A 576,716-nucleotide genomic window follows, 5' to 3' on the forward strand; every position below is an offset into this window, starting at 1 on the left:
AGGACAATGAGACCCCAGTGAAGTGACAGAAAAGAAAGACATTGCAAAGAATTGGCCCCTTTACTCCATTCTCAGACAAAACCTTCCTTTTTCCAGCCTGTACTGGTCTGCACCCCAGAAAAGTCCATGTTATTTTAATCCATTCCTGATGTAGGTGGGACCTTTGGTTAGGTTATTTCAGTTGAAATGTGACCCACCCTGTTAAAAGTGGATCTTAATCCTTTTACTGGAGTCCTTTATAAGAGGATAAAATACATGCAAAAGCAGAGATAACTTAAGAGAAGTTCATAGAGATAAGCCCTAGAGAAGCTAAAGAGGGCTCCCCAAAACACTCAGAGAGGAAGCCACTGAAGCCAGAAGCTGGAAGCAATGAAACCACGGAGAGAAAGGCCAGTAGATGCCAGCCATATGCTTTCCCATGTGACAGAGGAGCCTCAGATGCCAGCAGCCTATCTTCAGAGTCCAGTTATCGTCCTGTTGATGCCCTGAATTGGACATTTTCACAGTCTAAGAACTGTATATTGTATGTTAATAAATCCCCATTGTAAAAGCCCACCCATTTCCGGTATACTGCATTCTGAAAGCTTTAGCAGACCAAAACACAGATCAGAGCACACCAGGCAGACTTCAGTAATGCCAGATGAGTTTCCAAGGTTTTGTTTAATGAGTAAATCTAACAGATGTATGAATGAATGATATCTAAACAGAGTGCTACAGGAGCATAGAAATGGGACCTGTAACCACTGACTGACTACATAGAAGAGGTAGCATGTGATATGGATATTGAAGGGCAAAGATTGTTTTACTTGGCAGAAGAAAGAATGAGAGAAGTACAAACTGAAGACTTGCAGGAGCAAAGGCATGGGGTAGGAAAACATGGCTTTCCCCAACAGCGACTACTATTATAGATCCAGTAGAAGACAAGCCAAAGGAGGAAGATGGTGGGGCTAACTCACGTGCTAAGGAGCCCAGGCCTTATTCTGGATGTAATGGAGAGCCATGAAGGAATTTTGAGTTGGGGAGGAAGGGATCAGTTATGTCACTTGAGTAGAGACTGGCTAAAAAAAATGCTATATTCCAGGCCAACGTCAGGAGTAGCCTGGCAGAGGGCAGTGGTGGTGGGACAAGGAAAACAGTACATTTAAGAACCATTTTGGAAATAGGATCAAGAGGACGTCATGACCAGTTGAATGTGGGAAGGGAAGAACCAGGAAAGTCAAAGATTGACCTAAGCTTTCTAGCCTGGCTGACTGATAAATGCCAGGCAATACCACATAGAATGCCACTTGTCTTCACAAGCAGATTGCAAGCCCAGAGACAGCAAGAATCTAGAATATTCTCTGTATTTCCTGCAATTCCCAACACAACCATGGATTCAAAAGTACTTAGGAAACATTCATTGAAATAATTTGCATTTCTTATACTCATTGAATATTTAAAAAAGGAAAAGATTATAATTATTATGCCCATTTTCAGAGACTGTGAGTATTTCTTAAATTTGTAGTATGTTTTTCAACCACAAACAGATTCACAATCTTGTCGATTGTATCACTCAACCTGTATGCCCACGGAAACGATCCTGTCACCGCACAGACTGAAATCTCTCTTAAGATAATGCATGAAGGAGAACAGCCAAGTGGCTGGTACTTTTACTGTTTTGGGAGGAGGGTTTTGATAGCTTCAGTCCTCTGAAAATGAATCCAAAACAATAAAGCAGGCTGAATTGTCTTCTCTGGTGGAGGAAAGGGAAGCAAACCTACTAAAGGTAAATTGAAATCTTCAAACAGACCCATTACATGGCTCTTAGACATTCTGGAGATAATAGCTTTGGTGAGACTGGGGCTACAAATCTTTACATTTCTTCGTTCACCTGGCAGGACTAATGAGATTTTATGGCAGGCAAGCTGTTTATCCCTTGGGTGACATTGGCAAGAAGAGCTACAGCTTTATCAATCCAGGGTTTTCTGCACTGCAGCTTTCTCTCCCCACAAAAGACCGCCCAATCTACGTAACAACATTTGCAACATGAATGCAACTCATTTCTTCACACAAGCACTGCACCCATCCCACTTCTGCTGTAAGGATTTCATCGCTCTCTTCCAAGGTTGCATTACTCCATGAGAAAGGGCTGGAGGAAGAAATGGATAAAAGGAAAAGAGAGTTTCAGAAGGGATCTTTAAAGAGATGCAGGGCTTACAGCTTCATGTCTAGGATAGTATATGGGCTCAGTAGGCCATCAGTTATAGAGCTGCAGGCAAGCTGCTACTGCAGTAACCGTCACAGCCAAGCAGTCACAGGACGCTCTGCTTCTAGAAGGGCAGGGGCTAGAAATTGGAGGACGGTGTCCACCACTCCTGGGACAAGGTTTGGCTGGATAGGCCCCTCCTTGGAGCTTTCATATCATCAGTAATGACTGCAAGGCATGTGTTCAACACTTAATATGCATCCATACACATGCAAATATCCAAGTCCCATATATGACAATTGCCATCATAAACTCCTAGCACGACATGCCCATTCCACCTTTGTCATCAGGGAAGTGTCCCCATTTATCAGACTAAAGGAATATTGGGGATGTTTAAATTCGAGTTAAGTTAGATTTTCAATTTGGGCCCGGGCGGAGGTCAGGTGTAACACAATGGGAAACTGAGGCCATTGAGAATGAGAAAAGATAATTTGTTACTCATAGGTCCCGGGGAGTCGGGGGGCCAGGCATGAGGGGTTGATGGGAAGCAGCACCGGTTGGGGTGGCTTCACAGAGGGACCCATGGGCTAAGGCCTTTATTGTGGTCCAGGGGTGGAAATTTCCTGCGGGAGTCAAGGATTGGTCAGTTTTAAGCAAATGTGTGCAAAAGGGAAAGGGTCTGGAGGTCTGAGGGTGGTGCAGATGGAGAACTTGTCGTTTGGGACCAGCTCTGCTTTCTGGTGAGGTGGGTGGGTGGTGTGGGTGGTGGCAGATGCAGGTTTGAGCTCCGGGGAAGTTTGTGCCCCAGGACTGGAAAGCAATTATAGGTCAGTGTTGAGGCATTTGGCTTAGCCAAGGTAAAATGGAGCCAAGGAGCACACAAAAATTTTGATAGTTATGGCAAAGTCAGAGAAGAGGTTATAGTTCTGGGTAAGAAACTATATGGAGAAAGCACATGCCACCATGTTTCTCCCACTCACTGCAGCTTTAATAACTGGACGGAAAGCATGAAGCAGCTATTTGAAGACTCAAAAGTAAACAGTAGCAGATGGATTGGGGAAGAAGACCAGAATTTGAAGGACCACTGAACTGGCTGTGAACGGACCTTTTTCTGTACCCTCCCCTCTTCCCTTGGACAGGGCTCAAGGCAGGCTGAAACCAAGAAGTGGGCATCAGCATGGACAGAGAGAGCCCAATAATCCAGTTTTGAGGCATAATAGTGGTCTTCTGGCAGTGACAGTGACAAACCCTCAAGTAGCAGAAATGCTGTGGAAGGGGAACCTTCCTCTCTAACTAAAGGAGGGGTGATTCCAAGCGGGTGGGGAAGTCCTCCACTGCATCTTTCCTCTCCGTGTCCTCCAAAGACGCCGTCATGGGAAGCACACAAACGAGCTAGGCAAATAAAGCCCAAGAGTTCTGGATGGAGGAACAAAAAGGGGAGCCAGAGAGAACATGGAGGGGAGACCCTTGGGAAAACAATCCCATAAAGTTATTTACTAACTTTTTGGCTTATCCCCATGCTACACATGCTTGAATTTCACCATAAATATCTTACCAAAGACTCTGAAAACTGAACTAACAGATACATCACCAACTAGGTCCAAAGCCAACAATGAAACGGTGCATATACAGGATGGTTTGTTTACTAAAGCTGCCAGAATGCAATAGAGCAGAAATAGTATGGCTTTTGAAAAGGGAATTTATATAAGTTTAGAGGCAGTACTGTCTTCTAACATTTTGTCTTTTGGATTTTAAATGTCTTATCTTATTTTTTCTCTTTTTACCTTTATTGATAGTCTTCATTTCTACACTCTTCTCCAGACCTCTCTTTCCTTTCTTTTCTTATCTGCCTGAAGTTCACCCTTTAGTATTTCTCGTAGAGCCAGTCTCTTAGTCACAAACTCTCCCAGTGACAGTCTGAAAACATTTTAATCTGTCCCTCATTTTTGAAGGACAGTTTTGCTGGATATAGAATTCTTGGTTGGCAGTTTTTCTCTTTCAGAATCTTAAAATATCATACCACTGCCTCCTCACCTCCATGGTTTCTGCTGAGAAATCTGCACATGATCTAATGGAGCTTCCTTTGTATGTGACGGATTGCTTTTCTCTTGCTGCTTTCAGAATTCTCTCTTTGTCTTTGACATTTGACAATCTGAATAGTAAGTGTCTTGGAGTAGGCCTGTTTGGTTCTATTCTGTTTGGGGCACACTGTGCTTCTTGTATCTGTAATTTTACGTCTTTCAAAAGAGATGAGAAATTTTTATTGATTATTTCCTCAATTTTTCTTTCTGCTCCTTTTTCCCTTCGCTTTTCCTTTTGGGACACTTATAACATGTGTATTTGTGTGTTTCAGGTTGTCATTCAGTTCCCCAAGACCATGCTCATATTTTCCACTCTTTTCCCTATCTGCTCTTTTCTGCATGGGGTTTCAGACATCCAATACTCTAGTTTACCAATCTTTTTTATTCTCTGCCTAAATTTTTTTCTCTGCTGTTGTAGGATTCCATTGTTGTTTTTCTAATCTCTTCTATTGTGCCTTTCATTCCCATAATTTCTGCCATTTGTTTTTTCAAAATTTGAAGTTCTTCTTCATGTTCACCCAATGTCTTCTTCATATCTTTCATCTTTTTTGCCATATCTTCCCTCAACTTGTTGATTTGACTTTTGATATGATTTTGCGTGGCTGTTTGAATACCCAGAATTAGTTGTTTCAACTCTTGTATCTCATTTGAAATGTTGGTTTGTTCCTTTCACTGTGCCATATCTTTTATTTTCCTAGTATGACTCATTATTTTTGCTGGCATCTAGACATTTGATTTCCTTAATTAGTTTATTCTGGAGGTTGTTTTCTTTTACCTACGGTTTTCTTGTTGGATGGTTTTGTCTGCTATCTGTTATTTGGCATTCAGTTCAACTTATTCTAGACCTCTAGCATAGGTTCTGTTTAATTGATCATAATTTTTCAGTTCTTGTTCTCTGTTTCTTGCCTGTCTATATGGAACCTTTTTGTTTTTTTGAGGAGGGTCTCCTCAGATATTATAGAGAGAGTGCCAAGATGGCAGCTTAGTCCTCCAGAGCAGCTACTAAATAACCAGGAACAGTATGGGACAACTTCTGGGGCCACATCAGTGGCCGGACACACAGCGTACCCCAGTCTGGACTGGCTGGACCGGCTGTGAGCCCACCCAGAACCTGTGAGTCCACCCAGGCTGTGAGTTCCCCAAGCCATGGTGGCCGGCGCCCCTCCCACGCAGGCTGCTTCCCAGAAGGGAAAAGAAAGACTTTACCAGCATCAGGGGCTGAGTGCAACTAAGCTCCAAGTGTGGAATTAATTCACAAATTCTGACTACTAAAGATAGGCCCCCAGCTCAGCTGAACCTCAAGTCAAAGCAGAGGTTGCTGATTTTTGCCCTGGCACTGAGGGAACAAGGCTGACGGAAAAAGAAAAAAGAAAAAAAGAAACAAAGGTCTTTTGGATTGGATAGCACATAATACTTGAAAGGGTCTGGACCCTGAAGGAAAGGAGGGGGCACATAGGATCTGAAGGCACACAAAGGAACATACCAGCTTGTGCTCTTGATTGACAAACCTGAGAAACAGGGGTCCTGCTCTGAGAAGGAATTCTCTCTTTCTTTTTTGTGGCTGTGTTTCTACGGCTTAACTGCCTTTGGATACAGCGGCAGGGCTTCTCAGGCTCCAACTGCCCCAGGCATAGGCTTGAAAGCGTACCTGTAGCCTGTGCCTTCCCCAGGAGAGGGGTGGGGCCCCGCTCAGGTGGAATCCCTCCCTCAAGAAATTCAGATCCCAGGGTCTGGAAAAGTGAAGCGATTAAAACCAGCCCACAACTTCCGGAGAAGATGGCGGCTTAGTAAGACGCGCGGGTCTTAGTTCCTCCTCCAGAAAAGCAACTAAAGAAACAGAAACAATACAAAACAACTCCCGGAGTCACGACAGAGACCAAAAAAGACAGCGTACCCCATTCTGGAACGGCTGAACGGGTAGGGAGAATCCACTGCGGTGAGATACCCGAGGGGTGCACGTTTTCCCGGCTGGGGTGGCTGGCGTCTGGGGTCCCCTCCACGCACGTGGCTCCCCGGTCTGACTGGGAACATTGGATAGCGGGGCCCTCCCGTCACGCTTGGCGTCTCGGGCCAGCTGGGCAATTTGGACCGGCACTCCCCCAAGCCACGGCCAGCGACCCCCGCCTCCACGCGCGGTTTCCCGGGCCGACTGCCCCGCAGACAAACGACCGCCACGAGCGCCACCTACTGGGCAGGAAAAGAAAAACAGAGCCCAGAGATTCCACAGAAAAACCTTTCAACCAGCTGGGTCCCACACCCAGGGAGATCTGATCAAATGCCCAGACACCAGCAGAAAATAATGGATGACGCTCGGAAAATTGAAGATATGGCCCAATCAAAGGAACAAACCAATAGTTCAAATGAGATACAGGAGCTGAGACAACTAATGCTGAATATACGAACAGAAATGGAAAAACTCTTCAAAAACCAAATCAATAAATTGAGGGAGGACATGAAGAAGATATGGGCTGAACAAAAAGAAGAAATAGAAAATCTGAAAAAAAAAATCACAGAACTTGTGGGAGTGAAGGACAAAGAAGAAAAAATGGAAAAAACAATGGATACCTACAATGGTAGATCTAAAGAGACAGAAGCTACAATTAGTGAACTGGAGGATGGAACAACTGAATTCCAAAAAGAAACAGAAACTATAGGGAAAAGAATGGAAAAACTTGAGCAGGGAATCAGGGAACTGAATGACAATATGAAGCGCACAAATATACGTGTTGTGGGTGTCCCAGAAGGAGAAGAGAAGGGAAAAGGAGGAGAAAAACTAATGGAAGAAATTATCACTGAAAATTTCCCAACTCTTATGAAAGACCTAAATATACAGATCCAAGAAGTGCAGCGCACCCCAAAGAGAATAGACCCAAATAGGCGTTCTCCAAGACATTTACTAGTTAGAATGTCAGAGGTCAAAGAGAAAGAGAGGATCTTGAAAGCAGCAAGAGAAAAACAATCTGTCACATACAAGGGAAACCCAATAAGACTATGTGTAGATTTCTCAGCAGAAACCATGGAAGCTAGAAGACAGTGGGATGATATATTTAAATCACTAAAAGAGAAAAACTGCCAACCAAGACTCCTATATCCAGCAAAATTGTCCTTCAAAAATGAAGGAGAAATTAAAACATTTATAGACAAAAAGTCACTGAGAGAATTTGTGACCAAGAGACCAGCTCTGCAAGAAATACTAAAGGGAGCACTAGAGTCAGATACGAAAAGACAGAAGAGAGAGGTATGGAGTAAAGTGTAGAAAGAAGGAAAATCAGATATGATATATATAATACAAAAGCCAAAATGGTAGAGGAAAATATTATCCAAACAGTAATAACACTAAAAGTTAATGGACTGAATTTCCCAATCAAAAGACATAGAATGGCAGAATGGATTACGACCCAGCAATACCACTGCTAGGTATCTACTCAAAGGACTTAAGGGCAAAGACACAGACGGACATTTGCACACCAGTGTTTATAGCAGCATTATCTACAACTTCAAAGAGATGGAAACAGCCAAAATGCCCATCAACAGACGAGTGGCTAAACAAACTGTGGCGTATACCTACGATGGAATATTATGCAGCTTTAAGACAGACTAAACTTATGAAGCATGTAATAACATAGATGGACCTAGAGAACATTATGCTGAGTGAGTCTAGCCAAAAACTAAAGGACAAATACTGTATGGTCCCACTGATGTGAACCGACATTCGAGAATCAGCTTGGACTATATCATTGGTAACAGAGACCAGCAGGAGTTAGAAACAGGGTAAGATAATGGGTAATTGGAGCTGAAGGGATACAGACTGTGCAACAGGACTAGATACAAAAACTCAAAAATGGACAGCACAATAATACCTAAGTGTAATGTAACTAGGTTGGAACACTGAATGAAGCTGCACCTGAAATATGGTTTTTTGTTTGTTTGTTTGTGTGTTTGTATCTTTTGTTTTTGTTTTTTTCTTTTTCCTTTTTATATATATATATATTATTAGTATTATTATTTTAATTCTCTTCTCTATATTAACATTCTATATCTTTTTCTGCTGTTTTGCTAGTTCTTTTCCTAAATCGATGCAAATGTACTAAGAAATGATGATCATACATCTATGTGATGATACTAAGAATTACTGAGTGCATGTGTAGAATGGAATGATTTCTAAATGTGTTAATTTCTTTTCTTTTTTTTGATTAATAAAAAAATTAAAAAAAAAAAAAAGAAAAAAAAAAAAGAAAGTATGTATAAAATGGTGTCTACTGGGCGGTGCGACAGTGGCTCAATGGCAGAGATCTCACCTGCCATGCCAGGGATCTGGGCTTGATTCCTGCTGCCTGCCCATGCCAAAAAAAGAATGGTGCCTACTCCATAGGGCTGTTAGGGTGACATAAGTTGATACCTATGGAAGTGCTTGCAAGAGTACAATTGCTATCTCAGTGTTTTCTGTTATTATTTGGTTAATACCATAGAAGTGTACACTTGAAAGTGGTTAAAGTGGAAACTTTTCAGGTGGATACATGTTACTATAATGAAAAGTTTGAATTAATCGCCGAAATTTACAAATTAACAGAGTCCACATGAAAAAAAAAAAAACCAGCCCACAACCTCTCCTCTATCTCAACACACCTCAGCAGGGAGAGTCTGCTGAAGTTAACCTAGTGATCCAGAATAAGCTGAACTTAATGTCAAAGAACAGATAGACTACAAATTCATCCAGCAAGGAAACCCTAGGTAAAAGAAGTGAAAGTAATCTCCAGAATAAACTAATTAAGGTAATTAAATGCCTAGACACCAACAAAAAATAACAAATCACACTAGGAAAATTGAAGATATGGCTCAGTCAAAGAAACAACCCAACAATTCAAATGAGATACAGGAGTTGAAACAATTAATTCAGAATGTTCGAACAGACATGGAAAACCTCATCAAAAATCAAATCAATGAGTTGAGGGAGGATATGAAGAAGGCAAGGAATATTTATATAATGATTCAGTAATCAAAATCATCCCTTAAATCCTGATTTCTTGGTTACAACCTGACTAGTTACTTTGTTTCTCACACATGCCTTAATTCTGTCCTTGCCTGGGACAGTGCTGAAGCCTAAAAGTGCTTGCAGTTCTATCTAATGAACTGTTAGGAAAAAAAAAAAGAGAGAGAGAGAGAGAAAGAGAAAAGCCTTTTCAGGGCTGGACCCCAGCTCCCCAGGTTTGCCAATCAAGAGGGTTGGTATATAGCTCTATGTGTCCCCTTTGCTTGGGGCCCAGCCATTTTCTAATATTATGTGCTAACTCAAAAGCCTCTTTTTATTGTTTGTTTCTGTCAGCCCCACCCCCTCTCTGCCAGAGCAAAAATTCCCAGTTCCATTAATGCTTACTCCAGGTTTATCAGTGCTTGGAGCCTGTTTTCAACAGTCCAAATTTGTTAATTAATCCCACAATTGGAGCTTGGTTGGGCTATCTTCCTTGCCCCTAACAGGGTTTGTTTCTTTTTCCCTTGGAAACAAGCCTGCTGCACCCATAGGGAAGGGACACCAGCCTCTGCAGCTTGGGAGACTTACAGTTCTGTGTGGGATCTTAGCTATTCCACTAGTTCCAGACTGGTATACAATGTGTATCCAGTCACTGACATCCCCAAACAGTTGTTCATATAGTTCTTGGCTACTTACTAGCTGCCTGGAGAATGAAGCTGCCATTTTGCCCCACCTCTTCCAGTATCATGGTTCCCTCTTAAAAAACTCCAGTAAGCAACCCCACCTTGAGATTGTGGAGACATATCACCATGGAAACCACCTAATCAAAAGGTCCCATGCACAATTGGGTTGTTCACATCTCTGTGGAAACAACTTAATAAAAACGATCCCACCCAGCAATATTAAATAAAGTTCAAAGAATATGGCTTTTCTGGGGTACACAACAGTTTCAAGCCAGCACATTCCACCCTCTGGACCCCCAGAAGACATGCTCTTTACAGATACAAAATACATTCATTCCATTACAATATCACAAAGTCTTAAACCATTTCAGTAACAATACAAATACAATGCAAAGTCAGAAACAACATTTCCTCAGTCAGCTACAGGCATGGTCTGTCCTAAGGCAAAATTTTTCATGGCTCTGAACCTGCAAAATTCAGAACAAGTCATCTGCTGTCAATACACAAATGAGAGACAGTCATAAGATACATATACCCATTCTTATAGGGTGATATTGGAAGGAAAATGGGCCAATGGTCCCAAACAGTTCCTAAAACCAGCAAGGCAAACTCCATTGGATTTCAAAGTCTGGGCTTAGAAAACAGCAGTCCCACCCTTTCCTAGGGCCTATGCAGTGGCCCTTTACTCTCCAAATGCTGGGGTAACCATTGCAACCTTTGGGGACGCTGGGGCAACCACTTTTTTCTCTGCTCCACCCTCTCCATGCATGGGGGCAGCACCAGGGCTCGTTACCATTTCTGAGGCACATGCTCAACCCCCTCAGAACAATGAGTACCAGCCAGGTACTCCCCAATCCCCAAGGAATGTGCTCCAGCCTCTGCAAGGCCTGAGGCACCAAAGCTCTTACTGAACGCTGAGGCAAAAGACCCAACCTCTGCCCTCAGGGCAAACTTACCCTCTCTAAATGTATGAGTGGGTCTGCTCTCCTAGCCCCTAGATTTCCTGGCTCAAGAACTTAGCTTCCATGGTCTACCTCTGAAGTAATTTTTCCTTAAATTCATCCCTTTTCTGTCCCTTTTAGTCCAGGCTGGCAGTGGTTCCGTTTATACAGATCCCACAACAGTCTCGTTGGTTTTCTATACAGTATACTGGGATCATGACCATCAGACAATAGGACTTTTCACAAATCCTTTCTGGATAACTCCATGTCAAATCCTCACTGTCTTGTAAGTGAGGCTGTGTGCATCCATGTTTGGTTAAATCCTCACATGTGGCGCTATTCACTGGGCTTCATTTTCTGGAAGCCCAGGATATTCCATACCATCAATTTCTGGTTTATTTGTACCCAAGATTTCAGTTCTCAACTTATCTCTTTCCTGCTGCATTTAACTATAAGCTCCAAGGAGCAGCTAGGCCACATTTTCCACATCTAGTTTGGAAATTTCCTCAGCTAATTATGTTGGATCACCACCTTTAAATTCTAACTTCCATCCAACTACAGTCCTCAAAAGGGCAGATAATCTGGTCGTTTTTAAAGGAGGGCCACCTTCCTTCCAGTTTGCAATGACACGTTCCTCATTTCTGTCTAAAGCCTTGTCAGAGGTACCTTTACAGTCCACAGTTCTACTAACTTTTCCAGAATCTTCCCTTATCTATTTAAAAGCTCTTTGGGTTTGCTAAAACTGCTAGAATACAATATACCAGAAATGGAATGGCTTTTAAAAAGAGAATTCATTACATTACAAGTTTACAGTTCTAAGACCAGAAAAATGCCCAAACTAAGGCATCCAAGGAAAGATACCTTGACCCCAGAAAGGGCCAATGACGTTCAGGGTTTTTCTCTCAGCTGGGAAGACAATATGGTGACAGCTGCTAGTTTTCTCTCCTGGCTTCTTCAAACAACTTCCCCAGGGCCATTTTCTTTCTGCATCTCCAATGGTCTCTGGCTGTGGACTACGAAGCTTCTTCCAAAATGGTTCCCTCTTAGAGGACTCCAGTAAGTGACCCCTCCTTGAATGAATGGAGACACATCTCCATGGAAACCACCTAATCAAAAGATTCCACCCAGCAATATTGAATCAGGATTAAAGAACATGGCTTTTCTGGGGTACACAACAGTTTCAAACCAGCACACATAATAAATCCAAAAGACATTTCAAAGTCTTTGTGGAAAAAACTGACATTGAAACCACAACCAACAGAAGGCTGGTCAGAACTTGTAGCCTAAACTGAATCATGTCAATTGCCTGCATGAGAAAAAAAATCAACATTCTCTAGAAGATTTAAATAAGACCCAGAGTCCCATTGCATAATATACAAAATGTTTATGATACAATTCAAAATTACTCAACATATGAAAAGCCAGGATAATCTCAACTCAAGTGGGAAAAGGCAACTAATGGATGCTAATAACAAGATGACTCCAATGTTGGAAATTAATTAACCAAGACTTTAAAACTATTATAAAAATACTTCCAGAAATAAGTGTGAACACTCTTGAAATGAGTGGAAGGTAGAAGGTCTCGCAAATAAATAGGAGATATTAAAAAAGAACCAAATAGGTATTTTAGAACTGAAAATACAATAATCAAAATTAAAAACCCATTGAATGGGCTCAATAACGGAATGGAGATGACAGAAGGAAGAGTAAATGAGCTTGAATATAGACCAATATAAATTATCCAATCTTAACAAGAGAATAAACATTGAAAATAAAATGAACAGCACCTCAGGTCCCTGTGAAATAATTCTAAAATGTCTAATCTTTGTGTCATCAGAGTCCAGAATGACAGAACGCATATGGTGTAGAAAATATTTGAAAAATAAAGGCCAAAACTTCTTAAGTTTGGCACAAGGCATAAACATACAGATTCAACCACAGCAAACCCCAAACAGGATAAACCCAAAGAAACTCATCCCAAACACACCAAATCAAATACAGCAGCAGACATGAAGAAAGAGCAGAATAAAAGGCAAACATATGGATAAATATAATAGAATATTCTCCTTTTCAATCCTTTAAAATATATTTTTGGAAAAAGCAAAAATTATAATATTGATTAATGGAGTTTTCAATGTATGTTGATTTAATGTACAACTACAACATAAAGTAGAGTGAGTATAGAGAACTATTTGGTGATAAGGTTTCTGTATTCCATTTGAAAAGGCATAATATCAAATCTAAGCAGACAGTAAAAAATTAACTATGTATATTGTAATCTCTAGAGCAACCACTAAAAATCTTATACAAAAATATAGTCAAAAATCAAAATGGACAAGTTAAAATAGAATATAAAATTATTCATATAACCCAAAACAAGGCAGGAAAGAGAAAAGAGGAAAAAAGAAAAACTGAGGAAACAACTGAAAATAAATAATAAAATGGTAGTTCTAAATCTAATATCAATGGTTACATTAAATTTGTATGATGTAGACACACCAATTAAATTGCAAAGAATAGAGAAACTCACTTCAAATATGATAATATTTGTAGGTTGAAAGAGAAAGGATGGAAAAAGATATACCATACAACATTGCTCAAAAGAAAGCCAGGGCAGCTATACTAATATCAGACAAAGTATACTTCAGAGCAAAAAAAAACTATGAGGGACAAAGAGGGACAATGATAAAAGGGTCAATTCACCAAGAAAATATTACAATGCTAAATGTGAATGCACCTAACAACAGAACTTCAAAATAAATAATGCAAAAACTGCCAAAACAGAAAGGGAAAATAGGTGAATCCACAGTTATAACTGGAGATATCAATATTCCTTTCTTGGTAATCAATGGAATTAATTAACAAAAAATCAGGAAAAGACATAGAAGAACTGAACAACACCATCGGCCTGCACTAGCAGCAGGATACATAAAACATTTACCCAGAGACCATATCCTGGGTCATAAACAAACCTTAACAATTTTTAAAGAGTTGAAACCATACAAAGTGTGTTCTCTGACAAAAATAAACTAGAAATCAATAACAGAAAGATAACAAGACAATCATCAAACACTTAGAAAGTATCAATACCCTTTTAATTAATCCATTATCAAACAGGCAGCCTCAAGGGAAATTACAAAATATTTCCTACTAAGTAAAATGAAAATATGGCGTATCAGAAATTATGTAATATAGCTAATAGAGGGAAAGTTCTAGTGCCAAATACGTATAACTGGAAAAGAGAAAGTTCTCAAATCAGTAATCTAAGCAGCCACCTTAAAAAACTAAAAAAAATAAGAGTCAAATAAACCCAAAGAAAGAAGAAGGGGAAAAATTTTAAAAAAGAACAGAAAACAACAAAACCAAAAGCAGAAAAAAAATAGAAAAAAAAATCAACCATCTAGAAGCTGGTTCTTCAAAGACTTTGGATAAAATTTATAAACCTCTCACAGAAGAGAGAAGACAGAAATTGCCAACCAAGAAATGAAAAGGGAGACGTCAGGCCCTGAGAGAGTAAAAGGAAAATAAGGGATTATTACAAATAAATCTACACACTTAAGTTCTACACCTTAGATAAAATGTACTTATTTCTCGAAAACCAGTTTTACTTTCCTAGGCTTTTCAAGCCAATACCATGAAATGGGTTGGGTTAAGCGATGGGAACTTACTGTTCCATGGTTTCAGGCTGAGAAGTCTAAATCCAGGTGTGACCAAGGTGATGCTTTCTTCCCAAAGGCTGGGGCGCTCTGGGCTGGCTGCAGGTGATCCCTGGCCTTAGCGCGCCACGGCACAGCACATGGTGTCGCCTCCTGGTCTCTCCCTCCTCTGCTGGGTTCTGTTGAGGTTTGGCTTCTGGCTTTCTCTCTGTCTGTCTGAATTTCACTCTGCTTTTAAATGACTCCAGTAATAGGATGGCGACCCCTCCTGGCTGAGGTGGGCCACCCCTTGACTGGAGTAACCTCATCAAAAGGTCCTTCTTACAATTGGCTGTGACCCACAGGAGTGGATTAGAACATGTCCCACTGACGAACATGCAGCTTCAAATCTCCTCAGACATTTACAGACGAAATGACATCCGTACTATCTTCACCAAAAAATTTAAGATGAGGGAATAATAGTTCTTAATGCATTTTGAGGCCAGATATCAAAACCAAAAGAAGACAGTAAAACAACAGAAAACTACAGCAAAAACCCTCCATGGAAGACATCATGAAACAGCTAAAAGACACCTCCAGACTGAGAGAAAATATTTGCACATCACATATCCCGCAAAGGTCTTGTATCCAGGATACATAAAGAATTCTCAAATCTCAAGAATACATTCTACAAACTGCCTAACCAGTAGTCCTCAAAGCTTTCAAGGTCATGACAAACAAGAAAGATGAAGAAACAGTCACAGAACAGAGGAGACAGAGGACATAAGTGCAATGTGGAACTCTGGACTGCTCTGAAACAGAATGAAAAACTGGGTACAATCTGAGTAAATTCTGTAGGTAATGGTAATGTACCAGTGTTAGTTTCTTAATTTTGACAAATATACTACAATAAAGCAAGATGATAGCACGAGGAGAAACTGAAACTGAGTGAGGGGTATACCGGAACTCTCTGTATTATCTTTGTAACTTTTACATAAAGCTAAAACTATTCTTTTTATTATTTCAAAAAAAAAGACCACAGTGGCTCAGCAGGCAAGAACGCTCGCCTGCCATGCCAGAGGACCCGGGTTCGATTCCTGGTGCCTGCCCATGTGAAAAAAAAGAGCATGTTTTAAAAAATTGTTTAAACTTCATGATATTGTAGAAGTTGGGAAGTCTCAAGTCTGTAGGAGGCTGGCAGGTAGGAAACGCAGCAGGAGTTGATGTCTTGAGGCAAAATTTCTTCTCCCGTAATATCAGGGGTGGATGAGGAAGCAAGTAAGACATGCTTGCTTCAGAGATAGAGCAAAACTGTCTCTGTGGGAAAAGGCACCTGATGTCCTGAAAAGACTAAAGTGTTGTGAAGCTGCTTGAGTTTGGGGCACAGGAGGCCTTGGGAAACGTGTAATTTTTGACTCATCGGGACACAGGGAAGCAGATGTCTCAGCTCGTGCTTCCTCCTTCCCGTTCTTTAGTTACATTTTTTACTTTCTTTGCCTCCAACCGTATAAAATAAATAGGGCTGAACCTCTCCGGGTCTTTGAGTCTCCATCTGAGCCCAGAGTCCCACCTGGTCCCAGCTTTAATTCTATCTTCGTCTCTTGTGTTTCTTTCTCAATTCCCTGTCACCTCCCTTCGGTCCCGATGCTGAGCTGCAGGGACCTACCTACAGAGGACTCGTCACCGAGACGAGGGGACGCTCTGGTGGTGTGCACATGATTTGGAACTAAGGTAAGAGGGAGCGCATAAAAGTCTAGCCAGGTGTAATAATCATGGGACATGCTGGTTCAAAGGAGTGGGAATTATATGTATGTTAAAGCCTATGCTTAAGGCTAGGGGAGGAGACGTTAGGAGAAGCCAGCTCACTACTTTTTCTTTTGTTCAAGAAGGAACAGTCAATCCGGAGACCTGGGTCAAGGTGGGAAAATGGCTAAGAGACCTCTACACAGCAGAGGGTCCAGATAAAATCCCACTTATACCTTTTCTATGTGGTCCTTAATTCAGGAATGGATTGGTCCTGAGTTAAGTGGCTGGCTCCCGAAAACTGAGACAGTAGAGTCAAGTATTGAGAATCGTCCCCGAAATAACCATGACTGCCGAGGCGGGACCCCTGAAACCAACCATCTCCATTCCAGCAGGACGAACTTTGCCAAGACCTGACGCCCGATGGCTAAAGCGACAAGGGGCGTGGCATACCCTACTTGGGCTCAGTTGAAGAAATTAACATCTGACGCTCAGGAAGTCACTCGCAGACAAGGCGTGGGAAAAAACCGGGATGTCTCCTTTCTCGCCGTGATGGCCCTGGTGACTACAGGTGAGTAGGGTAAGTGGCCACCTAGAGCAAAACCCAACTTATTGGGCTTATTTTCCTAACCTTCCCATAGCACACCTGTTACCTGGGGACGAGAATCAGTACCAATATTTATAATGATACTCACCTTGTTGGGGGACATACTCATGATCATATTACTACTGAGTATAAGCTATTTAATTATTCAGGTTTTAGTCTCCAAATACCTCTCTGTATTTCCATAAATACAAATAAAGCTTATTGTCTTGAATCACAACTTCAATTTAAAGCTACAATTTTATCCAATAGGTCTTCCTGGATAGATGAAATGTTAAAATTCCAAGGATTTAATGACACCAGCCTTGAGCCTCTTAATTCCAGCCAACCTAGGCCACCTTTTCTGGTATGCCATCCCCAGAAGCTCAGATGGGTCCAAGGGCTCTATCCCCCTTGGAGACAGTGTGCAATACATATCGACGACCTCTGAGATATGCGATAACAAGTGACAAAAGTGGTTTTGATTGCTTCCATAATATCAGCGACACCAGTAACAAAGAGGAAGATACTGCTGGAGGATTTATTACAACCATCCTCACAAGCAGTGAAAGACATTATCAAAAGGAAATTTGGAACCTTGCTGTGGCCACATCTTTCCTTAATGAGCATGTGTTCAATACCCTTATGTGCTACTCATTGGGACTATTAACGCCAGCAAAACTGAAAATCATTACCCTATTGAGTGCACCAGTTGCAAGCTTACCAATTGTATAAATTGAACAATGCAAGCGTCTGGGTCCCAAATTGTTGTACTTGACCAGCCCTCCTCTGTTATGTTCCCTCCCAATATCTCCGGGCCTTGGTTTAGTGATAGAGGCCTCCAGGTAGTAAAGGAAATACATAACCAGCTTGCTCATCTTCGGTGAGCAGTGGGATTAATCATTTTTGGAATAGCTACTCTTGTCACATTATTAGTCAGCTTACCCATTTCTGCAGTTGCTCTTTCTCAAGGTGTACAAAATGTCCATTTTGTTAATAACCTAGCTCAGAACACGTCTGCTGCCTTGCAAGAGCAAGAAAAAATAGATCTTAAATTAGACGTCAAGCCTAATGCTTTGGAGGCTACAGTCATAGGCATTGGAAATGAGGTAGAAAGTTTAAAAATTCAGACAAAAGTTGCTATGCCACACTAATTATCAGTACATATGTGTGACATCAGCTCCGTATAATCAGTAATTATGGAACTGGCCTAAAGTTCAAATGCATTTGCAGGGAGTTTTGACCCACCATAAATATCAGTTTAAATTTTAAATAAATATGTGAAGAAATTCTAAGCATGCAAAGAAGTCATGATGAAGTTGTTGAGCCCACTACAGCGGCACAGGACATCTTGAGTGAATTACAAGGCTTTAATCTTCTAAATATTTTGAAATACTCAGCTTGGTATTTAATAGCTATAATCCTTTTGCTACTAATCTCATTTCTTATAATTTCAGTTGGAATCAGGATCCTCCGAAACCAAATCCGAACCCTTCAATTACATACCTTCGTGCTGTGTTTAAAAAATAAAAATGGGGGAAATGGGCACAGATGAGACAGCGGTCATGTGCTCGCTGCAGAGATATAGCAAAGCTGTCTCTGTGGGAAAAGGCACCTGATGTCCTGAAAAGAGTAAAGTATTGCAAAGCTGCTTGAGTCTGGGGCACAGGAGGCCTTGGGAAACGTGTAACTTGACTCATCTGGTCACAAGGAAGCAGATGTTTCAGCTCATGCTTCCTCCTTCCAGTTCTTAAGTTACATTTTTTACTTTCTTCACCTCACAGCCCTATAAAATAAACAGGGCTGAACCTCTCCCGGTCTTTGAGTCTCCATCTGAACTCAAGAGTCCCACCTGGTCCCAGCTTAGCTCTATCTTTGTCTCTTGTGTTTCTTTCTCAATTCCCCGCTGCCTCCCTTCAGCCCCAATGCTGAGCCACGCTGGTCATGGCACCATAAACCTGAGTCTTTACTCTTAAGGCCTTCAACTGATTCGACAATGTCCACACAATTTATCAAAGGTGATGTCCTTTAAGTCAAGTGCTGGTCGATGCTAGTCACGTCTATGAAATACCTTCACAGCAACATCTGGGCTAGGGCTTGGCCGAACAACTGGACGCCAAAGTCCAGGCAAGCTGACTCATAGAATCAACCATCCTATTGCCCCATGAATTGGCACAAGTGGTCTCTTTACGTTCAGCAGAAAGAAGGAAATAATCAACAGAGAAACGTTAAGCATAGAGGAAAGCACTCAGGTTAAATACGTGAAGCAAAACGTCATTTTCTCTTTCCCTGGGGTGCCCCTTCAAAGTGTTCCTTCCTTAAATGTGTTTAACACTATATGGACTGTGTCTTCCTCTTAGCAATTCACAATGCATATTTCCTAATGAAAACCTCTGAAAAGTCCTATGGTGAAGAAATACATTAAACTTTTTTAAAAATTAGCTCAAGTATAATGAACATATGCACAGATCTTAAGTGCTCAGTTCAGTGAGATGTGAAGGTTGAATACTCAATTCACCACCACTCAAAACAAGACATAGAGTATTTCCATCACCCCAGAAAATTTCCCCGTACCCCATTCCAGTTAATTCCATATGCTTGTCTCAGAGGCAGCCACTGTCTGACTTCTTATCACCATAGACTGGTTTTGCTAGGTTTTGCACTTCACAAAAATCAAATCATCTTGCATGAATTATTTGTGTGTCTGGCTTCCTTTGTTCAGCCTGAGATTTGAGTTTCATTGATGTCGTTATGTATATTAGTAGTTTTAAATCCATTATTATTTAATTACTGAGCTTATTCTATTATATACCATAATTTGATTACTCATTCTCCTCGTGATGGATATTTGGGCTATTTCCAGGTTTTGCTTATTATGAACGAGGCTGGTATGGGCATTCTGAAGTCCTTTTGTGGATACACGTTATCATTTCTCCTTGGTAAATACCAGGGACTGGAATTGCTGGGCCATCGGACAGATGCATGTTTAAATTATAAGTAACTGCCAACCAGTTTGGAGAACTGGTTGTACCTATTTAAATTTTTAAACTCAGTATCCCCTGTATTCCTCTGCCAAAGAACACTGCACATCTAAATGGACAAATTGGACTAGATCGCGTCTAAGATTCCTACAGGCATCATGCAATGAGGGAACGGCTGAGGCATTCGGAAGTGGAGCTGTTTGCCACAAAGGGTTTTTTCTTCTTTGTATAAATCTTAGACGCAGAAACAAGAGAAAAGATGTTGTGAGTGGAAAAATGGAAGACATCACTCTTCTCAGTGAGTGGAGAAGAGGTGCTGGCAGGCAGTTGTTTGAACAGAGGCATGGAAAATGCATATTTAGGCCACAGGGCATCTGCAATACCAAAGTTACGAAAAAGGCACAACAGCACAGTGCAGACTCAGTAGCATCGAGGTAGTTTTTCTGGCCTAGGGACAGCCATAATGCAAAATATACAGAAAACTTTTCAAGATTCTTGTTTATTTTTTTTTTTAAGTGGAGCTGCATAGAAGATTTGGGTAAATTTTTTTTTAAAGGCACAGAAATATTTTATTCATTACAACTTCATTTACTCAGAATTTAAGCTTCTAAAGAGATATTACTGTCAGGACACAATTCTTTGTGGATCTCCCACAATTCTGCACATTTTCAACAGAGAAACTGGGTAACCTTTGTTCCTGACTATCTTTTCAAGGATCAATGTAGAGAAGAGACAGAGCCTCCCTTGGAGCTGCATGCAGGTTTGCTCATATTCTCAGAAGATGGAGATCACACCGAAAGGACATGCACATTTGTTACCCTTTATAAAAGATTCAGGTTCCCTAAGCTCAGGGTTCTTCTCCTGAAGTACAACCTCCTACGTGCGCAGGTATAATCTGACCTTCTCTGCGTCACTCTGAGAAATGAGACTTGAGGAACGAGCGCCCTGCTCCCCTCCCATGCTGCTGCTCTGGCACTGCTGCACTTGTGAGGAACAGACTGTCCTCTGCTCCAGCAGTCTACTGTGCCCTTATCAGTGTCTAAAACTGGCAAACGAACTCGTTAGCTTGAAAGTGGGGTGAAATCTCAGGCCCTTCAGACTCCTTGACAATTACATGTAAACTTCTTGAATCGTAAATAGCAGAAGTTCTTCCTCTACACTCTTCCAAAGTCCAATTTATAAACAGGGGAGTCAATTCTAAAACTTTTTTTAAACACAGGTTCAAGAAATTAAGGAGCTCTGGGGCAAGCATTTTTCTGTACATTTTAGAAGTTATTTTATTGATATTAGTTGGTATTAGTTCTTTGAATCTAGGAACCAACAAAGTAAAACTTCTCTCAGATTCTAGAACATAAAGATGATAATCAAAGGACCTCAACTACTGAAATCATTAATGATCGCACCAGTATTGCCCAAGGAGGGTCCATCTCACCCATGGTTCCTGAAAGGGAGAGGACAAGTGTCTGTCTGCCAGGCAAACAGTTGGAGAACCCTTAATCAAATCTCCAGCCCCAAAGCAGCTAGTCAATGGCAGAGCGGCCAGCCATCCAATTGCCAAGAACTTTCAAGGCTCAGAGCTGTTGGACAATAAATTAGAAGGTCATCCCAAAGGATTCTGGCAGACTCTACTCTTGAAATTCCAATGCCCATAGCCCGTGTTTCACTTCTTCCCTTCTTTCAGTTGCTTCATTGAGTCCATCTTCTGCAAAAAGACCTAAGTCATATAACAAGTGCCCCCACCACAGCCATCTTCATGTGAATTTTATGCACCTCAAAAATCGCGACCTTTCCTCACCCCTTTCTCTGCAGCACCAGCATGTTCTCTGCCTTTGGGAAGCAGTTCTCTGCTCTGCTTTGAAATCGGTAGTCTTCAGCCTTAGCTCTTATCCTCATCTTCAACCACTGAACCAGATAATTTCAGAATGTCTTGAGCTTCTTTCCAGATCTAATAACCATCTTTCAATGTTTCACATTTACTTATGGACTTGCCTTAAAATGCACATGTTCTAGTTTTCTAGCTACTGGAAAGCAATATACCAGAAACGGAATGGCTTTTTAAAAGGGGAATGTAATAAGTTGCTAGTTTACAATTCTAAGGCCAAGAAAATGTCCCAATTAAAACAAGTCTATAGAAATGTCCAATCAAAGGCATCCAGGGAAAGATACCTTGGTTCAAGAAGGCCGATGAAGTTCAGGGTTTCTCTCTCAAGTGAGAAGGCACATGGTGAACACAGAGTTTCTCTCTCATCTGGAAAGGCACATGGTGAACACGGTCAGGGTTTCTCTCTCATCTGGAAGGGCACATGGTGAACACGGTGTCATTTGCTAGCTTCTGCTCCTGGCTTCCTGTTTCATGAAGCTCCCTGGGAGGCATTTTCCTTCTTCATCTCCAGAGGTCACTGGCTGGTGAACTTTGCTTCTTGTATCTATGTCATTCTGCTCTCTCTGAACCTCTTTCTCCAAAATGTTTCCTCTTTTATAGGACTCCAGTAAACCAATCAAGACCCACCCAAATGGGTGGAGACATGTCGTCACCTAATCCAGTTTAACAACCACTCTTGACTAAATCACATCATCCAGGGAGATGATCCAATCACAGTTTCAAACATACAGTATTGAACAGGGACTATTCTACTTTTATGAAATGGGATTTTGATTAAAACACGGCTTTTCTAGGGGGCATATCTCCTTTCAAACCAGCACAGCACACATACCCGAGACAACCAGAGATAAACCTACACATCTTCCCTCCTCTTCAATGACAAGCCCCTAAGGTATACAGTATATGAGTCAATTCTCTCCTGAATAATTTCCAATACACATTTCACCCTCTATATGCCACAGAGGCATTGTGTTTAATGAGGTCCCTGAAGACCTACCCATTTCAAATCTGGCGGGTGTTTCCTCTCTCCTCCTCATTGCCCCTTATCCTGAGATTACGTGTGCATGAGTGTGCACTCATGTCTGTGGCTTTGCGGTTTTATTGCTCTTTAACCTCAGTTATGTTTAGCAAACTGAAAATGTAGGGATGCTTAGCATACTGCATAGAATATTCATTCAATTCCACCTAGAACATTCTACAGAGCATGCTAAGCAGGTATTGAGACATTAGGTAATTACAGAGAAGCAGGGCTAGAATTAAAGGTTGCACAAAAGGCAGAATGCTACCTACCACCTACTGAAGCAAGAAACAGAAAGCAAATGCATACCTTGTCACATTTATATTTCAAGTGTGCTCTCCTTTTAGCGAACATGTTTACATCTTGTTACTCACCCTTGGTGACCATTGATAAATACAACTATTTTGACTTTACAAGCACAATTACATTTTCACAAAAAGGTCAAGCTCCGTCAATATTTTCATTCAGTACCACCTGTGATGGGGGCAGAACGTGTGACTTCAACTAACATTTAATAGAAAAAAGGGGATAATTAGTTAGTGGTTCTTATTCCATATTCCTGACATTAATTGGAGATCTTTGCTTTAAACCCTGTCATTTAGAGACAATTAGGGAAATTTGAACATGGATTGGGTCTTAGAGCGCCTTAAAGGACTATTGCTAATGTCATTAGGTATTGAGATGCGGTTGGAATTAGGGCAGTGGCTGGCTGAGCAAAGGGCAAACTCCAGAAGCGGGCAGGCTGCAAGGAGAGAGCGGTCTGAGAACAGGAGCAAGCAGTACCTGGGGGCCAACAACCCCCACCTGCGTGTCATCTACCAGAAAACATCCACAAAGGAGGGAAAAGGGGAGAGCAGCAAACTAGCTAACAAAAATCACAAAAGGAACACAAATCTATAAAAGCAGACTGCCCCCCCACCATGTCGGGGCTTCTTGCCACTCACCTGTCCTTGAAAGCGTGGGTGCATGTCCTCTCACCTGTGCTTCTAAGAAACTCGCTATATGCTTACTCATTGTGCTGGGCCCTTGAATTCCTCTCGTGACATGGCCAAGAACCTGGGAAGCCAAATCCAGCAACAGCATGATAAGGGTACTGTGGTTATAAAAGAATATGGAGAAGCATATAAGCTGTGTAGGGGTGAAGAAGTGGGAGGGCGAAAGAAGGGACAGATGAAGCAAACAGAGCACAATGATAATGCTAATTGGGGAAGGGCACATGCTATTCATTATACTTTGTGTCTGCTTTTGTATATGTTTGAAAATCTTCGTTAAAAATATTTGTAGGGCGGTGTGACAGTGGCTCAGTGGCAGAATTCTTGCCTGCCATGCTGGAGACCTGGGTTCAACTTCCAAGTGCCTGCCCATGCAAAAAAAGAGTATTTATAAGGTATGTAAGGTGATGCAAGGGCAGTTCAGTGGTAGAATTGTCACTCGCCATGAGGGAGGCCCAGGTTTGAGTCCTGACCTGTGCATCTCCCACCTCCCCACCCCCGAAAGAAAACAGAATTCAACAGATGGTATTGCGATAACGGGACAGTCCGTAAGTACATGGAACCTTGACTAGGGCATGAAACTTTGTTGACTCGTCCAGGTTCGTGTGATGCCCTGATAAATCCCAGAGTGATTTGAACAGTGAATAAAGAAGTATTTGCAAAGTCCCTTGGGGGAACGGGGAGAAAGGGAGAAAAATTCAACTTCCCCATTTGAAGAATTCCTGATATGCTCGCAAGCTGTGGGGACAACCAAATCAATAGGGTTTGCCCCTATGAAACTTATCCATGCAAAGGATAGCCTAAGCCTATTTAAAATTAGGCCCAAGAGTCACCCCCAGGGCACCTCTTTTTTTTGCTCAGATGCGGCCTCTCTCTTTCTCTAAGCCAACTCGGCAAACAAACTCACTGCCTTCCCCCTCTCTACATGGGACATGACTCCCAGGGGTATAAACCTCCCTGGCAATGTGGGACAGAAATCCTGGGATGAGCTGGGACTCAGCATCAAGGATTGAGAAAAACTTCTCTACAAAGGAGGGAAGAGAAAAATGAGATAAATTAAAGTGTCAATGGCTGAGAGATTTCAAACAGAGTTGAGAGGTTATCCTGGAGGTTATTCTTATGCGTTATAATGATATTGCCTTTTTAGTTTATGGTGTATTAGAGTGGCTGGAGGGAAGTACCTGAAACTGTAGAGCTGTGTTCCAGTAGCCATGTTTCTTGAAGATGATTGTATAATGATAAAGCTTTCACAATGTGACTGTGTGATTGTGAAAACCTAGTGTCTGATGCTCCTTTTATGTATGGTATGGACAGATGAATAAAAAATATGGACAAAAATAAACAAAAATAGGAGGAACAAAGGTTAAAATAAACTGAGTAGATTGAAATACTAGTGGTCAATGAGAGGCAGGAGTAAAGGGTATGGCATGTATGATTTTTTTCCTTTTTATTTTTCATTTATTTTGCTTGAAAGATGCAATTGTTCAAAAAATGATCATGGTAATGAATACACAATTATAGGATGATATTGTGAGCCATTGATTGTACACCATATATAGAATGTTTGTATTTCAAGAATGTTTGTATGTTTGTTTGTTGTGTACAGCAAAAATATTAAAAAAAAATAAATAACAGGACAGTCACATGGAAAAAGAATGAAATGTGACCCCCAACATACAGCAAACAAACAAGCAAAAAGAATCTCACTGATAGGAACAAATTAAAATATGCAAAGTCATAGACATGAAAAATAGAACACGGGTCAGAAAAATGGGGGGCGGCTCCTTAACATGCAGAAGGCTTAGATGGGCCCCCCGGCGCGGCGTTGTGCGAGTTCCGCGGAGGGACCCCAGCCCAGGCCTGTCACAAGACGCCCCCCACCCTCGGACTGTGTTCACGGAACTCAGCTTTCCCCGCCCAGTTTCTGGCCCCTTCTTGGTGACATGTGACCTTGTGGAAGAGCTACATATGTCCCAGGTGGGAAGGAGGGAGGAGAAGGGCAGACCCTGCCATGCACATGCGGGGCAAGGCGCACCTCGGAGCACGTCTCCCCGGGCGGCACCCACCGCCCCTCCCACGGCGCCCGCGGCCGCCTTCGTGGCAGGAGCTGCCAGGTGCCTACCCAACGTCCACATTTGCCCTCTTTCTTTCTAGCACGGCCCCAGGTTTGTTCGGGATGGCGAAGTGCCCGGCTGACACTTGCCTTCTCAGGCTCCCTCATGGCAGGCAGCGCGGGGGACGAGGCTCTGCCCCAGCCCTGGGAGCTGGGAGCTGCTAGGGTTTCCGGGGGACGCGTCCCTCCTTCCTTCCCTTCCTCCTTCCCCTCCCGGCTGGAAGGCAGCGTTAGGGTGGAGGGAGACCAGTGTGAGGCCTCCCGCTGAGGGCCACTTCGCGGGGAGAGGGACCACAGGATGCAGTGTCACCAGCCCATGCCGCCTACCCTCCCTGGACGCCACCTGGGGACTTCCTGACAAGTGTGGGAAAAAGAAAGTCTCTACCGTGGTAGGTTGGCCCAAATGTCTCCTCCCTGGTGGTTATTTTTTTTTATTTTTATTTTTATTAATTAAAAAAAATTAACTAACACAACATTTAGAAATCATGCCATTCTACATATACAATCAGTAATTCTTAATATGGTGGTTATTTTCACCCTCATTCTCCTTGCATAGTCAGACACTCAGGCAAGTCCACGCAGCCAGAACAGGGCGGAGCTGGGACTCAAGGCCCTCCCCACCCCTGCCGCCCTGTGACAGAAGACGCATGCCGGCTTCTGTTCCATGGTCAAGGAGAAAAGGATGGTGACGGCAAGGTTGGAAAGAGCAGATGAAAGCAGTAGACATTTTAGAGAAAGAATTCCTGGGGAGGAGTTTGAAAATAACCTGGGTTTTTGAGAAGACTGGAGGAATGATGCAATGTTGATAGATTAGATGACATTCTGGGGGAGGTCTGGATTTGGGCCTGGGAAGAGGCAACCATGTGTGTTTACATGTTGAGCTACAAGGTTGAGCTGCAGCTGGAGGAAGGGTATCCGAGCTGAAATGTCCAGGCTGTGTGCAAATGGGACTGGGTCCTAGAGGACAGTTATGAATTTCGAAGCCATCTGTACCAGCAAGGTGTGGAGCCTTAGGAGTTTGAGGGTGACTATGACAGGTTACCACGGCATCTATAACTGCAGAGGGGCAGCGTGAGCTCCGCGGGACGTGAAGTTCAAATTCTCCCTCTGCCACCAACCAGCCAGTGTGGCCTTGCAGGGGTCTCTACCTCGGCGGGAAGACAGGGGAGATCACAGCAACCTCTCAGGGCTTCTGTGAACATTAAATGAGAAAATCTCCGTGAAGCGCCGGCCGAAAAGTACAGCCCCAAGCCTGGGCCTCCCTCACCCCCTATTCCCCTCCGAAGCAGGCCACAGCCCAAGTCCGCTTCTCCACTACCTGAAGAGTGAGCTTAGCAACAACAAGCAATAAATTTGCACTCGCTTCAGTGGTTTGTGGAGACCAAATCTAGGCCAACCAATTTAATTTTCTTCAATGATAGATGGGCCACGTAGCTAAGGGATGAGCAAGAGATGCGATCCCTGTGTTGAAGTAAGACCTGAGATTCCATCTCTAATGATTTTGCATCAACTGGAAAGGAAGAAATAAGAAAGACTTCTCTCTCTTAGGTGCAGGCACTAAAAGCTGAATAATCTCACCCAAAAAGGTGGTTTATCGAAGACTCCACCACCACCTGGAGGCATCTGCGTGTTCTCGCTCATGGCAGGGCTGGAGCCTGAGCTGAATGTTTCCACCTTTGCCCAGTGATGTGATTGAGAAACTCCTGATTAGGATCACAGATCACACCCACTTGTGAGGAATCAGTCTAAGATGGTAGGGATTGACATAAAAATAGCTTTAACTGACCAAAGAAATAGTTCATTAAGGAGAGGGTGAGGTTCCATAGGAACAGGCATAATATTTTTTAAAAACCACCAGTACAGATAAACAGAAGGATATTACCAGCTAGCTCACTGACCAACAGCCAGTTGCACCCAGACAAGCAACGCTCGACTACGGCCTGGGTGCCCCGGCTGGTTTTAACACATGACAGAAGAAGAAAAGTCAACAGGAGAAAGGGAAGGAGAGGCAGGATGAGAAGGAAAGAAATGGAGAGAGGAAAACGATATGCATGCGTGTATTGCTATGGCGATGGAATATGCTTAGAGTTGAAGATTCTAATTAACTGGAATTCGAGTTCACTTACACATCAACACACTTTTAGGAAGCGTGTGCTGTGTGCCGGCACCATGTCGTGTACTGAGGATTCATAGCAGTAAACAGGAGCCCCAACCTGGGCTCTCTTCCCGCTTCCTGACTTGTACATGTTGAGGAGCCTCTCCGTTTTCTCTCTCTCCTCATTCCTTTGGTGAGCTCATCGCCCGCCACAGCTTTCAATATCATCTGTATCCCGGTGACCCGCAAATCAGGCCTCCGTCCCAGGCTTGTGCGGCCAGTCGTCTGTTTGTCTCCTCACCTTGGATGTCTTAAATGGATCACCAATTTGGTTCACCCAAAACGGAACTTATTTTCTTAATTTATTTAACTTTATTGTGGTACCATAAAATTTGCCATTTGAGTCATTTTTAAATATAAACTTTAATGTCACTAATTACATACCTAATGTGGTGCTACCATCACCACATCCTTGACCAAAACCTTTTCCTCACTCCCAACAGAGACTCTACACCCGCTAAGCATTAACTTCTCAGCCCTCCAGCTCCTGAATACCTCCAGTCTGCTTTCTGTCTCAATGAGTTTGCCTATTCTAAGTATTTCATAAAATTAGAATCATATGATATTTGACCTTTTATTTGGTTCATTTCACTTAGCATAATGCCAAAGCGGAACTCTTGATTCTGCCCCACTCCTATCCCACCCCATTCCTTCCCTCTCCATGCACGGCACCGACCAAGGCCAGGCCGGAGGGGCTGCCCCGGATTCCCTCCTCCACGTGCCGTTGGTTCGAATTCTCCAGAATGAGAATCAAGTGCCACAGCTGAAAAACAAAGTTCTGATTGTGTCACAGTCTAAAGATGGTTGCAAACGACTGGGACCAAGGCACCACCCTTCCCCACTTGCCTCCTTCCTGTGCCCACCTGCCCCCACCGGCCATGGCTGGCCAGAAGCAGCCCTGCCCTGTCCATCCGTCCACCAGAGGGCCAGGCAGGGGGGGGTCAGCCTTTGGGCTTTAGCGTCTGGCAGTGTTGGTGAGGAGAGGTGCCTGCCCCCCGCCGTGAGAGAAGCAGGTGGAGTCCAAAGGGAGGAGGAGGCTCTAAGGCAGGGGTCAGCAGATTCCTTCTGTGACCGGCCAGATAGTCCATACTTTAGGCTTTGCGGGCTCTGCATTTTTTTTCAACCTCTTGAAAATATGAAAATGACCCTCGGTTCACAGGCAGTGGGCCAGATTTGGCTGCTAGGCCACAGTTTGCCAACCCTTGCTCTAAACCCTGTGGGGGGCTGTCAGAAGGGGAGACTGTACCCCACGCCCCCCATTGACCCCTGCTGACCCATCCTGGAGAGGAGCAAAGCTGATAGGAGCATCCTGGGGTGCGTGTCCTCTGGAGTTTGGGGACAAGTGTGGGTCTAGAGGGAGGGGCCTTTTTTTTTTATTTATTAATTAAAAAAAATTAACTAACACAACATTAGAAATCAATCCATTCTACATATGCAATCAGTAATTCTTAATATCATCACATAGGTGTATGGTCATCATTTCTCAGTACATATGTATCGATTTAGAGAAAGAAATAGCACGACAACAGAAAAAGAAATAAAGTGATAACACAGAGAAAACACAAATAAAAATAAAAAGTACAAAAATATATAAGAGAAAGAAAAAAAAACTATAGATCAGATGCAGCTTCATTCAGCGTTCCAACATAATTACATTACAATTAGGCAGTATTGTGCTGACCATTTTTTTTTAGACATCATACCATTCTACATATGCAATCAGTAATTCTTAACATCATCACATACATGCATGATCATCGTTTCTTAGTACATTTGCATCGGTTTAGAAGAACTAGCAATATAACCGAAAAAGATATAGAATGTTGATATAGAGGAAAAAAATAAAAGTAATAATAATAAGAACAAAACAAACAAAACAAAACAAAACAAGAACCTATAGCTCGGATGCAGCTTCGTTCAGTATTTTAACATGATTACTTTACAATTAGGTATTATTGTGCTGTCCATTTTTGAGTTTTTGTATCTAGTCCTATTGCACAGTCTGTATTCCATCATCTCCAATTACCCATTATCTTACCCTGTTTCTAACTCCTGCTGAACTCTGTTACCAATGACATATTCCAAGTTTATTCTCGAGTGTCGATTCACATCATTGGGACCATACAGTATTTGTCTTTTAGTTTTTGGCTAGACTCACTCAGCATAATGTTCTCTAGGTCCATCCATGTTATTACATGCTTCATAAGTTTATCCTGCCTTAAAGCTGCATAATATTCCATCGTATGTATATACCACAGTTTGTTTAGCCATTCGTCTGTTGATGGACATTTTGGCTGTTTCCATCTCTTTGCAATTGTAAATAATGCTGCTATAAACATTGGTGTGCAAATGTCTGTTTGAGTTTTTGCCTTTAATTCCTTTGAGTAGATTCCCAGCAATGGTATTGCTGGGTCGTATGGCAATTCTATATTCAGCTTTTTGAGGAACCGCCAAACTGCCTTCCACAGTGGTTGCACCATTTGACATTCCCACCAACGGTGGATAAGTGTGCCTCTTTCACCGCATCCTCTCCAGCACTTGTCATTTTCTGTTTTGTTGATAATGGCCATTCTGGTGGGTGTGAGATGATATCTCATTGTGGTTTTGATTTGCATTTCTCTAATGGCCAGGGACATTGAGCATCTCTTCATGTGTCTTTTGGCCATTTGTATTTCTTCCTCTGAGAGGTGTCTATTCAAGTCTTTTTCCCATTTTGTAATTGGGTTGGCTATCTTTTTGTTGTTGAGTTGAACAATCTCATTATAAATTCTGGATACTAGACCTTTATCTGATATGTCGTTTCCAAATATTGATTCCCATTGTGTAGGCTGTCTTTCTACTTTCTTGATGAAGTTCTTTGACGCACAAAAGTGTTTAATTTTGAGGAGTTCCCATTTATTTATTTCCTTCTTCAGTGCTCTTGCTTTAGGTGTAAGGTCCATAAAACCGCCTCCAATTGTAAGATTCATAAGATATCTCCCTACATTTTCCTCTAACTGTTCTATGGTCTTAGACCTAATGTTTAGATCTTTGATCCATTTTGAGTTAACTTTTGTGTAGGGTGTGAGATATGGGTCTTCTTTCATTCTTTTGCATATGGATATCCAGTTCTCTAGGCACCATTTATTGAAGAGACTGTTCTGTCCCAGGTGAGTTGGCTTGACTGCCTTATCAAAGATCAAATGTCCATAGATGAGAGGGTCTATATCTGAGCACTCTATTCGATTCCATTGGTTGATATATCTATCTTTATGCCAATACCATGCTGTTTTGACCACTGTGGCTTCATAATATGCCTTAAAGTCAGGCAGCGCAAGACCTCCAGCTTCGTTTTTTTTCCTCAAGATGTTTTTAGCAATTCGGGGCACCCTGCCCTTCCAGATAAATTTGCTTATTGGTTTTTCTATTTCTGAAAAATAAGTTGTTGGGATTTTGATTGGTATTGCATTGAATCTGTAAATCAATTTAGGTAGGATTGACATCTTAACTATATTTAGTCTTCCAATCCATGAACACGGTATGCCCTTCCATCTGTTTAGGTCTTCTGTGATTTCTTTTAGCAGTTTTCTGTAGTTTTCTTTGTATAGGTTTTTTGTCTCTTTAGTTAAATTTATTCCTAGGTATTTTATTCTTTTAGTTGCAATTGTAAATGGGATTCGTTTCTTGATTTCCCCCTCCGCTTGTTCATTGCTAGTGTATAGAAATGCTACAGATTTTTGAATGTTGATCTTGTAACCTGCTACTTTGCTGTACTCATTTATTAGCTCTAGTAGTTTTGTTGTGGATTTTTCCGGGTTTTCGATGTATAGTATCATATCGTCTGCAAACAGTGATAGTTTTACTTCTTCCTTTCCAATTTTGATGCCTTGTATTTCTTTTTCTTGTCTAATTGCTCTGGCTAGAACCTCCAACACAATGTTGAATAATAGTGGTGATAGTGGACATCCTTGTCTTGTTCCTGATCTTAGGGGGAATGTTTTCAATATTTCCCCATTAAGGATGATATTAGCTGTGGGTTTTTCATATATTCCCTCTATCATTTTAAGGAAGTTCCCTTGTATTCCTATCCTTTGAAGTGTTTTCAACAGGAAAGGATGTTGAATCTTGTCAAATGCCTTCTCTGCATCAATTGAGATGATCATGTGATTTTTCTGCTTTGATTTGTTGATATGGTGTATTACATTAATTGATTTTCTTATGTTGAACCATCTTTGCATACCTGGGATGAATCCTACTTGGTCATGATGAATAATTCTTTTCATGTGTTGTTGGATACGATTTGCTAGAATTTTATTGAGGATTTTTGCATCTATATTCATTAGAGAGATCGGCCTGTAGTTTTCTTTTCTTGTAATATCTTTGCCTGGTTTTGGTATGAGGGTAATGTTGGCGTCATAGAATGAATTAGGTAGTTTTCCCTCCACTTCGATTTTTTTGAAGAGTTTGAGGAGAGTTGGTACTAATTCTTTCTGGAATGTTTGATAGAATTCACATGTGAAGCCGTCTGGTCCTGGACTTTTCTTTTTAGGAAGCTTTTGAATGACTGCTTCAATTTCTTTACTTGTGATTGGTTTGTTGAGGTCATCTATGTCTTCTTGAGTCAAAGTTGGGTGTTCATGTCTTTCCAGGAACCCGTCCATTTCATCTAAATTGTTGTATTTATTAGTGTAAAGTTGTTCATAGTATCCTGTTATTACCTCCTTTATTTCTGTGAGGTCAGTAGTTATGTCTCCTCTTCCATTTCTGATCTTATTTATTTGCATCCTCTCTCTTCTTCTTTTTGTCAGTCTTGCTAAGGGCCCATCAATCTTATTGATTTTCTCATAGAACCAACTTCTGGCCTTATTGATTTTCTCTATTGTTTTCATGTTTTCAATTTCATTTATTTGTGCTCTAATCTTTGTTATTTCTTTCCTTTTGCTTGCTTTGGGGTTAGCTTGCTGTTCTTTCTCCAGTTCTTCCAAATGGATAGTTAATTCCTGAATTTTTGCCTTTTCTTCTTTTCTGATATAGGCATTCAGGGCAATAAATTTCCCTCTTAGCACTGCCTTTGCTGCGTCCCATAAGTTTTGATATGTTGTGTTTTCATTTTCATTCACCTCGAGGTATTTGCTAATTTCTCTTGCAATTTCTTCTTTGACCCAGTCGTTGTTTAGGAGTGTGTTGTTGAGCCTCCACGTATTTGTGAATTTTCTGGCACTCTGCCTATTATTGATTTCCAACATCATTCCTTTATGGTCCGAGAAAGTGTTGTGTAAGATTTCAATCTTTTTAAATTTGTTAAGACTTGCTTTGTGACCCAGCATATGGTCTATCTTTGAGAATGATCCATGAGCACTTGAGAAAAAGGTGTATCCTGCTGTTGTGGGATGTAATGTCCTATAAATGTCTATTAAGTCTAGTTCATTTATAGTAATATTCAGATTCTCTATTTCTTTGTTGATCCTCTGTCTAGATGTTCTGTCCATTGATGAGAGTGGTGAGTTGAAGTCTCCAACTATTATGGTATATGAGTCTATTTCCCTTTTCAGTGTTTGCAGTGTATTCCTCACGTATTTTGGGGCATTCTGGTTCGGTGCGTAAATATTTATGATTGTTATGTCTTCTTGTTTAATTGTTCCTTTTATTAGTATATAGTGTCCTTCTTTGTCTCTTTTAACTGCTTTACATTTGAAGTCTAACTTGTTGGATATTAGTATAGCCACTCCTGCTCTTTTCTGGTTGTTATTTGCATGAAATATCTTTTCCCAACCTTTCACTTTCAACCTATGTTTATCTTTGGGTCTAAGATGTGTTTCCTGTAGACAGCATATAGAAGGATCCTGTTTTTTAATCCATTCTGCCAATCTATGTCTTTTGATTGGGGAATTCAGTCCATTGACATTTAGTGTTATTACTGTTTGGATAATATTTTCCTCTAACATTTTGCCTTTTGTATTATATATATCATATCTGATTTTCCTTCTTTCTACACTCTTTTCCATATCTCTCTCTTCTGTCTTTTTGTATCTGACTCTAGTGCTCCCTTTAGTATTTCTTGCAGAGCTGGTCTCTTGGTCACAAATTCTTTCAGTGACTTTTTGTCTGAGAATGTTTTAATTTCTCCCTCATTTTTGAAGGATAATTTTGCTGGATATAGGAGTCTTGGTTGGCAGTTTTTCTCTTTTAGTATTTTAAATATATCATCCCACTGTCTTCTAGCTTCCATGGTTTCTGCTGAGAAATCTACACATAGTCTTATTGGGTTTCCCTTGTATGTAATGGATTGTTTTTCTCTTGCTGCTTTCAAGATCCTCTCTTTCTCTTTGACCTCTGACATTCTAACTAGTAAGTGTCTTGGAGAACGCCTATTTGGGTCTAATCTCTTTGGGGTGCACTGCACTTCTTGGATCTGTAATTTTAGGTCTTTCATAAGAGTTGGGAAATTTTCAGTGATAATTTCTTCCATTAGTTTTTCTCCTCCTTTTCCCTTCTCTTCTCCTTCTGGGACACCCACAACACGTATATTTGTGCGGTTCATATTGTCCTTGAGTTCCCTGATCCCCTGCTCAAATTTTTCCATTCTTTTCCCTATAGTTTCTGTTTGTTTTTGGAATTCAGACGTTCCATCCTCCAAATCACTAATTCTATCTTCTGTCTCTTTAAATCTATCATTGTAGCTATCCATTATTTTTTCTATGTTTGCTACTTTATCCTTCACTTCCATAAGTTCTGCGATTTGTTTTTTCAGTTTTTCTATTTCTTCTTTATGTTCAGCCCATGTCCTCTTCATGTCCTCCCTCAATTTATCGATTTCATTTTTGAAGAGGTTTTCCATTTCTGTTCGTATATTCAGCATTAGTTGTCTCAGCTCTTGTGTCTCATTTGAGCTATTGGTTTGTTCCTTTGACTGAGCCATGTTCTCAATCTTTTGAGCGTGGACAGTTATCTTCTGCTGCTGGCGTCTGGGCATTTATTCAGATTTCTCTGGGTGTTGGACCCCTCAAGGTTGTAAGATTTTTCTGTGAAATCTCTGGGATCTGTTTTTCTTATCTTGCCCAGTACGTGGCGCACGTGGCACACGTTTGTCTCAAGTGTTTGGAATGGGTCTCCCCCAGTCACCGATCTCCTTGGCCTGGGGATTTCGGATCCAATTCTCTCCGTTGGTTCAGGGGCCGCGCGTGGTGGCGGCGTCAGCTGCCGCGGCTTGAGGGGACCCTGTGGCTGGTTGCGGGCCGCAGTGGGCCTGGGGGATTCCCCACCAGACCAGGAAGCCTCCCGTGGGGGGGGGGCTACCGCGGCTTGGATAGCCCTCCTATCCGAGATTCGTATCCGCGGACTCGAAGCAGAGACTCGAAGCCGCCCGCAAAAGAAGGGCGCCGCCTGCCTCGGCTTGGGAAACTTGCTTCTCTGATACTCTCAGCTGGCCCAGGAAGGAGGGAGGGATTAGCTCGGACCGCCGCAGCTGCGGCCGCTCGGGGGTCTCGCCGCAGCCAAGTCTCGCAGTCAGACTTGCCAGCCCAGACTTTGGATATCCCTCTGATCCGAGACTAGTAGTCGCGGACTCGAAGCCACCCGCAAAAGTGTGGCGCCGGCCGCCTTGGCTGGGAAGCTTGTCTCTCCGCGTCTCTCAGCCAGCCCGGGAAGGAGGGAGGGATTAGCTCGGACCGCCGCAGCTGCGGCCACTTGGGAAATCGCCTGCCGCTCAGGGATCTCACTCACCGCAGCCGAGTTTCGCAGTCAGACTAGCCAGCCCAGATTGGGTTACGCTGTGTGTCCATTCCCTGCTGTAGCCCCGGGAACTGTTCTGTACTGTTTCTGTTCACCTATTAGTTGATTTGGAGTCGGAGGAACTAAGACGCATGTACCTTACTAAGACGCCATCTTGGATCACTCCGGGAGGGGCCTTTTTACCGTTTACCTCCTTCTTACCTGGAAGTTCCTGAAAGCAGGAGCCTTGGTGAGGGGCCTGCGGTGGTGTGAAGTTGTGTGTACCCAAAAAAACATGTTTTTAAACCTAATCCATTCCTGCGGGTGTGAACCCAGTGTGAGTAAGACCTTTTGATGCATTCGCTTCAGAGGAGGTTTGCATGGCCCAGTCCAATCAGTAATTCAATTACTGGAGTCCCCTAAAAGAGAATGCAATGCAGACAGAGAGAAAGCCATGGAAGAAAGAAGTTGGAACCAAAGAAACCCAGAAGGGAAGGGAGAGGCCAGCAAATGGGGCCATGTGCCCGCCATGTGGCAGAGGAGCCAAGGATGGCAGGTGACCGGCTTTAGGAAGAAGGTATCGTCTTGATGATGCCTTGATTTGGACATTTTCTCGGCCTCAAAACTGTGAGTGAGTAAATTTTCCTTGTCTGACCCAACCCATTTCATGGCATTTGCTTTAGGCAGCCTAGGAAACTAAATCAGAGCCCATTCCGTGAGAGAAATAGGAGTCATTTGCACTCATAACTATCCCTCAAAATTTCTATTTTTATAAAACTGTTATCCCCTAAACTCCAGTTCTCTCCACTTAAACGGGAACAACATGCTTTAGGTGATTTATTGGGGTTGGTGAGCTGTTTGCATAGATTGGGGTGCATAGATTTGTATTGCACTTCCACTATTGTCGGTGTAATACAAAAAAAGGAGTTATCCAGCTGAAGGAGGGTCAAGCACTGATACGGGTGAGCAAGGGAGGCTGCAGAGTGGCTGACCCTGGGGAGCTACAAAACCCTCATCAACAACCCTCTGCTCTGGAGGGTTAAGAAGAGCCCGGGCTGCCCAAAGAGGCTTGGTGGGAGCTGCTGCTTGAACCGTCTTCCAACTCCGCTGTTCCAGGGCAGGAGAGAAGACGATGCGCGGAGTGAAGAGGGTTAGAAGGAATCTCTCCTTTCCCTTGCCCCAGCAACAGGAAAAGCAAAGACGAACCCCCAAGCCCCCATATAACACTGAGCACCGGGCCCAAGACCTTTCCTTCACAATGACATCTGCCTACATGAGGGAGCTGCAAAGCCTGGATTTTAATGCGGGAGTAACTCCAGCTGTAGTTACTGCTAAAAGATTTTTGGAAGAAGAAAAAGAAAAAGGAATCTCCATATAACAAGGAATTTGCAGAAAAGGACTTGGTAAAAGCAACTTGCTGGGTTTTCCCCTATAAAAAAGTGGTTCTGCCTGGGAAATCACCACCCCTCCTCGGCAGGCATTCCCCGAGGGAACACAGATGGGCTTTTTCAGTTCGCAGGTTTCTCTATGAAGGGGGCTCAGAGTCTCTGCTCAGCGTCTTTAAGGCAGGCCATTTTCTTTCTCTGCCTTATAATCCCCACTAATGTGGGAGATTGCAGAAATCCAAATATAATTGGTAAAATTTGTTGACGTTGTAAAGAGCAAAATTCAGCACAGCTTGCTCTTTCTGGACTGATTTTAAACCACGGGTTGACAGGATCCAAAATTTTATGGATGCTAAAAAAAGACAACAACAACTGTGTGACTGATTTTTAATTTAAAAACACAGGGACAGATTATTCCATAAAATATTTTGTTTTGTGAACATTTTTTTCTGACCATCGCCTTGTCGTAACCAATTTTATTCCTAAATGAAGTATACTGCAGAAGGTTGTGGTCTTGTGATGCTTCCGATGTACTCTCCAGAATCCAGATTTCCAGTAAATCACTTAGAGAAGCAGGAGAGACACCGTTAAGCCTATTTGCATAACTGTCCAGCCGAGAAGAGATTCTTCATTCACTCGCTTCCTTGTCCCATTTGCTCTCATTTCCATTAACCAGGAACATTTTTGCAAATACATTTTTAAGCTGAATTCCTTCTCTCTAATGTAGCACTGATAATTATGAAAAGATGAGGGCAGAAAAAGAGCAGCACAGCTTTCTATAACCATCACCACTCATTGAGCTCCCACTACAGACCCGCCTCCAAGTATTCCTGGTCACACTCCCTGCCCCTCACCCCCCACACACATCCGGCGCCCCAACAACTGCCTGTGTAAGTGTCATGCATCCACTTTTACAGCTGTGTAAACTAAGGTGTTGGAAGTTAAAGACCTTGCACTTCCCCCCGCAAAAAAAAAAAAGTCAACAAATGGTGCTGCAATAATGGACTAGTCACATGGAAAAAGAATGAACTGTGACCTCCACCAAACAGCAAACAACATAAAAAAAAACCTTCCTGAGCTCATTCTACTGGTGTGTGGCAGAGCCCAGCTCCCAGCCCGGTTCTATCAAAGCCTTGTGCTGGGCTGGCCAAGCACTCTCCAGGACTATCACTTCACACATTCATTTGTCTCTTTAGATGGCCTCTTCCCACCTCGTTTGGGATGGTTGTTTTTCATTGTACGTGCACAACAATGACCATAAAAGAAATTTCCAAATGGGAGATGTCATGCTCTCTCATAACTGTTTTCAGTTTTTACATTTCCTTCCAGTCTTCATCTCTGTGGATTAAACCAGTAAATAGTTTTAAACGTAATGCACTTAAAATCGTATACCCTTCTCTTACACATACCATTGTCATTAACATTTTCCTGTGTTCCTACATTGCCTTATGTTCTAGTTTCCTAGTTGCCAGAATGCTATATAACAAAATGGAATGGCTTTTAAAAAGGAGAGTTAAACAAGTTACTAGTCTGCAGTTCTAAGGCCAAGGAAATGTTCAAAAGCAAGTCTATAGAAATGTCCAATCAAAGGCATCCAGGGAAAGGTAACTTGGTTCAAGAAGGCCAATGAAGTTCAGGGTTTCTCTCTCCACTGGAAGGGCACGTGGCGAACATGGCAATGTCTGCTAGCTTCCTCTCCAGGCCTCTTGTTTCATGAAGCTCCCCAGGAGGTATTTTCCTTCTTCATCTCTAAAAGTCACGGTTTGGTAGACTCTCTGCTTCGTGATTCTGCAGCGTTCTGAAGCGTTCTTGAAAATGCTTCTTCTTTTATAGGATTCCAGTAAACTAATCAAGACCCACGTAGAATGGGTGGAGACATGTCTCCATCTAATCAAGTTTAATATCCACAATCGATTGAGTCACATCTCCTTGGAGATACCCTAATTAAGTTTTCAACCAATAGTACTGAATAGGGATTAGATGATATCGTTGCTCCCACAAAATTGATTAGGATTAAAACATGGTTTTTCTAGGGCACATAAATCCTTTCAAACTGCTGCACCTTATAATTACTGATGTAACAACCGATGATATTCCATCAAGTGAATATATCCATTTCTCAAACAGTATCTCAAACTGTATCTCTTCTGTTCAATTCTTTAAATATTTCCCTAATATAAATAATGCCACAAGAAACTTTTCTGAGTTTATATATATGTCTTTTTTCCTTTCACTGAATTTTTTTCTTTAGGCTAAATTCTCAAAAGTATAATTACAGGACTAAGGGGTTTGAAAATTTTATGACTGACCAACTTCCTTACATCATGAATACACGTGTATGATTTTCAACACTCCTTCCCACATCTTCTATGCATAATCTGTGAGAAACAGCTTCAATTCATTGCTTCATTTCCCTCACTCTTGATTGGGGCCAGGTTATAGTGGAGTTCGTTCACACTCAAAGCTGCTGCCAGTTTCTGAATGCAATCTGTACTTCTTTTGAATTCCTTGCATTTCCCATCTAGATAGCAGGCCAGAAAGATAAAATTAATTACTCAGCGCTGGAAAGGGTATGAGAAAATGGATACACTATTACATTTCAGTGAGTATTAACTGGCATAACCTCTTTGGAAGACAATTTGGCCATATGTATAAAAAGGCCTAAAAAATGCAAAATGCCTTAATCCAATAGTTCTACTTTGGTAATTTATTTCAGGGGAGGAAAGTCAAGGATATATACAAATATTTAGTTACATGCATACACAAATGTATAACAATGAATGTAAAAGAAATGTGCTTCTACATCCAATGTAAAATGCCAGTGTCCCCAGTCTAGTAAAGGAAATAAGGATGTCCCAGCCACTCTAATTGGGGACACAGACAGCTCTCCCTAAGGAAGTAAGGAGGGCTCCTCTTGAGAAGATAGGGGTAGCGAGAATAAGTATTCTTATTCTATGTATGCATTACCTACTGCTGCCAGACAAATTATCCCCAAACTCAGTAACTTAAAACAATTAACATTTATTGTCTTTCATAGTTTCCAAGGATGACGAATCCGTGAGTAGCTTCGCTGGGAGGTGCTGACCCACGGTCCTTCGTGAGGCTGGAATTAGGCAAGGGCTGCAGTCACTTCCAGGTTTTTTGGGAACAGGGGGATCCACCAGCTAGGACAGATGTGGAATTGTTTGCAGCCTCAGTTCCTCAGCAGCTATTGGCCAGAAACTCCAGTTCCTGGTCTCACAGCCCCCTCCACAGACCACCTGAGTGTCCTTGGGATATGACAGCTGGCTTCCAGAACAGCTGATCTGAGAGAGAGATGGAGAGAGAAAGCGCAGTGTCGTTTAAAAAATAACCTTGGAAATGGCATCTAAGAGCTTCTGTTGTGTCCTCTCGGTAACAGACCAATCTGATAAAAAGTGGGAGGGGATTACACTGCAGGGGGGCATCTTGGAGGCACCCACCACACTCCTCTATCAGAAATTCCCTTAGCAAGAGAAACCTAAAACCTCCTAAAGGAAATAAAGTTGGGGGACCAAGTTTGCAAATGAATTTACAAAAGTTCTAATAGATCATTTTTACTTTTGTTAAAATAAAACAGCATTGCATGTCAACAAATCAGATAACCTGGATGAAATGGACAAATTCCTAGAAACACACAAAATGGCTAAACTGACTCAAAAAAAAAAAAAAAAAAAAAGAGGCCTCCAAAGACTCACAAGAAGTAAAGAGATTGACTCTTCTAACAAAACAAAGTCCAGGAACAAACGGGTCACTAGTGAATTTTACCAAATTTTCAAAGAAGAATTAAGAACAATTCTTCTCAAGCCCTTTAAAAAAAAACTGAAGGAAAAGGAAGACTTCTTAACTCATTCTATGAGGCCAGCATTACCCTAATACCAAAACCAGATAAAGATATTACAAGAGAATAAATTTGCAGACCAAAGTCCCTTATGAACTGTTTTACTTTCTTAGGCTGCTTCAGCGAACACCACGGAAAGGGTTGACTTAAACAGTGTGATTTATTTATTCACAGCTTGAGGCTGAAAAAAAGGCCAAATCAAGGCACCATCAATGCAAAGCTTTCTACAGAAAACTGGCTGCGGGTGACCCTGACTCCTCCGCCACGTGGTGGCATCAGCTGCTTTCTTCCTTTTCTTCTGGGCTCCTTTCCAGCTTTTGCTTTCTGTGGCTTTCTTTTTTCTCTTTCTGTATTCATTCCCTGTATAAAGAACTGCAGTAATAGGGTCAAGTTCCATCCTCAACAAGGTGGGTCACACCTCGATTAAAGGAGCCTCATCAAAAGATCACACCCACGGGAATGGGGAATAAAAACATGTTTTTCTGAGGTATACACAGCTTCAAACCACCACATGAATATAGATGTAAAACTCCCAAAAAACTACCAGCAAACTGAACCCAATAACACATTAATAGAATTATACAGAAACTTAGTTAGTTCTCTAGGGCAGAGGATAAATAGCCAGGAACTGTCTGGAACAGCTGTCTGGGAGACATCCGTAACCAAACACACATCGTACACTAGTCTTGAAGGGGTGGAAGGGCCGAGATCACAGCACAGCACTGTAAGTGGGTCTTCCAAACTGTGGGAGCTGGCTCCCCTTTCCCATTGCATGGCAGGCTGTTTTGGAGACACTCCCCCATGGGAAAAGGAAGCAGTCTCTATTAGAACAAGGGAAGGTATGGCTGAATATAAGCTCCGAGCACAGATAAACCTGGAGCAAGCAAGGGAGGAACCCAGAGGTCTCTCCTGGTAGAGAAGAGGTGGGGCTGATAGAAAAAATTATTCAAATGAGGCTTTTGGAATCAGGTGAGCTGGGAACACTGGAAAAGGACTCTGCCCCAAGATAAGGGGTACACAGAGCCAGGCCCCAACTCTTGATTCACAAACCCAGGAGGTTGAAGACAGGCTCTGAAAAGGAATTTTTTAAAAACTATTCTTAGCAGTCCAATTTAAAAAGACTTGGGCATTTTCAATTGTCAGCACAGGCCCTGACAAGGGCATAGTTAAGGTTTGTTCAAGAGACAAAGTAACTAGTCAGATGAAGAAGATAATCCCCTAAAGGGCATATCTTCTCCAAAGAAAAAGGGCAGGGGGCAGAGCCCAGCACAAGTGGCAGCTCTCATTCAGAGAATTCAGATCCCCAGAGCTAGAAAACAGAAACAGCTTAAGCTTGTCTTCTACCCCAGCCTCTGACTCAACCATTCTCAGGTATGGGATCTGCTGAAAATTAAAGTCACCACCACTTTATGCTAATGAGGAGCTGTGAGCTGACAAGCACCACCTGCTGGGCAGGTTAGGAAATGCACAGAGTCCAGAGGCATCCCAGGAAAGTCTGGCAGCCTGCTGGGTCTCATCCTCAGGGAAACCTGACACTGGTTATACCTTCTTCCTGAGACCTGGGCATGTCTTGTCTGGGAAGACCTGAGTGGGGTGGATCATATCTGGGGAGACGCACTTCAAAAAAACTTTCCATATAGGCAGGGCAAAAACCAGAACATTGTAAGGTGTTGGAAATGGGATGGTGTTTTGGTTTGCTTATGCTGCCAGAAATGCAATATACCAGAAATGAAATGGCTTTTATAATGGGAATTTATTAAGTTACAAGTTTACAGTTCTAAGGCCAGAAAAATGTTCAAACTAAGGCATCCAGAGAAAGATACCTTGACTCAAGAAAGGGCCAGTAACATTTGGGCTTTCTCTGTCAGCTGGGAAGGTGCATGGTGAAGTCTGCTAGCTTTCTCTCCCAGTTTCTGATTTCAAACAGCTTCCCTGGGGTCATTTTCTTTCTGCATCTCCAAATCTCTCTCTCTGTGTTGGTTCTGGAGCTTTTTCCAAAATGGTTCTCTCTCAAAGGACTCTAGTAAGTGATGCATCCTAAATGGATGGAGACACACCCCATGGAAACCACATAATCAAAGGTCTTACCCACAATTGGGTGGGTCACATCTCCATGGAAACAACTTAATAAAAAATGATCCCACCCAACAATATCGAATCAGGATTAAAGAACGTGGCTTTTCTGAATTACACAACAAGTTTCTAACTGTCACAGATGGTATATGGAAAAAATACAATCAATGCAAACTAGGGTCTATAATTTACAGTAACACTGTAATATGCTTCCATTACATGTAACAAAGGCAATATACCAAAGCTAAATGTCAATAAGAAGAGGACATAAAGGAGGCTATTCATTTCTTGGTAGTGGTGGTGTTATTTCTCCTTTTATTTATTTTTTATTCTTTATTCTTTGCAGAAGAAATGGATATGTTCTCATATGGATTATGGTGGTGAATGCATGACTATGCAATTATACAGGGAACTATTCATTGTTTACTTAGGATGGTGTGATGGTTAGGTTCATGTGTCATCTTGGCCAGGTGATGGTGCCCAGTTGTCTCATCAAGCAAGCACTGGCCTCACCCTGACTGCAAGGACATTTCGTACCTGTGTGATAAACCAGAAATTTGGTTTATTAAATCATCATCAGTTGATTGCATCTGTGCCTGATTACATCTACAAGCAACTAAGGAGAGTGTCTTCTGCAATGAGAAAATCCGATCAGCTGGATTTAATCCAACCAGTTGCAGACTGATTCTACAGAGTTTCCATGCACTAGGGTACCTCTCCCAAACCTACAACCTCCAGATGGGTCCTTGGACCAGATAAGTCCTGAAATGCAGAGGGGCCAGCTTCTCCAGAATATCAACTAATTCCGTCCCCAAATCCCATATTACTGACAGCCCCTTCCAACATGAAAAAGTTAGAATATCCATGAAGAATGGGAGAAAGATCAGAGGTGATGGTGGAGTTATACAGAGAAGGTAGGCTTTAACAAATGAGTAAGGGTGCCGAATCATTATACTGATATTTCTTTTAGCCTCCAGTACCTTAGAGCAGCTAGAAATAAAAACCTAAAATTGTGGGATTGTAACCCATACCAAACTCTGAAATCTGTTCTACAACTAATTGTTGCAATGTACTTTGAAATTTATTGCTTTTATGTATATATTTTATTTAAAGAGAAGGAGGAGTATAATAGAGAAGATAGGATTTAACAAATGAGTATGACTACTGAGTCACTACTTTGATATTTGGATATCTCCATTGGTCTCAGTGTCTTGGAGCAGCTAGAAGATAAAACAAAAAATTGTGGAACTGTAACCCATTCCAAACTTTAAAATCTGTTCTATAACGAGTTGTTAAAATACTTGGAAATTTATTACTTTTTTGCATAAATGTTATAGTTCACAATTTTAAAAAGTTAAAAAAATAATAATAAACCTAAAGATACAAGTGCTGGGAAAAATGTGGAGGGAGTGATATACCTTCTTATTGTTGATAGGGAAGTAGAATGGTGAGCCCTCTGGAGGGCAGTGTGTGGTTCCACAGGAGGCTGAGAAAAGGGTTGCCATATGATCCTGCAGCCCCTTTATTTGGTATACACTTGGAAGAGCTGAAACCGGGGACACGAATGGACATTTGCAGGCTGGTGTTTATGACAACTTGCAATGGACAGAGGTGGCCTAAGAGTACTGATGAACATAAGGACAAACTGTGGTGTATACATACAACAAAATGTTGAGTAACTGTTAGAGGGAAAGAAGTTGTGAGGCATGCAATGGGTAAATGAATCTTGAGAACTGTTGTGGTTTGTTAAATACTGCTGGAATGCAGTATACCAGAAATGGGTTGGCTTTCATAAAAGGTAATTTATTAAGTTGCAATTTTATGGTTCTAAGGCTATACAAATGTCCAAAGGCATCCAGAAAAAGATACCTTGACCCAAGAAAGGGCTGATGATGTTCAGGGTTTCTCAGTCAGCTTGCAAAGGCACATGGTGATCTTTGCTAGCTTTCTCTCCCAGCTTCTTTTTTCAGAAAGCTTCCCCAGAGGTATTTTCTTCCTGTCTCTCCAAGTTCTGTTGTCTGTGTCAGCTCTGAAGCTTTTCCAAAATGGTTCTCTCTTAAAGGACTCAGTAAGCAACCTCACCTTGAATGGGTGGAGACACATCTCCATGGAAACCACCTAATCAAAAGGTCCCGTCCATAAGTGGGTGGGTCATAGCTCCATGGAAACAGCTTAATCAAAAAGATCTTACCCAACAATATTAAATCAGGATTAATGAACATGGTTTTTCTAGGGTACACAACAATTTCAAACCAGCATAAGGACATTATGTTGAGTGAAATAGGCCAGCAACTAAAAGAGAAATATTTTAATGCCTCATTGAGATGGACCAAATTTAAGGTACAAACTCTAAGAATTGAACTTGAAAGCACTAGGTGATCAGGGGATAGAACATGGGTAGGGACTGAGGAATTGATGATTAAGAAGTACAGAATGTTCAAATAAGTCTTATTGTAAAGGTTCCTAGATTGTAAGCTCTTATAACAGTCACATCTATTCCTGAGCTGTAATTGTTATTTCTAAATTCTGAGATGCTGAGCTCTTTGTATATAACCTTGTCATTCCCTGGAACTTTGGATATCTGTATTGACACTTGAGACTCAGAGCTAGAGTTCTGCAGCCCTGATAGTCAGCATTACTCCATACAGCAACTGTTAAAGAAGCAGAAAAAAAGATAAAACTTCAATTAGAGATATGAATGACGCTGATCTGGTTAGGACTAAAGTAAATCAGAATGCAGGGCAAAGGATGATATTGGCTATATTGTAAAACTTCAACTTCCGTGTGAGACCAGAGGAAGAGATGTTTATTTGCTACAAAATTTTTATTTTCTGTAAACACTATCTAATTTAACCTATATGGTCTGTCTATTCAAACAATGTAATTACAGGGAAACTTGAACAGAGAGTGAGATCTTGTTATTTTGTGCAAGTTAATGTAATACCCTAATACATCCCAGAGTAATTTGGGCAGAAAATAAGAAAGTATTTGCAATTTCCCCTGGAGGAGCTGGGGAGAAATATGGAAATATTAAAATCCTCCACCTGGGGAATTCCTGATATTCTTACAAGCCTTAGGGTCTGCCAATTAAATAAGTCAAGATCTTGATCTTAGGGCTTGCCCCTATGAAACTTATTCCCACAAGAGAAGCTAAGCCTACTTATAATTATGCCTTAGAGTCACCCCTACAGAATCTCTTTTGTTGTACAGATGTGGCCTCGCTAAGCCAATTGTGGTAGTTAGGTTCAGGTGTCAACTTAGCCTGGTGACGGTGCCTAGTTCTGTTGCTGTGGACATGAGCCTATGGTACATGAACCTCATCTGTTGCTTGTTACATCTGCAGTTGGCTAGGAGGCGTGCCTGCTGTAATGAATGATGTTTGATTTAATTGGTTGGTGCTTAAATGAAAGAGCTCAATGTAGCACAGCCCAAGCAGCTCAGCCCAGGCCTTTGAAGATGCAGAAAGGAATCACCCTGGGAAAAGTTGTTGGAACCCAGAGGCCTGGAGAGAAGGCCAGCAGAGACCATCCTGTGCCTTCCTGCATAAGAAGGACCCTCAGCTGAGAGTTAGCTGCCTTCCCTCTGAAGAACTAATAAAATAAATCTCCTCTCATTAAAAGCCAATCCGTCTCTGGTGTATTGCACCAACTCTGCAAATAAACTTACTGCCCTCCCCACTACGTGGGACATGACTCCCAGGGGCGTATATCTCCCTGGCAACATGGGACAGGACTCCCAGGGGTGAACCTAGTCCTGCTATCATGGGATTGAGAAAAGAAATGGAACAAAATAAAGTTTCAGTGGCAAAGAGACTTCAAATAGAGCTGAGAGGTCATTCTGGAGGTTATTCTTATGCATTATATAGATATTCCTCTTTAGTTTCTAGTGAATTCAAATAGCTAGAAGAAAATACCTGAAACTGTCGAACTGTGGTCCAGTAGCCTTGATTCTTGAAGATGATTATATAACTATAGAGCCTTTACAGTGTGACTGCGTGATTCTGAAAACCTTGTGCCTGACATGGCTTTTATGCAGGGTATGGGCAGATGAGTAAGAAAACAAAGATAAATAAATAAATAATGGAGGGGGGATAAGGAGTATGGGATGATTTGGGTGTTCTTTTTTATTTTTGGAGTAATGAAAATGTTCTAAAATTTGTTGAGGTGATGAATGCACAACTGTGCGATGATATTGTGAGCCATTGATTGTATACTTTGGATGATTGCATGGTATGTGAATATATCGCAATAAAGTTGCTATATTTAAAAATAAGTATTGTACACAATGATCAAATGAGATTTATCCCAGGAATGCAAGTGTTGTTCAACATAATAAAATAAATCCATATAATACACACATCAATAGATGATGTTCCCCCATTAAAAAAACAAAAACAAAAAACTGGCCTGTTGGGGACCCACAGCTGTGATCAGAAGAGTTAGGATTGCTAGTATATGAGTTTTCTCCTGTCTCTTATAGGCAGACGACTAAGTGATGCAGGTCAACTCTAATAACTACATGTTATGATGTTGGCGTTAGGAGATATGATATTGGTCAAATAACAAGAGATGAAGAATCCTAGGGATGAGATACAGAATGTTTTCAGAGAGGGGAGGTACTGTGGGAAAAGTTTACCTGATTACAGGTTTGACACAGGTTGGGGTAAATCCAAGGTGTCCAAGGGAGGACTCTCTTCTAGCCCTGTAAATATGGAACTGTTGAGCAGCAGCACAGCCTGGTGGGGACACTGCATGGCCAGGACTCTCCCAATTGCCAAGTCACAAAAGCTGAAGGCAGACTAGCTTGGGTAATAGATGCAGGGATTTGGAGGCAAGTGTCTTAGTTTGCTAGAGCTGCTATGACACACACCACACCGTGTGTTGGCTTAAACAACAGGGTTTTTTTGTTTGTTTGTTTGTTTGTTTGTTTTTAACATGGGCAGGCACCGGGAATCGAACCCAGGTCCTCAGGCATGGCAAGCAAACATTCTTACCTGCTGAGCCACCGTGGCCCGCCCACAACAGGGACTTTTTTAATGCAATTTTTATTTATTTATTTTTTTGTCATGGGCAGGTTCCAGGAATTGAACCGGGTCTCCAGTATGGCAGGTGAGAATTCTGCCACTGAGCCACCGTCCCACTGCCCTTAAGGCAATTTTACTGAGACACATTCACACACCAATCAATCCATCCAAAGTATACAATCAAGTGTCACAGCATCATCACATAGACAACAGGGAGCTGTTGTTTCATGGTGTAGGAGGCTAGAAGTCCAGCATTCGGGTGTTGACAGGGCTGGCTTGCTCCTGCAGTCTGTACCCTCTGTTAAGATTCCACATGCGGCTTCTCCTTCTCCTGCTTTATGGGCTGAGTCTCTGCCTAGATACCTTCCCCTTATAAGGACTTCGGCCGATTAAGGCCTGCCCTCCTTCAGTTCAGCCCCATCTTCACCCCTCACTCTCAAAACAGGGATAACAGTAACACCCACCATGGATTGTGGTTGTGAAGATAAGAACAATTTAGGTGAGACAATGCACGTAAAGTACTAAATTCCGTATCTGGTGCATAATAGGTGTTCCAAAGGTGCTGTTGTCTATTGTGGCACTTGTTGACACTTTCTTCTTTCTGCCCAACACAGAAACTAAATGGCAATGCTCTGTCTTCCATTTGAACTGGAATGGTGCAGTCTTCTACTCTTGTCAACCTCCCCTCTTCCTGTAGCCGGACTGGAGTCTTGTTGAATTATGTACCAGAAATGAGTACAAGATCTCAGGAGGGTCAACCAAGGTCAGAATCAGAATCGTACAACTTTGTACTTAAAGGAACTCCTTGATATTTTGGATAATAAAAGTGCCCGCCCTGGACAATGTCCAAGATTAACTGTACAAATATGTATGTACGAGGACTTCCGTGAGGTAGAGCAGATGAAAGACACAGTATAAGGAGTTAATAATGGAGGGGTGTATGGGGAGAAATGCACCTACTGCAAAGCATAGGCTGTAGTTGACAGCAACATTTAATACTGTTCATCAGTAGCAACTAATGCACCGCACAGACACCGTGGGTCAGTAATAGTGGGGACAAGGAGTACGGGAGGAGCAGGATTTTCTTTTTTATTTTTATGTCTTCTCTGGAGTCATGAAATGGTCTAAACTTGATCACGAGGCTGTTTGCCCATGGATCTGGTGATACTGTGAACCAGTGATGACACATATCAGATGGTTTCCATGCTGTGTGACTGGATCGCAACACAAGCGCATTTTTAGAAGTGCCGGCTCTCACCCAGCGCCATGCGAGCAGAAAAGAGAACCTGGGGCCAGATCCTGCCGTCATGAGAAGTCAGCACCCGGTCTGCGGGCGGACACGCTCCTGGTGGCTGTGCCGCCGGCTCCAAGGCCTGGGTTGGCTCCGTCCGTGAGACGGGATAATGACAGCTCCCTTCTCCCACACGTGCGAGGACACGGCGCGGTGCGGGGGCCCAGTGCCGTGCAGGGAGTGCCCAGAGCGCAGCTCATCACACCTTGATGCACAGGCATCCTGGAATGGCTTCAGGGGATCACTGCAGAACCCAGACTCGTGAGCTGATCTTAAAGGGAGGCGCAGGTGGACAGGTAGCCTTGCCCTGGCTTGGGCCCTGCGGCTTTCCGCAGCACCAGCCTCCGCCGCCGAGCCCGCACGCCCTCCCCCGCCCAGCCCCGGGCCCGCACCCCCTCCCCCCGCCCCCGCCCAGCCCCGGGCCCGCACCCCCTCCCCCCGCCCCCGCCCAGCCCCGGGCCCGCACCCCCTCCCCCCGCCCAGCCCCGGGCCCGCACCCCCTCCCCCCCGCCCCCGCCCAGCCCCGGGCCCGCACCCCCCTCCCCCCGCCCCCGCCCAGCCCCGGCCCCGCAGCGCCGCTCCCTGCCCCCCCAGGCTCTATCCCTTCCTCGGAGAGACCCGGCCCCTGAGTCCGCGTCCACTGCCCCGCGCTAACGACATCTGAGAAGAGGATTTACACGCCGGGGAGCAGCCAACTGAAAAGCAGATTATTTAGAATATTCTAGATGACAATACGAGCAGCAAGAAGGCATGGACCCCGTGGTGTGTTAGGGCCAGATACTGGCCTGTGAGAATTGATTTTTGAATTTTCTGGAATTTTGCGAGCTGGTTTGTTCGACACAGACATTTAAAAGATTAAATTGTGTGGACGCTTCCAACTAAATAAATTATATTAAAACAAAGCAAATGAATTGTGATAGCATCACTTCATAATAACGTTGCAATCCTCTTGAGGTTATTTACATCCTTTTTTCCATTTATCCTATCTGTGTGGCGGAAACATTTCCTAACGATAAACTGCGTGGCCTCGCGCCAGCTGCGTGCCCGGTGGTGTCGCTCTGGTGGCCTGAAACTGGCCACAGTAGGACCATTCACACCACGGAAACCAGGGTGCAGCAGACCGGGGCTCCTCCGGAGCCGGCCCGAAGCCTCTACCAGCACACCGCTGCACGGATGGACCAGGAAAAGGGACCACAACAGAAAAAAAATGTCAACGCTGTTCAAAAACGAAAAAAGCAGATGAATGACCGGTAATTAATTCAGGAAAGACGACAAAGCTCAAGAGTAAGTCCCCAAGGGAACCGAGTAAGGACCAAACCACCTACACCACAGAACCAGAGGGAAAAGCAGGGTTTGCCCCTCTGTGCAGAACATGGATGCAAGTAGCTGAAAAGAAATGGGTTGAAACTTTGTGCATGGAGCACTGAGGCTCCCACAACTTCCACACCTCGTGGGGCCAGGCACCCACCCTTGCCAGCCCCGCGAGCAAAGGGGCACGCAGAGGGCATCTAAACTCAAGGGCACTGGGCACAGCTGGGCACAGGCGTGGGACACGTTACTGGAAGGCAGGATTAAATGGCAGTCTGCATTTTGAACTGTGAGAGTCTGCAGTCTCCTTGCCCCTCTTTGTTCCCAGAATATAGGCCGGTTGGAGGATTCGTTTTGAAGGAAACTGAACAGTCTGAGAGAGGGACGTCCAGATACTGCCCTGGAGAGCTCCCTCTGTGACACGGCCAGGCCTCAGCAGAACCACCCTGCCGAGAGCCCACTAGGCAACAAGCTTCCCCTATTGCACACATCGCCTTAGTACCAGCAATAAATCTCCAGACATTTGAGACATTGAAAAATTATTTTAAAATAAAATTCTTTTCTACACCTACGATGTCAAGTGTGAGAATAGTGGTGGGTCCTAGCTTCGCTGCTCCAGGGCAGACCTCTGGGTTTCATCTCTTAGCTCAGCATCTCACGGAAAGGCACGTGGCGACGTCTGCTGGGCTGTGGTTCCTGTGTAGCTTCTGTCAGCGCGTGCAGCTCCTGGTGGCTTTGGGGCTTCTGCATTCCCCAATGTCTGCATCTGTGGCTGTGTCTGTGGCTCCAGCAAACTAAGCAAGGCTCCAGGACTCCAGTAAACTAATTAAGACCCATTTGATGGGCACATCTCCATCAAATCAAAATGTCACACCCACAACTGTGTGTGTCACATCTCCATGGAAACAACCCAAAGTTTATTTCCTAAACAACAGGTCTGCCCCAACAAGATTGGATTAGGAAAAGAACATAGCTTGTCTGGGGTGCATAACGGCTTCAAACTAGCACAGCCATGGAAGCAAGAAGCTAAAAGCAAACAACCGGAAAAAAAAAAAAAAAAGGGAGAGACCTACAGACACTGTAGGTAGAGGAGTAAAGGAGTCAAGGATTGCTGGTGGCTGGTCTTCAGGAAGAAAGTGCTGCCTTGATGATGCCTGGAGTTGGATATTTTCATGACCTCAGAATATAAGCTTGTAAGTTAATAAATCACCACTGATAAAAGTCAACCCATTTCATGGTATCTACATTCAGCAGATTTAGCAAACTAAACAGATTTTGGTGCCAAGTGTTGAGATTGCAAATACCAAAAATGCTAGAACAGCTTTGAAAATGGGTAAAGGGAAGATTCTGAAAGAACTGTGAGCTGTTTGAGAGATAAGGCATAGATTGCTTTGACAAGACTGTCGGTAGAAATTTGGACACTAGGGTACCTCTGATGAGATCTTAGACAGAAGTGATGAACGAGTCATTGCCAACTGGAAGAAAAACTGGACCCTTGTTTTAAAGTGGCGGAGAATTTGGCAAAATTGAGTCCTGTAGTCAGATGGAAGGCAAAATTTGAAAGTGACAAGCTTGGATGTTCAGCTAAGGGTATTTCCAAACTAAATGTGAAAATACAGTCTGACTTATCCTTGAGGCTAATAATAAATGCGAGAGAAAAGGGGTGAGCTGAGAACTGAACTCCTGGTTACGAATCAACCAGAAATGGACAGTTTGGAGAATTCTGAACTTCTGGAAAACGATTCCCCAAGGAACAATGCTTCACACGAGGATTTAGCCAAGCGTGGAGCCCGTATGCCATTTCAGCACAAGTCAGGATGGGAACTGCAGTTGTCCAGGAAGCATCAGTGGCAGGGCCTCCGGTCTGACAGCCGGGACCTCAGCGAACTGCCCACAATACCAATAAGTCTCTTTAGAGATCTGTATGAACAGAACCACCGTCAGCCTGGACTAAAAGGGACAGAAAAGGAACAGATTGAAGGAAAAATTACTTCCAGAGCAGGACCATGGACGCTCAGGTGTGGACTGAAGACATCTCCTCGGGCCAAGAGGGGAGCCATCCACGGATGTGGAAAGGGCGGGCGGACCCCAGAACTTGGAGGGGGTGAGCCTTCCACCCCTTGTTCAGGAAGAGCTTCACCACCCCAGTTTTCTCGCATGCCTGGGGGGTGTGGAGAGTTCGGCCACCACACTGGTGTTTGATGAGGGGGACCCTTCACCCCAGTAAGTGGGGAGAGCATGGCTGCTGTGCAAGCGCTTGGAGAGGGTGGGGTCGCTGCTCCATTGGACCCAGAAGACAAAACAGACTCTCAGACCCTGAAATCTAATGGAACATGCCCTGCAGAGTTTCCAAATTGTCTGGGACCTGTAACCCTATTTTCCTTCCAATTTCTCCATTCTGGAATGGAAATTTTATCCTGTGCCTGTCCCTCCTTCGTATGTTGGAAGCAGATAGCTTGTTCTCTAGATTACATAGGTCCACAGACAGAGGGGAATTGTGCCTTAGGACAGACCACACCTATAACTGATTTTGATGAGACTTTATACTTAGTATTATTACTGAAATGATTTAAGGCTTTTGGGATATCCTGATGGAGTGGATGTATTTGTATATAGAAGGAACATGTCTTTTGGGGGTCCAAAAGGTGGAGTGTGGTGATCTGAAGCTGTATGTACCCCAGAAAGGCATTTTCTTAAACCCAATCTATTTATTTGGGGTGAACCCATTGTAAGTAGGACATCTTGATGAGACCACTTCATTTGAGGTATAACCCGTCTCATTCAGAATGAATCTTAATCCTTTAACTGGAGTTTTTAATAAATGGAATAAAGACAGAGAGGGAGAGGGAAAGAGAGAGATGGAGAGAAATAAAGCCACGGAAACAAGAAGCTGGAAACAGTGAAACCTGGAAGGGCAGGAAGAGACCAGCAGATGCCGCCAGGTGGCCAAGGAGCCAAGGATTGCAGTGGCCAGTCGGAGGGAAGAAAGCATCGCCTCGATGATGCCTTGATTTGGACATTTTCCCAGACTCTGACTGTAAGCAGAGTCCTCATTGTTCAGGCGGAACCATCTCATGGTGTGGTGCCTTAAGCAGCCCAGGAAAGGGAACCGGTGCTGAGGGAATCTCTGCGATGGCAACTGCAGCTGGACCCGGGAAGGAGCAGGGAGGTACCCCAGAGGAGGCCCCACAGGGAGGGAAATACCGCTGAGACATTCCCAGTGTGTTTATCACATTGAGGGGAGTTTGGGGAGGAATTCCTAGCAAATACCCAAAACATTAAGTAATTAAAAATACAAGGCAGTTATTAACTTCAGAGGGAAAAAGATGACAAGAGCAGAAATGTAATCACGGTACACTGTGAACAATATTTACAGAGTCAAAATAGTGCAAATACTGATTGGTGATTTAATCAGAAATCGTGATGTCCCATAATTAATAAAACTCAAAAATATACACGTTTTTCACAACTTAACAGCTTGAAGATCAGAATGCATCTTAGAGTCAATGTGGTAAGAATGTATTGTGTCATAGTTTAATTGGGAGCATTTTTTCTTTTGCAGTGATTCATAAATAATGCATCTTGTAACCAGCTGCATCTAAGATAAGAAGAAAGCATGAAGGCTCTTGGAAAGTGAAAGAGAAAGGTGGATACCTGTGCCTGTGGGGGGGGGGGGGGGGGAGGAAAAGCTAAACCCTCATCTTCCACAGTAGATAATTTCTAAAATTAATAAAAAGACACAGGGTGAAATACTGATCCATGCTGCAACATGGATGATCCTTCAAAACATCACGCTGAGTGGAAAAAGCCAGATGCAAAAGGACAAATATTGTATGAGTCCATTTAGATGAACTATGCAGAGCAGGCAAATTCGAAGGCACAGAGAGGAGATCAGAGGGTACCAAGCTCTGGGGGTGGGGTGGGGCTGGGTGCTTTTGCTCCAAGGGGTCAGAGTTTTTTTGGGGGGCCATGAAACAATTTGGTAATATTTGGTACTGTCAGTAGCACATCACTGCAAATGTAGTTAATGACACTGAATTGTAAGCTTAAGAATAGTTAAAATTGCAATTTGTATGATATGTAAATGCTCCCACCATAAAAACAAAATGTAAAACAAAAACAAGACTTAGCTTTATCAATATATTATTTGGAAAGATGGATGCAAATGCCAGGATACCACGAAAATCATAGATGGTGGTCATCTCTGGGGAGCAGTAAACAGAGGTAAGATTTGGGGTGCCAGGAGGTAGGATGTGGCCATGCTGTGATTGTTTTATAAGCCTTGTAGACCTATCTGAATTTTTAAACTGTACCATATATATACATATATATGTGCATGTATTAGATGTTAACATAAGTATGGAAATAAAAACAATAAGATGAAGCATTGCCATGTTTGAGCCCCAGCGGAGTGGAACTTTGCAGTCTGTGGAAATTCAAAAGATCCTTGCAGTCCTCTCTTTCAAGACAAAACTGCTAACTCATCCACACTCACCGCCCTAGACGGTGTAAGAAGAGGTCTCTTGGGCAGCAAGTATCTTACCTCTCCCACCACTCCTCGCCTTCCATTTAAGAAACCAAGCTGCCTGATTGTGTTAGAGACCCAAGAGCTTGTCTCAGGGCAAGTGAAAACCACAGTGTCCAGCACCTTCGCAGGAGCCCTTGTGCCTTGGCAAGTGGTGGGCAGGCAAGTACTGCCTCCCAGAACACCTGTGTCCTCCAGTATACCATGGCCTCCAACACACCTGCAGCCCCTAGCACACCTGCAGCCCCCATCACACCTGCGGCCCCCACCACACCTGCGGCCCCCACCACACCTGCGGCCCCCACCACACCTGCAGCCCTCAGCACACCTGCCTTCCCCAGCACATCTGCTGTCCCCAGCACACACTTGCGGCTTCCAGCATATCTGTGGCCCCCAGCATACCTGCGGTCCCCAGCATACCTGCAGTCTCCAGCACACCTGCAGCTCCAGCTTGCAGACCCCTGCCAGTGGTCTCAGGAACCCCAGCCTCTGTGTGGACAGAGGATGAGCCCTGGTTGCTGGATGCCAGGTGTCCCCCATGTAGGGAGAATGTCCACCTTCATCCTGGAATGGGGAGGAGGTGGGCATTAGGCAGGAAGATTCCCCCCCCTCCCGGGGGGTCAGACCTGCAGCTGGGTTCCCCAGCTCTGTCCTTCACCGGGAAAAACAGGGCTCTAACATCGAGAGCCTGCCCAGCTCTCCATAAAGGGGAGACACATTTGCAATTCCACCTGTGATAGTGGGAGAAGCTGTGCATTCTCAGAGTGGCTTGGAATCTGGGGGTGTGAGGCAGTCTGAGAGGTGACCAGGCCCCGCGGAAATGGCAAGCCCTGAGGCTTTGTCAAAGCCGAACCACAACCCCAGGCCCAGCCCCGCCCCTGGAATCCACAGCTCCCCTGCACCCAGCACCCGGAAACCAGAACCCTGAACCCTGGTCCCGCAACCCAGTACCTGGCACCCTGCACCCAGCACCTGAAACCCTGCAACCTACACCCAGCATCCAAAACCCTGCACCCTGGCCCTAGCACCCTGCCCTCTGCACCTTAGCCCTGGTGCCCAGCACTCTGCATCCTGCACATGGAACCTGTACCCAGCACCCTGCACCTGGCACCCAGCACCCTGTACCCAGCACCTGGAACCCTGTACCTGGCACCTTGTAACTTACGCCCAGCACCCTGCACCCAGCAGCCAGCACCCAGAGGGGAACCCAGCCCAGCAGGCCCTCCAGGAGCTGGCTGTTAAAAATAGTTTAAATATCACTCCCAGCAACCAGAGCCGACTTCCTGCAGAAACCTCTCCACCTTCCTCTCTCACCGCCTTTTCTCCTTTTAGAAACCAAGAGAGTAGTTCACTTAGTAAAATACCTTTTCCTATGCCCAAGCAGAGACACCCTGTTCTTATTCCCTCGGGGACTCTCATGCTCTGGTCTGCAAAGAAATGTTGCTATTTGCCTCTTCCTTCTGCTTCCCTAACTTGCGTATCCTGATGGAATGAGGTTACAACGGCCATGGAGAGCACCCTGGAAGGGGGATAGCACATTTACTAGAGGCTGCTGGGCAGGTGGGTGGCTGTGCCAGCAGACAGAGCAGCCAGGACCTGGGGGGTGCCTGGACATCTGCGTGCTGTGGCCCTGTGCCAAGGCCCCTCTCCGCCTCCCCCCTCCCACAACTCTCGGCTGCCCCTCTGGGCTTAGCCCCTGCAGGGGAGGGATCCCCTAATTAAAGGCCAGGACCCCAGCACCTGGCCCTTGGGATTTCCTAGGTTCCTCCTTCGCAGACGCAGGGAGGGGACATCTCTTTCCCAAAGTGGAAAGTCCGTCTGGTCTCTTGGCCCCTTGGTGGTGGCAGCAGGTCTGGGGGGTGGGGTGGGGGGGTGTTAAAGAAGAGGCTCCCCCTCTCCTACCCCAGCCGCAACCCAGAAGCAGCCTTGGGGTCCCGTCTGTCCTTTATCCAGAGGCCCCAGTCCAGTCTCTTTCATCGATTTCCACGGAAAAAGGGTTTTCAATCTTTAGAATCTCTAAGACGTGGAACAATTTAGCAAAGGGTCTTTCTTGGCTTTGGTTTTGGTTTGCTGGCTTATCTTGGGGGGCTGCAAAGGCGACCCCGGAATGAGTCAGAGATGCTGTGTGAGCCCTTCACCTGTGTGGCGGGCGCAGGCTCGTCCCCAGAGGGGCCGAATCGTATCCCACGGCCCAGCCCGAACGGTTGCAGAGTCACAAATGAAGCCAGTTTGTAAAAATCCTCGAAAAGGGTAAAGTAGCGTGCAGGTCTAAGGAACTGTGACTTTTCCTTTCACTCAGTGAGCCAGCAGCCAGGTCTCCCGGGGCTGAGGTGCCCAGGCAGCTTGAGCTGGGGGCGCTGGGGTCCCCGTCCCGGGCCGAGTCTGTCCCGGGCCTCGCTCTGGCTTCTGGATGTGACTTGCCCGGGGCCTTCTCTCCCTCTGTCGCAGCATGGCGTCCGATGACACCAGTCATATTGGGTCGGGGCCACCCCAAGTCTGTTTGGCTTCACCTTAACTCATCGCATCCTCAAAGACTCCACCTCTAACTCAGGGCACATTCACAGGCCGGGACAGGACTGGACCCTGTCCTCACGGGACAGACTCCGCCCGTAACAGCCAGTCACCGCAGGGGACGCTGCGGGAGAAGAGTCAGGACCCCGCACAGCACTCGCACGGCTCAGCCCTGTGCTTTCCAGCTCCGTTCCCTTCCTGGCTTCTTCCACCCCTACCCCCACCCAGCGCCTGGCACCCCATGCACCCCACCAGCTGCCCTGGACCAGGCTGCCCCGGGCAGGGCTTCGCCTCCAAGCACCCCCTCCATTGCGTCCTGGTGTGTGTGCAGCGAGGTCGCCTGCAGCCCTAAAAGGGGCGGGACAACAGGTGTCTGCCCGCAGGGGTCAGCCCGCCTGGACGGCCAGGGGGTGTGGGGGTGTGGGGGGGCGGGAAATGGGTAAAAAAATCTTTGTTCCTCCTGGAGAAAGACTGTAGTGACTCCTTCAGAGGCATGCGGTTGCAGAAAGAGATTAGAGGTGTCTACACGGCTTTTGAGGTAGGATTTAAGAGGGAAGATTTCTAAAGAATTGTTTTAAGTGATGCATGCGCAGGGTACAACATTCAAAAGGCAAAAAAGGGAGATATGCACATACATACATATACACACATGTTCGTGCATATGCACATTTACATACTATTCTCCCTTCTGCCTCAGACTCCGGGCACCTCACTTCCCCTCCCCAGAGGCAGCCACGTTACCAGTGTCTTTCCAGACAAAATCTACATGGAGATTCAAGTACAGCCCCCTTTTCTATCACAAAACTGAATCTCGTCCAATGCAAACCCACATAAAATTACAATGGCCCACTTTGAAGAAATGGAAAAGTCAATTGTCACATTTATTTGGAAAGGTAAGTGTACTGGTTTAAAGCTATCACAAATCCCAGAAAAGCCATGTCCTTTAATCCTCATTCAATATTTCAGGGTGGGATCTTTTTTATTGTTTCCATGGAGATGTGACCATCCAATTATGGGTGGTAGCATCTAATTAGGTGGTTTCCATGGAAACAAGTCTCCACCCATTCAAGGTGGGAATGCTTACTGGGGCCCTTTAAGAGGGAACCATTTTGGAAAAACCTTTAGAGCCACCAGAACCAACAGAGCCCACACAGCCAGAGACCTTTCAAGCAGAAGGAAAATTCCCCCAGGGAAGCTTTATGAAATGAGGAGAGAAAGCTAGCATGTGCCCTCCCAGCTGAGAGAGAAACCCTGAACTTTATCAGCCATTTTTTTGGAGTTAAGGTATCTTTCCTGTGATGCCTTAATTTGGGCATTTTCACAGCCTTAGAAATGTAAACTTGCAACTTAATAAATTCCCTTTTTAAAAGCCATTCCGTTTCTGGTATATTGCATTCCGGCAGCTTTTGCAAACTAAAACAGGAAGGGACCCCAAGTATCCAAAAACATCTTGAAAAAGGAAAACAAAGTTGGAGGACTCACACTTCCCGACTTACACAGCTACAGCGGCCCAAACAGAATGGGACTGACATAAAGATAGACATATTAATCAATGCAACCGAATCGAGAGTTCAGAAATAGGCCCGCCCATTTATGGTCAATAGATTTTTTACAAGGCTGCCAAATCCACTCAACTGGTACAGAACAGAATAGTTTCTTCAACAAATGGTGCTAGGAGCAGAATATTTACGTCCAAGAGAATGAAAGAGAACCCCTATCTCACACCTTATACACAAATTAATTCAAAATGGATCAAAGACCTAAAATATATGAGCCAGGATCATAAAATTCCTAGGAAAAAACGTAGGGAAGCATCTTGAAGACCTTGTGGTAGGTGGTGGTTTCTTAGACTTTACACATGCAGCATGAGTAACAAAGGAAAAAATAGACAAATGAGACATCTTCAAAATGTAACACTTTTGTGCATCAAAGCATTTTGTCAAAAAGGTGAAAAGGCAACCTGATTAATAGGGGAAAATATTTGTAAAATACATATCCAGTAAGGGTTTAATATCCAGAATATATAAAGAAATCCTACAACACAACATAAAAAGATGAACAACCCAATTTAAAAATGGGTTAAGAGACATTTTTCAAAGAGAAAATACAAATGGGTAAAAAGCACACAAAAAGATGCTCGATGTCACTAATTATTAAGGAAATGGAAAAATTGAAACTGCAGTGAGATATCATTTCACCCCTACTGGAATGGCTCCTATTAAACAGAAATCTGCAAGTTTTAGAGAGGATGTGGAGAAATAGGAACACTTATCCACTGCTGGTGGGAATGTAAAATGGTGCAGCCACTGTAGAAGACAGCTTGGCAATTCTTCAGGAAGCTGAGTGTAGAACTGCCACGTGATGTGGCAATCCCACTATTAGGTCTGTACTTAGAAGAACTCAAAGCAGGTATAAAAACAGACATTTGCACACCGCTGTTCATAGCAGCATTATTCACAATTTACAAAAGATGGGAACAACCCAAGTGAACAGATAAACAAATGCATGTATCGTATGAATGGATGCATAGGATGGAATACTATTCGGCTGTAAGAAGAAATGAAGTCCTGATGCATGCGACACCATGGAAGAAGCCTGAGGACATCATGTTGAGTGAAATAAGCCAGACACAAAAGGACAAATATGACATGTTCTCACTAATATGAACTAAATGTTGTGAGCAAACTCATGGGATTAATATCTAAAACACAGGCCACCAGAAGATAGAATGAGGCAGCAAATGGGAAGCTGATGCTTAATTTGTGCAGAATTTTTAATCAAGTTGATTGCAAATGTTTGGAAATGGATAGAGGTGACAGTAGGACATTACTGTGAATGTAATTAACAGTGTTGAATCGGGTGTGTGATTGTTGTTGAAAGGGGATGTTTAGGGTCATTTGTGTCACAAAAAAAGAAAGCTAAAGGATGAAACTTGACTGTATAATATGGTGAACCCTGCAATGGGCGATGACTGGTGTTAATGGCACAAATATGAAAATGTTCTTCCATGAACTGGAGCAAATGTACGTCACCAATACAAGGTGTTATCATAGGGTGGTTCACAGGAAGAAAATACACCCAAGGCAAACTATGAACTAAAGTTAACAGAAACATTCTAGTATTTGTCCACCAGCTGTAACAGAGGTACCACGCCAATGCTAAGTGTCAATAATAGGGGGGCATAAGGAGTATGGGGTTTTTCTTTTTGTTGCAATGAAAGCATTCTAAAATTGATTGTGGTGATGAAAGCACAACTCTGTGATTATACTAAGAGCCGTGGGCTGTACACACTGGAAGCATTGTATGGTGTGGAAATAAAGCTGCTTAAAAATGAATCATTCTGTAGATATTATTGGGCTAAACTCTTTTTTTAAAACTCAAAATGAGTTTGAGATTGCTCCCTGCCAGTGCATAAGAATGATTTACTTTAACCATTGCCTCATATTCCATAGTACAGACATTCCATAATTTGTTTAATCAATCCCCCGGTTAAATGTTTAAATTATTTCTATTGCTGGAATGAATCATTATGCGCACGTCTTGGAGACCACATGGAACTATATCTGTCGGATAGATTTTTGAGTCAGACTTGCTGGTAAAAGGGTATGTGTATTTTAAATTTTGATAACTGTGACTAAATGGTAGATGTAGATTTTTCCCAAAAGAGAGAATTTTAGGAACCAAGGGTGCCCAAAGGTAATGTGGACTACTTTCAGAGGTGGTGAGTGACCCATCTCTGAAGGCGATCAAGTCCAGGGATATTTATCAACCTGTCAGGAATGTCATGGGATATGTTCAGGCACTGTTGTCTCATTGACCACAAAAGCCCCTTCCAACTCTGCTGTTCTAGCTCTAATAGTAGGTGAGGCCCCTGAGCCTCGCTGCACGTCTGCTGACCACTGCTGAGTGAGGAAGCACGAGGAAGCACATTGGTGCAAGATGTCCCAAAGGGGCCCTGGGTGAAGCGCCACTGGGACTGGAAGGCTCCCCAGGGGGCAGCTGGTGCCGCATGGGTGGAAGGGAACTCGTCCTGCCCGTCCCGCTTGTCTTCTCTGCCATCACCCTCCCCCACCCCCGTGCCCACACGGGGCCCGTTTCTGGCATAAGGGCTCTCAGATCAGGGTCTTCCCACAGGCCATGAGCCCTGGTGCAGGCCAGGCTGGGAAGGGCACTTGCTGCTTCCCCAGGGATGGGGAGGGAAGCTCCCTACTTTATGAAGCAGCTCATCCCAATTCCAGGAGTCGATTTTGGGAAGCTCTTTCTTATATATACTGAACTGAAATCATTTCTCCTTTAAAGATCGCTTAGGGTTTTAGTTGTCCCGTTTGGAGCCAGAGAATCCGAAACAATTCTTCTCCATACCAGACGGTCAGGTATCTGGGAACAGCCATTGGATGCCCCACAGCCATCTCTTCTTCGAGTAAAGTCTCAATTATTTCCACCCTTTCTTAGGTGCCATTGTGCCGGGTTGAATACTTCCCCCGTGTTCACCCAGCATCCCAGACAGGGCCCTTATTTGGAAAGGGAGCCCCGGCAGGTGGAGCTAGGCGAGGGTGGAGGTGAGCCCCTCCGAGATGAGTGTTGGCCCCAAACTCAGAAGTGAGTCTCTATGAAAGACACACAAGGACACGCAGAGACACGGGGAGGGACTGTGTGAGGACAGAGGCAGAGATGCAGCCACACGCCTGCAGCCAAGGGACACCAATGATGGCCGGTGACCACCAAAGGCCAGGAGGAGGCAACGAGGGCTCCTCCCGAGAGCCTTCAGGGGAGTGACCCCCCACACCTTGATTCCCGACTTCTGTACGCTTCTGTCTTTTTAAATCACCCAGATTGAGGGACTTTGTTTCGGCAGCCCCGGGAAACTAGTGAGGACACGTTTCCCAGACGTTTACCGTCTTCCGTGCTCTTTTTGAACACCCTCCACGCAATCTCCGTCCTCTGAAAGTGCTCTCCAGCCCTGGCCATGACCGTGCCACGGAAGGGTAAGGCGTCCCTTCCCTGCTTCACTGCGCTCCTTTCCTCCGTCAGCACAGCCTTAAGTCGGCATAGTGGGGGGGCCTCTTGTCAGCACATCTTCCCCCCCCTTTTGGTAAAAGTACCCTATTTCCCACTAAGGAATGGCTCCTCCCTCCTTCTGAGACGTCTTAAGGTTCTGACACTCAAAGTTCTGCCTGGCCTTCTACTGGGAGGATGGGGGCACATAAAATCCAGCTCAGGCCATTCAGGCTCCTGCAGTTTTCGGTTTTGTTTCATTTTCTTTCAGAGGCAACCTACCAGCTGTTTTTTGCCTTGTGGCCCAAATCTTCATGGCCCTCCAGCCCCACCCTCTACCGTCACAGGGCAGCGCGCTTGCCCGTGGTGACCTTGGGTGCCACTGTGGACAGACGTCTGGGAACTGAAGTGAAGCCTGGGAGCGGCACGGAGAGAGCCGGGCCTCTCAACACCTGCCCTGTAGGCGCTGGTCCCCAATCCAACCCCATCCCATAACCCCGGGGGGCCCAACTGCAGAAAAGTTTGAAGGTAATAGAGCAAACCTTCCACACACCATTAACCAGACTCACCAATACCGCCACATTCGCTCTGTCCTTCCTCTCGTTCTCATTTCCAAACCAGCACAGAGCAGGCTGACACCGTGCTCTTCAATCCCTGCGCACATCCGTGTGCATTTCCTAAGGACGGGCGTGTCTTCCTACACACCCACAGCGCAAGCTGCAAAATCAGGACAGGCAGCAAAGAGAAGTGTTTTTAGGTAACTCATTTTCCAATTTCATCAAGTTGCCTCGATAATTTCCTGCAGCCCAGGATCCAGTCGTGGCATTGGCTGTCCTGTTTCTGGAACAGCCCTCAGCCTTGCTTCGGCTTCCACACCGCTGACATCTTAGGTGATGACAGGCAGGGCATTTAATGTTATTTCTAAATTCTGAGATGTTGGGCTCCTCGTATATATAACCTGGTCGTTCCCTGGAACTTCAGGTACTGTGTGACACCCGAGCCTCAGGGCTACAGTTCAGCGGCTCTGAAAGTCAGCATCACCCCGTCCAGCAACTGTTAAAGACCCCGGGAAGGTGATCAGACGTCAATCAGAGCTATGAATGAAGATGGTTAGGACTGAGGTAAAGCAGAGTAAAGGATAAAGGAGGATATTGACTATATGTTTTTTTCCAATATATATATACATTTTAATGTTAGCATTTGTTCCCCCTATTATTTACTTATTTTCAATCCATATGTTTTGCTCATCTGCCCATACCCTAGATAAAAGGGCGCCTGGGTGCTGAGAAGCCCCTGAAGAAGACAGCTGTTCCCGAAGCGGGCTGGGGCTGCAGCGGGGAGAGCACAGGGGGGGCGCCATGGAAGGGGGCCCTGTCGAGACTCAAGAGCCCCCATGGAAGGGGGGAAGGGTCACATCCGTGGCTTCAGGGCGGGGAAGCCAGACCCAGGTCAGGAGCCCTGAAGACACCTCACCCCGGGCACCCTCCCTTGTGGGTGGGGGCGTCGAGGCCCGGGAAGGGGGCGTGGATGGTGCACAGCAGTTGGCGGCAAAGCCCCCCCTTGGCACAGGGCATCTGCCCGTCAGCTTTCTCCACTGCCTGCTGCTCCCTGTGCCTTCGCCCCGAGTCAGCCACATCCATCCAAACACTGGCCTTATTTGTCTCAGAGTAGAAAAAATGTTTCTCTGGAAGGTAGACCAAGAGCATTTCAAGAAAAAATGTTGAGTGCCCCTTCACGTTGGCAGGTAAGCCTGGTAGCCCACCACACATTTATGTTTGCTGCCTGCGCTCTCGGGGGCATTTCAGTTTGGGACCCCCAACATTTGGGCCTCTTTCCTGTCAGTGTGGCGTCCACCTGACCCCCTTGAAGCGCCCAGTTTTAGGGCTGTGACCCTGCGGAGAAGATCCTGAAGGGGCCGAGGCTGCCCTGCTTCCCACAGGCCCTGCCGGGCGCTGAGGCCGGGCCCCCCATCCCCATCCCGGGGAGGTCAGGGTGCGCTGCAGGCCGCAGCGGGTTGGGACCTCCACAAAAGGGGGTGCTTTGTGAAGGGCCTCTGGCTTCGCCCCCAGAATCCAGGGACTGGCACAGGATGCTTGGGTGCCGAAAGGGCAAGGGAAGAGGCCAGCACAAGCAGAGCCTCCTGGGGCAGGACCCCGTGCACCCGCGAGGCGAGCAGCCCCGGCCCTGCTCCCCGAGGCGGCCTGACCCCCTGGACACTGCAGACTCGGGGCCAAGCCCAGGCCTGCCAGGGAGAAGGAAGGGAGAAGCCCCTGGGAGTCACAGCCGGCAAGGGAGAGGCCCTAGAAGGGGAGTGGGGATCCGGCGGGCCAGAGCAGACTGCAAGGGGCCCAACCTGGTGCTCGTGTTTGCTGATCAGCGTGGCCCAGCTGGAAACCAGAGGCCGTGAGGGTCGCGGGGGAGGGGAGGGGGGTGAGGAGACGGGGGAGGGTAGGGGGGCTCGGTATATCCACAAGACCCAGTGGAGGGCTGTGGGGGAAGAGCCCTCCAGTTCCCAACATAACAAGATCTTGATTCAAGCCCACCTCCAAGGCAGCACCCAGGACAGCTCCCTCTTTCAAATTCTGGGGTCACAGAAGGGCTCCCTGCTCTCTCCGGGACCTCCTCACCCCCAGCCCCTCCTCCCAACCCTGCTTTCCTCTGATATGGCTGATTCTTAGGGTAGGGAATTAATACATGAAGTCTGACATATCCAGAGAAAACACAAATATTATAAATATTATGGAAAGATACAAATGATACTCAGGTACATTTAGATGTGGCTTTTGCTAAAGTTTTTTCTTTTGCCCTCACCCAGATTCAGTAGTTTAAGATTCTAATTTCAGGGCCTGGGTCTTTGGAAGAGCGCTGGCGGATTCCGACCCTTTTAAACAGCCTTTTTATAGCCATGGCGTGTGGAGTGGCATTTCCTTTTCTTTTTCAACATAACGCATATCTTGGCAGAAACAGCTAGCAGAAAGCACCAAAATTCTTTAAACAAGGATAAAATCAAAGTTTCACACATCAGGCTTCTCTTTTAGATGATTCCTTCCTGTTAAATCCTTCCCCCTATTTCCACTTTATTTTTGGTGGTTAACTTAAAATTCAATTTCAATATCATTCGATCATCCTATAGGAATTTGTTGCCAAGGGATGCTTGCCGTGATCTGAAGTTCCTTGATTGGATGGGGCTTTGCCAGCAGCATCACTGAAAGGCCTGGCAGGGATTGGGCACCTGCCATGGCCCCCGAGTCCAGGATGGACTCAGAAGCAGCCTTCCCAAGGCTTTCAGGGCAGCTTGGTTTCTCTCCAAGATTTTCCTTTCTAAATTTGTGTCGTGCTCTCGATTCCATTGCAAAGGTTGTTTGAGATCACTTTTCGGAGAAAGGGCTACATTCAAACCCAAAGCACCCTAAAACTAACCCAGGCACCCCACAAGGAGACTCTCCCTTCACCCCAAGCCTGGCCCGAGACCCAGGCAGGCTCTGCCATGTCCAGCTGAGTCACTCGGGACCCCACGCCTTCTTCTTTTCCCCTTCTCCGCTCAGTGACAACTCCATCACAAACGTGATTCAGTTTGTTTGGCAAGATGTGATTTTTATATTTATTTTTTTAACTTCTGCTGCTTTTCCTGGTCACGATTCTCTCACAGACAGTCAGTGACTCCCTCTCTGCACTTGCCTAGCAGGGTTGACAGCTTTCTCCCCAGCTGTTCCCAGCCCACCCCCCTCTCTCAGCAAATCCATATTCCATTTGTCTTTTGGCTGTATTTTGATATCTTGAGTCTCCTTAAAATAGATAGATGCTTGTCTCCAAGTTGCAATTCAGACCCCATAAATTTGTGACATCTCACAACCTGCTCCAGAAGGCAGGAATGGAAATAGCAATGGCAGTCCTTTGATCTTTCAAGGCTCTTTATCAAGGCACTTTTGGCTTACGTGATCTCATTTGTCTGTTCACTAACCCACAGGGCAGGTGTAAGTGGTTCCTCCATGTAATGGAGAAGGAAAGATATCCAGAGCTTGGCCAAGTGGCCAACAAGTGGCAGATCCAGTGCTGGGACTTCCCCTTTCTTTGAATTGAGGTAGAGTTTACACACAGGCTTTCTGTGCTTAGTTTGATGAATTTTGACAGAACTGTGTAGCTACCACCCAAAAAGCATATAGAAAATTTCCAGCGTGACCATAAAGCCCCCTGTCAGTCTTTCCCAGCAAATCCCCCAGCCACTTTCTGACTTCTACACCACAGATGAGTTTTTCCTTGAACCTAAGTCTTCTGGCTCTAAACCTCGTATTCCACATTCCGCTCTCTCTGGTGGCATCGTGTTCTGTCTTCAGAATTAACGAAACAGGCACTAGAAGATCCGCTTTGCTGGAATCTGTAGACACGGGACTTCCCGAGACAAGCCACAGTCTTTCCGCTGAAAAAGATAGGCTGAATGGCGACATGAGGCTCTCGGCTTGCGTTTTGGAAATGTGTGGAGTGATTCCAAAAATACGCGAAGACCCTGTTTCTATAAAGTTTACTGTGAGGCTAAACCCATGGCTGTGCGCAGATGGGCTATCACTGCAGGAGAGGTTCGAAGGTTTTAATAAGAGCGGTGAGAGTCTGGCCTGTGATAAAGAACTCTGCCTCCAGCCCGCACCGCTGCCACCTTCCCACCTTGCATGAGCTGCACCGCAGGGAGCCTGGGCCACCAGCCTGCCGGCCATGCCCTGAATGTCACGCCAGGCACTTTCGTGGACTTTTCACGCCCATCAGGCAGGTGGCATGTGTAAAATGGGAGCTCTGCAACGGAGCCTTCTATTTTAGGACACAGGAAAGAAAAGAAATAATGGAAGCTGCTTTTATGGGTTGCAAGGATATTCGCTCAAGGAACGAAGTGCTGAGTCACTGTAGGTCACTCTCCTATCGGGTTTGCATTAATGAAGAGTTACATAATAAAAGTCAGCCTTGCCTGTTTATCTGCCCACAATTTTATGCTAGGCCTTTTTTCGCTCTGGTAGGTGGACTGGTCCCTCTTGTTTATACACAGTGGTGTGCCGGTAAATGTTTAACAGCTGATTTTCGGCAGAGGGAAAAAAAGCCCTGACTTATAGCATTTGCCAATGTCTGCGGAGTCACCAAGGGTGGATTTGGAGAGCACCTGTGCACCAGTTCCAGCGTGCTTCCAGATTACAGCAACACCCTCTCATTCACTTAACAGGCCGGAGGAGATGGCCTGCCAGGCACCCCCGTGGGCAATTTGGGGCTGTTCTTGTCCCCTCTCCCAAAGTGGTCTGTCTTTCTCCAAAAGATTTATGGTTGCAGAGTCAAGAGTTTGCAAGGGACTCCTCTCCCAGGCTGGAATCTCCAAATAAATCTTCCAAGCCATTTTGATGTTGCAGAATGAGCATAAATTAGCCCGGGATGCATCTCACACATTCTCAACCCGAGAGTCTGAATTGCCAGCTTCCCCCTTTCTTATCTTGTCTGAAGAAATAACTGGTATTTCAAAGCTTTTTTGAATATCCCTTGAACACCCATCTTTGTTTTGTTTTGGTTTTTCTCTTGGGGAGACTCCAGACAGACAAGCACGAGAATGTCCTTCACTTCCTGCCGCCAAAGGACACCCCCAGCTCTGCAGAGAAGGAAGGAGACCCAGAACCGCAGGTGAAGCCACGAGCAATCCGTGCAGCTGATGAATATTAAGAGGCCACCACTGTCTGTCTTCAGATTCCTCATCCGGAAGGCCATCACACAGAAGAGAAGATCAGTGGAAATTTGCAGGTGCATAAAACAATTTGTGGCGGAGATTGCTCGTCCCTTTTATAAGCTGGGCCGGGTCAGCACAGCAGCCAGGCTCCTTGCTGCACCAGCGCTGTTCTGTCACCCCTTTAATTCACACTCACTCGTCACGTGTTTTCACTCCTCCCTACCTACCTCCCAACCGCCCAGGAATTGAAACTGATTCTGCCTGACCTTTCTCCCATCCTCTTCTCTGTTTCCTGTCCCGTCTTGTCCTTGTTCTTTGCAGTCTGCTCTACTCATCTCTTCTGCACGGCTTGGGCACGCAGCCTCCAAGCCTATTCACTTCAGGTACTCCAATAATTATCCAGGCTTCCTGGAGCTCTTGCTCAGCGCTTAGTCACTTTCATGTCCTGCCTTCATTTAATTCCTCTTACAGGCACTTTGCTCGTGATTTTGGGAAGACGCAGAGTTATCCAAGTCCCTGTCCATCTCAGAGGTTTAGTGGTTTAGGAGAGGGGATGAAAATACTATCTAAGGTGACAGTTTTCTAGGTGTCAAAAAACTTCCTTCCATTTCCTTAGGTCTCATAACAATCCCCGAAATAGACACTAATGTCATTCCCATTTTGCAAATGCAACAACTGAGGCTCAGAGAGCTTAAGTAACTCTCCAAGGTCACACAGTTTGGTAAATAATATAAATGGTGGTGAAGGTAAATATAGAGCTGAGGTTCTAACTCAAGCAATTCCCACACCTTTGCCCTTACCACTGTAGGACATTCTAAGTACCCACATAACAGTAATGCAAGGAAAAAAGTGTTGGGAGAAGCACAGAGCAGATTGCTGAGCAATTTCAGAGGATGGAGAAATCTTTGCTCTCCAGTATGGGAACCAAAGCTGTTTCATGAGAACTTTTCTTGGGAAGACAGTGAGCTCCCTGGCCCTGCCGGCAATCAAGCAGAAGCTGGAGGTTTCTGTGAAGCTCTGGGCTGGTGCCTGCACCTGGAAGAGGCCTCTTTATTTAAGTCCTCCCAGCCCTTGGTAGGATACGTTTAGCAAGCGATAGGAGCTGACCTCAGGAAGCCTTCTTGATGGTATGGATTGAGAGGGGGAAGATGTGGGGTAGAAAGAGTCCAGAGACCAAATCCCCAGAGCTAGAAAATACGGGGGAGGCTTTCATTTTGCCTGGGACCCCCATTTGCCACAGTATCAACTTGTATATACCAAGTCAGGACTCTCTGTATGAACATGGTTGCCTCTTGACAGTCAAAAAAGCAAGTGATTATTTAAGCCAGTGGTTCTCAAAAATACTCCTGAATGCACTCCATAAGCTGGGCTTGGGGTTCTGCAGGTAAAAATATATTCTCAGTTATTACCAATTTTGGGGACAAAGGAGGAGAATTGTGCCCTCTACCCCAAGGGCACTTCAACCTCAAAAACTGGACAGGCAGCGTGCCGCACCGCACGCTCTCCCCGCCCCCTCCCCCCTCGGCTTGCGGACCCCCTGGAAGCTGCACGGTGGCTCAGGAAGGATCTCTGTCCCGGGAAGACCTCCCTCAGGTCTGCCTTGACATCGAGAACCAGCAAGCCAGAGGAGCGGCAAGGTTTTAGTCCCCGGGTGTGTGAGGATCCAGATGCCCTCCTCTGTGCCATCAACTTTAAAGAGTCACAAGAAACAGAGAATGTATTAACATTAAACCTGCATGGAAAAGTAATTACAATTAAAATAAATGAAGAAAACAAGGGATTTTGAGCTATTATACAGCAGATTGTGAAATCCTTGGCTTTGGAGACTACCATTATAGCATCAGAATACTGCAGCGGACTTCCAGAGAAGATGGTGGCTTAGTAAGACGTGCGGGTCTTAGTTCCTCCTCCAGAACAGCTACTAAAGAAATAGAAATGGTACAGAACAGCTCCCGGAGCCACAACAGAGACCAAAAAGACAGCGTACCCCAATCTGGAAAGGCTGAACCAGCAGGGAGTATCCGCTGCGGTGAGATACCCGAGGGGCGCGCGCTTCCCCGGGCCGGGGCGGCTGGCGGCCGGAGTCCCTCCCTCCCTCCTTCCCGGGCCGGCTGGGAGAATTGGACAGGCGGTCCCCCAAGCCGTGGAGGCCGGTGACCGGGGTCCCTTCCACACACGTGGCTTCCCGATCCGGCTGGGAATGTTGGATCGGCACTCCCCCAAGCCGCGGCGGCCGGCACCCCACGCCACGCTTGGCTTCCCAGGCTGGTTGGGAGATTTGGACCGGCACTCCCCCAAGCCGCGGAGGCCGGCGCCCCCCTCCATGCACGGACTTCCGGGCCGGCTGGGAGATTTGAATCGGAACTCCCCCAAGCTGCTTCGGCTGGCGACCCTCCCCCACAGCGAGAGTTTTCCAAAGTTAAAGGAGCCACAGCATCTTTTACTGGTGGGACCTGCAGACAGACGAGCGCCATGAGTGCCACATACTGGGCAGGATAAGAAAAACAGAGCCCAGAGATTTCACAGGAAAATCTTTCAACCTGCTGGGGCCCACACCCAGGGAAATCTGATAAAATGCCCAGACGCCAGCAGAAAATAACGGATCACGCTAAGAAAATTGAAGATATGGCCCAGTCAAAGGAACAAACCAATAGTTCAAATGAGATACAGGAGCTGAGAAAACTAATTCTGAATATACGAACAGAAATGGAAAACCTCTTCAAAAACAAAATCAATAAATTGAGGGAGGACATGAAGAAGACATAGGCTGAACAAAAAGAAGAAATAGAAAGTCTGAAAAAACAAATCACAGAACTTATGGGATTGAAGGACAAAGTAGAAAAGATGGAAAAAACAATGGATACCTACAATGGTAGATTTAAAGAGACAGAAGATAGAATTAGTGAACTGGAGGATGGAACATCTGAATTTCAAAAAGAAACAGAAACTATAGGGAAAAGAATGGAAAAATTTGAGCAGGGGATCAGGGAACTGAATGATAATATGAAGTGCACAAATATACGTGTTGTGGGTGTCCCAGAAGGAGAAGAGAAGGGAAAAGGAGGAGAAAAACTAATAGAAGAAATTATCACTGAAAATTTCCCAACTCTTATGAAAGACCTAAAATTACAGATCCAAGAAGTGCAGCACACCCCAAAGCGAATAGACCCAAATAGGCATTCTCCAAGACACTTACTAGTTAGAATGTCAGAGGTCAAAGAGAAAGAGAGGATCTTAAAAGCAGCAAGAGAAAAACAATCCATCACATACAAGGAAAACCCAATAAGACTATGTGTAGATTTCTCAGCAGAAACCATGGAAGCTAGAAGACAGTGGGATGACATATTTAAATTACTAAAAGAGAAAAACTGCCAACCAAGACTCCTATATCCAGCAAAATTGTCCTTCAAAAATGAGGGAGAAATTAAAACATTCTCAGACAAAAAGTCACTGAGAGAATTTGTGACCAAGAGACCAGCTCTGCAAGAAATGCTAAAGGGAGCACTAGAGTCAGATACAAAAAACAGAAGAGAGAGGTATGGAGAAGAGTGTAGAAAGAAGGAAAATCAGATATGATATATATAATACAAAAGGTAAAATGGTAGAGGAAAATATTATCCAAACAGTAATAACACTAAACGTTAATGGACTGAATTCCCCAATCAAAAGACATAGATTGGCAGAATGGATTAAAAAACAGGATCCTTCTATATTCTGTCTACAGGAAACACATCTTAGACCCAAAGATAAACATAGGTTGAAAGTGAAAGGTTGGGAAAAGATATTTCATGCAAATAACAACCAGAAAAGAGCAGGAGTGGCTATACTAATATCCAACAAATTAGACTTCAAATGTAAAACAGTTAAAAGAGACAAAGAAGGACACTATATACTAATAAAAGGAACAATTAAACAAGAAGACATAACAATCATAAATATTTATGCACCGAACCAAAATGCCCCAAAATACGTGAGGAATACACTGTAAACACTGAAAAGGGAAATAGACACATATACCATAACAGTGGAGACTTCAATTCACCACTCTCATCAATGGACAGAACATCTAGACAGAGGATCAATAAAGAAATAGAGAATCTGAATATTACTATAAATGCGCAAGACTTAACAGACATTTATAGGACATTACATCCCACAACAGCAGGATACACCTTTTTCTCAAGTGCTCATGGATCATTCTCAAACATAGACCATATACTGGGTCACAAAGCAAGTCTTAACAAATTTAAAATGATTGAAATCATACACAACACTTTCTCGGATCATAAAGGAATGAAGTTGGAAATCAATAATAGACGGAGTGCCAGAAAATTCACAAATACGTGGAGGCTCAACAACACACTCTTAAACAACGAGTGGGTCAAGGAAGAAATTGCAAGAGAAATTAGTAAATACCTCGAGGTGAATGAAAACGAAAACACAACATATCAAAACCTATGGGACGCAGCAAAGGCAGTGCTAAGAGGGAAATTTATTGCCCTAAATGCCTATATCAGAAGAGAAGAAAAGGCAAAAATGCAGGAATTAACTGTCCACTTGGAAGAATTGGAGAAAGAACAGCAAACTAACCCCAAAGCAAGCAAAAGGAAAGAAATAACAAAGATTAGAGCAGAAATAAATGAAATTGAAAACATGAAAACAATAGAGAAAATCAATAAGACCAGAAGTTGGTTCTATGAGAAAATCAATAAGATTGATGGGCCCTTAGCAAGATTGACAAAAAGAAGAAGAGATAGGATGCAAATAAATAAGATCAGAAATGGAAGAGGAGACATAACCACTGACCTCACAGAAATAAAGGAGGTAATAACAGGATACTATGAACAACTTTACGCTAATAAATACAAAAATTTACATGAAATGGACGGGTTCCTGTAAAGGCATGAACAACCAACTTTGACTCAAGGAGAAATAGATGACCTCAACAAACCAATCACAAGTAAAGAAACTGAATCAGTCATTCAAAAGCTTCCTAAAAAGAAAAGTCCAGGACCAGACGGCTTCACATGTGAATTCTACCAAACATTCCAGAAAGAATTAGTACCAACTCTCCTCAAACTCTTCAAAAAAATCGAAGTAGAGGGAAAGCTACCTAATTCATTCTATGAAGCCAACATCACCCTCATACCAAAACCAGGCAAAGATATTACAAGAAAAGAAAACTACAGGCCAATCTCTCATGAATATAGATGCAAAAATCCTCAACAAAATTCTAGCAAATCGAATCCAACAACACATTAAAAGAATTATACATCATGACCAAGTAGGATTCATCCCAGGTATGCAAGGATGGTTCAACATAAGAAAATCAATTAATGTAATATACCATATCAACAAATCAAAGCAGAAAAATCACATGATCATCTCAATTGATGCAGAGAAGGCATTTGACAAGATTCAACATCCTTTCCTGTTGAAAACACTTCAAAAGATAGGAATGCAAGGGAACTTCCTTAAAATGATAGAGGGAATATATGAAAAACCCACAGCTAATATCATCCTCAATGGGGAAAAATTGAAAACTTTCCCCCTAAGATCAGGAACAAGACAAAGATGTCCATTATCACCACTATTATTCAACATTGTGTTGGAGGTTCTAGCCAGAGCAATTAGACAAGAAAAAGAAATACAAGGCATCAAAATTGGAAAGGAAGAAGTAAAACAATCACTGTTTGCAGACGATATGATATTATATGTCGAAAACCTGGAAAAATCCACAACAAAACTACTGGAGCTAATAAATGAGTACAGCAAAGTAGCAGGTTACAAGATCAACATTCTAAATCTGTAGCATTTCTATACACCAGCAATGAACAAGCTGAGGGGGAAATCAAGAAACAAATTTCATTTACAATTGCAACTAAAAGAATAAAATACCTAGGAATAAATTTAACTAAAGAGACAAAAAACCTATACAAAGAAAACTACAAAAAACTGTTAAAAGAAATCACAGAAGACCTAAATAGATGGAAGGGTATACCGTGTTCATGGATTGGAAGACTAAATATAGTTAAGATGTCAATCCTACCTAAATTGATTTACAGATTCAATGTAATACCAATCAAAATCCCAACAACTTATTTTTCAGAAATAGAAAAACCAATAAGCAAATTTATTTGGAAAGGCAGGGTGCCCCGAATTGCTAAAAGTATCTTGAGGAAAAAAACAAAGCTGGAGGTCTCACGCTGCCGGACTTTAAGGCATATTATGAAGCCGCAGTGGTCAAAACAGCATGGTATTGGCATAAAGATAGATATATCGACCAATGGAATTGAATAGAGTGCTCAGATATAGACCCTCTCATCTATGGACATTTGATCTTTGATAAGGCAGTCAAGCCAACTCACCTGGGACAGAACAGTCTCTTCAATAAATGGTGCCTAGAGAACTGGATATCTACATGCAAAAGAATGAAAGAGGACCCATATCTCACACCCTATACAAAAGTTAACTCAAAATAGATCAAAGATCTAAACATTAGGTCTAAGACCATAAAACAGTTAGAGGAAAATGTAGGGAGATATCTTATGAATCTTATAATTGGAGGCGGTTTTATGGACCTTAAACCTAAAGCAAGAGCACTGAAGAAAGAAAGAAAGAAATGGGAGCTCCTCAAAATTAAACACTTTTTTGCATCAAAGAACTTCATCAAGAAAGTAGAAAGACAGCCTACACAATGGGAGACAATATTTGGAAACGACATATCAGATAAAGGTCTAGTATCCAGAATTTATAAAGAGATTGTTCAACTCAACAACAAAAAGACAGCCAACCCAACTACAAAATGGGAAAAAGACTTGAACAGACACCTCTCAGAAGAGGAAATACAAATGGCCAAAAGGCACATGAAGAGATGCTCAATGTCCCTGGCCATTAGAGAAATGCAAATCAAAACTACAATGAGATATCATCTCACATCCACCAGAATGGCCATTATCAACAAAACAGAAAATGACAAGTGCTGGAGAGGATGCGGAGAAAGAGGCACACTTATCCACTGTTGGTGGGAATGTCAAATGGTGCAACCACTGTGGAAGGCAGTTTGGCAGTTCCTCAAAAAGCTGAATATAGAATTGCCATACGACCCAGCAATACCATTGCTAGGTATCTACTTAAAGGGCTTAAGGGCAAAGACACAAACGGACATTTGCACACCAATGTTTATAGCAGCATTATTTACAATTGCAAAGAGATGGAAACAGCCAAAATGTCCATCAACAGACGAGTGGCTAAACAAACTGTGGTATATACATACGATGGAATATTATGCAGCTTTAAGGCAGGATAAACTTATGAAGCATGTAATAACATGGATGGACCTAGAGAACATTATGCTGAGTGAGTCTAGCCAAAAACTAAAGGACAAATACTGTATGGTCCCACTGATGTGAACCGACATTCGAGAATAAACTTGGAATATGTTATTGGTAACAGAGACCAGCAGGAGTTAGAAACAGGGTAAGATAATGGGTAAATTGGAGCTGAAGGGATACAGACTGTGCAACAGGACTAGATACAAAAACTCAAAAATGGACAGCACAATACTACCTAATTGTAATGTAATTTTGTTTAAACACTGAATGAAGCTGCATCTGAGCTATAGTTTTTTTTGTTTGTGTTTTTTTATATATATATATTTTTATTATTATTATTTTTATTTTTTCTCTATATTATCATTCTATATCTTTTTCTGTTGTTTTGCTAGTTCTTTTCCTAAATTGATGGAAATGTACTAAGAAATGATGATCATACATCTATGTGATGATATTATGAATTACTGATTGCATATGTAGAATGGAATGATTTCTAAATGTTGTGTTAATTTTTTTAATTAATTAAAAATAAATAAATAAATAATAGGGGGAACAAATGTTAAAAATAAATTTAGTTTAAAGTGCTAGTGGTAAATGAAAGCGAGGGGTAAGGGGTATGGCATGTATAGTCTTTTTTTTTCTGTTATCGTTTTATTTCTTTTTCTGTTGTCTTTTTTATTTTTTTCTAAATCGATGCAAATGTTCTAGAAATGATGAATATGCAACTATGTGATGATATTAAGAATTACTGATTGTATACGTAGAATGGACTGATATCGTAATGTTTTGTCTGTTAATTTTTTTTTATTAATAAAAAAATTTTTTAAAAAACTGGACAGTTTTTTTCTTTTAAATTTACCTTAAAAGTTTCGTACCTGCTACGGTGTGTCTGCCAGTGAACACCGACACAATAAATCAAACAAATGGATGTAGGCAACAAATATTAGCAGAAAGTCACAGAAATAACCGACGAGGCTCAGCACGCCAGCGTGATCTCTTTTCCTGGACCCTGGGGAGAGCATGTGCACGGGTTGCAGGCACACGCTTTCTGCCCGTGAAATGGTGCTGAGATCATTTAGTAGAAATACGTGCATCAGCATTTATTTCATGGTGTTTCACAAAGGACTCTCTGGCTTCAGGTGCTCTCCAAAGCCTCCTGAATATGCTGTGACTGAGCCGTGACGATATGATTATTTTAGCTGCAATGTGGATAAAAATGCAGAAATTCAAGACAGAGTGCCAAAGCGATGGTGGGACATGGTTCAACTCAGGGGTATGAAATACAGAGGAGATTCTGTTCCCCAACTCTTAAAATAATATTTACTATGAACCCCCAAAAATAAAAACAGAGGAGGGTCCGGAGCTTTCTCCCTTAGCTTCTATACAGCTGGCAGCAGGGACTCTCAGCCAGGTAAGGGTTGATCAGTCTTACCCTGGGAACTTTTTCACAAGGTACCCACACTCCCAGCTCCCCCCAGCCTGCCCCTTAGCTTAGGAGGATTTTGGAGGCCTGTGGGAGGAGGGGGCCTGTGCAGAGCTAGCAGGTGGCTTTCATACCTTTACCTGTGGAAGAACCTTTGCCTGGAGCCCAGTGAACAGAGAAGGGCCTTTAAGAAGGTTTTCCAACAGTGTAAATGTTCAGATTCTGGGAAGCAGAGAGCTGTGCCCCAGTCTACAGCCCACTCCCAGCCCTCTCCCCAGCTCTGCAGCAGAACCAGTGCCCGGACACAATGTCCCAAGGGCCCAGCTGCGCTGTCCTCCTGGGAAGCTGGCCCTGCGGCAGCCTCACTGCCCAGGGGAGCACGGCTCTGCCAGAGGCCATGCCTGCCTGACAACCCAAGGCTTTGCCAAAGCCTCACTTTCAGGCCACGCTGGCACCGCCTCCTGGGCCTCCCAGCCGAACGGCCAGCAGGTGCCTCACTCGGACCAGTGCGTTAGAGGCTGACCTCACGGATTCCCACTCTCAGTCAGACCCGCCTCTGGTCCTTTCAAACTCAGTGGGGGGCACCACCATCCACCCACTCACCTGAGCTAGAATCCTGGGGCCACCCTCGAATTCTCGTTCTCTCTCGCAGGAGTCAACGGCCAGCCCCACACCGAGCCCGGCCCATCTTAGTTACCTGGCTTTTCCGTGTCCGCAGTCCTGGCTGGAGCCTTGGACTTGTCACCTGGATCACTGCCTCAGCCCCAGCAGGTGTCTCCGGTCCAGCCTCTTCCCACTAGTTCCACCCTCTGCAGTGCTCTCAGAGGGATCTACTTAGCAAGCACCATCGCTGCTTCCAACCAACCCCAAGCTCCTTCGTAGAGCACGCACGCACGGCTGTCTTTCTCAGGCCCCAGCCCACCCCCCTGCCTTATCCCTACCTCACCTTGTCTGAGATTTTAAGCCCCAGCAAGACCAAACTTTCTGCTTCTCCTCTTCTCGCCCGGCTGGCTGCCGGTGAGCAGGCTCCGCTGGCCTCCCCCAGCCCTGCTTCTTCCCTCTCCGGGCTTAGCTGCCCTTCCTGAACCCCGTGATCCCCACGTGGATTTACACTGCATGTAAAGGTTCTCCCTTCCAATGAATGTGAGCCTCTCCAGGGCAGGGACTATGTTTTCTATCTGAATTCCCAGCCCCTAAAATAGTGCTTGGTCCATCATGGATGGGAATTAGAGAAGGGGTGAAATCTCAAGCAAGGGTGTAGGTTTCTGAGAGGAAATGACAAGTCGTTATGACCCCCAAACACACACACAGTGGCTGAGCCTATTAAGACATCTCCCCTAGGCTCGAGAACAGAGAGGAGGAAGAGACAGTGCCCTTTGCACTTCATCCTGATTATCCTTCTCAGTCTGCAAATGAGAAGGTACCTGAGATGCTGATTGTGATGGTTAAGTTCTCATGTCAATTTGGCCAAGTGATAATGCCCAGTTGTCTGGTTAGGCAAGCAGTAGCCTAACCATTTGTGCATGGATATTTTGTGGCTGGCTGATAAACCAGAAGGCTGGTGTATTAAATCATCAGCCAGCTGATTGCATCTGCGGCTGAGTACAACTACAATAAATTAAGGGGTATCTCCCATCAACATGGTAATCCAATCAGATGAAGACTTTTAAGGAAGAAGAGAGACTCTTTCTTCAGCCAACTAGCCTCTCCTGTGGAGTTCATCCATACCCTTCATTGGAGCCACCAGCTTCACAGTCCGCCCTATGGATTTTGGACTCTTCCATTCCCGCAGTTGCATATGACAGCTTTATACATCTCATATTTACAGCTCTCTCCTGCTGGTTCTGTTCCTCTAGAGAACCCTGATAACACACCCACTGAGACCCAACCTTCTACCCAGGACCCAAGGCCACCGGAGGCTCCCACCCACCTCCACGGACACCCACATCCAAACGTTTCACCCCTGCACAGCCCTGCTCCCATGCTCTCCCCTTGGTCCCCCTTGGCCTGATGGCCTGGCCCCATCCAGGAGCAGCCTCGTAATGTCCTACCTGCCCCCTTGCTGACCTGACTTGACACCCTATCAGAATTCTGGCTGCTCCACCCTGCTATCGCCCTAAGAATTGACCCTGGATGTGCAGATAGTCCTGCTGGGCCTCCGTGGCCCACGAAGGCTTCTCAGGTCAGAGAGAGGAAACCTGGCATCTGCCTTGGGAAATGTGTTCTGCACTCCTTCCAGCCCTTCCGGTACTTCCTGAGCACCTACTGTTTGCCTGGCACCCACCAGCTGCCCTGCAAAAGGCAGTTGAGGGTTGGGTGAGCCTGCGCTCCATCTCAGGCTTGGGTTCGAATCCAGACCTGCCAGCCATTCGGTAGTTGTGCGACCTTGGCCCTTTCCTGTCTGAGTTCCCCAGCTGCTGTGGCACATACCACATGGTGGATTGGTTTAAACAGGAATTTATTGTTTCACAATTTCAGAAGCTGGCAGGCTGACTTCTTCCTGGGGTTGGCAGGCTGCTGGCCAGCCAGAGATGCCTGCATTCCTCAGCTTCCCTGTCCATGACGACGTCCTCTTTTTCCTCCGGGGTTCAGCTGATTTCCGGCATCTGCTTCCCGTGGCTTTCTCTCTGTGAGGCCTCAGTAATGGGATTAAGACCTGTCCTGATCCAGTGGGGCCACACCTTAACTAAAAATACCACCTTCAAAAAGTCCTGTTTACAAGACCAATGCTCTAACCCTGAGCATAGGGCCAAAACTGGTTTTCCTTGTTTGTTTGTTCATTTTTGCATGGGTGGGCACCGGGACTCGAACCCAGGTCACTAGCCTGGCTGGTGAGAACTCTGCCACTGCACCACCATCAAGGGGTATGGTATGTATAATTTTTTTTTCTGTTTTAGTTTTATTTCTTTTTCTGAATTGATGCAAATGTTCCAAGAAATGATCATGATGATGAATATGCAACTATGTGATGATACTGTGAATTACTGGTTATATATGTAGAACGGAATGATCAAAATAGGAATGTTTGGGTTTGTTTGGTGTTTTTTGGTATTTAAAAAAATAAAAATAAAATAATTATAAAGAAAAAAAGGTAAAACAGGAAAAAAAAAAAAAAAGTCCTATTTACAAGGGGTTCATGTCCAGAGGGATGGGATTAAAGCTTGGAGCATGCTTTTTCTGGAGTGCATAGCTCAGTACATGCCAACCTTTCTGTGCCTTGGTTTCCCATCTGTAAAATGGGGAGATAATAGCACTTCCCTCATAGGAAGTCAATTAGAGTCAATTAGAACAGTGTTGGCATATAGGCAGGGCTACCCGGGGGCAGCTGTCCTGACGGAAGTGCATTACTCCGAGCAGTGACCTCATTCTACAGCGGAGAAATCCGAGGCTTGACATACAGGCCAGGCAAGCTCTGAGGACAGCAGCCATGACTGTGGCCTTAAAGCCCACGCAGGGTCCAAACGCCCTTGGCGTGAGTGCGGCCTCTATGCCCAAGGAGGAACTGGGCAGGCAGAGCTGCCTCCCTGTGCAGACACTGCTTATCATTTTAGAAAGGAATGTGCTCTGAGCTAACACAAATTTAGGAAATAGCTCTAAAACTACTAGAAAATGAACAGGCTTTATAAAATACAAACACACCTTGCCAATTAGTACCTGACCAAGACACTCCGTTAGCAGGAAAAGGATATGGTGGCCGAGCGAGGACTCGGGGTTCTAGGTTTTTTCCTCGATATTGTCACCATGCGTGGGACAGATGGAGGGACAGTGCTCACATAGACAGTGGCTGCAGGCCCTGAGGGTCTTCAGCTGCAGAAGGTCAATGGACAATGCGATGTCCCCTCACAGCCACTGGGATGATTATAAATGAAAAGAATATGAAATAAAATAAGTGTTGGTAAAGAGGTGGAGAATTTGGCTCCCTGGTGCTTTGCTGGTGGAAATGTAAAATGGGGCAGCTGGGTGGGCCACAGTGGCTCAGCAGGCAGAGTTCCCTCCTGCCATGCCGGAGACCCAGGTTCAATCCCCAGTATCTGCCCATGTAAAAAAGAAAAAAAAAAAAAGAAAATGGGGCAGCTACTTTGGAAAACTCTTGGGTGGTTCCTGATAGGGTTAAGTATAGACTGACCATTTGAATCAGCAAGACCACTCTTACATACATGCCCCAAAGTACTGAAAGCTGGGACTCGAATACATCTCTGCACCCTGATATTCAGAGCAGCATTATTCACAATAGCCAAAAGGTAGAAGCAACCCAAATGTCCATCCGCTGAAGAGTGGGTAAAGGAAATGGGGTCTATGCATGCAAGGGAGTATTATTCAGCCCTAAAAAGGAATGAAATTCTGATGCATATGACAACCCAGATGAAGCTTGAAGACATGACACTAAATGAAATAAGCCAGACACAACAGGACAAATGTTCTATAACGCCACTTCTAGGAAATGTCTAGAATAAGGAAATTCATAGAGATAGAAGGCAAGTTAGAGTTTCCCAGCGGTTGGGGGAGGAAGGGAATCAGTTACTGCTTAACAGGTGCAGAGTCTCTGTTCAGGTTGATGGAAATGCTTTGGTAACGGATGGCGGTAACGGTAATACAACACAACATGGTGAATGTAACTGATGCCATTGAACTGCACACTTAAAAGTGGTTAAAATGGCAAATTGCATGATATATATATACATATCACCACAATAATAATTTAAAAAACCGGGGACAGGAAGCCTGTCGATGCCAGGCAGTTTCTTGGTCTTCTTGGGCTACCAGTTCATACTGCTGCAATTTCAGCCCCGCAGGGACCGGCCACAAGAAACTGACATTTATTGCTATAATTTAGCAAGGCTTAGGGGAGACTTGGGAGGGAAAAGCAGACTTTAGTTCGTGTTTTGTGGTCACAAACAGCATGATAAACAGGATTTTGCAGCTGAGTGATTAATGAGCCTTTTGCATTTGGCTGGAAAGATTATAAATCCACTGGGCTAGTGAAACCATAGGCAGTCGGACACAAATCACAGGTCATTTTTTGGTTGCTGCTGGACAGCCCTTGTTTTGAGCAAACAACCTTGAACCCTCCAGCGGTGGAAGGAGGGAACTAGGTGGTTCCACGTGGCAACAGGTTACCAAGACATTGCCTTTGGGCTCCACCCCAACTTCACCTTTCCTTACTACCAACTCTGGTGTGTATTTGAGGTTCACTTGGGTTCTGACTGCTCAGCGCTGGGGGCCAGTTACCTCGCCAATGCTTCTCGATTTCCATTTTTGCAGGCATCACGGGTCCCACAGATGAAAATAGCTGTGCGGGGCCATTACTTTTAAAACACTGCATTTGGGTGCATTTGGGATTGGAGAGGCTTCATGGAGCACCCAAGAATCCAATGTCAGAAGTTGGTTGTGTCCAGAAAGAGAACATCATATGGAAAGACAGGTTTGGAGAAAATAACCACACGATGTCAGGCCGCAAGCCGAGGTGCGTTTGCGGTGCGGCCACTGCTGGCTAAGGCGGGGGATCCCCTGCATTTCCGTCCAGGGTAAGAGGCACACACGTGCTCTAGGTAAGCATATGTGTTATGTGGCTTGAAATCCAGTGCACAGGTATATGAAAGGTGCTCAAATGATTGTCTCCGACCTGGCCACGCCTGCTTCTTCCAACACGAGTCTCTCACCTTTCACAATTACAATCACAAAAACGGTAGTAGATTTTCCGTTTATCTGGGTTTTTTATCATTAAACTTTGGCGTGTATTCTCCCTTCACCTTACTTGGAAGAAACACTTTCAAATTTTAGTTTTATTTACTTTCAAACTAAGAAAACAGCTTCCCTCTGAGCTTGCCCAAATCTGAGAAAACACAACCTGAATGTTTTTGTTTTCCTTTTTTTCCCCCTAAATGCATTGGCCGGAATTTTCCTGTTTTTAAGCTCACCGGTTGTGCAGTATCTGGTCAGACCACCTTTACGATACGTGTCTTTCTCCTCTCGTACACATACGGCACCAAATAGTTCATAATCCACGGGGTTTGTGCCTGGCAGGAAGGCTAAGCCAGGGGCTGTTTTCAGTGTTTTCCCGTCAACAGCTTGTGCAGCCCTCGCCTGGGCGCTCACACTCCCTTCCCTCCATCCTCCATGCGAGGGGCCAGTTCACAGCATATAAATCACCCTGATGGCTTCCTATTTGGACAAAACTAAAACAAAAATGAGGCAAAGACTTCTGCTCTTCTACACTCACTGCCAGTGATAGGAGAGAATTTTATTAGAAAAGAGCAATTAAATAAACTCTGGTGCCCGAAGGAAGCCACATAAAATCATAATCACTAAGAGCATCCCATGGTTTGCTCACCACCCACCCCGTCGCTTGTGCCTGAAACCAGCAGCCCTGCGTCTCGCCGCTTGGCTTGATGCTGGCCTCAGGTCCATTCCACGGCCAGCCCCAGGCTTGGTCCGCGGCCCGCACTCCATCTTGGCTCGCCTGGACTGTGGGTCTCTGCATCTCTCGTTGTCCCGTCCCCTTCCCTTCCCATCACAGCTGCAATAGGGCAGGCTCTAAAAGTAAATCCAACCTCGTCTCCCTGGCAGGCTCCTCTCCCTGGCGTGTGAGCCCCTCAGGACTGTGCCTCTGCTGCCCCCTGCACAGGCACCCCGTGTGCCCATCGCCGCACGCCCTGCTCCTGGACTGTGGTCAGCGGGGAGATGCTGCAGGCAGGCCCTGTCTCTTTCGTCCCTGATTTGCCAGTGCCTAACGTGGAAAGTGCTCTCTTGCTAAATGAACGTATAGCATAAAAGTTAATTTCATACTCTGCCTTATTCTGGAAAGGATTTAAGATGGTATGAATGAAATTTATAAGTTCATCACCATCCAGCTGATACTATACCGAAACCGAGATGGATGTATGATGTTTGAGAGCATGTGCAGATACTAAATCTCAATCACTGCTATCGTTGGGTGATAGCATCAAATACTTTCTATTTTGTCCCCACATGTCCCTAAGGCAGGTGTGTTGGTTTGCTAAATGCTGCTAGAATGCAATGTACCAGAAATGGAATGGCTTTTCTAAACAGAATTTATTAAGTTACAAGTTTAAGGTCATAAAAATGTCCAAACTAAGTCATCCAGAGAAAGATACCTTGCTCAAGGAGGGCCAATGTCTGACACATGGGAAGGCATGTGGCTGGCATTTGCTGGTCCTTGTTCCCAGTTTGGACTTCTCATTCGGCTAGTGGATCCGTCCGCTGAGGTGGGGAATTCGGGAGGAAGAGCAGGCTTGGAGGGAAGATGATGGTTCTTGGCATGGTGTTGAGATACCCATGAGATATCCTACTTGAAATATCTAAAACACACTTTACTATGTGGCTCTGGAGCTCAAGGAAAAGTTTGAAAATCCCAATTTATGATCACCTTAAAAGAAAGTAGGAAGTAGAGAGGAGGGGAAAGGTAAAAGAGACCAGAGAGAAAGGAGCTAATAAATGGAGCAAATGCCTTGGTGGGCCGGGAGGGGCTGGGCTTGAGAGCACCTGCGGAATTGTCAGCTTTGGCCTGGGGGCTGTGCAATGAGGGAGATCTAAGGACCTCACTGCCTTAGTTTCCCCATCTGTAAAATGAGAACAATGGTGCCCTTCTGAGAGAGATTTTATATAGATGCATTGAGAAATGGTGTAAAGTATCTGTGTTTGACCCATATAAAGAATTCAATATTTGGTAACTATCTGATCATCATTAGAACCAGTTTAATGGAAGGAGGTGGGTAAGGATCAGGCAGGGTGGAAACCTTACAGAAGGGGAGAGTAACGGTTTAAGGGGGTCCTTACTTGATGGCCTTGACTTTCAGGCCAAGCCGAGGGCAGGCCGTACAAAGTGAAAAGAGCAGAGACAGTCTGTAGGAGGAGGGCAGGAGTTCCGTAAGAGCCACAGCGAGGATAAGAAGGAATGAATTAAGGCCACCCAAAAGGATTTCCAGGTGGCAATGTGAAGGCATTCACGATTATGATATTTAAAAAGACACTCACAAGAAACGAGTTGGAGGGCTGACGCCTCCTAGCTTCAGGGCTTACTATAAAACTACAAGAATCAGGGCAGGGTGGCCCTGACAGAGACAGACAGAAGGACCAGCAGAACAGAGCTGAAAGTCCAGGGGAAACCCACAACCGTGTTAAGTAAAATAAAATGATCGTTTGCACTGGGCATTGCCAGAAGGGACCTGTGTTAGTTAGATTCAGTTGTCAACTTGGCTAGGTGAGCATAGCTAGTTTTGTTGCTGCAGACATAAGTCAATGGTACATGAACCTCATCTGTTGCTAATTACATCTGCAGTCGGCTAGGAGGCGTGTCTGCTGCAATGAGTGACGTTTGACTTAATTGGCTGGTGCTTAAATGAGAGAGCGCAACGTAGCACAGCCTAGCAGCTCGGCATTCCTCATCTCAGCACTCGCAGCTCAGCCCAGGCCTTTGGAGATGCAGAAAGAAGTCACACCGGGGAAAATTGTTAGAACCCAGGGGCCTGGAGAGAAGACCAGCAGGGACCATCTTGTGCCTTCCACGTAAGAAAGTACCTCAGTGGAAAGTTAGCTGCCTTTCCTCTGAAGAACCAACAAAATAAATCCCCTCTTATTAAAAGCCAATCCGTCTCTGGTGTGTTGCATTCGGCAGCTAGCAAACTAGAACAGGACCCCTTTCTGAGAAAGGATATTCCAGAAGGCAAAAACAGTTGACCTGCAGTGGCTTCCCGAGAAAATGGAACAATGGAAACCACTCTACAGAACTGCAGATAAACAACACCAGGTGATAAAGCAGTTTTGGTCCAGGAGACATAGATTATCGTACTGGACATACCACGGTAGCCACGTATAATCACTCTTCACTCTGTAAGACTCTCCTATGTCAAGTAGAAACTTAACATCCGCTAAACAGAACTTTTCGTCATTTGCTTCCATGTTCGCCCTATATAGCCATCCTTTCCAACTCACAGACCCCCCTTCCCCTTTCTCAAGGGGATGCTGCCGATTTGTGAATCACTCAATACAGTCACGAGGTCTTAATTGCATAAAATTTTTCTTTCAACAATAGGAGCAACTGATTTATGACAGAGATGCAAAGGCATTTCAGAGAAAAAGATTAGTCTTGCCAAGAAATGGTGCTGGAACAATTGAACATTCATATGCAAAACTAACAAGCTATGATTCATTCCTTGCATCCCATACAAAATTAACTCAAAATGAAATAAATGTATAACCTAAAACTATAAAACCTCTAGAAGAAGATAAAAGAGAAAATCTTTGTAACTTTGGTCCAGGCAAAGATTTCTTAGATCTGACAACCAGAAGCACAATTCATGAAAGAAAACTTGATAAATGGGACTTCATCAAAATGTAAAATGTTCACTCCTAGAAAAATAATGTTAAAAGAATGAAAATAGAAATCACAGATTGGAGAGAATATTTTCAAAGTATGTATCTGATAAACAACTTGTATCCAGAATATACAAAGAATTCTCAAAACTCAATAATAAGAAAAGAACTCACTAAAAAGTAGGCAAATGATTTGAAAAGTCACTTCATTAAAAAAGATATATGAATGACGAAAATGTTTGACTTCATTAGCAATTAGGAAATGAAAGTTAACATCATGAGGATACAGCACAACCCAGCTAGTAAGGTGACAAAAGTGAAAAAGACCAACCATAAAAAGTGATACAAAAGAAATGGAAATTGCATACCCTGCTGGTGGGAATGCAAAATGTTGCAACCACTTTGGAAACAGTTTGGCAGTTTCTTAAAAAGTAAACATGCACCTGCCATACGATGCAACCATTCCGCTTCTAGGCACATTTCCTAAAGAAAAGAAACCGTAAATCCACACAAGGACTTATGAATGTTTGCAGCAGCTCTACTCAGAATACACACATACATATATATAAATGGAAACAAGCTTTTTTGAAAATGCAATTTTATTGAGATATATATTCACATACCAAATAATCATACAAATTGTACAATCATTGGTTCACAAGGTTTTCACAATCACACTGTCATACCTTAAAGGCTCTATAGTTAATCATCTTCAAGAATCAAGGCTACTGGATTACTGTTCAGCAGTTTCAGATATCTTCCTCTAGCTACTTCAATACACCAAAAACTGAAAAGGAGTATCTATATACTGCATACAAATAACCTCCAGAAGGAGATCTATTTGAAATCTCATAGCCACTGAAACTTTATTTTGTTTCATTTCTCTTCCCCCTTTTGGTCAAGAAGCCTTTCTCAATCCCATGATGCCGGGTCCAGGCTCAACCCCCGGAGTCATGTCACACGTCGCCGGGGAGATTCACAACCCTGGGAGTCATGTCACACATTGCCAGGGAGATTCACAACCCTGGGAGTCATGTCACACGTCGCCAGGGAGATTCACAACCCTGGGAGTCATGTCACACGTTGCCAGGGAGATTCACAACCCTGGGAGTCATGTCACACGTTGCCAGGGAGATTCACAACCCTGGGAGTCATGTTCTATGTACCAGGGAAAGCAATGAGTTCACCTACCAAGTTGGCTTAGAGAGAGAGGCTGCATATGAGCAACAAAAGAGGTTCTCTGGGGATGACTTTTAGGTCTAACTATAAGTAGTTTTAGCTTCTCCTTTGCAGGAATAAATTTCATAAGGACAAACCCCAAGATCACAGGCCTGGCCCATCAGCTTGGCAGCCCCCAATGTTTGCAAGAATATAAGGTCTTACCCAGGTGGGGAAGTTTAATAATTCCATCTTTTTCTCCAGTCCCTTAAGGGGACTTCGCAAGTACTTTTTATCTTCTGTCCAGATTACTATGGGATGTAGTGGGACATTCCATCAATTTGTACAAACCAAAAAGATCTCATTCTCAGTTCAAGGCCCCATGTAATTATGGTGTTCAAAAAGCTGACCATACAAGATAGATGAGTGTGTTACTGAAAATATAAAGTCTGCACCAAAACATCTCTTCCTTTGGTCCCACTCAGAAGTTCAAGTTTTAAAATATTGTCAATAACAATGAATAAAAAAGTATGGGCAAAGACCCCTTGGAGGAATGGCGAGAAAGGGGGAAAATTCAACTTCCCCATTTGGAAAACTCCTGATATTTTCGCAAGCAATAGGGACAACCAAATCAATAGGCTGAGCCCTCAGTCTTGGGGTTTGTTAATATGAAACTTATCCCTGCAAAGGATAGACTAAACCAACATAAAATTAGGCCCAAAAGTCGCCCCCAGAGAGCCTCTTTTGTTGCTCAGATGTGACCTATCTCTTTCAGCCAATATGGCAAGCAAACTCACTGCCCTCCCCCTCTCGACATGGGACCTGACTCCCAGGGGTATTAACCTCCCTGACAACATGGGACAGAAATCCTAGAATGAGCTGGGACTCAGCATCAAGGGGTTGAGAAAGTCTTCTTGACTGAAATGGGGAAGAGAAATGAGACAAAATAAAGTGTCAGTGGCTGAGAGATTCCAAATAGAGTCAAGAGGTTATCCTAGAGGTTATTCTTACACATTATATAGCTATTCCCTTTTTAGGTTAAGGTGTATTAGGCTAGAAGGAAGTACCTGAAACTTTAGAGCTGTGTTCTAGTAGCCATGTTTCTTGAAGATGATTGTATAATGATATAGCTTTCACAATGTGACTGTGCGATTGTGAAAACCTTGTGTCTGAGGCTCCTTTTATCTATGGTATGAACAGATGAGTAAAACATATGGATTAAAAATAAATAAATAATAGGGGTAACAAATGTTAAAATTAAAATATATATATATTGGAAAAACATATATAGTCAATCTCCTCCTTTACCCCTTAGTCTGCTTTACCTTAGTCCTAACCAGATCAGCTACATTCATAGGTCTAATTGAAGTCTGATCCCTTTCCCAGGGTTTTTAACGGTTGCTGAATGGGGTGATGCTGACTTTCAGAGCTGCAGAACTCTAGCCCTGAGTCTCAGGTGTCAAACAGATACTTGAAGTTCCAGGGAACGACCAGGTTATATACAAGGAGCTCAACATCTCAGAATTTAGAAATAACAGTTGCAACTTCGGAATAGATATGACTGCTCTAAGAGCTTATGATGTAAGCAGGTTTACAAGGGGCCTTCCCTTGATGACCCATGCTCTCAAATTCAATTCTCAGGGTTTGTACATTATAGGTAGTTCATATGAGTGAGGCGTAATGATATTTGTCTTTTTGTTTCATTCAACATACTGTCCTCAAGTTTCATTCACCTAGTTGTATGCGTCACATCTTCATTCCCTGCAGCCACTCAGAAGTCCATTGCATGTATACACCACAGTTCACCCTTCCAGGCTTCACCCAATGCACCCCCAGGTCACCTCCATTCATTGCAAATGCAGACGAGCTTTTAACAAGTCCATTGATGAGGGAATGGGCAAACTGTAGCAAGTCCACACAATGGAGGACTACTTGGCAATAAGAAAGAATGAACTACTGACACACACAACAACATGAACAAATCTCTCCAAATAATTATTCAAGGTGAAAGAACCAGACCAAAAAAAGAACACATTCTGTATGAATCCATTTATACAACATTCTAGAAATAGCAAATTAATCTATAGTGACAGAAAGTTGATTCAGTGAGAACCCAGGAAATGGGATTTGGGAAAGGAGGAAGGGGGGAAATTATATAGGAGCACAAGGGAACTTGGGGGAAGACAGATATGTTCATTACCTTGATTATGGTAATGGGTTAATGGGTCCATAGGTGTATATATATGTCAAAATTTATCAAGTCGTGCATGTAAAATATGTACAGTTCATTGCATGCTAATTAGCCCTCAATTAAGTTGTTAAAAAAGGAAAGAAATAGGATAAAACAAAAAATGAATTCAATTTACACAGTAATTTTTAAAAACAAGATTTTAGTGGCAGTTTCCACTGGTGATATTTTGTGAATCTCTATTGCCGATTCATGCCATGGATTATCAGTACCCTCCTGATCACTGGAAACAGAGTTATTAGTGCCTTTGAATCCAATCAAATTTAAATAACCAATTCCAAAGCCCCAGAACCAACTCAGAAGTCCCATCCTTAAGAGTCTATTTCTCAAAAACCACCTCAGTTCTGGTACCAAAATGTGTATTAGAGAAACAGAGTCAAAAGAATATATGTATGTAACTATTAAGAGATTTATTATGGAAATTGGCTCAAGTGACCGTGAGGATTGGCAAGTCTGGATTCCATAGGGCAGTCTACCAGTTGGAATCTCAACGAAGATGATGCTGAATTCCCCAGGAGAAGCTGCAAGCTGGAACTCCTGTGAAAGTGGTGAATTTTGCAGGGAAAACTGGCTGTCTGGAGGAGACAAATCCTTCCTGACTGCTGAAATGCCCAGTTCCCCTTTTTGGCCTCCAAGTGATTGAATAAGACTGCCTCTTTGCTGAAGGCAAACTGCTTTGTTGATTGTAGATGCAATCAGGCTTAGATGCAATCTACTGACTAATGATTTAAATCCAGGAAATACGCTCACAGTAACAATCAGGCAGTGTTTGCTTGACCAAATGTTGGACACCATCGCCTAGCCATGTTGACATATAAATTAATCATCACAGTTCCCAATAATCTTGGTGAATTGATTGTTTTTTAAAATCAAAGTGCAACTATGATTAATCCACGTTTTCCATGTATATTGCAGCACTTACTACACAATTAATTTAGCTGTAGCCTAATTTCTTTTAGGATATTCTGCTTGTGTGAACTGCAAGACTAATAAAGGAGAGATTTTTCTTGAATCAGCACTTCTACTAAACACCAAAAGCTATAGCTGTACACCTAAAACATGAGATGAGAGAGAGAGAGCAGTGGCCCCTCACTCTGATCAGGACTTGCTGTTTGGAAGTGTGATTGCCTCTGAGGCAGTGGAGGGTGGAATGTCTCTGAAGACAAGGAAGACAGCCTAGAAGTGATTCTTTCCTCTAACGTGCAACAGAGCAAGAAAAGATACACGATCACAAGCAGCTTTTCCTTCACCCTCAAGTCCTATCTTATCATTGGCTTGAATGGGCCACAATGAGGCCTTGGTTTAATCTGGCCTGTCAGTTAGTCCCCCATTTACTGAGGAGACACCCCAATACCCAAAGGAAAGCCATGACTTTAAACAAATGGCCAGGCTTTTAGGCAGAGCTCCTTCTCCGGAGGACCAAACAGGCCCCTACTGCCTCTGCCAGCCCCCTTTTCTGTTTGGCCCAAGGGCAGGAAATCCAAGCCAGAGCAGGCGATGGGGGTCAGGTGTGGTGTGAAGGGAAGGCCCAGCTGACCGCAGCTGCAGTGGGAAGCCCCAGAGGGAATAGCTCCTCTGAAGGCCCTTAGTGGCCAGTCCAAACATTGGCTTGGAAAGTTCTTTTTATTCAGACAATCTAATAAAGCTCAATTTAGAATACATATAGGTTTTTAAATTCCAAAGCATTCTGACTGCTCCTGTGATGAAAACCGCCTCCCGGATTGATATATGGAATTGAGGAAGTTGGGAAAGGAGCAAATTCTTTAACCTAGGCTTGAATTAGACTGTCTGAAAACAGGTAATGCGGGCGAGTGAGAGATCAAGGTTACCCAAGGTTACCCTTTAACTGTTAGATATGCACCCCACCTTGTACTAGACCCAAAAGAATCAGTAATTTTTCCAATGGTTCCTTACAAAAAAAAACAAAAAACAATTACCACATTGTTAAATGTTTGGCAATCTTCCAACTAGACAAAAGCACAGGTCGGAAAGGAGGACTGAGGTCCTACCTTGCCGCCATTTGGGAAAGTCGATTTTGCCCTCTCTTACTTCCCATGGAATGGCTGCTGGTTCTCCGATTTCTATCTAAACCCTCATGGAACAAATCAAGAAGCAGAAGGACCTACACCTGTTTGGGTGGGATGTGAATGGATGTCAACAACGAGGGAATTATGACTAATAAGATTAGAATTATATTGCCCACCCACTGGGCACCTACTATGTGCCAAGCACAGTCTTGGGCACTTCATGGTTATATCTGCCATCTCATTGGATTCTCATGGCCCTAAGAGGAAGATGATGATATTTCCCATTTTACAATCAAGAAAATAAGAATCAGAGAAATTCATTGTCCAGGGACACAAACTCTTAAGCAGCAAAGCTAAATTCAGACCTGGATTTGTCTAATTCCAAAGCACATACTCTTCCCACCACCTCCCACTTTTCAGAAAGAAAGCCCTAAAATATATTTTGGCCCATATGTAGGTGCTGTGATTTGGTAAGTCATCTGTGTATGACTGTTTAGATCGTAAGGTCCTTAATGGTGAAAAGATGGGGTCCTGTTCTGGCTTTTGCTTAGCAGAGTACACAAACTCATACATTGATCAGAAATGGATAGTGGTGATGGTTGCACAACACTGTCAATGTACCTGATGCCCCGAATTGTACACTTAAAAATGATTGAAATAGGAAATTTTATGTTATATATTTTACCGCAATGACATCTTTTTAAATGTCACCTGAAAGTGTGTACCTGACTTAAGAGTCTTACACCAACATCCATGTGCTATTGTTTTATGAGACATCATCATTTGGGAAGGTGGGGCAAAGGGTGACATGGGGACTCCCCACACTACTTCTGCAACTTGTTGGGTCTTAATGTAATTCAAAATAAGTTACTTTTTTAATTGTTATTTGAAAATGGTGATGAGGTGCACTGTCACAGTATGGTACCAACAGAAACTAAGAAAGTCAGGTTCCAGCTCAAAGCTGCTTTGTCAATAACCAGCCACTTGGCACTGCACAAGTCACAAGCCCAGCTGAGGCCTAGAGAACTTTTGATGGCACCAAGTCCTCTTTCAGCTTTAAGAGTTACAATTTCTGTAATTTCAAAAATATCTATTTGTAGACTTCTTCTTTAGGGTGCAAGAGTAAACACAACACCAATTTGCTTCCCAAAACCAGGTAAAGAGGCAGACAAGACAGGAGAGGACAAGGCAAGACAGCATCAAAATGATAGAAGCTAGAAAGCAGCTGGCCTTGAGCTGGCAGTGGATGCAGCTCAGGAGGAACTCGTTTTATACCACAGAATTTTCCCAAAGCTCAGGAGCCAAGAGCTACAAATACCTGTGGAAAAAGAGGGCAAAAGGGTGGCTAAGATATGGATTGGGTAAGAGCTCTCAGGCACCCAGGTCTCTATATTCCTCCTGATGCTGAGCCACCACGACAGTGTTTGTTCCCCAGTCCAGCAAAAGTCTAGAGAGTTCACTTTTAAAAGTGTAAAATGGAAGTCTCTTGATGGGGAATGGAAAGCACCACGTCAAAAACCAGAGGGCCGGAGACTTCCAGAGAAGATGGAGGAGCAGAAAGCTCCAAGACACAATCCTTCCACCAAAACAACTATTAAACAGGCAGGAGTTGTCTAAAACAACTATTTTTGAAACTCCAGAGGCCAAAAGAACACTATACAGTATCCAGGGAAGAGTGGGAGGAAGAAGCAGATAAATGACAGTAAAGAGCTGTCAACTGCCCTTTGCATGTGGAAGTCACCAGTGCCCATCACCCACTCTCATGGCAGCCACCATGGGGTCCCATCCCTGGCCAGCTACTGGTGACAGAAATGGACATAAAAATCCTCTTTCCCTAGAACAGGGTTGGACACAGCTGATCACTGAGTACAGCTTTTGATTAGTGAATTTGGATTGCTGACTCCTGGCCCTGAGGGCAGCTGTTGTTTCGATCCTGCCCAAAGGTAGCAGCAGCTATTGTTTCCACCATCCCTGGAAAAAGTAGAGGCAGTGGAGATTTAAACTCACAGTGCTTCCTCAGGACTGCAGGGGACAGTTGGCTAAAAGGTTGAAATTGCTGGGCAGACCAGGAAAGCTCAGCTTTGGGGATCCCCTGGAGAAGCTCTTGGTGCCCTTCCTGATCCCCTCTCCAAGGCTACTTTGGAGCTGGTCTGCACCCACTTCATGGGTCCGAGGCCCCTTTAAGCTGGAAAGGATTGACTTGGAAAAATCCTCTCCAGGGTGACCCTCGTCCCAGAATTTGGCTCCCTGAAAAGCAACTTGAGACAAAGAAAGGAGTTTACACAACTATAGAGGCAGACAGTCTGTGACAAAGGTCTACTGGCTTCACATACCCAGGAGAGGGAGGTTTGTCTCCTTGGAAACAGAGGGGACAACCAAACTCATGTAAACAGAGGAACTTCAAAACAACTAACAAGGAAAAGCCCAGGACAAGAAATAGGCCCAAAAAGATAAGGAAAAGCCTGCACACTGAATTCGCCCTGGACAGGTCTTGATAGGGTGGCTAAAGCTCAAGAAAATCTATTTTATCCCCAGCCAGTTACAACACCAAGAAACAGACATCCCAGAGAGTAATTACCAGAGTTAACATTTTAAAATATTAAAATGTGTAGTGTGTAATAAAAGAGTACAAGACAACAAAGAAAAGAAATGATGATCCATCCAAAGAGGATGAAAATATAGAAAATACCAGTGAAGATGAGAATGTGGATATGCTGAACAAAGCTTTAAAAAGTGATCTTAAAAATGCTCAAGGAAATGAAGGAAAGTATAAAGAAAGAACTAAAGGATATCAGGAAAACAATGAATGAGCAAAGCAAGAGTCTAAGTAAATAGATAGAAATTTATAAAGGAACAAAACAGAACTATTGGAGTTGAAGACTACAATACCTGAAAAGAAAAATTCCCAGGAAAGTTTCAAGAGAAGATTGAAGCTTGCCGAAGAAAGAATCAGTGAACTTGAAGACAAGACATATGAAATGAGTCAGACTAAGGAGCAGAAAGAAAAAATTAATATTAAAAGTGAAAATAGCCTAAGAGCTATGAGACACCATCAAGTATACCAATATATGCATGACGGGAGTCTCAGAAAGAGATGATAAAGAGAAAGGACACACAAGGAATAGTCAAAGAAATTATGACAAAGAACTTCTCAAATTTAACAAAACTGTGAATATGCACATCCAAGAAGCTCAAAGAACAACTAACAGGAAAAACATCAAGATAAATATACCCCATCTTATATTGATTACACTACTGAAAGCAAAGAATAGGGAGAGAGTTCTGAAAGCTACAAGAGAAAAGTAAAGTGCTTATGTACAAGGGAGCCGCAACAAGATTGAGTGCTGATTTCCCATCAGAACCCATGCAGGCAAGAAGACAGTGTGTGGAAATATTTAAAGCACTGAAGGGAAAACAAGTGCCAGCCAAGAATTTTATATCCGGCAAGACTCTCTTTCAAAAATGAGAGAGAGATTAAAACATTATCAGATAAACAAAAGCTGGGGGAGTTCATCACCATTGGACCCACCCTCTAAGCAATACTAAAGGAAGTTCTTCAGAACCACTAGACAATGGTTCAAAGCAACCTAAGAAATAAAGACCTGCAGTAAAGGTAACCATTTGGGTAATTATAAATGCCAGTATTATTGTATTGTATTATTTGTAATATAACTCCGTGACTTACCTTTTACAGGTGCTAAAATGCAAATGTAATGATAAATCTATGTTTTGGGATATACAATGTACAAAGGTATAAGTGGTAACAAGTACAAAAAAGTGTTTGGAGGAAAGAGGAATATAGGAAAAGAAGACATGCATGCTACTAAAGTTAAGTTGGTATCAAACCAAATATGGTTGTTATATATTTAGGACATTAAATTTTAACCCCCTGGTAACCCCAAGGAAAATAGCTGAAAAATATATCCATATAGAAATGAGAAAGCTCTCAATATGGTACAACACACACACAAAAATAAATATAAAAGTTGGCATTAATGGAAGTGAGGGATTAAACAGTATATGACTTACAAAGCCTAAATAGCACAATGGCAGAAGGAAGTCCTGTAATATCAGAGAACTTTAAATGTGAATGGATTAAACTGCCTAGTCAAAAGGCAGAGATTGGCAGAATGGATAAAAAGCATGACCCAACTGCATGCTGTCCACAAGAGACTCACCTTAAATTCAAAGACACAAGTAGGTTGAAGGTGAAAGGATGGTAAAAATATATATACCATACAAATAGTATCCAAAAGAGTACTTGGGTGCCTATACTAATATCAGATAATAAACTTTAAGTAAAAAACAATTACAAGGAAAAAAGGTGGTCATTTTATACTGATAAAGGAGACAATTCAACAGAAAGATCTACCAATTATAAATATATATGCATCTAACAGCCGAGCCCCAAAATATATTGAAGCAAACACTGGCAGATTTGAAGGGAGAAATTGATTGTTCTACATTAATAGTAGGAGACTTTAGAACATCACTCTCAATAATGGATAGAACATATAGTCAGAAGACCAATAAAGAAATACAGGACTTGAATGATACACTAAACCAACTAGACCTAACAGATATATATATATATATATACATATAGAACACTACACCCAAGAAAAATAGAATACACATTCTTCTCAAATGCACATGGATCATTCTTCAGGATGGACCATATGTTCAGTCACAAAACAAGTCTCAATAAACTCAAAAATATTGAAATCATACAATGTATATTCTCCGGCCACAATGGAAAAGTGAAGCTAGAAATCAAAAAGAGAGGAAGAAATAGAAAATTCACAAATAAGTGGAAATTTAAAAAATACCCTTAAACAACCAATGGGGTAAGAGTAAATCAGAAGCAAAATTAGGAAATATCTTGAAGTGAATGAAAATGAAAATACAACATACCAAAACTTATGGAGTACAGCAAAGGCAGGGCTGAAAGGGAGATTTATAGCTCTAAATGCTTATATTAAAAATAAGAAAGACTTCAAATCAGAGACCTAACCTCACAACTGGAAGATCTAGAAAAAGAAGAGCAACCTAAACCCAGAATGAGCAGAAGGGAGGAAATAACAATGATTAGAGCACAGATAAATGAAATAGAAAGAAAAAAAAAGCAATAGAAAGAATCAATAAAGCCAAAAGTTGGTTCTTTGAAAAGATCAATAAAATTGGCAAACCTTTAGCTGGACTGACAAAGAAAAAAATGTGAGAGAATAGAAATAATGAAAATCATAAATGAAAAGGGGGAAATTACTACAAGACCCTGTTGAAATAAAAAAGGAGTATAAGAGGATACTATGAACAACTGTATGCCAAAAAATTAGATAACCTAGATGAAATGGACTAATTATTTGAAACTCACAAACTACATAATTGACCCAAGGGAAAAATAGAAGATTGAACAAATCCAATATTAGTAAAGAGATGAAATCAGTGATGAAAAACCCCCCAACAAAGAAAAGCCCAAGACCATACGGCTTCACAGGGGAATTCTAGCAAGCATTCCAAGAAGACATAACTCCAATTCTGCTCAAACTCTTCCAAAAAAATTAAAAAGAAGGGAACACTCTCTCATTCTATGAGGCCAACATCACTCTCATACCAAAGCTGGATAAAGATACCACAAGAAAAGAAAACCACAGATGAGTATCTCTTATGAATATAGATGCAGAAATCCTCAACAAAATATTAGCAAACCAAATCCAACAGCATATTAAATGAATTATATACTATTATCAAGCGGAATTTATCCCTTTTAAGAAAGGTTGATTCAACATAAGAAAATCAATTAATGTGATACACCACAGTAAGAGAATGAAGAAAAAAACAAAAACATGATCATCTCAATTTATGAAGAACAGGCATTTGACAAAATCCAGCACCCTTTCTTGATAAAAACAATTAGAACACTAGGAATTGTAGGAAACTTCCTCAACATGATAAGGGCATATATGCAAAGCCCATAGCCAATATTCTACTTAATGCTAAAAGACCATAAGCTTTTCCTCTAAGATCAGGAACAAGACAAGGATGCCTACTGTCAATGAACAACCAGAAGATAAACCAAAAAAAAGTTCCACTCACAATAACAACTAAAAGAATTAAATGTCTAGGAATCAATCTAACCAAGAATATAAAGGACTTGTATGCAGGATATACACAGAAAGCTACAAAACATTGCTAAAAGAAATTAAAGACCTAAATAAATGGAAAGACATTTCATGTTCATGGATTGGAAGACTATTATTACGATGTCAATACTACCAAGACAATTTATAGATTGAATGTAATCCAAATCAAAATTCCAAGAACCTTCTTTGCAGAAATGGAAAAGCCAAACATTAAATTTATATGAAGGGGTAAGGAGACCTGAATATTTAAAGTCATCTTGAAAAAGAAGAGTGAAGTTGGAGGACTCACACATCCAATTATAAAACTTATTACAAAGCCACAGTAATCAAAACAGTGTATTATTGGCACAAGGACAGACATATAGACCAATGGAATAGAATTGAGAACTCAGAAATTAATCTTCACATTTATGGCCAACTGACTTTTGACAAGGTGGCAAAGACCACTCAATTGGGAAATAATAGTCTCCTCAACAAGTGGTGATGGGAAAACCAGATCTCCATTTGCAAAGGCAGGAAGACCCCTACCTCACACCATATACAAAAATCAACTCAAAATGGATCATAGACCTTAATACAAGAGCCAGAACTATTAAACTCTTAGAAGAAAATATAGGAATGCATCTTCAGGACCATGTGTTAGGCAATGGTTTCTTAGACTTTACACCCAAAGTACAAGGAACAAAATAAATAAATAAATAAATGGGATGTCATCAAAATTAAAAACTTTTGTGCCTCGAAGATCCATATCATGAAAGTAAGACAACAACCTACACAATGAGAAAAAAATATTTGGAAACCACATACCTGATAAAGGATTAATATCCAGAATATATAAAGAAAGTCTTCAACTTAACAACAAAGACAAACAACCCCATTTAAAATGGGCAAAAGACTTGAACAGACATCTCTCCAAAGAAGATATACAAATGGCTAGAAAGCACATGAATAGATGCTCAACATCATTAGCCATCAGGGAAATGCAAATCAAAACCACAATCAGATATCATTTCATACCCACTAGAATGGCTACTAATTAAAAAATGAAAAATAATAAGTGTTGGAGAGGATACTGAGAAATAAGAACACTCATTCATTGCTGGTGGTAGTATAACATGCTGCAGCCATTGTGGAGTACAGTTTAATGGTTCCTCAGAAAGCTAAGTATGGAACTACCATATGACCCGGCAATGCCACAACTAGGTGTATACCCAAAAGAATCGAAAGAAGGAATTCAAACAGATAATTTCACACCAACGTTCATAGCAGCATTATTCACAATTACCAAAAGGTGGAAGCAACCCAAGTGTACATCAACTGATGAATGGATAAATAAAATGTGGTTAATACATACAATGGAATATTATTCAATTATAAACTGGAATGAAGTCCTGATACATGTGACAGCATGGATGAACCTGGAAGACATCATGTTGAGTGAAATAAGTCAGGCACTAAAAGGACAAATGCTGTGTGATCCCACTGATCTGAAACAATTAGAATAAGCAAACTCATGGACTCAGAATCTGGGATATAGGTTACCAGGAGATGGGGGTGGGGTTAGGGGATGGGAAGTTAAGGCACAATGAATGCTGAGTGCTAAGACCGCCCCCTCCCCCGGCCTTATTACCCCTACTTAGCTCCCAGAACCCTGCCAGCGAGATTTTAAGCTTCCAGACAGGAAACTAAAATTTCGTTCTGGAGAATCTGACCAGTCCAAGAGAAAAGACCCAAAGGTATTGGAAGTAAGGATTGCTCAACAAATGGCCCACCCAGTCCACTCAGTCAGCCAGTTTGGGAAAACCACAGGGACAGAAAGCAGACCCGCAAATGGCAGGGGTTGCGGTGGGCAGAGGGGTTCACTACAAAAGGAAAGCACAGGGAATTTTTTTGAGATGAAATTATTCTGTCTCATGACTGGGGTGGTAGATACACAGGCCCATGGATTGTCAAACCCACAGAATGAAATTTGCTGTGTGCAAATTAAAAACAAACAAGAAAACCAAGATGGGAGGGAGCCCACAAAGGAAGATAAGCTATAACAATTAACCTAAAAACATTACAAATGAATCACATGACCGCACTGAATGGGATGGTGAAGAAAAGAATTTTGGACCTTCCAGTACAGTATTTTATCTGTACACTGTAAGGCTTAAGACAAAAGAAATGTACACAAATAGTACATTCCAATTAGGTTGATTTGTTTCCCACAGGGTGTTTTAGTTTGCTAAAGCTGCCAGAATGCAGTATACCAGAAACAGAATAACTTTTAAAAAGGGAATTTACGTTACGAGTTTACAATTCTAAGACCACAACAATGTCCAAACTAAGGCATCCAGAGAAGGATTCCGTGATTCAAGTAAGGCCAGTGAGCCCAGAACACCTTTGTCAGCTGGGAAGACACCTGGCTGTGTCTGCGGCTTTCTCTCCTGGCTTCTCCTTTCAAATCGCTTTCCTGGAGGCGTTTTCTTTCAGCATCTCCAGATGTCTGGGTCTGTGCGAGCTGCAGCTTTTTCCGAAATGTTTCCTCCTTAATGGACTCTAGGAAAACACCCCACCTTGAATGGGTGGAGACACATCTCCATGGAAACCACCTAATCAAAATGATCCCAACAGCAATATTGAATCAGGAGTAAAGAACAAGGCGTTTCTGAACACATAACAGTTTCAAACCAGCACACAAGGTTATGGGCCAGCCATTCTGAAATTACTTTATGTAACTACTAAGATTGGGCAAAAAAGGAACTGTTGTGTGTATAATGAGAGCCAGGCTTCTCACTGAGGGAGAAAGAAGTTCCAAACAGGGGAAGCGTGAAGGCTGGGCTGAACCCCATTGGTGTTGGCTCAGAGTCAGAGGAAGCAGTATGGACTCGTGTACTTTAAACATGTGTTCAGACAGACCAATACAGACATACACACAGCTAATTGTCTACCCGATGGTTAGTGCACATACATGTGTTCTCGGGGCCTCCATAGTTAGTTTCATGCGTGTTTTCCCTGGCCCTCCATGGTTAGTATGCATACCTGTGTTCCTTGGCCCTCCGTGGATTAGTGTACACACGTGTGTCTCCTGGTCCTCCATGGTTAGTGTCACGTGTGTGTTCCCTGGCCCTCTATGGTTAGTGTCATGTGTGTGTTCCCTGGCCCTCCATGGTTAGTGTCACGTGTGTTCCCTGGCCCTCCATGGTTAGTGACACGTGTATTCCCTGGCCCTCCATGGTTAGTGCACATGTGTGTGTTCCCTGGCCCTCCATGGTTAGTGCACATGTGTGTGTTTCCGTACCTCTGTCTGATGAGAGCACCCAGAAGCAATGAAGCCCTAAAAGCATTGAACACACCTGGTTCCCAGATTTGGTTTCCTAATTCTATTCTCCATAAAAAAGAAGTAGGGCTCCTGGAGAAATAGTTGCTCAGGCTGGGCTGGGAAATCACAAATGAGCCTGGAGTATCTGGAGTGACAGAAAATAGGAATGTGCACACAAGGAATGGCGGCCAGGGAGTTAAAGGACACAGGAAAGAGCCTGCAGGAGCTCCCGATGGCCAAAGCCAGTGCAGCTGGAGCCACGAGGGAAATGACAACAGAATTCGATGAAAGTCGATAGGACAAAACCCCCTGAGTGCACGCTGATTTAAAAAAACAACTGAGTAAATAAATTAAAGGGTGGGTTTAATTTAATTCCAATTAATAAGTGTAGAAGAAATAAGAAAAATATAAAATCACCATTGAAATACCACAGCGGTCACGTGGCAGCAGATTCACTAACCGATGCCAAAATTGGGGGGATGCTTGTGCAGAAATGGACATGTTCATAGTTTAAAAGTATCTCCCCTGAAATACTGATTAACTAAGAAGAAAGAAAATAACTGGACAGTGGAGAAACCCAGCACCTTACCCAAGTAACGAAAGCAAACCTCTCAGTGATGAGAATTGCCGGCGTTGTCACAGTGGATACGGTTCTCTGAGGAAGGTGGTCACTTCTGCACTGCTCTTGCTAAAAATCCATGCGATGGGCGGGCCACAGTGGCTCAGCAGGCAGAGTTCTCACCTGCCATGCCGGAAATCCGGGTTCAATTCCCGGTGCCTGCCCATGCAAAAAAAAAAATCCATGAGAAATCATCAACCCAAAGGGAGGGGCATTCTACAAAATAACTACCTGGCGTTCTTCAAGAATGACAAACCTGCAGAAGACATGGGAAGGCAGAGGCGCTTTCACAGACCCGATGAGACCAAGGAGAAAGAATAACCAAATGCAAAGTGGGATCCTGGAGCAGAATAAGGCGTTAGTGAAAACGCTGGTGAAATCCAAATACGGCCTGTTGCTTCGTTAACAGTATTGTACCAGTGTCCATTTCTTGGTTTTGATTAGCGCATTGTGATTATATAAGAGATAAATGTTAGGGAAAGCCGGGTGAGGGATCTAGTAAAGTCTCTGTGCTATTTTTGTGATTTTTCCATAAATGTGAATATTATTTCAAAATCAAAAACTTTTAAAAAGTATATTCTATTTTAGAAATAAGTCATCTTACCTCCTAAGCTGACCTGTCACAACTAGCTTCTAAGGTTTATTCAGTAACAACGTGGACTTATAAAAATTGCCTACAAACGCAATCTCAATGAACAACTTTGATTTGGTGTCCTGCAACTTCCTGGCTGAAAAAGCCTCGTTTTTCTGCATCAGCCAATGGGTGCGGCAGGAATTCCAAGGCGACTCTGCTGGACTAGGAAAAAGAAGAGGAAAGGGAGGCAAACAGCCCCAGGGCTCGAACCCCCTTTCCTGTCCTCTCCCAGCTGCTTCCATCTCTGCAGAGCCAGGTCTCCGAGGAAGCCACTCTTTAATGGTCCCTGGAAGATTACAGGATGATATAGTCTAGGTTAGAATACACCATCTGGTTATGCCCCTAGAATTTTAAAGACTCCCCTCATGTTTACAAATCTGAGCTTCCATGTCACATCTGCGGGCAATAGCTGAGCATCTGCCAGGCGCGAGCAAGACGCTTCATGTTCAGACGCTCCTGTGCTCAGAGCAGGTTGCTTCCTGAAAGGTTGGTCCTGAGCCGGCTGTTTGTCATCCCTGTTGCCTAGGAGGGGTGGAAGCTTTGCAGCCCTCAGATTTATGACTGTCAAGTAGGAATGTTTTAAAACCAAGCATATGCGGCTCCCCTTTACTGGTGTGTGTTCTCCCCACCCAACCCCTAACAAACCAGCTTTTTCTCCATTGGAGATTCGTTGAGACAGATACTATCTGCCAGTATTTTAGGGCCACCTTAGCTGCTTCATCTCTACCATCCCACTGCACTTTGAAGTCAGGCGAATTCAAAGGGGCCTTGTACTGAAGAAATATCCATGGCTTAGGGCAAACATTTCATCACTCTGAGCCTCTAAGTCTTCAAACAACTCCTGCCATCCTCCCGAAAGAGGCTGGCAGACTCTGTCCACAGAGCCAAGGAGGCTTTTCAAGTCCTTTGGGTTTTGTCAATGACTTTTTCTATCCGCGGCTGATGCTTGTTGACTACCGAGGCAAGACAAATCTATTACATTGCACAATTACCCTTTGCCCTTGAGAACCTTTCCTAATGGTGAGTGACTCAGTCCTTACACAAGGACAACATTCATTATTTTTCACTGTTTTCCTTTTTTTTCAAAGAATAATCTCTTGTCTATAATTGAGCACATTAGTAAGCCATTTCATGAGGGAGTTAAAACGATGTTTGCAAAATATTTCAACGCTTAGTACAAGCAGCACAGACAGACCTTAGACCAGCATGCCTGAGGCCAGGACCCCCAAGGCCAGTCCTGGTGGGGGCAGAGCTAGCCCCCCCACCCCCCACCCCCAGCTCAGCTTTGTTCAGCAGCAGGGACATCAAGGAGGGGACGTCAGCGCTCCCCCAACAGAGCAAGAAGGAGATTCTAAAGGTAATGTTTGTTACATTGCTTCCAGAATCAACAGAGCAGGAGGCTGATGCAATTTTCTAGAGTGTTTGGGCAGAAATCTACATACCTATGCAAAAAAAAAAAAAAAAAAAAATCAGGTTTGTCCAGGAAAAAAATAAAAGGCTACATTGGTTAAGCACTTACTACACACCAAGAACAGGCATTATCTCATTGTTCTTAGAACAATTCTACGATATTGATATTGATTTTGCAAATAAGGAAACTGAGGCACAGATAGATAAATCTGCTTATTCATAGTCACACAGCTGTTGAAGGCAAAACTGGGATTGTGGCCCAGGTCTCTGGCTGCAGAACTCCTAAGCACCAAGGTAAGTTTTCAAGCAACCCCCTCAGTGTCAAGTTCGACTGCAGAGAAGCGGGTATGCTTCAATACTCAGAGATGGGACCTCACCACATCTCAACCCCCAGGGCGGCCACTGCTGGGGACAGTGTCTGGGCCACCTCCCCACGAGCCAACAGAACTGGGAGCGATGGTGGCAGCATCTGCTGGTAGAAATAAAGCAGTGGTTCCCCACCAGGGGTGACATCGTTCCCCAAGGGACATCTGGCAGATGTCTGGAGACAGTTTTGACTGTCACAACTGGGGTAGAGGTGCTACGAGGCAGAGGCCGGGAGTCTGTGAAACAGCCTTTGACCCCCAGGATAACTGCTCCCCCAACAAAGACTCATCTGGTCAAAATGTCAGCAGCACGGAGGCCGAGAAGCTGGAGCCAAGGAGACGCGTGCCGGCTCACCTCGTGGCCGTACCTGCGTCAGACGGGTGGGGAGCCGGTGCCGCCTGCACAGGGCTCCTGCCACCCAGCTAATGAGCGGCACGTTGGCAATGCTGTCCAGGCTTAAAGGACTGCCCAGACAGGCTGAGCAAGGGATGCAAGGGATGTCCCTGCATGCAGCCTGAAGACGGAGTGCGAGCAGGGACCTCATGAAGTGGGCAAGGGCCTTTGCAAAGGCAGCAGTGTGGGCAGGGAAAGCCAGGAGAGAAATCCCTGTCCACTGGAGGGAGAGCGGGCTTCAAGGCTGGGCAAGGAATCCTGTCCCGTCCACACCCTGATTTTTTAGCAGACAATGAGGTCCAGCTCTGCGAGAACCGAGGAAAGCAGATGCAGCCGGCCCCACCCTAGAAACTAAAACGAGACAGGTGTTTGCATCCATTGCACAAAATGTGTAAACCAGAGTCCTGCCGTGAAGGAAAGGGCCCAAGTCAGGCAGACCTGGTTTTCAGGTCCGGCTTGAAAGTTTCTCGCTATATGAGCTTAGCAAGAAAGGATCTCTAGGCTTGGCTTCTTGCTGGCACAGCAGGAGTAATGGTGACGGCCACTTCCTAAGGTTGCTGGGAGAGACGCAGGTGTGGTGAGCGTTCTGATGCACAGTGTAGAGTGTTGCACAAAACACACAGGCTGCATGGTGGCTCCTGGCACTCCTCCTGAGCACCTAAAGAGACTGGTTTCACTGAGCCTGGCTGGGAGAAGGAAGCACTCGTGGGGCCGAGTCCTACAATCCCGACAGAGGCTTTTTATTAAACAGAATTTACCTTGACAAATGATCCTGTTTGAGACTGCCAGAGAAGCAGGCCTGGCTCACACAAGTCCTTTGCCTTTTCTAGGACCTAAAAAAATGACGATTTTAGATACACTCAGTATGACCTGCAGGTCACTAGAAGCAGATTTACTATGAAGTTAATGAAAAGGAAGTTTCAGGCCCCTCGTTTTATGGGATCTAAGACCCAGGCAGAGTTTACAATGTTTTTGTAAACTTTGCAAAGGCAAGGTACTGTAACTCAGCTGCTTAGAAGGGTGTCCCTTTCCGCTCTGACTCCCCGTTGGTCCCGTTTCCCATCTCTCTGGTTGGCTTCGGAGAAGCCATGGGCATTTTTTCAGATCTAGCTAAATAGAATTTGAGTGTAATATACCTTTAGTTTGAGTTGAGCAGATGTTTATGGCAGGGACTCAAACACATATCTTTTCAGCTACACTCATAGTAGCATCATCTGCAATAACCAAAACATGGAAGCAACTCCCTGTCCATCAACCAATTAACGGATAAACAAAATGAGGTATATACACACTGTGGAATATTATTCAGCTGTAAAAAAGGATGATGCTCTGGGACAGCAGGAATGAAGCCTGAAGACATTATGTTAACTGAAATAAGGCATAAAAGGACAAATATGGCATGATTCTACTTATAGGAAGTATCTAGAATAAATACAAACAGGAAGTGGATTAGAGGTTGGGGGAGTGGAAGGGAGCATGGGGGCGTTGCTCAGAGGGCGCAGAGCTGCTTTTGGGGTCGCAGACGGCAGTGGTGGCAGCACAGCACTGTCAACATCGTGCCACTGCACTGAACACGTAAAAGTGGTTAAAATGGCCAGTTTTAGGGTATATGTGTGTGTGTGTGTGTGTGACCAAAACTTAAAAAATAGGAAGAAATATGAAGGAAGTCACTTTCATATGGTGATGTTGTTGTGTGGAGCTGGAAGGTGTGTGGAGGGGGGAGCTCCCGCCAGCACCCCCAGCCCAGGTGCCCAGGCTGTCCCTGCGCAGGCCAGGCCACTCCCACAGGCAAGCGACCCCCGGCGCCTGGCGCCCAGGCTGTCGTGGGGAAGGGGAGGACGAACCAGATGCTTTCCAATCACCAAACGTGCCCAGCTGTAGGCACACGTCAAACCGAGAACTGATGGAGATGAACGTGTCCGTTCAGGAACCTAAGATCACCAACACGTGCCCCCAAATGCAGGAGAGAGGGCCTTAGAGGTGTGTCAGGCAGATAGGAACAAGTATTCGCTCTGAATTTTTTCATCCTTTAATATTTAATTTTACAGTTACAGGTTTACAGCCTATTTTTCAGAAGGATCTTCCCCAAACTGAATATAAGCTTTGGGCCTACAGAACTGGGCCCACCCCTTTAGGCCACATACTTTTTTTTTTTTATTGAGAAATCTTCACCCACAAACAGTCCATCCAACGCATATGATGGGGGCGGCCACAGTGGCTCAGCAGGCAGAGTTTCCGCCTGCCATGCGGGAGGCCCAGGTTCAATCCCTGGTGCCTGCCCATGGGGGTGGGGGAGCACATGATAAAGGGGTGCAAGGGTAGTTCAGTGGAATTCTTGCCTGCCATGTGGGAGACCAGGGTTAGAGTTTGTCCATGCACTTCCCCCAAAAATCAAACAAGCAAAACAAACTAAAAATCCAACAAATGGTGCTGCAATAACAGGATAATCACATGGGAAAATAACGAAATATGCCCCCACAATACAGCATACCAAAAAAAAAAAAAAAAAAGGTATATCATTAATGGCTCACAATAGCATTACATAATTGTGTATTTATCACCATGATCATTTTTTTTGAACATTTGCATCTCTCCAGCAAAAGAAATAAAAAGAAAAACCTCACACATCCTATACCCCTTACCCCTCCCTCTCATTGGCCACTAGCATTTCCATCTACCCAATTAATTATACCCCTCATCCTTCCCTATTATTTATTTATTTACTGTCCTCATTTTTTCATTCGTCTGTCCATACAGGCCTCATACTTTTATTTTCTCTTTTATGAGAGAGGGAGGAAGGGTGAGAAGGGAAGGGAGTGACTGCTCAAACTAAATCTTCTCAATAATAATTTCAGTCCAGCGTGCAGCAAATTGGAATCCTTTGTGTAGCCGTTCTTTCTGAAACTAGCGAAATCAAACAAAACGATAAACTCCGGGACCAGCCCAGAGGGTTCCCCGTCACACGGTCTGTAGGGCACAGTATCGGGGTCACGCGCAGGGAACCCCCTCCGTGGCTGCGCGGGCCTCTGTCTCGGCGTCACCCCTCCCGGCCTCCTCGTCCACCTCCGCCGTCGCTGAAAGCAAACAACCGGCTCGCGAATCGCGGGTTCTGAAAGTGCCGAGTCACACTGTACGAGTCAGAGAAAGTCAAAGAACTTTCTGCCCCCACACGGCTGCCCCAGGAGACGCCCGGGCCGCAGGGGCGCTGCAGTTCCCCTCCTCGCCGCGCAGGGACTGACAGCGCCGCGAGCTTGCTGGTGCTTTCTCCTGAAAACTCGAGACGCGCCCCAAGCCGGCCGGGCCGCTTCCCTCCCCTCACCCCTCCCCGCTCCCCACGGTCGGGGAGGCGGTCGGCTCGTGAAAGAGGAAGGTCTGCCGGCTGCGAGGTCCAGAGGCCCGCCCTGCGCTCCCCCCTCCCGGGACTCGGGTGCCCGCTGCCCGGAGCTGCAGAGCGCAGAGCGCGGGGGCTGCAGGGGGCCAGGGCGCGGGGGCTGCAGGGGCAGGGTGCGGGGGCTGCAGGGGACAGGGCGCGGGGGCTGCAGGGGCAGGGCGCGGGGACTGCAGGGGCCAGGGCGCGGGGTCTGCAGGGGCAGGGCGCGGGGGCTGCAGGGAGGAGGACGCAGGGCCTGCAGGGGGCTGCACGGGGTCCGGGCGCCGGGGCTGCAGGAGGACAGGGCACGGGGGCTGCAGGGGACTGGGCGCGGGGGCTGCAGTGGGGCCGAGAGCGGGGGCAGTAGAGCAAAGGACGCGGGGCTGCAGGGCGCTGGAGCTACACGGGGCTGGACGCGGGGGCTGCAGGGCTGCAGGGGGGTTTCGGCAGCATTTGGCAAGAGTAAAAGACCCGCCCCTGCACACCTTCCCTTGCCGTCCTGGGGGGTTGCTGTGACGGGGGAGCAGTCGGCGAGCCCGTCCCCACGCCCGCGGTCTCCCCGCGGGAGGAAGCCCTGGCCGAGGCTCCCGGTCCGCCTCTGTGGCCGCGCGCCACGTGACCCGACATGTGACGCGGAGCCGGCGGCGGCTGTTACTTGTCCAGGAATAAAAAGATCAAGCTCATTATCGCACCAAAGAGCCCGCGGAACTCGTCAGAACAACGTGATGCCCCGGCGGGTTACACAACGCGGCGACCTTGGCGGGGCCGGCTCTCGGCGCTCAGCCTCGGCGCAGCCGCTCCGCGGTTGTTTTCTAAGGAGCCGAAAACAACATGGTTTTATGTTTTCAAAAGTGAGCCTCCATTTTCCCTGTGGAAAATGACGGTGACCCTGGAAAAGGAAGTCGCCGGGTTTCTCCGGGTCTCCAAACCTCCTTAGCCGTCCCCTTACGCTAAGGCAGAACTGCTGCTCTCTGCCCAGCGCAAGGTAAATAAGGGAGTGGTAGATGCAGCCTTCTTTTCCACTTGAGAGTCAGGATTAATTTTCTCTTTGACTGTTTCCCTGTCTCACCCTCCTCCCCCCCCGGAAATTCTCCAAAATATGCTTTTTCCTACTTATAAAAGAATGCAGACTAAAACCGACCACGTGCATATTCGTTTTGTGTTTGTTTCTGCCATTCCTGGAGCATTAATAGCTAAATTTTGAGTGAGAGGTGGGTGGCAATGCTGTCCCTTTGTAGGGACATACATGTGCACCTATATGTAAATTCGTCCCAGGTGGGGCCCGCAACCCTGCACACAAGACAGTGCCAGCTTCCCTGCGTTTTAATCCTGCCTTGTCCCATCCATCCTGTACTGCTGAGTAAGCTGGAGAATATTTTCTTTCTCCTGCCTCCCAGGGTGGCCTCGTGATGACTCAGTTGCCAGAGAAGGAAGAGGGGCCTTCTCTGTCTGGAAAGGCAAAGGGCCGTCGCCCAGCAGTGGCTTCTCTGTTGTGGCTCTCAGCGCTGGCCTTTAGAGGAGGAGGTGAGCCCTTTCCTGAATTTCTGTGGCTTCATTCCTTCCAGCAGTCCTGACTGCAGCCCTCCCTTCCCCGGGCCAGGTGCCAGGGCGCCGCGTGAGTGGAAGACAGGGGTCCCTGCCCTCGAGCCCGGGCCGCCATCAAGGAGAGCCGTTTCCAGGGCGCCCACTCCAGGAGGCCAGGTCGGTGGGTGCAGCGTGGGAAACACCGCTGGAATAGCCCCGGGCCCTTCCCTCCTGACCATGAAGTGGTAATTAATTGGCCACCTGTGGAAAGAAGAGTTCAGTTTGGCCTCTGGAGACAGGTGTGCTCTTGTTTCTTAGAGACTTGGTGCGTCAGCCCTGTGGAATCCTGGCTCCCGGTTTCTGATCCTGCTGGGACCAGAGCCGGGCACAGGAAGCCTCAGTGCTGCTGGCGGAGGGCTGAACTTGGCAGAGCTGCCCAGATCGCCGTGAGCCCCAGTCCAAACGGGGTGCGGGGGCCTGCCTCTCCCATGCATCTCCACCACCGGCCTCAGAGGTCCCTCGGGACCCTGGAGCGATCTGCCTGAAAAATCAGAGTGCCGGGGCTGCAAGGTCTGGCCACAGGCAGACTTCCAAAGGACACGCCAGTGCAGTTTGTCTCTCTGGTTGAGGGATGGGTGTGGAGCCTTCTCTGCTTTGACAGGGCTGAAGTAGATCTTGCGTGAATCAGAGAGCGAAAGTGGCTCCCTGTATTTTAGAATTGGCAACCCTTCTGACATCCTGAGCAAGAACTGGCCAAGAGTCAGGGAGGGGAGTCGGAGGGAAAGGAGGCAGCTGTTGCATTAGGAATGAACTCTTGATTGTATTTTCATGGACCTTCCCCGGACACTGCTCCCTGAAGAACTGCATGCTGCACCAAAGGAAAAGGACGGTGGCAAACTGGAACAAAAGTGAGAAATGCAGGCACGAAGCTAAGTGATACTTGGTTCAAGAAGCAGCCCTCAGAGAAGATCCTGGGATCTCTGTGTCCAAGAAGCCATGCAGATGCCAAGCCTCAGCAAGCCGGCCTCACCAGGCCTGTGCGTGGGCAGGCCAGCTTCTGAGGGAGGGAGGGAGGCTGCACGTGCTGACCCGAGGACCTCAGAATAAGGGTGTATTTGAACCTTTTTTCTTCTCCCAGCCCTTCTAAACAGCACTTCCCCCATAGCCCCTTCCTTTCCTAAGATCAATGTCGCTGCCACCTTCCCCCTGCAGATGGGGGCCCCAGTGGCAGAGACACTGTCACCTCGGCATCAGCAAGTTCATGGAAAACCAGAGAATACATTTCATGTCTATTCCTGACTCCCCTTGGGGGTCAGAGTGCCATGCAGATATTTTTAGAGTTTCAGGTACCCTCAAACAATTGTTAGTGAAAATTGAGCCCTGTCCTTACAGGGTCTCTGGAAATTGCCCACCAATCATGTCCTTTCTGACGTCCGAGGAGGTGACCACACGGACTGTGAACCCTCTCTCCCGCCCTTTAGCCTTGCTCCTGAGATGCCTGCGGCCCCACCCAGCCTCTTCCACTCGCTGATTAGATTTGTCATGAGCTGAAGAGAGATATGGTAGCATATAAGAGGGAAAATAGAATTATAAGTTCCAACTGGCCAACAAGTTTCCACTGCCTCACGTGGAAAATGTTATAGATTTGAGATAAACTTTAAAAAAAAATTTTACCAAAGTGAAATTGACATAACATAAAATTAGGCATCTTACGGTGAACAATTCAGCGGCAATCCGTAGGTTTGGGATGTCTACAATCACCTCCTCTATCTAGTTCCAGAACATTTTCATCACCCCAAAAGGGAACCCCCATATGCATAAAGCATTCATCCCACATTCCCCTTTCCCCCACCCCCCGGGCAATGAATCTGCCATCTGTCTCTATGGATTTACCTATTCTGGGTATGTTAGAATCATAAAATATGTGACATTTGTGACTGGCTTGAGAGAAAAATGTCTGCCTGCACTTGTGAGTTTTCTCGTGTCTATTGGTAGCCTTATTTTGAAGAAGGTACTGAAAAGTATTTGTGGAGGGCTTGCAGAGGAACTGGTCTTGAAGGGATGGATATGAGGGAAGAAGACCTCAGGAGGAGAGATTTTTAGGTGGCAAGTTCCATACATTCTGTGAGTTAATGATTTAACTTGCCATGGAATAGTGCCTGCTACAAGACTCTGCATGCAGCAGAGACTTTGCATGCAGCATGTACTTAATAACTCTAAACAGGGTTCTTTGAGTTACCAGAAAAGAAGGAAAACCCGCATTGGAAAAGCCAAAGGCCTCCTTGGAAGAAGTGAAGTTGACGTTATGAAGTTTTGATGGCGTCAGATTGTTGTGTATATTAATGGCTGAGGGTTTGCGTAAGTAGTTCCCTGATGAGTCCGCAGGCCCCCAGGCAGGCAAGGTGTGGGAGTCCACCACAGCTCTCCAGCCTCCTGGCCCAGCACCCATCCCCACCCAGTCAGAACCTTGCTGGACCCATGTTGAAGAGCCTCAAATAGCCTGAAAAGTAGTTTGGAAAAACATGTGGAGGACAAGGCTGTAGACCAAGACTCCACCTAACCTCTCTAACCCATCCGCCTCATTTTGTCACCGTGATGCAGAGACAAATGCTGGTTTAGCTTCGCGCTCGGCTCTTAAATGTTCAGTGTATCGGCTGCCGTGATAAATAACGATTGTCATCGTTGTTCTTTTGGATGTCCCCTGCTCTGTCTGGTGTGAGATGTGTACAGGTGGACTCAGGCAGAGAACAAGGCAGGCCATGTCAATCCAAAACGGTCTGGGAAATTCCGGGCTGTGTGTAGCTCTTCTCCTGAGCCGCACTTATGCAGGTTCCCACATCTGTTGGGATATACAGGAATAGCGATTCATTCAGCTAATAGAAATTCTAATTGTTGCATTGAACTCAATTCAACATACACATACTGAGCACCTAAATGTAAAACATTGGGCTGAGTGCTGTGAAGAATAATAGAAAAATGAAAAAGAGACGGTCTCAATTCAGACAGATATTTGCACACATGTGTTCCTTGCTGTGTTTATTCACAATAGCCAAAAGGTGGAAGCAGCACAGATGTCCATCAGCAGATAAATGGACAAATAAAATGTGTACAGCGGACGGCTAGCCTTAAAAAGGAGTGAAGCTCGGATGCGTGTCACTATATGGATGAAACTTGAGGACGTGATGTTGAGTCAAATCAGACACAAAGGTCTGCTGCTCCTTTTATCTACCTTATCAACAGATGAGAAAAATATATGTAATAAAAATAAATAATAGGGGGAACAAATTTAAAATAAATTTAGATTGAAATGCTGGTGATCAATGGAGGGGAGGGGTGGGGGTATGGTATGTATGAATTTTTTTCTGTTGTCTTTTATTTCTTTTTCTGAATTGATGCAGATGTTCTAAGAAATGATCATGATGACGAATATGCAACTATGTGATGATACTGTGAAGTACTGATTATATATGTAGAACGGAATGATCATAAGTTAAGAATGTTTGCGTTTGTTTATTGTTATATATTTTTTTTAATTTTTTAAAAAGGCACCCCCCCAAAAAAAAAATCAGACAGAAAAGAACAGCCATTATATGGTTCAGCTTATACGAAATAGTTAGAATACCTAAACACCTAGAGACAGAAAGTAGACTGCAGGCAGCACCCCAGGGCCCAGCAGCAGGGAACAGGTAGCTAACTGGTTTTGGTGGGGGTGGGGGGGGTCATGGGGAAGTCCTGGTTTTGGATGGTGGAGTGGGTCCCCCAGTACTCGTGATTTATCCCACTGAATGGTGGGCTCCGGAGTGGTTGAATGTGTTGCATATATGTTCACACAATTTAAAAAAAAAACCACTAAAGAGACAATGACAGTTATATGTACTACGTAATCCTGAATTGGATCTCAAAATAGAGGAGGAGAGGCCCAAAAAGACATTATTGGGACAAATGAAAAAAATGGAGCATTGTAAGATTTTTTTATGTCAATGTTAAAGTTCTTGAACTTGAGAACTGTACTTAAGGTGGGTACATAAATGAAAGGACAATGTCAGGAAATGTTCATGGAAGTTTTATGTGCTCAAGTAGCATGATGTATACAACCTATTCTCAGATGTTTAGAATAAATAGGTATTATTTATAATTTAGTTATAATAGATAACTAAATATGGTTATAATAGATAACTAAATAGATATACAGATAGATGGATAGAGAATTAGATGGATGGATAGATGGATAGGTAGGTAGGTAGAACAGATAGATGGATGGATGGATGGATGGGTGGATGGATGGATGGATGGATGGATGGATGGATGGATGGATGGATAAAATGATACAGCAAATGTGACAAAATGTTAAAACTAGTGGATCTGGGTACCTGGGTAGGTTATGCTGGCATTCTTGCACGGGTTTTGTTTTTGTTTTGCAACTGCCCTGTACATTTGAATTATTTAAAATGAAAAGGTTTACGATCAGAAAGAATGGGAGAGGTGGCCCCATCCCCCAGAAGCTCCAGTCATCAAGTACGGAGAGGCTGAGAGGCAGGTACACAAATAACTCCAATTCAAAGCACAACAGCAGCAAGTGACACATAGAGATATAAAAATAAAGTGGGGGCCACGGTGGCTCAGCAGGCAAGAATGCTTGCCTGTCATGCCAGAGAACCTGGGTTCGATTCCCAGTGCCTGCCTATGTTAAAAAAAAATAAGTTCCTGGAGGAGCTTTTTAAAAATAAAGTGGATGTGAGCATGAGGGCGAGAGGTCACTTCCTGCAGGGCAGGCCTGGAGTGGAGGGGCTGGGCGGGGTTCCCAGCAGGCTGAGCACAGGGTCTCCTGCCAGGCCAGGCCATTGTCACTGAGGGCACCTGACTGTGGGGTCCCAAGATGCCGCTGCAGCTTTTTATACAGCTTAAGGTTATTTACACTCAATCAGGGCCCAGAAGGAAATGAGTAATCTCCATGTGCAACTGGAGGGTAAAGCTGCACAGCTAGAGCCAGGCAGGGACCTCTAACAGCCTGAGAGAATGCTGCTGAAAACACTCAGCCCCTCCCGCCCTCCGCTCTCCACTCCGTGCTAGGCTCCCCTGCTCTCCCCTGCTCTCGGGGAGGTGGGTGCCGGGATGGAATGTGTCCGGGACCGCCGTGCTGGCAGCAGGCAGTTTGCTCTGTGCTTTTCCCTGTGGCAGCCCAGGTCAGGTCCTCAGAGCCGCCCAGGCCGCCCAGGCATTTCCACTGGTCCCTGAGCTTCACATATCTTTCAGGAGCTCTCAACCATCAGAATGAAACTATCTTTGAACAGTCTAATTAGCACCAACGTGTTAGGAGCTGCTAATAGATCTGTAAGTCTATAAACCCCTCAGGGAAGGTATTTCTATTTGAAGCAGATGACACCGATGGCGGCATTTCAGTGCAGAAGCAGTGAGGGAAACTTCTGGAGCCCAGAAGCATTTCCGTTCCCCATTCCCCTCGCTGGCTGTGTGCTGGAGCCTCTCCTGGGCTGGCATGGACGGGAAGACTCTCCCTGCCACAGCTCTGGCCTATGCGGCCACTGGCAAAAAAAAAAAGTCTCTCTACATGCTGCAAAAGGCAGGCGGGTAGCTCACGGGGGCCCTGAGGCCCCGAGGCCCCGGGAGGACCCAGCACCTCCTGACTGGCTCGTCCCTCCTCTCCATCCCGGGGGTGAGGTCACCCTAAGAGATCAGAGCCTCCTTGAGTTGCTTTCGTCACTGAAATCGTGGTCAAGTTTAACCAGGGAGTCTGGCAGCCCCTCGGGGCCCTTGGATAGTATCAGAGCTGGCAGCACTGAAAATTGCAGCATTTGGAGAATCGGGACAAATTGGCAGAGCAGTGATGGCCGTGGGACCGGGAGCTGGCTTCACACAGGGATGTGGGGCATTTTACCCAGGGGCTCTTCTCTAGTCACCAAGCATTTGAGTTGTTTTCCTAGGAGGCTTCTCTCCTAGAAAGAAGGACTCATTCATTTATTCAATAACATGTGCTCTCCTACATGTGCTGGAATGAATGAACATAGTTTAGTGGGCAATGCATCCCTGAGAGAGCATCTCCGGGGGGCAGGGAGGCTCCCCCGGTGCTTGGGGAGCACAGTGGGGGGCTCTCAATCAGAGGGTCAGTCAGGGGAAGCTTCTCCCTGGAAGGTTCCAGGATGCTGAAGGAAGGGAATACCCCAGGAGACAAAGGAGAGGAGAGGCCTCTGGGCCAAAGGGTCTACTTGGGTGCCAGGTGGAGGTGTAAGGGGGCACAACCTGTCTCCCTGTCGTTGCAGGTTTGGGTCACCCAATTGGGCCCCGATCACCAGGTCTGAACCACCAAGTCTCAAAGTTGCAGCCTGGGGTAAGTAGGAAGCCAAACCTCAGAGTTCAGAGGCAGTGACTTGCCTTTTATCCCTGCATACTTCCTGAAAATGTCAGCCCAAAGTGTTAACTGAATGCAATTTCCTTAATTTTGCCCTTTCTTTAAGGTTCCCCGCCCTGTACACAAACGTAGGCCTCGATGGATGGCTCACCTGCAATTACCTGTAAGCCTGGGTGCATCTGCAACTAGAGTTCTGGAAGGAATGACATTGTGCTGATTCCAGACAGACACCGGCTCCAAATCCCAGCTGTCCAAATCACGTAACCCAGCCTAGCCTCAGTTTCATTATCCGTAAAAGGGGGGTGTGATATCCCCACTGCAGAATTTATAGAGTGTCTGTTGCCTAGAAACCAAGACAATGGTCACTCCTGCTTGGAGGATAGAGACCGGAAGGACACGTGGGTGTGCTCAGTGTGTCAAAACTCAAACCTACGTGTGCCCTTGTCGGTATACCAGACTTGAATTTCCACAGTAGAAATGTATATGCTAAGCATTAGCACACCGCCAGCCCTGAGCAAGCGCACAATGAATGGAGGCCAGGGTGCTGCGACCACCCTCAGCCCCAGCCCTCCCCACCCCCTCCTGGAAGCTGCAGCCGGGGTCGGCCGGGGAATGGTTTCCAGAGTCATGTTCAGTAAAGCATGCCCCCCACCCCCACATCCCATACACCATAAACCACAGAAGCACGCTCCACATTGGCTTTTTTTTTTCTGTATACTGTATGGCAAGGTCACATTTCATTATTTTTCCATGTGAGTATCCCATTATTGTAGCAACATTTGTTGAATTTTTGTTTGTTGTTTGGGTTTTTTGTTTGTTTGTTTTGCTCGTTTTTGGGGTCTCCGGCATGGCAGGCGAGAGCTCTACCACTGAACTACACTTGCACCCCCACATTTACTCTTTTCTTTATTATTTGTACTGGTAACATATAAACAACATAGGCCTCTCATTTTAACCACTTTCAAGTATATGATTCGGTGGCATTAATCATATGAACAATGTGCCACCATCACTACCATCCCTTACCAGAATTTTCCATCTGGGAACGGGTAGCTCCCCATTCCCCACCCGCCCCTACTGCCTGTCCAAATGCACTAGTGCACCTATGCGTACAATTTATCTTTTGGAGCGGGGGGGTCTCCTTCCTTCCAACCAGATGCCGTCACACTGCTAGGGCCACAGCAGGTCTCAACAAATCTTCCTTGAATAACCGAGTTAGGGCCAGCAGTTTTGACAGCGACGGTGGGCCTATAACTTATTGTCCACTGGACACTCTTGGGGGCGTGGGGACTGTTAATAATTACGCTGGGACAACAGGCCAGACAGCACTGTCCTGGGCAAATCGGAGTGGTGGTCACCCGACTCAAAGCTGTTTTATGAACTCATCCAGACATTTTCGTTCATTGATTACGATGCCTTCCCCGCCCCACCCCCACCAAGGCTGTTCCAAGCTTCCCGTTAGATGTCGGGAGGTGGAAAATAATAAAATACCACCACTGTTCTGCAGGAATATAGACATCTGGGAGGACGGGGCATGGAACTGTACATTAACATGGGCAGTGCTGAAGGAAAGGACCGGAATTTGCGAAGGGGGCCTCTAGGGGGCAGGGGGGTGGAGAGGGGAGGAGGAGAAGCCCTGGAAGTTCTGGCTGTGCTGAAGCGCGGAGGTGGCCTCGAGGAGGGAGCCTTCCCCAGGTGAGTCGTTGGGTGCAGGCCATGTGGCCTGGCTGCTGGGTGGGAGATGCCTGGACCAGGAAGGCAACTTGGGGACCAGTTTCCTAGGCCACCCCAACAAGCTGCCACAAGTCTCAGAACTGTCCCCTACGTTAGCAACTCGTTCCTATTTCAACTCGATGCTTAACGAAGGGCCACGCTTGAAACCGAAGAGACACTGGTGAAAGTGGGGTTGTGCCGACTGTCCTGTCTTGCCCGCTGCAGGTCAGTGGGCAGGGAGGCAACAGTGGGGACATCTGGGACTAAACCCCCCAGGAATGACAGCGCTGCACTTCACCTCCTCGCCTTCAGCTAAGGTGGTGGAAAGGGGGCTCTTGCTCTCCTTTACTCATAAAATTCACCCTTGGCTCCCTTATGTGCTTAGATTGGGATAGCAGGCGGGCAGGTAATTTATCTCAGGGCATGTTCACGGGAAGGAACTTGCCTCTCAAGTCTCAACTCCAAGATAAACATGACAATACCTGGCATGCACTTGGCTTCAAAAACATAACCACAAGTAAAATCCTTCATGCAGTGCGATGCTGGAGGTGTAATCAGACTTCCAGAGGGTACCAACTGCATCATTGTTGGAGAAAAAGGTCCAAAAAAGAAAGCATCACTAAAACACCCACCACCTAAACTCGTCCTGGAGAGAAGGAGAATCTCCGGGGCACCAGGTTTGTTCCAGCAGGCTTCTGTGAGCAGTTCTTAGGAAAAAGGAGTGTGTGTGCTTGAGCCCGGCAGCTTCCAAATCTAGTCTTTACAAGAATTTGCACTCCACAACTCCAGGTACCATCAGGTCTCCTGAACAAATGAGGCAATAGAAGTGAAAATACTTTGAAGCGTTTAAAAAACAAACTACATAATTATCACATGTGGTTATTGAAGGGGGTGTTTTGTTTTGTTCCTATTCCTTAGGATAAGGCTAGGTGTTCTAGACACCCTTGTTTCAAATTCCAGCAGGGTTGGCTGGACTGAACTGGGGCAGAGCCTCTAGCCTCGCTGAGCCTCAGTCTCCTCCCCTGTAGAAGAGAGGCGATAACTAGCAACTCAAGAAGTTGTGGCAAGACTTAAATGAGTTATTCCCCATAAAAACTTGGAAGTCGGGTTGGCACATACCAAAGAGCCAATAAATACTAACTCTTATTACTGTGATTATTTCCGAGGGGAGCAGGGTCGTGAGCTCTGCCCAGGACACACCAGTTGGCTTTGCAAAGGCAGGCTCTTGCCCTCGGCTAAAAATTCTCCTTCTCACCTCAGCTTGCACCTTCAAAACGCCTGTTTTGAAAGGCCTTGGTGAGCGAGTGTAGATGAGTCAGCTAGTAAAAAGTCAGAGTGAAGTCAAAGGCACCGAGTCCGCATAGGAAGGGCAGCGCTTGAACTATGAAGTAATGTGGAGTTTTGAGGGAGGCCTGTGCCAGGAGCCTCCCTCCCAAACCTCTTTAAATAAAGACCAGCCAAGCAGAGAAGCAGCAGGTATCACCACTCAAACTTCCAAAAGACACATGCTGCTAAAACTCCAGGTTACTGAAGATGTAATGGATATTATCTCTCTAAAGACCGAAATCCTCAGGAAAAATGAACTCTAAACAAAACAAAGCACCGCCCTGCTCCTTTTATGCCTGTCTGTAGCTGTTCAGGCTTGTTGAGTTTTTAAATAGTGGTTAAGCCAAATCAGGTTTCACAAACTCATGTGAGAAGCTTTAAAAAAAAAAGAAACAATGCAGTTTGTCAAAGAGTGCGCAACCTGGCTTCCAATTTTAACACGTGCCGCTCGAAATATTTATAATCTTTACAGCATTAAGGAAAAGGAGAGACAGAGCCTTGCCTTAACTTTCTCTGGGCTCTCTTCTTTGCTGCTGAAATTCTGATTACCTTCAGAACTTGCTCTTGCCTGGAAGCAACAGACAAGCATGTGCTGCCCTGTGCTAAATATGGGAACAGCGAGTACAAATAGAAGATTGAAGATTGGCTTTGAAGCTCAGCGCTGCCAATGCAGAGCCTCTCCCAAACAGTCGGAGGGCAGTCGAGATGGGCAGAGGGAAAACGCCCTGCTTTTAACCCTGACATAGTCATTCCAGGCAGTGTCTGGAAAGATGGACGGTCAGCAATCTGATTTTGACCTTTGTGCTAATGGAAACCCTGTGGGCATCCCAACAGCAGCTGAATAAGTGCTTGAATATTACGAATAATTAATAATGATGATGATGCCCTGGGTTTCTGTGCTTTTTTTTTATCCCGTAGAGGTTTCACATCACTTCGCAGACCCATTCTCTGGCCCCTGTTGACCTGTAACCGCCACCAGCAGAGAATGTTGCCCAGTCGTCACACCCTCAGCCTGGTTAAGCATGCACTGAAGAAAGATTCCCACTGAAAAGTAAAGTATAAGTTCTAGGTAGGCAGGTTATAATTATCCACTTGAAATCAAGCCAAGAAATGATGGCTAATACCAGTTCTTTGGTGAAAAGCCCCAGGCCGCCTCCCTGACCTGGAGAAACCTCAGGTTTTCCTCTCCTGGAACTCGGGGTGGCTCCGCCTCTGCACTGCTGACATTTGGGGTTCACAGGCTCCATCCCGGGGACAGCTGTCCTGCACATCATGGGAAGTGCAGCAGCCTTGGCCCTACCCCCTCTCACTCCTGATGCTGTACAAGGGAGAATGTCTCCAGACTTGGCCGAATGTCTTCGGGAGTGGGGGTGGGGCGAAATCGCCCCCGGATGAGAACTGCTCTAAGTCACCCCTTTGCATGGCGGGGTTATGAGTGTTAGAAGCTACAGAGTCGCCAGGACGTCTCTTTCCTACAGGTTGTCTTGAAGGACACCTCATGAAAGAGGGGCACTTACCTGCCTGGAGCTGTCAGGATGCAGAGAAACTTCTAACAGAGTTCAGAGCTGGAAATGAGCATTGCCCCCACCCGAAGCAAAATCAAATAAATGATATAAGCCTCGCCTTTCAAACGTCACCCCTCCCCTAAAGGATCTCTCCCTGGCATACGACCTCCCCCAAAGTGGCTGATGTACAGGAAAAGGCTGAGAGCATGTCCCCATTTCTGGAAGCACAGTTCCTCTCCCTTCTGGAATCCCCCGCCACTGGCAAACTGTAGACCCTGGGGCAGCACCCCGCTGCGGCAGCCTCCCCTCCCCCACCCACCCCCAAGACTTCCTGGACTTCAGGTCCCCAGCTTCCCCCTCACTGCCCGGTCCAGGCTGGTTACTCCAAGCTCCACACCGCGCGCCTGGTGGCTTTCAAGGGTCTTCTTCATCCCGACCCAATGTAAGGAATGTGGTTTACTTCATGAACTGCCAGTTCACACATACTAATACATGTATTTTTTTAACTTTTTGTTTTGAACTACCTTTAGACTTGGAGAAAAACTGCAAAAACACTGCCGAGAATTTCCTTATACTCCATGTTAAATCTCATCTAACATGCTACAGTTGTCATGGCTGGGAAATTAGCATTGGCACAAGACTATTAACCAAACTAAAAATGCCAGTTTTCCACTAATGTTCCTTTTCTGACCCAGGATCCTACAGGAGCCTCTTTCTATTTCATTGTTTATCTTTCGTCTCCTGCAGTCTATAACAGTAAGTTCTTCATTCTTCCCTTGACTTCTAAAACCTGGTCACTTTTATTTTAAACTACAAATTTTATTGAGATATATTCACACCATATAATCCATCCAATGTATACAATCAGTGTCTCACAGTAACATCACCTAATTGTGCAATCATCACAATGAAATTTACAACATTTTCACTGCTCCAGAAAGAAAAATAACAAATAGACATAAAAAAAAGAAAACCCAAAATACCCCACACCCCATCCGTCCCCCGATTATTGATTCCTAGTATTGATGTGGTACATCGTGACTGCTGATGAAAGAGGATTAAGATATCACTGTTAACTATAGTCCATACTTTGCAATGGGGACTTTCACCCCAGATTCTACCCTATTATTAACTCTTTGCACAATCGCGGTCCATTTGCACTTGCTCATGGAAGAACTTATTCACATTTGCAGCGTTAACCATAAGCACGCCCACCACAGGGCTCACTGTTACACACCACGGCCAGGACACTTTTAAAGAGTACCGATCAGCTCTTTTGTCAGATGTGCCCCCATCAGTAGGTCCGATGTTTTTTGTGTATGTCAGCACTGAGGTTGTGCATTTTGGCAAGAATGTCACAGAAATGAGGCTGTGTCCCCTCAAAATATAAATCTTAAACAGAAGTTTCATGAAACCATATTTTTACCATGTGAAATAGACTCTGCCCTTTTATGTTCTTATTTTAAATGCTAGTTTCACAAACATACTGGCTTCTTGCCTCCCCCACAACTGGCTCCGTTTTGACTCCCTTTCCTCTCTCTGCCTCAGTGACACCACCAGTTGTCTGGGTTTTCTTTCTTCCAGCCCTCCTTGTATGTTTTGGTTTTTTGTCCTCTCTCCATGTCCCTCTGTCTTCTCGCACTATACTTCTTTCCTCAGGGAACCCCTCACTCTGTTAGTTTCAACTTGCCCCTCCAGGAGAGTGAGGGGGTTTTTCCTCCCAGCTGCCTCAAGGAATTTCTCTGTGGGCGCCCTGCCCCCTCCCCAAGCCCCATGTCGGTCCTTCAGTCCCCTGCACGGACCCCAGCTTTCCCGGAAAGCTATACCGGGCCCTCTACTCCCCCGTCCCTGCCCCTGTCACCGCACCTGGGGGTTTGGGGGGAGCCTGTCACTCCGCAGGCCTGGGCGGGGAGGAGGGACTTGCCTTTCTGCCCAGCGCCACTGCCCCCGGCGCCCCGCGCGCGGATTCCACACGCATCCCGCAACGTGGGGCCAGCGCGGGGTCCAGCCCCTCCCGGCCCACCGCGTCCGGCCTTAAAGCGCGGCTCCCTTCTTGGTGCGGCGTGTGGGGCTCGCTCTGCCCTGCGGGGCATGGGGGTCTGTCCGCGGGGCGGGGCATGGGGGGCTGACGGCGGGGCGGGGGGCGCTGACCGCGAGCAGCCCCGTGAGACCGTCCGCACCCCGCGCGCACCCCGCGTCTTTCATGCTGACCTCTGGTTTGGTTGGTCGGCCTCGGTCCTGGCACACCCTCGCATGCACACACACACACACGTGCACACACCCTCGCTTGTACAGGACCTCAGCACAGAGGCAGGGATGCCGACCGCCTGTCGCATGGACCACGGCTGGCCGGCCGAAGTGGCCGTCGGAGAACTGGAGGGCGGCTCCGCGCTCCTTCACCCTGGGTGGCGCCTGCGCTCCAGCCCCGGGGACAGCGTTGGGGGGGTCCTGGAGAGGGGCCAAGGCACCGGGACATTTGTGGGTTCGAAAACGTTTTGAGAATGTCCAAAGAGGAGAGCGGCTTGGGCGCTGGACGGAGACCCGGCCTGCAGGGCCGCCCGGGCCTCGGGGCCTCCCCTCGGGCAGGCAGGGCCGCCGCGCCGCCGGCAGATGGCCCTTTCCCGGCGCGGGGAGCGCCGCAGCCCACCCAGTGCAGGCGCCCGGAGGCCGGCCGCGGGGCCTGGGGTGCCGGCAGCCGGGGGCGCAGGCGCGGCGCCGCCCCCCCCCACTCCCCCCGGCTCTTGTTTCTGGGGTGTCGACGGCTGAGGAGCGAGACCGGGAGGCCCCCTCCCCCTGGCAGGCCCGCAGCCGCCGCCAGCGCTCCGCCCCCGCCGCTGGTCTCGCGTCCCCGCCCCCCGCCCGCCCCCCAAGAAGGGCCTGCCGCCCCAACAGCTCCTCCCCCTAGGGAAACTGGGTTTCCTAACGTGTTTCGTTTTGCAAGGGGCGCAGGTATTGGGCAATGGGCAGTAGCGATGGCTCCACTCTTTAAGTATTCGCTTGTCCCTGGGCTGGATGCCAGGCGATGGACAGGGGCCCCGCCCTGCCCCCCCTGCCCAGACCCCCAAAGAAGAACGTTTTCAGGAGATACGGTGCATGTCGGGAGGGCCCGTACTTGAAAATCCAAGACGGTCTGGAAGGAAGAAAACCTCGGCCCTCCTACCCAGACCTGCCTTCCTTCGGCCCTTCTCACTTTCTCTAACAGGAACAGGCAGAATCCTGTGCTGAGGGTAGACTTGGAGGCGGCGCGGGGTGAAGTGCTGGGGTCTGACCCTTGGGGGGTTTCCGGCCCAGTGGGGAGGGGGGCGAGCAGAGGCGGAATCAAGCGCAGCCCCGACCTGGCCTGAGGCGTCTCCTGGGGTCTCAGGTCCCCGCAGAGGGGCCCGAGTGGGGCTGGGGGCGGGGAAGGCGGGGGGAGGGGGCCACGCTCGCTCAGCACCAGCGGCAGCTGCCCCGAGCCCTGCGATGAAGGCGAGAAGCATCCCGGCGCCCGCCTTCGGGTCTGCTCTGGCTCTCCTCACCACGTTTCCCCAGGAATCATTTCCTGGGAGGTTCCTGGGAACTTGTATCACATACCCTTATACTTCCTTTCCCTTCTCTGGAAACAATGTTCTACAATCCCGCAGAAGGTTCACTCCTGCCTCTACTTTCCTTAGCTGGGCTGGGGGTTGTTGTATTGTTTTAATGTGCTGCAATTATATTTGTTTTGTTTTGTTTTGTTGAAAGAAGTTTTAAAAATCCAGTCTTCCGGGAAAGACCTTCTTTTCTCTTCTTTGTACTAGGCTCCCAGAACTCTGGCCATGTGGTCTCAGCCTTTGCAGGCAGTAAAAATCTCATCACATAGCCAGGGAAAATAGTCACAAATTCCCATGACACAGTTTTGGGCTTTATCGTCTACTCTTGGCGTGCTTCCGTCTGGGCGAGTCAGCAGTGCTGGAGACATTAGCTGGATGCTGGAGCCCCTCTCCACAGATACTTTGTCCCTTTTCTCCTGACTGGGAAACACTGAGTCCTTTGCAAGCATTGTTCTGTGGTTTGTTTTGTTTTTATTCATAAAAATAAAGACGTTTATGTTCAGTGACCTCTGTTCTCTGTGATGATACTAAACATTTGGTGCTATTTTCAAAAGAGCAAACTTTTGCCTCATTGCAAAAATCATACCAGAGTCTAGTTGACTCTTTTGTCCGTTTGTCTGTCTGTTCCTACCAGAATAATTCTTGATCGCCAAAGTCATTTTACAATGGGATGACGTCTTTCCTCTCTCAGCTGTTGGTGCTTGTCATTCTCCTTGGGACCCATGCCATGCCTTGTCTGGAAGGAGACCGGAAAGCCACATTCAAGTTTATTCACAAGGGCAGTGGGCACACTGGATCTGTAAGTGAAAAAAATTAGATACGCTTTGATCATACTTAGGATGCTCTCAGAGGATAACACATATTTCCCATGAAATCAGAACTGTTCTTGTCTAAATCACACATAGTCCCAACAATGTTTCAGAAAATGGGCACACTTCCCATAAATTGTACCCTATTGTCTGTCACTTTAAAATATTGAAGATGTGCTCACATAGAAACACCAAATTAAAATAAAACCTTTTTAACAAGGAAGAAGTGGCCTGACCAGTGACAATCTCGTAAGATTCTGGAATACAAAGAAGTCTGAAATATTGCCTAATTTAAATTCCAAGCAATACCCCCGACGAGTGGTTTTCTCATCCAAAGAAATCTGTCTAGTGGCAGGGATGCACCAAGCGGCCCATTCTTTATTTTTTGAGTCTAAATACCAGTTCTGTTTTCTTTTTTTAAGTTGTTATCATTATATATAACATGTATACAAAGAAAAGAAAACAAAGCAATTATTTTCAAATACATTTCAATAAGTAGATACAGAACAGATTTCAGAGTTTGTTATGGGTTACCATTCCACTATTTCAGATTTTTCCTTCTAGCTGCCCCAAAATACTGGAAGCTAGAAGAAATACATTTTTTTCTTTTTTGTGAATAACATATATACTAAAAAGAAATAAAGTTCAAAGCATATCACAATAATTAGTTGTACATCAAATTTCAGAGTGTGGTTTCAGTTATAATGCCACAATTTTAGGTTTTTACTTCTAGCTGTTCTAAGATACTGGAGACTAAAAGAAATATCAATATAATGATTCAGCAATCATACTCATTTGTTAAACCTGACCTTCTCTGTATAACTCCACCACCATCTTTGATCTTTCTGTCACTCTTTATGGATATTTGGACTATGCCCATTCTACCTTTTTCATGTTGCAAGGGGCTATTGATAATATGGGGTAGGGGGATGGAACTAGCTGATGTTCTGGAGAGGCTGGGCCCTCTGCATTTCAGGAGTTATCCTGTCCAGGGACCTATCTGGAGGCTGTAGGTTTCTGGAAAGTTACCCTAGTGCATGGAACCTTTGTAGAATCTATATAATGCCCTAGGTGTTCTTTAGGATTGGCAGGAGTGGTTTTGGTTGGTGTTTGGTAAGTTATGATAGACAGCACTGTCTAAATGAAGCTTGTATAAGAGTGACCTCCAGAGTAGCTTCTCGACTCTATTTGAACTTTCTCAGCCACTGAGACCTTAATTTGTTACATTTCTCTTCCCCCTTTTGGTCAGGATGGCACTATCGATCCCATAGTGCCAGGGCCAGGCTCATCCCTGGGAGTCATCTCCCACCCGCCAGGAAAACTTTCACTCCTGGATGTCATGATCCACGTGGAGGGAGGGTAGTGATTTCACTTGCAGAGTTGGGCTTAGAGAGACAGGGGCCACATCTGAGCAACAGATGAGGTCCTCCGGAGGTGACTCGCCGGCACACCTATCGGCAGGCTGAGCTTCTCCACTGCATGCAGAAGCTTCATGAGGGCAAGCTTCAAGATCAAAGGCTTGGCCTGTTGATTTGGGTGTCCCTAATGTTTGACACAACATCAGGGGTTTCCCCAGTGGTAAAGTTTAATAGTTTCATCTTTTTTTTCCCTTCACTCAAGAGCCTTTGTGAATACTTTTTGATTATCTGCTTAATATGCTCTGGGATGTATCCAGGCATTACATTAAACTATTCAGGATTAAAGGCCCTCATTCTTACTCTGGGCTCCCTGTGTTTGGGTTGTTTAAATGACCTATCCAGACAAGCTGAGTTAGATTATGCACTACAGAAAATTTAGGTTCTGGACAAAATAAAACTTTCTTCCTTCGTTCTCAAACAGTAGATGAGGTTCTAAAATAAAGATGATGCCATTCTTACCCCTGTATTCTGAATTACCTTAATCCCGATCTGATCAGCTTCATTCTTAACTCTAAATACCAGGTTTTACATATATAAAACAGCCTCTCAAAATCCAAAAATAACAATTACCACTCTGGGCTAAATGTGTCTGCTGTAAAAACTTACAGTCTAGGCCCCTGTTTTGTTTTTTTTTTAATTTTTTTAATTAAAAAAAATTTTTTTAAATATGACAAGAAAGAAACACAAACATTCTTAACATATGATTATTCCATTCTACATATTAGGCCCCTGTTTTTTTATACATATTTTCTAAATGAGACCATGCAATATTTGCTTTTTTGTTTCTGGCTTGCTTTGAAGTGGCCCATTCTTGTTAGAAATGTTTCCTTACCTGGAGCCTGAGAGTCCCAAAGCTCCTTTCCTTGAGCTTCCTCTCAGTCCTTCTAGTAAGGCCATGTGGGAAACGCCTGAGCCTCCCCCACAAAGTAACTCCTCAAATGTTTGAATGCAGCCCCCAGGAGCTGTCCTTCTGTAGGTAAGCAGTATGTCCTCATTCTAGCCTTGGAATCAGAACTTCCTGGGGTCTTCTATTGAAGAAGACGGAAAATAAACAGCTAAATAAATTATAATATAATGTCAGGTAGCAATGAATACGTTGAAGAAAAATAAAGCAGGATATGTTATGACTCTGGTAAAGACATTGTCCACGATGCCCAGTAGATGGAGGGAGCCGAAGGGTATAATGACTGAGAAGTAGAATGGAATATGGTACAGCGACAAAAAGGAAGGACGTAGAGAGGCACGCAACGAACTGAATAAACCTTGGGGACAATGTGTTGTGCGAAATAAACCAGAAACAAAAGAACAAATATGCTAAGGTCACTTTCAGAAAATATTTATAAGAAAATTGGAGCCTAGATTGTGAGCTCTTACGGCAGCCACTCTTCGTCTGAAGTTGTACATGTATTTCTGGATGCTGAGTGGCTGAGCTATATGTATATCGGCTAGTATTTCCCTGGGACTCTGAGTCTCTGTGCCATCTGGGACCCAGACATGGAGAGCTGCAGCCCTGAAGGTTGGCATAGCTATGCAATATCAGTTAAAGGAACCAAAGGGGTGATCAGGCCTCAGTTTGAGCTTAAAACAAAGCCAGTCTGGCTGGGTCTAAGGTAAATCAGAACACGGCAAAAATGACCGTGTACATGCTCTAGAGCTTCACCTACTGTACGGGACCAAAGGCAGAGAGGTTTTTTATGACTAGAACCTAGGTTTTCTGTAACACACCATCTAAATCAACCTGTCTGGATAGCTCACTTGAACAACCCAGACTCCTGGGGTCCAGAACGGGAGGAAGGCCTTGTAGGTCCGTAGTTTAGTATAACGCAGGGACACATCTCAGACCGCGGTGGGCTGATAATTGGGAGGTGTGGCCCCTTGAGGGTCCAAAGGAAAAAACAAAACATAACATATTGTGGTAGTTAGATTCAGTTGTCAACTTGGCCAGGTGAAGATGCCAAGTTGTACTGCTGTGGACATGAGCCGATGGTACGTGAACCTCATCTGTTGCTGATTTATATCTGCAGTCAGCTAGGAGGCGTGCCTGCTGCAATGAGTGACATTTGACTTAATTGGCTGGTGCTTAAATGAGAGAGCGCAATGTAGCACAGCCCAAGCAGCTCGGCATACCTCATTTCAGCACTTGTAGATCAGCCCAGGCCTTTGGAGATGCAGAAAGAAATCACCCTGGGGAAAGTTGTTGGAACCCAGAGGCGTGGAGAGAAGGCCAGCAGAGATTACCATGAGTCTTCCAGATAAGAAAGAACCTCAGCTGAAAGTTAGCTGCCTTTCCTCTGAAGAATTAACGAAATAAATCCCCTTTTATTAAGAGCTAATCTGTCTCTGGTGTGTTGCATTCCAGCAGCTAGCAAACTAGAACGCATATGTGTATGGAAATATTGAACTTTTCCAACTGGGAAACCCTCCCAACCATTGGGGACTCCCAGGAAAGTGGGCCAAGCCCTTAAATATGAAGCTTGTCCTTATGAAACTTATTTCTGTGAGGAAGAAGCTAAGACTGCACATGGCGAGGCCTAAGAGTTGCTCCCAGGAAGCCTCTTTGTTGCTCAGATGTGACCTCTCTCTCTAGCTCTAGGCCCAACTCTGCAAGGAAAGTCACTGCCCTCCTCACTGCGTGGGACATGGCATCAGGGGCGGGAGTCTCCCTGGCAGCATGGGGCATGGCTCCCAGGGATGAGTCTGGCCCTGGCACTGTGGGATTGACAATGCCATCCTGACCAAAGTGGGGAGAAGATGTGTAATAAAATAAGGCACCAATGGCTAAGAGAGATCAGATAGAGTCGAGAGGCTATTCTGGCGGCTGCTCCTACGCAAGCTTCAGTTAGACAGTGCTAATTGCCATGGTTCGCTAACCCCCAACCAACACTACTTCTGTTGACTCTTGAGAACACCTAGGGCTTAAACTGAGACTCTATAAAGGTTTCATCCACTAAGTTTGCTTTCCTGGGACCTATAATTCCTGGGGGGTTCCCAGGTCATATATATCCTGAAACCAAAGGGACCAGCCCCTCCAGGATTATCAATTAATTACATCCCCCTATCCTTTAGTGTGGACATGCCTTCTCAACATGAGAAGCTCTGGGATCTGTTCTGTAACTACTTGTTGAACTGTACTTTGAAAATTGTTTTTTTCTTTCTCTCTTTGCTTTGTATATATGTTATATTTTATAATAAAAAATGTTAAAAGGAAAAATAAAGCAGGGTAAAGAGGATGGGAAAGGGAGAGCTCCTTTAGGTTGGGAGGTTTCAGAAGCGCTACCAAGGAGATGACACGTGAGCAGAGACCTGAATGAGAGGTGAGCCTGTGAACCCCCGGGTGAGGGGGATGCCCACAATGAAACGAAATGTGCTTAATGGTGGAGGAACATTAGGGAGCAGTGTGGCTGAAGCGGAGGGACAGGAAATGAGGTGGAGGGGTGGCTGGAGCCGCCAAGGCCTGTGGGCCCAGGGACACTCTTTAGGGGGCTGAGAGCAGGGACCTGACGTGAGCACAAAGCCTCGCCTGCCTGATCCAGCTGCTGTCCTCTCTGTGCATTCTCACTGGTCACATCTCTGTAAAAGTCCGTAACCCCGAATTGCCTACAGCATCCCAGGTGAAGTCTGACCTGCACATAGTAGAGCAGGGCCATCCCCTCCTTTACCTGGATATGCTGTCGCCATCAGTGCAGCTGAGACCACACATGGAGCATTTTGCAAAGCCAGTTTGGAGTGTGCTGTTTTCTTTTGCGCCCTGCACTGTTAAACCACATTCCCCACTGCTCTGGTTTGTTACACTGGTGAGATGCAGTATGCCAGAAACAGGTGGACTTCTACAATAGGAATTTATTACCTTACCAGTTTACAGTTCTGAGGCTGTGAGAAATGTCCAAGTCAAGGCATCAACAAGATGAGAGCTTCTTCCTGAAGAAAGCCCGCTGGGGGTCCGGGCTCCCCTGTCATGTGGGCAGGCGCGGCCCAGCATCTGCTGGCCCGTCCCTCCCGGGGTTCACGGCTTCCCACTTCTGGCCTCGGTGGCTTCCTCTCTGAGCTTCTGCGTGTTCCTCTCTCTCAGCTTCTGTCTTTCTTAACTTCTCTGGGACTTTTTAATGTGTTTTATTCTCTCATGAAGGACTTCAGTAAGAGGATTACGGTCCGCCATGAATGAGGTGGGCCACATCTTAGGATCCTGCTCACCAAAAAGTCCTACTTCCAGTGGGTCCCCACCCACAAGAATGGGCTAAATTTAAGTACATGGTTTTTCCTGGGTGCATGACAGCTTCAAGCCATCACACCCACCCTCTCCCTCCAGTCCCCTGGCCTAACACCTACTGACATCAGAAAGCTTCAAGAAGCATTGTTCTAGGAACTAAGTAGTGGCTACCCACAGCAAAGTCTTTACCAGATGTATATTTTTTCCAAATTTTTTTTTAAATCATCACAATCAACTTTTTTTTCTTATTTTGTGAAAAATAACATATAGACTAAAAGGCAATAAATTTCAAAGCATATCACAAAAATTAGTTGTACAACAGATTTCAGAGTTTGGTATGGGTCACAGTTGCACAATTTTAGGTTTTTACTTCTAGCTGCTCTAAGATACTGGAGACTAAAAGAAATATCAGTATAATGATTCAGCAATCATACTCATTTGTTAAACCCTACCTTCTCTGTATAACTTCACCATCACCTTTGATCTTTCCCCCACTCTTTACAGGTATTTGGACTATGCCCATTCTACCTTTTTCATGTTGGAAGGGGCTATCGATAATATGGGCTAGAGGGATGGAACTAGCTGATGTTCTAGAGAGGCTGGGCCCTCTGTATTTCAGGACTTACCTGGTGCAGGGACCCATCTGGAGGCTGTAGGTTTCTGGAAAGTTACCCTAGTGCATGGAACCTTTGTAGAATCTTATATAATGCCCTAGGTGTTCTTTAGGTTTGGCAGGAATGGTTTTGGTTAGAGTGTGGCAAGTCATGGTAGGTAGCAGTGTCTAACTGAAGCTTGTATAAGAGTGACCTCCAGAGTAGCCTCTAGACTCTATTTGAACTCTCTCAGCCACTGACACCTTATTTGTTATGCTTCTTTCCCTCCTCTTGGTCAGGATGGCACTGTTGACCCCATGGCGCCAGGGCCAGGCTCATCCCTGGGAGTCACCGTATGGAATACATTTTTATACTTGCCCCATCCTGGTCCCATTTAAACATGACAGATTCCAAACAGCCTGGACTTGTTTGGCTGGCTGTCAGGGACCCTGCTGTGGGATACCTTTTTATTAAAGTCCATTTTATGAGAGTTGACACATTACTCCAGTCTTTAGAAATATTTCTGTCTTCTTAATGCATTACGCTATTCCTACCATGTTTGTGTCAACAATAGATTTCTTCAGCATATCACTTATAACAAGATTTTATGGAGAGGCTAAGATAGAATCCTGCAGCAAGCCAGCAGAAGCTTCCATCAAGGGCAGATCCATCACCAAGACCTTTTGGAAGTGAGTATTCAACCAGCTACAAATCAATCTAATTATGCCATAATCTACCCTATATCTCTCCACTGCAACATATTTTCATCATGTCTTACTAAAATTCACATACACTGCCTTAAACTTCCAGCCCAAAGATGCTGTCAAGAAAAAAGGAAGAAAGAAAGAAATTTCTACTTACACCTCCCAGATCATTTTCTCTTTCACTTCTGGGTTTCTGGACTTCTTCCAGGCCTGAGGCTGACATCAGACAATGCCACACCTAGAATTTGTTTCCTTCTTTTTTTATGTAACTATACAATACAGTTTTGTTCTCCTAATGTAATATACACATATCTGAAAAGGTGTGAATTGATTGTGATCATTTGAATCATATTATAAAAATACAAAGAACTGCTCAATCATTTAATCAATCAAGTTATCATGCAGCCTCTCCATAAGTCCAATATTTCCCAGATTTAAAACAAATCCTCTTATAATAGAAATACAGTACTTTTAATGTAGATTTGTGTTTACCTATTCTAGTAGGCTGACTAGTAGCCCCTCAAAACCCACTCCCACCTGCAACCTCAGAATGTGGTTTCATTTGGAAATAGGTTCTCGGCAGGTGGAATTAGCTAGGGACTGAGATGAGATCACAGTGGCTTAGGGGGGCTAAATTCCACGGCTGCATCCTTATAGAAGAGGGAAGTACGCAGAGGGACATGGACGGAGAGGGCCATGGGAGGTGGCTGGAGCCATGCAGTTAGAAGCCAGCGAAGGTGAGTTAGAGGGTGACTTCGGGAGTCACCAGCAGCCAGGAGGAGGCCAGGAAGGGCTCTTTCCTGAAGCCTTCAGAGCCGTGGGCGAGGGCCGTGCGGAAACCTAGCTTTCAGGCTTCCAGCCTCCAGGGCGGTGAGGGGATGCGCGTCTGCTGCTTTAAGCCGCCTAGTTGGGGCATTTTGCTCCCGCAGACCTGGGAAGCGAGTACGTCCAGACTGAGCTCTCCAAACATGTCCTATCTTTAAACACACTCTTGGGGGACCACAGCTGCTGGAACTTAAACCATCGTCCTCCTGCCAGGAACAGCCTTGACCTAAGTCCCAGCCCCAGTAAAACAAATAGTCTGGTTCGTGATTGCTACTTCATGTGAAGGGAAGCAAAAATGCAGTTTCCCTCTGGAGTTTTACACTGACACAGTATTATTTTCAATTCATCATTCTTCCTGCTTTGCCAACTAGACCAGTCTATAAGGACCAGAATCCCATTGTCTGGCCCTTCACCGTACCCCAGAGCCCAGCACAATACCTTGAACCCCTACAATAGGTACTCAGTCAATATTTCTTGAACAGGTGAATGAATGGATGGATGAATGAGGACAAAAATGTGATTTCATCTATTCAAGAAATAATTTTAGTTTTGCAGGGAATCAGATATAGACATAACCAGTGCCTCCTGGGAAGGAACTTCTGGGGCAGAATCAGCATCCTCATGCTCAAATAATGGTAGCATTCTAGACCAGCAGTTCTCAAACTTCTAGGTCTCTGGACACCTACAGGCTCTTTAAATTGTTATAACCTTTTACGAAGAGCTTTTGCTTACATGGGTTATAGCTATTAATACTTACCACATTAGAAACTAAAAAAAAAAACTGAATATTCATTCATTTAAAATAAGTATAACTGTATAATATATTAACATAATTATGAAAATAACTTTTCTAAAAAATTAGTGAGAAGAGTGGCATTGTTCCACATTTTTACAAATCTCTCGACTGTCAGGCTTAGCAGAAGACTGCTTGATTCTCATATCTGCTTCTGAATTCAATCTTCTTTCGATGTTACACGCCATGTGCCCACTGAAAAACTCCACTGTACACTCATGAGAGAATGAGAGTGAAAAAAGCAAAGTACGTCTTGGTATCAACATGAAAATTATTTTGATCTGTGGATCACCTAACAGGGTTTTGAGAACCTCAAGAGTCCCTGGACTATACTTTGGGAACCATTCACTGCTCCAGAGATATCCACTTCCTATAACAGCGATGTAATTTATAATATTTTCTTCTCGGCCATGAATGTTAGGAAGTCCAGTGCTAAGTTTAGCCATCAGCTCAGCCCAGAATTGTAGCCTTCCATCCCTTGCCTCTCTGTTCAGATGCAATCTGCTTGTTAGGTGGCTTTTCTTTTTTAGTGTTGATGGCTTTTGACAATAGTTTTCCATGTTTTTACTAGACTTGCCTGAAATACGTGTGCATGTATGCTTATACATAAATCTCAACCTTTGCAAGTTTAAAATTACGTTTTCATGTCATTTTCAGTATCTCCCTAGCTGAGGCCCCTCACCAGGATGATAACTTGACAGTACCACTCCTCAGCTTGTCCTCAGCTTGTTGAATTGCAAGGAAACTGTTGTCTAAAAAGATTAAGCCCTATCACAGATTATTTATCACCCAGGAAGCTAGGCAAATAGCAGCTTCTCCAGGGCATCTCAATTGTTCCTCCAAAGTGGAGCCTCCCACTTTGACCACACCACGTTTTCAATGTCAGTAACTAATGTGACTGCTGCCCATCAGAGTCCCTTTACAAATTTGTCTGCCCACCTTACTATACTCACGTTCTTTTCTCTCTAAGAACCCACCTTCAGGCACCCACCAAACTGAATGCCCACCTGCCGGTCTCAGGGTGGCCTGCCCAAGCCACACGTGATTGGATGAGGTTGTACATCTGGCCCAGGTGTGCCAATCAGACTCTCTGTCCGAGAATCCGGCATTGGGTAGAGGGCTGCTGGTTGCTCTTGGCTAATCTCTTCATTCGAGGAGATGTAAATGGGGTAGTTGTCAAGGGATCATCTTCCACCTGGCTGCCCCATGGGGAAGAAGGCAGGAAAACTGATTGCAGAGAGAAATGAAGCAGAGAAGGATGCAGGAGAAGGAGTTCTGCTGAGTTCCAGCAGATGCCCAGGCCGCCCTGGGGCCACCTGCATTCCCAGCCTGGGGCCCATGAGGCGGTCTTAAATTTATATCTCTTAGACTATTTTATAGTTATATTTCCACTTCACGCTCCAGTCAAGCCCAAGTTGGTTACTTACAACCAAAAGGTCTTAACTGAGACAAAGAATAGGAGCACCATCTGTGAGGTTTTCTTTGCAACGATCCTGGAGATCATGGAAGATGCTAAATACTCATTATGCCTGTCTGAAGGCTTCCCCTAGACAAAAAACATCTTCCATTCAAGGACAACTAGGACAGGAAACAGCATCATCTCGAGCTTCCATCCCCAGAGGGTGAATGCAAAGGCGCCTGGAGGCAGCAGTTGGCAGCGTGGGCCTCAGCAGAGGACAGGGGCCAGGCACTGGAAGTCAGGATCGCTGGATGCCAGGGAGGCAGCTGGCAATCATGTCTTCTAATCACCGACCTGTGCCCCACGCCTCTAAGTCAGCACTCTGCACGGCAGTGACCCTCCCTCCATGCCCGGCAGGCCCACCCACTTTCACAAGTGCCGATTTTTAGCAGCTGGAAACAATAAAAGTAGAAGGAGGTGAAGATGCTGGAGGATTGTTTTTTTCCTTTACAGTTTGCAAAGCTCAGAAGACGCGGTATGGCCAGTGAGGCAGGAAGGGTGCAGTGGCTGGGGTATCTCCGGCCACATAGCAGCTGTGTGAGGGGAGGGAGCTCAGTCTACCTCGCTGGGTCATGGTTTCTATCAGCTGCACAGCAAGGAGACAGAACTAGAGGATCTTCAGTATCTCTTTCATCTCCAACTTTCTGCAATCTTTGTGAGCTGGACAGATTTACACAGGACCCCATCTTGATTTTATTACTTATAGTTCATCTTCTCGTGACAGCGCCAGCGGCAGCCTGTGCATGTGGAAGTAAGTGGCTCTCTCTGGAGGGTGATTTAAGAGGTGCTGAAACACCAAAGGACTGTCCTCACTGTTCTGCCACAGAGAAGCCTCAAGTTCCTCTGTTCAAGAGCCAGACTCAGGAAGGACGAATTGTTTGTGGATGGTTTCGGTCCAAAGGCAAATACCCCAACTGCCCACTGGGTCTCACAGCCACATTTGCCTTCTCCGTCCCTGGGAACGGTACCAGCAGAGGCATAGGGGCCAGGGACGTTGTCCAGAGGCACAAGTCCAGGGCCTTGCCGGGCAAGCAGGGGTGCGAGAGGTAGAAGCAGCAAAGAGCTCCAAGGCTCAGCTGGGAAACCAGCAAGGAGCCAACTGCGAGGTCCAGGGGAGTGGGCTGCCCGGAACAGAGTCCACGGAGCTTGCTTCCGCTTAGGCGTGGCCTGAGCCTCTGCTCCATCCACTCCCCTCAGGTGCCCGGCTCCAGTCTCTCGGCCTCAGGGCTCCTCGCAGGAAAGAGGAGACTCTGGGCAACCTCCAAGCTCCCTCCTCAATATAAGGGGAGCCCCATCTCAGGCCCCACACGAGAAATTCCTCAGCCCAGCCTCTACCCTAGAGGCTGTCCTGACAAAAAGCCTATGGATGTGCGCCACCCGAAACAGGCGATTCCGCTGTGCAGCAGCTGCCCGGGACTACAGGGACCACGGAAACCCCCTTCCTGTGCCCCACCCCCAAGGCCTCTGCCACTGAGGGGCTCACAGCCTGGCCCCCAGCTGGCGGGTGGAACCGTTTGGCTTTTTCATCTCATGGCTGCTGAAGGAGCCGCAGCTCTACTCCCTCTTCCCAAGCCTCACCGCACCCCAAACACAAGCCTGGGTGTCAGGCTGGAGCAACCCCCTTCGGGTGGCTTAAATTCTTAACCTATAAAAATGAGGACGGGAGAGCTGTAAGGATAATTTCCTAGCACTCCTGCATGGGATTTATTTATAAATAAGCAGGGTATCTGGGGGCACAAGGTCTAGAAATGACTGAAACATCAGCTAGCACCTGAAGGAGTTGTTCCAGGCCCCAGCAGCCCAAGGACCGCTTCCCCTACGCGTCCCTGGAACCTGTGCAGGCTACTATACCGGTGAACCAGGTGTCCCGCTGACTCTCTCAGAAGTCCAGGCTGGTCAAGCCTTTCTCTCATTTGTGTGTCAGGATGAGGGTGTGTTCTAGTGACTGCTGAGCGTGTAGCTGGTAGTTAATAAAAATAGTAACTGAGGCCAACAAGAGAAAAAAAAGCCCTTTGTGGTATCCTGAAACCTGGGGTTTCCATGGCGCTGGACAGAACCAGGTGTATTTTATCCTTGCTGGGGAGAAAAAGGAAAGGACACCCGTACTCCTGGGCCCAGGGGCGTCCTAGCACCATTAACACCCATCTCCTTAGTCTCCACGGTAGGTCGAGGTGGGAATCTTCCTCGTAAAACCCCGTGGGGGGGGGGGGGGGACAAAAATGACCCCACCGGGCTGAGTCTTCCCAGGGCGTCTTCCTAGGCCAGCAGAGACCTCTGAGGGGCACTGCCAGCGTCCCGTCCTGCCTTCAAGTGCAATTTGCCTTGCGGGCTCCCCCTCCTCTCTGCCGTGTATTTCTTTCCTGGGGGTGTGGGGATTTGTTGCTTTGTTTGGTTTTTATCCTACTGGATAGTGCAGTGATTTCTGCAGAGGGATCAGCCTCAGGCCCAGGCAATTCCCCTAACAGGCCACAGGGAGACATGAGTTAACGGGAGACAACAGTGGAAGAGTCTGCTCGCTGGCCGGCTGGGAGAGAGTCTAGGAATTCTAGAATTTCTAGACTCCTCCGTAACATCCCGAGGTGGGGGAGGATGCACTGATTAGGTCCATTGTGACATAAAGTCTGGGAGAAGTCTGAGGCCCCGGCACCTGCCTTCATGTCTCAGGGCTGCCACACAGAAGCCCTACCCTAAAATGGATTTTGAAGTCGGACAGATGGTTGTTTGGACACGCAGCTGTGTTCACGGCCTGGTCACTTAACCCCCATCCTCTCAGTCCCCTCATCTGTAAAATGGGAATAAACTGGCCTCACGTGACTGTCCTAAGGAAAAACGCGACAGTTGGCAGCCGGGAGAGCCAGCCATTATTCTTTAACCATCATTGCGTGCCTGCTGTTTACAGTCCGCCTGGGGGCTGGGGCGCTGGCCTCCTGCTCTCCGCGCGGGGCTCCGAGGCGGCTCGCGGCCCTCTGGGCGCTCCCGGCCGCGGCGAGCCTGGGGGCCGCGGTTCCTGGCCGCGGGAAGCCCACCCCCTGCCCGGCGGTGCGGCCTCGGCCCACGGGCTCGGGATTCCTCCCAAAGGCCCCTCCGGCCTCCCCTGGGCCCGCGCGCCCCTCGCGCAGCCTCCCCCTCGCCGAAAGACGGCGTCCCGCCGCCCTGCCGCCGCGCCCAACTTCCAGACCCCGGACCTGGCCCCGGGAGGCGCGGGCCCCTCCGGAAGCGCCGGGCCCGGGGCGCGCGGGGGTGGGGGGGCGCAGGGCACAGCGGGGCCGGGCCGGCGGGGGGCGGGGGGTGTCGGCGCGGCTCGGCAGGGCCGCCTCCCCCGCGGGAGTTCCTGCCGGAGAGCCCCGGCCAGGGCTGCGCGCGGCGGGGCGAGGGAGGCGCCCGCGGCCCGGGGGGCGGGGGGAGGGGGGGAGGGGCGAGGAGGAGGAGGTGGGGGATGGGAGGGGTGGGGGAGGTGGGGGCGCGGAGCGGCGGCCGGGGAGGGGCCCCGCGCGGGGGTGGCGGGGGTGGGGGGGCCGCAGGCGCCCTGGAAAATCTGGGCGGTGCCGCGCTAGCCGCGGAGTTTCCCGGCTGCCCGGGAGCGGGCGGCGAGGCCGGGGGAGGCGTTTGCCCCGCAGAGCTTTGCTGAAACGGCTCAAAACCAAGCCGCGGGGTCCCCGGGTGGGGGACGCGAGGGTCCCCGGGTGGGGGCGCGCGCTCCGGCCTCGGCGTCCTCTGGTTAAACTTCGGGGCGAGGGGAAGCTTCTCTTCTCCAAACTCCGCCACACTCCTTTGATGCGCTTTTGTTTTACGGTGGAAAACTACAATTCAAAGGCAAAACAAAACATAGCCGTGAAAAATAAATGCGATTAGAGAGAGCCTGCTGACTTGGCTTCCCGGAGGCCTTCCATTGCGTCTCAGAACTAGGAAGCTTTACGGGTCATTCTTGTAAGTGCCTGTTCAGTCCCTCCAAACGGCTGTCTGTCGGTCTGTCTGTCGGTCTGTATTGCGTGCAGCATCGTTAAGTGGGTGCCACGGCTGTCTCCGAGTTCCTGGGGAGTTTTGCTTTGGTCGGTTGGCGTCGCCTCACTTGATGAAACCAAATAAATGCATTCTGTCTTGCAAAATAAAGGCACAGAGGAACAGGTATCTTTATAACCCTGTCAAAAAATAGGTATGGAAATAGGGTATCATTTAGACTTTGGAAATACTAAAAATGAATTGCCTAATTCATTGTCCTTCTACGTCAGTGAACGTTATAAGATCATTTATGAAATGGCAGCGATGAAACCCACTGCGTGGCTGGTGCAGAATGTCTGTCACCAGCTTACCGGTAGCCGGGTCGCTGCGCAGGTGTGGGCGTGGTGGAAGAGCGGCAGAAAGAGACACCCATAATTTCTGCAAACGCTAGTGTAAAGCAGATGTAATATGGGGGTGGGGGGGGTTACTTACTTCCCAAACGGAAGCTTCTTCCCCAGAAAGCTTACTCCATTTTCCTTTAAAATAAAATGAAAAAACCTGGAAAACACAAATTTAGAAGTGAGCCAGGCCCGTTGAAGGTCACTGGAACCTCAAGGAAACCTGCTGCAGTGGGTGCTGAGTGCAGGGAAAATCACAGTGCAGGACACAACCTCAGCCTCCAGACCACACCTGGTATACTTGTGTAAAATCAGAAGATACGGTTTTATTAACGCCAGCCAGCAGTATGGACAGTCTGGGATGGCGCCTGATAGAAGTCAGCAGGACACACAGACAGGCATGTCTGACCTGAAGCATTTCCACTAAACAGTGACCCGGTGATCCTACAGAGCTTCGCGCCCTGGCGTTTGGTCCCTCCTCGCCCGACCGCCACCGGCTTGTGCTTAGCCACCAGCGCTGTTTGTCTGGCCTACCTGGTGTATTTTAAACTTTGGAATTAGTTGTCGACATTTAAATGCGAGGTGTTTCACGTGAAGGGCTGGACTTTGGGCCTCTCTGAAATACAGGCCCACCTGGGCGTGGGGTGTGCCCTGGACCTTTGGCAGGGCACAGGGACGGTGCTGGTGGGACAGGCTCCTGCCACCTGCCTTCCCTGTCCAGGTGCTTGTCTGCCCTGTGCCTTTGAGGTTTCCAGTCCTGCCCCACTCAAACCCCACTCTCAGCCTCGTTATTAGAACTGAGTAGTCGGTGACTGAGGCACTGCAGGGTCTAGGCCTAATTTCCAGATAACCAAAACCCCAAATCTGCATTTCCACAGATTCATCTCAGCCGGTCCAGCAGACCAGAACTAGGCTTAATGCCCTTTTCTTGGGTCAGTGGTGTCCCCGTTCCCTTTAGTCTGTGTCCCTAAGATGCCGTAAGACCTAAGAGGGAGTCAGGGGTTATCCTGGAGGTTATTATGCATTATATAGATAACACTTTTTAGTTGATGGTGTATTGGAGAGGCTGGAGGGAAGTGCCTGAAACTGTAGAGCTCTGTTCCAGTAGCCTTGATTCTTGAAGAAGACTGTATAATGATAAAGCTTTTATAATGTGACTGTGTGATTATGAAAACCTTGTGTCTGATGCTCCTTTTCTCTATGGTATATGCAGATGAGTAAAAAATATGGATAAAAAATTAATAGCAGGGACAGGGTAAAGTAAATTGGGTAGATGGAAATACCAGTGGTCAATGAGAGGGAGAAGTAAAGGGTATGGTATGTATGAGTTTTTTTCTTTTTTATTCCTTTTAATGTATAGATGCAGATGTTCAAAAAAATGATCATGGTGATGAATACACAGCTATGTGAATATATTGTGAGCCATTGATTGTACACCATGTATGGAATGTTTGTATATTAAGAATGTTTGCATGTTAAGTTTTATCTATAAAAAATATATATATATGTAAAAGAGAGAGTGAGGTCTCTGGAGTTAAACCTACTACTGGTTTGGAATTCCACTGTTATTTACTGTGTTATTTCAGGCAAACTATTAACTGTCCCTGAGCTCGTTTCTTCTAAAACAGACATCATAAAACCACTTCCCTGGATTATTGATCTTTTTAAAATGTTTTATTGTGGTAACATATATTCAACATAAAACTTCCCATTTTAACCATTTTCAAAACTACAGTTCAGAGGTATTAATTATACTCAGTTTCAAAACTACAGTTCGGTGGTGCTGTGCCACCATCGCCACCGTCCGTAACCAAAACTTTCCCATCACCCAAATGGGACCTCTGCGCCCACTAAGCACGAACTTCCCAGTCTCCCCTCCCCCACCCTGGAAACCTGCACTCTCCTTTCTGTCTCTATGAATTTGCTTATTCCAGGTGTTCCTCAGAAGTGAAGTCACACCACATTTGTCCTTTTGTGTCTGTCTTATTCCACTCCACGTGGTGTTCGTCAAGGTGGTTTGGGTTGACTAATATTCCACTGTATGTATATCATCAGTTGACGGACACTTGGGTGGCTTCCATCTTTTTGGCAATTGTGAATAATGCCGCTATGTACATTGGTGTGCAAATACCTGTGAGGCCCTGCTTTCAAGTCTTTTGGGTCTATACCCAGAACTGGGATTCCTGGGCCCTATAGTAATTCTATATTTAACTTTCTGAGGAGCTGCCAAACTGTACCACAGCATCTGCACCCACCAGCCAAATATGAGGGTTTCTTTTCCTCTGAATTCATGCCAACACTTGTTGCTTTTCTTTCTTTCTTTCTTTTTAATAATAGCCATTCTAGTGGGTGTGAGGTGGAATCTTGTTGTCATTTTTATTCTTGTTGCCCTAATGGCTAATGTTGTGATGCATTTTTCCTGTGCTTATTGGCCATTTGTAAATTTTCTTTGGAGAAATGGCTATTCAAGTCCTTTGCCATTTTTTTGGTTGGGTTGTTTGTCTTTCTGCTGTGGAGTTGTAGTAGTTATGTATATTCTGGATATTAAACCTTTATCAGATATATCGCTTCCAAATATTTTCTCCTCTTCGGTAGGTTGTTTTCTTTTTTTTCACTTTCTTGATAATGTTCTTTGATGCACTCAAGTTTTTAATTTTGATGAAGTCCAGTTTATCTTTATTCCTCTGTTGCTCATGCTTTTGGTATAAAGGTTAAGAATCCATTGCCTAATGTAAGGTCCTAAAATAATTCTGTATATTTTTTCTAGGAGTTTTACCATTTTAGTCCTTCTACTTGGGCCATTGAATCCTAGTTTATTGGATGTGAAAGCATCGTGACAGCACCCAGCCCCCTGTAACCACCTGTCCCCAGGATTCTATGACTAATGTTGTGTCTCATCAGATCCTTCTTACTTGTTTATAAAATCCTTCATCACGAGAGCCCAGACTTCGGTGTGCAGGAGGCTTCCCTGGATTCTTGCCTAAAATGCCAGTTTCTGGGTCGCTTGCCAAGGATTTTGATTCAGGAAGTCCCGGAGGGGCCAGGGCTGGACATTCTGATTGAGTTCTGGGGCAGGAGGTCCCCGGACACAGTCTGGTGACCCCTGGGCTGGACCATCCTGGCTCGTTCTGAAGACAGGGTCTGAGGGCGGGGGAGTGGGGAGAGCCCCTGCGTCCTGCGGCTCGAGCTGGTGCTCTCACCTGTCGACTCCACGAACATTTATTGAGCGCCTAGTAAAAATGCACTGAGCAGGACGCTGGGCTTTCAAGGGGGCCTGTCCTCAGCCAGCGAGCAGACGGCAGAGCCTCGGCCGGGCGTCCAGGCCTGCACAGCGGGGCCGCCCCCCGCCCCCGCCCTGCTTCCTTTCATACACTTCGGGGGGCTGTCTTCTTTCCAAAGATGCTCCTTGATTCCGTATGCGCTCCCCTCCCCCTCCCCGCCTTGTTCCCTTACAAAGCTCTGCTGTAACAGTAATTTATGCATCACACTTGGATTCTTCGCATCGCTCTGTTTAGGGGCTCATTAAATATTTGTTGAATGTCATTTCCTTCAGCAAACTGTCTTCTGAAACTTAGCTTGTATTCATGCACTCGTCAGGTGTTTATTGAGTACTTTCCATGAGCCAGGCCCTGTTCCAGGTGCTGATAGAGCAGTGGACAAAATAAAAATCCCTGCCATCCTGGCTCTTCTGTTCTCGCTGGGGAGATGGACCGAACAGCAACTATTTTGAATTCTTACATAATCAGCTGTTACCTGCGCCCTGACTATTTCCTGCTCTTGTTTGCTAAACCCCTGCCCCTGACACACACACACACACACACACACACACACACACACACACACACACACACACTCACTTCCTTGCCTCACGAACTTCTTTCCCTGCCGTGACCAACAGCCCCTACCTGGAGAGTGACTGCACCTGTGACAGGAAAGCTCTTTGTTTATTCTGTTGCATTTTGAATCAGAGCAACTGTATGTCTTTCAAGCTTTAACCAAGATCAACCATTAATTCCCCAAGCCAGAAGCTTCCACAATAGGCTAACTTTTTTAAAAAGCAACTTGTATAGTCTCCTCTTCTAGAAAATTAGAGAGAAGACCTGATAGAAGCCGGGGGACTCTGTTGTTCCATTTGTTTTGTTATAGTATAATATCATTTTTCTTTTTAAGCTTCTTGGCTATTATGCCAGATATAAAAATAACTCTGACTACTTTGCATTCATGTCCTATTATTTATTTTGAGTAGTACTATTAATAATTTATCAGGAAAAGATAATCTTACCTTTAAATACATGATTTTAAAAAATGTTTTGCTGTTTTTGTTATTGCCTCCCACCCCATTTGTATGGGGGACGATGCTGTTCAAGAGAAATGCAAGTCTAGTTTTATAATGAAAATGAGAGGGAATTTCAACGTACTAAATATTCCAGAAAGTGAATTATATCTGAACATGTGGAGAAAACACTACAATTTCATTCCTTCTTCCAAGTGGCAACACGAAGACCTTTTTTGTGAAAATGCCCCACAATGTACCTTTCTATCCCTTTGCATAGTAACTCCCAAGTATTTCTGACCTCCATCTATTGTTATTTACTTCTCAGTCTTTTACATTTCATCATTTCCCAAGCTATATGACTTCCTGTTGGGAATAAAAACTGGATTACTGGAAATTCTTTGGGTGAAGAACTGCAAACAAGAAGGATCCCCCTTTGTGCTGTGACGTACGAGGGGAGCAATTTGATGTGGACTTAGGCTCGGTCTGCAGTCAGGTAGCCAAGGACTCTGGTCATGGGTGGTGACCCCAGCCAGGGGCCAGGGCGCTGTGATGAGCGGGGTTAGCCAGAACCTGCCTGAGCGCCTGTGCAGGGGCAGCGCCTGAGAGCAGCAGTCCGGAGAAGGGGCTGTCATCGGCGGCGGGGCAGGGAGGGTTTTGAAACTCCCTAATAATAAGGGTGGGACACTGTGCATGCAGGCGGGCCACGGTCCCGCCAGGACTTAGAGTTACCTGGACAGCCTAAACTGTAACCTGCTCTGCTCCTTGCTATTCCTTTTTTTTTTGTAGATGATAAGTGGGGACTAGGGATGGTGAGGGTGAAAAATCTCAGCCGGAGCCTGACACAAAGCCATGATCCTTGGTTGAATTGAACCTGTGGGAAATAGACTTTTCTTTGAACTGAACTGACATTTAGAGACTGAATGCCTTGGGATTGGTACCTCAGCCTGGATTTTTAATTTAGGCTCAAGGTCGGATGACTGAGAGGGTAAAAGTGCAATGGGTAAAAGTGGACCACACATCCCAGCCCATGTACCCCTCCAAAAAAATAAAAGCAAAAGATTGTGAACAAAATTCCCTGTGATATACACATCACATATCTGCCTCTGTGTGTGTGCATAAATAAAGAACTACATACATGTAGAGAGATACATACATGTTTAAAAAAAAAAAAGTGGACCAGGCAGATGTACAGGCTAAAAAGAAAAAAATAAGCAGTCACCAGCTTTAGTTTTTGCTAGGCTGCTCTGCGGTCCCCTGTCTCCCATAATGACATTTTCCTCTCCTTCCCGCCTTCCTTTCCAGGGCGGCCTACAGAAAGCACATTGTGATTCCTGCACTTTCTTGTGTTAGAAATCAGTGATTTCTCCCATGGATTTGTCCACGCTCCTGCTTTTATGATATTATTTTATTAATTCCGCTCTTATAAAGGTTGTGTTTGAAGACATTTTTTTCAATCAAGAAAGGATCAAAAAAACTAAGCACGTGCTTTTTAATAACTGAAATCAGTTATCTATAATTTTTCATGTCTAAAATCTATAGAAACCATTATCCACTCAGCATCTTTTACCTTCGACTTGTAAAGAAAGTTTTCTTTCTTCTTATGTCCTCCTTTCTATGACCAGCTCCTGTGATTATCACCAGTTTGTGGAAATTGTTTATCTCAGTCAGCACCATTAGATGACAATGTTCGCTTTAGCCACATTTGCCAAGAGATTAGAGATTTTCTTCTCAAATATTGTCACAGCCAAGATCCAACTGGTTTCTTCTTGGAAGACAAGTTTTTATTTCATTATTATATGTGGTGGGCAAGGGTATTCTGATTAACTTATGGTTACAAAATTTTTGTCTGTTTTACAATTTAAGTTGTTCCAAAGATGGCTAGAGAAACTTACACATGATGACATGAGTTAATAAATGTGAAATAACTCGTATTTGCAGGGAAGGCGAGTCACCTGTGAGCCTGGGGAGGTGTGCTTGTGTTGTTTGGGAGGGTGGGGGCTAGAGGTGAATTTCTGACCTACCCAAGAGAACATCCTCGGAAAACTCAGAGCTAGCTCAGACAGCGTCATAAAGCTGGCTGGAGAGAGAGAGAGAAGAAAAAAAAAAAAAGATCAGGAATCACTGAAGGAATTTGATTATTTAATATCCAAAGGATAAAATAGGGGCAAAGATCATTTTTCTGCCCGAATAGTAGAAAAGCCTGAAGAAATTCCAACCAGCTTCCCAGCCTCTGTCTTTGGTTCAGAGAAAATACGAGTTCCAACCACAGCTGAATAAAAAGGGGAAACTTTCCATTTAGAGCCAATAACCTGCACGGACCTACAGGCGGTACCTTAACCTGCCATGGTGAGAGGGGAGGCCATTGAATTGCCTGTTGTACTCAGTTACTTAACATTTTGTCTACAACACAAGCATTCAGGTAAAGCCTGAGAAAGCAGTTCGCAGGTGTTGGGAAGGTTCCAGTGATGGAAGCACAACACTGAGCGTGCAATTAGCCCCAGTGGAGTGTGTTCTTGAAAGTGGTTAAGATGGGAAAGGTCATGTTGTATATACGTTACCACAATAAAAATTAAAAAAAAAAAATTCGTAGCACTATGAAAATCTTACAATGTCGGGTGGACTCAGCTTTCGGCTTTGCCACCAAGGCTGTTTTATACATGGTGGCAATGCTGGGGGGAGCGGGGGACAGTTGAGAGGCTCAGGCCTGTTCCATGAAGCCAGCTTCAGAAGCCTGAGATGTTTTCCAAAGAGACTCATCTAGCTTAAAAATAACCAACTGCAGATTTATCAGGCAGGAATATTTCTACCAACTTTTCAATATGTTGTTATTTTGACTTTGGTCTTTGGGGAGTGAGTAAAAGGCAAATGATTTTCCCCCTTTTATTTAGACCTTGACCATTCAGAAGCACCGCCTAAGGGACTTGGCCTAGGGAATAAATATCTCCTACTGCTTAAATAATCAACCTTCAAACTGATGAAGAAACCGCCCTGGCAGGGACTCCCAGTCACTGTGTGATCCAGGACATGGCTTGACTTCCCTCCAGGCTTAGGTGAAGTTAATGTTTTTCTCCCACCAATTCATGATGGCGCTTTGGGGATAGGAAAAAATGAAAGTTGCAAAGTCCAGTGCAAATTCTAACAATGCCATAGGAAAGTCAGGTAAAAAGCATTCCCTTGGTGAAATGTAGCTGCTGTGTTAGAGGTATATGGCACACAGTCTTCTTGGCTCAGGAACAAAAATATCTGTCCTTCTGTCATTCAAAACCACAGGTGGAACACTTCCGCAGAAGGCGTTAAGGAAGGGAGCAGAGCGTCCTTTTAGACCTAAGAGGCCAGTCCTGCTCTTTTCTGACGTCTCTGGATAACAAAATGTGGTCCCCGTAAAGAGGTTTTATTGTCAGGGCCTACCTAAAGAGGCTTAGTGGTCAGATCTCAGAAGTCTTCAGATGCAATTTCGCCACTTAAAACGATGAGAACTGAACTCCTCTGAAGGAAGCGCTGGGGAATGAAGTGACTACAGGCTTCCCTTAGGTGCCATTCTAAGGGAATGTGCCATTCCCCACACCTGCTCCTTCCTTTACTATGCACGGCCATGCCCCTGCATGGCCTCTTGGCAGTATTGACACATATGTGGGCTGTGGTGCCTTCTTCCTGCTCAGTGGGACACGAGGCCGTCCGAAGAGCCATCCTTCAAATGGCACAGACCCCGTGAGCAGCTCCCAACACTTGATAAACAAATGTAGTTAGACATCAGATGGGAGGTGAGGGCCTTTATTGAGGAAGAAATGATCTAAAATCTCAGCAAGCGGGCTTCACTGATGATTTTGTGTTGTTGTGAGCGCCACACTGCACGCAGCTCCATGAAGGCAGGAGGCCTGGGATTGGGCCTTGCCGCAGATGTGTGCCAAGGGAGCGGAGATGTGTGCCAAGGGAGCGGAGATGTGTGCCAAGGGAGCGGAGATGGGTGCCAAGGGAGCGGAGGGCTAGCAGGCGGTCGTTATCTGACCTGGGAGCAAAAGGAGCAGGCTGACACTTGTGGACAACAGAGAATTCTGAGGGAATTGGTAGAATTCGGGGATGCATTCCCGGTCACCCACTAAAGGTCAAGGGGGGCCTAACACAAGCAGATGGTCAGGGTTGTTTTTAATCTCACCGAAGTGGTCAGCAGACCACAAAGTGTGGGATATGCAACTTTAGAAAACCCAGATGCCTGCCTCTAGCTAAGGTACTCTATTCCCATAGTAAGTGCAGAGAGCAAGAGATTTTATTTGCTTATTCTTCTCTTAATGTACCCCGTAATCATGAACACCTTCAGTACACCGGCCCTGTGCTGGGGACACAGACACGAAGGAGACCTAAATCCTGCCTTCAGGGACCCTCCAGCCCCTCCTTCATTTTAGATTCGCCAAGTGTGGGTTTAGGTGAATTTGCACAACTGGACTTTCCATTCTGAATATCAGATTCAGCGACGAGTGATTTCTTGAACTCACAGATAACCAAATCTCACTAAAAATGCTATGTATAGATATGAGAGAGAATTCCCGTGACCTATTTTAAAGACCTCAGTTAAAAATATACTTGGAAAACAAAAGTAAAACAATGGATTTTTATTTCTAAAGTGAGGTGGTGTGACTGAGCACCCATATACTTCGGGGAATCCACAATAGTAGAGCAGAATAAGCGAGGTTAAGGTGTGTCTTCAGTTGGCTTATCTTGGAATCCTACTTGTTGTTTTCCGTACTTGAGAGGCCAGCCTTGTCCAGCCCGATAGGCCCAGGAGGCAGAGCTGGCTGTGAAGGCTCCACGCAGGCTGCGTGGCCGGATACAGTGATGTTTAGAGGGGACGGAGACCTGTAGGGAGTGGATTAGACAGAGCGTGGACAGGGAGGCCAAAGTCCAGTTTCGAATGACCTGCCCTGATATTTGCTGCACCTCCTGATCTTACTCTTTTCCCAGTTTCCTACTTTTAAAGTGAGGGCATTGTACGAAATGATGTGTGAGCCCTGCTAATGCTAATGTTGTGTTATGCGCTAGTAAAGGTGGCACTGTGTGGTATGTTTTGTGAGTTTAATTCATTGATGAGGCATTTCACCAATGGTCAACGTGGCTTCAATGCTGAGATTAGCGGTTAATAATTCACTAAAACAAATAAGCCATTTCACACCTCTGTTAGTGCTATCCTTTCCAACCCTCCTAACAGGAACAGATAAACAGCAAATAGCAATGAATTAATTCACAAGCAAAGGTTATTTTTGGCAATTAGAGAAATCAAACACTTCTCTGTTTATACATATGCATTACATACGTACATATGTGTGCATATTTATCAGTGTGTATACAAATGCTACCATTGATCATAAAGCATGAATATTCCCAGATAACAAAATTACAGCCACTAGTGTTTAAAATGTCTGTTGAACGCATACTATGTGCCAAGCACTGTTGAAGACTTTGTATTCATTACCAGTAATTTCTTCTTTTCATTAATTTCTTCTATTTCCAGTCTTAACACTCACAATTGATTTCTCCAAATATAGAGGTTGACAGAGTTTACTGCAAACATCTTGTCTGGCAGGGATGACTGTTAACAGGATGTAGGGAAATGACAGTTCATAAAAAGGACTCTCAATTGGCCTAAACTTTTGGTAGAAAGTTCACGTGTTTCTGGAAATGGATGTATTTGATCATGTTCATTTCTGGGGTCAGGGGTTCTACTTCACAAAAACTCTTCCTTTTTTGGAGTGTATGGACAATGGGAGACATTTCCCTCTCTACTGACAGCAGAAAAGAAACTCGGTAAGGCTGAGATCTCCTCAATAAGGAAACTTCCTGACAGTGAGGGTTATATTTGATACGTTCCTGTGATACTTGAGTCACATGCTCTGGAAATGGGTTATAAAACAAATTTTCATGTAGCTGAGCCAATTTGGGTGTGATTCTTTCTGTCTGGAGTATACCAAAATTCCTGCTGGTACTGGAATTTCATAGCATCCCCAATTCCCAATTTTTTGCTCATATAGAACTCTCAAAGCGGTGCTGAAACATTTAGTAACATAAGGGACATGTTTCATGTTATTATGATTTGATGCTACGTGTTTTCCCACATTGGTGTTACAAATATAAAATGTGCTATGTTTTATTCATATGCCTGCATATAGAAAACAGAAATCAAAATTGTTTACTTTGGCTACAACAAATGTTATTCTCTTGGTTAGTGGCTTTTGATATCCTTCAGCCAAACCAAACATGCAGCTTCTCAGCATACCAGAACCTGTACTTAAGACAACGAGTCTCCCACCCCCTGCCGTCCTCGCTCTCTTTTTTTAATGCCTCCCTTGTTACATAAGAAATGGATATCAACTTCCCCAGTAGTACTAGTAGTCTTTTTTTTTTTTGCCATTTCATAAGTAATTTAGGAAAGTAACCAAAGCATAAAGGAACTAAATTATTTAATATTGTATCATCCTCTATTGGATATCACTATAATCTTACTATAAATGTTTTCCTTAGAAGCACAGAGTTGGAAAATTGAAGTGCAGTGGATTAAATTGATCTATTAAACAATTAGGAAATATTTTCAGGTGAGTAGCTGATGCCGAATTTATCATCAAACTAAAATAGCACCTGTCTTGACGCAAGCATCATCTAGATATTCATCTAAATATGTGTTGATGTACTCTTATTTGTGGTAAAGCCTTCTTTAGTGACTCTTTTTTAGGGTCTGGAGTGGTTAGAGTCCATTCTCACAAGCCAAGTGCAAAGCTTGCTAATCAATAATTCAGTGACTGACAGGTCTGGTATGGGCAACACCCCCCAAGCCAGGACTGAGCAGCGCTGCAAGAAATGGAAACCTGCAATCCGAGCCCAGCCACGGCCGACTCAGGTGGATGCAGGTGAACCCCAAAGCACAATTCGGGGAACCTGGAGTCAGAAGAGAAGGGTCTGACGTGGACCTTGTCTGAAAGTTTGGGCATTGTGCAGCCGGTTTGGATCAGAGTAAGTAGGAGCCCCTCGTTCTAGAAAGTTGCTCTTCCGCTAAATAGGAAAGAGCTTCGGCAGAGATCATCAAGCAAATGAATGTCCAAAAGGGGTCAGAAACCCTTTGCCTAATCCCACTTATCATCTCTTGGTGTGTGTGTGGGGGGGTCTACATAAAATGCACACGATGGCCCCCTTCTCCCACCTCACCCAGAGAACTTCATTCAAATAGCATGAAAATACCTGAAATTTTCCAAGCCAAAACTTGGAGTCATCTTTCCAAGTGGGCACCCACCACTCTCTACACATGCCGGACTTCCTGATGCTCTCGTCATCTTCCTGATTCTTTGGAATTTTCTTGGGCCCTGCCCCTTGCTGTGCATTTCCTCTACCAAGCTCTGACCCAGCGACCTCCCAGCCCCAGCTGCCCTGACCTCCTGTAGCACCATCTTTATCCCTTGATCTCCTGTTGAAGAACCTCCGGGGGCTTTCCACTGAACTTTCCTTGACCACCGCCTGCCGTCCACAGTTGTGCCCTCATTCCAACCTCCAGCTCCCGAGGCTGGGCTCCTCATCTACTCCTAAGCTTCTCTATTTATTATCCCTTCCTGCGCTTGGCTTATTCCCGAGCCAGCCTTACCACCTGCTCTCCCCCCCGCCCCCTGTTTGTATTCCCTCCCTCTCTTCTCAAAGCTGTGCCCAGCATTCACTTTGTATTTGAGGCCATGTTGCCTCTGACACTTCTCCCCTTTGGGGCTGGTCTGCCACTGGGGCAGAGGGTCCTGAGCAGCCCCTGGCCCCGTGCATGTGCAGAGTGAGCGCTCAGCCCAGCGAGGACCCGGCGAAGGGACAAACACACATGGGAGCGAGTGGTCGCGTGGACTCTGGGATTCCCGTACACCGGCTGCTCCAGGGTGAACGCGGTATTTGCTTTTGTAGCATAGAAAACTCTCATAATATTTTTCCAGCACACAATAAAGAAAATGAAGCAAACTAATATATCTTAATTAAGTGCATGTAGAATGTAATAGGAGCAAACTAATATATCTTAATTAAGTGCATGTAGAATGTAATAGGAGTCACTTTTTAAGTGGTGTTTGGAAAGAAAATAAATGATTGGAAAAAAGAATGGGTAAATGAATGTGTGACTAATGCCTACCAGCAGACAAGGAAGGGGATGTAAATTTTAATGGGAGATTTCATAGTGTCCGCTTCACACACCCACACACTATGTGACTTGGGGTGGGATTAGAAAAGTCAAATTCCATAGCCCCCAAGAGCAGAAAATAGCAGGCACAACTAATGGATAAATAGGTTAGTCCAAAGGACAACTCCCAACTGCCCACTGGACCTACCCCAGTTAAAGTAACTTCCAGAAATAATTCTGCTTAAAAGTGCATAATCTATGCAAAGGACTCTATTAATAACCTACATCCACGTTTGGCAAGCTACTCATGGGCCAAAGCCAGCCCGCCTCCTCTTTTTGTAGGATTTCCCAGATACACAGCCGTGCCCGCCCATTCTCATATCGGGGCTGCTTTCCCGTCATAGTGACAGAGCCGGCTGCTAGGGACAGAGATACTATGACCCACAGAATGGAACATGGTCTTCTACAGGAAAAAAAGCCTGCCAACCCTCAGCGTCTAGGGATATGGTAACTGGGCTAGAGTCCCATTAATTTGCTTACTCCCCTGGGATGATAGTGCAGCTGGATATGTCGTTTTCTGAAAAAAAGCGAGGGACCCAGACCTCCTGCCAGGGGCAGACCTCCAGCCTAGAATCTGCGCCAGTTTAAGGGCGCAGTAACCCCCTGTAACCAGGTAGGGTGACCAACTTGTCTTGGTTTTAAAACTGGAATCCCATGTCCTGGGACATCCCTCAATCCCAGCACATCAGGGCAGTTAGTCGCCCTGAGAGGGAGCGACTGGAGCATGGAGTTTGGGGCAGACTGAATTCGGTTTGAATCCCACCCTTATAACTTCATCCTGTGCAGCCTTGAGCAAGTGACTTAGCCTCTCTGAGCCTCAGGCACCTTATCGATGAATTGGGCCTGATTCTATCTTGAGGGCTTGCTGTAAGGATCAAAGGAGATTATGTCCAGAAAAGGCCTGGCACAGAATAAGCACTGACTAATCTCTGGCTCCCCTTTCACCTTCTTGATTGCCATGAGCTATTTTTTGCCCCTAATCTATAGCCAAAAATAGAATTACCAGAAGAAAACTTTTAAAATACCTTTCTTATGCTCTCATCTATTCTAATGATGTCATTTCTTTGCCCCTTATAAGCAAATACCCTAATAAACAAATAATTCGTTCTGCAGTAGGGGGAGAAGACTTTACACATATAATTGCCCAATATTCAGCCTAACTGTTTTAGAGGGCTGGAGGCAGGTGCCTGATGAATTCTGTTTTGTTTTCTGCCCTGCTAAAGTGGCTAAAGTACCCTTGGTCCAAGGCCGGATGCTGGACTTCTGGGGAACCTCTTCTAATCTAGCGTTTAGTGCCTGTAACAGAAACATTGAGAGGCCACTGACGGTGGCTGAGCGTGCTGCCTCACTTGGGGTCCATCTGATGGATCAGTATGACCCGAAGCGCTAAGTGCACCAACATGCTCATTAATTTTTTAAAGAGTTCTAATACAGACAGCAGCGTACAAATCTGATAGCAACCTGCAAGCCTTCAAAGTTTCCCCGGACAAGACCGAAGGCAGGAGGCGGCATCCATCTCCTTCTGAGCATCAGCATTTTGATTGAACATCCACTTTGTTAGCAAACTCGCAGGACGGAATTAAATGATGTGTGCTCCAGTGGCAATTCATGTTCTAAATCACACATGTGGTCCTAGCTGTTCCCCCGTGCATTCAGTTTACTGTAGGCTGCAGCTATATGAGTTTGAGGAATCAAATTTTTGCTGAGTGAATTAGTCAAATCCATCCAAACCTATCAGCATTTTAATTTACATCCGGTTGTTATCAAATGTGTAGAATGGGATTAAATAATGTATATTCCTGTGGTCATTTATCACCTAAAAGGTTCAACACACACAGCCATCACTTGTTCACAACACAGTCAACATTATTTCAGGCTGTGGCACATGATATTAAGGAATCAAACATTACCACATTGATGTTTGATTCATATCAGTTGAAACTTAATTCAGTGAGAAAATTGCCAAGCTGGTTGTTTGACTGATTTGAATAATGAATGCAGTAAAACAAGTCAGATTATTAGCTCAGAACACACACTGCCTTATTTGATCTGACCTATGAATAGCCATTAGCCTTTTTAATCAGGGCAACCAAAAAGCAAGTTTCCAAATGTGGCTGCACATTGGAATTACCTCGGGGATCTCTTAAAACTTCCAAAGCTCAGGCCACAACCCAGATGAATTAAATCTGAATTTAGGGACTGGGACACAGGCATCAGTAATTCTTCAGCTCCCCAGATGATTCCAATGTTCAGACAAGCTTGAAACCACTGTCCTGAAGTTTAAAAAATTGGGACAAGCCCCTCTACCGTGTGTGGCATTAAAGTGGAAGCACAAGTTGGAAGGAAAAAAAGAATGATACTTTGTAATAACATAATAGTAATTGTTATAAACTGTTAATGTGATGGTATCATCTATTTCTGTTATAAAAAATAAAAGCTAACTATTTACTGAGCTCTCACCCAGCACCAAGCACCACACCAGGCATTTTGTAGGATTCTTTTCTGAAATCCTCACAACTACCATTGAAGCCAGCAGGATTACTTGGCCTGTTTTACAAATGGGCAAGTGAGGCACAGAGAGTTTAAATCCTTATCCAAGGACACACAGCTGGCAAGTGGTCCAGGGCCTGTCAGCAGCAGTGGTGGGACTCTAAAGCTGGCCCTTGAGTTATCTTTTTAAAACCAGTGACTTCCAACTTGATGCTTCTTTAGCTCTTTGGACTCCAGTGCCCTCTCTTTGGGGCATTGGTGTACTTCATTTTGTTTCTGGATGCCAAGATAACTCCAAAGAGTGCCCCAAAGTAATTTCTGACACCCAGAGAGAGAGAGCTGGGCCTGTTTTTATAGATGTAATAGGCAGAAGAGTTAATATTCTGCATTAAGAGCTCATTCTCTCTCGGGGGAGTTTCCGGCAGGCTTAAAGCACTCTTCAGCAACAGAAAGGAAACCAGAAACAAAACATCCACCTGGAGGAGATAAATGTATTTGCTGAAGCTTGTTTAAAATTTAATTGAAGAAAAAAATAGAGAGCAAAAATATAATTGCTTCCCATTCACTACAAATCTTATTTCATAAACCCCTCAGTGTGGACATGCAACTTGGATGGGAAGTTATTTGAAAAGTCTTTTTTGAGGTGGGCACCTCAGGTCACGCGGGTCAAATACCTGCTGGAGTCTTCACATTTGCATCATAAATATTTAATTTTGTGTGTGTGGCATAACGAGAGACAGAATAAAACAAAAGGAAGATGAAACTACAATATAATGGCCTGGCTGTTGGCACAGTTTCCTGGGTGCAGGCATGGCACTGCACACTCACACCTGGTCATGCCTGTCCCTCCCTTGCATGCCAGGGCACCCACAGCTGGGGAGGAAGAGAGGGGCCTCCTGTGCCCCAACAGAGCCAGGCTAAAGGCCGCTGCTCCTGCCCTGGAAGCCCCGTCCTTGGGCGGGGCCAGTGGGATGGCGATGCCTCTCACACCTGCAGCCAGCCACTGTCCACTCAGCCCTTGCTGATCGGGTCCCCTGACCCCATTCCCATCCCCACCCCCACCCCATCCCCACACCCCACCCCACCCCCATCCCCACCCCACCCCATCCCCACCTCCTATCCCCCATCCCCACCCCCATTCCCACCCCATCCACACACCCCACCCCATTCCCATCCCCACCCCACCCCTATCTCACTTGTGTGTGTGGCAGAGTAAAGAGGCTGAATTGTAATTTCCCTTTAGCCTTCCTTCTTTAAAGCTGGTTTCCCGGGGTGCTTTACGAAGAAGACATATTTTTGAGTTTCAGAATGTGGGCAGAGAAGAACGTGCATCTTGGAACCAGCAGGAGACTCAGGAGAAGAATGTGTCGTGGAGATGATATAAAAGGCCCGGACAGACCGTGGACGTGCCGCACCAACAGTGCAGGTGACTGGTTCATCTGCGCTCCTCGGACACTCAGGCCACCCCTTACCTCAGTTTCCCCATTGGGACCAAAGGGGCAGTTGTCGCCGCTGACCTCCCTGTGAGGCAGTCGGGACCTTCTCCATCACCTGCCCTCATCCTGGACACCCAGAGCCGGGTGGGCACCAGCGTGGCGGCCAAAGCATGGCACGTCCCCGAGGCAGCCCTATGGTGACCGGGGCACTTCCCTGCAGCTGCGGCTGTCCTGTTGGGGTGGGGGCTGCAGCCGCCCCCTCCCCAGGGCTCCAGGCCCAGGCCTGCTCCCTGAAGGGAGTGAGGGAAAAGCAGGAGCAGAATGGCGAAAGGTGCTAACTGTGAAAAAGGGGTGCACGGCAGGACCTCCCCAACCAGAGGAGGCCTGGGGAGCTGTGACAGGAGCAGGGAGCTGTCTGCTCAGACTGCCCTGGGGAGCCCCTGCACACTGGGGTGCAAGCCGGTTGCGAGAGCCTGACCGTGAGCAAACATCTTGCTTTGCCCCTTCACAGAGGCCTGACCAGCCCCCCGAAGCAGCCCACTCCGCCAGGCACCCCTGTCCCATTAGCCTGTTTTATTATCTTCTTCCCCTGAGCAGCACCTGAAATTCTTTCCGATGTGTCTGTTTGTTGTTCGTTTTCTCCACTGAAATGCCAGCTCATGGAAAGCTGGCCAGGGGGAGACTCTGTTTTGTTTACCTCGGAGTCCTTTGGTGAATGAATGAATGAATGGATGGATGAATGAGGCTGGGACTAGCGGCTGCCTAGGAATCACCTCCTTGGGTGGCACCCATCGCATAGGTGGGTTTCTCAACTTCCTACTTGAAAAGAGAGTTGTCGTTAACCTTAGAGAGAGACTAGATTCTCTGGCGGCAGTAGGAAACGAATTCTTCCTGGGTTCAGCACTTTTCCAGCCCGTGCTTTGGTGCCTTTACAGTTTATTTTTATGATGCATGCCACTTGTCATTATTTAATGCACTTTTATAACTGTCATTTAAAGAAGGTTAAATTAGAGGGTAATTGGAAAGGTACAATAACATAACCTTAAACATAATAATTTAGAGGAAGGCTTTCACCGAAGACTTGGTTCAAATAAGAAATTTGAGAAAGAATTCAATTCCACCAATTCTGCCTTGGTGCCAGACCCAACTTAGACTGTATGAATTCAGCCTTAAAGGATGGCTGGATGTGATTAAAGAAATTACCATTAGGTACCAATGAAACTGAGGGCTTAACTCCAAAAACAAATGGTCTCTAAACCTAGATATTTGATTCTATTTTTTTAATTTTATTTTTATTTTTTTTGCATGGGCAGGCACTGGGGAGTGAAATTATTTGATTCTTAAGAAGAAATCAGCTGGAAAAAAAAAAGAAAAAAGCTTGTCAAAAGTGACAGCCATTTCCAATAATGACATGCACTTCTGGGGATAGTATGAGAATGATCATACCCTCTGGTCTTATTGGAGTCTTCTTCCCAGGATCTCAGGGCTTGTAACTTATTCTTCTATAAATTATAATGATGTCCCTATTTTTTCACTAGCATTGTGCCAAATCCCTCCAGGCAACTGGGGGGTAGGAAACGTCAACATGAGCTTCTAGAAATGACCTGTAATCGTTCAGTGTTAGAATCAACATGTTAGAATCCACGGCATGCCACGCGTGGAAGATGAACTTGTGCCTGAGGCCCTTGGAGCTCCTGTAAGTGACCATAGTCGGGGCGGGCGCAGCCCTGGCCCCCTGAACCGACATCCTCACTAGGAAAGTGTCACCACTTCATCTGAGCCTAGTCACGAACAGTTTTGCTGTTATTGTTGTTGTTTAATTTGAATTGCATTTTGACTTCCTCCTTGCTTTTTAAATACAAAGTGGAAAATAGGACTTTTGAGCCCAAGAACTAAGTGGAAGGCCTGAGCCCAGGGATGGGAAACTGGGGGCCTAGTGCTATGTGCTCCCTGCAGAGTTTTGGAGACTCAGAGGGAGAGAATTCAGGAAAGCAAGGACACCCCGGGCTTAGTTGCAGGGACAGGCCGTGGGGTGTGAGCCACCCTGAGGGGCAGCGCCTGGGCTTCAATGGGCTCCCTGAGGTGCGTCCCTCAGTGCCACGCGCTCCTGCTAGAGGTTTGGGCCACGCTTGGCCCAGGCACGGCAGGGAGAAGGAATCGGGGTGGGGGGGTCCGCAGAGGTCACCTGAGGGCAAGGACAGCGGGGCCCCGCCTTGCCCAGAACTCAGGGGGCCTCCTGACGGGTTCTTGCAGATCTGTTCTCTCTCCAGAAAGAGCCATCTGCACTTTTGCTCTGTCTTTACCACTTTTTCTAAGTTTGATACCGTGGTAGGTAAAGTTTAAGGGAGAGGCTCCATGAAGTAAAAGCAGACAGTAAGCGACACAAAATCATGCACCTGTCGCAGGCAAATTTTGATGAATAAGAGTTCATTTAAAATCTTCTTTTTTATAAACAGTTGAAAGACTTTGAACTGGGTGATGAATGTTCCCTATGTCAACTCGGATTGCAACCATAATTTTCATCAACTTTGTCATGAGTATGTTTTTCTAGTTTACACCTTGAAACAATCTTCCTCCGACTCTCTCCTCTTAGCCCTCCGAAGTGACGCCAGGTGGGTTTTATTTTATATTTTTAGCTAAAATTAGGCCCTGGAATGTAGACTGTAGGCTTTTTTTTGTTGTTGTTGTTAAAGCTCTTGAACTTGATAATTGCCCTTAGGTGGTTACACGAGTTAATATCCTTGTGCTTAGGAAATGGCCATGGAAGTGTTTTGTGCTCAAGAAGCTTGATGCAAACCACCCACTCTCAAATGTTTAGAGGACAGACAGATGACAGACAGAATGACATGGCAGATGGCGCTAACGTTGAAACTGGTGGGGTCAGGAGTATGTCGGAGTTTTCTGTGTGGGCTTTGCATTAGTTTTTGTATTGCTTTTGCAACTGTCCTATAACTTTGAAATTATTTCAAAATTAGAGTTTAAGGGAAAAAATAAAATTGGGTCCTGGAAAAGAATCCGGAGTAGATATTAAGACTATTGTTACCTGACAATTTTCTTTACTCACCTCCCTTCTTCCCTAGCATTAAAAAGACAGGAAACTCTACGGAGACAAACATTCCAATGACCGTGAGGCAAAGAATGAGTTTCAGGAACTCACTTGTATCTCTGAACATTAGCAGAAACTATTTCTTGTAAGTCCCCTACAGGAATATCACAACAGGGTTCACCTCTGGAGAAAGCGGTTCCCGATTTCCTGTGGCTGGAAGGCGGCTCCAGCAGGGCTGGGTGCATTTCAAAGGAGATTTGATTGGGTGCTCAGAAGGGTCAGCCGGTCAAGGAGATGCTGACAGCTGTGAAAACGAGCCCAAACGCAGTTGTAATGCCCTGGTGACTCTTCTGTCCACTCACTTGCCAAAGTGGGACTGGCGAGCGTCACTAAACTCCCATGGAATAACAAATGCTCCACGCAGAGTTACTCCTGCTCTACAGGTTTAAATAAAGAAGAGTAAAGTAACATATTTACCTCCGACATGGAGAGGTTGGAATTCTCGTGTTCATTCTTCCTCTCATCCGTTCCACAAATACTTGGATTGTGGAGTCAGGAGAGCTAGTAAAGATAGATTTTGACATCACTTTCTGCTTGCATCACCAGCTTCCTAGTAATTTTTCCTTAAAAAAAAGTACATTCATAGTAAAATTTAAAATGGAAATGTTTTTCTGAGTTTATAGTCAGGTTTTAAGCATTATTATTATTGTTAATAGCCTACTAAGACTGCTGGGTCCTAAAGATGAGAAAGATTAGATTTGGCTTAAAAATGAAGACATAAGTAAAAACTAATAGTAAACAAAGAAAAAAGCTGCATGTTTTTCTTGGGTCAGTTAATTCCTACTTTCTTAATTAAAAACCCTCAAGATTTTAACATTTAAGTTTTTTAAAACTTCAGATTTCATATTTACAGTATAGCTATTTTACAATGACATACACCTTTCTACCTTCTAAAATTAAAATCAATATTATTTCTAATGGTCCATTCTAAATATCAGTAGAAGTTTAATATGTAAACATTTATAACATGAAATTTTGTAATGTTGATATCTAAAATTAAGGTACTTAACTCAGTGTATGAAACAGATTCTCATAGGAGGGACTAGAAGATAAATTTTATATAACTGACCCAATTTCCTGTTGACTTGCTGGCCACCACTAAAGAAGGTATGTACTCTCCGAAAGAACTGATGACCAATGTCTTGGGCTAAAAATTGTATGCGAAAATAACCTTATTGAAATCATTTATTTAAAGGGGAAAATTATGATAAAATTACTCATTAGCAAGCATTAGTAAGTTGTGGAAATTTTGTAATTACTATGAAGGATGGTGATGCAAGAAAAGAGAACCAAGAAAGTTAGAATGCTTTTGCAAATTTATTGAGTTTTTCCACTCATTCCTTTTGATCTAACCACTCTTTTTGCAGTTCTGCAATTACTTGAATGTAAAAGCCTTTTCTGTTAATCTTCAACCTGAAAAGTAATAAAATAGCAGAAGTACAAAGGGGTATGGACATTTCAACCCCATGGCTCTCCAGGTTTTTCAGGCCTTTTATCGGCTCACTTCTGAAGGTTTACCCCTTTCACCGTTTCTCCCCTTGCTGTACGCTGGAAGCTTTATAAAATCTTAGAAACCACGAGCCTCCCCTGTATGCCTTCCATATGTACAATTGAAGATACAGCCTCTTAAAAAGTTATTACTTTTAGGTGAAGACTTTCTGAAGGCAGCTTTGTAAAACTCACCAAATTTGGCTCATCTTTTGATGCAGCATTGTCATTTGGAGAAATTAATATCCAAATAAAATAATCACCACAAAGACATGGAGATAAGGATAAATAGTTGTTCCAGCCTTATTCATAAGGGCGAAATACCAGGAAGCACTCAAATATGAGATCAACGAAGTAATTTCTGGCATTTTACATTCATCCATTCAGTGGGAAACCACGTAGTGCAGTCAGTATAAGAACATATGACCTGAAGCTTTGTTCAGGATAGACTGTTAAACAGGAAAAGCAGTTTACAAATAGAAAGTTTATAGATACACTTCAGTGCCACTTTGGTAAAAAAAAAACATATACGTAGCATATACATAACATACACATATATAGAGAGAGAAGGACACGTGACATGTTAGTAGTCTTTCTGGCCAATAGAATTGTGGATATCGGTTTTCTTCTTTGATGAATGTAAATGTCACTTATAGGAAGGGTAAGTGGTTTTTTAGTTTCTGTAGTGTGTTGAATACACCTTGCAATCCTTTCTACTGCTGCAAGATTGACGCTGCAATTTTAAGGCCACTGAAGCAGCACCCAACTCCTGCAGATTCCAGAAGATGGACTCAGATAGCCTGTGGCTTTCCAGATGACTGGGAGTGTTTTGTTTTGCTTTGTTTGGTAGTGCGGTGACGAAGTCTAAGTCAATCAAAGAGAAAGGCCAGAGAGGGATCAGGCAATGGCAGAGCGGAGCACCTGGCGGTGCCCACGTGTCAGCAACTGTAGCCATGGCAGGAGAATCCAGGCATGAAAGCAGGGGGTAGGCAGGACGCCTTCCGGCTGGGGCCCCTCTGCTCCTGTCCTCAAAGGAAGGGGAAGGAACTCACACTTCTGCAAGTACTGTGAACCTGGCACTGCCCGGGGCATTTATCTGCGTTCGATTGTTTTGATAGTGCTTTTTGTCCTTTGAGTCTCCAAGGTCCTCTGTCCGCTACTTCTTAAAAATGCACAGACAGGACTGCAAGAGCCCCTAATGTCCCTTTGCCACCAGCACGGTCTGCCGCCACACTGCGGCAGGACTTTATTCTCCTCTTGCTCCCGTGCTGGCTTGAAGTTGTGATGTACCCCAGAAAAGGCCATGTCCTTTTAATCCATTCATGCCCTTTTAACCTATTGTGGGTGGGTTCCCTTGATTAGGTTGTTTCAGCTAAGATGTGACCCAGCCAGTTAAAGGTGGGTCTTAATCCTTTTTACTGGACTCTTTCATGAGAGGACAGAGGAGAGAGAGAGCCCAGAGAGAGCTCAGAGAGAAACACCCCAGAGGTATTAAGAGAAAGAAGCACCCAGAGTCAGCTTAGAGAGAACTGGGGCTGAAAGTGGAAAAACTGGGGAGCAAGGACCAGCAGACACGGGCCATGTGCCTTCCCAAGTGACAGAGGAACCCCACATGCCAACAGCCTTTCTTGAATGAAGGTAACCTCTTGTTGATGCCTTAGTGTGGACATTTTCATGGCCTTAGAACTGTAAATCTGTAAACGAATAAATCCCCATTGTAACAGCCAACCCATTTCTGGTACATTGCATTCTGGCAGCTTTAGCAAACTCAAACACCCCACTAAGCAGTGATACCTCTTGTCACTTTTGTGACGAGAGGCCCTTCCGTTTGTCTCGCTGCCTAACCGCCAGGCCCGAGCCCCGGGCCAGCTGCTTCCAGATGGCAAAGCAGGACCTGGCTTTGCTGGCATTCAGATGGTGGAGGCAGGCGGGGGTGCTGTGCCCTTCCTTCCTCGGCACGGTTCTGGCACTGGAGGGTGTGGTGACTGAGGTCCCCTGCAGGCTTAGGGGTACTCTCCTTATGACGCTACTTTGTTTTAGGACTTTCTATTCTCTCATGTGGTTAATGTTCAGAACACTTTATAAGATGATCTCCAGTTAAAACCCAGTAAGTAAAAATGTGGCAAATCCTGTAACTAGAAATTCTATGTAACTCTAAGGAACTAAGCCAAATTCCATTTTAAAGCTTAAAAATGCCCTTTACCCTAAAGTACCATCTCCAGAAAAGAAGAAAAGCAGAAGCAGTCATGAACTTTATTCTGGTTAAGCTAAATCCTCAGTATCCATTACACTCCTCCAAATAACGCCCAGAATCTGGCTCACACATCCTTGAATACAAGTTGCAGCCGAATTTGCTTTAACAGAACTGTTGGCAGCAGCTTCTCTGAGAATGCCATACAACAAACACTGCCCAGATGAAACTACAAGACACTTCCGTTTAGGATGGAGGATGCCAAAATGGGAAGGAAGCTCATTTTCACACAATGGATTACTTAAATATTTAGTTATTGCTGTAGTTTTTTAGAGAACTAGTTCAGCAGTTTAAACACCAATAGACAACTCAAGAGTCTTTTGGTTCGGGTTCTGCTTGTGTTTGGGTGGTCCTGAACAGAGGATATTATTTCAGTATTTTAATTTCTCATCTTTTAAACATGGCTAATTATTTCAGAGTCAAAGAATAACTGATAAAAATCATAATTCACTGTAAAAAAAAATCACCATTAAAATGTTTCACAGTACAAATATAGCCCTTTGGGGGGCAATCTGTCAACTCCTGCCCAAATTTTAAACGTACACCTCCTTTGACTTAATTTTACTTTGAGGTATCTATCCTAAAAGACACACACTTGTCCAAGAAAAAGAATGGTTCACAGATGTTCACAGTGAAATTGTTAGAATCAGCAAAAAAAATAGGAAAAACCTGAATGCCCAACTCTGAGGGAATGCCACTGATCACTCCATACACCTATGTCTGAATTACTTGTGTGGTTACAGGAAAATAAAAATGAGTAGCCATGAAGATTCACGTGCTTCTCTTTAACTTCCATTACTGATTTTCTGACATTATTGGGTTGCAGAGTCTCCAGACACCCAACCCTTGCCCACTGTTTCTCCCGCTTTCACTTAGAGGCCCACTATGGTGCCTCATATTCTGACGGGTGCCCAGGAAATTCGACCAGTGCTTGGAAAGTCCAATCCCATGGACGTAATAACCCCTTCTTCCTGGTGGATGCCACCTATTTCAAAACAGATTGCGCCCCCCCCACCCCACCGGAAGACGGGCTGTTCAGCCTGGAGTGGGGCATTTTGAGTAATGCTCACACCACTCCACGTTGTGTGGTACTTCTGTGCCATGATATGCCATTGAACAGCAGCATTCCTAAAACAGAGCAACGTTTTGCCTCATTACTCCAGGGTGCAACTTGGCTCCGACCCAGGGAATTTCCCAAGCTGTGGCAAGCCTTAGCACTGCTGTTCATGTCCTTGCTATGAGAAGGGGAGAAGAAAATGAACCAAGTAGCATTTTTTGTTGGGGAATTATTCAAATCATTTTCTGCCTTTTATCTAGTTTTAGAAGGTAGTTCAAGTCACTTGAAAATAATGTAAGGCACAAATAAGAAAAAGAAACTTTAGTTATCACAATCCCTAATTAACAAACCAGCCTACTGGGTCACATTTAGGCCACTGTTAATAAGATTTCAGCTCTCCTTGATTTGTACATGTGATCAACTGCAGCAGCAGTAAGTGCCCAGATGGTACTGAAAAAGAGCTACTTCAGGCCTCTTAGAAGGCTTGTTGTTTCAAGCAGACTTAAGTTTGAATGTGATGTCAGCCAAGGTAGTTGGCTGCATTTTGCACTCAAACATTGCTATTTTGTCTCTCCTGTCAGTTTCAGCATGTCTGAGCACTACACTTTTCCTAGGCCCTGAAGGAGTATTTGTCAAATGGCTACCTTGTGTTATACACTTTCCCTGTCTTCTTTCTTTCCTGTGGTAGGTGCACAAGGAAAAGATTTCATTTTTCAGAGTCCACTCCAAGAATATAAAAATGGCAAATATCAACGCCTTGATAGATCATCACAATCACACATTAGTCAGCAATGGCTCCTAACCCTTACACAGGCAAGCTGAGAAACTGGATTATTCTCATTAAATTTTAATCAACGAACCATATACCTATTTTTGAAATGTAGAAAATTTAATACTAAAATTACACTGTTTAATCTTTTCTTGATATTTCAATAAATTCTATATTCCCCATAGTGCTGGAACAATGTTCATGCATTAATAGTTTCTTAGTTCCTATGCAATTTTTATTTAGGTTTATTAGTTTATTAAGGGTTGGTTAATTTAAAAACAATCACCTGCAGTTATACAAAAATTTTATACTCAGTTGTCTAAATAATCGTCTCCCATCTTCATTTGCTTGGGTTTTGGACATCCAAGTTCCAGGAGATACTGTTGGGACACTAAAAAACTATCAATTTTCATATTAAAGAGTTTTGGTTTTCTTCCTATCACCATCTGAAGCCAGTTAAATTACCCCTTTTTTAAAAAAAAACCTTGTTCCCATTCTTAACATCTTAAAAACAGTAGTTGCCATACACACCAACCAAGTCACAAAGATATTTCCTTGAGGCAGAATTCACTTTTAAATGGATTTACTAGCAACAAATGTGACCCTGGTGGTTCTTTAGCTACAATAACAACTTCCATGTAAATCAAAGATGGTCATTTGCTCCCCTTGACTAAAAATTTAAACCTAAAGACATGATGAATTCAGCCCTTTCTGAGGTCCTCTCATTTGCCCTTGAAAACTGATGTTAAAGGTCTTTAAGATTCATCCTTACCAACCCTGCTTACTTCCATATGCCTTGCTTTTTAGAGCATCACTTTGTTTAATCCCCAACATTTTCCATAAATGTATATATAGAGCACCACTCTAAAAGGACTTGGGGCGTTTGCTTTAAAAACAACAAAAACCTCTTCAACAGCCCCTTAACCTATTTATAAGCATATTTTTAAAGGAAAAGTTTGCCAGCTGTTGTACATATCTAAAAGGCATTGCTGAAAGCCATTACTAGAAACAAATGTAAGAACTGGTGTAACAAAACCTTAAATTCTTAATCGAAAACCATTTAACTAATATTTAAAACCTCTGCAATTTTTAGTTTATTAGAATTATCCAGGACTCAGATGTTCATCAGTATTCCTCCTGAAACCATACATAAATGCAAATGGAAAGAATCCAAGTCAAAGTAACATAACAAAACAGTACTCCATCACAAAAGCGTGTAAAATTACAAGAATGCTATTTTAACACACTGGCACTTTAAGAGAACGATGATCTCAGAAACCAAGAAGTTGCCAAATTGTTCCCTAAGCTGCTAAGCAGGTAAAAATGAATTTGGGTTTTATCAAGAGAAACCAAATTCTAATAAACTGCATAACTGCTATTGGGATACAAAGTCCAAGTGAGTTCTTACCTTGTGCCTATTTCACTCATAAAGGGGCAAACATTAATATAGGAACATATCTTACTTTAATGTGGCACCATTCTTTCAAACGCTGGCCCAACCAATTAAGAGTATTTAATTCTAATGAAGAATCTCAAGTCCTAAGAAGTCCAAATTTAGATGAACTGTAAAAGACACTTATAGCCAGCACTTCCACTGAGCCCTTGGTGGAACACTCATCAAGATTTAAAAATGCAGTCTTGTATTTTAAGCTCACACTTTTGGGGATACATTCTCAGGTCTTCTTTAACGTGGGAACTGCAGATATAACTGCCATTACATGGTAATGGTAGTTAAAGACTAGTAGAGTCCTCATGTAAAGATTAGAATATACCTTTCTATTTAGTCCTTCAAGGACAGATTTACAGAATGTTTGACTCTAATAATCCCATCCTGTGAATAGATTTGTTACTCTTTACTTTGTAAATGTGATAACTGGGCTATGCAAAGTTTGATTCCAACTGACCTAGATTTCTGAGTTTCAGCTGTGGATGAAAACTGTTGCAATTTAATTTTATTACCCCCATCACGAGTGCAGACGAAAGCTTATCAGCAAACTGTATGAAAAGATGAACAGTTGTAGTATCATATGATTCAAAATGGGCAAAAGCAAAGACTAGCTTCCCCTCAAGAAGAATAATTTCAGACCTATGAAAAGGACAACAATACTAATAAAAAAAATTGTATTTACTTAGAAGCATTCAGAATGTCAACAAAACAGCTGCAACTTTTTTTTTTTTTGCAATTACAGAGTGGTATTCAGTTAACAGAACGACAATTATTTCGGATAAGCTGCATCAGAGACAACTGAAGATGAAAAAACTACCATCCCCATATATAACTAATTTGTGCTGTGCACCAACAAGAACCTGCTTTAAATTTCCATGCCAATTTACAACCCCCATACTGTACCAGGCAAGGTTAGTGGCTATTGAAAAGACCACCAGGACAGGGCTATCTAAAGACACATTCGGTAGTGTGTTAACTATACAAAAAAAGACACTGTACAGTTTAAAAACAAATCTTACACAGCCTTACATTTCAATTTTTTTCTTTAGAAGGAGTGAGTTGTGTACAGGGGGGTTAAATGCTTTATAGACAAGAAAAAAAAACTGCGCTAGAACCAACTTATTCATCATCATCATCATCTTCTTCATCTTCATCTTCTTCATCTTCCTCCTCCTCCTCGTCTTCCTCATCTTCTTCATCTTCCTCCTCCTCCTTCTTTTTCTTGCTTTTCTCAGCCTTGACAACTCCTTTTTTTGCGGCATCAGGCTTTCCTTTAGCCCGGTATGCAGCAATATCCTTCAAAAATAAAGGAAGGAGAAAATGGTAAGAAAAAAAACCACTACGTAAAGGGAGAAACAGACCAAAACTTTATGAAAGGAAAGAAAAGAAAAAAAAAAACCAAGATCCAAGTTATACTGAAATAAGTATCCCTGCATTACCTGCGGACCCCACTGCAACTCTACAAACAACCTGGACTTTGAGAAACAAATAAAAACAATACCAGCCAATTATCACTTGCAGGTTAGAACTCACGGAACGAGCAGTGCTTCAGTGCAGTGCAGTAAGGTACCACATCCCAATCCATTTAGGAAAATCAGAATGCAGAGACTTTGATTAAAGGGTAGACACTGCCACCTTCTGAATGCAAAAAAAGTCTTCTATAGGTTTAGATTATCAGACCTTAATCCATAGTAGAAATTTACTCTTAAAAAAAAGGGAACTTGCTAGTAAGCATGAAATTAAAGAAATGACCACAAAACTTTAAATCAGAAGAGAAATTTTAAGTATTTAATATTTCAATTGAAAGTATAGGGGTTATAATTATTTCCATCAACATTAATTTATAGTACAGTCAGAACGCTTTAAACGTTTTGGGTTTTGGGGGGGCTAAGAGAACATAAATGACTTGGGGTATGTTTATAAGGAACAGTCTGTGTTACTCTGTGCAGTTGGAGTTGTTATACTGCATGCCTGACTACTTAAAATAATTTAGACGTATCTCAGTCAGTGACTAGCAAAATTTTCTCAAGTTTGTAGGTAATGGAGACGATACCAAAACCAGCTTAAATGTTTGGCCTTTGCCAGATTATATTAAATAAAAAACCATTAGCAATTTATCTGTTCTGTGTTCTTTGGAAAATGGAAAGGCACTTAAGGCTGCAGACAATGACATACCGTACATAGTCCTTATACCAAAAACACAGAAAAAAAATTAAGATGAGGTGCCAAGTATAATCATCCAACAGCTGGCATACCTGTCTCATTCTACCAAGCAAACCAGCACTTCTCACCTTTTCATATTTCTCCTTCAGCTTAGCAGCCTTCTTTTCATAAGGCTGCTTGTCATCTGCAGCGGTATTATTCCACATCTCTCCCAGTTTCTTTGCAACATCACCAATGGACAGGCCAGGGTGTTCGCCTTTGATTTTTGGGCGATACTCAGAACAAAACAAGAAAAAGGCCGAACTGAAAGGAGAAATTTAATTTTAGAATTTTAATTAACAGGTCATAAAAAAATACCATCAAATGCTTATTGTATTAACATATAAAAGCTACTTCCGATTTTTACCAGGTCTTTGGACAGGGTGCAAATATTTTCATATACTAAGTAGCTTTGATAACCCAAGTTTAATTTATAACAGTTTAAGGTATGATACTGCTAGTTTAACATATCCAAACTATTAAGTACTGCTAGAGTTCCAAGAGACCATTCTTATTAAAAAACTATATTGATGGAGGTGGCAAATATCTAATTCAAATATGCTGGCTAAACTCTCATCCAAGGGTGCTTTACCTACAACACTTATAGGCCAATGGGGGCCATTTTAAACTAACTTTGATTATACCCACAGGTGCTCTGCTAAATTTTGATTATGAAAAACATTTATTTAAGATTAAAAAAAATAGACAGGATACTTACGGAGGCCTCTTGGGTGCGTTGGGGTCCTTGAACTTCTTTTTTGTTTCCCCTTTAGGAGGGATATAAGTTTTCATTTCTCTTTCATAACGGGCCTTGTCCGCCTTGGCCATGTCTTCAAATTTTCCTTTCTCTTTAGCAGACATGGTCTACAAAGGAATTATTTGTAAACTTAAGTTGATATTGAAATTTTAATTAATTATGCTCAAAAGCATTTAAAATGAGTAAAATCAGTGACATCATCCTATCAGGTGAATGACCAACAAGGCTTCTTTTTTTTTCTCTTACATCCACACACGGTATTACTTTTTATTTTCCCTGTTGGTATGTCTCACGCCCTCTTACCTTCCACCTCTCTGAGCACTTCTTAGAAAACTCTGAAAAGTTGACTGAAGCGTCCGGGTGCTTCTTCTTGTGTTCCTCCCGGCAAGTTTGCACGAAGAAGGCATATGATGACATTTTGCCTCTCGGCTTCTTAGGGTCTCCTTTGCCCATGTCTAGTTATTTTTCTAAAAAAACAAAACGAAGCGGGGTGGGATGTTGGCAATGCCGTCGTGATGGCGGGGAGCAGTGTAACTCCTCAGGAAGGGAAGGACCGCCAGGAGGTGGTCATCCAATACAGGGTGACATTAACCTCCGGGGATCCGGCCGAGGGCCCGGGGCGCCCCTTCCCTGCGCCTCCCAGGCCCAGCCCGGCTGTCTGCCGAGCCCCTTCTCCACAACGACCAGCAGGCCCTGGGCCCCGCTCTTGGCTCCAAAACCATTTTTAATGGGAAGAACCAAAGGGCGGTGGGGCTGGAGCTGCCTGCCTGGGGCCTCGCACGCCCTCTGGAAGGAACGGCTAAGGCCCCGCAGGAGGGGCCCTTCCCGGCTCCTGGGCCTCGGGCACGGCCGACGCAAAGTTTCCCCGCCGGGCAACTCGGCTGGAGGGGGCTGTGCGCGCGTGGGGGGCTGCGCGCGGCCGCCTCTGTGCTCTGACTAAACACGTCCGGTCTGAAGTTTCTTTGCGTAAACAAGGATGGGGACCACAGCCATCCTGCCGGGGGCTCCGGCTGCGGGGCTCCGTTCCTCCCCCCGCCACTAGGGGAGTGTTTTTTTCTCCGGGGGGGGAAGCTGGGGGGCGGCCTCCAGGCCCTTCCCGCCCTGGGCCGTGCGGTGGGGGCTGGGGGCTGCGCGGCGGCCACGTGCGCCCTCCCGGCGCGGCCCCCATTTTGTCGCGGCCGCGGCGAGGCGCGAGTCCCCGTGCGAAATGGGGCCTGGCTCCGCCCGCGGCCCCGGCGGCCCGGCCGCACGCAATGGCCGCCGCGCGCTCCCCCGCCTGCGCCGCCGCCGCCGCGGCGAACATGGCTCCTTCCCTTTGTGTGTGTGGAGCCGGCGGGGGCGCGCCGCGCTCGGGCCCCGCGGCCGGGGAGGGGGGGCGGGGGCTGGGGGAGGGGCGGGCCGGGGGCGGGGGGCTGGCGGCGCGGGGGAGGGGCGGGGAGGGGCGCGGCGCCCCCCGCCGCCCCCGCACGGAGAACGCGCGGCCGCCGGCGCAGGCGGCGGAAAAAAAAAAAAAAAAAGTTGCCTGGGAACTGGCGCGCCGCTCCCGCCGGGCCGCGCCGGGTTTTCACGGCAGCCGGCCGCCCGGCCGCGTCGGCCATGTTCCGGCGGGCGCCCCGCCGCCGCCCGGCCCCGCGCCCCGCCCGGGCCCTCCCCGCGCGCCCGGCCCGCTGCGGCCCCGCGGGCTGAGGCGGCCGGAGCCCCCGCGCCCCGGCCCGCCCGGACACCCGGACGCCCGCGCGCGGCCCGCAGCGGGGAGCCCGCGGCGGGCGGTTTTTGTTCGCCCCGCATCGAGACCCTCCCGCGGGCCGGCCGCCGGGGGCGGGCAGCGGCGGGCCCGGGGCTCCCCGGGGCTCCCCCGGCGGCGCGGGCCCGACTCCGGCGCGGGGCAGCCCGGCGGCGCGGCCGGTGCGCAGTCCCCCCGCGTCCCCGCGCCGCCTTTGTGTGGCTCCCGGGCCGCCGGCCCCCGGCCGCGGAGATCCGGCCGCCGCGCGGGCTCCGCGGCCGCCCGCGACGCTCTCCCCGGCGCGCCGCGGCGCCGACTCACCGTCCGCGAGGCTCAGAGTCGCCCAGCGCCCGCCCGGCCCGCACTTGCCCCGGCGCTGTCTCTATGGAGCTCAATGTACTGCAATGGCTGTGAGAGCGGGAGCCAGACGCAGCCTCCTCACTCTCTCCGCTCTGTAACATTACTCTCCAGCCAGCGCCGCGCCTATTGGCTACCGCCAACTCACCGGGCCCGCTCATTGGCCCGATGCCTCCCATTGTCCTGACCAGAGCCCGCCCGCCATTGGCTGTCCGCGGGGACACGTCATCCGGGATTGAAACAGCGCGCAAATCTGAATGTGTGTGTGCGCCGGGCAGAGAGGCTGAGGCGGGAGCGGCAGCGGCAGCGGCAGCAGCTGCCACGGCGAAGCCGAGCTCTGAGGTGCATGTGTGCAGGCGTCTAGCCCGAGCCGGGCCCGCGCCCGAGCGCCCGCCGGAGCGAAGGGGCCCGGCTCTGCCGCCCGCGCCCCCAGCTCCCCGGGCAAGAGGGACACCCGCAGGCCTCGCCCCCCCTCCCCGCCCCGCGCTGGCCCCCCAGGCCGCGGACAGCGGGGGCCCCGGCCGCTACTGGGCACCCCGAAGGCGGGCGGCGCGGGGAGGTCACGGCCCCTGGGGTCGGGGGGCCCCGCGCGGGCAGGGGGGCGAGGGCGGCCGGGCCTGGAGCCCCCCGCGGCACCCCGCCGCCGGGCCCCGGATTGCTGCGCCCGGGCAGGGCTCCTCCGAGGAGGGACCCCGGGTCCCGGGGCGACCCGGGCCAGCTGGCCGAGGGGCTGGAATCCCCCGTCGCCGGGCCGGCGTCGGGTTTCGCCCCTTTTCTCGGTTTGCGCGGGTGTCTCGGCTGGCCTGGAACCGTTAGTTTGAGCGCAAAGCCCCGTCTGGGCTTCCTGGGCGTCGAATGGTGCTGCCCGGCCAGGGGAGCCCCGCCGCCGCGTTGGCAGCCAGGGGCGCCCTCCTGGAAGCCCGGCCGGGGGCCCGCAGACCCTTCCCGGCCCGCGTTCCGCCCGCGCGGCCGCCGCCTGTGCCCGGGCGGGGGATCCTCTCACCAGACGGGGCCCCGTGATGCGACCCCCGCCCGGCAGCGCTCGGCCGGTCCTCCTGGCGCTGCGGGGCTGCGCGGCCCGCAGGGATGGCGGGTGGCCCTGACGGCCAGTCCTGAGGACCGCTGGGTGCCAGCCGCCCTGTCCGCCACTGTCATCGCTGCTTCGCCTGCACAGCCCACAGCCCTGCGCAGCTAGGACAGGCCTCCCCTCTCCCCACTCTCCGGTGGCGCGTTGATGCGCTTCGGAATCCACCAGCCGACGCCTCTCCATGTAAGAAACCGAAGTCAAAATCGATCCCTTGTGTTAACCCGACTTCCTGCATCCATAACCCAAAGTGCGTGCTCACATTTGTTCAGATATCCGAGGAGAGGCTTAATCTTTCCTGACCTGGGGTTTTAACGCGTATTCTTTCTTTGTTTTAAATAACACTATCCTTCTGGGCATCGCGATCTTGCTGAGGGGACACTCCACCATATGCGCACGTGGGAAGGACTTAAAACATGTATAAACTGGCGTCCTGCGCACTCGGTGTTTAAAATGTTAATAGCTAAAGTTGACTTCCATATTCTGTTATTTTCACATATAAGGACTCTTCTCTACTTCCGTCTACCAATTAAATTTTATGCTTTGCTTAAGTCTAGATACATATTTTCAATCGTATTTTATCTTCTCCATGTCTTATTTTAAGAAATAGAATATTTAAGATACTCCCAATGGCACTCATGATGTCAAAATCTGGCCGTTATCTGAAGACGACATTCCAGTATTTTCCAAGAACACTGCTGCTTTGGCACTGAGCTGTCATCTAGAATGGCCGATCAGGCCCAGTAAGTTGTGACCACAGAAGGTGGGGAAGTGTGGCCCCAGACAAGGTTTCTACTTTGGCAGGACAGTATGGGGAGTGCCTACAGGCCTACCTTATGTATACAGACCTCCATCCAAATCCCAGCTCGGCTGCTTAGGCAGGGATGCTCTTGGGTGAGTTTTTTTTAAGCCATTCTGTGCTTCCCTTCGCTCAGGTATGAAATGGAGGTGAGCACAAGGTTGTTGTAAAGATTAAACTTCTTTAAGGTTTACATTTATGTTACATAGACCTCATCGATCCTCAGGTACAGCTAACTTTGAGGTTGTTCTTCATATTTTACTTTTATTTTAAAATTATAATTTTAATTCTATGGGTGCAAATCAAGGTAAACTTATTTTGTTTTAATCCCAGCTTCAAACAGCACTCCTTCCAGTCTGATGGCGGTGGTACCTTTATTCCCCAGGACAACAGAGGCTGTGTGTGTCCGGCAGCAGAGTACAAGAACCTTCACTTATAGGGACAACAGTTCTCATACTCATTTTTCTGTGATCTAAGGAGGGACATAAAGAGGAAAGGAACTTTTAAATAGCTTTACAACTTCTAGCCCTAATCCTGTAACCCTAAGGTCTCTTTTTCATGATATCAGACCCTTTCTTTGTGAATCATTAGCCACAATTTGGCATATATTTTACTTTAGAGTTATTGGGTCTTTTATCCCAATTACAAATTGTCTAATTAAAAAAGCCTGAACACTCTCCTCCATGTCCAGTTTGGCCACCTGAACTGCAGATCTTCCTTCTGACAGCATCTCCGCTTCCTGAAGCAGGCTTTCTCCCTTCCAGGACAGGTGAAGTGCCTCTCGGCTGTGCTCCCGCAGCATTCTGTTCGTTGCTCCCTACACAGGCTGTGAGCCTGCCCCATGGTGCCCCATAAAGGCAGGCCCCCTACTCTTCCCATCTGAGCACCCGGCAAGGTGCCTGCGTATTGGAGGCACTAAATAAAGTCTGCTGAATAAAGTAATTCATAGTTGAAAGAGTACTTACTGCAAGTTATTGTTTTAATCTTCTTCCATCTTCGGAGATAAGCACTTGGGTCTGTCTAAATCAGAAGGCAAGAAAATAGAATAATTAAGATGATGTGAGTTTTAGGGAAGATGCCACTCACACCTCATTCAAAGAACGTAAAAGTGGGGAGAGATAGGGTTGGGGGATCTCAGAGGTAGAGAAATACATATAGTTTTAGTATTTATCGGTTCCTAAATAGGCCAAGGTTATTCCTTTTTGGATATAATGAACCATGGCAAACCAGAGGAGAATTCATCACAGAAAACTGCAAGTACTGTCCACCCAAAGGCTGCTTCCAACCAACTTTTGAAATTTAACTCTAATACTAAAAAAAAAAAGAGTGAACACAGGGGGCTGTAAGTCTGGGTTGGCTATAGGACAGGGGATTCTTCCTAGTGCAGTGGTCCCTAAAGTCAGGCTACATGAATCCCTTGTCTCCCAAGCTGAAAGGGCCAGCTTCTGAAAAGGAGTAGAAACAAACAGTAAACCAAAATGTCTGACCAGGTCACCTTCTCTAAAGATTACACATACTGAAAAGCTTTTTTTTTTTTTAAAGATTACACATAGTGAAAACTTTTTTTTTAGGGTGGCGAAAATAAAGGTGGGAGGAATTTAGGAAAAGGTTACAGGTCAGAAGACTGAGTTCCAACCCCAATTCCACCACATATGGGCTTCTGGGGGCCACTAAGACCTGCGGCTCAGTTTTTCTGACGCTGAATTAGGGTACCGACACTTTCTCTAACTTGAAAGGATGTTTCACGGCTGAAAAGATGGGTAAAAAGGGAGGCCAGAGGCGGAGGGGAGGGGTGGGGGTATATTTGTCGGTGTGTGGAGAAGGGGAAGGTTGGTTCCAGCTGCCGACATCCTTCCTGCCTCAGCCTGGGTTTCTGGCAGGAGTGGAGCTTGCAGGTGGGGAAATCAGTGGCTTCAGCTGTGAGCAGCACTGATGGCTGAAGTGGAGGAAATGGAACCAGAGCTAATTTATACCAATACTTGCTCTAGAATCGGAAGAACTGGTTAGTAAGAAAAAGGGTCAAATCCTTCTTTAATAAGATAGCTGTTCTCTAGTTAGTCAAAGAATGGTACAAATAGGAAAAAACTCATTAGAGTTTTTTACAAAATGATCTAAATTCAGAAAAGATCACTATTTTAGGACTTGATCTCAGTAATCTCATCAACAGCTCAAATTCAGTTGCCAGGTTAAAAGTGCAGTAAACCTTAAGAATAAATGTCTTTGCATACCCGTGAGGATGGCTATTAAAAAAAAAAAAAGACAGCAGCAAGTGTGAGCAGGGATATGGAGGAATTGGAACGCTCATATATTGCAGCCACTATGGAAATCAGTCTGACGGTTCTATGAAAGGTTAGACAGAGTGTTACCATTTGACCTAGCAATTCCACTCCTAAGAAATGAAAACCTATGTCCACAAAAGAACGTGCAAACACATCACAACAGCAGTGTTGGTATTAGTCCTAAAGTAGAAACAACCTGAATGTCCATCAGCTAATGAGTGGATAAGCCAAATGTGGCCTACTCAGCGACGGAATATTATACAGCCGAGAAAGGAAGGAAGTTCTGATATGTGGTGCGATATGGGTGGATCTTGAGATCATTATGCTGCGTAAAGGTAGCCAGTCATACCGAGCCACCTATTATATGATTCCATTTATATGAAATGTCCAGGATAGGAAAATTAGAGATGGAATGTAGACTTGTGGTTGCCAGGGCTGGGGGGGGGAAGGGAAAAACAGAGTGGCTGCTGAAGGGTATGGGGTTTCTTTTATGAAGGATGAAAATATTCTAGAAGTAGAGTATGGTATTGGCTTCACAACCCTGTGAATATAAAAAAGAACATTGATTTGTACACTTTAAATGGGTGAGTCTTATGTGAATTATATATCAATAAAGCTGTTGGGGAAGAAAGAATAAATGCCTTATGAGCAGTTTGGATAACCAAACCAAAAAGAGAAAGAGGAGATGAAGGAATACCTACTGGCTAGCTTTGTCCAATTTCTATTCTGTTGTCAGCAGCATTTTAACACTTTGGGAAAACAATGAGCCTCCTCTCTATTAGCTGGAAATGGCTATTATTGAAGTCCTACAATAGCTATTATTTTGCTACAAAACACTCATTTTATTTTTTTATTGTTTTGACATGGGCAGGCCCCAGGAATCGAATCTGGGTCTCCAGCATGGCAGGCAAGAATTCTGCCACTAAGTCACTGTTGCCTACCCCAAAATACTCATTTTAAAGAAGTACTTTTGGGGTACCCAAAGAGATTTTTCTTGAGACCCTGGGGTGATGGTAATGTGTGAGCTGAACCATGGTGGTTAAGGCTAGACAGAGCCAATTGGCAGCCCTATGGCCTTATCTGCCTGCATGTATTTCATTGGCCAATGTAGTTTTTTTTTAATTGGAAATTTTCACATTTAAAAATCCAGGTATTTGGCTTCTCCTGAAAAGGGGCTCTGTGTACTCTAGTTTGCCATAGTCCTCACCAGTCTGTAATGTGTACCCTGACTTCTCACCCAACCATGGCACCTGCCTGACCCCTCTGCAGGTTTAAGTTTGTGACTCCTGAGCTGGTTCCTTAGTATTTCATGGGACTGTGAACTGCAACTGTAAACTTTTCTTGGTGGGATATTCCTTTCAAAGAGAACACTTATTATCTTCTCACAGAACACAGACTGGGAAATTCTGTACTAAACTCAACGAGAAATAGAACCATCTCTGGTGACATCACAGGGAGCCTGTGGTCTAAAATGAGGACTAGAGCGCTTGGCTGAGCTTCCGAGAGGATGTCAAATGGTCAATTAGAAAACGAGCTTTATTTAAGGTGTGTCTCCGAAGAGTCGAGCATAGGTTCTTTCCCTGAAGGCTCACAGAAACACCAAGAAGCCAGGATGCTTATCTCCTGTACAGACAATGCTAAACTGAGGCCCAGAGAGATCCTTTAAGTTGTCCAAGGTCACACAGCAAGGAGAGCAAACAATCCTGACCCCGTTCTGCCTGGAAAGCTGATGTTTTCTCCACTGAGTGGCAAGGCGTCCCTGTCATTAGCCCAGCAGCATGTTCACATCTTCACACCAAGTGTACCTCTTATTCCCGGGGAATCCTGAGGCTGTTTGAAATGCACGGCTCACAGCCTTGGCTTCCCAGGCATTTGAGCAAGACCCATGCTAAGAAATGCATTTTACATATATACAATTACACAAAAGTGTGTACTGAAAATGGACTCTGATTTTTTTTTTTCTTTTTTAATTTTAAAAGTTCCTTCCCAATCCAATGGGCCCTGAAGTTGGCAAAACACTGGCATAGAGCAGGGAAAGAGGACGTGTTTCACACGGGTCCTCACCCCAGCCCTGACTGATGGAGCCGATGCTGCGGGACCACTGGAAGGGACAGAGGGGCAAGCCCTGCAGACTGCCCAGGCAGGCCGCAGAGAGGCCTAAGACAAAGAGGAGCCACTGCTAATCAACAATTAACTTTTTAACTCACAAAATATCAGATAGGCTAACTTATTGTTAGCCCAGTTCCAGGCCAGAGACCTCCAGGAAAGATGATGGAGATGCCCCCAGGCCCAGGGGAGAGCTCTCAGCGGCCCCAAGTGTCTCATTCTCCTTGGGCTGGATTTGCTTCTCACCCAAGTCAGAGCCTGGAGCCCTGGAGTGCCATCGGGGTAGCTGGAGTCCCGGAGGGGGCAGTGCAGCCACCAGGCCCTTCTGTGTCCAGTGCACAGGGCCCAGCCACGTGACTGCCCCCCATCCCTGTTTTCAACAACCAAACCCCTCTCAGGCTGTCCCTGAAAGGTCGCTGCTGGTCCTCGTTTCGAGGTTTCCTTTTGACTTTCCAGAAGAGAAATAAGGAAGCGGGAAAGGGAGAGCACGATGTGGTATATTCTAACATAGGTAGTACCAGCAAATTCATATTCACACTCAGAAGCGGAACTGCCTTGAAAACCTTCGTGGCATTGGACCAGTGACTTTGCATCTAGGAAATATTCTGAAAATAACCAGAAACAAATAAAAAGTGCAAAGGTACTAATAAGAATATGGCTTGTGGTGCTATTTATAACGTGGATGCAACCTAGATGTCCAAAGCGGGCGGCCAGTTAAATCGATTCTGGTGCACCCTTATGATGAATTCTCTCCTGCCACTATCAAATTGTTATGACTACTAGATTTAATTACATGCAAAAATATTCATAATATCCTGTTATGAGAAAAACGATTTCCAGAAGACTCCCGGTTTGGGGGCTGCCGGCGTATGAATCCGAAACAGGCGGGAAGAGCGGGCTGCAAATGGCAGTAGTGTTTATTTCTGGAGGAAGGATAACAGGTGATTTTCGTTTTCTTCTTACACTCTTCAATATTTCCGAAGTTTTCTGCAATCTACTTATGTTACATTTACAATTAGAAGCAAAATTCCCCCACGTTTTAAAAGAGGAAATTTGGCCCTTTAAGACTCAGAGATTCAGTTAATGTTTTAAAATTCAGACTTTGTTACTCTAGACAGTCCTTCCTAGAGGGAAATATTTAATATATGCTATATGTTATATGTAAATAATATAACTGTAGAGATATAGAAAGTTCATATTTATCCTCTCCCTAAGGAAGAAAAGGACTCTTCGGTGTAATTAAAAGGAGAACCAGGTGACTGTTAGCGTTCGGCCTCTGCTTTTAAAACCTTTTACCTCTCGTTGATTCTGGGGCTCTTCCTTCTTCTTTCCTCTGTCCTTGTCACCTTCTCTTCGCTTCTCTCCTGTCCCCTCCTTAGAGACTCGGTGAGGGTGGCAGCCTCCACGCTGAGGGGGTTTTTAACCACCCTCTCTCTGTAAACCACCCTAAATTTCCGCTTGGGCTCCAGGCTCTCTCGGGACCTCAGCTTTGGGTGTTGCAGCCCTTACCCTTTTCCTGGGCTCTTCACTGTGTCCTCAGACCTCGCCTCTCTGATTTCCCTGCCCGACCCATCCATTGGCTCAATTGCCAGCAGCATTTTTAATTCCCCCTTCCCTCACATCAAATTCTGTAATTTCTATGTCACAGCACTTTCTGCGTCAATTCCTTTCTTTTCATGTCTGTTGCCCCCAACTCTAGTTCTGGCTTTTGTTATTTTTGGGGTTAAGGAGGGAGGCGTTGGCATTAGACGCCCCTGGGTTAAGACCCCGACGACAGCTCATATTTGCTGTGTCATCTTGGACAAAATGTATGGACCTCTGGGAGCCGCAGCTGCTCCTGTAAAGCGTGGCTGCGGGTTTCCCTTCGCTCCTGTGCATAAAGGGCAGAACCCAATGAGCAAATGGCCTGGAGCACTGTAAATCAGCAGCAGATATTGGCTGTTTATTTCATTTTAGATTATTTTTAAAACTCCTCTCCTTAAGAACTTTTTCATTTAATTATAGCATTTTCTTCCAAGTTAGCAAAATCCTCACCCTGCCTTTCAGTGCCCTCCCCAACACGACATTTCTCTCTTGCTTTACTTCCCACTGCTCTCCTGATTTCCAGGTAAACTGGACCTTGCACTCTCCTCCCAGCCTTTGATCCGGCTGTTTCCTTTGCACGGAGTTCTCCTCTAGGCTCGTCTGCTAACATCTAACCTGTCCATACCAACCGGGCCCACCTTTTATAATTCTCAACTGGATGAGCTTTCTTTTATTTTTGAACACTGTCATTTTCCAGTGACTTTTATAGTGTTATGCATGAAGTAATACTATATTATTATATATTTTGTAACTTATATAGATCACATATTGTGTAAACCCCTTGGGGGCAGGTTCTGCGTTCTTAGCAATCCTTGTGTCTGCAGCACCCTTCGCACAATGTTAGTTGAATATAAAAAGCATGTTCAGTTTTCTATGCCATGCCTGTCACGTTGTTGATACTCGATTTTAATCATCTATGTCTAGAATCCTGTTTCCTTAGGTTAAATGAAGTTCTTGTCTGACAGCCTTAGGGACATGGAGCAAAATGTATTGTCATCTTTACAGGGCAAAATCAGTTGATATTGGCAACTTCATGTGGGTCAACTCTAGTTTGGTCCCTAACCTGCTGATTTGGGTGATGTTTTTATGAACTGCTTTTTTAATAGACTTTTTGCTTTTATAGCCTGTAAGCTTGTAAGTATATTTCTATTTAATTCATGTATCCTTTCGAAATCTCTAAAGTCAAAACGATAAAAGCAAGTTTCTAAATGTTGGCATTTGTGGATCCACAAAGATGCTTTTGAGGCTAAAACATGATTTCCTACATACTACCATATAGCACAAAAGTTTGTACACTGCTCCAAAATGTATTGTCCTTGGTAGAAAAAGTCACCTTAAACACCAAAACATGTGCTCACTGAATTCAAGGAACTCAATGGAGGTTTTGGATTTGCATAAAACCAGTTTTGATCTGCTAAGGTACTACAGATTCACCAGGAGCGCTGTGGGAGAGGTGAGCCTGGACAAACAGCACAGGCTGCAAGGCCCAGGAAGGAAGGGCTGGCTCCAGCCCAGTGCTGCCCTCCCCCTCCCCTCCCCCTCCCCCCACCTCCCCTCCCTCTCCCCTTCACCCCCTTCTCCTCTCCCATAGCAGCCCTGGCTTCACACACACACACACACACACACACTGCCTAGAACACCTAGTTCCTGGGATTTATACTTGCCAAGTGGCTTTGGGGAACAAGTTTTTCTCAAGCCCAAGCATCAAAAGGCACTTATTTCAACACTTCAGGGAAAAAAGAGTAACTAAGGAAATCAATAATCTCATTCCAAGCAGAAGAATGGATTTTTGTGAGGTTATTGCCATGGTTTCTTGCCTATCTTTTTTAAAAGAGGTATAATAGTAGTCTAGTGGCTCTTTTTCCTCTTGCGTTTTTTTTTTAACCTTACCTTAAGCAATGCACATGCCTTGCAGGCAGAAGCTGTGGCCTAGGCCTGAGTATGGTAATGCTGTGTGTTTGCTGATGACAATGAGAAGTCTCAAAGAAAATTTGCATGTGGCTATAAATTCTCTAAGATGGGATTTTCTGTCTCTTTTGATGGAGCAAAAGAATACAGGTGAGATCAGAAGAGGACCTGCTAGAGCAACAGCACAGCGCTAAGGCAGGGCCGGAGAGGGGCGGCTCCCCTGGACACGACAGGGTTCCCCGAGTCTATCCAAGGGCTAAGGAAGTGGCTGGAGGGGGTGGCGGGCCCTAAAGGCAAGGCCTCCAGGCTGTCTATCTCCAGAAGGGGTAAGAAGAAAGAATTTACATACAGATCTCCAAAGCCAAAAGATTTGGCGGGGGAATCAGGGCAGAGGCTAGGACTCTCCTGAAGTGAGCTGACAATCCCGCCACAGCCTAGGGCAGTAAGAGTCAAGGACAGAGGCTGGCCAAGCAGACTCAGTCTTTGGGACACAAAATATTTGCCATCTTCATAAAGCCACGGCCCTCAAGAAACAGGTCTTGAGTCTCTACCGAGACTCCACTTTGCCAGTGCATCTTAGAGTCAGAACTCAATTGCTGTAAGTTCAGTGCCTAGGCCAAAAAGAGAAGAAAAAAGACTTTCTCTTGGAAGGCAAGGAAGCTTCTGACTTACTCATTAGCCTGGTATTTCAGCTCAAATAAAGTATTCTCAGTTTTAAATGTGCCACCGCAGACACTCATTATTGTCACAGCCAGAGGTCAGTACCGGCAGTTGAGGAAGGACTCACGTTCGACACCGGTAAGTGCTCTTTCAGGCTAAAACGTTCACTGCCTTAGAAAGTTCCTAGATTTAATTCTGATGCTTTCCCCTTCTCCCTTCACCCGCTTTCTCTCTTCTCTTCCCTTCTCTCTATTGTCTGCAAATAATTTAAAAAGCCAATAATAAGAAAAAGAGAAATAGCCCATAATTCTATCGCTCAATGACGATGATTGCAAATATTTTTAATTTTTATTCTTATGCACTCTAGAATGCTATTCACAGTCTCCAGAGAGAAATTTATGAAATATAAATATGAAGAAGAAAAATTTAAAATCACCTGTAAATTCCATCACCCATTACAAAACTGGTATCGTACCATCCATATAGATTTGTATCCTGGTTTTCCTCTAAAATTATAATGTAAGTCTCTTCCCATGCTCTCCATCAAAGATAACTGCATAACAAAATGCTTTAAAAAAAACAACCAGAAAGAAGCCAGCTGGTAAAAGTAAAGGCAGGTCAGAGGGAGAAGGCTGCATTGCTCGGCCCAAATGTCCATGGATGGAGAGGCAGGAGCCGGTATTCACTGGGCGCTGACTACCTGCGAGGCTCTGTAAATGCTTTGCCTCAGAAAAAGCCTTGCAACAAGGCTTCGAAGTAGATGCCGCTTTCTCTGTCTTACAGATGAGGAAATTAAGGTTGCCTAAAATCACCCAGCTGGGATCCAAACCCCAGCTGATCTGGCTGCAAAGCCCAAGCTCTTTTCCTAACACCTTGCGTGGGACCCTGCCTGCGCTTCTCGGCCTTGGCATTAAAACCCACCTCCACCGCAAGGCGCTGCCCCCACGGCAGTGAAAGGACAGGTGCAACAGACTGAGGAGCACTGCCCCTTGCTGGGATCAGTGTGGGAAATGAGGGGAAAACCCCAGCCATGCGGTTCCCTGCGGAAAGCTGTCTGAAGGAAATGGATGTCAAGGAGACCAGGTGGCCTCATCCCACCCAAAGGTGAGGGAGCCGAGCAAGCCCGGGACGCCCACCACATTCCCAGGCCTGCTCCGGGTGGTCCCGGGGGCGCCCGGACTTGGAAATCTGCAACCACTTGAAGGTGTGGATGAGAATTGGGGTTTCATTGGCCTCTGCACTCACCATCATCCCTTCCAAACTCTCGGTTGCTTCTAGCTCAGTTGCTCCAGCCAGAAACCTGCACGTTCATCTTTGGCCCCTTCCCCTCACTCCCCACAGTGGATAAATCGGCAGGTCTTAGGGATTCCCCTGTTTGGTCTGTGGCCCCACCTCGCCTCTCCCCTCCATTTCCCAGGTGCCACCTTCGCTGGCCTCTCCTGCTCGGTCAGCGCCCACAGTTTCTAAGTAGTGAAGGCCCCTGGGCCTCAGACTTAGAAAACTCCAGGTAACCTCCCTCAGGTAAATATGCTAGCATGAGCACGATATTTCCTACTTCAAACCCCCCTGTATGTGGGTCTCCAGTGTCTTAGAGCAGCTGGAAGGAAAAACCTAAAACTGTGGAACAGTAACCCAAACCAAACTCTAAAATCTGTTCTATAACTACTTGTTACCATGTGCTTTGAAATTTAATGCTTTTTAATATATGCAATATTTCATAATTAAAGTTTTTTTTTAAAAAACAAGCCAAATATAAAAGGACAGATATTGTATGATCTCACTGATTTGAAGTAATTAGAATAAGCAAACTCAGAGACAGAATCCAGAATATAGGTTACTAGGGGGACAGGGTGGGGATAGGAGATAGGAAGTTAAGGCTTAAAATATTCAGGGTTCTGTTTGGGATGATGGAAATGTTTGGTAATGGACGGTGGTATGGTAGCACAGTGCTGTGAATGCAATTAACAGAACTGACATATATAGAGATCCGAATGCAATTAAAAGGGGAAATGTTAGATTGTATGTGTGCTAATGGAAAAAAAAATCCATGAAACTACACTACCCAGTGAACCCTAAGTTAAAACTATAGGTAATAGGGCAGGCCACAGTGGCTCAGCAGGCAGACTTCTCGCCTGCCATGCCAGAGACCCGGGCTCCATTCCCGGTGCCAGCCCATGCCAAAAACAAAAAACAAAAAAACAAACCTAGAGGTAATAGTACAATTATAAAGATGTGCTTTCATCCACTGCAACAACTCTCTATGACCCCCTGCTCTCCTCGAGCCCCGGCCACCTGAACCCACCAGGCCCTGGAACACTTCTTCACCCACTGCCCTCCGCCCTTTTCTTTCAGCCAGCATCACCCTCCACCCGCCTGGCTCTTGCGTGCCTTTGAGCAGGAGCATGGCTGCTCCGAGGCGCCTTCTTTGCCCACCCTACCGGGGGGTCCTGTCCCACTACTCATCCTCTCTGGACAGTCTCACCCAGTCCTGCCGCTGTCTGTGGGTCTACAGCCTGTGGGTCTGTAAGTCCCTGAAGGTCAAAGCGTGTTTTACTCAATGCTTTTCTCAGCTTCGTGCCTGGTGCCTGGCAGAAAGGAGCCACTCAATTCATGAGTGAACGTTTAAATATGAAGGATGGGAGTCCAATTCTCCACCAACTCCTGTGTAACCTGCTACGAAAACTAGCGCTAGGACAGATGCTAGGTTTCACTCAGTTCCTCACCCCGCCACCAGCTGCCATCCCCACCCAGCTATCAGAGGGGTGTGGGGAAGTCTTCCTTCCTTCCTTCATACCTTCCTTCCTTCCTTCCTTTCTCTCTCCCCCCCCCCATTTCAAAAACCACAAGGAAGTGGAACTGCTAGTGGAATCTTCAACTCTGTAGGTGAGGGCTCTCTCAGGAGATAAAGAACCAGGCAGGTTAACAGCAAAAGTTCTCTCAAAGTTTGTAAATGAGCAAAAACAAGGAGCCAGCATTCATACGGCAAGGAGGATGACGTCTCCTTGGGGGAAGACGTCTCAAATGCACGTGAGCTGAGGCGTTCCACTCAGAACACAAGAGGGCCCCTCTCTAGGCCGGCCGCCCCCAGCGCATCAGCTCCGCCTGCCACCCCTGCGGGGGACAGCCCACGGCGGGGTGCCACCAGGGTACGAGGGAGAGCAGCGCTGTGGCGCTCCCGGGCGCATGCTACTTCACTCAGGGGCACCGGAGGACTTTCCAAATACAGGGAGATTCATAAAGGGGAAACAAAATAGTAAATCTCCAATCAGTAAGGCTGAAGGATAAGATGGAACAGCTCACTCAGGAAGGGTGCAGGTCTCGATGCCCTAGAAATAGCTTGACCAAAGCTACTCAGGGACAACTGTAGGGAAAATACTATTTTACCAGGCAGGTGGTAAGGAAGGGTTTTGGAATTTCAGCACACAGCTAAGTTCAATCCAGAGGCTTTACATGAAGGAACTAGGCCCAGAAAAGGGAACTGCCATGTTAGGGTCACACATCACCCACGGAGGACCTCAAACTTGAACCCTAGACTCCTGGCTCCTAGCCTGATTAATGCTCTTTCCATTGGATTATTAAAATGAAGACACTGCCACAGACGGTAGAGGGCCGGCAGAGAGATGCTGCAGGCCAGGCCACATGGACAGCGTGTTGGTGAGCAGCTGGCAGTGTGGGGTGGGATTGCCTGCCCGGTGGCGCTGACATGCCAAGTGCCAGCCCTTCGCGGTGCCCCGACGAGGTAGACTGCGGGCTGGGACCAGGCTGATGTGAACCCCTTTGGGTTCGTCCTCAGAGCACCGACGCCCTGGTTCGCTTTGCCGCATTCCCTTCACTGCATTCCCTTCGAGGCTGGAGGGCCACACCAAGCCCAGTCTGTCCGGGACGGCGGAGGGCCCTGGAATTCCAGCACACTTGCAGGGTGGGGAGGGAGACAGCTACCCCCGGGGCGCGAGGGTGGTGCTCCCTGAGAGTCCTCCTGCTGGCAGCCCCCGCTGGGAGTCAGCAGGCCTCATGCCCAGGCAGGCTGGGAGTGGGAACCATCTTAAGTATTGCTGCCTCTCCTCTTGGCACTGAGGAGGAGAAAGCCAAGGCGGGAGAACCTGTCCGACAGGACCGTCAGGGCCGCTCCGGGGGGCTCGCAGAGGCTCAGCCTGCTCCTGCTCCTGCTCCTGCTCCTGCTCCCAGGGGGCCGCGGCCGCGAAGGGCCGGCACGGCCGGTCTGGGGTGTAGGTGGGGACTTGGGGGGCGCGGGGGGGCCTCGGGGTGGGGTGGGGGCGCGGGGCGGCGTCCGGGGCTGGGGTGCCGGCACAGATGCCCGCGCCACGTCCTCGTGGGAAAACTGCCCCGCTGCTCCGCGGGACGCACGCTGCTCCGGGAGTGCCACCGGGCGCCCGAGGCTCGACCCGGGGGAGGGGGGCCACGTCACCTTTCCTGCAGGCCCCTTTTCGTTCCCCGGGGTCACTTTATTTCGAGGTTAAAGCGGCTCTAACGGGAGGGGGGCGGGGAGTTGCAAAGACCGTGACGGTGAGAGGCCCGAGCGGGTCACACAGCGAGCTCGGGACCCGGCCCCCAGCGTCCCGCGGAAGGAGGAAGTGACTGTTTTCCACCACCTGCCCCATCTGCACCCGGAGACCTGGACCCCCGGGGCCCGTGCGCCCCCTGCACCTCCCAGGGTCCGCGTGCCCCCTGTACCCCCAGGGGTCGTGCTCTCCCTGTGCCCCCCAGGGGCCGTGCGCCTGGCGGCCTGGGCCTGCGCTGCCTTGGTGCCTTGGTCTGCCCCGGGCGCCGCGGGGCCCTTGGCCAGGGGCAGGCTGCGGCAGGGCTCGGCGGGATGCGCTTCTCTGGTGGTGGCCCAGCTTCCTCGGTGCTCAGGCAAGAGCCTGCAGGAGAAAAAGTAGTGTCTGCACTGAATTTTGACCAATCTAGACACAAACTTGGTGTAACCTGATATCTAAGACATACAGCATTTATCTTCTCACTGTAAGAAAGAAGCAAGCAAAAGGACCTTTTTTTCCCCTGACCTTCCCCGCCCTCCTTCTTCTTTCAAAACGCTGCTATATGTATTTTACTTTAGAGTCTCAAAAAAAAGGTCGCATCACACTTGGTATTCCACGCAAGGGAAATGGAAAAATTATTCAAAGATGAAGGAAACGGTACTGCTTGCTTAGAAAATAAAAAGCGGGTTCTGAAGAATGGGAGAGCACCAGCTACTAGGCAGGGAGAAGACATTCTGCCAAATTTAGAACCCACTTGAAAATCACGGGTTCTAAGTTTAGAACTGAACTAAAAAACTTGAGCTCACATTGCATTTGGCATTGGCAAAAAAAAAAAAAACTAAGCTACTAATTAAAGGGGGAAAATCTTACATCCTTAGTAGTTCTAGAAGCTGGGGATTATTTTCAAACAAATTCTTTATTGGCTAAATGGAGAAGCCTGCCCTTGAAAAGAAGCATTTTTTATCTAATTTAATTTTCGTTACAAAACAATAGTTTAAATGTGAGGGAAAAAAACATTTTGCCAAAGTTTTTAAAGGGTTACACAATGGTTGCATAACCTTCTATGGACTCAACCAAATATACCAGGTAATTATTCAAACTTTATGGTTTTATATACTGAATGGTGTCAAACACCAAAGTAATAATATCCTATAAACTTCAAATAATAAAAATGCAATAAAATTGTAAATATCATTCTAAACAGAACAAATATAAACAAAGTCAAGAGCATTATTGTTATTTTCTAATTTGGATGCTAAGATAGTTATTGCAACATCATTAAGCAATAAAAATTGCTGTTATGGGGAGAACTCCAAAACGTTTCAGACCAACAAGACCCAGAAAAGTTTTAGGCCCAAAAGATCCAAAGTAGTAAATCAAGAACCAGTAGTGAAGAGACAGCGCCAAAAATGCAACTGCTGGCTTAATCTTAGATTCTAGGCAGCCAAGAACTTTCAAAATGATCGAAAAACAAAAGATAACTTATGTCGTCCTTCACACACCTAAAATTCATCCATCCGTCCATATATACATACTACAATAGCCCAAGAGGACCTGAATTCAAATAATTAAGAGAAAAGGTTAAATGTGAACATTCAATGCAAATATTTGCCATGGCAAGCATACAGAGACATAGATGTTAGAGAAAAAAAATTTTTTTTCCTTCTTATTTACTGTCTTGGAACCCACATACAGCTTTTTCTTCTTTTTTCTCTTTATTTATTTTTCTGGAGTGATAGAAATGTTCCAAAATGGTCATGGTGATAAACAAGCAAGTATGTGCTGATATTGTGAGCAGCTGAGTGTATAGTTTGGATGGACTGTATGGTGCATGAAGATATCACAATAAAAATATTTTAAAAAAGAAGTTAATAAGGAAAAAATATTTTCTAGAGAGGCCCAAACTCTCTAGGCCATATCGGGGACAGGTATAGTAACTGGTGAATTTCATGCTCTTCTTTGAAAAAGAATATTAACAGTTTAAAATCCTATAATTTCCAGGCACTTTCAAAAACTCTCGTTGAAAGGATATAAACTTAATTCCTGAATTAACTGACCGACTTTATTTGTCTTGCCAAGAAGATGCAGTTGAAGTGGTGGAAAGATGGCAGAAATTTAAAGTTGTAAAAGCAAAAATACCTGCATGTGTATGTGGAAAAATATTTGTTTAGAATATGTATTTTTAATGTACTCATTAGTGAATCATAGTTAAGCAGTTACTGTATATTTCTCCTAGCAGCATCTGTAGGCTTTCATTGAAATAAGGAACAGAGGTTAATCTTGCCCAGATGTGTGCCAAAAGCAGAATAAAACAGTTTTCCTGGTTCCACTGGGTCACGTGCTTCTGAATAAATGTTTTTCAGCATCTTCTGAAGATGCTTCTACATGATTCATCAATATCAATTTTCTCTTCTACCAGTACACTTTCAAAATTGCTCTCATATTTATTTTAAATTCTTATTTATAAAAAACAATCTTCTGGACAATTGTCCTTCCTCAGGCAAGTACACCAAGATGAGTAGAAGGAAACAAGAGAAAAACCCTTTATGGGAACAAAAAGTATTTCCTGAATTACTGTAAGGTGGGGAGGCCACTGCTCTCAGATGGTGGGGGAAGCATTTGCTTTACTTGGATTCTAGAAACAAAGAACTGTCCATCCATCTATACCAACACCAGGGAAAGCAGGGCCTGGGGTCTTGGCACCTCAGAAGGTGACCTTTAGTGGCATGAATAAGAAGAAGGAAAAGCTAGGTATTTGCAGACATACAGGTTCTTGCATTTGTCTTTGCAAAGAAATCCCAGAGGCTTAAGCTGTCTCCCAGGCATGCGCCATTCTTCGACTTGTAAGTTTTCCCACAGAAATAATAAATGAAAACGTTTAATGCTGCAAAGAGTTAGGTCCCCAAAATATGTTTTGCCCTTATGCATTCAACCAAGTCTGAACCCAAGTTTTCTTAGTTTTCTTTCCCTTATAATTGTAGGTCTTTGCTTTAGCTCCATATGAGACACATATTACAATTAAGAATTTAAGAATTGCATGGGATGGAGAAAGCCTTTTTGACCAAAAGGAGGAAGAGAGAAATGAGACAAAATAAAGTTTCAGCTGCTGAGAGATTTCAAAGAGTTGAGAGGTTATCCTGCAGATTGCTCTTATGCCTTATATAGATACCGCTTTCTAGTTAATGGTGCATTGGAGAGGCTGGAGGGAAGTGCCTGAAACTGTTGAGCTGTGTTCCAGTAGCCTTGATTCTTGAAGATGATCATATAACTACAGAACTTTTACAGTGTGACTGTGTGATTGTGAAAACCTTGTGTCTGATGCTCCTTTATCCAGGCTATGGACAGAGGAGTAAAAAAATAAGGACAAAAATAAATGAATAATTGGGGGGGATATAGGGGTTAAAAGAAAATGGGTAGCTTGAAATACTAGTGGTCAATGAGAGAGAGGGGTAAGGGGTACAGGATGTATGTTTTTTCTTCTTTTTTCTCTTTATTTTTCCGGAGTGATAGAAATGTTCCAAAATGGTCATGATGATAAATAAACAAGTATGTGCTGATACTGTGAGCCGCTGAGTGTATAGTTTGGATGGACTGTATGGTGCATGAAGATATGGCAATAAAAAATATTTTAAAAAAGAAGTTAATAAGGAAAAAATATTTTCTAGAGAGGCCCAGCCTCTCTAGGCTATCAGATAGTTCTATCTCCCCACCCCATATTAGGAGACAGAATGAAAAAGTTAGAATGGGCATAGCCCAAACACCCCTAAAGAGAGGGATGGAAAGATCAAAGGTGATGGTGGCTTTATACAGAGAAGATAGCATTTAACAAATGAATATGAATGCTGAATCATTAAATTGATATCTCTTTTATTCTCTAGTTTCTTAGAGTTGCTAGAAGTAAAAACCTCTAATTGTGGAATTGTAACTCATACCAAACCCTGAATATGTTCTACAACTAATTGTGTTGCTGTGCTTTGAAATGTATTGCTTTTTTGTATATATGCTATTTTTCACAACAAAGAAAGGAAAAAAGTCAATTATGGTGATAAAAAAATATTTAAGCCTTCTAGCCTCCTATATTCTGGAGCAGCTAGAAGAAAAAATCTAAGAGAAATGTATCTTAGCCCATGTCAAACTCTGGGATCTGTCCTGTAACTACTTGTTGAAGAGTGTTTTGAAAACTACTGCTTTTTTTTTTTTATTTCTTTGCTTTGTATATATGTTATACTACACAATTAAAAAAGTTAAAAAAATAATTTAAGAATTGACATCAAACTTGATAGATGTAAGTGGGCTTTTCTGAAAATACATGCTTTTCTCTTTGAACCAGGCAAAGGTACATGGCTGAGAGTCAGCAAAAAAAAGCAGCTCTAATTCCCTGTTTCAAATATTCCATTAAATATCTCCACTTGGAACAGAACAGAGACTCCAGAAACACACCCACACCTGTATGGGCAATTGATTTCAACAAAGGTGTTAAGACAATTCAATGGGGAAAGGAAAATCTTTTCAGCAAACTGTGCAGGAACTGGATAGCCATTTAGAAAAAACAAAAAGCAAAACCCTGACCCTTCACACTGTTCACAAAAAATTAACTCAAAATGAATGATAGACCCAACTGTATACTAGAAAACTCCTACAGCTAAACATAGGAGGAAACCCATACAATATTGGAGTAGGTAAAGATGTTTTAGGATGCAAAAAAACACAAACCATAAAAGAAAACTGATAAACTTAACTTTATCAAAATTAAAAACAGTTTGCTCTTAGATATTAAGAACATGAAAAGATAAGGCACAGAATGGGAAAATATTTTAATACCTGCATTTGATAAAGGATTAATACAACTCAATAAGAAAGCAAACAACACAATTTTTTAAATGGGAAAAAAATTTGAACACATGCTTTACAAAAGAAGATACATAAATGGCTGACAGGCACGTAAAAAGGCACTTACATCATTAGCCATGAGGGAAACGCATATTAAAACCATAATGAGGTATCACTACACATGAATCAGAATGGGAAAATAAAAAAGGTGACAGTACTGAGTATTGGCAAAGATGTGGAGCAACTTCTGGTAGTTTCCTTGGAAGTTGAACACAGACTTACCATTCGTCCTAGTCATTTCATTCCGAGGTATTTACCCAGGAGAAATGGGTTCAATGTCCACTCAAAGACTCGTATAAGAATGCTCACAGCAGCTTTATTTGTAATAGTCAAAACTCAGAAACGAACCGAATGCTCAACGACAGATGAATGGATAAGCAATATGTGGTATATGCATATAGTGGAACATAGATAGCTCAATAATAAAAAGGAATGAACAATTGATAGATACAGTAACATGGACAGTTCTCCAAATCATTATGCTGAGTGAAGTAAGTCAGGCAAAAAAAAAAGACCCTCCAAATTATTTGTATTAGTCAGGATTCTCCTGAGAAACAGATCTGAAAGGAGCATATGTGTAAATATTAAGAGATTTATTACAGGAAATTAACTCTCATGACCATGGGGATTGGCAACTTTGAATTCTGTAGGGGAGGCAGCAAGTTGGAAACTCAATGTAGGTGATGTTGAATTCCTTAGGTGATGTTGAAGCTGGCTGTCTGAAATAGAGACAAATTCTTTCTGACAGCTGAAATCCTCAGTCCTTGCTTTAACGTTTCCAACTGATAGCTAACGGGACTCCTCTCACTGCTGGAGGCAATCTCCTATGTTGATTGTAGATGTAATCAGCAGTAATGCAATCAACTGACTAATGATGTAAAGCCACCTATCAAATACCTTCACAGTAACAATCAGGCCAGTGCTTGCTTGACCAAACAACAGGATATCATAACCTAGCCAAGCTGACACATAAAATTTACGATCACAATGTATGACCGCATTTCTATAAAACTGCAGAAAATGCAATCTAATTTATAAGCGAAAAAAAGCAGATCAGTGGGTGTTTGGGGCCAGGGGTGCAGGAGGGAAGGAAGGCAAGAAAACTTTTGAGATGATAGAAATTTTCTGTATCTTGATTCTGGTGGATTCATGTATGTTGTAGTGGCCCAAACGCTCCAAGCTGTACACTTTAAATGGATGCAGCAACAAAAATTGTTGTTAAAAACAAACAAACAAACCAAAAACTTCCAGTGAAAGTTCTTCAGGACACTTAGACTTCCCATTTCTAAAACCGGGCTCATAATCTTCTCCTCCCAAGCTTGTTTCCCTTGTTGGTTAATGTTTACTTTCTAGGCTAGTGGCTTAATTATCCCTCTAGTCAGAGAGGCTAGATAGCTTGGCCACACCCTCCTCTGTCTGTACCTTTAAACTCTTTCTTAACTACATCCCCAGCTCTGCAAGCCCATGCTACTATGCCAGTGTTGGTTCTCATCATCTCCTGCCGTGATTACTTCAATAACCTGTGAACTGGCCGTCCTTCCTGCCTCCTTCTCTCATGTGCTTTTTCTACTGGTCTGCGTTGGTTCTCTAAAGCAGCACGCCTGTCTCTCCACTACTCAAAGGTCTTCATGTGCAATTTCCAACTAAAATGGGCCCATACCCTAATACTATTCTGAGCTTTGCTTTTGTCCCCGTGACGCTTTGGAACAATTCTAATGTTAAACCAATATATATTTTCCAGTCACTTCCTCCTATCCTTCCCAGAGCGACAATCAATAAGAATACTTTTCTCTCCCATATGGCAGATGCCCCTTCAAATACCTGAAGGTAACTGTCAGGTCCTGTTTCTCTAGGCCTTGGCTCATTCTTCCGGGAACGTGGCTCCCAGCTGTTTTTCTCTGATTCTGTTCCAGTGGGTCAACAGACCTCTGAAAATGGGACACCTGAACCAAAACACAGTGCTCGGCACGTAAGGGCAGTGGGGCCACGTCTGCTTTGTTCTGCTGCTCTCTGGCTCTGACCCGGCCTGGTGGGCCACTGACCCTTTAATCATCGATGCTGATGTACATCAACTTGCAGCCAATTCAAACATGTAAGATTTTTTTACTTTTAAAATTGTTAGGACACCACTGGCTACCTGAAGAAGTTGTGGCCAAAGGAAGGAAAAGAGTAGGAGTTGAAGTTGGGAAAACATTTTGCTCTTAGCAATTTTGCCTTTTTCTCAAATGTTTCTTGCTCCTGCTGGCAGGTGCAGTTCATCTCCATACCCGCCCCGCCCTGCAGGCCTCCTATCAGTCACTTATGAGTCCCTAATAAATAACCGCCTTTTCCACCAGCTACTTAGACGCACAGGCTGGCACAGGGCTCCTCTCTGCAACATCAGTTCCAGCCCTGACAGCTACTGGCTCTTGTGGCAAGTGATTAGAAGCATGCGCAACCTTATCCAGACGGTACACTGACCCCAGAGGACCCAGCCGTCCTGACGCTGAGCGAAAGTCTAACCAAAAAATGTGCAGGGAACAGACCAAGAAACCCATTTCCTGGCCTTGCTTTTCTGTGTGTAACTAAAACGCTAAGCTACCAAGGGTGGAGCTACCAGGGAAGCTTCTTAAAGAAGTGTGGCATTTTGGTTGCTGGAGTTTCAAAAGCAAAGTTCAATGTTTCCAATGGGAGAGGAGAAGGACTGCTTTTCTAGGCAATTTCCTTGACACTTTGAGTCATGCAAGAGGATAGACCCAATAGGCAAGTTTGGGTACTTTTTTTTTTGTGGGCAATTTCAGGCTGATGTTAGTTTACTCCTCCACTTAGACAGTCCTGCCACGGATCACCACCCCCCACCCCCTTCTCTGCCAATATCCCATTTTCTCATCATTCCCAGACCCTCACAGGTATGTGTCGTCTACCTCTCTCTTTGCAGGAATTCAGGGCCTGTGTTCCTCTACCCCAAAGAGCATTCACGCCTGGTGTTCAGCCTTCCTTCCCTTCTGACATAGACAGACACCCTAAGGTCACAACTATTGCTTCCTTTCCCCATCGGCTCTTCTTTTATGCCTTTAATATAATAAAAACCTCCAATGTGGAAGATAATTTTGCTCAACACCACTACACCAAATCACCCTTTTCTCTTTTCTCAGTCACAGTTGAATGCTTCATGTGATTATTCACCATTTATTCCGTCTTTGAATTCACCACTTACACCATATTCATTAAGCTACAAAAATATATCCACCTAAGGTCATAAGGATTTCTTATTGGCTGCACTGGTTTGAATCTGTTGTGTATCCCAGAAAAGCCATGTCCTTTAATCCTCATTCAATATGGCTGGGTGGGATCTTTTTTATTGTTTCCATACACATATGACCCATCCAACTGTGGGTAGTAACTTTTGATTAGATGGTTTTTATGGAGATGTGTCTCCATTCATTCAAGGTGGGGTTGCTTACTGGAGCCCTTTAAGAGGGAACTGTTTTGGAAAAAGCTTTAGAGCCATGAGAGCCACTAGAACCGACAGAGTCAACCGAACAGACAGAGCCCCAGGGAAGCCGATATGAGAAAGCTAGCAGATCTCACCATGTGCTTTTCCAGCTGAGAATGAAACCCTGAACTTCACTGGCCTTTCTTGAGGGAACCATTTGGGAAAAAGAGCCACCAAAACCAACAGAGCCCATTCAGCCAGAGACCTTTGGAGATGAAGAATGAAAACACCCCCAGGGAGCGCATGAGAAAGGAGACCGGGAGAGAAAGCTAGCAGATGTGGTTGCCATGTGCCCCCCCAGCTGAGAGAGGGAAATCCAGAACTTCATCGGCCTTTCTTGAGTGAAGGTAGCCTCCTGTTGGTGCCTTAATTTGGACGTTTTCATATTTTATAGGTGCCTTAGACCTATAAACTTGCAATTAACAAATTCCCCCTTTTAAAAGCTGTTCTGCTTCTGGTATATCACATTCTTAGCAGCTTGCAAACTAGAACACTGGCCTAATTTGATGGTCATCTTTTGGAATTTGTCTCTCTCCTATACTTTCCCTCATGCTGTTGAGAGCTGGCAGGAGTAGGAGGAACTTGAGAGGACTGACAGCTGCTGGGTGGCTTGGGAGAGGGTGAGGGGGTTTGCTATCCTCAGGGTCACCAGCTCTCACTCTACCCCTTTGTAGTTTTTTCCCCAAGTCCAGCTACACAGTAGGATACAATTCCAGAGATTCTTGCTCCAAGTATCAAAAATGTAGAAAAGCTTCTAGTTTAGGAAACCAGTACATTCTCTGCCCTGAAGATGGGGTCAGAGATCACCCCCACCCCTTCCTTTCCCAATAATGCTGATGGGACGAGGGAGGTGTTTGGTCTGCTGGCTGGCCGAGGGTCTCCAGGTTGGGTGGCTAAACGAGAAAGTCTCCCCATCATCAGGCTTCGCGAATTGTAGCTCTTGCCCATCCTTACCTCACCCCATTTCTCTTTTCTCTTGCCTCAAACTGGGCTTCTCTCTGTATTCTTGCCTTTCACACAGCCCATCTGTGGGTCCCAACACTGCTCTTTCCATTATCACTAGCATCGCCCAACACCACATTTAAAAGCCACAGGACGCTTCTCTTGTCCCCACAGAAGCAAAGACAGGAGAAACCACGCTGCACTAATTGCACACATGTTCTTCTTCTTTAATTAAAAGCCATGGTTGCTAGTCCTAAAATTCTTAGATCATAGGCCGAAAAGGCAGCTGAGAAGGCGACTCTTCAGTGACACCACCTCTGAGCAACTACACACTGCCCTTCGTTGAAGGATTCAGAAAACTACTGAATTTACTTAGACAAAAGTAAGCTCTGCCCACGAGTCCCTGGATTTGCTTGATGTAACTCTGAAGCCTATTTGCCAACCATCCTAGAACCACCTGGAGACGCAGGTTTACTAGGATTGTCCCACGAAGGAATTGGAAATCCTGAGGAGTCTAGGTTAATAATGAGAATTGCCAACATACCTCGGTCAATTCTTATGCTTTTAAGTTAAATCTATAAATATATTTGAACTCTTTAGAACAAGAATTATTAACCCGAGTTTTTTTCTAGTGCAGAGGCCCGTAGCTTTCACAGATTTAGAAGGTTTGTGCCCGCCAAAGCTTAAGAACCTCTGTTTTAGAGGAGAGGAAAGGTAAAAACCAAGGTACTATTGTTTTATGTGTTTATAAATTCATCAAATACAAATAACTTCCATCTCAGCCAACAGTAAGGTAAAATACGTAGGAATTATAAAGAATCCTCACATAATTAGTCGCCGTGTTCAAGCACTAATGTAGACAACAGGTTTACAGTGTTTCTGACACCTGTCAACAGGTGTTTACCTTGCGATACGTTCAAGTACCTGAGGGAGGGGGAGTTCAAGCCCAGATTTTAATCTAGGTTGCAAATTACCAATAGCCTCACTTCCATTATTGTCTAAGACAGACTTCAATCCGGTGAATTTAAAGGCTGTTCAGAATACAAACACAATTACAATTTAATATGTAATACAGTGCTTCAGTTACAACATCTCATTTTCTTATATTAGATCAGAAAAAAATTATTGTACATGTCTTTTAACAGGCTGATTAAAAGATATACTGTGGAGAAGGGATGTAGGTTGTGCAAGAGAACTGATTGTAAGCATTCAGAAATGGATAGCACAATACTACCTAACTGTAATTCAATAATGTAAGTACACTGAATGAAGCTGAATGTGAGAATGACAGAGGGAGGAGGGCTGGGGGCACAAATGAAATGAGAAGGAAAGATAGACGATAAAGACTGAGATGGTATAATCTAAGAGTGCCTAGAGTGTACAATGATAGTGACTAAATGTACAAATTTAAAAATGTTTTTGCCTGAGGAAGAACAAAGGAATGTCAATACGTAAGGGTGTTGAAAATAGATGGTAATTCATATTTTAAACCTTTAAGTTATGTGTGAGACTAAAGCAAAAAATGTTTATTTGGTACAAAATTTATATTTTGAGTACTGCATTTCCTAATACATCTTATGTGGACAACTTAATTGAATAATACTTGGAACCTTGAGTAGGGCATGAGATTTTGTAGGTTTGTCCAGAGTGATGTCCCGATAAATACCAGAGTGATTTGAACAATGAATAAAAAAGTATTTGCAAAGTCCCCTTGGGGAATAGTGAGAAAGGGGGAAAATTCAACTTCCCGAAGTGGAGAATTCTTGATATTCTTACAAGCAGTGCAGCTATAGGCTGAGCTCCCAATCTTGGGGTTTGTTCATATGAAACTTAACCGTGCAAAGGATAGACTAAGCCCACTTAAAAGTAGGCCTAAGGGTCACCCCCAGAGAATCTCTTTTGTTGCTCACATGTGGCCTCTCCCTCTCAGCCAACACGACAAGTAAACTCACTTCCCTCCCCCTCTCTACGTGGGACATGACTCCCAGGGGTTGGACCTTCCTGGCAATGTGGGTCAGAAACCCTAGAATGAGTTGGGACTCAGCATCAAGGGATTGAGAAAACCTTCTCAACCAAAAGGGGGAAGAGTGAAATGAGGCAAAATAAAGTGTCAATGGCTGAGAGATTCCATACAGAGTTGAGAGGTTATCCTGGAGGTTATTCTTAGGCATTAAATAGATATCACCTGTTTAGTTAAGGTGTAATGAGAGGCTGGAGGGAAGTGCCTGAAAATGTACAGCTGTGTTCCAGTAGCCATGTTTCTTGAAGATGATTGGATAATGATAGAGCTTTCACAATGTGATTGTGTGATTGTGAAAGCCTTCTGTCTGATGCTCCTTTTATCTACCGTATCGACAGACAAGTAAAACATATGGATTAAAAATAAATAAATAATAGGGGGAACAAATGTTAGAATAAATTTAGTAGATTGAAATGCTAGTGATCAGTGAAAGGGAGGGGTAAGGGGTATGGTATGTATAATTTTTTTTTTCTGTTTTCTTTTTATTTCTTTTTCTGAATTGATGCAAATGTTCTATGATCATGATGAATATACAACTATGTGATGTTATTGTGAGTTATTGATTATATAACAAGAATGGAATGATCATATGGTAAGAATGTTTGTGTATGTGGTTATGTTTCATAAATTAAAAAAAAAAAAGATATACCATGGAAACTCCTTTTATAGTCACATTTTGTATCCAAAAATCAAATTCAGAGCTGGAATTCTTTAAGCTAAGACCTAATCATAGTGTTCCAAGAATAGTTGGCAAATTGCTGAAAACTTCCGTAAATCTATCTTGGGAACAGATTTTAAAAGCTAGGAAGTTTGAGTTGGCCACATACAAACATTTTACATTTAAAATATAATTTATTTATTTATTCATTCATTCAACAAATATTTACTGCGCCTCTGCTATATGTAGGCACTGATCTAGTTGCTAGGACTAGAGCAGTAAATGCAACAGACCAAAAACATACAGGTGATTTTTAAATGTAGGATCATTATTAAAAAATTCAGATACAGAAGATCAAGAGAATAAAATAAATGTCAAAGTTGTCTTCCATAATTCCTGATATTCTCACAAGCAGTGGGGACAGCCAAAGCAATAGGCAGAGCCCTCAATCTTGGGGTTTGTTCATATGAAACTTAACCGTGCAAAGGATAGACTAAGCCTACTTAAAAGTAGGCCTAGGCGTCACCCCCAGAGAACCTCTTTTGTTACTCAAATGTGGCCTCTCTCTCTCTCAGCCAACTTGCCAAGCAAACTCACTGCCCTTCCCCTCTCTACATGGGACATGACTCCCAGGGGTGTAAACCTTCCTGGCAACGTGGGATAGAAATCCTAGAATGAGCTGAGACTCAGCATCAAGAGATTGAGAAAACCTTCTCAACCAAAAGGGGAAGAGAGAAATGAGACAAAATAAAGTGTCAATGGCTGAGAGATTTCAAACAGAGTCGAGAGGTAAGTAGAGATCACCTTGTTAGTCAAGATGTAATGGAGAGGCTGGAGGGAACTGCCTGAAAATGTAGAGCTGTGTTCCAGTAGCCATGTTTCTTGAAGATGATTGTATAATGATATAGCTTTCACAATGTGACTGTGTGATTGTGAAAACCTTGTGTCTGATGCTCCTTTTATCTACGGTATGGACAGACAAGTAAAACATATGGATTAAAATAAATAAATAATAGGGGGAACAAATGTTAAAATAAATTTAGTAGATTGAAATGCTAGTGATCAATGAAAGGGAGGGGTAAGGGGTATGGTATGTATGAATTATTTTTGTGAGTTATTGTGAGTGATCATATGTTAATGATTATATGTTAAGAATGTTCATGCTTGTATGTTGTTATGTTTAAAAAAAAAAACGTTGTCCTCATGGAGGTCTGCTCCCTCTCAGTTCCCTCCTTATAATAACTGATGTTAAGGACTTAGGGTATTTTCTTCCTGATCTGTTCTGTTCATTTACACAGAACACCTCATATAGATTTGCAATGCGGTTTCATTGTGATGTAAAGTAGTGTGCATGTACATACATACCATAAAATTCACCTGTGAAAAGTGGACAATTCAGTTCTTAGCATATTGGCAGGGTTGTACAATCATACCATAATCTGGTTAAATGAAGTAAAATTTTTATATATATTATAATTTAAAAATCGACTTACCTACATGATGGTGAATATATATGTCTGTGTCATATATACAAGTCATATATATGTATTTTTCACTTTTCAGTTAGTACTAAATCCTGGAGATATTTTTACCTCAGTATAGACAGATTTGGAATTACTCTCTTTAAAAAAAAAGGAATGAATCATAGCTGTACTTCCCTTGTCAGATTTCTTAGGAAAAGAGTGCTAAATGACAGCAATTAGATTGAATTGTTTATGATGACCCTGTGATTTCAACAGGCAAAGATAAGCTAGTTGGCGTACAGACATTCTTAAGTCCAAAACTCAACTGAGAAAAGGTATAGAAAATTTAAAAATACAAACACTAACTAGGAGTTTTGAGTATCCTGAAATAAGAACAGTAAGAGCTGACAGTTACATAGCTTTCACTCTTTGCTAGGTCTGGTTCTAAAAGCTTAACATAGGGCAGGCCACGGTGGCTCAACAGGCAAGAATGCTTGCCTGCCATGCCAAAGGACTCGGGTTCGATTTCTGGTGCTTGCCCATGTAAAAAAAAATCCCACTCCACGGATGTGGAAACTAAGATCAACCAGTTAGTAACTTGTCCGATAAATGAATAAGCTAAGAGGCAGGGAGGGGATAAAGATAAAGGAGGGGATAAGGGCAAAGCACTCAGCATACTGGCTGGCTGATAGTATGCACACAGTGAAAGCGAGTTTATCGTTATTTGAATCAGACCTTTCTCTTTCAGGGAGAATATCCCTCCCCTACTATTAGGAAAGTAACATTTCTGTTTGCTGAATGAGCTGTCCTCTCCATCCCCCACTCTAACCCATCCTGGGTTAGAGCGCTGGGACTGCACAGGCGAGCAGGACAGGATGCACCTGTCAGCAGGGAAAACAGTAACACAGGTATTGTCTATGCAGGTGCTTTGGAAGCAAAAACGGAGAGCTCAGCCTTATTTAGGAAGGCTTCCAGGAGGAAAGGAAACTGCAAGACCCACAGTAGAGAAGCTGGATTTTGCCACTGACCTTGCGTGCCCTCTAAGACCCCTGGGTTTGCTGGGAGCCCGCGGGGTTGACGGGAGAGCTCCACGCACAGGTGGAGGCTGGGGCCAGCTGAGGCCAGGCCTGGCCGCCCGAGGTGAGCTACTTCGCCCCAGCCAGCTGTTCTTATCCTGGTGGCCTCTATTCTGCTGACTCATCACAAAGCTACTCGCCTTCAAGTTTCTTAATTGCAATGTGACCTCAACCCTAAATATAAATATATATATATTTGTATCTAAAATTGATTTTACATGTTTGATATCATTGCATGTCTTTGCAGTGTTAGAGAGGCTCTGAACACTTCTTTTGAAAACATCAGGGGCTGATGAAAAAGCTAGACCAAAAACAATGACTTACCTTAGAGGTGCCCAAGGGGTTAGCAACTCCCCCACCAGGTAGAAGAGCTGGAGTGGAGAGAGGAGCTAAGACCTGGGGAAGGTTTAGGTGAGGCTTAGGTGAGGCTTAATGACAATTTGTTGGCAAGGGTCACCCTTCGGAATGCATCTTCTCGGGAGAGAAAGGGAAGTGTCCCTTTTGCAAGCAAGCTCAGATAGGACAGCCGTAATTGCGACCCAAACCAGAGGGAGAAAATACCAGATGCTGCTGGCCAAAGTCTGGAGGTGGGAAGAGGGAAGGCAGAGCTCACCTGGAGATGTGCCCACAAGACAGTTCTTTCTGTTGTTACGTTCTTTTTAACATCGATAAATAATACATGCGTATTCACACCATCTGGCAAAAAATGGGGTATTATTGTAAATCCCGAGCATTCTCAAATACCAACAATTTCATTTTTAAACTTTTTATTATGGACATTTTCAAACATAAGCAAAAGTAGAGAAGAGTACAGCAAAACCCGGCCAACCACTGTCCAACAATGACCAGCACATGACCCACCTGGTTTTCATCGGTGCTCCCACCTCGGGGTTGCTTTGAAGCACAGCCATTTTATAGTCAAGCCCGCTGCTTTGATCTCCCCTCGCTGCCAGCCTCTCAGGGAGGGGTCCGGGGACCTTGGGAAATTACTCTCCACGGAAACACCAAAGGGGCGGACGAAAGGGAGGGGCTGAAGCTCTGTGTGTGTGTGGGGGGGGGGGGCGGGAAGCGGAGCAAGGCCTTGCCCTGGGGCTGGGAGCTGCACGCAGCTGGGGGCTGCATGCAGAGACCCGCCTCGCCACCCAGGCGGGGGGGTGGGGGGGGGACGCTGGTGGGAGAGGGCCTTTGAATGGAAGCTGAAGGAGGACCAGAGTGTCTCCTGGCTTCATGTAAGATCTACTGGGCTTCTGGCTCCTGGACCGCAGGGCACATCCTCCTCGGCCATGGAGAGATTTAGAGGGAGAGGAAGGAAGCAAGAACTGGGCTGGGGAGAGGAAAGCTGCATCCCCAAACCACCCAAGTATTGGGCTAAGGATGCCCCATTAATTGATTGACTTGGTAGACATTTAGTGAGCCCTTGTCCATCACAAACCCCCCTTTCAATGACTCTGCAGCCACCCCATCCTCACTGTTTTTCCTCCAGGCTCACCAGAACAGGTGTCTGTCTTGTTCCTGCCAACCCGTCCACCCTCACCCTTCACCCCTTCCCTCCCTCTTTCTCGGGGGCTTTGCGCCCTGGGCCTCTGAGCTGGCACTTTCCGTGCAACACACCCTGAGGGCCATGCTGCCATCCCCAAACACGCCTCCTCTCCTCTCCCTCTCCCGGCTGTAAGTCCCTCTCTCCTGTCTCTGGAATGCTGTCGCTGCTCTTCAGAGCCTCACCTTCTTGGGCAAACTGTATGACCTGCCTCCTCCCGGCTGGGTGGGGGCGCCCCGGGGGACCCCTCGGAAGGGACTCGCTTCCGTGCGCGAATGTAAGGATGGAGGCGAGTCTGCATTCTGGGATGCACAGGCGCCTGCACCCGGGGGTGGCTCGGCAAACACTTGCTGGAAAACAAGGCGGATACAAAGATGAGCAAAACGGCCTCTGCTCTCAAAGTAACTCTGCCTATCCAGAAGTATCGCCCTGGTGGCCGAGAGAGCAGGGCGCCTGCCCACCTGTGAGTCCTCAGGGGCTTCCTATCAGCTCACGGTGAGTCCCAAATCCTCGAGGATGCCAGACAAGGCTTCAGATCCCGGTCACCTCTCCAGCCCATCCTGCCACCCTTCAGCTCCCGCGTCACGCTCAGGTGCAGTGTCGCCTGTCCCCCACCTGGGTGGCGAGGCGGGTCCCTGCGTGCAGCCCCGAGGTGTCCCCTCCCCTGGACCGGGAGGTCCCTGCAGCAAGGACCGGGTCCCCCACCCACGAGCCCCAGGCCACCAGCACAACCTCAGGTACAGACAGGGAGTGGTGGACGGTGCCTGAGAGGGAAGAAAGAATCCGCGGGCTCGTCACAATCCTGTGGTCTCGGAAAGGTCAGGCAAGGCAGTTTGAACTTTTGAGTTTTTAGGAATTATAATTTCAAGAAACTGGGTGGGCCATGGTGGCTCAGCAGGCAGAGTTCTCACCTGCCATGCCGGAGACCCGGGTTTGATTCCCGGTGCCTGCCCATGCAAAAAACAAACAAACAAACAAGCAAATAAATAAAATTCAAAAACCTTCCCTAAATATCTAGTCCCAGGAGCCCCCTCTCGCTCTGTCTGTTTAACTTCTGAACCAGAAGGCTCCCGGCTCAGTGCATGGACCTGTGGGCTGGGTTGTTCGCGGACAAAAGCCAGAAAATCCCACAGGTTTGGCTCAGCCCTCAGCATCCACTGCCCCCAAAGTCCACTGCACAAAAGCCTAGAAACCCAGTGTGGATGGGTTCCTGCAGATTTCCTGTAGATTTCCAACCCTGGAATGAAGCTACCACAACTTCTGAAAAATGAAGATGGATCTAAGAAAGTTATTTTTAAACCGTCCTGTGGCTCTGAAAAGGACGAAAGAGTAGGCCTTTCAAAAAACCCCTCTGCCCCCTGCTGCACCCCTGCCTAAGGCAAGAAGGAGTGTCCTAACTTTAGACTCCTCGAATTTTGCTTTGAGTATTTTTCTAAAGGTATCCTGACTTTCCCCTCTTGTCTTTCAGGTTGATGATCAGGGGGTTTCCTGATAACAACTTGGCTTTTTCTCTCAAATTCCCCCGCACTCTTCAGTTTTTGATAGTCAGAGTATTTTTAATTTTTTTAACCTCTCAATCGTTCTTTGGTTTTGCTTTTAGAAATCAAGCTCAGCAATAGCACAACCGTTCCACCTGCCTTATCTTCCCGCTCTGCTCCTGAGCAGATGCTCCTTTCCTATCTAGAATATGTCTATGGATTAATCTAATATTCTTAGTTTCTACTCAAAGCCAGGATATCAGGACCTACTCATTTTAAACTCTCAAGCTCTGTGTGGGGATGCAATGATGAGTTATTGGGGGAACACTGGTACAAATGTTTGGTTTTCCTTAGGGAATTGCTAAGCCCACCGGGGAGCCAAGATGCTGATGCCATGGTGATGAAATGCCAGTGCTACTATTTTCAATTCATTTAATGAATTTTGCTATTTTCAAAGCCCCACACATTCATTCCACCGCACAGACCCTCCTGTGATGTACATAGTATCTTTTTCGTTTCCCATGGAAAGAAATGAAGCTCAGAATTGTTAAATGTCTTAATCAAGACTTACCTCCCTCACCCCCGCCAAGTCATCCAACCCACTCTCACGAGAGGCTAAAGATTTCCAAATGGACTTCATGTCTCAGACCTCTTCCCCAAAGAAGCCAAACCTTTCAGTAAAATGTGCCACCTGTCAAGTCACCTGGCTGTCCCAAAGTCACCCCTCACTTGCAGGGGGGGACCCTGAGTGGCCAACCCCCCAACCCCCGCTGGTGCCACGCCTACTTCCTCCACCGATTCCCGCCTGGGATTTCTCATCTCCAGGGCAGCCCTGGCTGAGAGCCTGAAAGGCAGCTCCCATGGGGAGCTGGGACACAGGACACACTCAGCATGCATCTGTGGGTAAGAGGGGTGCACGAATGACAGGGTGCGGTGCTGGGGCGGGAATCCCAACTCTTCCCTCACTTTCAGCCAGAAGACTATTCGGTCATAAAACCCTGCTCTTTCTATATCAGAAATCCCCTCAAGTCCTTCCCCTCTTTATGTCCCCGGCTTGCCTCCCTTGCTGGGTTATATTGAGGCCAAAATGAGAGGTAGACACAGGAAAGTGTTTTGCAAAGAAGAAATCTCAAGAACAAGAGAAGGAACAAATCTGCCCGGAATCTGCTACTTTACCGACAGCCCCGTCTTTCCTAGTCCTTGCGAGCTCTGATGTTTCTGCCCTCCTGATCTGGTTGTTTCTCTGCTACTGCTTCCAGAGGCCCGTGGCTCAGCCTGGGCCTAACACCCCCCCCCCCCCCCCGAGGGATGCCTGCAGTGGGGCGATGTGTCCTTCTAGGTTTCTTTGGATTATTTCTTAAGAGTAAGAGCCCATCCCCACGAAGGCTTTAAGCTCCTCATGGAAAGGCGCTGTCACCCATCTTTTGTAGATTCCACTGAACCTCATACAAATCCAGGCAAATAGTAAGTGCTTAATAAATGCTTGCTGATTGAGAAATCAATTCTTCTCCACCTCTATCCACCCGCCTCCCACCTCCTGAGTGTCTCTCAGAATTCTATTCCTTATTCTCCAAAAGTCTCAACCTCAGGAACATTTCTTCCTAAGAGATTTGAGAAAAGAAGAAAACAATCCAGGTTAGCCCATGGGTTGGAATTTTAAAAAGTGTCCCAGTTCTCTGAAATGCCGAGTGAGTGGGGGGATGTGCCACCCAGCGAATCGGTCACCAAGTCTGGCTGCCCCCACCCCTGAAGGATCTCTTGAGAGAGGTACTTCCTTTCCGAGCACTGTCACCACTTTAGCCCCGCCCTTTGGTTTCTTTTGACTCTGACTCAGTTTACCCTCAGCCCCAGACTGGCTTCCCCACACAGTGACTTTACCAGCTGCCCCACTACCCACACCCACGCCACCACAGGACGGGGCACACACGCCACAGCAGATGTCCAAGGGCCTGTAACTTGAACCTCTGACCATGTCCCCTCTCTGACTCATCTTCGCAGGGGGGCCTGTGGGCTGTCCTTAACAGCACGAGAGCTGTGGGGGGACTTACCTGGTGCGATCCTTGCACGAGGCACAGACCCAGTCACCCGGAGGTGAGCGGCTGCAGAGTTCAGGGAACCCAAAGCTCCCGTCACACCTGGGAGTGATTTCAGGGAGGTGGGCTTAAAAAGTGATGGTAAGTCAGCAGGCTGGTGCACACATCAAGCCTGGATGAGAGAAAGAAGCGTGATGGAGGAGAGGGTGGGAAGACGGCATCCAAGGAGCCAGAGGGGGCCGACTGGAAGGCCAGCCCGCCCGACGGCTCCCCGGCTCGGGGCACAGACAGCGGAGCCCGAGGACGGTGCACGTGGAGCCACCCATAGCGCCCTCAGCCTACAGGCCAGCTCGGCTCCCCTGGTGGGCACCCACCATCGTCCCTGGGAAGCAGGACCCTTGCCGTGTGTGAGCACCAGCCTTGGGGAGCTGGGCTAAGGGAAGGCCACTGAGGAGAAGGGAGCCACCTCCATTGCCCAAGGGAAGCTGCTCACAAATCAATCAAATGACCCAGGTGTCTGTGTCTGGAGACCCAGGACCACAGACCTGCCAAGCTCACTGCGCTCCGTGAGGCCCCTCGTGGACCGCCTGCTCGCGCCTGGGCACACTGCCCTGCGTCCTTCCTCTGGGCACACCAGGATCATAATACACCGCTGTGTGCAATGCTGCAACTGGGGGAGCTCCTAACCGTGAGACCAGCAACCCTACTCCAAGGATAGGACATGCCCCCTGGAAACCCCCACCAATGCTCACAGTGGCATATTCACAACGGCCAGAGGTGGAGGCAACCACGTGTCACCAAGACGAATGGATAAGCAATATGTGCTGTGGACACGCAATGGAATACTGTGCTGCTGTGAAAAGCAATGCAACAACGTGGATGACATTTTCACACTGAGTGAAATAAGGCAGACACAAAAGGAGAAATGCGGTAAGAGTCTACTCATATGAACTATCTAGAACAGGCAAATTCATAGAGACAGAAAGAAATTTAAGGGTTGCAAAAGGCTGGGTGGAGAGGATAAATAGAGTGTTTTTACTTAATGGGCATGGAGTTTGCTTTGGGATGATGACAAGGTTTTGGTAATGGAGGATTGTGATGGTCACACACCATGTGTGGACTGCATCATACACTCAAAAAATGGTTAAAAGGGTACAGTTTAAGTTTACATGTATTGCTATGATAAATTTTTTTTTTAATCCCACACATTATTAATACGACACAAGTTTCATCTGGATTCCATTTTCTCTCCAGCCACCTTGAGTTTTGGCTATTGACCTTTCACACACTTGCTGGAGATCTCTTTCATGCCTTCTAGGCTTTACTTCTAGCTGCCTGGGATCCTGTCCGGGAAGTTGCCTCACACCAATGGCTTGTTGCATGCCATGCACGTGCCCGTCTGCCACGGCCACTTCTGGGGCTGGAGTGAGTGAGTGTATAGTTTCCTTGAGGGCAGGATCTCCAACCTCATGTTTGCTGTCCTAGGCCTTCACACAAGGCCCCAGGAGCTCAAATAAGCAGGCACTGGATTCATTCGATGGTCCTGAAGATGCCAGAAATTGGCCTTTCTAGGCCAGACTTCTCCACTGAGCTCAGACTTCTCTACTGAGCTCCAGACTTGTGCATCCAAGTTTCTATGGATATCTCTGCTTGGACCTGAGACCAATAACCCAGCCTCAATTTGGCCGGCCCTGAATTTCTTTTCTCTCTCCCTCCTCAACCTCCTCATCCCAGTTCATGGTCCCATCATTCAAACAATGAGCTCAGCCGAACTTGGGAACCTTCCTAGAACCCTCTTTCCTCTCACGGGCCACCACCTCTCATGGATGCAATTTTCTTACCATCTACCCAGGGTCCCTTCATATTTGATCCCCGTGGTCTCTCACCCCGGGCCCTTAATAGCCCTCATCTGGACTACTGCTGAAGTTTTCCAACTGGTCTTCATGCTCCACTACCTTTCATCTCAAAAAGGTCCTCCACTGCACAGCTAAAGTGATCTTCTTAGGGTAAACACTGACCACGTGTTCTAGTTTGTAAAAGCTGCCAGAATTGCAATAGGCCAGAAATGGGACAGTTTTTATAAAGGGAATTTAATAAGTTACAAGTTTACAGTTCTAAGACTCTGAAAATGTCCAAACTAAGGCATCCAGGAAAAGATACCTTAATTCAAGGAAGGTCAAAGGGTCAGGAACCCCTCTGTCAGCTGGGTAGTCACGTGGCTGGCATCTGCTGGTCCCTTGCTCCAGGGCTCCGTTGCTTTCAGCCTCTGTTCCTGTGGGAATTCCTCACTTTGCTTCTCCAGGGCTGGTTTTAACTCTTGGCTTCCCTTGGCTCTCTAGGTTCTGGCTTGCTGGTATCTCATGGTGACATCTGCGGGGCTCCAAGTATCTCCAAACATCATGTCTCTGTTCTCCACAGGTCTGCATCTGTGTCAGGTCTGTCTGTTGGCTTCTCACTGAAGGCTCTGTCATTTCTCCAAAATGTTTCCCCTTTTAAAGATTCTAGGAAACTAACCAGAACCCACCTGGAATGGGTGGAGTCACATCTCCATCTAATCAAAAGTCACCCACAATTGGGTGTGTCATATCTCTGTGGAAATAATCTAATCAAAAGTTTCCAACCTACAGTATTGAATCAGGATTATATAACATAGCTTTTCTGAGGTATATAATACATTCAAACTGGAACATCATGCTGTTCCCCTCCTTAAAAAATCCCAGTGGATTCCTGACCTATGGGATAAGTCCAAGCTGGCCATTACGCCATGCCAGACCCCTCCTACTCTGGCAGCCTCACCTCTTATCTCTCGCAGCTACCCGAGGATCCGGTTACACAGATCGCCACCAGCATACACCAGCATTTCCCTAATTAAACCACCAGCATAAACCATGTGGTTTAACTCTTCCTTGCCTTTGTTCAGATCTGGAATTTCTCCCTGTCCATCCCAACCCTCCACATTCTTCTAGAGAAATATTCATTCTTCGAGCTCTACCTTAAGCATCTCCTTCCGGGTGGTGAAGCCCTCACTGACCCAGCAATGCAGAGTTGACCATTCCTTTCTTCAGCTAAGCCACTGTACTTAACGCAGAGCCAGCCCTTGCACTTCACGTCCTTGAGCCTGTTGCTTGCTGCGAAGCCCTGAGGGCAGAAGTGGCACCTTATTTTGTACCCCTGGCACCTGGCAAGTGCTCAGCGCGGGGTGCAGACCTAACATGCTTGTTGAACCGGACAGTGGGAAACAGCGTGTTGGCCTGGCACTGCTTCTGACGCTCGCCAGCACGGGGACCTCTCTAAGCTTCCATTTCCTCATCTGCAAAATCAGGGAAATTGCAGTAGGATTTTTATAAGGATCAAATGAGATGATACTCGCAAGCAGCACGGGGCCTCGGGTTTATAACTCAATAAGTGCTAGCCATTGCCACTATCCTTCAGGGTTCAGTGCAATTTTTTTTATTTTGACTCGATGTGACTTTCCCCACCAATTGTTCCCACCCATGTCCCATCCTAGAAACCCAGTGGTGGTTACAGTGGAAGCCGGGAAAAAATTTATCTTCTCAGTAAAGCCATAATATCAACATGCCTCTATCATTTAAAAAAAAAAAGTTTAACAAAGATTTAGTTTGAGCAATACCTGTCATGGTTATTTTATATTTACTAAATTGCTCAAAACACATTATTCCAGAAACAATGTATTTATAAAACATGAAAGGAATTTTTTAAAGCAGGGATGCAATCTAGACACGCATTAGTTTGAGGACACCAAGCATCAACAAGTACAATATTTTACAAACTAAGGTAATCATCAAAAGAATTTACAGGTAAAATTTCTTTGCATAAATTGCCATTACAAAGAAGGATTCTATATAACATAACTATTTCCATGTCAGTGCAGAAGGTTCTTAGAAAATATGCTTTGCTGGGTTGTTTCCAAAAATTTTTATTACAAAAATCTGCAAATACTGGGAACTGCACCCCTCAGGGGGCCACAGTACATATTACCATATTAAAAGCTCCAAGAAGTCAAGAAGCAAATCCACCTTTTTAATTTTTTTTCACACAGCATTTCCCAGATGTATTTTACCGCAGGACCTTTACTTTGAGAAACAAGTTTTGACATCTCATGGGAATACCGTTTGGGAAATGACAATCTAAACAAATTCCTTTTTTGCCCAGACCAAGAGTCAAATCAAAATAGTAGTAGTGAAACATATGTTTTAGAAATGGAATTGATTAAAGATAGTCAAAGTCCAGAAAAGTGTCTTTCCTCTTTCCCCATTGGTTACAGCAACTTTTCATTAAGCTTTTCCCAGAGTTAACAAATGGGAAAAGCAACTTTTAATATCTGTATCAATTTGAACAAAAGAGCCCTACAGAATGTCCCAAGGAATTTTCTAAAATGGTTTCAGCAATACCATATATCTATTTGTGCGTTACTGAAGGGGATATTTTCCAAAAATAAGTGGAACAGAGGTGACTTCTGTCATCTAGCACTTTACGACTTAACACAGAAAATATTTAAGATCGACAAACTTTTCCAGGAAAGGTATTTTTAGTCACTGTTAATTGGTAAGTTGATTCAGGCCTAAGGAGCACAGAAAAGGAGAAGAACTAGTTTTAGGCTAGATTTTTTGTGCTTTTATGAATAGTGCAGATGGTGATGGAAATTCCATGTATGAAAAATATGAAAATAAATATTTTTGACTAAATCTGAAATAAAGCTGAGATGAACTTCCCAAAAGGAGAAATAATCTGGGGGCCCTATCTAAATTCTTGCTCTAGTTCAGTGATTCTCAACCCTCAGCAGGCATCGAACCTCCTGGAAGGTTGGTAAGGCGCAGGTTGCTGGGCTCCACCCCCAAAGTTTCTGCTCCCGAGGGACTAGGGTGGGGCCTGAGCAGCTGCCTTTTTAACACATCCATAGGTCATCTAGTGCTGTGCCAGTCCCCCTCGAGGTTCTCTTTCAAATGGTCTGAGAAAGGCTTCACAGGTGTGCTCAAAGGATGTATGTCCCCTAGAAAAACTATGTTTTGATCAAAATCCCATTTCATAAAAGTGGAATAATCCCTGTTCAATACCGTATGTTTGAAACTGTGATTGGATCATCTCCCTGGATGATGTGATTTAGTCAAGAGTGGTTGTTAAGCTGGCTTAGGTGATGACATGTCTCCATCCAGTTGGGTGGGTCTTGATTGGTTTACTGGAATCCTATAAAAGAGGAAACATTTTGGAGAAAGAGATTCAGAGAGAGCAGAGCAGAACGACATAGCCACAAGAACAGAGTCCACCAGCCAGCGACCTTTGGAGATGAAGAAGGAAAATGCCTCCCGGGGAGCTTCATGAAACAGGAAGCCAGGAGAAGAAGCTAGCAGATGATGCCGTGTTCACCATGTGCCCTTCCAGATGAGAGAGAAACTCTGACTCTCGGCCTTCTTGAACCAAGGTATCTTTCCCTGGATGCCTTTGATTGGACATTTCTATAGACTTGTTTTTTATTTATTTATTTTTTATTTATTTTTATTTTTTTATTAATGGAAAGAAAAAAAAAGAAATTAACACAACATTTAGAAATCATACCGTTCTACATATGCACTCAGTAATTCTTAACATCATCACATAGATGCATGATCATCGTTTCTTAGTACATTTGCATCGGTTTAGAGGAACTAGCAACACAACAGAAAAAGATATAAAATGTTAATATAAAGAAAAGAAATAAAAGTAGTAATAATAGTAAAAAACAACAACAAACAAACAAACAAGCAAACAAAAACAAAAAAAACCCTATAGCTCAGATGCAGCTTCATTCAGTGTTTTAACATGATTACTTTACAATTAGGTATTATTGTGCTGTCCATTTTTGAGTTTTTGTATCTAGTCCTGTTGCACAGTCTGTATCCCTTCAGCTTCAATTACCCATTGTCTTACCCTGTTTCTAACTCCTGCTGAACTCTGTTACCAATGACATATTTCAAGTTTATTCTCGAATGACCGTTCACATCAGTGGGACCATACAGTATTTGTCCTTTAGTTTTTGGCTGGATTCACTCAGCATAATATTCTCTAGGTCCATCCATGTTATTACATGGTTCATAAGTTTATCTTGTCTTAAAGCTGCATAATATTCCATCGTATGTATATACTACACTTTGTTTAGCCACTCTTCTGTTGATGGACATTTTGGCTGTTTCCATCTCTTTGCAATTGTAAATAACGCTGCTATAAACATTGGTGTGCAAATGTCCGTTTGTGTATAGACTTGTTTTAATTGGGACATTTTCTCGGCCTTAGAATTGTAAACTAGCAACTTACTAAATTCTCCTTTTTAAAAGCCATTCCGTTTCTTGTATATTGCATTCTGACAGCTAGCAAACTAGAACAATAGGTGATTCCAATGGGCACTAGTCTGAGATCTATTTTACCTCTAAAGTTCTATGACTTGGGATGTTGTTACAGGATGTCATTGTTACTGGTTTTGCTTCTCAAATTCTGTGGGCATTTCAGCGCCCAAGAGCAAAAGGAGAATGCTGGAAGAAGAAAGGCGGAAGACAGACACTTCATTAGTTGTACAGCTCATTAGAGAACCCCCAGAAGGAGAAAGGTGGAAGTTGTAACCATAGATATTCGCTCCTCTTTGCTCCAACTTCCATCTGGTACCACGGACAATGTGGAGTGGGCATGTTGATGGTTTGTATAACTAGAGTTCACCCAGGTGTCTGCAACCACCTTATTATCTCTACACCCATCTTCCTTTTCCTGTTGCCCTTTGTCTTTGTTTAAGTGATTGTGATTTTAAGGCTCAATTTAGAATCAACCAGAAAGGTGTTCTGGCAGACAAGGGCTCACCAGCAGGATCTTAGGGGGCCATGTGGACTCAAGCCCTAGCTCTATCGTTTAGATGCCAAAGGATGCCGGGAGAATTACTTAGCATTTCCTAGCCAGTTTCCTCTTGTACAACGTGGGAAATCGTTCCTTCTACACAGAGTTGTTGTTTGGAGCCAATGAGAAAATGCACAATGCCTGGCCCAGAATAAAGGCTTAATACATCGTGTCTGACTCTTCCTACTAATATAAAAAAATTCTATGAAAGTCCTAGAAAAAAATGCCAATTTTAATGCTTGAGTAGTGAGAATTATACTGTAGTGTATTTTCAATGGAACAGGTAGAGATGTCCCATTCAACTTAGTGAACAACTCCTGCCACCTTCACAGACTATCTTTAAAAAACAAAAAAGTACCAAATGTTATCAAATACGAGACCATCGAATCGAGGTGTGCACCATTATACTATTTAGCACTAAGAAAGAAAAAATGCCACCAACCAAACAAGAGATGATTTTTTTATCACTTAGAATTTTTGTTTTATATCTTCTGAAATACCTTTTACATAGATTTTTAAAACATTTTATTGTTCTTTTACATACATAAAGAGGAAAACCTAGACAAAACAAATTTTAAGGTTTTGTAAATTATCTTCACATTTTAAGCAGCCCAGCCCTCTGAATGACTGTTTTGACTCAGTCCATGTTTGTGTCTTTCCACTCAGTGTCATCATTTGCGCCATCAGGAAATTGGTGATGCAGCATTTCTTAAAAGAATCCAAAGGTTCTGTTTCAGTTTCCTATGTTACTTAAACCAGATACCATGAAATGGGTTGGCTTAAACAATAAGAACTTATTAGCTGACAGTTTGAGACCAGAAAAATTTCCAAATCAAGGCATCCTCAAGGCGATGCTTTCTCCCAAAGAATGGCTGCCAGTGATCCTTGGCTCCTCTGCTACATGGCGAGGCACATGGTGGTGTCCGCTGGCCTCTCCCTTCTCTCCACTGATTCCATCTTCTTGTTTTTGTGGTGTGGTGTTCTCTCTCTCTCTCTCTCTCTCTCTCTCTCTCACTCTCTGTTTTGATTCCATTTATAAAGAATTCCAGGAAGAGGATTAAAACCCATCCCAAATGAGGTGGGCTGCACCTTAACTGAAGCAATCCCACCCAAAGTTCTCACTTACAATGGGCTCACCCCACGGGAATAGGTTAGATTTAAGAATAAATTTTTCTGGGGAACACACAGCTTCAAATCACCATAAGTAGTAAACGCTATTGGAGTTGGGCTCTTTGTTCGCCCGTTTTGGATTCCTGTTTCAACAATATTGCTGAGCATGTCTGATTTATCATTGTCAGCAACTCTTTACCATTAACATTTGCTTTCTAGGGAATTAAAAGGAGGCTTCACTCTTCCTTCCGGACTTTTATTCCCAGTTTCTGATGCCCATTTTGCAGTCTGTGATGCTGCTGCTTCTGATGCCTGTGGCCATGCAGGCAATGAGCACTGTGGCCTGGTGGCCGAGACTCTGGGACAGCATCAATCGTAAGATGCATCCTCATTCCACAGAGGTTGGTGGGAAGCCAATCAGGTCCCGAGTCGATCCTTACTGGAGTTTGGCTCCTGTTGGTCATTAGCCAAAAGCACAGTATTGTTATTAATGGTCTTTGCATTGCACCCACTTTTTTTTTCTGTAAGGGTTTTATTGAGACAAAATTCATTTATGAAACAATCCAACCATTTAAAGTATGCAACTCAGTGGTTTTTAGTACATTCCCAGAGTATACTACTCAATCCATTTTAGAACTCAGTCAATTTTAGAGCATTTTCTCATCCCGAAGAGAAACCCTGAACCCATTAGTAGTCACTCCCCGTACGTCTCCATACAACTCCCGGCCCCTGGCAGCCATTAACCTACTTTCTGTCTCTACAGAGGATTCTCCGAATCTGGACATTTCATATAAATGCAGTCACAATATGTGATCCTTTGTGTCTAGCTCATTTTACTGAACATAATGTTTTCAAGGTTCATCCATGCTGTAGATTGCTTTGGTTTGTTAATGCTGCCAGAAATGCAATATATCTGTGGTGATTAGGTTCTGGTGTCAACTTGGCCAAATGATTGTGCCCAGCTGTTTGGTCAGACAGGCACTGGGCTGACCATTGCTGCAAGGATATTTTGTGGCTGGTTGATAAACTGGAAGGCTGGTTTATTAAGTCATCAGTCTTTGCTGATTGTGTCTGTGACTGATTACATCTGTGATCAACTAAGGTGTCCCTCCCACAATGAGATAATCCAATCAGCTGAAGTCTTTAAAAGAAGAAGAGACTCTTTCACTGTTTCTTCAGCCAGTGCACCTCTCCTGTGGAGTTCGTCCAGACCCTTCATTGGAGCCACCAACCTCACAGCCTGCCCTGTGGATTTTGGACTTTTCCATTCCCACCATTGCATGAGACATCTTTATAAATCTCATCACTATAGACCTCTCCCACTGGTTCTGTTTCTCTAGAGAACGCTGACAACACAATGCCAGAAATGGATTGGCTTTTATGAAGAGATTTTATTAAGTTACAAGTTTACAGTTCTAAGGCCAAAAAACTGTCCACACTAACGCATCCAGAAAAAGACACTTTGACTCAAGAAAGGTAGATCTGGGAAGGCACAAGTCTGGCATCTGCTGGTCCTTTGGCTTTTGGTTTCAAACAGCTTCTCTGGGGATGTTTCTTTCTGCATCTCCAAACATCCCTGTCTGTGTCAGCTCTGAGCTTTTTCCAAAGTGGTTCTCTCTTAAAGGACTCCAGTAAGTAGATCAAGACCCACCTTAAATGGGCAGAGACATGCCTCCATGAAAACCACCTAATCAGAAGGTCCCACCCACAATACCAAATCAGGATTAAAGAACATGTCTTTTCTGGGGTACACAACAGCCTCAAACTAGCTCATAGATGGTCAGGATTTTATTCCTTTTTATCGCTGAATGGTATTCCTCATCTGGGTACACCACATTTTGTTTATCCATTCATCAGATGATAGACATTCAGGCTGTGTTCACTTCTGGGCTATGATGAATATTGCTATGAACATCTGCATACCAATTTTTGCATGGATGTTTGCTTTCATTTTCTCTTGGGAACATGCCTAGGAGTAGAGCTACTGGGTCATAAGGGGATTCTGTGTTTAACCTTTTGAGGGACTGTCACACTTTCCCGAAGTGGCTGCGCCATTTTGCACTCCCATCATCAGGGTCTGAGGACTCCAATATTTCACATTCTTGCCGACACTTGTTATGATTCGTCCATCTTTTAAAGAACTGCCCTAATGGGTGTGAGGTGGTGACTCAATGCAGCCTTGGGATTATTTTTAAAGCACTTTCATTGGCATTTTCTCACTTGGCGTTTACAATATCTACCAACCTTTGTCTTCTAAGATGAAAGAAGCAAATCCTAAGACTGATTCACTGACTAGCTCAAGATAGACTGGTCAGTGACAGGATGTGAACTCAACATAATCATGCTTTGCAATTATGGAACCATATTCTTATATCACGAGGCTGTTCCAACCCAGGTAGCTGCCCAACTGCTACACAGTTAGGTCGATAATGATGACTGGTTCCAGGTAAGCTGGAGAGGGTGACAGGTGGGTGCAGAGAGGCGGTCAGGGCATATTGTACTTCAAGACCACCTCATGCAACGTGACACTGCTGCCAGTATCACCTGGCAACAGCTCAGCAAGAAGGGTCTGGTCTGGGGAGAAGACCCAGTTAACGCTTATGAGTTGCAGTCTCAAAAAAAAAAAGTCTAGAATGTGCAACAAAGTCATCACCAATAAAAGCCTGTACAATCCAGCTCAGTCACCTTTGGCATAACTGTTTTTGCAGGAGAATCATTTTCAAGCTCTCCCTCCTTCCCAGTAGGGAGAGAAAATATTCCTCCAGTGTACACTGGATTCATTGCTTTTTGTTTATGAACTGAGGGAACTAAAGAATTTTTGCTTATGCTTACATTTTCTATTCATGAACTATTTCCTTTATGTGCAAAAAAAAAAATCAATATTTTATGAAATAATCTCCTTGGAGGTTAAGTAGTACAGCACCACCCTTTTCTAGTCAAAGAAAATCTGCATATTACTAAACCCCAGCTGAGCAAGGGAAAAGGTCTGTAAATGCAGCTTTCCAAACCTCACTGGTAAAGATCATTGGACCATAAAGCTTTATCATGTGGTTTAGCTACTGAAACCTTTTTTTTCCTTCAAGATTTGTCAAAAAATGTGGTCCCATTTTTAGCATAGCAACAAAAAAAATGGTGTCACTGATAGGACCCACTCTCCCGTAGGCTGGGGGCAGGGGTGGCTGGGAGGACTGGTGTCATTTTTTCACATTTCAGGCATGGAGTGGATTATCCCCAGGTTTCACACACAGCAGCTGCCACTTGCAGCACTGGGCACTGCTTTTGTTTTTGTCGGGCATTGTTTTGAAAACTGGAAGGCAACATATGACAACAATGAATAACCCACATCTAGCAATTTTTAATTTTTATAGTTTGCTTCCAAATCCTTGCCTGCACTTTAATTTCTCTAGTGGCAATCAATGTGCACACACTATTTTGCATTTTGCTTTTTTGACCTGGCAGAGTCTTATAGCCACCTTCTGTTTTATACAGTCTTTATAATATTTCAGCGGCTGTGTAATATTCTGCCATCATCTGCTAAGCCTGTCCCTACCTTTGGACACCATGGTGTTTTCTGGGTGACATCCTCAAGCATATTATCTTTTTCTCCTTTTTCAGTTATTTTTACAGACCTGGTCACGGGAGAGAAGAAAACTTACCTTTACTTTGAACACCTATTCTATGCCCCACACCTGTTGTGAATGAATCATCACGTGTCCGCCTCGGGGAGGCTGCATCTTCTATTGCATTTTGCAGGTGAGACACGGAGGCTGGGAGAGGTAGGTGGAGAGGGCGATACGGCTCCAGCACTTAGGAGCCCCGGGCTGGGCACATGCCACTTAACTTCTGGGCCCCAAACTCCCCCTCTATTCCGCAGGGCTGACAATGGCCCGTCTTGAGGGGCTGCTTGGCACACAGAGGACCCCCAGGAGGGCCAACAACCAGCAAGCATGACTCTCACGACGCCTTCTCCTCCCAGACGGGACTTGTCCACGGCAGAGGCCTGCGAGGGGCTCGGCCGCCTGAGGCTCTACCATGCGGCCTCCCTGCGGGGCGCGGGCGGAGGGACCGCTTCATTCCTCTCGCTCTTGTGCACTGGTGGCCCAGCTCCTCACATCCCATCAGCTGGGGCCTTTGTTCCCACAAGCTGCTGGTCTCTAGCCTCGCTGTTTCCAGCACATTCTGCAGACGGTCTTTTTTTCTTTGCATCCTGTAGCCTTGCACTCATGGACCCAGCCTATGGAGACCGGCAGGGGCCACAGGTGTCCCGGGTAGTGTGGACGCTGGAGCTCCGGATTCCCTGGCAGAGGAGGGGGACTACGGTTGTGGCATGGGGCCTGGGCCGGCTACCCCTCTGGGCAGGCAGGCAGGACAGAAAGCTGGGAAGGAGTTAGTTCAGAAGGGGAATCGGACCTGGCCGGAGGTAGCGTTTGCCGGGGCCCGGGACCCAGATCCACCGAAGAGGGGGCTGACCAGAGGAAAAGGGGGGACAAAGCCTTCTCCTGCTTCCACCTCGTCTTTCAGCTCATCAAGGACCGTAAGGAAGGAACCTTCCCCCTTCCACCTGGTAGACGACGGGACCACAGCTGGCGCGGCAGTGTCCTTGGCTGATGTCCAGCGCACCTGGGCAATGTGGCAGAGCACCTGAGCGGTATGGCAGTTGGTCCTTTGGTGACACGAAACATGGGTGACCTGGCAGCGTTGTCCTGGGTGAGGGGTATGCGGAGGCTCGGAGAGAGCATCTGCCACCCTCCTCGTGGTCGCAGTGCCATGGGGTCACTGGCTTCTCTGTGCAGAGTGAGGGGTGTACTGTCCTTCACCCAGTGGCCCCCACAGGGTCGTGTCCCCGCGCAGGTGGGACAGTGGCTCCAACACAGTGAGGCCGGGCACGTGAGGGGAGGACGGGAAGACGGGAAAGCCACCGTTACCCACCCCGGATGTGCCAGTCCCCCTGCTCTGCCTTCTCTCACCCCTGAGCAGCGCGCACAGCCGTCCCCACGGGAGTGTGCCCCACCGGATGCAGGAATCAGGCCTCACGGGAACCGCCCCAAGTCCCCGAGCCAGCTTGGAGGTGAAGCGGAGTTCAAACGCAAACCCGGCTCCTTCCAGAGCCTTCCGTCTGCTCAATCTAGGCGAGCATCGCATCCCTCCCCCCTGGAATCGACCCCTGCTGGATCTCACACATCAAACTTTTAAAAGAGCATACCAGGTGTTAATTATTTAAAAATTTTCTTTAAAGTTGCGAACAACTGTTTAAAAGAAACCCGACAGTGGATCTGCGTGGCCGCAACGGGAAAGGGGGGCACTTGCGTGGCAGCCCCTTCTCGTGTGTGCGGGACAGGATGCCCGCTGGGAAGTGGCCTCCGCGGCTCCAGCGCCCAGCAGCTTCCTGCTCCATTTTCTGCATACTACTTTGGACTCTGGAATCTCGTCACTTGAAATGGCCTTTTTCTTGGGTGGGGGCCGAGGTGGGTGAACCACTTTCCATTTTGTGGGGAAAGGAGAACAGGCCTCAGCAATGATCATGAGTCCATGGGGAGAGAAGAAAGGGCGTCTTTTCATGCAGACAGTGTAGGCACAGAGGCTGTTCCACTGCCTGGGGAATATCTGGCCTGAGGATGCAAAACCGAGGCTGAAGGGCATGCGTATATGCCACTGGCCACCGCGAGGAGCTCGGCGTGCCCTGGACTTGTGGGCTGCGTGGCGTGTGTGCATGCCCGCGTGTGAGCATATACTCGGCTACGTTTTTCTGAATTTGGAAGTCATGAAAAACTTACAAAACAAATCTGAAGTCCCTCGTAATTCTGCCTTCTGGAGATAACTCTTTATGCTACTATAACATTTCCTTAGGTGGGTGCAAAAATCCACCTATTTTTAAAAATGGGATTCTGGTGTCATAACTTGTTTTTCTACCCCCTTAATAGTGCTACAGACTTTTCCATATGAGTAGATGAGGTCTACCTCATTCTTTTTAATAGCTGCACAGCATCCCATTCTGTTGATAACCCCTAACTAAAAACTAAATCCCCTCTTATTTACATTATTTCCATTTTTTATTTTATTAATAAGATTGCAACCAACCATCTTTATCCACAAATCTTTGCACACCTGAGTATTTGCAAAGATAAACTCTTAGATGCGGAACTGCTTGATCAAAGGGAACACATATTCCTTTAAATGCCCGCTGTGACCCTATGAGAGGTATTCCTTCATCCCTTTTCACCTGGGCAACCCAGGCTCGAAATGGCTTCGTGACTTTGCAAGGATGTGGCTGAGCTGAGCTCCAGCTGAGTCTAGAGCATGTGCTCCTTCCGCGTGCATCACAGTTTCACCTGCTGGCGGGAGGACAGAGGAACCCAACCAAGGGGGTGGGGGTGGGGCCAGCAAGGGACACAGGGGCCACCCGGGGTTCCCGCAGCCCCAGAGACCACACCCTGCTGTGCGTGACCTGAGGCCAGGGCAGGTCCCAGGGTTTTAAATCTTGAATCGAGCTGTGGAGCTTGCCGGTGACTCTCCATCCTTCTGATCCTAACTCTCAGTGAGAAAAACAGTTACCCTGTGAGCCCCAAGCACCTATAACCGAAGCAGAAATGACATGCAACTACAATCATATCTGCCATAGGCAGTGCATTGTGGGATTCTACATTTTATCTAAAAAAATAATGGCATCCACAAGCCCCCTTTGGAAAGCGTCTTTATCCCCCAGGTGGGTGGGCATGTAAGAAAGTCTAAGGTCCCAGCCCGTCCCGTTTCCCCTCCTGGGCTTAGCCGGTTGGCAAGTCCGGACCAGTCACAGCCGTGGCCCCCCAGGCCCGGCCTCTGCCCTCTCCGGGGCAGCCCTGCGGCACTCCACCCACACCCCAAGGCCAGCAGCCCTCGGAAGGCCAGCCGCAGTGCCTCCTGTCCGGGACACTCTGCCCGCAGGCGCCTCTTCTAGAGCTGACCGCGCCAGCCTGCGCCCCGGGCAGTCTCCGTCCTCCTCATCCCACGCGGGGCCGGGCTCCCGGGTAAGGCCGCGGACTTCCCTCTCCGCGCCCGCCCTGCTGGCCACTCCATGGGCAGGGCGTGGAGGAGCACAAGCACAGCACACAGACAAAACAGCCCTGCCAATCCGGCCGCGGCCTGGCGGGGCACACACCCGGGGGCGCAGGGCTTCGGTCTGGGGGATGGAGAAGTTCGGTAATGGTGGTGGAGAAGGGGACGCAGCACTGCCATTGTGAATGGCACCGCTGTCTACTTGGAAGTGGTTGGCCTGGGCTATTTATGTTGTATACGTGTGACCACAATATTGGAAAGAAAAAAAAAAAAGAATGTGGACTGGGAAGCTGAAAACGCTCAGGTGCAGGAAAGGATAAAAGAACCGGGACTTGTGGCCATGACAGTTCCGCCCACTGCACGGCCGAGCCTGGCACTGGGCTGGGGAGCTTCTGGGGAGCTTCCCGACCATGGGGTGGAGAGAGGGGAGCCCCAGCCACGTACACAGTTTAATCATCAGAGAAGAAAAATCACACCCCCTCCTCGGGATGTAAGGTTTTTCCTAACGCTAAATCTTAAAGGGCTCGTAGCCCACGATGCGTGCTCCCTCCCCGCCTGGCCCATGAGCCCAGCTGCAGCTGCCCCTCCGTGGCCCTAGAGCTGGTCCTAGTTTCTGCCCCAGCTCTCGGGAGCCCCTCCCTCTCCTGGGATCCCTCACCTTGCCGTTGGAGTATCATCACCCTTTCCTTGGCCCTAGGACCTGTGACACTTACCTCTGAGTGTCCAGTCTGGGGCAGGGGGAAGGGATTTCACAGAAACGATGCAGAAAACACTATTCTAAAGCACCCTCCTACTGAAAGTGCCGTTGTGGATTTGCGGATGTCTGTGATTTATTGCTTATGGTGTCCTCTAATGAAAGCCAAGGGCAGGACATCAAAATGCAAATCAGCACACAGAACTCTTCAACGGGCAAAATAATTTCCAGAGATTAGTGTTTCAAAGTCCCTCTTATCCCCAAAAGAAGAAAAAATAAAAAACTTCCTTCCTGCCCTTGGACAATCTCTTCTTTTGCCACCACTGTGTATTTTACAAGGGTTTTGCATTGTAGTTTCTCTTATATCTTTTTGCTTTCCCTGTTAGACTACGCGCTCCACGAAGACAGGAAATATATCTTATTCATCTCTGTATCTCTAACATTAAGTGAATTAAAGGGCATGTTTAGTGTTGGCTGTGCATTTATATAAAAAAGGCTTATTTTATTATAGACTATACTACCGAGTTATACTGCACATTCATTAGGCATGCAAATTAATGAACGTGAAAAATAACAGAAACATGTATAAAGTAATAAATTCTAAACGTACTGCAAGTGTCCCTAATATCCAAGGAAACTGCACCAGAAAAGGCCACTTAAAACAAATCCACTTAAATCAGGGCTAAATTTTTTACTTAATCTTTTTTTTGGGGAAAAACAAGGTTTAGTTGATGAAACTAAATATTACAAAAACGTTTGTTTCATTTTATGTCAATCAAAATTTAGAGTATAATGGCAACAAGATGCCAGTTTTCACAATAAACAGAGGATGAACAAATCATTTGCTTTGGGGAGCATTTTCTTTCTCTCACAAAAACGTATGCTGCCACAACATAACACTATAACCCTCTGCTTCATGTTTGACTTGCTCATTAAAATGGTCATTGTTTCCACAGGTATTCAAAGGAAGGGCTCATGGATTTTCCAAGGGTCTCCCTTAGATTTTTAAATACTGACATCATTTTCTCTGAAGCAGCTATCATGTTAGCATCCATATCAATTCTTTTCTCCTGCAACAGCTAATTAGCCTAACTGCTGGATCTTCCATTGCCTGTGATCCAGGCTGCTTTCTAACTTCCCTTTCGTGGGCTCCTTGGGATCTTCCATTTCTTGGCAATTTGCATTTTCACTCTGCCATCAATTTGCTTTCACTGTTTAATGTTCACAACCCAGGAGAGGTTGTTCAGTGACTTACACGTACTAAGAGGAGAGAAAGGTTTGCATGAGAACTAATTTCACGAGGCAGTGACATTAGTCTATATTTTCTGCAGGAACTCTTATAATAAATACTCAGATAAAGGGGCTCCTCTGTCTAACTCCCCCACGCTAGACTTTCCTCTCCTGCGCTACTGCGGAAGATCACACAAGAACCACTCGAGCAAACCTAATGGCTCTGGCTTGTGCAACCCCATCTGACAGTGTTGGACGGAGTTCATCTGAAGCTGTGCTTTGTCAGCACTTGGCAAAGATAAGGGGGAGCGTCAGTATTTGCTTATTTCATTCGGAATTTTTGTAATTGTCGAAATTTGGAAGATATAAATGCCTATCATAAATATGCTAGAGAACTTATTTGAATATTTTCTTTTGCTCCCTGTAATGTCTTTGGTCTCCAGCCCCTTTTTTTCTGTTTGTATTGATCTCCCTTTCAGTTGGGCAGCTTTCTGCAAACGGATGGCGACCTTTGGCTGCCTCGTCATGTTTAAGCGCGAGGCATTTACAAAGCTGACTGCGAGCTCTCCAGGCAAGCGGCGCTCCTGCAAGGAAGGAGGCGGGTGCCTGCGGCCACAGGGGGGTAAACAAAACGTAGACTGTGCTCATTGGCAGGACAGATTCTTCAGAAAGGGACCCTTCAATCCAGGATGCACGTAGGAGAAAAGGGTGTTGAGAGATCTTGCCATTCAGCCTGAAGTTTACTTCTTCCCCGTTTTCTCAGTAAAATAACCCATCCTGACCTAAGCTCTGCCCGAAGTGTCCGAGGCCAGGGCTGCATTGTCCCATATGGAAGCCACTAGCCACACATGACCATTCAAACTGAAATTCATTACAAATTTAGTTCCTCTCTTCCACTGGCTGTTTTAAGTGGCTGTGAGACTTGCTGAAAGACACTGCAGATATAAATATTCCGTCATCATAGAAAGTTATGCTGGGCGATGATGGACAGCAAATCTCCACTTCTGTGTTTGGGGAGAAAGTGCTTTCCAGACTGCATGGTTGGAGGAGGGCATCTGGAAGCCTGATTGCTCTCTATGCAGCCTTTTAATTAATTCTTTGATTTTTAACCCCACCCTAAATCCAACTTGAGAGGGATCTGAAACTTGATTCTTGTTAATCCTCTGCTCTGCTCGCCCTCTGCACTGGTAGGAGTTAGTTTCAGTTTTCTTCTGTGGCAATTACCCCTGGTCCATCATTTTCCATCTTCAGAACATACTGATACCGATTTCACTGTTTTAAGATCACCTTAATGGGTTTTCAGCAGGAGACAGAGATAAACTTGTGTGTTCAAGCTGCCCTGTGAAACCAGAAGATCCTGAGAATGTTCCAAACATGTCTGATGACTGTGCCGGCTTGAAGCTATTATGTGCCCCAGGAAAGCCGGGTTTGAATCCTGAGCCAGTCTTGTGGGGACAGACGTTTCTTTTAATCCTGATTTGATACTGTAGGGTGGGAACTTTTGATTAGATTATCTCCACAGAGCTGTGGCATGCCTAATTGTGGGTGTGATCTTTTGATTAGATGGAGATGTGAGTCTCCATTCAAGGTGGGTCTTGATTAGTTGTCTGGAGTCCTTTAAAAAAGGAAGCATTTTGAAGAAAGCTCAGAGAAGATGCAGATGCTTGAAGAAGAACAGTTACTTTAGAGACACCGTTGTTTGGAGATGCTTGGAGTACCCGGAAAGAGATGTCTGGACACAGGCAGAGCCCCGCAGACGATGCCACGTGCCTTCCCATGAGATGCTAAGCAACCTCAAACCTGGCATTGTGTCCCTGAGTTGGGAAGGACGGCCCACAGGCACTGCCGGAGGAAACCACTGGCATTAGAAACTGGAAGCAATGAACTGGGGACAATGACCAGCAGATGCCAGCCATGAGCCTTCCCAGCTGCCAGAGGTGTTCCAAATGGCATCAGCATTTCTTGAGCGAAGGTCACCTTAGTTTGGACACTTTCACTTCCTCAGAACTGTACTCTGTAACATAATAAATTTCCTTTTTAAAAGTTGTTCCATTTCTTGTATAGTGCATTCTAGCAGCTTAACCAAGTAACACAATGACAAAGTGAAATGGGCAAAGAGCAGCCTGTGGTTCAGCTTTGTCAAGCAGCATTTCCCCAAGGTTTGGTTCTGATTGTTATAATTTTCAGAAAATGATTTTATCATCTCTGATTTCTTCACAGTCCACTGTTTTATTCTTTTTCTAAGGTAGTGCTCATAGTTATAAGGTTTTTTTTTGTTTTTTTTTTACCTTAATCTCTCATTTCCTAGAAAATACTATGCTCAAGCTTTTCAATGGATTTTAATAATTAGGTATGGGTGGCAAAATCCAATGAACCTAATGTCGGGAAATAGTGGTGCCATTTAAGTAAATACTAGTTCCTTTACTACTGCCTGAAGCAGAGCCACCCAGCTGGATCCACCTTATATAAACTAAACTTTGGTCAACCTTAAGGCCTATGAATGTGAGAATGCTTGTTCATGTAAACCAGAGTTTTGGAGTGGTTTGTTACACAGCATTATCACTGTGATAGCTGTTGGATACCATGGGATGAGTGTCCAAACAAGACTCTAGTTAATTTTTTTTGAACAAAGGGTTAGTCACCTATATTTAGGAGAATGTCAAAAGTCTTACTCTACAACAGAAAGCTCTGTGTCATCACTGCCCTAGCAGGGACCTTCTCTCACGGTGTTCTCCTAAAAAGAACTTGCAACAGGAGCACCACCATGTCTCAGGTGTTAAAATGGAACTGTCGCAACTGGTGGGGGACACTCTGACGTCACGAATTAATCTTTCACTTGAGAAGAATATTTAATGAATAAACAGCGACTACTATGCAAGTTACATCAAGATCTGTGTTCTTCAAATGTTAAAATAAATTTAGTAGCTTGAAATGTTAGTGATCAATGAAAGGGTGGGGTAAGGGGTATGGCATGTATGATTTTTTTTTTCTGTTGGCTTTTTATTTCTTTTTCTGAATTGATGCAAATGTTCTAAGAAATGATCATGATGATGAATACGCAACTATGTGATGATATTGTGAATTACTGACTATGTATGTAGAACGGAATGATCATATGTTAAGAATGTTTATGTCTGTTGTTATATATTTTTTAAAAAATTAAAAAAATTAATTAAAAAAAAAGATCTGTGCTGCTCTTTCCCAAAATATGAATCACGTGCATTGTAGCAAAACATGAGAATATGTATTGTTTGAACAGTTCTGATGAGAGAAGCCTTTCTTTGTCTGAGTTATGCCCGCCTGCTGCTCTGTGTTTCCACTTAGTTTTGCTCAGATGTCACGCAGCACCTACAGTTGCTGCCCCGGGGAAGTGTAGCAGAGTGAAGCCCTCGCCCTGTGGAGCAGCTGCCCACAAGCCTTGCTGTGGAGTGGGGACCGACTGGTCAGTGTCTGCTCCTAACCCCAGGTGGACCAGGCTGTCCTGGGAGCCCTGGCCTGGGGGAGCAAAAGACCACCTTGCAGAGAGCGGGCAGCAGGCATGAGTAACATGGCCTCTACAGTGAATAAAGGGACCCAGTGAGCTTGTCTTGGCTGCTTTCTCCTTGGGTGTCCTGAAAGTTTAGTTTCATGACAATTAGAAAAATCCGAGAAAGGTCCAGGCAGATTTGGAAGATTAGGCAGATCCTGAAACAAAACTTTGTAATAAATACTAATTTTTAAAGCATGGGGGCTTAGATTAGTTTACAATTTAATATTCATATTCACCAGAGAGATTCTAAATTGAATATATATATGTATACTCTATCTATAATATAAATATAAATATATATACATACATGTTTTCTTTAAAACACAAATTGAAACTCACTGTCAAGATAAAGGTTAATGCTCGTAGTTTTAGTTGCCACGGCTGCCATGACACACGCCACAGGTGTAGCCTAAACTACAGGAATTTAGGGGCTTGCAATTTGGAGGCAGCGAGCCCACCGCCAGGTCTTACCAGCATGCTTTGTCCTAGAGCCTGCAGTGCTGCGATGGGGACTTGCCAGCTGTCCTTGGGGGCCCTTGGCTCATGGACACGTCTGCCTCCATGCCCTGACTGCCTCTCTCCTTGCTGCTTTCTCCCAGCCTCTCCCTCCTGCTCAGTCCTCTCCTTCCAGGGACTTCAGCCATACTGGATTCAGGTTTGCACTCATTCAGTGTGGTCACACCTTTAATACCACCCTCAGAGGTCCTGTTTACAGACAGGTGCACATCCACCAGGCTGGGGTGGGACCTGAGGATGTCTCTGCGGGGGACATGGCCCAGCCTCCCGCACACAGCCGTTACACCTACCGGCAACTGTGATGTCCTCTTAGGAGGCCACATGTGTGTTTATTCATATATTTAAAAGCTACTTAAGGAACACTGACCTTGTGCTAACACATTTTAAATGCTGGGGACATATTGGTGAGCAGGGCAGACACAGGGCAGCCTAGAGTCCAGGGGAGAGAGCTGGCAATTGTAAGCATGATGGTGAGTGTGCTAAGTGCCATGCCTGAGTAGGCAAGAGCAAACGGTCTCCCTAACATAGTGGGGTTGGGATGCCAAGGAAGGCTTTTAGAAACAAAATCTAAATTGAGCCCTGATGCCTTTGGTGTTTCTTTGGCTTGGGGATTTTCTCTTGTGATTACTTATCGTTTGCTGGTTTTCTTTGCTCAGCTCACAACTCACCAAAGAAATTGTTCTCAGCCCTGGGATCCTCTGATTACATACCCAGGCCATCCCTTCTTTTGTCTGTGGATTTGAAACATGCAGGTAAGCTGGGCATCAGTACCATGTGGGTTCCATCACTCCTGCGCTTGAGCATAGAAACTGCTCCCAAGAGGAGATTTCTGAATTTGAAAATTCACATTGCATGAAATATAAACGCTTCCTGCTTTGTAAATTCCGTAAGTGAACATTTTGTGTATTAAATTTACTAAGCACTAACAATACTTGCCCTTCCTAAACTGAGATAATAAACTAGCTGGTGGAAGACAAAAGTGATTCGGCATATAATCTCTTTTTTAAAAAAAGTGAAGGAACTTGAAATGGCCCTACACTGGCATGTGTTCGTTTTAGACTGCCATGTAAATGAGCCCAACAGGTGTTAGGGAGCAGATGTTCACCAACTACTCAGCCCTCAGGGAGAAAACATTAACAAAATACAGAGCCTATTTCCCTCTAGTATCAGTGACGGAACATTTTACCACCCGCTATCATGACTTCTAAAAACAATTTTGAAATGCTTTGTTGAGTATCTACTATATGCCAAACAGTATTAGATATGGAGATAAAAGAGAAACAAGCCCTTGATGTGTAAACCAACTCCTTTAATTTACCAGATAATGGCTCAAGAGGTCCAATAACTAATCGTATCCTGCCATAGTTTCTTTCTCCCTTTGGGATTAAAAGACTCATCACACTGAACCGAACTATGCCAGATCCCTTCTGAATTTATCGAGCCTGATCGATTGCTAAATTCTATTGATTCTTCTGCCATATGAAGTTCCAAGGTTATCTTCTCCACTTCACAGTTGGCACCAGTTTCCTTTAGGCCTGAAGAATCTGTCACCTTCACTACTGCAATGACACAGGAACTAGTGTTTCTGCCATGCGCTTGCCCCTTTCCAATCCATTCTTGTGAAACTGCTGCTAATGCGATCACCTTAAGACAAAAAAATGTGTGAAACCCCTCAACACTCCGGCACAGCTTACTGCCTTCTCCTGCCTTGCTCTTTTTCATCTACCATAAGCACTCTACGTTTCAGTTTTACCTAACCTCTTACAGTTTTTGAAAAGCCCCAACCTTCCTCGAGCCTGGAAGCCTTTGTATACGCTTCTCACAACTGGTTCCTGCTGAACTTCCCCCAACACCTGCTCCTGGGCAGCGGTTAATTAACTCCGCCCCCACCCCCAATTTTATTTTTAGTGTTAGTTCTTTACCAACACACCATATTTGCCAATCCTATACTTCTTTCCCCCGCCTCACCTTCCATCCCCCGGTAACCTCTAATCTACTTTCTATTTTTGTGGATTTGCTATTTCTAGACACCTCTTAGAAGTGACATCAACTGATAATTGTCCTTATTTTTCCTGTTTATTTCACTGAGCATAACATTTCCAGGATTTTTCCATGTTGCAGCATTTCTCAGAATCTAATTCTTTCTTATGGCTGAATAGTATTCCATTGTGTGTTTGTTTATCTATTCACTTGCTGACAGACACTTGGGTTGTTTCCACCTTTGGTTATTGTGAATAAAGCTGCTATAAACATTAGTGTATAAGTATCTATTTTAGACCCAATGTGCCGGTTTGAAAGGATGTATGTACCCTAGAAAAACCATGTCTTAATCCTAATCCCATTTAATAAATCCAGCCATTTCTTCTAATCCCTATTCAGTATTGTATTTTTGAATCTGTAATTAGATCATCTCCCTGGAGATGTGACTCAATCAAGATTGGTGGTTAAGCTAGATTAGGTGGAGATGTGTCTCCTCCCATTCGGGTGGGTCCTGATTAGTTTACTGGAGAAAGTGGGAGATTCAGAGAGAGCAGATAATGCTGCAGCACCACGAAGCAGAGAGTCCACCAGCCAGCGACCTTCGGAGATGAAGAAGGAAAATGCCTCCTTCCAGGAGAGAAAGCTAGCAGATGACGCCGTGTTTGCCATGTGACCTTCCAGATGAGAGAAACCCTGACCGTGTTCATCATGTCCCTTCTCATTTAAGAGAGAAACCCTGAACTTCATCGGCCTTCTTGAACCAAGGTATCTTTCCCTGGATGCCTTAGATTGCACATCTCTATAGACTTGGTTTAATTGTTTTCTCAGCCTTAGAGCTGTAAACAAGCAACTGATTAAATTCCCCCTTTTTAAAAGTTATTCCATTTCTGGTATATTGCATTCGGGCAGCTAGCAAACTATAACACCCGATTTCCATTTTCTCTGGGTAGATATTTAGAACTGAGGTTGTTGGGTCATAAGGTAGTTCTATAGTCAAATTTTTGAGAAACTACCACATACTTTTTCATGGTGGTGGCACCATTTTACAATCCCTCCAACAGTGTGCTAGAATTCCAATTTCTCCAATACTTATTTTTGTTTTGTTTAAAATAATAGCCATCCTTGTGGGTGTGAAGTGGTACTTCACTGTGGTTTTGATTTTCCTATGAGCTGATGTCGGCCATCTTTTCATATGATTCCTGGCCACCTGCATTTCTTTTTTGGAAAAATGTCTATTCAAGTCCTTTGCCCATTTTTAAAAATGAGTTGGTTGTCTTTTTATTGTTATATATTTAGGAGCTCTTTATATATTCTGGATATTAGGCCCTTATCAAATACATGTTTTGAAACTATTTTCGCCCATTCTGCAGGTTGTCTTTTCACTGTCTTTATGTTCTTTGATGTTCAAAAGTTTTTAATTTTGATGAAGTAAAATTTATCTATTGTTTCTTTTCTTGCACACGGTTTTTGTGTCATCTTTAAGAATCCACTGCTGAATCCCAGGTCATAAAGATTTGCTCCTGCTATCTTCTAAGAATTTCATTGCTGTAATTCTTATATGTAGGCCATTGATCCATTTTGAGTTAAATTTTTCATTCGGTGTGAGGTGGGGTCTAATTTCATTCTTATGCATGCTGGTATCCAGTTTTTCCAGCACAATAGTTTTTGTCGAAAAAATTTTTCTTTCCTATCGCGTGTACTTACCAACTCTTGTTGAAATTCAATTGGCCATAGACGTGTAGGTCTATTTCTGTTCTTTCAATTCTGTTCCACTTGTCTGTGTCTATCTTTATGCTAGGACCACACTGTTTTGATTACCAGAGTTTGTAGAACAATTTGAAAACAGAACATCTACTCTGTTCTTTTTCAGAATTATTTTGTTTATTTGGGGCCCCCCGATTTCCATATGAATTTGAGGACGGCTTTTCCATTTCTGAAAAATGGCTGTTGGAATTTTGATAGGGATTGCACTGAATGTAGAACACTTTGGGTAAGACCGACATCTTGCCAAGACTGAGTTTTCCAATCCAGGAGCATACCATGTCTTGCCATTTACACAGGTCTTCTTTAATTTCTTTCAATAGTTATTAATAGCTTTCAATATGTCTTTTATATCCTTGATTAAATTTATTCTTAGATATTCTAGTTTTTTGGTTGCAACTGTAAATGGGATTATTTTCTAAATTTCCTCCCTAACGCCTTGTGCAAATTTTTGTTTTGAAAAATTTCAGAAGTTGTAATTTTAGTAGAACAGATTAAAAGATCTTGACCTTTTCCGGGGTACTTCACAGCTTCAAACCACCACACTTGCACATACTTCTATTAGAAACACTTTAACATATTGTCTATTTCCTTGCCTGTAGTATCTGAAACCCAACTAGAAAAACTTTGCTTATATCCACTAGTTGTTAACATTTTGCCACATCTGTGCCTCCTCTCCTCCCTCTGCCCTCAATGGATATTAATTTTGCTGAATTGTTTGAGAATAACAGCAGACATTATAAACCTTTACTCTTAAATTCTTCAGCGTGCAGCTCCTAAAAATAGAACATTCTCCTACCTAACCACAAACACAATGATCACACTCAGGAAATTTAATATTGAACTATTACATTTTAACTTGGATATATAGCCAATACCCAACTTTCTCCTTAATTAGTTAGCTATTATTTATCTTTTCTGACTAAGCTCTAGGAAATGCTAATAACATGACCTTACACACACACACACACACACACACACACACAATTTAGGCTTCTTTCTTCTATACTTTTAGTAACTTCTTTCAGTTTGCTAAAGCTGCCAAAAAGCAATTGACCAGAAAAGGGCTGCTTTTAACAATGGGGATTTAATACAGCTTTTTTACAAGTTATAATTCTAAAGCCGTGAAAATTCCAATTCAAGGCATCAACAGGATGATACCCGAACTGTGAAGACAGGCCGCTGGCATCTGGGGCTCCTCGGCACATGGGAAGGCACACTGGTGGCGTCTGTTGGTCCTTTTCTCCTGGGTTTCACTGCTTTCAGCTTCTGGCTTCTGTGGCTTTTCCAGCATGTGTGAATCCTTGCTTGCCTCTCCGAGGTTTTTCCCTGCTCTCTCGGCTTTTTCTCTCCTTTATCCTCTCATAAAGGACTCCAGTAAGAGGATTAAGACCCATTCTGAATGGGGGCAGGGGGGCGCATCTAAATTGGAATAACCTAACCAAAAGGTCTACCAACAGGAATGGATTAGTAAAACATGACCCTTTCTGGGGTACATCACAGCTTCAAACCACCACACTTGTGCCTCCTTTCTTTGAAGCACTTACCATATTCTAACACATTGTCTCTTTCCTTGTCTTAAGTATCTGAAACTCATCTAGACCAATTTCAGTTCCTCTAACACTTCGTATACCACTTTTGCTATTGTTGACTGAATGAGTAACTTAATGAATCAGTTGTGACGTTCAAGATTCTCCTTCCCTGCTCTAAGTACTGCAGGGTTCGTCCCAGAACCCTTTGTGCTCCACCTCATGTCTTTTCAAGTTCACCTCCTATTTCAAATATCGCTGCGTCTTCCAGGCTTGTGTAGGCACAACCTGTGGACATCCGTCTTGGGTAACTCTGGTTCCAGGCCCCTGGACTGCTCTGGTGCTGTGGCTAGGATCCCCAGGGACCACACAATCTGGAAATGCAGTAGTGGAGGCCTGTAGAGCTGCTCTTGACTGCGGAGGGACAGGAGCTGATGGAAAAATGTTTCCTCTACTTTATTTTTCCTTTCATTCAACAAGTATTAAGCCTTAAAATGTGTCGGGTACCAAATTTTAAAAATGTTTTCGCATAAGAAAGAACAAAGGAATGTCATTACTGCAGGGTGCTGAAAACAGATGGTAATTAATATTTTAAAATTTCAACTTTTGTGTGAGACTAAAGCAAAAAATGTTTATTTGGTACAAAATTTATATTTTGACTAGTGCATTTCCTAACATAACTTATGTAGACAGCTTAACTGAACACCATAAGCACGTGGAACCTTGAGTAGGACATGAGATTTTGTTGGCTTGTCCAGAGTGATGCCCCGATAAATCCCAGAGTGATTTGAACAGTGAATAAAAAAGTACTTGCAAAGTCCCCTTCGGGGAATGGTGAGAAAGGGGGAAAATTCAACTTCCCCAAGTTGAATTCTTGAATGCTTGGTCCACAAGCATTGCGGACAACCAAAGCTCTAGGCTGAGCCCCCAGTCTTGGGGTTTGTTCATATGAAACTTAACCCCACAAAGGAAAGGTCAAACCTACTTAAAATTAGGCCTAAGAGTCACCCCCAAGAGAACCTCTTTTGTTGTTCAGATGTGGCCTCTCTCTCCAGCCAGCACAACAAGCAAACTCACTGCCCTCCCCCTCTCTATGTGGGACATGACTCCCAGGGGCGTGGACCTTCCTGGCAACATAGGACAGAAATCCTAGAATGAGCTGAGACTCAGCATCAAGGGATTCAGAAAACCTTCTCAACCAAAAGGGGGAAGAGTGAAACGAGTCAAAATAAAGTGTCAATGGCTGAGAGATTCCAAACAGAGTCGAGAGGTTATCCTGGAAGTTATTCTTGCACATTAAATATCACCTTGTTAGTCAAGAAGTAATGGAGAGGTTGGAGGGAAGTGCCTGAAAATGCAGAGTTGTGTTCCAGTAGCCATGTTTCTTGAAGATGATTATATAATGATATAGCTTTCACAATGTGACTGTGTGATTGTGAAAACCTTGTGTCCGATCTACCTTATCAATAGACGAGTATAACATGTGGAATTAAAATAAGTAATAAGTAATAGTGGGAACAAATGTTAAATTTAGATTGAAATGCTAGTGATCAATGAAAGGGAGGGGTAAGGGGTATGGCATGTATGAATTTTTTTCTGTTTTCTTTTTATTAATAGATGCAAGTGTTCTAAGAAATGATCATAGTAATGAATATGCAACTATGTGATGACATTGTGAATTGCTGATTATATATGTAGAACGGAATGGGTCAAAAGTTAAGAATGTTTGCGTTTGTTATATTTAAAAAAAAATACAAAAATAAATTTAAAAAATGTGTCAGGTACCGCTGTAGGTGCTGGTAATAGAGTGGTGAATAAAGCAGACAAATAGGCCTGCCCTCATGAAGGGTGTACATGACGTCACATGATGGGGAGAAACAAAGTGCTGCTCTCCTCAGGGCCTGGGTGGAGGCAGCAAGCGGCCAGTTTGCTCTTGCAGCTCCAACACAGGTGCTGGGGGCGCAAAGGGCCTTTGTTTCCAGCTTCGTCCTCACCATCTTAGGGACAGGAATGCTTTTATTTTCCTTTTCTAATCCAAAGTGACTTGTTTTTTAAAAAAGGATATGACATGATAAAGGAAGGACGTGATACTGTGAATGGCCATCCCTGACCTCCTCCGCAGGGGACAATCTGTGACAATTAGAACAAGGCAAAGGCCTGGGAGGTCAGGGAACTCACTAAGAGGCCATTTTCAGGGCCAAGGGTAGTTTGCAGCAAACCTCCCTGACTCCTGTCCTTGGGAAAAATGTGACAATCCAGATGAGTAGGGTATCCCCTTGGTAAGCTGGTGTGTTGTTAGAACATGGCTTTTTGGAAGGGTTTGGGAAAATGAATTTAAATCATATCCTTTTGAGGGACAGTACAAAACTGGAATGTGACCAGTTGTAAGTTTAATTTCAGAGTTTTTTTAAAAAGTGGATTTTACAATCTATCAGTTTCATTATGAGCATAAATTTGATCTATTTTTTTCCTGTTTATTTGCATAACATAGGCTGAATTTGTACGATGTAACTCACACTTTGAAGTGGAGCTATTGGCCAATTTCAGGATCCCCAACTTAAAAAATTCAAATTTGCCCAACTTATGAACAAAAGTGTTTTTTAGGATGGGCGCCCCCTCCCCCTGCCTTCCTTTCCGGCCTTGCTGCCAGGTTGGGCCATCTTGATGGCCCCTAGCCAGTCTCTGGAGAAAGAGGGACTGCCCCGCCACCCCTCACATGACCCCCTTTGAACTGACGTTCACCCACATCAGAGGCTTCCCCTATATTTGATCTCAGGGTAGCTGATTCTGCGATGCTTTTTATAAGATTTGTCAGAAGGACCAATGGGATTAAGTAGCAGACACTCATAATGGCTACCAAGGTGTAAAGGGTCCTTATACTGGCTTTCCCGTCTTCCCCAGGCCCCTTCTCTCTCACAGTGTGCTCCCTGTAGCCATATCCCAAATAAATGACCTGCATCCAAGTTTCTGCTATAGGAGTGACAGATTAAGACAGTGCTGTAGAGGGAAAGTCAGGTGGACTGAATTTGAGTCCAAGCTTGGTTATTCAGGAGCCATGATCTCGCAGCCTCAATTCCCTCCCCATGGAACGAGGAAAGTAGTACTTATTTTGCAGGATTGTGATAATTAGAAATTCTCTCTCTCCCCCATCTAGAGGAATGATTGACTGTAATAACCATGTTGGAGTCTGTCCAGCCAACGGGACCTCCTCTTCCTCCTCCTATCTCTCTGAAAACTTCCTACCCTTCCCTCATTCTTTGGGGTGGACTCATGCCTTTCTCCCATTTTAACTAGGAGACTTTGTGATCCTGCCCCTCTAGCCACAGCCTGGGGAACTGAACTTGAGATCACAGACAGTTGATATCTCACGTAGCTTTAACTATAAATGCAATCCAGGACCTGGGGGAGTGGCCATATTTTGCCATGTGGATGAAGCAGCAGAGAAATCTGGTCTGTTGAAAGAAAGAAAAACGAAGTACAAAACTAGGGAGAAGAGACAAGAGCTTGAGAGGGGCACAGAGAAAGAACTCCTTGGAGTCTGCATGACTTCCTTTCTAGATTCCGCTGCCTTCTTGAAACCCAACTGCATTCTTGTTTTTTCGCACAGGCTAATTTTAGTCAGTTGCTCTTATTAGCAACCAAGGTTCTAATACATTAAATACTACACTGAATGAACAATACCTAGAATTATTAAAATAATCCCCCTAAATTTAGGAAAAGGCACATCACATTTCTATAATATATTAAATCCTATATTCAGGTAGAACTTCTCACCCCTGGATGAGAAACTTAAGAGAACTTGTTTATATATCAACAGCTCATAGGAACAGGTTGTTTTAGACCTAAACCTTCAAAGCTTTGGAACATCCAAAGCAGTCAATTCAAAACCTTTTGTTTATCATCATAATTTCCATAGTCAAGGATTACATAAGGATTATTGTGCTTGAGAGAATAATCGACCCGGATTTCACAAATTATTGCAGATTGCTTCCATACTTAGAGGAAAGGAGGATTACTCAAAAGAAAGATTCTATTTTCTCCATGGGAGAATTGTCAGAAAGTTGCAAAGTCCTCAGAAAAATCATCTTTTGGAAACAGCTGCTATAGTTGTCAATAAGCAGAAGACACCAGCATGTCTTCACAGAGGATTCGTTAAAACAATTTGCTGAATTCTTAAGGTACTGAAATGAACTTATTTACATGACAAATTAAAAAATTACTTCTTGTGCTAATGATTTTTAACATCCTTTCAATGACATGATGTAAATATTTAAAATGTGGGTAATGGGGGAGAGTAGTAACCATGCAGTATGATTTTATAGGCTGATAAAATTCACACTGAATTCCACATTTTGTTAGGGTTCCTTTTTCCATGTTTTATCTTTATTTTTACAAAAGCAGTGTTCTAACAGAAAGAAGTTGTTCCTCCAATTCCATTAAAAAATTCCTTGGGTGCTGTACAGTCTAAATAATGTAATATTTAAAAATTTAATGCTAAACATAATCAGAGTGTTCCCAATACCAGTTCCAATGCTAAACAAAATACTGCATACTCTATTTATTTTGGATTCTTTTTCTTTTTAAAGTGCATATATACAACTTCTCAACTAAATGACAAGACTTTTGAGGGTAAAGACCCAGGCCTGACACCTCTTTGTATGCCCAATACAGAGAGTGTTTCTGGAAACGTTGATCAAAATAACCTTAGAGTTATAGGGTCATCTTGCAGCTACAAGGGCTTTAGAGGTCAACCCCATCCCCACCCTACCATCCCAGTGTATAAACACCCAGTCTTTGCCAAAACATTTCCAGGGAGAAGATTCTCTCCATGCCAAGACAAAAGATTTCTTGAACCATTACAAAGCTAACAACTGTAACCCATTTTTTTCTTAAGATGATGGAACTTTGCCTTTTTTGTAATCTTTCACCCCCTGGTTCTAGTTCTAACCTGGGACGGTACAGAGAAGACAGTTACAGAAAGAACAGGGGAAGTTGGGGAGATGGTGGACAGGGGCAAATGGTGTTCCTCTGTGCTCAGAGATGGAAACGAAACCCACATCCACCAATGCAGTGAGTGCCGAGGTGGTCTGTGACTCCACGGGATAGTTTCACCCCAGTGTCCCTGATGTCCTCGTGCTTGACCCCTCCTCTTGTCATGTGGCAACCAGGTCTTGTGTACGCCTGAGAAGGATCCATGCTGAAGTTACATAATGACATGGTACCTAAATTAGCATCATATAACTTTAAAGTCCAAGCCCATGCAAGAGCTGTTTATAAAAGGAAAACAGAGGGAACAGGATTTGAGTTGCTGCTTCTTGTGCCCTTCCCTTGAAGGCTTCCCAGACAAACACAGACCAGAAAGTCTTTGTCAATTCAGATTCAAGGTAGCCTGGAAATTTAACTCCTGATAACTGAGACTCACTATTTGATTGTCTGATGATATCTTTCAGTGGAAAGGTACAAGCGATCAAATAAAATAATATTTTAGATACTCTGGTGTCTATAATCTGATGCATTTCAGTTTATGCTCACTTGGCAAAAGTGAACAGTGCTGAATTTCAGGAACTAGTATCTGTATCTGTATCTTGCATCTTGTTATCCAAAATCGTGCAGTCTAAAACCATTTACTCACCAAGACCCCAGCAGAAAAATGGGAAAAGATAATCAAGAATGGATAATTCACATAAAATAAAGATACACTTTATCTGATGAAAAAATGTTTAACCTTACTGGCTTCAGAAAAATGTAAATGAAAACAGCTGGGCTTTCAGGAATACTACCCGTTTCCAGTGAAATACCAAATCTATCTTAGCATCTGTAGCTTTGGGCTACAAATATTCCTCCTTCCAAAGACATCCTGACAAATACAATCAAACCTTTCAAGCGTCCCATAGATATTGCAAATGTTGATCCTCCAAACCACAGTTTCCTGTATCCTCCAGAGCAACGCTTTCTCAAGGTGTGCGTCTCCAAGGAGCGCCACTGGCATTACCTGGGAACTTGGTAGAAATGCAAATTCTTGGGTTTCCTTGTGGGCCTACTGAATCAGAAGCTCTGGGGTGGGCCATCCACGTGGTTTAACAGGCCCTCCAGGTGATTCAGAGGCTAAAATTTAGGAACTACTGCCCGAGACTGGATTATCATCTCCTTGAGAACAGGGACCAAAGCCCGTTGAAAGGTGAAACCCTGGTTTGTGGCTCACAGTAGGTGCCCAAAATGTGCTGAGTGAACAAGCACGGCCTACATATTTTTCCAGAAAACTCTGAATCTGTAATTATTTAGTAAAATAAAAAATACCTTTTGAGGGCATCACAAGAAATAGGAACTATTACATTCCATTACTCACAGCTTCGGCTCTACTGGTGTTTTGGAGCAGATACTTCTTTGTCATGGGAGCTTGTCTGGGCATTGTAAGATGGCTAGCAGCATCCCTTGCCTCTACCCACTTGATGCTAGTAGCACGTCTACCATGGGTCCCCCCTGCTGGATGGGAGAACCAAAATGCCTCCAGCCATTGCCAAACAGACCCTGGGGAACACACTCTTTCCCGCCACAAACCACTGACCACAAGGCTCCCCCATAGGCTCATTAACAATGGTCTCCTCTCATTAACCCCATCTTCCCCAGACCCCCAAGGTTCAATGCCCACCACCTAGCCATTCCTCCTTGAGCTGTGGATTTAAATAACTTGTCAAAACTATGACACTATGGAGCTCAGGTGCAGACCATGTTCTCTGTCCCCACCTGTTCTAGTTTGCTAGCTGCTGGAATGCAACACACCGGAGAAGGACTGGCTTTTAATAAAACGGGATTTACTTCATTAGTTCTTCAGAGGAAAGGCAGCTAACTTCCATCCAAGGTTCATTTCTTACGTGGGAAGGCTCAGGGTAATCTCTGCTGGCCTTCTCTCCGGGCCTCTGGGTTCCAACAACTTTCCCCAGGGTGATTCCTTTCTGCATCTCCAAAGGTCTGGGTTGAGCTGCAAGTGCTGAGATGAGGTCTGCTGAGCTGCTTGGGCTGTGCTACATTGAGCTCTCTCATTTAAGCACCAGCCAATTAAGTCAAACATCATTCATTGCAGCAGGCACGCCTCTTAGCTGACTGCAGATACAATTAGCAACAGATGAGGTTCACATACCGTTGGCTCATGTCCACAGCAACAGAACTAGGTGCCTTCACCTGGCCAAGTTGACAACTGAATCTAACTACCTCACCACCTCTGAAGGAACCCAGCATCAGGGGAAGGGGCGCTGGCTGGGTATGCTCGTGGCAGCCTGCTCTCCCAAGAGCGCTCGGTTTGACGGCTACACATGCGGAAATCCCACTTTTCAGAAAGCAGACAGGATTCTGCTTCAAACAGAGGACACCTGGAGTGCCAAGGAGTTCCACCTGCTGCTGCTCCAGGAAGGCACAGCTGGACTGAAGAAGGTTTACAAAATGTATTTAAGCCCAAGTCTCTGTGACTGTTAACAGGAGATTGTATATAGGAAAACCTAAAAATATCTCCACTTGGAAACAGCAGATTGTGAAAGTTTGACTGACAATTCTTAAATAATTATGGGCAGGACTAAGATGAATATCCATTCACTCCCCCAAGTCTCATGTTCACAAAACAAAGAGAGGGGGCAGGGTCTGGAGATGACACCCCTAGCCTCTACCTGACTGCATCTCTTGCCTTGAATCCTGTGAACTCCTTGAGGGCAGGGATTATATCCTACTCACCCTTGCAGCTCCAGGGTCTGTTGAATGAATAAATGAAAAATAAATATTTGTTCAATGAATAAATGAAGGAAGAGCCTAAAGAGCCTGAAAAGGAAAAAAGCTAGAAAATAAGAGTAGAGCCAGGGAAAAAGTAGTGTCATGTTACTCAAAGGAGAAAAAGTTCCAAGAAGAGGATGTTCCACTGGTTTTGGCAAATATGGAGCTTACTGGGATCTTTAGGAAGAACTGGTTCATCTGAATTTCGAGGACAGAAGCTAATTTCAGGGGGCTGAGGAATTAAAGAGGCACAGGAAGTGAGGGCAGCCAATTACAGACGGCTCTTCCAAGAAGCTTGTATCTGAAGAAAAGCAGAGCGCCATCAGTAGCTACACAGAAATGTGGGCTCAAGGTGGGTGGTATCGGGGTATAAAGCAGTAGATGAAACCACCTGAGATAAAAGCCAATCTCAATTGAGAAGTGAAAACAAATTCCTGACAACTTGGGGAGGGATTCCATTAGGCTTAAAGAGGTGGCAGCACAATTCCTCCCGTGAGACGCAGAGCGAGGAAGAAAGGAGAGGCTCCTATGAGGGCACATCTCTCAGTGCTAAGGAAGAGGCTGAGGCAAGTGTGGCATGATGGCTTCATTTATTTTCCTGGGAAGTAGGGGGCAAAGTCAAATGCCAGGAGATAGGAAGTGGTGGGGAAGGTTTGCAGAGTGAGGCCCATTTGGAGAAACTACTCAGACCAATCAAGGTTAGAGTTTGTAAATCAGAATTGGCATCAGGTCGTGTTTTTCTCCAGGAGAAAGAGACAAGCGAGCAAGGTGTTTGAAGGTATGAAGGAGCAGGAAGACGAGGCTGCTGGCGCCAGCGCGGGGTGGGATGTGTCCAGTGAAGCAGGCACAAGCGAGGCCATCACGGGATCCATGACCCACACTGAATTCAAACCGCTGAAGCACTTTAATTAGGGGAGTGATAGATTGACATTTCAGAAGGATTTATGTCTCTTCAGGGGCAAAGAGGGGAATGAATGGGAGGGGATGATGTCACATGTGGGAACACCAGTCTGGAAGGCGACCTGGGAAGCAGGAGAGAGGTGCTGCCCAATCTAAGGAGGTGACGATGGGGGCTGAAAGGCATGGGTGGCATGAGAGAGCCCGGAAGGAGGGTCAAGAGGGAGATGTGGCAGGAAGAGGTAAAGATGACTCCAGGTTTATGCCTGTGGAAAGTTAGGCCAAAGGGGCCTAGAAACACTTGCCCGGAAGAGAGCCTTTACAAAGGAGGTGACGCTGGGGGGTGGCTTCCTCAGGAGCCCAGAAGAGGGAGGCAAATGTATTTAAACATCCTGGGGGAGAGGCGAGACCCTGAGCCGGTATGCGCTGGGGGAGAGTAGGCAGAGACCCTGGAGGAGACCCAAGGAACAGAGATGTTAAGGGGCAAGGGTGGGGCTAGCAGAAGGGGGTCTTGCAAAGCAGATGGGGCAGCCATGCCGGAGTGGCAGGAGGGAAGACGCGTGGAATCCAAGGTGGATGACGCTTCAAAGAGGAAAGCTGCACGAAGCAGAGGGGACTGCTGCCTGTCACCAGCCAGTAACAAGAGACCTCTGAAGACCCTGTGGCGAGCACAGTCAGTGGAGCAGGAGGGAAGGATTGTATTGGGTGGAGGATGGAGAGTGGGGAGTGTGAGAGTGGAAACAGAGTGGGGCCCACCCTTCAAAGACATTTAAGAAGCACGGCTATGAGGGAAAGGGGGTTGTGAGGAAGAATTCTTTTTTAAAAAGATAGAAGATACTTAAGCATGTTTAAACTCTGGTGGGATGGAATGAATAGGCCCTGAAGGCAGAGGAGAAAGAAGGGATCATTGAGAGAGTGACAGTTACTGAAAATGCAGGAGGAAAATCCCAACCGCAAGGCTGCAGCATAGCCGACATGGGGGAGGGGCCGCGTGTAGGGTGGCACCAGCAGGCAGTCCCCCCCCTTCTCGGGGGATGTGGGGACGCGGTTAGGGGTGGGCAAATGTCTGCATAATCCCCTGGCTGATGATGGAGTCCATGAAAATACTCATATAGAAAGAAGTTTGAAGACTGAAGTACATCTCCCCTGTAGTGACACTTTTTTTTTTAACTTTTTAAATTGTAAAACATATTTACAAAGCAAAGAAAGAAAAAAAAAAACCAGTACTTTTTAAAGCACACTTTAGTAAGTAGTTACAGAACAGATCTGTTTGTCATGGGCTGCATACCATCAGTAGATACTTTTCAACAATGATTTCATGTGACAGAAGCGCCAGGTATCCATTTCTTACAGTGAAGAAGAAAAACAACCCCAGGCGGGACATTAACCCGGCAGTCCAAGACCCTGATTTGGGGCTTGGCCAGTATGTAGAAGGACAGAAGCACCCCGGGGGCGGCAGGAGGTGCCGCCAGTGCAAGGCACTGACCAGGAGCAAATCAGGGGGAAAGTTTTGGTGTCTTCTGGTAACATCTAACCTGGAGCGTGCAAGAAGACACGGGCTCGGCACATCCTAAGGAGGCGCTCCAAGAAGAGGACAGAGAGAAAATCAAGTGTGAATGTCAACGCCATGTCTGGGTTGGAGCTGGGCAGTTTCTCTACACAGCTGGGTGGGTACACCAGGCCTCAGCCCCCAGAGCCCAAAGCTCACGGCTCCTCGTACTAGAACCAGCAGGATGTCAAGTCCTGAAACTGTTATTACTAGAATGAGGGAAGCTGCTTCAGGGTCAAATTCTGTTCCTACATTTACAGAGGGATCTAGAAATTCTCTGGATAAAGGGAATTTAACTTCTGATAGGTTGTCCCACTACATTTCCTGGTCAATGGTAATAACATTGTTAGTAAATCTGTTGGGCTATAAGGAATAAGACATCTTCTTGCATGTGATGCTTGTGGTCGCCTGATCCAAAGGCCAGCAGAACTCATTTTTTGCAGTTCTGCATGGAGGCTCCAGCCGAAAGCAACCTAGGCCCTTCGTGCTGGAGGGTCTTGGCACACATGCTACACAGGTGAGACGTGTTCATTGATCCACTGCTGAGGACAGTTTCTCACTGCTGAGACACGGCTTAAGGATTTTATGTAGCCCGTTCATTTAGCAACAACTTGTTTAAGCTTTATTAGTTCTACTCTATAACTCTATAGCTCGTCTTTAATTTACAAGGTGATAAAAATCTAAATAGTAACAGGAAAACCTATCTTGCCTTTCAATAAAGAGTTTATTTCAATAACTTCAAGGGCATTGTGCCCAAAACATTTCAGTTGTGGAAATAAACTATATTCACTTTTTTGGTGGGGATCAATTTGATTCACGTGACAGACTCTCAAAGGAAAAGCGGACGAGTGGTTCGGGACAGCACGCTGTCCAGTGTAGGACTGTTGGGACTAAAGGTTGGTAGGTTTATTATAACTAAGGAGGATGGTGTCTGTGCTATAGAGAGGTTCTGCGGAGATTTTTCTATTGTGGTCACTAGTGGCAATATTCTTGAAGTCTTATTTAAGGAATACACGTAGGGTACTTGGTAGTTCTCAGGTACTTTTATTCCCCTAATATTCGTGATTGAAATTGACTCAGCTGACCTAACGATGGTTATACAGTTGACCCATGAAGCCTCGTGGCGACAGAAACCAGAGGCAGAAACCGAAGTCCAGTGCCAAAGACTCAGTCACCCCCAAATGCAATGTGGGCCATTCAGTAGTTATAAACAAGCCTGTTGTAAAAAGAGCCACCAAGGCACAGCATAAAGTAGCACAGACTCATAACTCAGCAAATTAAAACAAATAATGAATAATGGCAGCCACCATTAATGAGAACGGAGCTCCGGCTGGGCACCTGCCACCTCCTTTATATATATCAACTCTCCACCTGATGTCCTTGTAAAAAGGGGGATATACGCCTATTTTAGAGATGGGAAAGTTTTGGCTCAGGACGGTTATGTAAGGTATATAAAAATCACAAAAGAAGCGGCAGAGCTGGGACCTGAATCCAAGTACGACTGGGTTCAGACTAAGCTTCCACTTCTGGGTTCTTATTAGGTCAGTACCTCATTTTTGGCCTTTTAAAATGATACTTGGCTCTGTGGCCAACACAAGCAGGTCATCCTTTGCTAACAGCCCCAATTTCTGAGTGTTCACCTCCACTGCCCACCTTACTGCCAGAGCTCTCATTGCACTGCCACAGATAGTATATAATGTGTGGGGGTGGGTGGACATAGGTTGGTAAATTTTTTTTAAATTAAAAAAATGTTGTGGTAACATATATGCAACATAAAATTTCTCATTTTGACCACCCTCAAGTCTTTGCCCACTTTCTCATTTGGGGAAATCTCTCTGTGCATCAACCATGGGAGAGGAGCTGGACATCAGCAAACGGGGATTTCCCTCCCCTCCTGGGCCCTGACAACGCGGCCTGAGCACATGGCTGAGTCTGGGCAACACAGGAGCTTCTGCCCAGGGGTGTGATCCTTCTTTTTTTAAATATTTTTATTGAGAAAACTTGACACACACACACAGTCCAACCACAGTACAATCAGGGGCTCACAATAGCATCGCATACTTGTGTATTCATCACCATCTGCATCACCCCAGAAAAAGAAATAAGAAGAAAAAAGAAGAAATTCATACATCCCGTACCCGTTGCCCCTCCCTCTCATTGACCACTAGAATTTCTATCTACTGAATCTATTACCTTTATCCCCCCCATGATCTATTTTTTATCTTTTTTTTTTTTATGGGCAGGCACCGGTAATTGAACCCAGGTCTCCAGCATGGCAGGTGAGAACTCTGCCTGCTGAGCCACTGTGGCCCACCCTATCCTTATTTTTTTTTATTTATCTGTCCATACCTTGGATAAAAGGAGTACCAGAAACAAGGTTTTCACAATCACACGGTCACATTGTAAAAGCTCTATAGTTATTCAGAGAATCAAGAATCAAGGCTACTGGAACACAGCTCGACAGCTCCAGGTACTGCCCTCTAGCCACTCCAATACATCATAAACTAAAAAGGGATATCTATACTTGCATAAGAATAACCTCTAGGATATCCTCTCGACTCGGTGTGAAATCTCTCAGCCACTAAAACTTGATCTCATTTCTCTCTTCCCCTTTTTGTTCAAGAAGGCTGTCTCAATCCCATGATGCCAGGTCCTGGCTCATCCCAGGAGTCCTGTCCCATGATGCCAGGGAAGTTTACACCCCTGGGAGTCATGCCCCACATAGAGGGGAGGGCAGTGGGTTCATCTGCTGAGTTGGCTTACAGAGAGGCCACACCTGAGAACAAAAGAGATTCTCTGGGTGTGACTTTGGCATAATTGTCTTAGCTTCTCCTTCGCAGGAACAAGCTTCATAGGGGCGATCCCCAAGACCAAGGGCTCAGCCTATTGAATTGGTTGTCCTCACTGCTTATGAGAATATCAGGAATTCCCCACCTGGGGAAGTTGAATATTTCCTCCTTTCTCCTCAGTCCTGCAAGGGGACTCTGCAAATACTCTTTTATTCTCTGCAGGGCCATGACTCTTGAGGTTATGTTGCAAAGATACAAAGGACAACTTAGAACTAATTGCCAGCATTGGAGGCTTTGAGAGCCTGATGCCAGTGGTGCCAGGGGAACACAGTCCTGTTGAGACTGTTCTGGAGACAGATCCATCAGCCACATGTGGCTCTGGGCCATTTTCTGAGCATTTTGGGGTGTCTGCCCAGCCTGCAAGTGCCTCTTACACTACTGCCCTTAACCCCCAGGAAAGGCTGGCAGCTCCATGATGCAGACCACCCCTCCTTCCTCAGGTCATCTCTTCTCACCGAGACAACAGGAAGTGATTCTGAAAAATGGAGAGTTTCTATGCACTCAGTCCAGCACTTAAGTCTGCCATTTACTTCCTCAGTGTTTTGATCTTTACGGAAATCAGTTACAGCACCTTAAAAGGCAAATAGTGATGGGACATGCCAAATAGTTGGTGGATTAATATCTCCTAAGTAGGTAGTATCACAGGGGCAGGGATGCAAAAAGGAGTAATGTTGTAATTAACTTTGAGGATAACTTCCTCTAGAGATCTGATGACCAAATGAGTTTTGATTTCAAAAATTTGCACAACGCTCAGTATTTTCACAGGCAGCTTGCTAGACAAGGCTGTAGGAAATTCTGTTAAACAAATTCACAGTGCTCTACCAGCCTGGGTGGTCCTGAAATAATGACCATTCCAAACCATTTCAGGTTGGTCTACTAGAGTCAAATTCCAAGTCTAAAGCCAGGGCCTACCCTAGTATTAGGCAATATGACCCTTTTTCCAATCACAAGTCACACTACTGTAGCGAATAACATTTGGTGATTTTCTTACCTTGTCTCAGTCAGCCAATATCCTTGTAGCCAATATCCTATGCTCCATGCAGCGTTAAATCAAAACTGTCAAGACCGCGAACCCTCTTTACTTATTTTACTTGATAACCAAATGTCCAATATACACCTGAAGCAGGGTAAACGGCTGACAATGTGTGTGTGAGAAAAAGAGATGAAATGACTGAAGTGGCTAACAAGTGCTGACAGCTGTTGATATTTTCTACAGCTGGTTCTTCCTAGAACATTGCATCATGGCTCCTATGCCCAAACCACATGAACATAATTCTAGCACCACTGCTTCTTCTGTATCAAAGTACAGTTAACAGGCTCCAGGAACTAGATAGCACTGACATACTTTACAAAGAAAGCTGGACAAATTCTGACAACTATGCACCTGAAACTGCAACTGAAGACATGAAGACCCACTGACTGGGTAGGAGCTTAACTGTATCTACAAAATTGCCCTCAGCAGTACCATGACACTGTGGGCAGGGAGGCTTCAGTGTTCCCACTGAGCAGAAATCTTCAGGAGGGAAGTTTCCTTTACCCAGATTTAGGGAGAGAATGGGACTGCTCTCATACACAGTATAAAAAAGTAAAATTGTTTATCCCAGGATATAGCAAAAAGAGGTTGATAAAGGTCTGTAGTTCTGTATGTAGTAGAACAGACACGTGCTCTGAGCTAAGATTACAGGGGTGCTGGGATGAGCTCTTTCACCCACTGTGTACCCACCCCTGTGTACCTAATTCCATAATTAAAGGCTATGTCCTTATATTCTGTTAACAAAGTGATTTTTTTTCTGGGAGAGGCAACATATTACCTTCTAAGTAAAATGCATCTGACTTAAGTAAGTAAGCCTAGTGGACCCTTACCTTACCATTTTCAGCCTTTTAATATGCACTCTGTATGCTAGGCTTTTTAAATGCATTACATTTCTCAGCCTTTACAGAACTCTAGGAGGTGGGCACTGTTCCTGTTCTACAGATGAGAAAACTGAGACAGCAACACCACTAGGCACCTCTGAGACGACACAGCTATTAGGTGGGAGAGCCGGATAATGAGGTATTTTGAGAAGATTCTCAAATCCCTGCTCTAAATCGCTAGACTGCATTTCTAGGCAAGGTCACAGGTGGGGAAGGATCTGGAGTGAGGAAGAAGATGGGAAAAATGAGAAAAGTCTTCAGGATACCAAAAGCCAATTTATGTACTTTATAACAGAAATGAATTCTTGTGCCGATGAGGGCAGAGGCCACGCACTCCCTCTCTGCAGGTTTGGTAACCCTGGCTTGAGTCTGTAGCTGGGGCTCCCTAACCTGCCAGGAGCCTGTAAATACATGGGCTCCATGGGAGGGAGAACGGGGTGCAGCAGAATCGGTGACCACAAATCCAGGGCCTTCCCCGACGCGGGGTCAGCAGCATTTTCTCTGCATGTACAACATAGCACAGGGGCCGTACTGACTCAGAAGAAGAGAGAGGAGGAGGGAGAAAGTCTGAAGCATTGCACCGAGCAACCATTATTTTAACAAGTACGTTAATAAAACAAGTGAGAAATGATTCAAATTCTCCTTTGTTCAAAATTCACTTGGGAATTTCCAGATGTTAGTGAGAAATTTTAAAGTGTGGCCAAACTCCATTAGTGCATAGCTGGGTTCTCATTTTATTCTTAGTCAAAGGTAACTTTTTCACTTTTCACTTCTGCATCTTATTTTATGATCAACTTAGCTTTCTGAAAGCAGTTTCAGTAAGAGTATCTTCATCAACTTGCGTCCACATACCGTCATGCGGGGCTCTGCCTGCAAGGCCTCTTCTCCTGTAAGTGGGTCTCTGTAAAATGGTCTCTATCTTTCTACAAGGCACGTTTCCAATTCTGTGTTCAGCTTTCCTGTTCATGCACTATATTTGAATGCTCTCTTCCTACATTTTTAGGAACAATGAGAATAAAAGCACAGGTTCCATCACTTCTTCTTATCTACAGAAGTTTATCACCTGATTCTTGGACCTTTTATTACATGTTTATCTTTTTGTGTCACCTTGCTCGGGACTCCACCAAGATGCATCAACTACATATGGTCCATGCTCCATGTAGATTCTCCAGGGCAGTTCCAATTTCATGCAATTACCTCTTTTACTTTGTGTGTGTGTGTGTGTATGTGTGGGCACGGGCCAGGAACAATTCCCTCTTTTTAAACAAAGGTCAATTTACTAAATATATTACTTACTGTGCTTTCACTTTAAAATCTTCGTAAGATTTTTTCATATGAATAACTTTTCAAAAAGTAATATCATTGCCCTTTAAAAAACAGTCTTGTTCAATAGGCAGACTAATGACTAAACCTGGCCACTCAGTATAAATATATTTTCATAAGCTCAAATTGGGAGGTAGAAAAAGTCTTATTCTGATAGAAATGCAGTCATAAGGAAATTTTTGATGTACTCAGTTATTTTATTCTCTTTTGTTTTATTTTTTTTATCATGATAGGTCAAAAATATAGGAAGTCCGACAGCTTATAGAAGTGGTAGGTGAGAAAGTCACCTTCCAGGGCACTGGGGGAGTCCTGGGTCATCTGCCAGGCCTGCGCCCCCAACCCTTTCCCCTTTCTATTGTGTGACCAGGTTTCAGTGTGTTTCCACTCCACAGCCCGCGGGGGACGTTAGGTCTCAGGAAAAAGCATGACTAGAGCTTAAGCCCGGAAACTGTGATCCCGCAGCCCCAGATGCTTATCAGGGCAGGAAGCCTTCAGTGGCGGGTCCCCTCCCACCACGGGGTGGACAAATCCCCTGCCCTCGGGCAGCACAAACTGCTGACGCCAAGCGGGGAGTGCAGAGCTGCCATCCACGAAGCCGACCCCAGCAGTCTGGCCTCCCGGGGACGCTCTTAATGATGGAATTTCTTCCCCTGATCTTTCGGACCTTTGTGCTGTGTAAGTAATAAAGCAGTCATTTGCTCACTGCTTCTGTCCTGCCTGAGCCTGTGCTCCTGTGACACACCAGACAGCAACCTGCTCCACACTGGGCTGACAAAAAAATGTGATGTTCTTTTATGGACAATTAAGCTGTAGAATAAAACCCCACTTTTAACTGCTGGCATAACTGTTTGGTAGTCTTGAAGCCACAAACAGATTGATGAAAAACAGGCAAATCGATTTGAATCTGGAGAAAACCAGAATTGCCTATGCAGAGAATGAAAACAGTTCAAAATTATTAAGAAAGGTTAATAAATAAATTTAAGTACTTCTACTTTAGCAAGTCATACTTTACATTATCAATAGTTAATGTTTATATTCCAACAATTCTAATGATATATGATATATAGTGAGATATTAATATTTACATACGGTAAGCCTAGCTGTTTGGACTGGGAGACTCCACCCAAGACTGTTTCTCTATTGATGTGTACTTGAATAGCAGGTACAGTACCTGAGAGGACAGAAAACAGCTACAGGCCTAGTTTTGCAAGTGTATGATGTGAGAGTAAGCCTGGCTTCAAGGAACTGATTTTGAGTTCAAACTTAGAAAAGGATGTGATGTCACTGGTATGAAACAGAATTCCAGGCACAGGTGCAGCTGGCTGGTCACGAGTATTAGGAGGAAGTCACACTGATAAACACTTAGATTAGGAAGTACCTTTGTTTCCTCATACATGTCAGAAAATTGCAATACAATGTAAGGACAGGATCGAGATAAAGTATTCACCTCGTCCTTTAGAGACCATTTGGTTACATTTTTGTAATGGCACAGGAATTTATATTTCATTTTGAAAACAATTCTAAGTAAAAATTCTCCACCTTCTTGATAGAAACTGGGCTACTTATCACAAAAAAATTTAAAACTTAAGTAAATTATCTAATTAGCATTATATCAGAGAAGGCAAAATTAGAATTCAAGACTTCATGATCATGGTACGATTATTTTAATTCAATTCAGTTGATGAGCTGACGTGTCTGTTAATTCTCACATCTGCCTTTTGCGTCTCATGACTTCTTCCTAGTATTTCACCAGAGCAAGATATCAGAAAGGTAAATCTCTTATCAATGAACTTTTCTAATTCTTGGCAACTCTGATACACAGTTTAGGGAGAAAGTGAATGAAACAGGTTTTTATACACTTTACTTTCTATAACACCTAACATCACTCTACAGAAAAGTATTTGTAGATATTATTTAGGAAAAAAGAGAGAGACCATGACTATACTTCATGGATTTTAACAAAACAAACTGTTTCATGGGAAAAGTCCATACTCTTGGTTTTATCTACGATTACTTAGATAGCTGCCAATAAAACTCCCAGGAGTTCCTTAACTATAGATTCCAATGGCTGATAGTTTTACTTTCAGTTTTCAAAATACCTATTGTTTCAACGGTTTAAAAACAGCATCAGAATATCTACAAAAAAATTAGTTATAATTGTATCTTCCATTAGATTTAGTACTCGAGAAGTCCACAAGGCACGATGAAGTCATTATCAGAATTTGACTAAGAATTCTTCTGGGGGTCTAAATTCAAATGAAGACTTCTTTGAGTGTCAGACTCAACCTCTGATTACTCTGGGATACAAGCTCCTCCAAACGGCAGTAGAAATGTACTACTGTCTAGAAATTCTAAGTAGTGCTAAACTGTTCGGTTCTATAGAGATCAGACACATTAAAAGGAAAACATTCTTAGAAGAAGAATATTATTTAAAATAAAAATACTGTTGTAACTTCCTACCAGGATAACTTCTCTATCATAATATGAAGTTTCTATTATTTTTTGTATATTATTTAGAAGACAAAATTGTACTTTTTCAGTGGGGAAAGAATGATATGTGGATTGTCCCAAAATGTGAATTTCTTTTTCTGGGTATGATTTATAATTTAAAATGTGATAAAATATGATAATTTAAACTTAAAATATGATAAACTTTTGATTACGTACACCATGTGTCAATGGTAAAAAGCTGCTAACTATTCAAAACTTCATGTAATGATAGTGACCAAATGGGTATCGTGGGGGAGAAATGGAGAGTGAAATGACCCAAGGATCTCAGGAAGGACAGAGGGCTCAGTGGGGACATCATCATCATCAGGAGTGAGGCGATAAGACCTGCAGATATGGGAAAAGTGGGTGGAAGGGAAGATAAGAATGTACCTATGGGCAAAGGGGATTTGAGATTTAAGATGCCAGTGAGATATTCTTCAAAGTTCAACTCAAAAGTCAGTACCCCTGTGTTGTCTTCCCAAATACTTCTACCTCCAACTGGAATTAATTTATTTTCTGAAATTGTAATACCAGTAATTATAATTGCATGGCTGTATTTCACTAGTATATATTTCTATGATTGCACTGGGAGTTTACAGTTGCTTTTGTATTTCTCTTGTGGCGCCAATCCCCTTTCATAGTTCTTTAGTAAGCGTCTTGTCTCCCCTTCTCCAGTTCCATTGCTTAAAGGCCAATCTTATTCACTTGTTTATGCCTACGCCAAGCACAGCTAGTATCCACCCATCGAGGGAGTGTCCACCCATAGAAGATGTGCAGTAAACGAATGCTAAATGAATTCTCTTAGGATAACAGTACTATGTTAACATAACTCCTTAATGTCTTACTTTTAAAACAATGCATTTACTTAATGAATGTTTACTGAGAGATTTATTTTCCATGAACTGTGCAAGGACATAGGAGTGTAAAGATGAGTACGACAAGGCTCCCCTTCTACTTCAAGATGTGACTGGTGCATTATCACAGGTCAGCACCTCCATGAGGTGCCTCCAGCGATGTGGCTGAGCATTTGGAATAACACATCATGTTTCAAGTTGGACCAAGATGCTGATACCTTCAGCACTTGTGGAAGTGGCAGATCCTGGAGCTGGTGGAGACCTACAACCTGCTGCTTCTGCTAAGGACAGCCTTATACCTCTGTGGCATTAAACACGATCATTTTCAATATGTATAAATATATGGAAAAAACTGGGAAGCACTGGCACTGATGGACTGTCCAGATTACAGAATGCAAGGCAGCCACAACATATCAGGATGTACACAGATAAACAGGGATCAGGATGGTGGACTGAGATGCTTTGGGGCTCCATCCCCCACAGGAGCTTTGAACCACCAGGAAGAACTGAAAGAAACATCTTTCTAAAAGCTCCAGAAAACATCTAAAGTGCAGAAATAGGGTGAGCGCCGACTCAAGAAAAAGGCAACTTAGGCTCTTATGGTACCTGGCCAGTGCCTCCCTAGCCCCCATCTGCTGGGCCTAGAGCTGACCACACTGCCAGCGCGGACCTGAGTAATCCTTGTGTACATGCTGGGAGCAGGGATGTCTGGCCTGAACTGCCTGGAGGTGGCCTGAGGGACTCACTGTACCTGAACATGCCCCAGGTGCAGAGGGCAGCTCAGTGAACTCTCCTGTAGAATGCTGTCAGGGAGCACTTGTGTCGAGGCTGCTGGGACCAGGGATTGCTGCATATAGGACACAGTGCCCAGGACATGAGAAAAGTGTTTCCAAGGGAAGAGGAGACATTCATATCTGTGTACAAGGGGGAATTCCTAAGGCCACCCGTGCATGCCCAAGACAAGAGATATGCCCAGAAAGGATCAGGGAAACCCCTCTGCTGTGGCCTGGAACTATTCTCCAAACTCAGTGTAAGGTTAAGCTCTGAAGGAGAGCACCAGCACAGGTCAATTTGCAAAGACGGGAAAAGGTGTTTTCTTTATTCACACACCCCCTCCTCCACCCTTTATTTCCTCCTTCTCCTCCTCCTCGTTCTTCTTTTCTGTTAACTCCCGGCATTCAAAGAAAGCCCTGTCATAACTTAGCTGGATACAAGCCTAAGGTACAGACACCTCAGAGTCTGAACTCCAGTGATAACACATTGAACTATCAAAATGTCCAGGTTTCAAAAAAAGTCACAAAACACACAGAGAGACAGGAAGTGATGGCCAAGGCAAAGGAGAAGATCAAAGCATTAAACACATCAGTGAGGGGAACCAGATCTGGGACATACCAGACAAAGACTTGAAAAAAAAATAAGCTCAAAGTGCTAAAGGAAAACATGGACAAAGAACTCAAGGAAATCAGAGAATGTTAGATGAATAGAAAGAGAGTATCAACAAAGAGATGGAAAATAAGAAAAGGAACCAAACAGTGCTAAAGACCATAGTAGCAGAAATAAAAAATTCCCAAGAGGGGTTTAATAACAGATTGGAGCTGCCACAAGAAAGAATCAGTGAAACTGAAGATAAGACTATTGAAATCATTCAGTCTGAGGAGCAGAAAGAAAAAAAAAATGAGGAAAAGTGAACAGAACCCAAGGAACCTGTGGGACACCACCAAGTGCACCAATATACACACTGTGGGAGGCCCAGAAAGAGAAGAAAGAGAAAGGGGCAGAGAGAATATTCAATGAGATAATGGCTAACAACTTTCTAAGTTTGACAAAGACATGAGTATACACATCCAAGGTGCTCAATGAACTCCAAGCTGGATAAGTCAAAATAGACCCAAACTGTGTCATGTTATAATCAAACTGTCGAGTGTCAAAGATAAAGAGAGAATTCTAGAAGTCAAAAGACAGAAGCGACATGTCACATACAAGGGAGCCTTGATAAGATCAAGTGCTGAATTCTCACTGGAGCCCATGGAGACAAGAAGGCACTGGGAAGACATTATTTAAAGTGCTGAAGGCCAAAAAACAAACAAAAAAACTTGCCAACTAAGAATTCTGCATCTAACTAAACTGTCTTTCAAAAATGAGGGAGGGGTAGTGTGATGGTGGTTCAGTGGCAGAATTCTTGTCTGCCATGCCAGAGGCCCGGGTTTGATTCCTGATGCCTGCCCATGTAAAAAAGAAAAAATAAAAAAAAAAGAGAGAAAGAGAGAATTAAGACATTTGCAGATAAATAAAAGTTGTGGGACCTTGTCACTAGACTGGCCCTACAAGAAACGCTAAAGAGAGTTTTGCAGGTTGAAAGGAAAAGACAATTGACTGAAGCTACATGAAGAAATAAAGATCTTCAGAGAAGACAATAAATGGATAAATATAAATACCAGTACTATTATATTTTTCATCTGTAACTTCATTTTTCCTTCCTACAGGATCTAAAAGGCAAATGCATAAAATATAATGACAAATCAATGGTTTTGGTCTCATAACATATAAATATATAACTTGGACAAGATGGGATAGAAGGATATAGGGACATAATTTATGAACGTCATTGAAGTTAAGTTGGTATAAAAGCAAACAAGAAAAAAGTAAACAAGATTGTTATAGATTTAAGATGCTCAATTTAGGCCCCATTCTAACCACAAAGAAAATATCAGAGAATATGAAAACTCATAGAGACAGACAATAGAGTTTAAGACACTAGGGGTGTAGGGTGGGGCAATGGGGAATTAATGGGAAATGAGTGTAGGGTTTCTCTTTGGGAAAGTTATAGCAATGGATGGTGATGAGTGTACCCCAAAACGGTGAATGTGATTAATCCTACTGAAGGTATGGCTGGGAGGGGTTGGGATGGGAAAATTTATGTCGTCTATATGTTTCCACAATTAAAAAAAAAAAAAGACATAAGGACAATTAAATGCAATATATGATCTGGATGGGATCCAAGAATTGAGGAGAAAAGGCTCAAAAGGATATTACCGGGGAATAAGAAAAAATTGGAACATAGAATGTAAGTTTTTTTATCAACATAATATGTCTTGAAATTTATAACTCCCTTAAGGTGATTACATAAGTGAACATCCTTGTTTGGTAAGAAATGTACATGGAAGTATGACAGGTGCAACCTGCTCTCAACTGTTCAGGAAACCGATGGATAGATAGATAGACAGATAGATGGAGACATACACAATGATATAACAAAGGTGGCATACGTTGAAATTGGTGGATATAGATATGTGACATAGTGGAGGCATTTTGGAGTACTTATATGGGGTTGTATTATTTTTGTAACTGTCCTGTGAGTTTGAAATTTTTTTAAAATAAAGTTAAAAAAAACTGTTGTACAGAAATAACTAAACTAAAGGTACGTTGTAAGGTAAAAAGATGATAATTCATTATGATTAGAGTTTTGAAGAAAATAAATAAAGAACAGACTGGAAAGGGCATACACATAAATGTCCAATAATCACTTTGAGGTGATAGAATTCTAGTGCTTTTTTCATCTTTGTCTCTAGTATTTTCAAAGTTTTTTTTCTTTCAATGAATTGTATTAGAAAAAATGTAATTTCAAAAACATGAATACTCTTTGAAAGCAACATTACACTGCTGACTTCTTATTCAGTTGTTATCTTCCAGTCTGTCTGAGTTTGAAGCACCCGTGTCACTTTCCCCAAAGCAGATGCAGCTTCATCATATTTGTTTTCAGCAAATGTTCACCTTCAATGACGACGGGCTTGCTCTACAAGTACCCTGGAGCCCAGCACTGGAAACCACCCCCGAATTCTGGTAGAGTTCTCTGGTGCTTGTATTTGGCATGGCCACAGACATGGGTGGAAACGAGTCAGAATCTTTTTTCCTTGAGCCTTGATACCATACACAATGGATGAACATTGTGCTGACCCGTTTACACATTCCTATGTGTAGCTATTAGTCTGTCCTTTGATGACTGTAACCACGGTGTAGAATGTTTTTTGCATTACCTCAAGGCTGGTCAGGCCGTGTGTACACGGGCTCACTTACAGGACCTTTGCCATGCTGGACTGCCTGATGCTCTCCTCTGCTGGGAACACACCGACCAGTGTCCACAGCCCAGCCGGGAGGCTACTCTTGCGTATCTCTGCCCTCATTGGCTGAGATGTTGCTCACTGCAAATCAGCTGCCTGTATTTCCAAACTTACATCAGTTGTCCTTGTCATCATTAAATAAACTTTACAAAAACCTATTTGAAAAACTGGTCAAAACAGGTTAAAGCAAACTAGCAGCCATAGAAAGGATGGGGAAGAATTGTAGAATTCTAAAAGGGCTCTACACTCAAACTGCTTGGCAAAATACCTTATTATACCAAAAGAAACCGAAAATGGAATTCATGGACAACGCATGACTGGTGTTTCTGGCAAGACAGATAGCAAGGAACTCCAATCAGTGGGAACCACAAAGAAAGATGCTAACCCTATAGTGAAAGATTGGTACATACATTTATATTTACAAGGTTTAAGTGAAAATAAAATGTAAGTTAATATTGATCTTTTTTTTATGATTTCCCACTTTAACCGACAGAAAAAAACCTTCCAATCCTTCACCCCGGGGCAGAGAGCATCTACAGTTCACACTGGTGAGCTATATTCAAGGGCATGTCCTTCCTTTTTTCCTCTTTGCAGACACCTAAATGCGGTGCCTTCCAAAACTCTGTTCCTCTTGGCAGGAAAGTCTAGAGTAGGCTCTAGACTCTGGTTAGGAAAAGAGTGTTGGGGGTAAAACAGAAAGGCTGGGGTGAGCAATTCTCAGCTACACTTGGCCTCCATAGTAATTTCGGTGAAGGCAGTCCCTGCGGCAGAAGCTTCAATTTATACTACCATAGCTGCACTGGAAAATTCTTTCCATGAAGCCAACTGAATGCTATCTAGTATTTTTATTTAATGCTACCGTATACCCTGCTTGCTTTGTTTTCCATGTGATTTAATACACAGGCACCTCCTACAAATTCTGTTAATAGTTCGGTATCACCAATATAAGAATCCTTGAAGTTTTATTACTTTTATTCCTCTTTTTTTTTTTCCATTTAGTTTAAATTTCAGCTTTGAACCAGAATGATAAAATTATGGGGAAGGGAAGCAAGAAATTATACAAGTTATCAAAAAGTCTATTGAAACACAAAACAATTGCTCTAATATATCAGTAACTTTCTAAATGGACATACTATATTTAGTATTTTATACTGTTTGCTTGAATTAAAAACAGCTGTTCTTACTAAGGATGACAATGCATTTTAAAAAAGAGTTTGACTAAATCTTCCTAAATTTAATTTATTTTCAAAATATATAAGAATATTTTCCTTATTATGCTTGTCTTTTAGGATCTGGTGTGAACTGGTTATTATTCTGTAAAATTTTGTCAACTGATAAATTAAAATCCACTGAAATTATAAATACAGAAGAAGGGTACCTGACTGCTGTGCACATATCTATTGTTTTAAACATTAGCTTATACATTTTTCAAACTACAGGGTTAGAAAATGGGAAAAATAGTCTTTTTACTATGCCACTGACTTGAGTTCATGCCACTAAGCCTCTTTTCCACCCCAGTGCAAGACACTATGCAGCTTGGACCCAGTTCTGCTGCTTCTTGCAGGCAGAAGGAAGAGCCTAACTGGGTCCATCCATAGTAGGCAAGCAACAACACCTGTCATCAAGTCAACAGACAATCATATCCAAACGATGAACTCTCAATAGGTCGGCTACGGTAATGATTATGTCTATGTAATGTTTAATAGCTGACTTGTAAAATAATCTGACTTCTTCCTGTGATTCCATTCGCATAACATTCACAAAGCAGAAAAAAAATGAAATTCTAGAGTTTCTAAAAACGCTTGCTTAGCTGGTAAAAACAAGGAAGCAATGATGACGGAAGCCAAAATGCCAGCTTTTATTTTTTGTTTTTAATTTGAAAGTGATAAATATAACTGAAAGGCAGCTCCCATTTATTCAATGGTCAGTACTAAAGAGGACACACTGGCACTCTCTACCGTACTAACATGATTAAAATATTTGCTGTGAGCCTGAAAGTTCATGTGAAATTGTTCCGACCCCACAATAAGCTATAAATATCACACATCCATCCAATTCATTAATACAATCTGGAATGCTCAGCATAGTAGCTTATTTATGGCACATACTCAGGATATATCTCATTAGCTGAATTACAAGATAAACTGTGTCTCTTGACAGAAATTTTCACTTAGGGGAGTCTATACGGCGATGGCAACCTTGAAATCCTTGAAAGAGAAAGCCACTCCTCTCCAAGAGCACTGAAGTTTGTTAGTTTCAAGCCTATAATAGATACTGATTTAAAAATCTTTTTTTTTTTTTGCATAGGCAGGAACAGGGAATTGAATCCAGGTCTCCAGCATGGCAGGCAAGAATTCTGCCATTGAGTCACTGCCGCACCGCCCTAAAATTAATTTTATAATAACCTAGTACTGCTATGTCTCCAATATGAGGTAAGTCAATGATGGAAAAGCCATAGAAGGGAATCACATTGTTGTGTGCCCAGGGCTCCAGAAGCCACCCAGTGGGTACCATTCCTGATCTACCAGAGAAGAGAAACTCTCCCCTGAAACCCTCTCCCACGAGTCAATTTTCCCATCCCCACTCAAGGCCAACACTGTTATTCTCCCTCTTAAAGTTTCAGATGTTTTATATCCTTCTTTTTCCTTTCCCCTAATGGATATAATAAAATTCTGATGCGTCTTTCTTCACACTTTATTTAGTGCAATATTTTAAAACTTAGATGCAATGTTCAAGACCCCAAATGATGCATTCAATTTGCTATACTGTAGGAAGAATAAAAATCCTGCCTTTACCATGAGACAAATCACCCAGTGCCATTGGTTTTCCAAGTCCTTGTGTGGAGGAGGGGGCTGTGAAACCATCTCTGTGGTCCCATTTGGTGAGAAAGAGCAGTGACTCCGTGAGTACTTCCTCTCCTACATAGTACACAACGCTGCCTCCCACAAGGCTGTGAAGGGGACCCTGCTGGCAATCCTGGAAACCTTCTCCCTTCGGGCTCTAGGGACCCCCTGCTGCAGGCCCCCTTTGTTGTTCACTGCGAGTGGGCACCTTCTCACCCTCTCCCAGGTACTCCTGCCCCACCTGTGGCTTCCGGGGTCATGGGCCTATGGGTGCTCCTTCACAGCAGCAGGACCCTCTGTGTCCCTAGAGCCCCCAGGAGCTGCCATGCACCCCACAGACGTGCCCCTCCACCGAGGTCCCTGGTGAGGCACCTGAGAAGAGTCTTAAACCTTCCCTCTGCTCATGCGCCACACCAGTCTACCACCAACAGGGCCTGTCTGCTGTCCTAGACACATCCCTGCAGTGGAGTCCCCACATCCTGGGCCGTCACCGGTGTCCCTCTAACTGGCCGCCCGCCCACCCACCTGGGAGATTGTCACTGGGGGCAGAGGCGTAGCGCTGGGGGCCAAAATGCTGACGAGAACATGGCACCTGAACTGTATTCAGCAAGGGAGCTGGCATTACCCTCCAGGTACTGCAACAAGCCTCCAATGCCACAAAGTTGGCTCTGTCATGGTCATGTTCGAACACCCTGGGGGGGTGCCCTCCACCCATGGGACAGAGCCCATGCCCCGCTCGGGGTAACCTTCCACCACTGCTCCGGGCTGCTGGGCCTTGTCCCCACTGAGCTCAGTGACACCAACTCCAGGGCGTCCCCACTGCTTCCTTACTTGACAGGTCTGCCTTTTTTGTCCCCTGCCTGATCCCCTGCCCTTTTCCTGTTCCTTCCTCTAGAGTCTGTGTGCCAGTGTGACACTATTATGTACCCCAGAAAAGTCATGCCCTTTAACCCTCATTCAGTTTTGCTGGGTGGGTTCTTTTTTATTGTTTCCATGGAGATGTGCCCCACCCAATTGTGGGTGGTAACTTTTGACTAGATGGTTTCCATGGAGATGTGTGGGTGGGGGTGGCTTAAATCACACTGCCAGAGGCTGCTGGAGATGAAAAAAGAAAATGTTGTGGGGAAGCCATTGAAGAAGCCTAGAGAGAAAGCTAGCAGGTGTTGCCATGTACCTTTCCAGCTGACAGAGAAACCCGAACATCGAACATCATCAGTCTTCGAGCCAAGGTATCAAAGATTTTTAGTCTTGCCTTAATTTATTTTCACGGCCTTAGAACTGTAAACTTGCAACTTAATAAATTCCGTTTTTAAAAAGCCGTTTCGTTTCTGGTATATCACATTCCAGCAGCTTTTGCAAACTAGAACAGTCAGCTTGGATGTTTCCCATCCAGGAAGCCTCCAGAAACCTCTTCATCTGGATTTTGAACTCCTCTGCTCTTTCGTACTTCATGCAGCCTTGACCATGGCACTTAGTCATTATTGTGTTGAAGTGATCTGTTTGTGTGTCTTTTTTCTACTAGACAGAAAACTCAAGGTCAGAGACTGTTTCTTATTCCTTTTTTTGTATCATTGTATTTAACAAACTGGCATACAGGTGGCACTCAATAAATATCTGACAAAGTGATGGACTTGAACTCAAACCCAGACCATATTTTACATGCACATGCTACCATCTTAGGTCCGGATTTCTCATTTGAACCAATGCAAAGGATTTCCTCCTTTACTCTCTTATCTCTAGGCCATCCTTTAAATAGCTGACAGTACTCACTTCCTAAAGCATAAACATCCTGTCTTACATATCCCAGACTCAAAACCTCTTAGGGCTAGTTGGCACAATTAGAAAAATGTGCTTTCATCAGTTGTAACAAATGTACCACAATAATGTAAGGTGTCAGCAACAGGGGGGTATGTGGGAATGCTACATATATTTTTCTACATAATTTTTCTATAAACCTACAATTTCTCTAGTTTAAAAAGAATCAAAAGGGGCAATTTTAGGTTGTATATATGGTAGAATAAAAGTTAAAAAAAAACAAATCCATGGAACTGCACCACACAGTAAACCCTAAGTTAAACTATGGATTGCAGTTAATAGTACAATTATAAAAATGTGCTTTCATCAATTGTAACAAATGTTTCACACCAATGTAAGGTGTTAATAATAGGGTAGTATATAGAAATCTTGTATTTTATGCATGATTGTTCTGTAAACCCACAACTTCTCTAACAAAGAAAAACAAAGTTTTCAGAAGAGGAGGGAAAATCCTGATGCTGTATTTGAATGAACGAGCTGTGATTTCTCATTGGTAAGATTTATTTGGCACTTCATTGTCCATGACTGCCCAGTTACCTCAAGACACTTCCATATCATGTGATGAAAATGTAGTTAAAAGAAGAAAATTCTCCATAAATACAACTTCCATGGGTAAATGTCAAATTCTTGTGCTATGAGGAATTGGAGAATATTTTCCTCTCTGCCTCTGCCCCAAAGCAAAGACTGTAAGCTTTTACAATTAGAGTGTAAACTGAATAACCATGAGTGTAGACAATTTGTAGTATTGTGAGAAATATTGGTAAAAGGAAAACTTAACCTAATGACCTAAGTTGATTAAAGATTCATTCGGTAAAAACAAAAACAACAGAAAACCTCTCTGGCTTCACACTGCATGAGAAGAAAGTAGACTCTCTTTAGCAAAGGCTAAGTGTCCTTCAGTCTACTCTCTACCTCACTCCTCCATAAGCTCCTAAACTCTTGCTAACCTCTTCGTTGCACCCTTTCACAGCTGCCTTTCCTCCTTCTACAATAGGGAAACTCATTCATTCCAAAGTCACCTCCTTTATCAAGCTTTTCTTAGACTTGCACTGGGAGAATCAGTTGGTTGCTCATCTACATTCCCACAGCCTGTTGTTCGTACTGATATGATAGCACTTATCAAAGACTAGAAATGTCGATTCTAACCGACTTAAGTTCATGGAAGGACTGAATCAGTCACCTCTGTGTATGCGGAGACAGAACAGCACCTGACAAAGAGTAAGCACTCAAATGTTTGTAGTTTTTAAATAAATTAATGAATGGAATGACCAGTTCATGGAACGTCACACTGTCATACTAAGAATCCACAGTGAGTAGAATCACTATTTTTCCAAAGGTCATAATCCATTAAAAATAAAGAATCAGAGGGCATCAGAGATGTTGTACAGGTGGGGACTATTTTGCACACTTTTTATTTCACATACACAGATGTACATGCGTATACTGGGTTGAAATGCAAAATAAATTTCCCACTATGGAGTTTGGAAAAAAAAAAGGCTGGAAAACACTGCATGTGGTAATTTCTTAGTGTAGCACAATTTATTCTCTTTTCTAGTAGCCTTTATGACAATATAACATAATACCCACCCCAGAGAGTCTGGGGAAGGTGAAATGGGATGTGGAAAGTCACTGCGTGTGCCAGCCTGGATTCGGCTCACAGCTGGCCGTGCCGTGTCCCAAGCCCTGGGATCCTGACCCACAGGTTCCGGTTTCCACGTACCGTGGCTGTGACGTGTACACGAGACAAAGAGTGGGGTGCCCTTAATGTGGGCCTGGCACACAGCAGAGTTTAAAACTGTCCAATATGCTTAAACTGACCACTGATATTAAACTAGGCAGAAGGTCATTGCTGGTGTCTTGGAAGGAAAGAGTGCAACTTAAAATGAATACTTTTACAAGGAATGAACACTAATTTACAAAGTCATGTTCATCTGGTATAATAACAGAGTGACTCACTGGGAGGGAAAAGGAAAATAAATAACCTTACGAATGACAAAGGAAATAAGACATGAGATTGACTATCGGGTCTTCTAGGCCAGCACTTTCTAATATAAAGGGACAGTGAGAAAACAGGGTTTCCTTCAAATGAATTACTTCATCTTTATAATTTCAGTTTTTCATCAGCAAAAAAATTAATACCATTCCACAGAGCTTTCCATAAAAAAAAAAAAAGTCCTAGTACAACACCAGAAGCCAGAAGCTTAATTGGTGTGCAAAAAGAAATATTAGTTCTGCTTTGTTAGCCAGCAAATATACCCCTGGCTACACAGCCAAAATCACCTCCCAATTCTTTTATGAAACTTATGGCTACTGTGTATATTTAACTCAATCATTTGCTTCCACATATTTCAGTGCCATATGGGCCAGTATGGAAAAGGAAGAGATATTTCAGTAACTCTGTTAAAATGGTTAGGTATCATAGTCTATTTGGAATCACCTAGGTTCACAGTTAGACATCAGCTTTGGCTTGTTTTATTTATCAATTTACCCACTGATTCACATTCATCAAATTCACAAAAGAGTAAGTTACAATGATGTCAATTTATTGCTTTATAATGGGGGAGATTAATTCAGCCACAAACATGCACTGAGTATCTCCTACATGCCAGGGAATGGGCTGTATAGAGCAGAAAAACCGATACCAAACATCTATATGCGGCTTTTCTCCCCAGTAGAAGAGACAGTCTCAGGAAGCATTGCCTGGCACCATGCCTTGCACAGAATGGGCATTCAACACTATCAGGTGAATGAAATCAGAGACCTGAATGTCACACAAAGAGGCAAAGAAAGATTCTCTATCAGGTTTTGCCTGGTAGATTGTCTTTATCCATTCCCCTCATTTTTTCATAAAGGTAATCACCACTGGTCATCAGAAGTGAGACATCCTTCCCCTGCAAACCACTGGCTATCCAATGACATTCTTCTCTCTGCCATGTCTACTCTAGATGTCACAGCTTTTCAGCTGTATGTCCACCTAACCTGACACAGAAGAGAATATTTAAACGAACATAAGAGGGAATCAGATTCAGGACTCGAGTCTTATAATTTAGATTACTTAGAGGAATGGATATATGATGGTTCCTTGCAGTCATAATCCATAAATAGCACTTTTCTCAGCCTAGCACTTGACAGCTGAACAGTCGTGGAAAAATTTGCCAAACAAAAGCCTAGAGAAGGATACAGCAAACAAAAGCCCCTAGAACAAATCTTCCCCGCTGCTTTGTTTTTATAAGTAAAGTTTTATTGAAACACAGCCATTCCTGTTTACTTTGTATTTGCAATGTTTGCTTGTGTACCACAAGAGTGGAGGTGGGTAGTTATAGAGACCGTATGGCTCATGAAGGCTAAAATTTTTATCGTCTGACCCTTTACAGAAAGAGCTTGCTGATTCTTGGAGAGAACAAGTATTTTGCGTTGCTGAATAAGCGCAGAACCAGATATGCAGGGGCCAGACAAGCAGATGCTATGGCTGATGGGCTGCAATGGAAACTGAGGCTCCTAAGCAGGCCCCTTGCTCTGATGGGCCGACTTAAGTCAACCAAGAGGGAGACAGCTGCAGGCAGGCAGAGTTTTCCACAGGAAGATGTTTTGAGTTCATTCCAATATGTGAACAAGTGCTCAGTTATGTAGTTAATCTTTGTTAACCATGTTTCCACAGATGGCTCTTCTTGGCAAAGATTCCTTTATTCAATAAGCCCCGAGACCTTCTGGAAGGGTGGGAGGAGATGGAGGAAAATGTCCCAGGACTTGCCAAATGGAGGGAAATTTTATGATTTTTCTAACAGAACCATATCATACTAGAGATTGTAAGCTGAATTTGGATCTGAAAGTAGAGATAGGAGTGAAAAAAATGGTTATCAAAACTGGACACAACGTCAGGGAGGTGGAGCAAAAGAAGAATTCATCAGTATAAGAAAAGGGGTGGCTCAGAACCATGGAGACTTTTATGCCGTATGTTTCAGTGTGCTAGGAGCTGCACACTTAAGCATATAGAACATTGATAGAACAACCCCCCACACACACTTTATTCATTTTCCAATTACTTGAATAAAACATTTATTATTTTGGTCAACCAGAAATATTATACTGGACAGTGTTTTAGCAGCTGGATAGCATCTAAAAATGCTTAACACAAATTTCTCTGGCAATATGTATGTATCACAAGATGGAATATACTGTCATTCTTTTTTCATCTATAGAAACCATTGCCATGCTGAAACCGTAAATCCTTTATAAGGACAAGTGTACAGTTGATTCTGCAGGAACTTTTAAAGTATAAATATCTCTTTAACATCACAAAGTTCCAATATCTATAGGCTTCAAACTGACTGTTAGCTTATTCCCATCAGAATATAAATATGCTCCTTTCCAATCCCAGCCTGTGGGGAAAACTGTCCCATGGCTTCCCATCTACCCCTAACCAATGTCACTCTGCTCCCTGCCCATTTCTCTCCCCTTGAGATAGTTTCCTTCTATTCCCCTGACCTTTAGCCCACTCTAATCTGGCTTCTGCTCTCATTACTCCACCAACACTGCATTTGTGAAGGCCACCAATGACATCCATATTGCCAAATCCAGGAGACATTTCCTGTCCTCAACTTACCCTTCTCACAGAAGCACGTGACATGGCTGACAATTCCTTCCTCTCAACTCTTAAGATGGCTCACTCTGTAGATTTCCCTCCTACCCACTTGGTCTATCATTCTGTTGGCTTCTCTTTCTTTAAACGTGAGGAGCGCCTGTTTCCCTAACTGTACAGTTCCTAGGGTCTCACCCAGTCTCATGATATTCAATACCACCCACGTGCAGAAGACACTGCCACATCCTGTCTTTCTCCTAGGCTCCAGACTCTTCAACAATCTACTTGGCAGAGCCACTGGACTTTTATTAGCCGCTTAAACTTCACGTGTTCCACAAACTCCTCCTTTTCTCTCCCAAACATTTCCCTACCTTCTTCAATAAATAACATGACCATTCTTGTATTCCTATTTTGAATAAATGCTTCTTCCACAAGCATTTGTTGCTACCAATTTTACTAAGAATTCTTTTTCTTACTAGTTATGGTAATTAAAATGTTAAATTTATTTTCTTTAAAAACTTCACCCTGTAGGATCATTTTTAACAAGGATCAATAGTAGGTAATACAACTTCTTCACACGTTAAAACTAGGGCTTCCCCTTGTGTTCCATTTAGGATTATCTCTTTGTAAAACAACAACCCAAACCAATACTGGTGTCAAAGAAATCATCATAATCTTATAAACACCATTTGTATCGTGGGATTTTTCCATCTTACATTGCAATAAACTTTTTGGCTGGGTCACAGCTGCCAGGAATAAAAACTGCATTTCTCAGCCTCCCTGGCTGCTTTGGTGGCTGAGTCACTGAGTTCTGGCTGGTGACAAATAAGTGGAAATGTCACGTGCTATCTTCAAGATACCTACTCTAAAAGACAGTGAACATTCCTGGCTTTTCCTTTTTTATGTCTCCATACATTTCTCTTTCCTGATGTCTGGAATGCACATGCCTCCATCTTCAACCTTAAGTTAGAAGCCAAAGATGGCACAGCACTGAGACAGAAGTTTTGTTCTTCGATGCCTTGGAATGTTATGCCAGTCTTGGCATCACTACATAGTCTTATGTGTTCAAAGAAATAAACTTCCAACTTGTTAAACCACTATCATCTAGGGTTTTCTGCTACCCAGTAGTGAAGCTATTTCTAACTAATTAGTCACAATACAGCTACTGTCCATATTCCACTGTGGTAGATGTTTATCCATGTCTATCATATATGTCTCACAACAACCTATAAAGCAATTATAATTTTCTCCATTTTATAGATACATAAGCCGTTGCTTGGACAGACTGAATAACTTACCCAGGAACCCCAGCTCTAATAATAGGAGAATTAATAGGATTTAGTCTTGAACCCAAGCCCCATGCTTTTTTTTTTTGCCAATTTTAAAATTTATTACAAAGTCACAGTAATCGAAACAGAATAGCACAGGCACCAGGACAGAAATGTAGACAAAGGGTACTAAACTGGGAATTCAGAAATGAACCCTCACATCCATGGCCAACTGATTTCTTTTGCCCCATGCTTTTTATCTGCAAAGAACTAGCCACAACCCTTGTTACTCTCTACTTCAAACAAATACATCAAATTGACTGTATTTCTTTCAAACCTACCACAAGTGGTAGTTAATTTGTTTCACTTGACCAGGGTCGGTGCCCAGTTGTTTAGTCAAACACAAGTCCTGGTGTTGTTGTGATGGTGTACTGCTAGATGGGATGGGCATCCACATCAGTAGACTTTAAGGAAAAAAACAAATATACTTGATAATGGGGACCCCCATTCGATGGGTTGCTCATCTAAGAAAAACCCAAGGTTGCTGGAGAAGAAATTCTCCCTCAAGACTATAACATAGAATTTCTGCCTGAGCGCCAGCCTGCTGGCCTGCCCATCTCACCATCACATGAGCCAATTCCTTAAAATAAATCTTTTAATATCTGTATACATATATTGTACTGGCTCTGCTTCTCTAGAGAACCCTGTTCTCTACCACACTACTTCAAACCTCTTGTCTTTGCTAATTCTGTCCCCACTGCCTGGCACTCACAGATGTCCCTGCCACTCTGAATTTACCCTCTGAATCAGGATGGTCCAAGTGTTCCAAAGTGCCATACAGACCTCCAAAAAGAGGAAGGCAGGGAGTGTAGCCCGAGTAAGTAAAAGCTTTAGTTCTGAAGTCAAAAGTCTTGGTTGTGGAGGCAAAACTCTTCTGTTACTTATAGGCTGTCAGATTTTAGGGAAAGTCAATTTTTTCAAATCTTGGTTTCTGCCTCGGTAAAATAAGGATAATCATCTCAGTGTTTTAAGGATTGAGGCTGATTAAATTTAGCATCTGCCTGGTAATACTGTAGCCTTTATGCTATGGCATGGTTGGGTTAGCTACAGAGTTTACCATCCAAGGAAATAATTTAAATTACCATCCATGTTAGAATTTTAAATTGGAAATATTCAGTTTTCATATATATAATACATATGCATTCACACACATACACACACAACTAGTGGGATCTTTAAATGAAATTCACACTATCTTTCATAAGTGATTTATTAAATAACTTAGATTTTTATCTACAAGAATGGTGTCTGGGGTTCAGGTCTATTTTTCGTATTTTCTAATATCGTTCATTCCAATATTAAATATGAAGGTATGACTCATGCTGCCATATACTACAGAATAACCAAGAAAGTTAACTACTTGTTCTTAGAGGGCTGTTATATCAATTCTTACATCACACCGTCATTGTTGACAAAACATAATAAAATTTCCTTTATTTTGGAAGATCTGGAAAATGCTAATAGGGAGATATTTCTGAGGAATCAACTGAAAATGAGGAAGCTATTAAGTGTCCTGTACACACTTCTTTAAAGCTCAGTGAATGATGACTAATCTCCTGAAAAGTAGCAAATGTGAGAATGGGAGGCTATTTGCCAAACTATGCAAAATAAATAAATACATCAGTGGAGAACAATATTTATGAGCCAAACAAAAATCCCATGAAAACTACATCCATTGGCGTCATTCATGCTTTCTATTCCCAATTAATTTAAATATAATTTAATAAACAAGTATTTATTAAAGATTTATAGCATGCTCACCACTGTGGCAAATAAAGAGGAAATAAAGAGTATAATATCTATCCTTACAAAAACAACATTACACAACTTAACACAAATTAGATGCTAGAAAATAATGAAATGATGTAATGTTAAAAATATATGGCAGCATGGAAAAACAATGTATGATGACTTATACACAATGAAGCGAAGACAATTTATAATTCATAAATTATAAGATACAGAAAAGTCAGGTCCTGAAAACTGAAATACTCAGAGAAATCTCAGTGAAGGAGCTACTGACTGGGTTGGATCCTGAAGGGTGGGGAGCAGGTGTTCAAACAAGGGAGAGAAATTCCCGATCAGGGATGCAGTCAAGGGAGAGGAATTCCCGATCAGGGATGCAGTATAATTTAAAACAAGGAGGGAGGGCTGAGAGTTGGGTTTTAATGGGACAGTAAAGAGATTTGTCTCTCAGAGTCCCTCTTTTCATAACTCAGAAGAACCAAGCGGCTGCCTGGGCGTCAATGGAAATGTACAAAGCTGACTACTAGTTTATTTGTTTCACTTTATTTATTTAAAAATGAATCAGAAAGAAAACAGTAGGGCATATTACTTTTAAACTCACAACATGCTTTCCTTCTATGATGCATTTTTATCTTTTAAAAGACAGCATTTGCTGTTCTTTTCCAATCTTGAAGATGAATGCCTCTTGTTTACCATTCCTTTTATATGAGTCAGTGCTCTTCAGAAAAACAGAACCGAAAGGAGACCATGAGTGTGCATGTGTGTGAGTGTGTGTGTAAATAGTCATTAAGGAAATGGCTCATGTGACTGTGGGGACTGGCAAGTTCAAATTCCATAGGGCAGGCTGTAAGGTGGGAACTCTGAGGAAGATTTGGATGAATTCCTCAGAAAAGGTTAGCTGAAGACGAGAGAGAGAGAGAGAGAGAGAGAGAGAGAGAGAGAGAGAGAGAGAGAGAGAGAGAGAGAGAGAGAGAGAGAGAGAGAGAGAGAGAGAGAGAGAGAGAGGGAGGGAGGGAGGGAGGGAGGGAGGGAGGGAGGGACAGAGAGAGAGAGAAGGAGGGGGAGGGGGAGGGAGAGGGAGAGGGGGAGAGAGAGAGAAGGAGGGGGGAGGGGGAGGGGGAGGGAGAAAGAGAGGGAGAGGAGACATTCTTCCTTTTGACTGCTGAAATCATCAGTTCTCCCTTTAAGGCTTTCAGCTGATTGCCTCTCATTGCTGGAGGCAATCTCCTTTGTTGATTGTAGATGCAATCACCTGATAAATGTTTAAATCCATGTATGAAATACCTTCACAGTCACAATAAGGCTAGTGCTTGCTTGACCAAACCACTGGACACCATCACCTAGCCAAGCTGATACATGAACTTAACCATCAAACCTATTTTACACATAAAGAAACTAAAGCTCAACAAGATTAAAGCTGTCTAAGGTCACAAAGAATAAGTGGAGGGACCAAGATTCAAAACTGAGGTCTGAACAGCATGTGACTACTGAGTCTACAAAAGTTCCACTACATTTACAGTGAAGGGGTTGGATTCATGAAATACTTAGAAAGTGAAGTTTGAAAAGTGTCTAGAAGGGGAGACATATATGTATACCTAAATTATAATGGCATAATGCTCAAATAGAGAAGGAATCTAACCCAGAAATAGGGAAGGAGCAGGAATGGCTGAAAATATTTCTTGCATTAAGTGATATCTGATCTAAATCTTGAAAGATAATTTGGCTTTAAACAGATAAGAAAGGAGAGGAAGATGTGGTGGGCAGGAGTTACGAGGCTCTTTGGTGGCACTGTCCAGAGCTCCCTACTATGACGGACATGTCGGATATCTGCGTTGTTTAATAAGGTAGTCAGAGGTCACATGTTGCTACTCAGTACCTGAACTGTGACGAGGCAACTGAGGGAGCGAATTTTTTACTTAATTTAGTTTAAATGAATTTAAATTTAAAAAGTCACAAGTAGCTAATGGCTACCATACTGGACAATGCAACTCTATGGGGTGAAAGTTATATGCAAGCAAGGAAATCACGAGCTGTTCAATGGTGTTAGAGGATGAAGTTCAAGTTGGAGAGGAAGGTGGAAGCCAAATTACAAAGAAACCCATTTAAGGCTGACTCCTATAAAACTGTCTACATTCAACCAGTCATGATTTAAAAAAGAAACACCTGGCAATTTTATATAACATATTGTGCTAAGGAATTTAAAATACTTTGCATTCTGTTTACTAGGCTTTTTGCAAAGCACAGGGGCTTTTAAACATAAGCCAACCTAGTCAACTCTTAATCGATATTAACAATATAAATAAGAAATAACCTCTAAGTAATCTGCATTACATTCCTAATTAGATTCAGAGCTTACCTTATGCTTCAAAATACTGTCTCACTGTGGGCAGCTCATCCACTAAGGTCATTTAAGTCACATGTGAGAAAAATGTCTATATTCCTTTCCTCTCTAACAGAAGGAAATTTTTCAAAATTAGCTTATTTTTAATGCCATATCAGAGAATTATTCTGATTATTTTTTATTATTTTGATTAAAATATAGATTTATCAGTTAAGTATTTATCTTTGGTCATTATCTGCCAACACAGAAGCAAAGGCTCATACACAGATACTTTAAAAACAAAAACAAAAACAAAACCTTTTTCTCCCAATCTCATATTAGATTCCTGGGTCTTCCTGCATTATTTTTTGTTCTTTAGGTACCTTTTAAAGTCCTGTTTCTGACAGTATAAAATTACAGCTCCTTTGCTTCAGTCTGATATTTAGTTATTGTATTAACAAAATACATATTTGAGAATTTAGAATAGATAGAAAGCTATTATATTTTCTTTTTTATTATATAGAGAATGAAAATGTTCAATTTTCTCAGGCACCCCAATTTTTGTTAAAAAGAAGGAACATCTTTTACATAGTACCACTACATCCATTCCCTTATGTTTGCAAAAAGTAGAAATTATTTTAGGAGTATTTTTAGAAATAATCCCAGTTATGGCATATTAGTATTTTATTTCTGGGTATAAGTTATAGTAAACATTATAGGCAACCCATGTTGACATTTTCCTACAGAAATTGGGCTCACAAAGTTGGGTGGCTGAGAGTACATTTATCTTTGGACGAAATAAATTTCCCAGGACATTGCCACATGGAAAGAGTCAAGAACAAAGCCTCAGCTATGAACACAGCATCCGAAGATGCAAAGCTGCCTCTCTGCCTCTTTCTCAGAGTTAAAAAACATTTTAAACAATATTTAAACATTCACCTGTGATACCATGCATAGATACTTAATTTAAATATATAGATACATAATGTAAATTTTAGTGTTATTTTAAAGATTTAATCCCAAGAACATTTCATTTCACACAAAACTAAAAAAATTCAAGAATCCAAACTTTAAATGTTTATATCCCCAGTCTCTTAAAGGGATTGCTTGCACTAAAGTATTCGCTATGAGTTTGTCATTTTATGACAAAGGATATGTATAAATGCCCAGCACTAGTAAGAGAAGCTTTTCTTACAGATGGATATGACTCTTAAAGGAGCAGTAAAGAAAACCCAGGCACTCCAATTGCCAGGACAGTTACAGGAACGACCCCAAGTAGAAGCTGTGGGAGGCATTTAGCCCCTCTGATCACTTTTTTTTTTTCTCTGATCACTTTTAATATGCAGAGTAGTATACTAAGTCTATGTTTTATTCTCCTTTGTATTCCCCATATCCACCCCAGCGTCTGGCATATAATACAAAAACAGAGTTCAGGATGAAGTCAAATAAAACCACCTAGAGTCACCCCAATGCCAAGACTTTTCCTGATTTTTAAAAATCCAGTCACTGAGCCAGTCAGTACCACGTACACAACAGATGGAAGACTATCCTATCCTAAAATTTTCCTAAGAAGCTGACTCTACAACAGGTTTTGATTTCCCATTTCGATTTCAAACAATTTCTTCAAATTCAGTTTCATCTTAATTTTGCTTTTAATTGATCTTCTGGATGGAATACCATTTTCATATTGTAGAACATTTTTAAAGGATACTTTGTAAAATGTACAACCTGAATTTAATCACAAGAAACACAAGACAAATAGAAATGAGGAATATTCCATTAAAAAATGTGGGAGCGTTCTGTATTGTTCTGTCAATGTCATAAAATACAAAGAAAGACTATGAAAATGTTATGGATTAAAAGAAACTAGAGGCACACAGCTAAATGCATGACCCTAGACAGTCCTGCACTGGAGGGAGTAAATGGCATTACTGAATCAAGTGACAAAATTGGGATACAAACAGTAGGGTAAAAGTATTGCATCAATGTTCAACTTAATGAAATTGATAACTGTAAGAGAATATTCCTATCTAAGGAGTTACACACTTAAGTATTTAGGGGAAACAGGGCTGTGAAGTATGTCAGTTACCCTTAAATGATCAGAGAAACTATGATATGTGTTTGTATACACACATGTACATATCTATCTCTAAATATTACATATTAAGAGAGAGAGAAGAGAGAAAGCTTGTACAAGCACAAATGATAAAGCAAATGAGACAAAATGATGATAATAGGTGACTCAAGTATAAGATGTACAGGTGTTCTTTAAAAAGAAAAAAACAAACCCACAAACAAAAACTCATACTTTAACTTAGTACATTCTTAAAAGATTACCAACTCCTTCAACTGTTTTTCCTGGTTCTACTGTCAGTTTTTTCCCCCTATTTGTTTAGATCCTTGTTTAAATGTTAAGTCTGATATAAATACTTGTATTTTAATCCCTTTAAATATTTTCAATACTCTAAATTCATTTTAAGGAAAACTAAAATTAAAATATTGAATTTGATTCCAAAAAGAATGGCAAATGTAATGTACAACTTTCCAAACAGAAGCAAAGGGGGTAACTCACATGTTGTAGCTTTGATACAAGTTATTCACCTTCTATGGGTTGAACCATGTTCCCCACACAGACACGTTCAATTCTTAAGCCCAGGTCCTATGGGTGTGAACCCATTTCTAAACAGGGTTCTTTCAAGACATTATTGGTTAAGGTGGGACCCAAATGAATTGGGTAGGTCCTAACCCAATATGAGTGCATCCTTATAAGCAAAAGATATTTGGACACAAGGAAGATGACAGAAGGAGAAGATGCCATGTGACAGAGGAAGAGAATGGGTTATGGATTGCCAGCAAGCTACCACCAGAATGCTACAGACTTCAGAGAAAGCATGTTCCTGTCGACATCTTGCTTTGGATTTCTTGCTCCAAAACTATGATGATGAGACAATGAATTCCTATCGTTTAGGCTAACCAGTGTGTGGTAAGTTTTATAGCAGCACTGGCAAACTTAGACAAATTCAACTTAAAAAATATTTATGAAACACTGTTATAACCTCTGTAAGATCTACAAAAACGAGTTGAGACATGAGCTCTACCTTCCAGCAGAAAAAAAATCTTGTGGATGGTAAAGATATAAACAATGATCTGAAAAATGAAGCAGAATTGAAAAGGATGTATTAGTTATCTATTGCTGTATAACAGATTTCCTGAAAACAGTAGCTTAAAAAACAGGAAGTATTTATTAGCACATGTAGGTTCTGTGACCAGGAATCCAGGAGCAGCTTGGCTGGGTGGTCCTGGCTCTGAAACAGAGCAGCTGGCCAGGGCTGCTGCCATCTAAGGGTATGAGGAGGTCGCAAGGCCCATGGCCTGGGAGTCCATTAACTTGCCAGGCAATTGGCGCTGGCTGCTGGAGAAGGCTGTAGGTCCTTGGCACTGGGACATCTCCATGGAGCTGCCTGGGCGAGTGTCCTTGTAACATGTCCACAGACTTCCCTAGAAAGAAGGACTTGAGAGAGCAAAATGGAAGTCACACTGTCTTTTATGGCCCAAATTCGGTAGTCACACATTGTTATTTCCACAATATTCTACTGGTTGCACAGGTCAATCCTCCTCTATCTAGCGGGGATTTCACAAGAGCATGGATAACAAGAGGCAAGAATCATTGGGTGCCCTCCTGCAGGCTGGCTATCACAGAAGGCTATACATGAGACAGGAAATTCAAAGGCAGTACCAAAGAGGTATAATGAAACACAACTCCTTGGGACGCCCGTGGTAAGAAATATGAGGTCATCTTTGGAGCTTTAGTGCTTTATTTTAATTTTATTTTGAAATAATTTCAGACTTAACCAGGCAACGTTAAAAATAATACAAAACCAATACAGAGAAGGAGGGAGATATCAGGGACCATGGCAGGCGGCAGCTCGGAATGGGCTGTTGGGTATATCATCACAGTGGAGGCTGATTACAGCAACACTGAGGATCAGTGCGTGCCCGAGTGCAAGCAGCTGGCCAAGACAAGGAGGGGGGCCGAGAGAACCTGGGTCACAAGCCCCAAGGTCACTCAGGTGGTCATATTGTGGAGCCAGATGCAAACCAAAGCACAGTAGACGGATTCTAGAGCCCTTGCTCTCATTCACCATGCTGTCCTGCCTAATAAGCCAAGTGTAACAAAAAACCTGGGCTCTGAGCACCTGTCCAGGGAGAGGAGGCAGCAGCTCTTCATCCATCTCTAGTCATTCTGTGCCAATTGGAGATGAAGGCTCAGTTTTGTTAACTCTCCAATTTGAGAAAGAAGACATGAAAATGGATTTGTATATGAAATGCCTGTATAAAAAAGGATTTTTAAATAGATGGACACGAACTACTAAAGACTGTCTATTAGAAACTGGACACCAATCTGATTTGAAGTACTGTTTGGACCAATACTATGTAGAGCAAACAAAACATACCTACAGGTTAAAGTCAGCCCCTGAGCCACCACTTTGGAATTAAGAGAATGGTGGCATCCATAAGGAAGAAACAAGTCACTTACTTTAGAGAAGTACAACTATTCCTAGAACTGAGTCATTGAAGAAAAAAATTTTCCCTTTACCAACTTCTGATAGTTGATTGTGTGCAAGAACTATTCAGTGCTAGTCACTGGGGGGAGTATAAAGATGACTAGCAAAGCTTTTGCCCTCAAATAGCTTATAGACCAGTAGGGAAAAAAAATCATTACTACTGTTCTAGTGATCATACTGTATGGTTTTTATTTACGATGTTGTTACATTCAAGACAGTTGAAAAGACTTGCAAACTCGAATGCTAAATACCTTTTTAGGTGTCAGATAGGTAAAGGAAATGTTTAAAACATGAGGGAATTTTGCTTGTTACACTAGGTAACAGTAAAGGCATTTGGATTCTGAAAAACCAAACTAAAACAAAAAAAACAAATACAGAGAACTCCAACATATCCCCTACCCAGATATCCACGTTTACTAACATAATATTAAATTTTGTCCCATTTGTTATATCATTCTACCTACCTACCTACAGATCTATTGATCAATCTATTTTTCAAACATCTGAGTGTAGGATGTACACATTATGCTCTTTGAATACATAATACTTCCATTTACATTTCCTAGGAATAAGGATATTCACTTATGCAACCACATTAAATACAGTAATCAAATTCAAGAATAACACTCATATCTTAAAGCCTACTTATATTCCATATTTTTCAATTGCCCCAATAATGTCCTTTTAGGCATTTTCTTCTCCACTAGCAGATTCAGACCTAGATCATATATTGCATTTAATTGCCATTGTGTCCTGAGGCTCTTTTAAAAAAAATTCAATTCTTGCAAATCGAATCTAGCAGCATGTTAAAATAATAATAGACCATGACCAAGTAGGATTCATCCCAGGTATGCAAGGTTAGTTCAACATAAGAAAATCAATTAATGTAATATACCATACCAACAAATCAAAGCAGAAAAACCACATGATCATCTTGATTGATGCAGAAAAGGCATGTGACAAAATTCAACATCCTTTCTTGTTGAAAACACTCCAAAGGATAGGAATAGAAGGGAACTTCCTCAACATGAAAAGCCTACAGCTAACATCATCCTCAATGGGGAAAAACTGAAAACTTTCCCCCTAAGATCAAGAACAAGACAAGGATGTCCACTATCACCACTGTTATTCAACATTGTATTGGAAATCTAGCCAGAGCGGTTAGACAAGAAAAAGAAATATAAGGCATTAAAACTGGAAAGGAAGAAGTAAAACTGTCACTGTTTGCAGATGATATACTATATGTCGAAAATTCTGAAAAATCCACAGCAAAACTACTAGAACTAATAAATGAATACAGTAAAGTGGCAGGTTACAAAATCAACACTCAAAAATCTGTAGTGTTTCCAAACACTAGTAATGAACAATCTGAGGGGGAAATCAAGAAAAAAATTCCATTTGCAATTGCAAAGAAAAGAATAAAATAGTTAGGAGTAAACTTAACTAAGGATACAAAAGATCTATATGAAGAAAACTACAAGAAATTGCTAAAAGAAATCACAGAAGGTCTAAATAAATGGAAGGGGATATCGTGTTCATGGGTTAGAAGATTAAATATAATTAAGATGTCAATTCTACCTAAATTGATTTATAGGTTCAATGCAGTACCAATTAAAATCCCAAAAACTTTTCAGAAATAGAAAAACCAATAACTAAATTTATCTGGAAGGGCAGGGTGCCCCGAATAGCTAAAAACATCCTGAGAAAGAAAAATGAAATCAGAGGTCTCATACTACCTGACTTTAAGGCATATTACGAAGCTAGAGTGGTCAAAACAGCATGGTACTGGCATAAAGACAGATATACTGACCAATGAAACTGCATAGAGTGTTCAGATGTAGACCCTCTCATCTGTGGACAACTGAACTTTGATAAGGCAGTCAAGCCAACTCATCTGGGACAGAACACTCTCTTCAATAAATGGTGCTTAGAAAACTGGATATCTAATTGCAAAAGAATGAAAGGGAATCCATGTCTCACATCCTATAAAAAAATTAACTCAAAATGGATCAAAGACTTAAACATTAGATCTAAGGCCATAAAACTTTTAGAAGAAAATGTATCTTATAAATCTTATAATAGGAGGCAGTTTCCTAGATCTTACACCCAAAGCACGAGCACTGAAGAAAGAAATAGATAAATGGGAACTTCTCAAAACTAAACCCTTTTATGCATCAAAGAACTTTTGTCAAGAACGTAAAAAGACAGCCTACACAATGGGAATCAATATTTGGAAACAATATATCAGATAAGGGTCTAGTATCCAGAATATATAAAGAGATTGTTCAACTCAAACACAAAAAGACAAACAACCCAATTATAAAATTGGCAAAAGACATTAACAGACATTTCTCAGAAGAGGAAATACAAGTGGCTAAAACGCACATGGAAAGATGCTCAACTTCTCTGGCTATTAGGGAAATGCAAATCAAAACCACAATGAGATATCATCTCACACCCACCAGAATGGCCATTATCAATAAAACAGAAAATGAAAAGTGATGAAGAGGATGTGAAGAAAGAGGCACACTTATCCACTGCTGGTGGGAATGTCAAATGTTACAAACCTCTGTAGAAGACAGTTTAGCGGTTCCTCAGGAAGCTAAGTATAGAATTGCCACATGATCCAGCAATACCATTGCCAGGTATACATTCAGAGGACACGAGGGCAAGGACACAAACGGACATTTGCGCACCAATGTTTATAGCATTATTTACAATTGCCAAGAGATGGAATCAGCCCAAATATCTATCAACAGATGAGTGGCTAAACAAGCTGTGGTATATACATATGATGGAATATTATGCAGCTGTAAGACAGAATAAAGTCATGAAGCATGTAACAACATGGATGGACCATGAGGATATCAAGCTCAATGAGATTAGCCAGAAACAAAAAGACAAATACTGTATGTTCGCACTGATATGAGTTAACATTAATGAAAGAACTTGGAGAATTTCAGTTAAGAAGTGAGTCTATCAAGAGATAGACATATGGTAGATATTGGGTAACTGGAGCTAAAGGGATACAGATTGTGCAAGAGGACTGACTGTAAAAACTCAGAAACGGATAGCACAATATTTCCTAATTTTAGCACAATAATGTTAGTACACCGAATGAAGCTGAATGTGAGAATGATAGAGGGAGGAGGGCTCGGGGCACAAATGAAACCAGAAGGAAAGATAGATGATAAAGAATGAGATGGTATAATTTAGGAATGCCTAGAGTGTATAAAAGCGATTCCATTCCTGGTATATTGCATTCCAGGAGCTAGTAAACTAGAACTCATGCTATGAGCTATGTTCAAAAGGAAACCATCAGCCCTACCAGAGCAACAGCAGAGGCAAATAATGGGGGAGGGACAAGAGATAAGAGGAGGTTTGGATTTCCTATTTGGCCAGGCTGTGTTTATTGGTTTTCTTTCTCTTGGGAACAATGAAATTATCTAAAATTAAGAATGCTGATGTACTGTGGACTTTGGGCCCTCTACATGATGCCCGATGAATGCAGGTGGCTGAAGGATGCGCTGACAGAGAAGTAGATCGGCGAATGATGGTGAATACTTATAAATGAAGGTTGTGCTGCTACAAAAAGGAACAATGTCATGAGGCATGCAACAATATGAATGAACATGTAGGACATTTGGTGAGACAAAATAAACCAGAAACCAAAGAACAACAATGGTATGGTCACCTTTAGAAAACGCTTATAAGAAAACAGGGGCCTAGATTGCAAGCTTTTAGAGCAGACACATTAAGTCTGGAGTGGTGATTATTATTTCTGGGTTTTGAGAGGCTGTTTTATATATATATCCTGACACTTAGAGATAAGAATGAAGCTGAACAGGTTGGGGTTAAAGTAATTCAGAACATAGGGGTAAGGAAGACAGTGTCTGTATTTTAGAACCACACATACTCTTTGAGACCAATGGAAGAAAGATTTATTTGGTCTGCAACTGAAATTTTCTGTAGTGCATAATCTAATTCAACCTATCTGTACAGGTCATTTGAACCAATGAACACAGGGAGCACAGAATAAGAAAGAGGTTCTTTTAGATTATTGTAATGCCTGGATACATCCTAGAGTATATTAAGCAGATAATCAAAAAGTATTGGCACAAAGTCCCCTGAGGAAGGGCAGAAAGAATATGGAACTATTAAACCTTCCCATCAGGGAGTCCCGTGATACTGTGCCAAACTTTATGGATACCCAAATAAACAGGCCATGCCCTCGATCGTGAGGCTTACTCTTGTGACGCTTATGTAGGTAGCGGAGAAGCTTTAACTACCTACAGGCATGTCTAAGAGTTACTTCTAGAGGACCTCCTTTGTTGCTCAGATGGGGCCTCAGTCTCTCTAAGCCCAACTCGGCAACTGAAATCATTGACCTCCCTGCTACATGGGACATGACATCCAGGGGTGAAAGTCTCCCTGGCAATGTGGGAGATGACTCCCAGGGATGAATCCAGACCTGGCACTGTAGGATCAACAATTCCATCCTGAACAAAAGGGGGAAAAGAAGTGTAATTAATAAAGTATCAGTGGCAGAGAGAGTTCAAATAGAGTTGAGAAGCTACTCTGGAGGTTGCTTTTACGCAAGCTTCAGGTAGACCTTGCTACCTATCATAACCTGCCAACCCCCAACCAGGACAATTGCAGCCAATTCTAAAGAACACCTAGGGCAATATATAAGATTCCACAAGGGTTCCACACACTAGAGTAACTTTCTAGAAACCTACAATCTCCAGATGGGTCCCTGGTCCCACTAAGTCCTGAAACATAGCCTAACCTCTCCAGAACATCAGGTAGTTCCATCTCCCTACCCCATATTAGTGACAGACCCTTCCAATATGAAAATTTTAGAATCGTCATAGCCAAAACACCCTCAAGAGAGGGATGGAATGATCAAAGGTGATGGTGGAATTATACAAAGAAAATAGGACTTAATACATGAATGTGACTGCTGAATCATTAAATTGATATCTCTTTTAGTCTCCAGTATTTTAGAGAAGCTAGAAGTAAAAGCCTAAAATTTTGAAATTGTAACCCATGTCAAAGTCTGAAATATGTTCTACAACTAATTGTGGTGCTGTGGTTTAAAATTTATAGCTTTTTTGTATATTATACATGTTATTTTTCACAAAAAAAGAAGGAAAAAAGTCAATTGTGATGATAAAAAATATTTAAGCCCTCTAGCCTCTTATAATCTGGAGCACCTAGAAGGAAAAATCTGAGCAGATCATATGGTAGCCCATGACAAACTCTGTGATCTATCCTGTAACTACCTGTTGAAGAGTACTTTGAAAACTATAGTGTTCTTAATTTTTTGCTTTGTATATATGTTATACTATACAATAAAAAAAAGTTAAAAAAAAAAAAAGATGCTGTAGACCAAATAAAAAATTTACTGAAAGCACACAACAGCAGAATTGAAGAGGCAGAAGAAACAATAAGCGAACTAGAGGACAGGACAACTGATTCTGAACACTCAAAACAGCAAATGGCAAAAAAGATGGAAAATTTTGAATAGGATCTCAGGGAAATGACGGACAAAACAAAGTACATAAATACAAGAATCATTGGTGTCCCAGCAGGAGAAGAGAAGGGTAAAGGGCTAGGAAGATTAGTTGAAGACATAATGGGGGAAAACTTTCCAACCCTTATGAAGGGCATAAATATGCAAATCAAAGAAGTCCAACGAACTCCAAATAGGATAAATCCGAACAGGCCTTCCCCAAGACACACACTAATCAGTATGTTAAATGCTGAAGAGAAGCACAAAATCCCAAAAGCGACCGGCAAGAGAAAAACAACCTACTTACATACAAGGGAAAGCACACAAGACTGAGTTCAGACTACTTGACTGGCACTGTGGAGGTGAGTATATCTTTAGCATCCTAAAAGAGAAAGACTTTTCCAGCCAAGAATTCTGTACCTAGCCTAACTGTCCTTCAAAACTGAGGGAGAGATTAAATTTTTCACAGACAAACAAATCCTAAAAGAATGTGTCAACAAGAGTCTGGCCCTACAAGAAATACTAAAGGGAGTTCTGCCAGTTGGAAAAAAAAAAGGAGAGAGAGAGAGAGGTCTGAAGGAGGGCACAGAACTGAAGAGTACCAGTAAGGGTAACTTAAAGGTTAAAAAGAGATAGACGGAAAAGAATATATAGATCTGACAAACAAAATCCAAAGGATAAGATGATGGATTCAAGAAATGCCTTTTCAGTAATAACTTTGAATGTTAATGGACTAAACTTATCAATTAAAAGACACAGATTGGCAGAATAGATTAAGAAATATAACCCAGGTATATGCTGCTTACAAGAAACTCATCTTAGACATAAGGATACAGATAGATTGAAAGTAAAAGGATGGAAAAAGATGTTCCATGCAAGTTGTAATAAAAAGAAAGCAGGAGTACCTACACTAATACTGGACAAAATAGACTTTAAATGTAAAGACATCACAAGAGACAAAGAAGGACACTATATATTAATAAAAGTGTCCTTTTAACAATTCACCAAGAAGAAATAACAATCATAAACGTTTATGCTCCCAATCAAGGAGCTCCAAAGTACATGAGACAGACATTGGCAAACAGATATTTCCACAATAATAGTAGGAGACTTCAATACACCACGCTCCTCTACAGCGGATCAACAAGGAAATAGACAAGTTAAACAACTTGATAAATGAATTGGATGTAACAGACATATATAGGTCATTACACCCCCAAAACACCAGGATATACATTCTTCTCTAGTGCTCATGGAATGTTAAAAACAAGCACAGAAAAAAAAACATGATCAGTGATTGGCCATGCCCACCTCTCTTCTTGGGGAAGAGAATTTCTACGTCCCCTTCTGCCACCTGCAAGCTAGCCAAGGGCAGGACCCCAAGATGTTCCACCACTGCAGTGGGGGGATGGGCACCGGCAGCTGTCTAATGGAGAAAGCACCTCGCCGATCTTTCCTGCAGTTTATCAGCCTCTTCCTCCTGCTCTTGCCTGGATGCTGCTCACTGTTCTTCTGGGCTCCGGGGCCCCAGAACAGTTGTTTGAGACAGTCCCTGCCTGTTTAATAGCTGTTTTGGTAGAAAGACTGATTCCTGGAGCTCCCTACTCTGCCTTCTTCCCCATAAATCCTCCAACATTGTTTTGATTACTGTAACTCAGTAATAGGTTTTGAAATCGGTAAGCGTGAGTCTTTCAACTTTTTTTTTTAAAAGACAAAATATAATTTTATTTGATTATTAAGAAGACACTCCAGATCTTGCTGTACCTCTGGGCCATTACCATGAATTCAATCACAATTCAATTACAAAGAAGGCACGGAAAATAAATACTAGATGAGGAGCCAGGAGTCTGGGCTCTAGTCTCGGCCTCCACCAATTCAGTTCACCTTAGGGGGCCTCAGTTTCCTCATCTTAGAAGGAGGCAAATTGACTTCAACTGTGATTCCCAAACACATGGTCTCTGATGATGTTTTCATCACCTTTGTAGAAAAGGAAGAGGGTGTGTGGAGAGGGAGAGAGAGAGAGAGAGAAAGAGACTATAATGAATTATTCATAAGTAAATTTATTTATTTTTACTTCTGAGATTTGTTCTTTCTACCATTCTGTGTTAAAAAGTCCTTTCTTTTATAAAACAGTGATAACAGCTGTTAGCAACTGGATTTTTAGTATGCTTAATAGCAATATAAAAATGCTGGCAACCCCATGATTCTGCTAGGAAATTTTTCTCTAAATTTTTACTGGTCTGTGGACCCACTGGACTAGAATGCTTATTTCCTCTTCGATTCTACATGGCATTATCAGGTACAGATGTGGCAGACCGAATTTAAAATCTCTGACTTTTATTTGGACCTCAGGTGATTCAGCAGCACTGCACATCTCCTCAGCTCTTAGTCTAAAAGCTTTCTCCCATTCTGCCAGCAACAGTAGCTGGACTTACTGAGAAGGAATTTCAAAGCAAAGTCCACATCCCACAACATGGAAACCCTAAAGGCCAAAAGAAAATTGTGCATCCTTCTAGTGTAGAGAGAAAGATTTGCTTTATTAAACTCCTTGAATCATTTTAAAGGAAATTTCACCAGTTCAGACATATCGGAAATGAGATTTTCTCAAACTATGTTGGAGAGACAAACCGAACCCGGGTGTTGGCCACAGAGTAGCTTCCCTAGAACGAGAACAGAAGTCATTTGTCTATATTTTTACTGACTCAATTGTGGGCCTGACCTGTTCCTCAACTAAAAAGCATAAAATGCCCTTTGCCTCCTTCCCACTGTGTACCCTCTTATTTCAGTGGTTAACTATTAAAACTGCAGCAAGTCAGAGCAACTTGTCACTGGTAGCAGCCTCAATAAATCTGTGCTACTGAACTGCAGGAAGAATCAAGACGCAGAAATTAGAAATCAGAGGCACTGGGTGTAGTGTAAGTGAGATTCATCTGATTAAGTGCAGTTTCATAAACCGATAGATCTCAATTGCATAAAAAACAGGGGAATATACTAGAGGTTACCCTTAATGTAAGTTTCTGCTAGATATTGCTAATTGTCGCACTTTGCAAACCCCAACCAACATCATTCCTGTCAACCTTAAAGAACACCCAGGGCTCTAACCAAACTCTATAAAAGTTTCACGCACTAAGTTTACTTTCCTGAACCCATTACCTCCAGAGTGTTCCTGGGCTAGATAAGCCTTGAAACCCAGGGGAGGGTGGGGGGACAGCCTCTCTGGAGTATCAACTAGTTTCACCTCCTATCCTGTTATCGACACCCCTTTCCAGCATGAAGAAATTAGAAAGGGCATAGCCCAGAGATCTTTAAAGAGTGGGAGAAGGATTAAAGGAGAGGCAGGATTTAACAAATGAGTATGACTGCTGGATCACTTTACTGATATTTCTTTTAGCCTCTAGTGCTTTGGAGCTAGAAGGAAAAATGTGACATAGTGGAATGGTAACCCTTACCAAACTATGAAATCTGTTTTGTAGCTGTTTGTTGGAGTGTACTTTGAAAATTACTTTTTCTTTTTCTTGTATATATGTTATGTTTCACAATAAAAAACGTTTTGTTTTGTTTTGTTTTTTAACCAGGGGGAAATGCGGAGGAGGGGGTGGGCTGCCAATTCCACCTTCCCAAGGAAATCTATCCTTCAACTTTGTTCTTTTTTCAAGATAGTTTGGGCTACTGAGGATCTCTTGCTCTTTCATATGAATTTGATGATTAGCTTTTCCACTTCTGAAAAGAAGGCTGTTGGAATTTTGATTGGGATTGCATTGAATCTGTAAATCTCTCTGGTTACTACTGACATCTTAATGATATTGTCTTCTAATCCATGAACTCAGGATATCTTTGCATTTATTTAGGTCTTTAATTTCTTCCAAATCGATTTGTAGTTTTCTATGTACAAGTCTTTTATATCAATGGTTGGCTTTACTCCTGGATTTCTGAGTCTTTTCATTGCTACTGTAAATGGAATTTTTTTTGTTAATTTCGTTTTTGGATTGTTCATTGTTGGTGTACAGAACACTTCGGATTTTCATTTGCTGATCTTGTTGTGCCCTGCCACTCTCCTGAATCTGTTTATTAGCTCTAGTAGCTTTCTTGTAGATTCTTTGAGATTTTTCTATAAACAGGATCATATCATGTGGAAATAGGAAAAGTTTTACTTCTTCGTTTCCCATTTGGCTTTCTTTTTGTTGCCTAACTGCTCTGGCTACACCTTCCAGTACGATGTTGAACAACAGTGGTGAAAATGGGCATCTTGTCTTGTTTCTGATCTTAGGTGGAAAGCTTTCAGTCTTTCACCATCGAGTATGATGTTAATGGTGGGTTTTTCATACGTGCCGTTTATCATGTTGAGGAAATTCCCTTCTATTTCTAATTTTTTGAGTGTTTATTATTAAAAAAAAAGAAGTATGCTGGATTTTGTCAAATGCCTTTTTTTTTTTTTTGCATTAACTGAGACGTTCATGGGGGGGTCGCTTTATTAATATGACCTTATTGTATTGATTGATTTTCTTATGTTGAACCACCCTTGCATTTCTGGGATAAATCACACTTCATCTTGGTATACAGTCCTTTTAATGTGCTGTTGAATTGGAATTGATGGTTTTTTTTTTTTTTAAGGATTTTTCCATGTATATCCATAAGGGATATTGGTCTATAAAATTATCTTCTTGTGATATATTTATCTTTCTTTGCTATTAGTGATTCTGATCTCATGGAATAAATTAGAAGTCGTCCCTCTTCTTCAATTTGATTATCATGTGGCATAGTTTGGGCCCATCTGAGTTTATCCTGCTTGGAATTCATTGAGCATCTTTGACTTGTATATTCATGTCTTTCATTAAGTTTGGGAAGCTTCTAGCCATTATTTATCTGAATATTCTCTCTGCCCCTTTCTCTCTTTCTCCTTCTTCTGGGACTCCCACAATGCGCATACTGGTGCACTTGATGGTGTCCCACAGGTTCCTCGGGCTCTGTTCACTTTTACTCACTTTTTCTTTCTGCTCCTCAGATTGAATGATTTCAATTGTCTTATCTTTAAATTCATTGATTCTTTCTTGTGCTGACTCCAATCTGCTGTGGAACCCCTCCAGGGAATTTTTCATTTCTCTCACTGTGTTCTTCAGCTCTGCTTGGTTCTTTTTCATAATTTCCATCTTTCTATTGGTAGTCTCTTTTTGTACATCTATCATTTTCCTTATTTCCTTAAGTTCTTTACCCACAATTTCCTTTAGTTCTATGAACATATTAAGGACCATTTTTAAAAGCCTCTCTGTATTTTGGTATGTCCCAGGTCTGGTCTTTCTCACTGGTAGTTTCTAATGTTTTAATCTTGTCCTTTGCCTGGGCCATCCAGTCCTATTTCTTTGTATGTTTTGTAATCTTTTATTGCCCTCTGGACATTCTGATATTTTGATAATGCAATTTCTGGAATTTAATCACTGATGCATCTGTCCCTTAGCCTTGCATCCAGTTCTTGTTGTGACAGAGATTTCTTTGAGTGCCAGGGCTAACAAGGAAACAAAAAAACACCTTTCCTAATCTTGTGGATTGGCTTGTGCAGTACTCTCCTTCAGAGATTAGTAATCATAACAGTGGGTCTAAAGAATAGCCCCAGGTGAAAGCAAAAGGTCCTGCTGGTCTTTTGTGGGCATGTGTCTTGTCTTGGGCATGTATACTATGCCTTAGGTATTCTCCTGTTCACACAGAACCTGAACATTCCCACTTCCCCTAGGAAGCAGGACTTAGTTCCCCCAGCTCTCAGGTGCTATACTCTATATCTTAAAGCTGGTAAACCTTTGACCCAGGCAGCTGTGATTTGATTGCTTTCTTAAGCCTATTAGCTTCCCAGAGGCCCCCTCTACATGTTGGGCAAGTTCTGGAATGGTGAGCCAGTGACCAGTATCTTGGTTCAGTCCTTCAGCCTGCCACCAGACTGTTACAGACATACATGTACCCTAGTATGTGCATTAAGTGTACTCTGCTTTCTCTGAAACTGGGACCAGGGGCCTGTACTGGAACATGGACTGGCTCACTGAGCTGAGGAGGGGATGGGGAAGGACCAGAATGGTGTCACAAGGTTTTCCTTCTGTTCGAGTTCCCCTTTTCCGGTTCACCCTTTACCCAGTGACTGCAACCCTTTAACCCCTCCCCAGAGCTCTGAGAAAGATAGGTCTGCCAGTTTTTGCTTACTGTTGAGAGGTTCTGTGGGAGGTTGGGGGGTGGAGCCTTCAAGTATCTCATTCCATCATCTTGATAATGTAACTCTGGGGTATAACCTTTTTAATTTAGTTCTTCACACAGAAGTTTGACTGGCAATTGAAACAGGAAATCTGACAGTCTGGCAACATTCCTTCCTTTTGTAATCAAGCACATATTAGACTGTACCCAAAGAGCTTTTTGAAGCACCATAAATAATAGTTTTGTATGTATCTTAAGTGTAGTTTTTATAATCCAGTACTGGGGCCCCATAATTAACATTTTCATACACTATTCCAGGTCGGCCAAATAAGCTTCAGACTGTACAGAGGTACACTCCTTAGCATGAATATAAATGTACTGTTGCTAATCAACAAATGTCTCAAATGCAAGAGGGTCTCATCCCATTCAAGATTTAGAATTATAGATTCCTGGCATTAAAAGGGATTTTTTTTTTCTAAAACATTTTTATTGAGAAATCTTCACACACACACAGTCCATACATGGTATGCAAACAACAGCTCACAATATCATCATATAGTTGTGCATTCATACCACAATAATTTTTAGAACATTGACATCACTCCAGAAAAAGAAATAGAAAGAAAAAAGAAAGAAATCATTTATCCCATATCCCTTATCTCTCCCTATCATTGATTACTAGTATTTCCATCTACCCAATTTATTTTATCCCTTAACCCCCTTTTATGTATTTATTTTTTATCCATTTTTTTTCAGGTCCATACCCTGGGAAAAAGGAGCATTAGACACAAGGTTTTCACAATCATACAGTGTGCTGGTTTGAAAGGAGGTATGCCCCCTAGAAGAGCCATATTTTAATCAAAATCCCATTTCATAAAAGTAGAATAATCCCTGTTCAATAATGTATGTTTGAAACTGTGATTGGATTGTCTCCCTGGATGATATGATTAGGTGACGACATGTCTCCATCCATTTGGGTGGGTCTTGATTGGTTTACTGGAGTCCTATAAAAACGGAAACATTTTGGAGAAAGAGATTCAGAGAGCAGCACCACGAAGCAGAGAGTCCACCAGCCATCAACCTTTGGAGATGAAGAGGGACCATGCCTCCCGGGGAGCTTCATGAAACAAGAGGCCAGGAGAAGAAGCTAGCAGATGACACCGTGTTTGCCATGTGCCCTTCCGGATGAGAGAGGAACCCTGATTATGTTCACCATGTGCCCTTCCAGATGAGAGAGAAACTCTTACCGTGTTCACCATGTGCCTTTCCAGATGCGAGAGAAACTCTGACTGTATTTGCCATGTGCCTTCTCACTTGAGAGAAACCCTGAACTTCATCGGCCTTCTTGAACCAAGGTATCTTTCCTTGGATGCCTGTGATTGGACATTTCTATAGATTTGTAATTGGAGCATTTTCTCGGCCTTAGAAATGTAAACTAGCAACTTATTAAATTCCCCTTTTTAAAAGCCGTTCCATTTCTGGTATACTGCATTCCAACAGCTAGCTAACAAGAACTTACAATCACACTGTAAAAGCCATATCATTATACTGATATCTTCAAGAATCAAGGCTACTAGAAAATAGCGCAACAGTTTCAGGTACTTCCCTTCAGCCACTCCAATACAGCATAAACTAAAGAGGGATATCTATATAATGCATAAGAATAACCTCCAGGACTTTCTCTCGACTCAGTCTGAAATCTCTTAGCCGCTGAAACTTTATTTTGTCTCATTTCTCTCTTCCCCCTTTTAGTCAAGAAGGCTTTCTCAATCCCATGATGCCAGGTCCTGGTTCATCCCAGGAGTCCTATCCCACACTGTTAGGGAGATTTACACCCTAGGAGTCATGTCCCATGTAGGAGGGAGGGCAATGAGTTCATCTGCTGAGGTGGCTTAGATAAAGAGGCCACATCTGAACAAAAGAGGTTCTCAGGGAGTGACTCTTATGCATAATTATAAGGAGGCTTATAATTGTAATTACACATAATTACAATAGGCTTATAATCCCTATCCTTTGCAGGAATAAGTTTCATAGGGGCGAACCCCAAGATCAAGGTCTCAGACTATTGATTTGATTGTCCTCATGGCTTGCGAGAACATCAGGAATTCCCCAGATGGGGAAGTTGAATATTTCCCCCTTTCTCCCCAGTCCCCCAAGGGAACTCGGCAAATATTTTTTTATTTTTTGCCCAAATTACTCTGAGATATATTGGGGCATCACACAAACCTGTACAAACCAACAGAATCTCAAGCCCTACTCAAAATTCCATGTAATTATGGTGTTCAAATAAACTGACCACACAAGTTAAATAATCCACTACCCAAAATATAAATTTTGCAAGAAATAAATATCCCTTCCTTTGGTCTCACATAGAAGTTGAAGTTTTAAAATATGGACCTTTACTATATCATCCTTTACTATAGGGGATCTTTTCAAATGTCTTTCCACCTTTTCACAGAAAGGGAATGCTTAAGTAAGTGATTTGTTCAAATGTCAAAACTAGTGAGACTCGAGTCTAGAACCTGTAGTAAAGTTGTGACTAGAGTCTCTGGATGAGCTACTAGCCCGTAAATGGTGATGGAATAAGCAACGCACAGACCAAGCCTTGTTCTCATCAACTTCTCAACAGCCACTATCCAGCTTATACACGTATGCTTAGATATTCCCTAGCAAGCACTATGCCTCCGGTAAGTTTTTTCTGAAGATACAAAAGGGATCATTAACATACATTGGTGCATTATGTGCATGTTTTTGGAATGGAAATGTTGGGATTAATTCTGATCCAACTATAATTTCTTTGGTGCTTCTCTAGGATCAATGAAAAGTACATGCAAGGTGACTGGAATAACATAAATAGTCCAAACAAGTACCAGGCTTGATGTGAACTGCATTCAATAATATCAATTGTGTGTTATAGGGTAAAGCATGCAGGTCAGAGGACCTAAGTTTTAATACCAGCTTTGCTCCTCCGTAATTGTAGGACCTGGAATGACTTCTTCTACACTTTCCTGGTCTCTATCTTCACATTTGCAAAACAATGGCTTAAAAGAGATGATCTGAACACTCCCTAAGGTCTAAAATCGGATAATTCTATGAAATAACTACAAGTGTCCAGTAAGATTTTTCAAATCTAATTGTTTACAGTATATTACCAGTGTCTCAACAGAAAACATTAAATGGATCTTTTATGATCATATGCGTGGACGACAAACTTTTTCCATAAAGAGTTAGGTAGTAATGTTTTAGGCTTTGTGGGCCACATGAGGTCTCTTTTACTTCTATTTTTTCTTTACAACCTTTTAAAAATGTAAAAACAAAACAAAATCATTCTTAGCCTGCGGCACATAAAAACAGGCTTCAGTCCACATTTGACCCACAGGCCCTGTTTTGCTGAGACCTCATCTATAGGGTTAGGAAGCCTCTTTTCCCTTAGGTATCTTTTCTTCAGAATTCAAAGCCCAGGGAAACTATCTCAAATTATTTTCATAGCTAGGTGAAGCATATTTTACACCAGTCCAGGCAGGCTTCCAATGTCCTTAGAGCTAGCTGTCCCTTCCTCGGAATTATACTCTAATAGTCCAGAAGGGAGCAGCTTTTTCCATTTTCCCTTCAGTTACTGTCCATTAGGAAGGGGTGTGCACATGCAAATGACTTACGCCTGGCAATGGCATACTCTCAGAAGCAGCAGTACTCCATGTTATTTCCAGGCCCACACTGACAGACACATACCCCAAGGACATGCTGCTTTCACATCTCACAAAATGATTTAAATGTAGAGATTTAAATTATTAGGGTACGTCTTATAAATACTGGCTACTGTGGCTCTGATAATGGCAGAGCTAATCACACAGGAAGTAGAGCAATGGGCAGAGGTTCCAAGTTCTAAACCAGTGTCACAAAGCTAGCATCACTGTTGTTGATCTCTTCTTCTAAATCAGGCTGCTGCTGTTTTCTCACTAAATAGCGAGGGTTTATATAATGTGGCTAACACAGTACTGGGCATAAAACAGGTGCTCAATCATGTTAAGACCTTTTCCCCTTCTTTACTAATGTCTTCTCACAAAGTGAAGACAGAAAAATAACATGGATGATTTTTTTGTTGCTTAGGAAAATAATCTAAGCTTGCTTAAAGAGACTATGCTTAAAAATAAAGGAAGTACAGGTGAAAGAGCCAGGCCCTGGCATGCATGTGTGTTGGATGGATAGGGTGTCTCCTAGGGTAGGGTGAAGAGGACAGAGAAATGCAAGGAAAGAGATTATGGCCACTGTGGCAAAATAAAGAAAAAGGCGACACTTCTAATCTGTTCTACTTCCAACATGTCAGGTGCTGTAATGCAATTTGATAAGTTTGTGAGAAATGGTTTCTATAATCCACTTCTGAATTGTTCTCCTATTACATTTTTTTGTTTCGAAAATATAAAAAATAGTATTAAGTACCATGTGTAGGTAGGGAAAATGGGTCCAAACTTTAATTTGCCAGCTCTGTAGTTTACAGTTTATAGTACAGTAATTGCCTGTGTTTCTCTAAATGTCTCATATCTGAATGAAATAACAGGGCATAATGACCTGAATGCATTAAAAGGCATCTCTCTCTCTTTTTACCCTATAGGAATCCAACTTCATAAGCTGTAAACAAACTATGGTAATCTGCTTGATAACTTGCCAGGGCTGGCCTATGACAGGGGTGGACCACAAGGACCATGGCTGAAAGAGCCCTTTGCTAATTCACACCTCCCTCAATGGCCTGCCACAAAACCTAAAATTCTTCTATCTGTTCTATCAATGGCATTTATTTCCTCTGAAATGTAAATAATCTCTGGAAGAGAAATATATTAAGTGATCATCAGCCACTAACACCTTAGGTCTGAAAAGTTTAGACCGCAGTCTAAAAATAACTAATTCATTAGAATAGTTTCTTTCTTTTTCACTGTTCTATTGGAATTTTAATCATAGTCTTCTTTAATAATTGTGGTCTAGGTTATTCAAATTTCGCTTAAGATAATGTGACAAATAGCATGTATAAAAAACACTTTCTCATCTAATAAGGAAATCTGAGAAGGGTATATGGGGCAATGATGCAATTAGCATTTTTGAGTATCTGCTATGTATTAAGCACTCAATCCTAAAAACAATTCTGTATGGTATATTAATCCCATTTTACAGATGAGGAAATAGGTTCAGATAAACGAATGTCACAAAGATTGTTGATATGATTGAAACCCACATCTGGTTCTGTGGCTTGCCTGCTGAGCGTCTGCAGGTCAAACTGTTAGTGCTAAGCTTTAGTTTCATTTAGAAAAGAAGGATAATAATGGCATCTATTTTTGATAGCACTGTGTGAGCTTTAAGTACAGTAATCCACAGACATAACTGTGGTGGAGGCAGCAGAATATGGCGCAGTTTCTGAGAGGAGGCCTTAAGGGGCCCCCTGGAATAAGCCTGCCACCAGGTAAAGAGTCCTGAGGGGAGCTGGTGTGGCGAGGAGAGGCAGGCCTGGCTTACAGCAGCACCAAGACCACGGGCATGTCAGCAGAGCCAATTTAGGCCCTTCAACCCAAGCAGCTGCATGAGTAGGCCCAGGTGAGACCAGCAGAAGAACTTTCTGGCCTCCCATAGAATCATGAGAAATAAAATAAAATATTTTTTTAAGTTTGGGGGTGGTATACTGCACAGTCAATAGTTGGCTACTACAGTTAGACTAATAAATGTTAGTTTACAATCTCAAATTAAAAGTATAAGAATGAGAGGAAAAGAACACTTCATACTCCATAGTTCAATAGATTTTTTCCTCCAAAGATCTCCAAGTTTGAAGACATGATTTTTTGAATGCATAAAAATTTAAATAACCTTAGTAGCTATATGCACAGCCATAGCCAGCAGGTTTCATTTGTCGGCAGTAATCACTTCCACAAGCCCCGAGGAAAAACAAGTGCTTTTGCTTAAACCAGACAGGGAAAGTGTCCTAAAATGCCCATGGTTCACTTGGTTTTCCTGGTTTTAATGAAACACTTCAGCAGTCTCCTTTCTTTTCCCTCCTTCGTTTTTCTCTGTAGCATTTGTTAGGGAATTTTCTTAGTTTATCAGACTACATTTCAAGGCTTTCCTCCAATTGTTATATGTTTTCTCTCATTTTCCCCATATTTATTGATGACTTTCAAATCTATATGTACAGTACGGATTCCCTCTCCTGAGATCAAGACTCATCTCTACCAAGGATGTGGAGTGTCCTCCTGGAGGTCCTGCTGTCATTTCAGAATTAATTATTTGCTCCACTCTTCTCCTGCTCCTTCATGCTAATACCCTTTCTCTCCTTTTACACGACCTATCGAAGTCCTATTTAGGCACTGCTTTTTCTGGGAGATCCTTCCAGACTCATTGAGGCTGGGTTAGGTGTAAGCCTATCTTAAGGGTCCTAGGCTGGGTGGGGTGCAATTTTAGCACTTACCTTGGTACTAAATATAGATCATTGCAATTGTAGGGTGCATCTCACCATTCAGTCAACAAATATGTCAGATTCTGTGACAGGGTACCAAAAACTGGAGGCTTAAAAGAACAAAAACATATTGCCGCATAATTCTGGAGGCTAGAGGTCCGAAACCAAGGTGTTGGCAGGCCCGTGCTTCATCTGAAGACTACCCTAGAGAGGAATCTGTTCCCCATTCCTTTCCTGGCTTCTGGTGGTGGACTGCCAGTAATGTAGGGCTTTCTCTTCCTCAATCATTCCATGGCATTTTCCCCTCTTCTGGGCCCAAATTTCCTCTTTTCATAATGACACCAGTAACACTGGATGAAAGGCCCCCCTTTTCCAGTTTGACCTCATTTTACCTTGCCTACTTCAATCTGTAATGGCCCTACTCTCAAATATGGCTAAATTCTGAGATAATGGGGAGTAGGACTTTTAACATATCTTTTTGCAGGACATAATTCAATCCATGCCAGGTGGTGAAAGACACAACAAAGAAGAATAAATCAGGGTAAAGGGTTGCACCCACCTAGGGGAAGGGATGCTCTTTTCAAACTGCATAGATTTCACAGACTTAAAGATTTGACCCTAGTGGGAAAGCCCAGGAGGGCTCTGAGAAAAGGAGTGACCTGATGTGATTTATGCTTTAAATGATACACTGACTGCCAGATAGAGAATGATCTGTAGGGAGGCAAGGAAGGAAGCAGGAAGAACAGGAGAATATCGTTATAATCCAGTGGTCCTTGACTGAATTTTCCTTCCTAGATTTTGCTTCCCAGAGAATATCTGGTCAAGTCTGGAGACATTTTTGGTTATCAGAACTGGGGCTACAGGTCATTTGTATCATGCAAGTAGAGACAAGGATGGTGCTACAGACCCAAGAGAGAGGACAGCCTCCTACCTGGTCCAAAACATCAGTGGTGCTGATCAGGGTTGAGAAACCCATCTATAATCTGAAATAGAATGGTGGGTTGGATTAAGATGGTAGTCGTGGGAGCTAGAGAAGTGGTGAGATTCTGAATATATTTTGAAAGGAGAGCTGACTACATTAAATGTAAATGGAGGAAAAAGAGGCTCTCTGCCAGAGCAATCAGAAGAATGCAGTCTTCATACTGAGACGAAGTAGGAAGACTGCAGGAGTTGTAGGGAAGAAGTAGATGCTTTGTTTTCTTTGGGGGTGGACAGAAATGGTTAACCAGAATCAAGAATTCAGTTTTGGACATACTAAGTTTGAAATGCCTCCATGACATCTCTGGTAGTTTGAAGCTGTATGCACCCCAGATAACATGTTCTTTAGCTTAATCCATTTCTGTCGGTGTGAACCCGTTGTAAGCTGGATTTTTTGATGAGTTTACTTCAGTGAAGGTGTATCCCACCTCAAAGGATGGGTCTTACCCTATTACTGAAGTCCTTGATAAGAGAATGAAATTCAGAGAGAGAAAGCTGGGAAAGCAAGAAGGTGAAAGCAACAAAACCCAGAAGAGAAGAGAGAGAACAGCAGACACCACCATGTGCCTTGCCATGTGGCAGAGAGCCAAAGATTGCTGGTGGCCAGTATCCAGGAAGAAAGCATCATTTTGGTGATACCTTGATTTGAACATTTTCCTAGCCTCAAAATTGTAGCCTAATAAAATCCCATTGCTTAAGTCAACCCATTTCATGGTATTTTGCTTGGAATGGCCAAGGAAACTAAAACAACCTCCAAGTGAATATATCAGGTAGGCAGCTAAATCCATGAGTCTGAAGTTCAGGGCTAGAAATATAAGGATGGAATTTTGAGCATCTATGGCTATAGGACAGGATAAGATCACTTAGGCAGTCAAGGAAAACTGCAAAGAGCACTGAGGACTGAGCCCTAAGGCACTTAAGAGGAGGAGGCAAAAGACAGGAGAAGCCATGGAAGAGGAGGAGAACAGAGTAGGAGAGAATGATCAACTGTGTCAAATGCTGAGAGGTCAAGTCCAAAGGGGATTCAGAACTGACTACCAGATAATGCAACATGGAAGCCAGTGCTGATGTACAAATGAGCAGTTTGGGTGGAGAGGAGAAATGAAAGCCTGACTGGTATGGATTCCAAAGGAGAGCAGAGACAGCAACTATATACAATGATAGACACTTGAGGTCTTATGCTATAAAGTGGAGTATAGTAACAGGATTATCTGGAAGACTGCCCCTTCCAACTTATTTTATACACAGAAAAGCTGAAAGAATAGCATGACAACTATCCTTGTATCTATTGTCTAGAGTCAACATTTGTTAACACTGTATTATATGTGTTTTACCTATACATGCTTATGTGTATACATATATCTATTTTTCTGAATTATCTGAAGATAACTTCACTCCTAAATATACTTCAAATATATCTCCTAATAATAAGATCACCCTTCTAAATAACCATATAGTCACCAACACACTCAGGAAAATTAAAAATATATCCCCAAATATTTTCTATGTTTGGGAATATTGAAATTTCTCTAAAATATATATTTTTTAATGCTGTACGGTGGAGGGCACATTTCATTCTTTTTCTATGTGAGTATCTCCTTATTGTGGCACCATTTGCTGAATTTTTATTTTGGTTTTTCATTTGGCTCCCACATGGCAGGCAAGAATTCTACCACTGAACTTCTCTTGCCCTCCCCCACCCCCCGAAATGTATTTTATGGTAGTAGTTTAAAACCCAAAATCTACTCAAGGTCCATGTGTTGTATTTGGTCATCAGGTTTCTTTGTTCTCTTTTAATGACAATGACTTTTTAAAAAGACCAGTCTTACAGAACATTCTACCTTTTGCATTTGACTGATTCCTTGTCATGCCATTGAACTTGTTCTTCTACCTTAGAAGCGGAATTTCTGAGGTTAGTGAGTGTATTTATTATTCCCAGCACAAGATCTTAAAATGAACATTTTTTAACTTTCCTATACCTCCTGTCCTTTCATTTTCAGAAAATCCTCAATCTTTTCAAAGTTTATTCCTTTCACCCACCACTTCTTATTAGCTCTGAAGACTCAAGTGAGCAACTTCTAAGGTTTACATATTCTACATTCAGAAAAAAAAATGTACTACCACCTCTCATTGACCGTAAGACTTCATAGGTGATCACACCTTAAAACCAAGTGTGATTCTATTGATTAATCATGACAAATTACATTTCAAAAGTTAAGATGAATTTCCCGAAATTTCCTTTCTGATGAGCAAAATAGTGCCTCCTAATACTTGAGGGTGAAAGCTGTCATCAATATGCCTACATGACTGGACACTATGACAGGCAGATGAGTTAACAGGGTTTGGAACATACTTTCTTCTCCCTTTGTAAATACCTTAATGATGAACTGGTTATACTAGCATCTGAGCTTCTTCAACTTTTCATTCATGTATCTAGTTCTTTAAGCAACTTAAAAGCAAACTGATTCAACAATGTGTGTGGCTAGAACCCAAAAGAATATTTAGGCATTGCCAATTTATCTTCAAACATTTCCTGCCATAATCTTGAAATTATTCTCTTTCCCATAGTGTTGAAAAGCATTAAAAATAAAGGACGAATGAATTTTATACTCTTTAATTCACTGAACATTTCAAGTTCCTTCTTAACATTGTTGTTTTACAAAACCTAAAATTACTTAGCACACTACATGCAATATAAATTATATTCATAACCATTTTAGTTCCCTTACTTGGACTCCTTTAATCTTTTGGCATTAAAATGTTAAGCTCCTGTTTGCTTACTCAGAGTGATGTCTTCCATCTCTCTGGGCCTATGGACTAATTCTGTGAGGTAAATGATCACCTTAGCCATCGATTCCACCTCATTCTGATTACCACTGCAAAAACCTCCCTTGAAGAAATCAGAAGATGGGACTCAGACTTTACGAGGCACCTCCCAGGAGACCACAAGTAAATTATTAATACATTCTAAAATCAAAATTGTAGTTATTATCACCTAGTTAAGTCTGCCTGTAGATCCACTGAACTTTCCTGGACGATCTGGAAGATCATGCAAACCAGCAGTCCCTGACCACCCTGGTAAACCGCTGACTCAGGGACTGAGCTGGGCAGGAAGGAGGGGCCGGTAGTAGAGAATAATCCTCTGGACACATTCTCTCAACTTATTCTCCAGCTAGGAAACCATACATAATATCTCTACAAAAATAAAATTATTTCAGAAACCACCTTTAATATTTTAGTAATTTTAACAGGATATTATATCATCGAGTTGTTTCCTCCCCTAAGAAGCAAGGTGAGGTACAGGCTAAATACTTGTGGAAGCCAGCCTTCAAGACAGCACCAACCAACCCTGTCCTGGTCGTCACACCCTTGAAGGGGTCCCTCCCACGGGCTCCAGGGGTTGGTATGTGCAACCCACAGACCATGGCAAAGTGAAGGTATGTCACTTCTGAGGTGAGGTCATAAAAGGCACATAGTTTCTGCCCTATTCTCTGGGAGAAAGCCAGCTGCCATGCTGTGGGAACCCTAGGGCAGTCTGCAGATGACTGCAGCCCACAGGCGTCTCAACCACAACCTCATGAGACCCTCAAGCAACTCCTGGATGCTTGCCCAGTGAAACTGTGCAGAATGGTAAGTGTTTATTATTTTAAGCTGTTTGGGGGTTAGTAAAAGTTAACTAATATAATTTATACTGAAAAAAATCTACTTTTCAATAACCTTTCAATACCTTCCATGACCTTTCATTTAAATATTTAAGAAGTCCAAGAATATACCTATTGAGCACTGTGAGGATATGAAAGCTCCTTCATACTCCACATGAAACTTCCTGAGTGTAATATTCATAACTGACCTCTCTCACCCTCACCAATTCCCTCCTAGGGTAGGAGCAGGTAAGGGATCTGATGGCAAATTTGGGAGAAGAAAGTATGTACCCCGGCCACATCCTTCCTCCTTTCCATTTGGGACCTGGCTGACTGAGGAGGGCCATTTGTTCTGGTCTGGTATATATGGTGGATAAGCTCTACCCTTGTAGACAGAGAAGCTGAGGTTTAAATCTGCCTACTTCTGGAGTGCAGTATTAGGAAGCTCATTGTTGCTGCAAACCGAAACCACATTTCCAAACGACTTTTTTTGGTAATTAAACTAACACTTTAATCTTCATGTGTTTGACTACTGCATCATTTTATAACTGGATCCAAATTTAGACAGAGGAAAAGACATGGACATTACTTATTAACCCCCAAACAAAGAACCAAGCACTATGATGGGTATTTTGTGCTCTTGTAGAGGTTACAGTGTATTTGGGATGAAAAACAAAACAGCCAGAGGGCTACATAGTAACCTAAGAACTACCTAACGAATATAAACTATAAGAAGCACACGATTATGAACAAGCAGGTGAGAAACTGTGGACACTCCATCTTTGGTTAGCATTAGAATATCTGCAAGTACAAGGTAAAAATATAGGTGCCTGGGTCTGCAGAAGTAGGACCCACACAATTGCATTTTTCCCAGTATAATCCGACCTATACCAATTTAGGAACCAGTGGTATACATGGTAAATTCCATGACTTTGGAAAATAGAAGACTGCTGTGAGCTAGCAGTGACAGCCCACAGAATTTGAAGTGAACTGTAATGGACAAGCAAGAGGAAAAGGGGAAAGCAATAATTGCTGCAAGCTTATGAACTGCAAGACACTGTTCTACATACTACCTCACTGAAGATCATTTCATTTTATATATGGAACTGAGGCTCAGAGAGGTTAAATAGTTTGCCTGAAATGCCACAGAAGTGGTATCAATAGATGTTTTCATTTTATAGGTAAAATTGAGCAGTAGCAGAATTGGGATTAATAAATGGCAAATTTGAAATCAGGTCTGTGAATCTAAAGCCTATATATTTTTTCCCTCCTTTTTTCCCTAAAGTAGAAGGAGGTCTGTGTTGCTTAGGAAAACACACAGACGGAAGAAAGCACAAATAAACTTTCAAAAGATCAGATTGGACCCATCAAAAAAGCAATCTACACTCTTAAATTGTGATGTCAGTGAACAGTACATTAAAGACAAATCACATGCTTAAAAAGCACTTTAAAAAAATGTCTATTTTCAATATTCAGTGGTTTTGACTTAACTGATTAGTTTACTAAACAACTCTTAACTCCAATAAGCCATCAGTCAAATCCAACTGTTAGAGTGAACTCATAACAACTAGCTGGAAATTACCAACATAGTAAAAGCCGCCAAACTGATTTTAGGGTTAGTCTCAAATTTAGAAGTGCAATGTTTAAGGCCAAACTAATTTTATTTATAACTGAGATTTTTAAAGATGGCTTTATGATAATGCTTTATAAGAATCCTTTGTGGTCAGTATTGCCATTTTAAGGCTTTAAAAAAATGAAGCTGAACATTCATTCACCTCTATTCTCTACAGGGACTTCTGCTCTTTTTTTTTTATTTTCAAAACCAAAGTCAAAATCCACTGTGTGCTCTTCCCACAATTAATCATTTTTTCCTCTGTTGCTCCTACAGAACATTGCATGTAAATCTTACTTAGCATTTTATGTCATTGTTGTGCCTTGTATGGAAGCTGTTCACAAATATTTCTACTTGCTTTAGGGATAAAGCCTATGCCTTATTCACCTTTGCATTCCCTAGAATTTAGCACATTGCCTTGCACAGTCAATAAAACTTGATGAAGAATGTTTAAAATTTTCCTCAATAAGATGAACATATCAAATATGAACTAATAGATATGAGAACATGAGGGAAATATGCTGTTGAAAACATTTCCCTTCAGAGTGGATCTGGTCAGCCATGTCAACTGGAAATTGGGAACCATCAAGGTCATTCATTCATTTACTCAACAAGTATGTGCTATGTACCAGGCACTGCATCTACAATGGCAAATGAAATAGCTGTACTGCATGCCCTCACAGAGCTCACAGCCTAGAAGGTGGACAGACATTAAATAATAAAAATAAAATTAAAAAAATGACTATGTAATTAAAAGCTGAGAAGACTGCTATGAGGAAAACAAACAGCAGCAAGTGGTAGTAGAAAACTAGAGGGGGGTAACAGAGAGTGGTGAGCTCCATCAATAGGGTGGATAACTTGACCCATGACATTTAAGTTGAGGCTTGAAGGATGAGAAGAGCAAATTAGGTAAAGAGAAGGGGAACAGCATTGTCAGCAGAGAGGCCTGAAAAAGACGTCAGGTGTTCCAATGCCAGCTTTAGGAAAACGGTTACCACAGCACATAGCCTGACCTTCGGTATTTCCATTCTTTGTCACTGTTTCTAGCACCACTTTTCCCTTGATGATATGCATGAGAGTTTAAAATTTCCTGGCTATATTAAGTGATAGCATCAACTCTGGGAACATAAGACTATTCATTTCCAAATAATCCTAAATTCCTTCCAGTCTGATGACTCATAAATTCACCTTTAAGTGACAACCATGCCCCAATTAGGAAAGTGTTTCTCTATGTCAGCTTAATTTTTTCTTTGGTGCCCTCCTGATTGCTAATCAACAGGTTGTGTGATTATTTCAAAAATTTCTTATGGAATCTTGTTTTGCCATCAGAAAAATATCCTGGTACTTTCTGAACTCTAGGTTGCTCTAGAATCTAGGCAGACCAAAGTACCTAAACCAATGCCTAACCACTGGGCACACTCAGATCTATCACTAGAGCTCCATATGAACTGGGAGTGTATGTGCTATATTGGGAAAAGTCCAGGAATAGAAATCAGAGCATTTAGGTTTCAGTACCAAGACTGCCACTGTTATGCAAATCTGCGTAACAGTTTACTTCTTTTTTACTTAGTTTTCTCATTGGTAAAGTGAGCAAACAGAGAAGTTGCATTTTAGGCACATTCAACTATATGTGCCTGGTAAAAATTTTAAAAGAAAAAAATCAATTGAAAAAGCACTTGGTGGGCATATACCCTAGGGTGAGCTGAGATGGAATGCACAGATCTGTTGCTCCATCCATCCGTCTCAGTCTTCATATGCCTCTGCTGAAAATCTTGCTCTGCTATAGGATTTTAGTGTTTGAAGATTTATATATTTATTTAGAACAAGATTCACCTGCTTCATGGGGGGGGGCAAATGAAGAAACACCCAGGTGATGTGATTTGTCTCAAAATACTCAATTTAGAATCAAGCAGTATGCTGACTCCAGTACACCACCATATTATACTGGTGTAAGGAACACATAAATTAAAGTAGATGGCATCTTAGAAATACATGGTTTTTTGTTTTTGTTTTTTTGCATGGGCAGGCACCAGGAAATGAACCCAGGTCTCTGGCATGGCAGGCAAGAATTCTGCCTGCTAAGTCACCGTGGTTTGCTCTTTTTTCTTTTCTTTTACATGCATGGGCAGAAACCAGGAATGGAACCCAGGTCTCTGGAACCCATTGACAATTCTGCCATTGACCCACTGTTGTACTGCCTGAAATACATGGTTTTTAAAGTTATTAGTCACTGAAATTTTTTATCAATTATACCACTATTCCAATAGAGCTATGCCATTGTCTACAGCAGATAAATTCATGTATGCAGAACATGATTAATGTACAAATTACGCACAGCACAATGTTTTTCATAAAGATCTGAAAAAAAAAAGATCTCCCAAAAGGGAGGACTTACAAAAAATGATACATCCACGCAATGGAATATTATGCAACTGTAAAAAAATGAGGACACATAATGATGTAGAACTTCTAAGATAAATGAAAAAATACGGTACAGTATGTAATATGTATTATTTATGTAAAAAGAGAAGAAAAATAAAGTATATATAGCACTTATTTACTTATTTGCTTATACATGCGTGTATGTGTGTGTGTGTGTATATATATATATATATATATATATTTTTTTTTTTTTTTTGGAGCATAAACTATTACCACTGGCTGCTTCCTAGGAGGAACAGATGTGGAAGGCAAAGTTTTCACTACATATCCTTTAGTATCTTTTGAATCCTGAACCATGTGGACATATTACCTAATCCAAACCAAACAGAATTTATATAACTAAGAACACAGCTTGAGATGAAATGGGATAATGTCCTTAGTGAGAAACATTTTTTTAAAAGTTGGCAGTTAGTTTCAAGAGTAAATATTTGCAGGTAGAATTTTGGAACTATAAGGGACCTTCTCTAAGAAGTCCACCTATTCCAAACTTCTCACCTTAAAGATCTGTAAAGCGAGGCCTTGAAAATTTAGCAACATTTGTAAGATCACATAACAGAAGAGATGGAACTAGAAATCAGACATTTCAAAATCCACTCTAGGACTCACCTCTATTCATTTTATGTGGGCAAAACAGAGCCACGTAAATTCGAACTAATGAGTTGTCATGTGCAATCTAAGTTTCAGAGTCCGGGACATATAAATAAACTCAAAGTCTGAGACTAAATAACATCTTGTTTGGATCACTATATGACTACACTGACAAAAGGTCTGAACATATCTCTATCATTGCATGTACTGCAGTACAATAAATGTATTTTGTATCCTTTAACTCAACTGAGTTCACTGAGGACTAAGAAGTAAAATGTCTTAAGATATTTTAATTTGTTTAATATACAAATGCCCAAGTATACCACCAAAAATATTAACAGAGATCCAAAATCCCTTAACCAAAACCCAGGGTCTGGATGTGTTGTGTGGGGTTTTTTGGATGTGTTTTATAAATAGGAATTTTTTGGAGCTTAAAAATGATACAAGGGGCCCTCTACATGATGCCCGATGAATGCAGATGGCTGAAGGATACACTGACAGAGAAGTAGATTGGCGAACGATGGTGTATACTTATGAACGAAGGCTGTGCTGCTACAAAAAGGAACAATGTCATGAGGCACGCAATGATGGGAATGAACATGTGCGACATTTTGTGAGACAAAATAAGCCAGAAACAAAAGAACAACAATGGTATGGTCACCTTTAGAAGATGCTTATAAGAAAACAGGGGCCTAAATTGTAAGCTTTTAGAGCAGACACATTAAGTTCGGAGTGGTGATTATTTTTTCTGGATTTTGAGAGGCTGTTTTATATATATATAACCTGATACTTAGAGATAAGCCTGAAGCAGAACAGGTTGCGGTTAAAGTAATTCAGAACATAGGGGTAAGGAAGACCGTACCTATAGTTCAGAACCACACATAACCTTTAAGACCAATGGAAGTAAGATTTATTTGATCTGGAACTGAACTTTTCTGTAGTACAAAATCTAATTCAACCTATCTGTATAGCTCATTTGAACAACTGAAACAGAAGGAGCACAGAATAAGAAGGAATTCCTTTTAGATTATTGCAATGCCTGGATACATCCTAGAGTATATTAAGCAGATAATCAAAAAGTATTGGCAAAGTCCTCTGAGGAAGGGCAGAAAGAATATGGAGCTATTAAACCTTACCATCAAGGAGTCCCTTGATACTGTGCCAAACTTTAGGGATACCCAAATAAACAGGCCATGCCCTAGATCATGAGGCTTACTCTTGTGACACTTATGTAGGTAGCATAGAAGCTTAGACTACCTACAGGCATGCCTAAGAGTTACTTCTGGAGGACCTCTGTTGTTGCTCAGATGTGGCCTTGGTCTCTCTAAGCTCAACACTGCAAGTGAGATCACTGCCCACCCCCTACGTGGGACATGACATCCACAGGTGAAAGTCTCCCTGGTGACATGGGAGATGACTCCAAGGGATGAATCCAGACCTAGCATGGTGGGATCAACAATTACATCCTAACGAAAAGGGAAAAAAGGAGTGTAATTAATAAAGTATCAGTGGCAGAGAGAGTTCACATAGAGTCGAGAGGCTACTCCGGAGGTTGCTCTTATGCAAGCTTCACGTAGACCTTGCTAGCTATGGTAACCTACCAACCCCCAACCAGGACCATTCAACCCAATCCTAAAGAACACCTAGGGCAATAAATAAGATTCCACAAGGGTTCCAGGCACTTCAGTAAACTTTTCAGGAATCTACAATCTCCAGCTGGGTCCCTGGTCCAGACAAGTCCTGAAATGTAGCCCAGCCTCTTCAGAACATCAGTTCAATCTCCCTACCCCATATTAGTAACAGACCCTTCCAATATCAAAAATTTAGAATAGCCATAGCCCAAACAACCAAAAGAGAGATATGGAAAGATCAAAGGTGATGGTGGAACTATACATAGAAGATAGGACTTAACAAATGAATATGAATGCTGAATCATTAAACTGATATCTCTTTCAGCCTCCAGTATTTTGGAGTAGCTAGAAGTATAAACCTAAAATTGTGAAATCATAACCAATGTCAAGGTCTGAAGTATGTTCCACAACTAATTGTGGTACTGTGCTTTGAAATTTATAGCTTTTTTGTATATATGTTATTGTTCACAAAAAAGGAAGGAAAACAAAGTCAATTGTGATGATACAGTGTTTAAGCCTTCTAGCCTCCTACAGTCTGGAGCAGTTAGAAGGAAAACTCTGAGAGGATCATATGGCAGGCCATGAAAAACTCTGGGATCTGTCCTGTAACCACTTGTTGAAGAGTGCTTTGAAAACTATTGCTTTTTTTTATTTTCTTTTCTTTGTATACATGTTATACTATACAATAAAAAAGTTAAGAAAAAAAAAGATACACAAACCATTATATTATACCCCAAATCCCAAAAGCTGTACCCCATAAACAAGATGTTATTTCTTCAGCAAAACATAAGGGATAAATAAAGACCATAACTGCTCATCAGTTCAGGTTAAATTTTGCTATCAAATGAGTTTTGTTTCAATATTTCAAGAGCCTTCTGGATGCTGGAATTAGAAAGGATTACAGACTCTATTTACAAGGGTGCTGCTAGCAAGGGTGCTCTCTTTTTGATGAGACCCAAGCAAACAATCTTAGCAGACAGAAGACTTGCACTGTGGTGAAGGAATGCAACCTAGCAGAGGGCGCAAGAACCAACATCATGAGAAGAAAAAAAGATAGTCCTACTTGTACAAATAGTTTTTTCATTTCTTATAATTTAATAAAAGTTCCCTCTGATTAAATCATGTGAGCTTACAAATGCGAACAGGTAAATAAAATTTTTGTTCCACATTGCTGAGGAGGGAATTGAGACATTGGCTTTACTCTAGTGGAAGGTATCTGCACTTTTTTGGGAGGAGCATGCAGACATAAAAAGAGGCATTCTAAATATACATTGGTAAGGAAGAAGCAGAAATGTACACACTGTTCTGGACGTGGGACTATCCATCTATACGGAAAGTGAAAGGAGGGTTTTATGGCCCAGCTCTCTTGAACTGTTTCTGTATAAAGAATCCCTCCCTTTTTCCACCTTTTACCAGGGTGGAAGCAACACGCACTAAAAAATCCTTTCCCTTCTCTCCACAACCCACTCCCACCCCCCCCCCTTTGTTTCTGTTAATATTACATTTATTTTTCCCTGGCAAAAATTCAAAACTGCACTAAAAGGCAATAAATCAACTTTGCAGATAATATTCGATTTTTGATATAATTCACTTTGGTGGTGATGTTTTTTAATCTTAAAATCTTAGCTGCACTGCGACTGAGCAAATCGTTTTGTTCAATTCATAAGTAACTTTCAGCAAGTGTTTATTAAACAAAAACAGAAGATTTCGTTTTAAAAACGGAAATAGCAACGATGAGCAAGAAAAACCCTCATTCGGGTTACTATTTCAGGAAACGCTATTTTCTCATATTATCAACTTAATTCATAAAAATGAACCCTCCAAACCCTAACCAGGTAGAGCTTTTAACAAATATCTACTATATGAGATTATAATCTTGTACGATAAATTTTTTTAAAAAGGTAAACAAAATCTAGCCAACGTATACCTTCAGTCCAGAGAAAAACAAACTCCGTGGTTGCCATGGCTATTTGCATTCGGAAATGCCGAAATCCTTTTTACTTAAAAACCTCCTGGTACTTGGGGCTTGCTTCTTTCCTAGCACCGTGTCTGAACTAGCTGCGTTACTCCTGCATATAATCATCGTGATGGGGAAAACCCACAGTCCAAAACGCCAGCTCGGGCTACCCTACTGTGTAAAGACATGGCCAGACTCTGCAAACTGTTATCCCAGGAAGCAGAAGGCGGGCCCACGGGCAGCTCACGGGTCCCTCGGCGCACGGCCCTGCGCACACGGAGAGGGGACGAGCGCCAAGTGGACAGCAGGCCGAGCCACCGCCGCCAGCGCCGGGGCGGAGGCGCGACGACGGTGAGGGAAGGCAGTCCCTGCGCTTGGGCCACTCCCTTACCGTGAGAAGATCCGGGAGGGAGGAAGGAGGCCCCCCCACTCCTGGTGGAAAAGCCCCTGGCCCCGAGGATGGGGGTGAGGGAGGCGGGGCAGCTCCGTGTGTGGTGACCCTGCTTGTGCACACGCACTGTGGCGGCTCGGCGCGCGTCGCGCGGCGGGGAGGCGGGCAGACTGCGGGACGGACCCGCCGAGCCGCCCGTCCCCCCCCTCAACCCTCACTTCCCGCCCCCGGCCGCCGCCTTCCGACCCCGGCTAAGTCCTCAGCGTAATCCCTCCGCGGCGGGCCGCGCACTAGTTTAGTCACGCCCCACCCCCAGGCCGCTGGCGTCACCTCCGCCTCTCGAACGCTTTCCAGCAGCTTCCAGAAACCTCGCCTCCCCGAGCCCCGCCACTCACAGCTCGCCCGGGCCCCGCCCCTAATCGTCGCCGTGGTGGAAACTGCCTCTGCGGAGCCCGGCCGGAAGTGCCCTCGCCGTCGCCTTCCCCGCCGTGCTCGCGCCTTTCAGGCCCCGCGCCGAGCAGGAAGGGGGACTCCTTTGCCGCGGACACAAGCCGGAAGCTGCTTCGCCGACGGCCGGGCCGGTGGGGGAGGAGCCGCCCGAGGGGAACGTGGGTTGAACGTTGCGCTGGGTGGTGTGAGCCCGAGCTGGATCAGGAGTTCGGATCGAGCCGGTGCGGAGAAGGGGAGAGCCCGCGGCAGGTGAGGGGGAAGAGGGAGGGTTTCCTTCAGCTTGCGACGTGGGGAAAGGTCTCCAGAGCTGGGCGAGCCGCGGGGTGGTCCAGCCCGGGGGTGGTGGGCGAGGCCGGGAGGGCGAAGGGGCTGCGGCGGGGGCCGAGCTGGGTGGGGAGGGTCGATGAGGAAGGTGTTGAGAGAGCGTTTCCCATCCGTTCGGGCGCAGAGAGGTGAAAGCTGAAGAGAAATCAGAGTTTGTGTCCCTCTCCCGAGGAGGCTGGAGATGGGGAGGTGGGGTTTCGCGGCCGACCTCGCGGGGCCTGTGCGTCGCGGGGCCTGGACGGGCTGGTTCGGTGCCGGCCGCCGCTGCACGCTGCAAGCCTCGCCTTCGACGGTTCACGTGCTGACCGCACTTGATCTCGGGGACAAGCCCAAGAGGTACCAGGTCCGGTCCGAACGGCTTTTCTCTGGTTTCCCCATTTCGCACCCGGGGCTGTGAGTTTGCGAGCGCTTCGCGATTTCCTCGGCCAGTTTTATGTGTTCATTGCACCGTGACGGGTCCATACCCAGCTAGTAACTCACGTTCGGACCCTGGGAGACTCGTTGGCTCGTAGAAGTGTGAAAGCTGAGAGTTAGAAGGAAGACGAGAAAAGCTGGGTTGCTTTCACAGGGCAATGAGTGCTGGGACGTATTGTGCTTCTTGGACTTTTTTTATCATCAGTGTGGGGCAAATAGATTATTTTAAGCCCAGCAGTGACAGTTTCCGATTTGTTTTATAGGAGCATCACTTTGGCAGTGATGTAAGAGTGGGGAAAGAGTGATGAGGTTTGTACAGAATTGGTTAACTTGTACTACCCAAGGAAGAGGGAACTGAGAATAGAGAAGGACTCAAATTTTCAAATCCCTGGTTTGGAAGGATGGAGATGTCAAAATGTAGGTGAGAAGCAGAAAGAGGGGGCAGGTTATTTTTGAGGGGGAGCCATGAAGACCGGTATTTAGGGACTAAATGGTAAGAACCACCTCAGGGTTTGTATACTAGGACAAAGCAAATTTAATTTGGAAGAAGGACTAAGTAGTCTACCTCTGGTATTTTTTTTAATTGAATTTTCTTTTGGGCAGAAGACGGGTTCTGTATATTTCTGGGTTTCATAATATCAAACACTAACATGCTGGCTTTGCCATTGAAATGTTGGGTGATGGGATCAGGAGAGCAGATTTGAAGGCTTAGCTTTGGATATTCAACATCCCCTCCCCATGTTTTAATTTATTTTTATGATTAAGACAACTATCCAGAAAAGAACTTTCTAGATCCCGAAGGTAAATAGAAATTTTGATCAAAAATAACTTATTCAAAGTACTTCCCAATTTTTCTTTTGAGAACACTGCAGACTTATGAGTTGTGCTGCATATTTTTGGGATAGTGAAATATGGATAAAAGCACCACATAAATAGCTATAATTTATGCGTCAGGTGCCATGGTAGACATTTTGCACGAATTATCTCATTTAATTCTTAGAACAAATCAGTTTTACAATCAAGAAATTTCCTCACACGCAAATGCAAAGTCAACTGTAGAAGTTTGACTCTTTCCTAAGTAAAGTATAAGTAGAGTAAGTAAAAGGTAGTAAGTCAGTGTTGCCTGTGAGGCGCTTGAAAAGAAAAGGTCAATGTCCTACTTGTATAAACCCTTAGGGTAACCGTTCTCCCTGGGGCGATCCCCCCAAGCCCACCCCCACCCCTTGGAGACATGCCTAGTTGTCACTACTGGGGAATGGGTGCTACTGGAATCTGATAGCTGGAGGCCAGGGATGCACCTAAACATGCTCCCATGTACAGGAAAAACCGCAACAACCAAGCATTAGCTGGTCCAGAATGTCTGAGGTGCTGTGATTCAGAGACCCTGCTTTAGGGTTATTTCTTCAGGAACCAGATTCTCCAATACTAACTTTTTTAAAAAAGCATTTTTATTTCGAAATTATTCTTTGGCTTGAAAGGTGGGTGAAGTTTATACAACTGCAAACAGGTTAGCATAATTAGTTTTTGGAGTGAATCTGTGAGCAACCGATTCTCGCAAGATGGTTGTTGTTGAATCATGGATTCTTGGATTTGGTAAGGATCTTTAAAATTATCTGATACAGATGTTTCTAATTTAGTTTTGATTAGAGAGATTGCAGGCTTGCAGAAAAATCATTCAGAAACTAGAATTCCCATATACTCTGCTCATATACAGAGTTCTATTATTAACACTTTACATTAGTGTGGTACCTCTGTTACAATTGATGAGATGATATTATTATAATTATACTACTAATTATAATTGATAGTTTACATAAGGGTTCAGTGTGTCATAAAGTCCTATGGTTTTTTAATTTTATTTTTTGTTTGTGTTATTGGAGAAGTTGTAGGTTTTATGCAGAAGAGTAATGCATAAAATACAGTTTCATATTCCACTGTATTATTTATACCTTGCAGTAGTGTGGTACATTTGTTAACAATTCATGGAAGAATGTTTTTATAATTCTATTATTAACTGTATATACTTCATTGTTTACGATAGTGTTCATCGTGTTGTACAGTCCTGTGTTTTAGTTTTTTATTCTAATATATATGCAACTTAAAATTTCCCCTTTTAACCACATTTAAAATAAGTAATTCAGTTTTGTAAATTATATTCCCAGTGTTTTGCTTCCATTACCATTACCAAAACTTGACAGTCACCTAGGATAGAAACTACAATTTAAGCATTCCTCCCCAGTCCCTACCCCCACCGTCACCCCTGGTTTTCTAGTTTCTGACTCTATGAATTTGCCTCTTCTGATTATTTCCTATAAGTGAGATTATGCAGTTTGTCCTTTTGTGTCTGACTTATTTGACTCAACAGAATATCTTTGAGGTTAAGGTTTCACTATATTTAAAATCCATATCTAAACTACTCTTACTTATTCCTTACACTGACCTCCAGTCTCTTAGTTTTGACTTTGCTGAATGTGGCTTTACTCTATGGGCTGCACTAACAAGCTTATCATGTGTAGTTTGTACTATGACAGTGTTTGTATTTTTTTTCTGATACAAATCATTTACTTCAGTATAAAGTAGTATTTTGTGTACAGCTTTTAAAAAGCAGTGTTATTGTCAACTGGTAAAATAATTTTTGAAATACAGTATGAACGTATAGGATATGTGGTTCATTGTTTTTTTGTCCCTGTGGTTTTTTAATTTAGTTGATTCTTTTGGCCCTTTCAAGTACTGGTGCAATGAAGTTGGGGTTTTTTAAAGTACTTTGTTAATATAATGCTAGCATATTCATTTTCAAGTTGTGTACAGACTCTAAAATCAGAGCATTGTCAGACTTGGGTCAGTGTAGTTTGCTTTTAATAATAGCTACCTCTACTACAAGTTTTGTTTAATTAGCTTATAAATGAGTCTTCTATAAAAATTGGGCCTGTTGCCACTTTCTACTCACTCCCCTCAAATCTGTGAGATTTATAAATAAATTTAGATATTTTGTTTTCACTTAAGATCACAATTTTGAATATGTTTACCTTAGGGCATAGAGTGCTCGATGTACTTAATAATATAAATCAATGTAAGTAGAATTTTTATTTAATTGCCTATTGACTTTTTTTTTCCAGGGTTCATTGAAAAATCCTTAGTGATATTGACATGTTTCAAGTGACATAAATTAGCCAATGACTCGGAATGATGGATTCCCTGAAGATTGGAAATGGTTTGCCAGTGATTGGACAAGGGACTGATATAGGGATATCTTCACTCCCCATGGTGGGGTATTTGGGAAAAGTTAGTGAGCTCATTCTTTGCCTCAGCGCAAAGTTTTTTTTTCCCCTCTATCTTTTGAAACTTAAATTTGGCTTTTAATTTTCCATTAACATCTAAAAAATTGTATCTTCCACGGAAATCTTATAGCAATGGCGAAAGATTGTTTTAATATATTTACCTCTCTGTGTTTTATTCGTATGTGAAAGTAGACATAACACATTCATTATATAGATTACTATTTTTAAAAATGTAAATCATAGATTTTTCCTGGCTGTGTTATTTCATTGTCCCTTGCAAATACGATTGATATGGTTCTTAATACTTAAAATGTAGTGTCTAAGACTGCCCAAAAAACATCAATTTTTTATTTTTTGAGTAATAACTATAGTTAAAATCTCATATGCATTTCTTTTATTTGCCATGTTTATAATATCTTGCCAGGACATTGCTAGTGAAAATTATATATTTTTTGGCTAACTTTGCATTTAACTTTTTTTGTAATTTGATACAATGTAGGAATGTCTATATTTTAACTTGCTTTATTTCTCTTTTAGAATTATGATTCAACTAAAGTTACATCAGATGAATATTGCCCCTCCTGTAGAGAGAAGGGAAAGTTAAAAGCCTTAAAGACTTATCGAATAAGTTTTCAAGAATCTATCTTTTTGTGTGAGGATCTGCAGGTAAAGTATTCATCTTTACAAAGTACAGCCTTTTGCTTTTCCTTCAGTGGTGAAGTTTGTGCCCATGTTTTATTTGTTAGAATGTAGATTTTTAAATACATAGGTAATTTGAGTCTCTAAATCTATATAATAGGCAATTTTAAATAGTTTAAAACTAGTTTCCTGAGATGTTTGTTTATTACTATAAGATTTGACCTGACAGCTGAGTGGAGAAATATGTTTCAACTTTGTTTTTTTTTAAACCTTATGGGAGTCTTATGTTACCTGTTAACCTGTGGTGAATACTCTCCCATTTCTTTGGTTTGTTAACTTTCGGACTAGTTGGAAAAGTTATTAATCTCTAATGTATTTTGGAAATTGGTTTGTCCAAAAATATTGTGTGTGCTTGAAGCTAAGTGTTACGTACTTATGGCTTTAAATTTCTCTAAATATCTTTTAGAATTGATACAGTAATTTGTACCTATTGGTACAACTTTTATCAAAGACTCAATAAATTCTGTAAGTACATTTTATTATCCTTGACAGTTTCTAAAACTGTTTTATAGATGTTTAAGTCTCAAAGCTTTGCAAGATTGGTGTGCTCAACTTATGGCACAGATTCAGTGACACAGATTCAGAAGGTTTGGGGACATGCACTCTTCATAGAGTGCTGTAATTGGAGTGAAGTTTTCTGATTTCAGTTCTGTTTTATTCCAGCTAAACCAGCAGTTCATCAGAATTACTTAGATTGCTTTTTAAAAATTTCTAGGTCTAACCCTAGATTCTAATTTGGCCCATAATTCTGTAGTTTTGTAAGTTTTGAGGGTAAGTCCGATGAACAGCCAATATGGAAAATACTACGCTGAACCATACTGTTGAAGATAGGTGATTTTCTGGATATGACCCGAAGAAAAAAAAATATTTAAAAAATCCCAGGGATTCTGACAAATAGAAACAATTTCTTTCATTTATTCAGTCAATAGTTTTTTGCGCATCAGTATGTTGAACAGTGTTCCACATGCTGCAGTATTGACTAAAATGCCAAAACGTGTTGCCTTCAAGGAGGTTATGTTCTAGAGTGGGAAACCAACACAGTAAGTGAATAAAATATATTTGTGTATTTGTCAGATAATGAAAATGTTTTGGAGAAAAATAAAACGGGGATTGGAGTGGCAGGGGTGGGGGAGCTTGCAATTTTAAATAGAGTGGTCAGGGGAACACTTCACTGAGAAAGTGACATTTGAGCAGTGGCCTGAAAGAGATGAAGGGGAGCAAGTCATGTGGCAGCCTGGGGGAAGCTGGAAAGGAGCAGAGGCTACCTGTCAGGTTTGGGTTACTACAAGGAAGCCAGTGGCCAGTGTAGTGGATCTGGGAAAGGGATGGGCAGAATGGTAAGATGGGTCTGAAAAAGAATGGGAGCTGGACCAAGTAGGATCTGATAAGCTATTGTTAGGTCTCTTACTTTTCTTCTGGGTGAAATGAGGAATCGTGGCAGGGATGTTGGCAGAGGAGGGACACAGTCTGAATTAACGTATTAGAAGAATCCCGATGACTGCTGTGTTGAAGATATATGTAATGAGCAAGACTTGGAACAGAAAGGCTATTTAGAAAGCATTCACACAGTATTCCTGGGGGCGGGAGGATTATTGAAAGATTGGAATACAGAGAGTGGAGAGAGAAGCATCAAGGGTGATTCCAAGATTTTTGACTCAAGCAATTGGAAGAATGATGCTGCTAAGTAATGAGATGGAAAAGACATTGGGAAGAGGGAGATGGGAAGGAGAGCACATCAGTACTGGTCAAGTTTGAAGTGTCCTATCCAACATCGTGGGTGAAGGGAGTAAATAGTTTGTTATATGTGTCTGGCATTAGGTGGAGAGTTTATAACTGGAGATAGAAATTTGCAAGTCATTAGCATGTCAATGTTGAACTGGGATAAGACTGGGTGAGTTTACCTAGAAGTAAGGAAAAAGAGATCTAAGAGTTGAGCCCTGGAACACTCCAGCCTTAAGAGATTGGGGAGATGCTATGGAACCAGCACAGAGATCTGAAAAGAAGCAGACAGTGAAGAAAGAGAATGTCTGGCCCTAGAAGTCTCCTGAGGAGATACAGTGAAGGAAGGAGTGGTTTACTATCTAACGCCACTCAGAGCTCAAGGAAAGGAAGGATTCTACAGACCATTGACTTGAGCCTTGTGGCTTGAGGCCATTGAGACTTTAAAGAGAATAGATTTGGTAAAGTAGTCATGATAAAAGCCTGGTTGGAGTGGATTTAATAGAAAAAGAAAGAAATGAGAAGTACAGGCATGAAGGTGCCAGGGGGGCGTTTTCTCGTTTGTTTTTTTAAGTCAGGAAGGACAACATCAAGTTTTGTATGCTGGTTGTATCCAGTAGAGAGGGGAAAATGGTTGATCTAGGGGAAAGGGACCTAGGATTGCTTTTGAAGGGTATTCCTGGAGCAGGGGAGGGCGTCTGCTGAATGACAGGAGAGGTTGACTTTAGGAGCTTTGGGAGCTCATCTGTAATAATAGACTTTATACCAAGATTTTATGTCCCGCGTAGGGGGGAGGGCAGTGAGTTCACCTGCTGAATTGACTTAGAAAGAGAGGCCACATCTGAGCAACAAAAGAGGTTCTCTAGGGGTGGCTCCTAGGCATACGTAAAAGTAGGCCTAGCCTATCCTTGGCAGGAATAAGCTTCATAGGCCCAAATCTGAAGATCAAGGGCTCAACCTATTGATTTGGGTGTCTCCACTGCTGAGAGAATCAGGAATTCTCCAAATGGGGAATTTGAATATTTCCTCCTTTCTCTCCATTCCCTCAAAGGGAAGTGAAGAAAGTATTTGCAAATACTTCTTTATTCACTGCCCAAATTACTCTGGGGTATATCGGGGCATCGCAGTAACCTGGACAAACTAACAAAATATCACACCTTATTCAAAATTTCATGTATTTACGGTTTTCAACTAAACTGACCATACAACTTAAATTAGGAAATGTGCTACCCAAAATATAAATTTCGCACCAAATAAACATCCCTTCCTTTGGTCTCACACAGAAGTTGAAGTTTTAAAGTATGAACCATAATCATCCTTTACCCTGTATTCTGCTCTACCTTAGTTCTGTCCCCCTTTTTTTAACTTTTTAAACAGTTCCTGTATGGGGTACTGCTGACTTTCATAGCTTCAGAGCTCTAACTCTGAGTCTCAGGTGTCACATAAATTGCAGCATTTTTTTTAAGTGATAAGGAAAAAAATACACAACTAAGAAGTATAAATAGATACTTTGCAAATGTAAAAAAAAATTAAGTAAATATTTGCTGTTGATCTAATTAAAACAATTTTCTGATTAGCAGTAATTGCCTACTTAGTGGAGTAGATTAGCTTAATGTAGATACCACCAAACTATTCTTGTATGACACATGAGCTAAGGATGATTTTTACCTTTTTGAATGGTTAAAAAGTCAAAAGAATAATCTTCTGTGACATTTGAAAATGACCTGAAATTCAAATTTCAGTGTCCATAAATAAGGTTTTACTGGAACACAATCATTTATGTATTATCTGTGGCTGCTTGGTTGCATGGTAGAGTTGAGTAGTTGTAACAGAGACTGAATTGCTCACAAAAGCCTAAAATATTTATTATCTGGCCCTTTGAAGAAAAATGTTTGTTTGTCCTTGGTCTATGGGACCTCTGAATTAAGTTATTAATTTCCAGACAGTCTGTTATAAAATTTAGTGTTCACTGTGTACATTATTTCAGTCAATATAAATTATGAAGAACCACTTAGGAAAGCTGTTTAATCAGATATTTACATTAAAACATATTTTATGATTTGAAAATACTAATTCTTTAATTCTTTTTCAAAATTAATAACAAGTTGAAACTGGAAATATCTTTCCGAAATCTTGAGTGTTTTCAAACTGTAGGGCGTTTCAGCTTTTCCTCTTTTTTGAAGCATTCCTTTATTCAATCTTTTATTTTCATGAGATTTTTAATAGAAAGATTTTTTAAATCATTAGTACTAAGTTATCAAATAAAGTAGTCATTTTCTTCATTTGTAATATGAGTATAAATTATTTTTATAATTTGTCTTTAGCCGTATAACAGAGAATTACTTATCCAAGTTTAAGATAGCATGATATGTTTTCCTTATTCCTGTAAAACAGGAATAAAAACAGAAATTTCTTACTTAAGGTGTTCAAAAAATATTGAGAGAGACAACATTAGATTTTTTTTCCATGTTAGATTTTAAATGAAATAGTTAGGCTAGACTTAAAAGCTACTGCTCTGTATATCTGAAATAGTTAGGCTGGACTTAACAGCTACTGCTCTGTATATCTGTTTATAATGACTCTTTGAATATACTTATTGCTTTTTATTTTAAAGTGTTCCTTTAAAATACATGACCCATGGTAATTCTGACCCATGGTAAATTCTGACCCATGGTAAATTTAGGAAATAATCTCCCGATATAAAGTTAAGGGTAAGGTTGTTAATTGATGGAGATTGTACATCTAGTCAGTAACAGAAAAATCAAGAACTTTTCCAGTTATACCATTGATTAAAAGATCAATTAATGTAAAGATTTCCTAATAAATGCAGTATTATGAGTATAATGTTTACTTGTATAGAAGAAGCTATAACTCAAATGAGAAATTTTAATGCATTTCAGTTATCATTGCTGTGAAACAAATTACCTGAAAATATAATGGCTTAATTTATTTCTCATGATCCTGTGATTTGAGCAGACATTTAAATTTCACAGATACTATTGGCTGAGAAGCCTGAAATGTCTACATGCTGGCAGGTGATAACAGCTGCCTACTGGGAGCTCAGCTTGGGCAGTCACCCAGGGCTCCCCAGTCTTCTCCATGAGGTTCTCTCCATGAGGCTAATTGGGCTCCTTACAGTATGATGGCTGGTACTGAGAAGGACTGTTCCATCTTGAGAGGATTCCAAGAGGACAAGGCCCAATGCACAGATGCATGGCAGGACTCGTGCAGCCTGCTTGCTGTGTCACCTGTGCCATTCACATGACTGGGTCCAGGCTCTGAGTGTCAGTTACTGACTGTCTAAGGGCATGAAGACCAGGCCAGGGGGTGTCAGTTCCTGGAAGCCACTGGAGTTGCAGCCTACTGTGTTTGTGTCAGGCGAGGCATGTTTAAAATGAGGACATTTAATATACAGAGTTCTTGAATTTGCCTTGTAAAATATTTGGTAGTTTTCAAACTTGGATTATTTTAGTGATTTGTTTGCATTTTTGTAGTTGTATTAAGTTGTATTAATGCGTGTGAGATTTGATGTGATCACTAAAATTCAGACTCTAAACCCCATAAAGATGCAAAGTATCAGTGCCTTCAGATTTTCATTTTCAAAATACGGGAAACATGAAAATTACTCCATACTCTTTTTCTGTTTGAAAATGCTTTTCTAGTTTTTAATGTTATGCAGTGTATCGTCCCAAAAAAGAGTCAACATACTCATCATAGAATATTTCTCTAAGTGGTTGAAACTTTTTAATTTGCTCAACATGAGATATTTTATTAAAGCAAAAATATGTATGTTTTCCTTGTTAGCTTAGCCCAAGTTCAGTTATCATTGCTGTGAAACAAATTACCTGAAAATATAATGGCTTAATTTATTTCTCATGATCCTGTGATTTGAGCAGACATTTAAATTTCACAGGTACTATTGTAATCAATTAACAAGATTAAACCTTCAATTGTTCAGATTAACTAGGAAAAACTCATCCTTTGGGAGCCAAATTTTTTATTAATTTTAAATAGTTGTGCCTTCCTAGTTCCTTCCAATTTAGAGTCATTAATATTATACCCTCTCATACTAAATTGATGCTAAAAATTTGTACATTTCTCATGACATAGAAACTGTAAAGTAAAACTTGAGTTTATTTAGATTTTTATAGTTTTTATCATCCTATTTATTTTCTTTCTAGTGCATCTATCCTTTGGGCTTTAAGTCACTTAATAACTTAATTTCTCCTGATTTGGAAGATTCTCACACTCCAAATAAGCCTCAAAAAAGAAAGATCTTGGAAACCAGCTATAAAGATTCACCTCTTTTAGCACATTCCAAAAAGACTAGAAATCATATTGTTGGTGAACAAACTTTGAACAGCAAGCAAAATGGAGAAACATATGGTGAAACCTCATCAGAGTTACCTGATTTACTACAAAGTGATCAGCACAATCCAGTTAGGACAGCTGATTCCTTGGAGGAGAATGAGATTTTGGAAGCTGATACATTTGACTTGGCTGCTGATGAAGATTCTTCTCCAGTTGACATCTCTGGAACTAGGGGGTCGTCCCCTCAAAATGAAGGAGGTACATCTGAACTGGAAATGACGTTGGAAAGCAAATGTCTATCATTTGGCCAGATGTTATATGTACAGTGGAAAAACGCTTATGCTCTCTGTTGGTTGGACTGCATCCTCTCGGCAATGGTACACTTGGAAGGGTTAAAAAGCACTGTGGCTGAGCTGAGTTCTAAAGAAGAATCTGTAATCTGGCAGTTGTTTACAAAATATAATCAAGCAAATGGGCTTCTGTGCACCAATCAATTAGATGGGGTTAAAGGTTGGTATTAATATTTTATTTCTCCTTAACTTTTAAAGACGTTAATTTTTAGTTTTTTTGTTTTTGTTTTTGTTTTCATTTTCATTTTCTCACAGCATGTGGAAAAGATTCATCAATAGTGTCTTTCTTAGGCAGGGACCTGAGAACAAGGAGCCCAGGGACCAACGCCACTAAGCTCGAGATAAATGCCTGGTGCGTTATTGTACCTGCCCATAAGGCAGTCTTTTTCAAACACTAGGTAAAGGAGAAGGAGGGTGTGGGTGTATCTTAATCTGTTAGGGTAATGGTGGTCCATAGGGTCCCTCACATAAAATTTTAAGACTGGAAACTATCAGAAAGCAGAATAAAGAGGGAAAGAAAAATCACTCACAATCCCACTACTCAAAGGTAAAGCTTTTTATAGAATTAGGAATATATTCTTTCTTTCATCTTATTTCCTAGAAGATAGGGTGCCCATGAACCCACTTCCCAACCCTAGTAAATGAAAACGTTCCCATACTGTAACTCTACCTGTGTTTACTCTCTGTCCCATCCCCTGATCTCCCCTCCATTGCTACCCTGAAATGTGTTGTGCCTTTCCTTCCTTTATAGTTGTTCTACATATGTAGGGCTAAACAATATATTGCTTAACTTAGTTTGTTTTGAACTTTATAAAAAGGGTGTTAGTATGTCTTTTGAGACTTTTTAAATAAAGATTTACCTATGAAGCTACTTATAGTTGTACATTAATTTTCATTGCTTTGCAATATTTTCGTTATATAAATATATTGGAGTATTTATTTGTTTTGTGTGCTTGTGGACAGTTGCCTTGTTTTTCCTACTACAAATACTGCTGCTAATGAACATTCTTGAGAAAATCTGTTGAGATTTCCCTAGAATTTGTCATGGTAATGGAATTGCCAAAGCATATGTGAGTCCAGATTTACAGGATAATGGCAGTTTGTTTTCCAAACTGGTTGTCCCAGTTAGTACTCCCTTTACCACTTTATAAGAATGTTTCATGCTCCATATACTTGCCCTTGAGTTATTTTCAGACTTTTGAGATTTTTGCAATTTGGATGATGTAAAATGCTGTCATCTTGATTTGCCTTTCCCAGCTCTTAAAGGAGTTGAATGGCTCTTCATGAGTATATTGACCATATGTTCCCTTTTCTGTGAAATGTCTGTGTCTTATCCCTGTTTGTGCTATTGATTTTCAAGTTCTTATTGATTTGTATGTGCTTTCATATATCCTTGTTGTTGTTTGTTAGGTTGTGTCATTTACTCTTCCAATTTGTGGCTTGTGTTTTTACTTTACTTGAGATGTCTTTTGATGTACAGATTGATCTTTCCTTTGGTGACTTTTTAAAGAAATATTTACTTTTCTCAAGGTCAGAAAGTCATTCATCTGTATTTTTACTGAAAAGTCATAAAGTTTTGCTTTTGACATTGAAATCTTAATTCAGCTGGAGTTCATTTTTGGGTTTGATGTGAGATAAGGAGCCAATTCCCCTCTCCCTCTCCCATTTATTTGGCCAGTGTTTCTAGCTTCACTTTCTGAAGAGTCTTTTTCTCAATTGATCTGTCACATATCAATATTCCATATATGTGTGCAGCTGTTTCTTAACTCTTAGTTTTGTTCTGTTGGTCACTTTGTTCATTACTGTCCTCATACCACACCACGTTGACTGTTAAGGCTTTTTTTCTTAAGGCTTGCTATCTGCTACGGTGAGAATCCCCTTCTTGTTTCAACTTTTTTGAAGTGTCTTGGTATATTTTTTCCTGATCTCGTATATATATTTTTTGACACCACTTGACATACAAAGCTGTAAAAAACTGTCTTTACATTGTAGGTATTTTCTAGTTCGTTAATGTACTAAAATTAAAAGCATGAGTTTTCATGGTTTGTAATCTTTTATATGAATCCTGTACATTGTTTCCCCATTGTTGACCACTTAGGTTGCTTACCATTTTTTGCTATTTTGAGTAAACACACAGCAGACGTCCATATTTCCTTTCATTCCATTGCTGATTATATCCTAGAAGGGCTATTAAAATATGAAAGTAAGAATCGTGTTGAATGGCTTTTCAGAAAGGGTATGCCAGCATATAATTCCATCTTCATTATATAGTAGAAAACATCCCAGGACACTGTAAACACTTTTGGATGTGAACATCTTAATAATATTTGCCAGTTTGTTAGATAAGCAATACTTTGTTCAGTTTGAATTTAAGGTTGAGTTTCTTTTTACATGTCGGTCATTTGAAACTTTTTTTAATTGATTAAGAGAATAACTCATTCAAATTTTGTACAGAATAATTTGTAGTTTTTGTAATTTAATTACAGTTGCATTTGTCTAAGCTGCGTTTGCATTGTAAATATTTTGGGGGAGTGGCATAGTCAAATAAGTTAATGCTTACTTTGTGTTACAGGATGTTTTACAGCGGTATTTTCATTGGTGGAGCATATAAGCAGAGTGTTATAAAACTGCCTGCACTATATATTAAAGATTGCAGTGAAAAGATATATTTGTACCTTATGAGTAACTAGAACCAGATGCAAATAGAAGCTTTTATTCAAAATTATTTTCTAATTAATCTTGCATAGTTTTCTGCCAGTTACTTCATTTTGAGGACTTTTACCCTAAAGAAGTGATTAGTAACGTGAACAGAGATGTTTGTCATGATGGTATTCATAAAAGTGATAAAAAGAAACCGACTGTTCGGCAATAGGGAAATGAAAGCTTTAAAACAGTGGTTCAGTCAGAGTGCAATAGCTAACTTGCAAAACCTTTTTTTTTTTTAATAATTAACTTCATTATTACAATAGTTTTAGGATTACAGAAAATTGCACAGAAAGCACAGTTGCTGTTTCTCCCTGCCCGCCGCCCCCCACAGTTTCCCTATTAATAACATCAAGCATTAGTGTAGTACCTTTGTTACAATTGATAAATATTGATACATTATTAGTAACAAAAGCTAATGAGACAAATTTGTGTGGAAAAAAGCAGGATATAGAACTGTATATACAATATGTCATGGAAAATCCCTCTACTTTCTCCCCCCCGTCCCCCCCAAAAAAGATATAGAAGGAGGGAAATATATCTGATGTTAGTTTGGGAAGTAATCATAGCTTAATTAAGACTCTTTACAAATGTATTTGTTTTTGTGACCTAGCTAAGTTCAATAAAAGGTATCCCAAGTGGGATATATGAATTAAATGTCTCTAGCATAAGTAATAATTGCTTGTTAAGAGATAGCATCAGATATTTTAGTTATAGCTGAAATATCTGAAAGTTTAACTATTTTGGTAGGCCTGGGATTATTTGAGTGATTTCTCACTTATACTGAGGTTTTGTCCAGGCAGAATGGCTTTGGCCCATGCAATAAATATAAATGATTTGGTACTGATAATAAATAATGAGGAAATACATGATGATACCACTGAGAGAGGGGTAAGAATTAAGGAAATTTTGTGGTTTTACTCTGCAGAATTTATTGATCTTGATGAACTTTAATTCTGGTCATATCTTCATTTTAGGAGGAAAGGAATAGATTGATGAGAAATTGATACTATTCCGTACTTTATTTTTAGATGGAGATTGTAAAAAGCCTAGTTCAGAAATATTTGCGAAAATAGAGACCTGTCTGAATGAAATCAGAGACGAAATCTTCATTAGGCTTCAGCCCCAACTTAGATGCACATTAGGTAAGTAATTTGTGTAATGTAACAGTTTCTTACGTAGAAATAAATACTTAGAGCCTGAGGGGATATAATACCATATTATTACTTAGGGAGATCAGATTCTTAGGATAGAGAATCTGGGTGCTTTGGCTCAGGAATCTCCCAGTGGTGCAGCCGTTGGTGGGTGGGCTGTCCCCTGTTGGTATGCAGGCTGGTGGTATGCAGGCTGCATGACTACTTCTCCGAATCAGGTGAGTGTTATACTGGTGGTTCCCTCTCCAATACTTTCCCCACCCCCCACCCCTAGTAGATTAATCCAGTGTTTTTAACTTTGTGTATTAAGAAGTACCTAAGGAATTTGAAACTAGATACAAATGCTAGAGGTTCATACCAGATGAATTAAATCAGTATTGCTTGGGGGAAGGGGGAGGTAGGTAAGGCCCAGGTATCAGTAATCTTTACAAGCTCCCATGTGATTCTTGTGTGGATCAAGTTGAAAGCTCAGATCCAGATCAACCATAGTAATTTTACTTCCCTTACTGGTTGGTTTAGGAACGGATGCGTGGAACAATTGTAGCTAGTGGACACAGGGAGAACACATGCTGGTGACCTTTTGGGAAAGTTTTCTCACCTTTACAAAGGACTCAAGGATGGAATCTGTTTGGTCCTCTGTAAATTGACTTTTGGCCTCTAGGTACAGAATGGAGCAAAGGAGCTAGAGTCTGCATGTCTTTCCATGTATTTTTAGTATTGCAAAAAACAGCTGCTGCTATTCTTTTGTTTCCCTTTTATCCTTGTTTGTATTAACTCTTCTACTGATACTGTATTATTGTGGAATATGTAATACTCCCTGTAAATATATTGCCAACATTAAAATATTAATACCTTAGGGGTTGCCTCTCAAAGAGGGACATCTTTTTCATCAGACCCAGATATTTTATCCATGGTAGACAGCTTTGACCTACTTTTCTTGCCCCATGGTTTTACCCCTTAGTTTTTCTACTTGATGTTTCATATATGAGTTCACTGTATTCTTATAAGAATAGACTGATTTTCCATATGTCAACTCTCTGGTATTGCTTCCTCTAGGTCTTAAAGGGCTGTTCTAATTTATCCTCAGATGGGATCTCAGATGGAAGGATGAGATGACTACTTTCTTCTTTTTTTTAATTAGGGTGTAATTTGCATACAGTAAGATTTACCCATTTAGTGTCCAGCTCTGTGAATTTTGACAGATGTATATATGTGTAGAACCACTATCACAATTCAGCCATATTGAACAGTTTGTCACCCTAAACGTTTTTTCCAGGATCCTTTGTAGTCAGCCCCCACTCTTGCCCTAGCCCCTGGCAGCCACTGATGTGTTGGTCAAGTACTTAGTTCAGAGGTGCCTTTTCTGTAAGGTCCCTAGAGCATAGACAGAGGGGCTTCCATGTTGCATTTTGCAGATATTTTTCTCCTAGCCAGTCCTGACATGTTTTATTTAGGGTTACTGTTCAGTTCCCATTTGAAGTCAGGAGTAGTTTCTTCCTCAATCTGAGGCACTGCCACATTGTCATGATTCTATTTGGAACAAGGTGCATCGGCTCCAACCTCCACTCTGTTTCTACACAACAGAAAAGGGATTTTGAAATTATTACTTTGTACAAGCATAACAATTGGGCAAGCTTACAGTTCTTCCAATACAGTAGCATCTTTCTTTTGTTAGTACTGCCCATTTGACAGTGATAGCCAACATATTAAAGCTTTCATTCGTACTAACAAAATGTAATCTTTGCTTCAAAGAGTACTTTAAAACCTTACAGTGTAGGGCGGCCAATGGTGGTGCAGTGGCAGAATTCTTGCCTGCCATGCCTTAGACCTGGATTCAATTCCCTCTGCGTGCCCATACAAAAAGCAAGCAAATATAAAAAACTTTACAGTATATGCATTGTTATCTTGAGTGTTAATGTGTATTTATAAGTACTAAAGATGTAGAAGCTAAGTCTATACTGACCCTGAATGTACTGAATGTTGGTTAAATTTGTAAGATTGGCTTGTATGTTTATTATTATTTTTTAATACCTTATAAACTCTCCTCTCTCCTCTCCCTCTCCAGTTTAAAAAATGTAACATTACAAATACAATTGAAGTCCCCTTTATACCTCTCCCTAATTCTTCTTTATTTCTTTACAGAGGTAACTACTCCTTCAGTGTGGTATTTCATACCTTTGAATGTCTATATCCCTTAAAATAAAAAAAAGAAACTAAAAGCTAATGCTGTTACGGTTTCTGCCTGTGTATTTAAGTCAGTGTAAAGGGGACATTCTTCCCTGAGCAGTGCGTGGTGGAGCATGGTGGAGAGTCAGAGCAGAGCCTCACCCTTGGTTTCTTACACTGTGACAGAGGTGTTGATGCAGAGAAACAAGGCTCTTTCCCATAACTGGTAATGGGATAGTTGGTTACTGACACAGGAGGGAAAATTGGATCCCTACTTCACACCATGACCAGAAAGAAACACTGCAATATTTAAGGCCTAAATGTGCAAAGCAGAGTTGTAAAACTTTTGGAAGGGAATATAGCTGAATATCTTTATGACTTCAGGGTAGGGAAGAAGTTCTTAAATAAGATACATAAATTAAAAGCTTGGTAAATTTGATTGCATTAAAGTTTAAAATCTCTGGGCAAAGATAGAACAAGAAAATAAATCCTGTACATCAGTTAAAAAAAAAGACAACCTGATAGAAGAATGTCCAGAAGACATTGAGCCATGTAGTAACAGAAGAGAAAACTTGAATAGCTAGAAGTCAGGGAAAGATGTATATCATGGAAAGTGAAGGTATTTTAGGGAAATTGTTGGTTTGCCAAATAGATGGTAAGTAAGGGTTTGGGTGGTGATTGGAATTAAGATACTAAAGCTAAAGAAACCACTAAACTAATTAGCAGGACATTTAAAAATTGGGATTAGGAACTGGTATGTATTTTAGTAGATGCTTTATACTTAATACTGAAATTTGTAATTTCACCAAAGGAGAAATAATTTGGTCAATTTAGGGGCTATATAAGTTATCTAAAATGATCTATAATCATATATTTTACTTAACAGTATGTTTTTAGAGCCTTTTCATTATCTTTCAATTCACTGAGAATTTTTTTTGGTTTTAGACCTGAAGATTTTACGTTGCCATTATTGAAGTGTAAATTATTTGCTTTTTCAATTAATATTTAGTTACAATAGAATTAACATTTGAAGGCTTTCACCTAAATACAAAACTGATGCTATTTTATTTACTGTTTATATGGTGTTAGGGTGTTGCATGTTTTCAGTTTTAGATGATAGATTTGCATTTATTTTTATTTATAAAGGGATTTGTTTTGATTTTATGTTTTTGTACAAAAATTGCAGTGGAACAAAGACAAAGGTGACTATTAAAATAACTGTTGTGCCTCCTGATATTTATAAACTGTGCTTAGGCAATAACACCTACTACTCTTCTTTTTGTTTCTACCAGGGTGACTCCTCCTGGAGAGGTTCTGGGCAGATGTAGTTCTTGGCAAAGGGGAGAACTGGACCATGGAAGTGGGGCACAGTCCCAGTAAAGGGTGGGGATAGTGGGGCTCAGATTCTCTCTAGGACCACATCAGTAAGTCAACATCTTAGCTACCCTAATGATAGAAAGGAGAGAAACCAGTTGGAGATAGAACAAATGTAAGAGGGATAATGTAAATCCTACCCATTTCACTTGCTTGCTGACCTCAGAACTGGAAACCAGCATTCACAGTTCAGTTTTTGTTCCGTTTTAATGACAACAAAATTCACATCTTCCCTAGTCTTAAAGTCGTTAAAGTTTCATTGTTAAAGGAAAGGCTTGGAGTACAAGATTATAAAGAGTGGAATGAAGAGTTAAGAGGCCCAGCCTGGCCCTCTGACCCTGTGTGTGTTCGTTTTTTAATATCAAACCATTAACATCATTTTTGTTTTACTGTGCTCTAGGACATATTAAAAAAAAAACTCAAGTTTTTTCTCATAAGAAAAGAAAGATCTGAGAAGATAGTATGGATGTTTTCTGTTTTTTTTTTTTGTCTTAAGAAGTTTTTGTAAATGCCCGCCAAGAAAATTTAAGAGACTGAGGTTAATTAAATTTTTGTGCTGGACGTTGTTAGACAAGTGCTCTAAAAACTTTTCTTCCCCAACCATGAATAACTTACTCCAGGAATATAGTGAGAAAAGACAGCCATTGATAACTTTGCTTTTTTTTCAGTTGTTAATTATGAGGAATAATTTCTTGCTTTTCCTTTTGAAGGTGATATGGAAAGTCCAGTGTTTGCATTTCCCTTGCTCTTAAAAATAGAACCTCATATTGAAAAGCTCTTCATGTATTCTTTTTCTTGGAACTTTGAATGTTCACTGTGTGGACACAAGTATCAAAACAGGTGAGTTTTCTGTTTTTTTTTTTAAAAGAATTCATTCTTTTGCAAATGATTCAGAATAATAACATTTGAGTAAAACTTGTTTCTGCCTAGAGCACGCCATGCTACCTGATTCCTTCTCCCTTCACTGAATTTCCTGCCATATTTTGAAATCTGTCTACCACTAAGAGACAAATTCAAAAAGATGAATTTTAATATCAGATAACTGTAATCTGCATGCTTTTTTAAGCTGCTGAAAGAGTCAGAACCCCGTGTTGATAGATTGTGAGTCAGAGTTTTCTGAAGTCCTTTAGTGAGAAGTGAGGACAAATGGGAAAAAGTAAGACATCCCATCCTCATTCTCCCCTTCCCTGGTTTCACTGTTGAGTCAGAGCACTACTGAGAATTTCCTGGAAACAGGAAATAGAGGAATCTTTTCCTCACTTCTTAAGCTCACCTAACAGTAAATTAGAAAGCTTGGAGTCTCTCAAAATTATTAAGTATTAAAAATATTACTTAGTTATCCTTTGTCAATATGTGATTAGTTTTAGGTATTTAGAGGGCATTCAGGGAGAGTTGAGTCAGGGAGAATGCTCTGGGGAATGCAGACAGCAGAGCCAAAAACATACGTGGGTTTTTTTGTTGTTGTTGTTGTTTTTTTAACCATTTAGCTCCCAAAGTACTAGAACAGGGCAAGAATTAGAGTTTCACTCATAAACAGGTTAATGTGTAAGCAAATAATTTTGTGTAAACAAGTGAGTTAGTATGAGACTAAATACCTGTTTCCGTGTCTTCTAGCATTCATCTGTACATAAATTAACTGTTTTTTTCCTCACTATAACTCAGTGAGGTAGATCGTAGCCTCCTCATTTAGCAGATGTGGGCACTGAAACTTAAAGAGGGTTGGGTAAATGCCCAAGGTCCCACATGAGTAAGTGGTGGAGTCGGGATTCAAAATTATACTTTTCTGGCCTCTTAAGAATTGTTGCTCACCTAGATTGAAAAAAAAAAAAAGAAACACGCTTAATGATTAAAATCTGCTTAAACGTAGCTTTTCTAGAACTCACATCACAGTTGTTCACTGGCCTTTCATTGAGTGTGTTCTGTGAGCCTGGACTCACCTTGACTCTGAAAATAATTTCTGTTCTGGCAGAATCCAGACTGGTTAGGAGAGAACATGTCAGCACAGAATAGAGGGCCTGTGAATAAATGAATTTGATGTGTTGGCTGCTTTTAGTTGTCTTTGAATATGGGATAAGTGCATTTTGAAAGTATATACGGCATGCTCTGGGAACTCAAGGAAAGGAACTACCGTCCGCTTTACTGATTTGTTTTGTTTTAGTTTGGTTTGGTTCCTTCTAAAAATAAAAGACATGGCATTTCATTAACTATTTTTTTTTTTTTGTCATATGAGCATGCCATCATTTATTGAATTAACCCCCTAACATTGGACAGTTAGGTAGTATTCATGTTTTCTCATTGGGCATTTTTTTTTAACTTTTTTTATTGTATAATATATTTTTTATAAGTTGTATTAATTTTTTATTGTATAATATAGCATATACAAAGCAAAGAAAGAAAAAAGCAGTCATTTTCAGAGCATTCTTCAACAAGTAGTTATAGGACAGACCCCAGAGTTTGTCATGGGCTACCATACCATCATCTCAGATTTTTCCTTCTAGCTGCTGCAGGATATAGGAGACTAGAAGAAATAACTGTTTCTTTATCATCACAATCAACTATTTTTCCTTTTTTTGTGAAAAATAACATATATACAAAACAATAAATTTCAGAGCACAGCACAACAGTTAGTTGTAGAACAGATTTCAGAGTTTGGTATGGGTTGCAGGGCCACAATTTTAGGTTTATACTTTTAGCTGCTCTAAGATACTGGAGACTAAAAGAAATATCAGTTCAATGCTTCAGCAATCATATTCATTTGTTAAACCCTACCTTCTCTGTGTAACTCCACCATCACCTTTGATCTTTCTATCCCACTCTTTAGGGGTATTTGGACTATGGCAATTCTAACTTTTTCATGTTGGAAAGGGCTGTCAGTAATATGGAAGAGGAAGATGGAACTAGCTGATGTTCTGGAGAGACTGGGCCCTCTAGCTTTCAGGACTTATCTGGTCTGAGACATCTGGAGGGTGAAGATTTCTGGAAAGTTACCCTAGTGCATGGAACCTTTGTAGAATCTTGTATATTGCCATAGGTGTTCTTTAGGATTGCCTGGAATGGTTGGGGCTTGGCAAGTTATGATAGGTTTAATATGCCATGGCTTAAAGCTTATTTTTACTTAATCTGAAGGAAGAATATCAAGCAAATTAATTTGTTTTTCTGATGCTGTTTTTAGTGCTAGTTTAAGCGTTTTTACTTTAGAAAGTATCTTCCAGAAGCAGTTAAAAACAACCTCAGGAGCAGATCCCCTGGATTAAAGTCTCCAGCATGCCATCTGTCACCTGACATGCACTCTGTATTTCAGTTTCCTCATTTGTGAAATTGTCTAACTGGTCCAACAGTAGCACCTGCCTCTTCGGTCTGCTCTGCAGTTGTGTACCTAACACTTCCCTGAGAACTGATCTATTTTTAATATTTAGTGCTTATCTTATCACTATTTGTTATTGTTTAAAAAAAAGTAAAAAACTGAAACAACCCAATTATAAAATGGGCTAAAGATATGAATAGACATTTCTCTGAAGAGCAAATACAGATGGCTAAAAAGCACATGAAGAGGTGTTTATTTTCATTAGCTATCACGGAAATGCAAACCAAGACTACAATGAGATATCACCTCATACCTATGAGAATGACTGCTGTTATAATAAATAGGAAACTGCAAATGTTGGAGAGATGTAGAGAAATTGGAACACTTGTACTGCTGGTGGGAATGTGTAATGATATAGCCGCTATGGAAGGCAGTTTGCAGTTCCTTAGAACTAGGTATAGAGTTGCCCTACAACCTGTCAATACCACTACTTGGTATTTACTCAGAAGACCTGAAAACAGTGACACAAACAGACATTTGCACACCAATGTTCACGGCAACATTATTCACAGTTGGCAAAAGATGGAAACAATCCAAAGTGCCTATCAGCAAAGTGGATAAACAAAATGTGGTATATACATAATGATGGAATATTATGCAGCAGTAAGATGAAATAAGGTTCTTAAGCACATGACAACCTGGAGGAACCTTGAGGGCATAATGCTGGGTGAAATAAGCCAGACACAAAAGGACAGATACTGTATGATTTTACTATTAGGACCTTGGTAAAGGTAAACTCAGAGGCTATTTGTAGTATGGAATATTGGGGACCTAGAGGTACATAGAAGCTAGAGATGGGTGAATGGTTAGCTAATGAGGTTGAACTTTAAGGGAATGGATAGAAGTGAAGGCAGTTCATTAGTGGGTTCATAATTAATATTGTCATATTAAAGGTGAACATGATTGAAAAGATTGTATAGAGCCTTTTATCCCACCAAATAACACTACAAATATAAATAAGTTCTTATGTGAACTACTTCAAAGGTATAAATCTTATATAAGGAGTCAATAATAGAGGGATATGGTGGAAAACTACTATTGCGTACTATGGTCTTTATTTAACAGGAAGACATCAACAGTACCACAGCAATTCCAGGGATAAATAATTAGGGGGAAAGATAAGAATTAAGAGAAGGTTTGAATTTTCTGTTTGGTGAGGGTGTGTTTATCGGTTATTTTTGATTTTGGTTATTTTGTCTAAAATTGAGAGCATTGATGTCATACAACTAAATGAGGATAATATGAGAAATGGATTGTTGACTTTGAACATTATACATGATGCCCAGTGGATGGAGGTGGCTGAAAGATGCACTGATGAGAAGTAGAATGGCAAACTGTGGCGAATACACATGATGGAATATTGTGCAGCTACAGAAAGGGACAAAGTCATAACGAGGTGAATGAACCTTGGAGACATTATGTGATGCGAAATACGTCAGAAACAAAAGAACAAACATCGTATGGTCTCTTTTAGAAAATATTCATAACAAAATTGGAGCCTAGATTGTAAGCTCTTATACCAGTCACATTTAGTCTGGAATTGTAAATGTTACTTCAAGATTCTGAGATGTTGTGCTGTATATGTATAACTTGGTATCTCCCTGGAACTTGGCTACCTGTGTGACGCCAGGACTCAGAGTTGGAAGTCCTGCAACTCTGAAAGTCAACATTGCCAAATACAACAACTGTTAAAGAAACCGAAAGAGATGTCAGGCTTCGAATAGAGATAAAAATGAAACCAGTCAGGTTGGAACCAAGGTAAACCAGAATAACAGGAGTAGGGAGGGCATTGTCTGTATTTTAGAATTTCACTTACTGTATGAGACCAAAGGAAGAGAGGTTTTTTTGTCTAAAACCTAAGTTTTCCATAGCACATAACCTAACAACCTGTCTGGATAGCTCACTTAAACAGCTCAAAGGTAACAGAGCCCAGGATGGGAATGAGGGCTTGTAATTCTGTGTAGCTTAATGTAATACTCCAGATACATCCTAGAGTATGTTGGGCAGATATTTTTGAAGTAATAGTATTTAGGTTCCTTGGGGGACTGGAGAAAAAATATGGGACTATTAAGATTTACCACTGGCGAAATCGCAGGTATTATCTCAAGCATTAGGGTCTCCCAAGTCAATAAGCCAACTCCTTGATCTTGGGGCTTGCTCTTAAGAAACTTATTTCTGTAGCAGAGAAGCTAAGCCTACCTATAGTTATGCTTAAGAATTACTTCCATAAAAACCTCTCTTGTTCCTCAGATGTAGCCTTTTTCTCGCTAAGCCCAACTCTGCAAGGAAATTCATTACCCTTCCTCTTTAAGTGGAACATGATATCCAGGGGGGGAAGTCTCATCCCAGGGATCAGCCTAGCCCTGGCACTATGGGATCGACAATGCATTCCTGATCAAAAGGGGAAAAATAAATGTAAAAAATAAGGTATTAGTGGCTGAGAGAGTTCAAATAGGGTTGAGAAGCTACTCTGGAGGTCACTCTCACACAAGCTTCGGTTAGACATTGCTGCCTACCATAACTGGCCAAACCTCAACCAAAACTGTTCCTGTCAATCCTAAAGAACACCCAGTGCATTATATCGTATTCTACAAAGGTTCCATGCACTAGGGTAACTTACCAGAAACCTACAGCCTCCAGATGGGTCCCTGGACCAGGTAAGTCTTGAAACCAAGAGGGGTCAGCCTCTCCAAAAACACCAACTAATTCCACCCCCATGCCATATTATTGATACCCCTTTCCAACATGAAAAATGTTAGAATGACCATAGCCCAAATAACCCCTAAAGATTGGGAGAAGGATCAAAGGAGGAGAAGGAGTTATAACAGAGAAGATAGGATTTAACAAAGGAATATGACTGCTGAATCATATTGATATTTCTTCAGTTTCCAATGTCTTGGAGCAGCTAGAATGAAAAAACTAAAATTGTAGAGCTGTAGCAAACTCTGGAATCTGTTTTATACTTGCTACAATATACTTTGAAATTTATTGCTTTTTTTGTATATATTGTATTTCACAAAAAAAATTTTAAAACAAAGTATCTCTTAGGTAACATGTAATTGCTTTTTTTGCTAATTTTTTTTAAATGAAGTGAATGCAGTTATGCTGCAGAGACAGTTCTTTGTGGGTTTTTTTGTTTGTTTTGGTTTTTTGCAAGGGCATGCATCAGGAATCAAACCCAGGTCTCCGGCATGGCAGGTGAGAACTCTGCCTGCTGAGCCACTGTAGTCTGCCCTGCACAGACAGTTTTTAAAGTTTTTTTTTTTTTAGATAGTTTTTATAATCAGGTATTCAGATTAACATGCAAATTTAGAATTAGTTAAACTGTAGAAAATGTGTTCTGCAGCTGATGTTCTACTATATTTTAAAGAAGCAGAAAAATTAGGTTGAGTGCATTCACTGATTATATGATTGGAAATGCCCCTTTTTGGTTTTGCTTTTCAGGAACGACTAGCCAGATTGTGAGGTATTTGAATAAGGGGTGGGCTTTTAGTATATTTTGAAAATCTTAGAACATCAGTTCTCAACTAAGGTTGATTTTTGCTGTAGCCTCTTCCTCTCCCCCTCAGGACATTTGGTGATGTCAGGAGGCAGTGGTTGTCACAGATGAGGGGAGTACTTATGGAACCTAGAAGGTCAAGGCCAGAGATGCTGCTCAGTGTCCTGTAATACACGGGACAGCCTCACCACAGACCTGTCCGTACACAGTGTCAGTGGATGCATCTGTTTGACAGACCTGGAGCAGTAGATGGATGCTTTTGAGGTTCCCACTGCAGATGCAAGAAAAGAGCTCCTCACGCTTTCTTCTTTCTGATTGTGACCCCCCAAATTGAGTGGGGGAATATAGGAAGTCCTAAAAATGTGGGGCAGGGAAAGTAATTTTTACAACCTTGTGAACAGCAAAGAGCTCTTCATTCCACAAAAAGGAATCTTAAAACTTGCATTTACATGAGAAGTGCTGAAAAATTATTTCCCCTAAATCCTGGTTGCTTCCACTTTAAAAGCTTTAAAAATTATAAAGCTTTCAAAACTTTAAAAGGTTAAAAAAAAAAACTAAAAAGCAAGCCAGTGATTCTTAAAAGAAACTTTTAGAATAACTTTCTCCATCTGATAGTTGAAAAACTATAGGTATCGAGATATGGGGACTCCACAGGGAGCTTTTTCACTAGGATCAGGGAAGGATGTGGTCATTTTAGTTTATTATGTCCTTTGGGGAGTCTGAAAGTATGAATAAAGAGGTGAAGGGAAACAATTTTTCGTTTTAGACGTTAGTGTGAATATCAGTTCATTTAATTCAAGTGAATTTAAATTGTGTTTTCTTTTTGTGTAGATGTGTGAAGAATCTTGTCACGTTCACAAACGTCATCCCTGAGTGGCATCCCCTTAATGCTGCCCATTTTGGGCCATGTAACAACTGCAACAATAAGTCACAGATACGAAAAATGGTATTGGAAAAGTAAGTGAAAAGAACAAACAGAAGGTGGATTAAAATTTTTTTTATGGTGGAGAATTAAAAGGGACAATTTACCACCTACCTTTCTGATATTTGAGTTAGTGTATTTATGGATTGCCAGTTGCCTCTGTCATGAACCTCTGCAGAGCTGACCTAGGTGATTTTCTGACCTTATTCTCCTAGTGTCTTTTCTTTTGCCTTTTTTTCTCTCATTAAGGGTGTTAAACTTCCATTTTTCTCTCCTTGGCCAAGACCCTGGAGTGCCTAGAATTCTCAGATTACTGTAATCTGATTTCAAGAGCTAAGATGATTCATAAATGAGCCATTGGGTCATCTTGCTGAATTTGTCTTCCAGAGCTCAACCTGCTAATTCTTCATCATCTTGTAAGTTCTCTGTTGCCTTCAAACAGATGTTATTACATTTTGTCCAGCTTTTCTATTTGTCCTTAGTAAGAGGATTGGTCAGAATTACCTTTCCATTGTTACCAGAAGCCCCAGATTTTTAACTTGCAGGTCAGCGCCATTTTAGGCAGTTTGTCTCTCTCTTCTTAGCATATATACACATAGATATTCTCTTTAACCTTCATTTTCAGCCTCTCTTACCTCTGACTCTACATTAAAGAGTCGTTTTGAGGTATAATTTGATATAATAACCTGAGACATTAACTTCTCTGATGGCTTTGGATGTGCCAAGAAAACCCTCAGTCTCTCCTAAATGTTTGTTTTCATCAAGGTAATAAATTCTGTTAATCATATAGTACTGAAGGTTTAAAGGAAAAAGAACAGTTTCCTTTCCCTTCCCTTCCCCTCCCTCTTCTCCTCCCCAGGCATGTACTTTAAATCCTTATAGGAAGTGTTTTCCATGACACTAAATAACGATGTGCTTGTTCTGCTCTTGGGGCATCTCTTCTCTTTTATAGTCTTGAGGATTAAGGCCCTTATACTAACACCTGGGTCCTAGCTCTGTTTAAAGTCCTTTCAGTACTCTTAAATATTTGGTTAAATCAGTGATGAGTGCTCGCCGTGTACATGGCTGTTTCATTTCTTTTATAACTCTTACTTTCCCTAGAGTTACTAACTGTTCTGGTTTCATTTGATTTATTTATGTATCCATGGCTAATTTTTTCCAACTACTTCAAACAGCTGTCAATATGTTTTCCAAACACTAAATGCTTCCATTTTGGGTTCCCTTTTCTTTTTCCTAAAAGCCTCACTTATACTGCCTTTCCTCCTTTTGTTCCAGTCTTCCAGGCTGTACTGATTTCTCTGGACTTTTGCATGGAGGTGCCCTTCACTCACACGTTCATTTATTATCCCAGGTTTCAGCTCAAGACCTCACCCCTACATTCCACATCTTTCTTTGCCTATCAACATTGAGTCTTTTAAGGATCCTCTGGGGCTGATAAGCCATTCTCATCAGTGTGCCCACTCGAAAGCAGCTCCTCGTCATGCTGTCTGTTGTGCTATATAAGTTACCACTTCTTTGTTTGCTTTTTGTCTTCTAAATATTCATTAACTTCTTGTTTACTCTTGTCTACTTGCCCTCACTTTGCCCTTTGGACCATTTTTCTTTATCCTTTTGGACCTAATGTCTTTTTTTTTTACCTGTTTTAGTCTTTCAGTACTATTTGTTATCATTCGGGTGGAAAGACAGGGTGGGAAGGTAGAGGAGATATCTAAACCAGAACTCCGTAATTTTTCTCACAGTGTGTTGTCAAATTTTTGAGGTCTAAATGTTGAGGGATCCTGTTTTAAGTCCTGTCCTTGATGCTGAGCATTGTAGAGGAGGGAGCAGGATGTGAGTGTCACATGGACCATCGGGTTAGTTGAGTCTGTTGGTAGTGTGTATATTTCATCTAACTCTTTTTATACTTGCTTTTTTTCAAGCTCCAGTGTTGAAGATAAACTGGTACTGTTTCTTTATTAATTGGTTGCATTGGAGCAAATAATCTTAAATTATACTGTTATGTTAAATTTATATATTAAGTTTATTTTTTATAATGTTGCTTTACTAACATTAAAGATTCATGCTCTGATTTGAAAATGTGTCCATTAGATAAAAGTGTTTCAATGGAAAATGTGTTTTGAGTTCCAGGGAGCCAGTTTATAAGCACAATTTATAACTGGATATTTCCTGTGTTCTTCAAAAGTAACTTGAACTAGTATGTAAAATTTCACTTACATTTTAAGTGACTAGGTTTTTTAAGGTCCTTTCTTGTTTTTCACTTTGAACTTTTTATATTTTGATTTGTTGACATGTAGTGGAATTTAGAAGCAAATTTAATGATTTTTAGGGCTAACCTAAAAAAAATTAGGTCCACCATGATAACAAGCATAATTCAGTCTTAACAGCATTTAAAAACAAATGGTGTTTTGGGTCACAGTGGCTCAGTGGGCAGGGTTCTCACCTAACATGCCAAAGACCTGGGTTCATTTCCTGGTGCCTGCTTATGCAAACAAAAAACAAACAAAAGCAAAAACAAAAATTTAAAACAACACAAACAACAACAAAAAAACTAATGGTGTTTTAAGTTCCCTAAATGCCTTCTCCCATAGTCTACATTTCTAATGTGTTCCCCTATAATGTCCATTGATAAATCAGGTGAATGACATCTAGTGGGCCCAAACTTGCTACTTTTCTTCAATGGATTATTGAGGTGTTACCGTCAGAGCATGGTGACAAGACGCCCAAGAACTTAGATTTGATTTTACTGCTCTAACTCTTAAAAACTAAGCCTCTCATTACTACCATCATCTTCAGGAAACTCTTATCGAATATCCTTCTGGATTGGCATTTCAAGAGCTTAGTTAGTTAAATTTAACAGTGATTTATTTAACAACTCTTTGTACCATACAGGATAGGGGAGTGGTGGGAAGAAAACAAAGACATTTCTTTTCAGTTTGTAAAGAACTTTCGGTAGTCTAGTACAGTAATTTGAGACTTTTTTTTTTAAGATAGATAAACTGTACCCTCCCCTGTGAACTTTTCATTTGAGTACTGATGTATAAAGTAGTTAAAGTTATGCTTCTTAATTTAAATCTTCATTGTCTGGCAGAAAATGCTTTATTATTTATAAGATTCCTGACTACCTCCACAGAACACAGTATGTAAACCTTTGTTGAACAACTGAATTTTTCTAAAGATATATTTTCTTGTTACAACTAGTGTAAAGCCAAGTTTAATTATTTGAACTACAGCTGATTTCATATCAGTTTTCGTATTTTGTCTAAAGAGTTTGAAATAGTTCAAACAATAATATACTAGATATGAAATGTAATGAAGTTTAAGAATTACATTTGCAATTCTTTTTCTGTTTGAAACCTTCATTGTTGTAGTTAACAAATACATGTTTTCAATCTGCATTGCTAAGTTTGCATTTTCTAAAATATGAGTTATTACAGTACATCAGTTGAGATGAAAATAAAAAACTTGTCCAGGCCATTGGTTCAGAACTGTGGTGCTGTTTTGGACCTGAGACTTGGTGGTTCAGTACTTTCTTTGGGTACTCACGTTAGAGTAACTGCCTTGGGCCTTTTGTCTCTCTTTTCTGTTTTCTTTTCCAGAGTGTGACACCATAGGGAGGAATTCAGACCCCTGGTGGAAGGTGAATGCAAATGAGTCTTAGCTCAAATCCCTTGTGGGTTCTCGGTTCCACTTCTTTCTACCTGTTCCAACCAGGTTTCTTCTGGTTAAGTCAGAACCTGATTTGCTCTCAACTTTGAGCATTATCTATGACTGACACTCCAGCCATTGTAGGTGGGAGAAGCCTGAGAACAAACTCTAGTGCCAGGCTAGGGATCTGAGCCTAACTTAGAGGCAGGGAATGAGTCGGGCTGAAATTATGGGGTGGAGAAAGTGTGACTTTAGGGGGCCTGTGGTCACCCAGAGAGGAAGATGTACTAGAAGGACGCATGTGCTTTGTTTTGACTCCAAGATGCTACTGTTAATAAATTGTGCCATTAAAATATAGAGTTAAGAAAGAAATGATGCCTGTTAAACTGTGTTCCATCAATTGTAAGGTGCATCTCACCTCATAGATATTAAAATCCAGAAATTTATGAAAGGTCGTGCTAACAGAAAGTCAGGTGGAGGACTTTGAGGATTTTGCCTGCATCTGCATCATTTTACTCAGCATTGGAGTACTTACTACTTGATCTTTTTAGCAGAGAGACTAGTGTATTTAAGAGGGTGTTTTTTGTTTTGTTTTGTTTTAATGTATTTTTATTGTCAAACATTCTTGACGTACTAACATTCTATAATGATGTATCATCACATGGTTATATATTCATCACCGTGATCATTTTTTTGAACAATTGCATCTCTCCAGCAAAAAAAAAAGAAAAAAGAAGAAATGCACACATGCCAGACCCCGTACCTCTCCCTCTCATTGACCACTAGTATTTCAATCTACTCAATTTATTTTAACCTTTTTCCACCTATTATTTATTTTTTATCCATAACATTTTACTCATCTGTCCATACCTTAGATAAAAGGAGCATCAGACACAAGGTTTTCACAATCACACAGTCACTAACATTGTAAAAGCTTTTTTATTATACAGTCATCTTCAAGAAACATGACTATTAGAACACAGCTCTGCAATTTCAGGTACTTCTCTTCAGCCACTCTTAATACAGCATAAACTAAAAAGAGTATATCTATATAATGGGTAAGAGTAACCTCCAGGATAACGTCTCAACTCCGTTTGAAATCTCTCAGGCACTGACACTTTATTTTCTCTCTTCCCCCTTTTGGTCGAGAACGTTTTCTCGAATCCCAGCTCATCCCAGGATTTCTGTCCCATGTTGCCAGGGAGGTTTACACCCCTGGAAACATGTTCCATGTAGAGGGGGCGGGCAGTGAGTTCTCTTCCATGTCAGTTTAGAGAGAGGCCTCATTTAAGCAACAAAAGAGGTTCTCTGGGGGTGACTCTTAGGCCTGGTTTTTTGTTTGTTTTTTATTGACAAACGAAACAAACGTAAAAACATGAACATTCTTAACGTATGGCTCCCAGTATCATCACATAGTTGTATATTGTTCATCATGATCATTTCATAGAACATTTGCATCACTCCAGAGAAAGAAATAAAATGCAAAAAATAAAAGAAATTAAAAAAAACTCATGCATACCATACCTCCTACCCCTCCCTGTCATTGACCACTAGTATTTCCATCTACCCAATATATTTTAAACTTTGTTCTCCCTATTTTTTTCCTATACCCCTTACCACTCCCTTTCACGGATCACTAGTATTTCAGTCTACTCAGTTTATTTTAGCACTTGTTTCCCCTATTATTTATTTTAAATCCATATTTTCTACTTATCTGTCCATACTGTAGATAAAAGGAGCATCCAACACAAGGTTTTCACAATCACACAGTCACATTGCAAAAGCTGTATCATATAGTCATCTTCAAGAAACATGGCTACAGGAGCACAGCTCTACAGTTTCAGACACTTCCCTCTAGCCCCTCTGATGCACCTTAAACTAAAAAGGAAATATCTGTATAATGCATAAGAATAACCTCCAGGATAACCTCTCAACTCTGTTTGAAACCCTCAGCCATTGACACTTTGTCTCATTTTTCTCTTCTCCCTATCGGTTGAGAAAGTTTTCTCAGTCCCTTGATGCTGAGTCCCAGCGCATTCTAGGATTTCTGTCCCACATTGCCAAGGAAGTTTACACCCCTTGGAGTCACGTCCCATGTAGAGAGGAGGAGGGCAGTGAGTTTGCTTTCTGTGTTGGCTGAGAGGCCATATCTGAACAATAAAAGAGATTCTCTGAGGATGACTCCTAGGACTAATTTTAAGTAGTCTTAGCTTTTCCTTTGCAGAGATAAGTTTCATGTGAACAAACTCCCAAGATTGAGGGCTTAGCCTGTCCTTTGCAGGGATAAGTTTCATAGGAGCAAACCCCAAGATCTAGGACTCAGCCTATTGATTTGGTTGTCCCCACTTGTGCAAACATCAGGATTTCTCCGAATGGAGAAGTTAAATATTTCCCCCTTTCTCCCTATTCCCCCAAGGGGACTTTGCAAGTACTTCTTTCACTGTCCGAATCACTCTGGGATTTATTGGGGCATCACATTAACCTGAACAAACCAAAAAAATTCGTGCCCTATTCAAGATTCCATGTACTTATGGTGTTCAAGTAAACTGACCATACAAGTTAAATTAGGAGTTGCACTAGTCAAAATAAAAATTTCACACCAAATAAACATTTCTCTCTTTGGTCTTACACAGAAATTGAAGTTTTAAAATATGAGTGACCATCTGTTTTCAACACCCTTCAATAGTGACATTCCATTGTTCTTCCTCATGCAAAAACATTTTTTAATTTGTACATTTAATCACCATCACTGTATACTCTAGGCATTCCTAAATTATACCATTTGTCTTTATCAACTGTCTTTCTTCTGGTTTCATACATACCCCCAGCCCTTCTCCCGGTATTATTCTCACGTTCAGTTTCATTTAGTGTACTTACATTATTAGGCTAAAATCAGGTAGTGATTCTGAATTTTTACAGTCAGTCCTGTTATACAATCAGTATCCCTTCAGCACCAATTACCCAGTCTTGACCCTATTAATATCTCCTGATAGATAACCTGAGTTTGTAACTGACATTTTCCAGGTTCACTCATTAATATCAGTTCATATCATTGAGACAATATTTGTCCTTTTGTTTCTGGCTAATTTCTCTCAGCATAATGTCTTCGAGGTCCATCCATATTGTCATATGCTTCATGACTTTATTCTGTCTTACAGCTGTGCGATACACCATCCTATGTATATACCACAGCTTGTTTAGCCACTCATCTGTTGATGGATGTTTGGACTTTTTCCATCTCTTGACAATTGTAAATAATGCTGCTATAAACATGAGTGTGCAAACGTCCATTTGTGTCCTTGACCTCATGCTGGATCATATGGCAGTTCTATACTTAGCTTCCTGAGGAACTGCCAAACTGCTTTCCACAGTGGTTGTACCATTTTTCATTCCCACCAACAGTGGATAAGTGTGCCTCTTTCTTCACATCCTAAGAGAGTGTTTTAAAATTTATGTAATTGCTCTAATTGATGTCTTCTCTTTTTTTCTTTTTGTTGGATGAGAAAAATCAAGTTGCTACTCTGTCTAGATCTTAAAGCAGACTTTGGTGTTTTCTGAAAAGGTAATCTGTTGGTATCTGGGAGGATTTACTTGTATTTCACTAGAGTTAGAATGTCTCTTATGTCCAAGGAAGTATGCTAGGTGTGGCTTTTGATCAATGCAGGTTTTACTTTTGCTGATTTGTAAAAGAATATTTTTGAAGGCTTGGAACATAGAAAAAGCATAAAATGTATCAGTGTCTTATTTTTATTCATATTAATAAGCATGTCTGAAAAATAAAACATTTTGTATGTGTTAAATTCATACAAAGAAAACAGGAAACTGTTGGGATTGTATAGCCTGATAACAGTTGTTTTTGTAACCAGCCTCAGGCTGTCTTAAGGTTTCATATTTGGTGGATGGAAATAAATATTGGTCATTGAAGAATCAGGCAGATGCCCTAACCATGTATATCCAGCTGTGAGATACAGCTTCAGTTTTACTGTGTATCTTTGATTCATATTGCTCACTTTGAAGTAGGGATAGGTCTTAAGATGGATGGCCTCGTGTAGTTTAATTGGCAGCATTCTTTCCTAATGGTATGTTTTCCGTCGGTTACTTCTTAGGGTCAAAGGAATAGGGTACGATAAAAAACAGTGGGAAAGAGCTCAGCATCAGACAGTTTTGTCGGACTTTTTATTTATGTATACTTAAATTTCGAAGATTTGATTATTCTCTAACAGAATGATTGACAAAGGTAATTTCTAAATTATTCTTTGTCTGTCTAAATAATCTATATTTTGGACATTGATTCAAATTAATTTATGCTGAATAAATTTTGATAAGTTATATAAGTTTTTGACAGCTGTTTAAATATTAGGAAAAGGGATCTCTGACATTTTTCTTAAAACCTGAGAGCCTTGTTAAATTTAGTTATTTGAGGCTCATCTTTGGGTTCTATTTGGAATTATGGATGTCTTGAAGTTTGCAAGAAATCAATCAGTAGATTGTATTTTCTTCTCTACTTAGTTACTATTGGGCTTTTCCCAAATAGAAATTTTAACTTGATAACCCTAATAATGAGCCTATTAGCATGCTGGGTTTTTTAAAAAAAAAAAAGTTTATTTGAGTCTCTTAGGTTTGTTACTTTTTTTTTCACATAGCACCCATCCCACCCAACAAAAGCAACTAATTTGGGCACTCACTGCCGAAGAAATTTCTAGAAGGTCTGAATTTTTCCGTTTAATTCTATGAAGTAGTTGCCGATTTTCTTTAAGCTAAAGCAGCATTGCCCCTGAAAGAGCAATTTTTGTTTAATGGTCTGTGATAGAGCTTTGTTGCTTGATGGCTTCCGACTGTCTATACCATTCTGAGAAGGGTTTAGTGTTACCGGCTTCTTAGAGAGAGTTCTCATTTCTAATTAAGACACACATCTGGGTGTTCTCAAGAAAAATTAGTGCAGTTAACCTTGAGAGGGATTTTTGGGACTTGTTAGCTTCAGACCCCTTTGGTATAAGCAGATACATGGCATTAAAGTTGTTTGCCTTCTCTTTCCTTTTTCCCCCACAGAGTAGGTTCTGTACTCATGCTGCACTTTGTAGAAGGCTTACCACACAGTGACATAGAGCGGTATTCGTTTCATTTCGAAGGCTCTCCTTATCATATAACATCCGTAATTCAGTACCAAGCAAATAATCATTTCATCACATGGAGTTTAGGCAATGATGGTAAGTGTTTAAACGTATTTATTTTATGAGAATAGGCATAGAAACTACATTCTAATGAAAAAAAAAAGAAACAGACTTGCCAGAATCTTTTTCTCTCTCTCCTTGCCTTTGCCTTTAATTTCTCTCCCCCTCCCCCATGCCCAGCCACCATGGAGGTTGGGTGATTTGAGTATCCTTGCTAATTTTTTCCCTGTGACATCAGCCTATCTATGAGTGTACACATGTGCATGTGTATGATTCTTTTCTGGACAAAGAATGCAAAGTATATATTACTGTTGACTTGCAGTTTACTCTTTTCAACTTATTATTTTTGCTTCTATTACATGAGTAAATATAATCATTATCGAAAATGAATGGTAGGTGGTTTAATTTTTATATATCTAACCTTGTATTTTTTAAAAGAAAGTGCCTCATACTGAGATTTTTAATTAAGAAAAAACAGCATAAATAAAAAGTTTTGTTTAGCTTGCAGTTGTTAGTCCTGTGTCTGCTTACTAACATCCATCTTAAGACCTATCCCTACTTCAAAGCTAGCTAGCAAAAAAAAAAGTAAACATCTATTTCTAAGACTATTACACATTAGAGGCAATATAACCCTTCTGTCACTGTGAAGTAGAAATCTGTAGTTTGCCAACAGTTATATTTAAATGTGAAGCCATTATTTAAGTAATTAAACTTCTCAGTAGAAGGCTTAGTACAATTTGTGAATTTTACTCATTTTTTCCCCTTTCATTTGTCTAATTGTGGTTTAATATTGAGTTTGTTTGACTCTCAGTGTTCAGGCAGATGGTAAGGTGTTACTTTGATATAGCCATTTTCTATTGTTCGGATACTTAACCGTATTTGAAAAACTCCTGCATATTCCTCCTGGGGGTGTTTTGGTTGGATTATATAACATGTTATAAAAGAACTTTTCAAACTGAAACTCACCCTCTATATGCAATTATTACTTTAAAGTTTTACCTTGTTCAGAGTTTGAATGGTATTATTAAATGTTGATATTGTTTATATCAATAACATAAGCAAAAACTAAAAAGAAAAAAACTAATTTTAATTTCCCATTGCATTCCATGGAAATGTGGATTGTTTAGAAAAGTCAGTAATAAAAGCACAGATAATTGTTGATTATTGAAAGGCTGTTCCCCATCCAGGAGATGTGGTTAGCTTTTCCTATATTACCACATGGGAGTAAGTAAAATATAAATAAATATAGCTTCCCGTAACCCCTCATCACCTACCAGTAGCTAGCCACCTTCCTTTCCTCCTCAGCTGTGTTTGATTGTTACTTTTTACCTATCGTTCACACTTTAGTTCACTATGTCATGACCTACCTGCCTACCTCACTCTGGAAATTATGTGGCAACAGTAACTACCAAGCTGCTATGTATAAGGGACTCTTCACAGTTCTTGTCTTAATACTTTAGTTTTTAACACTGTAATCTACTCCTATTCCATAAAGACTTCCCGTGTCATCCATCGTATCATTCCCGCTTTAGAAATGAGAAAATATATGCTCAGAGATAAAATAAGAATCAAAGCAAATATTGGTACATGAGCTGGCCAGCTTTATTTATTTTGAATATTCTCATATATGAAAGCACTTACTTTATTTTCTGACATTGTTGGATAAATTTAAGCTCCCAAAGGTTAAAGTTATATTTTGTCTTAATTTTTATGGGTATTTTAGGAGAGAGTGTAAACTATCCAGAACTAGCTCAGTTTTTCACATTTCTGGATATGAAAGTACATAACTTCTGTTATCCAAATAAAAACTTTTAACATCTGGCAGAGAAAAATGGTGATATACGGACAAGGCCAAGTTTTAGAGGGCTGTCTGTTGGTCTGTTCAACGGCATAACTAAAAAGGCCAGAGGTTTAACTTGGTTGATGGTTTCTGAACATCTAACCTCTTTTCCTTTCTCCCTCCCTCCCCCAAGGAAGTTGGCTGGAATGCGATGACTTGAAAGGACCGTGTTCTGAGAGGCATGAGAAATTTGAAGTTCCTTCTTCGGAGATTCATATTGTTATTTGGGAAAGAAAAACATCCCAAATAACAGATAAATCAGCTGCCTGCTTTCCACTTAAAAAGACACCAGCACCTCCAGCATCGTGTTCTGTGGGTGACCCTGCCTCTGCTGGAGCCTCCTCAGTCACTCAGCCCCCACTTATGTCAGTTGCCTCAAATATTCTTCCGCAAAATGAAGCTGTGGCTAATGGAGATCATTTACTTTCAGGTCCAGAAGATTTGGCTGACAATAATTTTATAACATTGACACTTGAAGAAATACAGGTTAACTCTGAAGGTTTCCTAATAGAAGATAAACCTATGGGAGAAAATGCAGGAGTTGCCAAAACAAATACTTCGCAATCACAGGAATTACTAATGGCTTCTATGGTGCCTGCTCCATGTAAGGAAAAGCTTATCCAAGACCAAATTGCAGATTTCAGCTTTCCATCTCAAGTTGTAAGTACAAACATGCAGTCAGTACAGATGAATGCAGAAGGTGCTGCAGTGGCCACGCCTGCAAACAGTATTCATACTACTGAACTTATACAAGGGACAACGTCAGTAGCAATGGAAGGTGCACTTGCCCCAGAGAAGGACACTAGGTTAAGACAGTTCCTTTCACCCAGAACTGAGACATTAACCCAGGAACAACATGTTACTTCTCAGGTATCTACTTTGAAGAGAGAAACTGCAGCAGACTCACAAGTCATAACAGCTAAACCGTTACAGAGTAGGTCTCTGAAAGAAAATCAGAAGAAACCATTTGTGGGAAGTTGGGTTAAAGGCTTATTAAGCAAAGGTGCTTCTTTTATGCCACCTTGTGTCTCAGCTCAGAAGAGAAGCACTATAACTGATTTGCAGTCTTCAGTTAAAGGGGCAAGTAATTTTGGTGGCTTTAAAACTAAAGGTGTAAACCCAAAAGCTAACCGGGTATCAAGGAAGTCGCATAGATGTACAAGTAAGCCTCCCCCAGTTAGTAATCCTCCACCAAGTAATCCATCATCAGACAGCACAGTGTCTCGTGTGTGTGCCACTGTGAGTGCTGAATCGGAAGTTTTGAAGAAGTGTGAAAGCGCCTCATACAGAGCTCACCTCAGTCACAGTTCTTGCGGAAATGACAATGGTATTTCTTCAGCAAACCATGGAGACTCAGTTGATGGCCAGATTCATAAACTTCGTCTAAAACTTCTTAAAAAACTTAAGGCAAAGAAGAAGAAACTAGCTGCTCTTATGTCTTCCCCCCAGAATGGAACACTTCCAAGTGAAAATTTAGAGGATGTGTCCCATTGTGGTTCTCCAAATGATTGTGAGTCAATAGAAGACTTGTTAAATGAACTACAGTATCAGATTGATATTGCAGACAATAAATCTGGAAGCACCACAATTTCTGGTGTTGCCTCATACAGTAATCAGACTCATGAAGAAATTTTAGCAGAATTATTATCTCCTACTACTCCCATTTCAACAGAGCACCCAGAAAATGGAGACGCTGACTTTAGGTACTTGGAAATGGGAGATAACCCTGTCCCAGCAGCAGAACACAGTGGACCAAACAGTGGTCTCCAAAACACACTTCTGAGACAGGACCATAATTACTGCAGCCCCACCAAAACAAATCAGTCTGACGTTCAAGCAGGCTCACTGTCTAATAATTCCTGCATTAGAGCATTGAACTTGGAAAGTTCCATGAAGGCTGATATTTTTGATGAGTTTTTTTCCACCTCAGCATTAAATTCTTTAGCAAGTGACACATTAGACTTACCTCATTTTGATGAATATTTGTTTGAGACTTGTTGAATGCGTGTTAATTCCTTTTAGTTTAATATTTATTATTGCTCTTGAAAAAAATAAGTTATGTTTTTAGATAATATTTATACACTGGCGTTGTCTGAATAATTATGAACAAAATATAAGCTACTGAAGGGTTTTTTGCCTTTGGTTTCACCCATTATGTTTGTAATCAGTTTTACAGATTAAAGTTATCAGAAATTTGTCTTCCTTTTTTGCTTCATTTTGTACTTGTAGAATAATAAGGATTTGAAACATAAAAAATGAAAAGTAGTACCTAGTTCCTGGAAATTTGTACAGCTGGATGTATTAAATTTTTAGATCTTTAATTTTCATTACATTGATTTAGGAAAAGCACCCCTACAGATTTAAGTAATGCTTTGCACACTGTGTGTGAGTGTGTAATTGTTTTGTTCATCATTCTCTGGCCTTAGATAAACTTCTATAGACAAGTATAGTGCTGTGGAGTATAGACTTCTCCCATACAACTTGTCTCCTTTTTCTCTCACAAAGGAGGGCAGGAAACCTTATTATGAAAACTTTGAATGATGTTAAATGATTGTTCAATAAATAATCCGTAACTGGAAAAATGTAATCTATTTTTGTGTTATGTGCAAGAAATTTACATATTGTCACATATGTCAGCTTTCTCTCTAAGACATTTATTTCTTTAGCTATAATGGACAACATTCAGCAGTTCTGTTTTGGGAGAGAATAATAACCAAGGCTTATAAAGTTTGCTGTATGTTGGGTCCTGTTATCTAGAAACATTAATAAATCAATTAAACCTGCCCATTTCCTTTGAGGGGCATACTGTTACCCTATTTCGCAGAGAAGGAAACAGACGAGTCCAGAGCTAATGATTGGTAGAGGTGGGATTGAGTTGAGTGATTGCCACAGCGGTTAGATGTGCTGAGATCATCATCATATGGGTTCCACCCGAACTTCATTTAAAGTTTGGGCATCCAGATTCCAGATAGCACCACTTCTGGAGTGACTAGTAACAGTAGTTACTGAGAAAGTTTAAGGGTGGCAGCTAATGGTCTTGGGGTAAAATATTTTGCAGGTACCCAGTATTTAATAATTGGCCAAATTTACTCCCAAGCCTGCCCCTCTCTTTTTTCTGATTAGAAAATAATGCACATTTATTGTAAAGATAAAGCCAGTAAGAATTTGGATCCTTCATCTTAAACAGTGATAACTGCTGTAGGCATTTGAACATTTTTATGTATATAAACTTTTTTTAATGTTTTTTAATTGTGAAATACAAAGAAAAAGCAGTAATTTTCAAAGTATACTTCACCAAGAAGTTACAGAACGGATTTCAGAGTTCGTTATGGGTTACCATTCCACTATTTCAGATTTTTCCTTCCAGCTGCTCCAAAACACTGGAAGCTAGAAGAAATATCAGTATAGTAATTCAGCAATCATATTTGTTGGTTAAATCCTATTTTCTCTGTTACAACTCCTCCTCTGAGCCTTCTCCCAATCTATAAGGCTCTTGAGGCAATGCCCATTCTGACATTTTCATGTAGAGAAGGGTATGGACGCTAAAGGATAAGAGGATGAGATTAGTTGATAAGATCTTAGGCTGGTTCTTCTGGGTTTCAAAATTTATCTGGCCTAGGAACCTTCTGGAAATTAGGGGTTCCAGGAAAGCGAACTTAATGTACAAAACTTTTTTATAGAGTCTCAGTTCAAGCCCTAGGTAGTAAGAGTTAACAGGAGTGATGTTGGCTGGGGTTTAGCAAAACCATGGCGATTAGCACTATGTAACGGAAGCTTGCAAAAGAGAACCTCCAGAATAGCCTCTTCACTCTGCTTGATCTCTCTTGGCCATTGATGCCTTATTTTATTACACTTCTTTTCCCCCTTTTAGTCAGGAAGGCATTGTCAATCCCATGGTGCCAGGCCAGACTCATCCCCAGGAGTCACACCTCACATTGTCAGGGAGACTTTCACCCCTGAATGATCGTGTTCGGTATAGGGGGGATGGTAATGATTTTCCTTATAGAGTTGGTCTTAAAGAGGCCCCACCTGAGCAATAAAAGAGGTTTCCTCGAAGCAACTCTTAGTCCTCATTATAAGTAGTCTTAGTTTGTCCATTACACAAATAAGTTTTAAGAGCAAGCCTCAAAAGCAAGGGCTTGGCTTATTTGGAGTCCCCAGTGGCTGAGAGGGTACCTAGGGTTTCCCAGATGGGAAAGTTTTATAGTTCAGTTTTTTCCCCCCTTTGGCCTCTTGAGGGACTGTACCCGTGATTTTTAACTATCAGCCCACCATATCCTGAGATACATCCAGGTATTACATTTCAGCTATACAGAGCTGCAAGGCCTTGTTCCTGTTCTGGACTCCAGGAGTTTGAGTTGTTCAAATGAGCTATCCAGACAGGTAGATTTAGATTGTGTGTTACAGAAAATTTAGCTGTTAGACGTAACTTCTCTGCCTTTAGTCTCCCACGGTAGGTGAAGGTCTAAACACATATATTACCATATTTTACTCTGTATTCTGATTTACCTTAGTCTCAGCCAGAGTTCTTTGTTTTTATCTCTAACGGAGGCCTGATCTGTTTTTCAGTTACTTTAACTATTGTATATAGCTATGCTAACTTTCAGGTCTGCAGCACTCCATTTCTGTGTCTTAGGTGTCATGGAGTTACTATTATGTGCTAATATTCATAATAGCTCAATGTCTCAGAATCTAGAACTACACTTACAACTTCAGAGTAAGGGTGGCTGCTATAAGGGCTTACAATCTAGGCTCCAATTTTTCTGTATTTTCTGAAAGAGATCTTAGCATATTTGTTCTTTTGTTTCTGGCTTATTTTGTACAACATGTTGTCGCCAAGGTTTATTCAGTTCATTGTGTGCCTCTCGAGGTCCTTCCTTTTTATTACCGCACCATATTCCATTCCATCATACAATTATATCACAGTTCACCATTCTGCTTCTCGGTCACTGTACCCATTAGCTCCCTCCATCTATTGGGCATCGTGGATAATATTAAAAGTAAACTATGTCTTATAATATCCTCACTTGATTGTACAATCACCAGCACTCTCAATTTTAGACTATTTTCATTGTCCCATAGAGACAACCAACAAGCACAGCTTCACCCAATATCAAATCAAATCTACCCCTTACACTTACTTGTCCACTCCCCATTCGCCCACCCTCCCGTCACCACCCCCACCATTACCAACGATTAGTTGCCCCTGGTCGTGCTGTGGTACTGTTCATGTCTTCCTGCTAACTGTGTGCCATAGCATGCATTTTTAGTTTTCCCATGCATATAGACTTTTAAGAAATAAAAGTAAGGTCTCTATTTGTATGATGTATTTTTGCTTAATATGTAACGATTTAAAATCATTTTTCCAAAGAACAGTTTTGGGCAACTTTTTGAATACATAATATATTACATTGTATGAATGTACCATTTTGTTTTAAAAGGGAATTTATTAAAATGGCAAGTTTACACTTATAAGGCTGTGAAAATGTCCAAAATAAGGCAACCCTTTGAAAGTGTTCAATCTAAGGCATCCAGGAAAAGATACCTTTGTTCAAGAAGGTAATTGATGTTCAGGGTTTCTCTTTCAGCTGGAAAGGCACATGGCAATGCCTGCTAGCTTTCTCTCCAGGCTTCTTCAACAGCTTCCCCGGAGCTCTGTCCATTCTGTTGGCTCTCTCGATTCTGGTGGCTCTGAAGCTTTTTCCAAAATGGTTCCTTCTTTTTTAAACATTTTTTATTGTTAAATATAACATACATACAAAGAAAAGAAAAAAAAGCAATGACTTTAAAAGTACACTTCAACAGGTAGATATGGAACAGATTTCAGAGTTTGTTATGGGTTACCATTCCATTATTTCAGATTTTTCCTTCTAACTGCTCCAAAACATTGCAGGCTAGAAGAATTATTTTTTTCTTTCTTGTGAAAAATAGTATATACAAAAAAGCAATAAATTTCAAAGCACATAACAACAATTAGATGTGGAACAGATTTCATAGTTTACTATACGTTACATTTCTACCATTTTAGGTTTTTACTTCTAGCTGCTCTAAGATACTGGAGACTAAAGGAAATATCAAATTAATGATTCGGCAATCACAATCGTCTGTTAAACCCTACCTTCTCTGTGTGACTCCACCATCACTTTTGACCTTTCTCCCACTCTTCAAGGGCTGAATGTACCATTGTTTATCAAATCTATTTTGTTTCTGAGATGATTTGTAATGTTTTGCTGATGTTAATTGCTCCGCAGCAATTGACCTTGTTGATAAATTGTTGCACAGATCCAGATTTTATTTCCTGAGAGTGGAATTGCTGGGTCTTCACATATGCACATTTAATGTCTTTTAATGATTGCATGATTGATTGTTTTCCCTGAACCCTCACCATCACTAAGTACTAGCATTCAAAGAAAAAAGAGCAGCCATGGCTATTTTTTTTCTCACATTTCCATGATTACTAATGAGGATGAACATTTTCTATAACTTTAGTGGCCAGCTGAATTTCTTGCTTGTCCATCCTTTGCTTGTTACTTATTCATACAAGTTCTACATGTTCATTCAACAAATATTTCTAGATTTCTTTTATGTTCCAAGCACTTTTCTAAGCTCCAGAAATACAGCAGTAAAGTAAAAGGTAACTCTTGTCTTTTAAGAGTTTCCCTTTAAATAGGGAGAGAAATAAATATCAATATGTACATATCTATGTAGACGAGTACATAGAATGTTCAATGGTAAACCTGTGAAGAAAAAAGTGGAGACAGAGTGATTGGGGTAACAATTTTAGACTGGGTGGACTGGGAAGTTCTCTCAGACGTGGGTGACATTTAAGCAGAGACTTCAGTGCCTTCCGGGGCCTGGTCGTGTGGCCGGAGGAAGAGCAGAAGTGCTGAGGAGCAAGTTTGCTTGGCAAGACTGAGAACAAGGGAAAGGCCAATGTAGTTTAGCAGAGTGAGCAAGGGAAGAGAGTGGAACATGCCATCAAAGAGGTTGGCAGAAGCCAAATCTTACAGGGCTTTGTGGGTCATGGTAAGGGTTCTATCTGGCCTGAGATTAACGGGAAGCCACTGGCAGGGCTCAGGCAAGAGAGTACCATGATCTAATCTAGGGCTTAAAAGAATCCCTAAGGTGTGGAGAATGACTACAGATGGCCAAGAGTAGAAGCAGAGAATCAACAGACTTCTTAGTGGTAGTTGAGAATACGGTGGTAGCTGTGGAAATAGGTGGTAAGTAGTTGAATCCCTGTTGCACTTCAAAGAGCCAACAGAATGTGTTGATGGGTTGAAAGTGGGATGAGAAAGGAGTCAGATGACTCCCAGGCTTTTGTTGCCTGAGCAGATAGATTGTGCTATTCACGGAGATGGAACAGATTTAGGAAGGAAAGAATTCAAAGGGAGTAAATCAAGAATTCAATTTTGGGTATAAGTGTGAGAGTTCTATTAAGCTCCCAAGTGGAGATCATTTAATAGAAAGATGCATGTGTAAGGCTGGAGCTCAGGAGAAAGACGGAGACTTGAAGATGCTCATTTGGTAATTATGAATGCCAGGCTCATTCTTAATCCATGGTACAGGATGGGGTCATCTAGGGAGGTAGATCAGCTGTGGGCAATGACAGGGCCACAGGAGGGAGACCAGGAGAGGGTGGTGTCCTGGAAAACAAAGTTTCTTCTTTTTTAAAGAAAGTGATTATCTGTCAGATGCTGCTGAGAAGTAGAGTGATAAGAGGACTGAGAATTGACCATTGGCTTTGACACTAGGAAGTCCTCGAAAGCCAGGACAGATCACTGGAGCTGTAAGAACAAGCGTGAGTAGGTTCAAGAGAAAAAGGACGCCGAGGAGGTGGAGTGTGCACACCCACTCTTTTGAAACATTTCGTGGGGGCCTTGTAGGGGAATGTGAGGACAAAGCTTTTGCTGTTCATGTCTTTAAGATGACAGATGTCATAGGTTTATGTGTGAGCTGAATGTTCTGTGCAGAGAGACAAAGGGATGTTGTACAGGAGAGAAGGAGTGAAGGAGAGAAGCAGGGACACACTTCTCCAGGGATGGGATCCATTGTATAAGGAGGAAGGTTTGACCTGGGGAGCAAGATGAATGTATTCTTTTTAATACGAAGGAAGAAAAGGATATGATTACTGACATTGGGAGATTTGGCAACCAGAGAAAAAGTTTCTTTGGATTTGTAAGATCATTAGCTGAGGGTGTGAGAGGACAGTAGGTTGTGGGTTGAGAAAGAGAGGCTTGGATGCAGTCTGGAGAGGGGCGTGCCTACTGAATAGGCCCCTGCTGTAGGCTGCTAGGCAGTGCTTGGGCTCACTGCAGACCTTTGGGCATAAATTTAACTGTGACCAGCTAAGATGTTGTTTATTTTTCTCCATATTAACTGCCCAGGTGTAGGATAAAGACAGCTGTGAAGTTGGTTTCAACCACAGAGGAGGTGGTGTCAGGCCAAGTGAGACAGAGAAAGGAGAAAAGGAATTAAGGTTTTATGCAAGGAAAATGAGAGAGTGATGGATAAGAAGGGAAGAAAGGACTAGAAAGAGATCTCAGTAGATTGGAGGGGGCTTCAGAGAATCCCAAAGTGGGAGGAAGTAAGCTGCTCAGAAAGTGGGGTGCTTGAAATTGAGCCTTTGGATGTAGTGCTGTTCTTGGTGACAAAAGCTCTGTGGTATGAAATAGAAAATGGATGGCTATAAGAAATTAGGAGATACAGGAACTAAGAGGCTGGCAAGGTGTTTGGACAGTCTTTGTGGAATTCCAAGTCATCTAAATGGCAGCAGGAACCCTGATGGCAAGAAAAGTACAGTAAGCCAGGAGCTAAAACCCTCAAGGAAAGGCAGCATGCCATGAAAATGATAGGCAGCAAAAGGAGTGGTGGTGGGCGATTTGTTCAATGGCTGTGCTTCAAAGGTGCTAGAGGGTTGTAAGGAAGGTGGGGGAACACTGGTTGAAATAGCAGGAAAAAGCAGGGAAGAACCATCCCATTCCCAGGCCCAAGAGTATATGGAATGGGGAGATAAAAAAAAAAGCCACCACGTGAAAGGGCTGTAGGAGAAGCTGTCTCTTCAGGGGATATTTAGAGCTAAAAGTGGAGGGAATGTTTACAGGAAATGTCTAGGACTGGGGAGGTCCTGCTAGTGAGAGACCATGCATTCCAGAGGGCACTGTGGGTGGGTTAGGGGGTTGGAGAGGGATGGGAGACTGGCCGAGATTAATCTGGAGTTCAATGTCCCTGGAGGCTTAGAGTTCTTAGGGTGTCTGAGACCAACACGGATGCTGGGTACAATGGCAGTTCTAGGAGGTGGGGATAGGTAATGATTCTATTTCTAGCACTCCTCTTGCTATTGACCTCTTGAGCAGTTTGAGGTGGTAAGGCAAGGTCTGTGGGGGAGGCTGGGAGTGGGGTGTCTGACCAAGGAGTGAGAAGACTGCGGGGCCTACCTTCAGTCCTGGGGTGGCTGTGTAAAGACAAGCTCTTCTCTGTCAGGTGGCAAGTTAGGCTTCCAGTTGACCATTCTTTTGCTGTTTGGACATGCAGAAGTGTCAACCACGGTTCCGCCACCCTTTTGGAATGTATTTTGATGTGTAGCATTGAGGTTTCTAATGTTTTCAACTTTTTCCGAAATAGTGAGCTTCTGCTTGAATACTATTTCTTAAATAAGCCTCACTATTCTTTAGCCATTTAGAACACACAATTTTCATATGCTTCATGTCAAATTTATTAACAGTGTCCATCAATGTTCCCCTAGTATGTCAAGGTTATAGGGGAAATTTGTTAACATTATAGAATGTTAATTTAAGAATGCAAATATAATGATTCAATACCAATATTCCAGAAGAAAGAATGGCTAGGAGAAAAGTCTATTACGTTTTAGCCAATTTTTCTTCCAATTAACACTATCACAATAATGCACTCTGCAAGTCAGAAAGAGTATGAAAAGTGAAAGATACAATGTATTTACTGAGAGAGTTATGCTGGCAGAGTCCAACACAACACAACACAGCACATCACAACACAACACAAACATGGAGTGGCCTCTCCAAGCTTAGATCTGGTGCCCGGGAGACTGAGGCATGAGTTGAAGCAGGGGAGAGCAGGTGGCCTTGGCAGTCCATGGCGGAACCAATCTGGTGGGTTAGGGGAAGCGTCTCAGAGACGTGACATTGAGCCAATGACTTCATCTGAGCTGTTTCCAGAGGCCACTTCTCCTGTGGGTGCCCCTGCCACAGGTGAAGAGCTGCCCTAAGAGTGGGGGCTCAGAAACAGGTGTGCTCTGCACACCCACCTGTGCCTGCCCTTCTGGCCATCTCTGCTTTTCGCCACCTTGAGGTCCGCAGCTCCCCCACCCCCACCCCCACCCCGCGAGTTTCCGCCCAGGGAGCCCCGAGAGGGAGGGGTTGCAAGGCACACGAAAGGGCTGCTCAGCAAAGTGCATGCAGAAATGCTTATTAACTTGTGCAAGCTAGCAAAAATGCTATGTGACAATAAATCTGGTGCTGGAGAGGTTTAAAACAATCACATTAGACCTAACCACAGAAGCAAGAGGTCACAAGGGGAAAAGGTGAAATACCAAAAATCTCAAAATCCAAATGCATTTTCTGTTTGGTTATCACAGGTGCTTACTTTGCTTGGGAAAGCCCCCTTCCTGCCAGCTTTCTCTTTCTTAAAGCCTTCCCAGTGTGCCTGGAGCAGAGGTCATCTCCACCGGCTGAGGGCGTCAAGGTCTCTTGATTCATCTGGATCTCCTTGGCCCCAAGGCTAAGTAAGTCAAGCCTTTCCAGCAGGGCAGCAAAACGTTTGCAGTTGCATGTGGTGTTCATTGGCCAAGGAATTTGTGGTTACTGTGAAGAAGCCATGTGCTCGGTCATTGATGATGAAATTCTATGCTTAAAGCTTATCAGTTCTGTATCAGGTCTTACCCATTGCAGATTTTCACCTATGTAGTACTTATTATAAAGAATTCCTTTTATCAGGCTAGATGACACTCATGTGTAAGTGACTACAGTTAAATATAATGAAACCATCATTAAGCCAACACACAAATGAAAGTCTACTTCGTTTATTACTGAGATTGTGAAGGATTTCCTTATTCTGAAGTGTCTATTTGATTTACTTGTTTGTGAATTACTTTGAGTCATCCTTGACAAATTTTGTTTTGTTTCTACTGAAAAAAAAAGAAATGAAAACTGACTCAGTCCCTATGAAGGAATAACTATAAAATATGTCAACTTGCTGGATATCATTGGGGTTATTCACAAGTAAAAGACTATAAATTGGTAGCTGCTGTGGGGTAACTCCCTGTGGAAAGGATTCTGAAAGAATCAATATATGAAAGCCCCAGACATCCAGCCATTCCAGATTATAACCATAAAATATTAAGTATTAAAATGTCAAGGCTGCCTTCTTGTTCTGAAGTCCTTTATTGCTATTTTTATATATCTACTTAATTGCTTCAACATAAAAAATATCAAACCAATTTCTCTTTTTGTGACTTATCAGTAGTATCAGATTAATCTGATTCTTTGTGTTACCTTAAAGCCTTCAATTTAGTAATGTTTCTTATATACTTTGCACCTGACATGCTTTGTGTTCTTTGTCAGTAATTAAAATACAAATCCAGTAAATAAAATGTGAAGATAAGTCTTCAAAATCTGGGGGCCAAGAACTCTGCTCCAGAGGGTCTATGCCTCCCCGGGGTCTGTTAAAGAAATTTTTATCTGTGAATATGTACGTTTCGGGGAGAGGGCATCCAGCTTCCCGTTCAGATGTTCCCAGGGCTGTCTGGACCCCTAAGGTAGTCTGTTGGGAAGTTTAACTTAAATGAAGCTTAATGTAAACAAGCTGAACTTGAACTTTCCGAAGTGAAGATTTATTTAGTTATTGTGGCAGGCACGGAGAATTGAACCCCGGTCCCTGGCAATCAAAGTGCAGATTATTTCTGGGACTAGGCTGTATGTTCAAGATGAACCCCATAGTACAGAATCAGTCTACAAGTAAGGGTAAATTAGCTAAGAGTACAATTTATAATTTTTGTTTTTTCTAGATTTTTTCAAGTCCCCTCCCAAATCTCCAATATCTCGTCATCATCCCACCATTTTCTGGTTCACTCTGGTAGAATGAATCATGCACCCAGACAAAAGATATGTTCTCAGTCTTAATCTGCATTCCTGTGCATCTGAGCCCATGTGTGAATAAGACTCTCTGAAGAGGTGTTATCATTTAAGGCGTGCACTCATTTGTGAACAGGATCCCCTAAGATCCTATTAAAGTGTGGTCAAAATGAATCAAGGTAAGCCTTAATCTGCTTTACTGGAGGCCTTATAAAGAGAAGCCGGCAGTCAGTAGAAACCAGAAGCCAGAAGATGTAGAAGCCACAGGTTAAAGAAAGCCACAGAGGGGATCAAGGCCATGGCCATGTGGCAGAGTTCCTACAGGCTTCAGGGAGAAAGCGTGGCCTATGGAGACCTTGATACTGGACTTGCAGCCTTCAAAACCATGAGACAATAAATGCTTGTTGTCCAAGCCTACCCACTGTGTGGTATTTGTCATAGCATCTCTAGCAAACTAGGCCTGCCTCCAAGCTGGAAACACAAGCGTCACCCTGCACATTTCAGTCACTAAGCCTTGTCAGGTCTCCCCTTCAATGGCATCTCTGCCCATCCTAGCCCAGACCCTCATGGCCTCTCTTCTCTGGAACATAATTGCCCCTTAATAGTTTTCTGATGTCTTCATTTCTTTCCCCTAAGGCTGCTTTCTGGCCTGTCTAGACTTTTCAGGGGTGTTTCAGATCCTCTGTGAAGACACAAGTCCATGCTACGTTCACTTCCTTGCCCACTGCCTGGGAACACTTTTCTGCCGCCCTCAGAGTCACCCTTCACCACAGGCATTCTCACCTTGCCGTCCACCTGTTGAACACCCCCTGATAGATAGGGCAGGTAAGCCTCCTGCCCTTAGCACGTGCTCGTGGTGGGCAGGAGCTGGCTAGGCAGATGGCAGATGAAGGCGTGGGTGCTCCCATAGGGTGAGGAGGAACCCTGGTTTCCCAGGAGGACGGACTGAGGCGCACCCGGGAGGGCTTCCTGAGAGGGCAACTCCTCAGCAGCTGTTTCCCAGGCAAGCGGGGTGGAGGTCGAGACCGCACGTCAGGGTTAAGAGGGAAGGACCTGGTGGCAAAAGACTGCTTGGCCATTCCAGGAGTCCCTGGAAATGCCGTTTGAAACCATGTGTTGGTTTTGCGTGGGAACATGGTAGGAAACAAGGGCCTTGGGTGTCAGGCTTAAGAATTTGAACTTTATTCGGGAGGAAATTCTTTGGAGCCTAAAGTTATCATTAATAAGGGAAATGCCTCTGCCCTCAAGGAGCTTATAACCTAGTGAAAATATATTCAGCTTCAAAGTAGAAAGGTCTGTCTTCCAAGCCCAAACGACTCGGCGACAAGCAAATATCGCACTTTCTTTACCTTGGACATGCTAGACTAGATATGAATAGCGCATAAATTATCTCATGACCTAACCCGCCCCAGCCCCACTTACTTGTTTCCCATGAAAATCAGCCTAAAGCGTAGATGGAAAGTTTGGAATTTAAATGGGCATCGGAAGTTTCCTTTTTGGAAGGAGATAAGGCAATGTTGAATAACGACATCAGCGACGGGGGTTGGTAGAGCTCTCTGAGAGAAATCAACAGGATTTCTGTGCTCAGTCATTCACCTGCCAGCGGAACTGGCTTGCTTTCTGCCAGCCTAATGCTTGCGGGGAGAGCGCTGCGGCAGACGCCCTGCGCGCCCGTGCAGGTTCCGCTCAGACACGCACTAGCATGAGGATCAAGTCGCAGGCCCATGGCCGTACCAAGCACCCCCACGGGCCCTGCCGTGCACCAAGCATCACGCGGATAGTGTACGTCCTCCTGTAGGAACACGTCGCGTCGCACTCCTGCGTGGCACCGGCTCGCGGGTACAGCTTTGAAACGGAGCTTACTTCGGAAAAAGAAACACTACCGTCCCTGGGTGGGCTCGAACCACCAACCTTTCGGTTAACAGCCGAACGCGCTAACCGATTGCGCCACAGAGACTCAGCTGCAAAAGTCCTCGCCGCGCTGTGTGCAGATTGTCCTGGCCGCGACAGGCTCGCCGGGTCCCGGAGGCGGAGGGCGGAGCCCAGGCGGCGGCGCGGGATGCGGGGCGGGAGTGGCGCGCGGGATGAGCTGATGGGCAGGGCGGGGTGGGGCGGGGCGGGGCAGGGAGAGCGCGAGGTGGGCGGGGCGGGGCGGGAGGGGCACGCGGATGGGCGGGGGTAGGGCGGGGCAGCCCGGTGGGGCGCGCGGGGAGCGCGTGGGGGACGGGTGGGGGCGGGGGCAGGAGCGGGGCAGGCGGGCGCGGGTTGCGCGTTGGGGACAGGGGGGCGTGCGCTGGGCGGGGGCCGCGCGGACCGGGGGCGGGGCGCGCGGGGCCTGCCGCGAGGAGGCTGTGGGGGCCGACGGGGCAGGTGAGCCTCGCGCCGAGTGGGGAGACGCGCGGGGCGCAGCGCTGAGGGTGGGGGTTCGCGCCGTGCGCCCCTGAACTTAGGACCGCGTCTCCCCGCCCCTTCTTCCTCGGGTCCTGCCCGCCGCCCGCCACGGACAGTTGCCCTCGTCGCCCTCCGCCCGCCCACTGACGGGTGTCCGATTTTTCTTGAGAAGCCGTTTCCGGCCCCCCTGGGGAGCCGGGGCCTGGTCTGGGGAGGGCGGGAGGGTTTGTGCGCGGGGAGGGTGGAGTTGAACGCGGAGTGGCCTCCACCCTGCCGGACTTCTCAGTGTAACCCGCCGAAACCCAGGGGCCGCACCCCAGTATCCGCGCAGGGGCTTTGGGGGCGCACAGGGGCATTCGCCGCGCTGCACCTTAGAAGCGTGGGGCAAGGACCCCTGCTTCCTGTTTTCTTCTGGATCACCCGGTCTGCTCTGTGGAGGCCTGAAGCCCGGCACCCCGGAATCCTGGGTTCCTAACCCCATGCGCTCCTGTGGGGGGGCCCCGTTGGAAGTGGGCCCCTTTGATGAGGCTACCTCCGCCCAGGCCCACCTCGGTCAGGATGGGTCTTAATTCGTTGCTGGGGCCCTTTATAGGTGGAATAAAAGAGAGGGAGGAGGGGGGCCCCGAGCGCCAGTCTTCGGGGAGACCGGGTCCCCTTGATGGTGCCTGGCTTTGGACTTTGATTTAGCCTCCAAACCTCGCTTCTTGCTTCGAGGGAATCAATCCCCATTGCTTAAGCACCCTCCTCCCAGCCATGGTATTTCTTTGCGCAGCCGAGGAAACTAAATCACCGTCCCCCACAGAAAGCGGGGTTCCCCGTCCTCTCCACTTAGTAAGCCCGGTCCAGCACCCCGGACTCCTCGCGGCCCCATCTATCCCCCAAGGTCGCAGCCCTTGCGCCTGGTTCTGCCGCTTCCTTCTCTCGGCTCCTCGCGGCCAGGCCGGGCTGGGCTGCAGGGGGCCTGGGCCAGGGGACCCGCCTGTGATGGGGGGCTGTGCCGGGCAGGAGGCCCAGGGCGTCTCCCGAGCGGGACCCTCGGAGCTCCTGTCCTCCCGCGTGGCTCTCGCGGGTGCTGGGCCGCCTGTGGGGGCAGGGGCAGGTGTCTGGCTCTTGAGACTGTTTACACGTGGGAGCTGGCAAGTGGCCCTCCGGTGAAAGAAAGAATTGTAGCTTTGGAATGGGTAATGTTTTCCAAACTGCATGTTTTCAAGGACAACTTAAAATGATGCTAATTTAAGGGCATTTTAGACATGTTTTTAGTCTCTTCTTTATTTTATTTAAGAAAACAAACAATGCCCTTAGAATCACCAAAAATGGATTTCTTAGTTAGCTTAACCCTAGGCATATGTGTGTAAAGTATTCGTATAATCATTATAAACCTGTGTTTGTGCAGTAAGTTTTAAAAACCAATTTGAAATTAAGGCAACAAGGAAAAAATCTACAGATTCAGATAGCAAAGTTCTTAAATTCTGAATATTATGCACTAACTTAGATACCATTTGATCAGCTGTCAAAACTGTGAATGTTCTCAAAATATCAAGTAGGAAGTTCTTACAGATTATCTGCATTGCTTTAGTAATGACTTACTTTATTAAACATTTTCCTGATTTCAGGAAAATATGATGATACAAATATTTTTACAATTAACGTATGAAAATCTTAAGCACTAAAATGTATAGCTTAGCTTATCTGTAGGCATATTTAAAAAAAGTCTAAGTCATCGTCATAAGGCTGTTTGTACATGTTTCATAATTTAATCAATTTAAATCAATTTAAAATTAAAGGCAAGCAAGGAAAAAAATCTGTAAATACAAATATCAGTTTCTTAAATTCTAAATATTAAACAGATCTTAAATACCATTTGAGTAACTATCAAAACTGTGTATTCTTAAAATATCAAGGAAAAAGATAAAACAAATATCAACTTTGCTATAGTAGTGAGCTGTATTACTGAATATTTTCAAATTTTTGTAATTTGTAAAAAACAACAACTATAGGCAACTATAGTAACGTTAGATAAAATAAATTCCTGAAAAAAAATTTAGTTTCTTCTTAAGAACTGTGGGAGTTTCTTATTTAAATATCTAATGGATGATCTCTCATTTTTTTGTGATCTCTTTTTAAAAGGCTCAGTGACATCTTTCAGATGTCTAAGAAACAGAACTAAACTTGTTTTTCTATAATTCCATTAAATTTCTGTTTTGATTCCCTATTCTGCTGCTGGAAACACAAGCTCAGACTGCATGCGTCCCCTGGCTGGCGGTCTCTGTGCTGGATGTTGGGGGAGGAGGCTCAGCTGGTCCACAGCCTCCTAGGGCAGCCCAAGGTGGGCCAGGTGGCTCAGACATTCCCTCAGGCCTGGGTTTACCAGGGGCACTGGTGCCTCTGTTCCTGTCCTCCACCCCCACCTGCCCCCCACTCCATCCCCCCAACTTCACCCCCACCTCTCTCCCCACTTCCTCCTCTCCAGACTGTGATCCTGCAAGTGGCTGGGAGGCCTGAGGGATCCCTGGGGGTGGGTGGGAGAAAAGCCCCCGTGCACTGCAGTGCAGTGAATTTCCGAGAGGGGAGGCGTGGCCAGGCCGGCAGTGGTGGAGTAAAGGAGCGTCCAGGCGCCCTGGGAGCCATGTTGTGGGGGTTGAGGGGGTGCTCCCCAACCCCAGCTGCCCCAGTCTGTGAGGGCAGCCTCAGTCCTTTGCTGCCTGCCCCACCCCGGCACCCAACCGTCCTGGCACCCAGCGGCTGCCCAGTCCACAGGGAAGGGAGAGTCATAAACCACAGGGTCAGCTAGAAGATGTTCTTACCCTGTGACAGAAAAGTTAAATTTCTAACATGTAAGGACTCTTATCAATTAATACGGGAGAAACTTATTTACAACTCACCTAAAACCAAACCAAACAGGGCCCTGAACCAAAAATTCCCTAAAGAAGCAGCACACATGATTCGTAAAATCACAAGTTTAGCCTCCTTAGTACTCAAAATCAAAATTATATGAAATAAAATTGTCCTTTTCCCAAGTGGCAAAGAGTAAAAAGAGGTAGTACTAAAATGCCAGCCAGGGTATAGGGCAGGGCCACTCTCGCTCGGGACTGCTGAGAGTGAAATGGGTGAATTATTTCTGGATAGCAGCTTGTAATATGAACATTCAGCACAGCTAGACTCTCTCTTCCTGGAAATTCTACGTTAGAAAACTAGAAAAATGATCAGAGATGTGATTGAAGTTTTCAATCAGTATATTGATCAGTATATCATCAGTATATTATTTATAATAGTGACAAATAGGAAATATTATTTTCTCTTGTCCAGCAGCAGGAGAAAATGATAAATAAAATGCGGTCCATCTGGAGACTAAATAGAGTATTCATTACAGACATAAAAAATAATGTCACTGAGGATGTTTGAAAACATGATAAATGTTAAGTAAAAAAAAAAAAAAGAGGGGACACACCACTGTCTAATCATAAAAACAATGCTTTCAAAGAACATTTACTAAGATGGTCATGATACAATGTTAAGTACAAAGGTAGGATGGAGAACTGGATGCTCTGTTAACTCGAGGTTACATAATTCTTTTGACGTGCTGGTGCCGTGGGAAACGCTTCATGCATTTTGTCTGGCTTACTCCTCCTGGCAGCTCTGGCAGGTGGCTGCGCTCACAGTATTCCAGCTTTGCAGAGAGAGCAGTTTGCTGAAGGCGGCAGAGCTTGTGGCAGGGCCAGGTTCAGGCTAGGGAGTCAGGCTCCAGGAACCCTTGTCCCCCCAGACTCTGGTGTCGCCGTGGGAGCGCAAACTTGGTGTGTGTGCACATGGGTATGTAGTGTCCAGAAAATTCTACAAAATACGAATAGTGGTTCTCTCTGGGTGACTACTTTCATTTTCTTCTTCACCCCTTTTCATTATTTTCTCAAGTGTTGCAGGAAGCGGTAGCCTCGTGGGGCCAGGGTTGGAAGGTGGTAGCATTTCCCTAAATTACAGATAGAGGGTGGTAGGTGGCTGTGCTCAGCCGGCTCGGGAGGGTGACCTGGACAGGCCAGCGTGTGCACGGATGGGCTTTGCACACTGCGTGTCTCCTCTCCCGCTCCTTCACCTGCGTGATAAAAAGGGGGCCGGGGGACAGAAAAATCACTCTGGTGAAGAAGTTTACAGTGTACGAATCTTCAGTCATGAATGTGCTTTCATCTAAACAAAAAATTGGAATACCTGAGATTTTAGGTGACTTTTACATTTCTTTAAATTAAACAAAAAACAAAAAACAACTCTTTGCATCCTCTGATTGTGTTATTTTTCTATGGAAAGTTAAGACCTTTTTAAAAAACATTTGCAGATGTATTTTGGACTACTGAGTCCCTCGCGAAGGTGACTGGTGTCAGCAGACACGTGCTGGGTAGCCAGGAGCCCGTCTGCCTGCGCAGGTCTCCCTGCAGCCTCGGGCTCAGAGAGACCCTGCTCCAGCCTGGGGAAACGTGGCTCTACTTTGAGAAACAGGAGGTACGTGGAAAGGGTCAAGGCTGTCAGTGGCTCAGATAGTGACCGCTTCAGGACTCGGAGGTGGGCTGATCATTGAGCAGTCAGGAAAGACCTCAAGGAGGCGGTGGGCTGGGCTGCTCCTGTAATGGGCCCAGCCGAGGCAGAGGATTTACTGGGACGCAGTGGGAGGCAAAGAAAGCTAATTGGGGGCCAAACAGTACAGAGCAGTTTATGATGGAAATGAATGGTTTTGTCTCCCACCTTTTCCCTCCCCTCCTTAAATCTACAACTTTTTTTTCCAAACAGTTTCTTAATTCAGCTCCTCACCTCTATTTATTCATTTGGAAGCTTTAAACATTATCTTTTTTTTTTCATAGGCAGGTACTGGGAACCAAACTCAGGTCTCCAGCATGGCAGGCGAGAACTCTGCCACTGAGCCACCATCGCACTGCCCTTAGGTATTATCTTTTAACTCTTCAGTGTGAAGATTTGGTTTGTATGGCCCAGTCCACCACCCTCTTCCCAGTTCTTCATATTTATATTGCTAGTGGACAGAATTCTAAAAATTGTCCCCTGAGATACCTCACCCTAATCCCCGGGGACTGTCAGTATGATGAGATATTTTCCCTAGGATGTTCCATGGCAAAAGGGATTGGGCAGGTACGATTAAGGTTGCTAATATGTTGACTTATGCCCAGGTAGGCCCAGTCTTGACCAGAAGTTTCCTCCGGCTGGGAGCAGAAGGGAGAGAGATTATAACTATGAGAAGTATGAGCTGCTGGTGCTGGTTTGAAGCTGGAGGCTGTGGGAAAAGGAATTTGGGGCAGCCACTAGGATTGGAAAGAGGTCCCCAGCTGACAGCCACCAAGGACTCAGGGACCTCAGGCCTACTGCAGCCAGGAAAAGGATTTTGCCAAGAGTGTGAATGAGCTTAGATGTACATTTACCTGCAGAGCCTCCAGGAGCCAGCATCCGATTTCAGCTTCATGACACCCTGGGCAGAGAGCCCAGTCAAGCCCACCAGGGCTTCTGATCTACAGAACCGGCAGAGGAGAATTGGGTGCTGTTTTCAGCCATGAAGTTTGTGGCAATTTATCATGGCAACAAATAGAAAACCAAGACAGTGTTATTATCCTGATGTTTTTACTGGTTAACTGGATAACTCTAAATAATCTATTTAAATCACTAAATTTTTCAGAATTTTTGGTTACATTAATATTCAGAACTCAAATTATTAAGACTAAATAAAGATTACTCACAGCTCTACCATATGTAGTACACTTTAATAATAAATAAAATAATATTTATTATTTATTTTATTTATTTAATAATAAATAAAATATACTTTTATTGTATAGCTTTTATTTTCCCTGGAGTTAATTATTGCTTTTTTTAAACTTGCTATTTTTTTCGGGGTGGGGGAGAATCTAGGTCTTCCACGTAGCAGGTGAGAATTCAGCCATTGAGCTATCCTTGTACCACCCTCACTTTGTTTTCTAAGTACCTATTGTTCTTTGCCATTAGTGCAAATCTTCCTTTCAAATTGATCAAATGGAGTTGATAATTTATTTTTTCTCCTTGTAGACCAGGCTCCTGGAGTCAGCTGTCTTCATTGGACTTGGATGTTTTTTATGCCTGAAATGTCTTACCCGGGGCTCTGCCTTCACCATCATTCTACAGGATCCTTTCTCTGTACTTTAGAAATTTTGTTTCTTTACTCCCATGTCTTCCTCCTTTTTTCTCTCTCTCTTTTTTTTTTTTTTTGCTTACTCCCTTCTTTTGGTGCAGTTCGTCCTCCAGTTGTTGAGGAAGAGAGAATAAAGTCCGTTATTGTGACCTTGAATATCTGGAATATTTTGTTTTACCTTCAACCTTGATTGCTAATTTGACTGGGTGTAGAATTCTAGGCAAGAAATAATTTTCCTTCAGAATTTTGAATCATTGCTTCCAGTTTTGCTTTTGAGAAATCAGAGTCCATTCTTTTTTGAGGCTTTTGGTATGTCACCTGTTTTTTTCCTCTTGAGAAGTATTTCAGACTTTCTCTTTGTCACCATTGTTTCTGAGATTTCAAAATGATCCATCCTGTTTAGGATTTTTTTCACTTATTGTGCTGGACATTTGGAAGATCTTTTAAATTTTTAAACTTTTATTTTTCAGCTTTGGGGATGTCTCCTGAGTTATTGCTCTGATGACTTCCTTTACTCTGTTTTCTGTCCTTTCTAATTCTGTAAACTTTATTGGAACTTATAGTCTAATTATCTAATTGTTCTATACTCTGTTTCCTGCTTTCCATCTTTTGTCATTTGTCCTGCTTTCTGGGATGTTGCTTCAATATTACCTTCCAATCATTTTGTTGAAATTTCTCCCATGAAATCACCTTTTTAAATTTATCTTTTTTGATAGCAACCTGTTCTTGTTGCATCAGTGGAAGAGGAATGGGGGTCTAATCATTCAAACTGTAAGACTTTCGCTTGATGACCTGGCTTTCAGTGTACTATCACCAACCTCAATTGTGCCTGGTCCCTGTTTGCACGGCAAGTGCCAATTGTCTGCTCATACGTGAGACAGGGAGAGTTGGCAGCTGACGTGGATTTCCACTGCCATAATCTGTCTGAAGTCAAGGTGTCTCCAATGAATAGGACTTCGGTTTCAGAACTGTGGATAAGTGAGCACGAGGAGGGCTGTTGAGTGGCTCCCTAAAAGGGTCTAAAAAGGACCAAATTTGGGAACTCCAACATGTAAACCAGAGCCTTAGCTCTCCTTGAATATTTTGTTCAACATCTTTGGGTTAATGCTGATCTCTGGCCCTCTGGGTAGTGATGGGGAGGATGGTCCCAATCTGCAGTTGTCCACGTGCAGATATTCACACGCTCCCTCTCTTTCCAGCCCACTTCTTGCTCCTGCCTCTTAGCCCAGTTGCTCACTCTGAGCCCAGAAACTTGCCAGGGCTCTAATAAGTAGACCAGCTTTCACCATTACTGCAGCAAGGACAGAAAATTCTGGACTGTGTTTTCCCTCTGGGCTTCATTAATCAACCTGCATCAGTCTGTCTTGCATCTTCCATAATTTGTAAATCTCTCTTTTGTTGGAATGTCATCATTCTATTGATTTTTCTTAATGCATGTAGAAGAATACCTTCCATTTTTAAAATTTGCATTTCTTTAATTGCTTTGGAGGCAGTACATTTTTCTCTGTGGTGATTTAATATGCCAATAAACACATAATCCTGCAGTGAGCATGTTTTACTTGTGTAATAAACCAAAAAATAAAAAATAAAAACCAACCCTACTATGAATGAGATATAGAGGTACGTACAAGAAACACAAAGGGGGAGAAGGCAAGGCCACATGCGTGAGCAACTTGCCATTTGGTTGGAAGATTAGACAGGTATGTTAAAAGGGTTAAAGTAATAAAAGGGTAGCATTTATTAAGTGTTGAATGAGCGCTACAGAACACGTGAGGCTGAAGGAGTTTAGTGCAGAGTCCAAGTCTAACATAGGTGATAAACATAGATAAATGTATCCAATTCAATTGAAACCTTACCCATTGCCCCTCTCTCTCTCAGCCAACTCAGCAAATAAACTCACTACCCTGCCCCCCTACATGGGACATGACTCCCAGGCAACTTGGGGTGTGACTTCAGGGGATGAGCCCGGCCCTGGCATCGTGGCATTGAGAAAGGCTTCTTGACCAAAAGCGGGGAAAGAAAGGAAACAAAACAAAGTTTCAGTGGCTGAGAGATTTTAAATAGAGTCGAGAGGTCGTTCTGGAGGTTATTCTTATGGATTATATAGATATTCCTCTTTTTCAGGTGCATTAGAATAGCTCGAAGGAAATACCTGAAACCGTTGAACTGTAATCCAGTAGCCTTCATTCTTGATGATTATAACGATAGAGCTTTCATGGTTTGGCCATGTGATTGTGAAAACCTTGTGACTGGCACTCCCTTTATGCAGGGTATGTACAGATGAGTGAAAAAACAAAGACAATAAGTGAATAAATAATAAGGGGGATAAGGGGTATGGGATATTCTGGGTTTTCTTTTTTTCTTGGAGTAAAGAAAAGTTCTGAAATTGACTGTGGTGATGAATGCCCAACCATGTGGTGATGCTGTGAGCCACTGATTGTACACTTTGGATGGATTATTTGGTGTGTGAAATATCTCAATAAAATTGCATTAAAAATATAAACAATATTAACAGATTGTAACAGACTACAGAGGCAAGAAGGGCTTCCGTCTATCCTCAAAAATAGGAATGGATAGACGGTGTTCTAGCTTGCTAGCTGCTGGAATGCAATATACCGGAAATGGATTGGCTTTAAAAATGGGAATTTAATAAGTTGTAAGGTTTACAGTTTAAGACTGAGAAAACGCCCCAATTAAAGCAAGTCTGTAGAAATGTCCAAGCTAAGGCATCCAGGGAAAGATGCCTTGGTTCAAGGTCGATGATGTTCAGGGTTTCTCTCTTAAGTGGAAGGGCACATGGCGAACACAGTCAGGGCTTCTCTCTCGGCTGGAAGGGCCCGTGGTGAACACGGTGTCTTCTGCTAGCTTTCCTTTCCAGCTCCCCGGGAGGTGTTTTCCTTCTTCATCTCCAAAAGTGGCTGGCTGGTGGACTCCCTGCTTCATGGTTCTGTAGCATTCTCTGCTCTCTAAGATTCTCTCATTTTCTCTGAAATGTTTCCTCTTTTATAGGATTCCAGTGAACTAATCAAAACCCACCCAAATGGGTGGAGACACATCTCTATCTAATCAAGTTTAATACCCACATTGATTCACATTTCCATGGAGATAACCCAATCAGGTTTCCAGCCTATAGTACTGAATAGGGATTAAGAGAAACGGTTACTCCCACAAGATTGTTTAGGATTAAATCATGGCTTTTCTAGAGTACATAAATCCTTTCAAACTGGCACAAGAAGGAAAACAAAACTTCACCCTTTGCCTAGTGGAACTTGTCTCTTGGGGACCGAAGTCCTGATTGGCAGCTGCTTCTCAGATTTGTAGGGAGAGGTGGGACAGTGGGAACAAATGCAGAAAAAAGCAAACAGCAGGGGGTGCTTGAGGCTGCCTCGCTTGCCTGGGTCACCCCAGGCTGGGCCCCCTCCTTTATGGGCTGAGTGTGCACTCAGTGCTCCTTTAGGAGTTGTCTCAGGAGAGTGAAGGCAGGGAGAGAGAGAGAAATATACTTTACAAGAGTGAAGGCAGGGAGAGAGAGAGAAATATACTTTACATACTTAGCATTGTTTTACTATCTTTTTGCATGGACTGTATCTTTAAAAAAAAGTCCATTTCTATAGTGATGATTCTAAAAGGAGAAAAGGTCCTTTGCCACAGAAACATTCGTTCCTCTTTCATTCATCAGCTCTTGATTGTGAGCCGGGCCCAGTCGCAGGCGCTGCTGGAGGGAAGCATCCTTCCCAGGACACTTCTGTCTCACCACAGGCGTGATGAACTTTCCAGAAAGCGCCAACCCTCAGCAGGGGCCTTGGGGAGGGGTGGGTGAGTTCACAAATTTGCCAGGCTTTCAGAGATTGTAAATCCTGTGGGGCTCATGGCTCCTCCAGGCCCCTGGAACTGCAGGGCCCTCCCCAGCTGCTGGGCAGGCCCCAGAGAGCACCGCTTCCTGCCCCTCCCCGAGGCGGCCGCGGAAGGCTGCGGGGAGGAAGTCGGGGGCCTCGGGCAGCTGGCCCCAGAGCCACGGCAGGGCGGGGACAGCCACTAAAGCCCAGACTGGAGGAAACGCCAAGGTTTTGAAACAGAAGGAGTGAAGGCATAAGAGTAGGAGGTGGGGAAGGGAGGGAGGGGAGCAGAAAGAGAAAATGCTACAGAAAGAGAAGGATAGGTAAATGGTGGAGAAGTGGGTTCCCGGAACTGGGAAACAGCTGTTTCTTTTTGGAAGAGATGATACTGAAGGAGCTCGGGAAGGAAACAGAAAACAACTAGCTGGCAGCAACTGGAAATGACCAGTTCTCTCATTTCATGGGGGAGGAAACTGAGGCCTAGAGAGAGACGTTGTTTGCTCAAGGGCAGTCTTGCAGGAGTCCGTGGCTGTCTCTCCCTCCCCCCTTCCTCCCCTCCCTTTGCATCCCGAGTGCTCCCGAGGTCAGGCTGCTGGGAGCCCTGCACAGGTGGGCTGGGGCAGGCATCAGTTCAGGAGGGTCCCGGGGGTGGGTTCCATCTTCACTCCAGGTCAGGGAGGGAAGGTCTTCAAACATGGAGAAGAGGTGGGTCTTCTCTGCCCTCTCTTTGGTAGTCTCCCCTGGCCAAAGATGGGGCGTTTGGGTGGCTGCTGCTCCTCTGGGTGCAGATGCCGGATGCTCCAGGGCTGAACGGTCAGAATGATGGGTGCAGGGCCAGGGTCCCCTGCCATGGCTGGGTGGGGGCTGACATTCCGCCAGCCCTTGCTGTGCACCCCAAACACCACGGAGAAGACCCTGCCCTCTGCAGCTGTGCAGCCTGCTCCCCAGACCTGCTCAGCCTTCTCACGTGAGACTGCAGGGAGGCGTGGGCCAGGCGCCCGGCTTTCCAGGGCCAGTCTCACCTCCCCCAGGTGCCCCCAGCATGAGGGCGCGCTCTCAGAGAAGCCCCCCCTCTGCCTGGCCTGCAGCTGTGCGGCCCTCCGCCTCTTTCTGCTCCTGCACTGGGAGCCAGCCGAGGTCGGGGCAACCCAGGCGAGCTCACATCTGGACCTTATACCCAAGCCCTGGCACAGAAATGCCTGATGATTTGGGGTTTGGAACCTGCGGCCAGTGTAGAAATGCGACATGTTCGAGATGAGCTTTCTAAGAGTTTTGAAGAGTGGAAGGAAGAGGGAATTGGGTGCATGAGATGGAAGGTTATTCTAAGCATGGGTGGGGCAGGAAAACAACTCTAACTCATAGGGTGGAGCATGAGTGAGAGGAAGGAAACTGGGAAGCTGGGAGGGGGAGCAGGGGGAGTGAGAGGGAAGGCATGAAAGTGAGGGGAGGGAGAGGCTGGGTGGACATGGTGGGGGGCGCTGGGTGGCCATAGGGGAATTGGGTGGACATGGGGGGGGCTGGGTGGCTATAGGGGAATTGGGTAGACATGGGGAGACCTTGAAATATAGTCTGCCCCTCACCCGTCCCAGGGTGTGCTTGGCTGTGCGGACTCACACACCCTCAGCCTCACACTTGTCTCTATTCCTTGGTTTTTGTCTCTGATTCTGAAGCTGAGTCATTGAAAAAGTGCCTTTGTTTTAGTCCCACCGATACATGATTTCAATCTTTTTTGGCAAAAAAGAGATCAGTGGTCCCCTGTGTCCCTCCCTACTGAAATTAGAATAAACACTTTTTATTTTAATTTAGAGAATTAAAAAGTCCCATCCTTATTTTGCTTCTAACATCAGTTTTGGCTCTTTCAGCCTGACTGTGGCATGAGCTTTTACCACCCCCCATTCTGCTGCCCTGTGTCCCTGACTTAATGGTCCTTTCAATTTGCTGGTGTTGGGCAGCCTCAGCATGATGCCAGCTTCCCAGGCGTTTCTGTAGGAACAAGCCACCCATTGGCTGTGGGACCTGTAATAAGACCCTGGGCCGTAACCTGGGGGCAGGGGTCACTGTGGCATGTTGAGGTCCTCCATGGAGCCAGCACCTGTCACGCTCGGCTGGAGCCCACCTCGAACCCTGAGCAGACCCCATCTTTGCCATTTCATAAGGTGACACTGATTTGGCACTTGTCAAAACGTATGCCGAGAAGTTTCACCGAAGGTGAACGCAGTCCATAGCCCCATCTTTCTCAGGGACCCACGGAAAAGACGTGGCCCTACCCCCAGCTGGCCTGTTCACTGCTGTCCCCGCCTGTCGTACGAGCTGGAGCTCCGGGCTCAGCTGCTGGATGCCAGACCCCACAGCTCTCTCTGGCCCTGGGAGACCCTGCCTGTCCTGGCTGGCGATTCCTGCTATGCAGTGTGATGTTTCCGATGAGGGCATCCCCTTGTCACAGAGGGGTACAGCTCGTCGCTGAGGTCCGTGGGGGCTGGCCTCCTGGCTTCCTGCAGTCCACGAGCTCCCCAGCCATTCCAGTTGTCCCTGCACGTGCTCATCATGAGGGCCTGCTGGGGGGCAGGCCCGCTGCCCAGGCCAGCTCCTCCTCCCCACCCATCTCCCACGTGGCCTGGGGGAGGGGAGGGGCCTGAGGACAGAATCTTCTCACTCCCAACTCATCAGCACCCGAGAGCAGCCTTGCTGCTGATCCTTGGCATGCCGCGGACTATTCTGGGAACGGACGTGTTTGATTTTATTCATTGAGTCTTTCCGCAAGGAGAGTAATTGAGAGGAGAATTGAGTCCCTTGATATAAAATTTTATGATCAGTTATTAGAAGGGCATGTCTTGAAGAAGAGATGTGAAGGAACTGCAGCTTGCCCTTGGCTGGACTCGGGGGCCGTGGAGACACTCTGTATTGTAGGACTTACTCTGCGACCATTGCGAGTAAGCATGAAACTGACCGTGTTCCCAAAGGTGGCATGTCTTCAGTCGCTTTGCTTTTTAATTCCCCGCGGTGGACGCCGGAAGTCCCCTTGCATCTTTGGTGAAGGACGGCTTGGCGCTGCCTCCTGTGCAAGGGGAGGTGTTGTGGGCGGCTGAGGCGCTGGAGGGCGAGGCAGACAAAGTGTGCCTGTGGTGACTGAATGGGTTTGTCAGTCCATCAAACACTGATCTTCACATTCTACGGAGGACAGGACAGCCTCGGGACAATCGCCTGGAGTTTCCAGTCCAGGATGAGGTGACAGTGCAATAGCCAAGACAGGAAATATTCCAGTTCTGGTATATTGCATTCTGGCAGCTTTAACAAACCGAAACAGATATATTTCACACTACACATTTTGAAAAAGACAATGCAGGCTTTAAAAATAAAGGAGGATTTATGAGGTTTGTTTGCAGTCATATGTCTTGAGTTTCCAGAATAGCAGTGATGTAAATATTCCACCCCTTTATTGGATTCACATATCACACAAGCAGCCCAACCTGGGTGTTCTGATTCTTGGTTCAAAAAACCCTGATGATTGATTATAAGAACAGTACTGACCCCTGGGAATTAATATCCAAGCGGGCTTCCATTTCCCCCCTTCCTACTAGCAGACCAGCAGGTTCTAGATTGAGCGAAATTGCTAGGATTGAATCGGCAGGGTGCTTGGCCGAGGCGCCCAGGGTGGTCTGGAGCTGGGTGGGGTGGCACCGGACAGCCTGCCATGAGGATGGTTTCCGGGTTGCATGAACTTATCCTGCTGAGGGTCCTGGCCCAGCAAACTTCAGAGCCCAGAGTTCCTATTCCCTGTCTTGGCTGTCAATTCCCGGCATGGAGAAGGGAGAGAGTGGCCAGGACGTTCTGTCGGGGATCTGCCAGGCGGTCACGGCTGTTCCCCGATGCCGCGTGGGTGCTGGGGTGCTGGCTGTGGACTCTTGGTGGCTTCTGATGGTCCGAGAGGAGCGTCCTGTCCTGAGTCAGTCCTGGGATCTGCTGCTTGACACTGACCCCTGCCTTGTCTCAGCTGCTGCAGAGTCACGTGTGAACTTATTTTATCTCCTTCATTAGATCTCCAAGGTCTTAAAAGGTGAAATCTCATCTCATTTGCCATTGAATCCCCACAGTGACTTGCTCAGCGAATGTCAGTTGAATGGATGAATGAACAGTTCATTCATTCCTTCACCTACTCAATGTCAGTTGAGTAGGTGAAGGAACAAACGAATAAATGAACGGGAACCAGAACAAAAGAGGCGAGAAGGTAGAAAGAGAGGGCTGTAAAATCTTATTGTTCAAATAATTAAAAAAATGCTAGGAGGAAATTCTGAAGCACTAGATTAATAGACTAGAGATTTTAAAATACGGCTTCATTTATCCAGTAATGTGTGAAGGTATATAAATGTTTCATTAGGCTGAAAACTCCATGAAAGCAAGGACTGTGTCTATGCCCAGCCCCTAGGAATTAGCCTGACCAGTAACTCTGATGGAAGAAAAGCACGTTCAGTTCATTGTAACAGGCTTTCATCAGCATCTTCTTCTCCAGGAAGAGAAGAAAGTCCCTGAACTGGATAAGAATGGGAATGAAGCATGGGTTCTCTCCTTCAGGGGATGTTCTAGTTTGCTAGCTGCCAGAATGCAATATACCAGAAATGGAACGGCTTTTAAAAAGGGGGATTTAATAAGTTGCTAGTTTACAGTTCCAAGGCTGAGAAAATGTCCCAGTTAAAGCAAGTCTATAGAAGTGTCCAATCTAAGGCATCCAAGGAAAGATACCTTGGTTCAAGAAGGCCGATGAAGTTCAGGATTTCTCTCTCAAGTGAGAGGTCACATGGTGAACACAGTCAAAGTTTCTCTCTCATCTGGAAAGGCACGTGGTGAACACGGTCAGGGTTCCTCTCTCATCTGGAAGGGCACATGGTGAACATGGCATCATCTGCTAGCTTCTTCTCCAGCCTTCCTGTTTCATGAAGCTCCCCAGGAGGCGTTTCCCTTCTTCATCTCCAAAGGTCGCTGGCTGGTGGACTCTGCTTCTTGTGGCTATGTCATTTTGCTCTGCTCTCTCTGAATCTCCCATTCTCCAAAATGTTTCCTCTTTTATAGGACTCCAGTAAACCAATCAAGACCCACCCAAATGGGTGGAGACATGTCGTCACCTAATCCAGCTTAACAACCACTCTTGACTAAATCACATCATCCAGGGAGATGATCTGATTACAGTTTCAAACATGCAGTATTGAATAGGGATTACTCTGCTTTTATGAAATGGGATTTTGATTAAAACATGGCTTTTCTAGGGGGCATACCTCCTTTCAAACCAGCACAGGGGAGAACCTCTCACAGGTGGATACATTGGCAACCAACCCTTGTACAAGGCAGAGTTGGGTACGGGCCACTGTAGAAGTAGAAGTGAACTGGGGCGGGGGGTGGTATTCCACAAAGGTCCTGGCGGAGGAAGCTCTGATTTGGCAGCTAGATGTGGTGAGGGTGCAGGGGACTGGGGAAGGGGTCCAGGGTGGGAAATGTGGCAGCGGGGCTCCAAGATGGTGCCCTGTGAGCCCCGCCTCCCGGCACTCACACTCTGGGGCAGTCCCTCCCGCTCTGCACTAGGGCTGCTCTGTGTGGCTCAGAAACATGGTGGCAGTGATGGCCCGTGACTTCCGAGACTAGGTCATAAAAGACGCTGCCACTTTCCTCTTGCTCTCGCTTGGATGGCCTGCTCCGGGGGCAAAGGCTCGTCATGAGGACACTCAAGCACCTCGAGAGACACCCACACAGAGGAGGACGTGACACATCTTGGCAGCCACCTGCTGTCCACGTGGGTGAGTTGTGTTGGAAGCAGGGCCTCTGCCGAGCCATTGGATGACCCGGCCCCAGTGGCACCTTGACCGCAACCACGAGGGCCCTGAGCCCGGGCCACCCAGCCAAGACGTTCCCCAATTCCCGACCCACTTTAAGTATGTGAGAGAGCAAGTGTTGGTGGCCATTTTAAGCCACTAGGCTTTGGGGCTGACTTGTCATGCAGGAGTTGATAACGCATACAGAAATGAAGGCTGAGGGAATGGTTTTAGGAAGGTCTTGATTTTCAAGGAGTTGCACTTTATTTTGCATGCACTGGGGGCAATGCTTTTTAAAAAACTTAAAGTTAGGGATTATTCTCATGCTGGGTAAATTATAGAATGGTGCAGGAGGGACTGGAGGCGGGAAGATAATTTAAGAGGTGATGAGAGTCTGAAAGAGAAACCATTAGGGGGAATGGAAGGGGGGTGTCTTGGGGTGCTGTCAGCTCCTAGCCCGCCACATGAGAAGTGAAAAGAAGCAGCAAGGAGGATGCCTCGGGTTGAGCTGAGGAATGCAGGAGGTCCAAGGCCTCATTTGCCCAAAGAGGAGACAGGAGTGGGCGCGGGTTTGGGGTGGGGGTGGGGTGGAGGAAGGGGCAGGGGTGCCTTCTCCCATGGTCAGGGCTCAGTGGAGGTGCTGGAGCCCCAGACCCATCCCCTGACTTGGCTGGTTTAGGGGTCTTTCCTTACAGAATGGGGCGGTTCCATTTCACAGCACATCTTCTCACCACCAAGGCTTCTTGGGTGACAGTCTCTGCCATTGACGTTTTTAGCATGCCGCCTTTTGGAGCCTGCAGAGCAGCTTCTACCCCTGGGGGTCCTGGAAGTTGTTCTCCAGCTCACAGCTGGTGACCCACACAGGAGGGGACTTGAGTTGGGCATCGCCAGGGTAAGTCCCTTGCAAGAGCCAATCTGTTAGGGAGATGATGGGAGCCTCCGTCTCTCTCCCTGGGTCCTGCCGCTGAGGCCTGCCAGCCTCAGTGCAAACCAGAAGCTAGAAGAACCCTGTTCCTAAACCCCAGGTGGAAGGAGGCTTCTCATATGATTGCCTTGTCTGACAGTTTCCTAACAGCACCTGGCCAGGTAATGTTAGGAAAGGACCAGGGTGCAGCCACTATGGAAAACAGTTTGGCAGTTCCTCAGAAGGTTAAGTATAGAATTGTCATATGACCTGGCAATGTGGCTTCTACATTGTGCCAGTTTGAAAGGATTTATGTACCCTAGAAAAGCCATGTTTTAATTCTTGGCTAAGTGAAAAAAGATGAGAGATGGATTAGGTACATAACTGAAGCCTGTGTGTCAAGGGAAGGCAAATGATGGCTTGGTGCCCTGTGTGAGCAAAAGCGAAGCAGGAGATCAAAACGAGAATGGCTGCGAAGCTTTCCTACAAGACCCAGGTGACACGGAGCCGGGAGAACTGGACTTACACACAGCATCATCTGTCACTCTGAGTTAATGATGCTGCCTGGAAGTTCTGGGTCTTGAAGTCTGCATTAATTTGCAGCTTGTCACATGGCAGAACACACAGGTGAAATGTGCACTCCGGGAAGACGCTGCTCTGGGCAGAGAGCCCAGAAAGGGCTGAGATCTTCGCCAAAGGTTAGCATCCTAGTTTGCCAAGGCTGCTTGGGCAAATGCCACACAAGGGGTTGGCTTATGCTCATGGTTTCAGGGGCTGGGAGGCTGCCTCCAGGGCCAGGAGCGTCCTGGCTGCCGGCCTATCCCCGGGCTCTTTGGTCTTCCCCTCCCATGGAGATGTCCTCTCCTTTCTCTTCTGGGTTCCGCTGATACCCAACTGCTGGCTCCTCACCATGGCTTTTTTTTCTACACGCCCCCTGTAAAAGGACTAAGACCAGTTCTGCTTCTGCTGGCCACACCTTAACTAAAATGAACATTTTCAAAGGGCCCTATTTACAGTGGCTCTACACACAGGAAGGACTTAAGATTAAGGACCTTGTGGTTTTTCTGCGGCACATACCTCAACCGGCCTCACCTACCGTGAGATAAGTCATATCCTCTCCCAAAGGGACCAAGTTTGGGAGAGAGCAGGGGAAGAGGGTTGGGAATTCTCTTTCGGTACATTTCTGCCGGAGAATGGACATCTCCCACCCTGCCCTGGCCCCCACTCCCTGGTCTAAGGAAACCTGGAGAACCTACGATAAGAGGCACCTCTCCCCAGGCCTTGGTCCTCCCCCTGCTCCCAGATAGAAGTGTCACTGTTGCCACCAAGGTAGAATGTAATGGGCACAATTTCTTTTACTTTCTGAAGCAAAGCTTTTCTAGGAGATCTCGGAAAGGAAGAGGAAGAGGAGGAGGAGAAGGAGAAGAAGTCAGGAGCCTCTATTTTGGGGACTATGTCATCATAATTGTCACCGTACTGCCACCTCCACCATCCACTTCCCCCGTGTCCACTTAGGAGCTGTAACAGATGTTCCTACCAGGGTGTTTTCTTCTTTGGGGCTGCACGGACCCTGGGGAATGCATTGGGATCGGAACATGAGGTCGTGTTTGGTGATATGATGATCCCACTCAAGTCTTCACCTCTGCGTGGTTCTTGAGATGGACAACTGCAGTTTCATTCCTGCCAGGTGGGGCTGGGCATCTGGGAGAGGATTTGGGGACATGTGCTCTGGAGTGAGAGGACGAGATTGCACGATGGCGTAAGAAACAGGCAAGGGAACAGATTTCCACAAGAGGGTCCTAACTGACTGTGAAAATTGCTTAGAGTTAAAACCACTCTACATCGCTGTCGTGGGTCACTACCGGAAGGGACAGGGACAGAAACACCACAGGCCAGCGGGAGGGGTCAAGGCACCAGGCATAACTCCCCTGTCCGCTCAGCAGGTCTAACTCACGGGTCAGTTGGGGCCTCTCGGCGGGTGCCTTGGGCCCACTCACCCAGTTTCCTGGCTGTGCGGGTCTGAAGCCCACCCCACGATTCCTGGGGATCCCTGAGAGCTCACCTGTCCCTGGCCCTTCAGTGTCCCCTCGGGAACAAGACATGTAGGCACCTCTCCTCCCAGTGTAACTCGGGCACGGAGCTCAGTGTTCTGGTGTCTTCCCACCCACCTCCATGGGGAGATCTGATTAACCATGCCGTTGACATAATTAATTTTGAAGATGTAAGGCCTTATTTGGGGAGATGAGGAGGTCTCCCATTCTCTACTCTCCCATCGTCTGACAATTCTTTTCACCTTTATCTTTCACTCATTTCTGATCCCCCGAATCACTTAGGGCCTGCACTTGGCTGCATTGGCAGATTAACCAAATAGGCTGCTGTTTGTATAAATCGCACAGATTTTAAGGGCACAGTTCAACGAGAGTTTTGACATGTAATCTGGCTGTATAACAACCATCCCATCAATATCCAGACATTTTTATTATCCTAGAAATTTCTTCTATGCTCCTTTCCTGTCAGTCTCAACCCCTTCTCCTCAGCAACCACCACTCTCATCTCTCTCACCATAACAGTTTCGCCTGTTTCTAGGACTTCATAGAAATGGAATTATACAGTATATACTCTTTTTTAAATTGCAAAACATAATATATATGCAAAAAAGCAATGAATGTCAAAGCACACTGCAACAATTAATATACAGTCTTTTGTGTCTGGCGTGTTTCACGTAACAAAAATTTTTAAAGATTCCCCATGTTGTTGAATATATCAGTTTGCCCCCTTTTTATTGCCGAGTAGTATTCCATTTTGAATAACATTGCCGTAATTTGTTTACCTATTGACTTGTTGATAGATATTTGCATTTTCTGGCTTTTGCCTATCATGAATGAAGCTGTTAAGACATTCTTTTCCAAGTCCTTGTGTGGGTGTGTATTTCCTTAGGTGAGTAAGCAGGAGTAGAATTGTTGAGCAGAAAGGTAAATGTAATTTAGTTTTATAAGAAACTGCCCAACAATTTTCAAAAGCATCTGCACTGTTTTATACCAACAGCAAGTCATGGGGTCCCACTTCCTCCACTTGTTCATTAACAAGCGGTGTTGCCAGTTAAAAAACTTTTAGCCCATCCGGTAGGTGTGAATTCTCACTGTGGTTTAACTCACTTTTCCCTGGTGCTGACCGATGCCGGGCACCTGCTCGCGTGCTTGGGTAGCTGCCTTTGTGACGTGTCTAGTCAAGTCTTTTGCCCATTTCTTTTAAACATGGGGTTATTTGTCTTTTTATTTTTCATTTATGAGTTTCTATATTTTGGATACAAGCCCTTTGTTATATATACGTATTGTATATATTTTCTCCCAGCTTATGGAGTGTGCTTTCATATTCTTGGTGATGTCTTTTGATGAGTTTAAACTTTAAACGTTGAGGAAGTTCAGTACTTTAAGGGCATGTGGGTCTATTTCTGGGTACTCTCTTTTCTCTACTTTCTTCCTTAGATCTATTTGTCTCTCCTCATGCTAATTGCATGCGCTCTCGATGCGGATAGTGCTGTCATTTTGCTCTGGAGAAGGCGGACCAGGATGTTGAAACTGTGTGAGGAGCCACCGAGGGCTTAGACTGCTGATGTTCTGACCCACCACACTGAGCAGTGGATGTGACCTTCTGGGCAGGGAGCTGCCCGCTTCGTAGGCATCGTAGGCATCGTGCTCCAGCCCTGGTAGGAGGGAGGGAGCAGGTGAAGGGCCTAAGTTTGCCCCCATTTAGCAGCAGCAAACAACAACAACAGTAATAAAAAACCAAACCCACCGCCTTTCCCCAACCAGACCGTTTACACTCACGGTCCCTAAGGGATCACATGTAAAGCCTCGTGGGAACAGAGATGGGGGAGGTGGGTATTTTCCACCGAGCACAAACCCACCTGAGACAAAATCGAGTTCTGGTAGTAGGGCAGAACGGGCAAGTCAGTGTTGGCCCGGCAACCAGCTGTGACTCCCCACTCCCTTGCAGGATGCACCCCAGTTCTCACATTAGCACTGTCCACGTGTTGGGCATGAAGGATGTTTGAGTTTCACACCATGGGAATTTTCATGATTTCTGTTTACTCCTTTCTTTTAACAACAGCTCAGCATTTTAACCTATAGATACTTGTCTCTGTATCATGACAGCAGGTGTGAAAATACTGAGTGCCTTCACTTCAGTAACAATTCCGGACAGACAAAAATCATTGCTTCCTTCACTTACGTAGTTTGAATGAGGCTTTACAGGGTGTGGCTTAAAAAAACAGGACAAATAAACAAAAGCAAGACCAAATCTTATGGATGAGACATTTGGTTTGGTTTAATAAGCACGTACTAGAAGCTAACCATGGGCCAGGCTGTGTACTCGGCACAGCAGGTGCCAACTCTGCCCTGGCAGAGCTTTTGGGCCCCTGGCAGCAGCTGCTGGCATGGCACTGGTCAAGTTGAGGAAACCACATGGGGACACCACCATCAGATTCGCGCGTTGGACTTCACATGACTCTGTGACGGTTGAGGATGCTTGAGTTTCAAGCAATGGAAAACCCAACTCAAACTGCCTTAAAGTAAAAAGAAAATGTGTAACTGAAAAGTCCAGGGATGGGGCGAAGTCAGCATCGGTCTATCAGGGCCCCGGTTTCATATTTTTGTGATTCTGTTGGCACCGCCCTCCTCTGTGCATTGGTTTTCTCCTCAGGCTGCCACACCTCATGCAAAAATATAGCTGCAGAAGTCCCAGGCCTTATGTCCCACACCACACCATCCAGAAGAACAGAGATTTTCTCTTCCTTTGACCGTCAAGCAAAATTCCTGGTCAGCTTCATTCACATGCTCACCCTCGAATCACTCAGTGTGGAAGAGGAGTGCTTTGTGCCAACTGCTTTAATGAACTGTCTGTCCCTCCTGCAAAGAGGGAGGGTTACACTTACGAGCTTGAGCAAATCAGAACTCACCTGTGAGCTGGAGTTGGGTCAATTTCACCTCAACAGGGTGGAAGCAAGAAAATGAGGAAGGAGGGGACTGTTCTACAATTCCCAGAGAAATTTGTTCTTGGGTTTGAAGTCAAGAGAGAGGGCAGAAAGGAACATGCAGAATATATTTTTTGTTTTGCTTTTTACTTCCTCAGTAATTCTAGATCTGTGGTTCTCAGTCTGGTGAGGTGAGTGCAGGAGGGTGTCCGTTTCATGGGGGAAGTTTTTAAGATGACACAACCCCCATCCACATCGCTACTCCCACCTCATAGACATTCTTTTTTTAAAAAAAATTAGTAATATATTTGTAGTGAAATCAACATCCTATAATCCTTTCAACATGCTATAAAAATTTTTTAAAATTGAGAAATTTTACATTTTCTACCTTTTCCGACCATTTTAAGTGTACAATTCAACGACATTCATTGCATTCATAATGTTGTGTAATCATCACCATTACCAAAACTTTCGTCATCCCACACAGACACACTGCACGCATTAACCAATGACTCCCCATCCCCTTTCTCTCAGGGTTACTAATCTCTGATTCACTTTCTGTTTCTAGGAATTTATTTGTTCTGCGTATTTCATATGTGTGGAATGTTATATTTGTCATTTTGTGTCTGTCTTATTTCACTTAGCATCATGTTGTCAAGGTTCATCCGTGTTGTCTCCATATATTAGAACTTCACCCCTTTTCATGGCTGAATATATCCCATTGCATGCATCACCACATTTTGCTTACCCCTTCATCTGCTGATGGGCACTTGAGGTGCTTCCACCTTTTAGCAATTGCAGATAATGCGCCTATGGGACACTGATGTACGAGTGTCTGTAGGAGTCCCTGCTTTCTATGTTTTGGTGTTATCCGTAGTAGAGGGATTGCCGAGTCACATGGTAATTCTAGGGCTAACTTTCTGGGGAGCCACCCAACTGCTTTCCACAGTGGCTGCACAGCTGCTTTCTTACCAACAAGGCCTGCAGGCTCTGTGGACGCTCTTGTAAAGTGAGGGTCACTATTGACGATGGAATCAATCAAATCTCAGGATGATTCATCCTCAAGGTGAAGAGGGCATATACTTCTTGTATTCTATCTTGATGAAAAACGTGATTATTTTTGTGTGTTTCTTGTCTTATTACTAAAGAGAGTGGAACTGACTTATGTTTTATCATTTATGTAACCGATTTCACGTACTTTTCACCACCACCCTGCCCCTGCGCCAGCACCCAGCTCACCCACAGAGACTCCTGCTGTGGGCAGGAGCAGCCTGCAAGTCACGTACTACTTTATAGTTCTATTTCTGACAGTTATGAAATATTTTTGTAAAATTGGTTCACTGTCACTCAACTCAATCTCTTCTAGAACCTCCTCCCTCTGCTCTTATGTCCTAACATGAGTAGCTGAAAACACCTGGTTTGTTCTATGGCTACATGACGTGTGGGAAAACAGCTTCAGTACTTAAGGCTTTTTCTTGGACCATTTGAAGCATAACACTTCAAATGAAGGCTTTGTTATGACCCTGCATGGGATAAAACATCTCTAAATGTGTGCCATTGGGACCGTGTGCAGCCCTGCACTTAGAGATGCCCGATTGAGCAAATAAAAATACACGCACTATTTGGGACATACGTACACTAAAAAAGTATTGTTTACCTGAACTCAACTTTAACTAGGTGTCCTATATTTCATCTGGCAGTCTTCTGTTCAATATAAGCAGCAATCTCTTAGTTGAATTGTTGCTTGCATTGGTGAATGTTGAATCTCTGAGCAATATCTGCCTTGATAGTACCTTAGTAGACCATCAAAGCCAGAGAAAGCATTGGAACACATGTTTGGGTCCTAGAGGTGTCCTAGAGATGTCTAAAGGCACACGTGCTTCAGTCCAGAGCCTGGTCTGTCGTTTGCTTGATGACCGAATAAAGGAGGGTGAATTGAGACACACGCATCTTTGTTCTAGTTTGCTAACTGCTGGAATGCAACACACCAGAAGCAGATTGGTTTTTAATAAAAGGGGATTTGTTTTGTTTGTTCTTCAAAGGAAAGGCAGCTAACTTTCATCTGAGGTTCTTTCTTACATGGGAAGGCACAGGATGGTCTCTGCTGGTCTTCTCTCCAGGCCTATGGGTTCCAACACCTTTCCCTGGGGTAATTTCTTTCTGCATCTCCAAAGGCCTGGGCTGAGCTGCGAGTGCTGAGATGAGGAATGCTGAGCTGCTTGGGCTGTGCTATGTTGGGCTCTCTCATTTAAGCACCAGCCAATTAAGTCAAACGTCATTCATTGCAGCAGGCATGCCTCCTAGCCGACTGCAGATGTAATCAGCAACAGATGAGGTTCACGTACCATTGGCTCATGTCCACAGCAACAGAACTAGGTGCCTTCACCTGGTCAAGTTGACAACTGACTCTAACTACCACAATCTTCTATCTGGGGGATTGATAGAAGATTCAGTTTCTTTCAGGAATTGAGAGAATCCGTTAGAGCTGGTTCCAATCATATTGGTTGCTGAGGCATGTCACAGAGTTTGTAAGATGAGCGAGACTCCCAAATACCAGGGTTATGATTTTGTAAGATCCAGTAACAAAGACATTTCAGCAGGTGGAAAATGTTCTCATGTGAAACTGGGCCTCCTCTTAGAGATTGGAGGCATCTGACCTGGGATGGAAATGCCCCTGGCCTCCATCCACCACCACCCCGCCCCTGCGCCAGCACCCAGCTCACCCACAGAGATGCCCACTGTGGGCAGGAGCAGCCTGCGAGTCTCAGCCCCTGGTTCTGGACGTGCCCAAGCCGTGGCCCCCAGCTGTGCCTGGGAAAGGGACCCACCAGACTTCCTTTTCGTCTTCCATTTTCTCCAACCCCGAGTCAGCAAAGTTTGGGCAAAGAGTAGGTGCCACGTGCATTTGAGCAAAGCCGAGACACAGGAAAGGACACCTGCGGGTGGGGTGGGGCTGCTGGGGGCGGGGAAGATGGCTCTCCTAGAGCGAGAAGGGGCTGGCACACCAGGGCCCAGGAATGGAAGGAGAGGCTGCGGCAGGAGGTAAGAGCAAACGGAGTGACTCAGAGGTTGGCAAAGAGGAAGTGTCTACAGGGCCCCCTGTCCTCCCGCAGATCTGGCTCAATGGGTGCCCCTGCAGGGACAGGGAAGTGAGGGCGGTTAGGCTGCGGCGTGGCCTCCCTGCATGGCACGGCTCCTGTCCCACAGTTAGAAACCGCCTTCCCCCATCTCTGTCTGGGGGAGGCTGGTGAGGCAGGAGGGGCTCAGAAGAGGGACTGAAAGCGGGTCCCACCGCCTGCGCGTGTGGCGGGGAAGGGGCCCGGGATCCAGCCACGCGGGGCTCAGCCCACCGCGATTCTTCCACTGCCTCGGGAGTGCGGAGGATGAGTCCTGGCACAGCTGGGCAACCTCGCAAGGGCGAGGCAGAGCCGGCTTCCTGCGAGCAGGGCTGCTTCACCTCTCCAGGAAGGCAGCCAAACCCAAAGGTGGCGTCTCACCCCCCCACCCCTTGGCAGACAAAGGAGTGCTGAGCCTGGGAAATCCCTGGACACCTTGGGGGGCCTCGGGGGCAAGTGAGCCCTTGGCTGTCCCTGAGGTGCCCGTGTATGCGTGCACGTGTGTGTGTGCGTGCACGTGTGTGTGTGCGTGCACGTGTGTGTGCATGTGTGTGTGCTGGGAGGGTCTTCTACCTGTCGTGGTTTTAAGAAGCAGTGTGCTTCTTAAATAAACAAATAAACAAAAAGCAACGCCAAATCTTATGGATGAGACGTTTGGTTTGGTTTAATAAGCACACACTGGGAGCTACCCGTGGCCAGGCTGTGTACTCAGCACAGTGGGCGCCACCTCTGCCCCATTTGCAAAAGCGTCTGCACTGTTTCATACACCCAATAGCGAGGAGTAGTCCCGGTAACTTCCAGCGCGAGAGACTGCTGAACCCAGTTTCTTCTAAAGCTTTATTTCGTAAATCTGAATTATGGAGCACACTCATAGCAAACGGCTGCGGGCATCTTTTCGGCCTGGCGTGAAACACCTGTGCTCTCCCTGCACAGCGACCCCTGGGGAAAGCTCCCAGGCCTGGCTCGTTAAGGAAAGGTGCTAAATAAGCGTCAGGGTGCACGGTGGGTGCACTGACCTTAAGAGGCCTGGGCGGCGTGTTCAGAGGTTGGGGAAGGCCTAGAACATCCTCCTCTTCTCTGCAGGGAGAAGCGGGCCACGCGCCTCTCTTCCAGAAAGACACCCGATTTCCCTTCTCCCAGAGACGTGTTTTCAGATCCACGGGTGGATGGGGTGGGATCAAGGGCGGGGAGCGATTCGGCCGTCTGCGGTGGGGGACCCACTGGCTGGGGCTCTGTCATACTGGCGTCTGCTCCCCACCTCCCTGTGGCTCCCGCCTACCGCCCCTGCCTGCGGGCCTGCCCAGCTGCCCGGGTGCCTGCCCACCTGCCTGAGTGCCTGCCCACCTGCCTGAGCACCTGCCCACCTGCCTGGGTGCCTGCCCACCTGCCTGAGCACCTGCCCACCTGCCCGGGTGCCTGCCCACCTGCCTGAGCACCTGCCCACCTGCCTGAGAACCTGCCCACCTGCCCGGGTGCCTGCCCACCTGCCTGGGTGCCTGCCAACCTGCCCGGGTGCCTGCCCACCTGCCTGGGTGCCTGTCAACCTGCCCAAGCACCTGCCCTCCTGCCTGCGGTGCCCACAGACAAGGGCTGTGTCCTGGCTTGGGCCCCTGGCAGCTGTGTGACCCTAGGAAGCCTGCGTGGCCCCTGGGGCGGGGCACCTGGCAGCACCAGCTCTGGGGCGAATGCCTTGGTCACTATCTTCTAGGAGATGCAGGGCTCATCCTAGCCTCTGTTTTCCCCCTTGGGCAAGTCGTTCTGGACACTTACTGTGGCTCTACTCTGCCTTCTAGGGGAGCTCCTCAAGACCGTGATGGGCCCTCCTGCAGTGGGGCGGGGCGGGGGCAGCTCTGCCGTCGGGGGTGTCTTGGCCTCCTAGGGCCACAGCGAAGTGCCACAGACCGCACGAGAGCAGCGGGCATTCGCCCTCCCACCGTTCTGGAGGCCAGGAGTCCAAAATCAGGACACTGGCAGGACGCCGGCTGCCCCGAAGCCTCTGGGGCCCCTCCTGCCTCTTCCAGCTCGTGGGGGCTGCCGGCCATCCTTGACTTGTGACAGCATCCCTCCAATCTCTGCGTCCGTCTCCTAGGGCCACCTTCTCCCTGCAGGTCCCCAGCTTGTTGTGGCCTCTCCCTGCTGTGTCCCCTGGATCTCTCCTCTTTTAGGGTCACCATTTGCTGGACTCAGGGCCCCTCCTACCCAGTGTGACCTCATGGGTACATCTGCAGAGCCCCCATTTCCAGATAAGATCAGGTTCACATACCTTTTCTGGGGACACGGTCTCACCCACAGCGGATGGTGTTTTAGCTTCCTGGGCTGTGCACGCAAACGCCAGCAACAGTGGACTTAGCAACGGGAATTGATTAGCTTATAGCTTTGAGGCTAAAAGAAAGTCCATATCAAGGTGCCATCAAGGCGATGCTTTCTCCCCGATGACTGCAGTGTCCCGGGCTGGCTGCTGGTGATCCTGGGCTCCTCTGTCACACAGCAAGGCTCATGGCGGCCTCTCCTGGGCTTTCCCTTCCGTGTTCCGTTGATGTCGAGCTTCTGGCTTTCTGACTGTGGCTCTCTCTCTATCTGAATTTCATTTCCCCTACAAAGGGCTCCAGTAAGTAAGCCCCATCCTGACCGAGGTGGGCACCCTTACCTGAAGTGACCTCTTCAGAAGGCCCTTCTTACAATGGGTCACACCCATTGGACTAGACTTAAGAACAGGGGGTCCGTGCCCTTTCAATCCACCGCAGATGGTTTCCCAATTGGTCCTGGAAGAGCAGAAGATGTGGGAGGCTGTCCTGCTCCTTGGGTTGGGACCTCGCTCCTTCTCAGGCTGACATGGTCTTGGACCAGTTGCTTAGCCCCTTGGACCTCCAGGAAACACACAAGTTGCGGTGACTTTGGCGTCAGACGGCTCTGGCTGGGAGTGCCATGATTTAATCTGCTGTGTGACCACAGACAAGTCACTTGATTTTCCCAGCTCCACTTTTCTCATCTGTAAAAGGGACAGTAGTAACAGTACCTGACTCACTGGGTTTTTGTCCATATTCAACGAGACATGGACACATGGACACAAAGCTCTTGGCACTTTCCTTGGCACCTCTACTGCACTTGCAATGTTGGCTTTTACCATTATCATAGGGGCATTCTTTGACTCCGTATGCTCTGCCATAAGCTCAACGCTGCACTGGCCCCAGTGAAGCGGGGCCTACAGTGCCAGCCTGCCCGTCTTGCTTGCCTCTCTGGTGGGCACCATCCCGGGAAAGGGCGGCAGAGACCCCTGTGGCTTATGGGTGGAGGCAGGAATATGACCTGCGGTGTGGGAAGGGCCCCGGCCCCTGGCCTCTGCCCTGGCCCGGGCTTCTCCTGGCCCCACCCTGGCGCCACCCCAGGAAGCTCCCCTGTCAGGGCTGTGTCCAGAGGCCTTGGACATGCTGACAAGCCCTCCAACCTCCTGCCTTCTGTTACATATCACAGTTGCATCCCTCTGGGCTCCTAGAATTCTTTTCTGGAACGTATGTTTAGGCAAGTGGCCCTTTGACCTCTAGGGTGATCCATCCCTGCCCACCAAATCCAGCATTTGGGTGAGAGGAAGGCCTCGAGATAAGTGTAAAATACTAGGGTCTGCCATAGGAAGGTCAGCCTGCGAGCCTGATAGGAGCGTCACTCTGAGGTTGGGTTGGGGGCATCACGTGCCCTCCCCGAAGAGAAGATGATGGGCCCCGTCGGGACTGCGCTGCTTCCAGGGGTCTGAGTGGCAGGGGGTGCAGGGTGGGGGTATAGTGCCTGCCGCTGAGGGAGACACCCCCAGGGCAGGGGCACCTACAAGGACGGTGCTGGCTTTTATGCAGGACAGACTGGCCCTACCAACGTGGGCTCTTGGCATGGGTTTGAATCACTCACAGGCTTGTCATGGGAATTAACGTTACAGCAGATACAGAGTTCTCAGCACAGTCTCTGGTGACCGCAGAGAACATTTAATAAACATTACTATTTATTGTGATTAATATGATTCTCTAGAGTAAAAAAAACTAGGTTAGAATTTCCATTTCACCACACGCTCATGTGTCTATCTCAAAATCCTCACCTGTAAAATGGGGCAATCACACCTCTTCATAAGGCTGTTATGAAAATTAAGTAATTTGTTAAGGTGACTTTCTGTTTAGATGCACTGAACAAATGTTCCCACACCCTCATTCTCATTTGTTCTCACTTTTTACCTGTTAAAGGTGTAAATGCCAGAGAACCAAGCTTGCAATCATATATAAAATGACCAGTCTCTTCAGAGTATTTCAAACAGTCAAATGCTGGTTAGTGAATATTCTCTGTGAAATTGACTTTCATTGCCCAGAGTCGCCTTTTCCTTGTGTCCTGGCTCTTTGTTAAGGTCTGGGTAAGGGGCGGGGGGTCAATGGACAAGTTCCGGGTGAGTGAGATGTGGGCGCCTGCTTTCAGGGCTCTGCTGATAAGCCTGGGCTGGTTCTATTCAAAGGCAGCCCGTGAGCCATCGGGTTGAGGGTCAACCGCTTTGTTTTTCTTCTTTTCGAGAATGCATTTTCTTCACATGCGTTGGCGTTGGGAAACTGTGATTGTCGTGGTTCCCCAGTTTCGTAATATCATAAACTATCTGAGGCCATGGGTCACTGAAGACCTTGGCCCACCTAACAAGACTTCTAAGCAGTTCTCAGGGATTGCACATGCTGTGTGCACTTTAATATCTCTCAGGATACGTGAGAGCACGTGTTCACTTCTAACGCAGTAAATGTGTAAGTGTCTTTTGGGATACCTTTTAAATAGACGTAATTTGCTTATCATTCAAGAATGATAGGCAAAATATAATCACCGTCATGAGGGAATGTGAGCACTTAGTAATAACATTGGAACCCTGTGTTTAAAGTGGTGCTAAAAGTTGACAAGTAAGCATGTAAGAGTCAGGAAACTCAATGAAAATTATCACAGTAATCTGAATTTAGTCACGTCCTACGTTAGTTAAGAAATCCATTTAACCCCACAAACACTGTTTTTGGCTAGTTTGTTCAAAAGAAAAACAGTAACAAAACCACTTTGCTATATATACTCTGTTAATATGGTCAAGCTAATTTTGCCAGTAGAAGAAACTTAACTTTTGAACATTTGAGTCACTTAATTTGGTCATTTCATCTGAGTATTCTATTTCCTTGATTGTTGCATAGTCTCTGCCAATAAAGGAAGGAAAGGAAAGAAGACAGAGAATGTATGACATTTAACTCCACTGCACAGCCATCATCTGATCCTTTTTAGGGTCTGCATCTCAGGAACTATATGTAATTCCAACATCCCTTCAGGAGGTGAGTGGAAGATTCTAGATCACTCTCCTAACAAATTACTTGGGACTCTTCTTACCACATGAATCTAAAAACAGTTGCCAACTTGAACATTCTATAAGATCAAGATTTGTATCAGATCTAATATGTCATTGCTAAAGAGGGACAAGCAATAGAAAATGCACTTTCATGTCTGTCTCCTTTTAGATTCATCTATGTTGCGTGGCTCGAGTATACTCTATTTTATTACATATTCCATTCTAAGAGTACACCCCCATTTGTTTATCCATTCATCTGTTGATGGACATTTGGGTTGTTTCCAGTTTGGGCTATTTTGAATAAAGCTGCTACAAATATTCACAAACGGATCTTTGTGTGGATACATGATGGATTTGTATCCCATAAAAATTCAGAAACCTGTCTCCTCAGTGAAATTTCTTAGAAATCCAGCAGTCTGGGGCATGGCAAATGCTCCCTTCCAAGGTGAAGAACAAGTTTTTGCCTCTGGCTCCTCCTATCACTAAGAAGAGGCACAAGCCTGGTTTTAGATTTGTGAGCTAACATTTGGGCATGCCAGTCCAACCCATTTACTGTGTAACCCAAAAGGCCACTAGTTTTGAGTGAGGCCCCAGAGCAAGAGAGGACTCTGCAACAGGTCAGAGTGTTGTGCAAGCTGCTGTGCCACCGGGGGTGTGGGCCAACTGCTACCACGTGGCTTGGATTGTCGGCGATAAGACAGGGACACAGTTTGGAGCCTTTGAAGGCCCTGAGAGGTGAATCACAGCACAGCCCCTCAGGATTTTGGATCAAAACTATACCCACCTCTGAAATGAACTATTTTCCTTTTAGAAACAGCTGCTGGCTTGTTATTGGTTGTAAAAACTGAATGCTGCCTCGTGAGCCATCAAGTTATCTCCTCACTGGGACTGTCCATCACAAACTGAGTGTCTTGTGCTCCAAGACAGAAAGTTGGGTGTGCACAGCAGCACTCCATTGTCAAATGGAAGAGTGCACAGGAGATCAGGTCCTAATTGGTTCTGAAGGCACAGGTAAGTTGCATGAGCAAGTTGCACACATCCTGGGCCCATACTCATGCCATGCCTTCCCCTCTCAATCTGCGTCTTTGGCCCCATGGGAAATTCTGTATGACCACTGATGGTAGAAGAAAACCTGGTGCCTGATCTATAGGGGTCTCTGTATATTGGGCTGGTACTACCCCAAAGTGGATAGCTACAGCACTGCAGCTCAACTCTGCAGTGCTTCCGAAGGACAGTGGTGAAGGAAAATCCCCTCAGTGGGCAGAACTTTGAACAACGCACCTGGTTGTTCATTTTTGCCTTCAAGAAAAGTTGACAGTAAGTACAGATCTGCACTATCTCATGGGCAGTGGCTAATGGTTTAGTTTGATGGTCAGGAACTTGGATGGGACTGGAGTGAAAAGCTGGTGACAAGAAGGTCTGGAGAAAAGGACATAAGTAGATTTTCCTAAATGTGCACGAAATGTGAGAATCTATATCCCATAGGAAGGCTCAACCCAAATCGACTGCAGCAGAGGGTGATTTTAATAGTCAAGTGGATAAGACGGTCTATCCCTATAACATCACTTAGCCTTTTTCCATAGCCTCCCTGGTCCTTGCACAATGGACTTGCAAATATGGTGGCCATGGGGTTAGGGTTATGTGGCAACATGGATTTTCATTCATCAGGCCACCGCTGAGGGCTCACCCTGAGAAGAGTAGAAATCAACACTAAGTCCCCAACATGCTTCATTCCCTGCTGAAGGGGAAGTGAGTAAGAAGCCAGCTGATGGCAGAGTGATGACACTGAGCCACTTCCATTGTGAATGGGGCAGTGTTTTGTCTTCATTGGAACAGACACTTATTTTGGATATGAATTTGCCTTCCTTGGCTGTAATACTTTTGCAAACCCACCATCCATGGATTTAATTTCATTACCAAGGAATGCCATCCAGATTAGCCTCTGACCAAGGAGGAGGTTTTATAGCAAAAGGAATGCAGTAGTGCGGTCACGTTCTTGGAATCCATTGGTTTTACAATGAAGCAGCTGGCCTGATTAGAATAGCGAAATGGATATTCCAGGGCTTCGTTACAGCACCAATTGGGTGGCACACTTTATACAGCTGGAATTATGTTCTCCAGGATGCAGGACATGTTCTAAGTTAGTATATAAACTAATAGATGGTGTTATTTCTCCCATCACCAGGATTCATGAACCCAGTAATTACGGGGTAAAAATAGGTGTGGTTTTCTCACTTATTATCCCTGTAGTGAAATTTTGCTTCCTGTTCCCAAAACTTTGGGTTCTGCTAGTCTAGAACTTTCAGTTCCTACAGATGATTAATTCTACTGAGGAGCACAACAATGGTCCCACTAAACTGAGAGCTGAGCTTGCCATCTGTCCACCACATTGGGCTTCTCATGCCAGTGAACCGACAGGCAAAGAAGGAGGTTACATTCCCAACTGGGGTGATTGATCCTAATTCTCAAGGGAAATCGGATGGCTACTGCACGATAGAAGTAAGGAAAATACACCCCCACGTCCTGTGATTAATGCCAGTGGAAAATGGCATAGCCCGATGCACGCAGCACAGGTAATGGTCCTGACGGTTCCAGAAGGAAGGTGGGGCTGCTTCATCCAGCAAGATGCCTTGATCAGCTAAGGTGCTTGCCGGGCATGAGGAGAATACGGGTGAGTAATGGAAGAAGACAGCTTTAGATAGTAGCCAACAACATAACAAGTTGTAGAAATGAGGACATTGATAGTTTTGAGTATTTCTTCTTTTTGAGATGAACATATGTAATATGGTTAAAAGAAGCCTATATGTATGGCAAGGTCCAAGGATGGACTGTGCTAAATTTGCATTGTGTCCACCTAGCTATGCTGGAGCCCCGTTTCTTCACATGTACTTCTCTGCATAGTTCTGGGTTAGTTTGGGCCACAAGAGACATTTTACATGAGATTAGGAGGGTGGAAATGAAGCAACAGCCCTCTTTATGCTTTGCAGCTTAGTTTGGTGCTCACAGCTCTGCTGCAGCTCAGGCGCATTGTTGCTTGTCTGTCGGCTCAGCTGGCTTAGGGCAGTGACCGGTGCAGCTTCTTTTAGATTCTGTCGGATACTCCTCAGCTTCTCTGATTGCTGGGCTGGGTATGTGCTTAGGTCTGTGATGAAAGGCACCACATTCGCCTGCAGAAAAGGCTGTCAGCAAAGTTGAAAGCTTGAAGTTTCCCGAGACAGGCCTGGTTTCCACTCTGCCCTGGGGGCTTCCTCACTGGTGTCTGTTTGTTCTTGCTTCCCGCTTCCTGTGTGGCTCCCCTTCCTGACTGCCTGCTTTTGGATTTTGGGCTCATCCTCACCTTTGTCATGTGTCTTAGTTTGCAAACTGCAGGAATATGATATATCAGAACTGGAAAGCTTTTATAAAGGGAATTTAGTAAGTTATACTTTTACAGTCCTAAGCCTATAAAAATGTCCAAACTGAGGCATCCATGGAAAGGTAACTCAATTCAAGAAAGGCCAATGGGTCAGGAACCCCTCTGTCAGCTGGGAGGTCACATGGCTGGCATTTGCTGGTCTCTTGCTCCTGGGCTCTGTTCTTTCAGCCTCTGTTCTTGTGGGGATTCCTCACTTTGCTTCTGCAAGGCTGGCTTTCATTTCTGGACTTCCCTTGGCTCTCTCCAGGTTCTGGCTTGTTTAATATCACATGGGGATGTCTGCTGGGCTCCAAGCACCTCCAAACATTCGTGTCTCTGTTCTGTGAAGCAACTGTTCTCCAAGCATCTCTGTTGTCTCTCCAAAATGTCTCCACTTTTGAAGGATTCCGGTAAACTAAGGAAGATCACCTGGAATGGGTGGAGTCACATCTCCATCTAGTCAAAAGGTCACACCCACAACTGAACATACCACATCTCTGTTGGGATAATCTAATAAAAATTTGTGCCCAGCAATAAGTATGTAAGTTTGGATCAGGATTAAAACATGGTTTTTCTGGGATACATAACACATTCAAACTGACTTATCTTGCCTAACCTGGCTGCTCCGTAGTGAGGCCATTTCTGAACCCTGTGGCTGCATGTAAACTCTCGGAATAGCTCCCTTAGTCTGCACCTTTTTGATGACATGGCTGTGGAACCCAACACATATGGGGACACAATAAATATCTGTTTTCATTGCAGTGACTGATGTGCATGTCTTTTCTCTCCAATGGACCAACGGGCCCCACGGTGGGCTGCACTCACCCCAGAGGTGTGCTTGAGCTGCTGCTGGGGCATAGGAGGAGAATTCTAGAACTTCTATATATACTTGTTTTTATCTGAAAAAGAAACAGGAATGACATTGAGCTTCACTGGTGTTGAATGCATGAATTGGCATGCATATAGTTTGCAAACAGATACACATATACTGATGGGTGTGCATGCTTAAGATTTTGAGAGCACGCCACTAAACCTGAAGTCCTTGAGGTGGCTGGTATACCTTGCATGCAGTGGGTACTCAAGACATAGAAAGAAATAATCGAATGAAAACAGGGAGCAAAGTCAACCTCCAGGTTGGAAGGAAGGTTTTGCCAAATAGTTGCTGAGTAAGGGACCAAGATTGCAGGAACCTCTTACATTTTCTTTATATCCTCCCAGGGGCTGTGGTTTACTCTGAGGATGCTGTCAAATAGCATGTCAGGCCATCTCCTAGCCCACTCCATCCCGGCAGGCCCACTGCAGTGGATTGAGTTATGCACACTCCAAAATACGACCCTAATTCTAACCCATTCCTGTGGGTGTGAACCCACTGTAAATAATGAGGTTATTTTCAGTAAAGTTGTGGCCAACTGAATCATGATGGGTCTTAATCTATCATTGGAAACTTAGAGAGGAGGATACAGAGAGAAAGCCATGAGAAGGTAGAAGCCAGAGATCGACAGAACCCAGAAGAGGCCGGAGAGGACATCACCACGTGATGGTACAGCCAAGGAGCGAGGCTGGCCTGCAGCCAGCCCTGGGATGCCACAGCCTTTCCGGAAGCCCAGCCTTGCTCCTGCCTCGACTTTGGACTTCTCCTGCCTTAAAACCATGAGCCATTGCATTCTTGCTGTTAATCCAACCCATTGATTGGCCATTTATTTTGGCAGCCAGGACCTAAGAAGTCCCCTTGTAGACCTTCTCACACACCTGAGCCTCTTTATCTTACTATTGGGTTTAAAAGAATTCCAGGGAGGTGCTTTACAGCTGTCACAGGAAGACCATCTGCGGTGTGTTCCTTCCTTCAGGTTAGAAGTTTTCCTTAGGGGTTATCTACAACCCACGTCAGCCCCTTGCCTAATTTTGTTGGTTTTCTTAGTTCTTTCATTGCTTTTTTTTTCTGTAGAAATGGAGATGTAAGCTCCCTGCCCCTCATTCATTCAGTCATTTACCATCCATCCGTCCGTCCAACCTTAGTACACAGCTGCTCATCTGGGCCTTGCCATGTGTTGTATTCCTTCTTTTCCTAGGAGACTGGGACAGAACCTGAGATACAAACCTTTCTGATGCTCTATAAATTAAAAAAGAGCTTCCTTTTCCTTCCCTTCTTTCTCTCTGCTTAAATCAGAAGTAAGAGGAGCTCCCAGGTGCCCTGGTCTCAGGCTGGCCAGGACCTTGGGTCCCAGGTTCCTGCTGGAGACTCCCAGGGGAGCCTCACCTGGCCCCTCTGCCCACCCCACCCCCTGCCCTGGGCCTGCTTCCCCCACTTCACAGGCAGCCACAGCAACCGGTAGTGGCTACAAAAAAGAAGAAGAGGGCGGCCCCGCGGCGCGTGTGGGGACCTTGGGTGAGAGGCAGTGGGTAGATCCTCACTTCCCTTCCCGCCCAGCTCAGGGTTGGGTGCAAGCAGCCAGCGTGCGCGGGGAGTCCAACAGCCATGGACCATGAGACCGTGGGCAGCGTCGTGCTGCTGGCCATCGTCACCCTCATCAGCGTGGTCCAGAACGGTAGGGGAGCCCCTCCCGGGGTGCGGAGGGGCAGGGCCTGTCTGCTCCTGGTCTGAAGGTCAGGCTTACACGGCTGAGGCTTTCGCAGCCTGTGCGTGCGCTGTGCGTGCTTGGGCATTTTCGCTTTGCCATGCTTGTTCCTTTCCACGTGGACGTGCAGGGCCGTGTGTATTTCTATGTGGGTTTGGCTTTTCCTCCTCTGGTTTAGTGGTGACGACGTTTGTGCAGCCACTCCACCTTAACCTGGAGGCAACGTGCAGGGGAGGGCAGGGGCGGGGACTGGAGAGGGGAAGGGAGACCCCTGGGCATAGCCACAAGTGCCATGGAGGTCCCCTGCGGCCCCAGAGAGCGGATCTGGGGGTCTGGAGGGGGAATTGCCTTGTCCATATTTTAGCAGTTTATTGCCTTTTTTTTCTTGTTAAGAAATGTGTGTTTTTTTGTAATAGCTTCTTTTTCTGTAGCACTGTATAATTTCTGACGTGTTTTTCATATGCATTATATACTTACATGAAGAATGAGAGAAAGGGAGAGCAAGGGAGAGAGTGTGGTGAAACTTTTCTTTCTAGGTGCTTGCATTTCCACTCTCCTGTTGTCAGGTACAAACTAAGCAGGAAACCCAAACCCAAAAAAGGTAGGACTGTGTCGAAATGCTTCCTCACAGTTCTGAGTCAGCATTGCCTCTGTTTTTTATAAATATTGCTAGTGATTTTGTGTTTTGCAGTTCACTAAAATTGAGAAAAGTTATTATTGAGGACACCTGCTGCAACTTCGTGGTAACGTGTACATTCCTGCCACGAGTGGGGACACGGAAGTTTAATCGATGGGGCATATTCTGCTGTTTTCCTCCATGTGGAGGGTGGACAGGGGCACCGGTTCTTTCTCCTGGATACCGGGCATGGCTTCTCCTCCACCGCCACACCCCACGGAGGCCCAACTTTGCACCTTTTCCAGAGTTTCTTACATGGAGTGACACTTTGCAGCTTCCCAACCCAGACATTTTTGTGCTAATGCACATGACAGTGTTGCAGCTCAGAGGGGAGCCCCTGGCCATTTGGGCTGCTGTTTCCTCCAGCTGCGGCTCCCGCAGGCTTGCCTGCCCAGTTCTGGCCCCTGTAGCTTGGCAAGGGATGTGTTTGTTCAAACTGCAAACTCACAACGGGCTTCCGCCGTGGTGCCCGGCCCCCAGAACCCTGGGGAGGAGAGGGCAGGAAGCTCAGCAGAGCACCGGCAGTCGCTGCAGAGGTGTCCCCCACCCCAGCGCCGTCCTGGGCAGTGGGTAGGGGTCAGCACGGAGGACAAGGGCCCCCCACCCCTGCACAGACCCTGCTGGGCAGCTCACCACGAGGTGGGGAGTCACAAGGCTTCCCCTGGGGCCCGGCCTGTGCGTCCTGGGCTCTTGCATAGTAAACCCAAACGAGATCAGACGTAGACGGTGAAATGTCTAATTATTTCTGGCAAGCGGAAGTATGTTTTCTTGGGAGGTGTGAGTGGGGAAATTAGAGACGGCCAGTGCCTGGACCTAACCCCCACCTGAGGCCACGTAGTTCAGTTAGCAGCAGGACACTGTAGCCTTGTCCCCGGCATTCCCTGAGTGGCCAGCATGCGGTGTCTTCCTGGCTGGGAAGGGCCAGTGCGGACCAGCCCAGAGCTGCTCCTTTGGGCTGCAGATGTGTCCAGTTAGGCAGTCAGGTACCTGACCGCATCGCTGCCTGCTCCCCTTGCCCACCCTGTCCCCCCCGGGGGCCAGCGAGGGTGGGGTATGGGCACCGAGCTGTCCCACCTGCACCCAGGGAAGGGGGTGGGTTTCTGATGCCCATTGAAGCTACAGGTGGACCCCCAGCAGGACCCCCAGCAGGCCCCTCTGCAGCTGAGGGTGCGCTCGTGGGAGGGGGAGCTCAGGGCATGAAACCTTTCGTCTGAGACCATGAAATGTGCTCATTCAGGGCAACAAGAAAAATTCAAATGCGTTGGGGAGATAACCCCTCTACTTGTTTTTAGCCCTGCGTTTTTAGGAAACACGAAAGCCCCAAAGCATGTCCAGAGCCTCTCATTGGAATTCTGATTCGCCTCAATGTTGCAATCCTAGACATACCTTACAGAGATCGGAAAAGTATGCGAAACTGGGCTTCCAACCCAACCCCCTCCCCGCCCCAAATGTGTTTTCTAGAACATTTGCAGGTTGTTAGCAGGCACTACAGGCCTGGTCTGGGTCCCCAGCCAGTGAGTTGCAGAGGCACATGTGTCCACAGTGGTGCCCGGGTCTCCTGAGGAGAGGGCAGTGCCCAGCTGCCCGGTGTAACTTCCTCCTTTGCCTTCACAAACATTCTTTAGTCATCAAGAACTTTGAACTTGTGGCAAGGTCCCAGCTTGACCCAGCAGAACACAGATTCAGAACAACACAGCCAGGTTAAAATACATCACGACAAGAAAGCAGGAGCAGAACTTCCGAAGTCTGGTTTCACAGGCGTGTGGGCACGTTTCCTGCGAACAGCACCCAGACACCTCAGGTGTCTCCTGCTGAGGGGCCGGCACCTTTGCAAAGCCAGGAGACCTAATTTGGATTAAGTGATTTCTGCAGGAAGCCAAACCAATAGACTGAGAGCTGAGGGTGACGACAGGCAGGCCTGGAGCTGCGGGCGTGACAGGCTGCTGGGCAGGGGGTGCCGGGATGTCCTCCCACAGGACAGCTGGTCCTGCAGCCCCTGGGGCTGGTGGGGGGAGTGGCAGGAATTAGGGCGGTCCCCAACCCCCTAGGGGGTGGCTTCTGCACACCTTCTTACCGGGAAGCTGAGAAGGAAGACACAGCGGCACTGCGCAGTCACGGGCTGTGAGGCTGTAATGGGGGAAAAGGAGCTGCTGGGGGCATCTGACTGCCACGCCTCCCCCCAGCCCACCCAAGTCTTACGCTCACAGGGAGCCTCCTGGCACCACATGCCAAGGCCCAACTGTCTAACCTGGGTTTGGTGGGCTCTGGAAATAGAATCATAGGCTCAAGATTCCCCCCTAATACAGAAACCCCCCGCCCCAGGAGCTACGGGGGGCACCTCAGGGACGGGAGCTCACAGGCACTGAGGGTGTCCTTCCCGTGGCTAGGGCTATCGAGAGTTTTTTCCGTTGTAAGCCCTGCACTTCGTGGTTCCACAATATCCTTGAACGTCGTGAAATATATACTATTGCCATTCCTTCTTACAGGTAAGCAAAGGGGGTTTAGCCTCCCAGAACCAGGAATAGTGAAAGTGGGGTTCAAACCCCAGCCTCTGACTCCAGAGTATAGACGCTATGTGTTTTACACCAAAACCGTTCACTCAAGTGCCACGACTCGCGGAGTTCTTTCTTCTGTTAAACTGAAATCTGCTGCCCAGTAACTTCTATCCCCTGTCCTGGGTCTGCTCTGTGGAAACACCTAGAACATGCCAGCTTTTGTCTGTGCTTACAAGGTCAGTTGTAATATCCCTTTATGGACACAACAGCCTCATCTCTCACATGACGTGGTGCCAGGGTTCCTTGCCACCAGGTCACTCCCTGCAGCCATCTTCTTTGTAAGGTGCAGGTAGGTCTCTTGTGCAAGAAAACTGTTCCTGAGGTTCAGATAATTCTGCTCAAATAATCTGTGGGTGAGCTGTCCTTTTTAAGGACTTGTATCACACTTTGGGCTCATATTATGTTGATTAACTATGACTTGAAATCTTTGTATGTGATCCTGAGCAAGTTAAGTTCTCTGACCTGTTTCCTAACTGAGCGGTGGAGTCATCCATACCCCCACGTGTGGGTGTGGCAGGTGAGACACGGGGGGAGGGAGGTGAATAGCTGGCCAAGTATGTCGCACGTGGTAGAGTCTCAAAACCTGTTTGCACCCCCTGCCCCCCCGTTTTTGGCCTCATGTTAGCAGCTAAGCAAGAGGAGTGTGTTAATGGCCTTTGCATGCATGACTTCAGTAGCTTAGTGGAGGAACACGAGGGTTTCGGGTGAGTGGGTGGGGAGGGCTGGGTTGAGTTGCCTCCTTGACCCTCTGTATCACCCTAGGCTTGCTCCATCTCGTCTTGGCATGACTCTCTCTTTTGAACAATGTCTGCCTGGCTCATCTGTCTGTTTGCTGAGATGATAAGATGCTTGATAATGGGAGCTAATGTCTTACTCGCTCTTATATCTCACGTATCAAACACGCTGACCAGCAGATAGCAGCTGCTGCGTAGACTTTTGCTGAAGGTCACTTGTTGGAGGGAATTTGGTGCTCTTGAGGTCAGGTCAAGGACCTGTCAGTGTTCCAGTAACGCAGGCCCCGGCACCAACCAAGCCCAAACCTTTCCCTCCGCCAGGATTCTTCGCCTACAAAGTAGAGCATGAAAGCAAGACGCACAATGGACGCAGCTTCCAGAGGACTGGGACACTCGCCTTTGAGCGGGTCTACACGGCCAAGTGAGTCCAAACCCTGCCACTGCGGACTGCTGGAGCGGGCCCAAGTAGGACTGACCCTGGGCGTGGGCCGGAGCCCCGTCTTCGAGGCCCCACGGGTCTGGGCCCCGCTCTGCGCGCCAGCCTGGGGCAGGCTTCCTAGGGAGACGGCTTCATCACAGGCCGGGGGACTTCCTTCCTCCCATCCCCCTCAGCAAGGACAAGGGGACGACTGGGCATGGTGGGGGCTCCCCGCCTCTCCTGTGTCATTTATCCGGGGAGGCCGCCTGATTTCCGGTGGGGTTGTCTAGAGGTAGCACCATGAAAACCAGCCACTGCTTATCTTCTGGTTTCGGAAGCGATGTGCGAGCAGTCCCTCCTGTCTCTCGGCCGGTGTCTGGAGGTGACGTTGGGGCATTTCATAAGCCCAGTCTCCCTGAGCCACCAGGGGAACAGAAAGAAGGGGGGAGGGGGATTGTGCAATTGGTTCCCCTTCTCTCATTCCCTACTTACAGGAAAATAGCTGAACAGTTCAGGGAAGGAGACAGGGGCTATTTGGGGTGCAACTTCAAATGGAGGTTATGCAAAACTGCATAATTCCCTTAAGCAGATCATACCTAAATAGAGGGCCCCAGCCAGTGGCGTGTTTGCCTGCTCCCCTGGGCTCTGGCTGGAGGCCTGTTGGAAAGGAAGCTTCTGGACTCCGTGCCCTCCCTCCCCGCAGCTTCTGCGGTGTGGCGCTAAGGAGGATGCTGACCCCACCCCTGCACAGAGACCACTGTGACGTCCCCAGAGGTTTTCCCAAGGGGGGAGGTTAAACCTGTTAGGATTGCAAGAAAATGCAGGAAGGGGGATTCAGCTTTCAGGACAGAGGCTTTGGGACCCCCTTCTGGCTGGGGGTCGGGGTGGGTGGGGTCCAAATTCAGGCCCGCTGTGGACTTCCTGGGAGTGAAACTGACCTCAGGGGGTCTAGCCTGGGTCCCACCTTGACTGCACTGAAGGCTTTTAATTTTTAAATGAGGTACAGATCTGGGAGCAGGAGGAAGCCCTGCCACTGCCATTTGTCTTCCCTGACCCCCTTTCTTCCTGAGCTTCCAAATTGCTGTGTAACTCGTCCAAGCAATCCTGGGCACGTCTAATGTCCTGGTCCTGTCCCTCTCCACATCCTTTACCTTTTCAGGTGTTGGGATCCCTGCTGCTCCCCGCTGCTCCCGAGTCTCACAACCACCTCCCCCCCCTTCCCTTTCCTCTCGCCATCCCGGGGCACCTGCTCTGCGTTCATTCCCACATTTGATTAAAAAATGTTTTTATTGTGGTGTGGTTAAAATGGGAAGTTTTGCAACATATACATGTCACAGAACTTCCCATTTTAACTATGCTTTAGCGTACAAGCCAGAGGCATTAAAGTCGTCATGTGGTGCTACCCTCACCCCCTCCTTTACTAAGCCTTTTGCATTACCCAAGACAGAGACTCTGTACTTGTTACATAATAACTCCCCATTTCCCCCTTCCCTGGCCCCTGATAACCCCTAACCTACCTTCTGTCTTTATGTATTTGCCTATTCTAGATATTTCACCTAAGTGGAATCAGCCAATATTTGTCCTTTCCTGTTTGACTCCTTTCACTCAGCATGACATCTTCAAGGTTCATCTGTGTTGTCGCATGAGTCAGAGCTCCATTCCTTTTTATGGCCGAGTAATATTCCACAGCATGGGTAAACCACACTTTATTTCTCTGTCCATGGACACTTGGATTGCTCCCATCTTTGGCTGTTGTGAACCTTGTCCCTCTTTTGATTATTAGTCAAATTGATTCGATAGATAAAAGAAATCTTACCAAGCGTCTCTTCGTGGGTGATTCTGCAGCTTCATCTCAAGGAAATGGCTTGCTGAACTACTCCCGGGGATATTTCCGTTTCCACTTCTGGGTCTTTAGTACTTGAGTTTTCAGAATCAATTTAAGAGATCTAAAGACTTGGCTTTAAAAACTGTAGACCCATCTAAAGGAGGGTGGGGACAGCACACAGGCTGCCACCTGCCTCGCGGCACTGCTTGTGGCGGCAGGTGTGAGAGCTGTGGCCCCAAGCCCATGGGCAAGAGGGGCAGAGCATGGGTCTCTTATCAGGGGGTGCGGGCCCCCCTTTCTGGAAACTGGGTTCAAGGAAAGCATTGCCATGGTTTCCCCATTTGGAAGAGAGCCTTCTCTCGGCCCAGATCACACTGTGCTCCCCAGGAACTTCTCCGCCCCCCATTTTGGAGAAGGTTGGCAGTGGGTCCCCGGTAGTGAATTCCATGATGTCTTGTTTGGAGGTGTGCTTCCGTTTTGCCCACAACAAAAAAGAGCAGGTCGGGCCAGGTGTCTAGCTCTGCCCCCTACCGCTCCCTCCCCAGGGCGCCAAGGGCTGCCCCTGAGCAGCCAGGCCCAGATGTTCCAGCCTCCACTTTGCAGAAGTGCCGCGGGGAGGGCACCGAGCGGGCTGCAGGGGCGGTTTGGCAGTTTTGCAAATGTGCAGACGCCGCTGGGTCTGGCTGGGCAGTGGCTGCTGCTTGCAGTGTCAGGGCTGTGGCCCAGCTCTCGAAATCCATGTGTCTCCCACCAACCCTCCATGAGAGGGGAAAGAAAAGAATGAGGGAGGGGAGAGAGTGGTGGAGACAGGGGAAGGAGGAAACAGAGAGCATTTCCTGTGAGATAAAGGTTGCCCAGAAGCTGCTGTGGTTCTCACTTACCAAGACCTCTTCCCCTCTGGCCCCAGCTGACAACGGTATATGTGTGCTGGGGCCGGGGACTGGGGATGGGTTGGGAAAAGTGGCTAAAGATCAAAGCCTGGGTTGTGGCACGCTGACCAGAGCCAGAGGCACCCAGCCCTTTGTCTCTACCAGGAAGCTCCTGGAAGTGGGTGCTGTGTTGATCCAGTAGAAAGGGGTTCTAGCTTCTACAGGGATCTCCAAAATAGCTAAAGAAAGGGTACAAGATGGGGCTTGGGGATGCAGGGGAAAAAGATATGAGGGTGCATTTAATCTTGTTTAAAAAACAAAAAATGAAGTGTTACTTGTTTTTACTTCAGATTCAGATTGAAGGTGGTAGTGCATGTGCATCATTTGTACATAAATATACCTGTCAGAGGAGTGCAGGGTCCACGACTGTGGCTGGCGGGGTGGGCGGTCACCCGCGTTTCGCCTCCAGGACTATCTAGGACAAACAGTGTACAGGATAAGGGACGCTGCTGGATGGAAGAGCCTGATGCCTATTTCCCAGCATAAAACACGACTATTGACCGGTACAGGACATTCTGGGCAATTGATGTACAGCCGAGGCACGCAGGCCTGGCCCCTTCGCCCAGACATGGCCACAATCAGCTCACACTGGACGGACCTGGAGCCAGGCGTGGTGGCTGCGGGAGGCGTGGCCTTGACGTCCCCGAGTTTCCTGACTGCAGGGCACATTCCGTGCTGCTCCATGCAGTTCCATGCCCAGGTCCCGGCTGCCGACACAGCTACAGTGCTTGGTCAAACTTCGGTTTTTGGAGGAAAATCCTAGTTAACTGATGTGCGATCCCTCTCTGCGCATGGGTGAGCAGTGGGTGCAGAGAGACAACGAATCTCTGGAGAGGTAAAATTTCTCAAAATGTGTGGCCTGGAATGCAAGTTCTACCAACAGGCGCTGCAGGGAAAAGCAAATTCTTTACAGCAAGACTTTTGGGAACCTTCGATACACTAAGGGGCTTTAAGATTCTTAATTTCCCAACAGGAGAGATCTTATTTAACTACAGAGCCCTAACTTCCCCACCCCACCCCCTCTGCAGAGCATAGGAAGGATTCACTTTTCTCTAAATGCAGAGATGCCACCTGATACAGCTTCTCCCCTGCAAGCCCCAGAATCCCCTGGAGACCAACTTCCAAGGTGCGTGGACTCATGCAAGCACTTGCAGGCAGTAGATCTACACTGAACCCAATGCTAATCCTGATTGTTATTAATGATATTTACTTATATTAGTCCAATTAATTGACAAAACAGTAATTTACATGTTACTATGTTTCCTTCCAAGGGATGGAGAAAAATGAGTGGGAAAATGGCAACGAGTCCTTTTCTTTCTAAAAACGTTGATTTTAGCAAGCCAAATTGAATGCAAGATTTTGGCACGATCTGCTGAGCAGCCCATATTTAGACTTCAAGAAATGAGACTGAAAATGGGTCTGTCAGTTCGGTCTTGGGGGAAGAAATGGCACAAAACATTCTTCAAAAGGAAACGTGGCATGGTAATCGTTTGCCAGCAGGAAAGCCGTCTCCGATGGGGCTTTCGAGGAAGGCGTTAGAGCCACGGTGACGGCGCTGGGCTCTGACCGTGAGTCAGGCAGCACTGCAGCTCATTTCATTCTCACAATCACCCGGGGAGCGAATGGCAACGTCTCCACTCACTTCTCACAGGAGAGAAAATCGAGTTTCCGTGAGGCTGGGCAGCTCACCCGGGTGGACGCGGCCACCGGTGGCAGAGCTGGCTTGGGGCCCACTCAGACCACTGAGGCACCTCGAGGTGCCACCCCCCATAGAGCCTTGGATTCGGCCAGCAGCGGCTGCTGTCAGGAAGGGGCATGGGTGGATGGAGCCTTGGATGCAACCTCACTAGTGCTTCCAGATGGGGACGGGGTGGCTTGAGTCCAAGAGAGAAACTGGGCCCTGGAAAATATTCTGGAAACCCAGAGGAGAGCCCCATTGTTTTACGATTAGGAGAGTTTCACCAACTCCAGGCAGATCATTTAACCTGGGACCAAAGTACTTTGACACAGTAGGTAGGAGATATTTAATGGCTGTTCCAACGTCAGAATACCGGGCAGTTCTCTCTAATGAGCAAAACATTGGACCAGTAGGGAGTATATTCTTTTGCGTCAGCCAGATCAAATCACCATCTTAAAGACAAATAAAAATGGAAGCCCGAGAATGAGAAGGAAGCAGGGCAATCTGTGTGATTGATAGATTTTTAAACTGACCACCATATCTGTTGGAGCATTAGATATTATATTCCATCCGACATAGAACATAATTCAACCAAATATAAAGAAGCAGTCTTCTCCAGGGGTCTGGAACTGGGAAATGCATCACATTTTCTGTCCTGGGGCTGCAATTTTGTGCCTCTAATAACATATGAGAGTAGATGTGTTGGCGCTCAGCTTACACTGTTGTAACTTTGGGACTGTTTGTTCACTAACTACTTCCCCCCAAACTGATATACTCACTGGGGTCCCTGCTCTTTGGACTCTTCTGGGAACACAGCCCGGTGAGCCCTGCAGTGGTCTGCTCTCTCTGTCAGTGCCCAGTGTTTTGGTTGCGCCTGCACCTCCGGCTTCTCCCCTGATACACTCATTATTCCCTGGTAAAGGACCTCATCCCTGGCTGGTCCGGAGGCTCCCGTGGCTCGGCGAAGACAGCCTGGCTTCTCTGGGGTGCCTGTTGGGTGCAAAGCAAGGGTGGGTCATTATAGAGTTCTGGGGTGGGGGAACCCCTGAGGGGTGAGACCCTAGCAATTTGAGCAAGGGTGCACACAGGATTTAAGGGGCAAATCATGAAAGCCAGATCAAGAAGTGTCCAGATGAAGGAAGGTAAGGAAGGAATTGGGACAAAGGGCCAAATGTATTTTGAAAATTGCGTCTTTGTTTATCTGCACAGTTTGAATTACGTTAGATGAGTGGTTCTCAAACTTGAGCAAGTTCAAATCACCCAGAGGGCTGGTTCAGGCACAGATTGCTGGGTCCCCTGCCCAGAGTTTCAGATTCCATAGGTCTGAGCTGGGAATGAAAATCTGCATTTCTAACATGCCCCCGGGTGCTGCAGCTGCTGCTGGCCCAGAGACCCGCTTTGAGAACCACCACCTCGGACCACAGACTCTAGAGCTCAACCGGTCCATGGCATGCGTGTCAATCTCCTGGTTTTACAGATAGGGACAAACGGCTGGAGAGACCGTGGCAAACAGCTGGCCAGCATCAGGAGAGGGACCGAACCCCAGCAAGGGCCCTCCTCGGCTTGGTCCACTGCCCCTGCCCTGCAGGAGCCTGAGGCATCCTCTTGTGCTGTTTTCAGCCAAGGTGTGACTGTCTGCCCTGCGCAGTGAGCCCCTGGAGGGCTCCTGGAGGGACCCTCTCGGCTCAGTTTAGCAGATCTGAGGGGTTGTGTGGTGTGCGTCCCGGCTTCCCCACCCCCTAGCGGGGACCCTGGGCAGGGGGCCCACTTCTCCGTGCCTTGGTTTCTCTTCTGGAACACGACGGCAGTTGTGGTCAGCTGGGAAGTGGTCCCAGAGGAGACGGCCATGGGCTGATCCCAGGACGTGGGGTGAGTTGTACGGCCCGGCGGGGAGGGAGTGGGTGTGCTGGTCAGTGGGGTGCGAGGAGCAAGTCACCCAAGGGTCTCACAAGCGTCCTCTCAACAGGAAAGCGGAGGCAGAAGTGTCAGCGTCAGAGTGACCTGCCCTGAGACTGCCTGGGATAGGAGGTGGCTGCGAGCCCGGGGATGCGGGTGGCCCCTAGAAGCCGGACAGGGAATCAGAGCCTCCCCTGGAGCCCCCCAAGAGAAACGCAGCCCTGTGGAGACCTTGATTTTAGCCTGCTGAGACCGACTTTGGATGTGCCACTCCCAGAGCTGTAATGTCATGAATTTGTGTTGCTTTAAGCAGCCACGTTTTGGTCATTTGTCACAGCACCGATAGGAAACTGACACAGGAGCCGCGTGTCCTCACGGGATTGCCGTGAGTTTTAAAGGATGGATCTTTTAAAGGATATAGAGATGTGGGTGTACAAGGCTAGCGGAGGGAGCGGCCTCTGAGGGGGACAACGACGTGCTGCGATCACCCCCACCTCCAACAGGATAACTGTGGGGTCTCAGGCTCTTTGCATGGACCCCAGTTTCTTTCATGCTTGGAGATCACCGTTCTTTCCCCATCCTGGCCAGGGCAAGGGTGTGGCATACAGGGTCTTCCTCAGGTGGGCACTTCTGCCCCGCCGCCCTTGCCCCCTCTGCTCCCCCAGCTTCCCGTCTGTGTGGCTTACTTCTCAGTGCCAGGAGGCACGCTGGCATGGCCAGGAGCAGGAACCCTGCCACAGAATACATCCAGAATCGTCACGGTGGGAAAAAGTACATGGAGTTTGAACGTGGGTCCACTTTGCACAGGAGCCTGTGTCCCGTGGGGCGGCCAGACGTGGAATTGAGAGTGGGGGGCCTGGGGACGGCCTCGGGGCTCCAGGCCTTCCCTGCCCGCAGTAACGTGTTTCTGTCGTTTCCTCTCCCTACCTGCTTGTCCTGCAGCCAGAACTGCGTGGATGCCTACCCCACCTTCCTCGTGGTGCTCTGGAGCGCCGGCCTCCTCTGCAGCCAAGGTAAGGGGGCCTGGCCTTCCGCTCCGCTTCCTGTCTCACAGACTTGGCCCCCAGCTCGGCTGCGGGGAGCCCTGCAGCAGGGAGCCCTGCAGCGGGGAAGCCAGCTGAGCTCCGGGCGAGCTCGGGGCCGGGATGCAATGCTCCTGCTGCTCCCTGGCGGCCACCGCCGGCCGAGGGTGGTTTAAGGCAAACCGTGACTCTGAATCCGTGCGCGGGTTAGCACAGCTCCCAGCGTCCTGCAGGCAAGCACCTGGGGGCTGCCCCAGGACCTCCTCTCGGGTCTCCTGCTAAGGGACTTCCAGCCTGAGGCCTGCTGCAGGCGGGTGACCCCAGGGCCGCGGGCCAGCCTCCCTGGGTGCCCCCAGCTTACAGGCTTGATTTCAAGGAGTTGGAGATTCCACTCTACCCCTAGAGTCAGTTAAACATCAAATTATTGCATGAAATTACGCCTCCATGAACCTGTAACAGACCCTTGAATAAAATGTAACAGAAACCAGTTGTAACTCTTGGGTCCCCTTTCAAGATTTAGCCCCTGAGAGGCTCGGCACACTTGCCTCTGGTGGTGGCCGGTTGGGGACTGACTGGCCAGCCCTCCTGTGATGGCTGTGCACGGCTCGGCATCTTCTCCCGGCCTCTGGGGGAGGCAGAGTTGATGCCACACCTGCCTGTTTCCTGGGGGACTCTGCCGTCCTGCGAGATTAAGACCACTCTGGTTTGCATAGCAGAGCTGAGACCAGAGCCCAGGGCCCTGCATCTGGATTTTTCACAAGTCAACTCTTGCTTAATCCATTCCTATAATGAATACACACTGAATACCTACTGTGGGCCAAGCCCTGGCCTGGATAGGCAACGGTCAATAAAACCAAGCCGGCGACATGGAGCCTGGAAGTTACTGACAGTGAGGAGACACGTCGGGATGGAAGAGGCTGAGCGGCCATGGAGAAGAGGTAAGGGGTGGTGGCAGTGCGTGCCCCAGTGACGCCGTGGGGCCCAGCTCGGGGCTCCAATAGGCTGCCGGGAAGCCCACCGCTGAGTCTCTGTTTTCTATCCTGAGTTAAGTAAGAAACGTGTCTGGCATTACTTGAAATCAAGTCAAAGGAGGCCCACCCCAGGAGTACAGTTCTTTCTATTTCTTGGGTGATGCCTAATGTAGATGGATCTAGAGCTGCCGCGGCTAGGCAGATGCAGAGGAAGTTGGAAGGTGATTCTGGACTCCAGAACTGGGCATCTCCTGCCAACGCAAGCTTTGGCATCACACAGGACAACGGGGCCAGTGAACTTTGCCCCATAATTGTAATTTCTTCTGCATATAGAAACTACTGTAGAATTTTTTTGAACTGAAAGGAAACTTTGGAGAACACTCTGGCCCAAGCCACTCACTTTAGGGAGCAGGAGGCCAACCCCAGGAGAACAAGTAGTGGCTCAAGCAGGGACTTGGACTTGGGCCCGGAGGCCGGCTGGGTGCTGATCGCTCCCCAGGGCCTTGCCCCCCAGCGTCCTCGCTGCCCAGGCTACACGGCGGTCAGTGCAGCCTCTCACTCCCACTGAGGGAGACCTGGGCTGGAAGACGCAGAGGAGAAACAGCCAGATGGGCCAACCCAGCCAAGCATGAGCGGTTTCGGGGAACAGCTTGAACCTCGTAGTCGGCTTCGTTTGCGCTCAGATGCTCTCACGGCGGCGGTTTTTGGAGGCAGGGTGGAGTCGTGGAAAGTGCCTGGGTCTGGAGCACTCACAGATGTGGGACAAATCCAAGGAACTTTGTGGCCGGTGCTGTGACCCCTAGCTGTTATTTGCTCCTCCCAACCTCAGTTTCCCCATTTGTTCAACAGGACCACTTCCTGCTGGTGGCATTCCCACGGCAATGGAGTGGGGCGAGGCGTGAGATGTCCTGACACGGGGCTTGGCATACGGCAGACTGAGCCATGTAAAACCACGGTTTATATCCCATGGGAAAGGCACTTGCTCCGCCTCATGTGGGAAGCTCGATTGAGCTCTAACTGATGGGCTGGTGGTGGAGGTGGAGTCGTGGGGACTGGCAGACCTGCTTTGAGATTCCAGCTCTTCCTTTGACTGCTTACCTGGCTCCCGTTTATTCGTCTGACAAATAATTGTTGAATGCCAGTATGGGCAGACATGCTGCCAGGCTTGGAGGCTGGCCTGTGGGTCTCTTTTCCCCTGGCAGGGGACCTGGTCAAGCTGACGTCCTTGGGCCTACATCCCCTCACCTGTTTCCAACAGGTAACTATGAGGGCTGGAGACCCAGGTATCCAGATGGCCCAGGACAGGCTGACATAAGACAGGCTCATTCGGGGCGATTAGTTTGGTATTTGAACAGTGCTTGCAGGCTCCCAAGCGCTTTTATCTCCTTGGCCCTATTTCACCTGCATGATAACTCCCAAGTAGGGAGGCAAGCTGTCATCAGCCCCTTGTCCAGGCGCCGAGCACACAGCCAGGGAGTGGGTACAGCTGCTCCCAAACCAGGCCTTCTCATGCCAGCTCCAAGCCTCCCTGCCGCTGTGTTATTCGGGGGCTGCTTGGGCTGTTCCCCAAAGGGTTAGACAGCTCCCTTGGCCTCCCCTGACCAGGAGCATCTCAGGGTTGGTTCAACGAGGCACTGAAGGGCGAGACTTGGACAGAGCCAGCCCAGACCTGGGCTGGGGAGTGAAGTCCTACCTCCACCACCCAGCTGGGCAGCTCAACACGAGCCCAGTCTCCTCATCTGGAAGTGGAAATGGTGGTAGAGGTCCCGCCGAAAGACTCAAACTAGGCGATGCGCGGACAGCTGAACGCGACCCCAGTTCTCGTGTCTGGGAATGTCAGTAAACTTTCAGGTCCCTCCAGCCCTTGCTGTTGCCGAGGGGCACCGGGCCAGTCCCGGTGGGGTGCCCAGTCTCTGCTCGGTCATAGCCCCCCACGCCTGCGCTGGTGCTGTGTTAGCACCGTGTGAATTGGGGGCGCTGGCGGCGACCCTGACCCACGTGCTCTCCTTCCTCCCCTTAGTTCCGGCCGCCTTCGCGGGGCTGATGTACTTGTTCGTGAGGCAGAAGTACTTCGTGGGCTACCTGGGGGAGAGGACGCAGAGGTAGGTCTCCGCTCACTTTTGATTTTCCCGCAGGAGGAGCGATGCTTCTGTGCCAGAGCTCGCCCGGTGCTTGGGGTCTGCAGGTTCGGCGGGGCCGGGGGCGGGAGAGAGCCAGGGGCAGGGGCAGGGGCAGGGGCAGGGGCAGGGGCAGGGGTAGGGGCAGGGGCATGGGCAGGGAGGGGCAGGGGCTGGGAGAGGCAGGGGCAGGGGCAGGGAGGGGCAGGGTCTGGGGCAGGGCCAGGGGCAGGGGCAGGGAGGGACAGGGGCAAGGACAGGGGCAGGGGTAGGGAGGGGCAAAGGCAGGGGTAGGGAGGGGCAGGGGCTGGGGCAGGGCCAGGGGCAGGGAAAGGGAGGGGCAGGGGCAGGGAAGGGCAGGGGTTGGGCAGGGGCAGGGAGGGGCAGGGGCTGGGCAGGGGCAGGGAGGGGCAGGGGCAGAGGCAGGGGCAGGGAGGGGCAGGGGCAGGGAGGGGCAGGGGCAGAGGCAGGGGCAGGGAGGGGCAGGGGCTGGGCAGGGGCAGGGAGGGGCAGGGGTTGGGCAGGGGCAGGGAGGGGCAGGGGCTGGGCAGGGGCAGGGAGGGGCAGGGGCAGAGGCAGGGGCAGGGGGGGCAGGGGCAGGGAGGGGCAGGGGCTGGGCAGGGGCAGGGAGGGGCAGGGGCAGAGGCAGGGGCAGGGAGGGGCAGGGGCAGGGGCTGGGCAGGGGCAGGGAGGGGCAGGGGCAGAGGCAGGGGCAGGGAGGGGCAGGGGCTGGGGCAGCGGCTGGCCCTGAACCCTGAGGGCTCCGGAAATACCGCTGGGGGACCCGAGGAGTTTTCCTCTCAGAAACCCTCCTCCCAACCGGGCTGGAGGCACAAAGGAGCTTTGTGCTGCCCCCCACCCCTGCCCAGGCCCGCCCCCGCCCCCTCCACCGTCTGGCTTCCCCAGGCCTCCTGGGGTGAAGCATTTCATTGTTGGCCTTGAGAAATGAGAACTAAAGCTTGCACTTTGTGGTGAGTTGTCTTGAGTAACACGTCTTCCCGGACCAGCAGAAGGAACATACGACGCAATGAGAGACCAGCCCCGGCGGGAGCCCTGGCACCCTTACCGGCACGGCCGGGCAGGTGCCCCAGAGCTGCGATCACCCTCTCACCCCACCTGGGCTGGGAGATGTGGCCTGGCGGTTCTGCGTCCAGAGCGAAGGCGCCGCTTACCTGTCCCTTAGGGAATTCACATCGCAGCCCCGATGCCCCCCACCCCACTATCCCCACCAGTTTTCTTCCGTGTCTCTGTCTGCGCCCCCTCGACTTTCTCGGCAGCCCTTGTGCCCTGGCTAAGGGCGTCTCCGTGCAGGACCTGCAGTGACAGAGACGGAAGGCGGCCCACGGGGGGCCCGGGCAGGCCAGAGCCCGAGAGGGGCTGCGATGGGGCTGCGATGTGGCCACGGAAGCGTCCCCACCCATTGTCTCCTTCTCGCCTCTTCCTTCCCTCCGCTCTAGTGGATTCTTAGCCTCTGAAACCACAGCTCTGTTTGCTCTCGATCTTTCTCAACATTCTCCTAAATGATACTTTTTATTCTCTTTTCCCTGGGAAAGCTCAATCAGGCCGCCGCCAGCTGATGCCTGTTGTTAGGAGGTGAGGGCGTGAGGTGTGTCCATCCACGGATGGTGGGTCCCCTGCCTGGAGCTGCCTTTCAGTGCAGCCCTGTCTCCCTCCACTAAAGGAGCAGTCACTGCTTCTGTTTGTGTGTTGCCAGCTGCCCGAGATCCTGAAGTTGCTTTAATTCTAAGACAATCTGCAGAGCATGGCAAAGATTTGTCCATCTGTTCATTAGGCCCCTCAAATTTGAAAGGTTTTACTATAAGGGGTGGCACAACTATACAATAGGATATAGACTTAGAGTGAACTGTAAAAGTATCAGATTCCTCTGGGCCCTGTTTCAGTGTCAACAGCTGACCTTGTAACCCCTTCCCCGGTCCCCTCATTGATTATACTGAGAAGACCAGCCCAGCAGGCTCTGTCCATCCAGCTCCGGCCCAGTTCACCCCTCCTGCACCCTCGGCAAGCTTTTGTGGTGCACCTTCCTGCTGAGACCAAACTGGGCTTCAGAATCCTTCCCAACACAGTGCTCCAGGCTGTCATTATCAATGCAACAGTTTATGAGAGATGAATTGTCTAAGCCCCATATATACCAAAACAAGCCTGAGGTGATGTGGGTAGGCCCGAGGGGATTTTCAGCTCTCCCTTCTAGAACCTGCCTGCTTATGTCCTCTTCAGTGGTAGCTGCCCCTCCTTTCCAGGACCCCTCTGGGCTGTGTCACTCTTGGGCTCTGCAGATGTCCTTGGGGCCCCCTGTGTCCTTGGGCTCACCAGCCAAGGAAGGTTCTGCTCTATAAGCCCACCCCAGGAATTTCTCCTTTGGGCACTGGGCCACTCTTTGCCCTTTCCTGGAACTTGCCGTGGCCCCGTCCACTGTAGAAGTCTCAACGCCATTCTTACTCAGCTGGGTAGGTAAGATGCTCCTCAGTGCATCCGGCTTCAGGCTTCAGGCCACCCCGAATAGATTCTGCAGTCCCTTCCCCTCCTCCTCCTGGAAGCTGGGGTTGCTGTCCAGAAGCCTCTCTTCCACTCCCTGACCCCTTTCTCCTGGGCTGCTGAGCTTCTCTGTGAAGCAGTTACCACTCCAAGCTTCACTCCAAGCTGCCTCTGGGCCCAGGCTCGTCTTTCCGCCTTCTATCAGCCGCCTGCTCCAACTGGCATGGATGTCTCCAAACTGAGGCCCCGGCGGGGCTCCTGCTGGTTCCTGTTTACTGTTTGAAGTTTTTGGCTCACCTGTGATGGGCAAAAATGGACCACTCTCGGTGTCCATGAACTGGGGCTACCCACTCTCCTTTCTCCTCTTTGCTCGCTCCTCTGCACTCTTATTTCCACCCATGGATGAATACCTCCCGCCCTGCTGTGCGCCAGGCCCTCAGGGAGCCCTGGGCACCCCAGAGATGGAAGGAATGACAGCAGGTGTGGCTGTCACAGAGGGAAATCACGTCTCCCTCCTCAGGTTCAGTACTTTAGTTTCTGGGCCTCTCCACATTTGGTCTCTGGTTCGAGGCTAAACTTGCTGCTTTAGGAAGCGCTGGCTGCATAGATGGGCATCGAGGCCTGGGCTTCTCAAAGTGCGTGCAGCCGGCCAATCCCCTGCCTCAGAACTGCCTGGGGTGTTTGTTAAAAATACGAACCCCTGGGCTCTACCCCAGACCAGGAGAGGGGGGCAGGAATCTGCTTCTTAATACCTTTTTCAGGCAATCCTTATACACTCTGGTGTTGGGGAGTCTTAAAGGCTGCTCTTTTCTGAGAATGATTCACCCTTTGGCAACTATTTCTTGAAGGACTAATTTCTTTGAGATTCACGGGTGCTCGAAGGAGACAAGAGCCTGCTCTCCTGGAGCTCAGATGTTTCACTTTTCTTGGCACTCACCGTGTTTAAAGTGACATTGTCCTAACTGAAAAGAACGGAACTTCCCGGCCGGGAGGATTGTCAGGATTTCTGTGCCAGCTGGCGTCTGTTGCGGTGGGAAGCTGTAGCACGAGGTGGTGGGACAGGCTGCCCAGGAGCCCCTGGAGGTCAAGCTGGGGCTAGAACCCAGGTCTTCAGGTGCCTGGTTATGCCCCCCTACCCCCCGCCCCGGGGCTCAGCCTAGGTGTTTTCATGATTGCATTAGGGAGAGGGACACTTTGAGATGGGAACTGTTTGGCATAATGCCACTTTTATGTCAGGGCTGCAGGGTGCATCTGTTTCAAAGCTAATAGCCTAGTCCTAGAGTCCAAAGTCAGAAAGAGTTGCCAGGAATTTAGCGTGGGGTAGTGGGAATTGCTCAGGCCAGGCTTCAAGTGGACAGCATTTGAATACCCACTCAGTAGTTTCTAGCTGTTCACCCTGAGGCAAATCGCTCAACCTCTCTGTGTCTCAGTTCTCTCAGTTGGAAAGTCAGTTAAAATGGTCCTGAGGGTGCTTTTGAGAATTAGATACATTACAATGTAGAAAATGGTGTCTGGCAGAAACCTGAGAATTTGATTGATGCTCCCCACCCCATTTAGAGAGATGATATGTCAACTTGCAAAAACACAGAAGTTGGGTCTTGATTCTCGGGTGCTGTCTGACCCTGGCCCTTCCTTCTGGGCTTCGTGTCGGAGCCTGGGCCTGCTCTGAGCATGCACGTCCAGCCTAGCCTTGGCCCTATTCCCTTGCTCCGGAGACTCCCGGATGGAGCCCCGACTTGCACGCAGCCTCCAGTCAGGGGAGCGGGCAGCTGCGTCTTGGCCCCACGGCCTTCGCGTGACCCGTGGACCCCTCTCCTCTCTGGGCGCTCTGCCTGGAGATCTTGGAAAGCTGCCACCGAGCTCAGGAATGGCCCCTTTTTGTCAGAACGCGCTGCCTGGCTTTGCTTCATTCCTCGCTCCCGTTTTATCCTCAGCACGCTTGGAACAGCTTCGCGAATCGCTTTCTCTTGTTTCCATAACGAGCATATGGTGGTCTCAATCGTGTGATAAATCTGAGCCTCCATAATATTTGACTTTCTGCAATCTAATTTACTGGAACCCTCTACTCCCTGGCTAAAAGACAACAGCAATCGCTTCCCTGGACTTCCTGACTTCCTCTGTCTTCCTTTGCCAGCACTAACGGGTGAACCCCCCGGCCCCCCCCCGCCGTGAACAGGAAGCGCTGGCGTTGGGGGGAGCTGGACACAAGCGTGTAGTGGAGCCTGCGGGGGGCTGTCAGGGTGCAGGTGCCGGCTCAGCAGGGCACCTGAGACCCTGGATTTCTCATCGGCTCCCGGGGCTGGGGGTGGGGGTGGGACGGGGGCTCTGCTGCTGGCCCAGGCCCCTCACTTTGAGCAACAAGGAGGTTCCTACTCCACCGCCGAGTAACTTAAGTTGCCTTCATGAAAATTCTGAGTTACGTTGGGCGTCCCGGGATCCCGACCCGGCATCGCAGGCCTGGAGGAGGTCTGGGTCCCGCTGTGAGGGGCTTTAGCCCGGGTTTGAAATATGTTCAATGACTAACCCTAGCCAAGACCCTTCCATCGTTCTCGGGGAGTAATGGAGCATTTCCGAGTAAAAGGAGCTGTCACTTAACCCCGGGGCATTTAAGGGTCATGGCGGGTTCCGTTAAATGGAGCCCTTGGTGCCGCACCCACACTCTCTCTCTCCTTTGTCCCAGCACTCCTGGCTACATCTTCGGGAAACGCATCATCCTTTTCCTGTTTCTCATGTCCTTGGCCGGCATCCTCAACTATTATCTCATCCTTCTTTTCGGAAGCGACTTTGAAAACTACATAAAAACGGTCACCACCACCGTCTCCCCTCTTCTCCTCATTCCCTGACTGTCCTCGCATCGGAACCGGGCCGTGGCCGCCGCCCCCCACCCCCACCCCCGGGGACCCAGCCCCCACACACAGCTGTAAATCTGACCTCCAGCTCGTCTTCGCATCGCATCGATAGATCTCCGCAGATCTTCCTGGAAGAGAACCGTTTCGCATCAGCTCCTCCCCTTGAAAACGGCAGCTGTCATTCGCCCCCATTCTGCAGGTTTCTCCACTTACCCTGCTCTCTGAAGATGGTTTGTGACCAGATTTATGTTTCCTAAAATAAAGTGCAAAGACGTCTTCCAGGCTGGTGGTGGATTTTGTGTGTTGCAGGGAGCACGTCTTCACAGCTCTGCCAGCGGTCTTCCTTAACCTAAGAGCGGATAATAAAAAATACGTTATCCTTCGATAGGAAACAGGCTTCCTTAAAGAAGCCTTTGTCGGCCACGTCTGCCCCCCGCCCCACCCCGGTTAGGTTGGGGGTCTCTGCGTTAGCGTCCAGCCAGCCCCTGTCACGTCACCTAGAGGTGCTAGAACTGTCACACCCAGGTGCCCCCAAATACCTGCTGAACAAGTGAGTAAGTGAATGAATGAGTTAGCCAGTCCCTGCTGGCATTTTAAAATAAATGGCATTGAGTCATTTCCCCTGCTGCAGGTGGATTGGAAGTGCCACCCCCCCCCAGCCCGCAGGCCCGGGCCCCCTTGGCGCTGAAATGCCACCAGGGAGTTGGGGGAGGGGTCTCACTGAGGGCCAGGACACCCAGGAGAGAGCGCCGGGTAGTGCAGAGGGAGCCAGAGCCCCCCACCGCGCCCCACCAGCCGAGGCAACCAAAAAGGTGGGTCTCCTTGAGCCCCCCCTGTGCGGCCAGGGCGGTGAAGGGCAGAGAAGGACGGGGAAGCGGGGGGAGCAGACCCCCAGCCCTCCACGACTGCCGTGGCGAGCGCTAGCCCAGGGGCCGGCGAGTCTGGGCTGGTGGACTCAGGCCCAGCAGAGCTCCCGATTCAAGGGGAAGGGCCCAAAGGGACCCCGTCTCCTAGGGCAGCTGGCCCAGGCTGCAGCCCCTCCTGGGTGCCCAGGGCCAGGTCCCCTCAGCAGGAGCTCCCCAAGTGGTGGGGCAGTCCAGTAACCCCTGCTCTCAGCTCCCCACGGGGAACAGCACTCTGCTAGCTCCTTTTCCTTGAGGTGGCGGAAGGCCATGTCAGTGTGGTTGGAAGTGGTCCCTGGGCCCCCCAGGCCTGGGCTTGCTTTGGAGAGTGGTGGGGAGTGTGCAGGGGGGTCTAGCCCTCCTGGCTGCCCTAGGATGGAGGGCTCCCAGGACGTGGGGCGTCCAATATCAAGCTGGCATGGTTTCCCTTGAGGGGGGCAAGGCCAGGGCATGCCCAGCAGGGCTTGGGGACCCCTTTGCTCCCAGTAGTCAGCTGTCCACACTGACCATGGGGACGGGAGAGGAGATGGCCCATCAGAGCTCTGCCGGCTGGGGCCTGAGGAACCCCGGCTGACCGCAATAAGGGGTGATGTGGGACGAGGCAGCATTCTGGACAGTGAGCAGGAGGAGGGCGTGGTGAAGACCCCCACTAAGGAACCCCCTCTGCTTGCAGGCAGCATCACGTAGTGGTCCCGGCAAGGGTCCCCCACTCCATCACATCCTCTGTTCTGCGACATGACTTCTCCCCAAGCCTCAGTGTCTGCATATGTTCAATGGGGCCAATCATAGTACCAAACGTATGGGGCTGCTGAGAGCAGCGATGAGATAAAGCAGTTGCACAGGCGTCACACATACTAAGTTCTCAATAAAAGCCAGGCTTTATTATTAGCTTATTAGATGAGTTTTCCATTGCAATCTAATTAATCCCTGCAAACGGAACATTTTGAAACAATAAACATTTAACATCTCGTGGTTTCCATGGGTTAGAAGTCTGGGCTAGGCTTAGCTGGGTCCTCGGCTCAGGATCTCAGGAGTTAGTTGGAGCTGGGATCTCTCTGAGGCTCAGGCCTCTCCCCCTGTCTGGTTGTTGGCAGAAGTCGGTTCTTTGGGGTTGGAGGATGAAGGCCCTCATGTCCACGATACTGCCCGCCGTTCCTTCACACCTGGCCTTCTCCACGACAGGGAACTTTACCTCTTTAAGGTCAACAGGTGAGCATCGAAATTTCTGTCGCAGCCCTCTAGACCCTCTTTTAACAGGCTTGCCTGATTAGGTCAGGCCCACCCAAGACAAGCTCTTTTGATTAACTTAAAATCCAGTGATTTGGGACTTTAATGACATCTGCAGAAGTCCTTCCCCTTTGCCTTAGAATGTAACATCATCTTGAGACTGAAGTTGTATTCACAGGTCCTGCTCCCGCACAGGCGCAGGGGCTTAGGCAAGGGGTGGGTCACCGGGGCCACACTGCCTGTCTCACTTGCTTTCTGGTCTCAGGGACCCACAGGAAGCTGGGTGGAAGGTGGCAGGGCGGGTCCCGGGTGCTGAGGCAGGGCGGTGTGTGTGTGAAGCTGCAGGTGAGGAAGGAGGCTGCGGTGCCCTCCAGCTCCTCCGGACAGCTCCGCAACCCTTTGGGATATGACCTGCAGGAAACAGCACAGCGACGGGACAGATGGAGCCGGAACAGAGAAATGAGCTCCTGTCACCTCCCCTTCTGACCAAAGTAGGGTCATTGCCACGTGGAGAATGTCCATGGCTGTGAAGGGAGAATTGAGGCACGGGGCCTTTGCTTTCACCCCCCCACCCCGCACCCACCATCTCCTCCCCATCCCCCTCAGGCTCAGGTCAGGGCCCCAAATGCCTCCTCCTCCTTCTCTCCCTCCTGCGGCCACACCCACGGGGCCCCGCAGGTGGGCCTCATCGCTAAGCCAGGACCACCTCCATCAGGCCTTCTGTGGTGCCAAAAGACGCCAGTGGACTCCCCTCGTTCCTAGGATGACACCCAGTCACCTGGTGCTGTCCCTGAGCTCCTCCCCATGTTCTAGGCTGCAGCGGTGGGGCCCCCATGCTCTCCACGTGCTCTGGGTGGTGAGGCCTCTGTGTTCCTCCTCGTCTCCTCCCTGAGCTCCTCCCCATGCTCCTCCCCGAGCGCATTCCCACACTCCTCCCTGGGCTCCTCACCATGCTCCTCCCTACACTTCTTTCCGGGCTCCTCCTCATGCTCCTCCCCATGCTCCTCCCCATGCTCCTCCCCGAGTGCCTCCCCACACTCCTTCCTGGGCTCCTCCTCATGCTCTTCCCCATGCTCCTCCCCGAGCGCCTCCCCACACTCCTCCCTAGGTTCCTGCTCATGCTCCTCCCAATGCTCCTCCCCATGCTCCTCCCCGAGTGCCTCCCCACACTCCTTCCCGGGCTCCTCCTCATGCTCCTCTCCATGCTCCTCCCCATGTTCCTCCCCCAGTGCCTCCCCACACTCCTTCCCGGGCTCCTCCTCATGCTCCTCTTCATGCTCCTCCCCATGCTCCTCCCCGAGCGCCTCCCCACACTCCTCCCTGGGCTCCTCCTCATGCTCCTCCTCATGCTCCTCTCTATGCTCCTCCCCACACTCCTTCCCGGGCTCCTCCTCATGCTCCTCTCCATGCTCCTCCCCATGCTCCTCCCCGAGTGCCTCCCCACACTCCTTCCTGGGCTCCTCCTCATGCTCCTCTCCATGCTCCTCCCCACACTCCTCCCCGGGCTCCTCCCCATGCTCCCCCCCACACTCCTTCCCGGGCTCCTCCTCATGCTCCTCCCTGTGCTCCTCCCCATGCTCCTCCCCATGCTCCTCCCTGTGCTCCTGGCTCCAGCTGTGGGGCTTCCACGCTCTCCCAGACCCCCTGGGCTCCTGTTCCAGGCCTGCCCACCTGCTCCCTCCCGCCCTGAGTCAGAGAGGCCCACAGACTCCTCCGACGGCCTCTTTTCCTACCTGCCAGCCCCCAGACTTCCATCAGGGATCTCCCCTTTACTGTTTGCTCCGCTTGAAGTGTGAGCCCCGAAAGGGCAGGAACCGGCCTGCAGTTTCCTGTGGCACCCGCAGGGCCTGGGGTGGGGACTGTAACCTGCTCCATCAGTGCTGGTGGGCAGAGGAGTGGACGGACTGGGTTGTCGGATCGTGTCGGCTTGTTCATGTGACCTGTGTGGTGGAGGTGGGGGACGCGGGGGTCCTGGGGCTGAGGGCTTAGGTCATAAGCAGGCTGGGACAGGGAGCTTAAGGGACGTCCTCACATTTCAGTAAGTCATGCATCAGCTGAGGAACTTAAAAAAGGCAAACTCCTTAGTGCCGACCCTGGAGACGGGACTTGGAGGTCCGCATTGGGCCCTGGAATCTGCATCCTTATTGGGGCTCTCAGGCTTCCCTGGGTGCAGGTGTGAGAAGCCCCTTCAGGTGCACCCGAGCCGTGGCTCACACTGCGGGAGCCACTCGCCCTGTGCGCCGGAGCCCCTCGGCACGTGGCCCGTGGGGATTGAGGCACTGTAGCCTAAAGTCAGCTCCAAGGTTAACTCACTGCAGAAAAGGAAGTATTTCATGTAGATTACACATCAAAATGATAATAGAGTTGGTACACTGGTTAAATAACAAATACGATTAGAATTAACCTCATCTGTTTCTCTTTGCTTTTCTTAATGTGGTTACCAGAAACATTTCAATTCCTGTGTGGCTCGCATTATGTTTCACTGGGACACTGTTAGTTTTGGCCTCACTGCAGAACAGAGCTGGGCCTTGCCCAAAGCACTTACCATCAGGTAGGATCTCTTCCCCACGATATTGAAAAATGTGCCAGTGAGAGGCAGCAGGCCTGTCCTGCTCACATTTTGGAAAAAGTTCTTTGAAGCTTGTAACTACATTCGTGAGAGCATTTCATTAAGTATTTCTGATCACAGCTGTGGTACGTTATTAAAATATCATTTTGACAGTCGCCCTGGAGGCTGGGGTTATCTGAACACGGAGAAAGAACCAGCTTGCGGAGCTGTTGTGCGAACGAAATTACTAGAAAGCGGCACATTCCACTGCCTGCTGGCCCTGGGGTTATTCCTATTAAAATGTTTAGATAAGAGTTTCTGTTCGTTTCTGCAGAATTGCTCTCCAAATTAAAATTTGGGCTTGAGGACGCCAACAGTCCAGAGTCCGCAGAGAAGCTTGTCCTTCTTTGTTTCCTGCTGTCTTGCCTAAGCACTGAGGTGCTGTGCTCCAAGGGAGCACGAATGGCCCATACGGAGCCTGTGTGCTAAAATCGCTGCAGCCCTGCAGGTCTGCACACTCTCGGCCCGGGCGACGCCAGGACAAGGCTTCAAGACCATCAGGTGGTCTACCTAAAAGGAAAGCAAACACGCAGTCCCCCTTCCGGTAATTTTTTGGCAACAATTTTTAAGGGATATATTGGCCCTAATTGTTGAAAAGGTCGCTCCATAAATTACTGTTCATACTAGAACGCCCTGCATGAACACAATGAAATATAAGCCTCAGACTCCCAACTAACGAGCAGGTAAGCAACCAACGAGAGGGCCCAGGAATGACCACGCGGCGCCCAGTGACTTCATTTCCCGCAGGTACTCTCGGGGTCTTCGTGGCAGCGTCACGGCTGCAGAGCTGGCCTCGGTGCATCTCTCCTTAGCTGGACCAGGGAGGCCACTTGCTTGGTCACACCTACCTCGTCCCAGTTGCATTTAATCTTGCAAGTGCTCCATCCCAGAGGCCTTGAAAGGGGTCCTGGTGGATTCCATCGGTGCCATGAGGCCAAATGATTCTGGCCATTTCCACACTCAGAAAGAGGCTGAGTACGGGTGTGTGTGTGTGTGTGTGTGTGTGTGTGTGTATGCTGCTGAGAGAACAAAACTCAGTCTGTGATTGAGCTGACACATCCTTTCCATCTCTTTTCCAATTACCTGGTTCACAGGGAACATGGAGAGCATTGCTGTGCATTTTAACCCTTTGTCTCAAAGCCCTTCTTTTCACGAATTCCCTGCTTCATTCTCCCCACGTGCTGGGCTGTTGTGGAGAAATTCCATGGGAGAGGACAGGCAGAGAAAGGAAGGGGTCCCTGGGCAGCCAAGAGCTGCGTGCATGCTTCTCTAGGACGTGTGCACCACTTCACCTCAGTGAGGGCTTCCCAAAGTGTGTTATCACAAAATGAGGTGCATGCACACACACATACACACACACACACACACAGAGCACAGGGCCGGGACTGAAAGAAACAAAAGAATAATAATAAAAATAAAATACGGAGAGAGCGAAAGCAGCCATTATTGATTGCTCTTTCTCTTTTTATTCTTCCACTGGGGAGTGTTTTAGAGCATAACGTCTGAACAGCCCCTAGCGCTGCAGTCAGCTCTGGGTTTGGTTCACTTAGACCTGAGAAAGGAGAGGGAAATGCCATCACACAGCAGCAGGAAAGAGAGAGAAGAGACAATCGGTATGGACTGGAATGTTAAAGTGGCGCTCAGAGCTTATGAGGAAGGCAGAGCATCCCATGCTGACGACCGTGTGCACCCAGAGCTTTGCGCTGGACCTGAGGCTATGTCGGGGGTCCCTGCCTCGAGGAGACCCCCTTCCACCGGGGGAGCGGAATTGTTTATGAAAAGGTGGGCAATAGCTCCAGCCACAGAGGGAGACTGCAGCATGGCCCCCAGGACCTCAGAGAATCAGGGTGCCAGACAGGGAGAGGGAGGGGCTACTTCAGCGCGGGGGTGGGGGAGAAGAGGGTGCTGGGAGTGACTGTGGGCTCAGCGTGGCCCATTGCCCAGACCCTAGAAGACTGGACCCCGCTAATGTTTCAGGACGGGTATAGTTGAAATTATTTTTATATGAAGACAAACATGGATATATTATGTGATAGAAGTGCAAAAATCGTATGGATTACAAATTATTAGTTAAAATAAAACATGAGACTTGAAAGCACCATGTGCCCCAAAACCCTGGCTCTGTGCACTAGAGCCACCCTCCTCTGAGATGGAGAGAAATTTTGGTGGGAAGGTGAGAGACCCCGGGGCTGTGTGTGAAGGTGGGGTGTTTGTAGAAGATGAGTCCACCAGGCTGGCTGCAGCAAAGGGCTCCCCAAAAGGAAGGCCCAGGAGCAAGGTTGCAGAGATTTCAGTTGCCAGGTTATGGAATTCGATGTTCTCACTACAGAGCTGTGCAAAGTTTTATTAGTGAAGGACGGTGACTTTTTATTGGAGAGGGAGGGTGACTTTTGCAAAGCAGAGTTTTAATGGAAATAACCTGGTAGACTTGCGGAGGGCATTTTGAAGAAAGGAACCAGCCAGACAGGAGAAGAGAAAGAAGGCGGCGACAGTTGCTAGGTGAAGATTTCAATGGTCTGAAATGCAAGACGGTGCCTGGGCCTAGTTGTGGCCAAGGGGATGGAAAAGATGGCCTGGGTGACGTGACTCACGAATGAGTGATGAGCAGGAAGCAGGGGTTGGCTGGATGGGGAGGGTGAGGGAAAAGGAAGAAAAGGGGATGCCTGGCTCTGAGCCTGGGTGGAGAGGAGACTCCCCACTGTGCCCGGTGGTAAAACAGGCGCAGGGCTGGTGCTGGGTGGACAACAGTGACGAAGGAGGATGGGACTCCTGCCCTGGAGGAAGGTTTGTCCTGATGGGAAATACTGAGCAGTGGAGAGGCAGGAGAAATTCCAGAACAACGTGTGTCATGGAAGCTCAAGAGGGAACGTCTCCACGCATAGATCTGTATGGATCACCATGAAAAATGAAAGTCCATGGATACTGGAAAGTCATTTGCAATAAAAGAAAATGAGACGCCCTAAACACTTGCTTATAATAACTGTGACGATGCATTTATTAAGCTCTCACTGTGTGCCAGGTATACCTGGCCTTATCTCATTTAATTATTTAGCAACCATTTAAATTCCTCATTCTACAGGTGAGCCCGTTTGCCCGAGGTCAGAGAGGTAGGAGGCAGCCCATCTGGAATCCAAATTCAAGTCCATCTTATCTGACAGTTGCAGTGAGTTGATTTATCCAACGGTTTTCTGCGCAGCCCTTGGGTGTTTGGGTATGGGACGGAGCTCAGAAGTTTAAGGTGGGTTAGTTAGCCATGCCCCCCACAGCCTCTGTTATTGCTGTTATCAGGTTACGAAGGAATCAATTCTCAGTCTAAAAATAAAAGAATACAGCCCTTTACTTAGCAAATGTTCCTCTAGAAAGCTGGCCTGGAACAGCTCACACAGCTGTTTTGAAAGCCTCTGGTGATGACTGCGACGGCACGAATCACCTCAGAGTCTTTTGGATAAAACCTTGGCTGTCTGCCCCTCATGCTGAGGTTTAAACTGATACAAACTCACACTTGCATTCTTGATGTCAGACTGTTTTAAGTTGCAGACAGGGTACATTAAACCCGCATCCTTAACCATGACTCCATAAGACTATACTATAGATTGTTTCTTTAATTGATAAAGAGGAACTGCAGATGCCCATGTGGTTCTCATTGACGGGGAACCTTAGCCTCTGAGCCCAGGCACGGAAATCACAACTAACATGGACTGGCCTTCGTCACGGGCAAGCGCCACGCCACGTGCCCCCAGTGTGTCTTCTCTCTGACTCCTCATGGACAGCCACTGCTCCCTGCCCATTTGACAGGTGAGGAAAGCGAGCCTTAGAGGAAACATGGAATGTGCCCGGGTCCACGTGGGAGGTCCTGGGAGTGGGCTCAGGTCCAGCACCAGGGCTGCAGAAGCCACGTGTCTGGACCTTGGGTGGGAGTGGGGGGGCTTGAACCCCAGAAGTCACACTCCAAACTGTGCACGTGTGGGTCCCCACTTATGAGGTCTTGGCGGGGCAGGGGAGAGTTCTGCAGCTTGGAGCAAGGTTCTACAGCTCTCAGCAGAGTCCTAAAGGCTTTCGGCACACTGCGTACACTGCTGCTGTCCAGGCCAGGTGGCCTCCTGCCGCTGCCCGTCCCAGCGCAGCTCTGCAGCCAGTGCTCCAGGCAGGGCGCTTCGTGTCCTCTTCTGAAGACAGATGTACCGAGCTGGGTCTTTTCATCTGAAAACACAGCAACGCTGTCCAAGTCCACGGAAAACAAGTCAGGTAAGAAAAATCACATTTCTAAGGAATCAATTGACACTTTCTATTTGTCATTTTTTTTTCTGAATTTTCCAATTTAATGCTGGCCTCAAAGAGGACGGCTCCACGCCGTGGTAAATAGAAAGATCAGGCCTTGCCTCATTGTTCGTTTGTTAAAGCGATGTACTTTTCTTGAAGGAATTTTCCTGATAATGGCCCTACGTGCCTTCCAGACCAGTAGGTAATTTCCAACTCAATGTCTTTGCTGTTTGAAAAAATAGTCTACTGCTGTATTTTTTGCACCAAAGCAAAAAAAAAAAAAAGGTCCCGTGTCCTTTGGCTTTGGTGTGGCGTTGACAGGAAAGACAGTTGAAGTATCTTACCATTGCAGAAGCAGACTGACTCGGAGAGGAAGATGAGACAACGTAGAGGAAGCGGACGTTTTCTTGAAATGCCCAGACCTTCTGTGGAGATTGAACCGCATCCCCCACAATAGGTATGCTCAGGCACCAACTGGTCCTGTGGGCATGAATCCATCTGTAAATCGGCCTTGAAGACGTTATTGGTCAAGGCAAGGCTGCATGGAAAGGGGGTGGGCTTCACCCAAACAGCTGGCGTCCTATACACAAAGGAAACCAGTCCCAGAGGAGAAGCCACAGGAGAAGGAACTGGGAGTCAACGGCACCTGGGGTGGAAAGGAGAAGACGCAGCCCTGTGCACTGCCACATGACAGAAAAGCCAAGCACCCAGGCTCTCCCCAGCCAGAGAAAGCCAGACTCTCCTGGGAGAAAGCATTGCCTGGCTGACGCCTCGCTTTGGCCTTCTCCTAGCCTCAAAACTGTGAGCCGGTCAGTTCCTGTGGTTGAAGTCCGCACACTGGGTGGTGCTTGTTTTAGCAGTTGGCAAACTGAGATACCTTCTATCTGCCTTCTGAGAGATCTTGAGTTTTACTGGAATGCTGGTTCATAAGTTAGTGCAGAAAGGAAAAATAGGGTTCCTTTAATCCCTCTCTACTCAATTTAAAAAATGGCCTCAGAACCCTGCAGAAAAGATATAGGATCTGGTAATAAAGTGAAACATAGCCAATCTACAAATGCCCAGAAATCCGCATGTGAATAATGCCCCGCCCACACTGCAGAAATTAGGCTAAAACAAGCAAATGCCTGATTATCCTTTGAAGCTCATCCACCCCTTACATTCAAGGCACATAACAGTTTCTGGGAGAACAGAAGCTTTACTCAGCAAAATGGGAGGATTAGGTTATATTCTGCAGCAACTCACAAACTTCCCACTCTCATGCCTACGTTTGCAGAGTTGAGAACTACTTCAGGTTACTGCATCAGAACTGAGAGAAAGATTGGTGCAGAAGTTGATTTTTGCAAGGCCTCCCCATTCCAAGTGCAAGAACCCCCTTTTATCTGGTTACTTATGGGGGGAACGGCTGGGAGCTAATGAAGGGAAGGGACACCAAGATGTATTAGCTTCACATTGGCCCTAATTCCACCCCACCCCAGTCCGAGTGATGCAAATGCGCGAGGCTGAGCACCGGGAACAACCCCTCCCATCTCAGCTGGGAGCCCCCGTGCCTGGAGTCCCTTCTCGGAGGTTGCCCCAGACTGATCCATTCACATCCTCTCGCTGATCCCAAATATCCTTGAGGTTTCCCAACCACCTCCCACCCCGCACGTGTGAACCTCAGGAGAAAGGAGGCATCTCAGGCTGGCGGACAGGAGAGGGACTTTTAATACCAAGGCTTTTCCCTCTGCAAACATCTAGCGCATCGCCCACTGCCTCATAACTGCCTCTGGATCTCCTCTGACTATTTCCTTTGGGTTCACTGCTGACTCCCCAACTAGGCTGTAAATTCCAGGAGAGGAATGTCCTCCAATCTGCTTGCATATTTTCAGCAACAAGCAGAGTGCTGGGACTTCGGCAGGCACTCAGCGCAGATTGATGGAGGAAGTCCTTCTTTTGAAGCTGTGGAAGCTTCGGTGGATTTGGGTCTTCTCTAGCAGACAGACAGCCACATGAGAGCAGGCGGGGGGTGGGAATCATTGTTGCCTCTTCCATAACATCTGATACAATTTATCGCCCAGAGTAAATGCTCCATAGTTACCCTGGCATGACTGAATAGAAAGGCAGCCAAGAGTGGTCCAAGTCTTGTAACTGTCTCACCCGAACAATTTATAATGTTGGAAAACTGGGGGGTGGAGTTGGCGAGGATTAGATTTTCTTCTTTACTAGAAGAACTTATCTGGTATAGTTTGATCACTCTCTCCTCTTTGAAATACTTTCTTCATTTGGCTTTCGACAGGGCACCCCACCCTCCCGGTTTCTTCCCCCCCCATTCTCATATAACTGCTGCGGTTGCGGGTCTCCCCTCCCCAACCCCATGCCTGGGAAACAAATCACTTCTCACATGTTCCACTGAATCCCAGAATGAGCGTCACACTTGATAATTTCTAAACTTGTGTCTTTGGCCTAGGCCTCTTCTTCAACTTCAGACTGAAATGGCCAGTTGTCCTCTTGGCATCTCCACTTCACCCGTTCAAAGCAAAAGCCCTGGCTTCCCCCCCCAACAATCACTTTCTCCTCCAGTGGCCTTTATCTCACTACATGGGCAACTCTGTTCTAATTGTTCAAGACAAAACCTTGGGGTCCACTAGGACTCCACTTTCATACTGCATCCCCAATCCTCAGCAAATTCTGTTGGTTTTAACTTCAAAAAACATTTACCTTCCCCTGACTGTTCCCATCACCTCCACCACCTCCAACTGTTCCAAGGTGCCACCGGGAACGAGGACACAAGTCCCATGAGGGGATGTTTTGGCCACTGCTGTCCCTTCAGTTCCCTGAGGAGCTATTTGATGAGGGGTTCTCTGCCGAGATGGTTGCAGATCCCTCTAACTAGGGGTCTCTCAGCTTTGATTCTGTGGACATCTGGGGGGAAGGGGTCTTCTTGGCTGAGAGCGGCAGTCCTGAGAGCTGTAGGAGCTGGGCGGCTCCCCTGGCCTCTGCCCTTTACATGCCAGGGCCATGTCCCACCCACGAGCTGGGATGACCAAAATGTCTCCACTTGTTGCCAAACATCCCCTGGAGGCAAAACCACTGCACTACGGTCTTCTGCTTTCTTGCATTTCCCCAGAACGATCCACTAAAAATGTACGTTAAGTCACGGCTTCCCTGGGACCCAGAGTAAAATCCAAATACCTCCAGAGCCTGTGAGGCCTTTCCTTCTTTCCTCCTCCCTCCCCGCTGCTCCTTCCTTCCAGGCACACTCCTTGCTTGTGCTCTGAACACACCAGGCAGAGTCTTGCCTTGGGGCCTTGGCACTTGCTGTCCCCTCTACTTGGTTCACTTTTCTCCCAGACACCCACCTTCTCGGAGAGGCCGTGCCTCCCCTCCGCCCCGCCCATAAAGGAGCATCCTCTCCCACCCTCGGCGCTGTGTGGCCCCCTATCTTGCTTCCTGGAGTGGGTGATAGTGCCCCCCAAATTCATGCTCACCCCGAACCTCAGACTCTGGGCTGATCTGGGAGCAGGATCCTCACAGATTTGACTAGTTAAGGATCTTGAGATGAAATCATCCTGGATTAGGGTGGGCCTTCACTCCAATGGCTGGGGTCTCTATCTGAGAAAGTGCAGGGAGATTTGGACCCCACGAGGGAAGAGGCCAGTTGTATGCAGAGCGACATGGCCGCAAGCCAAGGGACAAGGAGCCATGGGTTGCTGGACGAGGCTCGTCTGCTCGGGCCTCGGACGGGCAACCCCAGGCCTCCAGCAGGGTGGAAAGCAGTTTCTGTTGCTTTAGGCCACCCAGACTGCAGTGCTTTCCAGGAGTGGTTGGGGCACCGAGACCCTGCCATACCCACCCACCCTGCAGCCCCCCCGAGCAAGGCGTCCTTCGATGGGGTGGGGGCCCTTCAATGGCCGTGGGGTGCTGGGCAGAAGCCCCGGGGAGCACAGCCTGGCTCTCCCTTCCCCTGTCCGGAGGCCTGCTGGGAGCTGGCAGTACGGCTGGACCTCGTTAGGCCACAGCTATCCCCTGCCCCGATGCCATGAGCGGCGAGAGGCCTGTCCCCGTCACCAGGTGTGGCTCGGCCTGCGATCAGAGCATGGTGCACGGCCAGGCCCAGGGAGGAGAGAAAAGCACACTTTGGCTGCAATCAAGAAGGGCTCGGTTCTGAGCGTTTCACGATTCGCCCAGGCTCAGCAACGACCCTTTTTCTGTCTGCACCCAACCATACAGCTTTAATTGCCGGTGTGGGCTGGTGGGGTGCTTGGAAGGCACACTGGGCTCCCCCAAATCTAGACCTAAGAGCCTCAAAACTTAAATGGGTCTGACGATCCTGCGGCTTGGGATAGAGGGCCCCGAGGAGCTCTGCGCCCTCACTGGGCACCCTTGAGGCTCCCTTGGGACGGGCTCGGACGCACCGGCTCCTCCAGGCTGCCAGGGCGCGCCTGGCCACATGCCGCCCACAGCCCAGCACCCTGGAGTCGGGATAGGGGGAGTGGGGTGGCTCTGGGGTTGCCATTGGGCCCAGGTGTGGCCCTGCTGATGCCTGTTGGGGTCAGTGGGGCCCTGCTGGGCCCACATCCACCCCGGGAGACTCGGCTGGCGTTTCAAAGCCAGTGGCTAATGGGGGGCTGGACCCCGGACGAGGACAGTGGGGCTCCCGGAGAAGCGGGTCTGCCTTGGCTGTTTCTTTCGCAGGCTGTACCCAACCTAGGCAGGGCCAGCAGCTCTCCGAGAACCAAGGTGGCCAGACAAACAAAGCGAAGGCCTCTGCCTTAAATAGTTTGAGAAAACACGGCTGAGCCGCAGAGGCTCTGTGGTTGAGCTGAGCCAGGGCGGCCTCGGTGGCGGAGCCCGCGGGACACGGTGAACACGGCACAGCTGCCCAGGGCAGCGGAGGGGGCCCCATAAACAGGGGAGGGCTGGTTCCTGGCACTCAGGAATCTGGGGTCAATTAGGGGAATATAAGCCAATTGCAGCTAACAGGGCTGGCTTGGGTTGTATCAACAGTGGACTGCAGAAGGCAGGGGATGAGCGCACTGTCCCTAACTTCGACCAGCACTCGACCCTTGTCAAGGCTTGTTTCAGCCAGGTGGCATGGCCTGTTGTCAAGGCGTGAGCCCTGGCCAGGGAAATGGCCAGCAGACATGAAAACGGAGGTCATCCAGGTGGTGCCTGTGAACTCCAGCTGTGCGATTTAATCTCGTTTCACCCACACCTAGAAGTTTCATGCTGCAGGTCTCTGTAATTCTCTATAAGAACGTTACTTCTTTATGCATTTCATTTTATTTCTATTGTGCCAGCCTGTCAGGGTGTGAACTTGATGGAAAGATGGACTTTGTAGCTGCAGGCATTAGCAACTTCAGAATCCCCAGCAGGACAGAGGACGTGCGGACTGATGCTGGGAGGTGGGAAGGGTACTAGGGCTCTCCTGCTCTTTCACATTTTTATTGTGGTAGCCTATGTAGATATAACCCCAAATTTCCCATTCGAACCTTTTTTTTGTATGCTGTATGGTAGGGGTCATATTTCCTTCTTTTTCCATGTGAGTATCCCCCTATTGCAGCATCATTTGTCGAATTTTTTGTTTGTTTTCTTTCTTTTTTTGTTTGCTTGTTTGTTTTTTGGGAAGTGCATGGGCTGGAAACCAAACCCTGGTCTCCTGCATGGCAGGCAAGAATTCTGCCACTGAACTACTCTTGCACTCCCTCGTTTCAACCATTTTTAAGAATACAATTCAGTGGAATTAATTACACCCACAGTGTTGTGCTACTACCCACCACCACCCTTTACCGACATTGCTCATTGCCCCAGACAGAAACTCCTCATCCACGAGGCAATAACTCCCACCTCTACCCCCAGCTCCCGGGAACCTGTACGCCACCTTCTCTCTCTTCTTCCAGATTTTTCGTAGAAGTGGAATCACACCATATCTGTCCCTTTGTGTCTGCCTTACTTCACTTTGCATAATGTTTTCAAGTAAATCCACGCTGTAGCCTGTGCCAGGATGCCATTCCTTTTCATGACTGAGTAATATCCATTGCAGGTAGGCATCACATCTCATCTATCCATTCATCTGAACACTTGGGTTGTTTCACCATTTGGCAATTATGAATAATGCTCTAAGAACTTTGGTATGCAGGTATCTTTTTGAGTCCCTGCTTTTGATTCTATACACCGAGAAGTGGGGATGCTGATGGTAATTCTACCCTGGACTCTCAGAGGACGTGCCAAAGTCTCCCACGGTGGCTGTGCCATTTTACATCCCCGCTGTTGGGGACTGAATCATATCCCCCACAAAAGGCAGGTTCAGGTCCCAACCGCTGGTCCTGAGGGTGTGAACCCATTTGTAAATAGGACCTTGGAGACTGATTAGTTAAGGCGCCCACACTGAGCGAGGTGGGCCTTGGTCCATACGGCTGAAGTCCTGTATGCAAAGGAATCTGGACACTGAAAAGGAAGCCATGGGGGCGGGGCGGGGGGGGGGGCAGCCAGAAGCTAGAAGTCAACCTGAAGGAGAAAAGAAGAGGGGCTCCACATGCACTGCCAGGGGATGGAAAGCTGAGCAGCCCCAAAGGCTGCCGGCCAGCCAAAGGACACGGGGCCCAGGGCAGGCCAGCCCTCCAGCCTCTGCAGCCGTGAGCCAGCACGTCCCTGCTGCTCAGACAGCCCATTGCACGGTACTCGTTTCAGCAGCCAGGAAACTAAAGCACCTCCAACATCATACGAGTGTTCCTATTTCTCCACATCCGCACCAGCACTTGTTATTTTGCACTTTTTAAAATGACGGCCACCCTAGTGAGTGTGCAGTGGTATCTCACTGGGGTTTGGCTTTGCCTCCTTCATGTGCTCGCTGTGAATTAGGGTGTCTTCACCACCAGGAATCAGAGGCAATGGGAGACGCGACCTGAGAAGCTAGGCAGCGCTCCTCAGGAGAAGGACGGGGCTCCTTCGGGGCTCATTTCGCCACAAGCGGTGTGCACGCCCATTCAGCTTGCTTCCTGGCTCGGAAGACTCCTTGGTGTTCTTTCTACCCTACACTCTTGCTCTGATGGAAATACTTCTTGTCCCCCGTTTCCAGCCACGTGGTCTGAGTGGGAGCTGCTCTTTCTTTTTATGTGTTCACTTCGCTGGTCACAGGGTTTTCCTGAGATTTTTTTTTGAGCTGCAGCTGGTGAGGAGAAGGCATTGCTTCTCTGGAGGGGAGGCAGGGCTGGGAGCCGTCAGAGGCCACGTGCCCATGCTCACGGAGGAACGGGTTCGCCACCCTTTGAGAGAGCGATGCCAAATGGAGACAAGTGTGCTGCCTGAGCAGCTGGAAGGGTCTGTCACATTTGAATCCCTGCCCCCAGTGGTTGCCTGGGCTGGTGTGGCCTCGCTATCACTCGGTTATCTGAGCCAGCCCCTTCCCCTTTTTGCCCAAGTTCAATTTGGGTCTCTAGCTATGCCATTCGCTAAGTTTCCCAGCATTCTACAGGTAGCTCTAATTTCTGTGGTGCACAGTTTTGGGCACGTTTTGGCAGCGAAGCTCAAAGGCTGTTCAGGAGCTCCCAACACATGGGATTCTGCTGGCTCATGTATAAAATATGGGCCAAAAGGTGTCATTTCTATTTGCACACATTTAAATATTCAGATTTGTGGGGAAAGATTGGAGGGAGGAGAAGTCAGAGCATCAGAGGCATAAATGACTTCTCAGTCTTCTGTGAAGACGAAGGTTTGTTGTGGTTATGGAAATTGCCGCTGTCTATTCCGATGACGAGTAAACAGGTGGGGTCTAGGGCAGATCTACCCGCTGTTCTCAATCTAACCTGAAAATCTCAGTTTGGCTCAACGAGCACCCAGCGAGCACCACCACGTGCCACCCCGTGGCAGCTGCCGGAAACAGAGAGGCAAGTCCGGGGCCTGACCCGAAGTCTCCTAGGGCTGCATGCGCTCGGACCCCTAGACGTGGGCCTCACCGTGTGGTGGAAAAGCCCCCGCAGGCCCCAAACGCCCTCAGAGTCAGGTCTCAGCCCAAGGACACTCTCAAGGCCCCAACAGTCCAAGTGTCTGTCTGCCGCCCTGGTCCCAGCGGGGACCCGGCCCAGGCCGCCGGCTGCGGCCCATGGAGGGCCCTTCCCGCACGCCCACCCCAGTGCCCCAGATCCCACGCCAGGCCTCCAGCCGGCCCCATCTGGCTCTTCCCCGCGTCTCCGATGGGAATCCGAACTGGTTGCTTTTCATCTCTCCCCAAAGGAACCCCTAGGATTATTTTAAACCGCATCCTTACCATGGATCTGGCGGCTCCTGTTGAAAAGACACATTCCCTGCGCCTACCGGCAGCTGCGGCACCTGCGGGGTCCCGACGCGGCAGAAAGGTCAGGGAGGCCGAAGGTCTGGGCTCGGCTCCCAGCCGCGGGATTGGGCGCGAGCAGCTCCACCTCCTGTCCCCGGCGCCTGCTCGGCCCCTCTACCTGCCACAGCCTGCATCCCTTAGCTGGGGGCCCGCCCCTCGGGGAGCCTCCCTGTCCCCCCACAGCTTCTGCCCCCGGGTTCCTTCCTATCCCGGGGAACCCTAAGGAGGCTCGTCGTGGCACCTTCTCTGCTGGGTTAGCCCCCCGCCCCCCTGGCCTGCAGCCCCTCAGCTCACAGGCCCCCACTCCTCGCGGGTCCCCCGTGCCTGCAGAGGAAGTGGTACGAGGTGGCGACGATGACAGGTTCACTCTGTGAAAATGGGGATGAAGCCCACCTGCCCACCCACAGCGTGGGGGTCGGATAAGCAACCTCAGTGTAAGTCCAGTGATAATGATCCAGCCACTTCCTGGGCCGTCGCTCCAGCCTGAACCCCTGCCCGTGTTGGCCCCTGTAGGCTTCCCCCAGCCCCTGTGGGGTGCCGACTCTCACGGCTGTTTCTGAGAGGGGTGCCCAGGCGTGGGCCTGGCGGTCCTGCTGGCCAAGGGCCTCCTGGAGTCCTGGAGCCCCGCTTCCCGGCTCCTCTGCCCTGGGGGCTGCCCCCATCCCTCGGCGTGCGGGCACGTCCACCGTGGCCCCAGTCCCCCACTTCCTCCGTCCGCGTTCCGGCGTGGCTCTGACCCTCTATGGGGCCGTGGGGGGCCCTCCCCGGTGGTCCAGGGCACGCCCACCTCAGGACCCTTCGCCAGTGCCGCGCAGACCCCTCCAGCCCGTTCGGGGACACCCTTAGGTGCCACGCGGCCGCCAGCACGAGGAGGCCGAGAAACAGGGAGGGGGCCGTCCCCGCGGCATCGGGTACTCGCGGGTGTGCAGGGAACACCCGGGTCACGGAAGTGTCTTCAGTGGCTCAGTGAACTGTCCCAGGTACTTATTAAAACATCCGCATGGAGATTTAAATGTACAGTTTCCCAGGGTTGGTTACCACCTCAAATTCGGCGAGGGGACCCGTTTTTCTCCGATCTTGGGAACACTGGGCTGGGATTTCGTTTCATGTTATCCCTTCGTCCACCTCTGCGGGGCAGCAAGACTTACCGACCCGGACCTCAGCACCTGGTCGGCCGTGACAGCCACCGCCAGGCGCTCCCCGGCCCCGAGGCAGGGACCGCAAGAGCCCACCCCATGCCCCGGCCACCGTCCACGCGGTCACTCGGCCTTTACCCCAGGGACGTCCACGCGGTCACTTGGCCATCTGGCGTTTACAGAGTCTGTGTGTCGAGGCCTGGACTGACCAGGGTTTGTCCTTGGGGACCAGTTCAAAGCCGGGACAAATGTGTAAACGATTTTAACGCTGTGCAAATGGAGGAGGAACTGCGTGTGCGTCCCCAGGCTGCCCACCGTCTCAGGGTGTCAGGGTGCCTGAAATCCACGGAGAGCCAGGGGTGGAGCACACGCACCGCGCCCGCCCCACTGGTCCTCATTTCTGGTTTGCAGGTAATGGAGACCGTAGCTCCGAGGAGGAAAGGACTGGTCCGGGGTGCGTCGCCACGGGTACGGCACAGGCGGGGAAAACACCAGCGCGGGGGTCACCCCAAGTCCTTCCAGAAGGCTCCCCGTGGAGCTGAGTGTCCAGGGGCCGGCCTCACTGGCTAGTCGGGGCTGGGGTGGGAGCCATCCACAGAGGCCCTGGTGGTGGGGTCTTTACGCGGCTTCCCCCGAGGACCGCCGGTGGCTGTGCCTGCCCAGGGAGTGTGCCAGGACAGGACAAGGCCTGAGCCCAAAGGCCAAGCAGGCGGCCGGGGTGGCGGTGGCCGGAGTGGGGACGGGGACCCTGAGACCAGCTGCAGGTGACAGTTATCCTGTCTGGAGGGTCTTCCAGAAGGGATGGGATCCCCAACTCAGGAGTGCTGAAGCAGGAGCCACCGCCTGCACCCAGGATTCCATCCCTGAGCTGCTGCAAGCCCTTTGCTGCAAGGCCCAGGGGCTAGGTGCAGGGATCCCCAGGCCCTCCCCTGACCCTGGGCCCCTCCCCAGCAGAAGTTCTGGGTTTGCCAAGGGGGTGAGTGGGGGTGGGGTGGGGTGGGAGGGAGTAGGGGTGGGGGAGGCAGTGGGGGTGGGTGGTGGTGGGGAGTGGGGGTGGGGGCAGGGTCTGCATTTCCAACAGCTGCCCTGCAGACTGGGATGCAGGAAGTCTATGGGTCCCACTTTGGAATATGCTGCTTTCCTCTCCGCACAGCTGCTGCTGGTTTCCCCTCTGGCAAGAACAATGCTTTTTACGACCATTTTGAGTCTAGAGCACGAGGCCGGGAGGAGGCTCTGTGGGGCTCGCAGTTGACCCTGGAGCTGGGGGGAAGGACTATCCCCCAGGCCTGGCCTTGCAGAGCTCACAGGTGGGCCGTCCATGGGCCTGTGGTTCTGAAAGGGTTAAAGGCCTCCGTGGCAGCTGGATTTCAGCACTGGGAGCAGGGACCTCGGTGGGGCTTGGGGGGAGGGGGTGACCTGGCCTCCTCACCCCTCCCCATCCCTTGCCCTCAGTCACCCTGGAAGGATTTATGGGTCTGGGGTCACACAACGTTCCTAAATATTCTGAGAAGGGAAAAAAACAAATGCGCGAGGCAGTGACGGAGGCATCCAAGTACTTCCCTTTAAAACAGAGTCCAGGGCTAAGGAGGGGAAAGGGCTCCTTCCCCACCCCCACTTCCATGTGGGTTTCAGGGTTATAACTGCTCTCCCAGGACTAAGAGAAAACTCCACGAGGCCTTTTCTTCAGGAAGGGAATTAATGACTTCGTAAATTCCCTGCTTTGCAAACATCACAGGCAAAGTATTTCCCCAGGCTGGGGGACTGCCTCCTTGGCAAGGGGGAGGCTGGTGCGGGGGGGGGAGTCCCTGTTTCAGCCCCTGTGCAGAGCCTTGCCACAGCTTTGTCTTGTTCTTGTAAAGCTGGGGCCCAAAAGGCTGGGATGCTCAGAGAGCCCCCCAAAAGAAGGCAAGAGAAAGCACGAAAGCCAGGGAGATTGAGACCTGAATGCCTAGCTGAAAACATAGCACTGGAGGAAATTTTACAATTCGAATACATACTTTAAGTAAAAACATGCATCCCTGCCAAATCCTACTTTTGTTCTGAGTTAGAGAAATCGGTTGTTTATATAGCCTGAGCCCACAGACTAATTACACACTTCATTCTTGTAAGCTGTTAAGGCCTGGCCAGTGATACAAAATCCGTGGAAATAACCTCTCAGGACAGACCTTCAGGGGGAGGCACGGGGAACAAGGCGTGTTAGAATCAGGAGCTGAGGGGTGTGTTACAGGCATTCGTAAGGCAAGTTACAATATGTGAGAGGTGGGGTGGGATGGGGCAGGGAAGGGGTCATTTTATCAAACAGTGCCGTTTCCAGGGGCTTCCAGAGAGGCTCCTGGTCCCCCCGGACTTTCTCCTTGCTGTGGTCCACGAGGCTGCTGAGACATGCCACACCACGGGCTGGCTTCAACAGGAATTTACTGACTTAGTTTCAGGGACGAGAAGCCCTCAGTCAGGGTGTAAGCAAGACCTCGTTTCTCCCTGAAGGCTGCAGCGTTCTGGCGCTGCCTTGTTGTAACCCTTGGGGTTCTTGGCTGGCCCCACTGCACCCTGGCCGCAGGGCGAGCCCAATCCTCGTGTCGTCTCATCCGCTGTCCACCCACTTCTAGCTTTTCCCTGTGGCCTGCCCTGATTTGCGGCTTCCAGTTTCCTCTCTTTATACGACCTCCAGAAATCTGGATAAAGACCCACCCTGATGTGATTGGCCACATATTAACCAGAAGCAGCATCTTCGAAAGGTCCCGTTTACAATGGACTCCCACCGGGAGAACAAGAACACATCTTTCATTAGGGGACGTGATGCAGCCAACTGCATTCTTCAAAGGGGCCCTTTCTCAGAGGCCAGCCTTTCCCTCCCCAGCCCCTTCCCCATCAGCTTAGCAAATCCTCACATTTTTGAAAGTCCATCAGTCCTTTCTGGGCACTGGGGTAAGGGCACTACTAAGGGCTAACCCAACCGAGTTCATTCACTCTTCCCCAAGGTCTTGATTTGGCTGCAGTAACTTCCTCATTCATTCACAAATATTACTGAGCACTCACTGAGTCCAGATTTGTGGGCAAGACTTGGAGATTCAGGAGTTGAGGGCTTCTTACAGTGCCTTAATATTGGAGTGGAAATGGTAGCCAAAGCATAGTACCCTGAGGGTATAGGAGTTTTTGAGTCAAACTACCACAACTTTCTCTTTGTTTCTTAATAGGTTTTGAAGGTATCAGCCAAGCTGGAAAAATGGGTATTGCTGGTTTGCCCCCAGGTCTCTGGACAGAAAAAATTAAAAAAATTTTTTTTTTTGTTTTTGTTTTAAGTCCGCCACCTCAGTCTTCTAGAAGTTAGAATATCCTCTCTGAAATGAGAAAATCAGAAAAATAAAGCTATAACATGCCAAAGAGAAAAACAATCCAGAAGGCACTACTTGAAGCTGTCTAAATCTCAAATCCACCCAGTGTAAGGGAGGCGGTGGGTAGAGATTCTCTACCTCTTGGGCAGCCTGGCAGAAAACCTGAAAATTCTCCGGGATTACAGGTAACACCTGAGCTCTCCTACCTCGTGCTATGCCAGGGAGAGGACGTATCTCCTGTCTGTTTTATTTAACTTCGTGTTCTGCTTTGTTTCAGGAGGGATTTAAGGTAGTTTACCAAGAAGGCACAGAACATAAGTTTATTATACACTAAAAACAGGAGCAAGAGAAAGCAAAGGGAGGCAGGGACGAGGAGAGGCGGGTTAGGATACCGCCTTCCGGCAGGCTCTGGGGTTCACCGGGTAAAGGGAAACGAGGGTTCAGGGGTTACCCGACCCGCAGATCAGGGACCTAGAGCCCGGAGACCCACCTTCCTCGCTGGGGCCCTAAGCCTCAGCCTTGCCCGCTCGGCCACGGTGGCCCAGGGCAGTTGAGAACGTAGAATCCTGTGCCCCGTAGGCCCCGACCCCTTATCGGTGCATCCGCCCCCGAGCCCCCCAGAACAGGGCACGCCCCTATTGCACTCGGGTCTGGCGGGTGCACACGAGGGGCCTTCTGGACCAGCCTGTGTCCGGCAGACGGACAGACCATATCACGGGCGGCCGCATTTCCCATTTCCCACCCCCGGATTGTCACACACGCCCCGACCGCTGAGACAGTCCCTGTGGGACTAATAAGAAAACTCCCCGTGAAGCGGGGACATGGTGAGGAGTCTGCAGGCCAGCCCCCCACAGGTCCCCCACCCTCAGCCTGTCCGGAGTTGCGGGGGTCCGGGGGGGGGGGTGTCCAAGCGAACTGCAGACCCAACCCAGGCACTAGGCGAACCAGAAGGACGGCTCTAGAGTTTTAGGGGCCACCTCCCCGGATTCTAGCCTCTACCCACTTTCTCACGCTCGTCACCTGCCATTTATGTGACCGGTGCTGGGGGACGCCAGAGGCACCGCCGCTGCCCCGAGTCCTAAACGTTTGGACCTTTCCACGAGGCCGGGCGGCCGCGGGAGGGCGGGCGCGCGCGCCACCTCGCGGCCGGTTCCGGCACGGCAGGGGCAGCTGCCCGCGGCCCCGACGGGGGGCTGCCCGCGGGAGGGGGGCGGTGGGGGGCGAAGCCGCGAGCGGAGGGAGGCGCCCGGCTACGGCAGGACCGCGTGCCCCGGTGCCCTCGCCCGCCCGCGTCGTGCCCTGCGCCCCGGCCCTCCACCTGCGCCGCGCGGCCGGCAAACTGGGCAGCCCCGGGGAGCTGCGGCCTCCGCGGTCAGCTGGACTCGGGCCTCAGGATTTCCACGACCTCATGAAAGGAATAGGTTTTAACAAGAATGGCCCATTTATCATAGGGTTTTCAAGAGAAAACGTTCCCAATCCTAAACCGCCACCCCCGAGGATACCGTCGGTTCGTAAGCCGGAGCCGTCTCTTGTCCCCAGGCTACTTCCCCAGCCCAGCGGGGCCGTGGGTCTCTGCCCCAGGCTGAGCGCAGGGCCCCTCCCGGGAGGGCGCGGGGCGGGGGTGGCGCGGAGTGGTGGCCTCCAGCTAGTAGTTCCTTCCAGAGGCCCTGGGCGTCCAAACCTGGGCGTCTCTGCTCCCAGGGGCCGTGGGAATTGGAGCTCCCCTCCCTGCCGCCGGCGCCTCCCAGCCCTGCCCCTTCCCAGGCGTTACTCACTTACAAACCCTTTGCCCACCTAACTCCGTCTCCTGCAGGCCCCAACTGAAAGGCTGAGGCCTATTGAAGCCAGAGCCCTGGACAGTTTGGGGACTGTGACCTCCGTACCCCCCGAGGGCATGACGACAGCGAGGCCTTCCCAGAAATGTGTGCACAGTTCACAGTTTTGCGTGCGGTTTTGCAGAGCGCAGAGCCCCCAGGGCCGTCCCGGGAGGAGGGGAGCAGGTTGTAAAGGCAGGTGGGGTGGGCCGGTGGTGACGGGTGAGGAGAGGGCTTTGGGCATCCAGAGGGGAGGGGTCAATCTCCCTTCTGCCTCCGACCTGACCCTGGGCCCAGCCCCCCAGGAATGCATGGGTTCAGTGAGAGCAAAAGCGGAAACCAGTTTCCACTCCTCACTTTGGCCCTGGGTGGCCCTGGCTTGGCCTTGGGGCTGCCAGCAGTATCGGCAGCAACATCCAACTTGCAGGGGCAGGGGGCCGTGCTGCCTGTTGGAGAACTGCCCATCAGGCCCGGGAAGCAAGGCCTTGGGAGGGGCAGTCGGCGGGGGGGGGGTTAGATGTCCTCCGTGGATGGGTGCAGACAGGAGCCAGCCAGACAGGGCTGTGCAAGACCAGGCGTCACTCTGTAGCATGTACGAAGCAGGCCCAGAGCACTTACTTTTCTTTATTGTTGTTTTTATAGGGCACATAGCACTTGATATGCCAGGAGCTGCTGGCGTATAATATAAAACAACTCCTGTTTTAAGCATTCACACATACTATCTCATTTAATGTACATACAACCCATGCAATAGTTCCTATTAGTATCCTTACTGTAGATGCAAGGATGTAGTTGTGGTTGTGGGGTGCAGGGTGGATGGGGGGGCCAGGAGAAATTTTTTTGAGTGGGATTTCAAGAGTAATGTGGATTCCCAGACCATGCACCGCCCCTCCAAAAAAAGTTATGTGCATGTTTGTTTTAAAAAATAATGCCGAAGAAAGAAAAGCACAATGCAATTTCACTTTACAATTTCACTTCACTTTACAAACAGAGACATTTAGCAATCTGCTCAAGTCACACAGTTAAAAAGTGGCAGAGCTGGGATTTGAGCTGAGGCAGGGTGGCACCAAGGCCTGAGAACATCTCTGTGTGCCTTATTTAGTGTTTAAGAGCTTGACCATTGGGTCACATAGCTTTGGGTTCAGTCCCAGCTCCCCCTTTCACAGTTGTGTTTCATACTCCTCTGTGACCATTTTTTCAGCTGAGTGTCAAACAATAACTCTAACTCAAAACGTTATTGCTAGGCTTGAAAGAGCTAATTATATGAAGGGTTTTTCTGTTGCACAGACTGATGCTCAGTATGACACTGAATGTCCTTGGACCCAGGCTGTCCACAGAACCCAAAGTGGCTTCTTCTGCCCCAAAGGCGCCAAGGCATGGGCCCAGGGCCCAGCCAGGCCAGATTCTGGGACCCCTGCCACGCTCCCCGCCTCCTGGGGTTCACTGTCTTTAAGAGGTGTGTGGGCCAGGGGGCCACTGGTGCCACGTTACTGCCATCCAGGAATCAGTACTGCCCTGTCCCCGCAGCCCAGGGGCGTGGGGGCGCAGGGTGTGCCCGCTGTCCCGGCCCGGCCGCCTGTGAGCTGGAGTGGGAGGGGGACACGAACTCTCCGGCCGTGCACTGCGGGTCTGCCAGGTCCTGTGCGGGGTACGCGGGCTCTGCGGGGTGCACGCCTGCGGGGCGGGGGGCACCAGCTTTTCTTCAACCAGATCCAGGTCTCGGGACGCCCCCCAACACGGGCAGCCCTGACTGTTTTGTAGAAGGAAACCTGTTGATGGGTCGAAGAGGCATCTGATTAACACAAATTTAATCCATATGAAGCTTTCCTACTTGTATAAAGCAACGCTCACACACGTGTCCAGCAATATGGAAAACCAGTTCTGGAAAAATCTCCCATAGGCAGAAGGAAGCGAGTCTCATTCTAAGGACAGGGGAGGTCAGAGGAAAAATCGTGGGTGAAAAAGGGCATGTGTGGGTAGTTGTGGTTGTGGGGTGCAGGGTGGATGGGGGGGCCAGGAGAAATTTTTTTGAGCGGGATTTCAAGAGTAATGTGGATTCCCAGACCATGCACCGCCCCTCCAAAAAAAGTTATGTGCATGTTTGTTTTAAAAAATAATGCCGAAGAAAGAAAAGCACAATGCAATTTCACTTTACAATTTGAGTTCCATCAAATAGGTTCACCAAATACTCAAAGATTTTCAGTGGGGACTTTTCTTTAACAGATCAGCATTTTTGTCTTTTACTTCAAATTTCAGAATTTGTTTCTTCTCCGCGGAAGTGTTCTTCTGGCATGTGGAGGTGGACAGTCGTGGTCTTGTCATCTAAATGGACTTTATAAGCCATAGATCCAGTCTCATTTTAGCTGGAAGAATGAGCAACTTCTAAGGACTTACATTAGTCATTTCAGCCCTGATTTTCTTTCCCTGTAATGCACAACAGAAGTCCAGCCACTTTTTTAAAAAATTTTATTTTGAAGTAATTTCAAACGTACAGGACAAGTACAATAACAATACAAATGCCAGACACAGAGCTCCGACATATCCTTATGCCCCAGATTCCTACATCCGCCAATTTTAAAATTATGCTTCATTTGCTGTCATTCTATCTATTCATCTACTTATCAATCCATTTTCTGAACTTGAGTGTAGATTGCATACATCATGCTCCTTGAACACATAATACTTGTGTTTGATTGAGAACTTGTGTTCTCAATACTGAGAAGCATATTCCTGAGAAGGTAAACATCTTACAAGCAATCATCAAGTTCAAGAAATTTAACATTGTTTTAAAACTTAGTCTATATTCCAGTTTTTTTCATATGTCCCAATAATATCCCTTAAGCCTTTTCTCTTTCCTTGCTCAATCCCATCTACGATCTTGTATTGCCTTTAATTACCATTGTCTCTTTAGTTGCCCTTTCTTCCTTAATTGTGGGGATATTTATACAACAAACTTTCCCATCTCAACCCCTCCCAAGCCATTCAGTGGGACTGAACACTCAGTGTTGTAGTGCCCTCACCACCTCCCAGTACTAAAACTCCCCCTTCTCCCCAAATAGAAACCCTACACCCGTCATGCATTAATTCCCCATTTCCATGACCCCCCCCCCCGCAACCTGTACTCTAATTTCTCTATGAATTTGCATATTTTACTGATATTCTCTTTGTAGTTACCATGGGGCTTAAATTTAACATCTTAAATCTGTAACAATTTCATTTGCTTTGCTACTAACTTAACTCCAATAGTACGCAGAAACTATGTGCCAATATCCCTTTGTCTCCCCACCTTTATGTAGTTCTTGTCATAAATTACATGTTCATGCAGTATGAGTCCAAACAATTGCTTTATCATTACATTTCATGCATTCGCCTTTTAGATCCTGTAGGAAGTAAAAGTGGAGTTACAAACCAAAATACAGCAGTACTGGCATTTATGTTTACCCATGTTGTTCTCTCCACCAGAGGTTTTTATTTCTTTATATGGCTTGGACCTATTGTCTGTTGTCCTTTCCCTTCAACTTGCAGATCTCTCTTTAGCATCTCTTGTGGGGCTGGTCTAGTGCTGATGACTCTCAGCTTTTGTGTATCTCGGAATGTCTTAATCTCTGCCTCAGTTTTGAAAGACATTTTTGCTAGATAGAGAATTTTTGGTTGGCAGTTATTTCTGCTGTATTAGTTAGGGTTCTCTAGAGAAACAGAATCAACAGGGAACGCTTGCAAATATAAAATTTATGAAAGTGTCTCACGTGACCATAGGAACGCAGAGTCCAAAATCCACAGGGCAGGCTGCGAAGCCAATGACTCCAATGGATGGCCTGGATGAACTCCACAGGAGAGGCTCACCAGCCAAAGCAGGAATGAAACCTGTCTCCTCTGAGTCCTCCTTAAAAGGCTTCCCATGATTGCATTTAGCATCACTAATTGCAGAAGACACTCCCCTTTGGCTGATTACAAATGGAATCAGCTGTGGATGTAGCTGACGTGATCATGACCTAATCCTATGAAATGTCCTCATTGCAACAGACAGGCCAGCACTTGCCCAATCAGATGAACAGGTACCACAACTTGGCCAAGTTGGCACCTGTCCCTAACCATGACATCTGCTTTCAGCACTTAAGTGTGTCTTCCCATTGCCTATTTGCCCACCTGCTTTTCCAATGAGAAATCACCATTTAATCATATTGATGCTTCCTTGTATATAACACGTTGCTTCTTCCCTGCAGCTTTCAGAATTCTCTCTTTATCTTTGGTATTCAACAATTTGATCATAACATGACATGGTGTGGATCCATTTGGGTTTTTCTTGTTTGGAGTTCTTTGAGCATCTTGGATCTGTATATTTAAGTCCTTGTTGAATTTGGGAAGTTGTTAGCCATTATTTCTTTGAATAGGCTCTGTTTTTCCCTTCTTCTGGGACTCCTTTTGCAGATTGTTCAAAGCTTCTGTCGGGGGATGGAACGGCGAAGCATCTCACTCCTCCATTTGATCCTTCAATTGTTATCTTTCATAGATGCAGATGCTTTTGCACTATGAACATTTAAAAAATTTTTTGTATAAATATATTTTTCCCAGCAAAGTATAAGTGCACCAGGGAAATTCATCTTTAGAAACTGTCCTAAAGTTAATATTTTTAATTTGTATCCTTTTTTTAATGCAACAAATAATAAATGCTTATTATATTTATACATGTGGGAGCATTTTGGTGGGTCACATCTTCAGAGAAACAATCAAAATGCTCCCACGCTGGCCGTGATCTAGCCTTGGGGAAATAACAACAGACACAATAGACAAGATGTCCTGGGCTGAATAGTGTCTCCCAAAACCTGTGAGTGTGAATTATTGGGAAATAAAGTTGTTCTAGTTTGCTAGCTGCCAGAATGCAATATACCAGAAACGGAACAACTTTTAACGAGGGGAATTTAATGAGTTGCTAGTTTACAGTTCTAAGGCCGAGAAAATGTTCCAATTAAAACAAGTCTATAGACATGTCCAATTTAAGGCATCCGGGGAAAGATACCTTGGTTCAAGAAGGTCAACGGCGTTCAACGTTTCTCTCTCAGCTGGAAGGGCACATGGCGAACATGGCAGCATCTGCTGGCTTTCACGTGGCTCTATGAAAAAAGGGACTCTCTCCAAAATGTTTCCTCTTTTAAAAGATTCCAGTAAGCAACTCCACCTTCAGTGGGGGGAGACACACCTGCATGGGAATCATCTAATCAAAAGTTACCACCCACAATTGGGCGGGTCACATCTTCATAGAAACAATCAAAATGCTCCCATCCAGCAATACTGAATGAGGATCAAAGGGCATGGCTTTTCTGGGGTCCACCACAGATTCAGACCAGCACAAGGGTCAAGTTAAGGTGGGGTCACATTGGATTAGGCTTGGCTCTAAGTCCATTCTGACTGGTGTCCTTCCTAGAAGGGGGAATTGTGGACACGGAGAAGACGGCCACACAATGTCAGAGGCAGAGACTGGGGTGAAGCATCCACAGGCCAAGAAATGCCAAGAGCTACTGGGGGCCCCTGGAGTCCGGGAGAGGCCCTTGCAACGAGGCCTTCAGGAGAACACCTTCATTTGGGTTTCAACCTCCTGAATTCAGTGAAAATAAATTTCTGTTTTTTTTTTTTTTCCTAGCCACCCAATTTGTGGTACTTTGTTACAGTGTCCTTGGAACCAAAAATATAAGGTTCCTGCTTTTCTGGAGCTTTTATTTCAGACAGTGGACAAACAAATTTTGAAAAGGAGCAAACTCAATTCAGAGCACTGTGGTAGAGGGTGGCTGGTTAGGGCTTGGGGTTGGGGGGCGGTGGCTGCCACAGGTGGACTTACTGGGGATGGCTTCGGGCGGGGTCCTCACTCCCGAGCAGAGCCATGTACATAAAAGGCGGTCAGTGTTGTAGGCAGCAGGAGTGGCAAGTGCAAAGGTGGGGACACACTCTGTGAGGCTGAGAAACAGCATGCCCGAGGGGCTGGAGCAGAAGGAGGAAATGCGGGCAGAGAGGAGAGGAGGGGCGGAGACAGGCTCTGAGTGCCAGGTGAGGGGTTGCTTTGGGAAGTTGTTGGAAGCTTTCATACTAGGAAGTGTCTTGGTCTTCTCTGTGGTGAATTAAGATCCTCAGTTGTTAGGGATTGGCTCCAAAAGGGTGGTGGAGAGGGGAGAAGTGGGTGAGGGTGGAGTTAAAACAAGACTGGCTGTGTCTGATAAGCTTTGGAGCGGGTCATGGAGAGGTAAGCAGGCTATGACAGTTTCTTTTATTTTATATGTTTGAAATTTTCCTTAATAAAAGTTGACCAAAAGAACTGCAAAGGAAACAACACAGAAGAGTGCTTTGAATAGCCAACACAGGGACAAAACAATAGTAAAACACCTCCTGGCAGGCTAACAAGGATAATGGACCACGTAGGGTTACAAGGGAAGCAGGAGTCCAATTAGAGGGTTTTGCAATAGTTGAGGCAAGAGTTGGCAGTGGCTTGGCCTGGGGTGGGGGGCTGTGGGGGGTGGGTCTGAGATGTTTGGGGGGTGGGTTCGGGACCTGCTAACAGAGTGGCTGTGGGGTGGGGGAAAGGGTGGGAACTTGCAAATAGTTCTAAGGCAAGTCATCACCAGATGTGCTTTTGCCAGAGACAGCGCGAGGCCTGTTGAGCTGCATTAACTAGCTTAATTAGCTGGAGAAGGCAATTGCCTGCTGTGATTTAGGGGACGCTGGGGAGGCTTGTCATCTGCCTGCAGTTCTCTCTGCGACAGAGCTGCACCGGTAACCTCCCTTCTGCTTTCAAGGCGGGGGTCTCTGAGTGGGTTGTGCTATCAGCCCTTTATGATTTACTGAGAATTAACTCATATGACTGCTTTCTTTCTAACACCCAATTGTGATAAACCAAGTCGATGAAGGGGAGTTATGATGAAAGGAGAATGTGCTGGCTGGAAAGTGTCATGCACCCCAGAAGAGCCGTGTCCTTTAATCCTGATTCAGTGTTGTAGGGTGCAAACCCCTTTGATCAGATTGTCTCCACGGAGATGTGGCACGCCCAGTTGTGGGTGTGGCCTTTTGATGAGATGGAGATGTGACTCCGCCCATTCCAGGTGGTCTTGATTAGCTTACTGGAGTCCTTTAAAAGGGGAAGCTTTTTTTTTTTTTTAATGCTTACTGTGAGCTTTGTTATGTGAACCCAGTCAATCCCACAGCAATCTTATGAGGTAGATACTCCAGTTCTTCTCCTCCAATAAGAGAGTTGAGGAAAACCTTTAAATGATTTAAATGTAATGTCTAAGGTTACAGAGCTAGGATAGGCAGAAGTAAAGATCTAATACAAAAAAAATAGGATAAGTGTTTATATATGGGTGGTGGTATTTTTTTATTTTTAGATATATGTGTTGCTTAGTTTTCTCCAATAACTGAAAATTCTGTCTTTAAAAAATTCCTCCTGAAAGAGGAGGCTGTGAAATCTTTGGGTTTAAAGGGAAACATTTTGGAGAAACCTCAGATGCAGAAGCTTGGAGAGCAGTTGCTTCAGAGCTGATGGAGACACGGAGGTTTGGAGATGCTCGGAGTGCCACAGAGAGAGCAGACGCCCGGACACGGGCGGAGCCCAGCAGGTGCCACCATGTGCCTTCCCAGGAGATGCTAAGCAAGCCAGAACCCAGAGGTGTGTCCCCGAGGAGCTAAGTGAAGGCCCACAGATGCTTGGAGAAGAAATCAGAGGCATCAGAAGCTGGAAGTGATGGAACCAGGAACAAGGACCAGCAGATGCCAGCCACGTGCCTTCCCAGCTGACAGAGGTGCTCCAGACAGCATCAGCCTTATTTGAGTGAAGGTAACCTCTTGCTGGTGCCTTAATTTGGACATTTTTATGGCCTTAGAATTGTAACTTGCAACTTATCAAATTCCCTTTAAAAGACCGTTTCATGTTTCTGGTATATTGCATTCCAGCAGCTTTACAAACTAATAGAGAAAGAGAGATAGAGAGAGAACATTTACCCCAAAAAGCTCTCAGGTCTGGTAGGCCCAGACAGAGTCCTGGAGTGAGAAATTTGGACCAGCCAGGAACATTAAGAGCCCTACTAGGGGGTCCTAAACAGAGCTGCCACTTCCCACAGCTCCCCAGGGAAGTTGTCTCTACGTGCATGAGGCCTCAGGTTTGCTGAACGCCTGGTGCTTCTAAGAGGGTGTGAGAACCATGGGCCCCCTTCCCACTGTTTTACCTTGCTACGGTGGCACGGACAGTTAGCTGCTGGGAGTGGCCTCCAGCTCCCCAAGATTACACTTCTTGATACCCCCATGCCCCACCCACGCATCAGGGTGCAGCTTTCCGTCCTGCTGACGGAAGTGATGGAAGCTGGTGTGTCCTGGGCACTCCCTCCGCCACTGTCTGTGGTGGACCTGGCAGTCAGGTGTGGGAGGTGGCAGTGGCACAGATGGAAGAATCCTGCGTCTTTGAGTCTGATGGATCCTGCGTCTTTGAGTCTGATGGCGCTTTGCAAGAGTGGGAAATAAACGCTTATGTGTTCATTTAAGCCTCTGAGATGTGCGGTTAGCTGTGACAGCACTTGGCCTCTTCTGACAAATACAACAGCCTGCACTTAAGGAGCAGAACTCTCATGGGTAATTGAAATAATCAATAACCCCTGAAGGACAGTTTAGCCGATAATGCAAACCCTGGCCTGGCCACATGTGGGATCTGTGAACTAGAAGTGAATTGCTCCTTCTGCCGACTCTGGTAAAGGTGGATAGTAAGCATCTAAATGACCGAAGGTCGGAGCACACGAAGGAGGAGGGGAAGAGATGGAGGCCGTGAGAACTAACTGAACAAGCAAGCCCTGAGATCATCCGTTGGTTAATCTCAGGGGGAACCGAAAATGAGCGCAGCGACACTGTTCATTCAACCCGGGATGTGCCTGGCATCGTGCCAGTGGAAAGTGAGTTAGATGGTCTCCTATCCTAAAGAACACCACAGGCTAGTTGGGGGAGAAAGAGAAAAAAGATGAACAAACAGAACAATAGGCGAGGTGTCTGCCAGGTGTGCCATGAATGCACCGCATAAGGCGCTGAGACAGTGCCGCCGCAGGGGGTTGACTGAGCAGGCTGGGGACCCTCCCAGGACCTGAAGGCAGAGGCCGGCTGGCCGGGGAAGCAGCAGGGTGGACTCGGGCCCAGGAAGGTTGAGTGGGGGGTGCAAAAGGGGAGCTTGAGGCCTGAGGCCTTTGCAGGGGGAACAGCATATGCGAAGGCCCTGAGCTCTACAGACTTTGGTGTATTTGAGCAGCTGAAAAAAGCCAGAGTGAGGGAAAATGGGGCGTGAGGGACAGTGCGGTCCGTGAGGTAGAGAGAAAGCGGCCAGATCACGCAGGGCCTGGGCTTGTGGGCAGGCTTTTGAATTGTACCCACATTTCAGTCTCTCCCTGCTTCCTGGCATTTCTGCTTTAAAGGGCCCACCTCCACCATCCCCCAAACTCCTCTGGAGTTTCGCAGCAGCCTCTTCCCAGCTTGTCTGGAGTGGCTGTCTGGCTGCCCAAGGCTGAGCGGGCCCTTCCTGACCCAGGCGGGCGCCGGCAGGCAGGTTGCTGCCCCGTGCCCCCTGGGATCCGCCCAGCACCCCTTCTGCAGCCCGGCGTGGGGCAACCTCGGTGGGGAGCACCATCGAGCAATTCTGGGGCTCACTGGGGTGACCAGCCAGAGGGTGCCAGAGGGGCTGATGCACGACGGGGCCTGTTCCGGGACCCTCGGTGACTGTGGTCAGCAGCAGCCGAGCTCTGCTCCCCCAACCGATAGGTGTCCTGCAGGTGCCCTGTCCGGGATGGGCTGCCGGGCACTTTTTTTTTTTTTAAAGAGAGAGGGAGGAAGGGAAGGAAAGACAGAGAAGGAAGGAAGGATGGAAGGAAGGAAGGGAGGAAGAAAGGGAAACATCTTTAAACATTTTCTTGTTTTATTATATTTTGTTTGTTTATTTGTTTTTTACATGGGCTGGGGCTGGGAATCGAACCGGGGTCCTCCGGCATGGCAGGCAAGCATTCTTGCCCGCTGAGCCACCGCGGCCCGCCCCTGCCGGGCACTTTTAACGGTGGGCACCGCCCAGGGGATGGTCGAGCTGAGGACCGAAGCGGCTGAGGCTGGCCCCCTGGGCCCGGAGCCCCCGGGCAGCTGCAGGAAGGGGTCGGAGCAGAGAAAGGCGTGGATACTGCAGTCTTTCCCCGGGGCCCGTGGGCTCAGGTGCGCACCTGCTGGGCCACAGGGCGTGTCCGCGGCTTGGCTTCCCGTTCCCCTTGCTGACCTCGCCAGTGCAGGCGAGCGGAGACTGCTCCGGGGCATTTTGTATGCGAACCAGCCAGGGCTGCAATTTCCACCTGGGACTAAAGGCCAAGCCTAGTTTAGTAAAAGTCATGATTTCTCAGCGGAAGGGACAGCGCTGAGCCGGAGGGGAGGACAGGACAGGCGTGGGGCAGGGGGATTCTCTGAGAGAGGGCTGCAGTGCAGACCAGCACTTCTTTCTCCTTCTTTGCTTATGGCTGTATTTTTTGTTTCCTCAAATGTTAATATTTGGGCACGTTTGAGTAATAGCAACATGGGCGTTTTTTTAAATTATTTATTTTTTATTGATATATATTATATATTCAGGTACCATGTAATCATCCAAAGTATACAATCAGTGGTTCATTTACAATCATCATATAGCTGTACATTTATCATCACAATCAGTTTTTTTCTTTTTTATGAAAAATAACATACACAAAAAAAGCAATAAATTTCAATGCACAGCACAACAATTAGTTGTAGAACAGATTTCAGAGTTTGATATGGGTTACAGTTCCACAATTTTAGGTTTTTACTTCTAACATTTTAAATTGCAATTTTAACAAGTAATCACAGAACAGATTTCGAAGTATGATGTGGGTTATAGTTCTGCAATTTCAGGTTTTTCCTTCTAGCTGCTCCAGGGCACTGAAGACTAAAACGAAATATCAATATAACAATTCAGTATATTCATTTGCTAAATCCTACTTTCTCTGTTACAGCTCCTCCTTCTTCTTTGCTCCTTCTTCGGGTCTTTATGGATATTTGGGCTATGCCCATTCTAACCTTTTCGTGTTGAAAAGGGGTGTCGATAATATGGGATAAGGGGATGGAACTGGTTGATGTTCTTGGACTGAGTCACTTTTAATATAATCATTCCCTCCCCCACACTTTTTTTCCATTTTTTAATGCAAGTATAATTTCAATAGCGTGAACTACTCAGATCATAAGTGTGCAGTTAGGTGAGTTTTAAAGGTAGAGAACACATCCATCACCCCAGAAGGCACCTGAGACCAAGGCCTGCTGTGGTGTGGGTGGCCCTGCAGACCTGCCACCTCACGCACGTGGCTCTCGCACTGGACTTGGGGCCCCTGTGAACGGGCAGAGAGGTGGCCAAGGCGCACGGGGTTGGGTCTGAGTTGGTGTCATGCGTGACTGTGGATGGTGAGGCATTGGAGGAAGTGGTGGTGACCGAATGTCAAACTTCATGAATGTTAGGAAGCTCAGGCATTCTAATCCGGCCAGGCAGGTGAGGGGAGGGCAGGATCTGGCTGGTTTACGGGTCTCTTAGCTGTTAATAAGACAGAAAGCTGACCGGTGAGACAGATCATAATTTTCGGTTTGGCAAGAGAAGCTGCTATTTAAAAGTACCTGGTTGTTTCTCAGCCAGGAAGGACACGGCAAGTCACCTAGGGGCTGAGCTGCTTTGTACAGAAAAGGATCCCTGGGGTGACCCCTTTTAGTTACATAAATATAAGGCTGGCGTGTGCCCATTCTCTGTCTGTGTGTGTGTGTGTGTGTGTGTGTGTGTGTGTGTGTGATGGTACATCTCTGGCCTGACAAAGGCTGCCCTTCCAAGTTCTGGTCTGGTTGAAGATGAGAGAAGGGAAGAAAAATTAGCATTCTGGGAATGTCCAGGTTGAAATCCCTACCCCTTCCTTTTTTTTTTTTTTTTTGACATTTTAAAAATTAATTTTTAATTTTTTTAAAACATAGCAACAAACAAAACCAAACATTCTTACCATATGATCATTCCATTCTACATGTATAAACAATAATTCACAATATCATCACATAGTTGTATATTCATCATCATAATCATTTCTTAGAACATTTGTATCAATTCAGGAAAAGAAATAAAAAGAAAACAAAAAAATTCATACATACCATACCTCTTACCCCTCCGTTTCATTGATCACTAGCATTTCAATCTACTAAATTTATTCTAACATCTATTCCCCCTATTATTTATTTTTAATCTGTATGTTTTACTCGTCTGTCGAAAAGGTAGATAAAGGATCATCATACACAAGGTTTTCACAATCACACAGTCACACTGTGACAGCTGTATCATTATACAATCATCCTCAAGAAACGTGGCCACCGGAACACAGCTCCACATTTTCAGGCAGTTCCCTCCAGCCTCTCCATTACACCTTAACTAAAAAGGTGATATCTATTTAATGCGTAAGAATGACCTCCAGGATAACCTCTCGACTCTACATGGGCAGTTTTTAACTTATTTTTTATTTTTTGGAAAAATGTCAAACATACGCAAAGCTAGAGGAAGTGGCATGGGCGTGCTCCGGAAGAGGCCGGGCAGTAAATGTTTTAGGCTTTGCAGGCCGGTGGTCTCTGCCTCAACCAGCAGCTCAGCTGTGGAGGCCTGACCGCAGCCTGGACACTGTGTGAATGAATGAGTGTGGCTTTTTCCTAATACAACTTTATTTATGGACATTAACATTTGGATTTCATATAATATTCTTCTTTTTACTTTTTACAACCATTTAAAAAAGTGAAAGCTGCTCTTTGCTTACGGGCCATACAAAAACAGGTGGCAGGCTAGATTTAGCACATGGGCCTTTGTTATGCTCCCAAAAGAGTCTAAGGAACCCCCATATCCATCACCCCTATGCAACCAAAATCAGCTGGTGGGCAATCGTTATCCCCATCCCTTCTTCCTCTCCCCGTAGTAGTCGCAGCAGATCCTAAATAACATATTACTTCATCCTTATGCATCTTCTAGAATTGATCTCTAGGAGAGGATTCTTAATTTTAAGCGTGAAACTGCAATATCATCATCGTGTCTGAAATATTAACAACTCCTTAATATCATCAACTATTCAACTAGTGTTCAACTTTTCCGACTGGCGCATAAACGTCCCCCCTACGGTTTGTTTGTTTGAATCAGGATCCAAATAAGGTCCATTTATTGCGGCGGTCTGCTGTGCCCCCAACCTGTGGTTCAGAAAATACAGATTTATTTTCTGTATGAATCACAGGTTGAGGAAATTCTGAGGTTGCCTGTGGGGTCTCCTCAGGCTGGGTTTGGCCAGGCACATCCCCCGCCGGGCTCTGAGGTGTGGCTTTGTCGTCTTTACTTTCTACAATACACCAGCATTTTTCTGCCAACTGGAAGTTAGAGTGAAAGCCGGGGTGAGATTCAGGTTTTACTTGGTGTTTGTTTTTGTTTTTTTTTTTTTGGCGAAATTACTTTGTGGGTGGCCTTGTGTTCCTCCAGCAGGAGGCACGTGATGTGTGCTTGTGTTGTGCGATACTAGCAGCCATTCGTGATTATTGCTTAGAGTCGTGTTTAAAAAAAAATTAATGCCCTTAATTTTTTTAGAAAATTTTAGCTTTACAGAAAACTTGAGCAGAAAAGTGCAGAGTTTCCACGTTATCCCCCCTTAAGCACGGTTTCTCCGATTAACATCTGGCATCGACGTGGTCCATTTGCTGCCATCATTATTAATTAAGGCCCTTGGCCTCCACTAGCCTCCCTCTTTGTGTTGTACAGTCCTGTGGGTTTTGACAAATGCATAATGTCATGTGTCCACCATCATAGGCTCACACAGAAAAGTGCATGGCCCTAAAAATGCCTGGCTCCCCTATTCATCCCTCCCCCTGCCGCTGTCCCCTCCCCTTGTGGCTGCAGTTTTGCCTTTTCCACTTTTCTGGAATGCTATCGGTGGAATCATGCCGTATGCAGCCTTGTCAGTCTGGCTTCTTTCACTGAGCCATAAGCAACTGAGTGTTTCTCCGTGTCTTTTCGGGGCTTGATAGCTCATTTCTTTTTATCACTGAATAATATTCCATTGTACTGATGGACCAGGGTTTGTTTATTCGTTCACCTAGGGAAGGTCATCTTGGTCGCTCCCCTTTTTTGGCAATTATGAATAAAGCCACTGTAAACATTCCCATGCAGCTTTGTTCCAAGGATGCAAGTTTTCAGCTCATTTGGGTAGATGCCTAGGGGTGTGGCTGCTGGACCATATGGCAAGCTTCTGTTTAGCTCTGTGCTAAACTGACAAACTGCCTTCCAAAGTGGCAGTACCACTTTACATCCCTGCCAGCAATTAATGAGATGTTTCTCTTGTCCTCCCCCACCGCCACCAGCATTTATTGTTGTCAGTGTTGTGGGTTTTTGCTGTTCTAATAGGGGTGTGGTGGTAACTCATTGAGGTTTTAATTTGCAATTCCCTCATCACATGATGTTAAGCATCTTTTCATGTTCTTATTTTCCTTTGGTATTTATTCTTCGTTGAGGTGTTTGTTCAGATTTTTTGCTCATTTTGTAATTGGCTTTTGATTGCTTATGGCTGAATTTTAAGAGTTCTTTGTATGTTTTGGGTACAGGTCTTTATCAGTTACACATTTTGCAAATATTTTCTTTGGCTTGTCCTTTCATTCTCTTACCAATGACTTTTGCAAAGCAGAACTTTTAACTTTTAAGAAAGTGTAATTTATTACCTTTTTCTTTCATGAGTCGTGCTTTTGGTGTTGTTGCTAGAAATTCATTGCCAAACCCCAGGTCATTTAGGGTTTATATTTTACATTTTAAATTTAGGGCTCTGATTCATTTTAAGTTTATTTTTGTGAAAGATGTAAGGTTTATGTCTAATTCATTTTTTTGGCTTATGGGCATCCAATTGTTCTAGCACCATTTGTTATCATTATTTTAAATGTTTTTAGTTGTAAAATACAACATATATACAAAGCAAAGAAATAAAAAAGCAATATTTTTCAAAGCACACCTCAATAAGTACTTATAGAACAGATTCCAGAGATTATCATGGGTTACGATTCCGCTATCTCAGATTTTTCCTTCTAGCTGCTCCTAAACACTGGAAGCTAGAAGGAATATCAATATAGTGATATATTGATATCACTATATTGTGATATAGCAGCCATATGCATTTGTCAAATCGTGTTCTCTGTTACACCTCCTCCTTCTCCTGTGATCCTTCTCCCAGTCTGTAGGGATCTTTGGGCAATGCCTGTTCTGACTTTTTCATGTTGAGAAGGGTGTACACACGAAAGGATAGGGGCATGTAATTAATTGATAATCTTGGAGAGGCTGGTCCCTTTGTGTTTCAGAATTTATCTGATTTAGGAAACCTCCAGGAATTATAGGTCCCAGGAAAGCAAACCTAGTGCATGAAACCTTTGTGGAGTCTCAGTTCGGGCCCTAGGTGATCTCAAGTTAACAGAAGTGATGTTGGTTGGGGTTAGCAAACCATGGCAATTAGCACTATCTGACTGGAGCTTGCATAAGAGCAGCCTCCAGAGTAGCCTCTCGAGACGCCACTTGATCTCTCTTGGCCATTGTTGCCTTATTTTTTACACCTCTTTCTCCTGCAGTGGTCCGGAAGGCATTTTCGATCTCATGGCCAGCACAGTTGAAAAAAATTGTCTTCCCTCCATTGACTTCCTTTTGCTCCATTGTCAAAAATCAGTTGACTATACTTGGGGTGGGTCCATCTCTGGGTTCTCTATTCTTTTCTGCTGATCAGCTTGTCCATTCTTTTGCCCATACCATGGGGTTTCGATTATTGTAGCGTTACAGTAAGTCTGGAAGTTATATAATGTCAGTCCTCCAACTTTGTTCTTTTTTAGTATTGTATTGGCTATTCTGGGACTTTTGCTTTTCTACAAAAATTTTGGAATCACTTTCTTGACAGCTGCAAAATAATTTACTAGAATTGTATTGGGATTGTATTGAAACTATAGGTCAAGATGGGAAGAACTGACATCTTAATAATGAGTCATCTTACCTGTGAACATAGAGTATGTTTCCATTTATTTAGATTTTCTGGATGGTTTTCATCAAATAAAATGACTATTTATTTTTATTATTTACGATTATTTACTATTTACGATTTTCCTGTAATCCTGTGCATATTTTTGTTAGCTTTACACCTAAGTATTTCAGTTTGTGTGTGTGTGTGTTAGTGAAAACGGTTTTGTGTTTTTTATTTCAAATTCCAATTATTCACTACTGGCATAGATCCATTCATTTATTGGGAGTTGCAGAATGGTCACCTTCTAATTCTGTCATTCCTTCTTCATTATTATCTGACACATTCCTATTTTTAAAAATCTCCTCACCAGGGCTTTGGTTATCTAGAGGCATTTAAGAAAGGAAGGATAAACTCTTGATTCTTTCCCTTGATTTCCCAATTTTTCAAAAGTAAAGAATTGGTTCCCTAGCCTCCTCTAAAGTGGACCAGTGAAAATTTTTTTTAAGTATGATTATAAAAAATATTTGGTGTGTTTCAATTAATGATGTTTTTGTCTTTACTGGTACCCCAACTGCCCCTTTGACTTGAGGGGCTTCTCTGTTGTATCTGCCGCAACCCTTGTGGTTTTCAGTAGTTTGATTTCTTCTGTGGCAAGTTGATCCAGGTTTGTGTTATACATTTTGTTCTCCAGACCTGATCTCAGCCACTTCCCCAGGAAGCCAGGCTCCTTTTTAGTAGGAAATGGCATTTAGAGGCCATTAAGGCCTGGGTCTCTGCCTTTTCGGTGATCAGAGCTAGGAATTACGCATTTATTTGCTTAAGGTCAAATATGTCATGAATCTATTCTGATACTCTCGATTTAGATCTATGGGTTTTTACTTAATCTTGTCGATTTTATAACTGTTTCCTTTCTTTGCTGATAAGCTGCTTTATCTCACAGCACACCCTCCACTGTCTCAGAGTAGCTATGCAAACATTTCCACCAATAGTGTGTTTACTGGAAACAGTTCAGTGTGTTTTTTCAAGGCTGGTCCTTAGGGTATATCCCACTAGGGATATATAATCAAATTACCATGTTTTAAAGTTACCCAGTATACATAGTTCCTCTATGTGCCGTTATGCCACCAAGAGTTCAATTTGGCTTTGATTTTAAGGTTGGCTTTTTCAAAATTTAGTTCTTAAAGTAATTATATGCATTCATCTTTTCTTACTTCTTTTTTTTTCCTTTTTCAGTTTTTCTTTGGAATGAATTCCTAGAAGTGGGATCACTGCTTCAAAAGCACATGCCTGTGTAATTTTGCCAGGTACTGCCGATTTCCCCTCCCCAGGGGCGCTGTCAGCGAGCAGGCCGGAGGCCCTCCCCCGAAGGCTTGTTCCTTCCGTTTGTAGAACGCATTGGACCCTTTTAAGGATTTTCCTGTAACTTATTTCATCCTCACAGCAGCCTTGGGCCTGAGGTACTGCTCTCACGCACACGGTATAGGTGGAGAAACTGAGTCTGGAAAGAGGTGAAATGTCCTGCACACACTAGCAAATGAGCCAATCCTCGCCGTGCTCTGTGCTCAGCCGCGAGAGACCCCGGGCCAGACTCAGGGCCGTCTTGGGCGCTGCCTCTGGCTCTCAGCTCTCCTGCTCCGTTTCTTCTCTGATTCCCCACCCCCACCCCCACCACTGCCCAGGAAATTGCCCCCTGAGCAGGTGCAGGCCAGGTGCGTGAGGGCTTCCTGTGTCCTGGGGCATCTGTCCACCGAGGGGGAGCAGGGGCAGGAAATGCCCAGCCTCCCTGCCTGCAGGGGCTGCTTCTGGGGACCCCAGTGGGACCCAGCCCAGCGGGAACCAGCTCAGTGACTCCCCTTTCACTGGCTTTCCCTCCCTGCTCTCTCTCTGTCCCTGCTCCCTAACTCCTGCTTCCCGGGTCGCCTTCCAAACAACAAACTGGGTCTGAGTCTCAGAATTAGGCTCTGCTTTTGGGGCAACCCAAACTGGACAAATAACAACAGCACTGGCCTGTCTCTGAGCTGTCCTGGGCTGGCCTGGGTGGCTCCTGGAGCCCAGGGGTCCCAGCCTGGAGACGCTGGAGGCTGTGGCCCCAGCACCCCCACCGCTATGGGGCCACCCCGCTGCCAAGCCTGGCCCTCCTTCTGGAGCCACGCTCCCACCAACTCCTGAAATAGATGTGCCAGGAAATTCTGTTCTAACCAGACGCTCGCTGCAGCATTGGTCCTGGGGAACCCCCGTCCCTGTTCCCTCGGAGCTAACAGGCAATGTCTGACACTGGGAGCTGGTGGCGTGGAGGGGGTCAGGTCACGGCTCTAGGCTGGCCTCAGTGTCCCACGGTTAAGAAGGCCTTTGCTCACGGTGGCCGCCACCTTCCTTGCTGTCCCAGAGGAATGCTGGCTGTGCCACTTGGTAGATTCAAGAAGCGGGGAAGGGGTCAGGGAAGACTCAGGACCCACTGCGGTGGCCTGGAAACAGCTGGTCTCTGCAAAAGGCCAGGCTACCCACGACAGCCGCCGCTGGCGTTGCCCGCCTTAGCACAGGCTGCCCAGTCCAGCGAGTCGCGTGCTCGGTCGAACGCGGCCCTTTGGGGCCCACACTTAGGACACCTGGTACAAGTGGGGCGTTTCCTCTGGGCCCGGCAGCACACCCCCCTCCCCCACCCCAGGTGAACCATTCGTGCAAACACCAGAGCGCCCCTCTGGATGGTCTCCAAGCAGTACCCCCGACCCCTTTGGTCAGCAAAGGCGGGGACTGAGTGAGAGGAGGTGTGGGGGTTGCACTCAGCAAACAGTTCTTAGGATTTCCTCGGGTTCTTGCTTTGTTTTTCTTGGGGACCACCCCTCCTATGCAGTTGGGGCGGGGAGGGCAGCAAGCGGGCAGGCTGCCATGGCCTGAATGTCTTTCACTGATTTATTTAACAATGGCCTCAGGCAAGCGGCCTGTGACAGCGAGCCTGGGGCTGGCACCGTCAGGCGTGAGCTGGCCCAGAGCTTTTGGTCCAGAGGGGGGTTCTCATTTATAATAGAGGGTAGGAGGTGGGGAGGGTGCTCAGGAAACAAGGAGCAGGAGCTTTGAAGGGTAAGGGAGGTCAGAAGAAGTTTCCTAGAAAAGTGACAATGAAGCTGAGAACTGATGGGTGTGTCAAATTTAGACACACCAAGAAGAAGTGTGGGGAAAGAGGACCCCAGGAGAAACAGGTTCCAAGATCAGTAGGCAAGCAGGAGCCAGGGGCTTTGAGGAAGCTGGAAGGATTCCTGGGGGACAGTTGATAGGAGTGCAGCATTGCAGACGGGTTCCTCAGAAGCTCTCTGGGGTTCCAGCTTTTGGAAATCCAAATTGTGACCTGACTGTGTATCTTAGCTCTGCAACTCACAGTGTGTGGTGCGGCATTGCCAGAATACCTAAGTTTCAAGGCAGAAATGCTTATCTTCTGGTGGTCTTTTCTTCCCCGTATTTCCTCTCCCAGACTGCTGTGAGTCCATATTTTTTTTTTTTTTTTGCCAAATTTTGTGGCCAAAATTTGCTAGTAACTAGTGTCCCAGGAAATCCTAAGTGCTACTCTCCTTGTGAAAGGCAGCGTAAAAATATGCAGATTTAACAGTTGTTTGAGTCTAGGGTACTAAATGTGGAACAGAGGAAGAAGAAATAAATGTTTTTCAAGGCTGTTCAAGAATCTGAATTTACATTTATTTGTTGGCACAAAAACTTGGCTGGTGAGTTAATGGACTGATAATTACACTCCCCTTCAATCAACATGTTGTCAGCTGGCTAACAAATAAAAATAAAGATCTTTGCCCTAAAGACCAAATACATTCTGGACTTGTCTGAGAAGGGTTAATAAAATAAGTGAGCAAGATAAGTGAGCAGAGAGACTGGAGCAACCAACTTTGCTTTTGTACAAAAGACTCTGAAAGTGAACCTTCTGGGCCCATCCACGTGCATCACAAGCGGTCACTGAGCCACCTCCTCTGCGCCGGGCTGGCCTGCTGTCTCTGAACCATACGAGAAGGAACGTGCGTGCTTGAGCGCGTGGAGGCATATTTTCCTGAAACTTTGTGATCAGCCACTTCTCCAAGATTGGAACTCTGTGTTATTGGTGATCTGTTTCAAGCCTTCTTTCTAAAGCTTCTCCCGTGCAGAAATAACGACCCTCTAACTTAGTCATTGATGGGTTTGGTAGACCCACCCGTCAGGTTGCATTTGAAATTTAGCAGGCTTGGGTTGGAGTTATGTGCCTTTTGTAATCTCTGTGTTCTGGAATCACTTTCCAGAAACTCAAGGTTTTTCTCTTATCTCCCTCGGCTTGCTCATTCACGTCCGTGACATCAGTGACCTACTCAAGGATGAAGGTCAAGTTTGTCTCCCTAGCTATGTCAGTCTCTCATCTGCATCTGTCCAGACAGCTATCCAATGTCTCCTCTCAGATGTTCTGCTGCCCCTTGGCCCCCCAGATCTTTCTCTTCTCGGTGAACACCCTAAGTCTATCTGGTTCTGCAAGGCAAGCACTTAGGAGCTACCAGCGACAAACCCTTGCCCTCATTCCCTGTGCAGCTTTGAACTCCTATGCAACTCTGGAATTCATCCCCTTATGTCCAGCCCATTCCCTCCCCACCCCACCCTTCCTACTGTCAGACACCAACTTCTCTGCCTAAACTAGCTTCCTAAGTCGCCTCCCTGTCTTCCCCTGATTTTGCACCTCTCCAATCTATTAACCCTTTGAAAACGTCCAATCACCTTTAGGATAAAGATGGACTTCCTTGGAGGGTCTCCCAAGGCTCTATCTCATCAGGCTCCTATCATCACTCTCCTTGGCTTCCTCTGTTGAGTCCACACTTGTTTTCTTTGCACAGCATGTTAAAGAGCTGCGTCCCTGCCCACAAGTCATGTTTCCGGTCACCAAACCATGTCCTGCTGACCAAGCCGTGTCCTGCCCACCCAGCCATGTCCCTGCCGACCAAGCCGTGTCCTACCCACCCAGCCATGTCCCTGCTGACCAAGCTGAGTCCTACCCTCCCAGCCATGTCCCTGCCGACCAAGCTGTGTCCTACCCACCCAACCATGTCCCTGCCACCAAGCTGAGTCCCTACTCACCAAACTATGTCGCTACCAACAAGCCATGGCCCTACCCACAATTCATGCCTCTATACACGTCATGCCCCTACCCATAAATCGTGCCCTTACCCGCCAAGCCGTGTGTGTCCTTGCCCACCACCAGCTCTTTGTACATGCTGTTTCCTGTGCCCTTCCTGAGGTTTCCTCATTCCTCCAGTCTTGGCTCCAGCATCCCACTCTTGGCCGCGCTGTGCCTGCTCTCGGCCTGGGTCAGGCTTTCCGTCCCCTGCCACGCCAGGGTTTTGTCAGCTCAGGACCTGTGTCTGATTTCACTTCACCTGGCCCCCCGCACCCCTGCTTGGTGGAGGCACCATGTGCAAGCCCAGTAAACGCGTGTGGAGTGAATGAGTCGGCCGAACCACCCCTAGAAAGGAACTTTGTTGTCTCTGCAAACTCAGAGGAATATAAAATAGGCAGCTGGAAAAAAAGAACATTTATTTGATGCCACAAAGAAGATTCTAAGAGGAAGGAACACTGAAACTTCGAAGGCATGTGCGATCTGGAGACAGGGTCTGGGTGGAGAACTCACCAGCGCAGTGATGAGTCGGTGCTCCTTTCCCTGTGGTTTATGACTAATAGACATGATGCAGGCAGCATTAGTCCTGGTGCCTGAGCCTTCTGCCCTTATCAGTTTCCGTGGAAGGAAATCTTCAATCCTGAAGCTGTCATTGGAACGGATGCTGGGCGGGCAGTGACATCAGGGCATTAACAATGTGGGATATTTATGGCTGAGTTATTTTATTTTTGCACATGTAATTTCTTCTTGGTTCCATGTTACTACATTTCTCTGATAACTATTAGGCTGGTTATTTGTTAAAGCAACAGAGACGCAAATTTCAGGAGAGCGTTGGGTGCCCCCGAACGGTACCCACCTATGGCGAGAGTGGGAAACGCAGGGACTCGCTCCCAGCTCTGCCAAAGCAACCCTGAGGGCAGCGCAAACTGGCTGGACAGTTGGGCCTGGAGAGTAAAGGCGTCCCCGGAGCCTGGAGGGCCTGGAAACCAGCGCGAATTCAGAATGGGAGATATTGGTGAATTTCTAAAGATTGTCAGATTTTAGAAATGTCACAAATCCTGGTGGCCTGGATTGAACAAGAGTGAAGAGGACAGCGGGAAGGAGGAGGGATGTGTGTGCAAGTATGTGTGTGCGGGCGTGGGTGCCTGGGAGGAATTCACGTGTATATTTTAAGACTTCAACTTGAGCACAAAATTCCCATGGGCAGTAATAACAATTAAACACCCAAAGAGAGACAACTGTGATCTCAGGGCAGGGTATAAACTAGCTGATAGAAGAAGGTTCCCTGCGTGAGTCAAAGAGAAGCATAAACACCCTGCAGCACTGGTCAAAGCCCAGGGGACAGAGACACAGAACACGGCATGCTTGGATCCAGACTCATCCTTTCCACCCTCCGAGCGCTGACGGATGGAGTGTTATTTTCTGAGCAGTGCATATGACTGAAGAAATATGCCATTCCTGACTTTTATGCTTGGAGCATCTTATATTCCAAGGATGCTTTTCTGGAATCAGAGACAGATTGCTGTGGCTAAAGAAGGAAAGACGGCGCGCGGATCTAGTTTAGCCCCAACTCACTAACGGCTTCATCTTCCCAAAATTGTAAATAAGAAGAAACTCTCTCCTTATAATTTCATGCACCAGTTGTGCTTCTGCCACGAAGGCAAATTTTGACTCATGTTGGTCAAATTTTGACCGTTCTGACTCATTCAGGAGGTCGAGGAAGTAGAGTGGGTTGCACTGACTTCATTCCTCTACGTACTCTCTGGGTTGCCTGTTAAGAGATTCGTAGACAGAAGCCAGCTGTAGCTACTTCCTTGACTACTATATGCTTACACTTTCATCCTTTGTCAGAAAGGGAATATCTTTGAAACAAGTCTAGGAGAGGTGTTGCCAAACTAAGCAGATTAACAGAATTACCTACAGAGCTTTAAAAACTGGATCCCATCCCAAATCTCTGGATCCAAGGCTGGTGGTGGGGCCAGGAGCAAAGGAGCCCAGGGGGATTTAATGCAGACTGCTTGGGCCAGGGACCCAGAGCCTCCGACTTCTCTCTCCAGACGGTGAAAGAAGGAAATAATTGCAACCTCACACCCTTGCATTTTAGGGGTATGGAATAGATGGAAGCAGCAGTATAAGCGAGACGCAAAGCGTGCAGACTTAACAGCACCCTTCCTGCTGGCACTTCGCCTTGGCCCCTCTGCCTCTGTGTGCTCCCCGAGGGCTCTGGGCCAGGGCGCCGTGAAGGGGGCTGCGAGGGTGCCCTCCGCCCCCCTCACCGGCCACCTGAATCTAGCCTAAATCCCCCTGCTGCGTTTCGAGATCCTCTTTCTTCTTCCAGTCCTTGTCTCCCCACCAAAATACATGCCACCAAGAAGCTTTCATATATGTCTAGGGTGAGACTCAGCTTTGGAGGCAACCACTGAATCTTATCTCCAACACCATTCCCGACTCTTCTAACTCAGATTATTCCCAAATTCTTTACCTGGGAACAATTCTGGTCCCATGAATACTTGGGCTTTTGAGGCTGCAGTTTTCCTGGGGTGGAGGAGGGGTGGCTAGCCACTGGGGCCACTCTGCCCGCTTCCCAAGTTCGGAGCATTCTTCAGTCTCAGCCAAAGATCCAGCTGTTCCTTGGAAACAGCCAGGACCACGTTCCTTCTGAGAGTCCCCTGGCTCGTCAGAGGCCTGTGATTTAATGCTTAATTGTTTTCTAATTGCCTCAGATCTGCTTTGTTCCTTCGTCTTATTACAGGCAACCCAAGGGTGGGGATCAAACCCATCCTGGAGACTTTAACAAAGCTGGGGCCTGCCTGGGTCACCAGCATGTCCCCAGAGCCCGGCCTGGCACGGAGTTGGCCTTCCCCAAATATCTGTTGGACTAATGAATTTGTGCATGGAATGATTATTGGGATATCTGGCTAGAAAACCATGGCCTGAAATCAAATGACCTTGAACCACGTTCCATTCCATTTCAACCACTAAATGGCTAACAGGCATGTCCTGAGAGGACCTTCCCAGGCTGGACACTGTCCTACCTGCTGGGGACACGGCAGCAAATGTCATTGATCAGGCACTAAATGCTCACTTTGAAAGGAGGGAAAGTGAACACCTTTGGAGGATGTAATTGCTGCTCCAGTCCTGTCCTGCAAACTGGGAAAACCAGGACAGAGAGATTATTTTCATAAGAATCATAACTCAGAGGAAGGTAGGGTGGTAGCCAGGGCTGCCCATCAGCTTTCACAGTGCTTTGCTTGCAGGCGGCAGTGTCTGTGCTACGTCTGAGAGGCAAGAGGCGTCTCCAGGCTGGGCCTTGCTGCAGATCCCCACTTTGGTGTGTTTCACATTAAAAGTCCAGGCCTTGGCAGTGTCACCAAGTCTCGCCAGGGGGACCCAGCCGTGCTCTGGTGCCAGGGCCTTACTCTGGGCAGGCTGACCAGAACCCAGGGCTAAAGGGACGGTGGTGCTTCTGTGCAGAAGCAGATTCTCTTGTCCTATTTCAGTGACGACATTTCTAAAGGTGGTGAGTAGGCCTGGCCTCCTGCTCAGTGTCCCATCCACAGTGTTGTCCCTGGCACACGTGAGAACCAGCAGTGGTGATTTCAGCCGGATCCAATGCCACCTGTCCCTCAGTTGCGGCTCCAACTGCCCTGCTTTGTGGCAGTCACTTCATGAGCCGGTGGCCAGAGAAGCGGTCCCCAGAGATGGCCATGGCCACGTAATTAGGGCTAGGGACGTTCCACAGACCATCAGTGCTGCTTCGGGGAAGAGCGTCTTATAATCATTACAGTGAGCCCCAGAGCTGAGCGCCCATCCCTTTTCAGGTAGGAAACAGAGAAAGGGGGAGGCAAGAGTGAGAAAGCAAAGGGAGAGCAATCAGTCCAGCTGCGGTCAGGAGAAAGGAGACCCAGGAAGCCTTAGGTCTGGGTAGTTTCCTGCTGATCGGAGACAACAGGAAACTTCTCAAAGGACCGACTAGTCATTTCCACCCATAGCTGTCCCTGCACGAAGGGGCGATGGCCAGGCAGGAAGGCAAATTCTGTTGTGCCCTTGCTGTCCAGGAGATGCCACCAACCCTTCCATATACTCAAACGCTGCCGTGGCTTCTTGGCAAGGGTTCCAGGTGATGGAATCCCCTGTGCATCTTCTAAGTCATCATCTTCTTTTTTTAAAAATATTTTTATTGGTAAAACTTAACATACAAATATTCTTTACATATAAATATTCCATACATGGTGTACAATCAATGGCTCACAATATCATCACATGGTTGTGGATTCATCACCATGATTATTTTTTTGAACATTTGCATCACTCCAGAAAAAGAAAGAAAAAAACTCTATACCCGTTACCCCTGCATCTCATTGACCAATAGTATTTCCATCTATTCAATTCATTTTAACCTTTGTTCCTCCTATTATTTATTTTTTATCCATATTTTTTACTCATCTGTCCATACCCTAAGTAAAAGGAGCATCAGACACAAGGTTTTCAAAATCACACAATCATACAATCGTCTTCAAGAAACAAGGTTACTGGAACACAGCTCTACAGTTTCAGGTAGTTCCCCCCAGCCACTCCAATACACCATAAACTAAAAAGGGGATATCTATTTAATGTGTAGGAATAACCTCCAGGATAGCCTCTCAACTCTGGTTGACATCTCTCAGATACTGAACCTTTATTTTGTGTCATTTCTCTCTTCCCCCTTTTGGTCAAGAAGGTTTTCTCAATCTCTTGACGCTGGGTCCCAGATCATCCTGGGATATCTGTCCCATGTTGTCAGGGAGATTTACACCCTGGGAGTCATGTCCCACATAGAGGGGAGGGCCGTGAGTTCACCTGCTGTGTCAGCCGAGAGAGAGAGAGAGAGAGAGAGAGAGAGAGAGAGAGAGAGAGAGAGAGAGAGAGAGAGAGAGAGAGAGAGAGAGAGAGAGAGAGAGAGAGAGAGAGAGAGGCCACACCTGAGCAACAAAACAGGTTCTCTGGGAGTGACTCTTAGGCCTAATTTTACCAAGGCTTAGACTGTCCTTTGCTGGGATAAGTTTCATAGGAACAAACCCCAAGACCGAAGGCTTGGCCTGTTGATTTGGTTGTCCCCACTGCTTGTAAGAATATCAGAAATTCTCCAAATGGGGAAGTTGAACATTTCCCGCCTTTCTCCCCATTTCCCCAAGGGGACCTTGCAAATATTTCTTTATTCACTGTCCAAACCACTCTGGGATTTATCGGGGCATTGTACGAACCTGAACAAACCAACAATATCTCATGCCCCATTCAAGGTTCCATGTCTAAGTTGTCTTCCTGAGGGACCCATGTCATGCTTTCCTGCAGAGACTCCTGCTGATGTTTCGGTAATTGCCTGGAGGCCTTACGAAATGGTTCAGTTCCCACAACGACTGGTCCTATAGTAGAGGTGAGAGAGGGTTGGGAGAGTCAGGGAAATGACTTGTTTCCCTTTACCATGCTTTAACTGTATTAGAATATATTGATTTTCTGACTTCCTTGAATAGAAGTATCACCGCATTGTACCAAGACAAAAATTATACCTGTCACTTGCTCCATCCAGCTTGGATTTCTGGCCATCGTACACCTGGGATTTCCTGATTAGAGGCGATAAATCTTCTAAATAGGACTTCCTTCTCATAGCTTTGCAAGACATGGTATTTAAACCGGTGGAAAAAATCAGGAAAATAAAATGATGGCAGACTGTGCAGAGACTTTTGTTTTGGAAACTGGGGTCACTATAAGGAACCCCAGAAATCTTGAGCTATGGATTGGCTGTCTGTCTCTTTATTTAGCTTCTATCTCTCTATCTCTCCCCATCTATCCTCTATCATCTCCCTCCCTCCCTGCCATCCCCTATCATCTACCTGCCTGTCAATCTGCCGTCACCTGTCCTTCCATCTCTCTCTAATCAAACCCATCTCCATCTGTTTTCATTGGCATTTATTTTCTCATGGCAGCATCTCCTGGGCCCTGGGGGGGGTCTCTGCAGTTTCCTCAGACACATGTCAGGGTCTCCCATGGTTTGTGCTGCTCAGCAGGTGCTGCTGTGCTGCTCCTCCGTGTTTAGGCCCCCTGAGAACCCCAAAGCCAGAGGCCAACTGAGCCGCCCTTGATGGGGCTGTGCTAGAACCAGCCTCATTTGACTTGGTCCATGGACTGTGTCCCAAGACCACCTGAGACCACCCCAGCTTGAGAAGAGCTCTATGTGAGGAGCTCCCGCTGCCGGGCTGCCCTGCAGTGAGGCCCTCGGGGCACGGGGGTGCTCCGGGGGTCCCCTCGGCGGGAAGCAGCAGCCAGTGAGGCACTTGGGGCCGCGGGGGTGCTCCAGGGGTCCCCTCGGCGGGAAGAGGCAACCCTGGGTCCCTGGCGCCTGGGCTCATGGGCTGTGCCTATGGACGCTCCCAGAACTGGGTCTCCTGGGTTTTCCTAAAATGCCTTCTTCATTTGCATAAGCCAAGGGGAGTGTCTTCTGCAATGAGTGATGCTTAATCGAATCACTGGAAGCCTTTTAAGGAGGATTCAGAAGAGACAGGCTCTCTTCCTGCTTCGGCTGGTGAGCCTCTCCTGTGGAGTTCGTCCAGACCCTCCATCAGAATCGTCGGCTTCACAGCCTGCCCTGTGGATTTTGGACTCTACGTTCCCGTGGTTACGTGAGACACTTTTATAAATTTTATATTTGCGAGTGTTCCCTGTTGATTCTGTCTCTCTAGAGAAACCTAACTAACACACTCACCTCTTCCAGGTCCTAGAGGCCGCCAGCATTCCTTTGCATGTGGCATAGTCCCCATCCTCAAGGCTGGCAGGGTTGTCCCCAGTCAAAGTCATGCTCAAGTCCTGACTGTTGGTCCTGCAAATGTGAGCTTGCATGGCAATAGGGTCTTTGAGGTTGTAATTAGTTAGGATGAAGCCAGACTGGAGTCAGCCAAGGATGGTGGCCAAGGATGGGTGTAGAGGTGTGAAGCCCTCTGCCCAGCAAGTTTCCGGGCGAGCAGGCCCTGCCCCAGGCTGATTTTGGACTCCAAGCTCCAGGGGGGTGAGATGGCACATCTCACTCATTGTTCTGGGATGGGTGCTCCAGAAAGTGAAGAGGCTGTCTTCTTACAGCACTCCTGGAACCACCTGTCCCAGCCCAAGTCCTCTGAGAAACCAACAAGGGAGATGACGAAGCAAGGCCATGGGGGACATGTCAGGAGGATATGGGGGAGAGTAAGGACACGGGAGATACTTCATGGAGGACATGGGGACACGTCATGGAGGACATGGGGACATGCCATGGAGGACACGGGGGACACACCATGGAGGACACAGGGACACATCATGGAGGACATGGGGGACACATCATGGAGGACACAGGGACACATCATGGAGGACACGGGGATACATCATGGAAGACATGGGGACACATCATGGAGGACACGGACACATCATGGAGGACACAGGGACACGTCATGAAGGACACGGGAGAGCGAGGTCACGGGGGGCACGCCATGGAGGACACGGGGACATGTCATGGAGAACACGGGGGAAGGAGTAGGAGGCGTGCTGGGCTGGGCAGCTGTGACCCGCTCGGGCGCCTGCACTGCTCATACTTTGGCTGGGACCAGCCCCGGGGCGAGGGGGCTCAGTGTTGGGCCAGGGCGGTCTGCAGGTGCAGAGCAAAAGCCACCAGCAGAGTCTGCTTGCTGCAGCAGGTGCTCTTGGAGGGAAGTCTGAGTGGCCACCGCACCCCCAGAGAGCTGTGGCCTGCAGCCTGATGGCTCAAGAAGATGATTGCCCAGGATCCACTGGCTCGCCCCCTTCTTTAGTGGACCCCTGCGGCCCGGCCGCCGCCCCCTGCCTGAACCCCACAAGCTCAGTGCAGTCGCTTTTCAGCCTTTACTCAGGCTCCCCAGTTGCTCAGAGGAGACTTGCTTTCCAACAAACCAACTTAACCGAAAGAGAACTGGGCAAAGGTGACTGTGCTCTGATAGCCAAAAGGACATCAGAGAATTGTGTTCCAGCCCCCTCCTTCCTCTGCCCCAATCAGTCATGGTCCCAACAAAGAGCTCACTCCTTTTGGGGTTATTTGATGATGAAGGATTTATTTAGGAAGATCTGGGCAGCATGTGGGAAGGGGTCCTGGGTTAATAGAACGAAGCCCTCAGCATCCCTAGATTCCAGAGGGATGGAAGGACAAGGACCGGGAGTGGTCCCTGGAAGCTGGGGTGAAGGTGGCTTGTGGAGGGGCAGGGCAGTGGCCTGTGGATGGGGGACATGGAGAGGCTGGGACAGCCACCCATAGTGAGCTCTTCCCTCTGCTCACATGCTGAGACTTGCCCCGGCCACACCCAGCCAGAGGCCAGGCAAAGGACGCCCCTGAGATGGCTCCTCCAGGGTGGAGAGCAGGATGCCACATGGACCAGGAATGGGGGTGTTCTAGTTTGCTAGCTGCCGGAATGCAATATACCAGCAATGGAATGGCTTTTAAAAGGGGCATTTAAAAAGTTGCTGGTTTACAGTTCTAAGGCCGAGAAAATGTCCCAATTAAAACAAGTCTGTAGAAATGTCCAATCTATGGCATCCAGGGAAAGATACTTCAGTTTAAGAAGGCCGATGAAGTTCAGGGTCTCTCTCAATTGAGAAGGCACATGGCGAACACAGTCAGGGTTTGTCTCTCATCTGGAAAGGCACGTGGTGAACACGGCATCATCTGCTAGCTTTCTCTCCTGGCTTCCTTTCATGAAGCTCCCCGGGAGGTATTTTCCTTCTTCATCTCCAAAGGTCGCTGGCTGGTGGACTCTGCTTCTCGTGGCTGTCATTCTCTGCTCTCTCAGAAATCTCTTGCATTCTCCAAAATGTTTCCTCTTTTATAGGACTCCAATAAATGAATGAAGACCCACCTGAATGGGTGGAGACACGCCTCCACCTAATCCAGTTTGACAACCACTCTTGATTGAGTCACATCTCCAGGGAGATGACCTAATTATAGTTTCAAACATACGGTACTGAATAGGGATTAGAAGAAAAGGCTGCCTTTACAAAATGGGATTAAGATTAAAACGTGGCTTTTCTAGGGTACATACATCCTTTCAAACCAGCACAGGGGGCAATTCCCAGTGCACCCCCTAATTTTATAGTTGAGGTGTGGCTGGAGGACCAGTGCTTGGATAAGGGAGATGAGCCTCAGTAGCTCCTGCCCTCACCAAGGCCAGTGTGCTTCTGGGCCGCCCAGTGTGGGGCGCAGGAGCGGCAAAGATGAAGAAGCAGTGACATCTGCCCTTCTTAGGCTCGGGAGGCATAAAGCAAGCCAACGAAAGAAGGTTTGGGAGCAACCTGTGGCTTTCTCCCAGCATTCGCACCGTCTCACATTGCCGACTGGTAACTGGGATATAAATAAGGTGGCTATTTTGAGAAGGAACCTGCCCCTGTAAAGGGAGTGAGGGATGCTGGGAAGAACCTACTAACCAACCAAAGCCCGAATCCCTTAATTTGAGTTCAAAATTGGGTCTTAAAGGATGTTTTGCTTTTGAGAGTCATCTTATTAAAATGCGCCTGGGATGGTATGCTAGTTTGCACACTGCCAGAATGTGATATACTGGAACTGGGCAGGCTTTTATAAAGGGGAATTCAATAAGTTACAAGTCTACAGTTCTAAGCCCATGGAAATGTCCAAACTAAGGCATCCAGGGAGAGATACGTTATTCAAGAAAGACCAATGCATCTGGGACAGCTCTCTCAGCTGGGCAGTCACGTGGCTGGCATCTGCTGGTCCCTGGCTCCTGGGGTCCACTGCTTTCAGCCTCTGTTCCCGCGGGGGTTCCTCACTTTATTTCTGGAGCTGGCTTCTGCATCGTAGCTTCCTGGGGCTCTCTCCAAGTTCTGACTTGCTTTGCATCTCATGGCAACGTCTCCTGGGCTCCAAGCATCTCCAAACATGTGTGTTTCTGCTCTCTACGTATTGACATCTATGTCAGCTCTGCTTCGAAGTTTCAGTCGGCTCTGCTGTTTCTGTCTCTCTCCAAATGTTTCCTCTTTTAAAGGATTCCAGCAATCTAGTCAAGACCACCTGGAATGGGTGGAGTCACATCTCCCTCTCATCAAAGCCCACACCCACCATCCGGCACGGCATAGCCCAATGGAGAAAATCTAATAAAAAGTTTACAGCCTACATCACTGAATCAGGATTAAAAGAAACCGCTGCCCTCACAAGGCTGGATCAGGATGAAAACATAGCTCTCCTGGGTACGTAATCCTTTCAAGCTGGCACAGATGGGTAATCCCTTCAGTCCCTGGCCTTCTCCCTGGCTGCCCTGGCCCTGAAAGGCCGACTGGAAGAAGTGGACAGGGATTGAACCTGACTTCCTGTGTTCCTGCTGGCGTGGCGGGAGGGAGAAGGGACACTCGCGTGGGCTGCAAGGAAGGTGGTTCTGCAGGATGTGAGCCAAGCACCTCCCAACTAAGCGGGGAGCACCAGCTGGGCTCGGGGCACCTTGGGGTCCTCTTGCCTCAAAGTGGCACAAGGGCAGGGCTGGATCCTGCCTTTATTTTAAATTTCGATACTTTGCTTATCATGGACTTCCTGCATAAATTTAGATGTTTTAAAATATTGCATCAAAACATGATTGCTCTTGTGCCTGCCCATGCAATAAAACGAAACCACGTTTTCTCTTGATGACCAAGTTCTTGGTGCACCTTTAAATTTTGTGCCAGAAGGGAGTGAGGCTCCCTGCTCGCGGGGAGGGATGTGGCATTCATCTCCACCCTGATGGGCACAGCTTGTAGTTATGGGAACCGGATCTGGGCCCGTTGGATTTGAGTCTCAGTTTCAGCTGTGTGACTTTGGGCAGGTGTCTAGACTCTGTGGGCCTCTCTTTCATTAACTGGAGGGAATACATTCCTATGTGGTAGGGTTGTGGTGAGGGCAAAATGAATCGGGGAGAGGGGTGCTGTGCCAATCCCGGGATGTTGGGGCATCTTGGCCCCGCGGGCAGGGCTGCACCCTTGGGGACTGGTTCATTTTCCCCTTTCATCCAGGGTGCCTGCTGGGGCCAGGGGAGTCGGCACCCGGGAGGGTGGTGGGCACACAGGGCTGGCCTCGGGCCCCAGGTGGGAGTGCCCCCGCCCCCAGCTCCAGGTGCCCGGCCCCTGCACACGTCCGTCCCCGCAGTGCCCAGGACGCGCCGCTGTCCTGGCCCGCACCTGAGCGCAGAGGCGTGACGCGGATTTGCGTGTCCGCTTTCCAACGCGGCCAGCTTTTCCTGCCCAGCACACGCTGTCTGAGAGGGTGTTGGGCCTGGGGACGGCTGCTACTCTGAGGGGCCGTGGCTCGCGGGTCCCCGGCAGGGTTGGACAGCCACGCCACCGAGCCCTGGGGGCCCCGCACCACAGCGTGAGCCTGGCCTTTTCCCCGGCCATCGCGGGACCACCCTGGCGTGGCCCTTTCCTACCACAGCAAGATGTTGCCGGCTCGGTCGGAGTCTCTGCCAGGCTGCCAGGCTGCCTCGTGCTGCTGGTTTCAGCCCCAGGACGCCCCCAGGAGGGAGGTGGGAGTCGGGTTTGCCTTTGGGACCGGGCCAAAGAGGGAATCCCCTCCCCAGGACGTCAGTGTCACAGCCCAGAACAAGGCTGCCTCTGTCTGCAGAAGCCCCGGATCATGGCACTGGGGAACCCCTGGCATGGGGAGCCCCCGGCATGGGGAGCCGCTCACTTGGGGACCCCCTGACTTTGGGAGCCCCCAGCATGGGGAGCCCCTGGCACTGGTGATTTCCTGGCATAGGGAACTGCTGGCATGGGGAGGCCCTGGCACTGGGTTAGCCCCTGGCATGGGAAATCCCTGGCATGGGAAGCCCCTGGCACTGGTGAGTCCTTGGCACTGGTGAGTCCCTGGCATGGGGAACACCCAGCAAGGGGAGCTCCTGGCACTGGGTTAGCCCCTGGCATGGGGAGCCCCTGGCATGGGGAATCCCTGGTATGAGGAGCCCCTGGCATTGGTGAGTCCCTGGCATGGGGAGCTCCTACAGTTTGAAGCTAAGCAGTCCATACAACAGAAAATCTAAACATGCCAATTTAGAATAGTTTAGAAAGTTCTGGGTTTTCCTTCCTCCCAAGCACACTGCAGCTTCTTGTCTTGTTGAACCTGGGCTTTGGCGTGAGTGACCTGCTCCTCTGAGACAGCTGCTCTCCATGGTGGGTGGCTGTGCCTCAGAGAGGTCACCGTACAGCCCAGGGCCAGAGTGAGGGGGGCGACGCCCCCGCAGAGACCCCTCCTCCCCGTGTGGTGGGAGCAAGACGCAGACATGGGGTTTGAACCACTCAGGCTGCAGCGCCCCTCCTCCCATCCCCCTCCTCCCATCCTTCTTTATCTCATGCCTCCTCTCATCCCCCCTCTTCCCATCCCCTCCTCCCATCCCCCTCCTCCCACCCCCTCCTCCCAAACCCCTCCTTCCATCACCCCTCCTCTCACCCCCCTTTCCATCCTCCTCCTCCCACCCCCCTCCTCCCATCCCTCCTCATCTCACCCCCCTCCTCCCACCCCCCTCCCATCTCCCTCCTCCCATCCCTCCTCATCTCACCCCTCCTCCCATCCCCCCCATCCCATCCCCTCTAAAGCCGGGGCAGCTTCTCTATGAGTGCACAGAGACATGTCTCTGGAGGGGGCCATAGGGACCCCAAAAGTGTGGCCACAGCGATTTTCCACGCGCTCACATCTCGTCCGTCTCTGAAAACTTAGCTGAGGTGCTATTTCGGCCATGAAGCCTTCCACGCTCAGGTCAGCCAGGTCCAGCACGGAGAGCCAGGACACGCACATCCCAACTTCAAATCCGCAGTGAGTAACTTTTTATTTTAATTATACTGATGTATTATTCATTGTTGATTTGAAATTCAAATTTCTTATCTGATAAAAACCTTGCTTTGCTCTCAGCCACGACCGCGTTCTATCTTTATTGATCACTTTTTGCCTGACACTAATTCTCTGTCCCCGTTTGATAGGTCCCGCGGGCTTCCTGAGACCCCCTTACCTGATGTACCTTCGGAGCCCCTGGGCACGGGTGCAGACCCCCACAGCGGCACTAACTCAGCACAGCAGTTGGTTTGGATGTGGCGAAAAGCTCTTAGGGGCTGTTCAAAGCCAGTGCATTTTAAGGGCACACTGTTGGTTGTATTTGTCCTTCTTAGTTTCCCAGCTTCTTTCCGAACGTCTCCACAGTCTAGCATTTCGCATCGCGCCATGGCCACGGCTCTAAGAAGCTGCCATGAAAAGCCTAATTTTGCTTGTCCCCGGTCCCCAGCAGGCTAGGGGACAGCGGGAGCAGCCCTTCCTGCAGAGCTTACCCTGCCCCGGTCAAGGCGCCACAAGCCCCTGCCTCCCAGGGGGTGGGACGGCCGCTGCCTCGGAGGACGAGCATTTCCCAGGGGCTGCAGACCGAGTGTGCGTGTGTGGGTGCACGTGTGTGCGCGCGGGTGTGTTTGTACATGTGTGTGTGCGCGCATGTGTGCGCACGTGCGTGTGGATGCACTGGGCCTTCCTGAGCAGCAGCATCTGCACCGATTCCGAGGCCCCGTGCCGGGCCAGCTCAGCTGCAGATGCCGTGACAGCTCCGGGCGCTGCACCGGATGGGGCGCTGCCGGGTCCTGGACGCCCCCTCTGAGCCGCAGCGTCTGGGGTGTGACCCCCACCCGGCAGGGTGGGCTCCTGTCCAGTGCTTTAACCCCAGGGAGGCAGTTCCCCACGTCTAGTGCCAGGACCCTGCTTGGCACCCGCCTCAGCCTCCCCTCTGCGCCTCAGCTCGGGAGGAGGGCGTGCACGTCTCCCCCACGTCGTGCCCCCTGCCCTACCACTGCAGGCGCTTCTGGCACTTTCCAGGCGCTTCTGGCACTTTCCAGTGTGGCTTCCCTCCCACCCACGCGTGCTCCTGCCCCAGTTCCTGGGTCCCAGCGGGCAAAGTAGAAACTCACGTGGTTTTCAGAATCTCGTGGCACTTCAGACTTGGTTGTGACACAGGCCAGCCTCCACACGACCCGACTCGAAGGAGTAAGTGTTCGTAAACCTACACAGCCAGTAAATCTTTCCATGTCCCAGTGCTTCACGCAGGCCCATTCCAGGTCAGCTTCCCATTTCCACAGCCGCCCGCACGGCAAAATAAGCAGAGCGAGCTTATTTTGGCAAAACTGGAAGGGGCTGCTGGTCTGCTTCTTTGTGGGTTTCTTTCCCCTTGTGAGCTCCCACCCCCGCCCCAGCCCCTGCATTCGGCCCGGGGTGGGGCTTCCGGGCTTGGGACACTTCCGAGCTTCCTTAGCTGCTCCCCTGTGGGCAACAGCCACACAGCCACGGCCACGCAGCCACGGCCACACAGTCATGACCACACAGTCACAGCCACACAGCCACAGCCACGGCCACACAGTCATGGCCACACAGCCACGGCCACGCAGCCACGGCCACACAGTCACAGCCACAGCCACAACCACAGCCACAGCCACGGCCATGCAGCCACAGCCACACAGCCACGGCTACAGCCACACAGTCACAGCCACACAGCCACAGCCGCAGCCACGGCCACACAGTCATGACCACACAGTCATGACCACACAACCATGGCCACACAGTCACAGCTGCACGGCCATAGCCAGGTGGCCATGAGGATACACGGCCAGGTGCAGGGTGAGAGCTGAGCTGGCAGGGAAGTGGGAAAAGAGATTCTCCCAGCCAGGGCAGCCCTTGGCTGTGGACTTCCAGCTTCCAGGGCCATGAAGCGACGCCTTATATGGATAAAGTCCACGAGTCAGGGGTACCATGTTCCCACAGCCCTGGCAAACTGACACAAGGGGAGCAGCATGGGATTGGATTGGGGGTTCCCCTGCATGGGGCCTGGGCTGGGGCAGGCTCTGGACGAGCTGGAGACCTCGAGGACAGCTCACACGGGGCGAGGGTGGGAGGAGAAGGGTCTGAGATGACTGAGAACTCTGGCTCGAGCATCCTCTCACCTGGGCCTGCCACCCTGCGAGCTGCAGGGTGTGGGAAGGAAGCAGGCTGCCCAGGGATGTATAAAAATGGGAAACGCTTCCTCAGAGCCCGACGCAACCAGCAATGAGAGCATACTTTGGGCATTTTCTTCTTTCACCTGTGCCGGGATCAGCAATCTACTTCCCAGTGAGTCAAACAGGCAGCGAAGCAGCCCCAGCGCAGGTCCCTGCAGCCAGTCCGAGCCTGGGAGGGAAGCAGGTGGGAATCAGGAAAGGGAGCGCGGGAGAGAGGGAAGGGACTGAGGGGTGAAGGCAGGATGGGAAGCGGGAGGGTCGCAGAGGAGCCAGGGAGGTGGGGGGCGGCTGTGGGCGTGCGGGGGGCGGCTGCTACAGGAGGTCACCCTTTCTTCAGGGACGTCATTCCTTCATTCATTCGCTCATCCCCAAAGGACCGATTGGGTGTGCCCTGCGCGTGCGCCCGTGGCGAGGCACTGGGTGTCGCCTGGCAGCGAGAAGGCGCACGAGCCCCCCACATGGCGCTTACCCTCTGGTGGGCAAGGCAGACAACGGACCGAGCAACACAAAATCAACACAGCATTGAATGACAAGCTGTGATAAGGGCTAGGAAGGAAGTGTGACAAAGGCGCGGACGGGAGAGCAGGAGGGGTGAAATTCAGGGTGGGGGGAATTCAACGCCTGGTTGCATGTGTGTGAGGCAGAGGCAGGGAAGGCTTTTCTTCTGGAAGCGTGAAAATCTGCCAGCCGGCCTGTGCCACCCAAACCACGGGGTTGAAACTGTCAACCTCTGCTCTCGGCTCCCGTGCAGTGGGCTGGCAGTGTGGACAGCCTCCCAGGAAGGCTGCCCCCCACGGGGCCTGGCACGCGGCTGCCGCTGAGCCCGCGTCAGTGGGAAGCAGCACGGTGTGGAAACGTGTCCTCAGACGCGACACGCGTCGCTTCCACTACTCAGCGGCCCCAGCAGCCTCCTGGCCAGGCCAAGTTTCAAAGGGACAGATGTGCGGCAGGAGGGAGGACTGGAAGTCGTGGTGACTGCGGGTCACGTCTGCTGCAGACCAGGTGTGGGGGCTGGGGGATTCCAGGCAGGAAGGGAAAGGCGGGGGGCACAGAGCAGAGCAAGCCGGGTGAGTAGTGAGTGTCAGGTTGGAGGGGGGGCAGATCTGACAGGGAACACATATCTTCTCTCCTAAGTTCCACCAAAAGTTGTTTTTTTGGCATGGGCAGGCACCGGGAATCGAACCCAGGTCTCCGGCCTGGCAGGCGAGAACTCTGACGCTGAGCCACTGTCGCACGGCCCCCACCAAAAGCTGTAAGGCAAGGCAGGCGGGCCGTGCGGTTTGTTTCTGAGAAAGGTGGCATGGGGAGACAGAAGAGAAGGCTGCTGAAATAATCCAGGCTTTCCATGAGGGTTGCTTGGACAAGGCTCCAGAGTCAGAGAGAAACGGGTCCCCGGGAGCTGGTGTGGTGGTGGGATCGCTAGGGTGGGTGATGGGGTGCCATGGGGCGAAAGAGGGGTCCAGGAGGACAGCAGGGGCTCAGGGGCTCTGGCTCGAGCCTACCTGGACGGAAGTGCCACTTCGGGGACAAAGCAGGCTGGTGGAGGGGAGAGGGTGTGTGTACGTCTGTGTGTGTGTGTGTTGGGGCGGGGGAGAGACTTGGGGTTCGTTGTTGAGCATCTCTGGGTGTCTAGCTGTCACGTGGGCAGGTGATGCAAGCCCAGTCCCTGTGGTATCGCTGTCAGACGATCCGAAGCCCACTGCCCTGCCGACAGGGCCGCTGGTCACCGCCTGGGGTAAGTCCCCTCCCTGACCGGTGCACGTGCCTGGCCTCTGCGAGGCACAGATGTCTACGCCGAGTGCTCGGGGTCTCACTGCACCCCGTGGAGAGGGGCCACGGGTGGTCCCATTTTCAGGAATCCTTTGTGAACCGTGTTGTTGGGAGACCCCCCGGCACGCCTGCTGCTCCCCACGCTGACATCCGTCCCATCACCCGCCCTCTCTCAGTGCTGCAAATAGCAGCGGGCGTGTGCAGCCCCTCCCGGCAGGCAGACACCTCTCCTGTCTTGAGCGTCTCGGTGAAGGCAGGCGGACACGAGAATGACGGAAAAGCTCTCGTTTTATATTTAACTCCAATGTGCTCTTCCCAGAAATGTCAGGTTTTCGTGCGAGAGACGGGTTGCCTGGGAGACGTGGTTGCCGAGCCAGCTCTGCAGAGGTCTGAAAAATAACCACTGATGCTATTCAAAAAAAAACAGTTTTCATGCCACGGGATGATGAGCGAAGAGGCTGCATGCGCAGATGGGGGTGTCGGGAGAGGCTGCGGGCGTGGGTGTGACACGCCAGGCCGTGGGGCGTCTCTGCATCCCGGAGCCGAGGGTGTGACACGCCAGGCCGTGGGGCGTCTCTGCGTCCCGGAGCCGAGGGTGTGACACGCCAGGCCGTGGGGCGTCTCTGCGTCCCGGAGCCGAGGGTGTGACACGCCAGGCCGTGGGGCGTCTCTGCATCCCGGAGCCGAGCAGTCTCCAGGACCAGCCAGCTGCTCACCGCACAGGTCAGCGCCTGACCCCCAGCCCACGGGCCACTACCGGCTTTGCTGCTCGCTCACAAGTGCTGGGTCCCCGGCTGCGGGACACCCCGCTGGGCCCAGGGGGGGCGGCCCGGGACTCAGGGCAGGGGAGCAGCACCCAGGGCCTGGGGCGGACACTGCCCTCTGCATGGCTGCGTGGCAGAGGCCTGTCATCCCCGGTCCAGGAGCCCCGGGTCCTCTGTCGGCATCCACGAGGCTGTTAAGCCCAAGCGGGGAGCGTCTTAGAGCCCCCCTCATTCCTGCGTGGTGGTCCAGCTGTTTTGTTCATATATAAATGGCACGTACATAAATGTGCTTTGAGGAACGGGCCTTGCAAAGGAGACCAGCAACTGTTTGCTTTGGAGCTTGGCCTGTTGGGCATTTGCAAGAAACGAATCAAAATGTGTTCAGAATACTCTTCTTAGTGTTTCTTAATGATTATAATGTCCCCAGCAAATTGCTGATGATTTGTTATAGAAAGGAAAACTTCTGTGGCCAGAACGGGCCCGCTGGACACAGAGGACTTGACATTGGTGAGAAACTGCCGTGCAATTTCATTGAGGTTAAGACTGCCTTGTACAGTGGCTCTTTCCCAGGACCTGGTGCCGGGGAGGACGCCTCCTGTACCCACTGCCGAGGGGACATCGGCGGGGCAAGGCAAAGTCGGGGTTCCCCGCCTGTGCCCCCCCCACCCCACTCGGAAAGAAAGCAGTCCGTCTGTCTTTCTGTCACCAGAGCGCACTGGGCACCCTGCTAGGTGTCATTGAGCAGAGTGCAGGGCTGCTCGCTTCCTCACACCTTTTCCAAGCGCCCTCCACTGCACCTGTGTCCAATCCAGCCTCGGCTTCCATCCTTTGCCCCACGTTGCTGCAAAGGCCCAGAGGACAAGGCCCAGGTGAAAGGATGAGTCCCCCTTTCCTTGAGTCCTCAGTCTCGGCCCTGTCCGTGCAGAGGCCGTGCTGGAGCTGGTTTCTCTGACGCTGGCCAGGGGAAGGGCCAGTTAGGAGATGGAATGTGCAGATGGAGGTGGTTACTTTTTACTGTGAACGGCCCAGGAATCGAGCCTGGGTCTCCTGCAGGGCAGGTGAGCGTCTACACCGAAACACCTGTGCTCCCGAATGTACCTGCTGTAAATCTCATCTGCGAATCCCAAACCTCTGAGTCCCGTCAGCCTATGCCATAACCCTTCTTTAAAAATGTTTTTATTGTGGTAACCTATGTGCAACACAAGATTTCCCATTTTAACCACTTTTTAGGTGCATGCGTCAGAGGCAGTGATTGCATGGACAATGTGCTGCGTCACCACTGCCCATGACCAGGACTCTCTCATCACCCCACACAGAAATGCCAACCCCATTCCTCCCTCCACAAAGCCCCTGCTAAGTTGTACTCTACTTTCTGTTTCTATGAATTCACCTATTCTAGATAATTCACGTAAGCAGGATCATACGATATGTGGCCTTTTGTCTCTGGCTTCTGTCACATAGTAAAGTGTTTTCAAGGTTCATCCAGGTTCTAGCATGTATCAGAACTTCATTCTTTTTCATGACTGAATAATATTCCACTGTGCATATATACCACAATTTATGTGTTCATTCATCTATTGATGGGCATTTGGGTTGCTTCCGCCTTTTGGCTATTGTGAATAATGCTACTGTGAACACCGGGGTACAAATATCTCTTTGAGCCCCTGCTTTCAATTCTTTGGGGGGTAGGTATCTAGAAGTGGGATCCCCAGGTTATATGGTACTTCTCTGGAACCACCAGGCTGCTTTCCACAGCAGGGCACCATAGAACTTCCCCACCAAGACCTGACAAAGGTCCCTGCTTCTTGGCACCCTTGCCAACACTAACGATTTTCTGTTTTTAAATAACAGCCATCCTAGGGGGCATAAGGAGGTATTTCCTTGTGGTTCTGACTTGCATGTCGTTGCAAATGACAACGAAGCTGAGAGTCATTTTCTGGGTGGCTGTGACTCTTCCTCGCCTAATCGCTGCGGAGATCAGAGTTGTGGAATGCCAAGAGGGCAAGCAAGCATCGCTGCTGTAGCAGGACTTTTAAGACATGGCAGAAGCGTCAGGAAAAGCTTTGATGAGGCTGGCAATGCAGATGATGTTTCTCTGGTAGGCGTCTGCCCTCTACAAGGTTTGTCTCTGTCCCCCGGATATCCTTCTCCTTCTCCTCCTGGCCGGCGGCGTCTCCAGCTATGATGAGTTGAGTCGTGTCCTCGCAGGACATGCTGACATCCTAACGCTGAGTCTCATAATTGTGACCCTATTGGGAAGTAGGGTCTTTGCTGATGTGAGGGTTGAATATGGGGTCAGATGGGGTCGGGGGGGCCCAGGTCCAAGGGGCCTGCCGACCTTCTAAGAAGGGCAGGGACAGTGGATAAACATGTGGGGACCGCCGTGTGACGATGAGTGCAGGGGGTGCCTGATGCTCTGTGAGCCAAAGGATGCTGGGAACAGCGGCCACCAGAGGCCAGAGGACATAAGGGAAGAGCGCCCCTAGCAGGTGCACAGGGCGTGGCCCTGCCAACACCTGGGCTGCGGGCATCCGACCTCCAGGACATGAGCTGGCCGGTCACTCTCCCACAGCCGCAGCGAGCAGAGACACCGCCGTGCCCTCCTCGCCCTCGGGGCCGGCCTTTGCGTTGGCCTTCTCGGCCACCACCCTAATGGCTGTGGCTCTGTATCTGTCCTTTGGCCTCTCTGCTGCTTTTTATGACCTGCTCTGAGCTCTGTGCAAGACCTAAACTTCGAAAAATACTTTGTTTATACAATGCAGTGGGCAAGACACCAAAGCAGCTGGGAAAAGAAGCAGCCTTGGCCTATCGCTTCAGATGCGGCATCTCACCTAATCCAACAACAATCTTATAAAATATAATAAACCCGTGCTCGGGGGAGGAACTGAAGCTCACGGGCCCATGGATGGTGAACTTTGGTGTCCACACCCCTGACCTTTGCAGCGATTCCGGGGCCCCTGGTGGGGCAGGCCGGAGCGCGGGCAGGGCGGCGGGAAGCCCGTGGGCTCTGGGGCCGGCACGCTCGGGTGTGCCTTGGCTCCGATGCTGACCCTGCAACGTGGTCTCTCTGCAACTCAGGTGTCCCCAGAAGCCCCTGGCAGGACTGTGTGGGGTGAGGCTGGGGGAGTGAGAGTGCCGGGCACCTGGTGGGCGTGCGAAGGAGGCACCTCGCTGCCGTGACCCCGGGCACCCTCTGCTCTGCCACCAGCGTGTGGCATTGGCCCTGGTCACACCTCCTCCTAGCCTCTTGCCTGCCACCTGGACTTCTGACCCGTCTCGGCCTTGGCCGCTGCCCTCTCTTCTCCTCACAGGAGCCCTCACAGCAGTTAAGGTGTAGGTCAAGGCACATCCTCCGGGGCTGGAGCCCTCCAGTCGGATCACCCCACGTCCCCAGGGAAGGTCTGACTGCGGGCCTCTTGGGGGGCACGCCAGCGTCTTGAACTTGACTGTGCTCAGGCACCACCTGGGGACGCAGGAGAGGCGGATGTTGGCTCAGCGTGTCGGCAGCGGGACAAGGGTCTGTGTCTCAGCCGAGCATGCAGGTACCCCACGCCGCACGGAGCCCCCCAGTCCCCCCGACAGCTCCCTCTTGCCGCCCCCACCCACTGCGTGGGCATTCTCATCGTGTGCCACTCCAGGGCCCTGGCCCGTCTGCTCCCCTTTCTCCAGCCCTACGCTGCCCCCCCCTTCCTTCCTCTAGGTCTTTCCTCAAGCGTCCCCCTCTCTTGTGGGTTGAATTGTGTTCGCCAGAGTGGGTATGTCCAAGTCGCAACCCCAGGACCTTTGGAGGTGACTTGTTTGGAAACAGGCCAATATAATCACGTTAGGATGAGGTCATGTTGGACAAAGGTGGGCCCAAATGCAGCGACTGGTCTTCAGGAGAGAATAGAGGAGGAGGCTGGGGAACAGGGATGCAGGGTTGTATTTCTGTGGTGTGTGACCAGCAGGACCCAGGCTGGTTGGACGTGTGGGACCTTGGAGCGATGCCGCTGCAGGATGTGGACAGGTGGGAGACAGAGGGCACAGTGCCAGCTCAGTGCACTGAACGTGGGTGGAGGTGGCCCCTGTTTCGCCTCTTTGCTCTATCCTTGAGTCCTGGTCAGAGTCCCCGGCTCCTTGGCTTGTCACGCGTGGGTTCACAGCTCACTTCTGGTCCATCCAGGTCTTTGTCCTGAGTTTGGATGCAGAGGATTTGGGACCAGCTCTTTGACCCCCCATGAGATATTCTCTCGTCCCCCACTCATAGTCCTGCCCCACTTGGTGCCTTTCCTAGATTCTTTCTATCTCCTTAGGGGTGACTTTTGATTTCAAACATTGATAATGGCCTATTCTAAATATTTCTAATGAGTGGCATGGCTTCCCTAGCCCGATCGCTTTATCACTTTGCCGATGCAGCTTCCCTGTTCCTTTTCTGCACGTGCCACCTGAAGCGGATGTGTTTAGGCAGCACTCCGTGGAACGTCCTCCCGAGAAAACACGTGGTGTTCCTCCTCCTTCACCCCTGCTGGACGGTGTTGCCCTCTCCAGCCCGCTGACCCCGGGGTCTGGCTGAGAGGCGCCTCTTCTCCAGTGACCCAGGCAGCAGGTTGGCCTTGTGGCCTGCCAGGTGCCACGCCATCCTGGCAGGAGGTTCCACCATCCCACTTGAGCTCCATGTGGCCGCTGACCTGAGCTGGCCGAGGACGTGGGGGCAGCAGTGGCAGGTGCCACTTTTCTGAACAGTGGCTTCGAGCCCCCGCGATGGCTTGGGACACTCTCCAGCCTCCCCACCTTGGTGCTGGCCCAGCCGCAGTGCTCCCTCAGGGTGGACAGGGAGCCGGAGCACGAGAGGGAAACAGCCTCTGCTTTTATAACTCAGAACAACACATGGAGAAAGAGACAAAAGATCATGAGAGCTTCTTGGAGTCACTGGAGCTAAGGTTTCAGTGTCCGTTTGTGCATTTCCATGGTCCCATCTCTAGATTCCATCAAAGACCCTGCTGTTTTTTTTAACAGATAGTCTGTTTTCTTTAAGCCTGGTTGAGTGGAGGATAATAACTGTGATAGCAAAACGATAACACTGATAATGCTTACGATGAGCCAAGTCTTCATATTTAACTCATAAATCTATAGTGACCCACTTTACAGATGAAGAAAGCGAGTCCCAAGAACAGAGGGTAAGGAACTTGCCCCGGTCACTTGGCTAGTGAGTGGCAGAGCCAGGACTGGGACTTGTACCCTGGCCCCAGGGCCTGCACCGTTAGCCGAAAGGAAGTATTATTTCTCAGCAAAGTCATCCAGGTGGTCTCCCTGTGGGCAGCCTCCCGGCACCCCTCCCGGAGTGCAGAATCCTCACGTCTGTAGCCCAGCTTTGGCTTGTAGCATCTGATCGTAACCATTTCAGGCCCATACAGAACTGGAGCGGGTCTCATTGATTCCTAAAGCCAGTTTTTGGATTCTGGGCCAAAGCATAGCGAAGGAAATAAGCACCACGCAAAGGACCGGCAGCCGCTGCTCATGGCTCACTGTTCCAGATGCTTTTTCATTTTTTTGGCGATAAGTCACTGGTCTACTTCAAAGTCCTGTTGAAGACAACCCTATAAATATAAAAGCCTTAGTTGCATTTGGGTTCTCACCTTTACCTCTGCTTCTCTATTCCCCATGCTTCTTCCACCAGCCAAGAACTCTCGTAGCATCTAAAATATGAGGAGGAAAGGAATTTCCTTAGACAGAAAGATGAGCGTCAGCTGTCCTTTAAGGATTGAGAGTCATATCCTGCGAGAATTCAATAAAGGTCTAGTGAAAACTGAAAACACTGGGGGTGCAAGGGTAGTTCAGTTGTAGAATTCCCGCCTGCCGTGTGGGAGACCCGGGTTCGATTCCTAGCCCACACACGTCCCCAAAACAAACAAACAAGCAAACAAAAGGAAGAAAAACAAACAAAATTCTATAAATGGAGCTGCAATAATGGGATACTCACAGGGAAAAAGAATGAAATGTGACCCCGTCATACAGCGTACAGAAAAAAAAGAGAACATTAAAATTGGGCTCAGCACCTCTCATCTGGGGAGGTGTGGCCCGTGTCTCCAGAAGCAGATTTGGGGCACTTCACGGGCGGCTTCTTGTGGCCACAGAGGCTGGGGGGGACATGGTCTGCTCTGGCCAGCCCAGAAAGAAGGTTTTCGGAAGCCAGGGCTGCTCAGAGGGGCCTGGCTAGCGGATCTTAGAGCCTCAGACGAGGTGGCATTGGGTGCGCTATTAACTTTCCATCAGCAAGGGATTGGCTGGGTGTTGGCTCAAACATTTTTCATAGTCATAGCAGGTGCTCAAATATGATAACTGCTTTAATATATTTGTATGCGATTTTATTGAGATATAGCATATATTCACACACCATATAACCATCTGAATTGGACAATCAGAAGTTCACAGTATCGTCACATAGCTGTGCAGTCAGAATCACAACGCTGAGATGTATCGAGCTGAGCGCTCTCAATGCCAGGAAGTGGAGGGGCTGGAAGTTCTCAGTTTGCCTTACTTATCCCCTCACAACCCCATAACGAGGGCTATCCAGCCACCGAGAGCCCGAGTCTCAAGGCTGCTGGGGCGCCGGCCCAAGTTACACAGCTTGAGATACAGAGCCAGGACCGTCCATTTCCCAAACCTGTGCTTTTACATGCCACCACTCAGGGCCTCGCCGGGGTGGCCAAAATCTAAGAAGTTCAGCAAGGTGTTTTTGGAAAAATTACTGCTGAAGCACACGTTAGCCCTCCAGTCATTTGCTGAAGCGTTCCCAGGAGCTGGCACCCCTGATTTCTCTCAGCCTTGTTACGGACGGGGGAATTTGGGGCTCGCTGCCCGCTGGCTCTGTCCACTTTTCTCTGCACAGTGAGCCTGGGTGTCTTCTCTCGGCCTGGCCGGCCTGCCCTGCGCTAGCTGGTTTGACCACCCGCATCCCCGTCCCAGGGGCGTCACTGGTGACCCCCGTGGGTAACCCAGACGCTGGTATCTGGGCCTTCCTGAGTGGGCGCTGCCTGCTTCCACTTGGGGCATGATCTGGTACTACAAAGGGCTGACCCCCGAAGCCCGGGGCTGTCACCTAAGAGCGGTTAGCCTGGCGGCAGGGGGACCGCGTGGTCTGCTGCCCTGCCTGTCATCATGGACAGCATCGCGGACGGCCTCACCTGCCTCTTCCCTGGGCATGGCCGGAGCCCACAGGGCACATCCTGGGCGGGCTCCATCCGGCAGCTCCTCTCTGGTTGCCCAGGCCCCGCGGAGCTGTGGTCAGAGTCGGTGACCTTGTGGTGGATGTGCCGAGGCCGCCAGGCAGCACCCTGCAGAGCAGCCCTTTAGACAAGCCCCGCTTTGGTGTCACAGGCACCCATAGGGCAGGCTGAACTGAGTGGTCAGTACGGAGGTGGGCTGGCCGGGACAGGTGGGGTGCATCGCGTGAACGGGGACTGTACCCCACAGTCGGCGAGGGGCCTTCCCACCCCCCAAAGAGTTAGCAGGCAAAACGCGTAAAATCACGGTGCAGCCAGAAGGGCAGTGGATGGGCCCCCGTTTTCTGGGGAAACCTTACAGCCGCCGGCAGGGCCTGGCTGGCTTTGAAGCAGGGCTGCCTCAGCCCTCCGCTCACACAGTCGGGGTGTCGAGAGTCCTTCCTGGTTTCTGCAAACCCCGGAGAACCTCCCCTCTCGCCGAGCCCTCCTCCACTGCCCTGGGGGTTCTGCCCGCCTGGACCCCAAACTCAGCACCATGGGTTGATTCCTCCGAGGCCCCCACGTTTCCCATTTGACCGTCTTTAAGTCTGCAATGCCATGGCTAATTACATTCCAAGTGCTACTATCACCGCCATGAATCACCAAAGCTTTTTCATCCCCCCAAACAGAAATCTGCATCCATTAGGCAATAACTCCGCATTCCCCACCTGACCCCCAGCCCCGGCAACCCCAAATCTACATCCTGTCTCTACGAATTAGCTTATTCTGGATATTGCGTGTAAGTGGAGTCATATAAAGTGTGGTCTTTTAGTCTGGCTCGTTCCACTCAGCATGACGTCCTCAAGGCCCATCCCTGTCGTCACGTGCGCCAGGACTTCATTTCTTCCCGTAGCTGCCCAATATCCCGTCGCACGACGGTCCACGCTTTGCCTGTGGATGGAGGCTGGTTTGTGGATGGAGGATGTTCGTCTGTGGATGGAGGCTGGTTTGTGGATGGAGGCTGGTTTGTCTGTGGATGGAGGCTGGTTTGCTCCATCTCTTGGTAGCTGTGAACAATGCTGCAGTGCACACTGGGGTCCGGGCGCCCCTGCTCTGCTCAGGGGTGTCGCACTGCAGGGCCCCGGGAACCCCTGTGTGCACGTGTCTTTCAGGCCATAAGACTGGCTGGAGACAGGCCTGGAGCCCATCACCCGGCTGTGCCCAAGAGCACGCTTCCCTCTGACCACAGAGCTTCCTCCTCTCCAGGGAAAGTTTCTCTGCAGAGGGTCTTGATTCCAACAGACATGGTCGTGGGGGCTGCCTGCTCTGTCCAGACCCAGGGGTGGGTAGGTCAAGCCCAAGCTGGCAAAGGCACCAGCGACACTGGCTTTGAGGTCAGGTTCTAGTCCATTCAGTTAGGAATTCTAGAACGGACGGGCTTGTGACCTCCGGCAGGCTGCTAACTTTTCTGATATAAAATGGCAGTACGGTGTTTTCCCTTTTAGTCAGAGATTACCGTGACATTCATACTAGATAACCTATGTGAAAGACACACTTTAGTTCACACATAATCCCAATACAAGGTACTACGAAACAAATTATCCAGAAGTCGTCTGCCTGTAAGTCTTCAGATTTGGGGCTCTCTCTGATCGATGCCTGGAATCCATCGATGGAGGTGTGTTGGGGATAAGTTCAACTCTTGCCATTTTTATCGAGGGAAACCTGGAATGGAGTTCCCAAATTGCTCACGTAACATGAAGCTGCTGATATCCCTCAGCAGTTAACACTCAGTTCGATTGTTGTCTTAAAAAATGTTAAACTGCGTGGCCGAGTTTAGGGTGGTTTTAAACAATGTTCATATGACGTGCATACGGTATTTAGTTTTGACTGTTTTTTGTAGCCTTTTGCCACATGGGTAATGCCCTTTCTTTCTCAGCTCCGCTGCCTGTGCATCCGTCAGAGAGGTCAGCTTAGATGTCCCAAAGCAAACTGCTTCGACCAATCTGCACAACTCCACAGGATTGTAGACAAGAGGTTCCTCTGTGTTGTCCACAGTGTTGACTAGAAACCTCTCCCCTGGCTTTGGTGCTTGCCTGGACATCTCGTGGCCAACTCTCCTGGACACATCCTTTCTCTGGGTGTGTTCTCGAACGGGTCCCCTGTGCACCAGGCCCTCCTCAGCTCTCATCTGCACAGGATGGCCCCGCCGTGCTTTTCCTTCTCTAGTGTTGCGATGTCCTGTTCTCGCTCCCTTTAGCAGCAAACGTGCAGACTGGGTTTAGCAGTGTTAAATTTGAGGTGGCTTTAGGACACCCAAGTGGAGTGGGCAGTTAACTGTGGGCATTAGTTATTAGTTATTCTATAACAAATGACCCCAAAACTCAGTGGCTTAAAACAACAAACACTGATGATCTCAGATTCTACAGCCCAGGCATCTGGGCGTCGCTGAGCTGGGTGCTCGGCTGAGGTACCCTCACCAGGTTGAGGTTAAGAGCCTGGCCTTGTTGGAAGGTTCTCCTGGGGGGGACCCACTTCTCAGGGTACCCAGGTGGCTATTGGCAGGATTCGGCTCCCCACTGGTGGGTGAACTGAGACCCCAATTCCCTCCAGCCAAAGGATTGAGACCCCTAGTTCCCCACTGGCCAATAGACTGAGGCCCCCAGTTTCCCCCTGGCCAATGGGCTGAGGCCCCAGTTCCCACTGGCTGTTGGTCAGCAGCTGCCCTCAGTTCCTTGCCGTGTGGCCTCTTCACGTGCTTGCTGGCTTCCATCAAAATGAGCTGCCGAGGCAGCAGAGAGGGCCGCCAAGAAGGAAGCACAGTGTTTGGTCACCTATCTCAGAAGTGGCCTTCTGTCACTTTTGCCATGTTCCCACTGTCGGAGACGTGTCACTGGGCCCAGCTCACACCCAGGGGGAGAGGACTGCACACAGGGACGAGTTCCACAAAGCAGAGGCAATCGGGGGTCACCTTCCAGACTGCCCACCATAAAATGTCTTTGTGGTGGTCATGGGGGAAGGCTGCAGGGCAGATGGACACTTGGGAGCTGCCAGGCAGCTTAGGAGGAGAGAACTAGGAGAGGAGCTCTGGAGAGGAGAGAGCTGAGGCTGAGCTCTGGACCCTCCACCCTTCAGGAATTGGAACGTGGGAAAGAACAAGCAAAGGAAAAAGAGAAGCAGGACCAGCGACGTCTGGTCAGTGGGCTGGGCCGTGATTGATTAGAAACGTCCTAACAGGTGTTCTCTCAGCTCCAGGCTGGCCGGGCACCCCACGCTCTGGGGAGATGGGGAAGAAACACGAGGCCAAGAGCAGGTGGACAAACCAGAAAGCATCTGCATAAACGAGGAAGCGGCCAGCGCTCCACACATCATTTCCTGGAATTTGATCAGCGCGTTTAGGCCTCAGCGGGCACCGCGGGCTGAGTCAGCCCCCCGAGACCCTTTGACTTTGCGCTGAGTCCGCCTAGAGCGGAATTTCCAGCCAAGCAGTCAGATGAGAGAGGGTGCAATTAAGCAAAGAGAAATAAAGGGGGAAAATAATAATGGCCACCAGTCGTGAAGGAGCTGCGGTGTGGGCTGTTTCCTGCTATTGGGGCACCCGCCCCCCCCAGCCTCCATCCACCGGCTCAGTCCGGCAAGCCCCACGGACGAGCTGGGGTGCAATGTAAAAAGCTGACAGTGGCCGTGTCCTCAAGGCACCAGTGCAGGAGGCAGGTGGGGACGGGACCGCGGCACGGCTGCATACACATTAGAGAGGTGAAAGCAGAGGAACAGGGCGATTTAACCTTGTCAGGACGGCTTGCTCGAGACCTAAAATTTTAAGGCAGGATAACAAATACTCCAAAATTTGCAAATAAAGCAAAAGGGCGACAGTGTCCAACATTCGCCTCTCGGTCTGATCCTGGAAGAATGTTTGATTTCGGGTATTGACAGGATGCCTTTAGCAGCTCCCTTCCCTCTGAATTGGGGTATGAAATTCCCAGACACAAAGACCTATAAATAAGGGAACAGCTGTTGCCTTGTTGAGCCCGGGACTGGTTGGGAGAGGAGGAGTCAGAGAGCAGAAATAGCGTTAGGGTTAAGGTTAGGGTAAGACTTGGGGTTGGGGTTCACCCACAGCTGAGGCTTATCCCATTTGGGGACGAGGTTAACAGGGCCCCCAGCTTTCCCGCACTCGGTTCCTGATAGTTTATGGTTCTTGGGAAGAGATCAGTTTCTTCAGTCCCTGTCAGGCTTGGAAGGGGATGCCAGGGTGAGGAAGGAAATGAGGGAGGTCTAGAGAAGGCTGGGCGAGGGGTGGGAGGTGGGGGCGTGTGTCCTGGGTGGGGGCCGGAGGGGGCCAGGGCTGGGTTTGGCAACCCCACGTGGACTCCCCAGTTGGGTCTTGGGCTGACCTGTCTGTAATAAACATTTGGTTTGATTTCCGTGGGATCTGCCCATGATGTGAATATTGAAGCATTTTGGAACACATTCCATTCAGACCTCAGATAATTTCTTTACAGAAAGCATGAGGGGTGGAAACAAGCAATTCCTGGGCTCTACTCCAGTCGGAGACCATCGCATTTGGGGTTTGAGCTAAGCGAATAATTCAGACACTAAAATTCAAGCTCTCGATGCCCGGTTTCTGACACCATGGGGTTATTTGACATCCCAATAGGCGGACTGTGTCTCTTCAAAGGCTCCTTCCCCTCCTCCCGCTCAGCAGATGGCCCTGCCCTCCCCGCTGCCCCCTTGGAGCAGACCCTCCCAATAGCTAACATCCTGCAGCGACCAAAACCATTAGAAGGACGAGGCCATTACCGTCCTGTCCGGCAAGCTCACAGCGCTTGCAGGGATTGCCTTTATTCTCTTGGGCGCTTGTTTTTATGGGTGATTCGGGGCCCAATGGTCGGTTGAAAATGTAAACGCAGAGGGCAGAGGGTTCTGGTTGTTCTTTTCAAGGACACCACACCAGCCTTGGGATCGAGCTGCCTTTGTTAGGGGGATGCAGAGGTTGGCTCGGGGCTGGGGCAGCTCAGAAAGTGCCTGACGGTCCCCAGACATCTGTCCCCTGTCACCACCATCTCTAAGACTCGTCCTGCCCCCAGCCCCATAGCGAGTCTTACTCTGCTTGGCCTGTGAGTGCAGCCCAGTTGTGCAGTAAAGGCCAGTGACCCCCGCCAGCCCTGCCCTGCCCCGCCCTGCCCGCAGAGCTCAAGAGCATGCAGGAGCATTTGGGAGCACTCAGGAGTGTTTGGGAGCACTCAGGAGCATTTGGGAGCACTCAGGAGCATTTGGGAGCTCTTGGGAGCGTTTGAGAGCACTCAGCATTTAGGAGCACTTGGGAGCGTTTGGGGGCACTCAAGGGTGGTTGGGAGCATTTGGGAGCGTTTGGGGGCACTCAGGAGCATTTGGGAGCACTCAGGAGCATTTGGGAGTTCTTGGGAGCATTTGGGAGCACTCAGGAGCGTTTAGGAGCATTTGGGAGCGTTTGGGGGCACTCAGGGGCGTTTGGGAGCACTCAGGAGTACTGCCCCCCACCCCAGCCCCACAGCAGCATAACAGCACACAGTAAAGGTCCAGAGGTCCCAGTCGGCTGCTGAGGGATGGAAAGGCTGGGATCCAGGGGCCAAGCAGCAGAAAAGCAAGTGCTCGGTGGCTGAAAGGCAGGTAGCTGTGCTGACGAGGGCGGGCGAGGGGAAGGTGGAGAGACTCAGCAGAGGAAACTAAGGAAGTTCTGGCGATGGGGCATCTGGGCAGCTTCTTTCCAGAAGGAAGAAACATGCAATTTCTCTAAGCCGAGCTGTGCAGAGATGAGGGAAGCTGAGTCGCTGGAACGTGTTTGGAGTCCGCCTGGGTTTGGGTGAGCCTGCCTCCCCCGTCTGGGTTCGTGAGGCTCCTCTGTCTCCCCTGACTCTGGGGGCAGCGGTGGGGGGGGGTCACCCGATGTCAGCTTCTTGGCCTGAAGGGGCTGGAGCAGACCTCTGACGCCTCCATCAGCCTGTCCGAGACACTGAGTGAACAAGAAAATCAGAGACACAGAAAATGTAAGCTGTGGGCATTCCCTAAATCGTTCACATTCAACTTCCAAGTGCAGGAAAGGGAGAGCCTAAAAGACGCCTCCATTTTACCCCTTAGTGGCTGGGCTAGTGCCTGGGGCGAGTCTCAGAAAGAACCTGCTGTCTAATCTTCCAACACCAGCCCCAGCGAGCATTCACCTTCCAGCATGTTCCATGGGGGTTGGGGAGGGCAGAGAGGGTTGCGAGAGACTTGACATGGAACAGAGGCTGTGTTTCATTCAAGTCGAAGCTAAACCAGGAACTAATGGATCAGTAATTTAACAAGTCACTCTTCCTCATAATATTTTCATTTTTAAAAGAAGACCTCTATTGGAGGGCAAATTTTTCCAAAGAAATTAGCTTCTGCTGGTTGAAATTTAAGAATCAGGCAGGAGGTATGGAGAATACGCTTCCTGGGCTCTCCAATCTTGTCTGATAGTCCCCGTCTTGCCCCCACCGTCAATAGTTCAGGGGGAAGAGCAAATGTGAGCACTATTTTAGAGACTGTTAGAATCACTTTCCTAGCCAGGGCTTGAAAGATTTGTGTTCAAGCACCCTTTGAAGAGCTGCAGCTGCATTTCCCTCTGTATTTAGGGTATGTTGGTTTCTGCTTATCTAAAGCACTCATGTTGCAAACATGAGCAGTCAGACCTGGGATTTAAATTCAGCCTTGATGGGAATTTGAGCAGAAATGCTCTGCCCACTGCCACTTTATAAGCCGAGAATCATCAAACTAGCTACAAATACCTCGAGGGGTCCTTGCAGTTGCTGAACATAAGTCAGCAAAATGACAGGCAATTGACTTTGAAGACAACTCTTACATGGCTGAGCGGCTGGAGCTGCTGGAAGCAGATGAGGGCACTTTCCTGTAAACACAGTGGTGATTAGCGCCAGAGTCAACAGAGCCCTGGGCTCGATCTGTCGGCTCCAGCCTGCTCAGGCGTTTTTATTAGGTCAGCATCAACCCACGACGCAGCCCAGGCAAGTTGGCGATTCTGAAAACCAAGTTTTATTTCCACCTCCGGTGAATCCTGCTTCTGATTTCAACAAAAGGTAGGCAAAGAAAAAAATAAAACGACTTTCTTTTGCCATGTTTTCATGGAGAACAAATGGGAGCGTGTGGCTCAGATCCCTCCATGCAAAAAGCAACTCTGCGTTGTGCCCCCGCTCTGATGCTGTCTGACAGTTTGGCATAGCTCAGAATTTGGCTAAGTGGAAGGGCGTGTGCCTGAAAGGCTGACATTACTGCTGTCATCCGAGGTCACTAACTGAAACGTGGGAGGCCAGGGGGTTGTAAGTCACCAGGCTGGCCAGAGATGGAGGCCAGCTGGGGAGGCAGGCCTGGCCAAGGAAGCAGGTGACCTGGCCCTGCTGCCAGGAGGGGAGGAGAGCCGGGGTTGTCACCGCGACAAGGAAAGCAGGAAAGCAAGATGTTTATGTGAAACACTTCGTGCATCAAATCGAATATGTCCCAGGCCCAAAGCACCCATCCTGCTTGTAACTGGGATATGGAGTGGAAGAGCTGCTTTCCCATCGGGTTCCAGGTCTCTGAGTCATTTAAAAGGATTTCTAGAGAGAGAGATTATACAGACTCCCTCAACAAGGGCTACCAGATCTTGGAGGATGTTTTTAAATTTAATTTCTAACTTAAGTCTTTCATGCTGCCACCTTTTTTTTTTTTTTAATTCTCAGTCACTGGAAATGCAGAACAACTGCTGACCCCAGCCTGCCCTTGCCCTTCCTTGGTGGCCTGGGACCCAGCCCTGTGTCCAGAGACCCCATATTGCCCAGTGCCAAGCACAGCCCCACCTGGGGCCCGGGAGGCAGAGACCTGTGGGCACCTTGAGGGCAGTGGGGCCCAGCGAGGCCACCTCCGAACAGCCCCAGTTCTTCCCGGGCTGAAGGGAAGCTGCGACTGACTGAGACCTGACATCCCCCATAAACTTGACCCCTGCAGAGTCCACGCAGCAGTAAGGAAAGAACGTGGGTAGGGGCTGGTGGAAGCGACCAGGGGTGGGGGGCAGGCCCTGCTCTCCAAGGTGCCCAGGACCCCTGCACGTACCCACACTGCTCCTGCCGCTCAGACTCCCCTTTCCCACATGCAACTGCTCAGCGCCCACGTCAGTGACAACATGGAAAATATAGCCATGCATATGCTGCTTTGGCAGAAAGCTGTGAATTTTAGTAGGGAATGTCTGCCAGAGGAGCCCATCCAATTAACCGCTTGTCGCGACAGCAGAATAAATAGTTCAGAGGAGCGGACTCTGGGTTTTGCTCAGACCTTTATTTCTTATTTGCTGTAATGGCTGGAGGCTCCCGCTGGCAAGGGTGTTCACTAGGAGGGAGGTGGAAAGACCAGGTAGCTTGGCCTCACTTCTTCCCTCGAGGGAAGGAAGGAAGGGTCATTCGGAGGCGTTTTGGTCTGTGGACGTCCGTGGAGCTTCTCAGCTGGTGAACCCCCCACCCCAGCCCCCAGACCAGACTCAGCGCTCTCGCTGACAGTGAGACCAGGGCTGGCCTGGGAGGTGCTTCTCTCGCCTCCTGACGCCCCCACCGCAGCTGGCAGACCGGGCAGTGCGGTGGAAACAGGGACGCCGGGAGGTGCCTGGGCGTTGCCCGGGCAGCAGGGAGAGCCCAGGGGACAGCAGGCAGACTGCCCGGCGGGGGCGGGCGACGGGGCCTGACAGGCCCTGGGCTCCAGAGTGGCCCATGTCTGAGAGCAGCTCCCCTCTGCACCGGGGAGGCCTGGGCAGGAAACACTGGGAGACGGGCAGAGAGCAGGGAGCATCCCCTGGGGAGACTCTGGGGTCCAGGCTAGACCCGGCCCTACAGATGGCCTGGGGTCATTTTCCAGGTAATTCAGCAGGTGGCACCGGGGCAGGGAGCGCCTGCTTTCTTTGCACTCCCTCCTCTGGCTCTTGGGATCCATGCTGAGGTGACATGAACCCCGCAGCCTGTCAGAGGGGCGGCCTGGGGAGCGCCCCTTCCTCCAGCCCGATGCTTCTGGAAACGCCCCGCCCAAGCGTCGCGAGGACCCCGACCCGCTCTGCCCCGCCCTGCCCGCGCCTTCCCAGCCCTGGCGCCCGGGCTCGGACCCCGATATTTCCCCAGAATCGCGGGGCGCCCACGGCGGGGCTGCGCCCCCAGGCCACGCTCTCGGCAGCCGGCTCGCGCAGGGGCCGCCCTGTTGGAGCTTCCGACCGAGCCGCTCTCCGCGCCGCCGCTGCCATGTCCAAGGCTCCCCCGCGGGGTGCGCGCCGGTCCCCGCCCGCGTCTCCATGGAGACGGTGGCGCGGCCTTGACGCCGCTTCCCAGCGAGGTCCTCTCTCCTGACGTCGTTTTCGGTTTTCAGTGGAGACGAATGCTGAGGCTTTCGCTTTTTTAAAAAAATTTTTGAACATATCACAAAATGAGAACTCCCTAAACTCTTTTTCTTCTCTATAGACATATATTCTAGTCGTTACCTGCCTCGGTGGAGACCATAAAAACAACCGATGCTCTTTGCAGTGTTCCCCTTCCTTCATTTGCTCCGCCGTAGGCAGGGGACCGGTGTTCAAGTTTCCTGCTGTGCAAAGGCTCCGGCTGAGCTGCTGGCACCCGCGGCAGAGCTCTCTGGCTTTTCGAGCGCCCCGGCACCCACAGCGAAGACTGCCAGCGGGGCGAAAGCGCTGCCAGATCAGAGCCCGCAGGCGCCTCCTGAAGCCCCGGGTCCTCCAGGCGCACCCCTCATTCTAACGCAGAATCAGGGAACATTACTGGTCCCGATTTGCCCGTCGGAATCTGACCAAGAAGCCAAGGGATTTCTCTAATGGGATAAAATATGAAATTTTTGTCATCAGTTCAGCCTGAATTGATAGACGTAAATACGTTTGTATCCTCTTTCTTCCTTTTCTTTTCTTTTTTTTTTCTCATGGGCAGGCACTGGGAATCGAACCCGGGTCTCCGGCATGGCAGGCGAGAACTCTGCCTGCTGAGCCACGGTGGCTCCATTTGTATCCTCTTTTTAGGGAACAAATTCTGGGTCATCTTTTATCATGTCCTCAAGTCTCCTTAGCCTGTGGGTGGACAGTGCCTCCACCCCCCCCAGCCCCTGCAGGACCCAGCCTCCTGGAATTCTACTCACAGTCTCTGAGGGCTGTATCTGCCCTCTGCCCCCACGAGAACTCCCCAGCCCCTCCCCAGCCCCTCCACGGCCTGGAAGCTGAGGCCTAGATCTCTGGGTAGGGATCTACTCTGGAGGAATTTTCTCCCAACACCCTCCTTCCTTCCTGCTGGGACCCTGGGTCCAGCCCGAGAACCGGTGGCAATCACACCAGCCATGGCTGAACCTAGCAGGCTGAAGTGGAGACTGTCTGAAAATGTTCACTTGTTTTCAAATCCCTTGCCCTGAATAGGCTGGTTACAAATAAGCATGTAAAAGAAATTATTTTCTGCTCAAGCCTGCTCTTCATGTGGCCTCATGTGGAAAAGAGTCCAGCTCTGGCCAAAAGGTAGCTGGGCCCCAGCCCAGGTAGCCCAGGGCTCCAGCCTCTGGCCTTGGGGGTCTGGAAGAGGCTGTTCTGGAAGACACATGTGGGAGTTCCTATCTAACGTGATTGAAAAAAATTACACCTGTAGGGCAGGCCATGTTGGCTCAGTGGCAGAGCTCTGAACCTGCCATGTTGGAAACCCCCATTTGGTTCCTGGTGCCTGCCCATGCAAAAAAAAAAAAAAATGCATATAATTAAATTTCCTCTTTTTTTACTTCTTAATGTTTCCTTTGTTGTTTGCGCCACCTATAAAGTAGGTTTTACCAACTTTCCCCAGCCCTGCAAATTCTGCTTAAGCTCCCAGAAGCTGGGATAGGACTGTTCACTGACGAGCCCCAGAGCGTATAGTGCTCAGCCAGGGTGCAAGAGTCGCTGTGGGGCTGTTGACGGCAGTTGAGAATTTAAACTTTGACCTCGGTGTGTATCTGCTGGAGTCCCAGGTCTGAAGAAAGGCGGTGTGTGTTTGGAATACACGCGGCGTCGCTGGTGGTCCCCGACCGTGCAAGGAATTGCCAGGCTAATTAGAGTCAACAGTTTCTCGCTTCCCTTCGGGATTTCTGTTGGAGTATTTTATCCCACTGCTCCAATGTAGATTTGTACATTCTAAGTAGGCAGGAGTTATCTGGCAACAAAGCAAATATGTTTCAAGGTCTTCTGTTTGCCCTGCTGAATGTGGTCTTCTCAGACCCTCAGCATCTTAAAAATGAGTCAAATTTTATGTATGAGATAATCTTTCCTGTATATATTTCATAATGTTTATGAGGATAAGAAGACACGCATTGACAGAAGTGTAACCATACATACTTATATGCAAGTGATCTTATTTCTGTTGTGAGGCTGTATATGGATGCCTTATAGCCACTTCCAGGTTCTCATTTAGATGATATAAGTACATTTTTTTTCTTTCTGTAGAAGGAACAACTTGGTGTGACCCTAATGAAGAGTATTTGGAGGCCATCCTTAATGAAGAGTCAATGCATTTGATCAGATTTTACCCTACCCTGGAGTGCAGATGAGAAGTTTGCATATTAAAATATCCCATGAAATGTGTCTCACCCCAAAATCCAATGGCTTTTTGGACAGGGTAGAAGTGGCAAAGAGGAGAAATCTGGCCTTGCTCGCCCAACTTTTTAAAGCATCCTCTCCTTGAGTGGGTAATTCCGTGCTCCAGAGGTTGTAATGCATGCAGCTGGCCACATTTTCCCTATGAGCTATTTGGCATCTGCTTTACCTTACGTGCTTTTCCAAAGTTACCAGGGACCCAGATCCTCTATTTCTCATTCATCGTGAAAGTCAGTAAAGGCTGCCTTCAAATTGCTTTTGTTCTGTAGTCTCTTAAATATATGGTGTGGGAGGGGCTTTATTAGTAATTTTTATCATTATGGATCCATTTTCCACAGAACATGGCACAGAAGAACGAGAAGAGAACCGGAGCAAAGGTGAGTTCCCTGGTCGTGTTGCTCATGGCCCACTGCTCACCAGGGAACGGTGAAGCCAGCAGGTGATACCCAGCCACCCCAACACCTGCTACCCAGCACCTGCCACCCAACACCTGCCACCCAGCACCTGCCACCCAACATCCGCCACCCCAACACCTGCCACCCAACACCTGCCACCCAGCATCCGCCACCCCAAACACCTGCCACCCCAACACCTGCCACCCAACATCTGCCACCCAACATCCGCCACCCCAAACACCTGCTGACCAAAACACCTGCCACCCCAACATCCACCACCCCAAACACCTGCTGACCAAAACACATGCTGACCAAAACACCTGCCACCCAACACCTGCCACCCCAAACACCTGCCACCCCAACACCTGCCACCCCAAACACCTGCCGACCAAAACACCTGCCACCCCAACATCTGCCACCCCAAACACCTGCTGACCAAAACACCTGCCACCCCAACATCCGCCACCCCAACACCTGCCACCCCAAACACCTGCCACCCCAACACCCGCCACCCCAAACACCTGCCACCCCAACACCTGCCACCCAACACCCACCACCCCAAACACCTGCTGACCAAAACACCTGCCACCCAGCACCTGCCACCCAACATCCGCCACCCCAAACACCTGCTGACCAAAACACCTGCCACCCCAACATCCGCCACCCCAAACATCTGCTGACCAAAACACCTGCCACCCCAACATCCGCCACCCCAACACCTGCCACCCCAAACACCTGCCACCCCAACACCTGCCACCCCAAACACCTGCTGACCAAAACACCTGCCACCCCAACATCCGCCACCCCAAACACCTGCCACCCCAACACCTGCCACCCAACACCCACTACCCCAAACACCTGCTGACCAAACACCTGCCACCCCAACACCTGCCACCCAACACCCACCACCCCAAACACCTGCCACCCCAACACCTGCCACCCAGCACCTGCCACCCAACATCCGCCACCCCAAACACCTGCTGACCAAAACACCTGCCACCCTAAAGACCTGCTGACCAAAACCCCTGCTGACCAAAACCCCCGCCACCCCAACATCTGTCACCCCAAACACCTGCCACCCAACACCTGCCACCCAACATCCGCCACCCCAAACACCTGCCACCCCAACACCTGCCACCCAACACCTGCCACCCCAAACACCTGCCACCCCAACACCTACCACCCAACACCCACTACCCCAAACACCTGCTGACCAAACACCTGCCACCCCAACATCCGCCACCCCAAACACCTGCTGACCAAAACACCTGCCACCCCAACATCCGCCACCCCAAACATCTGCTGACCAAAACACCTGCCACCCCAACATCCGCCACCCCAAACATCTGCTGACCAAAACACCTGCCACCCCAACATCCGCCACCCCAACACCTGCCACCCCAAACACCTGCCACCCAACACCTGCCACCCCAAACACCTGCCACCCCAACAGCTGCCACCCCAAACACCTGCCGACCAAAACACCTGCCACCCCAACATCTGCCACCCCAAACACCTGCTGACCAAAAACACCTGCCACCCCAACATCCGCCACCCCAACACCTGCCACCCCAAACACCTGCTGACCAAAAACACCTGCCACCCCAACATCCGCCACCCCAACACCTGCCACCCCAAACACCTGCTGACCAAAACACCTGCCACCCTAAACACCTGCTGACCAAAACCCCTGCCACCCCAACATCTGTCACCCCAAACACCTGCCACCCCAACACCTGCCACCCAACACCTGCCACCCCAAATACCTGCTGACCAAAACACTTGCTAACCAAAACACCTGCCACCCCAAACACCTGCCACCCCAAAACACCTGCCAACCAAACATCCACCACCCCAAACCTGCTGACCAAAACCCCTGCCACCCAAACATCTGTCACCCCAAACACCTGCCACCCAACACCTGCCACCCAACACCTGCCACCCAACACCTGCCACCCAACACCTGCCACCCCAACACCTGCCACCCCAAACACCTGCTGACCAAAAACACCTGCCACCCCAACACCTGCCACCCCAAACACCTGCTGACCAAAAACACCTGCCACCCCAACATCCGCCACCCCAAACACCTGCTGACCAAAACACCTGCCACCCCAACATCCGCCACCCCAAACACCTGCTGACCAAAACACCTGCCACCCCAACATCCGCCACCCCAAACATCTGCTGACCAAAACACCTGCCACCCCAACATCCGCCACCCCAAACATCTGCTGACCAAAACACCTGCCACCCCAACATCCGCCACCCCAACATCCGCCACCCCAACACCTGCCACCCCAAACACCTGCCACCCCAACAGCTGCCACCCCAAACACCTGCCGACCAAAACACCTGCCACCCCAACATCTGCCACCCCAAACACCTGCTGACCAAAAACACCTGCCACCCCAACATCCGCCACCCCAACACCTGCCACCCCAAACACCTGCTGACCAAAACACCTGCCACCCTAAACACCTGCTGACCAAAACCCCTGCCACCCCAACATCTGTCACCCCAAACACCTGCCACCCCAACACCTGCCACCCAACACCTGCCACCCCAAATACCTGCTGACCAAAACACTTGCTAACCAAAACACCTGCCACCCCAAACACCTGCCACCCCAAAACACCTGCCAACCAAACATCCACCACCCCAAACCTGCTGACCAAAACACCTGCCACCCAAACACCTGCCACCCAGTACCTGCCACCCAACACCTGCCACCCCTAACACCTGCCACCCTAAACACCTGCCACCCAACACCTGCCACCCCAAACACCTGCCACCCCAAAACACCTGCCACCCCAACATCCGCCACCCCAAACCTGCTGACCAAAACACCTGCCACCCAAACACCTGCCACCTGGCACCTGCCACCCAACACCTGCCACCCCAAACACCTGCCACCCAACACCTGCCACCCAAACACCTGCCAATGGGCAGGTTTAAACTGGGCATGGGCATTGCGAGCCTGGACGTCTAAGATGCATTTCCACCAGGCTTTTCAACTTTGTGCAGTAATGAAACCCAGAAACAGCACGAGATCCTTCGACTGGGTGAGACTCCATGAGGAAGAAGAGCCCGGCTGTCACCATCAGGGAGCCGGGCAGACGGATCCCATCTCAAGGCTGCAAGGACGCTCTGAGCTGCCCCTGCAGGCTCCTCCTCCCTGGGGGGAGGCTGACTGAGGGCAGGGCACCGCTCAGCACACGCGCTGCAGTTTCCTTTCTTCTCGGAAAGTATTTCTGCCCACATGCAAAGAGCCTGGCTCATGCACAAAATTTGGCAGATTTGTCTACCACAGAGTAAATCTCATTATTTAAAAGTAGTTTGTATTTTATTTTTAAACTCATGATAACGCTGTGTCTTTAATTAACTTACTTTAATTCGGTTATTTTAAATCCCTTGAATAAAAATAGCTTTATTGTCTCATGTGTGTTTTAACCCTGTGCTGGGCCTTCGCTTGCTGGCACCCAGGCTGTGGAAAAACTGGGGACCATTCATTCGTCCAAGAGCTGGTCACACTGCATGGGTGCGTTTTGTGTGTGTATGTGAGATGCCATTTGAATTACTTTGCATAAAATTGGGCCTGGACCCAATGGGGGAGGGGAGAACAGCTGACCTTGGCTTTCAGAGCTAATTCCTGTTCCAGTCGCATTCATGCAGAGGTGCCAAAAACTGCGCCCTCATTAGAGCCTCAGCTAGGCAGGGCCAGGCCGGCTGCATAAGGTGCCCAGGCGTGTCCAAACACACGGGTCCCACCTTTCCATTGACCAGACGCAGGGTGGCTGTATGACCTGTTGGTTGCACCAGATGCTCGTGTGTGTGACAGGGCGTTAGCCAGGTGGGAAGTCAGGGCAAGGGTGCAGAGGGGCCAGCCCGGAGAAAGGACAGGCAGTGGCCTGGACAGACAGACCATGCTTGCTGTGGGCTGGAGCCTAGTTGAAACTCATCTGCTAACGGCTCTGACAAGTGCCAGCATCCCTGTCCCTGCTTGGTCTGTCCACTCCCAGCACCTCACTGTGTCTGGGCTCCTGGGCACTTTTCCTCTGCAAAGCCTTTTATCTGCTTACACTGCTCCCTTCCTTCTTCCTGTGTCTGTGCGTGCAGCTCTAGGAGCTCGTCCGGCCCTAACTCAAAAGGGAAAGGAAAGGGTGGGTAGGGAATCTCTTCGTCACCCAGACTCCCACGAAGCTTTGCTTGTGTTATTCCTAAGGCACGGCCCTCCTTCTATTTTATTACTCTCTGATGGACAGCACCGTGTTTGTTCCTGAACTGAGCACAGGGATCAAGCATGTCATCTGGACTCCACAGGGCTCAGTGAGTGTGGAGCCCTCGTTTTAGCTGTTGTTCTAGTTTGCTAGCTGCCAGAATGCAATATACCAGAAATGGAACGGATTTTTAAAAAGGGAATTTAATAAGCTGCAAGTTTACAGTTCTAATGCAGAGAAAATGTCCCAATTAAAACTTATAGAAATTAAAATTTCTTTAAGTCTATAGAAATGTCCAATCTAAGGCATCCAGGGAAAGATACTTTGGTTCAAGAAGGCCAATGAAGTTCAGGGTTTTTCTCTCAAGTGGAAAGGAATGTGGTAAACACAGTCAGGTTTCTCTCTATCTGGAAAGGCATGTGGCAAACACGGTGTCATCTGCTAGCTTTCTCTCCTGGCTTCCTGTTTCATGAAGCTCTCCAGGAGGCGTTTCCTTCTTCATCTCCAAAGGTCATTGGCTGGTGGACTCTCTGCTTTTTGTGGCTATGTCATTCTCTGCTCTCTCAGAATTTCCTTTCTCCAAAATGTCTCCTCTTTTACAGGATCCCAGTAAACTAATCAAGTTATGTCTCCACCCAATCCAACTAAACAACCACTCTTGATTGAGTCACATCTCCAGGGAGATGATCTAATTAAAGTTTCAAACATACAGGACTGAATAGGGATTAGAGGAAACGGTTGCCTTTCAAAATGGGATTAGAATTAAAACATGGCTTTTCTAGGGTATATACATCCTTTAAAAATGACACAGCTGCTTTTCACGTGTCTTGGATGAAATTTGGTCTTTCTGGCGTACTCTTTTGTGTGATAAGAAGGTGTGATAAGAAATGAGCATACGATGAGGGCCTTGCCATTTGTGGCATGTGCGTGGGATGGGTCCGCCCTATTGTCAGCGTCTCCACATCTCAGCTGTGCAATCTTGTGCACGCTACTTCACCTGCTGGGGCCTGTGAAAGGGGTCGGGTGTTCCAGGGAAGGTGGGAGGTGTCCTGTTTCCCGCAGCGGTTGGGAAATGTGCTGTTTCGTCTGCCAGGGTAGCTAAGCAAACGCCAACAGGTGGGTCTGCTTTAAACTGCAGGAACGTATTGCCTCGTGGTGTTGGAGGCAACAAGTCCAAGATCCAGGTGTCGGCAGGACCACGCTTTCTCCAAAGTCTGAAGAGTTCTGGCGGCGACTTCCCAGCAGTCCACAACTCACTCGCTGTCCCCATCACTGGCCATCCTTCTCCGTCTGTCTCTTAGTGTGTCCACGTTTCCTCTGCTTGTAAGGGCTCCAGTCACATTGGATTTAGGGTCTCCCTGACTCAGTTTGGCTCCACCTTAGCTAATGGGATCTTTGAAGGTTTTCATTGCATGTGAGTTCACAGGAACACCAGGAGCAGGTGTTTGGACGTGAAGATGTTCCACCACACATGGAGGAGGCAAGGCCACTCCTGGGGCTCTCTCCCCTGCGGCGAGCTCGAGGTGCAGGAAGGCCGACTGCTGGAGAACTGCCAGGCCACTGCAGTGTCAGGGACAGAAGTGGGGGCAAATGAAGGCCATGACGTGACCAGCTGGGGGAGACGAGAAATTTTATTAATCGTAGGGGAGGGAACTCAGGCCACCCACGGTTCTCAGGCCAGTGTGGCTTTACTGTGGATTTTCATCCTGCAGTCCTGGGACATCTCAGCAAGGTCACAGCAGCCCAAGGACCGAGGCCCACGGTCATCTCAGCAAGGTCACAGCAGCCCAAGGACCGAGGCCCACGGACATCTCAGCAAGGTCACAGCAGCCCAAGGACCGAGGCCCACGGACATCTCAGCAAGGTCACAGTAGCCCAAGGACAGAGGCCCACGGACATCTCAGCAAGGTCACAGCAGCCCAAGGACCGAGACCCACGGTCCGAGGGAAAGAAGCTCGTTCTTTAGTTTCCAGGTGCATTGTCCACCTGCTGACCCATCCGTCCTGTTCCAAAATCCCTGACAGAGAGCATTCCATTTCTTGGCATACTGAGCCAAAAAATTAGAAGGATTTTTCCTTATGTTTAACCTTCCTTCCCTGTTTTCTTAGGGCTGCTGCAACTGGATGACTTAACATGACAGAATGTATTTTATTTATATATATTTTTATTGTGAAATATAACATATATACAAAACAGCCATAAATTTCCAAGTGTATTTTTTATATAAAAAACCAAACAATACACTTGGAACCACCAAAAATGGATATCTTAGTTAACTTAACCATAGGCATATTTAAATAAAGTATCCATATCATCATTGTAAAATCTGTGTTTGCGTAGTGTCATAAACCAATTTAAAATTAAGGCAACAAGGAAAAAAATCTACAAATTCAGATAACAAAGTTCTTAAATTCTAAATATCAAACATTCACTTAGATAACATTTGATCAACTGTCAAAACTGTGAATGTTCTCAAAATATAAAGCAGGAAGTTCTTACAAATATCTGCATTGCTATAGTAATGACCTATGTTACTAAATATTTTACCAATTTCAGGAAAAATTGTAAAAATGATAGAAATATTTTTACAATTAACATATGAAAATCTTAACCACCTAAAATGTACATCGTAGTTAGCCTAACGATAGGCATATTTAAAAAAAACTTAAGTAATCATCATAAAGCCTGTTTGTACAATATGTTTCATAAATCAATTTAAAATGAAAGCAAAGAAAGAAGAACAATCTATAGATACAGATATCAGAGTTTCTTAAATTCTAAATATTAAACACTATATTAAATTCCATTTGATTAATGATCAAAACTGTGTACATTCTCAAAATATCAAGTAAAAAGTTATTACGTATATGTAGTTATGAACTATGTTACTAAATGTTTTCAAATTTTTTTATTTCGGGAATTTATTTTATCTAATAAAAATATATAGCTGCCTATATATATTTTTTCTTTTACTTCTTTTGTTGTAAAATATAACATATATACACAAAGAAAATAAAGAAAAAAGCAATAATTTTCGAAGCACATTTCAACAAGAAGTTGCAGCTCGGGTCCCGGAGTTCATCGCGGGCTACCATGCTGTATCAGCTAGGGTTCTCTAGAGAAAGAGAATCAACAGGAGGTATCAGTAAATAGAAAATTTATAAAAGTGTCTCACATAACTGTGGAGATGTCGAGTCCAAGGTCTGTAGGGCAGGCCACGAGCTGGCAGTGAAGGTCCTCAGCAAACCTTCAGGAAAGGCTGGCCGGCTGAAGCAGGAAGAGTGATTGTTTCTTCTGAATCTTCCTTAAAAGCCTTCTGGTATTAGATTGTTACTCATTGCAGAAGACACTCCCCTTAGCTGATGCAAATACAATCAGCTGTGGATGCAGTCAACGTGGTCATGATTTAAGCGCACGAAATGTCCTCATTTATGATGGAGTACTGCTGTGCATGCCCAACTTTATGGCTTGGTGGGTCAGACAACACCCAGCTCATGATAGGAAACTCAGGTGTCATGGTAACTTGGTGGCCCAAGGTTAAGTGTTCGGTCTCTACTAAGGCCCAGCAGCAGGTCAAAAGTTGCTTCTTAAGAACCACTCCTGGTACCAAGTTGTATTAGTTAAGGTTCTCCAGAGAAAGAGAACCAACAGGAAATATTCATTAATATAAAGTTTATCAAAGTGTCTCACGTAACCATGGGAATGTAGAGTCCAAAATCCATGGGGCAGGCTGTGAAGCTGACGATTCTGATGGAGGGTCTGGACGAACTCCACAGGAGAGGCTCGCCGGCCAAAGCAGGAAGAGAGCCTGTCTCTTCTGAATCCTCCTTAAAAGGCTTTCAGTGATTAGATTGAGCATTACTCATTGCAGAAGACACTCCCCTTGGCTGATACAAATGGAATCAGCTGTGGATGCAACTGACGTGATCATGATTTAATTCTATGGATTGTCCTCATAACAACAGACAGGCCAGCGTTTGCCCGACCAGACAACCAGGTACCACCACCTGGCCAAGTTGATGCATGAACCTGACCAAGATAGTCCACCCCTTTTCAACTTGGCATCTAAACACATCACCTTAAATTATACATAATGTCTAAACAGAAAACAATAACAGACACATTTCTTTCTTGCCTAACAATACTCAATAGTCCCATATACAACTGGAAATACATTGAATCTCTCCAGAATAGGGTACAAGTCATTGAGTAATACTCTTAAACTTGATATCTTACAACTTAAATACTATAACATGAACAACACAGCTTATGTCATATGATAAAGGGGATTAAAAAAAGAGGGAAACAAAGATATTTGCTTTATGTATAAATACATAGATACTAATTGCAAAGCAAAGAAGGAATATTCATACCTCTATAGTCCTCGTTTCTGTAACTGAACACTTGGCCGTAGTTCACATTTCTCACTACCTTCTTCCACTACCCATTCCATGTGCCCTTTAAGTTCAGTAAGCACTACAGCTGGCCGTGGTTCTTTGGGGTGACCCAAAACGTCATTCTTAAAGTTTTAGAGCCATTGGTAGTCCTGCCTGATTGGGTTGTTGCAGTTTTCCATCGATTTTAATCAGAGGGCATGGTAGTACTGAGAGACACCCTAGGGGATCTCATATATTCCAGGAAAACACCTCTTTACCCCCATTGTGCAGTTGCAGTCCTATTTACCCGTGATAGTGAAGGTTAGTCACCACAGGCAGAAAAGTAATCCCCTTCTTGACTTGTTAATCCAGGGTGTAAGTAGCCCAAAGTGACCAGGTGGCAGTCTTAGATTCCACTTCAATGGAATCATTGTTTCTCCTGGTGGAAGCACTCCCCCTTCTGGAACTAAAAACTGTAGACCAGCAGAGCTCAAGGTCTCAGGGACAGGAAGCAAAAATTTTCCTAGTGGGACAGGCCACGGTGGCTCAGCAGGCAGAGTTCTCGCCTACCATGCCGGACACCCAGGTTTGATTTCCAGTGCCTGCCTGTGCAAAAAAAAAAAAAAATTTCCTAGTGGATCACTAGGGGTAATAGTGAGTGGTGCCACTCTCATTTCTACCCCTTGATTCCTGGACCCATGGATCCTGGCTATGGGAGAAACAGCACCATACAGTGGACACTGATTCAGAGCATACACAGTCTCGTAGAGAACATCACCCCTGCCCTGCAAGGAATTGCCACCTAGTTGGCACCGTAATTGAGTTTTCAAAAGGCCATTCCACCGTTCTATCAATCCAGCTGCTTTTGGATGATGGGGAACATGGTAAGACCAGAGAATTCCATGAGCACATGCCCATTCCCGCACTTCATTTGCTTGAAGTGGGTTCCTTGATCAGAAGTAATGCTGTGTGGAATATCATGATGATGGATAAGGCATTCTGTAAGTCTACAGATGGTAATTTTGGCAGAAGCATTACATGCAGGGAAAGCAAACCCATATCCAGAGTATGTGTCTATTCCAGTTAGAACAAATCACTGCCCCTTCCATGAAGGTGCCATATCGGGGGCTGAGTGTGGGTCTCTGCTGCTGACAGATTGGATAGTGGCTATAGCCAGGTCAACCTTGGTGAATGGAAGTTCTAGTTGCTGAGCCCATACATAACCTCCATCTCTACCACCATGGCCACTTTGTCCATGAGCCCATTGGGCAATGACAGGAGTTGCTGGGGAAAGAGGCTGACTGGTATCCACAGAATGGGCCATTTTATCCACTTGATTATTAAAACCTTCCTCTGCTGAAGTCACCCTCTGGTGAGCATTCACATGGGACACAAATATCTTCATGGTTTTAGTCCATTCAGAAAGGTCTATCTACATACCTCTCCCCCAGACCTTTTTGTCACCAATTTTCAATCATGTTCTTTCTAAGTTCCTGACCATCCAGCCAAACCATTAGCAACAGCCTATGAGTCAGTATACAAACACACCTCTGGCCAGTTTTCCTTCCAAGCAAAATGAACAACCAGGTGCACTGCTCGAAGTTCTGCCACTGGGAGGATTTCACCTCACCACTGTCCTTCAGGGACATCCCAGAAAGGGGTTGTAGTGCTGCAGCTGTCCACTTTTGGGTGGTACCTGCATATCGTGCAGAACCATCTGTGGGCGAGGCCCGAGTTTTCTCTTGCTCAGTCAATTGACTGTAAGGAACTCCCCAAGAGGCCATAGCTCTGGTCTGGGAAGGAGAAGGTAATATATGGCAAGAGTGGAGACCATGGGCATTTGGGCTACTTCCTCATGTAACTTACTTGTGCCTTCAGGACCTACTCTGGCCCTATCTCATATATACTTTTTCCATGCAATGATGGAGTGCTGCTATGCTCACCCAACTTTATGGCTTGGTGGGTCAGACAACGCCCAGCTCATGATAGGCAACTCAGGTCTCATGGTAACTTTGTGTTCCCTAGTTAAGCATTCAGTTGCTACTAAGGCCCAGTAGCAGACCGAAAGCTGTTTCTCAAAAGGAGAGTAGATATCTGCAGGAGATGGTAAGGCTTTGATCCAAAATCCTAAGGGTCTGCATTGTGATTCTCCTATAGGGGCTTGTCAAAGTCTCCAGACAGCATCTCTATTTGCCACTGACACTTCCAGCACCATTGGATCTGCTGGATCATATGGCCCAAGTGACAGAGCAGCTTGTACAGCAGCCTGGATCTGTCGCAGAGCCTCCTCTTATTCAGGTCCCCACTCAAAATTAGCAGCTTTTCTGGTCATTCAATAAATGGGCCAGAGTAGCACACCCAAATGAGGAATACATTGTTACCAGAATTCAGAGACCAACTAGGTGTTGTGCCTCTTTTTTGGTCATAGGAGGGGCCAGATGTAGCAACTTATCCTTCACCTTAAAAGGAATATCTTGACATGCCCCACACCACTGGACACCTAGAAATTTCACTGAGGTGAAAGACCCCTGTATTTTTGTTGAATTTATCTCCCATCCTCTGACATGCAAATGCCTTACCAGTAAATCTAGAGTAGTTGCCTCTTCTTGCTCACTAGGTTCAATCATCATAATATCATCAATATAATGCACCAATGTGATGTCTTGTGGGAGGAAGAAATGATCAAGTTCCCTGCAGGCAAGAAAGATTATGACATAGGGCTGGAGAGTTTATATACCCGTGAGGTAGGACAGTGAAAGTACATTGCTGACCTTGCCAGCTGAAAGCAAACTGTTTCTGGTGGTCCTTACTAATAGCTATTGAGAAAAAAGCATTTGCCAGATCAATAGATGCATACCAGGTACCAGGGGATGTATTGATTTGCTCAAGCAATGATACTACATCTGGTATAGCAGCTGCAATTGGAGTCACCACCTGGTTGAGTTTACAATAATCCACTGTCATCTTCCAAGTCCCATCTCTTTTCTGCACAGACCAAATCAAAGAGTTGAATGGGGATAGATATGGTGGAAATCACCACCCCTGCATCCTTCAAGTCCTTAAGAGTGGCACTAATTTCTGCAATCCCTTCAGGAATTTGGTATTGCTTCTGATTTACTGTTTTGCTAGGAAGGCGCAGTTCTCAGCCTTTCCTACCATACAAGCCCTCACTCCATGAGTCAGAGAGCCAATGTGGGGATTCTGTCAGTTGCTCAGTATGTTCATTCCAATTATGCATTCTGGAACTGGGGAAATGACTACAGAATGGATCTGGGGGCCCACTGGACCCACCATGAGATGGACCTGAGCTAAAACTCCATTGGTCATTTGACGTCCATAAGCCCCACTCTGACTGGTGGACCAGAGTGATGTTTTGGGTCCCTTGGAATTAATGTCACTTCTGAACCACTGTCTAATAATCCCTGAAATATCGGATCATTTCCTTTTCCCCAATGCACAGTAACCCTGGTAAGAGGCCATAAGTCTCCTTGGGGATGGCTTGGAGGAAGATTAACAGTAAAAATTTGTGGCAGTGTAACAGGGTCCTTCCCCAAAGGAACCTGGCCTCCCCTTTATTCAAGGGGCTCTGGGTCTGTAAACTGTCTCAAGTCTAGAAATTGATTAAGGGCCTTGACTGTTTTTATAATTAAAGTTAGACTTCTGTTCACTTGACCTAGAACTCTTTTGCTTATATGGCTCAAACAAGAATTTAGTAGACTGCCCATCTATTGTACTTCTAGGTACTAGCCAATGCCGCAAGTCTCTGCAAGTCAGATTATTTTGACTCCTGATTTGAGTCTGCTGTCCATTATGATAGCCACATCCACCTTTTCTTTGGTGATTAAGTGCTGCCACCTGGCTTCTGCCAACTCAGGATCTGGTCATCTGCAGTAAGGATTCCAGGTCAATGACAGCAGTTCCCACAGTAATATCTGACCACAGTAATATCTGAGCTATAGAGCTCTTCAGGGATGATGGAGCTAGTCTCACAAATTTATTTATCAGAGTTCTGGTAAAAGACATATCCTCCAGACATTCCTGGGGTATATGAACAGGCTTTCCATGATAAATTCCTGGGGGTATTTGAGCAGGCTTTCCATGATGAATCCACTATAGCATTCCAGTCTCTCTAAGCCCTCTAAGATCCCCTCATCTGCATTATACCAGGGCAGTTCTGGCATTTCCACCTCAGGTAATGTCATCCACCTTTTGATCCATGTTTTAGCCAACCACTCAAACAAACTGTTAATGCCTTTTCTAGCCCCTCGAACTATAACATTGAATGCAGAATCTCTTAGTGGGCCCATATCAATAAATTCAGCCTGATCCAGCTTTATATCCTCCCATCATTATCCCACATCCTCAAAATCCATTGTCACACATATTCTCCTGATTTCTGTCTGTATAATTGGAAAACTCATGCAGTTCTTTTGGAGTATAGCATACCTCCTCATGGGTGATACTTTGTACCCCATCTTTTGGGGCCTGCTGGGACTTTAGCCTAGCTATAGGTCTGAAAGAAATGAGGGGTGGTGGGGGTGGGTCATGAAAAGAATTAGAAGTATGTTCCAAGCCAATTGCTTCAGGGCATTCATTTGTAGTTTCATCTGTTGAAATAGGATTAATCACTCCAGGGTTAATCCCTTCAAGGGGAGGTTGGGTGGCCAATTTGTCAGGGTAGGTTGGAGGTGGGGCAGCTATGTCCTCAGGGCAGACTGTTACAGGGTTATCTAGAAAAGACTCAGCATGACCTAGGGTTTCAATCTCTCTATAGCTGTCATTATCAATCTATATGTGGCCATCCCATTTTTCAGGGTCCCACTCCTTTCCAATCAGTGTTCTCATTTTAACAGCAGACACCATGCAAGGTTGAGATTTCAGTTTACGTTGTGAAGTTGTTACCTTACCAATGAGACTCTGAGTCTGATTTTCAGAGATCTCAAGTCTGCAGCTACAAGAAATAAGATTTTCCTTCGGGACACTCACAGAAACCTTTACATCTGTCATATGATGCATAAGCTTTTCATTTGAAGCCATCAGCTCATACTTTTCCCTCATCAATGTATACAGCATATCTAACAACAACCAGCCAACATCTCTATACCTCCTAATGCCACAAAATTCCTTAAAGGTGTCAAAAACATTATCACCCAGAGCCTGGCTTCGTATAAGAGAACAATTAGCAGAATCCAGTGGTAATATTTTGACTATCTCTTTTGCCAGCTCACCCCATGAACTGGCAGTGCCATTCTGATTATGAGAAACAAGGTCATTAGTGCCTTTGAGTCCAGTCAGAGTCAAAAAACAATCATAAAAACCCATTTTCAAGATTCTGTGTCTTAAAACCACATCTGATACCGAACTGTATTAGCTAGGGTTCTCTAGAGAAACAGAATCAGCAGGAGATATCTGTAAATATAAAATTTATAGGCGTGTCTCACGTAACCATGGGAGTGTAGAGTCTGTAGGGCAGGCCACAAGCTGGCAGCTTCTATGAAGGTCCTCAATGAGCTCTCAGGAGAGGCTCACTGAGTGAAGCGGGAAGAGTTATTGTCTCTTCTGAATCTTCCTTAAAAGCCTTCTGGTGGCGGGCCGCGGTGGCTCAGCGGGCAAGAGTGCTTGCCTGCCATGCCGGAGGACCCCGGTTCGATTCCCGGCCCCAGCCCATGTAAAAAACAAACAAACAAACAAAATATAATAAAACAAGAAAATGTTTAAAGATGTTTCCCTTTCTTCCTCCCTTCCTTCCTTCCATCCTTCCTTCCTTCTCTCTGTCTTTCCTTCCCTTCCTCCCTCTCTCTAAAAAAAAAAAAAAAAAAAAAGCCTTCTGGTGATTAGATTAAGCATCACCCATTGCAGAAGCTACTCCCCTTAGCTGAGCTGTGGATACAGCCAATGTAGTCACGATTTCAGTCCACTATGTGTCCTCACAGCAACAGACAGGCCAGCCTTTGCCTGACCAGACAACTGGGTACCACCCCCTAGCCAAGTTGACACATGAACCTGACCATGACACATGCCTCATCTCAGATTTGTCCTGCTAACTACTCCAAAACACTGGCAGCTTTACCAGAGTCATAATACTGGAGTCATACAGTATTTGCCCTTTTGTGTTTGACTTATTTTGCTCAGCATTATGTCCTCAGGGCTCATCCACATTGTCATATGTTTCAGGACATCATTTTGACTAAATGTTGCATAATATTCCATTGTATGTTATACCACATTTTGTTTATCCACTGTTCTGTTGATGGGCACCTGGATTATTTCCACCTCTTGGCAATTGTAATAGTGCGACTATGAACATTGATGTGAAAATGTCTGTTTGTGTCACTGCCCTCAACTCTCCTGGGTATATCCTGAGTATTGGTATTGCCAGGTCATATGGCAACTCAATATTTAGTTTTCTGAGGAACTGCCAAACTGACTTCCGCAGTAGTTTTACATTCCCACCAACAGTGAATAAGTGTTCTAATTTCTCCACATCCTCTCCAACATCTATAGTTTTCTGTTGGTTTGATAGCACCATTCTTTTAGGTGTGAGGTCTCACTGCTGTCTTAATTTGCATCTCCCTTATAGCCAATGAAGATGAGCAGATCTCATGTGCTTTTTAGCCATATGTGCTTGCTCTTCAGAAGAGTGCCTGTTCATTTCCTCTGCCCATTTTATGCTTGGGTGGTTTGTTCTTTTGTTGGTAAGCTGTATAATTTCTTTATGTATGCAGGATATCAAGCCTTTATCTGCTGTGTGGTTTCCAAATATTTTCTTCCATTGAGTTGGCTGCCTCTTCACCTTAATAGCAACGTTCTTTGAGGCACAGAAGCTCTTGATCTTAAGGAGTTCCCATTTGTCTAACACAACAGAAATTTATTGTCTTGCAGTTTTGGAGGTCGGAAGGCTGAATTCAAGATGTCACATGGGCCAGGCTCCCTCTGAAACCCATTCAGGAGAATCCTCCCTCGCATCTTCCTAGCTTCTGGTGCTTGCCAGCCATCCTTGGCATTCCTTGATTTGTAGCTGTATTCCTCCAATCTCAGCAATCTCCATCTTCAGATGGCCTTCTCCCTGGATCTATCTATATCTATGCCCAAATTTCCTCTTCTTATAAGGACACCATTCCCATTGATTAGGGCCCACATTCTTGGGACCAGGGTTAGGTATCAACATATCATTTAGAGAGATATGGTGTTCTAGCTTGCTAGTAGCTGGAATGCAATATACCAGAAACGGAATGGCTTTCTCAAAAGAGGGAATTTAATAAGTTGGTATTTTACAGTTCTAAGGCCATGAAAATGTCCTAATCAAAGTAAGTCTACATACATGTCCAAATTAAGGCACCAACAGGAGGTTACTATCACTCAAGAAAGGCCGATGAAGTTCAGGGTTTCTCTCTCAACTGGAAAGGCACGTGGTGAACATGGCGTCATCTGCTAGCTTTCTCTCCAGGCTTCTTGTTTCATGAAGCTCCCTGGGAGGTGTCTTTCTTCTTCATCTCCAAAGGTCTTTGGTGGCACGGGCTCACTGCTCCATTGTTGACTCTGTTCTGTGGTTCTCCTGCCCTTCTGTTGTGGTTCTGCAGCTCTCTCCTCGTTCTCAAAAGGAGCTCTCTCCAGAATGTCTCCTCTTTCATAGGATTCCAGGAAACTAATCAAGACCCATGTAGAATGGGTGGAGTCATGTCTCCATCTAATCAAGCTTAATAAATTGATTGAGTCACATCTCCATGGAAGATAACCTAATCAAGCTTCCAACCTAAGGTACTGAATAGGGATTAGAAGAAACTGTTGCTCCCACAAGATTGATTAGGATTAAAACACGGCTTTTCTAGGGTACATAAATCCTTTCAAACAGGCATACATGGTCCAGCCTATCACACTTACGCCTGCCTGCTCCTTGTGGGACTGAGCTCCGGGACAGTGAGCAAGGCTGGGCTGATTCCCCCACAGAGTTCAAGCGACTCCACTGCCTGCAGTTCACTGTTGCTTAGGTCTTAACCTCTCCAGTTTATTTCCACTTGGATTCTTGTTAGTTGAGTACAAATAATGCTCCTTGACCTTCAGGCACCAGCTCCTTCTCCACCCTTTCCTCTGTGGATCAGTTCCGCAGCGCTTGCGTTCTGCTTTCCCAGCAGGGAGGTGAGTAATGTGAAAGCTCCGTGCTACACCCAGGCCTTCCACGCAGACCAAGGGCTCATTTGAGACGTGCTTTCAACAGCCATAGCTGTCCTTGGAACCAAAGTTAAGTTTAGTAAAGGAAAACAAAAATTCCCCATTTTGTCCCCACTTGTCTTTAATTCCTTTCCCTTTACCTCTCCAGCAACGTAATGAGAAAGATTTCATCACAATTACATCCCGGGCAGGGTTCCACCGAGTCCTGTGATTCGGTGACGCTCTGAGACAGGCGTGACTGCGGGCAGGGTTGGGAAAAACTCTCCACTGGCACAAGCTCCACATTCACCCTTTTTGTTTTTTTGTTTTTTTTTTTGATGTGTGTGGGGTCTGGTTAAAGTAGTTTTCCATGGCAGCCCAGTGAGGGGGTGGGCTAGGGCTGGAGGGCAGTAAGGAGAGCCTCGTCTTTCAGCTTTCACTGGGTTACAACTCCGCTCAGGAGGTTGGGCGCAGGTTTGCAGTTGTGAGCGCTCTGAGGTTGGCGGATTGGAGCAGGATGGAGTCGGGGTGGGGGAGCTGGGTCCCCAGCCAGGAACTAAAGGAACTCAAAGCTCTTACAATCCCTTGTTCTGGGAAAGTGTCTGCAGCCTCCACCCATTCAGCCTGCCCACAACAATTCTGTCACAGCCAAGCCGAGTTGCTCTCTATTTCCCCCTCCAAAAAAGGAAGATTTCTCACTGGATAGGTACTTGGTCAAGCCACAATAATAAAATGTGAGACAGAAGGGAATGGGGAGAGGTAGAGAAAAGAGGCATGGAGCCTGATGGTTGGAAAAGTTTAGGGTGGAGTGGTGGAGGGAGTGGGATGGGAGGATATAGGAAAGGCTAGTAAAAGATCAGAGTGGTTTGATACTTCTTTTGTTTGCAGGATTGACTGTGCAAGATTGCACTTCTAAGTAGCTTGTGAACCTGCCCACGTCAACAAGGCAAGCCTGCTGGGAATTTGTACTCCTCCTGCCTACTCGAGTACCACAGTCCCAGCAGGAGTAAAGGGTGAGGAGAGATTGAGATTTGGGTGTGCTGAAGGGACCTGGGGGCTCTCTGTACTGCTTTGCACGGTGAATGGTTTTTTTTTTTTTAACATGGGCAGGCACCGGGAATCGAACCCGGATCCTCGGGCATGTCAGGCAAGCATTCTTGCCTGCTGAGCCACCATGGCTCGCCCTGGTGAATGGTTTTGAGGCGGGAGGAGGAGTTGGCCACGGTTTACACTCCAAGTATCTTTGCTATTCGCCTTAGTTTCTCCTGCCAGGGCACCCGGCGTCAGGGTAGCCGGCAGGGGAGGCGTCAATTCCAGACGGCAGCTTCGATTCCCTCCAAGCAACTGGGGGTGGGATGGGACCAGTAAAGAAATGCAAAGGTTAATGTCCTTTTGTTCTTCACTTTCGTTGCTTGCCACATTCTCTTAGAATAAGATATTGATTTGCAGCTAAGCAATCCCTACATACAGAGAGAAAAACTCCTTTCTGTCTTTTCAGATCCACATTTGGAGGCTCTTCGGGGTTCACCTCTGTTTGGAGGAACTGATGGTTTTCATAGGTTGTTCAGAAAATGGCTGAAAGAAATTCGACTACAAAAGTTAATGTTTTTATTTCTGTCTCTCTCTCCCCACAGATGAGTCTGAAATGCTTGCTTCGGGCCATATGGAGAAGAGATTCCAGCAGGAAATTATGCATCACTATCTGTTTCTACTCAACTGCTTTTCGCTCTGTCAAGTGGACCCTTTGAAGCAGCCTTCTCCATACCTCAGTTTCTGACACGAATAATTGTTTAATTGTCTTTTAGTCTGCAGCAGATAAGGAACATGGCTCAAAATTGTACAATACTGTTAACTAAACAATAGCCCAACCACCCAGTGCAGTTTTCAAGGGAAGAAAAGAGCTCCTTGCAGATGTTAAATATATAATATTTTTTCTTTCCAAAGTGCTTTGCTTTGGATTATTTTGTTAAATTGGATACTGGATTTGGAAACACTGGAAACTGCATGCCATAACATAAAAGGTGGGATTTTACAACAATTAATGACTTAATTTTCTATGTAGAAAACTGAGGCTCAGAGAGGGGTCGCCACAGCCCAGCAGTCACACTGGGCACAGACCCACGTGTGTTCCTTGCTGGGGATGAGCCCTCTGCTCAGGGTGCCTGCGAGGTTGAGAGAAGAGCACGGCAGGCTTCCTGGAGGGGGTGGCTAGGAACACTCCAGGGGGAATCTCAGGTATGTCTCGGATCTGTTTACCCTTCCAGACCCTCTCTTTCCCTCCAGGGCTTCAGGGAGCCGCCTCTCCTTTGATTTCATTCAGTTGTTACCACTTTCGGCAGATTCCTTCCTTTTCCTCAGGCTGGGGAGAGGGCTTGGGGTAGCCCCTAGGTTACATATGTGCGTGTGTATACAGGGAGATATTGCTTTTCATTTTATATTTTATTTTTATTTTTAAAAACTTATTTATTTATTTATTTATTTATTTATTTATTTATACTGGGGACCCAGCGAAGCCTGGCATGGTGCCTGCGCCACGCAGTCTCCACCCCAGCCCTATTTTTTAAAACTTTTAAAATTGTATAATATAACATATATACAAAGCAAAGAGAGAAAAAAGCAATAGTTTTCAAAGTACTCTTCAACAAGTAGTTACAGGACAGATCCCAGAGTTTGTCATGGGCTTCAGATTTTCCTTCTAGCTGCTCCAGAATATAGGAGGCTAGAAGGAGTAAATAATTTTCAGCATCACAATCGATTTTTTTTCTTTCTTTTTTTTGTGAAAAATAGCATATATACAAAAAAGCAATACATTTCAAAGCACAGCACCACAATTAATTGTAGAACATATTTCAGAGTGTGACATGGGTTACAATTCCACCATTTTAGATTTTTACTTCTAGCTGCTCTAAGATACTGGAGACTAAAAGAGATATCAATTTAATGATTCAGCATTCATATTCATTTGCTAAATCCTATCTTCTCTGTATAACTCCACCATCACCTTTGATCTTTCCATCTTTCTCTTTAGGGGTGTTTGGACTATGGCCATTCTAACTTTTTGATTCTTTAAAAAAGAACAGAATATTTCCTCCCTGAAATAAGTGCACCACTATTCCATATTCTTACAAAGGTGCTGGCAAATCCCCTGGTGGGACCGTGGTGGGTGGCTTTGAGCTGTCAGCAGGAAGCCTGCTGAGGGGCGGGGGCCACAGTGGAGCTGGTCCCAGCAACCCCCACCACTGGCAGGGATGACCCCACCCCAAAGAGGCTCAGCCATGGAGGCTCAGCCATGGAGGCTCAGCCATGGAGCCCGGGCCACCCCGGCCAACATGAGGGGTGTGGGGCAGCACCCCAGTGGGAGGGCTCAGAGAGGGGGGTCCACGTGGGGGAGGGAGGAGGGCGGCCTGTGGTCCCAGGTGTTACGGTGCAGGGCAGAGAGGACAGGACAGTGGATGTCATCCTGGGGCCATAAGGCTGACCCTAAGAGCCGGCCTGGCCCTGGAGGCCAGGTGAAGAGGTTGGCGGGGACAGCGGCTCAGCCACAGGGACCCGGCCACAGATGCATCCAAGAGACGTCTGCCCCCATCCCTGTTTCTAAAGGGTTTTAATCTATTTTTTTAAGCCACAGACATTTTTGTTCAGATAAAACTGCCTGGAATGTTTGTTCAAATTGTCACATATATCTTTTTATGCTCAATACTTACTAGATCCAACAATACATTTTGCTAATTTCTTTGCTGCCATTCCTTGTTTGTTTCCCCCAAACTCCCTTTTGAACTACTTTTTCTTCTTGCTGGACTATACCTTCTAGTAATTTTTGCAGGGATTTGGGGTGGGACACTTTCTCAGCTTGTGTATGACCAAAATTATCTTTATTTTTGTCCTCACACTTGAATGACAGTGTACTTGGGTACAGAATTCTGAAACAAGGTTATTTTTCCTTAGTACTTTAAAACGTTGCTACTCTATGGTCTCCTTGTGTAACAAAGAAATCACGATTTAAGGGATGATTTTGATTACTGAACCATTTTATAGATGTTCCTCTTTGCTTTCTGGTATACTGGAGTAGACTGAGGGAAATTCCTGAAGTCTAAATTGTCATCAGCTGCCTTGCTCTCTGATAATGAGTGTATAGCCTTTATCTTCCACCCCTGTGATTGTAAAAACCCTGTGGCCAACTGTTCTAGTTTGCTAGCTGCCGGAATGCAATATACCAGAAACGGAATGGCTTTTAAAAAGGGGAATTTAATCAGTTGCTAGTTTACAGTTCTAAGGCTGAGAAAATGTCCCAATTAAACCAAGTCTATAGAAACGTCCAATCTAAGGCATCCAGGGAAAGATACCTTGGTTCAAGAAGGCTGATGAAGTTCAGGGCTTCTCTCTCACATGGAAAGGCACATGACAAACACAGTCAAGGTTTCTCGCTCATCTGGAAGGGCACATGGCAAACACGGCATCATCTGCTGGCTTTCTCTCCTGGCTTCCTGTTTCCTGAAGCTCCCCAGGAGGTGTTTTCCTTCTTCATCTCCAAGGGTCGCTGGCTAGTGGGTTCTCTGCTTCTCGTGGCTGTCGTTCTTCTCTGGCTCTCTCTGAATCTCTCTCATTCTCCAAAATGTTTCCTCTTTTATAGGACTCCAGTAAACTTCTCAAGACCCACCCAAATGGGTGGAGACATGTCATCACCTAATCCAGCTTAACAACCACTCTTGACTAAATCACATCTCCAGGGAGATGATCTGATTACAGTTTCAAACATACAGTATTGAATAGGGGTTATTCTACCTTTATGAAATGGGATTTTGATTAAAACACGGATTTTCTAGGGGGCATAATTCCTTTCAAACCAGCACACCAACCTTCATATGTACCCAGTTCTCCAGCTTTTCACTGGATCACTAAAGACAGCCCCTAATGTTTATTAATGCAGGGTCCTGGGTCAGCTCAGAGCTAACCCACCCGAAGTCCAAAGTTACCTTCATAACCAAGACTGGATCTGACCAAAGTGGGCCCACTGGACATGCGCAGTAGCTTAGACTTTAACTACGAGTCCCCTAGACCTCACGCCGCTGTTTCCTACAAAAGCTCTGAGACTAAGCATGGAATCAATCTGCACACGCGCAATAATTAGATCCCCTCTAATTACATCATCTGGAGCCACTGTGCTCATTATCCTCAACCCTGCCCTCTTTTCTCTAATATAACTATCGGAATTACTGAAGTGTGGGAGACAGATTTTGGGACCCTAGGCCATTTGCTCTCTTACTACGCGCCCAGTAATAAACTCTTTCTCTGTTTGAAACCCGGATGTCTCAGGAATTGGTTATTGAGCATGTCGGGCAAAAGAATCCACGCCCTTTGTCCAGTAGCATTTGCATCACTGGGGCTCATGCTGTGTGGTCAGACTTCTTCATGATCTATGGTAGGTGATCCGTTCTCTTCTCTCTGGAAGGTTGTAGAAAGGAATCTTTCTTTGTCTTTGATAGTCTGACATTTTGCTCCAATGTTTATAGGGATGGATTTGTTTCGTTTTCATATATATTGTTTCTTTCAGGCTACTTTTAATTTGAGGACTTCATTTAGGGAAAATTTTCTCTATCATTTCTTGAAATGTTGCCGCACTCTCTTCTCTAACTTTTTTCCTTCTGAAACTTTTAAAAGATAGCTTTCTAGGACTGATTGTAAAAATTCAGAAATATATGGCACAATACTGCCTGATGATAGCACAAAAATATAAGTACACTGAATGGAGCTGAATGTGAGGGAGGAGGGCCGAGGGCATGTGTGACACCAGAAGGAAAGATAGAGGATAAAGACTGACTTTATATAACTTAGGAATGCCTAGAGTGGGCAATGAGGGTGATTAAATGCACAAATATAAGATTGCTTTTGCATGAGGGAGAACAAATGAATGTCATCATTGCAAAGTGTTGAAAATGGATGGTGTACAGGAAAAAATACTATCAATGCAAGCTAGGGTCTGTAGTCAACAGTGACATTGTAAGATGCTTACAGGGAAGTACCTGAAACTGTTGAATTGTGTTCCAGTAGCCTTGATTCTTGAAGAAGATTGTAGAGCTATGCAGCTTTTACAGTGTGACTGTGTGATTGTGAAAACCTTGTGTCTGATGCTCCTTTTAACTGGGTATGGACAGATGAGTTAAGAAATAAGGCCAATAAATAAATAAATAGTGGGAGAGGGATAAGGGGTAAAAAGAATTTTGGGTGGATTGAAATAGGTGTGGCCAATGAGAGGGAGGTGTAAAGGGGCATGAGATGCATGAATCTTTTCTTTTTTTTTTTTCTATATTTCTTTTTCTGGAGTGATACAAATGTTCTAAAAATCATCGTGGCAACGAATACAGAACTCTGTGGTGATGTTGGGAGCCGTTGATTGTACGTCGGATGGACCGTATGTGTGTGAAGAGATCTCAAACAAATATATACTTTAAAACATGGCTTTTGGACCTCCTGACCCTATAATCCTAAATATTTCATATTTTTCTACCTCGTAGTCCATTTCTTTATCCCTGCGTGTTGCTTTCTGGGTGACCCCTCCCTCATTCACCCATGCTCATTCTGGACTTCAGTTCAGCTTTGGGTTTTCTCTGTGAACGGTTATAGATACACTGACCCCACTGCAAGGCCGGGGTGGAGACGGCTGCCTGGTGGTCTGTGCATTGCTCCTTCCCCGCCCGCCAGGGCCGCCCGGCACCTGCCACAAGACACCTCAAACACCATGTGACAGGGCGGCTCTCCAGGCCATCTTGGCCGGGGCTGTGCCCAGGAGCGAAGGGCACAAGGGGTGAGAGGCTGGTAAAGGGACTGTTAGGAATTGAGTCATTCGTTGTTCTGTCATGGCTCCCTCGGAGATTTTGAGGTACCTTCGGTGAAGATTTATCCTACTTTCCAAAACTTTTAAGGACTTGGATTTTGTGTCTTTTGGGTCTACTGCTGCTTCACGTAGGTGTAGGAGTGGCCCAGTCTTTCCAGATACCTTATTTCTAGATAAAAGCATTTTATTTCCTTAGAAAAATGATAAGCCATCTTCATACCTGACTAGCTTGCAATTTGAACAGAGAAATTTTAAAAACTTCTTAGGCATTTATTATTGGATAAGTAGACCCATATTTTTTTCTAATAACTTTAAGTCAAGTGCATGCCAGAAATTCACTTGAACTCTGTGGCTATTTATTTGCAGTAAATTAGTGAATCATACCAATAATTACTCATCAGTGCCCTATTTACATATATGTCTTCATATACAGAATGGAAAGTTTATTCATATCTCCAATTTTCCAAACATTAAATGTTTTTTAGTCTACCTACGACCATCAGATAGATTTCCGGCAGTATTGCTGGTTGCCCACACGAGAGATTTCGGGCAGCCTTTTTGGCTGCTATTCATCACCAACTTCCCCATCGCCCTTCTCTTCCCAGGAGCCACCCCCTTCCAGTGGGGGGCAAGAGGTTGAGGGAAGCATCACCCCATCCCCAGAGGGGGGCATGTGGTCAGGCTCAGCCAATCAGCGCCTCTGGACACGGACTGGCTGCAGAATGGGCGTGCGACATAAGGGACCCAGTCATAACGAATAATCAGCCTTTCCTTGGCCCACCTTGCAGGGATGCACCCTCTTTTCCCTCCTGGACTAGAAGGAGGAAGCTCACAGTCCGAAGGGGAGGCCGCAGACAGCTTTAAGGGGAACAAGTCTTAGGAAGAACGTGGTACAAGGAGGACAGAGTGAAGAGATGGAAAGAAATCAGATTCCGGGTGACACTGCTGTGCTACTGAAGCCAGTAATACCTCTGGCATTTTCAGTGATAAAAAGCCAACAGATCCCTCTAATTGCTTAAGCCAGTTTGAGCGATACTTTCTTTGTTACCTGCAGTCTTTAAGTGATATAGCTTAGCAGCAAGAACTAGGGTAGAACTTAACAGTTTATATATCATATTATCCAGCTTCATTTTCCCAACATCTCTTAGGGGGTATCAGAAAAGCTGCTGTTCCTCTCCTTTTACAGGACCAGAGGGACCTGGCAGGCCCCACCCTTGGTTAACCAGGAGACTGAAAAGAAGAGTGCCTTCCTGCGCATTTACTATAAACTTACATTTTCAGTCTCTTTTGGATACTAGTCAACCAGAGAGCAGTAAACGTCGTTGAATGAATGAATAAACAGAAGAACAGAGCTGGGAAAGGGAGGGATAGACTTGGTTTTAATTATTCATTCATTTTTCCAGCCAATATTTACCAAATGTCTGCTCTGTGCCAAGCATGATGAGGCTCAGTGTCTGAGTCAAACACTCTTTGTGCCTGCATCTCTGGTGGAAAAGAAAAGGCAAAAAGAAAATTGTTGACATCTTCCGTATCCTTACGCTCTTGTAAAGCTTCCACCAGGAGATTCTATATCTTTGAAGTTCTGAAATGACAAGTTTAGGGGGAACCCTTGGGTTCTAAGATCTCTTTGCCACCGCCCGCACTCACCGCTTCTGCCTTGGTGCGAATGGGCCCTTCTGGGTGCTGCCCGCTGCTGAGCCCGGCACGGCCCAGCGCTGGCTCGACAGCCCGCAGGGACTGACCTGCATCACTGCCCACGTCCTTCCCTGGCAGGAAGCTGGGAGCATCCGCTCACTCAGGTCTCTGGAGGGCTGAAGAGGGTTGCATTTTAGTAGTTTAGTAATGGATTAGAGGACATCAAACATCCATACTTCTCGAATGAAGAAAACATAAGGATTTGAGAATCTGTCAAATTTTAGAGAAACAAGAAAATAGGAAGATGATCATTCTGCAGGCTGGAAAACAGCCTGACTTTTTAATTCCCCAACAATGCAACACAGAACTAAGAGAAAGTGCAATCGAGAGATTTACCTTATCAAAACTAGCGAAAAGTACAAAGAATTAGAATTAATGGTGAAAATTGCTCTGAGATTTAAAAATTCAGCAGAGGTGTGTTTCCCTTTTTCCTGACCTTCAAGAGTTGCAGAGAGAAAGGGAAATGCTCGTTGGCTGCGTTTTGGAAGAGGGGTCTGGGCAGGTCAGCACCCAGTACAGGGGACAGCCAAGACTTCTGAGTGGGAAGGAGCAGAGTTCGCATCCCGCCTCCTACAATTTGGCCCAGTTATTTTATCCCTCCGAGACTCATCTTCCCCACCTGGAAAACAGTGATGATATTTTCTTCATAGGGTGTTGCAGCAATTACAGGAATGTATTTAAAGCGCCTGGCATGCACCAGGCACGGAAACGGCAGCTGTTATTTTGTACTTTTTATATAAGTAGGACAGACTTGGGCTCATTTAAAGTGTCTTCACACGTATTTCTTGCTTTCCTTAAAAGAGAAAAAAAATATGTGTCTTCAGAGACTGTCCATTAGCACAGAAAGGAAAAAGAAAATGAAGAACACACGGTGCATTTCCGAGATCAAGGTTTCGCTCTCAAAATGAGACGGCAGCTGCACGTGTGGGGGACCACGGCGCCCCCTCGCTTCCCCTCTTTTTGCTAAACTCACTGGCTTCCGCCCCGGGAAGAAGGGAGCCTTCCAAATGCCTCATGCTTCCCATCATGTCCGTCAGGACCTTGAGCGAGCCAACAGCAAAGGAGGGGGACGCCTGCGGATGAGTCCGCGCCTCTTCGTGCCCTTTCTTTCAGACGCTGGGAAAGCAACGTCTTAGCTCCTCACTAACCCTTCCCCTGCTGAGTTTCTGCACCTTTAGAATCCAGTCTGCGCCGTCCAGCTGGACGCCCCATTCATGCCCAGGGCCACAAGCCAGGCACGGCTGGCACCACTGTCGCCCCCTCTGGCCACTCCGGAGGGACCCAGCTGCTGGGGGCGGGGGCGCAAAGCCTGGGGGGTGGAGGGGAGGGGGGATGGGGCAGCTGCCAGCGGAGGCCAGAGAGGGCATGTGGGGTGACCTGGCGGCCGCTGGGCCGCTGTTCTCATCAAAGTTAACAGGGTGGGAGTTTGCAAACACTGGGCAATGGAAGCGATGTCTTGCGCAATGCGAGCACATTTGGCATGAGATTTATAGAGAAAACAATGTAGGGAATGCAAGTTGTTTTTCAGCTTAAATACCTCATAATTAACCCTTTCTTATTTTTCTTTCTTTTTTTTTAATTATGGATCTTGAGTTTTGATTTTTTTTCATAGTGTGTAAAGTTAATTACACACTTATTTAGTGTGGAACCCTAAATATGTAAAGTGCTATTGCCGTGCTCAAACGGCTCCTTTCTCCCATACATACCCAATTGGCCCCCTGAACCCGATTTGAGAAGCTTAGTGAGCTTATAGGTCATTAGAATTAGGAACCTACAAGAAGATTTGCACTTCTCCTCGAGGTCCTGGAAGAGATGCTTGAGCCGTCTGTCTCACTCCATTCCTATCCTGAGGTTGAATTTCAATTTGTTTCTTCCTTACAATTAATAATTGTGTACACTGCTATATCACTTGACACTTTTCAAAACATGTTTACTCACAATATAATGAGCAGAGGAAATTTTATTATTCTTTTAGAACACTGATGTTCAAATAACTTAATAGGTTTTGTTAATACATCCCCTCCTGCCTCAAGCAGTGATTAGTTTATGGAATCACTGAGTCCAGAGGAGAAACCACACATATTAAATTCAAGTTGCCAAATAAGTTTGAGATAAGTTCAATTTTTAAATGAAATTGTGAATATGTTGGAGAAAATTTTTAAAAAGTATTGTAGTAATTTAGAGGGGGTGTGATGGAGAATGACACTATCCCCAGGATACAAATCATAATGGAAAATATGGCTAGATTTGAGTACTTAAAAAACATGCGTACACACATGTAAAACTTCTGAATGATGAAATTATACTTTGGTATGCTTTGGCGTTTAACAAATCCAAAAGGCAAATAATAAACTGAAAAAAGATTGTGGTATAAATTCTGGAGAAGGGTTAATATCTTTAATATATAAAGAGCTCTTACAAACCAACAAGTAAAAGATGAATTCATATTTTAACAATGGAGAGGAATAGGAAATTCATGGTGGGAAAAGTAATAATAACCATGAACATGCAAACATTTTTAACCTTCCTAGTAATAAAATACATAAAAATTAAAATGATAAAATCCCCTTGCCTGAGGGGGGAAGAATGAATAGAATGAAAATAGCAAGCAGTGACAAGGATTTGAGGAAATAGGCACCTTTGTGCTATGCTGTCGGAAATTTAAAGCTCACCTTTTGGGAGAGCAATTTGACATTACATGTCAAAATCCTTAAAAAGGAGCATAACATCTGAGCCAGATTCTAGGGATGAATTCTAAGTAAGTAACTGGACATATCGCCAAAGACCCAAGTGCAAATGTGCAATGGCAGCATTTCTATCATGGTGAGAGATGAGAAACAACCGATACAACTCAAAATTGGGCTCAAATATATTACAATTAACCCATGGAAAGAAAGGCTGTCAGGCACTAGGCTAATATAAGCTAATTTTATTTAAGAAAAATACATATAAATTATGGAACACACATACATATTCGTAGCAATGCTCCCGGCACAGTTTTCAATGCTTGACTTGTCGTAATTAATTTACCCTTCACCACAGTCCTACAAAGTAGGCCCTAGAATGAACTCCATTTCACAAATGAGGAAACTGAGGAAGGGGGACTGGGTTTATTAATTATATATATCAAGTATTATCTGATTTTCCTGCACTGAACACATCACTTAGTGGTAAAGAATTGCAAGGTTTTTAGAGTTGCAAGGTTGTTCAAAATGATGAGGGAACGTGATTTTTCCTCCCTGTTCGGCAACTTTGATTACTGACAGACCCCCTGGGAATAAGGGAGGGCTGCTGGGCTTGCCTCACCCGTGCCTCCGCTAAGCCCTTCACTGCCTGGCCTCACAAAGACACAAAACGGGCATTTTCATCCCGCTTCCTTCTGATCATCTTTTCTCTAGAAGGGTCCTCGCGCCAGGCCCCGCATCCCAAAGCCCTGACCTGCGGCCCAGGAGGGGCCTGGGGCAGACCGGGAGGGGCCTGGGGCGGGGGCTGTGCAGGGCCACCGAGTGAGGCAATGCCTGTTTTTTTGCAGATTCACATCGTAACAGACACCAAGAGACCTAGAAAGAGTAGTGACTCCTCTTCAAATGAAATCTAAAAATTAAATTAAAAAGAGACAGCAGGGGTTGCCTTCCTTGAAAGTCGCCAAGTTGCACTTCAGCGCGGGATAGCACTGGACAGCGCCCGGCTGGCCCGTGCCGCGCGGGGTCACTCACTGTCCTTGCTGCGGGCACATTTGGGCTCCGGCCCAGAGAGGCGGGAGGAGGGCGCGGGGGCCCCGGTGGTGCTGCCCGGTGCAGGGCCTGCTCCCCGGCCTCGTTGCTGACCACCTGGACACGCAGCGTCCCTGGAAACGTGCGCGTCAGTGTCCGTGGAAGGAAGGAAGGGCTGATGAGCGGACACATGCACCCACTCGCCACACAGTGCGGAGAGTAGACAAATGGCCACTAATTAAAGTCACTTTTCATTTGAGAGGCACATGGGCGGCTGGGGCGCCTGGATTTGGGGTGGCTCTCATTCTCTCAGCAGTAGCGCTGGAGAGCGGAGGGGCTGCAGAGCGCCTCCAGCCCGGATGCTCAGCAGGGAGTCTGCAACCTTCTGCGAAGGGTCACCTAGAAAACAGTCCAGACTCCGTGGGCCCCACGGCTTCATGGCAGCTCCCCAGTCCAGCTGTTGTAGCATGAAAGCAGCAGGAGGTAAATGTCACACGACTGTGCTGTGCTTCAAGAGAACTTCATTCCTGGACACTGAACTCAGAATTTCATATCATTTTTATGTATCTTGATATTGGTCTTCTTTGATTTTTTTCAAACCATTTAAAAATGTTAAACACATTCTTAATCGCAGGCATGCAAACCCAGGCTGCAGTGTGCGGGCCCCTGCCTGGAGTTCTAAGTGGACCGGAAGGGCTAACCTTTCCTCCAGGTGGGCAGCTCAGCTGCGGGGACAGGAGGGAGTTCTGAAAGGCGTTCCTCCCTCGTACCATCCCTGCGGCCCTGGACAAGTTTCTAGAGTCCCGTGTTCTTACTATGTATTGAACCACGTCCCCCAAACCCATGCTGAAGTCCCCACTCCCCGACCTGCGCAGGTGACCTTACTGGAAAATAGGGTCCTTGAAGGTTATTCATCAAAATGAGGCCAAATTGTTCTGGGAAGATGGTGGAAGAGAATAGGTTGAGCTCACCCCTGCTCCAAGGAACAGCTAGAGAAGGGACAGGAAGTTCACGTGCTCAACCAGACCAATGGGCACCACCACCTGGCCAAGTTGACTCATGAACCTGACCATGACAGGCACGTTAGGCTGTTTGCACCAGCTGGACGGTCTCTGGTTCTCTGCGTCTCAGTTCCTCAGCTTTTGCATCCAGGGCCTCCCATATGGTGTAGACATTAAAATGAGACATTTTAATGAATTTTGTATCTACAGATATTTCTTGCTGATTCTGTTTCTCTAGAGAACCCGAGCTCTAGAACCTCAGTACCCCTTTCCAGATGGAAGATAGAGCCCTCAGGAGCACACGGACAGGGAGATGGGGTCTAGGAAGTAAGTCAAGCCGTGCTCCTTGAACAGCTACCCTCACATGTGCCCCGTTTGCCTCACAGCTCCCCCCACTCCCCCCACTCCTACCATGCTCCAAGCACCCCCGCCCCCCACCCCGACCCCCTACCCCACACATCCCCACCCCACACCCTGGAACCTGCACACACATGCCTGCCTCAGTCAACATATCTCTCCCGCGCCAGCGCCCAGTCTGGTACCCCCTACGGAAACCTGTGCATCTGCACCCAGTCCCTTGACCCCCACCTCCCCCTCCCTGCCCCCTGCAGGTGTCTTCTGTCGATCTGGGCTGCAGGCACTTATATTCATGCCTGGGCCACACTCGCACCCAGCCCATGCAGACGCAACCCCACCCGATGCCCCTCAGAAGCGACCCCCAGACCCATATACACACACACAGCCACATCATCCCCGCTGGGTGTCCATGCATCTGTGCACTGACCCTAGACCCCTGCACCCCACTCCCCCTGCCCTGCACATGTGCACCCCCTTACCCCACACCCCCTCCAGCACAAGCACCCTGCTTCCACATCTGGCAGCTCCCCACATCTGCATCTGTGCTATATAGCCCCTACCCTGCACATGCGTGCACCCCTGCCCCAACCTCCCATACCTGTGCACCTACGCTAGGGCCCCGACTCACCTAACAACACCTGCCCGTGACCCATATCCCGCAACCCCCATGATCTGTGCCCTGCCGCTACACACTCAGGCACCTGTATCTGGGACCCCCTGGACACCTCCCTCTGCACAAGGACACACCTGCCCCTTGCCCTCCTTGAACCCTGAAGTCTGTGCCCCATACCCTACACTCTGATAGCCACAGTCCTCATGCTTGACGCACCCACCCACATGCTATCTACGCACCAGTCTCCGTGCATCCACACAGTTCTTGCCATCCACCTCCCGACATGCCCTACCTCTGTATCCCTCATGGTGCACCCTGGTTCTGAGCTCTAAGGCCTGCCGGAGCTGCACCTCACCCCCATGGCCCCCTCACCATACCTCCACAAGCCTGCACCCTGTACCCACACTAACAGGCACCAGCACAGTGTCCCTGACCCATGCCTATACCTGTGCTGCAACCCACCACTACACTGCTGTGCCTCATCCCCCATCCTGCTCCACATTCAACCCACAAATGCGAAGTTTTAGGCTATTGAAGGAAATCAACTTCCAAAGTAACCCTAACAAGATAGTTACATGCTTCAAAGGCCACAGAAGATCACTAAGCATCTGAAGATGCAGACAGATACAGCCCAGGCTAATGACCAAATTAAAACACTGGAGGAGAAACAGATGTTGAAACAACTAATCAAAGATGTTCATACAACTCAACTAAATAAAATCAGTGGGATGGCTAATGACATAAAGGAGATCAAGAAGACACTAGAAGAGCATAAAGATGAATTTGAAAGAATAAATAGAAAAATAGAAGATATCACAGAGACTAAAGATGCTGTAGACCAAATAAAAATATATTAGAGACACAACAGTAGATTTAAAGAGGCAGAAGAAAGATTAAGCAGAGTATAGAACAACTGATTTTGAACACATAAAATAGCAAATGGCAAAAAAAGATGGAAATTTTGAATTGGATCTCAGGGAAATGATGGACAAAACAAAGAGCACAAATAAAGGAATCATTGTTTCCCAGAAGGAGAAGATAAGAATAAAGAGCTAGGAAGATTAGTTGAGATTATAATGGGGGCAAAGTTCCCAAGCCTTATAAAAGACATAACTATGTAAATTAAAGACACTCAATGAAATCCAAAGAGAATAAATCCAAAGGCCTACCCTAAAGCACATACTAATCAGTTTGTCAAATGTTGAAGAGAAGCTGGAAAACCTGAAACTGGCAAGAGAAAAACAATCTACTACGTATGAGGTAAACAACATAAGACTGTTTGGACTACTCAACTGACACTATGGAAGTGAGAAGGCAGTGGTATGATAAAGGTAAGATCCTGAAAGAGAAAGACTTTTAGTCAAGAATTCTGTACCCAGCTGTGTTGTCCTTCAAAACTAGGAGAGATTAAAAATTTCACAGACAAACAAGTGCTGAAGAGAATTTGTCAACAGGAGACCAGTCCTATAAGAAATACTGAAGGAAGTTCACCAACTGGAAAAAAAAAGACAGGAGAGGGAGGTCTGGGAGAGGGCATAGAATTGAAGAGTCCAGTAAGAGTAACTTAAAGGATAAAAAGAGAAAGAGGAAAAAGAATATATAGATCTGACAAAATCCAAAGGATAAGATGGTGGATTCAAGAAATGCCTTTATAGTAATAACCTTGAATATTAACAGACTAAACTTACCAATTAAAAGATACAGATTTTCAGGATGGATTAAGAAATATAATTCAGCTATAAGCTGTTTACAAGAGACTCATCTTAGACACAAGAATGCAAATAGATTGAAAGTGTAAGGATGGAAAAAGATGTTCCAAGCAAGCTGTAACCAAAAGAAAGCAGGAATAGCTATACTAATATAAAAAAAAATAGACTTTAAGGGTAAAGACATCTTTTTTTTTTTTTTTTTTTAATATGGGCAGGCACCAGGAATCGAACCCGGGTCCTCTGGCATGGCAGGCAAGCATTCTTACCTGCTGAGCCACAGTGGCCCACCCTAGGGTAAAGACATCTTAAGAGACAAAGAAGGACACTATTAATAAAAGGGACAATTCACCAAGAAGAAATACCAATCATAAATGTTTAGGCTCCCAATCAAGGAGTTCCAAAGTACATGAGACAGTCATTGGCAAAACTGAAGGGAACAATAGATGTTTCAACAACAATAATAGGAGATTTCAATACACCACGCTCCTCTATAGATAGAACAACCAAACAGAGGATCAACAAGGAAATAGAGAACTTAAATGATTTGATAAATGAATTAGGCCTAACAGGCATATATAAGTCATTATACCCCAAAACACCAGGATATACATTCTTCTCTAGTGCTCATGGAACATTCTCCAGGGTAGATCATATACTGGGGCACAAAAGAGGTCTTTATAAATTTAAAAACATTGAAATTATTCAAAGCACTTCCTTGGGTCACAATGGAATGAAGCTGGAAATCAATAACCACCAAAGAATGAGAACTTTCACAAATATATGGAGATTAAATAACACACTCTTAAACAGCCAGTGGGTCAAAGAAGAAATTGCTAGAGAAATCAGTGGTTATCTGAAGACAAATAAAAATGCCAATGCAACATATCAGAACTTATGGGATGAAGCAAAGGTTGTGCTGAGAGAGAAATTTATTGCTCTAAATGCTTATATTAAAAGTGAAGAAGGGCAAGCCATGGTGGTTCAGCAGGCAGAGTTCTCGCCTGCCATTCCAGAGACCTGGGTTCAATTCCCAGTGCCTGCCCATGGGAAAAAAGAAAAAATCAAGGACTTAACTGCTCACCTGGAGGGAACTTGAGAAAGAACAGCAGACCAACCCCAAAGCAAGTAGAAGAAGAGAAATAAAGATTAAAGGAGAGTAAATGAATGGGAGAACAAAAGAACAATAGAAAGAATCAATAAAACTAAAAGTTGTTACTTTGAGAAAATAAATAAAATTGATGGACCACTAGCAAGGCTGACAAAGAAAAAAGAAAGAAGATGCAAATAAAGAAAATCAGAAATGAGAGGGGAGTCATTAACACAGACTATGAAGATATTTTAAAAATCATAAGAGGATACTATGGACAACTACAAGCCAACAAAGTAGACAACTTAGATGAAATGGACAAATTCCTAGAAACACATGAACAAGCTACACTGACTCAAGAAAAAACAGAATAACTCAAAAAACTAATAACAAATAAAGCAATTCAATCAGACATAAAAAATCTTCCTATGAAGAAAAGCCCAGGGCCACATGGCTTCACGGGGGAATTATATCAAACATTCCCAAAAGAACTGACACTAATCCTGCTCAAATGTATCCAAAAAAATGAACAAAAAGGAAAACTATCTAACTCATTTTATGAAGCTAGAATCACTTTAATACAAAAACTGGGAAAGATGCTATAAGAAAGGAACACTACAAGCCAATCTCCCTAAGGAAAATTGATGAAAAAATGTTCCAAAAAATACTAGCAGATCACATCCAACAGCCCACTAAAAGAATTATACACCATGACAGAGTAGGATTTATACCAGGAATGCAAGGATGGTTCAACACAAGAAAATCAATTAATGTAATACAGCACATAAACAAATCAAAAGGGAAAATCACATGATCATTTCAATTGATGCTGAAAATGTATTTGACAGAAGTCAACAACCTTTTCTGAATAAAAACACTTCAATAGGTAGGAATTAAAGGTAACTTCCTCAATATGATGAGGGCATATATGAAAAATCCATAGCCAGGATCATACTCGTTCCCCTAAGTTCGGGAACTAGACAAGGATGCCCTCTGTCACCACATTATTCAATATTCTACTAGAAGTCCTAGCTAGAGCAATCAGGCAGGACAAAGAAATAAAAGGCCTCCTAATTGGAAAAGAAGAAGTAAAAGTTTCATTATTTGCAGATGACATAACACTATATTTGGAAAATCTGGAGAGATCTACAAAAATATTAAAAAGTTACTAAGCTAATAAACTAATACACAAATACAGCAAGGTGGTGAGATATAAAATTAATGTGCAAAAATCAGTAATGTTTCTATACACAAGCAATGACCTAACTGAGAAGTCAATTAAGGAAAAAATTCTATTCAAAACAGCAACTAAAAGAATAAAGTACTTAGGAATGAACTTAACTAGGGATGTAAAGGACTTGTACACAGAAAACTACATAACATTGCTAAAAGTAATCAAAGGAGATGTAAATAGGTGGAAAGACATTTCCTGCTAATGAATGGGGAGGTCAAATGTCAGTTTTCCCAAATTGATCTACAGATTCAACGCAATACCAATCAAAATTCCAATAACATAATTGGAAGACTTGTAAAAGCTAGTTACCAAATTCATCTGGAAGGGAAAGAGATCCCAAATAGCTAAAATCATCCTACAAAAGAAGAACAAGGTGGGAGGATTAACACTCCCTGATTTTAATACTTATTATAAAGCCACAGTGGTCAAAACAACCTGGTACTGGCAAAAATAGATGTATTGATCAATGGAATCGAATCGAGAGTACAGAAACAGACCATCAAATCTATGGTCAACTGATTTTTAACAAGGCCCCCAAATCCACTGAAATGAGACAAAATAGTCTTTTCAATAAATGGGCATGCGAGAACTGGATATCAATAGCCAGAAGAATGAAAGAGGACCCCTATCTTACACCCTACACAAAAATTACTTCAAAGTGGATCAAACGCCTAAATATAAGAACTAGCACCATAAAGCTCCTAGAAGGAAATGTCGGGAAACATCTTCAATACCTAATAATAGGAGGTAGCTTCCTAAAATTTACCCTGAAAGCACAAGCAACAAAAGAAAAAATAGATAAATGGGAACTCTTCAAAATCAATGCTTTTGCACCTCAAAATACTTTGTCAAAAAGACAAAGAGGCAGCTAACTCATTGGGAGCAAGTATTTGGAAATCACCTATTGAGTAAAGGTTTGATATCCTCTATACATAAATCATACAACTCAACAACAAAAGAACAAACAACCCAACTATAAAATGTGCTAAAGATATGAATAGACATTTTTCTGAAGAGCAAATAGGATGGCTAAAAAAGCACATGAAGAGATGCTAATTCTCATGGGCTATAAGGGAAATGCAGATCAAGACTACAATGAGATACCACCTCACACCTGTAAGAATGGCTGCTATTAAACAAACAAGAGACTACAAGTGTTGAGAGGATGTGGAGAAATTAGGACACTTATGCACTGCTGGTGGGAATGTGTAGTGGTACAGCTGCTATGGAAGACTGTTCGTCTGTTCCTCAGGAAACTAAATATCGGTTGCCCTATGACCCAGCAACAGCACTACTTGGTATATACCCAGAAGAGCTGAAAGCAGTGACACAAAAAGACATTTGCATACTGATGTTCATCACCAAAAGATCGAAACAATTCAGATTAACAAAATGTGGTATGTACATATGATGGAGTATTATGCAGCAATAAGACAAATTGACGTCCTGTAGCACATGACAAGATGGATGAGCTTTGAGGACATAATGCTGAGTGAAATAAACCAGACACTAAAGGATAGATGCGGTATGATTCTACTTTTATGGCTGTGGTAAAGGTAAAATCAGAAGCTTATAATTCAGAATATAAGGAACCTAGAGATACACAGAAGCTGGAGATGGTTAGCTAATGAGGTTAAACTTCATGTAAGGGAACAGATAGAAGTGAAGGTGGTTCACCAGTGGGTCTAAAGTAATATTACCATATTGAAGGTGAACATGATTGGAAAAGGTTGTGTGGATCCATGTGTCCCACTGATTACACTACAAATGTAAATAAGTTGTTGCATGAACTACTACAAAGCATGAATCTTGTACAAGGAGTGTGTATGTTCAGGTTATAGGGTAAAACTGCTGCTGCATGCTGTGGGCTATGTTTAACAGGAAAACATCAGAAGTACTGTAGCAACAGCAGGGGCGAATAAAAGGGGAAGGGACAAAAATTAAGGGGTGGTTTGAATTTTGTATATGGTGAGGGTGAGTTTATTGGTTATCCTCCTCTTTGGAACAATGAAATTGTCTAAAATTGAGAGTGTTGATGGACTGTGGACTTTGGACATTATACATGATACCTAATGAATGCAGGTGGCTGAAAGATGCACTGACTGAGAAGTAGACTGATGAATGATGGTGCATATGTATGTGCCTGTTTGAAAGGATTACGCCCCATAGAAAAGCCATGTTTTAATGCTGATCCCATCTTGTGGGAGTAGCCATTTCTTTAATCCTAATCCAATAATGCAGGCTGGAAACTTGAAGAGATTATCTCTACAGAGATGTGGTACGCCCAATAGTGGGTATTAATGTTTGATTAGAGGGAGATTCCAGGTGGGTCTTGATTATTTTACTGGAATCCTTTAAAAGAGGAAATATTTTAGACAAAGCTTCATAATGACTGAAATGCCATGAGAACCACAGAGCCCACCAGCCAGAGACTTTGGAGAAGAAGGAGGAAAATGCCCCGAGGGAGCTTCCCGAAACAAGACGCCCAGAGAGAAAGCTAGCAGACGTCGCCATGTTTGCCATGTGCCTTTCCAGTTGAGAAAGAAACCCTTAATGTTGTAGACCTTCTTGAACCAAGGTATCTTTGCCTGGATGCCTTAGATTGGACATTTCTATAGAATTGCTTTAATTTGGACATTTTCACGGCTTTAGAACTAAACTTGCAAGTTCATAAATTTCCTGTTTTGAAAGCCATTCCATATCTGGTATAATGCATTCTGGCAGCTAGCAAGCTAGAACAACAAATGATCGAATATTGTGCTGCTACAAAATGGAACAAAGTTGTGAGGCATGTAACATTGTGAATGAACCTTTGGGACATTTGTTGAAGCAAAATAAGCCAGGAACAAAAGAGCAAGTATTGTATGGTCTCATTTAGAAAATACTTATACGAAAACAGGGACCTAGAATGTAAGCTCTTATAGCAGTCCCATTTAGTTTGCAGCAGTGATTGTCACTTCTGGATTTTGAGAGGCTGTTTTATATATATAAACCCGGCATTCAGAGGTAAGAATCAAGTCAATCGGGTTGGGATTAAGGTAATCCAGAACACAGGGTACAGAAGACATTGTCTGAATCTTAGAACCTCATCTACTCTTTGAGACCAAAGGAAGAAAGGTTTATTTTGTCCAGAACCTAAATTTTTTGTAGCACGTAATAACTCAACCTGTCTGGATAGATCATTTAAACAATCCAAACACAGGGAGCCCAGAATCAGAATGAGGACCGTTAATCCTGTATAGCTGAATGCAATGCCTGGGTAAATCCCAGTGTATATTAAACAGATAATCAAAAGTATAAGCAAAATCCCTTGAGGGATGGGAGAGAAAATATGGAACTGTTAAACCTTACCATTGGGGAAGCCCCGATACTGTGTCAGACGTTAGGGACACCAAACCCACAGGCCAAGCCCTTGATCTTGAGGCTTGCTCTCATGAAGCTTATGTAGCTAGTGCAGACGCTTAGCCTATCTATAGGTATGCCTAAGAGTTACTTCGGGAGGACTCCTTTTGTTGTTCATACGTGGCCTCTCTCTATCTAAGCCTAACTCTGTAAGGGACATCATTGCCTTACCCACTATGTGGGACATGCCATCCAGGGGTGAAGGTCTCCCTGGCAGTGTGTGAGAGGACTCCCAGGGATGAGTCTGGCCCTGGCACCGTGGGATCAACAATGCCATCCTGACCAAAAGGGGGAAAAGAAGTGTAACAAATAAGGTATCAGTGGCTGAGAGAGTTCAAATAGAGTCTAGAGGCTACTCTGGAGGTTACACAAGCTTCAGTAAGAAATTGCTACCTATCATAGTTTGCCAAACCCCAACCGGAACCATTCCTGCCAATCCTAAAGAACACCTAAGGCATTATATAAGATTCTACAAAGGTTCCATGCAGTAGGGTAACTTTCCAGAAACTTTCACCCTCCAGATGTTTTGGACCAGATAAGTCCTGAAACCTAGAGAGCCAGCCTCTCCAGAACATCAGCTAGTTCCATCCCACTATCCCATATTATCAATAGCCCCTTCCAACATGAAAAAGTTAGAATGGGCATAGCCAAAATACCCACAAAGAGTGGGGGAAAGATCAAAGGTGATGGTGGAGTTATACAAAGAAGGTAGGGCTTAACATATGAGTATGATTGCTGAATCATTATACTGGTATTTCTTTTAGTCTCCAGTATCTTAGAGCAGCTAGAATAAAAACATAAAATGGTGGAATTGTAACCCATACCAAACTCTGAAACCTGTTGTACATCTAATTGCTGTGCTGTGCTTTGAAATTCATTGCTTTTTTATATGTGTTATTTTTCACAAAAAAGAAAAAAAAAGTCAACTGTGATCATAAATGCACAGTTATACGACGATAATGTGAAGCGTTGATTGTATACTTTGGATGACTACATGGCATATGAACATAATATATATATCAAAAAATTTTTTTTAAATAAATGAGACTAGACTGGATCGGGCTGCACCCTGAGTTTATAGGGCCAGTGTCTCTGTACAGGAAAAGGACATTTGGACAGAGAAGACAACCGTGTAACAATGGAGGCAGAGATTGAAGCCCAGAGATTGCCTGTGGACCTCCAGTGCCAGGGAAGGCCTGCGGCAGGACCTTCCGGAGCCCCCTGAGAGCCCCCCGAGAGTGCACGGGCTGCCCACCCCTGGCCTTCGGACTTCGGCCTCCGGGGAGCGAGGCCATCAGCTTCTGTTGTTTGAAGCCACCCGGTTTGTGGCACTTCGTTAGGGCGGCCCGAGAAAAGGCAATGCCTCAGTTTCCTTTCCATACAAGGTGGCTATCACTTGTCCTGAGCTTAGAGGAGTGGATGGGGTGGCGTGTGGGGTGCACTGGGGGCTGTGCCTGGCACACAGCTCATGGCTGGCCCTGAGGTCTCGGGTCCGCGTTCAACCCCCCACGCAGGAGGAGAAACCCCAACTAGCTCAGCACGTCGGTTTCTTCCAGGTCAGCAACGATTTTTGAGAATATTATGGGGTTCCCTAATCTGTCCTTACTCCCCCAAATCTGCTCATTTTAGGGTTAAAAGGACTCTCAGAAGCCTTCTAGCACAACCTCCCACCCAAGGCCGTCACAGAGACTTGTCCCTCTCCAATGAAAGTTCCACTGCACGTCCCAGTTGAGAAGTTCCTGAGATGCCACAGGCTGCCTCCTGTTCCTGGGCCTCGAGAGCCTCCCTCCTGAGACCCTTCCAAGCGCCCCACTGTCCTCAGTGCCCCGACTCCCGTCTCCGTGTCCTCCACCGTCTCCTCCAGCAGCAGTTATTGGGCCCTTGTTGCTGGCCTGGCTTGGAGGGCCTGGAGGCAGGGGGCGGGTCTGCTTGACCCTCCGCATGTCACAGAGACATTCAGTGGGACTCAGCAGACCCGCGCTCCTCGGCCTCAGTGCCCCGCTGCCCATCAGAGATCAAGAATGCCGCAGGCTGACCCGGGCAGGCTGCCCTGTGAGCCCCGTCCCTGGGGGGTGTTTAAGTGTCCGAGAGGAAGCAGTGAGCTCAGGGGGTGACACACAGCCCAGCGAGGCGAGCGTGGAGGACAGCAAGTAAAACTTTCCACTCTAACTCAGCCAAGACGAGAGCTGTCAGGGATCAGTTCAAAAGCTGTGGATTTGACCTCATTTGCATGGGCAGAGCTCTTTCCCCTTCGAAATCTGGGCTTTCATTTTCCAAGTACTCCCACTTTGCTGGAAGGGCTTTGGGGCGACTCATCGCATCCTGCCGACGGTTTACATGCGAGGAAACTGAAGCTCAGAGGAGTGACTTGTCCCAGTCACAGAGGACAGAGGTGAACTCGAAGTCGGAGGAGAAGACTCCGGAGCCTGAGCTCTCAGCCACGTGGCCCCCTGCCCCTCCAGGTGGGGCACACATCCCACCACGCGGCCGCCCTGCCCCTCCAGGTGGGGCACACATCCCACCACGCGGCCACCCTGCCTCTCCAGGTGGGGCACACATCCCACCACGCGGCCACCCTGCCTCTCCAGGTGGGGCACACATCCCACCACGCGGCCACCCTGCCTCTCCAGGTGGGGCACACATCCCACCACGCGGCCACCCTGCCTCTCCAGGTGGGGCACACATCCCACCATGCGCCGCCCTGCCCTTCCAGGTGGGGCACACATCCCACCACGCGGCCACCCTGCCTCTCCAGGTGGGGCACACATCCCACCATGCGCCGCCCTGCCCCTCCAGGTGGGGCACACATCCCACCACGCGGCCACCCTGCCTCTCCAGGTGGGGCACACATCCCACCACGCGGCCACCCTGCCTCTCCAGGTGGGGCACACATCCCACCACGCGGCCACCCTGCCTCTCCAGGTGGGGCACACATCCCACCACGCGGCCACCCTGCCTCTCCAGGTGGGGCACACATCCCACCATGCGCCGCCCTGCCCTTCCAGGTGGGGCACACATCCCACCACGCGGCCGCCCTGCCCCTCCAGGTGGGGCACACATCCCACCACGCGGCCACCCTGCCTCTCCAGGTGGGGCACACATTCCATAGACCCTAGAAAGGGTCGGAGTCAGGATTAAACGAAACCTTTCCACTTTCAACTCTACTGTGCAACTTCACAACACGCTAAGGGAGGAAAGAATTGCAAAGACGAGTGGTCTAGTGAATGAAAGCAGAAGTGTCTATTAGACTTGGCAACGTGGAGGTCGAGGTGACTTTGAGAAGACAGTTTTAGGGGCATGATGGGCGCAGAAATCAGATGATAAAGTCTGCAAGAGTGAGTGAGGGGCGAGGAACGTAGACAATTCCTTCAAGGAGTCTGAGAGAAGGAGAGATGGGGAAGTGGCTGGAAAGAGAGGTGGGATGAAAAAATGTTTAAACAATTATTTTTGTTTAAGGTAGAAACCCACAGATATTTGTACATTGACAGAAAATCCAAGAATTTGGGTAGTGGTGTAACTGAGAAATTAGGATTGAAGGGATGATTTTGATTACTGAATCATATTCCTTTTTTGCTTTCTGGGACCCTGGAGTAGACAGAGGGGAATACCCCAAACCCCTAAACTATAATTCAGCTGCCCTGATGTATGAAAGGATTGTGAAAGCCCTTATATTGTGCCTTCATGCCTGTAAGAGCTGTTACTCCCTTTGTCTGGTCATTTCTTATAGGGCAAAGGTCCTACTGCTAATGAAGAATTTGAAATCAGCCATTAACTAGTTTCAGCCCCGGACATTCATTAATCATATCAGCCAGACTCTGCTGTTGACAGATAACTTGTTTCCCCTCCTTTCTGCCTACACATTTAGTAATGAAGTGATAGCTCTGCCTCTCTTCCTTTCAACTTATATTCTCCTATTGAAATGATAACACCATCTCCTTTTCTGCTTTGAACTTGCTATCTGAAATGAACTCCTCTCCCCTTGCTAAAATCCTTACAAACCTTGAATCCCCTAAACTCAGGGAGACTGATTTTGGGCTGCTAGGCCATCTGCTCTCCTACTACGCGCCCACTAATAAACTGTTTCTCTCTTTGAAACCCTGGTGTCTCAGGAATTGGTTATTGAGGGTGTTGGGCAAAAGAATCCACACTTCTGTCAGGTAACAGCGGTGGTGGATAATTGATTTTCCTTCTACTGTGAGTTTGGTTTTTTGAATTGGCATGTCTGCGCCTCACTTTGGACCTTCAAAGCTGAGAAACTGAGCCCTCAAAGCCAGCGATGTCACCAAAGTATAGCCATCCCAAGGGGACCATGTAGGGCTGGCAACATTTTATCTTGTCTTGCTTTAACTGTAAATACAGGCACAAACTCAGCATTCTCTAAATCTGAATGGTAACATCACAGCTAACTTTCAATCTTAGAAATACGAATGTAAATAGCTCTGAGGTGCTGTACCTCTGGTACCAGAGATTTAAAACTGATAATCTGTTGATGGGAAAGAAACATTGGTGCAACTCTTTTGGGAAACAATTATGCATGTTTCAAGAGTGTTACAAATTCTCACATCATCTGTGCCAATAATTCCGTATCTGAGAGTTTGGATACAGAGAAATATGAAAGTACAGAGATGTTCACTGCAGTATTGTTTACAATAAGGAAGAACTGGAAACAATCTAAGTGTTCAAGAGCAAAGAGATTTCTAGACAAACAGTGGTACCTCCACTGATGGAAAATAGCATCATGGTATAAATGCTATTTGCAAGGGCAATGCAATTTTTCAAACATGACATACATATAGGGTTAAGTGAGAAAAACAAAATGAATATTCTAAAGTATGAGCACAATATTGCAAATAAATCAACAATTGGAAGAAGACTGAAGATATATTCACAAGCAGGGATGATGTTTGCACAGTAGGTATTCTGATTATGAAAAAGAAATTTGACATGAAAATATATCTTCATTGACCAGTAATGGCTGACAATACAATCAGTACTAATTTTTCACATCTTTCTCTGGCATTTTGGTAGAGCATAAATTATCCATAAAGAAACACAGGTGTTTTACTGACAATGCATCAAATGAAACTTCCAGATAAAACAGGAGAAAAGCATCTTAAAATGTTTTTATTATGCTCGGCATCATTTTTCAGTACAAAAACAATACACATTCACTTGGAAATGCAGGAAGAAATCAGTAAATCAGTAAAATTGGATAGCTACAGAGAAGAAAAGAATAATTTCATTTAATCCTTCCACCCCAGTAATAAAAGTTGATATTTTACTGTAAGGGCAACAGATTTTAATGGGGGGCCCTGCTTTGTTGGCCTTAAACAGGTGCATACAACTCTGACATCAAACTCTGATGCACTTTTACCCCTCAACAAAGCCAGTGGTCACTAATCCAGGTTAAGGGGTTAAACTTCACAGCTGAGTCCAACCTATGTTGGGGCTGTTTGGGCTCAAGAGTGGACCTGCTCTTGGCAAACTTGCTACTTGCAAGAACTTTTGTAGCTGTTATTACGGTTACTGAAGGCACACTTGATCAGAGACACATGACCAAGACACGATCCAGTTTCAGCAACAAGTTTGAACGTGGTGCCAGAACACCATCTAATGCTGATCCGTATGTTCCTTCCTGCTTTTTGAGAACAGAGACCATCCCCTATTTATTCACCTTTGTATCTTCAGCAAAGCACTAGCCCAAAAAACATTTGTTGAAGTAAACTAAGGCTTGGGTTCAAATTCCTACCCTATTACTTCTTAGCTAGATGATCCCATCTGCTTCTCTGGCTTCAACCACCATCTCTGACTTCCAAATCTCAGTCATTAACCCTCTCTTCTCTCTAAAACTCCAGACCCAGCTAACTAGCTGCCTATTGGACTTTTCCACCTGGATGTTACATAAGTAGCTCAAAATCAGTGCAGCCCCACCACCTGAACTCATCACTTTCCCTACCCAAACCTGCGCTTTCTCCCCTGATGCTTAATATCATTAATGATATCACCTTCTGTCTAGAGATCCAGCCTAGAAACTCAATGTCTCACTCTAGTCCTTTCACATCCCCCCGCCCCAACTCAATACCTCTCTCTTCCATTTTTTTGCCCAGCAAATATAGCTGACTGTTATCTCTAAAATATTCCAAATGCATCCTGTCATTTCCACTCTCACCATCATCCTATTTGTTCAGATGCTTATTATATTCTACCCAGATTTTATATCAATATCCTAACTAGTTGTTGTGCTTCCATGCATTCCTGTTTCAATACATCTACACGGTCATCGCCAAAGACATGTATTTAAATTCAGACATAATTATATCCCATCCTTCTCATGACAACTCAGAGGGGCTGACTGTAATCTGCCTTCAAGTTTCCTTTCCAGTCTCCTCCATAAGACTCACCTCCCTCACCCACACGAAACTTCCCAGTCACCCCCACATAGACCATGCTGGCTCTCTTTGCAGGGGCTGGTTGAGAATCTTCTCTCCCAGCTTCATGTTGATCGTGCTTCTACCACCTGGGAGCTCCTGCTTGGAATTCAAAATCCAGCCCATGCGAGAACCTTCCCGGGTCTTCCCCTGAGAACCTTTCTGGGCTCTCCAAGGCAGAGCCAACCACCCCCTTGACTTTCGCTCTCATGGGAGTTGGTCCACTCATCTTTTGCACTCATTACATGAGTTATGTTCTGTCCTCATTGCTAGTATGGACTTTCCCTGACCCGGATCTTCATCGGGTTCGTTTTTTTTCTGCACTCAGAGTTTAAGGTGGTGCCTGGTGCATAGTGGTGGCCCCATAAATGTAGGGAGAATGAACTTACAAGTGGGGTATGGTGGCGTGAGTCCCTCCTGGGAGCACAGCCCCAGCCTCCGTCTCTGGCTCAGTTTGAGCCTTCCTCAAATCTGTCTTCTGTGCAGTCACCCTTACGTGACACTTCAGCACAGATTCCTGTGCTTCTCAAGCAGATTCCTCTTCCTTCTGTCCTTGTAAAAGACTCTGATTCAGTAGCAAAGCACATGTTTGGTGAATTAAATTCGTTGAGAGAGGCCCAGAAGCAGGGATTGATCCTAGGGCAAAGGAATTATGTCTGAGAAAGTGACCTGTGGGCTCCCAGAGCAGAGGAAGAGAACAAAGGTCATTCGCGTTCTAGGATTTAAATGAGATATGACACAAGGACTGGCCATTTGATTTAATTATTCTATGCCAGAGTCCATGCAAGGAGCATTCCAAGACAAATTAAAGATATTACTCAATGTTCCACTCAACTTTTAGGTTTCCTTTAGCATCTTAAATCACAGCAGTCAGGAAAGCTCCTTAGCTTGCCAAAACTGGGTGGGATTCTTCTCCCCTCACATCTGAGCTTTGTCCTCAGCTGAGCTTTGCATCCTAGTGTCCTGTCATGGCTGGGACCTCACCTGTCCTCGCGTTAGACTGTGAGCTCGTCAAGGGCAGGGAGTGTGGGGGATTCATTTTGTGTTCTCAGAACTTACCTTATTGTCTATCTCCTAGCAGATGTTCCAGCAATGGTTGTTTAATTAGATTGAATGGAATATTCCTCTTTTCATCCCTCAGGGGACCAAGCACATTTAGTTATGCCCCAAGAATGAGCACAGGGCACTCAACTATGGGGAAATGACCATACTCTAAGACTCAGGGAGCTGACAATCTACTGGGGGTGGCAGCTGGGAAGGACTGCTGGGTCCCATGGCACCCTGTGGTCACCGCATGTGACAGAAGATAGCCAGATCAATAGAAGGAATGGCATTACATGCAGGAGGGTTTTCAGGGAGCTTCATGGAGGAGAAGTGGCCGGATGAGGAGCAGAATGGCCAGGGTGGAAGGGAATCCAGGGGAAGGACGCCGCGCGGGGGAAGGCTGAGGGCAGGGCATGAGCTGTAAGGAGAAAAGTAGAAACCGAGTCTGGGAGACAGTGTTTTGGCAACTGACTCCACGTGGGGCGGGGTGCGGGGGGTGCGTGGGTGTTCGGGATCCGGGGTCCCGCCGCCGCCCCTCACAGCCCCCGCGCACTAGATGGGGAGCCTGGGGCGAGCAACTGTGCGCAGATTCAGTGGGGTCAGAGCCTGGGGGGTGCCGGCCGGGTCCCCCGGCCCAGCCCCAAATACCCCCCCCCCCCCGCCCGCGGACGCTCCCCCAGGCAGTGCCGCCAGCAGGGGCGGAGGCCAAGCCGCCCCGCGGGGATGACTAACCTCGGTGGAGCGCGCCCAGCCGCTGACCCCACGCAGCTCGCAGCGCCGCGGCCAGGCGGGTGCCCCAGGGCCCGGAGGGGTGCGGCGGGCCGACGGGGGTGGGGGGCGGGATAAAGGGCCGGGCGGCGCCGCCGCCTCTTCCTCCGCCGGTGCTCCTCGCGGGCGGGCGGCAGCTGGGGAGGGGTCGCCGGGCCCGGGACAGACGGACACGCCGGACACACCGCAGCGGGGCCGAGGAGGCTGGGCGCCGGGGACCCTCTTGGGGCGCCTCGGGCGCGCGACCGCCCGGTGCCCGTAGGAGAGCTGCGGAGGGCGCCCGGGGCGAGCCGGCGGACAGACAGACGGACAGACGGCCGGGCCATGGCGGTGGCGGCGTGCGCGCCCGCGCGGCCGAGCCTGACGTCCATCTCGTCGGGGGAGCTGCGCAGCCTGTGGACGTGCGACTGCGAGCTGGCCCTGCTGCCCCTGGCGCAGCTGCTGCGCTTGCAGCCCGGCGCCTTCCAGCTGCGCGGCGACCAGCTCGGGGTGCCCGGCCCCGGCGACTCCGGCGCCGCGCGCGGGGGCTTCAATGTCTTCGGCGACGGCCTTGTGCGCCTCGACGGGCAGCTGTACCGCCTCAGCAGCTACGTCAAGAGGTGGGTGGCCTCGCCGCGTCGCGGCCCGCCGGCCGGTCCCCATTGCTGTCCCCAGCAGCCCTGACCTTCCTGGCTCCCCACGACCCCGCCGGGCCCGCCGCCTTCCTGCCGCTTCTAGCTTTCCTCCTGGCTGATGTCACCTAGCAGCTGCCCCGCTCCCCCTGCCCCCGCCTGGCTTTCTTCCCCTCTCCTTCGCATTGACACTTTGCAGCTGCAACTTGAAGCCGCCTGGGAGGGCGCCGCGGCCAGGCAAGTGGGGGCGGCGGGGTGGGGGACCCGGCAAGCTGGATGCGTCGCGCCCAAAGCGCGCAACTGGAGGATGATGCATTCTCCATTCGGGCTCTTCAACTGGGTCAGATGAGCTCAAGTTGGGGTCACGTCCTTTGGGGGTGTTCACAGTCGAGACACATCCTGGCCGGAGATCTGGAGGGGAGGGCAAAAGGTGGGGTACAACATTCTGTGCATTTGGCCTTCTCCAGTGAGGCGACCCAGCAGTGGGAGGAGCTCACAGACTTTCAAACTTACAAATCTTTAGCCTCTCTCTTAATGTTACTTATTTTTTAATTAATCAAGGCGGGCAACAACAGAGCTCAGGGAAGTCGGGCCCTGGGCTGTGTGGCTGTGGATAAATTCTGGGGGAGAGCAGTGTGATGTGTCTCTTCCAGGTTAGGGGCGCAGAGATTAGGCCAAATCTGGGGTCTCCGTGTGATGGCTGGTCCCCAGAGGCTTAGCTGCTGGGGCACAGGGCACAGGGATTGCAGGGCAGCGCCCCGAGCACAGCCGGCAGGGGTGTGGGCCACCCCCAGCTCCCTGCACCCTTCGGCAGAGGAGGCTGCGCCCAGGCCCGACTCTCCTCTGGCCTTGTGCTTCCAGCAGGATGGCTGCACTTCTGGACTCAATGAGGGAATGAACAAATAGAGTCCGGAATCTGATTCAGAGATGAGTAAATCTGCCAGCTATTAAGATATAAAGCCTTTGCCACGGGGAAAGACAGAGCAGAGGAGGATCCTGCCTGTCGGATGGAGCTGGGAGGCAGGAGCCAGCAAAATGAAATGTTTAAAATGCCTTGCTCCCAGCTGCTGGGGGTGGGGGTAGGGGGGTAGGAACTTGCTTTTTCAAACAAAGACAGTGAGAGCTTTCGATCCCTGAAAAAAACATTCTCCAGCACGAATTTCTTCCTTCCTTTGTGAAATGGAAATTCCAACCTGTAAGTAGCGACCACGGGAAGAGCTGATAGAAATCAGTTTTGCAAAGATGAAAAAAAAAAGATAACCACTGTACATTGTACTTGAGATCAGGGTTTGAAAAATAAAAATGTCAGAATTAATTGAAATCAAGGTTAGGTTTCTAGCAGAATAAGCTTCCCCAGTCTTAGCAAGAAGTGCTGCAAAATGTAAAAGTCTGGTCATTGGAATCATGCTTTAAACACCTCCTACGTGAAGGAGAATTGCACAGCAGTGGTCCCCCGTGGTTTGGGGTCCATATAAACAGTGGGCCACAATGCCCAGGGGACACAGACCTGTCTTAGATGCAGACACTAACCAACAAATAGAAGTTCTCGTCAGATAGGCGCCTCGTGAGGGCTTCTGCAGCCTGGGAAGGAGCCAGCTGTATCTCAGGATCATTCAGTGATGGAATGAAAAACTGTCTTCCTCTCAGGGGACAAGCGATGGCATGGGAGGGAGGCTTTTCCAGCTGGGGGCAGCCTGACCAGGAGGGAACCTGGGCCAAATGGAGCCATCCTGCCAGGGCAAGAAGGGGTGCTGCGCTTTAGGGGAGCATGGCAGCGGGAGGTTTTGCCGTCACAGGTTACGCAGCAGTGCCCATACCCAAGTAGAGCTGCCAACTCTGCCCAGTTGTGTTTGACCACGGCGCTTTTGAGACTTGTATGTGGACTCCCCTGCAGAAATGCAGATGCACGCCCTACTGTGCTGGCCCCTCAGGTGGTTCCTGGGGTACTGGGTCTGGGTTAAGAATCCTTGCTCTATTAATTAATTAGATTTTTTTTTTCATTCAAAAAATATTTTGGGTGTGGGATAAACCCGGGGTGTAGGTGGAATGTTTTCTGGGCCTCACAAGCATGTGCTGGAGGTTTCATGAGAAACTTTCACAAGGAACCCCGGAAAGCTAAAAGCCGCTACCCTGATATCCTGTGGGTCAAGTTTTCGGGAGCAGGAGGATGACGCTGGTGGCTCAGCTTGTCAGGCTCACGTTTCCTGAGACTTGAACATGTTTCTCAACACATGCTAAGTCCACCCTGGGACACCTGGGCAGGGTAAGACTCGGGATGGCTGTGAAGGACTTGGAAGCCCAGAGAGCCTGTTTTGAGAATATGTGCTCTGCTCTGCAGAAGTGGTGGCAAGACCCTTCCTGCCAGTTTTTTTTTCTTTCAAACTTGGGAATTTCCATCCACATGACAGACTAAACGTGTAACACTCATACAAGGATCTAGTCATTTAATACTGTTCTAGTTTGCTAGCTGCTGAAATGCAATATACCAGAAACAGAATGGCTTTTAAAAGGGGGAATTTAACAAATTGCTACTTTACAGTTCTAAGGTCGAAAAAATGTCCCAGTTAAAGCAAGTCTATAGAAATGTCCAATCTAAGGCATCCAGGGAAAAGATACCTTGGTTCAAGAAGGCCGATGAAGTTCAGGGTTTCTCTCTCAAGTGGAAGGACACATGGTGAACACAGTCAGACTTTCTCTCTCATCTGGAAAGGTACATGGTGAACACGGTCAGGGGTTCCTCTCTCATCTGGAAGGGCACATGGCGGGCACAGCGTCATCTGCTAGCTTCTTCTCCTGGCTTCCTGTTTCCTGAAGCTCCCTGAGAGGTATGTTCCTTCTTCATCTCCAAAGGTTGCTGGCTGGGGGACTCTGCTTCTCGTGGCTATGTCATTCTCTGCTCTCTCAGAAATCTCTCATACACCAAAATGTTTCCTCTTTTATAGAACTTCAGAAACTAATCAAGACCCTTCCAAATGGGTGGAGACATGTTGTCACCTAATTCGGTTTAACAACCACTCTTGATTAAATCACATCTCCAGGGAGATGATCTAATTACAGTTTCAAACATACAGAATTGAATAGGGATTATTCTGCCTTTATGAAATGGGATTTTGATTAAAACATGACTTTTCTAGGGAACATACATCCTTTCAAACCAGCACAAATACTTAAGGTGCTTCTTGAGTACCAGGAGTGATGCAAAGCATTTCGCAGGTATTGTCTTATGAAAAGGCTGCACTATGGCTGTTGCCCCCTTTAACAGATGAGAAAATCAGAACTCAGGGAGAAAGCAACTTACATAACTAAGACGCTGTAAGCAGCACAACCAGGACTTCACGTAACATTGTCTGACCAGGAAGCCTGTGCTTTCAGCAAACTGCCTCACCTGAAATCATTCTGGCTTACTGCAGACAGCAGCAGCTTTCTTGTAAATCTCCCCAATCTACAGAGAAATCATTGGAATTACATCAGCCAGTGCACATCTCAGATAATCAGCTGAAAAGAGAAAGTCGTCCAGCCGTCTTAAGGCAGCCACTGAAAGCAGGATGTGACTTACCCTGCCTATATCTGACCAGCGGTCAGTTGGGCAGCCACCTGGGGCAGAGGCTTTGCAGGTGAGGAGTGGGGGCAGATGCACTGGGGACACGCTGTGCAGGTGCATAAGTACAGGCCTACCTGCCCACTCCTGGGGGGCAAAACAAGAACCCGAGTCAGGGCTGCAGTGTACTTAGAATTCTGCTGGGGGTGGGGGGGTGGGGCTCATCTGCACTCCCAACCCGGAATTGCTGGGCTCTGTCTGCCGCCCCGCCCGCTTCTCAGAGGCCATCTGGCTGGAGGCCAGGAGGTGGGTAAGCAGTTGCAGCTCCAAATGCAAGGGCCGGCCGGCTGGTGCCTGATTCTTGAAACTGGTTCTCTGAGGGGTCCCTGCCCAGGACAGCGACCCTTTAGAAGGACACGTGATGATGATGATGTCACCATTGTCATTGTTATCTGCCTACCGAGCTATTAGTTTTATGAGATTCAGTGCAGAGCAGGTGCAGGCGGACCGGAGGACCAGGTCATCGGCCATGGTTTGAGCCCCAGCTCTGCCGTTTGCTAGCGGAGTGATCCCAGGGGGTTGACTTGATCCTGTGTGCCTGTTGCTTTGGCTGGAAGATGAGGATGCCAGCATCCATCCTGTAGGGTTGCTGTTCAGAATTAGAGCTGTAAAGTCCTTAAGACAGCGTCGACGCACGCTGACCACTCAGCAGATGTGAGCTGTGCTCATCACCCAGCAGCCCCCAAGACACAAGTGTGTTGTGCGTATTATTGCATTTAGTCTTTCAGCAGCCTTCCCTGGGTACCTCTTGTTTGCCAGATTTTACAGGGGCGTGTGTGTGTGGTGGGGAAAATGCATCTCAGAAAGTTTTAAAAACTTACCTGAGGTCGTGGAGTCAGAAATCAAGACCAGATCTGATGGTTCCAAAGCCACGTGCCGTGGGTACACTGCCCTGGCTGTCGTCCCTGGGCTTCTTCCGATTGTATGTCCATAGCACACCTGGTCCTTGCCAGGTGCCCACTGTCGGCCTTGCTGCAGCCTCCTGCAGCCCTCACGACGTGATGCCTCCTGGGGTCCCAGCGTCCCCTGCTCTCACCACACCTGGTCCTTGCCAGGTGCCCGCTGTCAGCCTTGCTGCAGCCTCCTGCAGCCCTCACGACGTGACGCCTCCTGGGGTCCCAGCGTCCCCTGCTCTCACCATACCTGGTCCTTGCCAGGTGCCCACTGTCGGCCTTGCTGCAGCCTCCTGCAGCCCTCACGACGTGATGCCTCCTGGGGTCCCAGCGTCCCCTGCTCTCACCCACCTTTTGGCCCATGCGTTTGTCCTGAGAGAACAACCTCTCTCCTGGCACCTGTCTTAGTTCTGCAGGTGGTTCTGACTCCAGGCCCCTCCCCCCTTGTCCATCTTAATGAAGTGATCAGGACCTAATCCAGCGGAGGCTGGACACATGAATGCAGAGAGCTCTGCACTTGCCTGGCACTTAAGTGTATAAGTGATTTACTAGTTTGTGAGTGTTCTAGTTTGCTAGCTGCCAGAATGCAATATACCAGAAACAGAATGACTTTTAAGAAGGGGAATTTAATAAGTTGCTAGTTTACAGTTCTAAGGCTGAGAAAATGTCCCAATTAAAACAAGTCTATAGAAATGTCCAATCTAAGGCTCCAGGGAAAAAAGATACCTTGATTCAAGAAGGCTGATGAAGTTCAGGGTTTCTCTCTCAAGTGGAAGGACACATGGTGAACACAGTCAGAGTTCCTCTCTCATCTGGAAGGGCACATGGTGAACACAGTCAGGGTTCCTCTCTCATCTGGAAGGGTGCATGGCGAACCCGGTGTCATCTGCTAGCTTCTTTTCCTGGCTTCCTATTTCATGAAGCTCCCTGGGAGGCATGTTCCTTCTTCATCTCCAAAGGTCGCTGGCTGGTGGACTCTGCTTCTCGTGGCTATGTCATTCTGCTCTGCTCTCTCTGAATCTCCTTCATTCTCCAAAATGTTTCCTCTTTTATAGGACTCCAGAAACTAATCAAGACCCACCCAAATGGGTGGAGATATGCCATTACCTAATTCAGCTTAACAACCACTCTTGATTACATCATATCTCCAGAGAGATGATCTAATTACAGTTTCAAACATACAATGCTGAGTAAGGATTAGAAGAAACAGCTGCCTTTACAAAATGGGATTAGGATTAAAACGTGGTTTATCTAGGGGACATACATCCTTTCAAACCAGCACAGTGAGCCTCTGAGCCTCAGAGGACATGCCTTATTCCAGTGTGTCTCAAATTTTAAATGAGCACGTGACTCTCGGGGACCTCAACACGGGGCAGGGTCCAAGATGCTGAGTGTTTACAAGTTCCCGGGTGATACCAATGCTGCTTGCTGGTAAGAAGGTCTCATTTCACACTGAGACCACTTATTTCCTTACTGGCCTCTCCCAGTAGGCCTTGTGCTTCTTGGAAGCAGGACTCTTTTCTTTCCCACCTCTGTGTTCCCACCTGGTGCCCCCCACGTGGTAGCAGCTGGTGTCTGAGTCTGCCAGGGCTGCTGGAGGAGATTATGGAGCAGATGGCACACACTGCTTGGCCTGTACAGCAGGACTCTGTCGTCTGGAGGCTGGAAGTCCAAAATCAAAGTGTTGGCAGGGACATCCGTGGGTACAGGCAGGGGCTTGCCCGCTGCCCCATCACATGGCCTCGTCTCCTTCTGTCTCCTCCTGTGTCCACATTCCAGACATATTGGATTAAGGTCCATCCTCCCTGATTCTCTTTGGCCTCCCCTTTCCTAATAGGATTGTTGACAGTCCCGTTCATGAGTGAGTGCACAGCTACAGGGCTGGGTTAGGACTTGAGCATGTCTCCGTGGGGGACACGATTCAACTGCAATACTCGGTAAATGTTTTCTGCGTGAATAAATGAATCTTCTGCCTCATCATGGTGTTTCACACACATCTCAGTAACTGCTGAATGAATGAATGAATGAATGTGAGTACCCTTGATTTGAGCTACAGATGTTAGAGCGATAGTCTGAAAAAGTTACTTAATTTCACTCAAAAAGAAGGAGAGGAAGTGAAAGAGAAGGAACGCCTGAGGGCTCAGAGTGTGGTTCTGCCTGAGGCTGGCGAGTTGACCCTGACACACAGAGCAGGGTCTCCCCAGGGGAGCCTGTCCCCGAAAACCTGTGGGTGGTGTCTCAGCAGGGCATCGTGAGCGCAGGCTGGGTGCCTCCCGCAGAAGGCTGGCGATGTGCACGCCTTTTTTTCTTGGCTCCACCCCCCCGTGTTGTTTTAAATGGATGCGCCCACACTCAAACACACATATCTCAGGTGCAGACCATGGCTTTGTTTTCCCGATTTACTGAGCAGAAAATTGTCAGAACTAAGGGAACTAAATTTGGGACAGCTTCTCAGATCATGCCAGAGACGCTTGGAAAACTGGAGGCGCCTCTGAAGGAAGGTGAGTTTCTTAGTGGATGGGTGGTCCTTGCTAGGAGCAAAATACAGCCCTCTTTCTCGGACTGTCTTTCAGACGTGTCTTCATTAAGCTGTTCCCTTTAATCTTCCCAACTGAGAAAATGAAGAAAGAAATTGGAGCAGGGAAGGAGAAACACTTGCTCATTTATCTTTCAGCTCTTCTGATCCTCCTTGTTTCAGGAACCTCAAATGATCAAAGCCCTGGTTGTGTCCAAAGCTACAGACCTTGACCTTCAGCCCAGCAGGGCTTGCCAGGGTTAAAGATGAACTCATGTTTGTGGAGCATCTCCTGTGGCTCCAGTGCAGATTCGCATGTATAAGATCCTGCATTTAATCATCACATCAAGGGAAATGCGATTGTGCCTCTTTTACAGATAAGTCAGCAGGTTCAGAGAGGTTAAGTAAGTAACTCAAAGTCACACAGTAAATTGTGGCTCTGGAATGGAGTTCACATAGCTGGTAAATTAGGACATGAGTTAGAGCATTTTATTTCGAGTCTGATTTTTGCTATATTGGCCTGCCCTCCAAGCTCTTGATTGAAGTCGGGCTTTATAAATCTTCTCAAAACATTTTGGGTACAAGGAAAAAAGCACTGAAGAAATGAAAGTTTAAGGAAACTGTCTGCCTTAAAACTGTTTGCTCTTCATCCCTAATGATAACTTCAGGAAATATAATAAATATTCAGTATACAGAATCAATATTTGCATTAGTAATTCAGAAATATTCATAAGTAAAGATTAAATAACTAGTCCCTGATGTCATCTAGTAATGTGCAGCTGAAAATAAAATGAGTGACTAAATGTCAGGGACTTAACTCCCGGTGACACTCACCGCCCAGATCCTCTGATCTTTTTGGACTTTAGTAATTAATGGATTCAGATTTTACAACAGTGAACTTCAGAGGAATGCTCGTGTTCCTTTGTTTCACTCAAAGTTTGGACTGTTTGACGGTTGGAGCCTCACAGAGTCCAGGAGTGGGCGCGGTAACAGGGCCTGTCTGGCGTGTGCCTGGCTGTCGCTCAGGAGTTCACTCAATAGGGCTCTCGCCACATTCCCTTGACTGGGGACGCTGGAGTCTGAACTCTCGTGGAAGCAGCCTTTGCACGGGGTGACAGCCAAGATGCTATGGGGTGATGGGGCCAGCCTGGGGACCCTAAAAGCATCTTTGTCAAAAGAAGATTGGGTTGCGTTGAAGAATAGTTCCATTATTCGGGACATTTTATTAAATTTAGACTCCAAAATGGGTAATTCCTGTACATTTTAAACTCAGCATAAGACTTCCCAGAACTATCCCCTCCCAACCCCCGATTCTCTGGCCCTGCCAAGTACTGGCTCTCGGAGCCCTGTAGTCATCTAACCGCCTTCCGCACAGCACTGCGGCAGAGATGCCACGTGCACAGCCTAGAGGATGGCAGTCAGCCTTGGGCACCGCAGGCATAGAGGGGGCGCCTTGGGGGGTGTTACAGGGGCTGGAACGCCTGGGGCACCCCCAGGCCGTGGGAGAGCGCGTGCACCTGGCTCAGGTGAATGTGGGTGGCACGTGTGTCCCCACCCAGCATCCCACATCCCTCTCTTCCATGTCGACTCCAACCAGACTCGCCTTTTCTCTCTCTCTTCCTCTTCTGCTCCGGGACTCTCTCCCCCTGCCTCCCTGTGCGTCTTCCCCTCACCTCTTGAAGCAGTCACAGGCTGCCCTCTCTGCCTCTGCTCACCCCTTCCCAGGCCTCCCTTGCCTGCCCTGAGCTGGACTGTTGGTAGGAGAACATGGGAGAAGGCAGGGGGCTCCCTGTGCTGCAGCCCTCCCCCCTCCTCCCCCTCCACACCCCACTTCCCAGGCCCTGGGCTCCTCGGGTGTAATGAGGTGTGGATGCTACCAGGTGCCCAGCACAGATAGGTGCCTAGGGAATAGTAGTTGAAAGAATGAATGAAGGTGAGGGAATGAGCCCGGCGAATCACACACGGGCCTCCTTTTCCTTTCTTCTCTTTTGCTTCCTTTCTGCTGTACCTTTTGGTGGTTGGTCAACTGAGAAAAAGCAGATGGGGAGAGAAGGCCAGGGAAATTGTCTCAGCTGAAAAGGAGCACAGGTGTATCACTTCTTCAGGGCTCAGAGGCTGCCCCCTCCCCCTTCCCACTGCACTCTGTCAGCTCAAGGAAGGGATGGAGGGGTGGGCAGAGAGGCGGGGCCTCTGGCTTCCTGTTGCACCCGTGATTCCCCAGGCCCTGCCCCGGTGTGTGCCCACCCTGCTCCCGCCTCCCTCCCGTTTCCCACCTCCTCCTCCCTGCCTCTGGCTGGCCTGTCCGCCCCTCGGTGCCAGTGCCTTGGCTCCTCTCCCTCCTGGCACGCTGCAGCACGGCATCCCGCTCCGCACCCCCGGAGCCGCCCTCACGCCGTCCTGTCCCGGGAGATGGGCTGTGACGGGGAGGCTCCTGCGCGGGGCAGGGAGCAAGAAGGAAGAGAGGGCTTTGGAGACGCTCCGCCAGGGGCCGGATCTTAAAAGCTCTCAAAGTCAGGCGTGGGGGGCCCAGAAGAGACAGTAATGACGGATTTCCCGGAAACCAAGCTGGGGGCCGGCAGAGCGCACGCGGTGTCTTCCCGGCCTGGGGCTTTGCTGCGCGCGCCTGCCCGGTCCTGCCCTGGGGCGCTGGTCTCTGAGCGAGTCAGGGACTGTCGGCACAGGAGGGACGGCGAGGCCTTGGGCCCTGGCTTTGGGTGCAGGACTTCCCCGAGACTGTGAACTCTTGGGCAGGCACTGAGCCCACTGGAGGGGAGCGTCTGGCGCCATCCCCACCCTGGCTGGATGGGACAACGCGACCCGCTGCCGCGAGCAGAGAGCAGCCGCAGCCGCTTGGCCACCCGTCCCGGGCTCGCGGGCGCGCGGTGAAGCAGCTTAGGCCACGCAGGGTCGGCACAGACCACCTTCCGCCAGGGGCCGGGCCGTCTGCTGTGGGCACCCAGCTTGGATTTGGCTGGAAAATGAGCTGGGCCCTGGCAGGACGCGAACTTGCCCTTGTCCCTGTCCATGTATCAGCGCTGTGCATAAAGATACGGGAAGGCCACTTGGGCATGCGAAGGGCAGCAGGGGAAGCTCACGTGCGAGTGACAGGGTCAATAAGGTCTCCCCAGGTTGCAGCAGGGCACCACAACCAGGGGGGCCAAATTTAGCAGGACATCGGGAAAAGTCTAATGATTGCATATTTTTTTTCCCCACTACAAGAGCTTGGGCTTAGGGGAGCCGCAAGTGAGTAATAGTTCGTGTGACCACGGTGGCTGGGTTGTCTGTGGAGGGGCTGGGTGGGTCATGGAATTGGGAAGGGTGAGGCAGGAGAAGAAGGAAAAGAAAAATGTTCATTGTATGACCTGGCCAGACTCCCCAGTATATGAGAAGTCTCCCCTGGAGGAGAGACAGCTAATCCCACTAGCCGAGTGGGTGTCATTCATTCTCCTCCACAGGGACTAGAGCACGGGCAGCTTCAAAAGGCCTCTTACAGCCTGCAGGGATGGATGTGCGGGCCGCCCCCGGGGAAGGCTGCCGTGGGCGCCAGGCATTGCCCCCGGCACCCCGAAGACCCGGAACAGATCCCCAGCTGATGCGTTGATGCACATATGGGGGAAGACTGATGATGTGTCATGGCAGCCTCCGTGTGATGACACTTTTCGGGGGACTTTGCTCAGGGGCCCGAGGATGCACGTGCCCAGCTCACTCCCCCCCATCTGGATGGAACCATAATTACAAGTGCAGTGACTCTGCTTCTCCATAGGTACGTGGAGCTGACCAGCTACTGCGATTATAAAGACTACAGGGAAACCATCCTGAGCAAACCGATGCTCTTCTTCATCAATGTGCAGAGAAAAGACAGCTCCAAAGGTGGGTGTGGACGTATTTGTAATTTGGGCGCCTCTTGCTGCGGCTCGCAGCGTGCCCATGGGGAAGGAGTGGGGTGTGGGGGAGGCAGGGTGGGTGTCAGCATGACAGGGCCGGCGGCAGGGGGCCTGGGCTCTGAGGATGTCTGCAGAAGCCGTCTGTCTGAGCTGTCTGTCCACTCCCTGTCTGACATTTTGACCCCTCAAGGGTGGACAATGACGATAGTCTATAAAACACTGCTGCTGTCGATCGAACACTTACGGTGTGAGGCAGGTTTGGAGGAATGAATTACCCCAACAGCCCTGTGGTTGTCATCTAAACGGGGACACTTCTGAGCGGAGAGTCAGCACTTTCAATACTTATGCTGGGACAAGGGTAGAAAGAGGCACTGACCTGGGCGAATTGCCAATGGTCATTCTGGCTCCATCATAAGTCCTTTTTTCAGCATGGGCAGGCTCTGGGAATTGAACCCCGGTCTCTGGCATGGCAGGCAAGAACTCTGCCACTGAGCCATGTTTCACCACCCCATAAGCCCTTTTAATATCCCCATTTTACAGGTGTGGAAACAGATAAAGAAGACAGAAATTATAGATGCTTTTATGTGTCATGTTATGTCATTAGAATTTCATTTGTAAACACATTTCTTTGTTGTTTCTTCCAAGAGATCAGATTAGCTGGCAATAACTGTGCTAACTAAACTCCTGATTTGAAAATATCTCTATTTCCCTTCTTCCTTCTGCTCTCTCAGAGGGACGTGTGGGGAGTATCGTTGGCATTATGTTCCATGGTAGAGGTTCAGTTTCTTAGACCTGCTTCCAAAAAACATTTGTTAAAGGAGTTCACGGTGATAAGAAATGATCTGCAGATTCCAAACAAACTCCCTCAAATGTTGGCGCTCATTCCCGTCCGCGGCCCTCTCCGCTCAGCTCGGGATGTCAGGTCTTGGTGCCGTCTTGGCAGTAGAGACAGAAAGAGGGTGGTGCCTGGGAACGAGCGCCAAGGCCGTCCGAAGATCTGAGACCCTGACGCCGCCTGGCTGTGTGATGACCAGAAAAGCCAGAGAGCTCTCCAGCGTGCAGCTCAGAGACGAGCCAGGTACACCTGCTGCCTCAGGCTCTCAGGAGGTGTCTAAAAAGAACAAGAGACCTCTCCAATTTTATCACTTGAAGGAAAGTACAGGAAATGATGCATGGAAGGATTTGTGAACAGCCTACAAAAAGTGTACAATTGTGTGACACCTACAAAACAGGTACAGGAACCTAATACTGGTTAATTAAGAGAAAAGTCATAAAATGAAGGGCTTTTAAATAGAAACATAAGATGACGAAGCTTAAATCATGAAAATTGTGATTGAGGCCACATACCCAGCCCAACTGCATCTTTGTGCAAATTGGAAAAAGCCACCATTTCCTTAGACAATGTATTATGCCTCCCAGAGATTTGTCATGATGAATATACAAATAGGGCAGGACTATGAATGCAAATGGTGTCTGTTTTATTTGCTAATGCTGCTAGAATGCAGTATACTAGAAGTGGGTTGGCTTTTATAAAGGGAATTTAAGTTACAAGTTTCTCAGGTCTAAGGCCATAAAAATATTCAAACTAAGGCATCCACAAAAAGCTACCTCGATTCTGAGGAAAGGCCAATGGCATTCAGGGTTTCTCTGTCCAATAAGAAGACACACGGCAATTCTCTCCTGGTCTCTGGTTTCAAACAGCTTCGCCAGAGGCATTTTCTTCCTGCATCTCCAAACATCTCTGTGTCGGCTCTGAGCATTTTCCAAAACAGTTTCCTCCGAAAGGATTCCAGTAAGCGGATTAGGACCCACCTTGAATGGGTGGAGACTCATCTCCATGGAAACCACCTCATCAAAGGGTCCCGCCCACAGTTGGGCGGGTCACAGCTCCATGGAAACAACTTAATCAGAAAGATCCTGCTCAAACAATAGATCTGCCCCCACAGGATTGGACTAAGACAAAGAACATGGCTTTTCTGGGGCACACAGCAGCCTCAGAGCAGCACAGTGCCCCTCTGAGCAGTGACCGTCCTGCCCAGCACTCCAAACTGAGCATGTCTGGGAGACGGGAGGTCTTGGTTTGGTTTGCATGAAGGTTAATTCAAGGTCTCAAGGTGCTGGTTCTATTTGTTTATCTCTCCCCTGAAGAGGAGATAAGGTTGTTTAATTGTATCTAAACTGTCCTAGAAAAAAATAATTTGGGAGAAAGGAAAACATGGGTAGGAAAATAGTCAGGTAAAGTCAATGCAAGGGTTAGTGTGAAATGTGGTCCTGGCAGAAGAAGCCCTTGCTGTTGGCAGAGCCCAGGTGTGCCTCTAATGCATCCCAAAGCCAGCATGGCCCTCTTGGCAGCACCATGACCACTCTGGACTTTAAACAAAGGGGCCAGGGTCCAGGTGTTTCCTGAGAAAAAACACCCAAGTAAAGAACACGGAGGCTGGAAGAGTTATGAGTGGCTGATTAATAATATTTCCCATTTCCAAATGAATAAACAGCCTGTGCTTAGCGTAGACGGTGTAGAATTGCACTTAAGGAGATATAAAAGAAAGAGATAAAGAAAGGAAGGAGAGAGGGACGAATAGAGGAAGAAACTCTGAGAGGACAGAAAGACAGAGACATGGTATTTTTTCTCAGCGGGAGGCTCTTTTTGCCACTTGGGATTGTGCTGGGGGTGCAGGGAGAATTGATCTCAACTGCCCTGACTCTGAGAGCCCTGGAGTCTTAGCATATGAAAACCCTTTTCCAGGCGCTGTAGCCTGTGAGTTCTTAACGATAAAATTTGCGGCAGCATCTTATTTATAAAGATGTTGGATTTTGAAGTCAAACAGCTTGAGGCTAGTCTGATAGAGGAAAAAAGATTTCCCCAATAAGCTAGAAACTGAGAAGACGGTTTCCCAGAGCAGGGTAGGGTGGGGGTGGCTGCCGAGCAGCTGGGCTAATGTTTTATGGTCCATCCAGAGCCTTAGGAACTAGCCGAGCCTCGATCTCTTGGGAGTGCGGGGCGGCCAGGCGTGAGCTGGGACGTGTGCCATCAGAGCTCATGTCCCACTCAGCGTCTCTGGGGCTCCAGATCTGCTCAGAATCCTGCTAGCCAGACAGGGCTCTTCAACAAAAACAAAACCCTGATTTATTCAGGTAGGTGCCTATATAAAGAAGGTCTGGCTTTCCAGACTTAAAGGTGGTTCTGGCTGCAGTGTTGAGGGAGGTTAATGTCCTGGGTCCTGAGGCTCTGTTGACAAGTTGACCCCAGTGGGCCTGAGGTCTTGCTGCAGCTCCTGGAGAGAGTGGGGAGAGGCTGGCCCCTTGGAAGAGAAGGCCAGCCCCCCAGGGGGAATTGGGGAGCAGGGCACTGGGAAGCCTCTTCCCGGGACTTGGCTGATTTTGAGGAAATGTTAGAGAGAGCAGGGTTGTTTAAATATCCAGCAAGGCAGTGACACGAAAACCAGCCACTGAGATTTTTCACTTTGGCTTGTAATGCTGGAGGCATGTGATGGAGGCTTGCTTTTTATCTGGGATTGTTAGAGCTGCACTTTTAATTTCCAAGATTAACTGCAGCCTTGGGAGAGCTGATTTTCTAACCTACTTTGATGAAATCCCAGAGCCTCCTTCAAACCTGCACAATTCTCAGAAATGTTAATTTCTAGGAATGTGGTTAGGCTTTGCGGAAAGGGTTGGAGGGAAGGGCAAGGGAGGTTGCAAATGAATCAAGCCTCGAAATGAGGTGGTAACTGCTGCTCCATCAAACCCTAACGAACATGCTACATCCCACATTTTGAACTCTGCATCTTAATTTCTAGAAAAGACGTATGCATTCCTTGTGAACACGAGGCACCCCAAGATAAGAAGACAGATAGAGCAGGGAATGGACACGGTCATTTCCTCGGTGATTGGAGAAAGCTACCGGCTGCAGGTGAGCTCCAGCCTGTCGGAATGCAGGCGTGCTCCCCACAGGGAAGGGATCAGTACATTTGCTGTAAGGACCCAGACCAGCAGCCTTCACTTAACTCTGTCTAGACACTTCAGCTCTCCACTGCCTCACTATTGCTACCAATAGAATGGGCTTAGTTCCTGCCAACTTATTAGACATGCAGTCAGTGTAATTAAGACAAATGTAATTTTGACCTAGCAGTTCAAACTCTCTGGATGGAATGTGATGCAAATGTATAGGTCTGTTTGAAAAAATAAAGGCAACAGTTAAAAAAAATCTATCAGAATGAAAGAGAAATAAGGGGTAGGTATGATATTTTGGATGTTCAAGCATTTGTTAATTCTATAATATAAACATTATAGTTGTGTTCATGAAACTAATGAAATGTTTCTTTCTCCCTCAGTTTGATTTTCAAGAGGTAGTCAAGAATTTTTTCCCTCCTGGAAATGAGGTGGTTAATGGAGAAAATTTGAGTTTCGCGTATGAATTCAAGGCTGACGCATTGTTTGATTTCTTCTATTGGTTTGGGCTCAGCAATTCCACAGTCAAAGTGAATGGAAAAGTTCTGAATTTGTCAAGTACCAGCCCCGAAAAGAAGGAGACAATTAAATTGTTTCTGGAAAAAATGAGCGAACCTTTCATTCGAAGGAGTAGTTTCTCTGACCGAAAATTCAGTGTAACTTCCAGAGGTATGTTAACATGTATAAAGTAAAAGGGTAGGATAATGTGATGGAAAATGAGAGTTAATTAATTGAAAAAGTAGGGCCTATTGATGAAGGAGAAATATATTCTTACGTAACTCAGAAAATGAGAAGTGGATGGTTTTACTACCAAAAAAAAATCGAGGGACTTCTCCTTTTTGGCTCTTTTGAGTTATATCTGTGCAGCACAACTAGAAAATAATTTTTAAATTACGATTAATTTAAACATTACTACTTAATTAAATATAAACCCTAGTTTTCATATAATTAAAGAATGCTGCTTTCCTGATACACGTATTCCATCTGGGCAACAAAGCGTTAGCTAAAATTATCAATTGGTGGAAGGGCCGTTACAGGCAAGCTATCTTTAATAATACTTGGGAGGGTTCTTTGGATCTTATAAGAGCAGGAAGGAACACCTGGAGAATGCTTCCTCTAACCAACTCTAAATTCCATATGCTGGGTTCCTGACCTCCGTCTTCAATGCCCCTCACCAGGTGTTGGGGTGAGACTTCTCAGTGTGGTGTGGCCGAGACAGAATGTATCAGTTACGTCTTGTCTGGATTTGCCTTCTGCTGAGCGCTCTCTCTGTCCCACGCTAGTCTGGGCTTGGAAAGAAACTTCTTTGAAGTAGGATCCTTGCTGCTAGTTGCAAAAAAGCTACCAGTGTCTATGAACCTGCCGTTTTCTCAATGTGCACATGTAAAATACAGAGTAGTAATTAATTCTATTTAAAGGCAGTTGCTTTCTTCCCATGTTTACAGCAAAAAAAGCTTATTCCTAGCAATTTCTATCCTAGACATTCTTTGTGTGTCTCTCTGACTCTGTCTGTCTCTGCACGTTGTTTTAGCTGTGTTGGGTGCTTCTCACAAAGCTGCCTTTGTGTTCTGCTCCACTGCAGCCGTGGGGCGGGGGGAGATGGTGGAATTAGTCAGGGTTCTCCGGAAAAGCAGAACCAACAGGACGTGTGTATAGCACGGGTGTTTAAAGAGGTTTATTATAAAGAATAAATCATTGGTCGTGTGATTGCGGGGCTGGCAGGTCTGAATTCGGCAGGGCAGGTCAGCAGCTGGAAGCCCCAGAAGGGGAGATGGTGAAGGCCTGAGCCCAGTTCCTTAGCCTGGAAACTCAGAGGGGAGCGGAGGGCATGGACTTGAGGGTGAATTCCTCCTGAGCCCCTAACCCCTGATTCCAGCACTTAAGACCTCCAGCCGAGGCCCCCGCACAAGGGCTCAGCTCCTGAGAGTCAGCCTGTCAGAGCAGCTGGTCCCGTCTATCGAGCGCTGCCCAGCAGCAGCCCGGCCAGGTTTTGACCACACGATGGGACCCTGTGGCCTGGCCGAGGTGCCACGTTAGTTAGCCATCACGGGGGTTATACTCTGATCCTTCTGAGGGGAGATGAACCTCTCCGCTTGTGGCAGGGCCCAGACGCCCTGGCCTTCCTGAGACCCACTGGCCACAGCCCCCTGGGTGGGGGGTAGCCCTGCCCCCTCCCATGCCCTCAAACCTACCTCCGTCCAGGCACCGAGTCAGCGGTCACAGTCCTGCAACCTCCGCCACCCCACACCCCAGCACGTGGCACCTGCGTCCCACTGCCTTCGGGGATGTCGCCCAGGGACGCAGCCACACCCGTTTCTGTCGAGCTTTCAGGGGGAGCCAGGACTCTGTCAAGGATTCAGTAATGATGTGTTTATGAACTTCCTCCCCAGTGATGCCAATAACTCACGTCCTGTTTACTGTTTTTAAGGTTCACTCGATGATGTTTTCAACTGCAGTCTGTCACCCAGACCATCTCTAACAGAGCCTCTTCTGGCAGAATTACCGTTTCCGAGTGTTCTGGAATGTGAAGAGACCCCCAGCCAGTGATCCTGATTGGAGTTAGCATTCTAGGCCTGGCCAGAACTGAAGGCAGGGGTGCAGGGGTGCAGGGGAGGTGGGAGCAGGGGTGCAGGGGAGGCAGGGCAGGGGTGCAGGGGAGGCAGGGACAGGGGTGCAGGGGAGGGAGTGCAGGGGTACAGGGGAGGTGGGGGCAGGGATGCAGGGGTGCAGGAGAGGGGATGCAGGGGTGCAGAGGAGGGGATGCAGGAGTGCAGGGGAGGTGGGGGTAGGGGTGCAGGGGAGGCAGGGGCAGGGGTGCAGGGGTGCAGGGGAGGTGGGGGTAGGGGTGCAGGGGAGGCGGGGCAGGCCTTCCACCCCCTTGCAGTTCCCCCCTCCTCCTCGGCAGCTACCAGGCCTGCTGCTTCCTTTCCCCCGGCTGCGACAGCTGGGCAGGCCCCGTGCTGGGCCCCCTGGCCTGCGTCCCGCACTCTCCACTGCAGAATCCCGCTCTCTTAGCATTTCACTTGGTGTCCTGGCATCCTGGGGACTTTCCAGCAACTTTTGTGGGAGGCATCTGACTCGAATGTGGGGTCAGATCAGGGGTTGGCCCTCTGCTGGGGGTACCCCTGTCTGAAACCCCCCTGCAAGCAGGGGTTTTGGGGTTAGCAGGGCTGCTCTCTGGGGAGCCTCCTGGCCAGGAGCCTTTGGTGGCTGTCACCAGGAAGCGAGTGCATCTTGCGTCCTGCCTGCATGAAGCCCTGGGCAGTGTTCAAGTTGGAGGTCACGGTGCACGGGCCAGGCTGCTGGACGGCGACCCTGTGCCCACTGCCTGCAGCTTGAGTCCCCACAGCCTCCCCCGCACCAGGTGACCGAGTTAGAGGGGAGCCAGCTGAGAGGACACTAACAGTGGGGGAAGCACCTCGTCCTGGGCATTTCAGAGAAGCCTTCAGCAGCCCTAACATGAAAGGCAAAACAGACGGAAACCATAACGTCACCATAATACATTGTTAGTCAACACGTTGTCATCTCACAGCTCTAATGGACTTCTTCAAAAGGAAAAAACATCCTAACCGCATAGGCTTATAATGAGGAAAAATCATGGGCCCTGAGTATAATTTTTCTATCCTTTTAAAAAAAGAAGTGTTCCAGCATTATACATTTTGATAACATGACTGATTGTCCTTTCATTTATGTGGAAATGCCGTATACTACTTTGTGCAATTAAAACTCTTCTCAGTACTCAGTGTACAATTGATTACATTTGTGTGTGACTCTTTCCACTGTGGTTCGTTGGTCACATACTTGCCTGTAACTTAATAAATTAGAGCAGGGATTGTGGTTTTCACGGCACTTCCCCGAGAAGAACCTTTTGAAGAACAGGGTATGCAGTATTTGGACAAAAGAAGCAAAATTTGTTACTGTATTTTCAGAAAAGAGAAGGTGAATGGTACTTAACAGAAGTTAGTAAGTAACAGCCTGTTATTAAACTCAATAAAATCCTATTCTGTTAACAGTAAAATAAGTTTTATACCACTGCCAACAAACCTTAGTGGATATCAAGTACTAAATGCTTCCCAAAGGAAATAGAAACTCAAGTCACACAAATTGACCAAGAAGGTATTTTTTAATGAAACCGCTGAGTTGAGGGAAGCTGTCAATAGCACCCAGGAACGGGCTAAAGACCTGGAAGCTGGTCAGGTCAGCTCTCCAGACCAGATGCGTTCACTCCTTCAGTATTCATTTGGCAAAACTGACTGCCTTGAAGAAAACATCGCTGCACTAAGTATTAACAAATAGCACAAAAATGGGCCATTTAAAAAATTGACGGCCGGTCTATAGGGACAGAAATTCCTAGATGAAGTAGGCCTCAATCTGGTTATAAATATGGCGTAAAGTAAGGTCAATAGAAATCTATAGGACAGCAGTGACCTAAGCAATTCATCCATCCGATGACTCATTCATCCTACAAATATGATTGGGTCCCACTGTGTGCCATACACTGAATCAGAAGCTGGTCTACAGAGGTAGCTTTTAGGCTTGTAAAAGAAGATAGGCATGCAGGCTAATACGTGCAATAAAATAAGGGCAAAGAGAAAGTGCTATAAGAAAAAAGGCTGAGATGCTTGTGATTTAATTTTGGATAAGATTAATGAAGCATAACTGTAAAATTTAGTTCTGTTAAATGCAATTTTATTGAGATTGTTCACATACCATATAATCATCCAAAGTATACAATCAGTGGCTCACAGCATCATCACATAGTTGTGCATTCATCATCACAATCAATTTTAGACTGTTTTCATTACTCCAAAAATAAACAAATATAAATAAAAATAAAAAGAACACCCCAAACATCCCATACTTCTTATCCCCCTTTCCCCCAGTATTTATTTTTTGTCTTTATTTTCTCACTCATCTGCCCATATACTGCATCTTGGCATGTCAGTCACAAGGTTTCCATAATTACATGGTCACAACATAAAAGCTGTGTAGTTATACAATCATCATCAAGAATCAAGGCTACTGGATTACAGTTCAATAGTTTCAGGTATTTTCTTCTAACTAGTCTAATAAACTAAAAACTAAAAAGGAATATCTAGATAATGCATAAGAATAACCTCCAGAATATCCTCTCTACTCTATTTGAAATCTCTTAGCCACTGAAACTTTGTTTCATTTCTTTTCCACCTTTTGGTCAAGAAGGCTTTCTCAATCCTGCATTGCCAGGGCCAGGCTCATCCCTGGGAATCACAACTCACATGGTGGAGAGGGTTGTGAGTTTACTTGTACAGTTGACTTAGAGGGAGGGGCCACATCTGAGCAACAAAACAGGTTCTCAGGGGTGACTCTGAGGTATAATTATAAGTAGGCTTAGTTTCTCCTTTGCAGGAATAAGTTTCATAGGGGCAAGCTCCAAGATCAAGGGCTTAGTTTATTAAATTGGGAGTCTGTAATGCTTGAGAGAATATCAGGAATTCCCCTTTAATGTTTTCCACATTTTTCCCCAGTCCCTCAAGGGAATTTTGCAAAAACGTTTTTATTTTCTGCCAAAAATACTTCGGGATGTATTAGGGTGTTACATTAACCTGCACAGAATAGCAAGATCACATTCTCTAATCCAGGTTCCATGTAATTATGTTGTTTAAATAAACTGACCGTACAGGTTAAATTAGATAGTGTGCTACAGAACAGACACATTTTGTACCAAATAAACATCTCTGCCTTTGATCTCACACAGAAGTGGAAGTTTTAAAATAAGTCAATATCATCCTTTACCCGGTAGGTATAAAGGTTACCTTAGTCCTAACCAATTCCATTTCATTCATATCTCTAACTGAAGTCTAGTCACTTTCTCAGTTACTTTAAAGTTGCTGTGGTGTAATGCAGACTTTCAGAGCCACAGAACTCTAACTCTGAGTCCCAAGTATCAGGCAGTTACCCAAAGTTCCAGGGACCTACCAGGTTATACACAAAGAGCTCAGAACCTCAGAATTTAGAACTAGCAGGTAAAACTCAGGAATAGATGTGGCTGCTGTAAGGGCTTACAGTCTAGGAACTTTTATGAAGCTCAATGAACATTCTGCACTCCTTAATCATTGCTTGTCAAATCTCTACCCACACTCTATCCCCGATAACCCATGTTCTCAAATTCAGTTCTCATTGTTTGCTCATTGTAATTAGTTCATATTAGTGTGGCCTTACTGTATTTGTCCTTTCGTTTTAATCCTCCAGGTTCATTCACCTAGTTGCATGCTTCACAACTTCATTCCTTCTTGCAGCCACTCGATGTTCCAATATGCACCACAGTTCACCTTTCCGTTCATAAGTCAGTGTACCCTTAGGCCACCTCTATCAATTGCAAATTGTGGATAATGTTACCATAGACACCAGTGTGTGAATGTCCACTCCCGTCCCTGTTTTCAGTTCTTCCAAGACATACCAAATACAGGGATTTCAGGATCATATACTTAATCTCCTGCGGAAACACCACACTGCCCTCCAGAGGGCACCCCATTCTACTTCCCTACCAACAGTGAATAGGCATCTCTTTCTCTCTCTCCACATTTTCTCCAGCACTCGAACTTTTCTGTTTATTTTTTAAACAGTTCTATTCACACTCCATACAACCCATCCTAAGTAAAGAATCAGTGGATCCTGGTATAATCACACTGTTGTGCATTCACCACCACAGTCTATATGAGAATATTTCCATTTCTTCTGCAAAGAAAGAAGAGGAAAAAAAAAAAGAATAAAGAGATAAATAAAATAGAGAAACAACAACAAGAAGAATCTCATACCTCTCCTTTATATCCCCCTTACTGACACGCAGATTTGGTATAATGCCTTTGTTACATTTAATGGAAGCGTATTACGAGGTTATTGTTAACTATAGACCCTAGTTTGCGTTGGTGGTAGTTTTTTCATTTACTATCCCTTTCCAGTATCTTGCAAGGGTGAAATTCATTTTTCCTTCCTCATGTAAAAACTTTCTTATATTTGTGAATTTAATCATCTTATTGTCTATTATAGGTTTCACTAAATTATACAGTCCCAGTTTGTATCTTCTATCTTTTCTTTTGGTGTCACACATACCCCTAGCCTCTTTCAGCCGTAGTCACACTCAGCCTTATACTATTATAAGTAATATCATCATACTTCTATTATTGTGCTACCATCAGGTAGTATTGTGCTTTCCATTCTGGATCTTTACAATTTATCCTGTTGAACATTCTGTACTTCTTCAGCACCAAATGCCCAATCTCTGCTTTCTATCTCCTGATAACTGGTGTTCTCAACTTTAACTTTCAGAGTTTGTTCATTGTAGTCAGTTCATATTAGTGAGACCATACAGCATTTATCATTTTGTTTCTGGTTAATTTCACTCAACATAAGGTCCTCAAGATACATCCATGTTGCTGCATGTGCCATGACTTTCTTCCATCTCACAGTTGTGTAATATTCCATTGTATGTATACACCACAGTTTGTTTATTCATTCATCTATCGATGGATATTTGGGATGTTTTGTTTTCTTGACAATTGTGAACAATGCTGCTATAAACATTGGTGTGCAAATGTCTGTTCGTACACCTGCCCGTAGCTATTCCAAATATACATAGTAATGGGATTGCTGGATCATATGGCAATTCTGTACTTAGCTTCCTGAGGAACCACCAAACTGCCTTCCAGAGCGGTTGTACCATTCTACATTCCCACCAACAGTGAATAAGTGTGCCTCTTTCTCCACATCCACTCCAGCACATGTAGTTTTCTCTTTTTTTTTTTTTTGAGCATCTTTTCATGTTTTTGAGCTATTTGTATTACCTCTCTGCAGAAGTGTCTGTCCATGTCTTTTCATTTTTTTGCCCATTTTTAAAAAATGGGTTGTTTGTTTTTGTTATTGAGTTGTAAGATCTCTTTATATTCTCTGGATTTTAACCCCTTGTCTGATATGTGGTTTCCAAATATTGTCTCCTATTGTGTAGCTGCCTTTTTACTTTCCTCACAAAGGACTTTGATGTGCAAAAGTGTTCAATTTTGAGGAGACCCCACTTACCTGTTTCTTCTTCCATTGTTAGTGCGTTGAGTGTAAGGTCTAGGAAACCACTTCCTATCAAGAGATCTTTAAGATATTTACCTACATTTTCTTCTAAAAGTTTTATGGTCTTAGCACTAGTATTTAGGTCTTTGATCCATTTTTAGTTAATTTTTGTGTAAGGTAAGAGTTAGGGGTCTTCTTTCATTCTTTTGGATATGAATATCCAATTTTCCAAGCACCATTTATTGAAGGAACCACTCTGTGCCGATTGAATTGACTTGGCTGCCTTATAAAAAATAATTGTCTATAAATGAGAGGGTCTATTTCTGAACACTCAATTTAATTCCATTGATCAGAATATCTATCTTTATGCCAGTACCATGCTGTTTTGACCACTGTACCTTCGTAAAATGCTTTAAAGTCAGGTAGGGTGAGACCTCCAACTTCATTCCTTTTTCTCAAGATATTTTTAGCTATTCAAAGCATCCTGCCCTTCCAAATAAATTTGATTGTTGGTTATTTTATTTATGCAAAGTAGGTTGTTGGAATTTGATTTGCTGTTGCATTGAATCTATAAATAAATTTGGGTAGGATTGACATCTTAACTATATTTTGTCTTCCAATCCATGAACATGGTATGTCCTTCCATTTATTTAGGTCTTCTTTGATTTCTTTTAGTATTTTTTTGTAGTTTTCTATATAGGTCTTTTACCTCCTTGGTTAAATTTATTCCTAAATATTTGATTCTTTTGGTTGCTATTTTAAACGGATTTTTTTTCTTTATTTCTTCATGAGATTGCTCTTACTAGCATACATAAATACTATTGATTTTTGGGTATTGATCTTGTACCTTACCGCTTTGTACTCATTTATTAGTTCTAGTAGCTTTTTGGTAGAGTTTTTGGGATTTTCTACATATAGGATCATGTCATCTGCAAACAGTGAAAGTTTTACTTCTTCCTCTCCAATTTAGATGACATTTCTTTTTTTTTTTTTGCCTAATTGCCCTAGCTAGAATTTCCAACATAATGTTGAATAACAATGGTGACAGTACATCCTTGTCTTTTTCCTCATCTTAGAGGGAAAGTTTTCAGTCTTTCCCCATTGAGGATGATGTTAGCTGTGTATTTTTCATATATTTCCTTTATCATGTTGAGGAAATTTCTTTCTATTCTACCTTTGAAAGGTTTTCATCAAGAAAGGATATTGAATTTTGTCAAATGCCTTTTCTGCATCAATCAAGATGATCATATGGTTTTTCCACTTGGATATATTGATGTGATATAGTACATTAATTTTCATCTGTTGAACCTCCCTTGCATACCTGGAATAAAACACACTTGGTCATGTTGTATAATTCTTTTAATATGCTGCTGGATTTGATTTGAAAGTATTTTGTTGAGGATTTTAGCATCTATATTCATTGAAGAGATTGGTCTGTAATTTTCTTTACTTGAAGTATCTTTGTCTGGCTTTGAAGTTAGGATGATGTTGGCTTGATAGAGTAATCTAGGTAGCTTTCCCTTCTCTTCAATATTTTTGAAGAGATTGAGCAGGAGTGGTACAAATTCTTTATTGAGTGCTTGATAGAATTCATATGTGGTCTTGGACTTTTTTTTTCTTTGGAAAATTTTTGATGACTGATTCAATCTCTTTGCTTGTGATTGGTTTGTTGAGGTCTTCTCTTTCTTCTTGAGCCCATGTTGCTGTTTATGCTTTTCTAGGAAGTTGTCCATTGTGTCTATGTTGTCTAGTTTGTTAGCAATAGTTGCTCATAGTATCCTCTCATTATCTCTTATTTCTGTGGGGTCAGGAGTTTTGTCCCCTCTCCCATTTCCCATTTTGTTTGCATCCTATCTTTTTTTTGGGGGGGGGGTCAACCTAGTTAAAGGCCCATTGATTTTCTTGGTTTTCTCAAAGAACCAACTTCTGGTTTTGCTTATTTTCTCTATTGTTTTCCTTTTCTGTTTCATTTATTTCTGCTCTAATCTTTGCTATTCTTTCCTTCTGTTTGTTTTGAGATTAATTTGCTGTTCTTTCTCTAGTTCCTCCAGGTGAGCAATTAATTCCTCAATTTTTTCTTTTTTAATATAGGCATTTAGGCCATAAATTTCCCTCTCAGCACTGCCTTTGCTGCATCCCATAAGTTTTGATATGTTGTGTTCTCATATTCATTTGTCTCGAGATATTTACTGATTTCTCTTGTAATTTATTCCTTAACCCATTGGTTGTTTAAGAGCATATTGTTTAGCCTCTATATATTTGTGAATTTTCCAGCCTTTTGCCTATTATTGATTTTCAACTTCATTCCATTGTGATCTGAGAAAGTGTTTTGTATAATTTCAATCTTTTAAAATTTATTAGACTGGTTTGTGGTCCAACAAGAATGATCCATGATCACTTGAGAAAAATGTATATCTTGCTGTTGTGGGGTGCAATGTTCTGTAAATGTCTGTTAAGTCAGGTTCATTTATCATATTGTTCAAGAGCTCTAGATCCTTATCAATCTTCTGTTTAGATGTTCTATACATTTGATGAGATTGGTGTATTGACATCCCCAACTATTATGGTAGAGGTACCCACTCTCCCTTCAGTGTTGTCAGTGTTTGCCTCATGTATTTTGGAGCACTCTTTTCAGTGCAAAAATATTTGATTATTATATTTTCTTGATGAACTATCTCTTTTATCAATACATAGTGTCCTTCTTTGTCTCTTTCAGTTGTTTTACATTTGAAGGCTAATTTGTCTGATGTTAGTATGGCTACCCCCACTCTTTCTGATTGTTGTCCACAGGAAATATTTTTTTCTAACCTTTCACTTTCAACCTATTTGTGTCCTTGGTTCTAAAGTGAGTCTCTTGTAGACAGCATATAGATGGGTCCTGTTGTTTAATCCATTCTGCCAGTCTATGTCCTTTGATTGGGGAGTTTAACCCATTAACATCTAATGCTATTACTGTAAAAGCAGTACTTCCTTCTGCAATTTTGTCTTTTGGCTGTTATATGTCATATCATATTTTTTGTTCCTCTCTTTTTACCCTTAATGGTACTCTTCATTTCTACATTCTTCTCCAAACCTCTCTCTCCTGTCTTTTTCTATTTGCCTGTAGCTCTCCCTTTAGTATTTTTTTTATAGAGGCAGACCTCTTGTTCACAAACTCTCTATGACCTCTGTTTGTCTGAAAATATCTTAAATTCTCCCTCATTTGAAGGACAGTTTTGCTGGATATAGAATTCTTGGTTGGCAGTTCTTCTGTTTCAGTATCTTAAATATACCACTGCCTTCTTGCCTCCATGGTTTCTCCTGATAAATCCACACATAGTCTTTTTGAAATTCCTTTGTGTACTGGTTTGAAAGGACGTATGTACCCTAGAAAAGCCATGTTTTAATCCTAACCCCATTTTGAAAGACAGTCTTTTCTTCAATCCCTATTCAGTCCTGTATGTTAGAAACTTTAATTAGATTATCTCCATGAAGATGCGACTCAATCAAATGCGGGTATTAAACTTGATTAGGTGGAGACATGTCTCCACCAAACCCAAGTGGGTCTTGATTACCTTACTGGAATCCTATAAAAGAGGAGACATTTTTTGAAAAGAGTGAGAACGTTTTGAGAATGATGAGAAAGCTACAGGAGAGCCGAGCAGAGACATATGGGCAAGAGAACCACAGAGACAAATGGAGACTTTGACTTCCTGGAAGATGGCGGCTTAGTAAGACGCGCGGATCTTAGTTTCTTCTCCAGGACACCTACTAGGGGAGTAGAAACGATACAGAAAGCGCCCAAAGCCACAACAGAGATAAAAAAGACAGCGTACCCCATCCTGGAACGGCTGGCTGGCTGAGAGAAGCAGCTCGGGTGAGATCGCCGAGGCGCGCGGGCCTTACCGGGCGGGGTGGCAAGCGGCCGGAGTTACTCCCTTCCCCCTTCCCGGGCCGGCTGGGAGAATTGGAGAGGTGGTCCCCTGAAACCAAGGCGACTGGCGCCCACACCACGCGCAGCCCCCGGACCAACTGAGAGAATTGGATCGGAAACCCCCAGGCCGCGGAGAACGGTGACCCCGTGACTCCTGGGGAACGTGCACTCTCTCGGGCGGGCCGCTGCCGCTGGCGCCCTCCCGCCACGCCTGTTGCCCAGGGCCGACTAGGAAATTCGGACAGGCTCTTTCCCTGGCTGCGGCGACCAGCAACCCTCCCTGCGTTCGGACCCCGGGCCGGCTGGGAGAATTGGAGAGGCGGTCCCCTGAAACAAAGACAGCTGGCGCCCACACCACGCACAGCCCCCGGACCAACTGAGAGAATTGGATCGGAAACCCCCAGGCCGCGGAGAACGGTGACGGGTGGGGGAGGCCCCTTCCAAACCCGTGACTCCCGGGGAACGTGCACTCTCTCGGGCGGGCCGCTGCCGCTGGCGCCCTCCCGCCACGCTTGTTGCCCAGGGCCGACTAGGAAATTCGGACGGGCTCTTTCCCTGGCTGCGGCGACCAGCAACCCTCCCTGCGTTCGGACCCCGGGCCGGCTCAAGCCGTTTCGGCTAGCGAACCCCCAGGACGGCGAGAGTTTTCCAAAGTTTAAGGTCCCACAGCACCTTTTACTGGTGGGACCCACAGACAAACGGGTGCCACGAGCGCCACCTACTGGGCAGGATAAGAAAAACAGAACCCAGAGATTTCACAGAAAAATATTACAACCTTGCTGGGTCCAACACCAAGAAAAATCTGAATAAATGCCCAGACGCCAGCAGCAGAAGATAACTGTCCACGCTCAAAAGATTGAGAATATGGCTCAGTCAAAGGAACAAACCAATAGCTCAAATGAGACACAAGAGCTGAGACAACTAATGCTGAATATACGAACAGAAATGGAAAACCTCTTCAAAAATGAAATCGATAAATTGAGGGAGGACATGAAGAGGACATGGGCTGAACATAAAGAAGAAATAGAAAAACTGAAAAAACAAATTGCAGAACTTATGGAAGTGAAGGATAAAGTAGCAAACATAGAAAAAATAATGGATAGCTACAATGATAGATTTAAAGAGACAGAAGATAGAATTAGTGATTTGGAGGATGGAACATCTGAATTCCAAAAAGAAACAGAAACTATAGGGAAAAGAATGGAAAAATTTGAACAGGGTATCAGGGAACTCAAGGACAATATGAACCGCACAAATATACGTGTTGTGGGTGTCCCAGAAGGAGAAGAGAAGGGAAAAGGAGGAGAAAAACTAATGGAAGAAATTATCACTGAAAATTTCCCAACTCTTATGAAAGACCTAAAATTACAGATCCAAGAAGTGCAGCGCACCCCAAAGAGATTAGACCCAAATAGGCGTTCTCCAAGACACTTACTAGTTAGAATGTCAGAGGTCAAAGAGAAAGAGAAGATCTTGAAAGCAGCAAGAGAAAAACAATCCATTACATACAAGGGAAACCCAATAAGATTTTGTGTAGATTTCTCAGCAGAAACCATGGAAGCTAGAAGACAGTGGGATGATATATTTAAAATACTAAAAGAGAAAAACTGCCAACCAAGACTCCTATATCCAGCAAAATTATCCTTCAAAAATGAGGGAGAAATTAAAACATTCTCAGACAAAAAGTCACTGAAAGAATTTGTGACCAAGAGACCAGCTCCGCAAGAAATACTAAAGGGAGCACTAGAGTCAGATACAAAAAGACAGAAGAGAGAGATATGGAAAAGAGTGTAGAAAGAAGGAAAATCAGATATGATATATATAATACAAAAGGCAAAATGTTAGAGGAAAATATTATCCAAACAGTAATAACACTAAATGTCAATGGACTGAATTCCCCAATCAAAAGACATAGATTGGCAGAATGGATTAAAAAACAGGATCCTTCTATATGCTGTCTACAGGAAACACATCTTAGACCCAAAGATAAACATAGGTTGAAAGTGAAAGGTTGGGAAAAGATATTTCATGCAAATAACAACCAGAAAAGAGCAGGAGTGGCTATACTAATATCCAACAAATTAGACTTCAAATGTAAAACAGTTAAAAGAGACAAAGAAGGACACTATATACTAATAAAAGGAACAATTAAACAAGAAGACATAACAATCATAAATATTTACGCACCGAATCAGAATGCCCCAAAATACGTGAGGAATATACTGCAAACATTGAAAAGGGAAATAGACTCATATACCATAATAGTTGGAGACTTCAACTCACCACTCTCATCAAGGGACAGAACATCTAGACAGAGGATCAACAAAGAAATAGAGAATCTGAATATTACTATAAATGAACTAGACTTAATAGACATTTATAGGACATTACATCCCACAACAGCAGGATACACCTTTTTCTCAAGTGCTCATGGATCATTCTCAAAGATAGACCATATGCTGGGTCACAAAGCAAGTCTTAACAAATTTAAAAAGATTGAAATCTTACACAACACTTTCTCGGACCATAAAGGAATGATGTTGGAAATCAATAATAGGCAGAGTGCCAGAAAATTCACAAATACGTGGAGGCTCAACAACACACTCCTAAACAACGACTGGGTCAAAGAAGAAATTGCAAGGGAAATTAGCAAATACCTCGAGGCGAATGAAAATGAAAACACAACATATCAAAACTTATGGGACGCAGCAAAGGCAGTGCTAAGAGGGAAATTTATTGCTCTAAATGCCTATATCAGAAAAGAAGAAAAGGCAAAAATTCAGGAATTAACTATCCATTTGGAAGAACTGGAGAAAGAACAGCAAGCTAATCCCAAAGCAAGCAAAAGGAAAGAAATAACAAAGATTAGAGCACAAATAAATGAAATTGAAAACATGAAAACAATAGAGAAAATCAATAAGGCCAGAAGTTGGTTCTATGAGAAAATCAATAAGATTGATGGGCCCTTAGCAAGATTGACAAAAAGAAGAAGAGAGAGGATGCAAATAAATAAGATCAGAAATGGAAGAGGAGACATAACTACTGACCTCACAGAAATAAAGGAGGTAATAACAGGATACTATGAACAACTTTACGCTAATAAATACAACAATTTAGAGGAAATGGACGGGTTCCTGGAAAGACATGAACAACCAACTTTGACTCAAGAAGACATAGATGACCTCAACAAACCAATCACAAGTAAAGAAATTGAATTAGTCATTCAAAAGCTTCCTAAAAAGAAAAGTCCAGGACCAGATGGCTTCACATGTGAATTCTACCAAACGTTCCAGAAAGAATTAGTACCAATTCTCTTCAAACTCTTCAAAAAAATCGAAGTGGAGGGAAAACTACCTAATTCATTCTATGAAGCCAACATCACCCTCATACCAAAACCAGGCAAAGATATTACAAAAAAAGAAAACTACAGACCAATCTCTCTAATGAATACAGATGCAAAAATCCTCAATAAAATTCTAGCAAATCGTATCCAACAGCACATTAAAAGAATTATACATCATGACCAAGTAGGATTCATCCCAGGTATGCAAGGATGGTTCAACATAAGAAAATCAATTAATGTAATACACCATATCAACAAATCAAAGCAGAAAAATCACATGATCATCTCAATTGATGCAGAGAAGGCATTTGACAAGATTCAACATCCTTTCCTGTTGAAAACACTTCAAAAGATAGGAATACAAGGGAACTTCCTTAAAATGATAGAGGGAATATATGAAAAACCCACAGCTAATATCATCCTCAATGGGGAAAAATTGAAAACTTTCCCCCTAAGATCAGGAACAAGACAAGGATGTCCACTATCACCACTATTATTCAACATTGTGTTGGAGGTTCTAGCCAGAGCAATTAGACAAGAAAAAGAAATACAAGGCATCAAAATTGGAAAGGAAGAAGTAAAACTATCACTGTTTGCAGACGATATGATACTATACGTCGAAAACCCGGAAAAATCCACAACAAAACTACTAGAGCTAATAAATGAGTACAGCAAAGTAGCAGGTTACAAGATCAACATTCAAAAATCTGTAGCATGTCTATACACTAGTAATGAACAAGCTGAGGGGGAAATCAAGAAACGAATCCCATTTACAATTGCAACTAAAAGAATAAAATACCTAGGAATAAATTTAACTAAAGAGACAAAAAACCTATATAAAGAAAACTACAAAAAACTGCTAAAAGAAATCACAGAAGACCTAAATAGATGGAAGGGCATACCGTGTTCATGGATTGGAAGACTAAATATAGTTAAGATGTCAATCCTACCTAAATTGATTTACAGATTCAATGCAATACCAATCAAAATCCCAACAACTTATTTTTCAGAAATAGAAAAACCAATAAGCAAATTTATCTGGAAGGGCAGGGTGCCCCGAATTGCTAAAAACATCTTGAGGAAAAAAAACGAAGCTGGAGGTCTCGCGCTGCCTGACTTTAAGGCATATTATGAAGCCACAGTGGTCAAAACAGCATGGTATTGGCATAAAGATAGATATATCGACCAATGGAATCGAATAGAGTGCTCAGATATAGACCCTCTCATCTATGGACATTTGATCTTTGATAAGGCAGTCAAGCCAACTCACCTGGGACAGAGCAGTCTCTTCAATAAATGGTGCCTAGAGAACTGGATATCCATATGCAAAAGAATGAAAGAAGACCCATCTCTCACACCCTATACAAAAGTTAACTCAAAATGGATCAAAGATCTAAACATTAGGTCTAAGACCATAAAACAGTTAGAGGAAAATGTTGGGAGATATCTTATGGATCTTACAACTGGAGGCGGTTTTATGGACCTTAAACCTAAAGCAAGAGCACTGAAGAAGGAAATAAATAAATGGGAACTCCTCAAAATTAAACACTTTTGTGCATCAAAGAACTTCATCAAGAAAGTAGAAAGACAGCCTTCACAATGGGAGACAATATTTGGAAATGATATATCAGATAAAGGTCTAGTATCCAGAATTTATAAAGAGATTGTTCATCTCAACAACAAAAAGACAGCCAACCCAATTACAAAATGGGAAAAAGACTTGAACAGACACCTCTCAGAAGAGGAAATACGGATGGCCAAGAGGCACATGAAGAGATGCTCAATGTCCCTGGCCATTAGAGAAATGCAAATCAAAACCACAATGAGATATCATCTCACACCCACCAGAATGGCCATTATCAACAAAACAGAAAATGACAAGTGCTGGAGAGGATGCGGAGAAAGAGGCACACATCCACTGTTGGTGGGAATGTCAAAGGGTGCAACCACTGTGGAAGGCAGTTTGGCGGTTCCTCAAAAAGCTGAATATAGAACTGCCATACGACCCAGCAATACCATTGCTAGGTATCTACTCAAAGGACTTAAGGGCAAAGACACAAACGAACATTTGCACACCAATGTTTATAGCAGCATTATTTACAATTGCAAAGAGATGGAAACAGCCAAAATCTCCATCAACAGAAGAGTGGCTAAACAAACTGTGGTATATACATACGATGGAATATTATGCAGCTTTAAGACAAGATAAACTTATGAACCATGTAATAACATGGATGGACCTAGAGAATATTATGCTGAGTGAATCCAGCCAAAAACTAAAGGACAAATACTGTATGGTCCCACTGATGTGAACGGACATTCGAGAATAAACTTGAAATATGTCATTGGTAACAGAGTTCAGCAGGAGTTAGAAACAGGGTAAGACAATGGGTAATTGAAGCTGAAGGGATACAGACTGTGCAACAGGACTAGATACAAAAACTCAAAAATGGACAGCACAATAATACCTAATTGTAAAGTAATCATGTTAAAACACTGAATGAAGCTGCATCTGAGCTATAGGTTTTTGTTTTGTTTTGTGTTGTTTTGTTTTGATTTTACTATTATTACTTTTATTTTTTTCTCTATATTAACATTCTATATCTTTTTCGGTTATGTTGCTAGTTCTTCTAAACCAATGCAAATGTACTAAGAAATGATGATCATGCATCTATGTGATGATGTTAAGAATTAATGATTGCATGTGTAGAATGGTATGATCTCTAAATGTTGGGTTAATTTCTTTTTTTCCGTTAATTAAAAAAACAAAAAAAAAAAAGAGAAGGGATAATTGGAGATGAAGGGATACAGACTGTACAACGGGACTGGATATAAAAACTCAGAAATGGACAGCATAATTCTACCCAATTGTAATGCAATTATGTTAAAACACTGAATGAAGCTGCATGTGAGGTATAGGTTTTTTGTTTTTGTTTTTTTTTGTTTTGTTTTGTTTTTGTTTTTTTTCTTTCTATTATTGTTTTAATTCTTATTCTGTTGTCTTTTTGTTTCTTTTTCTGAATCGATGCAAATGTACTAAGAAATTATGAATATGCAACTATGTGATGTTATTGAGAATTGCTGATTGTACATGTAGATTGGAATGATTTCTAATTGTTTTGTTAATTCTTTTTTTAATTAATAAAAATAAATAAATAAAAAAAAAAAAAAGAGAACCACAGAATCCACCAGCCAGCGACCTTTGGAGATGGAGAAGGAGAACAGCCCTGGGAGCTTCATGAAATAAGAAGCCTGGAGAGGAAACTAGAAGACCTTGCCATGTTCGTCATGTGCCCTTCTAGCTGAGAGCGAAACCCTGAATCTCATCGGCCTTCTTGAGCCAACATATCTTTCCCTGGATGCCTTAGATCGGACATTTTCATAGACTTACCTTAATTTGGACATTTCCACAGCCTGAATGAAAATGGTAAACCTGAAGCTTATTAAATTCCCTTTAAAAAGCCATTCCATTTCTGGTATCTTGCATTCTGGCAGCTAGCAAACTGGAACACCTTGCATATGATGGATCACTTTTTCTCTTGCTGCTTTCAGAATTCTCTCTTTGTCTTTGACATTTGACAATCAGATTAGTAAGTGTCTTGGAGTAGGTGTATTCATATCTATTCTGTTTGGGGTATGCTATGCTTCTTGCCATTTTATTTCTTTCAGAAGAGTTGGGAAATATTCTGTGATGATCTCAAGTTGGGAAATATTATGTGATGATTTCCTTCATTATTCTTCCTGCCCATTTTCACTTCTCTTCTCCTGCACTTCATGCTATGATTCAATTTCTTGAGATCTTGCTCTTATTTTTCCATTCTTTTTCCTATCTGTTCTTTTGTGTGTAGGAATTCAGATATCCTCTCCTCTAGTTCACTGATCTTTTCCTC

At 45.7% G+C, this 576,716-nt stretch overlaps 4 protein-coding genes, 8 long non-coding RNA genes and 1 other non-coding gene across 21 annotated transcripts; 7 read left to right on the plus strand and 6 right to left on the minus strand.

The window, feature by feature from the left end:
* Nucleotides 1-39,992: 39,992 nt before the first annotated feature.
* On the minus strand, nt 39,993-63,244 carry LOC143679630 (uncharacterized). The gene is made up of 3 exons (XR_013173876.1): nt 63,190-63,244; nt 55,517-55,678; nt 39,993-40,340 (listed from the first exon to the last, which is right to left on the minus strand). It is a non-coding gene; the product is annotated as an uncharacterized LOC143679630 (long non-coding RNA).
* A 45,377-nt stretch (nt 63,245-108,621) lies between these two features.
* Nucleotides 108,622-119,995, plus strand: LOC143681707 (uncharacterized). Of its 3 annotated transcripts, none has more exons than XR_013174796.1 (3): nt 108,622-109,598; nt 115,874-115,941; nt 119,920-119,995. It is a non-coding gene; the product is annotated as an uncharacterized LOC143681707 (long non-coding RNA). The 3 variants fall into 3 exon arrangements; XR_013174794.1 differs by lacking the exon at nt 119,920-119,995 and adding an exon at nt 116,069-116,480 and having other exon boundaries at nt 108,622-109,897; XR_013174795.1 differs by lacking the exon at nt 119,920-119,995 and adding an exon at nt 116,069-116,480.
* Nucleotides 119,996-124,165: 4,170 nt separating this feature from the next.
* On the minus strand, nt 124,166-137,747 carry LOC143679632 (uncharacterized). Its single transcript, XR_013173877.1, has 2 exons — nt 134,435-137,747; nt 124,166-124,875 (listed from the first exon to the last, which is right to left on the minus strand). It is a non-coding gene; the product is annotated as an uncharacterized LOC143679632 (long non-coding RNA).
* A 28,641-nt stretch (nt 137,748-166,388) lies between these two features.
* On the minus strand, nt 166,389-170,887 carry HMGB1 (high mobility group box 1). 2 transcript variants are annotated; one of them, XM_077158959.1, is made up of 5 exons: nt 170,732-170,887; nt 168,991-169,154; nt 168,649-168,794; nt 168,020-168,194; nt 166,389-167,024 (listed from the first exon to the last, which is right to left on the minus strand). In XM_077158959.1, exons 2-5 carry the CDS (start codon nt 169,138-169,140, stop codon nt 166,848-166,850), a joined length of 648 nt encoding a protein of 215 aa, XP_077015074.1. In that variant the 5' UTR covers nt 169,141-169,154; nt 170,732-170,887; the 3' UTR covers nt 166,389-166,847. The 2 variants fall into 2 exon arrangements, with proteins under 2 accessions (XP_077015074.1, XP_077015075.1); XM_077158960.1 differs by lacking the exon at nt 170,732-170,887 and adding an exon at nt 169,455-169,476.
* Nucleotides 170,888-172,869: 1,982 nt separating this feature from the next.
* Nucleotides 172,870-306,035, minus strand: LOC143681711 (uncharacterized). Its single transcript, XR_013174797.1, has 4 exons — nt 305,820-306,035; nt 200,821-200,903; nt 173,616-173,670; nt 172,870-173,122 (listed from the first exon to the last, which is right to left on the minus strand). It is a non-coding gene; the product is annotated as an uncharacterized LOC143681711 (long non-coding RNA).
* On the plus strand, nt 297,039-345,399 carry USPL1 (ubiquitin specific peptidase like 1). 5 transcript variants are annotated; one of them, XM_077158961.1, is made up of 9 exons: nt 297,041-297,187; nt 310,124-310,289; nt 310,823-310,951; nt 316,885-317,524; nt 321,099-321,212; nt 325,472-325,601; nt 332,456-332,581; nt 341,241-341,398; nt 343,336-345,399. In XM_077158961.1, exons 2-9 carry the CDS (start codon nt 310,191-310,193, stop codon nt 345,201-345,203), a joined length of 3,264 nt encoding a protein of 1,087 aa, XP_077015076.1. In that variant the 5' UTR covers nt 297,041-297,187; nt 310,124-310,190; the 3' UTR covers nt 345,204-345,399. The 5 variants fall into 5 exon arrangements, with proteins under 5 accessions (XP_077015080.1, XP_077015076.1, XP_077015079.1 ...); XM_077158962.1 differs by lacking the exon at nt 297,041-297,187 and adding an exon at nt 306,405-306,518; XM_077158964.1 differs by lacking the exon at nt 310,124-310,289 and having other exon boundaries at nt 297,047-297,187.
* Nucleotides 345,400-357,192: 11,793 nt separating this feature from the next.
* On the minus strand, nt 357,193-357,266 carry TRNAN-GUU (transfer RNA asparagine (anticodon GUU)). The gene has a single exon. It is a non-coding gene; the product is annotated as a tRNA-Asn (tRNA).
* Nucleotides 357,267-361,414: 4,148 nt separating this feature from the next.
* Nucleotides 361,415-363,870, plus strand: LOC143679633 (uncharacterized). Its single transcript, XR_013173878.1, has 4 exons — nt 361,415-361,510; nt 362,025-362,188; nt 362,545-362,625; nt 363,752-363,870. It is a non-coding gene; the product is annotated as an uncharacterized LOC143679633 (long non-coding RNA).
* Nucleotides 363,871-393,596: 29,726 nt separating this feature from the next.
* ALOX5AP (arachidonate 5-lipoxygenase activating protein) lies at nt 393,597-414,224 on the plus strand. Its single transcript, XM_077158966.1, has 5 exons — nt 393,597-393,755; nt 398,072-398,171; nt 405,439-405,509; nt 408,510-408,591; nt 413,780-414,224. Exons 1-5 carry the CDS (start codon nt 393,686-393,688, stop codon nt 413,940-413,942), a joined length of 486 nt encoding a protein of 161 aa, XP_077015081.1. The 5' UTR covers nt 393,597-393,685; the 3' UTR covers nt 413,943-414,224.
* Nucleotides 414,225-433,841: 19,617 nt separating this feature from the next.
* LOC143679634 (uncharacterized) lies at nt 433,842-436,861 on the minus strand. Of its 2 annotated transcripts, none has more exons than XR_013173880.1 (3): nt 436,745-436,861; nt 435,429-435,730; nt 433,842-434,789 (listed from the first exon to the last, which is right to left on the minus strand). It is a non-coding gene; the product is annotated as an uncharacterized LOC143679634 (long non-coding RNA). The 2 variants fall into 2 exon arrangements; XR_013173879.1 differs by having other exon boundaries at nt 433,842-434,793.
* A 53,454-nt stretch (nt 436,862-490,315) lies between these two features.
* On the plus strand, nt 490,316-498,864 carry LOC143679635 (uncharacterized). Its single transcript, XR_013173881.1, has 3 exons — nt 490,316-490,521; nt 495,398-495,436; nt 498,482-498,864. It is a non-coding gene; the product is annotated as an uncharacterized LOC143679635 (long non-coding RNA).
* A 13,963-nt stretch (nt 498,865-512,827) lies between these two features.
* On the plus strand, nt 512,828-514,211 carry LOC143679636 (uncharacterized). The gene is made up of 3 exons (XR_013173882.1): nt 512,828-512,904; nt 513,087-513,211; nt 513,833-514,211. It is a non-coding gene; the product is annotated as an uncharacterized LOC143679636 (long non-coding RNA).
* Nucleotides 514,212-542,405: 28,194 nt separating this feature from the next.
* MEDAG (mesenteric estrogen dependent adipogenesis) lies at nt 542,406-560,306 on the plus strand. The gene is made up of 5 exons (XM_077158968.1): nt 542,406-542,680; nt 553,462-553,568; nt 557,380-557,492; nt 557,914-558,199; nt 559,959-560,306. Exons 1-5 carry the CDS (start codon nt 542,406-542,408, stop codon nt 560,075-560,077), a joined length of 900 nt encoding a protein of 299 aa, XP_077015083.1. The 3' UTR covers nt 560,078-560,306.
* The last annotated feature ends 16,410 nt before the right edge of the window (nt 560,307-576,716 follow it).

Source organism: Tamandua tetradactyla, chromosome 4 (assembly GCF_023851605.1).
Source record: "Tamandua tetradactyla isolate mTamTet1 chromosome 4, mTamTet1.pri, whole genome shotgun sequence".
In the NCBI taxonomy this organism is placed as follows: domain Eukaryota; kingdom Metazoa; phylum Chordata; class Mammalia; order Pilosa; family Myrmecophagidae; genus Tamandua; species Tamandua tetradactyla.

What these genes read in the sequence shown, in the direction of transcription:
- HMGB1 (XM_077158959.1), bottom strand. Translation starts at nt 169,140, where the DNA reads ATGGGCAAAGGAGACCCTAAGAAGCCGAGAGGCAAAATGTCATCATAT. An exon ending in AGTGCTCAGAGAGGTGGAAG is followed by an intron (nt 168,795 to 168,990) that starts GTAAGAGGGCGT and finishes ATTCCTTTGTAG; the next exon opens with ACCATGTCTGCTAAAGAGAA. An exon ending in TGAAGGAGAAATATGAAAAG is followed by an intron (nt 167,025 to 168,019) that starts GTGAGAAGTGCT and finishes TTATTTTTGAAG; the next exon opens with GATATTGCTGCATACCGGGC.
- USPL1 (XM_077158961.1), top strand. Translation starts at nt 310,191, where the DNA reads ATGATGGATTCCCTGAAGATTGGAAATGGTTTGCCAGTGATTGGACAA. An exon ending in TTTTGTGTGAGGATCTGCAG is followed by an intron (nt 310,952 to 316,884) that starts GTAAAGTATTCA and finishes TTTTCTTTCTAG; the next exon opens with TGCATCTATCCTTTGGGCTT. An exon ending in GGACACAAGTATCAAAACAG is followed by an intron (nt 325,602 to 332,455) that starts GTGAGTTTTCTG and finishes CTTTTTGTGTAG; the next exon opens with ATGTGTGAAGAATCTTGTCA.
- ALOX5AP (XM_077158966.1), top strand. Translation starts at nt 393,686, where the DNA reads ATGGACCATGAGACCGTGGGCAGCGTCGTGCTGCTGGCCATCGTCACC. An exon ending in GAGCGGGTCTACACGGCCAA is followed by an intron (nt 398,172 to 405,438) that starts GTGAGTCCAAAC and finishes CTTGTCCTGCAG; the next exon opens with CCAGAACTGCGTGGATGCCT. An exon ending in CTGGGGGAGAGGACGCAGAG is followed by an intron (nt 408,592 to 413,779) that starts GTAGGTCTCCGC and finishes CCTTTGTCCCAG; the next exon opens with CACTCCTGGCTACATCTTCG.
- MEDAG (XM_077158968.1), top strand. Translation starts at nt 542,406, where the DNA reads ATGGCGGTGGCGGCGTGCGCGCCCGCGCGGCCGAGCCTGACGTCCATC. An exon ending in GAGAAAAGACAGCTCCAAAG is followed by an intron (nt 553,569 to 557,379) that starts GTGGGTGTGGAC and finishes CTTAATTTCTAG; the next exon opens with AAAAGACGTATGCATTCCTT. An exon ending in ATTCAGTGTAACTTCCAGAG is followed by an intron (nt 558,200 to 559,958) that starts GTATGTTAACAT and finishes ACTGTTTTTAAG; the next exon opens with GTTCACTCGATGATGTTTTC.